This window comes from Typopeltis vanoorti, chromosome 4 (assembly GCF_054136105.1).
Source record: "Typopeltis vanoorti isolate ZY-2024b chromosome 4, IOZ_Tvanoo_1.0, whole genome shotgun sequence".
In the NCBI taxonomy this organism is placed as follows: Eukaryota; Metazoa; Arthropoda; class Arachnida; order Uropygi; family Thelyphonidae; genus Typopeltis; species Typopeltis vanoorti.
The window spans coordinates 4238084-4718326 of NC_143552.1; the positions used below are offsets into that span (position 1 = coordinate 4238084).

Below are 480243 nucleotides of genomic sequence, written 5' to 3' on the forward strand. Positions count from 1 at the left end.
CATGTATCTTTCATTAATATATGAATATATGAGTTTCACTAGTTTAATTGGGATATTGTTTTCAATTAGTTTGAAGATAAGGCCTTGATGCCAGATCTTATTAAAGGCCTTGGCATCATCCAAAAATACAGCAGCAGTGTGAAGGTGCCAGTTAAAACCATAAGTGATATGTTCTGTTAGTCAGTGAATTTGTTGCACCGTGTTGTGAGCTTTCCGAAACCCAAATTGCTCATTTGGGATTATTTTCTGTTTGTCCACTGTTGATAGTAGTCTTGATAGGATGACCTTTTCCATTACTTTGCCAAGACAGGAAAGAAGACTGATGGGCCTGTAGCTTTGGGGAAGTTGTGGGTTATTACCAGGCTTTATCAGAGGTATAATGTCCGCGATTTTCCAATCTGTGGGAAAGTACTGGAATCTTAAAATGGAATTGGTAATATTAACTAGATGAATTGTGGCTTTCGTGGGAGTAGCTTTATTATTCTATTGGTAATGCCGTCAAGGCCAACATCTCCAACAGAAATAATATTTATTATTTTTGTTGGAGATGTGGGGGTGATGGTTTCTGAATCATCCTTAGGCTGTCTTAGTGCATTTCTAACTTTACGATGAACTTTGTAAATAAGATTGATATTTAAGTTTACATAAGATGGGCTGCACTGATTTTCCAGATTGTCAATTAGGGCTTCTACTTTTTCTTCATCTGAGTGTGCAATTCCAAGAATGGTCTTCAAAGGGGGAAGTGGTTGTCTTTTGGTACGAAGAGATTTTACAAACTTCCACATGAAGTTATCTTCTGGGTTGATTTCCCTGAGTTTTTGAATTCCCATTTGGAATTCCTGTGCATCTGGAAGGCTTCTCGAACCTGTCTGTTCAGGTTGTTTAAGGTTGTTTTGTCATGCGGGGCTCTGGTGTTGTGATATTCGCTTTCTGACTTTATTTTTGGCCTAATCAGGTCCATTATCTCTTCTGGGATGCAGCTGGGAGCTTGGAAGACAGTCGTTTGAGTGACTGATGCTATTGCTGTGTTTATTAGTTAAATTGCTTACAGCTTGGTCTATTTCTTCTTTTTTTACGAATGGCAGGGTTGGACCGATGTAAACTGGGAGAACCTTAGAGAGCTAGTCCCATGGTAAGAAAGAATGATGGAGAGAGAGCTGATCTTGAAGTCCTAACCTGAGCAGGATGGGATTATGATCTGAATTAAGCTCTTCTAATGTCTCCAGCTAGTATTAAAATTTGATGTTTCTGAGGATAACTATGTCTAATACATCAGAACTTCCTGATGGGCTGTAGTGGGTGGGCTCAGTGGGTGCAGCTACTATTGATGAGTTGAGTAACGTGTAGTTGAATAAGGTACGACCTGTGGAGTTGATTGACGAACTGAACCAGGTCGTATGTTTGGGTTTAGGTCTCCTGCTATAATTATGGAATCCGTGGAGCCGAGGATGGAGTCTAAGTCTGCTTTCATTAGTGGAATGCTGGGAGGATAGATTTTGAGTTTGCCGCTGCATAGATTTTGAGTTTGCCTGCGTTATTAGTGTGCACCTCCACATCTGTCACCTCAAGGTTTAGAGTTTGGAGGTTGGTCAGCGAGTTGTGACTTAAATAATTTTTAATAAAAATAGCTGTGCCGCCTCCACTAGAGTTAAGTCTGTCTGTCCTATATAAAATATAACCTCTTAGTTTTGGGTTGTTTGATGGTCTGAGGTGGGATTCATTGATCAAGGTTATGTCTAGATTATATCTTTTTGCGAATTCTTGCAGCTCGAGAATTTTATTTGTTAAGTTATTGGCATTCCATGCTGTTATCATGAGAGAATTTGGGTTAAAGTTTTTAAACATTATAGAGAGCTGTTAATATGGATTGGGTTTCTAGATAGAATCTCTTTCTGGAAGATGGTGAGGTAAGGTGCTTGCTTTGCTGAATTCATGTAGCATTGTTGCAAGTGACGGGGTTAAAGCTGATGTGAGATTAGAGCTTGTTCGCTCTTGCGATGAAGAAGTCTGGGTTCTTACCACTTCCGCATATGATTAGAACATGGATGAAGGTCGAGTGCCTTCCTGTGTTGCCGAATGTGAGGTATTATGATCTGGAGGGCGACCTGTTTCGTTGTTTGTGTCATTGCTTGGAGGAGCGTGGTTCGTTGTTGATCCACGGTCTTTTGGATGGAAAAGGCATCCCTTGTAATTAAAGAGATGTGGTCCTCTACAACTGGCACAGCAGACAGGTGTGGATCTGGGCTTGGTGCAGGAGTTAGTTTGATGACCCTCACCGCATTTTAGGCATCTGTAGGCAGCTCTGCACAGTTTTTGGGCATGCCCGAACATCTGGCACCTTTGGCACTACCCTGCCGATGCCTTCTTCCTTCGAGGTTCGGTTGTAATTTTAAGCTTACAAATGTCGGTAACTTCGTAGATTCTTTTTTGCGTGTTGGAGATTTCGACCAATACCAGTGCCATTGGTGTTTTATCTGACCTCAACATTCTACTGCTTTTGACTGGGGTCAATCCTTGATTGATGAGGTTAGCTGTGATCTCATCAGTTGTGATGCCCTCAGCCACTCCTCTTAGAACTATTTTTAAGTTCTTCTTGCTTGCTAGCGTAAAGGTGTGGACGGGCAATTTAGAGTTGTCCAGCATTTTCGTCATCATGCGATACGCTATGACAGTGTGGTAGGGTGAATCTTTACACCCTCTTCAGTATTTCTTGCCCAGGAGAAATTGATATTTTGTTCTCCTAGGGATCTTGAGACTGAGGTCCATTTATCTTTATCTCGAAGGATAAGTGGAGGGATCTTTTCTTTTCTATCTTGGGTGATCTGATGTTGGTGAGTTGTTAGACCATCTTCCATTCCACCTTCTGGTGTTCTGCGTCTTTTATTAGATTGTTCCTCCCGTGAACAATCTAACTGTCGGATAGTCTTTGTAGGTGGAACAGGTGTAATGTCCTCTTCGATGTCCAAATCATCATCTTCAGTGTCATTTACTTGAGTGAAGAGATTCAAGCAACCAGGATAATCCGTTTCAAATTTCTTTAGGATGAATTTGAGAATGTCAAGTGACATATCTTTGTTTAACTGTTGAATGGCGTCCTTGATATCTTTTACATTCTCCATCCTTGTGTACAATGAGGGATAATTCCGATTTCTTATTCCTGACGATTTAGGAGGGTGGTCTATTGACAAATCCCTCAGATTCACGCAAGAGTCTACCAGTTAAGCAATGTGTAATCGCAAAAATAGACAAAAAGAAGAAAGCTTACCTCTAAATATATCATTCGGAAGTCCCAACCATTATATACAGCACAGAACGTTTACCTCTTGAGATGAAAAGTTTGATCCTTTTATATCGGAACACACACGACGTGTAGCTAATGATAATGAGTTTAAAAATATGACCCCCTATTTAGGAGATAAAATTCAAAATGAAATACTCACTTTATTGGCATCAAATATTAAAAATAATATTATTAACCTGTGTCAACAAAACAAATATTTTTCAATTATTTTAGATTGTACTCAGGGCGTATCACATACTGAACAAATAAGTGTGATAGTCAGAATCGTTCATTTCAATTCAGGATATAAGTGTTGAAATACATGAACACTTTTTAGCATTCTATCCAATTTTAGATGTTACGGGGGGGGATTGACAACATCTTACTGATTTACTGAAAAAAATTAAATTTAGACATAAATAACTTAAGAGGTCAGGACTATGTTTGTAAACCTATATTTTTGCGCGGCAAAAATATAGGTTTACAAACAAGAATTTTAGATTTAAATCCCCGTGCATTTTATGTCCCATATTCAAATCATAGTCTAAACCTGATAGTTAATGACGCTGCGAATAACAATCATGAAACTATTGGGTTCTTTAATATAGTAGAAGAGTTACATACTTTTTTTTCCTGTTCTGTTTACCGATGGAATATTTTAACTACTCATGTAACTGATTTAACCTTAAAGCCATTATCTGAAACACGGTGGTCGAGCAGAATGATGCCATAAAACCTCTTTATAAATATTTACCTGAAGTGTATGATGCTTGATTTGAAATTTGTAATCACTCTTTAAAACTGGACGAACAATCCAAATATCAGGCAAAATGTCTAGGTGAAAAAATTGCTACATTTATATTTATTTGTTGTATTAGAGTTTGGTATGATATTTTAAATAAAGTGAGTTTTGTCAGCAAAATATTGCAGTCTTCATCTATGAATCTCCAACTTGCTTTAGATGCAGTGAATAATCTAAATCAATTTTTAAATGATTATAGGTCTGATGAAACTCTCAAAGAAATTGTAGAAAGCTCAAAATTAATTGCCGCAAAATTTGATGCAGAATCTGTATTTTGTGGTAGTAGACCACTAAGGCGACCTAAAAAGACAACACAATTTGATTACGAACATGAAAATGAAAATATAGTAGATCCTGAAATTTCATTTAAAATAACTTTTTTTCTCTGCATAACAGATCAAACATTAGAATCTTTGCAGGAAAGATTTACTTTATTAAAATAACATGTGAATTCATTACAGTTTTTGTATTTGTTAAGTACAGTACTTCACAAAATAAAGAATATTTATTATCTTGTTATAAAAATTTATGACAAAAATTAACACATGAGAATCATTCAGACATTGACTCAGACGATTTATGCGAAGAAATTTTACACTGTCAACCATTTATTTCTAATTTTAAAAACGATATATATCAGATAATTCAGTATATTTATTCAAACGACTTAATCACAGTTTATCCAAACTTTACAATTGCTTTTCGGATTCTTTTGTCATTACCGATATCTGTAGTATCTGCGAAAAGGTCCTTTTCTAAACTTAAAATTATTAAAAACTACTTGCGGTCCACAATGGTACAAGACAGACTTTCAAATCTTGCCATTATATCAATAGAGTCAGATATTTTGGATCAACTTGATATACATGATATTATTAAACAATTTTCATTAATGAAAACTAGAAAAGCTCAATTCACTAAGTGGTTTTTCTTTCTGTTTAAATATTTATTTTCTTATTTCTTTACCCAATAATGTTTAATATATTCCTATTTTATATTCTTGTAAGTTTATCTGTTTCTTATTTATACCTATACAATTACAAGTGACAAAGTGATTATCTTGCTAAATAAAATATAGTTATAATAGTATAATTTTGTATCAAAAAAATTTAATATTTTTCTTTTTATAAAACTCTAAGTTTATCTATTAATTTACCTAAAATTATATAAGGTGCAATTCGCAAATGATTTTCTTACCAAATAACATAAATCACTTGATTTGTTTCCAAATTATTTTTGTTGTTTTTGTTTTTGTACCCTTCTTGTATGTTTATTGTTTTTTATACTTTTTTTGTTATTTCTGCTTTTTGTTCAATAAACTTATAATTACCGTATTTTTCGGACGAACGCACCGGACGATAAGACGTACCCCAAATTTATGAGACGATTTTTAGAAAAAAATATTTTATTATACAAAGATATTTATAAATGCTTACTTAATTTTCAGAGCCTGTGTAGCTCAGTGGATGTGGCGTTTGCCAACCACGGCGCTTGGCCGCACGAAGGAAGACTTGGTTTCGAGTCTAGTCGGCGACTAGAGGAAATTTTTCTAAGCCTTTTTTCGACCGGTTCCCGAGTTAGTCGATCTCTGGCACGGGCAAGCAGGTTTTTCCTCCCGGAAACTCGGGTTTTTCGTCCTGTAAACTCAAGAAAATCGACCGTAGAACCCATTATTTCAGACATTAAATATATTGTGTTAGGGTTAGGGACCACGAGATGGCGGCACATTTGAGCCGTCTCTCTTCACTGTGTACCGCTTAATTAGTGATAGCCTTGGGCCATCTGTCTCTGATTGGTACCAGTGGAGATTGAACTGCCCACTCAGTCTCCAAAAGTTAGATATGGCTAAATGGCCTCGCCTACTCCCCGTATACGGGAATAAAAAGGCGTTAGCTGATTTTTTTTTCTTACTTAATTTTTATATTCAGTTATCTTCACTCTCGGTACTATCACTGGTCTCGTTAATGTCACCGTTCGTATCACTTTCGTCTGAACTATTGTTGTCACGCCCTTCAAAAACTGCGTCATCTTCGATACCATTCATCACATTACTTTTCCCACATTTCTTAAATGACTTTATAACCGTCTCTTCTTTCACAGCTTCCCATGAATTTTTCACCTAGGTACATACTTCTGAAATTGTTCGCAGTTTCATACGTCCTCCTGTTGTAACATCGTGATTTGGCTTTGTCATCCATTTGTTCCACTCTTCCCGCATAAAATTTTGAATGGCATATTAACAGATCCATCCAAGGGTTGTAATTGACTTGTAAGGCCTCCAGGAACGACAGCTAATTCTGTATTCATTTCTTTTAGAAGTTTCTTGGTGATTCTGTTTTATGCCCTCTGAATTGATCCCACACTAACATCGCAGGCTTTTTAAGCAGTGCACCTGGACGTTCATAATTTCATTCCTGTTTCGTCCATCCAGCCTTTCTCTTGAACGTGAATAATAATGCCGCTAGGAATTTCATCTCTCGGTAACGTTTTTCTCTTGAAGATTAACATGGGGGGGGGGGGTTAGTTCTGTTCCGTCTGTGCAACAAGCTAAAACTACAGTGCAGTGAGTTTTCTCGCGACCTGTTGTTTTGATCACTATTGATTTGGTGCCTTTTGAATCTACTGTCCGATTTGAAGGAACATCAAAAGTTAGAGGTACTTCATCCATGTTCGTAATTTGATTAAGCTTATCGTTAAATTTCCTTCTCGCTGATATGACAAATCTATGGAATTCTATAATTTTAGCTTCATAGTCAGCCGGCATTTTTTGGGCTAGAGTGGTTTTTGTACGAATGCATAACCCGTGTCTTTTCATAAATCTAAAGCACCAAGACGGTGATCCGATAAAATCTAAAATTCCATTAGCAGTTGTCCATCGTTTCGCTTCAAAAATTATCATTTTCGTAGAAACAGATATTCCAATGTTTCGATGATTTGTTATCCAATTTTTCATTTGTACTTTTAATTCTGGTTTCTAGGTGTAAACGGAATGTTTTCTTGTGTTTACATAGAAGTTTTAATTATTCCTCTTGTTTTCTCCACTCGCGAACCATTTTTCTGTTGGTGGTGGACGAAAATATCTTTCTGCTGCTCTGTTTCCATATTGTTTTGAATAATTTATCACATTTAATTTATAACTCACGTTATATGAAAGTCTTTTGTTTTATACTCATTTTTTCTAATTTAAAGATAAAAAGTTTAACGACTTATAAAATATAATTCAAATAAACCGTACAAAAGCACATATGTTTACACACTAATGATTATTGACGCTCTAAATCGGCGATTCACCCACATGCAGCGAGATAACTTATAATTTTATTAACATATTGCGCAGTGATTGAACTTTGCTAACAGCTTCGGTACAGTGTAAAGATTCGTATTTTAATGTTAACCTTTGGACCATAAAACGCACCACCAATTTTAAGTCGATTTTTCTATGTAAAAAGGTGCGTCTTAATGTCCGAAAAATACGGTAATATATTTCGTATTTCATTTTTACTCACTGATACGTTTTTATAAAGTGATTTTTTGTTGGGGGAAGGGGTATAGGGGAGCCAACTAAAGTTTTGCACACAGGCGCTGGACACTACTGGCGCACCCCTGGACTTGGATCAGGGAATGGTTGACAGATAGATATCAAAAAGTGGGGCATCCATGGATGTGAATATGCCAAATTTAATATGCCAGATGTGAATATGCCAGTTCCTGCAAGCCTACCTTAGTAGTCTTGCAGGAACTCCTTGACCAGGCAGTTTCATTCTCTATTCGAGGCCTTTCTATTAATGTAGAGAAGTCCTGCACTTTAGTTCGAGACTATAGAGTTTTCCTTGCACGGGAGGCCGGTGCATGCTTTGACCATCCTGGAAGAGTGGAGATATCTCGGTATCATGTTCATCCCAAAAGGAAGGTCTTCTTTCCCTTCTTTCCTAGAAGCTGGGATCGCTTCTTTGAGGAAAGCTCCTCTCAAGCCCCAGCAAAGACTGTTTCTCCTTTCCCACTATCTCCCACCTCGCTTTTATCACAAGTTGGTGCTTGGTAGGACATATATCTCGGTACTGTCCCGAATGGACAGGGCTATCCGCTCAGCCGTAAGATCATGGCTCCGACTGCCGCCTGACACTCCTACTGCATATTTCCACGCGAGAGTGAAAGATAGTGGACTCGGGATTCCATCACTTAGATGGCTGATCCCACACCTGTGGCAGTCCAGAATCGCGAATTTAGAACTATCTTCTTCCCCTATCTGCAGAGAAGCTTTCTATAGCCGGTTGATACAAGAAAACTTTAGGCGGGCTAAAGGCTGGTCCCATTATCAGGGTAGCTTAATTGAGTCAGCACCTGCAGAACACAAGAGGTGGGCATCTCTGCTGCACTATTCTGTAGATGGTGTTTCTTTAAAAGAGTCATATCTGGTGCCTCCCCAACATGATTGGGTAAGGGATGGCACCAGACTCCTCCCTGAATTCGAGTATATTGACCTTATTAGGTCGAGGATCAATGCCCTGCCCACTCGATCCCGCACAGCTCGATTGAGTAGTGACGACTCAAACTGTAGGGCTGGCTGCCACTACAGTGAGACATGTCTCATATAGCCCAATGTTGCTTCCGCACCCATGGGGTCAGCATGCGAAGGTATGACGCCGTGGTCTCCATTCTGAACAACCACTTTAAGAACAAAGGTTAGGTGACCGCAGTGGAACCACATTATAGGACCTCTGCAGGTTTGCGTAAGCCAGACTTAGTGATTAAAAGAGATGGTGACATTTGGGTTGTTGATGCCCAGGTGGCGGGAACAGGGCGCCCACTACCCTATAGCCATAATAACAAAGTAAATTATTATAAAAATAACCAACATCTAGTTAGTAAGATACGGGAGGAATATGGGGCAACCCCGAGGTTTACCAGCGCCACCATATCTTTACATGGCATATGGAGCGCAGATAGTTATATGGACTTAAAGCAGCTTGGGCTTATGCAGAAGGATATAACAGTTCTTTCCCTGAGGACCCTACAAGGCACATTGGTGGTATGGCGTTGCCACCAGCAAATGACTACAATGATAACTAGAACAGGCATAAGATAAAACACTTGTAAGGGCTTAGACCTATATATCAAGTCTGGATGTGATGTAAGGGCAGTACTGCCCATAATCAGTACAAAGATTAATAAATAAATAAATAACCAGTGGTGTACTCAGGGTTCAGTGCTGGGCCATTGTTCTATCTATACATTAACGACATCAGGCAGGGTCTAATATCAGAGGTGCAATTGTTTGCCGATGATGCAAAGATAGGCAGAGCAATCAGGGATGCTACTGGTATACAACAATTACAAAATAATTTGAATAGACTTTTCGTCTGGGCAAACGAAAATACCTAACAGTTTAATGTTAGTAAGTGTAAAGTTATGCACTTTGGCATGATTAGAGTTCCAGTGAACTCTAATCATACCCAATCTAATCACTTTGGCATGATTAGAGTTCGCTTTAACATCGCAATTATAATTGCGATGTTAAAGCGAACCTTGACATGTAAGGATAAGGAAGACATTTTGCCTATTTATAAGGCTTTGATAAGGCCATTCCTAGATTATAGCGCGCAGATTTGGCCTTTCGGGTTCCAAGGAGATAAAGAAGCTGTGGAAAGGGTGCAAAGAAGAGTTACAAAGATTATATCCATGGATTAAAAGATTATGAGATTTAGATTACGAGGACAGATTCCGAATATGTAGATTGTGAGACTCTCATTAACAGGAGAAAGGAGGGTGATATGATAGAGGTCTATAAAATTTTGAATGGTTGTTATAGGATATCATCTAATGAATTTTTTCGTTATATGGAAAATGGTGAGAGAACGCGGGAGCATCCATGGAAATTACCGTATTTGCCGGCGTATAAGAAGCACCCACCTATAAGACGCACCACTTTTTTGTACACATTTTTTACGAAAAAAACTTTATCACTGAATATTAGAATGAATTTACAGTATTTAAAATATAAAGTAATAAGTAGGTCTACTTTCCATGTTCTTTAGCATACGCAGTCACAGGTAGATTGTATGCAATATTGTAGAAATGCCGACGTTTTTCAGCCAAAATTTGCCAAGAAATTTAGAGAAAATTTAACGGCAGAAATTCATCACCGTTCACAACAATTGGAAAGTTTAAACGAACAGGAATCCTGTTGTGATCGTCGATGACAGCGCATGCGCATCCACTGAACTCTATATAACTGGAATACTCACACATGCCGCAAGAAAGAAATTGCGTAACTCGAAACAGAGAAACTTATCGGCGTATTAGACGCACCCTGTTTTTCAGACCTATTTTCAAAGAAAAAAAGTGCGTCTTATTCGCGGCAAATACGGTAAGTTTGTTCACAGTCAAGAAAGAGGTAAGAGCTATTTTCCTTTCATTGAGCAATGAGCGAGTGGAATATTTTGCTTTTAGGGATAATGAGTGCATCTAGTGTGAATGAATTCAAAGGAAGGTATGACAACTGGTTTGGGTGATTTATAGCTTCCCTCGATGAGTTCTGGAATCTTTGGAGGTCTCAGATAATAATAATAAATCAGTCACATCTTGTCCTGAGGTTGCAATTAAAATTCTATTTCTACAATACGCTTGTTTCTCGAGAATTTATGATGATTTACCCAAGATTCGCAAACAGACCCTACTGCTCCAGTCGACAGCTCCAATTACCATCTAGCCAAGAAACTAGCGTCAAACTCAAGGAGTCAGTATCTCATTCCTCCTTCTATATTAAAAACACACAACACTTTGTTAACAAATTAAAGGCATTATCATGAAAAAAAGTGATTTATTAGTTGTGTTTGATGTCTCTGCCTTTTTCATAAATGTCCCAATAAATGACACAAATCTTCTTTGACAAGACAAATTCCATCCCGATATCACAGACTCTTTGCATATGTTCTATGTTCTGGGTATTGTTGTTGTTGTTGTTGTCTTGTCCTTTGAAGAGTCTTAGATGTTTCCGTGTGCTCTTTGTACTGCTTTGGCTATGTCTGTGATTTTGTTTGTATAGAGCTGTTGTTCAGGATTATGATCTATTTCTTGCAAGGCTTCTGTAATTGCTGGACAGGTAAAGATGTGAGTGGGTGTCAGTTCAGTATTGGGGCAGTTGTTGCAGTTTCTATATGTTCTGGTATCATCTGTATTGATCTTCATTCCTCTATAATGTCCTGTTCGTAGTCTTGCTATCGTGGTGGAGGTCCTTCTGTCAGCATTGATCTCGGGAATTTGATGTTGTATCACTGATTTCAATGGAATTAGTTTAGCTTTTGCTAGTGCATTGGCATCAGCAAGAGTTATCATGTGAGTTTCTTGGTTGAGTTCTCTGGCCTCTTTTGCTAATTTATCAGCTGCTTCGTTGTGATCAATGCCTACATGAGCAGGAATCCATTGTAAAATGCAACTTTTACCTAAACACTTTAGATGATTTAAGAGTTTATGGATGTCTTGTGTGAGCTTGGTATTGCCATTTTTGATTGCCTCCATAGCTGATCTTGAGTCACTGTAAATTATAATTCCTTCAGATTGTTGAGATGATGATAGATTTAAGCAGGCTTCTAGTGCTTTATTTATTGCGTAGAGTTCGCTGGTAAAATTGGAAGCGATTCTCCCAGATCCAACTTTTATTGAAAGTTTTTCACCTTTCGGGAGTAGAAGGAGAACACCAGCGCCTCCATTAATCATATTGGTGTCTGATGATCCATCGGTATAACAAATAACCTGTTTGGAGGATGAAAGAAGGGTGATGGTATTTAGGCCTTTTTCTTTAAGCATTTCTTTTGGTTCTTTTTTTGTACAGAGTTTGGTAAGGTTTAGATTTATGGAGGTATTTGAAGGTAAAGGACTGGAAAATAGAGGTTCTTTGTTTATGTGGACATTTTGCTGATCAAGACCTATTTCTTTCCTGATAGTGTCATCATATTGTAAAGTCGATGATCTGTGAAGTCTGCAAATTTGGTTCCAATGTTCATAAGTTTTTAGGGAGATATGATCACTTTGGTAGCTTCTGATATTATTTATGAATTTTATGGTGGCAAATTTTCGTCTGTCCTCCAGCAGGTCAAGCCCACATTCCTGTTGGGCTCTGATGTTGTTAGTGGATGAGACTGCACCAATGATAATCTTGGATGCTTTTGCTTGTATTTTGTTTAGTTTTTTCTTTACCGATGAGGCCGAAGGTGACCAGATAGGTGCTGCATATTCCATTATTGGCCTTATTAGTGTAGTGTAAGTAGTTTTGAGGATTTTTGGCTTTGCGCCCCAATTTGTTCCACAAAGCCTTTTCAGTATATTTAATTTTTTAGAGCTCTGTTGGAAGTGTTAGAGATGTGTTGTGCAAAACGTAATTCCTGATCAAGCGTAATACCAAGGTATTTTGGATTTGTGACTTTTTCAATTAGCTTGTTATTGATCATGACTTTGGGATTGTAGGAATGTCTATTTTTCCTGTCTGTACTAAATGTACTTAGTTTTGTTTTGTCTGGGTTGATTTTGAGTTTGAGTTCGTCTGACCATTTTTCTAATCCTCTCATGGATTTGTTTAGAATTTCCTCTGATTCTTTGATTTTAGCACTAGTGTGCCAGATGGCTATATCATCTGCATAGCAAGTTACTTTTGTGTCTTCTGTAAGGTAGGGATGAATATTATTGACATATAGAAGGAATAGTAAGGGACTGAGTACTGAGCCCTGGGGAACACCAGCCCAGGTTCTCCGCTCTTTTGATATTGCTGCATTGATTCTGACTTTGATCTTTCTTCCTCTGATGAAATCAGCAATCCAGATTAAAGCGTTTCCTCTAATTCCAATATCATGTATTGTTTGTATTAATTTTTTGATCCAAACACGATCGAAAGCAGCAGTCATATCAAGGAATATGGCAGTTGTCTTTTTTGTTGGTTTTTCCTGAAATGAGTCTATTATTGTTTGGCAGAAATGGAATAATTGATCTGTTGTCGAATGACGAGTTCTATAAGCAATTTGGTAGTAGTTGATTTTCTTATTTTTTGTCAGCCAGTGCATAAGCCTGGAGTGTATGATTCTTTCAGTAATTTTACAAAGTATGCTAGTTAATGCGATAGGTCTGTAACTTTGACATTCTGCAGCATTTTTGTCAGGTTTCAGGATGGGTACAATAACTGATTTTTTCCATTCTTTTGGAAGTTTGCCTGTTCGCCAAGAGGTATTGAGAATGTCCAGAAGTTGTTCTTTGGCATTTTTGCCAAGGTGTTTGACCATATGACCAAAGATAAGATCATTACCAGGGGATTTATTAGGTGCAGTTTTCTCGATTGATGAATTTAGTTCACTTAGTGTAAATTCTTCGGAGAAGATGTCATTAGTTTGGTATGTTCTTGCTTGTTTTAGCATTTTACTTGTGAGTTTATTGAGGGTTCTGGGTATTCTGTGTGTCAAAACACTTTCCGCCTACAAAATGAGGCACAGCCGTCGGCTCGGCGCTATCCTCCCCAATTGCTAACTTTTATATTGGAGCTTTTGAGCAATGTTTTCTAGATTCCTTTACTTTAATCCACAAAGGCTGGCTTAGATACGTTGATGTTTTCGTTAGCTGGTCCCATAGCCGCCGGACAATATATACTTTCCTCAGCCACCTAAACAAACAAACAACGCAAACGATTCATAATAGTGGTTGAAAGTACAGGAAGATGGTTTAATGTTAAATCTGGTGTGAGACAAGGATGTACATTATCCCCTCTGTTATTCATTTTCTATATGGATCACATTATGAAGAAAAGTAGTCTTAAACATAATATCAAAATTGGAGATGTTAATGTCAGCTCTTTGCTTTATGTGGACGATATCATACTTCTAAAAAAATCCGCTACAAGTCTGCAAGATTCCCTGATAAAATTGGATAACTGTTGTAATAGATATAGTATGAAGGTCAACAATAAAAATACAAAGACAATGAAAACAGGCAGAATTGTTGAAAATGTCAACTACATTGTGAATGGAGAACCTTTAGAACAAGTAAAACATTTCAGTTACTTAGGCACGATTTTTAGTGAAGATGGTAAATTAAATATGGAAATATACAACAGAGTTGGTATGGTAGGCGGTAAACTGAATAAATTTATATGGAATAAGAGAGAAATTAGCCGGAACACTAAATTAGCTGTATACAAGACAGTGTTCAAACCAATTTTAACTTATAGATCTGAGAGCTAGGTCAGAAGCAAAACACTTGATCAAAGACTAGAGACCGCAGTTATGAGAGTCCTGAGAAAGATCAGGGGAATGAACAGAGGGAATGAATGGTAATACCATATTAAAAACGAGGATATTAGGAAAGAACTTGACATTTTAGCATCCAGGATTGTGTTAGCAGAGCTAATCTCAGATGGTATCGTCACTTAAACAGAATGGGAAAGAAAAGATTAGCAAAACAAGTTTTCTCTGCCAGGTTGGCAGGAAAAAGACCCAGAGAAGACCAAGATATACAAAAAATGTCTTAGAAGATAGAAATATAAGATCGGACAATGTTGGAGTCAGGTAACAGACTGATTTGGGGGGAAATTATAGATAGGATGTTAGTAATGATGTAAATTTTTCATGTAGTATTATGACGATCCTGTAAACCCCCTTGAAGGTATATACCAGGAATTTGATGATGATGATGGTGGTGGTTGAAAGTCAGAACACACTAGATTCACTTGTCACACATCTTCCTTCCAGTAGTCATTCCTTCACTGTTTATGGAAGCCTGCACATACTGACCAGAACACAGTCAACCGGGCGATGGTCAACTGTTCGATGGGAAAGTGGGCGTCGCACATCTAGGCGACAAAATAATAGATCAAATATGCAATTCTATTCTATTGATCTACACCCGGTAAATTTAAATAATATTTTTTTTGAGAAACTAGTTAAAAGGACTATACACATAAAATTTGAAAAATCTCTATTATAATTTATTTTTATGTAGAATTACGAAATTGTGTAGAAGTTGTACTGAAATTTCCCATACAAAAAATGAGTCAGCTAATTAATAAATATTTTCGTTTATATCATAATGACGATATTAATTTTTGATCGTTAAAGTTATGGAATGTGGATCCAAACCATGAATAAATGAATTATTTGTGAATGGCACATTTTTACTTACTTTCTCCCCCTCGTTTTGCTCAAATTTTTGTTATTTTGGCTAGAAAGAATGGAGGTCTTGTTTTCCTCGTTTTGTATTATTATTTAGTACCTAATAAGACTCTTGAAACATACAGAAAATTATTTTATATGACACATGAAATATCGCCATTACTTGATCCGGAAAATATAAATGTTGATTTGGATATTGCCATTCATCAAGCTTTACGTATAGTATTTCCGCAAGCTAACATAAATGATTGCTTTTTTTCATTTCGTACAAAATCTTTTTAAGCATTTAGCTTCATGCGCACTTTTAACCAGATACAATTCTGATGAGCAATTCACTTTAAATTCAAAAATTATCACTTGACTTGCTTTCATTCCAGAACAAGATATTATTTACGCTATTTCTGAACTTGAGAATCGTTTATCCAATGAATTTGAACCAATTTTAGAATGGTTTAAGAACACATACATAGATCTAGAAAGTTTTTTACTTGTCTACTTTTTTTTTTTTTTTACAGTCTTGCACTACTTGCAATAGTTGCCTCAGTCTAGCACTACGTGCAGGCGCAAACTTGACATACTTGTCTGTTTGCTTACTTGGGAAATAGGATTAAAAACCAGGCTTATATAAAATTACTTGGTATCTTGAATACATACATAGGTCGTCTAAGGAATAATATAACTAGGGCTCTATCGATTTTTCCCTCAAACGTTTGGTCTGAGTACCAAAGAACAATAAATGGAAGCGATAGGACAAATAATTTTGCGGAAGCCTGTCATCGAAAATTGCAATTCAGCTTTGGCAACATCACAAGTCATCCAAATTTATGGATTTTTATAAATGGACTACAAAAAATTCAAAAAATATATGATGTTGATTATGAAAGAATAGTAGTAGAAGGTTTCAAACATCAACACAAACGTAGACGTTACGATGAAGCTGACCAAAGAATTTTGAAAAAAGTTATAAATTACGATAGGGAAAATATAATATAATATTTGCATGGTATTGCATATAATAACTATAATATGAATCGATAAATTTAAAATAAAAATTTTGTTTTGAATTTCATATACTTTTTTGTAGAGGCCTGTATAGCTCAGTGGAAGTGGCGCTTGCGTCCTCTGCGCTTGGTCGCTTGAAGTCAGACTTAAGTTCAAGTCTAGTCTCCGACTGGAGGAACTTTTTCTAAGCCTTTCTTCGACCGATTCCCGAGTTAGTCGATCTCTGGCACGGGCAAACGGGTTTTTCCTCCCGGAAACTCGGGTTTTTCATCCGGTAAACTCAAGAAAATCGACCGTAGTACCCACATTATATCAGACAGTAGCATATCTTGTTAGGGTTAGGTACCAAGCGATGGCAGCACTTGTTTGCCAGCCTCTTCATCGGTGGCTGCTATAATTAGTGATAGACATGGGCCAGCTATCTCTGATTGGCTACCGGTGGAGATTGAACTGCCCTCTCAGTCTCCAAAAGCTAGATAGGGTTAAAAGGCCTCGCCTACTCCCATAAGGGAATAAAAGGCGTTAGCTGATTTTTTTTATTTGATTACTTTTTTGTTTTAATGTATATATATGTAGCATGTGTAAATATGTTTGTTAATTACAAAATAATATTAATAAATGAATTAAAAACTATATTTTTTCTTTATTTTAATATGGTGTAATTATACCTTTTCACTTTAAAATAATTTTAGGACCACTCATTTTAACCATCTCTTTCTTAAATGATCCTACAAATTTTGATCTAGGATATATTATTATTATTATTATTATTCCTGATACCTCCAAGGAGTCCGAAGACTCATCGCGGGAGGACACCTACAACTGTCTCAAACACTACACTGAACCTCTACTAGAATCATCTCCATCAACACCATCTACCGCCCACCACCACAACTAGTAAGCTTAGGTTAGATTAAGTCGTTAGGTCTGGATTATTTTTAGTATTTTTTTTTTAATTATGTGGAAATAACTCATAACTCATAGTTCATAACCTATAACTCATGCCTCATAAGTCTTAGGCATATTTATATTTATATATATTTTACCAATATTTACAAAAAAAAATCCACCAAATCATATCCCTGTTAAGCAGCCAAAAATTTTAAGTTTCTGTTGCCCATATGACAATCGCCCAATTAACCGTTGCCCACCTGACTATCGCCAAGTTGACTATCGCCCAAATGACCACCGGCCATTCACCATCACCTAGTTGACCGTGTCCGTATTTAGTGCGTCTGTAATTTGCTCTTTTATAGGTGAAACAGGACGCACAATTCCTATCCGAATCCTGTCCTATCCTACTCGTCCATCCCAGGACGAGTTGAGCCTCCCTCCTAATGAGGGGTTACTGGCATATTAATCCATCCGGTTCACCACTCCTCTGCTGCATTCCCTAAGGGTGGTATTCATGATTGCAATCTGTGTGTGTTTACGCGGCCAGTTTGCCTGTTTGCGGGATGAAAAACCCCTAGATAAACTAGGGGGGGACCCTGCTGTTCACGCCCAAGACCGGCTAACTTGGCTATGGCTGAGAAAGATCATTAAGCTCCTCACGTCATCGACGAGGAATCTAACCTAGGACACTCCTTCCCCAGGCATATGGTTGCGAAGTGCTCTGCCACTAGGCTACCCACGCAGATCCTATCTAATAAAGGAACATAAACCACACATTAAATTTAAGCATCATATATTTCCTGATACGTACCCGCAAGGGGCGTGCGTGTTACTATGGCAGCACTAGATGATTAAGTTTATATTAGTATTAATCTCCTCTCATCAATTATTCTCCAAATTAGACTATTACTTGCAGGCACTCTAATATTGTCATAACTTGCATTTTGTACTTTTAAGCCAGTTCTGATTGAATCAATCCACCCAGACCTTGGTCTTTCTCTGGGTCTCTTTCCTGCCTTCAAACACCTGTTTTTCTAACCTTTCCTTGCTCGTTCTACCTTACTTAACACCACTTTTAAGAAAACTAATTTTAACCTTTATAAACTTCAAAAAAGATTTTGACTCCATTAATAGAGAAGCAATGTTTAAAATACTCATCTTCTATGGTCTACCCTCAAAACTCATACAAGCAATCTCAGCACCTTATAATGATTACAACGCTACACTAATCTTTAAAACAGAAACATCTGAATCATTTTAGTGACAACAGACGTCCTGCAAAGTGATGTACTGGTACCTTATTTGTTTTTAATATGCTTGGACTACATCTTCCAGACCATCAACACAGAAGATCCTGGTTTTAACATTAAAACATAAACTCAGACCATGCTAATAAGTGACCTTAGCTTTGCTGACGATGTTGTACTTATTGATGCAGAACCAAAAAATGCACAAAAACATCTCAGTCTACTAGAGGCACAGGCTAAACTTATTGGTCTGCAGATCAACATCCAAAAGTCCAAAGGTTGTGAAAACTCAATAGGTTGTGAAAACTTTATACTTCATATCAACAATAAACCCTTAGAAAGAGTCAAGGACTTTCAATACCTTGGATTGTACATCAGCAATACAGAAAAGTATATCAGAAAACGTAAACTCTAGTCTTCCATAACTCCATCCCATCTGGAAATCATCATTAGTATCATTAAAGACAAAATTAAGACTATACCATGCAACCAGTAGATCCATCTTCTTGTATGGTTCTCAAACCTGGACAATAAGCACAAAAAAAAACTATAGATCTAATTAACTCCTTTCGAACTACATGTCTCAGACTGATCCTTGGATACACCTGGATGGACCGCGTCACTAACTCTGCTGTGCTAAATCTGGCTAAGCAAACCACTTGCCAGTATAGTCAAAAAACTACAACTCAGATGGCTTGGGCATCAACTCAAACATCCTGACGTCTCGCCCTTTTTGGAATCCCTCATCCTGTATAAACCAGATGGCAAACACAGTAGAGGAAGACCATGCAAACAATTTTGGAGATGTCCAGCTTAGCTCTTTGCTTTATGCAGATGATGTACTCCTAAACACATCTATTACAAGTCTGCAGGATTCTTAAATTACATTATATAAAGCTGACAAATTTGGCATGAAAATAGGCTGGAACATAGAAAACATCTGCTGCATTCTGAATGGAGATTCTGTAGAACAAGTGAAATAGTTCAGCTATTTAGGCACAGTGTTTAGTGAAGATGGTAGGTGATACATATGTGAAACCATCAGTAGACTGAACTGCAAAACTCCATTTGAAATCTACCAGTTAGTTCAAGACAGAAAGAGACTTGGAAGACCATAATTTGCAATATTTAGTTTTTAATATAAATCTCTTTTCCCTTTTCACAATGTATCATATTGTGAATAAACTATGGATATATGTACCACCTTAGATTAGCTCTGCTTACATATTTTTGAATAGTATTAGTGTTTCACATTCCTTTCTAATATCTTCATTTTTAATATGGTTCTGCCATAAATACCATCAGTTCACTCCCCACATTTTTCTCACAAACCTCATATCTGTGGGCTCTAGTCTTTGATCAAGTGCTTTATTTCTAAACCAAGATGCAACTTAAAAAACTAGTTTGAACACTAGCTTATATAGTTTGGTGTTTCAGCTAATTTCTCCCTTATTCCATATAAATTTATTCAGATGGTTACACACCATACCAGCCTTTGCTTATTCTGTTGTCTATTTCCAGATTTAACCTACCATCTTCACTAAAAACTGTGCCTAAATAGCTGAACTATTTCACTTGTTCTACAGGATCTCCATTCAGAATGCAGCAGACGTTTTCTATGTTCCTGCCTATTTTCATGCCAAATTTGTCAGCTTTATATCATTTAATTTAAGAATCCTGCAGACTTGCACTAGATGTGTTTAGGAGTACATAATCTGCATAAAGCAAAGAGCTAAGTTGGACATCTTCAATTCTAATATCAGGCCTAATGCCACTTTTTTTACATGGAGATAATGTGCATCCCTATCTCACCCCTGATTTTACATTAAAACATCTTCCTGTATTTTCTTCAATTCTAACTGCTGACTGACAGCTTAAATATAGACTACGTATTGCTCTGTATAATGTTCCATTCACTTCACCCCATACAGTTGTATTATTTTGAAAAGCTTTTCTATGGACTTCTTGTCGTATGCCATTTCCAGGTGTACAAAATTAAAGTAGAGATTTACTAAAATAAAGAGCCAAAATGGCTTCACTTCGACGATGCAAAAATTATCTAAATTAAGTGGATATTAAACCAAACATTATTTCCAAGCCGAATACAGAAACTATAAAAGTTTCGTGCGGAGAGTGACCAGAGAGCTAACAGGAATACATCGTCACCATACAACGAGTTACCCTCGCCGAACTTAATAGGAAAGCACAGCCATTAAAAGCGTACGTATATTGCCTTCTATTGGTTCATTATCTTTTTCTGTCAGCTTACAAGTATGGTTATGTTCTCGATGTCAGGGGACTAGCCTGACGATGGAATAGTTCAGTGGTAAGGCTGCTACTTTAAGGCTTCTGAACTCGCCTTCTTCCGAATTTAAACCCATAGGAGGAATAGGGTATATTGAAGGGGAAAGGGTAGATTATAAAAGAAATATAGTAAGGTTTATAGAGAGGACATAGTTGTAAGGCCAGAAATGAAAAGACCCCATGGCCCTCGAGTACTCTAATAGCACAAGGGTCATAAAGTAAGAAGAGTTGGCTGATTATAGGAAAGATTAAAGTAAGTGGGTCTTCCTCAAAGTAGAAGAAGGAGCGGATAGATCCAGCTAGGGGTCCATGAGAGTGCCGCTTCCCTTACAATCAAGATGATTGCCCCTTATGGCCCTGTTGGTCCACGAGTCCTTATTCAGTATATTCGGACCACCCCACCATATATATATATATATATACACACACACGCACGCGCATGTACACACACACACACATGGTGGGCTCCCCTATCCGCCACCCAGGGGACGCGCTTTCTAGGGGTTACAGGGTCCCCTGAGAGCGTTACAAATTTTTTTTGCGTTATTGTTACAAAATATACAGCATAATCTTAAATAACAAACTAATGAAATATTCCGAAAACTTTATTCTAGAGGTACAAAATGGATTTAAAAAGGACGATCATGTATAGACCCAGCCTTCTGCCTAAAATTAATAATAGAGAAAAGAAGAGAATATAATTTAGAAACACATATTGCGAAAAAGCACTTCACAAAGTTAAAAGAAACATATTATTTAACATATTAAAAGAAAGACAAATACCAAATAATATCCTAAAAGCTGTCACAAGTATATATGAAAATAATCAAATACAAATAAGATTAAATCATGAGCTATCATATACACGAGAGATAAACCAAGAGGTCCGACAGGGATGTCCCCTCTCAGCAACTGTTTTTAATATCTACTTAAATGAAATAATAATAAAATGGAGTAAAAATTTACATCAAGGAATTAAACTTTCACCTACAGTTAACTTAAACACTCTCCTCTTTGCAGACGACCAAATAATAATTACAAATTCTGAAGATAACTTACAGAAAGCTATTTTAAATCTAAATGAGATATCCAAAGATTATGGTATGATAATATCAACGGAAAAATAAAAAAACTATGGCCTTTAAAGGACAAGATCCAGCAAGAACTAAAATAGTATTAGATAACAAGATCTTAGAACAGGTGAATTCATTTAACTACCTAAGATGTATGATCACTTATGAAAATGAAAAAGATATAAACATAAAAATTGCAAAATATTTAAAAATAACAGGAGTAATTAACTCTATATTTAGAGTTAATTACTTAATTAACTCTAAATATAGAGTTAATTAAGTAATTTAATTAACTAATTTGGTTGAGTTAATTAAGTAATTTAATTAACTCAACCAAACCTAGTTCAAAAACAAACCAGGCTAAAAGTATACAATACATTAGCCCTACCGGTCTTAATGTATGGAAGCGAAATCTGGACAATAAAACAAAAAGACAAACAAAGATTAACAACAGCAAAAATGAAGTTTATGAGAAAAACTGCAAAGTATACCCTATTTGATCACAAAAGAAACGAAGATATTATGAAAGAATTAAACCAAGAACCAGTAATTGAAAAAATTAAAAAATATAAACATGGATGGAACACGTTCAAAGAATGAAAACAGAAAGATTACCAAAACAAGCCTTAAAGTACAAGCCATTAGGAAAAAGAAAACCAGGACGTCCTCTTAAACGATTCAACGATGACTTCTAAGGCCGGAACAGGCCATACTAGGCCTAAATCCTTGATACGTATGATGATGATGATGATGATGGTTCATTATAAGGTTCCACTAGTCTGACAACTGTTTGAAACTTATTGTTTTTCGTCAGAGACTAGGCAGAAACCTAGAGAGCAAAAACTCTCTGTGCAAAGGAAGTTGAAGCGTTGGAGAAGTGTCTTTTTCGTAAGCGAACTCTCGGTCGGTGCATAAAGTATTTACTAAAATCAGTACTGTCGAAAGGGTAAGAGGCAGCCTGCCTCACGACGCGGCTTAATAACTGACGCCGCTATTTCTTACAAAGAAAAGGTGCCTCCGATCATCCTTAGAGAAAAGCAGAGATGGGCAGCTTTAAGATGCACAATGTCCAATCTGCACATTGGCTTCATTAAGGCCAAAAACATGGATGAAAGCATAAAGATACAGCCAACAACCGTGACAGACTATAGAAGGTTGACCAAAGAACTGGACGATAGAAATATCAAGTATCATACCTTTGCGCTCAGCTCGGAAAAAAATTAAAAGTGGTCCTTTGTGGTGTCTGTGAAGACATTGACACAGCAGAAATAGCTGCTGACCTTAATTCTCAGAATCTGCCCCCAGTCAAGGTCAGCAGAATGTACAAAGCAGACAAGACTCCCATGCCATTAGTTTTAGTAGAGTTTCATAAAATTTACAAAAATATCTACAACTTAAAAACAGTCTGTGGACTCATCGTCACACCAGAACTACTCCAGAAAAGATCATCTTCTGGGCAGTGCCACAGGTGCCAGAAGTTTGGCCATGCCCAGAATCTATGTAGAGTGGAATATAGATGTTTGAAATGTGGGGACAGCCACCTAACAAATACCTGCACAAATCCGAGGACCACCTCGGCAAAATGTACCAACTGCGGTGGCCCACATCCTGCGAACTACAAAGGATATACTCAGCACCAAAGAACAGAGGAGCAGGCAGTCAATCAGCCCTCCTCCAACAGTATAACAACACCAGAGGCCCAGGCATCAAAACCGGAGACTCAGCGGCCACAGTCGGAGACCTCCATAAATAGAGACACCCAAAAGCAAACAAGAAGTTATGCCGACGTGACCCGTACAAATAGACCAATTCCAGAACAAAATTAAAGAATAGCACCTACAAATCTAACAGCTGTTATTATGGCCTCACTAGCAAACATGCTACAAGATTTCAGCTGCCTGTCAAACCCTACTGCAACCTCCACTAAAAGATTTCTTCGTGAAACACAGGTCATCCTCACAGCTCTCATAAACGAATAGTACAAATTCATTCCAGCATCTCTTCAGATGGTTGTATGAATGCAAATGGCCTCAAAAACAAAATTCTGGAACTCCGAGATTTCACAAATAGGTATCAACCAGATGTTATATTAATCAGCGAAACTCATTTAAGACCCTCATACAATCCTAAAATTAGGGGTTATCGCCTATACAGAAACGATAGATTACTCTACAGAGGCGGCGGCTCTGCCATCTTCATTAAAATTAGATTAAACACCACTCTGTGAGACCCTTCAACCACTAACCTTGAGATCGCAGGCGTGGAAGTAGTCACCAGTTCCGCTGGCAAACTGAAAATCTGCTCAGCTTACAACCCTCCCCAAAAATCTCTACCTCTACTACACTCTGACTTAAATGCCATCTTATGCGTCAGAAAGCCGACCATTATAGCCGGGGATCTGAACTCCAAGCACCCTGCGTGGAATTGCTCAACCACCAACAAGAATGGTTGCATCCTTTCCAATTACTTAGGATCAAGCAACGCTGTTGTGGCAGGCCCCACCGAACCAACTCATCTCAGTACGTTTGCCACTGCTGATATCCTGGATATAGCTGTCCTGCAGGATATCAAACTTCAATACAGCATCATATCTATGGATGAACTATCATCCGATCACAACCCAATTCTACTATAGCTGGGAAAACAAGAATACCTGTCTCCTCTTTCTCACTACTACATAGCATGGGAAAGACTGTCAACAGCACTCAAGGATTATATTGGACCTGTTCCTCACATATGCACAAAAGAAGAAGTAGAACCTGCAGTTACAAATCTCACACAATAAATTAATATTGCAATAACCGTAGCTACCTCCTACAAATCTGCCCGCAAGCCAGATTGCTTGCCTGAAGACATCATGAACTTGATCAGAGACAAAAACAGAGCTAGGAAAAGATTCTGTAACACGTGTGCACCGCAAAATAAAACAGCTCTAAATAGGCTAAATGGGGCAGTAAGAGATGCACTGAAAGCTCATAGAGACAAACATGGGAAGAAATGTTAGCCTCTATTTCACCTACTGATCACTCCATCTGGGGACTACTGAAAGATATCAGAAACAAATACAGATCCCTTCCCCAATATTCTCTTACCAGAGCCTTGCTCACACAGATGTAGACAAAGCAGAAGTTATAGCAAACAATTTGGAGGAGAAATGCAGGCCTTCGTATGAAAACCTTGACTTTGATCACATATATAAGATTCACAGCAAGGTCAGACATGCACTCAAACTTCCTGACACCAGCATGGACCATATTGCACCAACATCACTTGCTGAGATATATGACATTATTAAAAAATTAAAGAACAAAAAATCTCCTGGGTCAGACGGCATTACTAATCGGGTGATCAAACTTCTGCCCCGAAAAGCATTAATGCACCTGACCATACTTATAAATGCAATCCTAAGTCTTCACTATTTTCCTTCCACCTGGAAACTGGCCGATGTAAATCGTATACATAAGCCAGGCAAGGATCCTCACCTGCCTTAAAATTATCGTCCAATCAGTCTCATCTCCAACCTAGGCAAGATTGAGGAGAAGGTCATCCTCGCACGTCTTCAAGCCTCAATAAATGAGCTAGACATCCATCCTAAAGAGCAGTTAGGTTTTCGGCAATACCACAGTACTACTCACCAAATTCACAGAATAGTGGAATACATTACTACCAGCTAGAACTGGCGTCAATACACGGGAGTTGTTTTCCTTGACCTATCCAAAACATTTGACAAAATATGGCACATTGGATTGCTACATAAATTTATCTCAGCTGGTATCTCAATGAAACTGACACATTTAGTTAGTTCATATCTGCAAAATAGGACCATGCAAGTCAAGATTAACGGCACCACCTCATCTCAGCGACCCATCTTGGCCGGAGTGCTACAGAGATCACTACTGGCTCCATTGCTGTTCTCTGTATACATATCTGACATCCATCATGGCCCTGTATGTAGATGACACAGCATTATTAGCCAGATCTCTTCGACCACATTTCGTTACTAGAAAACTTCAAGAAAATCTTCTAAAATTAGAAAGAATGGTTCTGCAAGTAAATCCCCTAAAACGTTCAGCTATTCTCTTCACAAAAAGGTCGATATCTCCTGTAGGAGACATCTTATTATTCAACACCAAAATTCCCTGGCAGACGGAAATAAAATACTTAGGTGTTAAAAAATTAACTTTTAACCAACACATCAAGGCTTTATGTACAAAGGCATCTAAAAGCCATCGTTCAGATCTACCCCCTAATAAACAGAAGCAGCAAGCTAAACATCAGAATCAAACTGCTTTTAAACCAGTTAACGATTCTTCCTACAGTTACTTATGCTTCTTCAGCCTGGAGCCACACCTCCACTACAAATATTATTAAATTGCAATGGGTTCAGAACAAATGCTTGAGAATGATCCTAAACGTCCGATGGTTCGTCCGAAATCATCAACTTCACCGAGATACAAATATTCCTTATATCTTCTCCTTCCTACAAACTTTAGCTGCAAAGTTCTTCCTAAAGACGTCCACTCATCCCAATGATCTAGTTCAGCAAGCTGTAGCCTATGAGCCTACGGATAGATTCAAACACAAAAGACCAAAAGCCATTTGAAGTTCCTTCAGTGATGTATAATCTCCATGCCGATTCTGGGCGAGCAAACTGCTCATAATATTTTCCCTCACTGTGACCGTAACAGACAACGGGGGATATGGAAAGCTTTTCGCTTCACCCCTTAAGTCATAAATGTCAATTGTCAATTCCTTAGCACAGAATTTTTGCTCTTTAGGTTTCTGTCGAGTCTCTGACGAAAACCAATGAGTTTGAAACAGCTGTCAGACTAGTGGAACCTTATAATGAACCAACAGAAGGCAATATAAGGACGCTTTTAATGGCCCTGCTTTCCTATTAGGTTCGGCGAGGGTAACTCGTTGTATGGTGACGGCGTATTCCCGTTAGCTCTCTGGTCAATCTCCGCACGAAACTTTTATAGTTTCTGTATTTGGCTTTGAAATGATGTTGGATTTAATATCCACTTAATTAAGATAAAGCAGAGATCCTTGTCATATTCCCCCGATTTCTCAACTATTTGTCTTAAAGTGAAAATCTGATCTTGGCAACCTCTATTTGGCCTGAACCCAGCTTGATACTCTCCAAGTTTCTCTCCCATAATCTTTTTCAACTTCCTTTCAAGTATGCCTGCATAAATCTTACTAAACATTATTAGTGAAATTCCTCTGTAATTCTCACATTCAGCTTTATTCCCTTTTTTATAAATGGGTACTCTAAGAGCACTACTCCAATCATTGGGAATTTGTCCTTCCGTCCAAGATTTTTGAATTATGCAGTGTAGCCACAGCAAAACTTTTATACCTACATTCTTAGCATTTCTGATCGAATATCATCTATTCCAGCTGCCGTTCTGCATTTCAAGTATTTGACAGCTAATTCAAGTATTGATGACAAAATGTTCTGGAATCCATTGAAGAAGCTTAGAAATGGAGAAAAGAGTACTGTAAAAGGAATCAAAGATGATAAAAGTGACATGAACACTGAATCTAGATTAGATATTGGATATCCTAGATTAGATCATACCCTGAGGCAAACAATTAAATATCGCTCCTGATGGATTATAAGACAAAAATATAAGAAAATCTCCAATTTCTATTTTGTTTTTATTACAAAAGAAACATTAATGCAAAACGATTACATAATAATGTTAATTAAATGCTTGTTCTATGGGGACATTTTAAAAAAAAAATTACGTCAAGATTGGTCAGCATTCAAAAAATATATACCAAGTCAGACCTCGGTCAGAGTGAATTATAAGCCATGTCCGCGTCTATCGATATAATTTCTATACCCACCAATCTTTCTTAGGTCATTGCTGTTTGCAAATAATTTTTAATCAATTTAAGCTTGGAAAAACTTCTTTCCTCACTTGCTACATGTTAGCATAGCTTGTGGTTTAATAAGGGCCTTGAGGGGCCCTTATTAAACCACAGGCAGGCTGACTCTATGCTACACCCTGTCGACTGTATGGTCTGGAGTAATTCTGTTAAACCTACAAAGCTGTGACTTAGCATTCCTCTTGAACATTTTCTAGTATGGTTCTGTCTCAGCTTGGTTGGTTTAACAGTCTTTCAAAGTAATTACTCCAGACATCTAGGATATCTTTATCTCCAGTTTTCATGCTATATTTATCATCTTTGATTCCTTTTACAGTACTCTTTCCTCCATTTCTAAGCTTCTTCAATAGCCTCTAGAACATTTTGCCACCTTCCTGATATTTACTTCCTATATTTTTACCAGTCTTCCCATGGCTTTTACACATAGCTTAGCATGCTTATATTTTTCTCTGTATTCTTTTAGAGCATCTGCAGACTCATTTGCTAGGAACTTTTGGTATGCTTTCTTCTTGTCCAAGACTGCTTCCTTAACTTCTTTTGTCCACCATGGTATTCTTATTTTTCTACCTTCCAGGCAAGTTCACCACATACTGCCACAGCTGAATCAATCAATGTCTTCTTCAGAGTTTGCCAAAGAGATTCCAAGGATTGGTTCTTGTTTTAAAACTGCTACAATTTTATCCCCTAATAATGTTTGCATAGTTGAGTTTGCAATTTATCTGTAAAAGCTGCTCAACTTTAATTCTTTTTAAAACTTTCTTACATACTTTTCTTTTCAACATATCCATTTTGTCCTGCTTACTAAGTAATGGTCACTTCCAATTTCTAAGCAGAACAGAAATGGATACGTTGAAAAGAAAATATTGTAAGAAAGTTTTAAAAAGAATTAAAGTCCATTGTCCATTTCCCCATTTCAAATTTGCCCACATAACTGTACTTGAAACTGCCTTCCAATTAAGTTTATCTTCATGTTTGGTGTTGAATGCTATTGCTACTCCTTCCCTTGATCATTATTTCCTGAAAATAGCATCCTATGCTTATTTAGTAATATCTCATCTGGTTTTGCCTTCTTTGTTTCTGTAATGCCAATTATGTCCACATGGTACTTTTCTAATTCTTCTGCAAGTTCCTTTCCATTAATACTCCTTATATTAATGGTTCCTATTTTCAATCCTTCTGATGTTGGGTTTATTCTTCTTCTTCTAGATGATGAGTTGGAGTTTGTTCCCGCAGCTGACTTTCCACTGTTCGCCCTAGTTCCCTGACGAAAACAATGGAGCCTTGTTTAACTGGGATATGCCCAACCAGCATGAAATCATATCATGTTGTACCATCATATGCATTTGTGGTTTAAGGCAATTAAAAGAAAAATTTGGCCTAATAAGTTCCAAATTGTCAGCCCATCCTCATTCATTCAGTATTTAATAGATACTTACTAATGGACGACATCACATGAAGGTGAGGATTGGACATTAGTTCAGAAGTCCCAGTCAGTTCTCTGCATTCCTAAAAGGTGATGTGGTGGTCTCCCCACCCCCGTTATTTGGCTGTGACCGTTAATTGACCCCATTAAATGTAATCTGATATGATTTTTCAGTCATTTCTGACCGTAGGTGACTTTGTAAGCATTGTCCACAAAGCATTCCTAGTGAGATTTTTACAGGGTAGTTCACTATTGCTTTCCCCAATCCCCCAATTTTATCTGAGCTCTGGACCGGCATCTGGCTGGGACATATTCATGACTGTAATCCCTGTTCTGGGGGTAACGAAAAATCTGAGTTTCTGCATGGAAAAAAAACTCTACTTCCGTATGAGGCTGGCTAACTCACCTTTATCAAAAGAGACCAATTAAAGGTTCCTCACGTCACTGACGGGAATCGAACCCAGGTCTTTCCGATCAAAGGGCTTCGTCTATACTGACTGAGCTACGGAGGCTCTTAAATTTAATAACCTGCGGTAAATTCGCCCTTTCTGATCACGCCCTAAATACTCTACATAGAATTGACTGGAAAATGCACCTGTTCTTTACATCACACCAAAATGGGGTATAAACGTAAATTTAAGGAGACTATGAAATTCTAATCAACCACCCTAATCTTAACAATAATGGTCTAAAAAATCCTAGAAATATGGATGGCACATATTCTACCCACATAACCTCTTAGTCTACGAGTTAATTATAAATAAGATTATGTAATCCAGGATCTTAACTCTAATATAACAACTCTCACATTAAATTAGGACACCACTTTTGCTCTAATAAAAGCAGTGGCGGCTCGTGGCTTGAAATCGTGGGGGTGCTGCAATTTTCGAAATATACATACACATGTTTGGATAAAATATCAAAATTATGTTAAAAATTAAAAAAAAAATTAAACATGAAAAAATAGTTTGTTATCGATAAAATTATAGTTTGGTATAATTCAAAATTACTTAAAAATAAAATATATTCTTGTTTTGTTTCCAGCGAAAAGGTCAATAACTTTTCCTTTGATGTTTGTGTGACTATTGAAGAATTTTTCTCCGTTGAAATCATCGCAAGTGCATTTAACCTATCCTGCTTCATAGTGCTTCTCAGAAGTTTTACAGAACTTATTTCTTGAGGTTGCATTTCTGAAGTCATAATTGTCAATAACCCCAATAATGCTCTAAAATAAAAAGCTATAACAAAAGTGGTTAGTATATCTGATCTCCAGCCAAAAGGCTGTGGGTTCGAATCATACCGTGGGCATGGATGTTTGTATTGTCTGTAAAAATACTAGTGGTGATGGTGGGCAGTAAATGGCGGTGGTGTAGACGATGCAGTTTGTGGATAGAGACGGAGAGTAGGTGTCCTCCCTCAATGTCTTAGGACTCCCTGGAGGTGTCAAGTAGTAATAATAATATAAAGTGGAACTGCGCGACAGACAGTGCCGCAATACACTAATAGCTCGCAACTCACTATGACGTACATATGCTTGAGCACGTACCAATATGGCACTATGGTAAACACAGGTGCTGCTAGTGTCCACTCTCCTAAGTGCTACAAGGTGGATTTTTATTTTTTTAACAAAATAAGAGAATTGTATAGGATTGTTGATGATAAAATTAAATATTACAAACAAATATAAATAAATATATTTATATACTGAGAAAAATTGGGAGTGCTGCAGTTCCGCAGTGCCTATGTACGAGCTGACCATGAGTAAAACTATCTATATGAATTTGTTTTTTGATGACGTTATAAATAAAATTAAGTCTTTCTCTTCTAAATTTATCGTGATAGACCATGATTATCGTTTTTCAACTGACGCTATGAACTGTATCTAGTGCATGGTTTGCAAGATCTGACTGACCATAGCCATGACTGCAGATGTAACTTTTGTTTTTCCAAGTGGATGATGTTGGCTGATCTTCTTGTCTGTACATAGTAGGACATCTTGCTGGAACAGGGCATTTTATATACTCCAAGCAGAGAGAGGTGGAAGATGATCTTTAATAGAATGTTTGAAGGTAACAAACTTTCCATGTTGCTTGAAAGCTGTGCTATGATCGTATTATTATTATTATGGGCAACTCCAAGGAGTCGACAGACTGATCAAGAGAAGCCCTAACATCATTCAAGAACAACTATTCGACATTCACATAGTATCTATCACACATTGCCTTGAACTCATTCACAGTCATGGCACCCACAACACTCTGGCAGCTTATTCCACTCATTCATCACTCTCCAAGTAAAAAACCTAGCTCTAACACCCTTGTCAACCACATTCTTGCCCAGCTTCCATGCATGGCCCCTAGTCCTCCCACCACCAGTCCTATTTTCAAAAATATCTTCTAGATTAATCTTATAGAAACCCTTCAGTAATTTGAATGTCTCAATCATATCACCCCTCTTCCACCTATCGACCAATTTCTGCAACCCACAAATCTTCAACCTATTCTCATAAGGTTCATTCAACAGACCTGCTATCATCTTGATCACTCGTCTGTGGATCCTCTCCCACCCCATCACTGGGAACAGTAGTCCAGATGGGGTCTTATCAAGGCTTGATACAGAGGAACAACTTGTCTCTGCATGTTAAAGTATTTTTTCAGAAGCCAAGTGATTTGATGAGCTGATTTAGCCACTTTTGCAATGTGCCCCCTAAACTTCAATTCCCCATCCACCAACACTCCCAAATCCCTGGCCTCATCAATCTCCTGGAGTACGGTTCTACCAATGTGATATACTGCTGCTATTCTTTTCACCCCAAAGTGCATAACCTTACACTTTGCCACATTAAATTGACATCCATTTTTCCTAGCCCAGTCCTCCAAATTATCCAAATCATCCTGTAAAATTTTGACATCCTGTGCACTCACAATTGCTCTACCAACTTTGCATCATCAGCAAACAAGTGAACACTTCCTCTCAGATCCTTTCCTATATCATTGAACAAATTGAAAAGCAGTGGTCCAAGAACAGAGCCCTGTGGCACATCACTAGTCACAAGCCGTTTTTTAGACTCCACTTCTGAATAAACCACCCTCCTATCCATCTCACCAACCCTATATCCATCCCCATCTGCTCCAGTTTACTTATTAGGGTTCCATGTGGTATCCTGTCAAAGGCCTTGGCAAGGTCCAATAGAATCACTGTAAACCCATTACCCTTATCCAGTTCAGCCATCACTGTGTTATAAAACGTGAGCATGTTACTGAGGCATGATCTACCCTTCACAAAACCATGTTGTCCCCCACACATAATATCCCATTTTCATCTATCCAATCCTGTATTCTTTCCTTGACTAATTTCTCTAAGACTTTGACGATTCCTGATATGTTAAGCGGTCAGCAATTTACAACAGCAGTCTTGGAACCTCCTTTATGCAGTGGAAATATTTTTCCCTCTTTCCACCCCCTCAGGACTAACCCAGACCCGAGATTCAAATTAAACAAAACTGACAATTTTTTAGCCACTTCTCGTACGACATGAGCTGGTATACCATCTAATCCCACAGATGTATTGACATTGAGGTTATGCAATAGACTACTCACCTCCACTTCATTCACAATTCCTATATAATCTACTGGTTCATTCGTTTTTTTCAATGTCACCACCTGGATGATATATTCTTGCAAAGTGCTCACTCAGTAACTCAACTATATCAACTGATTCAGTTACCTCCCTACCATCGGCATTCTTTAAAATCATTCTGCCATATACATTTTCCCTTTTACTTGCAACATATCGAAAAAACTGTTTAGGATTCTCTTTAGCCTGCATGGCCAATGTTCTTTCATAATCCTTTTTTGCTTTTCTTACCACACTCATTACCTTCTGGCCTGCGCTTTATACCATTCATGTGCCTGCTGGTCATCTTTCTCCTTAAATTCCCTCCATAGTTCTTTCTTTTTTTTTGCAGCTCAAGCTTAATGGTGTTATTCACCAATTTAACCCCTACTTGATTTATTATTCAGACTCTAGGTATAGTCAGCCATTGCTTCATGCAAACACTTCTTAACTGCCTCCCATGCACTATCAACTTTTGTCCTTGCAGTTGTACATGCCATGGCACTGAACCAATCAAACTCCTAAGCTTGTCATACTTTCCAGCCCGATAATTCCACATTACCCTGTCTTAATTGTAAATTCTACACCTTTAGCCACCTCCCAAGTCAAGACCCTATGATCACTCTCACCAATTGGTGGCAATGTGGTCATATTTGTTACAGCCAAATCCTCAGATGTAATTACTAGGTCAAGCGCTCTGACCCCTAGTATTTTCCATTACATGCTGTCGCAGATAGTTATCCCTTAATAACCGCATAAAATCCAATTCCTTCCACCCGTGCGTCCTCTCCTCACTCCAATCAATGCAACCATAGTTGAAATCTCCCATAATAATTACCCTCCTACTACTCATTTCTTCTATTTGCTTGTGCATAGTCACCACCATCTTTTCCATCACCTGGTCTATAGCAGCACCCATTTGTATATTTTGTTCTGCTAGCCACAATCTCACACCAAATGGCCTCAAATGTGCTTTCTCTATCCTGTAATTCAACTTCTATTCTTCTTGGCTGCAGCTCATCAGCTATCATCAACAATACTCCTCCCCCCCATTTTATTCTCCCTGTCATTCCTGAACACACTATACTCATCACATTCAATCCCACTAGCTATATCATCTACAGTCAGCCATGATTCATTAATACCAATAACCTGTGGTCTGGAAGTGCCAACCATGGCCAAAAACTCTTCCTTCTTGTTCCTAATACTCCTAGCATTAGTGTACATGAATTTAAGATCCCCATTAGCCCCAACCCTACCTTGATGCCTTATATTAACTATCCCATTCTGATTTGTTGTCCTTATTCGCGCGGGCATGTTATACTCATTCATACATTCAACTGCCTCCCTAAGGACTGTATATCTACTCCTTCCCCCCCCCCCCCTAATAAATCTAGTTTCCCTGATTTTGCACATCCACTACATTCAGCAACACTTTTTCAAGTCTCCTTACATCGTATCCATTCAAATGCAAGCCATCCATCTTATATAGATCCTTTCGCCCATCAAACTCACTCCACACATCCACAAATTCCACACCACTCGTCATACATAACCCATGCATAAAGTCATTTGCAATTATGGCCCTTCTTTTAAACATTTCACTGTCATACCGTGGCAAAAGACTAATCATTCTAACTCTCTCTCTTTTCTTTTGCTACCTCAAACAATTCATTCAGGTCCTGTATCATTTCCATTTTATCTCCTTTCAAATGATTCGTACCTGCCACAACAATAATTTCTTTCACCCTTTCCTTTTGCTCTCTAATAGACTCAGTTACATCCTTTATGGTCGCACCAGGTTGGTACGATTTTGTCAAATCCTCTACTAACAAGTCTCCATACAGCACTCTATCCTTCATTTTGTTCATGTTCACACTCATACGCTTATTTTTCCTATCATACTTTTTATTATTGGCTGGTTCATTCAGTTGACTTTTGCTCATATGCTCTAGCTGCTGTTTTGTCCTTTGTATCGCACCACTCAACAACGCGATCTCACTCATTGCATCTATCTCATCTTTTTTATTCTCTGTAAAACCATTAATATGCTCTGAATTAATACCATCATTCACACCCTCACAGTTCTCTGGTACAACCTCGCCATTTTTTGTCATATAACTATTTTCTTCATTCTGAAGTTTGACAAAAAATATTACACTCACGACCCGACATACACTTTAATTCCTCATTCTCCCTACATTTTCTACACACATTCACTCCTTTATTATCATCTAACCACACTCCGCAAAGCATACATTTCGCAGATAGTACACCGAATCATCTCCTTTATATTACTGTTCTTGAATAAAGATGCGAACCATCATTACTGGCCGCCATTTTCCTTCGTACTTACTTCTAATGTATTTTATCAAATTATAAAATGAAACACCAAAAACACACAAACAGATGCACTAAGATATGCAAGGCAAACAAAACTACGTAATCTATTAGGCCCAGAGGCCGGTCTGTCCTTATCAAGGGGAGTATTCTTTAAGATTCTGGCTGTTTTTTTTCTGAAGTGCCTTGGAGATATAGCACAATGATAGCATTACTAAAATCTTTCTGAAAAGGTCACACAGATTGGAGAAAAGATTGGTTATTTGTTTAATACTGTGGGAACTGTAGCCACTAAATAAGGAGGTGCAGTGTATATGATTAAATTCGGCTGTAAGAGAGGACGAACTGGAACAAAGGTTATAGGCTCAATTGGTTAGTGTTCTAACGATACTATATTGTTGAGAAGGTGGGGATGATGAGAAAGTTGGATATCTCAGCTATTCTGAAGGCCAAGCTCTGTACCATTCTTTGATATTTTAGAAGTCATGCTCAGAAAGAATTCTAAAAATCAAAAATAAACACATAAAAAAAAAAAAGAGTACAAGTCTTTTCACACTGCAGTCAATATGTTGTCAAAAAGGCTTAGCGATGTTGGCAGACATAATTATGGGTGAAAAAATTAGCACATCACTTTTGCTGTAGTAAAACTATCTATATGAATTTGTTCTCTGATAATGTTATAAATAGTTTATTGTGATAGACCATGATTCTCTTTTTTCAACTGACTCTATGAACTGTATCTAAAGCACGTCTGCAAGACCTGACTGACCATAGTCATGACTGCAGACGTAATTTTTGTGTTCTTCCAAGTGGATGATGTTGGCTCATCTCCTTCTTGTCATAATTGTCACTGCTCCGAAGAAAGTACTGGCACTAGACCTAATGCTCAACACTGAATGTGGTATCCGTAACTTACCTTCAGAAAAAGCTAACAACATTATGCTTAATGTCACCAGAATTCTTTCTCGATCTTCACCTCCTAAAGGAAATCTATCTTTCTTGCTAATTCAGTCCCTCAAGAAACTACACAAAGATAGCAGTACAGTCATCATTAGAGCTGATAAGGGGAGCTACCATTATGCTTAATACCAATGAATACAACAGAAAAATGACATCGTTTTCAGAGACTGCTCAACCACAGACCATTAGATTACAATCCCACCAAAACTCAGATCAAAAAATTTAAAACTCTGTTAAAAAAAAAGCTTCTTCCTGGCCTCCTGAAATCATAAAAAAACCCAAACTCTTCAGTTTTTTCCCATCCCATGGATATACAGATTACCAAACATAAATCCAGTCACCAGTAAGACCTATAGCAGATATTACAGATTCCCCATGCTATAAATTAGCAATCAGTTAGCAAGGTCTCTTTCCCCCATCACTGTCCATACCACTTCCTATATAAAATAATCTATCCATTTTAAAACTTCTATTGAGAATTTAACATTAAAATAATATGAATATTTTAGTTAGCTTTGATATCACTTCACTCTTCATCCTTAAATGACACCTTATCCCTTATAAAAGAAGTTTTTCCTCTGAAAAACGTTTCTTACTGATCTCTTTTCCTTTGCTATCAATTCTGGTTATTTCTTTGAAAGTACAAAATTTATAAACAGAGGCTAACTCTATGGATTCTCTCCTTGCTAATTTTTTTATGGAAAATTTTGAAAAATATGCTCTTGTCTTGCCCCTCTCGAACCTTCTATCTGTTTAAGATATGTTGAAGTATTCTCTAATTTGCCTCATGACCAAAAAACAATTTTTTTCCCTCTTTCACCTCAATAGTCTTCACGATAGAATCCTCTGCCACCCCCCCACCTCTCAACAATATAATATCATTAAAACACTAACCAACAGAGCCTATAACCTATGTTTCAATGTGTCCTCTCTTATAGAACTTAATAATATATGCCGCACCTTATACCTGGCTACAGTTACCACAGTATTAAAACAAAAAAAAATCAATCCTTAACCTTCTCTTCAGAAAGATTTTAATAATGCTATCATCATCATCCCCTATGTCTGAGACACATCCGAAAAAATAACCAGAACATTAAAGAAATCTAATTTCAGCATGACTTTCAAGCTACACGGAAAGCTTGCTACATGTTCTACTACTGATCATCTCTCTCCTCTCTCTCTGTGCCTTGAGTATATGTTCCCTCTTCCTGCAAGATAGCCTACTATGGACAGACAGAAAGATCAGTCAACATTATTCACTTGGAAGAATACAAAAATACATCTGCAGTCATGATTATGGTCAATTGGGCCTTGCAGACCATGTTTTAGATATAGCTCATAGAATCCATTGAAAAAGATCAGCCATGGGAAACACCAATACTTTGAGATCCCAGGTTACATCCTAGGCTGCCAACAGAAGGCACTCTATTTAGTTAGGGTGCCCTCTGTTGTAATCCCCGATGATTTCTCAGTGACTCAGAAGAAATATTGGAAGAATTAAATAACATTTTTAATCCTTTTAACGTGGTATATCATCAAGTCCCACAGCCTTATTAACATCAAGTTTGTTCACTTCCCCATATGGGGATGAGAGAGACTGACTAACAGTCAATCTCTCCTCATCATCCACTGCTCTCTAACTCTCCATGATGTCACATTCATGAGGATGAAAGACCTTTATGAACTGCTCATTAAATATCTCAACCATATCCTCTACAGCAGTTGTCCTTATGTCATTTTCTCCAATCAATGTCATCCAACCATAGTTTTTTTTTCTTCATTAGTCGATTGATTCTCATAGTTTTGCTACCTTTGCTGGCAGAGTCATCCTTCTTGCATGTGCTTTGGTACTCCTCATGGAATTGATTATTACAACTCTTTCATGTTGTCTCCATAATGCCTTCCTTCTCTGTATCGCATGCTTAATCTGTTCATTCATCCATTTCACACCTAGTTCATTTAACCTTTTAACCCTTGAAATACATTTAGACATTGCATCTACCAGACGGTTTCTTAAATATCACCTAAGCAGCACTGATCTTTGCACCCAACTGCTCATTTCATGATACAGCTAAGGCAGTAGCGAATGCTGGTCTTCAAATTCATGCTTGCTCTTGTTATCATTCAAGGCGTGAGAGTTGTGATTGAAGTCTGATTAGTGGAATAATGAATTACTGACCATTTAAAACTATATATTTAGAAATTTACGTACATTTAATCATACAAATACAACATTTATTTTACAAATGATATTCTATCTTTTTCAATTTAGCTGACCTACTTGAATACAAATGCTACCCTACGGTTCTTTATGAACTGGTCAATAACATCATCATAAAAAGTTGGTTGTAACTTAATTTTCCCAAGCAACAAGCAAACTTGTAAAGGCTGGCTGAAGCTCACTGGCTAGAGCTACATTGACTGCATATGGCCTATGTTTAAGCAACAGAGTGAAACGACGTGAAATGGCTATGCGAGCACATGAAATCACAGTGCTGCTGCGAGGACCTGGAAGCTCTTACAACCGAGCAAGCCAAGGTAGCTTTGACTAGATGAGCAAGCATCAGCCTTTGATACATAACGCAAAGCTCAATTATTGCAGCGCAAGCTAAAGACGTCTTCTGTCTACAAAAATAAAAGACTAAATGGAATGCTTATAAATGCATGCATTTACTAACAAATAAATATTACTTCTTTCTCAATTAATGAGCTTGTGCAGCAAGCATGGAGAATTCGCCCCTGAGCTAAAGGTGTCTCCTGGGCTTCTCATAATCTCCAACCTTGTAGTTCCACACACATACCTCACAGAGGGCTTCACATGCTGGCAATCACTTCATGGTCACTCTTACCAACTGGAGAGAGATTTGACATCTTATTTATAATGATGTTCTCTAATGAGGTCCTTAAATCCAAGATCCTCAAATCCTCGTGTGCTCTCTGTTATAATACTAACTGAGGCAGTTGTTCCTCAAAAACTTGAGAAACTCATTTTCTTCACTTCCAGTTGCTATCTTTGTGGAAGGTAGAGAATTACAGAAACAAAATAAAACTTAAAGGCCAAAAGAAAAAAGTAGTATTATGTATGTTTTTTTTTTATTATTCCATAAGCATTTTGGCCCTCTATTATTTCTCACCGTTATTTTTATTACTCTTGCTTAATAAAAGTTCTAACACAAAAGAAATGGCTAAAAAGTAAGTGATCTGTGGCTACATTTCAGGTATACAACAGGTTGCTAAAAACTATTAGCATAATTATTTTACATTTCACTTCAACCTTAGTATCACCTCTGGGTCTGGCTCCCACTGATGAGACCTCAATAAAGGTCTAAACCAGTCTGGGTAGTGACTGACCCTTTCCATAATGCACAGCATTATACATGTCCACAAGGATAAGTGCTTTGCATTATGGGATACTAAGGCAAGTGATGCAAAGTCATTTGCTTCTATATACGAGTTGCCCCAGTACTGAAAATACTTCAGGTGCAAACTTTGTTTGCTTAAGCTTGGATAAAGGATTAAACTAAGTATATAATTTCTTGGTATCTTTAATTTATTTTACATTTGGTTTTGACCAAATGTAAAAATTTGACTAGTTCAACCACTATTTCTGGAGTCGAGAGTTCCACATGCACTGCTGATTCCCTGTGCTTGCTAAACCTAAGTGTAGTTTATTATATATTTTAGGACACTGCCCTGATTCTTATTATGGGTTCATCAATTACTTCCAGAAAGTAGTATGTATTTACTGTTTCCAGAAAGTAATATCTATTTATGAAGAGACTTGGTACTGTTCTTTTTCAATCTCTTTAACTTTGCATCATCAGCAATTTGAATATTAAATAAGCTAAGTAACCCCAAGAACATAACCCTGTGTCAAGACACCTTCCTTTTCATGAACATTCCTCGTCCACAACATGCTGATTATAATTTAGACAGCAAATCTCCTACCCATCTACTCAATCAACTAATCCATTATCCATCCCATCTCTCCCAGCATGTACATTGACTAGCCATAAGGTAAACTAACTATAAATTCACACATATGCCACAGTAATTAACTTTTTAATAATATGTAAATATTTTGTCTTAAGTATCACAAGACATCATCAGTACAGTTATAAACAACAACAGGAATTACATTATAAAAAACAAAAAAAAAATTAGTGCACATGCTTACATTGGAATCCCTCTATGTATACAGTAGCAAGTTTAAGGAGTGGAAAATGCCAGCCATAGGATCCAATAGCAATACACCAAGCTACTACATCAATCCATATATAAACATGAGTGTTTGTAAAAAGAAAGTGCTGAAGCCTTATGACACAGATCCAGAGGCATAGCTGGAGGGGCAGGGGTCCCCCCCAGGAGGCACTTTGAACCTTTTTGAACTTTCACAGTTAATTCTAAAATACAGTCTCGAGAACTGAGTTCTCGAGACTGTATTTTTGTAATACTGTAATACGAGAGCTGTAGTATTGTAATACTAAAGCGAATTTTCCTCAATTGCTGCAAGTATTGCTAGTTGTGAGAGGAGTTTTTCTAAATCAAACTGATTAAGAATTACCTACATTACTATGAAATAGACTTTGCCAATGTCATCGACAATTTTTCTAGCAGAAAAGCAAGAAAAATAGCATTTTAGAATGTTGAAATTAAAGTTTTACTTCAAAAATAAACATAGTATTTTAATTTATTTCCATATACGTCATTTTGACTTTTTGTAGTATTTTTGGTGTGTATTGAGAGTGGCGGCAAACTCAGGGACCGCCCCTGGTGACAAAAGCTCTAGCTACACCACTACACAGACCCAATCTTAACCGTAATGACTGTCTCACTATCCCCAAAGTTTGGGAAATTGTTATCCTCAACTGTATAAAATAAATTTATCAGTTTTAATTTAATTTAATTACAACCCAATAGTATTTAGTCCTTAAACACGCTACTGTATACATAGAGATTCCAATGTAAGCATGCACACTAATGTTTTTTTTTTTAATGTATTTCCTATTGTGTTTATAACTGTACTGATGATGTTTTATGATACTTAAGACGAAATAGTTATATATTATTAAAAAGTTAATTACTGTGGCATACATGTGAATTTATGGTTATGAATAGATTTCTCCACAGGTTTCTCTACATAAATAAGGTAAACTATTAAACAAAGTTGAACAATATCCCAACAGATACTAGAGCAGAATATAGTAAAGAATCCGAGAAAATGAGAGTGACTAGTGAAACTCAAGAATTACAAGAATTTTTAATGATGTACAGCAGTATAAACAAGCTGGATTGGGAGCAAGGTTCTACAACAGATCATATCCACATTATTATGAGGTAATAGAAAATGCAAATGAATATAATCTTCCTGCCTATTTAGTCTGTGTAGATTTTGAAAATTCTTTGATTCTCTATATAAGTCAGAAATAATAAACAACCCAAAACAACAAGTCATCCCAGCAAAATATATCAGATTATTAAAAATTATATATCAAAACTCATCAGCCTGTATAAAGTTAGAAATGTCAGAGAAAGAAACTTGGTATTGGGAGAGGAGTCAGACAAGAGAATAACATATTTCACCTAAATTGTTTAGTGCTACATTAGAAGAAACCGTTAACATTGTCTCATGGGAAAACTATGGAATTAACATCAAGAAACAATCGCCTATGTTTTGCAGATGATATTGTTCTTTTTGCAAAAAAAAAATAAAGAAGCAACTCAGGAAATGCTAAATAATCTTAGCAGAGAAAGCAGGGTAAAAAAAAGGTTTCAAGATTAACATAACTAAAGCTAAATTAATGAAAATTTGGATTTATGGTTTACTAGCACAAGGGAAACAAAGGTCACAGTGTGCCATATCAAAGGTTACAGCAATATACAAGGTAATAATATGTTAGAATTATATATACAAATTGAGCTAAAATTGGTAGATATTCCTACTGCAAGTGTGGAGGACAATACCGTGGACAATTACTTACTTTAAAGAAAAACAAGATAAACAAGTATCACAAGAAAACAAAGCCTTTTGGCCATATAAAGATTATCTGTTAGGATGTTTACCTATATATCTTAAAAGAAAGCTATTTAACATGTGCCTTATTTCAGTGTTTAGCTATAGAAGTGAGACACGGACAATGACTAATAAACAGGAAGACAGTTGTGTGTGGCCCAAAGGGCCTTGAAGAGAAGAATGCTCTACATAACAAAAATGATTAGAGAGAGAGAAGGATTCCTAAAGTAGAAGATATTGTGAAACACTGCAAAGCCTATAAATGGAGATGGACTGCCATATTAGTAGAAATGCCAGATGAAAGGTAGACAAAATTAAGTACTGAGTGGATACTAAAAGAAGGAAAGGTCACCAGAGAACAAGATGGAGGAATGATATACAAAGGTTTGGCAGGAAATGGTGGGCAATGGCTAAAGACAGAACTGAGAAGTTAAGAGGGAGGACTATATCCAATAGGGGATGGAAAGAGGCTAAAGAAGAAGACGACACAGGCAATGATTTGACGGGTAGTGTTCAGTTGTTATCTATTGATGCCAATCTAGTGACAGAGATCCTGCATGATAATTTAAATAGTATGGGCAAAGATAATGATATCAGTTTAATGTGGCAAAGTGACGTTTGGTTGGTTTATGGTTTACTAGTACAAGGGCAGTCAGTAGTGTGCCATATCAAAGATAACAGCAATATACAAGGTAATAATATGTTAGAGGTGCTAAAGAGGGTGCTTAAGGGTCAAAGCTGTATAACTGAGAGGAGACCTCCGCATAGCCTTTAAAGGAATGCAGAGAACCGATCAGGGCTTCTGACCTAATGTCCAATCCTCACCTTCTCGTGGCACACCCTGTTGGGTATCTACTTGGATACTGAATGAATGAGGATGTGCTGGCAATTTGGGACTTAGCCGATCAAATTGTATTCTTATTGGTTAAACCAAAATGAAAAATGATGGTATGACATGACAAAATTTCATGCCGGCTGGGACGTCGCCTGGTTAAACAAGGCCCCCGTTGTTTTTGCCAGGGAACCAGGGCGAACAGCAAAAAGTCAGCTACTGGAACAAATCTGAAAACAAACCCCAACTCAACATCACCACCCGTTAAAGATCGGTACTATCGACATAAGAAGCCTGAATGGCAAAGAAATGGAGCTAGCTGAGGAATTAGATAAGTACCAGATGGACATAATAGGGGTGACTGAAACAAAAAAGACAAAAACTGGTAAGATCTTTCTGAGCAATAAATACAAAATGTTATATTCAGGCAATGACAATCAAGGAAAAGAAAGAGTAGCCATAGTATTCAACACAAAATACAAGGCTAATCTTCTTGAATGGCAATCAGTCTCAAGTAGAGTAATGTGGGCAAATATTAGAATGGGGAACTGGACAATGAGACTTATTTGTGCCTAAGGTCCCACAGAAGGTTCTATTAAGGTAGAAGTGGAGGAATTTTTTGAGGCTTTAGAAAAAGCAATTCACACAATGAAAAAGGAAAAGTTGGTCCTTGTTGGGGATCTAAATAGTAGAGTAGGAAATGATTGTCAGACATACAAAAATATTTTGTGAAAATTTGGAGAAAAGTGCAAAGCTAATAATAATGGCAAATATCTGTTGGATTTCTGCTCAGGACATGGACTGGTTATTACTAACACCATGTTCCAACATAAAAATGTGCACAAATTCACATGGAGAGAAGAGGCAAGGAATAAGAAAAGTCTCATTGACTATGTTATTGTTGATAGTGATGTTTTCTCTCTGGTGCAGGACACCAGAGTGTACGGAGGATTTGAAATTGGAAGCGATCACTATTTAGTCTTGAGCAGGATAAAATTGAATTTCATATCGAAAAGAGTCACATGTAAGAAAGTTTTAAAACAAATAAAAGTTTAGCAGCTCTCAGATGTGAACTGTAGACTAAAATACAGAAAGATTATTGAAGAAAAAATGAAAGAGTTTGAGAACTGGAATCAAACCTTGGAGATTCAGTGGCAAGTTCTGAAGAAAACATTGATTGATTCTGCCAGAGAGGCATGTAGTGAGGTTGTCTGCAAGGATAAAAAAATCAGAACTCCCTGGTGGACACAGGAAGTTAAAGAGGCAGTGAAGGAAAAGAAGAAAGCATATCAAAAGTTCCTGTCAAATAAGTCAGCTTGTGCTCTTAGAGAATACAGAGACAAATGCAAGAATGCTAAACACTGGGTAAAACTAGCTAAACAAAAGTCATGGGAGGACTTTGGCAAGAATATAGAAAATAAATATCAAGAAGGTGGCAAAATATTCTGGAGGTTGTTGAAGAAGCTTAGGAATGGAGGAAAGATTGATGTAAAAGGAGTTAGAAATGATAAAGGTGACATGAAAACAGAAGAAAAAGATGTCCTTGAAGTATGGAGTAATTACTTTGAAAAACTGCTAAATGAAACAAGCAGTGATGACAGCACAGTGGTAAAAAAACACTGACCAGGCATGCAGTCAGGAATCCATATCCATACTTGAAGTAGAAAAAGCCATCAAAGGCTTGATATGTGGAAAGGCAGTAGGAGTAGATGATATTCGACCAGAAATGCTCAAATATGGTGGTATAAGAGTCTTACAGTGGCTGCACTGCATAGTTCAGAAAGCCTGGACAGAGGGACGAATTCCCGATGATTGGAGTAGAGCTCTCATAGTACCCATATATAAAAAGGGAAATAAAACTGAATGTGAGAATTACAAAGGTATTTCCCTACTGAGTGTTCCTGGCCAGATCTATGCAAGTATACTTGAGAAACGGTTCAAAAGAATTGTGGAAGAAAAGCTGGATTCAGGCAAATAGAGGCTGTCAGGATCAGATCTTCACTTTACGACAAATAGTCGAGAAAGCATGGGAATATAACAGAGATCTGTATTTAAGTTTTGTCGATTTGGAAAAGGCATATGACAAGGTGCCAAGAGAGAAGCTATTCAATACGCTACAGTTATATGGTGTCAATGGGGCATTATATCAAGCAATACTTAGTCTTTATTTGAGTTGTAAGTCAGCAGTTAGAATTGAAGGAAGTACAGGAAGATGGTTTAATGTTAAATCTGGTGTGAGACAAGGATGTACATTATCCCCTCTGTTATTCATTATCTATATGGATCACATTATGAAGTAAAATGATATTAAACATGATATCAAAATTGGAGATGTCAATGTCAGCTCTTTGCTTTATGCAGATGATTTTATACTTCTAAATAAATCCGCTACAAGTCTGCAGGATTCTCTGACTAAATTGAGTCGCTGTTGTAATATATATGGTATGAAGGTCAACAATAAAAATACAAAGACAATGAAAACAGGCAGAATTGTTGAAAATGTCAACTACATTATGAATGGAGAACCTTTAGAACAAGTAAAACATTTCAGTTACTTAGGCACGATTTTTAGTGAAGATGGTAAATTAAATATGGAAATAGACAACAGAATCAGCAAAGCTGGTATGGTAGGAAGTCAATTGAATAAATTCATATGGAATAAGAGAGAAATTAGTCAGCACACTAAATTAGCTGTATACAAGACAGTGTTCAAACCAGTTTTAACTTATGGATCTGAGAGCTGGGTCAGAAGTAAAACACTTGAACAAAGACTGGAGACTGCAGATATGAGAGTCTTGAGAAAGATTAGAGGCGTGAACAGATGGCATCAATGGCAATATCATATTAAGAACGAGGATATTAGGAAAGAACTTGACATTGTCAGCATCCAGGAATGCGTTAGCAGGTAATCTCAGGTGGTATGGTCACTTAAATAGAATGGGAGAGGAAAGATTAGCAAAACAAGTGTTCTCTGCCAGGTTGGCAGGAAAACGATCCTGAGGAAGACCAAGATATAGGTGGATTGATACGGTACAAAGTGCCTTAGACCACAGAAATATAAGATCTGATAAAGTTGGAGTCTTGACAAGTAACAGACTGATTTGGAGGAAAACTGTAGATAGCAAGTTAGTAATGATGTAATTTTTTCATGTGGTACTATCATATCCTGTACACCCCTTTAGGGTACATGGCAGGAATTTGATGATGATGATGATAATATGTTAGAATTATATATATATATATATATATATATATATATATATAGAGAGAGAGAGAGAGAGAGAGAGAGAGAGAGAGAGAGTCCATCAAAAAAATGTATACACACTTCAGCAAAAGAAAAGCCTGTATAAAAAATTGTAATACTAAATTTATACAGACATTGAGGGATGAATACAAGTTACCTCTGACTACTATAATTACACAAGGTGCTCAAAGTGGTTACCATTAGCGTCCGGACACTTATTATTACGGCGAACTAATGCTTGGGCAACATTAGCCAAAGTGTCCCGTGAGATTGCTGTGCATGCAGTTTCAATTTTTTTCTGAAGGGCCACCAGTGTAGCTGGTTTTCTACGATGCACTACATCCTTTAGAGTCCCCCATAGGTAGAAGTCCAAGGGTGTTAAATCAGGAGAACATGGGAGGGAACTCAACTGCACATCTTTGTCCTATCCATGGTAAGCTCTCACATCTCAGTGGTAGTGTGCCATCTTGTTGGAAGAGAAATTGATCATTCCCATAAAGTGCATGAATGGCAGGTAAACTGGATGTGCATAGGATGTCTAGGTACGCTTGACCAGTAACAGTACCTTCAAAGAAGAATGGTCCTATTAAACCCCTAGATGACAATCCACAACAAACATTGAGCCCTGGTAAACTGCCTTGTCCACATGAACTCCTGGATTTTCTTGAGCCCAGTAAACACAATTATGCAGATTCACTGTTCCATTAAGCTTAAATTGTGCTTCATCAGACCAAACCATATTCCTCACAAACTCCTCATCTACCATGTGTTGATGAGGTGTATAACATATTCAAGTGTATAATGACATCTTTTGAGAGAACATCATATTACACATTGCTACCATAATTTGATCCAACTTTGAAAAAAGTCCATAGATGACTGTTAACATGTGTATACATTTTTTTGACGGACTCTGTATATTATAATATAATTTGTAATAATAATTAGTAAACAATGTTATATACAAAAAACAAATTTTTAAAACTTAAGAAATGCAGTATCTACACAGAAATAGAATTTATAATCAAATGTGTTGGAATAAATTAATTCTTTGTAAAAAGTTAAAAATATACCATTTGTCCAAGTCTGATAAGATCTGCCTGAGTGTATATAGCTCAACCAGATAAGTAAAAATGTCATTCCTCTCTCATGTGAAGTGCTAGAACTCCAGAATATGATAAATGGCGAGGCATTTTGCATTTTTGCATATAGGAAAAACAAGATACAAGTAGGCCTTCAGTAAATAAGAATGTGTAAGATGACTATGACCAATGCTGAGTCTAGCAAGAACAACTTCCTCTCTTCTGTTTCTATGTTCTAGACTGCCAATGCTTAATCTCAAGAAATTTGTTTGTCAGTGTTTCCTACCATGATGGCTACACTGGGTGATTAACTTTGATCTTATAACTGTCTGTATATGGGACTATCAAAGAGTATGTGGAAAAGAATGAGCTGATTCAGCAGATACATCTTCATTTCTCTTAATTCCAATGTGGCTGGCTAGGAATCTAGCACAACCAAACATCAAAATTAAAGGTCATTTTGTACAACAGTTGTAAAACCTCACAAAACACTGGATGTGGATTACAAAGGAGAGGAGATAGCTTGTAAAGAACTCAATGAAGACGTATAAATCATACATTTTTCAGAATAGTTCTCTTTTATGTGCACAAGTGCAAGTTGAATGGCACACAGCTCTGGTGTATAATTATTGTGATCAAGGGGAATCAGTATAGATGGGCAAGAATTCAAAGTGAGTGTCAGAAATGAGTCCCAAGAACTTGACTTTGGTGCTAATGGAACAAGTGAAAAAAAGAATGGGACACCATAGCCGAGGAAGCAGGACTTGTTACTGTGTGAGGCATCCTGGATCTTCCCTTGTGCACATCACACACGATACCATGGATCTCAAACTTATAAAGTGTCACACTTAAGACAGCCTAGGAACACTTCTTGTAGACATGGTCAAGATGATTCCCAATCAGACTTGAACGACTCATTAGGACAGAAAGTTTTAAATAAAAACAGGAAGGTACACTGATACCAAGATTAAAAAGGTTTTATAATATGATCTCCAAGCTGTGTCAATCTTTTTTCCATGTCAAAGAAAACTGAAACCAGATGTTCTCATTTCAGGAAAGTGTCCCCTATACATGTTTCTAAATGCATCACCAAATGATCCAATAGCAAAGTGTCTAGGAGAGTTGTGTATTGGAAAGAACTTTGCTGCTTTCAAAGTACCAGAGAAGCCTGACATTTACCATTTTCTCCAAGATTTTACAAAGTCAATTGGTTAGAGCAATATGTCAATAATTGTTGTTTCAGTTGGATCCTTTCCTGATTTAGAGATGACAATGACAATTGAACTCTGCCATGGGATCCTTAGGGATATCATTCCAGTACCAAGCCTGATAAAGGAGGCGGTTCAGTCAGATGAGTGTCAATGGCTCTGACTGTAAAGAAAAAACATGATTGTTATCTGATGCCTATATGATCAACAGTCAAAACATGCCAGCTCGGACATCACCCGGATGAACAAGATCCATGATACCAGTCAAGCGATCGGGGTTGGATCGAAAAGTGAGATACCGAAAGGAAACAAACTGAAACTAACAGAACTACTATCAGTAGGAATAGGGCTGGATTAACCATTAAGCAAAATAAGCACATGCTTAGGGCATCATGGAAAGAGGGGCACCACAGAATTTCTGCTTTAGTTAGATGATGAATTTAATTTAATTTAACTTTTAATTAGTTTTTTATTGTTTTTATCTTTTCTTACTGTTACTTACTTTGTTTCAATAAATAATGATGTATAGAAGGCCTAATAAAACTCTAACCATGTGTATGACGGTTTGTTTACACTATCGCTCACAATGCTTTCTGGCACTACCATTGCGTCAAATGAGGTAATTTTTTTATAATTAACGTAACCATTTTATTTTTTATTTTCCTGTCTGTTTTAGGTCTTGTTTTAATAAATTATGCCTTTTATAAATATAAAAGGCTCCAGAAGCAAATATAAAACAAATCACGTGGTTGTCTCAGAAACACGCCTCAGGTAAAAGGCCTAGCTGTCACAGAAGTGCAACTCTGGTAAAATAAGACTTAATTAAAGCACAAAAGCACAAAATTCAGCTGTAAGCCGAAAATTAAATTGTTCGTATGATTTTGCCTCTGATATGTGTAACTGTGTTGATTGCCACCTAATATTCAACAAAATAATCTTTTTATTTCTGTATTTAACAGATCCCAAGAACCAAGATGAAACATGTTCAGTTAAGTGGTGCACAAAAGCAAAAACTATCAAAAAAGAAACACGAAGAGACTTTGGGATTAGATTCCAAGACTGCAAAACTGACTGATTTCTTCACACAAGTTCCACAACATTATATACCAATTCCTGATATCAGAGCCAATCTCCATCATTAGAAGTGGACACAAATACCACTTTGATCACTTCAAAATCAAAATATGATGATATTGGAATCATCAAGGTGTCACAAGCAGGTTCATCTAGCACATGTCTCACTACTGACCTCACTTTGTCTGTAAATTCTCTTGATATCTCTACTGCAAATGTTGATGCAAATTGCTTTACAAAACATTCTGAGGTTGAAATAATTGCTGAAAATGAAAGTTTAGTGGGCCATGGTGATGGTGATGAAATGATTCAGTCTGCAAAAGATGAAGTAAATATAGCAAAAGATCCAGGGTTGTGGCTTGATTTCTCTGCTGATGATGTGGCTTATTGGACTGCTTGTGGACTCAGTGACTGTCAACACCACAATGGGCCATTTGACAAGTCTTACCGACATTTCAGTAGTGGCAAACCAGTAAGATATTGTTTGCAGAAACTTTTTGTTGGGACAAAAGCCAATGGTGAGGAATACAAGAGAGAGTGGTTATTGTATTCACCATCAATGGGATCAGTTTACTGTTTTGTTTGTAAACTGTTTGCTCCTAAAAATTTCTCACATTTTGTTACAAGAGAAGGGTTCAGTGACTGGCAAAATACTATTGTAATTGATCAACATGAAAAAAGCACTGCTCACCGAGACTCTATGCTCACATACAAGGTGTAGGGTTGGGACAACAGTTGGAAAAACAAATTCAGGAAGAGTGTGATTACTGGGAACATGTACTGAGGCGTGTCATAGCTGTTACTTGTATGTCAGCTGTTGGCTTTTCGAGGAACAGAAGAAAGATTTGGATCATTGCAAAATGGAAACTTTTTAGGGCTGCTTGAGCTCATAACAGTTTGATCCATTTTTAGCAGGTCACATTGCAAAATATGGAAATTGTGGCAAAGGAAATCCTTCTTATCTGTCGAAAACCACCTGTGAGGAACTCATTCAACTGATGGCTCAAAAGGTCCATGTGCTTATTGTTGATGAAGTAAAATCTTCTGGTTATTTTAGTTTGTCAGTTGATTCAACACCAGATCTGTCACATATCGACCAGTTAAGTGTTGTACTTAAAAGATGGACAGCCTACTGAATGCTTTTTAACCTTTCTGGAAATGAAAAGCCATACCGGTGAGGAAATGGCAAATCAGGTGTTGCAGTACTTACGTAAAGTTTGTCAGCTAAACTTTTCAAAATGTAGGGGTCAGTCTTATGACAATGCTAACATGTCTGGGCGTTATAAGGGGATGCAGAAAAAAATTTTAGAAACAAACAAGTTTACTATATATGTGCCCTGTGCAACTCGTTCATTAAATTCGCTAGGCCGAAGTGCTGTTGACCGCTGTCAAGAGACGGTTAATTTCTTCTCTACAGTGCAGTTGCTCTATACCTTTTTTTCAGCCTCAACCAGCCGGTGGACAGTTCTTAAAGGTTGTATTGGAAATGAACATGTCTTAAAATCCCTCTCTGATACCAGATGGGAGGCACATGCTATAGCAACAGCAGCAGCAATTTTGAAATCTTTCCTTCAAAATTTAGAAGCGTTAGACTGTATAGCCAAAGACCAGTCACAAAAGGGAGACACTAGAAGAGAAGCAGATAATATTGCAAATAAGATGCAAAAGCTAGAATTCGTTTTTATGTTGAATTTTTGGGATGAGATTTTGCAAAATTTTCATAAAGTAAGCATAGTTCTACAGAATGAGGATGTCAACTTAAAAACATGTGCAGATCTGTATGGATCATTAGCTGACCAATTGTGCACTTCACGAAATGAAATTGAAAGATATGAAGCAGCTACAAAGGATGTGCTACCAGATGTTGATTGGATGATGACAGCAGCTCAAACTCGCAAACGTATCAGAAAGAAGGTACCCAATGACGGAGATGCTCCAGACGTATATCTGAATGCCAGAGATAAATTTCGTATCACCACCTTTTACACAATTGTTGACAAACTTGAAACTGAGATGAGAAGAGGAGAGATATACAAAGAAATATCAGAGAGATTTTCTTTTCTAAGTGATGTGCCACATAATGCTACTTCAGTGACTTCATCATCTACTGAAATTGAAAGGTATTCTCAGTGTTGTCAAAAGCTGATTGATGCTCACCCAGAGGACTTGAACACTAATTTCTCAGCTGAGCTTCAGCAGTTTCACTCATATGTGCGCCATAAGTTCAGTGCAACAAAAAATGCAAAAACAAGATTCAGTCATTCTGAACTTTATAAAATAATTGTAGAAGACAATATTGAGTGTGCCTTTCCAAATGTAGACATTGCCTTTCATATATTTTTAACATTAATGGTTACAAATTGCTCAGCTGAGCATTCATTTTCTCAGTTGAAGTATATTAAAAATCCCATCAGAACAACTATGCAACAAGGCAGGTTGAATGCCTTATCTCTACTAAGTATAGAAGCAAATGTGTTACATAAGATTAATTTTGAGGATCTGATCAAAGACTTTGCAATTAAAAAAAAGTAGGAGAAAACTTTTCAAATCTAAATAAAGTTGAACTTACAAAAATAAACATTATTTTCCATAAGTTTTGTTTCATTTTAAAAAATAAAAATTTATTTTATGGTTTATTATTGTTTATATTTTGAATTACATATATATGGGGCACCAAAATCTTTTAAGTGCTTATGGCCTCTATGGGTCTTAATCCGGCCCTGAGTAGGAACATGGAATGTATGGACACTTTGGATGTCAGGAAAACTAGAACTACTTTGCGAGGAAATGAAGAGAAATTGGTGTGATATATTACGACTGGCAGAGATGCGATGGACATCATCAGGAGAGATAAATGGATGCAAAGTCATAAGGCCAGGGCATGACATCAAGCACAAAGCAGGAGTTGGCTTCCTTCTTAACAAAAGAGCTAGAGAGGCACTGTTAGGATACAAACCAGTCATGTCATAGTAGCAAGATTTCGAGCAAAACCATTTAATATATCAATAGTCCAGATGTATGCATCCACATCTGACAGCACAGACGAGGATATTGACTTATTTTACACAGATCTGACAGAGACAATAGAAACAATACCAAAGCAAGATGTACTAATTATTGAAGAAGATTGGAATGCCAAAGTTGGAATAGATAATGATGGTTGGGAAAGCATCATGGGAAAATATGGTTTCAGAGAGAGAAAGAAATGAACAAGGTGAAAAAATGTTAGAATTTGCTATGGACCATGAGATGATCTGTAACACAAGATTCCAACAAAAGGACTGTAGAAAATGGACATGGCAATCAAATGATGGGAAAACCAAGAACATGATCGATATGATTACAATTAAAAGAAGATGGATAACTCCAGTACAGATGTGTCGAACTTTTAAAGGAGTAGATATAGACTTGAATCATAGTTTAGTGATTGCAAACATCAAGTTGAAATTAAAAAAGAAAATATAAATCCTCATCAGAAATGAAGAGCTACAGCAAGAATAAGTGAAGCAGAAATAGGAAGATGGTACAGAACGGTGTTAGAAGAGAAACTTAAAAGTGTGGATAAAGAAAAAAATTCGAATCTGGGAGTGAAAGGAGTAATGAAGGTTATAAAAGATGCAGTTGAAGAAAAAGTAAAAAGTACCAGAAAAAGAGAAGATCAAGAAGAAGTGGATTAGATAAGAAACACTGAAGTTAGCACAAGAGAAAAGAATGTTGAAGATAAGAGGGGATGCATCAGAACAAATATAGGAGCAATATAGAAGAAAGTGTAATGAGAAAAAAGCCCAATGCAGTATTATAGAACAGCACTATGGAGAGCATAAAACTAGGGAGGTGTACAAAATTATTAGAACCATTATTAGAAGGGTGCAACCAAAACAGACCACAATTAAAAATAAAAAAGGCAAAGTATTGATGAGTAAAGATAAAATTGAAGAGTAGTGGACAAGATACTGTAGTGAGTTATATGAATAAAAACTAGATTTAGATAGTGTTGGGAAACTGACTGAAGAATTGAAGCAGATATCACCACCATGTAACGAGTATGATATGGACATTTTAAGAGGAGAGGTAGAAAAAGCAATAAGATGGCTAAAACACAACAAGAGTCCTGGTAATGATAACATCACTGAAGTGGGTGAAAGTATGGCTACAAAAATGTACCAACTATGTAATATGGATGGAAAGAAGGGAAAATGTCAGAGAAGTGGATGAAATCGATATTAGTGACATTATTGGAGTTGATCCAGAGATAAGTGACTGACATAGCATGTCTGTGAAATACTCCCTATGAGGACAGATTGAAGCGTGCAAAGTTGTATCAGGAAGAAAAGAGGAGATATGATAGAAAGGAGCCCTATAAAAATTAGTCAGTATAAAAATACTACTTCTAGTTTTCTCCCTAGTCGTCATGTATTGAAAAATAAATTTTTCAATACATGATGAGTAGGGAGAGAACTAGAAGAGAAGTAGGGAGAGAAGTCAGCTCTGGCAATTTGTGGTTGATAAAGGTGTGAGGACTAGATTTTTTGCTTGAAGAGTGTGAATGACTGGACTGAATTGTCAGAGGTTGTTTTGAGTGCTCTGACAGTGAATGAGTTTAAGGAGAGACATGATAGGTATTGTGTGAATAATGATCAGTGTGGTCTCTCTCACAATAAGTCTTCTGACTAAATAGAGGTGTACGTAATAATGATGCAATTGAGTAGCAAATGAGCAGCAGACCATCTTTGATGATTTTTTCCCCCTTCACCCCTTATTCTGACATCTGGTTATTCTAGTCTTGTGACAGGCTAGCACCAAGGTCACTATATTTTATATAATACACTATATTTATGAACTAGAAATTAGTTCATAAATATAGTGTATTATATAAAATATAATACACTATATTTATGAACTAATTGCATAACTAAATCAACTGCATAACTAAATCACCAAATAGTGCTTTATTTGTACACACACAAGACTACCACAGCTGGCTTTTAATTTTAATATCAACTTTATCAATGTAAAAGTCTTTTTCATAAAATTTTTAGAATCCCTTTTTCTTCAAGAATAAGACTAAATTAATCATTGCAGAAAAGAATACTACAATGAATTTTGATTTTACAAACATTGATATACTGAGAACGAACACACACACACACACACACACACACACACACACACATGTTTAGAGCTTTTAGTGCATACTGAATGCACAATACAAAACAACACAAGACAAAAGCCCTTCCAAAAACCAAAAATTCTGCCTCCATAGCATAGTTGTAAGAAAGATGAGACATGCAATCTTCAATTAGAAAATACCCGAGTACAATTCTCATCAAGATGGGAAGAATCTTTATATGGGCTTTTTCAAATGAAAGGTAATTAGCTGATCTTGTACAGAGGTAGCAAAATTTTTTTCTTCCTTGGGAAAAAACTTTCTTCCTGCAAAACTGTCAAACCGGCCAGAGAACACTGGCAATTAAAAGACAGGAATACTATGCTGTTAGTAGTAAGATGGTGCAATACAGATGGTGGATTGTATAGGGTAGAATGATTTGGGCAATGGATCTTTGGACCATTATCCAAAAAAATCAGGAGTTTGCCAATAAAGCACAATCAAAATTTTAAAACTTATCAGTATCTTATTAAAACTTAAATAATCTTATCAGTGGACAAGTGAAAACTAAAGCCAGTGCACAAAGGAAAAACTATGTGATTCTGTTCACAGCATGTTATTCTTACAAACAACTGCCAACACTTCTGTCCTGTCAGATGTGTCTCCACCATGTCCTATTCTGCACCTCTCTGCTGCATTCCTGATATGAGAGATAAGTCCAGTCTTCTATATTTTTCATCCACTCCAGTCTTTGTATTCCTCTCCTCTTTCCCTCAACAGTTCCTTCGAGAAGTGTTCTTTGTAGGCAGTTATTTCTCAGAATGTGTCCGAAATAGCTGAATTTTCTCTTTTTAATTTCTTTCATCAGGCTCCCGTTTATGCCTACCATCTCTAGTACCTCTTCATTTCTTTCCCTGATATCCTCATAATTCTTTGCAGCACCCACATTTCAAAGGCCTCCAGTTTTTTCACACTCAGATTGGATTGTGTCCATGTCTCTACTCCTTATAATAATGTGGACCATATGTAGCATTTGGAGATTCTTAGTCTTGTTTTCAGATTTAATTCTCTAGATGTCAGTAGATTTTTCATACTGTTGAAAGCTGACCTTGCAATTTCAATCCTTTTTCTAATATTTCATCTTCTGTCCTGCCATTCTCTGTGATCAAGTGTCCAAGGTATATGTATGTTTGCACCTGTTCTAATTTATTTCCTTCTGTATTGATGCATATTTTTGATATTTCCTTTTCTCTTGAAATTATCATGATTTTTGTCTATTTAAAGTTGAAACTAAGACCATACTGTTCGCTGTACTTGAGGGTTTCATCTATAAGAGTCTTGAGGTCATATTTGTTTTCCGCTAGAAGAACCGTGTCATCTGCATATCTTAGGTTATTAATATTTCTGCCCCTACAGTGATTCCTTTGAGGTTACTAATTTTATTAAGTATTTCTTCTGTGTACAGGTTAAAGAGAATCGGAGAAAAGACAAGCCTTGTCTCACACCTTTCTGAACTGGGAATTCTTCTGAGGTCTCTCTATTTATTCTCAAAGATCCAGTATGTTCCCAGTAAAGATTAGTTATTAGCCTAATGTCTTTTCCATCCATGCCTATTTTTGAAAGGATTTCAATTAATTATTCATGTCGAACATTGTCGAATGCCTTTTTGTAATCTATGAAGCAGAGGTACACATATTTTTGCTTTTCTAGATATCTTTCTATGATGGTTCTGATGTTGAAAATACCTTCTCTTGTACCTACATTTTCCTTGAAGTCACTTTGTGTATCATTTATTTCCATGTTTATTTTTCTTTTATTTCTTTCAAGAATAACGTATAGGAGGACTTTTGATATTTGACTGATGAAGCTAACTGTCCTGAACTCTTCACATCTTGTAGCTTTTGTTTTTTAGGAACTGGAACAAAAATCGAGTGATTAATATCTTTGGGTAGAAATCCAGTCTCGTATATTTTATTGCAGAATTTTGTTAGAAATTTAAGTTCTCCTTTATCGAGAGCCCTGAACAATTCTGCCAAGATATTATCTATTCCTGAAATTTTATGTGGTTTTAGTTTTCTGACGGCGTTGCCAACTCTTACATGCCGCCTTTGGCTTTTATTTCTTAACTTTTTAATAAATAAATCTACATGATAAAGCTATAAAAATAGTTTATTATGAACAGTTTGCTATAACAAACTTCTAGAGTCAAATTACTATAGCACTTTAACCAGGACTCTTCAGCAGTCTGTTATGATCAATATAACAGTAGATATAGTGAGAGCCAATGCATTTGGCTCCTACTGGAAGGCTGAAATGATGAATAATACTGAATATTACTGCTAGAAGTAACTTGGTATAACATACTTGAGAAGGCTGAACCAAATCTAATCATACAGGCATTACAGTTTGACTCTCAGTATAGAAACAGTGAATGTGCTCACTATAACAAAATACCAAAAAAAAAAGTTGCAGCCAGACTCATAAAGCACTAATGCTATACTAAAGAAATTTTATAATATTTACATGCAAAAAAAAAGTTGCTTTCCACTGATATTATATAGACATCATAATCTGTTTTTAATTATATTATTAAAAGAAATGCATCCCAATGTACATTAGTCAATTCTTAGCATCTGCCTCTCATTATCTAATTTGTAGAGATGAAAGTAATGGATTGTTATAATTAAAAAGTTATTATATTACATTTCCTTCAGAACAGCATTGATGCTATGAGACTTGGACTTGACCTATTTGGATGACTGTAATGTTTACTAATATCATCTTCATCATTATGTGTTAGGCATGTGAAAGTGCATTTCTTGCAGATAAAGAAATTGACATTTCTTTATCTGCAGAGAATTCACCAAATGCAACTTGCACTAAGAGATATGTATTATGCAAATAACTTTTGAAAAGTATTTTTTAATATATACGATTTCATTGCAAATATACATTCCTTAAACAGATCTGAAAATAATTCTTCAGTAAAGTTTCAAGTGACCAGTTACTTTATCGACAAGCTCTTCTGGACCTGTAAATATAAAAGTAAAACAAAAACTGAGATTTTGGTGAGCTTCCAAAATAAAAATTATAAAACTGCTCTATAAAAGTTAAAAGCATATTACAAATTTTAAATAAGAGAATAAGCTATACTTTCCTTTTTCAGAAACTTAATGCATTTTCCTTTTGATAGAGCAGTGTGTGTGTATATATATATATATATATATAAAAGTTTGGAAAAGATATGTTGATATTTTCATTGTTTGGAATCATGGGCACACATCTCTCATAGCTTTTCTTAATCATCTTAACATCCAACATCCTAATATAAAATTTACTGCTGATCTAGAAAATAATAACTCCTTGCCTTTCCTGGATGTCATGCTTACACATTGCTCTGAAAGATTAAAAATCTCTATATACAGAAAACCTACTCATACCAATAGATATCTGCATAATCTTTCTCATCATTTTCCACCACAAAAACTTGGAACTATATCTACCTTAGGACACAGAGCACGCTCTCTCTTGAATGAACAAGATGAACTACAAAAAGAAATAAATCAACTCTCCCTTATCTTTAAACAAAATGGTTACTCTGAAAAAACGATTAAGAAATTTCTTCTGGATCCTCCTAGACAGTGCACCACAGAAACTATTAATTTTAAAGGCAACATCTCCATCCCATACATTTGCACAGTCTCTAACAAATTAGCAAAAGTCCTTAAAAAATATAACATCAAGACGTTCTTCACCACACTTCCAAAAATCCGTTCTCTAATCAGCCATCCAAAGCCTCCTCATCACAACCTAAAATATCCAGGTGTATATAAATTATGGTGCGATTGCAATATCTCTTATTTTGGACAAACTAACAAATCTGTTGAGCAATGTATAGAAGAGCATAAAAGAAACATCTCTTACAAAAGATCACATGCAACTGCGTTATCCAGTCATGCTCTTTTTTCAAATAATCCTAATGATGATCAACAAGGCCACTCCAAACAAAGCGAAACTGCCACTTCGTAATAGAGTTTATAAATAATTGAATTGTTGATTGCTAAACACACAGTGAATGTGTAGTTAATTCACACTGAAGTAAGTAGGTTCAAAGTTTAATCTAAGGCTTTACAAATCAAAGAAAAATTTATGCATTTCTTTAAGTATTTATTTTTATTTTTTTATGTCTTACCAAATTTATTGTTCGATAGATTTTTTATTTCAAAATGGAATCCTGGCGAATGCACCTTGCATGCTAAAAAAAGAAAGTCGGTAGTGTAAGGGCGCCTCCTGTAATGTGACGCCCCAGGCAAACGCCCGGCTTGTCTAGTGCTTTCCCTAGCTCAATATTATACATAGCGAAAAACAACTTGCATTTTTTGCTATATGTTATTAAAAGTCATAGTATTTATTACAATATATTTAGTGCACATCAACATATAATAAATGCTGATATTAAAATGCGTTTTTTTTTTCCTGCTCAGTTCAGCACTCCTTGAAGAAGGCGCCCTGATGCGACGCATTGCCTGCTTATCGTGTTAAACTGGCCATTGATATATGTAACCTTTTCAACCTGAAGTAATTTTTCATTTTGCAACATCAAATTGACAGCCATTATCCTTTGACCCACAATGTTAATTTATTTAAATTATCCCTGAAGGATATCTAACAATCACCTTTATCAACTAGTACACGCCCCAATTTTGCATATGAATAAACAACTGACTATTTCCCTTTAAATATGTCCCTATATAATTAATACACAAATTAAAAACAGTGGCCTTAGCACAGAACCCTGAAGTACTCCACTAACCACCCTGATTGTCCTAGATACACTCCACTATATATTATTCTCTGTTGTCTGTCTGTCATCCACCCACTATTCATGCTACTAACTTCATATCCATTCCCATTTACTCCAACTTTTTTAATGTAATAGTTTTCCATGTGGTACTCTGTCAAATGTCTTTGCAAAGTTCAGCATTATCATGGTGTAGCCATTTCCCTTATCTAATTCTGCTGTACATTTCTTATAAAATGTGAATAAATTACTAAGTCTGGACCTACCTTTTATAAAGCCAGGCTTCCCTCTGTAGAGTATCATATTCCTATCCACCCATTCCTGAATTTTACCTTTAACCAACTTTTTCAATACTTTAACTGTCACTCCTGAGATACTAATTGGTCCGTAATTCTACTTCTGTCAAGGAGCCACCTTCATGTAATGGAACTATCTTACCTCTTTCCACTTCCCCAGAACTTGCCAGAGAGACTTAGATTAAACAACTTCATCAGAGGGAATGCCAATTCTCTCATATCTGAACAGGATATGAGAGAATTGGCTCTGTATTGAACTGTATATGAGAGAATTGACTCATATACAGTTCAATCTCAGAATTGAACTGTATATGAACAGGAGCTGCTCAGTTGCACTGAGCAGCTCCTGTTCATATACCTCAATTCTGACACTAGTCTGCCACATCAGCAGTTCAACTATTTCTTTGGCTTCTGTCACCTTCCAACCATCAGCATTGATTCAAGTCATCCTTCCATAGTCATTCTTCTCTTATTTGCTACATGAAGGATGAAAAACTCTTGGATTTAATTTGTTCTGCTTAGCTAATTTTCTCTCATAATCTGATTCGGCCTTTCTTACCATACTTATCATACTAGTCACCCTTCTTGCTAGTACTTTGTACTCTTGTGAGTATGTTGTTCACCTTTTTTCTTTATATTCCCTTCACAATGTTTACTTTTTTTTTTTGCAGCTTTTGCTTTATATTTTTACTCATAAATTTAACCTCACTTAGTTTATCCTCCTGATCTGACTTGGGTATAGTCTGATACTGCTTCTCTCAAACAATCTCTGACCACTTTCCACGCACTACCAACACTCTTTCCTTATAGTTTCCAAAGCCATGGCACTGTTCCAATCCCACTCTGTGTGCAGTAGCTTGTTATAGAATTAAATTAAAATATATTTGATAAAAATGGATATAATTAGAAATAAATTACATTAAAATAAAATAACATACATAAATTTATTTTATGCAATTGAGGATTGATAATTTCCCAGACTTTAGGGATATTAAGAATGTCGTTATGGTTTAAGTTGGGTCTGTGACGTAAGGCTTCTGCACTTTCTTTATATAAATGTTCATGTTTATATAAGGATCTATGTAAAAGTTTGGTGTTTTTCCATTTAATCCGATGGTTTAGGTTTTCAACTTCATGTTGTGCAAGGTCAGATTTGTGTGGTTTGATGAGATGGATATGGTCTTGATGTTCAGAGATGTGTTTACTAATAGGTCCTCCTGTCTGTCCATAGTAAGACATCTTACAGGAACATGGAACTTAGGGATAGTAAGAACGTCATTACAGTTTAAGTTGGGACTGTGGTGTAAGGCTTCAGCACTTTCTTTGATGCTATCTGGTAAATGCCAGGTAGCATCAAAGGTGAGAGTTTAGACCTGATTGGTTTGTAGGTAGCTGCAAGTTTGTATTTCCTCATAATTTTTGACAGATGTTTGGAGATGCCTTTGACATATGGTATGGAAGTCCTACAGGCTTGTTCTGGTCTAGGTTGATGCATAGGGAAGTGGCTGATGATTTTTTTTTAGTTGTTTTTGGATTGTATCCATTTAGTATGGATATATTTTTGATGATTTCCAATTCTTGGTTTAAATATTCTTCAGAGGAATAAAATCTGTGTGCTCTGGCTACTAATGATTTTATGATGCCATATTTTTGAGATGGATGGTGAGCCAATGAATTGTGAACGTAACGACTTAAAAACGTTGGTTTACGTTGATAGACAGAAGTAGAGATAGAACAGCCCTGTTTTCATTGGTAAACTTCAATTGAAACAGGTTAAGCTACGTGCCAGAATCTCTTTTTTTAAAAAGTACACATGTGATAAACTCTTTCACATGTTTGCTAAACTAAAGGAAGTTATTAAATCACTAGGTGCTCATAAAATTTATCAGAAAGCAATCCATTCCTTTCAACTGCTTAATTAGTTAAGAGTTTCAAAACATGAATTGGCAATAAATATTATAAAAATAAGAGAATTAGAAGATAATTGTCAATTAAGTTAAATCAAGAATTTATAAATAACATAAATTAAGATTATTATATGAAACTGTGAATTTAGTGATCACTCTGATGAAATTTTTTCCTCTCATTAATGCTTAGCAATGTAACATCATGCGGCTTCCTACTTTTTTTTATTATTATTATTATCTAAGACCTCCAGGGTCTTAGATAATAACTTCCATTACTTCCACCTTAGTATCATCACCTCTGGGTCTGGCTCCCACTGATGAGACCTCAATAAAGGTTGAAACTGGTCTGGGTAGTGGCCTTTCCCTTAATGCAAAGCATTATACATGTCCACAAGGAGATGTGTTTTGCATTATGGGAGATACTAAGAAAAGTAGTGATGAGAGCTTGGTCCATCTTTACCACGAGTTGCCTCAGTCCTGAAGATACTTCAAGCACAAACTTTGTTTGCTTACACTTGGATAAAGGATTAAACTAAATTTATTATAGTCTAACCAAATGGGAAAAAACTTCCAAAAATAAAGTTAAGTTTGTGCTAAAGGTGAAAAGCAAATAATTTATTTGTTTTGGCATAACTAATTTTCTATGCTGAATATTTTTCATTAAATCGTTTAAGTTTGTGCTGGCTTACATTTTTATAAGAAACGAAAAAAAAAAACAACAAAAGCATGCTAATACAAATATGAACTCTGATTAATGGACATGTTACATAATTTACATGCAACTTGTCCATGAATATACCCATTTAACTGTATATTCAACTTTTCCTTAAAAAAAGTTGAATATACAGTTAAAATTTAAAAAAAAAAAATCAAAGAGACAATGAGGGTGTTAAATTGTGAATGAAGATATTTGGGAATTATAACTCTTCATTCACATTTAACATAATCTGCCATAACTTAAGCAAGACTTGTAAATATTATTTGATGTTAATCTCTTGCTTGTAAATTAATATTCATATAATTACTTTGAGTTTATTTATTACTGTTTAATTATATAATTTTGAGATATGTATTAGTAATGAAAGAACTCTGTGTTAAAATGTCATTCAATTTATTCCTGTGTTAATATTGTTGGATTCTGAATATATAGAGATTTGAATAATTAATATTTGCTTCAGAATCCAACATGATCTTCCATCACATAAACTAGACTTGTAATTATTATTTAATATAAATCACTTGTTTATAAATTAGTATTCATGTAACTACCTTTAAGTTTTATTAATATTTAATTATTTAATCAAGGATATATATTAATAGTGAAAAGACTCTGTATTAAAATATTATTAAGTTTATTTTATTTATTGCTATGTTAATATTATAAGAATTTGTATTCAACATTTTAACTGCGTATTAATTAAGTGTAAATATTCCTTATTTGTTCCTGTATGTAGCGGTATAACGTTATGCAATGCCTCAGTTTTATTATATTTTGTTTTGGTTGTCATGGAGACGTATATAAGATAGCTAGCGTGAGTTTAGAACAGAGCATGGCAGATCGGTATTGAAGTGCTGGAAAGGATTTTAGTAGAAGTAGAGCACGAGAACAATTTCGGCAGGAAGAAGGGATATATAAGCGAAGAACAGAGAAAACGATTCATTCGGGGAATCAGCATTAGATAATAGTGAGTAGAGAGATAACAGCGAGTCGGCGAGTCAGTAAAGTAGCTCACTAAGGGTCTACTAGTCGAGGAGCGATTTAGCTAGTAAGTTGCAGAACAACAAATAAAGCAACGGAAGATAGCAAAGTAGCAACTGGATGACTAGCGATTCAGGACCGACCCTTCAGGGACACACAGAAACTTGAAGCATAGCACGGAGTAACTAAGAGAATAAGTAGAGGCAGCAAGGTTAAATTTAAACGATAGCTGTGCTAAGAGATATAGTGCCTAAAAAATTAATTAAATGCCGGAAGAATAGGCAAATGTGCATAAAAACTTCAAGTTAAAGAATTACTGCGTGTTACCTTAGTTCATGAGTTATTAGTAGAATACTGAATTGGTCAAGTGATGTCAAAGATAGTACAAGCGTTATGCTCCATGCAAGAATCTTTAACTATGTGAATTGCGACCATTAATTTATTCAGTTATTACTAAGAAGATTTGTTTTAATGAGTGCTGTTAATTGTTTTAAGTGAATACAGTTATAAAAGGTGTCCGTACATAAGTAGATGAACAAAGAAAATTACCGGTAAAAATTAACCAACTTTTGTTACTCCTATGCGGAGATACGTGTGTGTGTTTCTTCCTAAAATATCCCTACATTAACAGTAACTTTTGCGGAGATTAGCTGGAGTGTGGATTTAAGAGTGTATACTTGTGAAGAAGTGTTGCGACCCTTATATTGTATTTGAACCTTGAGTAACTATGAAACATTAATGTAATTGGTTACTAAGGAACTTTATGACATTGAACTTTATCAAATAGTTAATTGAATTTTGTGAAAGCTGTATTTTAGACAACAGATTAACCATTGCCCGAAATTATATGACTATATTACCAGATGAGCTAAAATGTTTGTAATACCTTGTTCAGTGATTTAAACTAAAGTGCATAATTTGTAAGTCTATATTAAATGTTTGTTTTGTTGATCTAAAGTTGTACTTTGCCTGAATCTCTTTTACTGCACCGTTCATAAAATAATCGAACCAAAGCAGGTGAATTAAATAAGTTAAATAAACTCGGCCTGTATACATAATAACAACACATAAAGGGGAAATAGTTGAGAGTTGGTTTTACTTTAATTCTTGGACTAATTTAGATATAGAGTGGCACAGTCAATAAATACAAATTTTCTCTATATTTGGATTAGAAATCAACTAGCAACTTATTTTTTTTTTTTGTTTAAGAACATTGTAGTGACAAATTGACAGATCCAAAGTATAGGTTAAGATGAAATAGGATCCAACAATATTATAAGAAGCTGTGCAAATATATTATAAGAATTAGTATTTATCATATTTAAATGTATATTATGTGAATTGTAAAATATCCTTTTATTTTGTTTCTGTATGTAAGAGTGATTTTATGTAATTCTTTTGACTGAATTTGATTGGCTGCTGAAGGAGAAACGGAGCTGTTTTTAGTCAGCGCGTGTTTAGAACATGAACGGCTGTGATATGGAGTGAAGCCAGTAGATGTAAGCTGAACTGGTTAGAACCGGATTTTGGCAGGAAGAATGAATGTATTTAATTGGAATACAAAAGTAAAAGAGAGGGGAGAAGCATTCAGGACAGCAAGGAGTGAAGTAACGGGTGGCAGTAAGGGGATTTGCGAAATGCCAAAAACAGATTAAGAAAGGACCGGGAAATTAATAGGCAATTCGGAATATTTCTATGGAATTCTAAAATGACGACGAATTCCAATTGTTTTGAGGAAGAACAGTGCAAATTGATCCAACATAAATGGATCAATTAGCAAGATGGATGACACAACAAAGGGAAGAAAGGAAGCAAGTAAAATAATAAACATCAAGGTTAACAGTTTTTTTATATGAAACTTTCGTACCTGGATGGTTGCAGGATGGTTTGGAGTTTATTGATGCATGGGCATCTTATGCCATGTTATACCACAAAAATCCAAGAAGAACAACACAAGGTAAAATGAATATGTACAAAGATGAAAAGCAAATAATTCATTTGTTTTGGCATAGCTAATTTGCTATGGTGAATTTTTTTCATTAAATCATTTAAGTTTGTGTGCTGGCTTACATTTTTATAAGAAACAGAAATAAAAATAAAAATAAAATAAAAGAAATAAAATATTCAGCAACAAAAAGAAAGGGAGAAAAGATTCAGAATATGGATAGAAAATAAATAGAAATAGAAATATTTGGGTGTAATTATATAAAACTGATTTGCTTAAAAAAATTAAAAAAATTTTGTGTACCATATCTGTGTCTGACAGAATCTGCTTGAGAGTGTAGGGCTCAGGCAGAGTAGTAAAACTAATGAATGATATATGCCATTCTGGTTTCAGTATTTACACTGAGGTAGATTAACCTCTAATTTACGATATGGAAGGTGACTGTGATTAATGTGGAGCATAATGAGAACATATTCCTCTCTAAAGTTCTTAATTATACCAGACTGATAATGTCTAATTTTGGGCTTCATCACATATCGCTTATGTGGAGTTGTCCCTAACATGATGTCCACTACTAATTAATTTTACTAGACATCTGTGGTTTGCACAGGAGACTAACTAACAGTAATTACATAAGATTCAATCTGCAGTTGCACTCTTGTTTCACCTTAATTCCAATGCAAATTGGAATTGAGCACACGTGAACATTAAACATCTTTATTTGATAAAATAGCTGAAGTACAGATACTGAAGATGTGGATTATAACCAAGAGAACCCAGGGCTTATAAAGAACTCAGAGAGCCTGGTGTTATTCATACATTTTTGGATAGCTTTCTTTTACATGTTCAAGTGCAAGATGTATTCCATTCGTATTCAGCAGCACACTTAATTCTAGTGGGATATAGAGACAACAGTCAGGAAAAACAGCAGTTCCAATGGATGACTCAGATTTCAAACTATATAGAATAGAAAGAAATTGGAGTATCTCATTCTGTGTGCTAAAGAGCTGCTGTTGGATTGATTGTGATGGAATATGCAACTTCATTAGTTGACAGAGTGAGAGGCAGATAAAGCATAAACCTGCCAGATTGGAAGATTATACATTGTGTGTGAGCAAATTATCAATAGCAATGCTAAGAACTTGAATAACGTCTCTGACATGCATGCATCCCGCTGCTATCATCCCTTTTTCATGCATGTCAGAGACGTGCATGAAAAAGGGATGATAGCAGCGGGATGTGTTATGCTGAACTTGCGAACACAGATAAAGTACAGAAGTTTGCATAGGATGGTTATATAAGGATTTTATTTTTTAGAGCACAGTCAAGTGACAAATACTTCTGTTGAAGAGAGAGAGAGCAGGTTCACTTGCTTAGACAAAGATGAGGGATGGGTAATGTGTAAAATGCACTATTAGCATATTTATATTGGGTGCCAAGTAGTGGATGGAATTTAAACAGTGACAGGCACTCTCCTTTTCAGAAGCATATACTCATGATTGGTAATCAAGCTAAGAGTGGACAAGTGCATGGCACAGAAAAAAGCAGAGAACATCAATTTGAATTCCATATTAGGGAAATAAGGAACAGAGAGTGTCTGGTGCTGTCTTGCACTTCTCTCGGATAATGAATGTATTCAGGATTGTAAGCTTCTTGTTTCTTCAAGTTTGAGTATATGGGCTTCTGTTGCTACTGGGAAATTAGTTTGTCCCATCCTTAAAGGTGGGTGGTGAAAAGTGAGTTTTCAGGAAAAGTATGCTCAAATACAATATTTTGTCATGCTGAATATAATGAAGGGTCACTACCCATGTAAAGGTGATATGTGGGAAATATGACTTCTGCATTACTTCAATCTTAGTATCACCTCTGGGTCTGGCTCCCACTGAAGAGACCTCAATAAAGGTCGAAACTGGTCTGAGTAGTGACCCTTCCCATAATGCATAGCATCATACATGTCTGCAAGGAGATGTGCTTTGCATTATGGGATACTAAGGCAAGTGATATGAAGTCATACCACCTTTACCATGAGTTGTCCCAGCCCTGAAAATACTTCAGGGCTGAACTTTGTTTGCTTACACTTGGATAAAGGATTAAACCAAGTATATTATTTCTTGGTATCTTTAATTTACTTGATAACAGGAAATGTTTTTAATATCATATATGGATTTAAATTAAATTGCAGTTATCATTTCCAATAAGTAAATGCATATCACCAAGCATCTTAAGGGAATGTTCCAGGGAACTGGCAGTAGCATTGGCATGTTTAATAAGAGTTTTGCAACAGCACAGGTTCCAAGGGAGAGGAAGGAAGGTAAAATTGTTCCACTGCATAAAGGCAGTGATAAGGCTGCAGCTTCAAATTATAGGCTGGTCTGTATATCTGGAGTTGTGGCGAAGGTCCTGGAGAGATTGGTGAGCCATTAGTAGCAGAGGCTGTACCAACCGACTAACCTTTGTTGGTGTGAGGAGAAAGGAGTGGAGTTTGTGGATGTATGGCATGTGTTTGAGGGAAGAATGAAATTATACAGGCATGACGGGTTGTATTTAAATGGCTTTGGAGTGAGTGTGCTGGAGAAAGTATAGTGTGTGGAAGTACAGTGTGTGATGCGTGCCAGAGATCAGAAGGAAGAGATGAAAAGAAAAATGAGGAGAGTGGTACTGAAGAGACAGAAGTGCTTGGCAGTGGAAACAGTAGTAGTGTGAGAGAGGAAGAGAGAACGGGAATATAAGAGGAACAGGGAAACGGGGGGGGGGGGGGGGCTCGGACTATCTCAGGGAGACATGGCATAGAGAGAGTGAATGTTGAAAGTGGCAGTGAATGTGTGTATGAAGATGGAATATATTGCAATGTGGGTGAAGAAATGGAGACTGAGCAGGTATATGTGGTAAGCGGTGATAAAGGTGATTTGGCAAGTGTAGTGGGGAAATCGCAACCGACATATGGCTCGGATAGGACTGGCTATAAATGAACTGTTGTGTTTGTTTACAAATGCCAGAAGTAGCAGAAATAAAGGGGGATAAAATGGTTTCGGTGATTGAGTTTATTCGTCTCCAAATCAATGGAATAAGTGAAACATGGTTGAATGAAGATGATATTGTAATGGGAATAGAAATGGAAGGGTACAGTACTTTTTGTGAGGATAGAAAGGGCAGGAAGGGAGGGGAAGTGCTGCTGATGATAGCAGGAGAATTAAGTCCACATAATGTAGACATGAAAGGGGGAAATAGTGGCAATGGTTATGAGGCAGTGTGGTGTAATGTGGAGGTTGAAAGGAAGACATATTTAGTTGGATGTTGCTATAGGCTTGTGGTGATGAAGAAATGTATAAACAACTTGGGTTAGTGAACAAAGGAAGGGTAATTGTTATGGGTGATTTTAATTATTGTGGTATAGATTGGAATGAAGAGATAGCATTTGGGAATGAGGAAAATGAATTTCTCGAGTTCTTGAAAGATAACTATCTCAGGCAGCGTGTAAAGAAAAGTACGTGAGGATCAAAAGTTCTAGATCTCATCATTTCATCAGACGATGTAATTGTTAGAGGGGTTTCACATTTTCCTCTCTAGTTGGTGAAAGTGATCATGAAATAATCACCTATGTTGTCGCTAGTCTTATGCAGACTTTTGCGAGGAAAGGATATATGTGGAATTATAAGGCTGGTGATTATGACAAGATTAGGAGACAACTTCAAGCTATAACATGAAATGAGGAGGAGCAGTAAGGAAATAAATGCCGCAAGGGAACTTACAAAGAAATGCATAACAGAATCAATATACGAATGTAACCCAAAGCCAAAAGGCTGAATAAGGTAGGTGTAAAATGGATGAATATGGAGCTTAAGCATGAAATCTGGAAAAAGAAAGTACTTTGAAGGAAGTAAAAGATGAATAATGGTAATCAGTCACATGAAGAATATAAAGAACAAGCCAGCAAAGGTTGGTCGATTGGTAGAGCCTCTGCTACTAATGGCTCAAGGAAAAAGGTAAGCAAGTTTGAGAGCCGTTAGTAGTTGGAAGGGGATCAATCGTTTGATGCTGTTGCCACACTCGCCCTCGATGAGTCTTTGGACTCCCTGGAGGTGTCACATAATAATAATAATAATAAAGCAAATGTTTAATCAAATCAGTGCATTCATTTAGTTCAGTATTAACCTTAAACATATATACAGCACACGACATATGTAATTATTATTATTATTATTACATGACACTTCAATGGAATCCAAGGACCCATCATGGGTGGGAACACTACTCCACTACAACTCACCATCTCCCTTACTTAATCCTTCAACTAAAGAACAAAATTTCCATCAACACACAATCAAATAATAGACAATCTTCTTCTTCTTCTTCTGCAGCTTCTCCAACTTAAGTGGGGGTCACTGTTGATGATGACTCTCCTCCACATCCTCCTGTCTTGGGCTGTCACCACATCCAACTTCTTCATCCTCAAGTCCTCTTCTACCAGCTCCCTCCATCTCTTCTTTGGCCGCCCATGCTTCCTCCTTCCTTGCACATCCACCTGCATGACCCTTCTTCTCACATATTCATTCTCCCTCCTCATCACATGACCAAACCATCTCAACCCTGCCTCCCATATCTTCGCTCCTAAGTTCGTAACTTTCACTGTTCCCCTCACATAGTCATTTCTCAGACGATCCTTTCTGGTCACAGAGAGAGAAGAGAGAAGCTATTCAATACGCTGCAGTTATATGGTGTCAATGGGGCATTATGTCAAGCAATACTTGGTCTTTATTTGAGTTGTAAGTCAGCAGTTATAATTGAAGGAATAACAGGAAGATGGTTTAATGTTAAATCTGGTGTGAGACAAGGATGTACATTATCCCCTCTGTTATTCATTATCTCTATGGATCACATTATGAAGGAAAGTGATATTAAACATGATATCAAAATTGGAGATGTTAATGTCAGCTCTTTGCTTTATGCGGATGATGTTATACTTCTAAATAAATCCGCTACAAGTCTGCAAGATTCTCTGACTAAATTGAATAGCTGTTGTAATAGATATGGTATGAAGGTCAGCAATAAAAAGACAAAGACAATGAAAATAGACAGAATCATTGAAAATGTCAACTGTGTTGTGAATGGAGAACCTGTGGAACAAGTGAAACATTTCAGCTACTTAGGCACGAGTTTTACTGAAGATGGTAAATTAAATATAGAAATAAACAACAGAATCAGCAAAGCTGGTATGGTAGGAAGTCAATTGAATAAATTCATATGGAATAAGAGAGAAATTAGTCGGAACACTAAATTAGCTGTATACAAGACAGTGTTCAAACCAGTTTTAACTTATGGATCTGAGAGCTGGGTCAGAAGTAAAACACTTGACCAAAGACTAGAGACCACAGATATGAGAGTCCTGAGAAAGATTATAGCCGTGAACAGATGGCATCAATGGCAATATCATATTAAAAACGAGAATATTAGGAATGAACTTGACATTGTCAACATCCAGGAATGCGTTAGCAGAGCTAATCTCAGGTGGTATGGTCACTTAAACAGAATGGGTGAAGAATGATTAGCAAAAAAGTGTTCTCTACCAGGTTGGCAGCAAAACGACCCGGAGGAAGACCAAGATATAGGTGGATTGATATGGTACAAAGTGCCTTACACGATAGAAATATAAGATCTGATAATGTTGGAGTCGTGACAAGTAACAGACTGATTTGGAGGAAAATTGTAGATAGGAAGCTAGTAATGATGTAATTTTTTTCATGTAGTACTATCATATCCTGTACACCCCTTGAGGGTACATGGCAGGAATTTGATGATGATGACTTAAATAGTAGACTTAAATAATAGAATTAAATAATAGACAATCTATTCTTAAAAATAAAAATAAATAATTGTACTTTTATTACAATATATTTTCATTAACAAAATAAATCAGTAATTATAAATACAAAAATTGAAACTGGCACTGTCTAATTAAATACTACACTACAACTATATATCTAATTTTTTGACCACCTTTACTCCTTAAGTAAATTGGCTTGGGAAAATATAGTGTCTTAAGCCGATTTTTATAGCTCACAACATGAATTAGCTTAGTGTATAAATACATGAAAATCTTTCATAACACAGATTCTTTTTAATATTGTTATTTAAAAAATGGAATTATTTTTTGCAAAGTCAAGACAAAGACCAGTTCATTTGACAGAGCATTGTGAAAAATGAGTCTGGCTACCCTGTTAAATTGTTTATTGTCTATCCTGTTAAATTATTGTTCATGGATAATTTGTATAAATTCACTCTTCGCATAACGCATAACATTACTGGCTGGATGGGTGAAGCAAATATGCTTTTCGTTTTCCCCTTTGTCTGTTACGTAAGTGTTTTGAGTGGGTTGTTTAATGAGCTTTATGCTCGCCTCCTGATGGCTGTGAGTTTAGTTGTGTTTAGCTGGACGTAGAATGGACTTTGGCCTTTTGTGTTTGTGTCTTTCTTCTTCGTTATATTCTGAGGCTTCCTTGATCAACGGGTTTGGATGGTTGCTTGTTGTGGCAAAGAATTTCTTTGCAAGATCTGTGAGTAGGGGGATTCACTCTTCATTATGAACAACAAAGAAAATGCAAACAGTTATAATGAACTGTTATGGTGTACATTTTAAATACATCTTAAAGGAAAGCCTACTTCAGCATAATTATGTGTAATGTATAGTGAGAATTAAAGGATGCATTACTTTGTTATGTTCCAAATAAATAACATTAAGTTTTTTTGTACATCATCTATAACAATATATAAAGTACACCAATACCATTGGTGAGTAAACTTTTTTTTTTCTGGCTAGTACATTTCAGCTGTATTTTCTGGTACATTTGAGCAAATAACATTGGTCTCAAAACTGACCCTTGTCAGTTTTGAGACCAATGTTATTTAATTTGTATATTAAAGATACTGGGATAGTTTTAACTAGTGATATATACAGATGCTTGCAGATGTTTCAAAACTGGGAAGGTTGATGATGAATCAAACAGATGTGGCCTTAGAGAAAGACTTGAATGGATTGTATGACTGGGCAACAATATGAAACTGTCAGTTCAATGTTGCAAAGTGTAAGTTTCTGAAATTAGGTAGGCTAAAATGGGATGCAAGTTATACACTTGGTGGGGAAATTTTGAAGGAAGTTAAGGAGATAAGAGACCTTGAAGTGGTGGTGGACAAGGATCTGAAGTTCAGAGGTCACATTGCACAAGTTATGAAGACATTACATCAGATTATGGCAATGATTGGAGAACCTTAACTTGTAGAAATAAAGAGGTTCTGGTTCCATTGTATAAGGCCTTGTATGGATTATTGTGCACAGATTCATCCCCTGGTTTTCATGGTGATAAAGATATATATTGAAAGGTCCACAGAAGACTGACTAAGGTCATAACTTGTCTTCGGGATGTGGAATATGAGTGTAGATTGAGGGAATGCAGTTTGAAAAGCCTTGTAAATAAGAAGAGAGAGGATATGATTGAGATATTTAAGTTGATAAAACGTTGTTACTAGTTTAATGTGGAAGAAATTTTTTGTAGATTGGGAAAAGGGGGGGGGAACAAGAGAACAAAGGGAACATACCTGAAATCTGTATATGGGAGGTGTGAGCAGGAACATAAGGTACAGGTTCTTTGCATGGGGAGTGGAATGCATTGTTGCCTTAAATTGTGGTGAATGCAGATACATTCAATGAGTTTAGAGCATGGGTTGATGGGCTTTGTGTTTAAGTGTTTGCCTCACAATGAGTCTTTTGACTCCATGAGGATCTAGTGTTAATTATAATAAAGATGTTTTATGAGGAAATGACTTTTATGAAGGACTCTTTTCTTGTTATAGTGACCTCTGTTTAGTGCAGATATTTAATACACTGGTATCCAAAACCTAAGAACAAATATTATTTCTGAACATTATAACTGCAAATTCGGACAAATCAGATCATGGCAATTTGTATAACTGATGATTTCAAGCAGAAAGGGGTACATAGTACATATTCAAATTTTGAAGTGCATGCAAAGGGGTCACTTAGCACTCAACAGGATAAAAGGCTGCACTAAACAAATTGTGTTTGATGGAAGCTCTTTTCATGAAAGAATAAAGTTGCAAACTTAGGTGGGTGTCTTGTAATGTCTCAAAGATATCGTCTAGATGATTTCATGCAAGAAAGAATTATTAGAAAGCACTGCTGCTCAAAAATCCCCTCTAGAAAACAAACACGCATTATCCTTGCTCTGAAGGAGGAGTGGGGTAGTTTGCCTCAAGAACTCCTCAATCACTTGGTGCTAAGCATGGTATGATATCATGAGAGCTGCATTGCAATACGGAGTGTATATTTCCATACTGAAATGTCTCCCCACATAGTTTTCTGTAAGCACTGTAAATTAATTCCTTAACTATGTCCTTAAGAAATGTGTAACATTTTGCTAAAAATGTATTGCAATTTAATTTCATTTTGCTAAAAATGTATTGCAATTTAATTTGTATGAAATTTAAACACATTTTTTGTGTAATCTAATTTATTAATATGCTGACCATTATATTTATGCCCATATTTGGCTGTATTCATGAAACTTTTTCATATACAGGTAAAAATGTAATTTGTTCTTAGCTTTTGGATGTGAGTGTATAAGCATGCTATTCTACTCAGACAAAGGCAGATCTGGTTTGTCCAAACAAGAACAGATATCTTGCTTTCCAGGCATCTACCATGAATTTGGTAGATGCCTGGAAAATCTAATTTCTAAGCTTGTCCTTAGGTGAAGCGAGAAAGGTAGAGATTTTTCTGAAGGGATGAAAGGCAGCAAAAATATTCAGTGGTTTGAAAACTTTCACTATGCACATAAGTGATAGGAATGTGGGTTATTTCTTCAGGATTAGAAGAGGTACAGGTACCATAACTGTTATATGCTTTTTTGATGAAAGAATCCTTAAAACTATTTGATAAAAAGTTGGATTTAATATGTGCAATTCTTTCTGTAAAAGGTCATCAGAAGAACATAACGAGTGAGCAGAATCTTAATAATTCCAGCCTTTTGACTAGGATGGTGATGAGATTTGGCATGGATATAATGGCTTGTATGAGTCAAAACTCAGAGGAAGAACCATTCCGAATTGTAAAAATATCATCCACATGTCTGTACCAATGTGTAGGTCTAGGGGAAAATTTTATCAAAGATATGTTCCATGAAGAAGTTGACAATGGTAGGAGAAATAGCATTGCCCATAGCAGTGACTTCAATTTGTTGATAAAGTTTGTTTTTAAAGGTGAAATAACCACAATTTATAACAAGCTCGTATAGTTTAACAATTTCTAAGGGAATTTCTTCTCAAAATAATTCAGTGTTGTCTGAGAAAGGAATATTAGTAAACAAGGATACAATATCTAAGCTGATCATAAATCTGCTGATATTTTCTAACTTTATTTATTTTTAATTATTTTATTAATTATTTTTATTTTAGCTTAGTTTTTTTAAGTTAAGAAATTACTGACTGTTTTAGTTATCTTATATTAGCTACTAAGGTGACACTTTTTAGAATTGTCGGTTATTGTTTGATTGCTGTTCTATAATCCTGTACTGAAGATGCTTATGACACTTTGGCAAAAAGTTTACAAAAAATAAGTTTTAATGTGAGTTTTCCTCTGTTTTTTTTTTTATTTTTTTTAGTTATATTATTATGCCAACTGAAAGCTCATTGCAGGAGACCCAAACATCCACATAATCCATCATACCTCTCCTTGAACCCATTAACAAACAAAGCACTTGCAATTGACTCAACTCATTCACAACTCTCCAAGCTAAAAATCTAGACCTCGCACACCTACTAACAACACATTTATTCAACTTCCAGGGTATGACCTGTTGTTCTGGCCTATTTAGCCAAGTGTTGATACATTTCCTCTGCATTAATCACATAAAATCCTTTAAGTAATTTAAATGTTTCTATCGTGTACCCTCTTTATCTCTTATCAACCAATTTCTGCAATCCACATACCCTCAATCTATCTTAATAGGGAACAATCTACAGTCCACTTAACATACTGATTACTTGCCTCTGAATCTTCTCCAACACTTCCTCAACCCCAAGAAACCTAGGAGACCACAACTGAACACAGTAATTCAGATGTGGACATATAAAGGTCTTATAAAGAGGAATAACAACTTTCTTATTTCTACTTGTCAGTGTGTTCTTCAATAGCCAAGTAATCTTATGATCTACCTTGGCAATATTTCCTCTAAACTTTAAATCTATGTCTACTACTGCCCCTAAATTTCTAGCTTCATCTATTTCCTGGAGTACAGTTTCATGAATGTGGTACACAGCATGTAATCTATTTATCACAAAATGCATAACTTTACATTTCTCCACATTAAACTGACATTCATTACCTTTTGCCCATACTGACAATTTAAATTATCCTTTTGCCCATACATATTTAAATCATCCTGAAAGCTCTCTGCACTGAATTGATTAACTAAATTTTTTGGCACACCATTAGTCACCTGGATTCTGCTCCTCCATATACCACTTTTTGATATCTGTCCATCAGCCAACCTCTTATCCACAAGTGTCATATCCATCCAGATTTGTTCTAATTTGCGTAACAGAGTTCCATGTAGTATTCTATCAAATGTCTTTGCGAAATCCAGCAGAATAGCCAGTACTCATTTCCTATATCCAACTCAGCTGTTACTCTATTATAAAAAGTTAGATAATTACTAAGGCACCACCAAAGCCATGTTGTCCCTCATACAGCATCATATTCTTATTCGCTCAATCTTAAATTCTCTTTATGATCCTGCACTTTTACCACCATGTTTGAGATATTGATTGGTCTATAATTTGCTACTGCAATCTTAGAACCTCCCTTATGCAAGGGAATGGAACTCTACAAGAGCTGAAACCTAAACAACCTAGTGAGAGACATTACCAGTTCCCATGCACATTCTTACACAACCAGAGTTGATATTCCATCTAATTCTGGTTGTGTAAGAATGTGCATGAGATTTACATTGAGATTCTACAATATCCCAAGAATCTCCAATTCATCCACTTCTGTTTCCGCATCAGTCTCTGTCACATATGTGTAACCTCACGTGGATGATATACCCTTGCAGAACGGTCACTCAGTAACTCAACTATTTTATTTGCTTCTTTTACCTTGTTACCATCAACACTCATTAAGATTAATTTTCCATAATTATTCTTCCTCTTTCTTACCGCATAATGAAACAACTCTTTGGGATTTCCCTTGGCCTGATTGGTTTATTCTCCTCATAATCTGATTTTGCCTTCTATACCATGATTGTCACCTTTACTGCCTGACCCTTCTTCGGTTCATGAGTTTGTTGGTCACCTTTCTCCTTATATACCCTACACAGTTTTCTTCTTCTGCATTCATGCTTATCGATATTACTCATCCATCTAACACCTACCTAATGAATCTTCCTTAACTTAGGTATACAATTTAATATTTTTTCCTCTAGATGTCCCTTAACTATCTCCCATGCACTACTAACATTTTCCCTTGCAGAGTTTTATGCCATGGCACAGATTCAAGCCTCCTCCTAAGCCTGCCATAATCACCTGCTTTGTAGTTCCACATATACCCCATATTGACAGAATATTTCTTATATTTTACAAATCTCCCAAGTCAAGACCACCTTGGTTTATTCTCACTTTTGCCAATCGGAGGCAATGTGGACATCCCTAGTCCCCTCCATCATATGCTGCCTCAAGTAATTAGTAGGTGTATAACTTCCATTTCTATCTTTTCATGTGATCTTTTTTCTTTCCAGTCTATATCTCCATAGTTGAAGCACCCATAATAATCACTCAATGTGCACTCATTGTACTAATTTGCTGATGCATTTCTTCCAGATCATCTCTGGAATTCCCAGGCCTACAGCAACAACCAACCATATATTCTGTTTTACTGGCTTTAATCTCATACCAAGTAATCATCACATACAAGTAAACCTTTGAGCCATTCTGCCAACTTTCACAATATATGCTCTCAACTTCAAATCTCTATCCACTATCACTACAGATTCCTACCCTCACATTTTCTTGAAATCCAGTACCATCAATATAATACAAACGTTTTTCTGTCACAGTTTCATGAATGACTGAGTGTGAAACTTTTGGGAATTCAAAAGAGTTCCTTAATTGTGAAACAACATTTCTCAAGAATTTTGGTGTTCACTCTTTCCACCAAATCATCTGTCACCACATCTGGCTGGCCACTGCATTCTTCATTATGAACATTGTTGCACCCTTCTTTAAACAAACATCACTGCCTAACCTTACTGTCATGCATTACGTCAGTCCCATAAACCTTACACAGTCATTGGTGAATTTCTGTTTTTTTTCCCATAACCAAAAACTGTATCACATCACAAACCTTGCAACTGGTGGGATTTTGTATCACAGCACTCAAAAATCATTCGTATCACAGCAATCAAACAATAATGCAACAAAAGCAAAGCAGTCAACTGCTAGCTAATGAATCACTCTATGCTATCGTGCATGTGCAATCCCACTCCCATATCTTATTTGGTGGTAAATTCTGAACGAACCTTACTTTCTGGACACACCTTGTAAATGGTATACTTGCCACTTTAGAGTATACTGAGTATGAAGATGATGAAAGTGTAAATTAGGTATAGCTGAAATTTTCCAAAAAGAAAATAGGACACAATCTTCAACTTTACATAAACAATATATACCTGGCAGATGTTTACCTGTTACCAAATGTTCAATTACGATTCTGTTTAAGAATAGCATATACATAAAATGTAGATGACAATTTCTTTTAGTACCTGCATATTCATTAACAACACATAAATCTCAAGGAGGAATCTTTGAAGTTCTATGCATGTTCTTTGCAACATATACATGTTACAAAAATCAGCAACATGTATATGTCGCATTAACTTGGTGGCCTCACTGGAAAGTTAATATATGTAACCAATGCTCATAATCAATTCACATTTTATTATAGCAAAGCAATGAGTAATAGTAAACTCTGCAGTGAAATGGATCAGTTGAAAAACAATAAATTACTATTTGTATAAAATGAGTTATTACAACATTTCATACAAAACAAGGATGCATCGATGGTATCAATGAATGTACAGTTTATGCACTAATACAGGATGTCAAAAGATTCTCTCCCACAACAGACCAAGATACTGATTCAGGCATTCTTCGATGTATATAAATTTGACATACATAAATTAATTTATGCTAATTATCCTGAAAGGGCTAAGGAAAATTTCAGTTATAAAAATTTTACTTACCACATGTATGCTACTCGAAAGCCACCTAACAGTAGTTGTCTACAAGGCAAGCAGCCTATGTGGTGCATGTGTGTGTGCCTTCCTTGCAACCGAACACAGATGTGCTATGTATTTGTATTCATACATTTTCATAATTTTTAGTGTTTTGTGTGCACCAAGTTACAACAGAGAGCCTCCATAGCTCAGTTGGTACAGACAAGCCCTATTTGGTCAGACACACCTGGTTCAATTCCCGTCAGTGATGTTAGGAACTTTTATCTTGGTCTCTTTCAACCAAAGATGAGTTAGCCGGTCTCATACAGAGGTAGGGGGTTTTTATCACCCAGAAACTCAGGTTTTCTGTACCCCCAGAATAGGCAAACCGGCCCCGTGAACACACGCATCTACAGACATAGGACACACTGGGAAGCATAGGGCTAACCACCTTATCCTCGAGTTACAGTTGTGGTTGTGAAGTCCAAGAATACTTGGAAAGGTCGTGGGTGCTTAAGTGCCTGTTAGGACCACTGATAGGATAGAATAGGTTACAGTAGAACCATGAGTGGAAAAAGGAACAGAAGTGGAAAAATGAATCCATGCATAAAGGATCAAAACTGACCTTGAGATGAAAACAAAACTTATAAAGAAAAAAAAAAATTGTTTATAATACTTATCTGATAATTATCTTTTAAATAAATTCTGCACCATGTAAGTAACATGTCCTGCACATATCTGGAAGTTTTTGAAGTTAATTTTTGTGTCACAGCATTAAAAACATCTTTATAAGTTCCCCTTGCTACATGAACATGTAACACTTTTGAAGGTGGCACTTCTGTAGCATAAAAGCATAATTCTTGCTGTTTTCAAGCCTGTCACTGAAACACTTCACAATGAGAAAATGGAAGTCCCTGTTCCATTTGAACTTATCTCTTGATAATATTATATGGAAAGTTGAATGGCCAAATGAAAGTTTTTTTTGTCTTCTCATACTATTTATACTTCATTATATTACTTTGCCTTAATGAAGGCATAATGAAATGTAATTTGTATGTACATCCTGAGAATAAAACTAAGAGAAATAACCGTTAAAAGATGTTAATGCGCTAACACATGTGTACTATAAACATGTAAACAATAGGGTGTGATTAACAGGTAAGAGGTTATATCTGACTTAAATAAAATTCAACTTATATAAAGTTTGCAGAACATAACTCGTATGTAAGTCAGTGGACTCTGTTGTATGTATACTGAAACTTGGTTAAATAATGACGAATATTCACTGTTATCATCATATCAATGTGTTATCCAATATTAAATCTTTAATATATTTAATCTATAATATTTTTATATGTTTAAAATCATATCTTTTGTTGAAAAAAGTGTTTCCACTTGGTTATATTATAAATTAAAGATACCCAGAAATTATATACTTGGTTTAATCCTTTATCCAAGTGCAAGCAAACACTTGGATAAAGTGTTTTTTTTTTCAGCACTTGGGCAACTCATGGTAAAGGTGTATGACTTCACATCACTTGCCTTCGTATCCCATAATGCAAAGCACGCATTCTTACAGACATGTATAATACTATGCATTATGGGAAAGGTCACTACCCAGACCAGTTTCGACCATCACTGGGGTCTCATGAGTGGGAGCAGACTCAGAGGTGATACCAAGATTGAAGTAATGCAGAAGTCATATTTTCATATACAAATAGCCAAACAATGTTGCACCTTATTATTAAAATACTCGGAGTTGATGGATAATAAAGGCAGTTGTCATACGGAAATAAAAAGGAGAATTGCAACAGGAAGGAACGCCATGACACAACTAAAAAAGATATAGAAAGATAGAACTATTTCTAACACTACCCAATATAAACTAGTGAATATCTTTGTTTTCTCAATTGTTCTCTATGGTACAGAATCATGGACACTTAGTAAGAGAGACAAAAAGACACTTGACAGCTTTGAAATGTGGTGCTGGAGAAGGATGTTGAATATCTCATGGTTGGATAAAAGAACCAATGTCAGTATTCTCAATCAGTTAAACATCAAAAAGAGATTGAGTGACACAGTCAGTATTTTGGTCATATATCATGGCGAGATGGTGATAACATCGAAAGGAAATAATGCAAGGAAAAGTAGGAGAAAATGCAGGAAAGGAAGATCAAGAACAAGATGGATAGATCAAATCCAAAGGACCTCAAGACTTTCCTTGGAAGAAGCAACTGCCATGTCAAGCGATAGAAGTACATGGAGAAACACCGTAGCCAAGGTCATGAGTCCATAGGCACGAGGAGATCGTTATATGTAATGGTGCTGTAGCATTAAATCAACATGAAGATTCACTTACCATAGGTACTCCACACCTATTTGCACCACACTAAAAGAGCAGTGTTTCTATAGCTGTAACAGATAGTTGGATACATTTGTGGATCCATGCTCATTGCCATACACATTACTCCAGGGGTCCCACTAGCTAATATTCATAAATTTATATACAGAAATTTGGTGCCATATTCAAATGAAGGTTACAAAATTATTAGAAGAGCCACTGGATCATTTACTCATTGGTCTCACTGGTGATTTCCATATTCAACTGAATTCTGAAGATGAAAAAGAACTGTGTCATCTTTAACTTGGACATAACATCAGATATTCAATATTACATGTAATGGAACTACTATTGATGGTGTATTTAGTCACGGATTCAATTTCGTTCAGAGTAAAAATTATATACCCCATTTCAATCATCACAGACCAATAATTTCTGTAGCTGATGATCTGATCTTCCTTTTCAGTCGTTTCTGACCGTAGGCGACTTTGTAGGCATTGCCCAACTATTGCTGGTGAGATTTTTACAGAGTAGTTCACCATTGCTTTCCACAATCCCCCAATTTTATATGGGCTTGGGACCGGCATACTCGAGTTTCCAGGTGAAAAAACTCCTATCTCCATATGAGACCGGCTAACTCACCTTTAGTCGAAAGAGACCAGATAAATGTTCCTCACATCACTGATGGGAATTGAACCCAGGTCTTCCTGACCAAAGGGCTTCGTCTATACTGACGGAGCTGATGAATAATGAATAAATAAATTTTTTTTAAAAATAGTAAATGATTATTACATCACATATGATTCTTTTTCTTCTACTATATACATGTTAAAGTTATATTTACACTTTTCAATCATACTGGTTATGGTAAGCACATTTTTAGCTGCTGTAATGACACAACAATCAACTTCGAAAATTTGTAAATATGCTGCAGGTATTATGCACCTGGTACTTTTTTTTTTGCTTGCAGAGTAGTAAATGAGTGATACAGGATGCCTGAGATGGTCATGGGTGCTTTGTCAGTGTTAATCACAAAGCATGTCATATCTCTTAAGAAGAGATATGACATACTTTGTGATTAAGTGTTGGCTTTTGGACGAGTCTTTGGACTCCACTCCATGGTGATCACTTCCTCATTTTAAATTCACTATAATTATTCTTGAATAGTAATGATAATATGTCTGGTATTCATTTCCTCTTCTGCTGTTAAGTTCTCAACAAAAATCTGCTTTTATATTTTCTTTACATAGAATGCCTTTTCTGACTCAGAAAATTCTTCTTCGTTAGTGAGACCTTCTGGGGGATCACAAGCACAAATAAGTCTCATTTTTAAGTCCTCATTTTGAAATTTACACATATAATAGTGGAGACGGCCTGTAATTCAAGCAGTTTATCTTTGCTTTTGTGTTGAAGGCTATAACTATTCCTTCCTCTGATCACTACTGGCTGAATATAATATCTTACAGTTATTATTAAGCATTAATTTACATTAATATATATTCTAGTTTAAATCAATTATATATTTTTTTACTTGCCTGGACCAATTCCCACAACTGTTTTTGTACCTGCCACTACTTGTGTATGTCCAGCATCAGAAATCAAACTTGTTGTTAGACCTATACTTTTGGCATGAACTGCTAATTCTAATCTAAAATACAATTTAAAAAAAAATAAAAAAATGAGAGAGAGAGCGCATTAAATGCATTATACACATAGGGAAAAAACTATGCCGATATCTAACATACCTGCATAACTTGAAAAGGATGCAGATATCTTTGCATCCCTTATAAGATTACTTCATCCCCAGCGACCAGATCTGAGCACAGAAATCCAGATATTGTCTGATAAGAGATTTATACAATGGACCAATACACTTTTATTTCTAGTGGTTAATGTCCTCCTCAATATTGCAGCAATTCTCTGACTTATCGTCAAAACCTTTGAAATATATCCTCTAAACTTCAAATGTCTATCTGCAATCACCCTAAGATCCTTGCCTCCTCTACTTGTTCCAGTATTACTCCACCAAATAAGTATGATGCATCCAATCTGCAGATCCTAAATTTTAAAACCTTACATTTAAATGCATCAAACTAACATCCTCGTTGATTTGCCCATCTTTCCAGCTTATTCAAATCATCTTGAAGAGCCAAAATATCAGGACTAGTACTAATAACTTTCCCAAACTTCACATTACCTGAAAACAGCTGAACATCTCCCTGTGGTTCTGTGACAATATCATTGACAAAAAGAGTAAATAGTAATGGTCCCAGTACTGAAACTTGTGGAATACCACTTGTAACTTTTCTACTCCCCCTTATACTGTTGCCCCATATACAAATCTCTGATATCTATCAAAAATCCAATCACCAATCTGATCTAATCCATATATGTTAAAATTGTTAAATTTTTTTTAAATTTTTTACATAACCTGGAAATCCTGCACTGTAGGTCAAACATGAAGCTTTTTTTTTTTTTTCAAGCCACCACAGGCCTCCAAATAAGCAGGGTGGTGTTATCACACTGCTCTTGTGTTTAGGTGGGTGATGAAATTCATCTCCCACCTAAACATAATCAAACATCTGTGCCCATAGTGGGATTTTGCAACCTGTTAGTTAGAGAGCAGATACATTACAATATAGCTTGTTATACATGTAATTCCTTTTGTTGTGTCTGCGATAGCACTTATCCAGGTGGAAAACATATTTGTGAGCAGACTCCATGATATCATGTTAGCAAATAAGTAATGGCTGTTTTTATTCTTTGCTAATATGATGTCATGGAGTCTGCTCACAAAGATGTGTTCCAACTGGATAAGTGCTATCGCAGACACAACAAAAGGAATTACATGTATAACAAGCTATATGGTAATGTATCTGCTCTCTAACTAACAGGTTGCGGGTTCGAATCCCACTATGGGCACAGATTATTTTCAAATTTTTATCAAAGTTTATTTCCTTCTATTTCAATTCAATTATATAGACTATTATGCCTATCACTCACTATTTTGTTTTCAATAATGCAAATTCAGCATCGTAATAAGAAACATCTGTCAAAGTTGTATACATTTGATATTAAATTTTTATATATTTGATCAAATTCTTCATTCTTCTTGATTCCAAGCTCAAATGCCTAAACATCTGCTCCCCACCCAATGTGCATATGTGGTCATAGTGTCAGAAGAGCTGATAATAAGTGAGATAACATCTCTCCCACCAGCTGGAGAGAGTGACCACGTGGTTTTGACTTGGAAGATGAATAGGCATGCAGGAGTATCAAAGAAAAGGGAATGTATGTGGAATTATAAGGCAGGTGATTATAATAGTCTTAGGTATCAACTAGGGGCAGTTCCATGGAGGACAGAATTGGAAGGCCAGGATATCATTAGTGCTTGGGAAATTGTGAAGGAATATTTGTTAGCAACAATAGTAAGCTGTATTCCACAAGTGAAGAAGCAACACAATTTGGTGTGAAGTGGATGATAAACAATATCAAACAGGAACTGCAGTTGAAAAAGAGATTATGGAAGAGATAAGGAGAGGGGCAGAGGGCAGATGCACGAAGAATATAAGATGCAGGCCAGGAGAGTGACCAGTATGGTGAGGAAGGCAAAACTGGAATATGAGAAGAGATTGAAACTAAGATCCAAAGAAAATCCTAGGGAAGTTTTTTGCTATGTGGCCAGTAGGAGGAGAAATGATTGTGGAAGAATGACGATGCAGAATAAAAATGGGAATAGAGTGAATAATGCAGAGGACATAGTGGGGTTGTTCAATGAGCATTTTATTGGAGTATTTCATCCTGGAGAAGAAGGTTTTAATACTAGAGGGATAGGGCAGATTCAGGGTTTAGATGTGCAAGGAGAGTGTGTTCCAAATACTGAGTACTCTGGATATCAGTAAAGCTGTGGGATTGGATGGTATTTCACGAGTTTTGAGAGAATGTGCTAAAGAACTGACAGCTCCGGTGGCCTGGCTCTTCAATAAAAGTCTGGCTGCGGGAATAGTACCCAAGGAATGGAAGGAAGGTAAGATAGTGCCGCTGCACAAGGGCAGTAGCAGACTGGAAGTGTCTAATTATAGGCCAGTTTGGGTGTCATCAGTAGTTGTTAAGGTCTTGGAGAAATTAGTGAGGGACTATATACAGTGTTGAGCAGATGAGGGAAATGTTATCTGTGAGAAAAAACATGGATTTGTTAAGGGGCGCTCTTGCTTTAGCAACATGATTGCCTTTTATAATAAAGTGACAAGAGCAGTTGATGAGGGGAAAGGCATACACTGCATTTTTTTTTGGATTTTGCAAAGGCGTTTCACAGGGTGCCACACAATAAGCTGATATTTAAGTTGCAGCACATGGGTTTAAATGTCAGGTTAGTCAATTGGATTCAGGATTGGCTGTCTGATAGGTATCAGAGAGTTGTGTATGGTGGGGCAATATCAAGGAAGCAGAAGGTTACAAGTGGGGTTACACAGGGCTCAGTACTGGAACCTGCATTATTCAACCTTTATATAAATGACATTGTCAATGGATTGCAAGGGGATATTCAGTTGTTTGCAGATGATGTGAAGCTTGGAAGGCTTATCAGTAATAGTGCAGATGTGGCAGCCCTGCAAGAGGATTTGAATAAACTAGACAGATGGGAAAATGAATGGGGGATGTCGGTTTAATGCAGAAAAATGTAAAGTCTTGAAGTTTGGGATCCATAGATGGGAGGATGCATACTCGATTGGAGGAGTTATACTGGAAGAAGTATGGGAGGCAAGAGATCTCGGGGTGATGACTGATAGAAAAATGAAATTCAGGGAGCATATTGCAAAGGTGGTGAAGGTAACACAGAGGATTGCTGCAATGCTGAGAAGGACGCTGACCTGCAGAGATAAAAGAGTTCTTATTCCATTGTATACAGGGCTGCATTTATACTTTTGGAGGCCCAAGGTGAGGCCCTCAAAAATAAGCATTTTTTTAGTTTATTGAAAATAAAAGTCAACATTTCCATAATAACTCATTTTAATAACACAATAGAACATTGGTATACATATATTTGCATTTTAAAAAAGTATAAAAATAAATCAGTTCAAATGTAAATAAAAAAATTAATAACTAGAAGTTTTTTTTTTCTGGCTTTGGTTTTAGCAAATATATCTATAAATGTCATCATAATTGATCGAGTCCATTACATCTGATTCAATGCATAATAACGACAGGTCACTTATTTTTTTTTTTGGTGCAAGTTGCTTCTTAAATAATTTTTTATTCATTTCCACACTGAAAATGAGCATTCAGCACTTGCATTTGAAATAGGCATCGTCAAAAATATTTTTAAAATTGTTTCTATGTTTGGAAAAGCAGACCTTAACCCATCGTTTATAAATTTGTACATATTTTTAATTGAAGAATTTTCTTCCTTTATCTTTATTAAAAATTGCTTAACTTCATCAGTAAATTTTTCTGGATCAATATTAGTCCTATAAGTTTGTAAAATGTTATCAATACTAGTCTTGTACTTGTCTTGATCTATATATTCCTTCAAAAAAATTTCAAATTTATCTAATATTGTCGAAATAGCTTTTTGTTCTTTCATTAATTTCCAAAATCAGCTTATCGCAAATGACATTAAAAGTGTTCACAGCGAAATTTTTTTTCCCATGTAATATAATCTCATTGTTAGATTGTGAAACTTCGTCACTCATTTTTTTTCGTTTTTTAACTCTTTCCTTTTCATCTTTAAATTTTGTTTCATCTGTTAATAAATTCGCTTCTTCATTTACAGCAGCAAAACTTCATTTACAGCTATTTCTTATATCTAAAATAAAACCAACTAAAGAGGGTAACAAATTATTAGCTAAAAACAAGTCTATATCGGGATCGTGTAGAAATTTACTAGTAGCATTTATTCGTTATAAAATTTTGTCCCACATAACTGTTAAAATTGCTGTTTCTGGTTTGTCAAAACGTTCAGCCAATGATGAGCTCTCTAATTTAGAAATAGGTTTTACATGAGGAGAAATAGATAGTTCAAGTAATGCGCCTATAATTTGTTTATATCCACGTTTCAAAGCCAATATAGCGTCAGCTTTTGTGGACCACCTCATTCCACTTAGTCTTTTAACTGTTAAAGATTTTTTTCTATATGTTTAAGGAGTATACCCCATATTCTTGTTGACGATGAAAAGTAATTATATACATTTTGAATAAAACAAAAAATATTGCACTGCTTCCGGACAAGATTCCGCGGCATAGTTGCCAATTAAATTTAAGGAATGATAGAGCAAGGTATATAATGTGCGGAGGGACTACGTTTTTTCAGCCTAGCTTGTAAACCTGTATAGATACCTTTCATATTGGCAGCGTTATCATAGTTTTGCCCTCTGCACATTTTTATATCCATAGATAATTCTCCTAATTTTTTAATACTACCTCTTCTAAATATAAGGAATTATGTTGTATAATTCTGTTGAACCCGATAAATGTTTATCTAATGTCAGAATTTGCAGCAACATACCTAAATATCATAGCTAGTTGGTCATTATGGGCAATGTCAGGCGCTGAATCAAGTATTATTGCAAAATAAGCAGCTTCCTTAATTTCTGATATTAATGTTTCTCGTTTTTTTTAGCTATTAACGCTATGAATTCATCACAAGTATGGTAAGAAAGATAATTTGATCTGCCAGAACCACAGTTGGCATACATTTTCATGTGATGTTTTAAAAAATCAAATTCACTTAAATAATGTAAACACGATAAATAATTTCCGCAAGAATCAAAAAAATATCATTTGTATTTCCTCCAAATGCTAACCCTAGTTTACTCAGTAACTTAATGGTAGCTATTATTCTTTTTAAAACCTCTCTCCAATAATTTTCTTCAGATTGTATTTGTTTGATCAATTCAGAATCAATTGGACTATTTACAGAACTTGATTTTCTTTTGTGATATGTGCACATCGCTTGTATATGCTCAGTAGAATGCTCATGATCACATAAGGCTCCTGTTATATTTCCCCAGTCATTAAAACCCTTCATTAAGCTATTATTTTGACTTAGAAAACAATTTACAAACAAAGCAGTAAATTGCTTTGCTGGTTTCTGAAAAAATTAGCCACTCTCGTTTCTCCTTTGTTCCATTCACCTTTTTACAGTACAAATGTGATATATTTACATTTCTGATATATATTCTATTGCGTTCTGTGTATTTGTTTTTTAAATTTTCGATTTTACCAACATTCTGGGGCATATTTATTAAAATATGCTCGATAAACTGTTCATTAATAGTAAGTGGCCACACTGCTATATCGGTAGGATAAGAGACAGCTTGCTTGCTGGTAAGTACTGACTCCGAGTGAAAATTTTCTTCAGAATCCTCTTGATTTGTTTCATTTACCTCTTTCCTCTCCTTCTATGTTTTCCACATCATTTTGATGTTCTTCATTTTCACTTTCATCTCCTCCTGATAATGGTACCAATGTTTCGTTTTCATTCCGAGAACTGTGAAGTACAACGTCAGTTCTATGAAATTCTTCATTTTCAGAACGCAAGAAAGACAAAATTGCCCCTTTTGTCTATTTAGCTGTTTTTCATTTTCTCTAAGTCGTTTTCTTTTACTAACTACGGATTCAAATTTTCTTGGCATCACATTATGTGTATTAATCTATCAAAAGCGAAATAAATATTTATTAAATCCAAAATAAACATATAAATAAAATAAACAATTATGTTAAAAGCTTAAAAAATACAAAAATAGAAACAGTAGTATCTTGGTTTTGTTAAAATAAACGAGTAACAGTAAAATAATAATAATAAATAAATAAATAATAAATTCTTACCGACTGCGACAACTACCTTTAACCATATAATTAGGTATGTATACTTATATACAGTATACTGCTTTACAAGTACTAGCCAAATAACGGTAACTAAACTATCAGTTTAATTACCATTTTTTTTGGAATTTCCTTTACTGTTCTACGATATTTGGCTCTTTTTCATGCACAATTTATTTATTGTGTCTCTTCCCAAAAATATAAACGAATTTCACATGTATACAATAAATATTAATATTAAAAAAACTTGGTAATATTAAACTAGCAACCTTGTAAGTCATTTTATATAAATAAATGACTAACTTATATCGATGGAATATAAATAATTATGCAACTTCTAAGATACTTTATATTTATTATTAAATTTTCTAAATAGTTTAAAATCTTTTAATGTAATTCTAAATATATATATTATTTACACTTTTAAATATTCCATGTAATTGATTCATAATTAATTTAAAGAAAGATGTAATTAAAATCTTTCTGTGAAAGATTTCGATTGCAGTGTTGATTATTGACTTTGAGAACGTTGATTTTATTTGACAAGCTTCGTTGACAAGCATCACAGTTGCTACAAAAATTCTGAATACCAAAAAAATATTAAAAGGTATGGTAATAATTTGGTATAAGGATAAAAGTTTTTTTTTTTTTTTTAAGAATTTAAATGCAATCAAATTAAGCTTGCTAATCAAGGTAAAAATTGGAACTTCAAGAACTGTAAAGTTCAGATATATTCTCACTAAAAATAAAAAATTTTAATTTATGGTAATAAAAATTATTGCAAAAATCATCATATTTATGGAATTACAACATTTATTTATTACAAGATTTATTCAACTCCAGCTTTGATTTTTTTAAGTTGCAGTAATAAGCATAATAATTCCAGTTTTAGTTAAAACGTAGAGGCAATAAATAGTAACGATAACTTGCTATGCTCGCTAACATCCACTTTTTTACTCGACATTTTACCCTAAAACGACTAGAATCTTGGTGCACAAAAAATTAACTGAAAAATCAATTTAATTTATAAATAATAAATTAAATTGATTGAAAAAAAAACTTGAAATTCAAATGCTCTATTTATGTGATATTGTTGGCACGTATATCCTAGTTTCGAATCTGCCATTTTGTTATAACGTACTCTTATTAATAAAATCTATTAATTGCTAATTGATCACTAATCCAAATGTAGAGAAATTTATATCTATACTGCGCCACCCTATATTTAGATTAGTCTATATAAAATAGTAGAATCAATCTTCAATTAAATTGGCAGTCTCCTTACTCATTCAGGCCGAATTTAATATTTTTCACTTGAGGCTCCCGCTAGATTCGAATTATTTATGAACGGTGCAATAAAAAAGAATCAGGCAAACACAATATTGAAATTAATAAAACAAAACATTTAATATAAGGTTATATGACAAATACATGAATTCCACTTCTAAAATAAGACATTACAATTAAGTTAGTACATCAGGTCAAATCATTCATATTAATTCAGTCTTCAAAATCTTCACATACAAGTCTCACAATTTTCTCTATTACAAGATTCCTTACTCAGATTAATACAACAGAATTTCTAGTTTAATTAGTTTGCTCATATTTCTCAGTTATACTCCACACTTAACTCTCAGCTGGCACTTATCATATCATTAAACACGGCAGATATTATTTCAAGGCAAATTATTTTTAACTTCTAACTTCGGTGATATGCCACAGTAAATGTTAGAATGAGCAAAATGGAACTATCACTCAAGTCTTCATACACAGAAATAAATAAAATATGACTGTCCTTACCGGAATTAATCTTCAGCACGTCAGATTTAATGTGAGCACATCTTCAAATTATATTTATTACACCTATGGAACACATTTAAAAAAAGAATTCTTCAAGGTCATAACTAGATTATTATTCACTTCGTCATAGCACACTTTTAAATACTACTCTCTTGAATTCCTGCCCTTCAGTCCTTTTTATTTACTTTCACCCCCTTGCTTATATCCTTCCTTCTTCCCGCTTCAAAAAACTCTCTCTTCTTTACTCTTATATTACCACTCATATATTTTTCTTCTCTCCTCGTTATCGAAGCTCACGGTCTACCCACGCACGTTCCATTTTATTTCTCTCTCCATGGCAACGAACAAAACATAAACATTCGCGTTAATGTTACATAAGGCTATACTTTTACACTGAGTAATGAAAAACATTAATAAAAATATTACAGTTACTTAATTTTCTCTTTCATTTCATTTACAATTAACAATAATAAAATATATGTTACAGTATATATATATAAGGTATATTAAATTATATACATATAATTTCTCATAATATTATTGAAGGAATAAAGTAAATAAGATAAATGATATTTATTACTGAGTCCTTCCAATAGTAAAATATACATTAAAATTATTTAATCAAATAATAGCTGATGAAATTCAGGAATAATACATGAAAAATAATTCTTAAGCAAGGGATTAACAAGTAATTTTTTAAATAAGTCATGCTTAATATATGATAGGTTATGTTAAATGTGAATGAAGGACAAAATATACATAATAATTTCATTCACAGTTTAACAATATAGAAACTGCTCTTACCCAACTAATTAATACAAATGGCAGCGGCACACAAAAAAACCTCTGTTGTCTCTGGAACGTGTTTCAAAACGATGGCAAAAATTTTTTTAACTCAAAAACGTATTTACTCTGTTTACAATTTCCACTTATTAAACTTCTAGTATACTTGCAAAGAGGTTAGCTAACTCTCTATTAAGTTACTTTTACAAACTACATATCAACTTCAAATATGCCAATAGATTTTCTTAATGACTTCTTATTACTGTTAATCTAAATCTTAATTGTCCAACTAAAACACATTATAAGAGGAATTGTACAAAGGTATATAAGTTACAAAAGCTCTGTATCTCACATTCAGTCAAAGGTCTTGCACAAAAAGTTCTAAGGTAATTCTCTCATCTCAGATCTTGAGCTTCCTTCAGGACATCTGGCTTCAGAAATATCTCATTTGGAAAATAGCGGACTGAACTGTGCCTTGCGATACTCATATAGAGCTCCGGCAAAAAGTTATTCTCCCACGGTGAAAAGAAAAACTTCCGAGCAAAGGTGCTTCGGGTAAATTGTCTCGCCTTTTTTCCTCTGCTTGGGCTCGCCAAAAATGCCTGGACGACTACCTCCTTTTTTCTGCCACCTCCAATAACTCGAATTGCCGCCAACTGTCAACTGCGATCCTCTCTGGCCTGGAAGCTTTTCTCTGGCGATTGGAACATCTCCTTTCGGCAACTCGAAGCCTTCTCTTAAGACTGGAACCGGGAAGCACCTCTCTAGCAACATCTGGAAACGGGAAGCCCTATATGCTTAGCTCTGTCCCCTTTTATTATGCCTTCTCTGAGACCTTGCACAAAGTTTGTAACCCACGAAGAATTCGGCATGCTTCTTTCATCTTAAGTTTCAAGTTCAGCCCGCTCTTTGTTCTCTTCTGTGTCTTCTTTTGATTGTAAGTTGCCGACCATCGGAAAGTTGTTTGAACCTTTCTGACTGACTTCGGAGGTGTTTACATGTAGAGCTTGTAAGCTTTTCTCATACACACAAATAATAAACAACTTTTCTAATGCCACCACGTAGATCTATTACATTGCCTTTGTTTTTAACACTCTAACATATTCTTATTAAAGAAATATATACAGTTAATTTCCAAAGGACTATTTACAAAAATATCTAATACAAAATATACAGAGACAAACAAGGTTATTTTTTTCAACATTCTTATGGGACTTGACCTAAGTAAAAAATCGATGTAATGTGCATTGGAATATTTAAGCTACAATCGAGTTTTTACAATATTGATAAGAACAATAGCCTAAAAGTCAGGTAGTCCAGCTAAATCCATCTGTGACAAAATGAAACTAGTTTATTTATTTAAAAACACAAAAATACAAATTTATTAAGTATATCTTTATAGAGTTCATAATTAAAAGAACTCTAATAATAATAATAGATTTCTACAGATGTGTCTCATCTTGTTTTGGTATTATCAAAATTATCAAGTTATTCTGAAGCATTATGAATTTTGCTATTTTATTATTATGCCACTAATATTTCTTCAAATGCGGCACTTTTTACAACAGAATGCTGATGAAATTTCATCAGCATTCTATCTGTTAAAATGCAATTACCCCCCCCACACCGCCGTTAACGGATTATTGTAGTTATTGCACTGTATTTCTTGGATTGACCCTTTTTTGCTGCACAATTTACTTATTGTATCTCTTCCCAAATAAAAACGAATTTCACATGTGCGAAAATAAATAATCAAAATGTTTGTTTGCCTTGGAAATATTATGTCAAATATTTATATTTTTTAAATAATATTTAAAATAAATATGACATTTTGCTTCCTTTCCTTGCAAAATAAAGTTACATGGGTTGCACATTTCAATTTTAGGAACTATTTTTTTATTATTTTTTTTTTATGAACAACAAATTGTGTTAAACTGCATTACTCGGGGTTTCCGATTGTGAGTAGTTTTAATTTATATCCAATGATATTTTATCAGAGATTCTATGCCTTTGTCTTTTGCTTAAAACTGCAACACTACAATTACTTTGGAAAAATAACGAATTCAAACAAAAAGAAAGTGCGCACGTCATCTAGCAGTATTTGTGTGTGGTGATAATAATTTTGGGAGGGGGGAGTTAACCATTAAAGGCGAATTAATTGTGTTATGAAAATTTTGGAAATAAAATTTCATTTTGACGCATGCACCTACACGTTTCAAAAGATAAACTGCAGGAAAAATATCGCTACTTCAAAACTGCTGCATAATATCAAAATTAGCTGAAAACATGTACATAACAGTTGACTTCATAAATGCCGTTTATTTTGATTTGTAGTGAGTGATTAGGGGGGAAATCAAGAATGTTGAAATGCAACAACCTACAGATTACGTTATAAAAAGTATGCATTACATGAATATAATTCAAGATTTACATATGATAACTAACCTTCGAACTAAGATTATGAATAAAATAGGAAACTCAATTTGGAACAGATGGAGGCTGTATTCATTTTTAGATTCGGATTTTCATGAATTTATGAAATAATTGTTTGACAAAAATAATTATCTTCAATCAAGTTCTTGGAGAATTTTAAAATGTACTGGCGATTAAAATAATTAGCAAAAAAATTGATAGTGACATTGATCTTCCAAAGTGAAGAAAGTATGAAAGGATTTCTTATTTTACGCTGGCATTAAAAACTATAATTATACGATAAAAACAAGCAGCAAAATGAATATAACCCATAGGTATTTAGTCTGATATAACTTAGATTCCGGTTACCGAGCAAACGGCAAGTAACTACGTTTCTTGCTATAGGCCACAGAACATAGCTACTACGTAGGTCAGGTAATGTAGTTAAGTGTTCTTTTCAGAGTGAAGGATTATCGCACCTTCTAATGAACATGATGGTCAAACTACACTTCTCTTCCATGTTCTTTCAGCAGGTGGACAAATTTTATCCAGGTTTGCTGGACGTGTATATATGTCCAGCAAAGAAATGGTATGCTTACATACATGAATTTTATGGAATACACAGTTCCTGTTAGTTTTATATTCTAAGGAAAGAACAATGTATTTCGAATGAAAGCAGGAAGCTTCACAAAATTTTCAGCGGCCTCTAGTTTTTATATTATGAATTTAATATTTAAAAATAAGTATTTTATTTTGCAATTATAACTATGCTGTTTTTTTTATTGTGCTTTGTGAGGAGTAAGGTTTTAAAATGAGGCTCCACATAGAGAGTGAGGCCCCATCTTTCGCCTCATGCACCTAATGGTAAATGCGGCCCTGATTGTATAAGATCCTAATCAGACCACACTTAGACTATTGTTCTCAAATTTGGTCCCCAGGATTTGAAGAGGATAAATTAACTGTGGAAAGGGTACAGAGGTGAATAACAAAGATGGTTTCAGACCTGTACAATGTCAGTTCAGAGGATCAACTGAGGGAATGTAGACTGCAGTTTGGTGGATAGAAGAAAGAGAGGTGATATGATCGAGACTTTTAAACTGTTGAGAGGCAGTTACAGGGTAGATGTTCTGGAGTTCTTTCGCTTGGTGGAACGGCAGGAAGGAGTGATGACAAGGGGCCATCCCTGGAAGTTAAGAAAGGAAGCTGTGAGCAAGAGGGTGAGGAGTGGTTTCTTTGAATGGAGGGTGGTTGAACCGTGGAATGCATTGCCTGAGAGAGCGGTTAGAGCAAGAACGGTCATTGAGTTCAAGGAGTGGTATGATAGTCTTTGTGTTTTCTAATAAGGACTTCCCACGATGAGTCTTTTGACTCCATGGAGGCCTGAATAATAATAATATTTTGATATGATTGTATGCACGCAATATTAAATGATGATTGAATTATAAAAATAACATCTATACCATAGGTGGAATAACAGAAAGACATGCACTCCTCATGGAGTTGGCCAAATACCAGAAATTATCAAATAAGATAATTTCAAGAAAATATCAAACTAGGGATAAATTACCCAAGCATCCTGATATTACACAAACTGCTATAAATTCCTTAGAATCTAATGTGAGCAAATCAATAATATGAGGAGTCAGATAACTGACACATGAACAAAAGTAATGAAAGGATATTTAGTAAATTTATGCACAGTCATGAAATGTACTTAGAAATTAGTTTATTTTCTATGAAGAAAATACTGTCCTCATAATCATCATCAATTTACTGATATGTACCATCAAGGGATGTTCAGACTATTATGATGGTGCTATGTGATTAAGTTTACTTTATATCAATCTCTTATCAACAATTTTACTCCAAATTTTTTTCACCAGAGGTCAGGCCAACAATTGTTGCAGAGGTTGGTCAGTATCTTTAACAAACCAGTTTGATTGTAGTGTAGCTTGTTTTCTGTGTATAGTTGTATGCTCCAGAAGATGACCTTGACATAAAAGTCGAAACGTCGAATGCAGATTTTAGTTATATTAAACTAAAGTTTTTATTCAAACATGGTAGTTGTCTTCATAATTTTCAAAATGAATTTTACCAGAAATTATTAAATAAGATAATTTCAAGAAAATATCAAACTAGGGATAAATTGCCCAAGCATCCTGATATTACACAAACTGCTATAAATTCCTTAGAATCTAATGTGAGCAAATCAATAATATGAGGAGTCAGATAACTGACACATGAACAAAAGTAATGAAAGGATATTTAGTAAATTTATGCACAGTCATGAAATGTACTTAGAAATTAGTTTATTTTCTATGAAGAAAATACTGTCCTCATAATCATCATCAATTTACTGATATGTACCATCAAGGGATGTTCAGACTATTATGATGGTGCTATGTGATTAAGTTTACTTTATATCAATCTCTTATCAACAATTTTACTCCAAATTTTTTTCACCAGAGGTCAGGCCAACAATTGTTGCAGAGGTTGGTCAGCATCTTTAACAAACCAGTTTGATTGTAGTGTAGCTTGTTTTCTGTGTATAGTTGTATGCTCCAGAAGATGACCTTGACATAAAAGTCGAAACGTCGAATGCAGATTTTAGTTATATTAAACTAAAGTTTTTATTCAAACATGGTAGTTGTCTTCATAATTTTCAAAAATGAATTTTACTCCAAATTAGTCTGCTACTTGTCAGCACTCCAATATTGTCATATCTAATATTTTGTGCTTCAAGCACTTCTGACTAAATTAATCCACCCAGAACTTGGTCTTCCACTGTCTCTTCCTACCAACTTGGCAACAAACACCTGTCTTGCTAACTTTCCTCACTCAAGTAAGTGACCATACCATGTTAGATTACCTGTGCTCACACATTCTTCAATACAAATAATATAAGGTTCCTTTCTAATATCTTCATTTTTTCATATAATTCTGCCATTGATGGCATCAGTTCACTTCCCTAATTTTTATCAGACTCATATCTGTCATCTATAGTCTTTGAACAAGTGCTTTATTTCTAACCAAACTCTCAGATCCACAACTTAAAAACTAGTTTGAACTCTGTCTTGTATACTAATAGTTTAGTGTTTTGGCTAATTTCTCTCTTATTCCATATAAATTTATTCAACTGGCTCCCAACCACACCGACGTTGCATATTCTGTTGTCTATTTCCAAATTTAATTTGCCATTTTCACTAAAATCAGTGACTGCATAGTTAAAATATTTTACTTCTTTTAAAGTTTCCATATGGAGAATACAGCTGAGTTTTCTATGTTCCTGCCTAATTCTTAGCTTTGGTATTTTAATTGGTGATTTTGATGCCAATGCAAATGAATTTGTATTGGCATCAAAATTTGTTACAGCTGCTATTCAATTTAATTAGAGAATCCTGTAGACTTGCACTGAATATGTTTAGGATTACTACATCATCGGTATAAAGCAAAGTTCTAAGTTGGGCATTGTTACATCCTGAATGAAGAACTTTTAAAAGGAAACAATTCATTCAGGATTTAACAAGTCAGAAAAATCAGCTGAGAGAAAAAACCTGTACTCGAGCAGAAGAAATAAAGTACTAACTGTAAATAGAAATACCTCCTTTTAGTAGAATTGTAATACCATGTAAAGAACTTTGTGTATAAATTAGTATTATATGAATGCATCATGTATACAATGAATGTGTAAATTAGATGTAAACAATAGTCCAAAGGTCATGGGCGGGCCTGAGGCATTGGCAATCTTGGAAAGCGATGCACATTCATTTCCCGGAAGACACTGCTAGAGATCTCACGATGTGCTGAAATCTCGTCGGACGAAGAAAGTAGCAGGCAGGAAAAGATCGCAAAAAGTAAGAGGGCGCTATTGCAGCTAGTAACAAGGTGCTAAAAAGGGGGAAAGTGAAGGAAGAATAAAAAGGATTTGCACCCCTTTCTCAGGGCTTTTTTTGCCTATTTTGCTGGATGATGATTCGACTTCTCCCATGGACCGGAAGTTCTTGATGGTGTTTCTTGGCGATAGTATGATATCAGACGGTGCGCCTTTCTCTTCGATGTCTGAATTTCTGCCGGTACTAAAGTGTGAGATGTCGGCATATGCTGTCTTCGCTCCTTTGTTGAAAGTTCCGACGGAATAATATCACGGATGTATCCTATGAACCGGCAGTAGAAACAAGGATGGCCCGAAACAGATCGAGAATAGACGCGGGAACAATGCCAAGTGCAGAGCATAGCTTAAGCTGATGACCATAGTGACCCACCACGTGAATGCAGACTTACGGAAGTATCGAGAGGTAATTCAAAGAAAGAAGGACAGTTCAGACAGACCTGGAGATCCTGCCCCAAGAAATGGTAAAGTACAGATTTTGTTGTATAATTACCCAGTCAGTAAAGGGGAACGATCACTGTAGTGTAATTATCGAATAAGGACATTATTTAAGAACTTTAAGTGATTATTTAGCAGTGGCTAATGTCCATAAGACAAATTGTCTGGAATGATTATAGATGATTGTGACTAGTTTAATGTGCAAGACTAACATAATAGGTAGAATATTGATTAGAAGTGTATAATGTGTATATTATGTGTGTTTAATCTCTAACTTAAAAGAAGGATTTATTGTTCATGCATTAGAGTATTAATCAGTTGATACAGTTTGATTTAGCATGTTAGTGATCTAATTGAAAGTGAATTGGTCTAAGCGTATATGTCTTTAGATTCCAATAAATATGTTTTTTCTTCTATACCTGAGTTTTGCCTGTGATATGAATCAAAACTACCACTTATTAAACTGAACCATAGTGGGGGGGGGGGATTGAAAGGTATAACATGTTGTTATAGAGGTTATGACTGCAAACCAGAATTTACTTAGCCACAGTAAAGCGTTTAATTTATGAGTTTAAGCACTAAATTTATTCACCTATGTGCACCAAAAGTCTGGAAAAGTCTCCCTAAATAAGAGTCACCTCTATGCTAAGATATTGGCTGGTGCAGCTTTAAAAATAAATTTGTCAATATCTGAAGAGGAGACAGCCCCAGAAAGAAATTAGAGGATTCGTTTCTTTTAGTAAGGAATAACCTATAACAGTCAGGATAAGAACGTGAGAAAAATTAGGAATCGGCTAGAGATATAGAATTTGCTTTCCTTATAGAATGAACATGTAAGAAGTGATACAGATATTAGAGTCAGGGAAATTTTGTAAGTCTTGTAGTTATTGAAGAGAGGTAAATTCATAAAGAAAGTAAGTTATTTAGGAAAAGAGCAACCACATAACAAATGGTGCAGCAGCCGACAGGATGTGATTAGGTCCCGAAAAAAAATTAAGTAAATTGACCTATCACAGTGAGTTGGTCTTTGGTTCATATTAGGCAATCAGAGATTTGTTGGAAATAGTAGAAATTTTGAGAAAATAATCTTATATTTCAGTGTAAGCTCTAGTACAAGTATGTCTCTCCCAACTAGTTCTGAGATGAACGATTCTGAATTTTTTAGAACAATAAACCCAAACAGGTATTCCCACAGTTCTCTGGAGAAGAATCAGATGATGTGATAACATTCTTTGAATATACTGAGGAGCTGAAAAGATTGGTCGATGGAGTGACTTCCAACTACTTATTCTGCTATGCAGCAAGCTAGTGGGGAAGGCAAAAACATATTTGTACTCCTCACCAATTTTGAAACAGACCCTGAACTACTTGAAATTTAAGGAGATCCTCATATCTCAGTTCTCGAGGGTAAAGAATGTAGGGCCAAATTTATGGAAGCTCCAGAAAATGATACAAAAGGATAAAGAAAGTGTGTCGGACTTCCATAATAGGTTGTTGACTCTCGCCAGTACTCTAAGCATCTCAAATGAAGACAAGCACCATTTGGACTGGGCGGTTTTCCAGCACTTAAGGATAGGGTTAAAACAAGAACTAAGGGAGACAGCTTTTGGAAAGAAAATATCCAACTTAGAAGAGTGCTATGCCACCGTAAAGGAGAGAGAACAGCTGCTTGGAGACATCTGTCCCGCAGCCACTGTTGGATCAGGTAACGTAATTAGGGGAGAGAGATAGCAATAGGGATCTGGGCAATGTGAAGGAATACCAAGAAAAGAAAAAAAGACAGAAGGCCCAGAAAGAAAACGAGGAAAGTAGAGCCGAGTCAGTTTGTCAGGTTACTGCTGGTGTTCCTGATCTAAGTGAGGTTCACTCACTAATTAGGCAGGAAGTTGAAAGATTACAGCAGCCTGTTATGGAACGCCTCGATGCTGTGCTTGGTCAGTTGATGGCAGCCTCTACAAGAAACCAAGAAAGAACCCTCCTTCAGGATGAGAGAACAACTAGTTTAATTCAGAAGGAAGTTGAGAGGTTGCACAGACCGTTGATCGATAAGATGGACATGGTAATGCAACGGTTGACAGAATTGTCTAACAGAGACACTGCAAATCTCCTTTGTCTTTGGACGGAGACATTAAGAGCGTCAACAAGAGAGAGAACCTCTACGGTACTATAATTGTAACAGAATAAGGCATCTTGCCTGAAATTGTTTTGTTAGGCAAGGGAACTCAAAAGGGGATTATCATCCAGAGGCCAAGTCCCATCTGTGCACCAAACAAGCATGGAGAGGGGGAACGACGAAATCAAAGACAAACCCCTGGAATTACAGTAGAGGGAAAGATTTGTGGAAGAAAGTTCAGGGCACTGATTGATACTGGGTCTCAAGCTTCCATTAGCTCAGAAAGCTTTTTCAGGGAGCTGGAGCCCTATGTGAAAGTGAGAATCAAACATCTGAGAAGACCTATCAGGTTTCTAGGAATATCCCCCTCTACCATTCACGCAACAAAATCGGTAAGATTGAAAGTAGGATTACCCGATTTTGATATGTACGTACGGCATAATTTTATAGTCTTGCCAAGAAACTCCCTCACATATCTAAGACTGAGTCTGGGAGATGACTTCCTTACAAAATATAATTTCTCATGCAATTATTCTAGAAGCGAAATCCGTTTTCAGGAGATAAGGAGAAGTAAGAAAGGGAGAAGGGGATCAAGAGCTCAGTGAGAGAGATGCTCATATGTATTGGAAATCCCAGGAGAAGAGTAAAGAAAAACTGACGGAGGGAGACACTGAGCATGGTGCACTTATAGGTCAGAATGTAGTAAGATCTCCACGTCGAAAGTGCTAGAATGTCCTGATATAGTTGACCTAAAAGTAGGTGGGTCAGATGATGAAAGTACAAACAAGTGTGAGAATGAGACAGGTGAGGATATGTTGGCAGTCAATTATGCATGTATTAAGCAGAGGCCAATGACCTCCTATAAGAAACTAAAGGATAACTTGTACATAACTCGGGAAGAACAAGATAGTCTTGACAGTACAAGTTATAGGAAAGGATGCAGAGCCAGTTTTCTTGCCTAAGCGCACGTTAAAAGTTAGACCCAGGCTAGATGAAAGGGTCATTCCCAGAGGATTGAGGGACGTCTAAAAAGAAATTTTCTGAAAACTGAAAAAAATTTTTTTTCTAGAAAGGGGGGACCTTTGTTACATCCTGAATGAAGAACTTTTAAAAGGAAACAAATTCATTCAGGATTTCACAAGTCAGAAAATTCATTAATCTGAACCATAGCAGGAAGAATTGAAAGAAAGGTATAACATGTTGTTATAGAGGTTATGACTGCAAACCAGAATTTACTTAGCCATAGTGAAGCATTTAATTTATGAGTTTAAGCACTAAATTTATACACCTATGTGCACCAAAAGTCTGGAAAAGTCTCCCTGAATAAGAGTCCCCTCTATTTTCTAAGATATTGGCTGGCGCAGCTTTAAAAATTAAATTTGTCAATATCTGAAGAGGAGATGGCCCCAGAAAGAAATTAGAGGATTCGTTTCTTTTAGTAAGGAATAACCTTTAACAGTCAGGGTAAGCATGTGAGTAAAATTAGGAATCGGATATAGAATATCCAATTCCTAATTGTTTCCAGACTTCACTTGATTCCTAAAAGTATACTTTTGCTCCATGAAGAGGACACTTTTTGACACGTAAACATTGCATCACATTTACATTAATAGCCTGGGTTTGCATTCAAAATACATACACCTCTTAGCCCTTTGAAAAGATGTACAGATGGTGCAATTGGACAAATTCTTAGGTTGTTGTGTCAACCAATCCAATTAAACGTTATTTGTCATGGTTTTTGTTTTTTGAGTTTCATCTGTTTTGCAAGCGTGAAGTGAGAACTGAACGTGGTAGGTAAAGTTTTATATATAATATAGACAAGTTTTTAATATATAATTTTCAATAAATTTATAACTTGATTGTGCAGGAGATGGTAAATCCCATTTTATTCCATAGCCGGGCACGAAACTCGGGTCGAAATCCATCGACATCCATAGAGTTTCAATGCCGAAAAAACTATCGGCGGAACCAAGTGTAAATGATCACTTGGGTAGTACAACACCAGGGCAACTCCATGCAAAGGTGGAGCAAGCTCCGTCACTAACTTTAATATTCTCTCATAATGTAAAACCCAGCTCCTAAGAGATGTATAAATACTGTTTTACATTATGAGAAGAGGTAACTACCCAGACCGGTTTCACCCTTTTTTGATGTCTCATCAGTGAGTAGGTAGACCTGGAATATCAAGGTTTTAAGTGAACCGAAACTTACATACCTCTACTATCGAATTGTCGAAGTGGTGTACTATATACTGTTAAATATTGTTAATTACAAAGAGGTAGTGACCTCTTCTCATAATGTAAAACAGTATTTATACATCTCGTAGGAGCTGGGTTTTACATTATGAGAGAATATTAAAGTTAGTGACGGATCTTGCTCTACCTTTGCATGGGGTTGCCCTGGTGTTGTACTACCCAAGTGATCATTTACACTTAGTCCCGCCGATAGTTTTTTCGGCATTGAAACTCTATGGATGTCGATGAATTTCGACCCGAGTTTCGTGCCCGGCTATGGAATAAAACAGGATTTATCATCTCCCGCTTAATCAACAAATTCGCTGGTAAAATACCCTTTCGGCTGATTATTTTTGTAATTAACATTATATAGTATTGTTAAATATTGGACTGGTTATTACTAACACCATGTTCCAACATAAAAATGTGCACAAATTCACATGGAAAGAAGAGGCAAGGAATAAGAAAAGTCTCATTGACTATGTTATTGTTGATAGTGATGTTTTCTCCCTGGTGCCGGACACCAGTGTACAGAGGATTTGAAATTGGAAGTGATCACTATTTAGTCTTGAGCAAGATAAAATTGAATTTCATATTGAAATGAATAATATGTAAGAAAGTTTTAAAGCGAATAAAAGTTGAGCAGCTCTCAGGTGTGAACTGAGGACTAAAATACACAAAGATTATTAAAGAAAAAATGAAAGAGTTTGAGAACAGGAACCAAACTTTGGAGATTCAGTGGAAAGCCTTGAAGAAAACCCTGATTAATTCAGCCAGAGAGGCGTGTGGTGAGGTTGTCTGCAAGGATAGAAAAATTAGAACCAAGTGGTGGACACGGGAAGTTAAAGAGCAGTGAAGGAAAAGAAAAAAGCATATCAAAAGTTCCTGGCAAATAAGTCAGCTTGTGCTCTTAGAGAATACAGAGACAAATGTAAGAAAGCTAAACACTGTGTAAAACTAGCTAAACAAAAGTCATGGGAGGACTTTGGCAAGAACATAGAAAATAAATATCAAGAAGGTGGCAAAATATTCTGGAGGTTGTTGAAGCTTAGGAATGGAGGAAAGAGTGCTGTAAAAGGAGTTAGAGATGATAAAGGTGACATGAAAACTGGAGAAAATGATATCCTTGAAGTATGGAGTAATTACTTTGAGAAACTGCTAAACGACACAAGCATTGAGGACAGCACTGTGATAAAAAAAACTGACCAGGCAAGCAGTCAGGAATACATATCCATACTTGAAGTAGAAAAAGCCATCAAAGGCTTGAAATGTGGAAATGCAAAATTTCTGTTCGAATGTCATCAGGAGTAGATGACATTCGAACAGAAATGCTGAAGTATGGTGGTATAAAAGTCTTACAGTGGCTGCACTGTATAGTTCAGAATGCCTGGACAGAGGGACGAATTCCTGATGATTGGAGTAGAGCTCTCATAGTACCCATATATAAAAAGGGAAATAAAACTGCATGTGAGAATTACAGAGGTATTTCTCTATTAAATGTTCCTGGTAAGATATGCAAGTATACTTGAGAAACGGTTGAGAAGAATTGTGGAAGAAGAGCTTGGTGAAGAACAAGCTGGATTCAGGCCAAATAGAGACTGTCAGGATCAGATCTTCACTTTATGACAAATAGTGGAGAAATCATCGGAAAATAACAAATATCTGTATTTAAGTTTTGTCGATTTGGAAAAGGCATATGACAAGGTGCCAAAAGAGAAACTATTCAATACGCTACAGTTATATGGTGCCAATGCGGCATTATGTCAAGCAATACTTGGTCTTTATTTGAGTTGTAAGTCAGCAGTTAGAATTGAAGGAATAACAGGAAGATGGTTTAATGTTAAATCTGGTGTGAGAAAAGGATGTACATTATCCCCTCTGTTATTCATTATCTCTATGGATCACATTATGAAGGAAAGTGATATTAAACATGATATCAAAATTGGAGATGTTAATGTCAGCTCTTTGCTTTATGCAGACGATGTCATACTTCTAAATAAATCCGCTACTAGTCTGCAAGATTCACTGACTAAATTGAATAACTGTTGTAATAGATATGGTATGAAAGTCAGCAATAAAGAGCCAAAGACAATGAAAATAGGCAGAATCATTGAAAATGTCAACTGTGTTGTGAATGGAGAACCTGTGGAACAAGTAAAACATTTCAGCTACTTAGGCACGATTTTTACTGAAGATGGTAAATTAAATATAGAAATAGTCAACAGAATCAACAAAGCTGGTATGGTAGGAAGTCAATTGAAAAATTCATATGGAATAAGAGAAAAATTAGCAGAACACTAAATTAGCTGTATGCAAGACAGTGTTCAAACTAGTTTTAACTTATGAATCTGAGAACTGTGTCAGAATTAAAACACTTGACCAAAGACTAGAGACTGCAGATATGAGAGTCCTGAGAAAGATCAGAGGCGTGAACAGATGGCATCAATGGCAATATCATATTAAAAATGAGATATTAGGAAAGAAATTGATATTGTCAGCATCCAGGAATGCATTAGCAGAGCTAATCTCAGGTGTTATGGTCACTTAAATTGAATGGGCGAGTAAAGATTAGCAAAACAAGTGTTCTCTGCCAGGTTGGCAGGAAAATGACCCAATGGAAGACCAAGAAATAGGAGGATTGATACAGTACAAAGTGCTTTACACGATAGAAATGTAAGATCTGATAATGTTGGAGTCTTGACACGTAACAGACTGATTTGGAGGAAAATTGTAAATAGGAAGTTAGTAATGATGTAAATTTTTCATGTAGTACTATCATATCCTATACACCCCCCTTGAGGGTACATTGCAGGAATTTGATGATGAGGAGGATACTTTTCTTAAATTTGCTGAATTGATGTTGAATTGGAGTTTGGCTGCCTTTTCACTGTTTACTATGATTCTCTGATGAAATTGGGAGGGAGCCTTGTTTAATCAGGTAGTGTCTTTGGATATATTGGCATTTTGTCTTGTAGCACCATCTTCATCTTTTGGTTTAAGTCAATAGTGAATATACAGTAAAACCCCCTTTTTATCTTTTCAGGGGACTGATGGAAAAAAGTGTAAATAGCAGGAAATGTAAAAAACAAAAATATTTAAAATAAGAGTAAAAGATGACTTGCTGCTAGTATGTGAGTCTACATACTAGATTACAAACGGAAAATAAATGAATTTACAATTACTTATCCTTTCTTTTAAGCTTACATGGTGATCCGAATGCATTTATGAAAATCATGGAGAAAACTACCGTGTTTGAATAAAAACGTTAGTTTATCATCATCTTCATCATCAAATTCCTGACATGTACTCTAAAGGGGGGGGGGGGGGGTACAGAATATGATAGTGCTACATGAAAAATTTACATCATTACTAACTTCCTATCTACAATTTTCCTCCAAATCAGTCTGTTACTTGTCAAGACTCCAACATTATCAGATCTTATATTTCTATCGTCTAAGGCACTTTGTAACGTATCAATCCACCTATATCTTGGTCTTCCTCTGGATCATTTTCCTGCCAACCTAGCAGAGAAAACTTGTTTTGCTAATCTTTCCTCGCATATTCTGTTTAAGTGACCATTCCATCTGGGATTAGCTCTGCTAACGCATTCCTGGATGCTGATAATGTCAAGTTCATTCCTAATATCCTCATTTTTAATATGATATTGCCAATGATGCTATCTGTTCACGCCTCTAATCTTTCACAGAACTCTCATATCTGCAGTCTCTACTCTTTGGTCAAGTGTTTTACTTCTGTCCCAGCTCTCAGATCCATATGTTAAAAATGGTTTGAACACTGTCTTGTATACAGCTAATTTAGTGTTCCAACTAATTTCTCTTTTATTCTATATGAATTTATTCAATTGACTTCCTACCATACCAGCTTTGTTGATTCTGTTGTCTATTTCCATATATAATTGACCATCTTCACTAAAAATCGTTCCTGAGTAGCTGAAATGTTTTACTTGTTCCACAGGTTCTCTGTTCAGAACACAGTTGACATTTTCAACGATTCTACATATTTTCATTTGTCTTTGTATTTTTATTGCTGACCTTCATACCATATCTATTACAACAGTTATTCAATTTAGTCAGAGAATCGTACAAACTTGTAGCAGATTATTTAGAAATATAACATTGTCCGCAAAAAGCAAAGAGCTGACATTAACATCTCCAATTCTGATATCATGTTTAATATCACTTTCCTTCATAATGTGATCCATATAGATAATGAATAGCAGAGGGGATAATGTACATCCTTGTCTCACTCCAGATTTAACATTAAACCATCTTCCTGTACTTCCTTCAATTCTAACTGCTGATTTACAACTCAAATAAAGACTAAGTATTGCTTGATATAATGCCCCATTGACAGCATATAACTCTAGTGTTTTGAATAGCTTCTCTTTTGGCACCATATCGTATGCCTTTTCCAGATCGAAAAAACGTAAATACAGATCTTTGTTACATTCCCATGCTTTCTCAACTATTTGTCGTAAAGTGAAGATCTGTTCCTGACAGTCTCTATTTGGCCGGAATCTAGCTTGTTCTTCACCAAGCTTTTCTTTCACAATTCTTCTCAACCGTTTCTCAAGTATACTTGCATATCTTACCAGGAACATTCAATAGAGAAATACCTCTGTAATTCTCAAATTCCCTTTTTATATATGGGTACTATGAGAGCTCTACTCCAATCATCAGGAATTCATTCCTCTGTCCAGGCCTTCTGAACTATGCAGTGCAGCCACTGTAAGACTCTTATACCACCATACTTCAGCATTTCTGGTCGAATATCATCTACTCCTGTTGCCTTTGATGCCTTTCCACATTTCAAGCCTTTGATGGCTTTTTCTATGTCAAGTATGGATATGTATTCCTGACTGCATAGCTGGTCAGTGTTTTTTTAATACTGTGCTGTCCTCACTGCTTGTTTCATTTAGCAATTTTTCGAAGTAATTACTCCATACTTCAAGGATATCTTTGTCTCCTGTTTTCATGTCATCTTTATCATCTCTAACTCCTTTTACAGCACTCTTTCCTCCATTTCTAAACTTCTTCAACAACCTCCAGAATATCTTACCACCTTCTTGATATTTATTTTCTATGTTCTTGCCAAAGTCCTCCCATGACTTTTGTTTAGCTAGTTTTACACAGTGTTTAGCATTCTTGCATTTGTCTCTGTATCCTCTAAGAGCACAAGCTGACTTATTTGACAGGAACTTTTGATATGCTTTCTTCTTTTCCTTCGCTGCCTCTTTAACTTCCTGTGTCCACCACTGGGGTTCTAATTTTTCTATCCTTGCAGACAACCTCACCACACACCTCTGTGGCTGAATCAATCAGGGCTTTCTTCAATGCTTTCCACTGAATCTCCAAAGTTTGGTTCCTGTTCTCAAACTCTTTCATTTTTTCTTTAATAATTTTTGTGTATTTTAGTCTACAGTTCACATCTGAGAGCTGCTCGACTTTTATTCGCTTTAAAACTTTCTTACATGTTATGCTTTTCAATATGAAATTTAATTTTATCCTGCTCAAGACTAAATAGTGATCACTTCCAATTTCAAATCCTCTGTACATTCTGGTGTCCTGCAACATTGAGAAAACATCACCATCAACAATAACATAGTCAATGAGACTTTTCTTATTCTTTGCCTCTTCTCTCCATGTGAATTTGTACACATTTTTATGTTGGAACATGGTGTTAGTAATAACCAGCCCATGTCCTGAGCAGAAATCCAATGGATATTTGCCATTATTATTAGCTTTGCTCTTTTCGCCAAAAATATTTTTCGGAAAATAACCAGCCCATGTCCTGAGCAGAAATCCAATGGATATTTGCCATTATTATTAGATTTGCTCTTTTCTCCAAATTTTCCCAAAATATTTGTGTATGTCTGACAATCATTTCCTACTCTGCTATTTAGATCTCAAAGCCTCAAAAAATTCCTCCACTTCTAACTTAGTGGAAACTTCTGTGAGACCATAGGCACAAATAAGTCTCATTGTCCAGTTCTCCATTCTCATATTTGGCCACATTACTCTACTTGAGACTGCCTGCCATTCAAGAAGATTAGCCTCGTATTTTGTGTTGAATACTAGGGCTACTCCTTCTTTTCCTTGATTGTCATTGCTTGAATATAACATTTTGTATTTATTGGTCAGAAAGATCTCACCAGTTTTTGTCTTTTTTGTTTCAGTCACCCCTATTATGTCAATCTGGTACTTATCTAATTCCTCAGCTAGCTCCATTTCTTTGCCATTCAGGCTTCTTATGTTGATAGTACCAATCTTTAACTCTGGTGATGTTGAGTTGGGGTGTGTTTTCTGATTTGTTCCAGTAACTGACTTTTTGCTGTTCGCTCTGGTTCCCTGGCGAAAGCAACGGGGCCTTGTTTAACCGGGTGACGCCCCAGCCGGCATGAAATCTTGTCATGTTGTACCATCATTTTCTATATTGGTTTAACCAGTAAGAATACAATTTGGTCGGCTAAATCCCAAATTGCCAGCCCATCCTCATTCATTCAGTATCCAGATAGATACCCAACAGGGTGCACCACAAGAAGCTGAGGATTGGACATTAGGTCAGAAGCCCTGGTCAGTTCTCCGCATTCCTTTAAAGGTTATATGGAGGTCTCCTCTCAGTTATACAGCTTTTGACCCTAATGTGGAAATACTGTAGTAATGGAAAAGAAGGTGGAACTGACAGAAGAATTAGAGATGTAATGTTGTTATAATTAATATTACTGAAAGAAAGAAGACAAAGTGATATTCTTCTAAATAACAAATACAAGTTGTTATATTCAGTCATTATGAACAGGGAAAGGATAGTTTTATAGTATTCAACATTAGATATAAGGATAACTTTCTTGAATGGTAAGCCATATCAGTAGTGATGTGAACAAACATCAAAATGGGGAATTGGACACTGAGATGTACTTGTGGCTATGTGCCCACAGAAGGTTTTATCAAGGAAGAAGCTGATGAATAAAAAAAGGAAAAGATAGTCCTTGCAGATCTAAATAGTAAAACAGGAAATGAATACCAGTCATACAGAAATGTTTTAGGAAAATTTAGAGAAAAGAGCAAAGCTAATAATAATGGTATCTGCTGGATTTCTGTTTTGGACATAGACCAGTCATTACTAAACCATATTCCTACATAAGGATGTGCACAGATTTACAAGGAGAGAAGATTCATTGTTGATAACAATATCTTCAGGATTGTTCACAAGACCAGGTGATTCTAAACTGGACGTGATTATCACTTATATGAACTGTAGATCTAACTATTTAAGAAAAAAAATGAAAGAGTTTGAGTATATGAACTAAATGTTAGACTTGGAATCTAAGTGGCAAAGACTAAAAAAAAATTCATTAATTCAGGTAGAGAGGCATGTAGTAAAGCTGTGTGCAAGGACAGAAAATCAGAGATCTATGGTGGACTCAGGATGTTAAGCATGATAAAAAAACCATTACTTAAAGTTGCTAGCAAATGAGTCAGTATGTGATCTGAATATAAAGAAAATATAAGAAAGTGAAGCAATGTTATGCCTAGAGTAATTACTGTGAAAGATTTTTAAACAAAACAATCAGCAAGTCAGAAAATATTTGGGAGGAATAAAATCAAGGCTTTTTTCTACCTCAATACTTCAGGTTTTTTTACCTGAAGTATTGAGTGATCAAAAACTTGGAATGTGGAAAGCCAGCTGGAGTAGGTCATATTCCACCAGAAATGTTCAAATATGGAGAAATAAATGTTTAAGAGTGGCTGAATCTCATCATAATTCAGAACAGGATGATCAGAGGTGGAATTCCAGATGAATAAAGTAGAGTTCTAATAGCATACATCTATAAAAAGGGAAATAAAACTAAATACTTAAAGACTATGCTAAGAAAAATTGTGGAAGATAAACTTGGAGAACAATCAGGTCTCAAGCTAAACAGGATCACTGGATTCGATTTTCACTTAGACAAATTCAAGTTCAGGAATCATGGAAACATAACAAGGATCTATAAGTTTCATAGATCTTTATAAAGCACTTGAAAAGATGTAAAGAGAATAATTTGTTCAAAACATTACGATCACATGGGGACATTACAGAGCTATATTTGATTTGAGTCAGCAGTTAGAATTGAAAGAGGTAAAAGAAGATGATGTAAGAGAAGTGTACACACTATCTCAACTTTTATTCATGATCTAAATGGATCACATTATAAAAGAAAAGAAAGTGGCAATAAAGCGAATATCAAAATTGAAGATATTCAACTCAGTTCTTTACTTTATGCAGGATTCCAACAAAATTTTATATTAGGTTCCACTATCAATGTACCGAGGATGCCTATGATACTTAGGCCAGCATTTTACAGCTAACAGCTAATAAATTTTGTTGGAAGTTTTTCCACTTGGTTTAATCCTTTATCCAAGTGTATGCAAACAAAGTTTGCACTCGAACTATTTTAAAGACTGGGCAACTTGTATATAGAAGCTAATGACTTCACATCACTTGCCTTAGTATCCCATAATGCAAAGCACACATCCTTACAGACATGTATAATGCTATGCATTATGAGAAGGGTCACCACCCAGACCAGTCTCGACCTTCAGTGAGGTCTCATCAGTGGGAGCAGACCCAGAGGTGATACCAAGATTGAAGTAATGCAGAAGTCATATTTTCATATACAAGTAGCCAAGCAATGTTGCACCTTATTATTAAAATACTCTGGATTACTCGTAATATACTCATATATTCAAATACTCATAAAATACTCTGAGGTTTGACTCCAACTGATGAGACCTCAATAAAAGTTTAAACTGGTCTGGGTAGTGATCTTTCTCATAATGCATAGTATTATACATGTCTGTAAGGATATGTGATTTGCATTATGGGATACTAAAGCAAGTGATGTGAAGTCAATATACAAGTTGCCCAGTCGTGAAAATAGTTCAGGCATAAACTTTGCTTACACCTGGATAAAGGATTAAACTAGGTATATAATTTCTTGGTATCTTTAATTTATAGTATAAATTAAAGATAGTGGAAAAACTTCCAACGTCTATCTCTAATCCAGAGTATTTTCATAATAAGTTGTGACACCTTTTGGCTACTTGTACATGGAAATATGACTGAATTACTTCAACCCAATACGCACATGGATAAGGAAAAGTCAAAGTCTAGGTGATAACCTGGAAAAACAATGCAGACCATCATAACAAAAGTCTAATTATTAATCTCATTTACAAAGTTCATCAACAGGTTAAGCATTTCAGACAAACAAAGGAGAACTCAGAACACCCCCACTACTCCAGCAGAAATAATCAACATCATAAACCATCTAAATAACAAAAAAGCTCCAGGTCCAGATGGTATCACTAACAAAATTATAAAGCTTCTCCAACGAAAGGCCATAGTGCATCTAGTCAATATAACTAATGTAATAATAAGAATTTAGCACTTTCCCATGGCATGGAAAACTGCTGATATACCAATAAAAATGCCAGGAAATAATTCCCAACTCCCCTAAAGACAAGGACAATGAAAATATGCAGAAGCATTGAAAATATCAACTGCACTGTGAATGGAGAACCTATAGAACAAGTAAAACATTTCAGCTACCTAGGACCGATTTTCAGTGAAGATTGTAAATTAAATATGGAAATAAAAAACAGAATCAGCAAAGCTGGTATGGTTGGAAGTCAACTGAATAAATTTATATGGAATAAGAGAGAAATTAGTCAAAACACTAAATTAGCTGTATACAAGAGAGTATTCAAACCAATTTTAACTTATGGATCTGAGAGCTGGGTTAAAAGTAAAACACTCGACCAAAGACTGCAGATATGAGAGTCGAGAGAAAGATAAGTGACACGGACAGATGGAATCAATAGCAATGTCATATTAAAAACGAGGATATTAGGAAAGAACTTGCCATTTTTAGCATCCAGGAATATGTTAACAGAGCTAATCTCAGGTGGTATGGTCACTTAAACAGAATGGGAAAGGAAAGATTAGTAAAACAAGTGTTCTCTACCAGATCAGCAGGAAAAAGACCCAGAGGAAGACCAAGATATAGGAGGATTGATACAGTAAAAAGTGTCTTAGAAGACAGAAATATAAGATCTGATAATGTTGGGAGTCTTGACAGGTAACAGATTGATTTGGAGGAAAATTGTAGATAGGAAGGTAGTAATGATATGTTTTTCATGTAGTACTATCATATCCTATACACTCCTTGAGGATACATGTCAGGAATTTGATGATGATAATGTGATGAGTGCATTTTATACTGTGGGTGGGCAAAGAATTTTTTTTTTTTTGACATTTTTATCAATTTGATATAATGTTTGTAACTTTTTCTTTAAATTTATTTTTACATAGTCCGGGAACCTTGCTCTAGAGATCAAGCATGTAACTTTTACAAGCCACTTCAGGCCCCAAATAAGAAGAGAGGTGGTCTCACACCAGACGATGAAATTTATCTCCACCCAAAGACAATTACAAACATCCATGCCCATGGTGGGATTCGAACTAGTGACCTGTTGGTTTTTAATATCCTCATTTTTAATATGATATTGCTATTAATGCCATCAGTTTACATCCCTACTCTTTCTAAGGACTCTCATATCTGCAGTCTCTAGTCTTTGGTCAAGTGATTTATTTCACACAGCATCCATAAGTTAAAATTGGTTTCAACACTGCCTTGTATACAGCTAATTGAATGTTTTGACTAATTTCTCTCTTATTCCATATAAATTTATTCAGTTGACTTCCAACCGTATCAGCTTTGTTGATTCTGTTGTCTATTTCCATAATTAATTTACCATCTTCATTAAAATCGTTCCTAGGTAGCTGAAATGTTTTACTTGTCCTATAGGTTCTCCATTCACAATGCAGTTGATATTTTCAATTCTTCTGCCTATTTCATTGTCTTTGTCTAGTTATTGCTGAACTTCATACCTATCTATCCCAATGGCTTTAACAGGCCTTTAAGGCCCACAACCTTCCAAGCATGCTTGGATTTCGTAACCGAAATACGAGGATAGAATGGTCACTCCTATGCCTCAAGGTATTCTTGGCTGTATCCCTGTGTGTTCATGGGGCCAGTTTGTCTGCTTGCGGGATGAAAAACACCAGATAAACTGGCGGAAAAAACCCTACTGCCCGCGCCCAAGACCGGCTAACTTGGCTATGGCTGAGGAAGATCCTTCAGCTCTTCATGACTCCGACTGGAATCGAACCTAGGACACTCCTTCCCCAGGCATATGGTTGCGAAGCGCAAAGCCACTAGGCTAACCGCGCGGACAAACTATACTACAGTACTCTCCTACCCACTTATTCGCGGGTGATACGATAGAGTATCCTGCGGATACGTCAAATCGTCTCATACCATATCTATTACAACAGTTATTCAATTTAGTCAGGGAATCTTGCAGACTTGTACTAGATTTATTTAGAAGCATAACATCGTCTGCATAAAGCAAAGAGCTGACATTAACATCTCCAATTTTGATATCAGGTTGAATATCACTTACTTCATAATGTGATCCATATAGACAATGAATAACAGAAGTGATAATGCACAACCTTGTCTGATACTATATTAAACATTAAACCATCTTCCTGTACTTCCTTGAATTCTAACTGCTGACTTACAACTCAAATAAAGACTAAGTATTGCTTGATATAATGCCCCATTGACACCATACAACTGTAGCATTTTGAATAGCTTCTCTATTGGCACCTTTTCATATGCCTTTTCCAGATCTACAAAACTTAAATACAGATCTTTGTTATATTCCATGATTTCTCAACTATTTGTCGTAAAATGAAACTCTGAGCCTGACGGCCTCTATTTCACCTGAATCCAGCTTGTTCTTCACCAAGTTTCCCCTCCACAATCCTTATCAATCATTTCTCAAGTATACTTGCATAAATCTTACCAGGAATGCTCAGTAGTGAAATACCTCTGTAAATCTCACATTCAGTTTTATTTCCCTTTTTATATATGGGTACAATGAGAGCTCTATTCTAATAATCTGGAATATGTCTCTCTGTCCAGGCCTTCTGAACTATGCAGTTCAGCCACTACAAGACTTTTATACCTCCATACTTGATCTTTTCTGGTCAAGTATTATCTACTCCAGTTGCCTTTACACATTTCAGGCTTTTGATGGTTTTTTCCCACTTCAAGTATGGATATGTGTTCTTGATTGCATACTTACTGAGTGTTTTTTTTTTTTTACTACTGTGCTGTCACTGCTTGTTTCGTTTAGCAATTTTTCAAAGTGATTACTCCATACATCAAGGATATCTTTTTCTCCAGTTTTATTGTCTCCTTTATCATCTCTAAATCCTTTAGCAGCATACTTTCCTCCATTTGTGAACTTCTACAACAATTTCCAGAATATCTTGCCACTTTCTTGATATTTATTTTCTATGTTCTTACCAAAGTCTTACAGTAATTTTGGTTTAGCTATCTTACATTTGTCTCTGCATTCTGTAAGAGCACAAGCTGACTTATTTGTCAGAAACTTTGGATATGTTTTCTTCTTTTCTTTCACTGCCTCTTTAACTTCCTATGTCCACAATGGAGTTCTCATTATTCTATCCTTGCAGACAACCTCACCACATACCTCTGTGGCTGAATCAATCAATGCTTTCTTCAAGACTTGTTACCGAATCTCTAAGGTTTGGTTCCTGTTCTCAAACTCATTAATTTTTTCTTCAATAATCTTTGTGTATTTTAGTCTACAGTTCACATATGAGAGCTGCTCAATTTTTATTTGCTTTAAAACTTTCTTACGTGTTATTCTTTTCAAAATGAAAATCAGTTTTATCCTGCTTAAGACTAAATAGTGATCGCTTCCAATTTCAAATCCTATGTACACTCTAGTGTCCTGCATCAGGAAGAAAACATCACTATCAACAATAACATAGTCAGTGAGATTTTTCTTATTCCATGCCTCTTCTCTCCAGCATAATAATGTGAATTTATGCACATTATTATGCTGGAACGTTGTGTTAGTAAAAACCAGTCCATGTCCTGAGCAGAATTCCATCAGGTATTTGCCATTATTATTAGCTTTGCTCTTTTCTTCAAATTTTCCGAAAATATTTTTGTATGTATGACAATAATTTCCTACTCTGCTATTTAGATCTGCAACAAGGACCAACTTTTCATTTTTCATTGTGTTAGTTGCTTTCTCTAAAGCCTCCAAAAATTCCTTCACTTCTACCTTAGTGGAACCTTCTGTGGGACCATAGGCATAAATAAGTCTCAGTGTCCAGTTCCCTATTCTCATATTTGCCCACATTACTCTACTTGAGACTGCCCGCCATTCAAGAAGATTAGCCTCGTATTTTGTGTTGAATACTATGGCTACTCGTTCTTTTCCTTGATCGTCATTGCCTGAATATAACTTTTTTTTTGTTTTTTTTTTTTATTGTTCAGAAAGATATCACCAGTTTTTGTCGTTTTTGTTTCAGTCACCCCCAGTAATGTCGATCTGTTACCTATCGAATTCCTCAGCTAGCTCCGTTTCTTTGCCATTCAGGCTTCTCACACTGATAGTACCAATCTTGAACTCTGCTGATGTTGAGTTGGGGTGTGTTTCAGGATTTATTCCAGTAGCTGACTTTTTTGCTGTTCATCCTGGTTCCCTGGCAAAAAGAATGTGGGCGTTTTTATATAGTGGAACCTGTGGAGTATTTACAACTTAAACATACACACGTGACCAGCGTATTGAAATTATTTAATAAGTAAATATTTCATCCTAAGTGTCTTCGGACATTGTCAGTACAATAATTTTAAACAATACTAAGAATGACAAAGGTAGGGCGGTGATATAAAATGAAATTAAAATATATCTGTTAAAAAATAAATTAGATTAAATTAAAATAAAATAACATATATAAATTTATTTTACATAATTAAGGATGACAATTTCCCAAACTTTAGGGACAGTAAGAATGTCATTACAGTTTAAATTGGGTCTATGTCATAGGGCTTCAGCACTTTCTTTATATAAATACTCATGTTTATATAAGGATCTATGTAGAAGTTTGGTGTTTTTCCAGTGGATTCTATGGCTTGGGTTTTCAACTCTGTGTTGTGCTAGGCCAGATTTATGCAGTTTGATAAGATGGATATGGTCTTGATGTTCAGAGATGCGTTTACTAATAGATCTCCCTGTCTGTCCGTAGTAAGACATCTTACAGGAACATAGAACTTTGTAAATGCCAGGTAGCATCAAAGGTGAGAGTTTGTTTTTAGGAGAAGGTAGCAAATTATAGTTCTGGTTGGTTGGTTTGTAGGTAGCAGCAAGTTTGTATTTTTTCATAATTTTTGAACAGACGTTCGGAGATGCCTTTGTCATATGGTATGGAAATCCTACTAGCTTGTTCTTGTCTAGGTTGATGAGTGGGAAACTGACTGATGATTTTTTTAAGTTGTTTTTGGATTGAATCCATTTAGTATGTCTGTATTTTTGATGATTTCCAATTCTTGGTTTAAAGAGTCTTTGGAGGAGAAAAATCCATGTGCTCTGGCTATTAATGATTTAATGATGCCATATTCTGAGATGGATGGTGAACAGATGAATTGTAAATGTAACAGCCTGAAAACATTGGTTTACGATAGACAGAAGTGGAGATAAAACCAATTTTCTTTTTGCTGGATGTGTAAATCCAGAAAGGAGATACCCAATGAAGATTCTTTTTCTAGTGTGAATTTGATGCGAGGATGAAGAATATTGATCTTATTTAGAAATGAGTATAGTTCTTGTTCAGAATGACTCCAAACAGCAAACATTTCATCAACATATCATAGCCAAATTTTTGGTTTAGGTTCAAAGGTGAAAATTTTTTCTTCAAGGTATTCCAGAAAAAGGTTGGCTAAGTTTGGTGATAAGGGAGAGCCTATTGCTGTTCCTTCCTTCCTCTTGATTGTAAAGTTTTTCTTTCCATGTGAAGTATCTGAATGTAACAACAAATTTGAATAAGTCAACAATATTGGATCGAACTTTTTGAGTTAACAAGTCTATTGTTTCCTTGTGGGGAATATTAGTGAAGAGGGAGACAATATTGAAGCTACTTAGCATGTCTGTTTCTCACAGTTGAATGTCTTTTATTTTTATGTGAAACTCTGTGGAATTTTTAACTGATGAGGCTGAGGTTAATTATGTAAAATAAATTTATGTATGTTATTTTATTTTAATTTAATCTAATTTATTTTTTATCAGATAGATTTTAATTTAATTCTATATCACACTACTGCATGCATAGTAGGATTCCATTTGTAAGCATGTGCCCTAACTGTATGTTATTCCTAGTATTGTTTGAAATTACTGTACTGACGATGTCCTAAGATACTTAGGACGAAATATATACTTATTAAATAATTTAAGTACTGTGGTCATGTGTGTATGTTAAAGTAACAAGGGCCTTGTTTAACCAGGTGATGCCCCAGCCGGCATGAAATTCTGTCATGTTGTACCATCACATTTTATATTGTGATTTAACACATTCGCTGCCAACTACGAGTATACTTGTAGTTGGTATATCAGCCCCACAAGCCAGTTACGAGTATACTTGTATGACGCTTACCGCAGACAACGAGATTACCCGTACTGATCTTGAAGAAGTGAAAATGCTTGGCATGTGGAGCTAGCAGCAAAACTGTGTATACTCGTAGATGGTATATGCTCCACACAAGCCAACTACGAGTATACTCGTATGTAGATTACCACTGGCAACGAGATTACCCATACTGACCTTAAAGAAGTGAAATTGCTTGGCATACGGGAACAAACTATGCCGAAGTAGCATGGCAGCGAACGTATTAAGCTAATAAGTATACAATTTGATCAGCTAAATACCAAATTGCCAGTCCATCCTCATTCGTTCAGTATCCAGGTAGATACCAAAAAGGTGCACCATGAGAAGGTGAGGACTGGATATTAGGTCAGAAGCCCTGGTCAGCCATCTGTTATACAGCTTTGACCCTTAAGCACCCCCTCATAAAATGCACTGTAGGTTTATAATAACCTTTTCTTGGGTGGGAACCACACATTAAAAACCTATTATACAAATAAATCACAAAAAGAAAAGTGGACAGCAATTTTTATGCTTCAGTGATGCATATATTCAAAGGACTCTAGTATGGTATATTTTGAGTCTTTAGTTAGTTTCTTGATCTAAAGATGTTGTTTGTCCAATAACTTGAGTTTACTGAGTTGATATTTGATACGATCTGTATTAAGCTGGGAATATGTATTTCAATCACAAAGAAGAATTTTCATTTTTTGACTGTATGGTGTTTCCTTTGTCGGATTTGGTGATAACTATGTTATTATTTCATTTTAAGGAATTCAGGGTTTTTAATTTTGACGGTGGAATATTCAGCTGATTACTGTGCATGATAGATCACTTTTGCTATTTCAAGACATAGTCAGTTAGCTTCATCACTAAACAGATGACTGATGTTCTTTTCAATGTTGTGCATGAAATCTAGATAGGAAATTCATTTGGGTGAAGCTGCAAACTTGTGATCACCATGCAAATACATTTAATTGTATACTTCGTTTTTCCAAGTAAAGTATTCACATGTGATTGCAAATTTGAATAAGTCCACTATGTCTGATGACAATTTTTGGACAAGAATTTCTATTGTCTCATTGTAAGGGATATCTGTGAAAAGAGAGAGAGAGAGATACAATGTTAAAGCTCGCCATCATGTCTGTAGAAGGCAGTTTTATGTCTTTTATTCTAGCAAACCTTTCTATGGCACCTGCCTATTGGTGGGCGATATACACCACCAAAGAATTTGAATGGCAGAATTCATGCTGGCAGTTGATTAATTTATGGGCCTTTAGTAATGGAGAGGTTAGTTATTGATAAGATTCCTCATTATTTTTGTGAGGATGGCAATTGGTTAGTAGTTTAATAACTGACTTGTATTTCCCTTTTTTGGAATAGCATTGATATAAATGTATGGACTGTCGGAAGTTGTAATGAGTGCATCACATCTACATTTTTAAAAAATTTTTTTGAGGAGGAAGGTGAAGTGTAATGCATACAAGAGTGCTTGAACTATGATACATTAGTATGTGTGAATAAACATTTAGTAGGTGAGACTGAATGTTCCTTAGAGCAACCTAGACAAGAAAAAGTCCACAGGATTCCTATCTCTGAATGAGTGGCAAAAATTACGCAAAAATATAAACTCATTGCTACAACCAAACCCATCAACCAAATTCATAGCCTGTTGCCTTTTCCAAAAGACAAACTCTTACCAATGATGCTACTTGGTGTGTACGTGTATAAAGTACCATGTTCATATAACTTGTCCTACTATGGAATATCCAACTACTGAACGTCAAGACTAGATCTGAATCATCAAATCTCACAAATCTGGCTTAGCACAACACAGGATTGAAACCACCAGCCACAGGATCTAATGGGAAAATTCCAAACTATTACACAGATACATATATAAACAGGAATGTCTATACAAGGAAAGTACTGAAGCCCTACTTCATCAACCTAATCTCAGCCATAACAACTGCCTCACCATTCTTAAAGTGTGGGAAATTGTCATCCGTAAGTATATTAAATAATTGTATTCTCAAGTTTTATTATTAACTCCAAATTATCCAATTTAATTTTATTTTCAGCCCAATAGTTTGTAACCAATGTGCACACAACCGTATATACAGAGGGATTCCAATGTAACGTATGTGCTCTACTGTTACTTTTATTTAAATTACTTATTGTTGTTCACTATCCACACTGATGATGTCTTACAATATGCAAGACAAAATATTTTTATACAATTTTTTTTTCTGTACTGCACATGCTAATATAATAATGAATATCCCTCAGGTTTCATTATACAAAACACACTTTCTCATCAGTTCTACATTGAAGATGGCATTACCAAAATAGATTATCAGAAAGTTCAAATAAATTTTTGTTTGTTAACATGACATTGATATTTTCTTGAAATACTTCAGATCACAGATTACAAAAGTGTACATGAAGGAAGTTTGTTCCACTGGAAACAAAAAGTTTGAGAATAAAAAGTCAGAGCATTTAATAAACTGAGTTTAATTTTTTTTTAGATGTGGACAATGAATTATAAATAACATGATTCACAGTAATTTTAATTTATACTGATAAACTGGGTGAATAAATTTTTAAAGCAAAAGAATAAAACAAAACTGAACTTACAATGATTGCTCACTCTCTACTTTAAGCACAACTTTTCTTTGCCCTGACATTTCCCACAGTCGAAGCATCTCTGGATCATGTTGCAATATCTGCTTGTACGCCAGAACTGATGCATGACAACACTACAAATGAAAAATTTCCGAGAATAAAAGACTTAAAAAAATAATAACAATAAATGTTTTTAAGAAATGAAGTCATTCCCATAACCAACAGATAAATAATCAGTTTAGGTGAGAATTCTCTAATCTGCTGAAAAGTTAACTATGTAATACAATCCATCTGAGCAGGTGATTAGCAATGTTTCGAAATAAATAAAAATGTGAATGGGATAAAAGAGATCAACTTAACAATAGCTTTTATGAAGAAGTGTTAAATTATGAATAGTTTGCCAAGCAATAAACAGAATTTGTTATGTTAATATATGTTAATATTTCTTTATCCTCCCTGAAAATGCATTTTCAGGGAGGATAAAGAAAACAGGTGGAAGAAGGGATACTGCTGATGATAGCAAGAGAAGTTAAGCATGGAAGTATATCAAGGGAAGTAATGTATTTGAGATTTGTTGATATAAAAGCAAACAGGAAAAAAAAATATGCAGTCAGCTGCTACTATAGGCAAGAGGTTCAAAGGAAGATATTGTGATATGTCTCAGGAAGAAAGCACATTGAGCACAGGCAAGTACACTGCTTGGAAAGAAGTCAATGGACACCCTCCATGGGCAAGGTGCATCATGCCATATAATGAGTCACATGTTTGTAGTATAAATTGGAAGAATATAATGCTCCCAAGTCAGTGCAACTGTGGCTGGTGAAATAGCTGTGAGAAGTGAACTGACAGAGTTTGAAAGAAGCATTGTGATAGGATGCCATCTTGCAGGCCTACATGTTTGGCAAATTGTTGACAAATTATCCCAGGTCAACAATCAGTGATATCATACTGAGATGGAAGTGCTACCTGCTATGAAGGATATGTAAAAACTGCCACACCGAATGCGGAGTTCCGAGCATCGAATGGAACACAAATCTGCACAAAAGCATTCAGAACTAAAGCTCACAACATGGGTTTCCATGATAGGACACTGCAATATGCAAGCCCCACATTATCCAAACTAACACACAGCATCACCTTCAGTGATGAAAAGATCATGTACAGTAGAAAGTGGAAGCTTGGCTGTGTTTTGAGCGATGAATCATGCTACACCCTCTACTGAGCAGATGAACAGGTGTGGGGTGTGGCAGATGCCTGGTGAATGTCTCTTAACAGGGTGTGTGTGTAATCCCAACTATGAAATTCAGAGTTGGTGGTGTGATGGTATGGTCCTGTTTTGGCCTCAGACCTGTTTGTGGTGCCATGAACATTGAACTCTGAGAGGTATCTAAACATTCTGGACAACGCAATGCTTCCTATTTGGTGCCGTTTCTACAGAAATGGCTATTGTCTCTTTCAACAAGACAATTCATCATATGTCAAGGCTGTTGTTGTAAACTGCATGGTTTGTGGACATGAACGTTTCCGGACTTGACTGCCCCCCCCCCCCCCACACACACACAGAGCCCTGATCTCAACCCTACTGAACATCTATGGGATGAAATGGAGCACAGGGTGAGGTCAAGGGACATCTGTCACACCACCATAGTCCAGGACTTCATTACATGCCTACAGGAAGAATGGTCCAAAATTCTAAGTGATTGCTGCAGTCATCACAATGAAAGGAGGTCTGTCTTATTAAGGTGGGTGCCATGGCTGTTTGCTGTTCACACTATGGTGTCCACTGACTTCTTTTCCAATTATCCAAGTATCTTTATTATGGATGGAGGGGAGGGGGGACTTCAACTAAGGTAACAGACTCGAAAGAAAAAAGGGCATGGAGTAGGGAGAGATAGGATATGGACTTTAGTATACTAAGGAGAAAAAATTAGCTAAAAGAGCATATGATAGAAAATAGTCTACTACTGTATCAGGAGTAATGACTAATTTTCCAGTCTTCACCTTAATATTAAGATAATCTAAAGTGCACACAGAGAAAGAGAGAAACAAGTTACAATACAATTACATCAGAGTTCAAAAGTATGCCAAAGTATCACTATTTTGGGGTTGTCCACTAGTTGGCGAGTGTAATGCATTGGTTATAGTATGAGCTGCTGCAAGATAAGTTAATTTTATATTTATTGTGTGATGATATGGTGCAATTTTCAGAGAGAATGTAAATATTTGTGATTGGGACACAGTGTTTGATTAAAGATTTTAGACAGTCTTATTTCAAATTCTTTATTTCTTGTTTAGTGCTCTGGAATAAAATTGCAGTGAAAGGGAGATCGCTACATAAGTTAGCATGAAAGATAGACAAATAAAGTGAGTGCTGTGGATTTTTCAAGAATGGTACAGTGCTATAAGTGTAATATGTATGTGCAGGGTTGTGGATGTGGATGAATAAAAGAAAGAAGTGAATATGGGTTATTGTTGGATCTTGAATGAAAAGATTTCCTTAAAGAAATATTTTGTTCAAGATTCAACAAGTTTAGCTAAACAATAACAAAAATGCTTGTACATAGAAAAGATACTAATTGTTTAAAGAATCATATGCTAGTACAATTACTGTAATATTACTTAAAAGTAAACGATGTCATTTGTTTGTAAGAAATTATAATGGAAGAAGTATTCTTTATAAGATATATGTTAGGGCATAGTAACAGAAGTTCAAAGTCCACTAACAAAAACTTTGGCTGAATTGTGTAGTCTATGGCAAATTGTTTACGTGTGGAATGGCACGCGCTCAATGTTTTACGTGGCACGTGCACGGAGTTCTCCAGAAAGACATGAATAGAATATACAACACGTGCACAAAAGAGGGTGCCGAGGGTAGAAGGTATAAAAAGGGTTTGCCCCCCTTGCAAGACACTTTTTTAGCTTCTTGAAGTCTTTAGTCTGCTTTGGATTTTCTTGTGGAGTCGATGTGAGTTCGAGTTCGGGATCTTATCGATGGCGTGTAACTATTCATTGCCGTTGGTTCATGATGTCGTACGGAAGGAATCGACGAGGAGAGAATCGGTAGCTTCCCGAGTAAGCATGAAGGAACTGGGTGCTATATATGTCCATGTGGGTCGATCCAAGTCATGCTGTTTCTAGTTGAAGATGGGAAGGAAAAGCAGAACAATGAAGTCCAAGTCTAGCCTGTGAGTCAATAGCCTGGGAGAAAATTAAACATTCCGTGAGATGAAGTAAGCAAAATTGACAGACTGAATGAGTTTCCAGAAATATGGTAATGTAAAACCTTTTATAATTCTTTTGTTAAGAAAGAAAGGAATATTGTGATATAGAAAAAAAGAGATGTTATGTTTTAGAACTCTATACTTGCAGGAAGGAGGACTATAGTGAATATTAGATAGCAGTGTCTTAAAATCTTAAATCTAAAGGCTATTTCTTAAGTATTTATGTGAATAAAATGCAGTTTGAATTGTTGTGAGTAATGATCTATAAAGTTTGCCATGCCCGTACTCACTAAAGTGAGTACGGGCATGGCAAACCCGAGATACCAGATGCTGGACCATGCCTTACTTCATGTAATATACATCTGTTATATTATTCTGTAGACTGGTCCCTCCCCTTCTTTCTTTGCTTCTTTCTCCTCTCCTTGCTCCTTCACTCTGATGTTATTAGAGTATTCGAGGGCTAGGGGTGAATCTTTCCTATCTTGCTAAGTCATTTCATCTTATGCAGCCACCGAAGGAGGCAAGCTAGCCTCAATAGGTGCCAGTCCCAAGCCCGGATAAATGGTGAGGGTCGATGTCAGGAAGGGCATTCAGTCGTAAAACTTCACTGCCAGCTCTAGCTATGATATGAGTCAAAGAGAAAATGATATAAGGGCTAGGGCGTACCCCTTAAGCGATGCACAGCCACATCGCCCTACAGCTGTGAGAAGTGGACGAGGACTACCGCATCAAGGGCGGGTGCGGTTAAAGAAGCAAGCCCAGCAGGTGGAGAGGATGTTGCGAGTGGGAACACTGAATGTTGGGAGCATGACTGGAAGGGGAAGAGAGGTGGCAGACATGTGGGGAGATGGATATAAATTGTTCTATACTGGAGTGAATAACGAGGGAAGAAATGGTGTAGGAATTGTGGTATGTGGCAGAATGAAGGGCGAAGTACTGGAAGTGGGTAGAAGGAACAACAAGATCATGCAAATGAAATTGGGTCTTGGAGAAGAGCGGGTGGTCGTATTATGTGTATATGCCCCGTAAGTTGGCTGTACAGCAGAGGAGAAAGATGAGTTCTGGACCGTGTTAGATGAAGAAATGAGGGAACTGGAAGAAAACGAGATGGTGATTGTAGGAGGAGACTTGAATGGACACATAAGGAGACCGAATAGAGACTGTGAAAGGGGCATGGTGGCCACGGAGTGGGAATGATGAACCAGGAAGGAGAGAGGGTTGTGGACTTTGCAGTAGCGTTTGATCTGGCAATTGTGAACTCGATTTTCTACAAGAGGGAAGAACATTTGATAACATTTAGGAGTGGTAACAACAGTTCACAAATTGATACATTTTGACTAGAAGAAAACATCTTAAGGTTGTGACAAATTGTAAAGTAATTCCAACAGATAAAGTGGCACAGCAACACCGACTGCTGTGCGCAGACTTTAAAATAAGAATGAAGATAAGGATCTCTGGAAGCCACAGGATGAAGACAATTAAGTGGTTTCGCGTAAAAAAAGAGAGTGTGAGGAATCATTTTAGTGAGAGGGCATTAGAGATGATTTCGGATGGACTGGAAAGTGTACAAGATTGGTGGAAACATAATTCAAAAGTAATTCTTAGCTGTGCAATCTAGGCGCTTGCTGAGACATCTTGAAAGATTAGAGAGCAGAAGGAGGGTTGGTGGTGGAATAATAATGTACAAGTGGCAGTGACAGCCAAGAGGAAGGCAAAGCAGAAGTGGTATGAGTCAAGAGTGGAAGAGGATAGAGAGGTGCACAGAGAGAGAAAGCAAAAAGACAAGAGAGTCGTGGCACAGGCGAAGGCAATGGCATATCAAGATCTGTATGATCAATTAGAAACAGAGGAAGGACAGAGAAAAATTTACCAACTAGCAAAATGTAGAAATAAAGCAGCAAAGGACATCTTACATGTGAGGCAGATCAAAGACGCTGAAGGAAGAGTATTATGGAGGGATGTGGACATAAGAAACAGATGGAGAATATACTTTGAGGAACTTTTGAATGAGGAAAATGCAAGGACTCACAGAGAAGATGGGCAGCCTTCTGAGGGGATGGTGCAGAACATCAGTAGAGTGGAAGTGACGGAGGCCATGAAGAGGATGAAGAATGGAAAATTGATGGGCCCTGACAGGATTCCAGTGGAGGCATGGATGGCACGGGGGAAGAGGGAATTGACCTGCTGTGGGACCTGTTCATGAAAGTTTGCCAACAGGAAAATATACCCAAGGAATGGAGGGAGAGTACTCTTGTCCCCATCTACAATGGTAAAGGGGATGCACATGACTGTAAAAATTACAGAGGAATAAAGTTGATGTCCCACACAATGAAAATCCTAGAAAGGGTTCTTAATGGAAGATTGAGGAAGGAGGTGGAGATTGCAAAGGAACAATTTGGCTTCATCCCTGGTAGATCAACAACAGATGCTATCTTTGGGTTACGGCAGATGATGGAAAAGTTTCAAGAGAAACAATGGGAGCTACATCTGGCATTTATTGATCTGGAGAAAGCATACGATAGAGTGCCAAGGCAAGAAGTCTGGAGGTGTCTGAGGGAGTAGAAGGTTCCGGAGAAATATGTCAGGTTGGTGCGGGAGATGTACAGAAATGTGAAGACAAGTGTTCAGACCTGTCTAGGACAGCAGAAAGTTTTCAAGTAACAGTTGGCTTGCATCGAGGGTCAGCATTAAGTCCGTTTCTGTTTAACATTGTGATGGAGGTGGTGACGGAGGAGATGAGAGAAGATGCGCCTTGGACAATGTTGTATGCAGATGACATCTTGCTGTGTGCAGATTCAAGAGAAGAAGCAGGAACTAAATTGGAAAGATGGAGAAAGTACTGGAAGAGAGAGGTATGAGACTGAGCAAAAGTAAGACAGAGTATATGTGTTGCACAGTGGGCGGCAGCCAGGAGACAGATCTGGAGCTGGAAGAAAATGTCATCAGGAAGGTGAGGGACTTTAGATATTTAGGTTCAACAGTGGAAGAAGATGGAGAAGTTGAGAAGTGGGATGCAGGATACAAGCGGGTTGGAGGAACTGGAGAGAGATGGCTGGAGTGTTATGCGATAAGAGGGTGCCTGAAAGGCAAAATCTATAGGACAGTAGTGAGGCCAGCTATGACGTATGCTATAGAAACCGTGGCCCTGAGGAAAAATAACATCAACAGGATGGAAGTAGCAGAGATGAGAATGCTTAGGTGAATGTGCGGTGTGAACAGAAAGGATCATCTGAGAAATGACTATGTAAGGGGAATAGCGAAAGTCACGAACTTAGGAGCGAAGATACAGGAGGCAAGGTTGAGATGGTTTGGTCATGTGATGAGGAGGGAGGTCGAATATGTGGGAAGAAGGGTCATGCAGATGGATTTGCAAGGAAGGAGGAAGCGTGGGTGGCCAAAGAAGAGATGGAGGGAGCTGGCAGAAGAGGACTTGAGGATGAAGAACTTGGATGTGGTGACAGCCCAAGACAGGAGGATATGGAGGAGACTCATCATCAACAGTGACCCCACTTAAGTGGGAGAAGCTGCAGAAGAAGAAGAAGAATGATCTATAAAGTTACCGATGTGATTGTTTTGAGAGTATGTGTAGACTAGTAAGGATATTTAGAAGATGCTAACAATATTTTGTACTGTGAAATTAACCTATGTTTGGAGATGTTGTGTGAATTACAGTTGCTATGTTTAACTTTATAGCTTAGGATACCTCTAATCCAACTGAGTATACTCTTGTAAATGTGCAATCTTGGGAATTTAATAAATGTATCTTGAATATCTTAACCTGTTTTGTGCCTTGAATTGAATCCAATGCACCGCTTGCTAATATCTGAATCTGAGCAGGAAAGAATTATATGACAGAGATCACGACTGCAAACTAAAGTATTTTAAGAGAGATAGATAAAATTGAGATAAAGAGTAATTAATAGATTGATTTCCTTAGTATATTTTCAGAAGGTTACTCCTTGGTTAAGAGGAATTTCTAACCTAGGGATCTGACTGGTGCAGCTTGATCAAATAAATATTGCCAGAACCTGATTAGGAGGTGACTTCAGACCATTATTGCTGAGGATCGGACTCTATTCAGAAGTCTACCCTTTGTTAATTATTTAATATACTTAATCATTCTAAGAAACGGCCAAGTGTGTGGATAGATTTTACTGTAGATGAGAGAGTATAGTGTTCTGATATTTGTGTGTGTATAGACCATAGAAGTATATAGTTAAAATTAAAACACTACACAGTGACAATTTAAGATAAGTGATATAAGTGACAATTTAAGATAAGTGATATAAGTAGGAGAACACAATAAAGCATAAAATAAAGAAATGTCAAGTGTGATGTGCTGATGGACCACAAGGCTCGTTTGAATCAGAGCAGGAACCATTGTACTGTAAGTGAAGCAGATGTCGAGGAAGATTGTGCATTTAAGAAAGTACATGAAACTGATAGTGAAAGGAAACAGTGCAATCAATAATAAGAAAGTGTGCAAGAATGAAAGTTAAAAATCAGTGTGCATGTAATGGTACGATGACAAGTGGGACTGATGGAATAAAAAGATGTGCCAGGACTGTAAATTAGTAAGTGAGAGAGAGAGAATGATAGTGAAAAAAATTTTGCAAGATTGGAAAGCTGACTTGGTGAAGATGAGGCAAGAGATGAAACAGGTGCAGAATGAAATAAAGAGAACTGTAGATAGAGAAGAGTGAAGAAAACAGAAACAAATGATGTTCGTATATATAAGAGGTAACAAAAGACTCACAAGTGGAATTTTATGGGGATTTGATTATTAGTGGTGTGGTAAACAAGAAGATGTACAAGCTTGTTTTCTCTGAGGTAAAATGAATAGAGTAAGGCATTGGATGTGAAGAGTAAGTAAGCAAAGGAGAATATAAGGCTGGATATCAGGAGGTTGTCGAGAAGAATAAAAGATAATCATGTGATAGGAAAGGTACTTAGTCAATGTGCTGTCCAGATATGACAGATGATGAGATGAGGTGGAGAGCAAAGATCATGAATGCTATGTTAACAGAAAGGTTTGAAAAGAAAGTAATGAATTTTGTGAATGTGTAGGACAAATGGAACTTTATAAGAGTGATGGACTACATTTTAATTCATATTTACGAATTTAGGGACACAAAACACACACGTGTCGAAATGATTATTTTACTAATTATTAATAAAATAAACGACGTTTCGACCCCTGTATTGAGGTCATCATCAGAAGGATACATGTATATAGGGAACCAAGCTACATGCCTTTGCACTCTATACTGGTAAATTAAATCTATGCTGTTAATTAATCTTTTTCTTAGCCTGACCTCTAGCAATAATTAATTAAAATAAAATTGAAAAAAAAGTTATAATTAATAAATAAAAAATTCCAATAAACTCTGCTAAAGTCCTCATGTACTAGGATTCTTATGAATTTGCACAATTCAGATTGTTATACTATGGTTTTCTTCAGGACTTGTACAGTTCAAGTTGCTATGGAATGTTAAGGGAAAAAAACCACTTCACCGAGTCTTCTTGTAGTGGGTTTCCTTTGGCTTGTTCTGGTTGGTATAAAGGTTGTAGATGGGTCTTCCACATTCTTGGAATGGTCAGGCCATCATTTTTGTTCAGATTTGGGTTATGTTTGAGCATTTCACATGCTCCTTTGAATTTCCTCTCAAACCAGGTTTTGGTGCAGTGTAGGGACTTGGTATTTTTCCAATCAATTCTGTGGTATGTTTGGCGTGCGTGGTCAGAAAGGCTGGTTTTTCCAAAACAGAGGTATTTAATGTGGTCATTTGTGTTCGCCTTTCCTAATTGGGATAGTTCGCCTGTTTCCCTTATGTATGGTAGGTTACATGTGCATTGTATTTTGTATACCCCTCAGTGGGCTAGGTGTGGAAGAGGATCCTTGGAAGAACTGAGTAGGTGTCTTAATTTTGTTGGAGGTTTAAAGGTGGTTTTGAGGGTGTATTTGTATAGTGTTCTGTCTATTTTTTCAGAAATGCCTCTAACATAAGGTATGGCAATAGCATTCTTGAAATCTTTTTTGTTTTTACTAGTATCTCTGTGGAGGATCTTGTGAATAGTTTTTTTACTGTATCCATTTTTTATAAATGTATGGTTGATGATCTTGTATTCTTGGTTTAGAGCTTGTTCATTTGAACAAATAGTTTGAGCTCTGTGTTTAAGGGTGTTTATGACACTTAGTTTATGTGTTGGGTGGTGATAAGAATTTCTGTGTATGTACTGGCCTGTGTGTGTGTGTGTGTGTGTAGGTTTGTGGTAGACTGAGAAGGAGAGACAGCCTGAGGGGAGATGTGTGACGAGTGTGTCTAGGAATCGAAGAGAGTTACATTTTAATTGTTCCATATTAGCCAATTCCCTCACCATTTTTCCAAATGGGCATTTTTCCAAATGTTCAATTCCAAATAACAGAATCTAAAATATTAATAAAAGTAATGCTAAAATAGATAAGCTTTTTAATAAAATAAAAAACTTAGGATATATGAATTTATTGACTCACTAAAATGTGAAATTGTATTCAATATACCGGAAGTAGTCAATTCGTCGGCCCTCTTTTTTGTACTTTGATATCATAGGACAATGGTTTTAATACTCTTCTGAACAACCGCCCACTTCCTTTTTGGTGCTGCCGTTACTATTCTACCCATTCTGAACTCGCACATCATTGTTTCAGAGCCAGCTTGTTCTTTTTGTAACTCTGTTATAGCTGAATACAAATTGGGGTGCTGCTTTCCAACTACTTACTGGAAGCAGTTATGAAACCCTTCGCTCAGGCTGTTCGTCCATTGTTGATTATGAATAGTGAATTCGTTTGGTTCCACAGAGTACATGGATAATGATGGGTGTTCAATGCCTTCTTTCCTATACTCTTTTGGCCAGATATATATAATTCAAATCAAAGTAATAAAAAATTGTTAAGATATCATTGCAGACCTCTTCTCTCAATTCCTTGAAGGCATCGACAACGTCATCAACAGGGACAGACGATAAAGCCAGTAGCATATGTAATACATCCTTTAGTCGACGATCTTTAGGGTTGTTATACAGTTTTTGTAGCCTCTCAACCTGAATCCTTCTATATAAAGATTGGGATAAGTGGAAAAGACAGCAAGATACTGTTGAATTTGGGAACACAGCACTTACACTATTTATGATGGCCAATTCGAAGTCACACATTATTCGAGTTGGTTGCATAACATCAATTGCAAAATCATGGGCTGGAAACAAAATGCTATGCAAAATCTTAGCGTAGCAATTTTGTTCTTTATTTGCTAATAAGGTGTAAATCAATGGAATACAAGTACTCCATTGGCAGAATGATATTTCTGTCGCCATCTTCTGGATTTACTCCAGGCCTTCCTAATACTCCCAGAACAGTAAACATTTGCACAAAAATACTGGGGCAGACTTGGAATGTACCATCAAGAAACCATTCTTGACTGCTCATTAAAATCTGTAGATTTTCTTTAGTTCCAAACACAATAACTCTGTTTTCATGACTTTCTTCATCAGTATAGGAATCATAGAAGAAACTTTTCACCCTAAAGAGTTTTAGTGTATCTGTCTGGAATCTGGAATAACTCCTGAAGTGATGGAGGATTGGCTGGTTGATCATGTAATCTTTTCCTTCTAATGGATTTTTTAAAATTTTAAAATTTATTTTATTTATTTGTATTTAAGTCCACAATCCCTGTGGACCAGATTTACTCTTGTAGTAAATATATCCATTCAGGAGTAGTTTCAACCCTCCTCGCCCTGATGATTAAATTAGGTTCATCTTGTATTTTCTCCATGAATTTTAATTAATTTTCTGGCCAACTATTAGTTAGTGATGGTGAAACAATTCTTGACACATGTCAATGATTATCAATCATTATTCTCTACGTTACTTAATGCTACACTTGGTATTAAGAAAGTAAAAACTATAAATTTTCATAAAAATATACTCTCATAAAATTATACATTCGGAAAAATGGTCCGGGAACAATATGAGTCATTTCAGATGCTGCAACTGGAAAGGAGAATAATGAGTGCAGAGAATGGATTTGAGCAAGCAAGAAGCAATGCAGAAAAGCAGAAGAATAAGGAAGGAGAGACTGAAGTGTGCTTATGAACAGAGAAGTTGGTAGCATGAGTGTAGAGGAGAGAACAAGTGTGCAAGAAATACAGGGAAATGTGGGGAACAAAGGTAACACAACATGAGAGAGGTTGACGCTCGAAGATGAAGTGTTGAGTAGACAAGAACCCTCTTTCAACAGTTGGGTTTGAAGAGGGTTTGGGGATGGGTAATGAGTGAGAACAAGAGAGAGAGAAAGAAAGAAAGAGGAATGAGTCAAAGAAGGCATGGAGAAATCATATCTAATAAGTGGCATCAGTGAAACTTATTATAGCTCGAGAAATGAACTGTTATATGTTTGTATACAAATGCTAGAAGTATTAGAAACAAGGGGAATGAAATTGTTGCACTGATTGAGTTCATTCACCCAAAAATTGTTGGAATAAGTGAAATGTGGTTGAATGAGGATGAGATCCTGACAGGAAAAGTATGATATTTTTCGTGAAGCTTTCCAGAGACTGTTGAATCCAACTGCTCAAAGGAACTAAAGTTTAAAAGACCAGATGGCTACATCAGAAATGACTTAAAATGAAACTAAAACAGGAAATACTGAGAATTAGCAGCTGGAATATACAATCCCTGACAGGAGAAGAATTATTAATTGCAGAACTTGAATATCATAACATTAAAATTTGTGCAGGATTAGAGATAAAGAAAATTAAAGATGTTAAGAAATTCTATTCTTGATTTCCTTCTTTATCCAAGTGTAAGCAAACAAAGTTTGTGCATGAAGCCACTTCACGACTGGGCTACTTGTATATAGAGACTAATGACTTCACATCAGTTGCCTTAGTATCCCATAATGCAATGCACATATCCTTGCAAACATGTGTAATGCCATGCATTATGGGAAAAGTCACCGCCCAGACCAGTTTTGACCTTTATTAAGATCTTGTCAGTGGGAGCCAGACCCAGAAGTGATACCAAGGTTGAAGTAATCACTTCTGGGTGTAGCTCCCACTGCTGAGACCACAATAAAGGTCGAAACTGGTTTGAGTAGTACTGAAAGAAAAGAAAACTGTATTTCTCAGACATCTACAAAACCAATCAAATACCGTGATTTATAAAGAATATAAAATTATATGAAATAAAGTAACAGAAATATTGGAATAACTACTCCAAAGAATAAGAATGTGATTTTTATGGAACTCGAAGAAAAATCTGGAGAATAATACAAACTCAAAAGAAAGAACTAAATTAAAGTACCATATTTTTTGGACGATAAGATGCACTGGACTATAAGACATCCCAAATTTATGAGACAATTTTTAGAAAAAATGTATTATTATATAAAAATATTCACAAACCTTAAATTTCATTTATTATTACCATAACTTGTACCAGCAGAATTCTGTTCGCCTCAGGCACTATCACTCGTCTCATTACTGTCTGAACTATCGTTATCACTTTCTTCAAAAACTAAGTCATCTACAGTATCATCCATCGAATTACTTAGGTCGCATTTTTTAAAAGACTTAATAATCGTCTCGTTCATTCAAAACTACAGATGCTCGTCCACTAACTACTGTTGATGCTCGTAAAGTTTTTGTATATAAATCAGGAATTCCCACATATGCAGCGAGACACGCGTTTGGCTCGCATCAAAAATGTTGGAATTCAAGACTTACCCAGTATCGCCTACCTTTGGACCATAAGACACACCCCAATTCTAAGTCAATTTCTCTATTTAAAAAGGTGTGTCCAAAAATACAGTATAACGTTTTCAAACATTAGATTGGATAAACAGAAAGGTAATAAACTAACGCCTTTTATTCCCTTGTAGGGAGTAGGTGAGGCCTTTAAACCATATCTAGCTTTTGAAGACTGAGTGGACAGTTCAATTTCCACCAGAAGCCAATCAGAGATAGCTGGTCCATTTCTATCACTAATTATAGGCAGCCACCGATGAAGAGACCTGCAAAACAAGTGCTGCCATCTCTTGGTACCTAACAGGATATGTTACTGTGTGAAATAATGTGGATTCTATGGTTTTCTTAAGTTTACGGGACGAAAAACCTGAGTTTCTGGGAGAAAAAAAAACTGTTTGCCAATGCCAGAGATCAACTAACTTGAGAACAAGTTGTAGAAAGGATTAGAAAAAAGGATTAGATGTGCTGTGCACCCTTAAAACTTTCATACATTGATAAAAATGTAGTCATAAGGTGTGACAACATGAATTTTGTAGCGCAGGTTGCATAAGCACACCCAACTGAAATGAGCAAGCAACACCACTGGTGTGTGTGGGTGTGTGTGTGGGTGTGCACACGTGCACACAGTAAACCCTCAATTGATTGTCCAACCATAGTGGTAGTACAGATGAATAACAAAAGGCACAGCTATTTGTTGCACTACAAATAAAGTTGACAAACGAACCCATTCAAGGGCTGATTAATTGAATCTGTCTGGTCTCTGAGGAGAACCACCCAGTTTGAAACAACTGTCAGGCCAATGAAACCTTATTCCAAGGTCAGATAATTTAGAGATCACTATATATACTTAAATAGATAGATATAATTACTAAAATAAAGATCCAAAAGGCTTCAGTTTGGTGATGCAAAATTATATAAATGAAGTGGATATTAAATCCAGCATTATTTCAAAGCCGAATGTAGAAACTATGAAAGTTTCTTACGAAATTTGTCCAGAGAGCTTACAGAAATACATTCGCTGATATTTACAAGTTGCCCTAGCATGGACCTTATAGAAAACATGATTGCTTGCCCAAGTGTCCATATATTTGCCTTCTATTGGTCCATTTTGATAAGGTTTCATTGGCCTGACAGTTGTTTCAAACTGGGTGGTTCTCCTCAGAGACCAGACAGAAACATTAAGAGAACAAAATCTCTCGTTCAGTACTAAGGAACTTGAAGTGTAGAAGAGGTGTATTTTTCGTAAGCAAACTCTTGGTTAGTGCATAAAGTATTTACTAAAATAAAGAGCCAAAAGGCTTCAGTATGGTGATGCAAAATTATATAAATCAAGCAGAATATAAATCTGCAAAATAATATCTTCAGCATATTTAAAGTGATTGATATTCATGCCATGTATTTGTAGACCTGATTCCTCAGTTATGGGTTTGCATATTTCTTTGAGATAGATAGTAAATAAATTTGGTTAGAGCAGGCCACCCTGCATAATTTCTTTTTCTACTTTGAATTTGTCAATTTTTTTATTTTGACAGTTGCTTTTGTATCTTTATAATAATAGTTTGTATTTCTAAATCTAATTTATTAGATTAAGATGGTTGTCATTTTGTGCCTGTCAGTGGAATCAAATGCTTGTTTGAAGTCAATAAAACTGCAGTATATAGGTGAGTTGTATGCCCAGTACTTTTCAAGCCAGGCTATTAACTGTAAAAATATGGTCCATAATAAGACCTTCCAGGTCTGAATTCTGCTTGATCTTCTCTTATTGTGTAATTCATTAAAGTCTGAATTCTATTTTGAATAAAATGTGGGAAAATTTTATAGCTATGACTTAGCAATGTTACGGGTCTATAATTTTCACACCTTCGTGTATCTCCCCCCTTTTTAAGAATTGGTATTTGGTTGGAATTTCACCAGTATATAGTATTTGGTTAAAAAGTTATTATTATTATTACATGACACATCCAGGGAGTCCAAGGACTCATCGAGGGAGGGCACACTACTCTACTTCAAGCAGAAAATTGATGGCTGCTATGCCACGATATTTTAACAGCTCAATAGGAAATTCATCATAACCAGGTAACTTAGATAAATTCATTTGGTTTATTGCATTCAAAATTTCTTCTTTTATTCTAAATGGCACTTTTTTTTTTCTCTCTTTCGGGCTCTTCATTTGTGTTTTACCAGTCTTCCTCCCTCTGGAAAAGTATGTGATAATATTCTTTCCAATTTTTTTCTTTTTTTAATCTCTTGAAATGTTCCAGTTTCGATATTATTTTCCTCTTTCATTTTTAGTGATCTGTTTTGGGGTGCTTTTGGTAATTCTTTTAAAATTTTATATAGTGTTGCTATCATTCTTTTTATTGGCTTATTAACACACTTCTGCTTTTCTTCCACCTAAGCATTTCTGGCAGATTTGCACATTCTATTTATTTTGTTTTTCAGTCTTTTATAATGTTACTTACTTTTCACTGCACTTTCTCTGTTCAAAGTATTTTTTGAAGTTCCTTTTTCTTCTATGGTTTCCAAAATTTCTCTGGTTATCCAATCGGTTATTTGCTCTAATTGTATTTGTTATTTGTACGAAGCATTTTTCTTGCAGCATTTACCATAACTGCTATGTCCCATTTCCATAGATTTTCTACACTGTCAAAGATTATTTTCTTTAACTCTGTTTCTATTATGTTTCTGTAGTTGTTTTGTATAGTTATATCTTTCAGTTTTGTTATATTAATAGTATTGCTTAGGATCTTTGGTTTACAATTTTTTAATTTCAACTTAATTTTTGCAGCTAGTAATTCATTATAAGAGTCAAAATCTGGTATCTTTAGTATTCTTAAATTTTGGATTAAGGATTTCCAGTTATTTTTGATCAGAATGTAATCACTACAATTTTTGACCACACCATCTGGAGAGATGTCCATATGTACTTGCATGATAGTCTATGGAAAAATATAGTGTTTGAGATGAACAGATTGTTATATTTACAGAATTCCAGCAGTTTTATGCTCATTCAGTTTACTCATCCACTCCAAATTTGCCCATCACATCTTTCATGCCTTGTGTAAATCTCCCAACCCTGGCAATGAAGCCTGCCATCACTATTAAGATGTCCTTTGTTTTGTCAATAAGATCCAGTAGTTGCTGGTAGAAAGTCTAATTCTTCATCTTCTTGTGACTTATCTGGAGCATAAATCGGGATAATTTTGAAAAAACATCCTTTTTTTCCCCTTTAAATCAATTGTTATAATTCTTGGACCATGTGGATCTATGGTTAAGATGAAGTTCTGCAAGTGATTGACTAGTACTGCAACAACCTCTCAATTGATGTTATCTTTTCTTCCTGAGTAGAATAGTTTTCCATTCATAAAGCAATTGGTCGTAACTTCTGTCCTACACTTCCCACCCCTATCATACCCAGATGGCTGAATTGCAACATCAACCACAGAAAAAGCTAATCTCCTGGCTTTGCACTTTGCCTCCAATGCACGCTTCACTGACAATGGCAAATGTACCCCCCCCGTCATTCCAACTTCTCAACATAATTTTATCCAAGAGATATTTTATTAATTTCTTATATTTTGCTGAATTTCAACTCAGCATCATCAGAGCACAACACACTTGTACACGTACATGCAACAGTGAGTGAGTGAAACAATACAATTGCAATGGACAAAAGATCTAAAGTCCTATTTTTTGGAGCCCTCTAACGGGAAAAAAAAAAAAACAGCTATGAGGAGTTTCTCTTAGGATAACAGTCTCCCAAACTTTTTGGCAAATTAATGCAACCATATTTGTTAAAGTTGGGAGAATTCTTCAGAGCCATTGCTGACTCAAAAAATAATCGTTCAGATCTGTAACGACTCCTAAATAGCACATTCGTTTCCCTTCATCTAATCCTGTGTGAAGGAGTGTCCAAAGCGTGGTCTGCCAGTCCTGACTTGCCATAGTAATAATAGTGAATGTATTTTTCATGTTCTTCCAGGCAAATGTTAACTGATCTTCCTGTTTGCCAAATAGGTCAAATCACAGGGAACTTCATACATTCCTGGATGTGCTAAAGGATGAAGTTTATCCTTAGGTGAGCGGATCAGAGTTCCTAGTTTGACATGAGGTTTGAAAGTGGTGCGAAGGCCATGTTTCATTAATACTTTGGCTATCTTTTCTGATGTACCTCTGACATGGGGAATAGAAATGGTCATGTTGTGTTCTTGTGTATTAGATGAGGGCAGAGTAATGGGCATTGTAGTATTTTATCTGTTTTGTAGGGATTATAGCTTGGCTAAGAATGTATGGCACAGATATTTGAGTTCTGTGGTCAGAGCTGTATCGTTAGAACAAATGGCTCTGTGTGTAAGTGTTTTTAAAATGCCATACTGTTCGACTGGATGATGATGTGCTTGTTTACTTAGGTATCTTTATGTAGTATGTAACAGAGGGCATGCCATGATTGAGGGTCTTGGATTTGGTCATCTCATCAGAGGATGTAATTATAAATGAGGTATCAAATCATCCACCAATTGGTGAGAGTGACCATGAGGTGATTACCTGGGTGGTTGCCATCAGGCAGTGTAGCTGGAAAAGGGATCAATGCAGCTTGGGGGATTTTCAAAAACTATCTAGTAGATGCAATGTCTAAATGTATTCCAAGGGTGAGAAGGTTAAATAAGGTAGGTGTGAGATGGATGATAGAGTACCTCATGATAAATTGATAGTCAAACTAGAGTAGATGGGGTTGGATATTAGATTAGTGCATTGGATTGGAGAGTGGCTATCTGATAGGTATCAACAAGTTGTGTATGGGGGAGCGATATCCAGGAAAAGGAAAGTCACTAGTGAAGTGCCTCAGGAGTCTGTTTAAGGGCCATTACTTTTAACTTGTATATTAATGATATTGGTGAAGATTTGGATAGAGATATTCAATTGTTTGCAGATGATGCAAAGTTGGGACAAACCATGAAGAGCAGTGAAGATGCTGTGGCCTTACAAGAAGACTTGAATAAATTGAGTGATTGGGCACGGAAATGGGAATGCGAGTTCAATGTTGCAAAATGTAAGGTTTTAAAATCTGGAAAACAAAGATAGGATGCAGAATTTATGCTTGGTGAGGACATATTGTTGGAGGTGGAAGAAATAAGAGATCTTGGGGTGATAGTGGATAAGGATCTGAAATTCAGAGGACACATAGCCAAAATTGTAAAGACAACACACTTCTGGAAATGATGCAGAGGACACTGAAGTGTAAAAGTAGGGAGATTCTTGTTCCGTTGTATAAGGCTTTGATTAGGCCATACATGGACTATTGTGCCCAGATTTGGTCACCTGGTTTTCAGAAGGATGAAGAGATGTTGGAAAGGGTCCAAAGACGACTGACTAAGGTAGTTTCTGACCTCTGGAATGTCGAGTATGAGGAAAGATTGAGAAGATGTAATTTGCAGAGTCTGGTGGACAGGAGAAAGAGGGAAGATATGATAGATACCTATAAGTTGGTAAAGGGTTGTTATAGGATCAATGCTGGAGAAGTTCTACAGAAAATAGTGGGAGATTGGGAGAGAACCAGAGGTCATCGTTGGAAACCGTGCAGAGGGGGGTGTGAGTATGGGAGTGAGGGGCATATTTTTTTTGTGCAGAGTTGTAAATGATTTGAATGCCTTGCTGAGTGTGTGGTGTCTGCAAGGAGTTTGAATGTGTTCAAGGCACAGTATAATTAGTTGTGTGTGTGATAAAAGGACCTCCCAGATGAGTCTTTGACTCCAAGAGGTCTTGGGGTGATAATAATAATAATCTTCCTGTGTGTGTAGGCTTTCTGTAAATGGAAAAAGATAGTGATCCATCTGAAAGGTGATTGACTAATGTGTCAAGAAATGGTAAGCAGTTATTAGATTCTTTTTCTACTGAAGTGGATTTTGGGGTGTTGGCTGTTTAGGTAGGTGACAAACGCATCCAAAGTGTCATGTCCATGGGGCCAGATGGCAAACACATCATCTACACAGCATAACCACACTTGTGGCTTGTGTGCAGCTGTGGTAAGTACTTTGTTTTCAAAGTGTTTCATGTAAAAATTTGCTAAAGTGGGAGGGGGAGGAGGGGGACCCATAGCAGTACCATTAATCTGTTTGTAGAATTTTCCTCCCCATGTAAAGTAACCTGCATTCATAGTAAATTTAAATAATTCAAAAATATCAGGGAGAAATTTAGACTTGATTAAATCAAGAGTGTCTATAAGTGGTGCATTGGTAATTAAAAAGGTGACATAACTAACCATTATGTCTGAATTTTCTAGGATAAGGTTTTTAATCAGTGTTTTGAAGTGGACTGAATTTTTTATACAAGTAGAGGAGTTGCCAGTAAGGGGGAGCAAGTGACTTGGCTAAATGCTGGGCCAGTTTATATGTGGGACTATCTATGCTATCGACTATGGGATATAGGGGGATATTAGTTTTGTGGAATTTTGGTAATCCATAAATACGAGGTGGTATAATACGAATTGATTTTATCTTCCTGATGATTTCTTTGGGCCATGACGTCACTTTTTTCAGTAATTTTCGGACTTTTTTCCTTTGAGACATCGTGGGGTCTTGATGTATAATTTGATACGTGGAACCGTCACATAGGAGGTCTTGCATTTTTCTGTTAAGCTCTCCTTGATTCATGATAACTTTTGCATTTCCTTTATTGGCTTTTGTAATAATAATATTTTTATTCTTATATAACTTTTTAAGGCAGTTATTTGATTACATGGCATATTGCTTTTAGGAGGTTTAGCCTTGTTTAGAATACTTGCTATATCTAGTCTCACGTTATTGGCCATTGCCGACAAAAGATAGTGGAAAATAAGTCACGAATAACCGTCAACACCTAAGCTTATCTGTTAGATTGCCCAAAAATACATTAGTGGTCTGAAAAGTTCTCGCCCTTGACTATAGATGACAACACTATCAGCATGATTTTTTTTTTCTAAGTTGGTACATCTGTCATAAGCATCCATGTGAAACTGCAAGTCATTCTATCAAATAGTTTGTTTTATACAGCTGTCTGAAGCAAAAGTGTTGCCTGTATCCCTTGAAATGGATAAAATTGAGTATCGTGCAGTTATAAAATTCTTTGTAAAAGATGATTTAACGCCAAAAGAAATTCAAAGTTCATAAAACTTTATGAGCACTCTTCTCCTTCGTTTTCGACAATTAAGAAAATGGGCTGCCAAGTTTAAATGTGGCCGTACCAGCCTTGAAGATGATCCATGTGAAGGATGTCCAAAAGGTGTAACACCACCAGAAATCATTGAGCAAGTGCATTGCTGAGACTATAGGAGCGTTTTAACAAGAATAAAACTGATTTTGTGCATTGATTTATTACTATGGATGAGACTTGGATTCACCATTACACACCAGAATCCAAACAGCAGTCAAAACAGTGGACAGAAGCCAATTGTTCAGTGCCAAAGAAGATAAAGTTGGTTCCATCAGCAGGAAAGGTGTAACAACCTCACCATTGATGTTATCTTTATTGATGTTATATGGGAAAGAATGATAGAAATCTATAAACTGATTAGAAGCTTTTTTTACTAGACTATACAGTAAGATTATTCACAAATTGAAACTAAAAGAGATAGGAAAGAGAGAAAGGTCTAATTTAAAAGTAGCATGCTAGCCAAAGGAATTGAATGTGTATAATTATGGGAGCTAATAACAGGTTTTACTGAATAAAAACTTGATATGAGCTAACATAATCTCAGTCTGATATTAAATGGTTAAAGAACTATGGTTGTCTGAATTTAGAAAACAAAAAGGAACATATGGATTCTTAAAAAATAAGAATGGAGATATGGTATACTTTGAAAAGCATTTATTCAAGAATTTCCAATTCATGTTTACAACAGTAAACATGAATTGGAAACACACACATACAGGGTGTTTCAAAAGGGATTATACAATTTTGAATGACAACAGAAGGTAAATAGCAATAAATGAACAATTTTTGTTACTGTGCAAGTGTAGTGTAACACTTGAAGTTTCAACACAGACAGTTAAATTTCGATATGACTGCCTCCAGTAATTCTGTAGACATCCCATCTGTAATCAATTTACTGCCACACATGGCAGAGAATATCTGGTATAACTTTGGCAATAGCGGCAGTAATTCTGGAACACAGCTCATCCAAACTAGTTGGTAGTGGAGATACAAACACTCGATCTTTCACAAAGTCCCACAAGAAAATATCTAACGCTGCAAGGTCGGGGGAACATGGTGGCCATGCTACAGGTGCCCCTCTACCAATCCATCTGCTGGAAAATGGGTGTCGAGGTAAGATATTACGTCTCTCAGGGAATGAGGAGGTGATTTGTCTTGCTAGAGTAAGCATCCATCACGGTCATCGTCATCTATTCATGGTATTAGGTATGCTCTTAGCATGTCCAGATATACACCACCCGTAATGGTAGACTCCGAAAAAAAAGAAGGGGCCATACACTTTCTTCTTGCTTATAACGCAAAAAATGTTAGCCTTGATCATGTTCTACAGTGCCGTGTGGATTTTCACTTCCCCAAATTCCACACTTGTGTTTACTTGCCCACTTACATGAAAAGGGCACTCATCACTGAAAAACGATAGTTTCCAAAAAGTCCTCATTTTGTTCTATCCTACTGATCATTTCCATACAGAAACCCTGGCATATCTTATCGTCCTTCTTCAAAGTAACACAAGGGTAAATTTAGGACCACGCTGTTGTAAAACACACCACACAGTGACATGTGGAACAATTTGAAGATGCCCATCTGGTTGACTTTCCAGGGCTTCTCTGGAAACTTTCCCAAACTTCTTCCACACACAGCCTTCCTGTTGACCTTGAATGATGCACAGAACAGCCTGTTTCAAAAAATTCTTGCCACGTGTAGATCATGCACCTGCTAAAAGGTTCTTTGCTGTATTTTGTGCAAAAATTCCTCTGAACTTGTGTTGCAGACTTCATTTTCTCAAACCAAAACACAATGTGCTCACTCTGCACCATTGAAAGTTATCATTTCCAAATAGTGTGACATATCACACCATTTAGCAATGTCATTTGGTAATAAAGTTATGTGACCAAAAATTGATGTGTTTCACTACATTATGACACTCACTCAGCTTCTGTACATCCTCTGGGTTATTTTCTGTTCTACTGCAAAGTTGTATACGCCCTTTTTAAAACCATGTATATATTAAAATATACACATGTGTAGGTCCATACATCTGAAGTAATTTGCAAACAATTACAATTAATCCAATGGCGAGAGAACAATCACTGACCTGAAGGAAGAAGGAAAAACATAAAGAAGCTTGGAAGTACATAATGTTATCCAGCTGAAGACATCATCTAAGAGTAGTAGCACTTCATCTTGCAGAAATCTTCTACAATGTTATCCACATGACAATCATCAAATATAAATTGGACCAATAAACTCTGAAGTGATGATCAAGATATTTTTCAGAAATGGCATGAGGGGTCATTTTTGTTCATGTCAACTGCAAATACTATTATTCTCATAAATGAATTTAACTTTTTCAGAACAAGATATATCAATGCAGCTAATGACTGGCACCAAGCAAATTACAAAATTCCAGCACTGGACATGATTCCCAGGTTTCAAGATGGAGGACTGAGTCATGGGGTCCTACCCATGAAAGGTTTTTGTAAATCTACAGTACATTCCTTTCAGGGGGATGCCTGTAACCCCTAGAAAGCACATTCCCAGGTGGCAGATTGGGGAATGCCTCCCAGGAATGGGTGGTAGGAGAGAAATGAAATACCTCCTGGGGACCAACAAGTATGCAGCAGAGGAATGCCAAGCCAGCTGCATTAATTGCTTAAAATCCTTAAAGATGAATCGCCCAGCAAATAGAAGCAGAAATAATGTACTGCGTATGGGAGAGCCCACGTGTCTAACTCAAGCCCCATAAAGTAGGCGAGAAGACAGCTATGTCGAATGCAAACTGCATGTAAAATATTTTAACCATCGACATCAGAATGCTGTACAAGCCTGACAAATTAAAACTGATAGGGAGAGAGAGAATTTGAACTAGTGGGAGTTGAGAGGCCCACTGGACAGGTGAGGGAATAATCAACATAAAAAAACGCAAGCATATTTTACTCAGGAAGGAAAGATAACTATCACAGAGAAGGTGTAGCACAAATCATTAAAAAATGGCTCCTAAAAACTCAATAGTTGATGTAAGACCAATTTCCTCTAGAATCGTCTCAGTAAGATTCAAAGCAAAAGAAAAAGGAATATATATAAAAAATAGAAGTTTATGCCCCAAACCAATCACATGAAGAGGAGAATAAGTCAATTTTTTGAACAACTGCAAGAAGAAATCAAGGCAAACAAGTATAAGAGATATAGTGATTATTACAGAGGATTTTAATGCAAAGATCAGTCAGTACTCAGATAAAGCAGTAGTAATGGAAAAATTTGGTCATGGAGAGATGAATGAGAGAGGAGAGGACTGATTAATTTTTGCAAAATAAATCAACTGTTAATTATAAATACCTTATTCTACCACAGGCCACAACACGAATACACCTGGACATCCAAACAATTAAATCAAAAACTGTATAGACTATATAATTGTTAATACGAAATGGAAACATTCCTTCCAAAATGTCAAACAAAACATTAAAAAAAATCGACATGGATACAGACCATGAACTACTATCAGCCAAACTAAAAATCAGTTTCAAAAGAAACAGAATAAACCATCAAAAACAAAAGAAGACAGACATCTCAAAACTCAATGATAGTTTGACAAGATCTAAGTATCTAAGATCTAAGAATACTGAAAGAAAAATTAAATGATCTTCTTTAGATATGGTCTCAGAGTCTTGGAAAAAAGGTAAAGAAATTATTAAAGAAACAGCAACAAAACACCTGGGCTACCAGACAAGAGTAAATAAAGATTGGCTTACACCAGAGATTTTGGACTTATGGGAGAAAAAAAGGATATCCAAAACTAACCTCTCAAAAGAAGATAATGAAGAAAATACAAGGTTATACAAAAACTTGAAAAAAAGAAATAGACAAAAAATGCAGATTAGCAAAAATCGCATATTTAGAAGAAAAAGCAGGAATGTGTGAAGTATAAAAAAAAACATCACTCCAAGACCATTTATGAAATAGTTAAAGAGTTAACTAGAACACATTCACACTCAACCCAGTTTCTATACTGCAAAAAGATGGAACCACAACAAGTAGCCATGAAACCATAAAAGAAATATGGACTAATCATTTTAAAGAAACATTTGCAGCTGAAGAAAACATAGATCAAAACGTCTTCAATCCAGAAGAAACTTCTGACACAAAAGGCATCCTAAATGAAGAAATACATAGAGCAATCAAACAAATGAAAAATAATAAAGCACCAGGAATAGACAACATTCCAAAAGAACTTCTAGAAAAAGGGGGAGAAAACATAATAAATTACCTAAGGGAACTGTTCAACAAAATACTAAAGAAAGGAAATTTACCAGAATGGAGAACAGGCCAGATCATACCCATCCACAAAAAAGGAGATGTCAGATCCTGCACTAACTATAGACCTATCGACCCTTCTAAGCCACTGCTATAAAATATTCATCAGGATTCTTCAAAACAGAGTTAAACATTCCTATGAAAAAACAGATGGAAGAAGAGCAAATGGGATTCAGAAATAGCAGAAGCACAACAGATGCATTTTCACATTAAACAGATTAGCAGATCTTATGAGAGACAAAAATAAAAAACTCTACTGCTGTTTTACCGACTTCAAACAAGCTTTTGACTCAATAAACAGAAGCAAACTCATTAAAATTCTAGAAAACAGAGGGTTCGACAAATACCTATTAAATTGTATCAAGAATTACTATTCAGAAACACGTAAGCAACAGTGAATTACAAAAACATAGAAACAGATAAAATAGCAATTAAAAAAGGAGTTATGCAAGGCTGTCCATTGTCACCATATTTATTCAACCTGTACCTAAAAGAAGTACAGGTATCCCTTGCTTAGCACGGTTTTGCTTAATGCGGATTTGATTATCGCGGCAAAATTAATTGCGGCAATCCCTTGATATACGTGGCAAGAGTTTTGATTAACGTGCCTTTAACCCTGAGGAGCTCGCAGCTGATCTGACAAATACAAGCAAAATGTTTAATATAAATATTCTTACACAATTCATTGTATAGCTTGGAGGTAATGAGTAGCTGTGCATTCACATGTTACGAGTGATATTTCACACTGTTTTTTGTGAAATATCATTTCACATTTTTGTTGTCAATTTGGTTTAACACATGTTATGTAAAGGTTTGTGATATTTGACAGTAAACTGTATCTGAGAGATACCGCGACCTCCGATGTCAGTATAGTATGGTTTAGTTGTTGTTTTTTTCATTATTCTTTGTTCAATAATTTTTAGATTGTAACTGAAAATAAATAAACTATCGTGTATTACAATAGAGAGCCAAAGACTTATTTATCATACATGTCCTCTAGGAGATGTGCTTTACATTTATGGAAAATACTAAGGAAAGTGATCTGGAGCTTACTCCACCTTTACTATGAGTTGCCCATAAGGTTATTTATGCTTGCATCTGCCGAAACTTTTAGTTTCTATATATTCGGTATGAAATTCTAGTAGTTTCTCTATTCAGCTTTGAAATAATGTTGGATTCAATATCCACTTAATTTGTACCATCATGTATTATATTTGCAGTGTTTTTTCCCTTACATTTTATTGCTTGTTTGCCGAAGAATGGAGAGTCATTTTGCTTGTTATCATAGAATTTATGCCAATAAGAAAAAAAAATAAAACTGCTCAAACGACTCTTGATAACTTCTTTTGATAAAAAAATTGCAGTAAATAATGTAGGTACAAGCATTTACTTTGCATTCATTTTTTTTAATTAAACCTAATTTTTTTAATTAAGTAAATTAAACATTTACTTTGCATTCATTTTTTATCTTTCCTAACCTAAAAGAGTACCACATAAAACGAATTATTAATACGGAAATCGATCATGGACGAATTGTAATTTTTACCATTGATTATCAGATTTGATTAACGTGATTTTGATATATGCGGTAACATTGAGGGATTAATTAACTGCGTTAATCAAGGGATACCTGTAGTAGACAAAGGACTACAGATGTGTGAAGGCATTAACTATAAATGGAAGAAATATAACACAGTTAAAGTTATCACTACAGACAGCCAAGAAAAATTAGAAAATATCCTGACCAACATGCATCAAACAAGTAACAAATATGATATGAAAATCAGTTTTTTTTAGTAAAGCAAAACAAATGGTAATAGGAAGAAAAATAGAAGCAATCCAAATGAAAATAGGAAACCATAATATAGAACAAGTAATGAAATTCAATTACCTAGGCTCGATGATCACTGAAGATCTAGACTATTTCGAAACCATAAAACACAGAATCAATAATGGATGGATAACAATGGGCAGACTACAAAAAATATGGAACGATAAAAGATTAAGCAAAGAACTCAAATTAAAAATATATAAAACAATGATAATTCCCAGTACTCTGTGGCTTAGAATGCTGAATCTTAAAAAAAAAAAGAAATGGATAAACTCAATGATTTTGAAATGAAATGCCTAAGAAAAATCAATAGAACAAACTGGACAGAAAGAAAAACAAATGAAAAAGTCAGAGAAGAACTTGACTTTAAAGAAACAATAATTACAGCACTAAAAAAGAGCCAACTAAGCTGGTTTGGACATGTTTCAAGAATGAACCCAGAAAGACTACCAAACATATTATTAAATGGTAGAATTGAAGGACAGCCCAGCAAAGGAAGACCAAGAAAGAAATGGATTGACAACATTAAAGAAAGCACCCACTTAAACTCCATAATAGAACTTCATAAAGAGACAGCAGACAGAAAGAAATGGCAAAACTTCGTCTTTGAGGAACTCAACCTGCCATGAGCGGAAGAGAAGAAGAGAGATAATACATTCATATAGTAGGTGAAATAAAGATTTTTTTTTCTCTCTAATCAATCTTATTATTTTTTTTTTATATCATTATTTAGTTTTTCCATAGTTTCAAAAACCCTTCTCTAAAGACCAAACATGGAACTTTTCAAGCAACTTCAATCCTCTAAACCAGTGCTTCCCAAACTGCGGGCCACGGCCCCCTTGGGGGGGGAGCCATGAAATAATGAAAACAAATTTAAAATATTTCAAGACTACATGTGCCATGTCAAATTTGTATGTAAGATGCTAAAAATGTAATATTTGCATTTGATTTTTGCGATATTTGCTGTGTATGTTTTGTATAAATATAAATACGATAAATATTATAATAATATGTGTGTATTATGATTTTTTTTTTCCAATGGAGGCTGTGAAATATTTCAATTTTTCCAAGGGGGCTTTTACATCCATAACTTTGGGAAGCACTGCTCTAAAACAGTGGTCTTACAGCCGGGCTCTCCCACTTATAAACAATCACAAACATCCATACATATAGTGGGATTCAAATCCACAGTCTGTTGGTTGGCTGAGTGCTGTTAACTACTTAACCAACCTAGTTAGCAGCATATACATTATAAAATTGTACTTACCTTGGTGTTTTAGTGAAATACTTATCTTCATCTATAAAATGTGAATGGGTTGCCAGTTTTCAAGTCTGATTTTTCATTGCATTGGGTGGATGGTTTCCCTTCATTAGATTTCTTGTCAAATCGGAATGCAAAGGGCTCTAATTTGCTCCACATTCTTCCTCCAATACATTAATAAACTCTTGTTAAACACAAACCCTGTCCATAATTTTGTCAATGATGGTTTCAATTCTTCTTTTCATTCAAAAAATTGTGCAGTTCTCAAATGAATCAAGCCTCTAAATCCTCTATAACCAATGTCTTAACTGATCTCTCCACCATTCTCAAATGGGATGAAGAAAGTCTATTGAATTTTAATACTATCTTATTTCCTAGAAGAAAAATCTTACTTCACCTTCTCTTGTTTTTGGATAATCTCTGAATGACAATCAAGATCAGTTTTTATCTACTTGAGGTAACTTTCACATCTAACCTATCCAGGAAAAACACATATGTAACCTCCTCAATCTCCAAAAACATGGTATTTCAACCCATAAAATGAACACTATAATTAAAAGAAACACACATATTAACCACAGTGAAAATTATTTAATTGTAAATATTTCATCCTAAGCATCTTAGGACATCATCAGAACAGTAGTTTAAAACAATAATAGGAATAACATACAGTTGGGGAGCATGATTACAATAGAATCTCATTAAACATGCGTAACGTGTTACAGAAGTAAAAATATATATATATATATATATATTTAACACAATTTTGTATGACAATTTCCCATACTTTAGGAATAGTAAGAACGTCATTGCGATTTAAGTTTGGTCTGTGTAGTAGGGCTTCAGAACTTTCTTTGTATAAACGTTCATGTTTATATAAAGATCTATATAAAAGTTTAGACTTTTCCCAATGGATCCTATGGAATGGATTTTCAATTCCGTTTTGAAAGAGGCTAGATGTCTGCGGTTTAAAAAGACGAATGTAGTCTTGATGTTCCGAGATGCGTTTCTGAACAGACCCTACCTGTCTGTCCAAAGTAAGAAAATTTGCATGAGCATGGAATCGCATAAATGCCAGGCAACATCAAAGGTTAGAGTTTGATGTGTGGAGAAGTGACTGATGATTTTTTGAGTTGTTTTAGGATTATATCCATTTAGGATAGCTATATTTTTGATTACTTCTAATTCCTGGTTTAAAAATTCTTCAGAGGAGCAGAATTTGTGTGCTCTGGAAACTAGTGATTTAATATTGCCAGATGTCTGAGATGGATGATGAGCAGAAGAATTGTGAATGTAGCGACCTGAGAATGTAGGCTTGCGAAAGACAGACGTGGCAATGGAACCGTCTTCTTTTCTTTGGATGTATAAATCCAAAAAGGAGATACCCTGTGGAGATTCTTTTTCTAACGTAAAGTTGATGCGATGACGAAGAAAGTTAATTTTATCTAGAAACAGTTGTAATTCATGTTCGGATTGATCCCAGACTGCAAATACGTCGTCAACATATCTTAACCAAATTTTTGGTTTGGGTTCAGAAGTGAATATTTTTTCCTCAAGATGTTCTAGAAACAAGTTTGCTAGGTTTGGTGATAAAGGAGATCCCATTGCTGTTCCTTCTTCTTGCTTGTAAATTTGACCTTTCCAGGTTAAGTAACCTGATGCGATAACAAACTTGAACAATTCAACTATATCAGAGAGAAATTTTTGAGTTAGTAATTCTATTGTTTCTTTATAAAAATATAATCATTACCAGAGCTGATAAAGGAAATACTACTGTGGTATTTCCTTTATACAAACTCATATGACCGAAAAATGAATTTACTTCTTTGAAATTGTAATACTTACGCCACATTGGATTATGATCCTACAAAACGTCAACTCAGAAAATTTGTGAGGTGCTTAAGCGTCAAAGCTGTATAACTGAGAGGTGACCTCCACATAGCCTTTAAAGGAATGCGGAGTAGCGACCAGGGCTTCTGACCTAATGTCCAATCCTCACCTTCTCGTGGTGCACCATGTTGGGAATCTACTTGGATACTGAATGAACGAGGATGGGCTGACAATTTGGGATTTAGCCGACCAAATTGTATTCTTATTGGTTAAACCAAAATAAAAAATGATGGTACAACATGACAAAATTTCATGCCGGCTGTGGCATCGCCTGGTTAAACAGGGCTCCCATTGTTTTCGCCAGGAAACAAGGGCAAACAGCGAAAAGTCAGCTACTGGAACAAATCTGAAAACACACCCCAACTCAACATCACCAGAGTTAAAGATCGGTACTATCAACATAAGAAGCCTGAATGGCAAAGAAATGGAGCTACCTGAGGAATTAGATAAATACCAGATCAACATAATAGGGGTGACTGAAACAAAAAAGATAAAAACTGGTGAGATATTTCTGAGCAATAAATACAAAATGTTATATTCAGGCAAGGACAATCGAGGAAAAGAAGTCGTAGCCACAGTATTGGTTAACACAATGTTCCAACATAAAAATGTGCACAAATTCACATGGAGAGAAGAGGCAAGGAATAAGAAAAGTCTCATTGACTATGTTATTGTTGATGGTGATGTTTTCTCCCTGTTGCAGGACACCAGAATGTACAGAGGATTTGAAATTGGAAGTGATCACTATTTAGTCTTGAGCAGGATAAAATTAAATTTCATATTGAAAAGAATAACATGTAAGAAAGTTTTAAAGCGAATAAAAGTTGAGCAGCTCTCAGATGTGAACTGTAGACTAAAATACACAAAGATTATTGAAGAAAAAATGAAAGAGTCTGAGAACAGGAATCAAACCTTGGAGATTCAGTGGCAAGCCTTGAAAAAAGCCCTGATTGATTCAGATAGAGAGGCATGTAGTGAAGTTGTCTGCAAGGATAGAAAAATTAGAACTCCATGGTGGACACAGGAAGTTAAAGAGGCAGTGAAGGAAAAGAAGAAAGCATATCAAAAGTTCCTGGCAAATAAGTCAGCTTGTGCTCTTAGAGAATACAGAGACAAATGCAAGAATGCTAAATACTGGGTAAAACTAGCTAAACAAAAGTCATGGGAAGACTTTGACAAGAATATAGAAAATAAATATCAAGAAGGTGGTAAGATATTCTGGAGGTTGTTGAAGAAGCTTAGAAATGGAGGAAAGAGTGCTGTAAAAGGAGTTAGAGATGATAAAGGTGACATGAAAATGTGAGAAAAAGATATCCTTGAAGTATGGAGTAATTACTTTGAAAAACTGCTAAATGAAACAAGCAGTGATGACAGCACCAGGCATGCAGTCAGGAATCCATATCCATACTTGAAGTAGAAAAAGCCATTAAAGGCTTGAAATGTGGAAAGGCAACAGGAGTAGATGATATTCGACCAGAAATGCTGAAGTATGGTGGTATAAGAGTCTTACAGTGGCTGCACTGCATAATTCAGAAAACCTGGACAGAGGGACGAATTCCCGATGATTGGAGTAGAGCTCTCATAGTACCCATATATAAAAAGGGAAATAAAACTGAATGTGAGAATTACAGAGGTATTTCCCTACTGAGTGTTCCTGGCAAAATCTATGCAAGTATACGGTTGAGAAGAATTGTTGAAGAAAAGCTTGGTGAAGAACAAGCTGGATTCAGGCCAAATAGAGGCTGTCAGGATAAGATCTTCCCTTTACGACAAATAGTCAAGAAAGCATGGGAATATAACAAAGATCTGTATTTAAGTTTTGTCGATTTGGAAAAGGCATATGACAAGGTGCCAAGAGAGAAGCTATTCAATACGCTACAGTCATATGGTGTCAATGGGGCATTATATCAAGCAATACTTGGTCTTTATTTGAGTTGTAAGTCAGCAGTTAGAATTGAAGGAATAACAGGAAGATGGTTTAATGTTAAATCTGGTGTGAGACAAGGATGTACATTATCCCCTCTGTTATTCGTTATCTCTATGGATCACATTACGAAGGAAAGTGGTATTAAACATGATATCAAAATTGGAGATGTTAATGTCAGCTCTTTGCTTTATGCGGATGATGTTATACTTCTAAATAAATCCGCTACAAGTCTGCAAGATTTTCTGATTAAATTGAATAACCGTTGTAATAGATATGGTATGAAGGTCAGCAATAAAAAGACAAAGACAATGAAAATAATCAGAATCATTGAAAATGTCAACTGTGTTGTGAATGGAGAACCTGTGGAACAAGTAAAATATTTCAGCTACTTTGGCATGATTTTTAGTGAAGATGGTAAATTAAATATAGAAATAGATAACAGAATCAGCAAAGCTGGTATGGTGGGAAGTCAACTGAATAAATTCATATGGAATAAGAGAGAAATTAGTCAGAACACTAAATTAGCTGTATACAAGACAGTGTTCAAACCAGTTTTAACTTATGGATCTGAGAGCTAGCTCAGAAGTAAAACACTTGACCAAAGACTAGAGACTGCAGGAGAGTCCTGAGAAAGATTAGAGGCATGAACAGATGGCATCAATGGCAATATCATATTAAAAACGATGATATTAGGAAAGAACTTGACATTGTCGACATCCAGGAATGCGTTAGCAGAGCTAATCTCAGGTGGTATAGTCACTTAAACAGAATGGGTGAAGAAAGATTAGCAAAACAAGTGTTCCCTGCCAGGTTGGCAGGAAAACGACTCAGAAGAAGACCAAGATATAGGTGGATTGATACGGTACAAAGTGCCTTAGATGATAGAAATGTAAGATCTGATAATGTTGGAGTCGTGACAAGTAACAGACTGATTTGGAGGAAAATTGTAGGTAGGAAGCTAGTAATGATGTAATTTTTTTCATGTAGTACTATCATATCCTGTACACCCCTTGAGGGTACATGGCAGGAATTTGATGATGATGATGATGAAGGAATAAACATAAATGGAGAAAGGCTGCATCATCTGAAATTTGCAGATGACATTGTCCTAATAGCGGATAATCTTGAAAGGCTTAAATCAGCTAAATGAAGCCTCCAGAGTAATTGAATTAAAAATAAACAGAGAAGAAACAAAAATAATGATGAATAAATATATTAACCATAGAACTGTCAAAGTTGAAAACCATGAAATAGAGCACGTTATTTCATATGTATATTTGGGCCAACTGTTATCCTTTGAGGAGTGCCAAAGAAAAGAGATTGAATGAAGAATTCACCTTGGATGGATGGCTTATGGGAAAATGAGACATATTCAGAAGTGACATCCCTATGAGTCTAAAAAGGAAAGCTTTCGACCAGTGCATACTTCTGTCCTAACATATGGAGGAGAAACATGGACTATAACAGAGTCCCTAAACAAAAAGCTGAGAACAACACAACACAACATCGCATGGAAAGAAGAATGCTAAAAATAACATTAAGAGACAGGAAGACAAATACCTGGATAAGATCTCAAACAGGTGTCATGGATATTGTAAAATACATTAAAACAGGCCAAGTGGAGATGGGCTGGCCATATTGCCAGATGCAGTGACAGGAGATGGACTAGAAAAACAACAGAGTGGAGACAATGGATGGAGCAAGACAAAGAGGAAGACTGAGAAGAAGGTGGAGGGATGAACTGGAACAAATTGCAGGAATGAGATGAATGGGAGAGGCAGAAAACCGAGTGATCTAGAAAATCATGAGGGAGACCTTCGTCCAGCAGTGGACAGAACCAAAGGTTGAAAATGAAAAAGAAGACTGTATAATTGCATCGTAGTTTAATAAATATGTTTGTTATGTTAAAACGTGTATTCACTGATCCTTAATTCAGTGCACTGTTTCTAAAAAAATATGAATCTTCGAGTGAAGGTATATAAGAGTAGTCACGATTGTTAATAAAGTTTGAGATAGATCTATAGAGATTCTGCAGGTAATCTTAAATATATTTAATACCTATAAAGGGGAATCTTGATGGCGTAGTTGTAACATTAAATAAATCTTCCACAGTTCTCAAGGTATTAGAAATTAGATAACCTGTAGTAAATCTAAAGTAAAGAGTAAAAGCGTAATAATTGAGTAAAGAGAACATAAAGTAAATAATAGCATAATATTACAAAGGTGCAACAGACCATACGTTTACACTATCACACAGCCAATCTCTAATCCAATGCATTAATCTAATATCCAACCTCATCTGCTCTAGTTTGACTATCAGTTTATCATGTGGTAATCTATCAAAAACCTTTAGAAAGTTTAAGTATACTGCCATGTATCCATCTCTCACATAAAATGCTGCGGTCACCTTATTGTAATAAGTAATTGCTAAAGCATGACCTCCCTTTAGCAAATCTGTGCTGTTCATCAAAGATAATGCCACTGTTGTCATCCCAATTCTGGATGCTGATTCTCACCAACACTAACCACAACACCTAACACACAGATTGGTCAATAATTTGATGTTTAAATTCTGTCACCTCCTTTATGAAGCAGTACAATCTTGCCTTCCTTTCACTCCTTTGGAACTGGACCCAATGTAAGACTCATATTAAACAAATACGTCAAGACTGTCAATTCCCTGGCACAAAAGTACACAGTGATATATCATCAAGTCTTACAGCCTTATTAGTATCAAGTTTTTTCAATTTCCCATATACCTCTTCCTCACTCATAGTCTCTCCTTCTGCTCTCAAACTCTCCATGATGTCACATTCACAAGGATGAAAGACCTTTATGAACTGCTCAATAAATATCTCAACTATATCCTCCACAGCAGTTGTCCTTATACCATTTTCTCCAATTAATGCCATTCTACCATAATCGTTCTTATTTTTGCTCGCTACATGTCAAAAGAACTCTCTGGAATTTTTTTAACATAAAGTAAATAATGTATATTTACTTTATGTTAAATTTAGGTTCATTAGCTAACTGCTCATACTGAACTTTTGCTACCCTTACCAAACGAGTCACCATCCTTACCTGTTCTTTGTATTCTCATGGAACTGATTATTACCATTCCTGTTATGTTGCCTCCATAATGTCTTTTTTCTCTGTATTGCATGCTTAATCTTTTCATTCATCCATTTCACACCTAATTTATTTAATCTTCTGACCTTTGGAATACATTTTGATGTTCACATTAATTAAATTAGGGAAACAAAACACACATGTTAAAAAGATTATTTTACTGATTAATAATAAAATAATAACTTTATGTTTTGACCCCTGTATTGAGGTCATCTTCAGAAGGATACATTCAGAAGTATAAGAACAAGCTACATGCTGTTGCACTCTATACAAGTAAATTACATCTACGTTGTTAACTAATCTTTTTTCTTAGCCTGCCCTCTAGTGGAGAAAAAAAAAAATTTTTTTATTAAAAAAAAAATAAAAAATAAAAAAAAAATTAATTAAAATAAAAAAAAATTAAAATAAAAATAAAATAAAAACTACAATAAACTCTGCTAATTTCCTCATGTACTAGGATTCTTCTGGAATTATACAGTTATATTACGATTATCATCTGGATTTGTACAGGTTGCTATTGAATGTTCAAGGGAAAAAAAAACACTTCATTAGGTCTTGTATTGAGATTTTTCTTTGTGGTTGCTATGAAGGTTGTAGATGGGTCCTCCACATTCTTGGAATTGTTAGACCATCATTTTTTATTCAGATTCGGATCATGTTTGAGCATTTCACATGCTTCCTTGAATTTCCGCTCAAACCAGGTTTTGGTGTGGTGTAGGGACTTGGTACCTTTCCAGTCAATTCTGTGGTATGTTTGGAGTGCGTGGTCAGAAAGGCCGGTTTTTCCAAAATGGAGGTATTTTATGTGGTCATTTGTGTTCGCCTTTCCTAATTGGGATGGTTCCTCCTGTTTCCCCTATGTACGGTATGTTACATGTGCAATCTATTTTGTAAACCCCTGGGTGGGCTAAGTGTGGCAGGGGATCCTTGAAAGAATTGAGTAGGTGTCTTAATTTTGTCGGTGTTTTGAAGGTGGTTTTGATGTTGTATTTGTGTAGTGTTCTGTCTATTTTTTCTGAAATGCCTCTAACATATGGTATAGCAATAGCATTCTTGAAATCTTTTTTGTTATTAGTGGTATCTTTGTGGAGGATCTTGTGAATGGTTTTTATACTGTATCCATTTTTTATATAAAGGTATGTTTGATGGTCTCATATTCATGGTTAAGAGCTTGTTCAGTTGAACAAATGGTTTGAGCTCTGTGTTTAAGGGTGCTTATAACCCCTAGTTTCTGTGTTGGGTGGTGATAGGAAGTTCTGTGTATGTACTGGCCTGCGTGTGTAGGTTTTCGGTAAACCGAGAAGGAGAGACAGCCCGAAGGAAGACGTGTGACAAGTGTGTCTAGGAACGGAAGAGAGTTGTTTTTTTTTCATTTTTTAAATTTTTAAAATTTTTTTTAATTTTATTTTATTTTTTATTTTATTTTATTTTATTTTTTTTTTAATTTTTTTTTTCCACTAGAGGGCAGGCTAAGAAAAAGATTAATTAACAATGTAGATGTAATTTACTTGTATAGAGTGCAACAGCATGTAGCTTGTTCTTATACTTCTGAATGTATCCTTCTGAAGATGACCTCAATACAGGGGTCGAAACGTAAAGTTATTATTTTATTATTAATCAGTAAAATAATCTTTTTAACATGTGTGTTTTGTTTCCCTAATTTAATTAATATGAATGCTGATCATCATATAACCTTAAAAGAAAGAGACATTTTGATGTTGTTTCTACTAGACAGTCCTTGAATATCACCCAAGCAGCACTGATCTCCTTTACATGCAACAGCTGTAAGATGTTTCCTGAGCTTCCCATAATCACCAGCCTTGTTTTTCCACATATACCCTTTCCTCAGAGAAGTCCTCATAGAAACATCAAAATGTATTCCAAAGGTCAGAAGATTAAATATGGCAACCACCCAGGTCACCACTTCATGGTCACTCTCACCAACTGAAAGGAGATTTGGCACCTCATAATAACATCCCCTGATGAGATGATTAAATCCAAAGACCCTAAAACCACTTGTGCCCTCTGTAACATACTGCTTGAGGTAGTTGTCCCTAAACAACTCAAGAAACTCATTCCTTTATATCCAGTTGCTATCTCATCCTCCCAATCAATATTGCTGCAATAAAAATCACCCATAATGATTATCCTTTTCTCATTTGCTTGGCTAATTTGCTTATACATTTCCTGGTCATTACCCTCCACATTACCAGGTCTACAGCAACATCCAACAATGTATTTCATTCTATTCACCTTTATCACATTATACTGCCTAAAAACCATTACTATTATTTCTCCGCGTATCTCTATCTTATATGAACATAACTCTTTTTCTGTCATCAATAATACTCCACCTCCCTTTCTACCTTCATGAAATACATCATACCTTTCCATCTCTATTCCTGTGTCAGGATATCATCCTCATCCAACCATGTCTCTATTATTCCAACAATTTTTGGGCAAACTAACTCAGTCAATGCAACCATTTTATTTCCCATGTTTCTTGATACTTCTAGCATTCATATAGAAATATAACAGCTTGTTCCTTTATAAATCCAGGAATGAGCTGTTATCCAGGAATAACAGCTCATTCCTGGATTTATAACAAGTCTTGCTGATATCACTTATTACATGCGACTTATCCATACTTTCCAGATCATCCCTTTTGCTTCTTATCTACACAAACACACACACACTCACCCACATCCTCTTGGGGCATTGACCTCTCTCACGCTGTTCTCATGTTCCCCTTGAGTCTCCCCATTTCCCTTGCAAACTTGTTTTTTCATTCCCTACACTCATGCTATCCACTTCTTCATTTATAAGCACCGTTTCAATTTCTCCTTCCTTACTCTTCCACATCACTTCTGACTTGCTCAGATTCATTCTTTGCCTTTCTTTCCCTTCCAGCAACAGTCTCTAAAAAGGACTAACACCAAAACCATTCAGATGGGACTTATACAGTTAAATTCTTCCTCCAAACTCATTCCACATATTAAAAAATTGCACTCCTTTCTCTTTACACATTTCTGCTAATATATCATTCATAATTCTTGCTCTCTGCCTCATCTCATTCCTGGGCAAAACACTGACTACCTTTCCTACCACACTATTATCTTTTATCCTTCTCAACAACTTCCTGATATCCAATCTTACATTCTCCTTGTTCCCAGTCAACTCATTGGTTGCTACTGCCACTACTAACTCCTATGCTTGTTTGATCCTCATATCCAATGCCTTGATCACTCTATTCATTTTACTTCCAGGAAAGCAAACCTTATTTGTACCACATTTATACCACATTTATACCACAGCTCTAATAATCAAATCACCATACAATGCCACTCGCAAGTCTTTCATTACTATTTTCATATAGAAATAATTTGTTTTCATCTTCTTCGCTGTTCCATACATATCTACAATTCTCTTCATTTCACTCCGCATCCACCTCATCTTCACTAACTCAGCTTTCAAATCTTGCATCATTTTGTTGCTATCATTCACTCTCGCTACTTAATTGCCAGTTGCATAGACTTGTTTGCCATCAAGCCCACTCGCCAACTCATTAACAATATCATTAACATAAAGATTAACGTAATGGTCCCAGTACTGAACTCTATTGACCTCCACTTGTAACATTCCTACTCCCTCATACTGCTCTCCCATATACATTCCTCTGATATCTATCAAAAAGTCAGTTATCAATCCAACTAATCTGATATCCAAATATATATATATGTTACAACTTAAAAACCATCCATATAAAATCTTAACTAAGAATACAAACCATCCAAAATCTTAACTAAGAATACAAACCATCCAAAATCTTAACTAAGAATACAAACCATCCAAAATCTTAACTAAGAATACAAATAAGCTAAGTTTGATAACTAAATTCTACAACTACTTCTGTGCAAATGCACTATCTTGCCCTTCTTCCACTCTCTCTCTCTCCAGGAACCTGCACCATTGCAAGACTCTCATTAAACAGTTAAGTTAATGCACAGTCAGTTCCATAGCACATTCCCTTAAAACACATGATGAAATTCCATCTAATCCTCCTGCCTTACTGACATTTAGCATATACCTAGCATTTGGAATACATTCTCCTCATTCACTTTTAACACTTCACCACTCCGTATCCCTCTAGGAATGAAGCATGCTGTAAAGGATGGAACACTCTGATAAAGTGATCGTTAAATAGCTCAACTAAGTCATCTATATTGGTCACCCAAGTCCTATCTCCATACAGGAATGTATCCATCCACAATAAGTTTTCCTGATATGCATCGCATAGCAAAAAAAAACTCCTTGGGATTCCACTTGTATTGCAGCACTAGTCTCCTGTTGTATTATAATTTTTCTCTCCTTACAATAATAGTCGCTTTCCTAGCCTGAGCCTTATATTCCTCATGCAACTGTTCTCCACCTTTCTCTCTCTCTTCATATGTCTTCCATAAGCTCTTTTTCATCTACAATTCCTATTTAATTTTACTAGTCATCTATTTAACCCCAAATCTCTTCGTCCTCTTCTTCACTCAAGATATACAATCTGCCATTGCTCTGAAAATTTGTTCTTACGTATCTCCCATGTATTTAAGAGCAAGCAGAGTCTCCATAGCTTAGCTGGTATAGACAAAGCCCTTTGGTCAGAAAGACCTGGACTGGATTCCCATCATTGACACGAGAAACCTTATCTGGTCTCTTTCGACTAAAGGTGAATTAGCCAGTCTCATACGGTGGAGGAAGGTTCCCCCCCCACTGGGAAACTTGGGTTTTTTCATCCCTCAGAACAGGCAAACTGGCCTGTGAACACAGAGATCTAAAGTCATAAAATACATACTTAATCTCTCAGTAGGAGGGCTCAACCAGTCCTAAGGGACGGTGGAGGAATGGGGGGAATCCCATACAAATAAATAAATTCCTCCAAGTCAGGAATACATGGTCACTCTCACCAACTGGAGGCACATATGATATCTCAGTCACAATCAGATTCTCTGATGTTATGATCAAATTCAAAACTCTTGATTCTTGTGTTCCCTCCAAACATGCTGCCTAAGAGAGCTGTCCGTCAAGAAATCCAAATATTCAGTTCCCTTAGTACAGCTTGCTGCCTCCTCTCACCCAGTTTATATTGCTATAATTGAAGTTCCACATAATAATTACTTGCTTTGCACTTACTATGCTAATTAGCCTAAACATTTCCTACTCATCACCATCTATATTTTCTAGTCTATAGCAACATTCAATGAATAGCTCTCACACCATATACTCACAAAGCCATCAGTGCCATTTCCCCTGTGATTCTCCACCCTGAGAAGGCACAATTCATCTCTTTTGATGAGTATCACTCCACCACAATGCTTGTTTCATGCTGCTGGTGGAAAGTACAAGAAAATCTGCAAATGACTTTGGAGAACATGAGTAGTGCATAGGTACATGAAAAAAGTAAAAATTACTAATAAGCTGCTATTATCATTTTTGGTTGAGTTAAAAAAAAAAAAACTGTGATATTAGAGAAATGCAGTAATTCTTACCTTAACCACAAATGTTTGTGCACAACAGAACCAGCAAAAGAAACTGAAAAACTATACACCAAGATCAGATTCATGAATAATGACTTATACACTTACTTGAGCTGCTATCTTTCCTTTTCCCATTTTTAAATCACTCCTCACTGCTAAAATTAATTTGCATTCTGCATTTGAAGAATCCAAATAACTCTGAAAATAAAATGGATTAAACTATTATATATAAATACATACACACACACACACAATCATAAAATGTATTCTGAATGTATCTGAAAAGCAGTACTTTCAAAGGAAAGGGAGTTTAATCCTTAAAGAAGCATGCAGTTACCACATACCTGGAAGAATTATTATTATTATTATTTTGACACCTCCAGGGAGACTAAAGACTCATCGAGGGGAGGGCACCTGCTCTACAACTCTGTCTCCACCACTCAATCCACCAACTGACCGCAACCACGCATTCTACCCCCAAACACCACCACTAGCATTTCCAGAGACAATCACAAACATCCATGCCCCCGGCAAGTTCGAATCCTGCAGATATGCTAACCACTTTGCCAGCAAGGCTGGCATGAATTAATTTAAAAATTAATTAAAGAAAATTAATTTTAAAAAAGTTTTTCCCTACTAATCTGAATAACATGATGCTGGGATTTAAATAAACATAAAAAAATGTCTATTCATTCAACATACAGAAATCAAAATTTGTTAACAATAGGTATATTGCAATAGATAAACTAAATAAAAAATCATAAGGCCTAACAGGAAACAATAACCTAAATAACTGGCATGATTAAGGTGACCAAATGTGCCAATTTTGGCATGACAGTCTCAACTTTTAAGCTTGTATTCTGATTTTCTCTGAATAGCTGGAGGGACATGAATGTCCCAATTTTGGAAAACAGTCCTACTTTTGAGTTTACTAACTCAACAGAAAGCATTAGAATGTAATAAACATGCCCTTTCAAGTCATCAGCAATGGTTCAGCTATTCTGTCTTTTAAAAAACAATAACATGCTACATTTGGGTCTCCTGTAATGAGTCTTAACTGCATGAAATACTCACACAAATAATAATAATTTCCAACTGTCCAAATGTATTAAATATATTTTTGTTCTACCAAGTGCAAACGCTCCAATTAAGATAATTTTCTCTCAGGTGAATAAATTATTGGCAGACAAAACACTACTATCTGTGTTGACTCTGAAAGCAATGCTTTTTATCAATTCTAATTTCCATTTTGCATGTTGAAATTTCTTAAATTTTTAAAAGCTGCCCAAATTTATTAAAGATCATCTGTCTGACAAATAAAATAATGAGAACTGTTAATTTTTACAAATATTTATGTATTACATTATTAATTTGAGTTTTTTTTTTATAAATTAATAATCATTTTTGTATTTTGAACTAAAATAAGTCTTTAAGTTATTATTATATACAAATGTCTCCATGGAGTCAGAAGACTCATCACTGAAAACCCTATATTAACACACTAGCCATTATTCACACATACCATACTATACCTATCCTTAAATTGATTCACAGATGAAGCATTCGCTCCCCCCCCCCAAGCAAAAAAAAACTAGTCCTAGTGCCCTTGTTAACCACACTCTTACACAATTTACAGGGGTGATGACTCCTCATTCTTTTCCATCCTGCACTGTACCAAACAGTCATCAATGTCAATCCTATAAAACCCTTTAATAACTTACAGGCTTCTATCATATCTCCTCTCTTATGTCTATCAGATAGTTTCTGGAGCACACAGACCTTCCATCTATTCTCAGAGTCACTCACCTCTGAATCCTCACTACCACTTCATCAGCAATTAATGCCATATAAAGTAGAACAATAACTTTCTATCCCTGCTTGTCAGTGCATTCTACAACAACTATGTAATTTGATGTGCTGTTTTGGCAATCTTTGAAATATGCCCTCTAAACTTCAATTCTCTGTCCACAATCACCTTCCCAATCCCTTGTCTTATCAACTTATAGTTCAGTTGCATCAATATAGTATACATAATCTCATCCTTACAAAGTGCATCACCTTACACTTAGCTAAGTTAAACTGGCTGCCCATACTGCCAACATATTTAGGTCATCTGCAATATCTGTACATCACCTTTGTTGACTTTTTTGGATCATCAGCAAACAACTGGATATTTCCCATTTAGTTAAACCACTGCAGGAATTTTTGCTTTATTAAATAAATATTATCATACAAAATGTAGCATTTATTTTTTTTTTATTACAAATTATGAAAAATATCTTGGGGGAGTAGGGGAGATGTTCATGTGTAAAATGTCCTGCTTTTATGTCAGCCAAACATCTTCACACTGGAGGCATAATACTTTTTTTCTTTTCTTTTTTTTAATCCCATGGTATTATTCATGGATTTTATACAACACCTTTTCTTGGTTGTTATAAAGTTCACATTTAGAAATATTCATACAATTTAGTAAATGCATTGGTGATGCTTCCTCGATGTTACAGATGGAGAAGACTTTTATGCCATTGCTAGACTTGATTGGTCTTGTGTAACTGGTCTTTGAGATGAGAGATCATGGTAGTGGCATAGCGATTAAACTTGAAGTTGATGTTAACTCCTGATTTTTTTGCCGAATACCAGTGGTGACTCATGTCCTGGAGAATCATTCTTTTTGAGTAGTTTTAAAAAGATCAAAATCTGTGGTATCACTTGATGTTGCAGCCATTTTTAGTTCATCTGCAGTTTTGTTTCCTTTTAATCCCAAATGGGATGGAATTCATTGGAAAATTATTTTGGAATCCTTATGTAGTTTATGTTTTTTTTGCTATGTCTCTAAGTATTTCTTGATGGCTAGTGTAGCAGTTCTTAATAGCTTGAAGGGTTGCTAAGGAATCTGTGAAAAATATACATTCCTTTGGGTTTTGTTTATCCAAATGTTGCAGTGCTGTGTTAATGGCTATTAATTCTGCATGGTATGAGTTGCATCCTATACTGTTGGTTTTATTTAGTTCTTTATTTTGAGAGCCATTGATGAGTATACCACTCTCAGAATTGCCATGTAGTTTATGTTTTTTTGCTATGTCTCTAAGTATTTCATGATCGCTAGCGTAGCAGTTCTTAATAGCTTGAAGGGTTGCTAAGGAATCTGTGAAAAATATAAATTCCTTTGGGTTTTGTTTATCCAAATGTTGCAGTGCTGTGTTAATGGCTATTAATTCTGCATGGTATGAGTTGCATCCTATACTGTTGGTTTAGTTCTATATTTCGAGAGCCATTAATGAGTATACCACTCTCAGAATTGCCATTTGGAGCAATTTGGGTAGATCTTTATTGAGTCAGGTCCATATTCCATTATTTTTGAAACAGCTAATGATCTCAAGATTTCAAGTTTTCTAGGCTTTTTTTCTCATGTTTCCCTATTTCAAAATTAATAACTATTTTTCCTGTCTTGATTAAGAAATGCTGGGTAGTTGGCTATTTTATTTGGACAATCCAAGGGAATAGCATAATACACATTCACGCGAAACGATGAAGGATCTTATTATTATTATTATTATTACCACGGGCTACTCCAGGAGTCCTTAGACTCATCAAGGGAGGCCCTAAACATCATGTTCACACAGCTGTTCAACATTCTCACAGTATCTATCATACCTTGCCTTGAACTCGCTCACTGTCATAGCACCCACAACAGACTCTGGCAGCTTATTCCACTCATTTACCACTCTAAAAGTAAAGAACCCAGCTCTAACACCCCTGCTAACCACGCTCTTGCCCAGCTTCCATGGGTGTCCCCTAGTTCTCCCACCGCCAGTCCTGATCTCAAAAATATCATCTGAATTAATCCTATAGAATCCTTTTAGCAATTTGAATGTCTCAATCATATCTCCCCTTTTTCGCCTATCAACTAGTTTCTGCAACCCACAAATCTTCAACCTGTTCTCATATGGTGCATTCCATAGACCTGCTATCATCTTAGTCACTCGCCTCTGGATCCTCTCAACCTCCTCCCTATCAAGAAGGAACCGAGGTGACCAAATCTGGGCACAGTAGTCGAGATGAGGTCTTATCAGGGCTCGGTACAGAGGTACAATAACTTGTTTTTCTCTGCTCGTCAAGGTATTTTTCAACAACCAAGTGAGTTGATGAGCTGATTTAGCTACTTTCGCAATGTGCCCCTAAACTTCATCTCCCTATCCACCAACACTCCCAAGTCCCTGGCCTCATCAATCTCTTGGAGTACAGTTCCACCAATGTGGTATACTGCTGTTAATCTTTTCACTCCGAAATGCATAACCTTACATTTTGTCACATTAAATTGACATCCATTCTCCTTAGTCCAGAACTCCAATCTATCTAAGTCATCTTGCAAGACTTTGACATCTTCTGCATTCACTATCGCCCTACCCAACTTTGCATCATCAGCGAACAAATGAACTATCCCACTTAGACCATTCCCTATATCGTTAATGAACAGATTAAACAGCAGTGGTCCAAGAACAGAACCCTGTGGCACACCACTAGTCACAGGCCGTTTTTTGGACTCTACTCCTGAATAAACTACTCTTTGATATCTCTCCATCAACCACCCAGCTATCCATCTCACCAACCCTATATCCATTCCCATATGTTGTAGTTTATGGATTAGAATTCCATGTGGTATCCTGTCAAACGCCTTTGCCAGGTCCAGCAGTATCACTGTAAACCCATTTCCCTTATCCAGTTCAGCCGTCACCCTGTTATAAAACTTGAGCAAGTTACTGAGGCATGATCTACCCTTCACAAAGCCATGCTGTCCTCTGTACAGTATCTCATTTTCATCAATCCATTCCTGTATTTTTCCCTTGACTACTTTCTCCAAGACCTTGACAACGACTCCTGATATGCTGATCGGTCGGTAATTTGCAACCATAGTCTTGGATCCTCCTTTATGCAGTGGAACTATTTTCCCCTCTTTCCACGCCTTCGGGACTAAGCTAGACCTGAGACTCAGATTAAACAACATGGTCAAGGGCACTGATAATTCATTAGCCGCTTCATGCAAGACCCATGCCGGTATACCATCCAATCCCACAGATGTATTTACATTAAGGTTCTGTAATATACTATTCACCTCCACTTCATTCATCACAATTCCCATATTAACTAATGGTTCCTTCATTTTTTCAACGTCACCACCTGGATGATATACTTTTGCAAAGTGCGCGCTCAGTAACTCCACTATATCGACTGGTTCAGTGAACTCTTTACCATCGTCATTCCTTAAAATCATTTTGCCATGTACAGTTTTTTTCTTGCTTGCAGCATATTGAAAGAACTGTTTGGGATTCTCTTTTGCTTGCATAGCTAGTTTCCTTTCATAATCGGCTTTTGCTGTTTTTACCACACTCGTTACCCTTCTAGCCTGTACTTTATACCGTTCGTGTGCCTGCAGGTCACCCCTTTCTTTAAATTCCCTCCATAGTTGTTTCTTTTTTTGCAGCTCAAGCTTAATGGTGTTATTCATCCATTTAACCCCTCCTTGTTTCACTATTCGGACCTTAGGTATACAATCAGCCATAACCTCTTGTAAATGCTCTTTGATCACTTCCCATGCTCTATCGACGTCCAGCCCTTGCAGTTGTACATGCCATGGCACTGATCCAAGCAATCTCCTAAGCTTGTCATACTTGCCAGCACAGTAATTCCACATATACCCTGTCTTAATCACAAATTTCACACCTTTAGCCACCTCCCAGGTCAAGACCTTATGATCACTCTCACCAATAGGTGGCAACATGGTCATATTCATTACAGTCAAATTCTCAGATACTATTACCAGGTCAAGCACTCTCACACCCCTAGTATTTTCAATTACATGCTGTTTCAGATAGTTATCCCTTAATAATTGAATAAAATCCATTTCCTTCCTCACATGTGTCCTCTCCTCCTTCCAATCAATGTTACCATAGTTGAAATCCCCCATAATAATTACCCTCCTTCCACTCATTTCATCAATTTGTTTATGCATACCATCTCCACCATCTATTCCATCACCTGGTCTATAGCAGCACCCAACTGTATATTTTATTCTGCCAGTATCAATCTCACACCAAATAGCCTCAAATGAGCTCCTTTCACTATCCTGCAATACTTCAATTCTCCTTGGCTGCAGTTCATCAGCTATCATCAATAACACCCCTCCCCCAATTTTATTCTCTCTGTCCCTCCTAAACATACTATAACTTACACATTCTATCCCACTAACTATATCATCTTCCGTCAGCCATGTTTCACTAATGCCAATAACCTGTGGCCAGGAAGAGCCAATCAAGGCCAAAAATTCTTCCTTCTTGTTCCTAATACTCCTGGCATTAGTATACATGAATTGCAGTGTTCCCTTTGTCCCACCCCTATCTTGATGCGTTATTCTAAATATCCCATTCCCATTTTTTGTCCTTATTGCTGGCTGAGGTACATTATATACATTTTTACACTCAACTGTCTCACTGATGTCTGGATATCCACTTCCCCCCCTCCTTGGTAGTTCCATTTTCACTTCATTCAGTAACACTTTTTCCAGTCTCCGCACACCAAGTCCATTCAAATGCAGTCCATCCATCTTGTATAAGTCCTTTCGCCCATCAAACTCATTCCACAAATTCCACACCACACCGTCCGCATAACCGGCGCATAATATCATTTGCGATTATGGCCCTCCTTCTAAACTCCTCTCTGCCATACCGCGGTAACAGACTCACCATTCTAACTCTGTCACTCTTTTCTTTCGCTACCTTTAACAATACTTTCAAGTCCTCTCTCAATCTTATTTTTATAAAGTTTTTTTTTTTTGTAACCAAAATTCAAAACAAAGAAACCTCGAAATTATAAACGGGGCAGTGGGTTCTATGCATGCATAGGTATCCAAAATACTATTTTTGGATTTCGAGTGGTTGTTATACCTCGCTAAATAACTATTAACGCAGACCCACCTTAAATGTTTATACTGTATCGTTACGATGCTCACCTCTTCCGCTATACTACTTTCTCGGAATACGGTAGGCATTTTTATTCTGAATTTACCTCTGAAAAACCATCCTAAACAAATCCCACAACCAAAGGCAGCTAAAGAACCAAATGTGAACATAGACGATTCACTGGGATATTTCATTTGGGATATGTTACAAAATTACAGTATTACACACCCCAAATGAAGGAAAAGTAACAAAACACGAACTTTATGTAACTTAACAATTAACCATTAATTTAACAAAAACTTAGATTTTTACTTAACGCAATAAATTTAAACCTCATCAAAACAATCCGATGTATAATCACAAGTACTGACAAAGAGAGGGGTGGAGCCAAATAAGAGAGGATAACGCTGATTGGTGTCTTTAAAAACCTAAAATGAGAAGGTGGTGCTCAGTTACCGGTTTAAATGTGATGCGAAAAAAAGCGATGATTTCTTACTTTGTCACAGATTTTAATGTACCATTATTATTTTAATTACTGTTCAAAGCCCTCTGGGTATTGATTATTCTTCAACATTAAATCATACATTTTAACATAGTGTATAAGTTCAACAAATCTCTTCCTCTGCGCGTTTTTCCCGCTTCCATTGCAGGGTCCGCCTATTACATAGATACGACTTCGTTAGTACAACCTGCAGCCGGCCTGCCTCTGAGGGGAGGGGGAGTTTTTGCCTATGTTCAAGGGACTGGTTTGCCTGCCTATGGGATGAAAAACCCCAGATAAACTGGGGGTGGGGGGAATAACCCTGCTATCCACGTCCAAGATCGGCTAACTTAGCTATGGCTGAGAAAGATCCTTAAACTCCTCGCGTCGTCGAAGGGAATCGAGCCTAGGACACTCCATCCCCAGGCATATGGCTGCGAAGCGTAAAGCCACTAGGCTAACCGCACGGACGGTATAAGTTCAACAAATAATAAGTTAATATTTTAAATACATTCTACCCTTACATTCCCCGTGATCCCATATTTTTGCACTAGAAGATATATGGTTTTGTGTGTATGTGCAGGGCTGCACAGGTGCACGAAGCTCTAGCTAGCGGTCCCAAAAACTTAGGACCTTAAGGGGCCTCAAACAATAAGGGTGGGGCCTGGGCCCCGGAGCATTCTAGGGCCTAAGGAAAAGTGTGTGTGTGTGTGTGTGTGTGTGTGTGTGTGTGTGTGTGTGTGTGTGTGTGTGTGTGTGTGTGTGTGTGTGTGTGTGTGTGTGTGTGTGTGTGTGTGTGTGTGTGTGTGTGTGTGTGTGTGTGCCTTTAAAAACCTAAAATTCCAGGGAACTCCAGTATTTTAGCTAATTTTTTGGATCATCCCGTCTCCCGTATTGATCTTCAAATACTCCCGTATTTTTCATATAATCATTGTCGTTAATTTTTCAATGTATATTATAACCACCAAATACAATTTGACACTAATATCGATAGTTTGGAAAATTCTAATCGATACCATTCTGTTCCAGACAACGAATATACATGGGTGTTCCGGCAAAGATGTTAAATCGTTGCGTTGATCTTGTAACCTTTGGCGCCATTTTAATAATCGATACCCATTCGGAATAATCAAATCGTTGGTAGCGATTTTCGATGTACACTTCCGGATTTTTTGTCTGTTTCCTATCTTGCGTTCTTACCAGCCTTTGTGTCTTCATTCATTCTCAAAGTATTTTCAGTATTATTATTATTACATGACACTCCCAGGAAGTCGAAAGACAAGGACACCAACTACAACAAACCGCGACTACACCAACACCATCTACCGCCCACCACCACTAGTATTTTCACAGGCAATCACAAACATCCATGCCCACGGCGGGAATCGAAAACCGCAGCCTTTTGGCTGGAAAGCGGATACCCTAAACACTAGGCCGGCTTAGTTGTTTTCAGTTTCGGTAATTTCACATGTATCGTAGCCACTAATAACTCATGGTCTGTTCCACAGTCTGGATTGCAAGACTTCCTTGAACATCGAGTACCATAGTATATTTTCGTGATGGATAGTGACGGTGACACGGAAAGTAATAATGTAAAAAAGGCAGCCAAAAAAGAAATGTAAATATTTGTGTGTTTATCATATTGAAAAAAATCGGTGCGGCGGCGCAGTAGTGTAGGTTCGTTTCTAATGTGCACATCTTTAAATTTAAAAAAAAATTATATTTTATGGCTGTGTATTTCTCAGTTAGGTGCTTCTTTCAAGTCAAACGTGTCTATTTTGTGTCGAGTATTTTTGCATTTGACATAATTGGTTTGTATTTGGTATCAGATTGTATGATTAGGCATCGTTGCAGCTAAGCCTAATCTCGCTATTGTGACAGCTTGTGGCTGTTAAATCTTTTTTGTAGCTACGTATGTAAATCCTTGTGTTAGATATTTTTGGTTATTCATATAATGACGTGTTTGATGAAACATTTTGAGAATGATATGTTATAGTGATCGCGTTCTTGTTGTTAAGCCTAATACTGCCATTCTCTGAGCATATATACTGGATGTTAAATGAAATCTATTGATTATAAGTGTATAATACTGAGATAATTATTTCAAGCAACGTATGTAAATTTTGTTAGGTATTATTTAATGTTGTTTAATATGAGTATTTTATTTTAACTTTTCAGAACTCAATATGATAACAAGATCACAGACAATTTGTTTGAAAGGGCACAATCACACACCTAATATATTATCTGTTTTTAATAAATTACTTGCTAGTGAAAGTTTGGTGGATGTAACATTATTGTGTGAAGGAATGACCCTTAAGGCTCACAAAATAGTACTATCTGCAAGCAGCACTCTTCTATACAGCTTATTTTTAGAGAACCCAAGTAGTCATCCTGTTGTGACATTAAATGATATGAAGTTCAACGACTTAAGGTTGATGATCCAATATATGTACCATGGTGAAATTAATATTTCATGGGATATGATTCCATCATTGTTAAAATCTGCAGAGATCCTAAAAATGAAAGATTTTTTGGAAGTTGCTAATAAGTACAATGATTCTGTGGAAGGCATACAGCAGAGCGCTTTAGATTATGATCGTCATGAAGCAGGGAAACCGATCATTGTTCACTTGGTTGCTGAGGGTCAACTGTCAGGTGAAAGTGTGCATACGGGTGTATTGTCTTGTTCAGTGTCTGATGCTACAGTTGATTCTCACCTAACAGTCACAACCTTGGGTAGTGATGACAACAGTCCTTTCATCAATTCAGGTGAATGTGTGCATAACGGTGTGTTGTCGGTTTCTGATGCTGCAATCACGGTTTTTAGCGGTGATGATGGTCCTTTCATCAATTAAGGTGAATGTGTGCATGGCAGTGTGTTGTCGGTTTCTGATGCTATGGTTGATTCTCACCTGCCAGTCACAAACTTGGGTATGTCATCTGAGTCAGCCATTTCTTCTGTGGTTGCTGGTGATGTCAATCCAGATTACTTAACATCTTGTGTTTCTATAGTATCCCCTCTTGAATCTGATGTCAAAGTAGAAACGAAAGACTGTGCAGTCCATTCCACATCTTCTAATATATCAAATGTTTTGCCTGTATTAAGTGACTCGTATGATCGCAGAAGTTTTAATGTAATATATGATGATACATCTGGTTTGACTAATATCCCAAGTTTAAGTGATCATCAAGACTTCGCAGTTAGCTACCATCAGTCACATAGGGAACATACATGTTTTATACAGCCATATCCCAATGTATCGGATAGAAGCATGTGGAGTAGACTGTGTTGTGCAAGTTCTCCTGAAACAAATGAACGGACATTTTTAAATGACTGTAATATATTTTATAATTTTGATCAGACCAAATTGTATAATCTATCTTTTAGAATTCCAATATGTTCTAATATTTTTTATGGAATAGGAAGTATGGGGGGATTAAGAATGACAAAGTATGAGAATGACAGAAGTGAATATGTGCATGGCATAAATAGTGCAGAAATAGATACACACATATTGCTGAGTGATATACTAAAGAATGTGAGAGAGGTTCAGGAACAAAAACAAGCATCAGTGGGAGTAAACGATGCCAAGTTAAGAAGAAGCAAAAAAGATGTTGTGCTGTATGGGAATTCTATAATTAAGGGTGTGAAGGATGGTAGAGTAATTAAAGCGTGTTATCCAGGGTCAAAGATTAAGGATATAACTAGGGCTGTGAAATTGCAGAAAGATAGAGTGAGTGAGATTATTGCAGTTATAGGGACGAATGATCTACGTAGCGAAAGATTTTCTGTAAGACGGGATTTGAAGAATTTAATGATTGCAATGAATGCAAAGAGTGAGAGTGGAAAGATCATGAGTGTGCTACCACGATTTGATTGTGATGAAATGAACAGAAGAGCAATTATAGTAAATGGAATGGTGTCCAGATTGTGTAAAAGGTTTTGCAAAGAAATGAAACTGAATATTCATTTTATGAATGTCTGGGATGAGTTTGATAAAAGGAAGGAGTATTTTAAGAGAGATGGTTTGCACTTAAATGGATTAGGAGCTTGGCATTTAGAACATTTATTGATAAAGGACAGAGTAAAGGGTCATAAACAGGGAAATGGGATTTGCTAGGGAGGCAGGTGATAGAGTTAGCTGTAAATAGTACTAAGGTCATTAATTGTTGTGAAACTGGGATTAATTGTTCGCAGAATGTTAACAGTAGACAGAGTGGGGTAATTCGCACACAGGGATATTATGGGAGGAAGGGTATATTGCAGTTTATGTATACCAATGCTCGAAGTATTAGGAATAAGTGTGAAGAATTTTTGTCATTACTTAGTACAACAGGGCCAAAAATTATAGGAATTAGTGAAACTTGGTTAACCAAGAATGATATAGCTATTGGGATTGAATGTAAGGGCTACAGTATTTTCAGGCAGGACAGAGATGACAGAATGGGGGGAGGGGTTTTATTAATGATAGACGAAACATTAAAGCCAAAAAAGATAGAAGTACCTCACTGTGACAGGTATGTAGAGGGCAGTTCATTAGAGGCTGTTTGGTGTGAGATAGAGATTAACAAGGCGAAATATGTAATTGGTTGTTGCTATAATCCAAGGGGAATAAGGGATAATATAGATAGCATGTATTGGCAAATTAGCACGATGAGTAAAGGTCAAGTAATTATTATGGGGGATTTTAACTTTGGGGACATAGATTGGGGGAAGGAATGGTCACAAGGAACAAAGGAAATGGAGTTTATACAATTGTTAAGAGATAATTACCTGAGACAGCAGGTGATGGAAGGGACAAGAGATTCTAGAGTGTTAGATCTGGTCATAACATCGGAGAACATATCAATAAGTAATTTAGTTACAATGTCTCCACTTGGGGAAAGCGATCATGTGGTCTTGACCTGGGAGATTGAAAGACGTACTGAATATTCTATTAAGAATGGGTATATGTGGAATTACAAGGCTGGTGATTATGGCAAGCTCAGAAGTCAGCTTTCAGCTGTATTATGGGATGAGAAATTCAAGGGGAGAGATGTTGATGGTGCGTGGGAGATTCTCAAGGAGTATTTGAAGAAAGCTGTATCAGACTGTATTCCCAGAGTCAGAAGGAGAAATCAAGTAGGAATAAAATGGATGACTAATACTATTAAACAAGAGTTGCAGATAAAGAAAAGGTTGTGGAAGACATATAAAGAAAAAGGTGATGAGCGTTCCAATGAGCAATATAAGGTACAGGCAAAGAGAGTAACCTGTATGGTAAGGAAAGCCAAAGCTAATTATGAGAGGAAGCTAGCTGATGAATCCAAAAGAAACCCTAAAGAGTTCTTTCGCTATGTGGCTAGTAAAAGGAAGAATATCCATGGAAAGATTACTTTAAAAAGTGTTGATGGTAAGGAAATTACTGAAGCTAATCAAATAGTTGAGTTGCTTAGTGATCATTTCGCAAAAGTGTACCATCTTCGTAGTGATAGTGCAGTGTCAGATGTGCCATTGACTGATGAGAGTATAGAGATAGATGAAATTGAGGTGCTTAATATATTAAAGAACCTTAATGCTAACACTGCCATTGGGTTAGATGGCATATCGGCCCATGTGTTACGAGAATGTGCAAGAGAATTAGCAACTCCTCTAACCAGGATGTTTAATTTAAGCCTCAGTTCTGGTAAAGTGCCAATAGAGTGGAAAGAGGGGAAAATAGTTCCATTGCACAAGGGAGGCTCTAAGACTGATGTTGCAAATTATAGACCAATCAATATATCTGGAGTGGTGGTTAAGATTTTGGAGAAATTAGTTAAAATTAGAATTCAGGACTGGGTGGACAGCAATATGATACTTTATAAGGGGCAACATGGTTTTGTGAAAGGTAGGTCTTGCCTAAGTAATTTACTTACGTTCTATAATAAAGTAACAGTGGAGTTGGATAAAGGAAATCCTTACTCAGTGATACTGCTTGACTTTGCAAAGGCTTTTGACAGGATTCCACATGGAACTCTGTTACATAAATTAGAGCAAATGGGTTTGGATCCGAAGATGGTGATTTGGATTAAAGGATGGCTGGCGGACAGATATCAAAGAGTGGTTTACGGAGGAGCTGAGTCCAGGAAAAGGCAAGTGACTAGTGGTGTACCTCAGGGCTCAGTTCTTGGTCCTCTATTGTTTAATTTGTACATCAATGATATTGGAAATACCTTGAATGGTATTTCCAATAAAATATCCACTTGTTTGCTGATGATGCAAAATTGGGAAGAGCGATAATCAATTCAAATGATGTGGATATTTTACAGGATGACTTAAATAGGCTGACGCTATGGACTGAGGTAAATGGCTGTCAGTTCAACGTGGCTAAGTGTAAGGTGATGCACTTCGGGAGGATGACATCGCATGCTGTTTACTATATTAACGGAACTGAACTGCAGGAAGTTGATGAGACAAGAGACTTGGGAGTTATTGTGGACAGAGAACTTAAGTTTAAAGGGCATATTGCTAAGATTGCCAAAACATCACATCAAATTACATGGTTGTTGAGGAACACACTAACAAGCAGGGATAGGGAAGTTATTATTCCACTCTATAAGGCATTAATAAGGCCGCATTTGGACTATTGTGCACAGATCTGGTCGCCAGGATTTCTTGGTGAGGCGGAAGTGGTAGAGAGGATTCAGAGGCGGGTTACAAAGATTGTTGCAGGTCTGTGGGATGTTCCCTATGAGGATAGATTGATGATCTGTGGGCTCCAAAAACTAGCTGATAGACGTAGGAGAGGAGATATGATAGAGGTATTTAAATTGTTAAAGGGGTTTTACAGGATTGATACTGATGATATTCTTAAGACCAATACAGGATGTAAGAGAACGAGGGGCCATCCCTGGAGATTGTGTAAGAGTGTGGTTAACAAGGGTGTTAGGACTAGATTTTTTACTTGGAGGGTTGTGAATGGGTGGAATGCTTTGCCAGAATTGGTTGTGAATGCTTTAACTGTGAATGAATTTAAGAAGAGGTATGACAGGTATTGTGTAAATAATGGTTAGTGTGTCAATGTCGGGTCTCCCGCGATGAGTCTTTTGACTCCATGGAGACACCGTTAAAATAATAATAATAATAATAATAATCTGAAGAAATGGAAAGAACAGTACTCGTGGCTAAAACCCGTGCCATCCAACGTTCACAAAGCTAATTGTATAATATGTAAACGTGACTTCAATATCGCATATGGGGGTAATAATGACTGCAAGCAACTAGTGCCATAGTATATTTTCATGATGGATTGTGACAGTGCAGTTGTTGCATCTGTTGATAAATATAAATAGGTTTAATCTAAGAAGTATGGATATTTTAATTGTAAGTATAAATGTTTAAAATTATATTAAATATTTTGATTTGCTATAATTTAAATTGTTATTTGTATATTTTAAATATACAAATAAACTATCCTATCAATTAATCTAGGATTCACGTCCCAAACATTTGTGACCCAATCTCCCTTATTTTCATGTTCAAAAGTTGGTCACCCTAGTGTGTGTGTGTGTGTGTGTGTGTGTGTGTGTGTGTGTGTGTGTGTGTGTGTGTGTGTGTGTGTGTGTGTGTGTGTGTGTGTGTGTGTGTGTGTGTGTGTGTGTGTGTGTGTGCGTGCGCGTGCGCTGCATGCAAGCTTTTCTTGTTCTTCCACAATGAAAGTTCTGGTGTACACATATTCTTTTCTAAATAAATAATAATTAGGAAATGTCTTTTTATTCCCGTATAGGGAGTAGGCGACGCCTTTAAACCCTATCTAGCTTTTGGAGACTGAGTGGGCAGTCCAATACTCAATGGTAGCCAAACATATTCTTTTCTAATATTTTCTAATTTAATACTTGGAAACTTTTCTTAGAGTACACTGTAAAATTTTATCACACTTTCTCTAATTTGGACAGGGCAAATTTTAATTTCATTCTGTATTACCGAGTCCACTCTGAAGATGATTCTATAGCAACGTCATGTAACTAATAACGAGCTCTTGCTCTAAGAATGGAAGTTAATCATGAAACAACTACTCTAGTTAAACTGTGGTCTACACCAGTGCAGTTGCTGAATGAACTTCCACTCTTCAAATAGCAGCATTCGAATTCCACTGCAGCATAAAGGTTAGTGAAAGCGTTTCAGTAATAGACGATTTTTCGTCTCGGGTGAAACAATCGGTCTACTTACTGAGAGCAGGGCTCCCAATAAGTAGGCCGATTTTATAGAGTCATTTTAATTATGAACTCTTATCAATATTGTAAATACTCGATTGTAGCTTAAATATTCCAAAGCACATTATATCGATTTTTTTACTTAGGTCAAGTCCCATAAGAATGTTGCAAAAAATAACCTTGTTTGCCTCTGTATATTTTGTATTAGATATTTTTGTAAATAGCCCTTTGGAAATTAACTGTATATACTTCTTTAATAAGAATATGTTAGAGTGTTAAAAACAAAGGCAATGTTTTCCGCCGGAGCTGTATGTAATAGATCTACATGGCAGCATTAGAAAGGTTGTTTATTAAATTTTGTGTGTATGAGAAAGGCTTACAAGCTCTGCATAAAAACACCTCCGAAGTCAGTCGGAAAGGTTCAAACAACTTTCCAATGGTTGGCAACTTACAATCAAAAGAAGGCACAGAAGAGAACAAAGAGCAGGCCGAACTTGAAAGTTAAGATGAATCACGCTGGATTCTTCGAGGGTTACAAACTTCGTGCGAGGTCTCAGAGAAGGCACAATAAAAGGGGACAGATCCAAGCATAGGGCTTCCTGGATCCAGAAGTCGCTAGAGAGAGAGGGCTTCCCGTTTCCAGATGTTGCCAGAGAGGAGCTTCCCAGTTCCAGTCTTAAGAGAAGGCTTCGAGTTGCCGAAAGGAGATGTTCAAATCACCGGAGAAAAGCTTCGAGGCCAGAGAGGAATCCCAGTTGACAGTTGGCGGCAATTCGAGTTAGTGGAGGCAGCAGAAAAAGGAGGCAGTCGTCCAGGCATTTTTGGAAAGCCCAAGAAGCACCTTTGCTCGGAAGTTTTTCTTTTCGCCGTGGGAGAATAACTTTTTGCCAGAGCAGTATATGAGTACTGCAGGGCGCAGTTCACAGTTCGCTATTTTCCCGATGAGATATTTCTGAAGCCAGATTTCCTGAAGGAAGCTCAAGATCAGAGATGGAAGAATTACCTTAGAACTTTTTGTGCAAGACTTTTAACTGAATGTGCGATACAGAGCTTTTGTAACTTATATACCTTTGGACATTTCTTCTTATAATGTGTTTTAGTTGGACAAATAAGATTTAGATTAACAGTAACAAGAAGTGTCATTAAGAGAATCTATTGGCATATTTGAAGTTGATATGCAGTTTGTAAAAGTAACTTAACAGAGAGTTAGCTAACCTCTTTGCAAGTATACTAGAAGTTAATAAGTGGAAATTCTAAACAGAGTAAATAAGTTTTTGAGTTAAAGAAAGTTTTTGCGATCATTTTGAAACACGTTCCAGAGACAACAGAGGTTGTTTTGTGTGCTGCTGCTATTTGTATTAATTAGTTAGATAAGAGCAGTTTCTATATCACATAAATAGAGCTTTGAATATCAAGTTTATTATTATTTATAAATTAAATTGATTTTTCATTTCATTTTTTGTGCATCAAGATTCTAGTCATTCTAGGGTAAAATGTCAAGTAAAAAAATGGATGTTAACAGGCATAGCAAGTTATCATTACTATTTATTGCCTCTACGTTTTAACTAAAGGTGGAATTATGCTTATTACTGCAACTGAAAAAAAATCAAAGGTGGAGTTGAATAAACCTTGTAATAAATAAATGTTGTAATTCGATAAATATGATGATTTTTGCTATACTTTTTATTACTGTAAATTCAAAATTATTATTTTTAGTGAGAATATCTGAACTTTACCATTCATGAAATTCCAATTTTTACCTTGATTAGCAAGAATAATTTGATTGTATTTAAATTCTTTTTTTTTTAAAAAAAAAACAACTTTTATCGCTAAGAAATAGTTTTGCTGCTGTAAATGAAGAACCACATTTATTAACAGGTGAGACAAAATTTCAAGATGAAAAGGAAAGAGATAAAAAACAAAAAAAAATGAGTGACCAAATTTCACTACCTAACAATGTGATTATATTACATTGGAAAGAAAATTTTGCTGTGAACACTTTTAATGTCATTTGCGATAAGCTAATTTTGGAAATTAATGAATGAACAAAAAGCTATTTCGACATATTAGTTATGTTTGATATTTTTTGAAGGAAGATATAGATCAAGACAAGTACAAGACTTGTATTGATAAAATTTTACAAACTTATGGGACTGATATTGATCCAGAAAAATTTACTGATGAAGTTAAGCAATTTTTAATAATGATAAAGGAAGAAAATTCTTCAATTAAAATATGCACAAATTTATAAAGGATGGGTTAAGGTCTACTCTTCTGAACGTAGAAACAAGTTTAAAAATATTTTTGAAGATGCCTATTTCAAATGCAAGTGTTGAATTCTCATTTTCAGTGTTGAAACGAATAAAAAATTATTTAGGAAGCAACTTGCACCAAAATAAAACAAGTTTTATTTTGGTTCAAGTCATTATGCATTGAATCAGTTGTAATGGACTCGATCAATTATGATGACATTATGTATTTGCTAAAACCAAAGCCAGAAAAAAAACTTTTAGTTATTCATTTTTTTATTTAAATTTGAACTGATTTATTTTTATACTTTTTTAAAATGCAAATATATGTATATCAATGTTGTATTGTGTTATTATAATGAGTTATTATGGAAATGTTGACTTTTATTTTCAATAAACTAAAAAAATGCTTATTTTTGAGGGCCTCATAATGATATTGTGCCTCTGGCCCCCAAAAGTATAAATGCAGCCCTGGAAGTATGCACTGGTGGGAAACTTTCCTTTTTAGATTCATAGGGATGTCACTTCTGAATGTCTCTCATTTTCCCATAAACCATCCATCCAAGGTGAATTACATACATACATATATAAAGGGTGTCCCAAAATTCACGCAAGATTTAAATTTAGCGCAATTTGTGCCGTAAAGTGTTGCCAACGAGAAAAAAAAAGTCATCTTGACAGCTGACAGTTCAGGGTTATTAAAAATGGAGCACTACACGAAAGAACAACGCATTTTCATTGTTGAGCAATATTTTAAAAACAATGAAGGTTTGGCAGCTACAGTTCGCAATTTTCGTAAAAAATATGGTCTGAATAGTGATTTAACTTCATCAACTGTGAAAAGATTAATTAAAAAATTCAAGGAAACTGGATCAATTAGTGATCTTATACACTCTGGCCATCCTTCAATAAGTCGTTCAACAGAAAACATCGAAGCAGTTCGTGAGTGTTGCTGAGAGCCCAGGAACATCAATTCGGCACCGTGGTCTTGGATTGGGCATTTCGATAAGCTCTCTCTAAAAAATTCTCACGAAAGATTTGCATCTTTATGCTTACAAAGTTCAATTGACTCAAGAACTGAAGCTTTACTGACCACACAGCAAAGAGAGTTCGTTGAATGGATTATGGAACAGCAACAAGCGGATGCTTATTTTTCGAACAAAATCATTTTCAGCGATGAGGCTCATTTTCATCTTGATGGCTTCGTTAATCGACAAAATTGTCGCATTTTGGGTTCAGAAAATCCACAAGTGATTGTTGAGAAACAAATGCAGCCACAACGTGTCACTGTTTTGTGAGGAGTTTGGGCTGGAGGCATCATCGGTCCATTCTTCTTCGAAAATGCGGCTAGTAAGGCAATAACAGTTAATGGTGCTCGCTATCGCGACATGATAATCTAGTTTTTTGTGCTTAAATTACAAGATATGGATGTGGACGACATGTGGTTTCAAAAAGACGGTGCCACATGCCATACAGCCCTAGAAACAATTCAATTACTGCATGAGTCATTTCCTGGTAGTGTAATTTCCCATTGTGGTGATCAGAATTGGCCGCCAAGATCATGTGACTTAACGCCGTTGGACTTTTTTCTTTGGGGTTTTTTGAAGTCAACAAGCCCACGACCACCCACGCCTTGAAGGAGGAAATTGAGCACTGTGTCAACGAAATTCAGCCACATTTATGCAAAACGGTCATGAAAAATGTTGACAAAAGAGTGCATATGTGCCAGCAAAGCCGTGGAGGCCATTTACCCGATATGCTATTCCATGCATAACCCTATACTGTATACTTTATGAATCAATAAGAAATTACAATTTTTAATTAAAAACCTGTTTTCTATCATGACATCTTGCAATTATCTATTGAATTTTGTTTGGATGTTTAAGCCACCTGTTCTGTCATACATATGGTCACACCTGTATGTCCAGAGAGTATACATTGTTATGATAATTATGATTGTTTTTACTCTGCTTAACTTTTTCTCATTTAGCCAAAATATTAGATTTTCATTAATTATTCGATTCTGTGGCATCCATTGTTTCTTGTAAAACAATGGATGCCACTCCAGGTTACTTCTGCTTTTTTACGATAAATCATCATGTAATAAAATGTTTCTGGCTTTTACAGAATTGAAAGGTTGCAAGACCATCTAGTGGGTGTTCCTTTTTCTACAAGCCACATTTTGGTTGGCAAACATGCATGATGAAATTTAAAGAAAAAGATTTTGCAGAACAGACTTATTGGAAGACGAATTATATTGTTTAACACTGAACTTAGTTTGAACTCCTCTCTTTTTTATTCTCGCTGCTGAGGTATTGGAAAAATAAATGGTTCTAGTTAGCTTTGCATATATTGCTCTTGTTTTCATATATAGTAATTTTTCAATATCATAATTTTTTTCTATAAACCGGTACCCTTCAGCCATTTCGGTGAACATTCTAGGTGGTCTCTTTTTGATCGAAGGAAGAGAGCTGATGACCTTGTCAGGAAGGCGCTTTTGTAGGAAAGCAATTGCATATCCATGGTATGATTTATTATGTGATTTTACTGCAGTTATGACTCTGATAATCAAGGTCTTTAGGTGCATGTTAACTAGGACGAGACCTCCATCTATTTCTTGAAAGAGTATTGCATGGCACATTGGTTCATATTGTGAACCCCATATGTATGTTGCAAAGAGCCTGTGAATTTTATCCGCCCACTGTCAGTGGTATGGAATATTATGTATTTTGTACCATAGTCTGCTACACAGGCTCTTTACAACATATAATTTAGTGTAGTATAGTGTATAATTTAGGCATATATACTCGCCGTTTGCAACGGCGAGTGTATATGCCTAAATTAAATTACCTTATAATTCACACTTACAGCAAAAACTCGAGCAAAAATAAAACAGTGCACCTACGCAATACACTCGCCGCTGCTTACTTCTGCCTACTGGCAGATGTGCGTCATGAAATGCATAATGAACACACGCACGATTAGAGAAGGGAAGAGTCCGGGAATATTAAGCATCAGTGGTCCTCAATTCTTTTTCTATAAGACGAAGGCCCTGTCACAACAAACTTACTCGTAAATACCTTTCCCATTTTTTTAAAGTCCATACATTAAACTAACATAAGCATTAATAATTAATTATGGCATAATCATAAAGAGTATTAGTACACTTATGTAAATGGTGTGGCATGTTGACAAATATAAAAGTAGGTTTAAATTAGTTATCAATCATTGTTTCCTCAGGCCAACATCATTAAATTAATTTGTGCTAATTTTCATTGACATATCCCATTCTGATCACCAAATATTTATAATATTATTCAGTGTAAAATTGATTATTGTATTAAATATGGTACATTATATTGGATTTTTTTTATTGGACCATGAGTTTGATAAACATATATATATATATATAATTGTCTATATCCAATATAATTTAGGCGTTCTAGGTCTGAGCTTTTTTGATACATTCACGAATATTATTCTCCTCAGAATATTGCCACTATAAACTATTTGTGCATGAAAAATGCTTAGAAAACATCCAATACAATGTATCATATTTAATAAAAAAAAAAGGACCTAATATTAACTATCAAAATGATTATTGTATTATCAAATTGATTTTAATGACGTTGGTTTGAAAAAAAAAAAAACGGTAGTGAGAAAAATATTTATGCATTGTAACTTACCATAGAAGTCAGCTGAGCAGGGGAAACAGGATATCAGCTTGTAGGCGAAACGCTTGCCATATTTACTCGAATATGACTTGCCCTCACACCCCTGATTTTACTTTACGAAGTTTTGCATATACCTCACACACGAAAAATGGTTAAACATGTTCACGTCGAGGCGATAGTAACTCGCTCCCCACAGCTAACATTTACTCCCCAACAGCTATTATACTGCATGTGCAAGAAAAACAAGTAGTTTTATTGTATCCCTAAATAAGCTACAGGGTCTTTTGCAGTCTGGATAACATATTTCTCAACAAATAGTGAAATTAGAGACAGATGGAATAAAAACGCACTAATTAATGAATCACGTTCCCCTCTCACAGAAAGTATGCTGTATAGACTCAAGTAAAACCATATATTGCACCAGAAACACAGCATCTAACCAAAAATTATTGTCTAATTTTTCAATTACATGAAATAACTTTGGACGCCACGGCACTTGGCCGCACGAAGGAAGACTTGATTTTGAGTCTAGTCGACAACTAGAGGAAATATTTCTAAGCCGTTTTTCGATTGGTTTCCGAGTTAGTCGATCTCTGGCACGGACAAGTGGTTTTTTCTCCCGGAAACTCGGGTTTTTCGTCCCGTAAACTCAAAAAAATCGAACGTAGAACTCACATTATTTCAGACATTAACATGTTCATTGCCAATCAAGCGATATCGCGTGATGTGAGTTCTCACCAAACGGCCGATCACGCGTTATCGCTAAGTAAATAAAAAAATAAAAAAAATTTGGCCACCACACGAAATTCCAATTTTCAGCTTGGCAATGAAAGTGTTAAAAACGAGTGTCAGGGTTAGGGACCACGCGATGGCGGCACTTGTTGAGCCGTCACTATTCACTGTGTGCCGCTTAATTAGTGATAGCCTTGGGCCAGCTATCTCTGATTGGTACCAGTGGAGATTGAACTGCACATTGTCTCCAAAAGTTAGACAGGGCTAAAAACGGCCTCGCCTACTCCCTATATATATGGGAATAAAAAGACGTCAGCTGATTTTTTTTTAATGAAATAAGTTTGTTTTATTGCATTTGAAATTCTCGATGTCATTATAACAGATCACAAAAGCTAACTTCAAATAAAATTCTACCATGATTGAAACATGCCATATAATGCATGTGCGAGTTTGCCTGCTAGCTCAAATGCAAACAAGCAGCAATGAATTTCAAGCAAGGGTTGTGTGAGTTGAGCATTTATCATTCTGACGCACATTTATCATGTCCGTTGGAATGATAAATGACACCCTGTCGTGAATGTGTTATAACTAAGAAATATATAGCGAATGTTGTTATGACAGTTTCAGATGGCATGGAATTCTGTTGAAGAGAATTAGCATTTCAACTCAACAACTGTCAGTTGCCTTTGGGTCACGGGATGTTGTTAATACCACACCAATCATATGCACCTCTTCATAGCTGCTCTATCTCTACTGGCCTACCATTGCTGTCTGTTTTGCACCATGCTTTCACTTCTCATTAGTCATTCGTAAAGGATTGTTCATTATGTATCTCAAGTCTTGTAAATTACTGGTAATTTTTGCTTGGAATAATGGAAAGATGCTGATTGGGTTTCCGAGAATCGCACCACAAATTTTTAGCTTTAATTATGAGGAAAAAAAAGAAGTGAGAATTATATTTATTCGAATAAATACAGTATTATCACATACACACACCAAATATTTATATATGCAAAGTATGTAATTTAATAAATAAAATGTATGAATTAATTCTAAACACTAGTTTCAACACTAATTAATATTTTGAATTTAAAAACGCAGCAATTATAAGTTATTGAAAAAGTTAAACTTAGTTTCTTTTACTACAACTGAGTTTTTGAAAGTTTTAGTAAGGCTTGGTGAGTCTTTTGTTGCTGTTTTCTGTCTGTTAGCTTATTAATTCTGTGATGAATTAAAGTGATATCGAAACGGAGACAGCCAGAAAGTTGCAGGAGGTTCCTCTTTTTCGTTATAAGTAGTCCTGACAGAAAATGCCGTTTCACAAAGATATGTAGTGGGAAAAACAAAGAAATCTCAATGATATTTCATGTAAATTTGGATATTCATTTTTCATTCTTATCCAAAATTTCGAATTACGCATAGAATTAAAAGTACTTTCCAGTCCTTTGTCTGATGATAATTCAATAAGTTTAAGGGTTTCTTCATAGGAAAGGGCTGTCTCTTTGTGTTCAATAATGGGGTTCACATATTTGCATCCAGGGATTCTCATGTTCAAGATTAAATTTTTTAAAAGACATCTTCAAGTGGGCTGCAATATCTGAAACTAAATTTTGTGAACAGAAATCACCTGCTTCCATAATATAATCTGAGTACGACTGAAACATTTCATTTTCTTTCTGCAATTATATTAAACCAGAGTTTGAGTTTCTTTTCGAATGATTCGATCTCGTTTTAAGCATTAAATTTCGATGTATCTCTTGAAGTTTTATATTCAACTTATGTAAGAAAATATATCACGGAGATATGCCAGCCTGGATACCCATTTCTTTTCCTGGAAATAATGGGACAGGTCACTTTTCTAATCAATTAGAAACAGCTCAACTTTATTTCAGAGTTATATAACCTCTCAAGAACTTCACAGCGGGACAGCCAATGAATTTCCAATGTTGAAAGATTTCGATGTCTGAAAATTTCTGATCACTCATGAATACTTCATTTAAAAATACGTGGCTTGGTCACTGACATTTCCTACATAGATGTTATTTAAGCGTTCTGGGTCTGAGCTTTTTGATACATTGACGAATATTATTCTCCTCAGAATATTGCCACTATAAACTATTTATTCATTAAAAATGCTTAGAAAACTGAAATGGCAAATTTCAGAACCTCCAGTGGCCTGGTATAATTGATGGTAGGGTCTGGTGGTTGAGAAACCCTGATCTATGAGTCAACTGACGCAAAGAAAAATTGTACTTGTTCACAGACCACTGTAGGAAAAATTCCCAGCAGATATGACCACCATCTTTAGAAGCCACGTGTTTTGACAAAATTGCACCAGGTGACTTTTAATGTGCTAAAAATATTAAAGATATTAAAGTTGAGTTAATTAATAAGCTTTTAATTAATGAAAAGTTTTGGCGACTAAACACAGTTGTTTTCTATCAGCCGAGTCATGCCATTATGCCCCTCAGCCATTGGCTAGAGGTTCTTAACATCAGCTGTAGTTTTCAGCTGCTGGGCCATGTTCTACAGTAGGCTTTCATGTAAAACAAAATTTAACGTGTACATATCGTAACAATTAAAAAAAAAAGTTGAATAATTTATAAGTGCATAAAAGGATATCACCTGTAAATCACTGACGTCCTCACAAAATTCTTGGATGTGCAGCCTCTGGCATGAGTGTCATAGGTTCACCATCTAGGGTCTACAGTATCAGTACTTGGCTGGAGAATTGTGAGGCATCCTGAAATATTTGAAGATGAAGGATTCATACGCAAGCAATTTTTTGTTTGCTGCCAGAGCTTCCCAAACCATCATGCACACACCCATCGACAATTGGGACCAGAATGCCAGGGCTATACCAGTATCGCAGCAAGCTTTGAGTCCTGTTCCCAATGATCACTTAGCTATCCAGGCCAGCACTGATTTTAATTTGTGTGAATCCTTGTTTATGTGCATGTTCCAGAAATGCAATCTCCATGTGACACTATTCACGTTGTGTCTTGACTGTCATCGGGAGGGAGGGGGAAGGAAAAAAAACTGACCCAAGAAAGCTCTCTAATAAGAATAATACTATTTTACCTTCAGCTAATTTTCCATTTCCTCCTCAAGTATTCTGGCATATACATTTTGCAAGAAAATGTTCTGAACTTCCTATGTTCAAACTTACTCATGAGACACTTAAATAATGCTGGTAGTCACAGTAAGATTACCATACTGGGGGAGGGGGGAGGGTTCCTCATCTGAGTTCCTGCTGCAAAGAGATTCCATGATAACAATTGTCATAAATAACATGAGAATATCAACTAATGATCTGACCATCAATGAAATTAGTCCTTATTCAAACATTCCTCACAACCAACACTTGCTTTATAAACAATAAACAAAATTTTTATAAAGAGGAGTAATAACCTTTTTATCCATGCTTGTTAATGTATTCTTCAACATCCAACCATCCCATTTGGCCTCATTTTCCTGTGGTCAAGTTCCATGAAATAAACAGCTTGCGATCTTGTATTACTCAAGTGCAATACCTCACACTTTGCCACATTCAACTGGTAGCCATTATACTTTATCCATACTTCCAGCTAATTAAAGTATCCTGCGGTATTTCTATATTATTTTCATTGACTATCCCGATTTTGCATCATCATCAGCAAACTACTGGATATTTTCCCCTTAAATAATTGATTTACAAATTAAATAGCAGTAGCCAAAGTACAAAACCCCGAAGTACACCACTAGTCATATATCTTTCCTTGGATTTAACTTTCTCATATATCACTCTGATGTTTGTCCATCAGCCACTCTGTTATATACATCAAGAGTTACGCATTTAACTCCACTCGCTTCAATTTATGTAATAAATAAAGTTATAAGTGGCATCCTGTTGAATGATTTTGCAATATCAGTGCGTAGCCCTTCCTTTATACAATCCAACAGTCACTTTATCATAAAAAGTGAGCAAATTACTTAGGCAAGATCTACATTTCGCAAATCATATTCCTGTCTATCCATTCCCAAATCCTGTCCTTTTAGCAACTTCTCCAATATCTTAACCACCACTCCTGAGATGATGATTATTCCGCAATTTGCCATGTATGTTTTGGAGTCTCCTTTATGCAATGGAACTATTTCTCCATTTTCCCACACCCTTGGCACCTCTGTTTCATTTAAGCTAACACTTAGTCGGAGACGATAACGAAAGATGAGCGAGTGGCATTGTATGGCGACTCCATTATTAAAGGTGTGCTAGAGGATAAAATGCAGAAGGTATGTTTTCCAGGCTGTAAAATGAGTAGAGTGATTGATGCGGGAGCGAGCAAAAGAGTTAATTGTATTAATTGGTACAAATGATTTGAGAGAGAAATGAATGTCAGGAGACTGCTTGGAAAGATAAAAGAGAATAGTGTGACTGGAAGGGTAGTCAGTGTGTTGCCTAGGTATGATTGTGGTGAAATGAGGTGGAGAGCAAGGATTATGAATGATATTCTGGCTGAAATGTGTGAGGAGATGAGAGTACAGTTTGTTAATGTGTGGAATGAGTTTGAAGGATGAAATGAGCTATATGGGAGCGATGAACTGCATTTGAGTAGTTATGGTGCGACTCATTTGGAGAGACTGCTGCTGGAAGGTAGAGAAGTGAATTGAGAGAATGAATCAGATCGAGAGGGGAGTGATGTGGAAAAGCAGGAGAGTAAGAGAGGAGAGATGGAAGAAGTGAATATGAATTGGGAAGTGAATGGTATGAGTATAGAAAATGAGAGAATGGGTGTGCAAGAGGAGCAGCAAAACGGGGAGGCTCAAGGTGAACAGGGTTACACAACATGAGAAATGCGGATGCTCCAAGAGGTGAGAGCATGTGTAGGCAGGAAAGAAATGGGATGACCAAGGAACAAGAGGAAACAGATGGAATTGAAAAGGGTTCTAAAATGAAGAAGCAGAAAGGGAAATGGCCAGCCGAGCATGGAGAGATCACATCGAGTGAGTAGCATCAGTGGAACTAGCTGTAGATCCAGAAATGAGCTGTTGTGTTTGTATACCAATGCTAGAAGTATAGGAGACAGCTTGCAGGTGTAGCATGGAATGAGGAGTTAGCTGGAAAAAGAGATCAATGCAGCTTGGGGATTTTCAAAAACTATTTAGTAGATGCAATGTCTAAATGTATTTCAAGGGTGAGAAGGTTAAATAAGGTAGGTGCGAGATGGATGAATAAAGAGATTAAGCATGCAATACAGAGAAAAAGGGCATTGTGGAGGCAGGATAAGAGAAGTGGAAGTAACCAATTTCATGAGGTCTACAAAGACCAGGCAAGATACAGAGAAAAAGGGCATTGTGGAGGCAGCATAAAAGAAGTGGAAGTAACCAATTTCATGAGGTCTACAAAGACCAGGTAAGGAGGGTGACTTGGTTGGTGAGAGTAGCTAAAGAGAGGTATGAACAGCAGTTAGCTAATGAAGCCAAAAAGAATCCTAAGGAGTTCTTTCGATATGTAGCCAGCAAAAGAAAGAATGATTACGGAAGGACGACATTGATTGGAGGAAATGGTATAAAGACAGCTGATGCAGAATGTGTGGTGGAGATACTTAATGAGCAGTTCATAAAGATCTTTCAATCTTGTGAATGTGACTTCATGGAGAGATTGAGAGCAGTTGATGATGGGGAGGAGAGACTGACTGTAAGTGAGCAAGAGGTGTTTGGGGAGTTGAGTAAACTAGATAAAAATAAGGCTGTGGGACCTGATAATATATCACTGCGTATTCTGAAGGAAAGTAGGGAGATTCTTGGTCCATTGTATAAGGCTTTGATTAGGCCACACATGGACTATTGTGCCCAGATTTGGTCACCGGGTTTTCAGAAGGATGAAGAGATGTTGGAAAGGGTCCAAAGGCGACTGACTAAGGTAGCTTCTGACCTCTAGAATGTTGAGTATGAGGAAAGATTGAGAAGATGTAATTTGCAGAGTCTGGTGGACAGGAGAAAGAGGGGAGGTATGATAGAGACCTACAAGTTGGTAAGGGGTTGTTATAAGATCAATGGTGGAGAAGTTCTACAGAGAATGGTGGGAGATCAGGGGAGAACCAGAGGTTATCCCTGGAAACTGTATAAAGAGGTGTGAGTTCGTGCAGAGTTGTGAATGATTGGAATGCCTTGCCTGAGAGTGTGGTGTCTGCAAGGAGTTTGAGTGTGTTTAAGACATAGTATGAGGAGATGTGCATGTGATAAAAGGACCTACCAGATGAGTCTTTGACTCCATGAGGTCTTGTTTAATAATAATAATAATACCCCCCCCCCTCCCTCACGGCCATAATTGCAGTAAGGTCCTGCAATACCACAAATACCTACAATTCATCCACTTCTATTCTCACATCAGTCAATATGACATTTGACACTGTAATATCCCATCTAGGTGGTACACCCTTGCATAATAATCACTCAGTAATTTAATTCTTTTGTCTGCTTCTGTTACTTCTCTACCATCTGTTTGTTAAAAGGTATCTTCCTTTTATTTTCCACATAGCGAAAGAACTCTTTTGGATTTTCTTTGACCTGTTCAACTAGCCTCTACTCATAATCAATTTTTCCTAAATATGCAATAGCTAGGATAGTGTAGATAAATCACTCTTTAGTATGAATAAATTTCAGAGATGGTTGTAGAAACACCAGTCAGCTAAAAACATTAACAGAAATTTTAGATTTCACAATGAGAAGCATATATACGTGTAGTTTACATATCTGTATATTATTAAGAATAAACGACATATTTTTATAATTGAACATTTATTTAAGTCATATACATAATCTTTTATAATAAAATACTACAAAATTCTAATGGAAGAGGTATGTAGCATCCACCAATTGCATATGGAACTTCATATCCTTTTACTTCTGTCACCAAGCAGGTGCAGTATTTGCGAGACGTCTCATTCTCCTATAATAATAAATATTATGAATATATTTTAAAAACAAGATAAAAATAGGAAATAAAAACTATACTATAAGATAACTTTTCATGGGGAAAAAACAAGTGGGCATTTTATTGCTAACATGGAACTACAATAAAACCAATAATTTTATGACAGATAAAATTCAAGAATACTATATCTAATTTGAGATAATATCAAATTATAGATCAAAACATAGTTCCTTGTCTGCTAAAATAAAGAGCCAAAAGGCTTCACTTGGGAGATGCAAAATTATAGAAATTAAGTGGATATTAAATCCAACATCATTTCAAAGCCGAATACAGAAACTATAAAAGTTTCATGCAAAAACTGACCAGAGAGCTTGGGGGAATATACTCGCCATCATACTATGAGTTGCCCTAGCTGAACCTTATAGGAGCAACAAATGCTCAAAGTGCCTGTATATTTGCCTCCTATTGGTTCATTTTTATAAGGTTTCACTAGTCTGACAGCTGTTTCAAACTGACTGGTATATGTCAGAGACTAGGCAGAAACCAAAGAGAGCAAAAACTCTCAGTACTAAGGAATTCGAAGTGTCGGAGAGGTGTATTTTCTGTAAGCGAACTCTTGGTTGGTGTGTAAAGTATTTACTAAAATAAAGAGCCAAAATGCTTATCCACTTAATTTATATAATTTTGAATTGCAGAAGTGAAGTCTATTGGCTCTTTATTTTAGTAAATACTTTATGAACCGACCAGGAGTTTGTTTATGGAAAATACACCTCTCCGATACTTTGAGTTCTTTAGAACTGAGAGTTTTACTCTCTTCAGTTTCTGCCTAGTCTCTGATGAAAACCAATGAGTTTGAAATAGCTGTCAGATTAGTGAAACATTATAAAAATGAACCAACAGGAGGCGAATATATGGGTGCTTTGAGCATTCGTCGCTCCTATAAGGTTTGGCTAGGGCAACTCGTAGTATGGTGGCGAGTGTACTCCCACAAACTCTGGTCAATTTTCACATGAAACTTTTATAGTTTCTGTATTCCGCTTTGAAATGATGTTGGATTTAACATCCACTTAATTTATATAGTTCTTGTGATTAATTAGGCTAACAGATAGGAGTTAAAAGACCTGTTACTTAGGATCAGTGCATAATTATCATGCTGTGAAACAACAGACTACGGTTGCATTAGGGAGGAGTGCTAAGAGCATTACAGAGTAATAAAAGTTCTCAAAATTAAAAAAAAATTCCTAAGCAGATATCGTTAAGAGCCTTTGAAAGTAACAAATACAAAAAATAAAAAGAAAGAAAAACATGCTTGCATCCAAGTGAAAAATATAGCTGAAACTGTTTGTTGAACTAAAAAAACAAAAAGGGAAATTTATTACAGTTGTGATATGATAAAATAAGGTTAAGTAAAGCAAAGAAGATTAGTCATAGGATTTTGTATGTGGGAGGCTAGTTTTTACACTTGAAATAAGAGATTAAAGATTTGAGTTAATTCTTAGAAAATTTTGGAAAGGGGATTAATTTAGTATAGATGACATAGAGGTTAGCTTAAACAAAAACCAAACACAAGGTCTTAATTCCCGAATTGAAACTTCGTCACGTGTCAATCGCACGCACACGGAGCGCATGATGTTTTGGCAAAAAAATGCCACTCTAACTGGTCAGTGAAATCAACTCCAGTAAGGTGAGAAGAAAAGAAATTGAAGAAGGTGCCGGTAGGGATCATCGTATAAAAGGGTTAGAACCCCCCCCCCCCAAGTGGCTTTTTTTCCCTCAGAGTTTTCTTCACGAGTCTTCGTATAGGTCTCATGCGGTTTTCCTGAGTGACGGGTTAGGAGTTATCTCCGTTCGACACAATAAGGAAACAACGTGTGTGGGATTTCGATTCTGTGTTCCTATTGTAAGAAATGAGGGATGCTGTTTAGTTAAAAAAGAGAGAAGATAATGTCAGTGCGTTTCATCGTCCAGTGATTGTAATGAGAGAAAAAAAATTCTATAAAGAAGTCAGTGCTCACGTGGTGAATTTCACAGCCATAGAATAGATGATCCTATGTATGTCCTTGATTGAAGAATGCAAGGTACAGATTGTGACAGCCCATCTTAGTGCCAAAAGAACTTAGGAGTGATAAGTTATAGACGAGTTTGTCCTAGGAAGGTAAAATATCGGAAAAGGGTAGACCAGTGTGGAAGATCCAAGTCAAAAGGTACTGTAAAATCTCGTGTCAATTCAAATCATTATTAATCCTTTCACCTGTTCAATTACTGAACAGTTGAAAGAATTAATGAGAATTATGCTAGGCTTTAGTACATGTCAAACTAGAATAAAAATGAGCTTGTTATTATTAATTAATACATATTCATGTACCTAGAGATTTATGCATGTACATTGTATTTTAATTAAGAGAGTTTTAAAGGTCAAAAGTGTGTATTAACTCAGCGAAAGGATAATTTTAACCCATATTGTCTTAGTGAGAAAATTAGAGTAACTGATTATATATGTCCCAGAAAATACAGAATTATAGCATGATCAAGCCAGTAAGGGGTTAGACAAAGGATCAACTAGTTCTAGGATTATACATGTTTGTATGTATAGAATCTGTTATGGTGATATGATCACAATTCTCATGTAGGATCTTAACCTAATACTTGTGTTAAGCTGGTGAAAGTTAGTATTATATATTCTTAGTATTGAATTCAGTTTTATTTGATAAAGAATGAATTGTACCATGTCTAAGAGTTCAATAAACTTTTGTTCATTAAAAATACAGTTGTCTGAGATTGCTGCTCAATGCACCACTTGTAACAACGTACGAACCTAATCACGCGAGGGGGGAGAAATTTTGTTAAGTTACGAGATAAAATCACGACTGCATATTATTTTCACACTCAGACATATTTTGGTAATTGCTCCTTGTTTTTGAATTTTATATCTTAAACTAAATGTCCCGAAAGGCGCAGTATAAAATAAATATTTAGGGACACTAAGGGGAGAAGAAGCTTGAATATTTGTATTTGGGTGATATCTCATATATAAATAAGATTTGGACAAAGACAAGTAGAGTTTCACATGTAGGAATAGTTGAAAGCCTAATAATCATAAATTGGGACACAACAATAGTGTCTGCGCGGTTAGCCTAGTGGCTATGCGCTTCACAACCATATGCCTGGGAAAGCAGTGTCCTAGGTTCAATTCCCGTTGATGATGTGAGGAGCTTAAGGATCTTCCTCAGCCATAGCCAAGTTAGCCAGTCTTGGGTGTGGACAGCAAAGAAAACCTTGCTGTCCATGCCCTGCAAGCAGGCAAACCGGCCCTGTGAACACACACACACACATTCAGGAATACTTAAGACAATCCCTCCAGCCATAGGTCTGAATTGTCAGCTATGCTGAGCCCAGATAAAAATAGGGGAGATTGAGGTGGTGCTGTACCTCCCCATAAAAGGGGCTCACAGCCGTTGAATCACCATACGAAATGAATGAATTACTAAGATGGAGAAAAATGAAATGAGACAATAATAGAGACTGTCTCATTTTACTTTTAAAACTTCAATTCTTTTTAGTTTTTTTTTTTTAATGCAAAAATCACACGAAATGTTGCAAAAATCTACATGCCATCAATGTATGGGTGCACAAGTGTAAGAGGAAAGTCGAAATCTGTAATAATTTTATTATAATGAGTTTTTTGAAAGAGGATGATGAGAAGTTAGTTTGGTGAGTTTGGAGTCATACAAATTAATGCTCACCATGTGATTGCTAGTGTTCTTATAGGTTTGAAAAAGGCAGAGAAATGATGGTAACCAGTTCAGTATTAGAAGTGATCCCACAGAAATATCTATAAAAGAGAAATCAGGCAGAAACAGAACCTTATGTGGAGTGAATCTGTGAAAGAGAAGTCATTAATTTTTAGGGATGTTTTAAGTACAGGTAGTTCCTGCCTTTACAAATTAATTGTTTCCTAGTGACTGTTCGTAAATCGGGAGTTTATTTGCCTTAGAAATAATGCTATAAGCGAGAGTTACATTTATAAGAAGGAATATATAAAATATAAAATGAATATTAAACAATAAGAAAAGACTTTACTGGCCAAAGATTTACATATTTAAAATATAACATAAGAAAAATTTTAAATTAAAAAAGATTCTGTGAAAAAAAAAAGAGCTCATTTCTATATCACTGGGTGAATCAGCAACCGTCAAGGTAGTAAGAGATATATTAGGAAGCTTCATCGCATCTTTTTTTTTTTTTCAAGGAAGGACTCTAGTGTCATCTGCTTCGCTGACTTTCGCTTCAGTTTGTTTAAAATAGCTTGATAGCAAGCAAAAGCACTATTAATTTCGCAGGAAATTTACTAAACCATCCAAAGTCTGAATCTTGTGATTCAAATATTGTCTGAGCTTTTTCGAGAAGTTTAAATGCTTCTTCTAGGCCTTTTAAAGTGAAAAATCGATTTGGAGCTTAATATTAATTATCTTCTTTGTATTTTTCTTGTTCTTCTAATTCAAGGAGATCATTGGGTGAGAGTTCCACAGTGTGAGATTGAAGCAGCTCATTAACATTACCTTCTAAAACTTCCATTTGCAACTGGTTAGCCACGCCTAAGATCACTTGAGTTTCAGAATTCACAATCTTTGTTGGGTGTTCAAAGCCTTCGAAATTATCATTAAACTGAGGACAAAGTTCATGCTATACTCCTTTCATAGTTTTTTCAAAAACATTATACCAGGAGATCTGCATTACCCAAATTGCATCTAAAACGTTGAATCTCTTCCAAAACTCTCTGATAGAAAAGTTTCCATCTTTATCAGTTGCTTCTATTAATATTTCAAAAGTCTCTTTGAGATAATGTGCATTAAATGTCGCAATCACTCTCTGATCCCTGGTTGTAAAAGAGAAGTTGTATTTGGAGGTAAAAAGACTAAGTATTTTTACATTAGGGTATGTAAGCTACTGATGAGGGATGGATAGATGCATTGTCAATTATCAGAAGCACTTAAATGGAATTTGTTTTTCTCACAATAAAGTTTCACTTCAGGAACAAAGTGATGTATAAAGTCAATCTTCAAATAGGGAACCAGTGAGCCAATCCTTCTTATTTGCCTTATATTACTGGGAGAGTATCCTTATTAATTCCTTTTAGGCAGCTTGGATTTTCTGATCGATGCACAAATAAGGGTTTTAACTTGCAATTGCCAGCAGCATTTCCTTCTAATATTAGAGTGATGTGATCTTTTGATGCTTTATAACCTGGCATTGAGGATTCGCCTTTTGCGATGTAAGTTCTTGCAGGCATCCATGTCCAAAAAAGGCCCATCTCATTTATGTTAAAAATGTGCGATGGCTAGTAATTTCCTTCTTTAATTATTTTTTCTAATTTTTCTGGATAAGATTTTGCAGCCTCACTATCGGTGCTTGCAGCTTGTACTTTAATGTTATGCCAACTAGTTCACTTTTTATAGCAGTCAAACCCTACTTGCAGCAAAAGTCTCTTTGCAGTCATCCCCTTTTTGGTCTTTCAGCATTTTAAAAATGGCTAATGCTTTAGTACAAGTCACTGCATAGGTAATAGGCATGTTTAATCATTGAACTATTAACCATGCAGTTAACAGTTTTTCCATATAAGGAATTATACTGCCTCTTTCTTTATTACACACCCATGCAGACTGCATAGATTGTGCATTGTTTACTTCTTTCAAATATTTTTCTTTATCCTTTAAATTGGTGCAAACTATAGGAGCGGTAAGAGAAAATTTCTCAGAAAGAGCTTTAACAGTGCTACCTGCTGATGGGTGATAATAATTTCGTATTTTTTCTCTGAATGTAATTGCTTTTCTTTGATTCTTTTGCTCATTTTCTAGTTTTGCACTGTTGCTTCTTTTTGCCATTATTGAAAAATGTGAAAGGGTTCTGGCTAAAAAGAAAACAAAACAAAAAATCAAGTGTAATTGAAGAAAACCACAAATAATATATACTCATGTTGCCAAGACTCGTTCTAATTGATCATTACATACTGCATAATTCCCTGTACATGCCCCTAATCACCTCACCATGCACAATTTAAAATAAAAATTCCAATCCAAAAAAATTCGTGAAGTGAAAACTACCTGTATGTGTGAAAAGTAGTGTCATGAGTAGAAAAGTAAACAGTTCTTGGAAGATAAAAAAAAAGCTAAAGCTGAGGCCTTAGTTTCTTTAGAATAATGTGTTTATACCAGGAGGGAATTAGAGGTCAGCTCAAGAAAAGAAATCTAATGCTGTTTGGAGATTTAGGTGTTATAAAGATTAAAGGGAAGGGAAATCAGATCTTTCTTGCCAGAGATAAAACAGGATTGTATTTTGGTAGCACTTAAGTCTACAAGACTATCCTTATCCAAATTTGTCAAACAAAGAAGAATGGTTCCTTAGCCTAATATTAGCACCCACCTTTGGACATAAGCCATGGAAAGTTGGAGAAACTCTCATAACCACTCTTGATATTTCTAGGACATTTATCTTGGTCTGGCACAAGACACTTGCCAAGAAAACCATCATATGGTCTGCCTTTTTGATAACTTCCTCTCCTCAGATTTCTCCATCAATGTTGGAGCACCGTAGGACTGTGCACTTTCACTCACTCTTCCTTTCTCCTCTACATAAATAACCCCTTCCCTCACTGACCTCAAATCCTATCCAAGACTATGCTGATATAGTCAGCATAGCGAAGATGAAAGTGCAGAGTCCTGGGGTGCTCCAGCATTGGTGGAGAAATCTGAGGAGAGGACGTTACCAAAAAGGCAGAAGGCAGACAATATGACAGTTTAATGGACAGGTCTCTTGTGTCAGAACAAGACAAATGTCCTAGAAATATCAAGAGTGACTATGAGAGTAAGTAAGACTATAGTTTGTTGAATGGATTTTATCCTTTTATGGAATGCGTTGAGTACAGGCTTGTTTCCATGCAGATGCGAGTCGAGTAGGAAAGATTGCAAAAGCAGTATAGGATAGGTGTTAATTCTGAAGCACAGATTTTTGGCAAATAAGAAGGATTGCCATCAGAACCATATGATTTGTTAGTATCCAAGTTATTTATGATTCTTCCATCTAATGAAAGACAAGGGGGGGGGGGTAGCAAGTTTTCGTAAAGTAAAAGATACTTTACTTTGGTCGTCAACATAAGAACTGGAGGGGAAGAATAGTACCAAAAGGTCAGCTTTGTCTTTGGCAAGAGACTAGAAAAACTGCCATTTTGAACAGAAACATGAAATGAAATGGACACATCCATTTATAAAAGTAATACTAGATTTTGATAAACAAAACAACCAGAACAAATTAATGGTCTTATCAGACCTTAATGACTGATTAGGTAAGCTTTCTTTCTGATAAACTTTCTGCTCATATGTTATCTGAAAATATGTATTAGTGCCATTTGTAACCATACAGCAGTGTTGTTAAAGAAGGCTGATGGTCTTCAGTTTATCTTTTCTACAATTTATTCAGATTTTACAAAATGTAAATTTTGCAAATGTAAATTTTTTAACAGTTGGTTACATCATTCTATTAATTCATCCTCGAGTTCATTACATATAACCATGGCTATACAATAAAAAGCTCATGAAATGTTAGATAACCTTGATAAAGGAAAGCAGGAAAAAAGTTTAAGAATTAACATAATCAAAACAAAATTGATGAAAAATTAGCAAATAATCCTATTGAAATTGTGGAGGACTATATTTATCTTGGTTAATTAGTAAGCTTTAAGGGGGAAAATGAAATAAAGAAATAAACAGAAGAATCGCAAAGAAACAAAGCATTTCGCTGTATAAAGATTATCTGTTAGAAGATTTGCCCATATGCTTAAAATGAGAGATATTTAACACGCACAGGTATCCCCCCCCCCTAATAGTTCAGATTTCCTTGACTTTGCACTTCTACATTCTGAGTAAACAATGCTTTTCCAGACACCTAACTCTAAATCAATTTAAGTGTAATACGTTCTTAAATCTGCAATCACAGCATTTCACACAAATGCTCCTCTTTCATAACTTAGCACTCGTAATCTGCAATCTTACCCTCTTCTTTTCACCTTTCTGATAACTCTTTCATACCATATGCTTCATCTTTCAAGTAATTTGTGCCTGCAAAAACAATCACTTTTATGTCTTTGCATTCTGACAGCCTTACCAATAATTTTCACACATGGGGAAAAAAGATTATTTCTTCCTTATCACAGAATTACCATAAACCATCTTAAGATCATCTACAATAAGTGCCATAAATGCTGATCTCCACACTATCCTTCAATGAATCGATGCCAATTTAGTCACCTTCAATGCTTCCAAAACATAATTTTGTCTTCCCCCCCCCTCACAAAAATGTACCTTGGCTCATGCTTAATCATACATCATTCCGTTCTTTCCATCACTCCTCTTCTAGAAGAGGAGTGATGGAAAGAATGGAACAGTTTCACCATTCACCTGATGTTTCTGCAACTGTTCAAGCTCATTTGTGATGAACTTCATGCACGCTTGCTATTTCTCTCATGACCTCCTCTTCATTCTCTGACTTATTGCTACAGCACTTTCACCAACACTTTCCACTCTGCTACCATGTGTTTTACTCATCTCCACACAACTGCCACTCACTCACAAAACATTTCCAACATGTTTGCTTACTAGCTGTGCTTTCCTTCCTCAAATCTTTCACCTTTGATGTAAAAAATATATTTTATGTACTCAATGCCACTGAACATTTCTCACATTAAACTTCCCTTATACAACAAGTACTGCATTTCTGGCAGGTTTCCCAAAATCACAATCAGCTGTTGAGCAATTCCTCAAGTCTCAGTCTTTTGAGCTATAATTTCATTGTAAATAAACCAAAAGAAGTTGCAGGTATCCAGTTCAGAAAAGTACAGTAGGTGAAAAAACCAGAGCCGTGTTGCTCTTGGGCAATTACTATTGCACAGAAGACCACGGCATTGTTATAGTTAAGTAACCAGTTCAAGCTTGTGGCACTTTTCTGGTCTTTTTGTGGAATACATCTTACATAAGAACATCAAGTAATACTGCTGAATGAAATTTAGTGCAAGAGAAAATCCTTTTAAAGGCAGTCATATGTTGTTTGACCTTCTTTGAATATGGTGATAATGCATTTTTCCTGAGGATGGCTGCTTGAAACATTTCAGTAATACTACTTTGAAGCAGCTTTACCAATTTTAATGAAAACTATACTTTTTTCATCCTAATAAATTTTTGCATTTGGTGCGGAATATTAAAAAAAAAAAATTCTAATCATAGTAGTGCAAATGTTTAAAGCAGAATTTTTCTGTTTGACAGAGGGGGGGGGGGGGGGAGGTGAATGACTTCTGGCATGTACCTTGTATTTCTGTCCTGATCTCTTATCTTTTTTTCCATTTCAGCATCTGTAAGTGTTTCCAGAAATGGACACCACTGGTCAGCTTCTGACTGATTTCGAAATGGTACCTCAACTGTTGGTAATGGAGCTTCACTAGAAATAAAAAATAAATTACAAAGCAACTGTTTATCATATAAAAGGAATATATGCCATTATTGTAATAAGTTTTTCATTAACATATCTGGTGTACATATAATGCTAAATGCAAATTTCTAAAATCAAATTAGCAGAGACATGGATAATGTTCTTTTTGTATATAAATCATAATTATATAATTACAGACAGCTTTGCTTTCTGGTTGTTTTAGTAGCTGCAAGGAGTACTGCAGACAGACCACAATGAGTTTTATGTGCATACGTTTTTAAAGCCGGTTTTACCATGAAAAACTAGCTGGTCAGACATATAACTTCTTGAACTGAATAATTAATCCTTATGAGCTCTCATCTTTCTCAATCTCAGAGAACTCAAACCCCCAACCTCCCAACCCAAACAGACCTACCTAAACATAAATACTGTTAAAACTTGAACAGCACATAAACCTTTAATCTATTAGTAAATCATTTACAGTTTTCAGCACATACAAACTACATGTATAACGTATATATAGCAGCACTCAATGTTCGAAGTGTGTGAGGCAGCACACAACATCCAATGGAAATGTTGCCACTGCTTGCTCCCAATCCACCTTCAGGCTGGCAATGCCGGAATGTCGCTTCTTGCAGGCTACTCTCAAGATCCAAACACAATTTGAAGTCCAATGGATGGTGATCAGGTGATATGTGATCAGGCAAATTCACCTCCAACGACTGTTGCATGGTCCTCGCCTTGTGTGCAGGGGCTGAGTCCTGTTGAAAGGCACACTACCTACTGTAAAACAAGGTGTTGTTCAGGGCTGCACAAAAGGTTCTAGCACTGATACACTTTAGAAGAGGTTTTGAACCCTTTCTTGCAAAAATACAAGTTGGATAGCATAAAATTCTTCTTCTTATTGTGCTATCTTCTATCGAAGGTCAGCGACCATCTTGGCGAACAAACTGCGGTCCTGTGCTAATCTGAGCAGTTGTGCACTGCTCTTTCCTGTCCACGTCTTGATGTTGTCAAACCATGATATTCTTTTTCTTCCTCTAGTTCCTTTGCCATCAATTCTTCCTACCAAAATAGTTTGTAGAAGTTGGTATTTGCTGTTTCTCATGATGTGGCCAAGATATGATGTTTTTTGTTTCTTGATTATTTGTACAAGATGTTTAGCTTTGCCAATGGATTTTAAGACCTCTTCATTGGTAATTTTTTCTGTCCATGATATCTTTAGCATTCTTCTGTATAGCCACATCTCAAAGGCTTCGATTTTCTTGATGGTTGTCACCTTCAATGTCCATGTTTCAACTCCATAGAGCAGAATAGACCACACGTAACATTTCAGCATTCGGCATCTGACTTCCATGTTTAGGTCTTTATTGCAGAATAGTGTTCTCATTTTCATGAAGGACTGCTGTGCAACTTCAATCCTTGTCTTTATATCTATTTCTGGATCCCACCATTCATTAAGCCAACAACCAAGATATTTATATCTTGACACTTGATCAATATTTTCCCCATTGAGTGTCAGTTTCATTGATGAGGCTGGATGTTTGCTGATGATCATGTATTTTGTCTTGTTGATGTTTATATTTATTCCCATTCTTTGGCTTTCTATGTATACTCTGTCAATGAGTTTTTGGAGATCCATAATGTTATCTGCAATTAGCACGGTATCATCTGCATATCGTAGGTTGTTAACAATCTTTCCATTTATTGTGATTCCCTCTGGACATTCTTCCAATGCATTTTTAAAGATTACCTCTGCGTATATGTTGAACAGGAGTGGTGAGAGCACACATCCTTGTCTCACTCCTCTTTTGATGTTAATATCACTGGTGGTAATGTTGTCTAATTGAACGATAGCTGACTGATTCCAATACAGATTTGTTATTAGTCTTATGTCTTGTTCGTCTAGTCTTATTTGTTGAAGGACTTCTATTAAGTTAGTGTGTCTGACTTTGTCGAATGCTTTTTCAAAATCTATGAAACACATAAAGACAGATTTCTGTTTTTCTATGCATTTTTGTATCAATATTTGGGTACAGAAAAGGGCCTCTCTAGTACCAAAACCATTCCGAAAGCCGAATTGTGTTTCACTTAGAGTTTCTTCACTTTTTTTATAAATGCAATTCTGAATTACTTTCAAAAATATTTTTAATGTTTGGCTCATTAGACTAATAAGTCAGAAATCACCACAGGAATTCGCTTTGGGATAGTGATAAATGTAGATTTGAGCCAATCTGATGGAAATTCATCACTTTCATATATTTCATTAAATAGTTTTTCAAGAAGTTTGATGTTATCTGGTTCTATTAATTTTAAAAATTCTGTTTGCACACCATCTGGTCCACTGTTCTTTATTTCTCTATTTCACACCATCTGGTCCACACTTCTCTATTTCGCATTTCATGATTGCTGTTCCTTGAATATCTTTTATATTTATAGGCTTCTGTCTAGTATCATTGAAAAGTTCTGTTACATATTTTATCCAAATCTGTGCTTTATTCTCTTCTTCTAGAACTATTTTTCCATTTTCGTCTCTTAGAGACACTATTTGCTTTTTCCTCAGTTTTCCGGAAATTTTGTTGATTTTCTTATACAGATTTAAATTATCACGTTTCTTCTGAAGCAGTTCAATTTCAGTACATAAATTTTTCATCCAATTTTCCTTGGCTTCTTTTATTTTTTTCTTGATGATGTTATGTGTTTCTGTATACCTGGCTAGGTCTTTGTTTTTGTACATTCTTCTTGTATCAATAAGAGAAAGAATCTCATCTGTCATCCATTCCTGTTGTTTTATATTATTCACATAACCTACTTCTTCAATACTTGTTACGATGGCATTCTTTAAGCTATTCCAAAGAGATTCCACACTTTTATTTTCTTCTATGTTAATCTGTTGTAATCGCAGGTTAAGCTGTGTCTTGGCACTTTTATTTATGTTCGGGTCTTTCAGTTTTTCTACATCAATTTCCTTTTTCTTCTTTTGTGATTTTTTAGCTGATTTTAATCTAAGACGTACTTCTGCAACTATGGGATTGTGGTCTGATGAGATATCTGCTCCAGGATAAGTCTTTGCACTCTTTATACTACTGTGGAATCTTTTATCAGTATATAATCAATTTGATTTCGGACAATGTTATGCTGGTTATCTTGATGCGATTTCCAAGTGTACAGTCTTCTGGGTGGAAGTTTAAACCAGGTATTTGCTATTATTAGATCTTCTTCCTGACAGAACTGGACTAGGCGATCTCCTCTGTCATTTCTGGTGCCTAAGCCATGTTCGCCAACAATTTTTCCATCACCCCCTCTTCCTACTTTTGCATTGAAGTCACCTATCACTATGTTTATATCATGTTTCTTTGTTAGGTTTTTAATCTCTTTTAGGTGTTCATAAAACTCTTCAACATCTTCTTCACTTTTGTCAGCTGTGGGTGCATAAGCTTGGATGATATTTATGTTAACGGGGTTTCCCTTAAGTTGTAACAGCATTATCCTTTCAGAAAACGGAATCCAATTTAGTACTGATTTATTGATTTCTTCATCTACTATTACAGCTACACCATGTCGATGTTTGTTCTCATCATTCCCAGAGTAATACATTGTTGTATTATCTTGTTGACACTTTCCAGATCCTGGCCATCTTGTCTCGCAAATTCCCAAAATCCCAGCCTCTTCATTTCTCTTGTGGCATTTCTTAATTTGCCAGCTTCATACAGAGTTCTGACATTCCAAGTTGCAATTTTAAAAGTGGACACCATTTTGAGCCCGGAGATTCTTCGTACCCCTGTCCCATTTAAGGGACGCCGGGAACTTGGGGCCAATTGCAAGGGTTTGCTCGCCATGGTGGTTGTTCTGGAGATAAGGTAGAGCAGTAGTTTCTCCGTTTGCTTTCTGCTCCGCAGTATTACAGACGTACACAATATAATCATATTGCCATCTGCAAATCTCTGATCACAAGCTTTTCCATCATCATTTGGCTTCAACCTTGTGTCAGTACTGACAATGCTGCTTCCCAATGCCATGGGCAGTGACCCCAGCAGGTGCTTATTTAATGGTGGCACTACTCGCCATGTCACCGAGTTGTCATTGGGCTTTGTGAGGTTTTAAGTGAGACAGAGTTGCCACTTCTGCTCCCCCACGCCCTGATAGCTCAGTTGCTGTTGGCCCACGGCTGCTTATTCGCCAGATTGCTCTGCTTATATCGCAGCTAGCCTCCATATCTGAAGGCTGTTCTCCGATCCGCCACCTGGGGACGCACCCGGTAGTAGTCAGCTCTGCCCCGGGATGGCATAAAATCCATGAATTAGCTAAACGTACACTGCCTAGAAAGAAGTCAACGGACAGCCATGGTGCAACCTTAATAAAATGTGAGATCTTTTGCTGCAATGACTGTAGCAACCCACAAGCATATGATAGCATTTGGACCATTCTTCCTATAGGAACGTAATGAGGACCTCGAATATTGTGGGAGGACAGATGTCGCTTGACCTCACACGAGCTTCCCACAGATATTTAAGATATGCTGATGACGTGTTCTCTATTTGCTGCAAATGTTTAAAATGATGAATAATGGTGTATATTATTAGATTGGTTGTGCACGCACGTGTGTGTAGTGCTTTTTCTGCACCTATAAAAAGGTTAGGTTCATACCAAGAGTATTACTTAAGTAACACTCTTGGTATGAACCTAACCTTTTTACTTATTTTTTACTTTTATTGCTTAAATATTTATGATTTCTTTCTGATATATTTATTTACTTTAAAACAATTCTAGTTTACCCAAACTTTTAAAATCTCATATATTACATTCATCTATCTTAGTTTCATAAATAAGACAGAAAACATAATTAACTACGAATATAATAATTTACATAAAATTCATTTAAAAAGGTTTCATAAGAGATATGTTTTCTCTCTCACACTCATAGAAATTTAATTTCATGAGAAAAAAAAAAAATTAAAAAATTTGCCAATTCAAATTTTCTATTTTGAGCTAAAAGTTGTAATTAACTGAAATAAGTCAGATTTTTTTCTTTTTAATGCTAAAATTAAAATTACGAGCATTAATAATGTTACATAAGTATAATATTAATATCAGATAAGCAAGTCTAAATTAAAACCATAATAAAAAAAAAACAGATTTTTACTGTTATCCTTACCTTGTTACCTAGTGTTTGTGATATGCTGACGGAGAAGGACACTATGTTTGGAACTATGGAACATACTCTTTTAAAAATTGCAATTCCAAAAGTTCTTTGAATGGGTTTCATCTTGATGCATCTTATGCTGCAGAACCTCACTCCAGAAAGCATCAGTATTAGTGTTACATTTTCAATGAATTACATGAAATTTTTTTATACTGATATTCAGAAGCACATATGACTTTTTTGGATGCTCCCACATGTTCCATCAAAGTAAAGATTGATTCTTTAAATGGATGAAGAACTTTCTTAATAGATAAAGATGACTTATGTAAAAGCTTTTCAGTCTTGAGACCACATTTTTAGGACATATAACGAGTTTAATAAAATAAACATTATAACCCTATAAGTTTCTTATGTCATCAGACTAAAGAAACACAAAAAAGGCTATAAACCATTAATTACACAGAGCAGATGTTATCAGGACTTCACAACTGGCACATACAAACAAGTAACCAAAATAAAAAAAATGTTAAATTAATTAATTACTATATATGTGTTGGAGCAATGCTAGTTATTGCTGTCATGTTCTGTAGCATATTGTGTGTCACATCCCAGATCCATGGTAGTTAGATTTTTAATGAAAGCAGACCAAACTTGGTGTAGGATTAAGCCTTGATTTTTGCTGCATTTCAGAAACTTCCCTGAACTTTCTTGGAAAACAATTATGATAATTATATGGCATTTTTGTTTCTTGTCAAACTATTTGATGACCTGTTTGTTGTATGGGATTCCAAAATTGATTTATGATGTCTTCTTTTTTCAATGTCTTTTAATGTGTTCAGACATGCAAATCTCCCCAGACCTTGCCATCTGGCCTACGCAGCAAATGCCACAAGAGCAACGAATCTTGTAAATGCCTGTTTTTTTCATGGGATGATGTGGAGTATAAACCTGGAGATTTTATACAATGGCAAAAAACACACTTAAATGTTATAATCACAGAGCAACATTGCAACTTTTTCTGTAATCTTAATGGTAGTGTGATTGCATTCTTAAAATCTTGTTTATGTAAAGAAACTGTTGGAGGTGAATTAAAAATTTTGATTGTCTTGAGTTTGTATCCATATTCTCATCCATTAAGGATGAGAATATGCCTCAGGTAGTGCAGGTCTGTTCTTCATTTCTGTTTTTTGACATACCAGAAATGTTGTATGCTCTATCTTGTAATGTTTCAATCATACATATCCTTTGCGATGGAAGATGGTGTGAAGCAGCATACAAAAATCTATCAGTTGTGGTAGGTTTTCTGTATACTGAAGAGGCAAATCTTTTTTCTGCTTCATTTATTTCGAGAAGGATATCAAGGAATGGTAATCTTTTTGCGATTTTCCAGTTCAAGAGTGAAAATTTTGACATCATTGTCTTAAACAGCTTTCTTCATCGTTTGGAATTCTGTCAAGCCTTCTTAATTCTTCAATTTTTCTTTCAAATCCATATCCCAAATGAGGCTTCTGGACTGAAAATCCTTTAATATTAGAAGTACGAGGGTCGACTCATGATAAAAGTTTAATGGGGTGAAACAGCACTAGGAAACAATTAAAAGTAGTATTTAATGCTTACAATATTTCGTCTCAGTTACAGAGACATCATCAGAGAATACAAAATGAGACCTGTAACAAACACACATGCACACACACACACACACAAAGGCAGGACAAAACTAACACATGTGGATGAAAGACTAGAGTCCTAACAAGGTGGGGTGTGCCCTCTAGGGACACCTGTAGGCAGCCTAGGTTGTAAACTGGGATCTTGAAGAATTAGTGTTTCCCATATTTTTGCAAGTTTTATGAAACCATATTGATTCTGGATTTTAAATTAGGCTGATTTTTAAGAGCAGCAGCAGATTCTAAAAATAGTCTTTCTCTTCTGAATTTACTGTGATGGAGCATGATGGTCTTTTTCCAACTGATCTGTGAGCTGTATCCAAAGCATGGTCTGTAAGGCCAGATTGACCATAGTCATGACTGCTGATGTATTTTTCATGTTCTTCCATTCCGATAGTAGCTGATCTTCCTGTCTGTCCATAGTAGACAAACTTGTAGGAACAAGGAACTCTATATACACCTGGGACTGAGAGGGGAGGGAGTCAGTCTTTAGTGGAGTGGATAAGAGTAGCTAGTTTAAGTGGGGTTTGTAAGTGGTGCAAAGATTGTATTTCTTTAAGATTCTGGATATTTTTTTTCTGATGTGCCTCAGACATAAGGGATGATGAGAGCAAGCATTACTAAAATTTTTCTGAAGAGAAGGTTGAGGATTGTGGGATGGATTGATTTTTTGTTTTAATACTGTGGTAACTGTAGCCCGGAGATAAGAAGGTGTGGTGTATATTATTAAGTTCTATTGCAAGAGAGGTCTCATTGGAACAAAGGTTTTAGTATTTGTATTAAACCATATTGTTGAGAGTGGTGGGAGATGATTGTAAAGTTTGTGAATGTATCTGCCTGTGTGAGTGGGTTTCCTATATAGTGAAAAGGACAGTTTACCATTAGGTAGATGGGTGACCAAGGACAGAGTATTATTAGTTCTATAGTAAATTGGATTCTAGGGCAAAGGCAATTGAGGTGACATAGAAAGGTATCTACATATCTCAACCAGATAGAAGGTTTGAGCCATATACCCCCCCCCCCCTACACACACACAACAGATATATGGCTTAAGATTCATAAACCCAATTCCTATGACCCACAGTCGATACCATTCTTTCTCCATTCTATAAATTATTCAAACATTTAGCAAAATCTCTCCCCCCCCCCTACTGGTCATATCCATCATACATAAAAAAATTCTTCCCATTTTAAAAGCTCCATTGAAAGCTGTATTACTGAGAGGAGACCTCCACATAGCCTTTAAAGGAATGCGGAGAACCAACCAGGGATTCTATCCTAATGTCCAATCCTCACCTTCTCGTGGTGCACCCTCATGGGTATCTACTGTGAAAATGAATGAACGAGGATGGGCTGGCAATTTGGGATTTAGCCGACCAAATTGTATTCTTATTAGTTAAACCAAAATAAAAAATGATGGTACAACATGACAAAATTTTATGCCGGCTGGGGCATCGCCCGGTTAAACAAGGCCCCCCGTTGTTTTCACCAGGGAATCAGGGTGAACAGCGAAAAGTCAGCTACTGGAACAAATCTGAAAACAAACCCCAACTCAACATCACCAGAGTTAAAGATCGGTACTATCAACGTAAGAAGCCTGAATGGGAAAGAAATGGAGCTAGCTGAGGAATTAGATAAGTACCAGATCGACATAACAGGGGTGACTGAAACAAAAAAGACCAAAACTGGTGAGATCTTTCTGAGCAATAAATACAAAATGTTATATTCAGGCAATGACAATCAAGGAAAAGAAGGATTAGCCATAATATTCAACACAAAATACGAGGCTAATCTTCTTGAATGGCAGTCAGTCTCAAGTAGAGTAATGTGGGCAAATATGAGAACGGGGAACTGGACAATGAGACTTATTTGTGCCTATGGTTCCACAGAAGGTTCTACTAATACAGAAGTGGAGGAATTTTTTGAAGCTTTAGAAAAAGCAACTGACACAATGAAAAAGGAAAAGTTGGTCCTTGTTGGGGATCTAAATAGCAGAGTAGGAAATGATTGTGAGACATACAAAAATATTTTGGGAATATTTGGAGAAAAGAGCAAAGCTAATAATAATGGCAAATATCTGTTGGATTTCTGCTCAAGACATGGACTGGTTATTACTAACACCATGTTCCAACATAAAAATGTGCACAAATTCACATGGAGAGAAGAGGCTAGGAATAAGAAAAGTCTCATTGACTATGTTATTGTTGATAGTGAGGTTTTCTCCCTGGTGCAGGACAGCAGAGTGTACAGAGGATTTGAAATTGGAAGTGATCACTATTTAGTCTTGAGCAGGAAAAAATTGAATTTCATATTGAAAAGAATAACATGTAAGGAGGAGGTTTTAAAGCAAATAAAAGTTGAGCAGCTCTCAGATGTGAACTGTAGACTAAAATACAGAAAGATTATTGAAAATAAAATAAAAGAGTTTGAGAACAGGAATTAAACCTTGGAGATTCAGTGGCAAACTCTGAAGAAAACATTGATTGATTCTGCCAGAGAGGCATGTGGTGAAGGTGTGTGCAAGGATAAAAAAATCAGAACTCCCTGGTGGACACAGGAAGTTAAAGAGGCAGTGAAGGAAAAGAAGAAAGCATATCAAAAGTTCCTGGCAAATAAGTCAGCTTTTACTCTTACAGAATACAGAGACAAATGTAAGAAAGCTAAACAGTGTGTAAAACTAGCTAAACAAAAGTCATGGGAGGACTTTGGCAAGAATATAGAAAATAAATATCAAGAAGGTGGCAAAATATTCTGCTGGTTGTTGAAGAAGCTTAGGAATGGAGGAAAGAGTGCTGTAAAAGGAGTTAGAGATGATAAAGGTGACTTGAAAACAGGAGAAAAAGATATCCTTGAAGTATGGAGTAATTACTTTGAAAAACTGCTAAATGAAACAAGCAGTGATGACAGCACAGATAAAAAACACTGACCAGGCATGCAGTCAGGAATACATATCCATACTTGAAGTAGAAAAAGCCATCAAAGGCTTGAAATGTGGAAAGGCAGCAGGAGTAGATGATATTCGTTCAGAAATGCTGAAGTATGGTGGTAAAAAAGTCTTACAGTGGCTGCACTGCATACTTCAGAAAGCCTGGACAGAGGGACGAATTCCCGATGATTGGAGTAGAGCTCTCATAGTACCCATATATAAAAAGGAAAATAAAACTGAATGTGAGAATTACAGAGGTATTTCCCTACTGAGTGTTCCTGGCAAGATCTATGCAAGTATACTTGAGAAACGGTTGAGAAGAATTGTGGAAGAAAAGCTTGGTGAAGAACAAGCTGGATTCAGGCCAAATAGAGGCTGTCAGGATCAGATCTTCACTTTACAACAAATGGTCGAGAAAGCATGGGAATATAACAAAGATCTATATTTAAGTTTTGTCGATTTGGAAAAGGCATATGACACGGTGCCAAGAAAGAAGCTATTCAATATATGCTGCAGTTATATTTATATGGTATCAATGGGGCATTATATCAAGCAATACTTAGTCTTTATTTGAGTTGTAAGTCAGCAGTTAGAATTGAAGGAAGTACAGGAAGATGGTTTAATGTTAAATCTGGTGTGAGACAAGGATGTACATTATCCCCTCTGTTATTCATTATCTATATGGATCGCATTATGAAGGAAAGTGGTATTAAACCTGATATCAAAATTGGAGATGTTAATGTCAGCTCTTTGCTTTATGCGGATGATGTTATACTTCTAAATAAATCCGCTACAAGTCTGCAAGATTCTCTGACTAAATTGAATAACTGTTGTAATAGATATGGTATGAAGGTCAGCAATAAAAAGACAAAGACAATGAAAATAGGCAGAATCATTGAAAATGTCAACTGTGTTGTGAATGGAGAACCTGTGGAACAAGTAAAACATTTCAGCTACTTAGGCATGATTTTTACTGAAGATGGTAAATTAAATATAGAAATAGACAACAGAATCAGCAAAGCTGGTATGGTGGGATGTCAATTGAATAAATTCATATGAAATAAGAAAGAAATTAGTCGGAACACTAAATTAGCTGTATACAAGACAGTGTTCAAACCAGTTTTAACTTATGGGTCTGAGAGCTGGCTCAGAAGTAAAACACTTGACCAAAGACTAGAGACCGCAAATATGAGAGTCCTGAGAAAGATTAGAGGCGTGAACAGTTGGCATCAATGGCAATATCATATTAAAAATGAGGATATTAGGAAAGAACTTGACATTGTCAGCATCCAGGAATGCGTTAGCAGAGCTAATCTCAGGTGGTATGGTCACTTAAATAGAATGGGAGAGGAAAGATTAGCAAAACACGTGTTCTCTGCCAGGTTGGCAGGAAAACGATCCAGAGAAAGACCAAGATATAGGTGGATTGATACGGTACAAAGTGCATTAGACGATAGAAATATAAGATCTGATAATGTTGGAGTCTTGACAAGTAACAGACTGATTTGGAGGAAAATTGTAGATAGGAAGTTAGTAATGATGTAAATTTTTCATGTAGTACTGTCATATCCTGTACACCCCTTGAGGGTACATGGCAGGAATTTGATGATGATGATGACTCTTCTCAAACTGTAGTTTTCACTATCTACTAAAAAAAAAAAAGCACAAGTCTTAGTTACCTTAAGGTGACAGCCCCCACCACTAAGATACCTGTCATTAAGCTAGTAACTTGACAACATAGGGAAACACATGTTACTTTATGGTCTCAACAAAATCCAAACTGGAGAGAAAACATGGAAAAAGTTAAGAAACATTGGAAAAAGAAAAATGTGGTGAAATATGCTACATGGAACATTAGAAGAAAATAAAGAAATAGCAAAATAGCAGCACATAAAGAATAAGAATTAGATAAAATTTTAAATGATGAAAATATAGAAATTGCAGTTCTTACATAAACAAAAAAGAAACTTAAAAGAACAAAAGAAACAACTAATTATCATATAATATGTAGTAAAGTGGGCACACAAATATACGTGCAAAAGCTGGTGATTTGGATCCATAAATCAATTAAAGCAAAAATAACTCATTATACATACTGGAATGAAAGAATGTTAAGAAGTGCAATTAAAATTAAATAAAGAAAATTTAACAGTTGTTGGAGTGTATGCCCCTAAAGAAGGAAAATAAGAAAATGATTACTTTCACAAAACAGTTACAAGGAATATATGAAAAATTAAATAAAACAGACCATATAATTATAGCCATCTTAATGCCAGAATAGGAATGAAAAAATGAATAATATAGAAAAGTTTGGAGAACCAACAGTAAACAAGAATGGAAAGCAACTCATTTATTATATAATATATAATAATTTAAAAATAATGAATACATTCCACAAACATAAAAATATACATAAATATATATGGTGTGCAGCAAGAGGACAAAAATCAATATATTACTTTATAGTAAATGAAAATTCAGCAAAACTCTTCCTAGATGTTAAAGTGAGAAGAGGGCTAGAAATCGACATAGATCACTATTTGGTGCAGGCAAAACTAAGGTTTCCACCAAACTGGTTACAAAAATACAAAAAATAAACAAACTAGAGAAACAAAATCTAATTACAAAGTAAGACTATTAAATCATTCAAGTATAAGAAATTTATACCAACAGAGGATTAATAACTACTTAGAAAATGAAGACATCAAGAAAGAATGGAATAACATAAAAGAAATTATTACATCAGCAGCATATAAAAGTCTAGGAACACACAAAAAATATCATAAAAATAATAAAAAAAAAATATGATAAAACAATAATGGAAAATAAAAAGCTGGCCTTTAAAAGATGGTTAAGTAGCAAAAAACAAGAAGATGAAATTGAATATATATATATATATATCAAAAGATGAGCAATAGCCAAAAGAGAAACCAGAAAGAGACACAAAGAAAGCTGGAAAAAATTCGTATCATATCTAGAAAATGACATATACAAAATAAGACATCCAATGCGTATAAAATACTAAAACACGATATAAAAGGAACTGCAAATATAAATTGTGAAATTATGTAAAAGAATTCTTGGATTACTTCACAGATCTTTGGACAGATAATACTAACATCAAAAAAATTATACTAATAGCTTACAAAAATGCTCTAAATGATATAACAACGTGAAAGAATTAAAGGACAATTTAAGTAAAATAAAAAAAAAAAGGCAAATCAGCAGGAGAAGATGCGATAAACTCCGAACTGCATAAATTTACTGGAAAAAACTTTTATCAGAGATTATTAAAATTTTTAAATAAAATATATACAAATGGACAAACACAATAGAATGGAATACAAGTATAGTAATACAGGTATTACTATACTTGGTAATTACAGAGGTATTAGTTTATTGAATTTATAAAATGGGAATAAAACAGACCATATAATTATAGCCATCTTAATGCCAGAATAGTAATGAAAAAATTAATAATAATATACAAAAGTTTGGAGAACCAACAGTAAACAAAAATGGAAAATGACTTATATTTGCAATTTCTTTTATATCATGTGTTTTAGTATTTTATACGCACTGGATGTCTTATTTTGTATATGTAATTTTCTAGATATGATACGAATTTTTTCCAGCTTTCTTTGTGTCTCATTCTGGCTTCTCTTTTGGCTATTGCTCATCCTTTTATATATATATATATATATATATATATATATATATATAAATGTATATATATATATACTGGGAGGGGGGGGAATTGAGACAGCCTTCCCGTGCACCGCCCCCTGCACCAGCAGTAATAGCTTGTGGTACATTGTTGGCGTTTCAGACAAAAGAAACCCCCCAGAGATGAATCACAGGTAACATGAAGCTAATGTCTCAAACAAGGCGTCCAAAGGTGCCAAGCCTCCTGGACTACTCACAACAAGAACAATGATGAACACAAAACTTAAAAAGCTCCATGCAGGCTCGATCGTCGCCCGGAATAGCAAGGATCGCATTGCTTGTTTGAGTGTAGGGCAAGCTTCAAAAAATAAGTTACAGTCTCCTAATCAACGCTCTCTCAAGATATGTTCCCTAAACATAGAAGCTTTCTTTGTGTCTCATTCTGGCTTCTCTTTTGGCTATTGCTCATCCTTTTATATATATATAAATGTATATATATACTGGGGAGGGGGAATTAAGACAGCCTTCCTGTGCACCCCCCCCTGCACCAGCAGTGATACCTTGTGGTACATTGTTGGTGTTTCAGACAAAAGAAGCCCCCCAGAGATGAATCACAGGTAACATGAAGCTAATGTCTCAAACAAGGCGTCCAAAGGTGCCAAGCCTCCTGGACCACTCACAACAAGAACAATGATGAACACAAAACTTAAAAAAAGCTCCATGCAGGCTCGATCGTTGCCCGGAATAACAAGGATCGCATTGCTTGTTTGAGTGGAGGGCAAGCTTCGAAAAATAAGTTACAGTCTCCTAATCGACGCTCTCTCAAGATATGTTCCCTAAACATAGAAGGGCTATCTAAATCCAAAGCGGAAGTCATCACCAAAATAGCTAAAGACAAAGCAATTGATGTCTTGGCTCTCCAGGAAACCCATGTGCCTGACACAGCACTCAATAGATTAAACATCCCAGGCCTAATTCTCGTGTCTTATAACTGCCATCCGAAGCATGGCCTGGCAGCCTACATCCGGCCTAGCCTCAAGGACATAAACCAATGTGTATCTGATACAGAATACTCCATAGGTATTAAAGTTCTAAATACCAGTATCTACAATGTCTACCAACTACCTTCGCAATCCTGGCCTGACCAGATGGACCAGCCACCACCTCACCCTGCTATCTGTTGATGACTTTAACTCTCATCACACCATGCGGGGCTATTCCTCTAAGAACCAGGACAGTGATAATCTAGTCAACTGGATGGATACATATAACTTAGGTTTAATTTACGATGTCAAGCAGGAGGGCACTCTTCACTCAGCCAGATGGAATAGAACCTACACCCCCAGATCTGAGCATAGTCACTAAAGACCCTGAAGACCACCCTCTGCCAACAACCAGAACCATCCTCAACAGATTAACTGATAGTCAGCATTGTCCTACATTAATAGAGATAGGCACACCAATCCCAGTCATCAGTGGAACACCAATCGCTAGATGGAACCTTCACAAGTCCAACTGGAATGCATTTCAGAAACAAATTGAGCAAACCATCAGAGCAATTCCACCCACTCCTAATTGCTATCCTAGATTTGTTAAACTAATCAAAACTGCAGCCAAAGCATCTATTTCTAGAGGCTATAAAAAACAATATATCCCATGCTGGAGTAGAGAAACTGAAGAACTTTTAGTCACATACGAGAAAACTGAAGATCCAACTGTTGCTAAGGAGCTCATAGCAACCCTGGATAAAAACAGAAAGGAAAGATGGATCTCAACCATCTATGAACTCAATTTCACCACATCTAGCCGGAAAGGATGGTCACTTCTGAGAAAATTAGGTGGGGCAGAACCAACAACAAACAAAACAACAGAGATAACTCTTGATCAAATGGCTAATCATTTATTGAAAACCTCCAAGATACATCTCAGCTCCATCAGGAAAATTGCTGTGCAATCTTCCATCAGACAAAACCGGAAGCTCGGGTCCCGTCTCAGGAAGAGGTACAAGTAGCCTTAAAACTTACCAAGAATGGTAAGGCTGCAGGAGTAGATGGTTTCCTCCCTGAGTTTCTAAAACATCTTGGTCAACAAGGCCAAACATGGCTGGCCACCCTTTTCTCAGAAATTATCATGTCTGGTAATATACCAAATCTGTGGCAGGAAGCCAAAATAATTGACGTGCCCAAACCAGGGAAAGATCCAAATGATGTGAAAAATCTACGACCTATCTCCTTGCTTTGCTCCACCTTTAGGTTCTTTGAAAGAATTCTCCTTAAAAGAATTTCACCACTCATCGAAAGAGCACTCTCGATTGAACAAGCTGGCTTCAGGCCAGGAAGAAGTTGCTGTGATCAGGTCCTGGCCCTGACAACACATTATTATTATTATGGGCAACTCCAAGGAGTCGATACACTCATCAAGGGAGATCCTAACATCATGTCAAGAACAACTATTCGACATTCACACAGTATCTATCAAACATCGCCTTGAATTCATTCACGGTCATGGCACCCACAACAGACTCTGGCAGCTTATTCCACTCATTCACTCCCCAAGTAAAAAACCTAGCTCTAACACCCTTGCTGACCACACTCTTGCCCAGCTTCCATGTATGGCCCCTAGTCCTCCCACCACCAGTCTTATTCTCAAAAATATCTTCTGAATTAATCTTATAGAAACCCTTCAGTAATTTGAATATCTCAATCATATCACCCCTTTTCTGCCTATCAACCAATTTCTGCAACCCACAAATCTTTAACCTGTTCTCGTAAGGTTCATTCCATAGACCTGCTATTATCTTGATCACTCGTCTCTGGATCCTCTCCACCTCATCCTCATCAAGAAGAAACCCTGGCGCCCAGATCTGGACACAGTAGTCTACATAGGGTCTTATCAAGGCTCGATACAGAGGAACAATAATCTGTTTGTCTCTGCTTGTTAAAGTATTTTTTAGCAACCAAGTGATTTGATGAGCTGATTTAGCCACTTTTGCGATGTGCCCCCTAAACTTCAACTCCCTATCCACCAACACTCCCAAATCCCTGGCCTCTTCAATCTCCTGGAGTACAGTTCCCCCCACTGTGATGTACTGCTGCTACTCTTTTCACCCCAAAATGCATAACCTTAAAGATTGCTACTGTTACATCCTGAATGAAGAACCTTTAAAAGGAAACAATTAAGGAAGGATTTTACAAGTCAGAAAAATCAGCTGCGAGAAAACACTTGTACTCGAGCAGAAGAATTCTCGTAGACAGGCTTATACGTTGGTTATGCATTACTAAATCACATAAGGAATTGAACAACGTAGATACGAATATAAATTAAATCACACTTTAATAAATATTTCCGATATTTCGGCAATGTCATGTTGCCATCTTCAAAAGGAACTTACAAAAATAGGCACGTGCACATAAGCTATACAACACAGTAACTGAGAATGAAGAGATGAAGCTATTGTTCTCAACACAAAACATACGTGTTGAAAACACATGTGTTTTGTGTCTCTAAGACAAATAGTTAAGAAATTGTGGGAATATGACAAGGATCCGTACTTAAGTTTTGTGTCCTAAATTCTTAAATATGAATGCTGATCACCGTGTAACCTTAAAAGAAAGAATCACTTTAAAAGACTGTTAAATGAACAAAGCAGTGACAGAACCATACTAGAAAATGTTCAAGAGGAATGCCAAGAGGAGTACATATCATCAATACCCGAGGTAGAAAAAGTGTCAAAAACTCGAAATGCAGCTGAAGTAATGATATTCAATCAGAAATGCTAAGTATGGAGGTATAAAAGTTTTGTTGTGGCTACACTATAATAGAGAAGGCTTGGACAGAAGGACAAATCCCGATGATTGGAATAGAGCTCTCACATTACTCATCTATAAAAAAGGAAATAAAACTGAATGTGAGAATTACAGAGTTCTAAGTGTTCCAAGTAAGATTTAAGCAGGCATACTTGAAAGGAGGTTGAAAAAGATTGTGGAAGAGAAACTTGGAGAAGAACATGCTGGGTTCAGGCCAAATGGAGGTTGTCAAGATCATATTTTCATTTTAAGACAAATAGTTAAGAAATCGTGGGAATATGACAAGGATCTGTACTTAAGTTTTGTAGATCTGGAAAAGCTTTTCAAAACACTACAATTGTATGGGATAAATGGAACATTATACAGAGCAATACATAGTCTATATTTAAGCTATCATCAGCAGTTAGAACTGAAGAAAATACAGGAAGATGTTTTGATGTAAAATCAGGAGTAAGACAGGGATGCACATTATTTCCATTCTTATTCATCATTTATATGGATCACATTATGAAAGAAAGTGGCATTAGGCCTGATTTTAGAATTGGAGATGTCCAACTTAGCTCTTTGCTTTATGCAGATGATGTACTCCTAAATACATCTAGTGCAAGTCTGCAGGATTATCTAACTAAATTGAATAACAGATGTAACAAATTTTTCATGAAAATCAGCAATAAAAGACCAAACTATGTAAATAGGTCGGAATAGAAAACTACACTGCATCCTGAATGGAGATCCTATTGAACAAATAAAATATTTCAGCTATTTAGGAACAGTTCTTAGGTAAAGATGGCAGGTTAAATCTGGAAATAGACAACAGAATAAGCAAAGCTGGTACAGTGGGTATCCAGCTGAATAAATTTATGTGGAATAAGAGAAAATTAGCCAAAATACCAAACTAAAAGTATAGAAGACAGTGTTCAAACCAGTTTTAAGTTATGCGTCTGAGAGTTGGGTTAGAAATAAGGCACTTCATCAAAGACCAGAGACAACAGATATGAGGGTTCTGAGAAAAAATTAGGGGAGTGAACTGATGTCATCAGTGGCAGAAACATTAAATATGAAGATATTAGAAAGGAACTTGACATTGTTAGCATTTAAGAATGCATCAGCAGAGCTAATCTAAGGTGATATGGCCACTGGCTACAAAGATAATGGGTGAGGAAAGGTTAGGAAAACGGGTGTTTGATGCCCAGATGATAGGAAAGAGACTACGTGTGTAGAGGCCTAAGTGCTGTGAGGGCATCACGTTGGAGGTTCAATGGATTTTTTACAACACTCAAAAAGAATTAAAATAGAATTTAATTCTTACTATAATTTCATCCTAGTCACTAGGACATCTACGGGAATTACAAAAACAATTAATGTAACATGCGCACAAATATCATACAATACTAAGCCCAACCACATGGGTGACACTAAAGTCCTATCTAGGTGGAGCGCCCTCTAAGGGCGGTAGTAGGTGGCCTGGAATGTAAGGTGGGACCTCTGGTGATGAGTGTTTCCCAAATCTTCAGAAGCTTAATGCAACCATATTTATTAAGATTTGGTTGGTTTCTGAGAGCTGCTGCTTCTAAGAAAAGTCTCTCTTTCTTGAATTTGCTGTGGTGGAGCATGGTGGTTTTCTTTCGTGATACCCAGTGGGTGGTATCCAAAACATGGTCAGCCAAGCCTGAATGGCCATAGTTGTGTTTACAGATGTAAGACTTGTGTTCCTCCAGGCGGATGGATGCTGATCTGCCTGTCTGTCCAAAGTACGCCAGCTTACAGGAACAAGGTACTTTGTAAACTCCAGGCAGAGAGAGAGGAGGGAGCTGATCTTTTGTAGAACGGATAAGGGTAGCAAGTTTGCGGTAGGGCTTATATGCTGTGGGTAGGTTGTACTTTTTTAGTATCTTGGCTATTTTTTCAGATGTGCCAAGGCTGTAGGGTATGGTGATGGCATTTTTAAAATCTTATTGACGAGAAGGACGGGGAATGTGGGAGGAACTGATTATTTTTTTGATACTGTGATTGCTGTAGCCATTGGAGAGGAAAGTGATGTGTATGTGGTTAAGTTCAGTAGTGAGGGCGGTTCCACTGGAACAAAGATTGTGGGCTCTCTTGGTAAGAGTTTTAATAATGCCATATTGTTGAGAGGGGGTGGTGGTGGGAGCGTTTGTGAATGTATCTGCCTGTGTGTGTGTGTGTGGGTTTTCTGTATACAGTGAAGGCAAGTGTATAATTAGGCAGGAATGTGACTAAGGTGTCTAGGAAGGGTAAACAATTGTTCTTTTCCTTTTCCACAGTAAACTGGATTCTTGGATGTAGGCTATTGAGATGACTGAGGAAGGTGTCTGGGCTATGAGGCCAAATAGAGAACACATCATCCACATATCTTAGCCAGATAGAAGGTTTGAGTAGGGCTGAGTCTATGGCTCGTTTTTCAAAATCTTCCATATAGAAATTGGCAAGGGGGGTGAGAGGGGGGGAACCAATGGCGATTCCCTCTATCTGCTTGTAGATTTTGTTCTTCCAAGAGAAATACCCAGAGTTAATGGCAAAGGAAAAGAGATCTAAGATGTCAGAGGGAAAAACGTTTCCTAAGAGAGATAAGGTGTCAGTTAAGGGAATATTGGTAAACAAAGAGGAGATATCAAAGCTTACCAATATGTCTGCATTATTCAAGGTTAAATTTTCTGTGAGGGTTTAAAGTGGGTCGAGTTTTTAATATAGGAAGTGGACCTTCCGGTGGGGGGGTCAGAGAGTTGGCCAGCTGTTTAGACAGTCTGTAGAAAGGTGCACTGGTGGCATCGACTAAAGGCCTGAGTGGGGGAATTGGATTTGTGGATTTTTGGTAAACCGTATAATCGGGGGGATCGGGAGCAGAAAGGTTTAAGTTTTTTCGTGACGTCAGGGGGCCAGGAATATACTTTTTTAAGTAAGATTTTTAATTTCTTAACTTGTGTTTTTGTGGGGTCGAGTTCTAGCGGGATGTAGGTAGCGCGATCACGGAGGATAATGTTCATTTTACGATTGTATTCACTATTATTAAAAATGACTGTGGCATTACCTTTATCCGCTCTGGTGATGACGATACTATTTTCTTTCTGTAGTTACAAGAGAGCCATGCATTGGGCATACGATAAATTACTTTTTGGAGGCGAAGAATGAGCGAGGATGTTGGCTATGCCAAGTCTGATATTGTTGGCTATCTCCGATGGTAAGCGACTGATCCCCCGTTTGATGTTAACCATTACATCAAGCACCGGCATTTCCTCGGAGTGCGGCGAAATTACGGCCGAGGCAAAGGGCGGTGACGGCATCAACTATCTAGGCGAAAACTACAACTATCTAGGCAACTAAATAGGCTGGCCTTTTTAAAAAGATGTCGGGATACAGGAGTGATACCGAACTGCATTAAAATGAAGATCAATTTCCATTCCAAAAAAGCACTCCGTATATATAACCGTGCCAGCCTGGCATTACTACGCAAGCAAATCGCCTTTACTCGTGCCACCCTCTCAGTGATGAACGCCGCCATTTGCTCCTTACATTCAGAGCTCTCTGCCGTTCTTAACCCTGACCTTTGGACGATTCTCTCTGGCATTTCGGAAACTTCCGCACAGAGAGAATTTCAAAAAATAAACACGTCAAGAAATATAGCAACCTGGTTAAAGACAAACCACAACCACAAATTCAACCGTTCCAGACAGTAGGCTCAACGACAATTCCATCAGCGCCCCTTTGCCTCGGCCGTAATTTTGCCGTCGTTCCGAAGGAAGTGCCGGTGCTTGATGTAATGGTTAACATCGAAGGGGAGGATCAGTCGTGCTGTCATAGTAACCTGAACCTGTTATATACTCCTTGGGGGGGGGGATACATATCAGGTAATTGATGATGATCTTTTCTCAGAATATTAAAATGGATCTTTTAATTCAAGCCAATGTGTTATGATTTAATGTGTTTATTGAATTTCAAAGGAAATAAATTAGAACCCGTGCAAAAATACATATACCTCAGACACTCGATCACAGAGAATGGCAGGACAGAAGATGAAATTAGAAAAAGGTCGCAAGGTCAATTTTCAACAGTATGAAAAATCTACTAACAGCTAGAAAATTAAATCTGAAAACAAGACTCAGAATCTCCAACTGCTACATTTGGTCTACATTATTATATGGAGTAGCGACATGGACACTCTCCAATCTGAGAGTGAAAAAACTGGAGGCCTTTGAAATGTGGATGCTGTGAAGAATTATGAGAATATCATGTAAAGAAAAAAAGACAAATGAAGAGGTACTAGAGATGGCAGGCGTCAAAAGGAGCCTGATGAAAGAAATTAAAAGGAGAAAAGTCAGATATTTTCGACATATTCTGAGACAATACTGCCTACAAAGGACACTTCTCGAAGGAAAGAGAGGAAGACAAAGACTGGAGTGGATGAAAAATATAGAAGACTGGACCTATCTCTCATATGAGGAATGCAGCAGAGAGGTGCAGAATAGGACATGGTGGTACACATGGTAGGCAATCTCCTGGAGGGAGAAGACACCTGACAGGATATTGAATTTCATAAGGTTCACGAGATCACTATATTTGGTAGTAATATTCATTTCACATATGTTGCAATAAGCTTTACTCTGATTCTCATGCACTTCTGTTAATATATATTTAAATGATTTGTCAACATTACTGTTCCAAAATTTTGTTTGTATTGTTTTATTTTTGGCATTATGATATGGTATAGAGAATATAAATAATCTGCAACAGCTTACACTGCACATGCCACATGAATCATAGAACTGTACGAGCCAGTCGCACCACACACGCATAATGAGTACAATTTCTAAATATTTTCTAATAAAAATATTTTTTTTATATAAATGTTATTATTATTATTATTAAGAGAGACCTGCAGGGGTCAGGGGCTCATCGAGGGAGGCCACATACTACATGCACCAGCTGTCATACTTATTCTTGAATTCATTCACACTGTTTGCAACTCACAACATCCAATGGCAATTCATTCCAATCATGCACCACCCTATGAGAGAAAAGTTTAGCTCTCTCACCCTCTTCTTAGCAACATTCATTCTCAGCTTCCAAGGATGGCCTCTTGTCCTGTCCCCACCCTCCATAAAATGAAAAATCCCATCAAATGAAATGACCCTGTATGATCCTTTCAGAAGTCTGTAAGTCTCAATCATATCACCCCTCTTTCTCCTGTTTGCTAGTGTAAATACAAATAGCTTTCTGGTTGATTTGCCTTTTTTTTTTTTTTTAAGATGAAAAACCTGAGTTTCCAAAAGGGGAAAATCCTGTCATCATCAGTATGACATTAGAGAAGATGGGATGCTAACACTGCATCCCAATATGGGATGCTAACACTGCATCAATAAAGGATGGGAGTGAAAATAATACTAGTTTAAAAATAGCAAAGGATGACATGTTTATTGGAAAGAGGTGGTTTAACCAACTAAAAACTGAAAAGGAAGAACCTACAAAGAACCAAGCAGAAATCTTAACAATAGCAAGATTTCTTCTTGCTATTTTTAATATTTCTTCTTAGGAAAACTTTTCTACAATAGACTGCCAATATATATTCTCCACATAAATTTCTGTTAAAAAACCTATTGTTAACCCCAATTAAACTCTGTGCAACAACAGGGCCTGCTAACTGTTACAAAGCTACATCAAAGATCAGTAGCAAAAAGTGAGAATGCCATACACGATATAAAAAATGAAAAAACTCCCAATGAAGAAAAGATAAATGTTAACTATAAAAAAATTTAGATTGGCAGTAATTTGATGTGATCAGTAGTTATGAAACTCTAAATACTGTTACTGTGTTCAAAAACTTGCTGGCCAACAAGGGTACCAGAATCTTAGGAAAGAAACTAAGTAATCTTCAATTTGCTGATGATATTGACATCTTCTCAGAAGACTTCACTGAACTAATGGAGATAATAAATGAACAGCACAAGCAAATAGGTGTCAATTAAAATGAATTTTACAAAAGCAAAAATTATAATTAATAGCTCAAATATTGCTATTTGGAAGGATGATATCAATACATACATAGTAAATTCAGCAAGAGAGACAATAAATAGTTCATAAAAATTTTATAATAGAGTGAACAGCTGAGTCACTCGGATAAACGGAATGGCTACACAATATCATACTGCTGGATTTCGCAAATGCATTTGACAGGATGTGACACGAATAAAAGGGTGACTAATGGACAAATACCAAAAAGTAGTACACCTAAACCTCTTTTTACACGATAGATATGTTCCTAAAAATTATACGTAAATAGAATTCGCGTAAAAAGAACTACTGACTCCAGAGAAAAAGTGAAGATTGGTTCCAAACCTGAAATATAAGCAAAATAATGAAAAAAAACAAACATTAAATTAGTTAGGATCATAAGATTTTTATTTACATTTCATGGAGAACACACATACATATAATGAATTTTAATAACTTTAAAAAAAAAACATATTCATTTCAGTTGTTTGCTAAGGATTCTATAAAAAAATTATATTATTCGCTATCAGTTTCTGACAATAAACGCGAAAGCTTTCGTTTTCATAAGACTGTAATAGTAATGGTATTATCGTCATCGACTTCCGCCTCAACCTGTGGAATTATTCTTGTCATGTCTTGAACGAAAGTACCATTGGTTGTTTCAGTAGTTTTAAGCATGAACTCAGTTATTAATCACTGTGTTGATGCTTTATATAAGTTGCGATATAATTCTCTGTATGAAGACATTAACAACTTAAGCTCGCGTGAAAACTTCCCAGCACGTTCTTCATTTGGATCATGTCGGGCAAAATAATTGCCTAAATTACTGGCCAGTTTAAGACCTTTTTTAATTATATCAGCAGTAAAAGTAGGATTATCTTGATCATTGTTATTAATTTCTTCTCTTTCAGGAGTCTTAGACACAATCTTCACTATTTCGTCTTTGCTAAGAGGTTTATCAGTTAACAATTCTTCGATATCTGCCGATGTAAGATCATTGAATCCTTCTCCGCCAATTTCACGTGCCAAACTTATTATATTGCGGAATTCTGCAATATGATTGAGGGCAACAGGAGCATTCTCTTTAACACATGCAGGCCAAACAGCTTTCCAGCATGCATTCATAGTTTCAGGTCTCAATTCAGATAACAATAATCGAACCTGATCAATACAATCCATAATTAAAATTTTTTTCCACACATCCATAACTGACAGTGTTTCATCATTGTTTAGCTTGTTCAAAACATAATGAAATGTTCGTCTGACATAATGTTTTAAAAGTTTGCAATTATACCCTGATCTAGAGGTTGTAGCAATGATGTGGTATTGGGCGGCAGAAAAAAAAAAATGCACATTTGGGTGTTCTGTGGCAGGATGACCATGTGCATTATCAAGAATCAAAAGCAATTTAAATTTGAGACCCTTGTCATTCAAATAGCGTCTAACTTCTGGCACAAAATGTTTGTGGAACCATTCAGTGAAAATATCAATGGTCACCCAAGCTTTTTTGTTGGCCATCCAATGAACTGGCAATTTTTGAAATTCTATGCCTTTCATTGGCCGTGGCCTTAATGATCGATTTATGAGCAGTGGTTTTAATATCCGATCTTTTAAAGCGTTTGAACAAAATAGGAGTGTTATGCGATCCTTTGCTGCTTTGAACCCACCAACCGTTTTTTGCATTTTTGATACATAAGTTCTGTTTGGCATTCTTTTCCAGAAAAGGCCGGTTTCATCCATATTCCAAACTTGTTCACGAGTGTAACCTCCATCTTCAATTATTTTAGCAAGTTTTTGTGGAAATGCTTTAGCAGCTGTTTCATCAGCAGATTAAGAATTTTTATATTATGAAGAGCATGTCTTTTCATATTTTTTCCTCGATTGAGATGAAGTATCTAGCTGCAGTTTTTTAATCTGTTCATAAAATCTCAATGCTGATTGCTTGATGGAATTTCTATCAACTGGCATTCTTCTTTGTACATTATCTTCCATCCACATCACTAAAGCTTTTTCAGCCTTTTCTAGAAAAATGTTTCTTGTGTATGATGATAATTTCGCACTCAATTTTGTACCAGAACATACCACTTTTCTAATAGCCTCTTCATTTTTCTTTATAGATCTGACAGCTGATTCACGGACTCCAAAATGCTTACCCACAGCCATCCCACTTTCCCCAGTTTGAAGACGATCTAAAATTTGAATTTTTATATCCAAGGAAACGGCTTTCCTCTTTTTTTTTTTTGGTTATCGGCAACATCGTGTGAGGGCTGGAATAAAATCTTCAGTTAATGAAATGAAAGTCTGAAAATTACATATAGCTTATCATTTATGATTTCTTGGCAAAATTATTAATTTTATAACACGATTTCTATTTTGATTTCACTTAAAAAATGCAAATGCAAAAAATGCGGTAGCTGTGTTGTCTACTCAAACACCAAATTCAAACTGCAAAGAACTACTTTTTTATGCACAGTCAGTTATGTAATTCGGAGAATTCCCAATAAATGAAATTCGTCAGAATTTAGAATTTTCTTAATTAAAACGAGAATGCAATTCTACAAAATTCTCAGAATTTTCTAGAATTTAGAATTTTCTTAATTGAAACGAGAATGCAATTCTACAAAATTCTCAGAATTTTCTTGAATTATGGATTTTTTCCTAACTTAGACTTTGGGTTGGTCATGTAAAAGTGAATAAAAATCGCATTAAAAAATATTTTTGATATCCCAATTTGTGTAAAAAAAATTCGCATAAAAAGAGGTTTAGGTGTATATGGAGGAGCAGAATCTAGGAGAAAGCAGGTGACTAGTGGTGTGCTGAAGAACCCTGTGCTTGGACAACTAATGCTTAATTTGTACGTAGGCTGTTCAATAAGTAATAAGACTATATTTATACAGAAAACAGATTACCTTTAATCGTTATCATTTACAAGGTCTTTTTCGAAGTAACTACCGTGAGACGTGATGCATTTGTCCCAACATTGCATCCACTTCTTAAACACATGTGAAAGTCCGTTTTTTGAGAGTTCTTTCAGAACCGCCTCTGCAGCTTTTACACATGCTTTGTTGCTTTCGAAATGGCAGCCTCTTAGTGGTTTCTTGAGCTGAGGAAACAGCCAGAAATCGCATGGTGCGAGATCAGGACTGTATGGAGGGTGTGGTAGGATATCTGTGTTGTTCTTCTGCAAAACGTCCACTACACAACCAGCAATATGTAGCCTTGCATTATCGTGGTGCAATAAGAAGCCATTCTTCAGCAATGGATGCTTCCTTTTGACGTGCTTGATGATAATCGCAGCTGTGTTAATCATTGTCTCTGTGATGGGCATTGAAGGTCTTCCCTCACGCTCAGATCTTCCATATTTTGCCTTCCTTCCTTAAAAGTTTTATACCAGCGAAAAACACTTGCCCTCGACATTGCTTCATCGTGGAAAGCTTCACGTATCATGTTAAAAGTGTCTGATGTCGATTTTTGTAAACACAAACAAAATTTAATCGCATAACGCTGTTCCAAGGATGCTTCCATTTCGACGACTGGTCGTGGCTCGTAGGCTCGCCGAAACAAGCTTGCGTTTAGTCACGTGACAATCTGGCACATCAACCCGTATACGCAATCTATCAACCTCTTTTGTTAATACAGACAGCAACATTTCTTTATTCCACAGAAATTAATGTTGTGATGAGTAGTTTCGCCACAGTAAAATTAGTCTTATTACTTATTGAAAAGCCCACGTACATACATGATATAGGAAATAATTTGAAGGGAGATATTCAATTGTTGTTGATGATGCAAAGCTGGGTAGGGTAATAGTTAATTAAGGTGATGTAGAGAAGTTGCAGGATGATTTAAATAGACTGACAGTAGGGGAAAAACAAAATGGATGTCAATTTAATGTAAAAAAGTGTAAAGTTATGCATTTTGGGATACAAAGATTACAAGATCTGTACCACATTGAGGGAACTGTGCTCCAGGAAACTGATGTAGTAGTAGTAGTGGACAGAGAGCTGAAGTTCAGAGGGAGTATTGCTAAAGTAACAGGATTACTTGGTTACTGAAGAACACGCTGACAAGCAGAAATAAGGTAATTATCATTCTTCTTTATAAAATCTTGATATGACATCTGGAGATTACTGTGCTCAGGTCTGGTCACCTGGGTTTCTTGGGGATGAGGAAGTGGTGGAGAGGATCCAGGGGTGAGTAATGAAGATGGAGAGTGGCCTGTGAGATGCTCCACATGAGGAAAGATTGAGTGTTTGTGGATTGCAAAAGTTGGTAGATAAGCAAAAAAGAGGGTTATGATAAAAACATTTAAGTTACTTGAAGGCTTTTGTAGGATTAATGTAGGAGAAATGGAGAGGGCAGAACAAGAGATCATCCCTGGTAGTTCATTAACAGTGCAAGGGATAGATTTTTTGCTTGGAGAATGGTGAATAGGAATGGATTGCCTAAGTCAATTGTGAGTGCTTTGTCTGTTAATGGTTTCAAAGAGAGGTATGACAGATATTGTTTTTAAAATTTTGGGTCACCCACAATGAGTCTTGCGACTCCATGAGGGTGCCTGTGTAATAAAAATAATAACCAAATCCTTGGAATAATTAATGCAGACTGGATCAGTGGATGAAGGCTGATTTGTCCAATGCTCTTAAAAGAATGCTTAAGGATTCCATTATATTGCCCACACTGATATATTATTATTATTATAATTACAATAAAATAATAATATTATTATATATTAAATAATATTATATAAAATATTATTATAATAGAATAATAATAATAATTGAATTGGACTCCAAGGAGTCCAAAGACCCAATCTATCCACACAATCCATTACACCTCACCTTGATTTTTCATTTTACAAAATAATAATTGGGGGTGCTTAAGGGTCAAAGCTGTATAACTGAGAGGACACATCCACATCGCCTTTAAAGGAATGCGAGGAATTGACCAAGGCTTCTGACCTACTGTCCAATCCTCAACTTCTCGTGGTGCATCCTGTTGGGTATCTATCTGGATACTGAACGAACGAGGATGGGCTGACAATTTGGGATGTAGCCGGCCAAATTGTATTCTTATTGGCTTAAACCAAAATACAAAATGATGGTACAACATGACAAAATTTCATGCAGGCTGGGGCATCGCCTGGTTAAACAAAGCCCTCCTTGTTGTTTTCGGCAGGGCAAACAGCAAAAAGTCAGCCTACTGGAACAAACCCTAAAACACACCCCAACTCAATAACACCAGAGTTAAAGATCGGTACTATCAACATAAGAAGCCTGAATGGCAAAGAAATGAAGCTAGCTGAGGAATTAGATAAGTACCAGATTGACATAATATGGGTGACTGAAACAAAAAAGACAAAAACTGGTGAAATCTTTCTGAGCAATAAATACAAAATGTTATATTCAAGCAATGACATTCAAGGAAAAGAAGGAGTAGCCATAGTATTGAACACTAAATATGAGGCCAATCTTCTTGAATGGCAGGCAGTCTCAAGTAGAGTGATATGGGCAAATATCAGAATTGGAAACTGGACAATGAGACTTATTTGTGCCTATGGTCCTACAGAAGGCTGTACTGTTAGATCCTGAATGGACGAAATTTTGAGAAATTATTCATTCAGAATCTAACAAGAATTTGGCTAACTCAGACAATACATGGTTGACAGCACACAGTTCTGAATTTTGTTGTAAAGGAATTTTTGTAATAACATGTAGAATGCACTAGAAAAATCTTGTAGTTGAAAGTTTAAACTTAAGGGTTATAAGATTTAAAAAAAAAAAAATCAAAAAAAATCAACTAACGCCTTTTTATTCCCGTATATACGGGAGTAGGCGAGGCCATTTAGCCCCATCTAACTTTTGGAGACTGAGTGGGCAGTTCAATCTCCACTGGTACCCAATCAGAGACAGATGGCCCAAGGCTATCACTAATTAAGCGGTACGCAGTGAAGAGAGACGGCTCAAATGTGCCGCCATCTCGTGGTCCCTAACCCTAACACAATATATTTAATGTCTGAAATAATGTGGGTTCTACGGTCGATTTTCTTGAGTTTACAGGACGAAAAACCCGAGTTTCCGGGAGGAAAAACCTGCTTGCCCGTGCCAGAGATCGACTAACTCGGGAACCGGTCGAAAAAAGGCTTAGAAAAATTTCCTCTAGTCGCCGACTAGACTCGAAACCAAGTCTTCCTTCGTGCGGTCAAGCGCGGCGGTGTGCAAACGCCACATCCGCTGAGCTACACAGGCTGCTGGTTATAAGATTAATGAAATTTAATAAGGAAATTGTAGTATAATCTTGTCCCATTAAGCTGTCTAAAACTTAATAAGTCGCCAAACAACTTAAGAGTATGAGTGCAAAGGTCGAGTTATATACACACGTATCGACCATAATGCCGCCAGCTACAACATACGAGGAATATGATGCAAGCAGGATTCTGGGAATACAGCACCTAACGGCAGCTAGGACTTGAGGATCACCTTAGGGGCATGAAGATGAAGGGTCGTATGGGAAAGAAGGGACGAAATATAAGCGAATGCAGGCAATAATGCGAGGCTTTTTTTTTCTGGTTGTTCCTGACTTCACTTCGAGGATTCCTGATTAGCAGATGGAGTAGGGAGGGACATCCCTCGAGCGAGAGGGATGTCCCACTCAAGTAGAAGCAGAGAATACGCTGTATCGAGGCAGTGAGAAGTTCGAGTACGGGAAGAATGTAAAATGGACGGCGTAGTCGTAAGCCTATTGCAGAAGCAACCGATCGGAGGACCCAAACAGCACATGGCCGATAACAGACCTTCGACAGAAAAAGATTGGGTAATGTAAAGACTTTATTGTATATTTGAATGAGACAGAATTTGATGTTAGATCATATTAAGTGGACAGTTCATTAAGGGACTATAATAAGGATTTGTATTTTGAGATAGAGTAATTCTGCTAAACAAAGGAATGTCAGGAGTGAAATTTTAGCTGCATGTGACTGAGATTATATCAGAATAGTAACGGGTTGTGAAATGTATATTAATGTAGCATGAAATAAGAGTTTGATTTAGAGTAATATAATTAGCTAGTTTTATAGTTTCATAGATTGTGTGAGATTACCAAGTTAATCCATCAGTGTTCTGTTAAATTAGTATTGAGTAACTAACTTAGCTAGAGATTTGAAATGCTTAGTATCCTATTCCAATTATAGGTGTAAAGTGTAACTTGTTCCAATAAACATGTTTTGTTGTATATGCCTGATATGTGCTTGATTCGAGAATTCAAATTACCACTTGCAAAACTTTAGAACCACATCGGGAGGGAATTTAATGAGATTGCTTGTGTAATAGATAATTGGCCACGACTGAAATTACAACCAGTATCTATTTAGTGTATATTAGAATGAATGCCTATTAACCTAGGAATATTCCCTGAATTTTGAATAAGCTCATATTATATGACTCTGGCTGGCGCAGCAATAAAAAATAAATTTGTCAGTGTCTGAAAAGGAAACATTCTTAGGTGGAGTTAAGTAAGGCTTTCTTAGGGAAGTATATTAGTATATTATATATCAATAACAAAAGTAAAACCAGATATAACAAATGGCACAGCAGGTAGGATTAATAGAATAATGTTAAATATGGATGAATAAGACTTTAAGTGAGAAAGGATAGATCGATTTAAGAATAAAGTATGTAAATAAAGAGTATAAAATATAGAGTAAAACACTTTTTAACACTACTATGGTAGAAGTGGAAGAATTTTTTAAGGCTCTAGAGAAAGCTACTGACGCAATGAAAAAGGAAAAGTTGGTCCATGTTGGGGATCTAAATAGCAGAATAGAAACTGATTGTCAGACATATAAAAATATTTTGGGAAAATTTGGAGAAAAGAGCAAAGCCAATAATAATAGCAAATACCTGTTAGATTTCTGCTCAGGACATGGACTGGTTACTACTAACACCATGTTCTAACATAAAAATGTGCACAAATTCACATGGAGAGAAGAGGCAAGGAATAAGAAAAGTCTCAATGACTATGTTATTGTTGACAGTGTTGTTTTCTCCCTGGTGCAGGACACCAGAGTGTACAGAGGATTTAAATTTGGAAGTGTCACTATTTAGTCTTGAGGATAAAATTGATTTTCATATTGAAAAGAATAACATGTAAGAAAGTTTGAAGTGAATGAAAGTTAAGCAGCTCACAGATGTGAACTGTAGACTAAAATACACAAAGATTATTGAAGGAAAAATGAAAGAGTTTGACGACAGGAACCACACCTTGGAGATTCAGTGGCAAGCCTTGAAGAAAACCCTGATTGATTCATATAGAGAGGCATGTGGTGAAGTTGTCTGCAAGGATAGAAAAATTAGAACTCCATGGTGGACACAGGAAGTTAAAGAGGCAGTGAAAGAAAAGAAGAAAGCATATCAAAAGTTCCTGGCAAATAAGTCAGCTTCTACTCTTAGAGAATAAAGAGACAAATGTAAGTAAGCTAAACACTGTGTAAAATTAGCTAAACAAAAGTCATGGGAGGACTTTTCTAAGAACATAGAAAATAAATATCAAAATGGTGGCAAAATATTCTGGAGGTTGTTGAAGAAGCTTAGAAATAGAGGAAAGAGTGCTGTAGAAGGAGTTAGAGATGACAAAGGCAACATGAAAACGGGAGAAAAAGATATCCTTGAACTATGGAGTAATTACTTCGAAAAATTGCTAAATCAAACAAGCAGTGATAGCACAGTGGTAAAAAAAACACTCAACAGGCATACAGTCAGGAATACATATCCATACTTGAAGTAGAAAAAGCCATCAAAGGCTTGAAATGTGGAAAGACAACAGGTGTAGTTGATATTCGACCAGAAATGCTGAAGTATGGTGGTATAAAAGTCTTGCAGTGGCTGCACTGCATAGTTCAGAAGGCCTGGACAGAGGGACGAACTCCTGATGATTGGAGTAGAGCTCTCATAGTACACATATAAAAAGGGAAATAAAACTGAATATGAGAATTACAGAAGTATTTCCCTACTGAGTGTTCCTGGTAAGATTTATGCAAGTATACTTGAGAAACGGTTGAGAAGAATTGTGGAAGAAAAGCATGGTGAAGAACAAGCTGGATTCATGTCAAATATTTGAGAAATCATGGGAATATAACAAAGATCTGTATTTAACTTTTGTCAATCTGGAAAAGGCATATGATAAGGTGCCAAGCAAGAAGCTATTCAATAAGCTACACTTATATGGTGTCAATGGGGCATTATATTAAGCAATACTTAGTCTTTATTTGAGTTGTAAGCAAGCAGTTAGAATTGAAAGAAGTACAGGAAGATGGTTTTATGTTAAATCTGGTGTCAAACAAGAATGTACGATATCCCCTCTGTTATTCATTATCTATATTTCCTTCACATTATGAAGGAAAGTGGTACTAAACATGATATCAAAATTGAAAATGTTTATGTCAGCTCTTTGCTTTATGCGGACGATGTTACAAGTCTGCAAGATTCCCTGACTAAATTGAATAACTGTTCTAATAGATATGTTATGGAGATCAGCAATAAAAAGACAAAGACAATGAAAATAGTCAGAATCGTTGAAAATATCAACTGTGTTGTGAACACAGTTGACATTGTGGAACCTGTGGAACAAGTAAAACATTTCAGATATTTAGGAACAATTTTTAGTGAAGATGGTAAATTAAATATGGAAATAGACAACAGAATCAACAAAGCTGGTATGGTAGGAAGTCAATTCAATAAATTCATATGGATTTATTGAATTGACTATGGAATATGGAATAAGAGAGAAATTAGTCGGAACACTAAATTAGCTATATACAAGACAGTGTTCAAACCAGTTTTAACTTATGGATCTGAGAGCCGAGTCAGAAGTAAAACACTTGACCAAAGATTAGATACTGCAGATATTATTATTATTATTATTATTCCTGATACCTCCAAGGAGTCCGAAGACTCATCGCGGGAGGACATCTTCAACTGTTTCTACACCTTACCTCTACTACGAATCAACGCCATCTACCGCCCACCTCCAACATCACCACAACTAGTAATTTTTGTCTGTAAATTGCGTGTGTTCTGAAGGGCCGATTTGTATGTATGCGGGATGAAAAATCCGAGTTTCCGGGAGAAAAAACCCTGCTACCTCCGTATGAGATCAGCTAATTCACCATCGATTGAAATAGAACAGATGAAGATTCCCCCCATCTCGACGAGAATCGAACTTAGGCCTATTCCAATCGAAGGGCGCAATGTACCGTCGTTCTTCCAATTGCGCTACGGAGGCGCTATGAGATATGAGAGTCCTGAGAAAGATTAGAGGCATGAACAGATGGCATCAATAGCAATATCATATTAAAAACGAGGATATTGGGAAATGTTAAAATCTTCTTTTACTTTCGTTATTGATATCTTATGCTAATTTATTTCCTTAATAATGCCTTACTTATCTGCACCTAAGAATGCTTCCTTTTCAGACACTGGCAGATTTATTTTTTATTGCTGCACCAGCCAGAGTCCTATAATATGAGCTTATTCAAAATTCAGGGAATATTCCTAGGTTAATAGGCATTCATTCTAATATACACTAAATAAATACTGGTTGTAATTTCAGTCGTGGCCAATAATCTATTTTTCTCTAACACTCTCATTAAATTCCCTCCCGATATGGTTCTAAATTTTTGCAAGTGGTAATTTGAATTCTCGAATTAAGCACGAATCAGGCATAAACAACAAAACATGTTTATTGGAACAAATTACACTTTACAACCATAACTGGAATAGGATACTAAGCATTTCAAATCTCTAGCTAAGTTAGTTACTCAATACTAATTTAACAGAACACTCATAGATTAACTTAGTAATCACACACACAATCTATGAAACATTAAAACTAGCTAATTATGTTACTCTTAATCAAAGTCTTATTTCATGCTACATTAAAATACATTTCACAACCCGCTACTATTCTGATATAAATCATCTACAAAATTCCAAATTCACATATAATCTGAGTCACATGCAGCTAAAATTTCACACCTGACATTCCTTTGTTTAGCAGAATTACTCTATCTCAAAATACAAATCCTTATTATAGTCCACTATGAATTTTCCACTTAATATGATCTAACATCAAATTCTGTCTCATTCAAGCATACAGTAAAGGTCTTTACGTTACCCAATCTTTTTCTTCCGAAGATCTGTTAACGGCCATGTGTTGTTCGGGTCCTCCTTCGATCGGTTGCTTCCGCTATAGGCTTACAACTACACCATCCGGTTTACATACTTCCCGGACTCGAACTTCTCACTGCCTCGATACAGCGTATTCTCTGCTTCTACTTGAGTTGGACATCCCTCTCGCTTGTCCCTACTCTGTCCGCTAATCAGGAATCCTCGAAGTGAAGTCGGGAACAACCAGAAAAAAAAAAAGCCTCGCATTATTGCGTGCATTCGCTTATATTTTGTCCATTCTTTCCCATACAACCCTTCATCTTCATGCCCCTAAGGTGATCCTCCAAGTCCTAGCTGCAGTATTCCAGGAATTCCACTTGTGTCATATTCTTCGTACATTACGGCCGAGAGTTATTAAATTAAAGACAGCTTAATGGGACAAGATTATACTACAATTTCCTTATTAAAATTCATTAATCCTATAACCCTTAAGTTTAACTTTCAATTACGATTTTTCTAGTGCTTTCTACATGTTATTACAAAAATTCCTTTACAACAAAATTCAGAACTGTGTGCTGTCAACCATGTATTAGCTGAGTTAGCCAAATTCTTATGTTAGATTCTGAATGAATAATTTCTCAAAAATTCATCCATTCAGGATCTAACAGAAAGAACTTGACATTGTCAGCATCAAGGAATATATTAGCAGAGCTAATCTCAGGTGGTATGGTCACTTAAACAGAATGGGCGAGGAAAGATTAGCAAATCAAGTGTGCTCCTCCAGGTTAGCAGGAAAATGACCTAGAGGAAGACCAAGATATAGGTGGATTGATACAGTACAAAGTGCCTTAGAAAATAGAAATATAAGATCTGATAATGTTGGAGTCTTGACAAGTTACAGACTGATTTGGAGGAAAATTGTAGATGTGAAGTTAGTAATAATGCAAATTTTTCATTTAGTACTATCATATCCTGTACACCCCCTTGAGGGTACACGGCAGGAATTTGATGATGATAACAAAATAATAATTATATATGAGGGTTGTCTGAAAAGTTCTTGGCCTCGACCATTGACGGCAAGACTATTGGCATGATTTTTTTTTTTGTCAAAGTTGGTACATGTGTTATAAGCATCCATGTGAAATTGCAAGTCGAGTAGTTGTTTTATAAAGCTGTCTGAAGAAAAAGTGTTGTCTGTTTCCCTTGAAATGGATAAAATTGAGTATCGTGCAGTTATAAAATTCTTCTTAAAAGAAGGTTTAACTCCAAAAGAAATTCATTCGAAGTCCATAAAAGTTTATGGGCACTCTTCTCCTTCGTTTTTGAGAATTAAGAAATGGTGTGCCGTGTTTAAAAGTGGTTGTACCAGCCTTGAAGATGAGCCATGCGAAGGATGTCCAAAAAGTGTAACAACACCAAAAATCATTAACCAAATGCATGATATGGTATTGGATGACTGCCGAATCAAAGTGTGTGAAATTTCTGAGACTATAGGCATTTCAAAAGAATGTGTAGGGTATATTTTGCATAAAAAATTGAAAATGCTTTGTGCAAGATGGGTGCTGCACTTGCTCACAGCAGATCAAAAGGACACTCACATGAAACTCTCTGAACAGTGCTTGGAGCATTTTAACAAGAATAAAATGGATTTTGTGTGTCGATTTATTACTATGGATGAGACTCGGATTCACCATTACACACCAGCAGTCAAAACAGTGGACAGAAGCTAGTTGTTCAATGCTAATGAAGATAAAGTCAATTCCATCAGCAGGAAAGGTCATGGCATCAGTGTTTTGGGATGCTAAAGTCATTATGTTTATTAATTATCTTGAAAAGGGCAAAACAATAATTGGGAAATATTACTCCAATCTTTTAACCAGGCTAGACGAAAATATTCGCGAGAAAAGACCTGGTTTGCAGAAGAAAATATCATCTTCATCAAGACAATGCACCTGCCCACAAAGGTGTTTTGGCAATGGGAAAATTAAGGGATCTGCACTATGAATTGTAGGAACATCTACGGTATTCCCCAGATTTGGCTCCCTCTGACTTCTATCTCTTCCCAAAACTAAAACTCTTCCTCGCTGATCAGCATTTTTCGTCAAATGAAGAAGTGATTACAGCTGTAGAGAGGTATTTTGCAGATCTCACTGAGAAGCACTACAGGGACAGGATAATGGCGCTGGAATAAATATATTAGTCTTAAGGGAGATTATGTTGAAAAATAAAAATAATTTTGAAATTATAAATTCATTTTTTTCATTGTTAGGCCGAGAATTTTTTCAGACCACCATCGTAATTATATAATATTAATAATAAAAAAAAATAATTCTTTATAACATGGTTGTAGAGTCCATAATTTGTGTAAAATGAATGCTGATCACAGTGTAACATTGAAGGAAAGGATACCTCTCCTTGAACCAAATAACAGACAAAGCACTCACACAACTGACTCTGGCAACCCATTCCAATGGATAAAGAGTAGAGAACAATGTGAGAGGTTGTCTGTGCGGTTAGCCTAGTGGCTTTGCACTTCGCAACCATATGCCTGGGGAAGGAGTGTCCCAGATTCGATTCCTGTCAAAGACGTGAGGAACTTGAGGATCTTCCTCAGGCATAGCCAAGTTAGCCAGTCTTGGGTATGGGCATTAGGATTTTTTCTGCCAATTTATCTGGCAATTTTCATCCCACAGGCAAGCAAACCGACCCCATGAACATATGTTTGTACAGTCAAAAATATATCTCCCCCAGCAGCAGACTAGGCGACAGGTCGGTTGGGAGTGGTACTAACAAGAAGTCGCATTTAAGTAATATGCAGACCCTGCATAGGAAGCAGGAATAATGCATAGTGAAAGAAAGAAGAACACTGCGAGAGGTTCTCCACTTTTTACCCAACAGTGGTATGCAACATGCTAACAACATTCTGGATTAGAATAACTGTTCAAAATAAAGCTAGCAAAAGAATAACTGGGTTCTTGGGAACAACAAAAGATTAGTCCTTGCAAGACTTTCTGGTAGTTGAATCTCTGCATGAGTAATGTACAAGAAGGAAACCTTTCATAAGACTGCTTTAAAAACAAAATCTTACAATGCAACTCAATGAAACTTCATACGTAATGCTATTATTTTATTTGAATTTTATTAAACATAACACAACATGAGGCAAACTTACCTGAAGGCATATGTTCTTTGATGCCATGATAGTTGGCCTCTTATACTATAAGCAATTGCTGTAACAAATTCTCCACCAAGTCCAAGTTCAGAGCACAGCTTATTAGCAAATTGTTCAGGGCTGTTTTCCTTCTCAGACATATCCCATTCGAACTGATCCACCAAAGATATATTGCCCACATGAATATTTAACTGAATAAACATAAATAAAGCAGCACTCTTTCAGATTGTCATTTTCCCTTAATATGTTTCCAATTAACAGTTATGCTAGTCTTTATAACACTTTTTAAGTTCTAAGACAGTAATACATATTATATATATGCATATATTTTCTATTGATCGAAACTTGCATGATAGAAAGAAAATATAACAACAAGAGCAACAATTATATTTACCAGACTTCCATATCATCAATACTTATAAGCAATCATCTGGATATTTAAAAATGCAGTATATTAAATAAATAAATAAAACATTATGATGAGCCTCAACCAGAAAAACCAAAGTCCATCTAAAGAGCAATAGCATGAACAACACAAAAAAACAATAAGGGATTTTTATCCCCTTAACTTATATCAACCTCGCCAGAAAAAAATAGCCGTTTGGCTTTTCATCTTAGTTATACAAACCATGGTATGTGTTGGAGATTTGTGGTATGGGATTTAATGGTATGTGTTCAAGATTTGTTTCATGTTTATTATACTCTCTAGTAGATCCTGGGTCAGCCAACTGTAACAATCACATGGTGAGTTTATGAAAGTTGTGTAGTGGCAAGGTAAAACAGAACAGATTTTTTGCATAGAGAAGACTAAAGAATGGAATGGATTGCTGGAATGTGTTACAAGTGATAGGAGCATGAACAAGTTATTTTAGTCTAATTTTTAAAGCTACCTGTGGCATGATTATCCACAATAAATTACACGATAACCACAATAATTAATTTTAATGAAATGAAAGCACAGATATTTTACATTGGCCAAATCTGAATCGGAATGATTGTCTCTTTTCTTATGTTATGTAACCACCAGAAATAGTTTTAATATTATTTATTAATATTAATTTCTAGTATGCAGCAACAGTTTTTAATTGGTAAACCACAGACTGCTGTATTTACCTTGTATTCCCATTCCTTTGATTTGCTTGTTTCTACACACTGATGATGTACTGTTATTTTCAGTACGAAATATCTGTACTTTCATTTCATTGAAGTTAATTACTGTGGTTATAGCGTAAATTTATTGTTTAAAGTTGTTTTAGGTTAAATGCTAATTATGACAGCTATGTAACTCTTTGAGTGAGTCATCTGAAGTAGAAATTTAAAATCATCTTGTATAATAATAATAATAATATTATTTTCTTGACCTCCATGGAGTCACGAGACTCCTCAGGGAAGATCAACAATACTCAATACAAAGTATCATATCACTCCTTAAACTCATCTCCCACTGGAACTTTTGCCACCCTCTCAAGTGTTGCTCCTACCACTCCCCCTGGAAAAAAGTATTTCTTACCCTTTTATTCAGTACTTCATTTTGTAACTTCCAGGAATGGCTCCTTGTCCTTGTTCCTTCCACTCATTTTACCATATGAAAGTTCTCCTCAGTGTTAATATGATAATATCCCTTTAACAGCTTTATGTTTCAACCATATCCCCCTTTGTCTTCTATCCAGTAAACTCTACATTCTGCATGCCCTCAGTCTATCCTTATAATTAGCATTGTACAGTCTTAATATAATTTTTGTTCTCTACACCCTTTTCCAAAGTTACTTCATCCCCTTCAAATTCTGGTGACCAGATCGGAGCACAGAAATTCAAATGTAGTCCAATCTAAGTTTTATCCTAGGGAAATTACCACCCTTTTATCTCCATCAATATTGCAGCAATTCTTTGAGTTATGTTCAAAACATTTGCAATATGTCATCTGAACTTCAATTTTCTCACTACTATCACCGCAAGATCCATTGCTTTCTCCACTTCTTGAAGTATAACGCCATCAACTGAGTATGAAGCATATGAAATTTGGAATCTGTGGATTCCAAATTTCAAACCATACATTTAGTTGCATTAAAGTGACATCACCATTCATTTTCCCATCTTTCTCAAATCCTCTTGAAGAGCCAAAACATCAGCACTCTTACTAATAACCCTCCCAAGCTTCATCTTTGACAGAAAGACTGAACAGTAATGGTCCTAGTACCAAACCCTGTGGAACACCACTTGCAACCTTCCTACTTTATAATACTGTTGCCCCATATACAACTTTCTGATGTCTATCAGAAAGCAAGTCAACAATCCAATCCACTAACCTGATATCAAAACCTATATCTTGCAACTTAAACAACTTGTCATGTCGCACCCTGTTAAATGCATTTGAAAAATCCAAAAAAAAGACAGTGTAAATCTTACTCTTATCTGTTGCTCTTGTTAAAGGAACCAGATTACTAAAACAAGAGGACCCTTTAACAAATCCATGCTGGCTTGCATAAATAATATTGCTTTCATCAGCCCAATTCTGTACAGTTCTTACCAATTTCACCAAAATCTTACTTACAGGGGAAAAAATAAAAAAATAAATAAAAAAAAAAATATATATATATAAAATTAGTTTGAATGACTATATACCAAGAATAAAAAAACAACAAGGTTTAATATTAAAATACAATTAGTTTCGTTGAATGATTCAACTTCTTCAGGTATCACAGGCAAAGAATTATACAAAAAATAACAGAGACGTGATAAAATTACATCAACAGATCTAGTATAAAAGACAATAGTACATTTTAAAAACAGGAATGCGAGCTTGAGTTCCAATTAAAGTTGACTATGTGCATGAGCTGCCACGAGTGCGCCAATACTGAACTGTGGCAATGTGTGTGTCAGAGAGATTGAAACTAAGGCTGTTGTTAATATGGGATGAATATAGTGACATTTCTCTGGATTCGATGATCTTTCTTTCGAGTTCATCATAACACACATGGATATTAGTATTTTTTTGCCAGTCTACGAGGTGTTGGCGGCCTTCATCTGAGTTAATAGAGAAGAGAACATGGCTAGAGAGAGCTCTGGCTCTATTGTAGGAAATGTCTCTCTGGTGTTCTTCCATATGCAAAAGGATGGATTTAGTTGTCTGGCAGTAATATGGTTTCCACATTCACACAAAATCTTGTAGACTCTTGGATACTGAGTAGGGAGATGTTTCACTTTAGGTTTACTTAGCATGGAGCGAAGTTTTGGGGAGAAGAATCATCAGTAGCAGTAGAGCGATGGAAAGAGAAAAATTTATCAATCTTTTTAAGAGAGAAACCATTGTTGATAAAAGTCCTTTTTAGTTAATAGAGTTCATTTTCAATTTCTGTTTCATCTGTAAGTAAATATCTGGCTCGATGTGCCAGGGTATTTTTCCGGAGGGTAGTGATGGGAAGAAGCATGAAGGTATCTGTCTGTGCGAGTCGGTTTTCTAAAAATTGATATTTTTATATTTTCAGCGCATCTCGTAAGTTTTAAGTCCAGAAAGCAGAAACCGTATGTTGGATTCCAGTTCGAAGGTAAAATTGATATTTTCATGAAACTTGTTGAGGTGGTCTAGAAACAAATTGAGGTTGTTGACACTGTGTTCCCAGATGAGGAACACATCGTCTATATAACAATACCAAATTTTTGGTTTAAGAGTAGAGGAATTAACTGCTTTTTCTTCAAAATCCTTAAGAAATATATCTGCAAGAATTGGACTGCCCATAGCCAATCCTGAGTTTTGTTTGTAGATTTTTTTTTGAATTTGAAGTATCCTGAATTTACACAGTGAGAGAGAGAGTAAGGAAAAGAATTTCTTGGATAGTTTGTTCTGGAGAAGAAGGAGGACTTCTTGAGTAGGTACATTCATGAAGAGAGAAACTATATCAAAACTTGCCATTAAATCTGATTTGTTAAGTTTGATGTCTTTGATTTTTGACACAAAATCAGCTGAATTTTTTATATGAGATGAAGTTCCTTTTTAAAAACTCTATATAGGCTTTTTAAAAAGGAACTTCATCTCATATAAAAAATTCGGCTGATTTTGTGTCAAAAATTAAAGACATCAAACTTAACAAATCAGATTTAATGGCAAGTTTTGATATAGTTTCTCTCTTCATGAATGTACCTACTCAAGAAGTCCTCCTTCTTCTCCAAAACAAACTATCCAAGAAATTCTTTTCCTTACTCTCTCTCTCACTGTGTAAATTCAGGATACTTCAAATTCAAAAAAAAATCTACAAACAAAACTCAGGATTGGCTATGGGCAGTCCAATTCTTGCAGATATATTTCTTAAGGATTTTGAAGAAAAAGCAGTTAATTCCTCTACTCTTAAACCAAAAATTTGGTATCGTTATATAGACGATGTATTCCTCATCTGGAAACACAGTGTCAACAACCTCAATTTGTTTCTAGACCACCTCAACAAGTTTTATAAAAAGATCAATTTTACCTTTGAACTGGAATCCAACGACTGTCTCTCCTTTCTGGACTTAAAACTTACAAGATGCACTGAAAATATAAAAATATCAATTTTTAGAAAACCGACTCGCACAGACAGATACCTTCATGCTTCTTCCCATCACTACCCTCTGTAAAAATACCCTGGCACATCGAGCCAGATCTTTACTTACAGATGAAACAGAAAGTGAAAATGAACTCCATTTACTTAAAAGGCCTTTTGTCAACAATGGTTTCTCTCTTAAAAAGATTGATAAATTTTTCTCTTTCCATCGCTCTACTGCTACTGAAGATTTTTCACCCCCAAGAACTTTTATTTCATTGCCATACATCAGCTCTCTCTCCCAAAAACTAGCAAAAATTCTTAAGAAATTCAACATTAGAACTTGCTTCACTACGTTTCCAAAACTTCGCTCAATAATAAGTAAACCTAAAGTGAAACATCTCCCTACTCAGTATCCAAGGGTCTACAAGATTTTTGGTGAATGTGGAAACCATATTGCAGCCAGATAGCTAAATCCATCCTTTTGCGTATGGATGAACACCAAAGAGACATTTCCTACAATAAGACCAGAGGCAGAGCTCTCTCTAGCCATGTTCTCTTCTCTATTAACTCAGATGAAGGCCTCCAACACCTCGTAGACTGGCAAAAAACTTCTAATATCCATGTGTGTTATGATGAACTCGAAAGAAAGATCATCAAATCCAGAGAAATTTAACTAGATTCATCCCATATTAACAACAGCCTTAGTTTCAATCTCTCTGACACACACATTGCCACAGTTCAGTATTGGCGCACTCGTGGCAGCTCATGCACGTAGTCAACTTTAATTGGAACTCAAGCTCGCATTCCTGTTTTTAAAATGTACTATTGTCTTATACTAGATCTGTTGATGTAATTTTATCACGTCTCTGTTATTTTTTGTATAATTCTTTGCCTGTGATACCTGAAGAAGTTGAATCATTCAACGAAACTAATTGTATCTTAACATTAAACCTTGTTGTTTTTTCATTCTCGGTATATAGTCATTCAAACTATATTTTCTACTGAGTAAAGATGAACAATAATATATATATATACAAATAAGTCTATAATTTGATACCAATGGCATTCTCTCATACTCCTTCCATTCACCACGAACCTTTCCCATTGCAAGATCATTAAATAGCCAGGTTAGTGGCAGAGTCAGTTCCACAGCACATGCCCTTAAAACCATCATCAAATTTGTGACATGTACCCTCAAGGGGTGTACATGATATGATAGTATTACATGAAAAACTTATGTCATTACTAACTTCCTATCTACAACTTTCCTCCAAATCAATGTGTTACCTATCAAGACTCCAACATTATGAGATCTTATATTTCTGTCATCTAAGGCACGTTTTATTGTACCAATCCACCTCTATCTTGGTCTTCCTCTGGATCTTTTTCCTGTTGATCTGGCAGAGAACACTTGTTTTGCTAATCTTTCCTTTTCCATTCTTTTAAGTGACCATACCAGCTGAGATTTCTGCTAACACATTCCTGGATGCTAACAATATTAAGTTCTTCCCTAATATCCTCGTTTTTAATATGATATTGCCACTGATGCCATCTGTTCATGCCTCTAATCTTTTTCAGGACTCTCATATCTGTGGTCTGCAGTCTTTGCTCAAGTGTTTTATTTCTAACCCAGCTCTCAATTCAATAAATTAAAATTGGTTTGAATACTCTCTTGTATATAGCTAATTTAGTGTTCTGACTAATGTCTCTTATTCCATATGAATTTATTCAACTGACTTCCTACCATACCAGCTTTGTTGATTCTGTTGTCTATTTCCATATTTAATTTACCATGTTCACTAAAAATCGTTCCTAAGTAGCTGAAATGTTTTACTTGTTCTATGGTGTGTATATATCTAATAATTCTAACACATGTTAGAATAATTACTTTACTTAACATTAAGCAAGTAAAAATCAACATTTCAATCTCTGTATTGAGGTCATCATCAGGAATATATATATATGTACAATATACAAGCTACATGCTGCTGCACTATACAAAAGTAAAATGAATCTAAATGTTTGTTAATCATTTATCCAAACCTGACTTGGATAAATGGTGAAAAAAAAAAAAAAAAAAAAAACAAGAGAGATTTGTCACTTTCCTCCAGTTGGTGAAAGTGATCATGAAGTAATCACCTGTGTTGTGGCTAGTAATATGCAGATTTTTGTGAGAAAAGGATACATGTGGAATTATAAGACTATGACATGGAGCTATAACATGGAACAAGGAGTGGAGCATTAAGGAAATAAATGCTGCATGGGAACTGACAAAGAAATATATTGTTGGATTCTGAATATGTAGTAATTTGAGTAATTAATATTTGCTTCAGAATCCAACATGATCTTCCATCACATAAGCTAAACTTGTAATTATTTAATGTAAACAACTTATTTTACAATTTAATATTCATACAACTACCTTAATTTTGTCTAATATTTAATTAATCAATCAAAGATATATGTATTAATAATGAAAAGACTGTATTAATAATGAAAAGTTAAGTATGTAATATTATTAAGCTATTTTAATTATTACTATGTTAATATTATAAGAATTTGTATTTGATAATTTAACTGCTCATTAATTGAAATGTAAATATTCTCTATTTATTCCTGTTGGTAGAAGTTTAACGTTATGCAATAGCTCAATTTTATTATATTTTGTTTTGTTGTCATGAAGATGTATGTAAGTGAGTGAGCACATTTTGGAACACCACGTGAGGAGAAGGTTTATTGAAAAGAGTTTTAGAAAGAAATCACGAGAATAATTTAGGCAGGAAGAATGGATATATAAGCGATGAATGCTGAAATTATTAGGGAATTAAGGGTAGATTAGATAGATTAAGAGAGAGAAAAAGGAGAGGATTGGCATTAGGAAATCACAGTGTGATAATAGCGAGTCAGCAAGTCACTCAAGCAGCTCATAAAGTCTACTAGTCGAGAGGCGGTTAGCTAATAAGTTGTAGAATAACAATTATAGCTACGGAAGACAGCTGAGTGACTACTAAATAGACTAGCAATACTTGAGTTGAGATTAAAATTTCAGGGCCGACCTTTCAAGGACATACAGAACCTTGAAGCAAAGCACAGCGTAACTGGAGAAAAGTAGAGGCTGTAAAATTGAGGTTTACCGATAGCTGTGTTTAGAATTGTAGTGTCTAAAGAATTAATTGAATGCCGGAAGAGTGAACAACTGTGCATATAAAACCTCAAGTTAAGGAATTATTGTGTGTTGCCTTATTTCATGAGTGATCAGTAGTACTTTATGCAACGTTTGTTTATGTGTATTGTGACCGATGATTAATTCAGCTATTGCTTAGAAGAATTATTTTAATGAGTGACGTGTACTGTTTAAGTGTTTACAGTTATAAAAAGTGTTTACGTATAAGTAGATGAAGAAAAAAAGATTATCGGTAAGATTATTCCAACCATTAATATTCCTTTGCAGAGAAGTGTGCTAGTTTCATCCTAGAATTTCCTTATACTAACAGTAACTATTGAGGAAGTTAGCTAAAGTGTAAATTTAAAAGTGTTTGTTTGTGAAGAGGTATTACTGCAATTTTTGTTGTATTTGGAACTTAAGGAACTGTGAGAAGACTGTATTATAGAGATAACAGATTTACCATTGTATGAGTTGAATGATTGAATTTACCTGAGGAGTTAAAATGTTTGTGATATCTTAATTACTGATTTGAATTTAAGTGTAAAATTTGTGATTCTAAATTAAATGTTTGTTTTTGTTTATCTAAAGTTATATTTTGCCTCAATCTCTTTTACTGCACCATCCATAAAATATTCAAACCAAAGCGGGTAAATTAAGTAAGTCAAATATACTCGGCCAGTATATATTTTAAGGAGAAATAGTTGAAGGTTGATTTTTCTTCAATTCTTGAACTAATTCAGATATAGAGTGGTGCAGTCTTTAAATATAAATTTTCTCTATATTTGAATTAGAAACCAACTAGCAACTTATTATTTTGTTTAGGAACATCATAGTGACTAATATGTCAGATCCAAAGTATAGATTGAGACGAAGTAGGATCCAACAATATAACAGCAGCAATGTGCAAATGTATTCTGAAGGCCAAAAGACTGAATAAGATAGGTGTAAAATGGATGAATGTGGAGCTTAAGTATGAAATTTGGAAAAAGAAAGTACTTTGGAGGAAGTACAAGATGAATAATAGTAATAATTGTCACATGAAGAGTATAAAGAACAAGCCAGCGTGACTCAGTAAGGGAAAACAAAAGTAGAGTATGAGCAGAAATTGGCAAATCAGGCAAAGAAAAACCCAAGAGAGTTTTTTTTAGATATGTGGCAAGCAGAAGGAAGAATGATCATGGTAAGATGAAATTAATGGATGAAGGTGGCAGAATGGTAACTGCTGCAGAAGACATTATTGAGGTATTCAGTGATCAATTTATAAGAGTGTTTCATCCTGTTCAGGGTGGAATCATGAAGAACTTAAGTGTAGAGGACATATGAGGGTATGGCTTAATCGTGAGTGATCAGGATGTATTTGAGGAAATAAATAAGATTGATGTCAATAAAGCGATTGGATTTGATGGCATATCACCACACATCTTAAGGGAATGAATGTTCAGGGAATTTGAATACCTGTTTAATAAAAGTCTTACAACAGCACAGATTTCAAGGGAGTGGAAGGAGGGTAAAATTGTTCCACTGCATAAAGGTGGTGATAAGATTGCAGCTTCGAATTCCAGTCTACATATCTGGAGTTGTGTTGAAGGTAATGGAGAGATTGGTGAGAAGTAGGATACAGAAATGGGTTGGTAACAGCAGTATTCTCTGCGGTTATCAGCATGAGTTTGTTAAGGGGAGATGCATATACAGTGGTATACTAGATTTTGCAAAGACTTTTGACCATGTGACAAGCTCTTATATAAATTGAAACAGACTCCTGAGTTGGATCAGTTACTGGCTGTTGGATAAGTATCAGAAAGTTGTATATGGGGAAGGTGCAGTATCCCGAAAGAGAAAAGTCACTAGTGGTGTGCCAAATGGGTCAGTTTTTTGGCCACTGTTGTTCAATTTCTATGTTAATGATATTGGGATGGGTTTATATAATGATATGCAGCTGTTTGCAGATGATGCAAAACTGGGGAGAGCAATATAGAGTCAGGAAGATGCTATAGCCTTACAAGAGGACTTGAAAATAAATTGCATGAATGGGGAGGTAAATGGAACCTCAGTTCAATGTTGCAAAGGGTAAGGTTTTGAGATATGGAGACACAACATACGTGTTGTCTTCCCAAATCTCAAAACATTATACACCAAGTATATACTTTGTGGGGAAACTTCAACGGAACTAGAGGAAATGAGAGATCTACGAGTAATGGTGGACAAGGACCTGAAATTCAGGGGACACAATGCACAAGTTGTGAAGACGTCACACTGGATAATGGCAATGATGCTGAGGACCCTGACATGCAGAAACAGAGAGGTTATGATACCATTGTTATAAGGCCTTGATCAGGCCTCATATGGATTATTGTGCACAGATTTGGTCACATGGTTTTCATGGTGACCAGGATATGCTGGAAATGATCTAGAAAAGATTCACAAAGGTGCTCAGTGGTCTTTGGAATGTGGAGTACGAGGATAGATTGAGAGAATGCAAGTTGCAGAGCCTCGTGAATGGGGGGGGGGGATATGATTGAGACATATACGCTAGTCAGGGGTTATTGCACTGACATGGAGATTTTCATAGAACAGGAGAAGGGGCTAGGACAAGAGGTCATCGCTGGAAACTGTATAAAGAGGGTGTGAGCAGAATGAGGAGTAGGTTCTTTGCATGGAGGGGGTTAGTGAGTGGAATGCATTGCCTGAGTGTTGTGTGTGTGTGTGTGTAGACACACATTGAATCAGTTTAAGGCACAATTGAATGAGCATTGTATGTAATAGTGTGTAGCTCCTACGATGAGTCTGACTCCATGGAGGTCAAATGTTAATAATAACTCTTCCCATGACTTTTGTTTAGCTAGTTTCATACAGTGTTTAGCTTTCTTACATTTGTCTCTGTATTCTCTAAGAGCACAAGCTGACTTATTTGCCAGAAACTTCTGATATGCTTTTTTCTTTTCCTTCACCGCTTCTTTAACTTCCTATGTCCACCATGGAGTTCTGATTTTCTATCCTTGCAGACAACCTCACCACATGCCTCTGGCTGCATCAATCAATGTTTTCTTCAGGATTTGCCAATGAGTCTCCAAGGTTTGATTCCTGTTCTCAAACTCTTTCAATTTTTCTTCTATAATGTTTGTGTATTTTAGTCTACAGTTCACATTTGAGAGATGTTCAATTTTTATTTGCTTTAAAACTTTCTTACATGTTCTTCTTTTCAATATGGAATTCAATTTTATCCTGCTCAAGACTAAATGGTGTTCACTTCCAATTTCAAATTGGAAGTGAACACTCTGGTGTCCTGCACCAGTCAGAAAACATAACTATGAACAATAACATAGTCAATGAGACTTTTCTTATTCCTTGCCATTTCTTTTCATGTGAATTTGTGCACATTTTTATGTTGGAACATTATGTTAGTAATAACCAGTCCTGAGCAGAAATACAACAGGTATTTGCCATTATCATTAGCTTTGCTCTTTTCTCCAAATTTTCTCAAAATATTTTTTTATGTCTGACAATCATTTCCTACTCTGCTATTTAGATCCCCAACAAGGACCAACTTTTCCTTTTTGATTGTGTCAGTTGCTTTCTCTAAAGCCTCAAAAAATTTCTGCCATTTCTATCTCATTAGAATCTTTTCTAGGACCACAGGCAGAAATAAGTCTCACATCACTCCACTTGATATTGCCTACCATTCAAGATTAGACTCACATTTAGTGTTCAATACTATATCTACTCCATCCTTTCCCTGATTGTTATTGCCTGAATATAATATTTTGCATTTATTGCTCAGAAAGATCTCACTAGTTTTTGTCTTTTTTCTGTTTCAGTCATCCCTATTATGTCGATCTGATACTTGCCCAATTCCTCAGCTAGCTCCATGTCTTTGCCATTGCTTCGTATGTTGATAGTACTGAGTTGGGGGTTGTGTTTCAGTATTTGTTCCAGTAGCTGACTTTTCGCTGTTCGCCCTGGTTCCCTGGCAAAAACAATGGGGGTTTTGTTTAACTGGGCGATGCCTCAGTCAGCATGAAATTCTATCATGCTGAACCATCATTTTATTTGTGGTTTAAGCTAATAAGAATACAATTTTGTCAGCTAAATCCCAGATTGCCAGCCCAACCTTGTTCGTTCAGTATCCAGGTAGATACCTAACAAGGTGCACCATGAGAAAGTGAGGATTGGACATTAGTTCAGAAGCCCTGATTGGTTCTCCGCATTCCTATAATAGCTATGTGGAGGTCTCCTCTCAGTTATGCAGCTTTGTCTCTTAAGCACTTTCTTTCTTTCTTTTAAGTGAGAAATATGTGCAAGAAATATAAGCTTCTTTTTTTGGTCAAAAACAAGTCTAAGGCCTGTTTTTACATTGATCAATAGATGACGTAATATGTAAATTGGATCTGAGATTGTTTTTCAATCTGACATCTGATGTTAAGTGATCTGGTTTGAGCATGTTTTAAAGCTATGAGATATGGTGTGACAGGATTTCTCTGAAATATACCCCATGCTCAGCTTAATCATTTTTTGCTATGTGTTACTTAGGGTTCCATTATAGTTTTGGACACAGCAGAAACAGACAATATGACGATGTTTGTGTAACAGCAGTTCTCATTACTTGGACTGTTTTTTTGACAGTAGATTTTGTTTGGTTGACTGTTTCTGGATTAAATTTTGATGAAGTACTAAAGTCAGCCTGGACAATTTCTCATCTGGACATCTATGATGGAGTTCAGTATATCCTTATGCTTTCCACTCTAAGGATATAAGGACATAAGTGATCACCTTCTACAGATGTTCTCTTGACATTCCATATAAACAATGGAAGATGTCAGGGGAGCAGACTATAAGACCTACCATTATTAAGAAAAAACAGGTTGTCATCAAGAGTACACTCTTAAATCAGTGCAAACTCTAAAGTAATCCATAAAAATATTGAAATGAGCAGTTATAACGTAAGATTACCAAGGTCAGTCTGAATTAATTTCAAACCTAGTGGTAAATAAATTGAACATATAATAATAAGAAAGCATATAGCTAAAGGTTTAATGGTTTCTGCACACAAACACACAACATTTATTTCCTAAAGGTCCTGCTTTCCATGCGTGGGAGCATTATAAAAAAAATAATAATAATAAAATAGTGTTAAGCTGGATGTGATGAAAAGAGGTATGATTGCTCACAAGGTTAGAAACTACTCACGAGCAGCTCCATCTTCAATATTGCCCTATTTCTATGTTTCTGTATAAAGATCTTGATATCATTGATATTTTGACACAATCCATTGCAGTTCCACTGTAAAAATTTTCTTCTTTTGGTTTTTGTAGACATCTGATTTCTGAGAGATTCAAGGCTTACCTTCATCTGAGTTTGTCAGTGGATTTGGGAAGTATGGGCAGTCAGTGTCAATCTCTTCCTCTGAAAAAATGCTAAATACATCATCTAATATATCATCTTTGGGTCTTATGAACTAATCGTGTTCTTATGTTGTTGTTTTTAATTTCTGTATGTCTGTTTCTATTTCTGTTTTTTTTTATTTAGTAAGTTCTTACATTTTTTTGAAAATCAGTTTGTTATTCAAAAAATATCAAAAACATGTTTTTGACAGGTGGGTTCTTATACTTCTAAAGCCGGAACAGGCCATGTTAGGCCTAAATCCTTGATACGTATGATGATGATGATGATGATGATGATGGTTCTTATTTAGCGGAAACATTTTAGAAGTTGCGCCAGGAGTCAAACCTTAACAGCTTGGGTGATTAACGTGCTCCAAAGAGAAGCACTCAAAATCATAAAGCACAGGTATGCTAAAATTATCAGATGGTAGGAGAGATACTAGTTTATGTTGCTATTGATATTTTCTGTATTGCCACCTTCTCAGAATAAGAGAAATTCAGAACATTTGCTGTTGTGACTAGTTTCCTCTTTGCATCCTTATATGGGATTTTGTTCCTGTTCAGTTTGTATCTTTTTTTATCCTTCCAATGTGGCAAAGCTCAGGACAGAACAGGATGGTCTCTCTCTCACAGTTGCCACATTTAGGTTTCTTTGTAGTGCAAGATTTATTTTCTTGCACTTTACTAACACAATGGGCACAGATGAGCCCAGTGTGTTAGGACATGCTCATATTTTTGACATGTAAAGCACCTTAGTGGATTAGGGATGAAGGACCTAATGGGAAAGTTGAGATATCCTGCCTAAATGCATGGTGTAGGTTCAGATGTATCAAAAGTAAGGTGAAGTTCCTTTCGGGTATGAGGGCTCATCTCTATATGAATATGCACCTTCTACATGTCACTGCTTTATCTTTAAGATCTGAATATATCTTCTCATTTGAAATGTAGAGGAGATCCCAATTTAATATTATTCCTCCATAATAATCAAGTGTTTCTGGGGTGTTATTGCAACTTGTATTTGGCTATGCCAGTTACTCACATTAGCTTCTCAGCTCATTATTGATATAATATTTCCATAAGCTAATTAATGTACTGCTTGTGGAATCATCCACTGTGATTCTAGATAAAAATGTTATGAAAAGGTTTCTAGTCAACACTAAATACTCAACAAATGTTGTCGTTCACCTGTTGCTGCTTTTTTCAGTTGTATCACAGACTGCTAGATTTTGTAAAATACAGACATTTTCCACTCTTTTTCTCTCCACACACACACACACACACACACACACACACATGGGGAACTTTTTCTAAGCCTTTCTTAAACTGGTTCCTGAGATTTCTGGCACTGACAAGCAGGTTTTTTTCTCTTCAAAACTCAGGTTTTTCATCCCATAAGAAAATCAACCACAGACCTCGCACTATTTCAAACAATAATATGTATAGTGTTCGGGACCATGAGATGACAGCAGTTGTCTGCTGTACTTTTCTCACCAGGTGCCATTTAAAATCACTAATAGTGTTGGACCAGCTATTCTGTGAGTGGCTAAGGGTGGAGGCTAGCTGTCCATTAATCTTCAAAAGTTAGTTAAGATATGTAGTCGCATCTACTCCCTTTAGGAAAAAAAACCATTAGTACACACACACACACACACACACACACACACAAAGAAGGGTGGTCTGAAAAGTTCTTGGTCTAACAATGAAAAAATCAATTTATAATTTCAAAATTATTTTTATTTTTCAACATAATCTTAAGACTAATACATTTATTCCAGCGATGCTCCAGCACCATTATCTACAGGGACGGCCATGTAGTTGTTCTCAGTAGGATCTGCAAATACCCCTCTACAGCTGCAATCACCACTTGATTCGAAGAAAAATGTTGCCCAGCGAGGTAGTTTTGGGAAGAGACAGAAGTCAGAGGAAGCCAAATATGGGAAGTAGGGTGGATGTTCCAACAATTCGTAGTGCAGATCCCTTAATTTTCCCACTGCCAAAACATCTTTGTGGGCAGGTGCATTGTCCTGATGAAAAATTATTTCTTTCTTCTGCAAACTGGGTCTTTTCTCAAGAATTTTTTCGTCTAATCTGGTTAAAAGATCAGAATAATATTCCCCAGTTACTGTATTTTTACCTTTTCAAGATAATTAATAAACAAAATGCCTTTAGCATCCCAAAACACCGATGCCATGACCTTTCCTGCTGATGAAACTGACTTTGTCTTCTTTGGCACTGAACAAATGGCTTCTGTCCCCTGTTTTGACTAGTGTTTGGATTATGGTTGTAATGGTGATCCAAGTCTCCTCCATAGTAATAAATCGACACACAAAATCAGTTTTATTCTTGTTAAAATGCTCCAAGCACTGTTCAGAGAATTTCATGCGAGTGCATTTTTGATCTGCTGTGAGCAAGCACGGCAGCCATCTTGCACAAAGCTTTTCATTTGCAATTCTTCATGCAAAATATTTCTCACACATTCCTTTGAAATGCCTATAGTCTCATCAATTTCACGGACTTAAAACAAATGGCATCATTCCAGTGTTCTGCCATATAAACTCTTAGTTTATATGGCAGAACAGGTAAAGTCTACAAGAGAGAAAGTTATTTCTGTGGAAAGTATAAAGAAATAACCAACAAAAAAAAAACAGTGCTTGGGTACATTGGTAGCTTAATGACTATATGGTCATATCCATTGAACTAAATGTTGATTAGATGAATCATCTATATGTGGAATGAGTCATGTGGGCAAATAATCCTGTACAATGTGTGCTTGTTATGTGTATTTATTTCTAAATTTTATTTATTTCAACGCGTGGATAGGCTTATGTGTTCATCAGACATGTAATAGATTTAACGGTATTGATATGAACACAGATGGATAAGAAAATAACTATTTATTAACTTAAAAGCTAATATTTCACTGGTATTATATCCAGCATCATCAGAGCACACAACATGAAGTTTGTTACAAATGCAAGACAACCACAATCCGGTGTAACAGTGGGGCTAGTATACGTAATTGCAGCGTGCAACACAAGACTAAAGTCCTAATAGGGAGCCATCTAGGTAAAAAAAAAAAAAAAGTACAACGTTTTGAAACAGTAGTCCAAATAATAGTCTTAGAAAGTTTGAAAAAAATAATATAAATATTAATTTGGTCTCAGGATGACTGTCTTCCAAATCTTTCGTAGATTTATACAGCCATACTTGTTAAGGTTTGGAGTATGTTTTAAGGCTTCTGTTGATTCCAGGAACAACCTCTCTGACTTGTAGAAACTTCTGTGCATTACTTTTGTTTTTTCCCAATTGATCCTGTGTGCTGAGGTATCCAAAGCATGGTCTGCCAGACCCGACAGACAGGAAGAACTGTAGACATCTGCCTCAGTGAACACAAAAAATATATCCAACACTTTCGCTATGGCAAGTCGGGTCTGACAGACCATGCTTTGGATCCCCAGCAAACAGGATAAATTAGAAAAAAAACAAAAGTAATGCACAGAGGTTTCTACAAGTCAGAGAGGTTGTTCCTGGAATCAACAGAAGCCTTAAAACATACTCCAAACCTTAACAAGTATGGCTGTATAAATCTACCAAAGATTTGGCAGACAGTCATCCTAAGACCAAATTAATATCATCATCATCATCAAATTTCTGACATGTACCCTCAAGGGGTGTACAGGACATGATAGTACTACATGAAAAATTTACATCATTACTAACTTCCTATCTACAATTTTCCTCCAAATCAGTCTGTTACTTGTCAAGACTCTAATAATATCATTATCAGATCTTATATTTCTATCGTCTAAGGAACATTGCACAGTATCAATCCACCTATATCTTGGTCTTCCTCTGGGTCATTTTCCTGCTAACCTGGCAGAGAACACTTGTTTTGCTAATCTTTCCTCGCCCATTCTGTTTAAGTAACTATACGACCTGAGATTAACTCTGCTAATGCATTCCTGGATGCCGACAATGTCAAGTTCTTTTCTAATATCCTCTTTTTAATATGATATTGCCATTGATGCCATCTGTTCATGCTTCTAATCTTTCACAGGACTCTCATATCTGCAGTCTCTAGTCTTTGTTCAAGTGTTTTACTTCTGACCCAGCTCTCAGATTCATAAGTTAAAACTGGTTTGAACACTGTCTTGTATACAGCTAATTTAGTGTTTCGACTAATTTCTCTCTTATTCCATATGAATTTATTCAATTGACTTCCTACCATACCAGCTCTGGTGATTCTGTTGTCTATTTCCATATTTAATTTACCATCTTCAGAAAAAATCGTGCCTAAGTAGCTGAAATGTTTTACATGTTTCACATGTAAAACATTTCAATTTTTGTATTATGAATGGTTCCCCATTCATAATACAATTGACATTTTCAACAATTCTACCTATTTTCATTGTCTTTGTCTTTTTAATGCTGACCTTCATACCATATCTATTACAACAGTTATTCAGTTTAGTCAGAGAATCTTGCAGACTTGTAGAAGATTTATTTAGAAGTATAACATCGTCCGGATAAAGCAAAGAGCTGACATTAACATTTCCAATTTTGATATCATGTTTAACACCACTTTCCTTCATAATGTGATCCATATAGATAACGAATGGGTACTATGAGAGCTCTACTCCAATCATCGGGAATTCGTCCCTCTGTCCAGGCTTTCTGAACTATGTAGTGCAGCCACTGTAAGACTTTTATACCACCATACTTCAGCATTTCTGAACGAATATCATCTACTCCTGCTGCCTTTCCACATTTCAAGCCTTTGATAGCTTTTTCTTCTTCACGTATGGATATGTATTCCTGACTGTATGCGTGTTGAGTGTTTTTTACCACTGTGCTATCAATGCTTGTTTCATTTAGCAATTTTTCGAAGTAATTACTCCATACTTCAAGGATATCTTTTTCTCCTGTTTTCATGTAACCTTTATCATCACTAACTCCTTTTACAGCATTCTTTCCTCCATTTCTAAGCTTATTCAACAACCTCCGGCATGAGATTTTGTCATGTTGTACCATCATTTTGTATTTTGGTTTAACCAATAGGGATACAATTTGGTCGGCTAAATCTCAAATTGCCAGCCCATCCTCGTTCGTTCAGTATACAGGTAGATACCTTACAGGGTGCACCACGAGAAGGTGAGGATTGGACATTAGGTCAGAAGCCCTGGTCAGTTCTCCGCATTCCTTTAAAGGCTATGTGGAGGTCTCCTCTCAGTTATATACAGCTTTGACCCTTAAGCATCCCATTAATATTTATTATATTTATATTATTTTTTTCAAACTTTCTAAGACTATTATTTGGACTACTATTTCAAAACGTTGTACTTTTTTTTTTTTTTAACCTAGATGGTGCCCTATTAGGACTTTAGTCTTGTGTTGCATGCTGCAATTACTTATACTAGCCCCACTGTTACACCGGATTGTGGTTGTCTTGCATTTGTAACGAACTTTGTGAGTGTGCTCTGATGATGCCGAATATAATACCAGCGAAATATTAGCTTTTAAGTTAATAAATAGTTATTTTCTTATCCATCTGTGTTCATATCAATACCGTTCAATTTATTTATTTCATTTTTTTGTTTTGTGAGAAGAATTTTTTTTCATATTCATTAACCTTTAATTAGTCACATGAGGTCTATTTGACCTAAGCTGTCATTCAAGTTCGATTTCTGACAGAATCAATGATGGATTTTTGTTGCAATTTTCAGTAGCTGAGTTGTGTGCTGGAAAAAATCAGTTGTGTGCTGGCTGTCGGTGCAAACAATTGCGGAGTAAGGAGTGATTTCTGATCCCATGTGACTAATTATGTAACAAAAAAAAAAAAGATGCACCTAATTAAGGGGTAATGATTGTTATGATTGGTGAACACTTTTTTCATATAGTAATAAATCCTGATATGCAAATATTTTGATGGAGATCTCTAGATGCAGTCCCTTTCTTGTAAAATACAGGATTCACTTTTCATGTGAAACATGGAATTCATTTCTATTCACAGGTATAAACAGATTTTTTACTCACTACATCTATTGTTTCTGAAGAGTAGAATAAAATTGTCCCTATATATGAAAATCTCCCTCCTTCCCAGACACCATACTGCAAGGATGTAAGCAAAACAAAGTAGTTTTTATTGTATCACTAAATACAGTATAGAGCCAATCAGAGGCTATGCACTATTTAGTGACAGAGTAATCAGTGTAATTAGAGACAGATGGAAATTACTATACATATCAAAAAATGCTTCCGTCCTCACAGATACTATACCGTGTTACAAACAAAACAAAATAGAAGTTTTATTGTGGCATGGCACTAAATACAATGTCATAACAATGCAATTCAAATTTTGAGTTTTAGAAAATATGTGATCACACTTGTTCATAACAGTTGCCGAATGCAGAAACCAACCAATTAATACATTAATTTTGAATTGAAAACAAAATACATACACACACACACACACACGCTGTGTGTGTGTGTGTATGTTGCATTTCATTACATTGATGTGACTGCACTACAAGGTATTGATGAGGGGAATTTTGGTAATGATGGAGAATGAGTTGAAGTTCAGAGATCACATATCAAAGTGCAAAATAACTTAAAGGATCACTGACAAGAGTGATTATAAGGAGATTATTATCCTTCTTTATAGGAATCTTTACAACTGCATTTGGACAACTGTACAAAGATTTGCCTAGCTAGATTCTTTTGTGATGTGGAAGTGGCTGTGAAGTTTAGAGTCAAAAAATGGCAATGGCCAGTGGAGTATTCCCTATGACGATAGAGGATTCAAAGGCAAATGACCAAAAGGATGACCTTGTCTGAGGAGTGCTCCCTATGAGAATGGACAAAATCCATGTGTTACAAAATTTAGTTGAGGGAGAAAAAAACGAGACATGATAAAATAAAATAAAAGATATAATAGAACATATAAGTAACTAAAATGATTTCAGATAGAGTATATGTTAAAGAAAGTATTTGGTATATGACTGGAAAGAACAGAAGAGGGGGATCACCACTGGAGGTTGTGTAATAGTGTAGTTAGCAATGGTTCGAATGGGTTGCCAGAGAAGTCTTGAATGCTCTTCCAGTAGCAAAGTGTGATAGGTTATTTTAATAAGTGTGAGCCACACACAATGAGTCTTCAGATTCTGTGGGATGTGTGTGTGTGTAATAATAATCTTAATCATACATCATTTCAAATATTCGAAAGAGAATAAAAAATTAGGCATTTGAGAAAACTGTATCCCATTCAAGTGAGCACAGAATCAAAAACCACATTTTTGTTTTCCAACCACTGGGAATGTGTAAAATATTTGGGAAAGTGGTCCAACCACTGAGAATGTGTAAAATATTTGGTTCAACTTTAGATATGAATGTTTCTATTTTTCACCTATACTGATTTGTCATATTTCAGACAAATGTGCTAATGATTTAAAGAACAATTTCTTTAGATTTTAGGCAATGTGCAAAATCATTACACAAATATTAACAAGTAAAGAAATAACTGTTCATAAATCTCACAAATACCAAAACAAATAATAGTAGAAAATTGTTTGTTAAAGGTTGTCAACATTATAAAAATCAAAATGAAAAAGAGAAATTGCAATATATCAGTGAAGTACTAAAGGTCATAAACAAAATAAAAAAAAAGCTATTGAAAGAAACAGTAAGGATTTAATAATTTGCTTTTTCTCCCCCCTTAATTCATTTCTCATGTAATCTACAATCAATGACATCAAGCAGTTATTCAAAAATAGCACTTCTTTCCCCTCTCTCTGTCAATCTTACCTTTAAAATAACCCTCTGGTCATCCTGCTCTTCTAACAGATTATCAGTAGGAAATGCTTCAATTTGTTGTCTAATTGACTGTGCAATGGTTGGAACAAATGATAAAGGTGGTAGGTCTAAATCATCACAGAGGACTTCAGCAAACTGTTCAGGAGTAATAAGGTTTTCTGAAAAACAATTTAAAGTGGAATGAAACAACTGTACTTACTCAAAGCACAGTCAGTTATGAAATCCCAGAGCTGGGCTTTCATAACTTCACATTACAAGAAACTATGTAATTTTTTTTTTTTTTTTTTTTTGGAAAAATGAAATCATCACTGGTATTTTTAGCAAATCATAACTGAAACTCCATTTAGCATGGTAATTTCTCATGACACTCCATGGGACTTGAACATAACTTTTTTTTTTTTTTTTTTTGTCAGGTTGTAATCCTGCTCCTATGTTCTAAGCTGTATGCTAAACCAGCATTCCTAAATTCATGGTATGAAAAAACAGTGTAAAGTGGTCCAACTTTAGATACGAATGTGCCTGCACTTGCACCCTCCCCCATTGTTCTGTTTGTGAATTCTATTAGTTTTTATTACTAAATAGTATAAATTATACACTATAGTGAAATGACATTCTTATAACTTACTGTAAAGTTCACTATAAGGGAAGTGTTTTTATGTTAGATGGAGTCAGAATTAGTTTTTGAATTTCTTATATAGACTGTTTTTGTTCTATGTTGTTTCTTTCTGCTTCTTGCAATGGATCACACAATCCATTTTTCTGCTCTCTCCTCTGCACGAAGCATCTGTTATGTTCATTTCATAAGAGATATGCCTTTTTTCTTCCTAAAATTTTGCAAAATAAGATAGGTAGACATGATAATTAAGAAATTACCAGCAAAAAAACATGTAAAAAAGTATGATAATTTATTAAAATAGCCAAAGTCCTACAAGAACACAACAACTTAAAAGTTGCCTTTAGACTTCTACAAAAGAGATTCACAATGTTAAGATTGCCTAAACAGCCACATCAACTTATGTAAAGCCCAGGAGTTTACAAAATCTATTACAATTGTCATGGCTGTTACGTTGGACAGACGTTCTGGAGAAATCCATGTCAGAGATGTTGAGAAAAAAAAAGAAAAAAAGAGTGCATAAATATGGATTGGTCTTTCACATCACCAACAAAATCTATCAAGCCAATTGGCAAATCACTAAAATACTATACGTAGAATTTAATACTTATGTATGCAAATTTAAAGAGGTTAATTAGATGAATAAAATACAAGCCCTGATATTAAATGATCTCTGGACAGCTTACGTAGCAGATATATGTGTAGACGAATTAGACTACGAGACAAAATATGTCATAATCTGTAACAATGACTGATGCTCGTGATATCTTTTCTTGTATCCAACATTTGTTTGAATGAATTAAAAAATGACAGCTGGTTATTTAGAAATCTCTGTTAATACCTATTTTATACTTTGCATTTTATTGTATCAATCTAAAGAAGTAAACAATATTTTTGTCACACAAAACTAATTATTAAATTATTTAGTTTTTATTATTAAATTCTTTATTTTTTTTCCCTTTTTTTTCTCCCAGTATTTACTTCATAATTATGAATGCTATACAAGCCACGGGTATATAAACTCCATAAGTCGATATAGTTCACTTCCAGACTATACATAATTTAGTGTTGACTGGTATGAGAATCAGGTATCACATTGTCTCTATAGCAAGATTTCCAGATTATCCAACTGCCAGCATGCTTACAGTATAAGTGAAATAATGTTTATAGCATTTTGTGGGTGCAACTACTGTTTTAACTATTACATACTCAACTTTTTACAAAATATCAAATTTACACACACACACACACACACACACACACACACACACACACACACACACACACACACACACACACACAATTCTCCATTTACATGGTAGATTGGTTCCAAAAAAAATCTGGAATATGGTTTTCATGTAAATGAAACCGCATAAAAAATACAGTGCATATGAAGAAACAGAAGAATGGTTCCAGATGTTAAAACCCGATATGAACACTAAATTATTTTCAAAAAAAAACGTATATGTATATATACATCTGGAAAGGTCCAAATACACCCATGCATACTGATATTAGTTCAATTTTATTCACAGTCACTTTTTGACAGCAGGCACATTCTTTTGTGTGAGACTGGAATTAAATCACTTCCATCACTTGAAACACTTTGGCGGCCCTGTTCATACTGCAATGGCAAAATGTTTTCTTCAGTAAAAGGAACTAAATTAGCACTAATTTCCAATAATTCTGAAAGTTTATTTTTCTTTTTATCACAAACTCTGTAATTAATCGTTGAAATCCTGTTTTGACTAGATCTTTGTATAATTCTTCATATCGCACCACATGCCTTCAGTTCACGTTTAAACTGTTCATTATTTGGATCATGTGTAAGAAATGACTTCACAATATTACTAGCCATTTGAAGCCATTCTTTAATTAATCCTGCAGTGAGTAAAATCTCTTCTTCATCATCACTTTTTTCAATTTCATCAGGATTCTCATGGACAGCTTCTGTTATTTTGTCATCACTAACAGCCTGGTGCAACCATCAATTCTTCAATATCTGCAGACGAAAAATCATCAAACCCTTCTCCGCCAACTGCATGTGCTAATCTAATGTATTGGGATATTCAGTTGCATGCAAAGGTACAGGGTTTTTCTTTTTTACGCATTCTGGCCAAGTAGCTTTCCAACATGCATTTAAAGTTGATGGTTTCAATACTGATAACGCCAACTTAGCAAGTCTGATGCAATCCAAAATAGAAAATTTCTTCCACACATCAATAACTGTCAGTAAATTATCCTTATCTAGTTTATCCAAAATGAATTGGAATGTTCTTCTTATATAGTAAGTTTTGAAGGTAGTGATCACACTCTGGTCCAGTGGTTGTATTGAGGATGTTGTATTAGGTGGCAGAAAACAAAATTCCACATTCAGGTGTTCTAAAACAGGATGGACAGGCACATTGTCTATAATCAATAAAACTTTGAAGTCCCAATTTTTTTCCCATCAAATAGTGTTTAACTTCTGGAGCAAAACATTGATGGAACCATTAAATACACCTTTAATTTCCCTGCAGTCTTAGGGATCGATTAATGAGTAATGGTTTTAATATACGATCTCCTGATGCATTGTTGCAAAATAATAGTCACACGATCATTAGCTGTTTTAAAGCCACCAACACTTTTTTGTGATTTTTCTATATAAGTTTTACTTGGCATTTGTCTACCTTCTGTAGCATAGAGTAATCCCTGATATTTAAAACATTGAGGGGTTCCCCAAAATTCAAGTTTAAGTACATATGACCACTAGGAAATGATAATTATAATGGAAATACCTCTTTTAACAGAACTGAATTCAAACAGAAATTTTAAAAATAAGCACCATTTGAACCGTGTTAAATCAAAATATACAATGTAAAAATAGAATTGCTTCTGTTTACAAAACCGTGTAAAAAAAAAAGCCATGTAAAAAGAGAATCAGCTGTGTGTGTGTGTGTATATACAGAGATACCCCGAAGTTGCGGGGTAGGTGGGACCAATGAAAAGCGCACAAGTCGAATTTGCGTAACTCGGGGTATAATTTTGCATATAATTTATATATACAAACATACAATTGGGACCAAAGGTTTACAAAAACACCTATATTTTTAAAGACATTTTTTCGTACATAAAAAAAGAAAGTAATTTCGATGTCGATGGTTTCATAAAATCTAATAGATTCGTCTGATGGCATAATGTCTTTTTCTTGTCATGCAAAATTTCTTCATAGCAAGCCAGTGATTTTTTTATTCCTTGCCTTGTGGCTACAATTCATTCCTCATTAGAATCTATGTCCTCCAAAATCTGTGAACTTTTCTTAATTAAGCTGAGACCTGTTAATTTTGCAATTGTCATGTGCTTTTCTGGTAAAACTGGATCTGAGGTTTCGGTCTCTTCAGTAGCGAAGAGTCTCCGATATCGGAGATATCAGAGACACTCCAAGAATCTCCGATAATCCTTACAGCATCTAAAACATTAAACCATTTCCAAAACCCCTTTAACAGACAATTGCTCATTTTGCCTCATAGCTTCATTCAGACTTGCAAACGAACGCCATGTGTAGTATGCTTTTAATGTTTTTCTTTTCTTGCTAGCTGTAGAAGAATCGGACTTGCTTCTTTTGGGCAACATTATTATTTTTTATGTGATAAAATTTTTATCAAGAACATAACATTAAACAATTGCAGGGTTTGTAGACTATAAAAATCGTGTATGAATGGAGACTGCACGAAACACGTCAGTGCTTGTTCACAGCATGTGCGACACTGGTGAATGCAGCTGGTGCCAGAAAGATACGACTAGTGGTGAGGCATGACTGTATATATATATATATATTAATATGGTTTAAATGACTATAACACCGAGATTAAAAAAGAATAAGGTTTAATTGTGAGACACTACTAGTTTCGTTGAAAAAATTAACTTCCTCAGGTGTCCAATACAGAGAATTATATAAAAAATAACAGAAACATTGTAAAATAACAACAGATCTAATGTAAAAAACTGAAGTACAGTTTAAATAAGAATACGTGCTAAAATTCCAATTGAAGTAAGCTACGTGCGTGAGCTATCGCAAGTACGCCAAAATTGGACAGTAGAGATGTGTGCATCGGATAAATTGAACCTGAGGCTGTTATTCATATGGGTTGAATAGAGGGATATTTCTTTAGATTCAAGTATCCTCTCGAGTTCATCATAACAAGTATGTATATTGGACATTTGAGACCAGTCTATGAGATGTTGGGGCCTTTGTCGGAGTTTATAGAGAAAAAGATGTGGCTTGAGAGAGAGCGCTGGCTTGGGTCCTATTGTAGGATATGTCTCTTTTGTGTTCTTCAATACGTAGAAGTGCAGATTTAGCAGTCTGACCATAGTATGGTTTGCCACATTCACAAATGATCTTGTATTACTCCTGGATTACTTCAATTGGAATTTCAGCATGTATTCTTTATTAAACTGTACTTCAGATTTTTACATTAGATCTCTTGTTGTTATTTTACAATGTTTCTGTTATTTTTTATATAATTCTCTGTATTGGACACCTGAGGAAGTTGAATTTTTCAACGAAACTAGTAGTGTCTCATGATTAAAACTTATTCTTTTTTAATCTCGGTGTTATAGTCATTTAAACCATATTAATATTCATAACATTATTAACCGAGTAAATATGAACTCCGATATATATATATATATATATATATATATATGAATAAAATTGTTATAATATTAATATAGAAGAGGGAAGGAGCTTTAAAAAGGATTCACTTTGACATCAAAAATTATGAAAACAAAGAATAAATATCCAATATTATTCTGCAGAAAAATTTGAAACTTATGGAGTTTCAAAAGTGATCTGTCCGTTAGCATGAATGAAGTCTGTCTAAAGATTTGTCTGTGTTTTCAAAGATAAGACCAGAAATCTTGAAATTAACAAGATTATCAGAATCTGATTTAGGGATGCAGAAGCTAATATTCTGCAGTTCAACTGATTATGTAGCAAAGAGGTTTGCCAAATGAGAAAAGTGCAATCTATGGATGGGATTAGCAGAAAAGTAGAGAGGGTAACTGACATACAAAAAGGGCCTGGAAAGTTCTGATAAAACCCTAGAACAAAAATGATATTAAAGCAACTGATATAATCACAAGAAAGAACATACAAAGATATTAGAAATAAAAACATAAACTACCTTCATAACTCTGCTACTATTATGTTCTTTCTTGTGGTTAAATCAGTTGATTTAATATCATTTGTGTTCCAGTTGTTTATTAGAACATTCCAGGATCCCCCCTTGGAAAGAAGAAAGCACAGGGCTTTTTGGACCAATATTATAACCAGAGAGAAAACTGGCAGAAGAGATACAATATTACAGGAGCTTACCTAACAGCCCATAGCAACAAAAACAATCAAATGCAACTGCTTGAGATTCCCCAAACTTTCCCATGGCATAAGACTAAATGTAGATGACAAAAAGCGAAATGATCCTCTGTTGATCAAAACTGGTAGAATCCATAGTGACAATCATTTATTAATTGCACAGTTTTCATAATAAGATAAGTGTTGATGGTTTTCTCCATTACTTTAGAAAGAACTGAAGGGAGTGACTGCACAGTAATTTAATGGTAGAGAGATGTTGCCTTTCATGTGAAATCTCCAAGGACTCAATGGAGGAGGGCACACTACTCTGCTACACATATCTCACTGTCTTCCTTACTACTCAATTCTCCAACTACACACAATGACACTACTACTACCATTAACACCATCTACCACTTATTACACCAGTAATATAATTTTTTGTCTGTAAATTGTAAAGCTGTATAACTGAGAGGAGACCTCCACATAGCCTTTAAAGGAATGCGGAGAACCGACCAGGGCTTCTGACCTAATGTCCAATCCTCACCTTCTCATGGTGCACCCTGTTGGGTATCTACTTTGATACTGAACAAAAAAAGATGGGCTGGCAATTTGGGATTTAGCCGACCAAATTGTATTCTTATTGGTTAAACCAAAATAAAAAAAATGATGGAACAACATGACAAAATTTCATGCCGGCTGGGTCGTCGCCCGGTTAAAAAAGGCCCCCATTGTTTTCGCCAGGGAACCAGGGCAAACAGCGCAAAGTCAGCTACTGAAAAAATCTGAAAACAAACCCCAACTCAACATCACCAGAGTTAAAGATCGGTACTATCAATGTAAGAAGCCTAAATGGCAAAGAAATGGAGCTAGCTGAGGAATTAGATAAGTACCAGATCGACATAATAGGGGTGACTGAAACAAAAAAGACCAAAAATGGTGAGATCATTCTCAGCAATAAATACAAAATGTTATATTCAGGCAATGACAATCAAGGAAAAGAAGGAGTAGCCATAATATTCAACACAAAATACGAGGCTAATCTTCTTGAATGGCAGTCAGTCTCAAGTAGAGTAATGTGAGCAAATATGAGAATGGGGAACTGAACAATGAGACTTACTTGTGCCTATGGTCCCACAGAAGGTTCTACTAAGGTAGAAGTGGAGGAATTTTTTGACACTTTAAAAAAGCAACTGACACAATGAAAAAGGAAAAGTTGGTCCTTGTTGGGGATATAAATAGCAGAGTAGGAAATGATTGTGAGACATACAAAAATATTTTGGGAAAATTTGGAGAAAGGAGCAAAGCTAATAATAATGGCAAATATCTGTTGGATTTCTGCTCAGGACATGGACTGGTTATTACTAACACCATGTTCCAACATAAAAATGTGCACAAATTCACATAGAGAGAAGAGGCTAGGAATAAGAAAAGTCTCAACTATGATATTGTTGATAGTGATGTTTTCTCCCTGGTGCAGGACACCAGAGTGTAAAGAGGATTTAAAATTGGAAGGGATCACTATTTAGTCTTGAGCAGGATAAAATTGAATTTCAAATTGAAAAGAATAACATGTAAGAAAGTTTTAAAGCGAATAAAAGTTGAGCAGCTCACAGATGTGAACTGTAGACTAAAATACAGAAAGATAATTGAAAAGAAAATGAAAGAGTTTGATAACAGGAATCAAACCTTGGAGATTCAGTGGCAAACTCTGAAGAAAACATTGATTGATTCTGCCAGAGAGGCATGTGGTGAGGTTGTGTGCAAAGATAAAAAAATCAGAACTCCCTGGTGGACACAGGAGGTTAAAGAGGCAGTGAAGGAAAAGAAGAAAGCATATCAAAAGTTCCTGGCAAATAAGTCAGCTTTTACTCTTACAGAATACAGAGACAAATGTAAGAAAGCTAAACAGTGTGTAAAACTAGCTAAACAAAAGTCATGGGAGGACTTTGGCAAGAATATAGAAAATAAATATCAAGAAGGTGGCAAAATATTCTGGAGGTTGTTGAAGAGGCTTAAGAATGGAGGAAAGAGTGCTGTAAAAGGAATTAGAGATGATAAAGGTGACATGAAAACGGGAGAAAAAGATATCCTTGAAGTATGGAGTAATTACTTTGAAAAACTGCTAAATGAAACAAGCAGTGATGACAGCACAGTGATAAAAAAACACTGACCAGGCATGCAGTCCATACTTGAAGTAGAAAAAGCCATCAAAGGCTTCAAATGTGGAAAGGCAGCAGAAGTAGAAGATATTCGACCAGAAATGCTGAAGTATGGTGGCATAAAAGACTTACAGTGGCTGCACTGCATTGTTCAGAAAGCCTGGACAGAGGGACGAATTCCCGATGATTGGAGTAGAGCTCTCATAGTACCCATATATGAAAAGGGAAATAAAACTGCATGTGAGAATTACAGAGGTATTTCCCTACTGAGTGTTCCTGGCAAGATCTATGCAAGTATACTTGAGAAACGGTTGAGAAGAATTGTGGAAGAAAAGCTTGGTGAAGAACAAGCTGGATTAAGGCCAAATAGAGGCTGTCAGGATCAGATCTTCACTTTACGACAAATAGTCGAGAAAGCATGGGAATATAACAAAGATCTGTATTTAAGTTTTGTCGATTTGGAAAAGGCATATGACAAGGTGCCAAGAGAGAAGCAATTCAATACGCTGAAGTTATATGGTGTCAATGGGGCATTATATCAAGCAATACTTAGTCTTTATTTGAGTTGTAAGTCAGCAGTTAGAATTGAAGGAAGTACAGGAAGATGGTTTAATGTTAAATCTGGTGTGAGACAAGGATGTACATTATCCCCTCTGTTATTCATTATCTATATGGATCATATTATGAAGGAATGTGGTATTAAACCTGATATCAAAATTGGAGATGTTAATATCAGCTCTTTGCTTTATGCGGATGATGTTATACTTCTAAATAAATCCGCTACAAGTCTGCAAGAGTCTCTGACTAAAATGAATAGCTGTTGTAATAGATATGGTATGAAGGTCAGTAATAAAAAGACAAAGACAATGAAAATAGGCAGAATCATTGAAAATGTCAACTGTGATGTGAATGGAGAACCTGTGGAACAAGTAAAACATTTAAGCTACTTAGGCACGATTTTTATTGAAGATGGTAAATTAAATATAGAAATAGACAACAGAATCAGCAAAGCTGGTATGGTGGGAAGTCAACTGAATAAATTCATATGGAATAAGAGAGAAATTAGTCGGAACACTAAATTAGCTGTATACAAGGCAGTGTTCAAACCAGTTTTAACTTATGGATCTGAGAGCTGGGTCAGAAGTAAAACACTTGAACAAAGACTAGAGACTGCAGATATGAGAGTCCTGAGAAAGATTAGAGGCGTGAACAGATGGCATCAATGGCAATATCATATTAAAAATGAGGATATTACGAAAGAACTTGACACTGTCAGCATCCAGGAATGCATTAGCAGAGCTAATCTCAGGTGTTATGGTCACTTAAATAGAATGGGAGAGGAAAGATTAGTAAAACAAGTGTTCTCTGCCAGGTTGGCAGGAAAACGACCCAGAGGAAGACCAAGATATAGGTGGATTGATACGGTACAAAGTGCCTTAGACGATAGAAATATAAGATCTGATAATGTTGGAGTCTTGACAAGTAACAGACTGATTTGGAGGAAAATTGTAGATATTAAGTTAGTAATGATGTAATTTTTTCATGTAGTACTGTCATATCCTGTACACCCCTTGAGGGTACATGGCAGGAATTTGATGATGAGGATGATGAAAGTCTACTGCCTCTGTATGAGATCAGCTAATGGCTAATTAAAGATAAAGGATGAGAAATTAAAGTAGAACAAGGAATGAATGTTTCTATACCAATAAGAACTGTTTCACTGATGCATTTACAGGACAAATGTTTAGATCAGAAAACTGTAATCTAATCAAAGAAAAGAGACAGAAATCATGAATGCCAAACTACTTGGCATATGAGGATAAGAATATCCATGTTGCTCCATAGTAGAACAAACAAACATTAGATTGTAGTTATTATCAAGAGGATACAATATCCAGAGTATATTCAAGTTCTCTAGTGAGGCAAGAGATCTACAATGATGAAGAATGGTTAGGTTATCCAGTATTCTGTTAGGCATGTGAATAGTGTTTGTGTGAGATCACTTTGGCAGCAAATACCTAGCATCTTCTATTGAATCAGTGCTGTTGGAAAAGGAAAGCCAGCTGGAATTGTGAACAAATAAAATCTCCAAGGAACATACCTTTATCATTAGAAAATTGGAATGGGAAAAAAAATCAGCTTTAAAGAAAGGACATAACTGAAAAATCTCAGTTTGTTAGGAAAATTAAGTGCACTTTTTTGGGGGATGAGAATATACAGTAATGGATTCTTTATTAAGTCATCCACATGAAATTTTTGCCTGACGCCTCTATAAATCATGGTCTTAGCAGTACACCTACATTAACTGCCACAACTGGCAGCAAGATTATTTCATTACTGACAGCTAGTGAAGCCTGCTCTATCATTACTATTACATTCTGTGCAGTATATTATCCAACAACCAATTTGCAGAATAACCATTTTTTAAGTTGTTCTCTTGATATTGAAATCTCTGTAACGATGAATATAACTAACAATACTCGTAATGCACGTGTTAATAATTAGTGATTTTTGTTATTTAAAGAGGAGATTTTTAATCAATCTCTTTTTCTAACAATTATTTTTAATTTATTTCCGAGTGTACCTACATATTATTATATGCACAAGGGTTCACTCCAATTGGTGCAATGATCTTAACTCTTTCTTTCAGAATCCAAATAATCACTGACTCAAGACCAAAATACAAAATAAACACATTTAATATAACAAAAACAATATATATACACTTCAAACAAATATGACATAACTAACTATAAATTAATTGGACTTGAGGCCTTTTAAAAATAAATTTGCACTTAAGACTAGACTAAACACTTTGTTTGCACAATCACAAAATGTTCATAGCCAGTTTCTTTCTCTGTCAAAGCCTTTTCAGAAGATATACGACCCTATTCTTCATTTTTACAGGATCCTTTCTCATCACTTATGTAGCACACATTAATTCTTCCAAACTTAATTCTGTCTCTTTTCTTCAGTAGAAATAATAGTCAAATCCAGCGTCCTTAATACAGATGAAACTTCCTAATCAGAGTTTTCTCGAACATTCCTTTAGAACGTAAATAGCAAATTCTTCTTTTATTTACTAAATGCTTATTGACAGTCTTAACTCTTCCAATAAAAAAAAAAACTTACAGTTCTACGATTCCCTTTTCGGAATCTACTATAAATCTTTCAATTAGTGTTTCCTCCAATATTCCATTTAAGACGAATATACCAATATTGTCTTTTATTTATCCACATACTTATTCCACAATAAAACTTCACAGTTCCACGATTCCTTTCTCGGAGTATACTATTCATTTTCTTCCGACTATCACATAAAAAATTGCACCGAACCTAAATATCTGCCGGCCCGTGTTCTAAATTCCTCCTGAATGATTTCTTGTCAGCTGTCAATCACACATCAAACTTCTCGGCGAGCATGCGCACTCCATGAAACTGGTAAGCAAGAAGTTAGGTATAAATATAAATAATGGCTCACACATTGTCTCTGTTAGCGACAAGAGAGAATGTCTTCATAAAAACACAAAACTTAATATTTTAAATTACAATAAAATTCATGTAAGTAATACAAATATCAAATCCAGTAAGTACATCAATTTTTTAACTTCTTTACATATCATTTTTGACAAAACAATTTCAATAACGGGCACATCGCAAGTGCCAACAATGCGTGTTATGAAACTAAAACTAATAAACATTTTAAACTAAACAATTCGTAAAAATATTCAGAATTTTAATTATGATTATTTTTACACACGCATGCTGAAAGAAATGGAGAATATCAACAAGGTCTTTTCTGTGGATTCTGAACAGTTTCTGACCTTTCCAAGGCTGTCAAATAAACCAAGTAGTGGTGAAATTCATTTTCTACTTAATGGTGCCTAGTACTAGAGAAGCTTGCCATATTTTCTTGAGGGATATGAATGCTGAAACTTGAAGCCTCCTCCAAACACCTACATCAATTCACCTCTCTCTCTCTCTTTCTCAGCTATTTCTAAGAAGAATGTCTTCAGTCTCCTTTTAGGGAAAAAATTAAGTAATGATTCTTTTTTCTTTTAATAGTTTCTTTATACAAAAATTAAGAATTTTAAGCTTTTTTTCTCTATACTTAAGTTTAATGCAAATAAGTTCATCAATTTTGATATCATAATAAGTTTACATGGCTGAAGAAAAGGTTTATGTCTACATAAGATTTCTGCCTGGTCTCTGGTGAGAATCAACAGCTGCTCATATTTTATGATTTAAGGAATGAAGACAGCATATAATGAACTAAATGATGGTTTAATGACTGATAATTTTGTCAACACAGACACACAAACTACCAATTAGTGATTATTATTAATAATAACACCAGATCTTTGTGGAGTCTAAAGACTCTTCAGGAGGCAAACAATGTTACACATATAAAGCCCATCAAACCATGCTTTAAACTTATTCAATTTATCTGCATAAACCACAATATCTGGCAAAGCATTCTACTCACCAACCACTCTCCATGCAAAGAACTCTACTCCTTATGCTCAAACCTTCCTATACAACTTCCACGTATGTCCCCCCCCTTTTTTTCTACCCCCCCATTCTATAAAAAATTTCTTCCACATTAACCTGATAACAATCCTTTACTGAGTTAAATGTCTCAATCATATCCCCCTCTCTTCCTTCCACAAGGCTTTGTAAACTGCATTTCCCCAAATATGTCTTGATATCACACATCCAGACTATATAACATCCATTGAATTTTAAAATTTAAAATCTGAGATATAAATAAATAAATCTATCTATTTATTTATTTATTATCTATAATAGTATTATAGGACATTAGGCCAGCCTGTATCTCTCCAATTCCATCTTTGTAACTGAAGTGTGCCTGTATGACATGTTTAATACCAATGTATTAATCCCAGAAGGTGCCAATTTAACTTTGGCAATATATAGGAAATAATAATTAAAATTTTTAGTTATTATCTAGTTTACATTTATGTACATTGTTAATTTCCTGAAACAACATTATGAAGATCAAACACCATGAGGATCAATGTATAAGCCTAAACACCAATCAAGTTACAAGAACATTAGATGAGGGAAAGGCATATACTGCAATTTCCTTAGACTCAGCGAAGGCATTTGACAGGGTGCCACATGATAAGCTGATATTTAAGTTGCAGCACATGGGTCTGGATGTCAGATTGGTCAACTGTATTCAGGATTGGCTGTCTGATAGGTCAGAGAGTTGTGTATGGTGGAGCAGTTTCAAGGAGGCAGAGGGTTACAAGTGGGGTCCCACAGGGCTCAGTGCTGGGACCTATATTGTTTAACCTTTATATCAATGACATTGTCAGTGGATTGCAGGGTGATATTCAGTTGTTTGTGGATGATGTGAAACTGGGAAGGATTATTAGTAATAGTGTAGATGTGGTAGCCCTGCAAAAGGATTTTATAAGCTAGATAGATGGGCAAATGAATGGGGGATCAGTTTAATGCAGCAAAATGTATGGTCTTGAGGTTTGGGAAACATCGATGGGATGCTGCATACTCTATGGGAGGAGTTATACTGGAGGAAGTAGGGGAGACAATAGATCGGGGGGGGGGGTGATGATTGATAGAAACCTGAAATTCAGGGAACATATTGTAAAGGTGGTGAAGGTAACACAGAAGATTGCTGCAATTATGAGAAGGACAGTGACTTGCAGAGATAAAAGGGTTATCATTCCGTTGTATAAGTCTCTGATCGGACCACACTTAGACTAATGTTCTCAGATTTGGTCCCCAGGATTTGAAAGGGATAAATTAACCGTGGAAAGGATACAAAGACGGATGACAAAGATGGTTTCAGGACTGTACAATTTTAGTTATGAGGATCGGTTGAGGGAATGTGGATTACAGAGTTCTTAGAACTCTGCAGTCCACATTAGAGTGGTTAGAAGAAGGAGAGGTGATACGATTGAGACTTTTAAACTGTTGAGAGGTGGTTACAGGGTTGACACTGGGGAGTTCTTTTGCTTGGTTGAACAGTGGGAAGGAGTGATGACAAGAGGCCATCCCTGGAAGTTACGAAAGGAAACTGTGAGCAAGAGGGTGAGGAGTGGTTGAACCGTGGAATGCATTGCCTGATGGAGTGGTGAGAGCGAGAACGGTCAATGAGTTTAAGGAGTGGTATGACAGACTTTGTGTTCTTAGGAAGGACCTCCCACAATGAGTTTTTTTGACTCCATGGAGGCTTGAATAATAATAATAAATCTATTTAATCTTTCATTATACACTCGTGTTCATAGAAACTGCATCACCTGCTGTAACAATTTTTTTTTTTGGTAATTAAATTTGAATGTCTATTTGGAAAAGGATAATAACACAATAATTGTTGCAAGTAATGAAGAAGGTAACATAACATTTTTATTTTTGATTAATATTTGGCTCTTTTTAGTACAAGATGCGACATAATTAGGGAATGACAACAAACTTGATAAATTTGCAAATATTTCAAAATGGAGTGGACAGTGATATTTTCACTGAAAAAACAAATACTGGTATCAAAATTTAGCTCAACTACATAGTTTTACTAATTCAAAAAAATTCAAAGTTAAAAATTCGCTTTTTTGCTGTTTAGTACTTTGTCAGTCCTCCTCTTGCCTTTATTATAGTTTGGTATCAGCAAGGCATTGACAAAATCAATTTCCTGATTAATACATCTGTCAGTTCATGTTCCATATTCTTATAATGGCTTCTTGGAGATCCTGAAGTGTTTTTGACTTCTTGTGTACTTCAGTCTCCATTTGGAACCACAAATTCTCAATGGGGTTGAGATTTCGGATGTTTCCTGGCCATGGTAGTCACTGAATCAAGTGTTCATCGAACCACTTATTCACTTGCAACAAAAACTAAGTTTTTTCAAGTACTAAACTCAATTTGTATGGTACATTTTTGGATTATAATAGTGTTAATACTTTTATAACAGTTGTGTTATATTGGTTATAATAGTGTTAACACTTTTTGCCCTATGCCAAGGGGAAGTTCATCATTACTGAAAGATGCAGTAATGATGAACTGCATCTTTCAGTCATCCTGAAAGATGCAGTTCATCATTGCGGTTAAAGTAGTCTCTGATTGTAGGCAGCAATTCTTCTTCTAAAATTTTCTGGTACACTTGTGCATTTGTTGAACCATTTGTGAAATGCAAGCGATCAACACTACAATACGACATGCATAACCTGACTAGCTGAGAATTTGAATTGCTGACACCAGACAGTCGCAGAGTTGAATTTTTACCTTGATCACCTTCGAACTGTCTGCCATTGGTGCCCTGCAGGTTAAACTTTTTGTCATTAGAAAAAAAAAAAACTCTTTTCCACTCATCATGAGTCCATTTAGCATGCTCTCTGCACCAATTTTTTTGGCTAACAAGGGCTTCTTTTTAGGGAGCCTGGCTACCAGTACCCTGTCGAATGAGTCTTCTGACAGTTACAGAGCTTTGCTATAACTCCTGTTTGTTCTTCTCAGTCCTGTTTCAGTTCTCTGGATGACACATGGCAATTTTGAGGGAGAGCCACTTTAGAATTCAATCTTGGCATGGTGTAGACAGTGGCTTTCTTCCTTTGAGCAGCAATACCACAGTAGATTGACTACAAGGCACCCTTTTAGCTATTTTGCAATAGTAAAAGCCCTTTTTATTCACAGCTCGAATCACACTTTTTTGGCAAGGTGTTAACTGCTCATAACTAGCCATAGTGATCTAAGCATGAAAATGCAAAAACTGGCTCCTGTCTATTTATAGCAGAAAAAATTCTGATGCAACAGCAGCACCTATTACATTATACAGAAACCCACGGGAGTGATAGACAATGCAATATAACAAAATATGTAATGATAAACTGATAAACCAATAAAAATGACCATTTAACTACTGAAAACTATATTTATGTAAGGTGGTGTGGTTTCTATGAACATGAGCATAGATTTTTTTTAATATATATATTAAATATATTTCATGTACTTTTATGTCTTTACTTCTTAAGACTTTACATTGGTCTTTTCTCATCCTTTATGGTTTTTAAGTTCTAAATTTTAATCTTTTAACATTTACTGCTTTTAATGTTTACAAGTTTGATACTGTATTTACTATTAACATCTATTAACATTAAGTATGGTGGTGTAAGAGTCTTAGAGCGGCTGCACTGCATAGTTCAGAAAGCCTGGACAGAGGGACGAATTCCCGATGATTGGAGTAGAGCTCTCATAGTACACATATATAAAAAGGGAAATAAAACTGCATGTGAGAATTACAGAGGTATTTCCCTACTGAGTGTTCCTGCAAGATCTATGCAAGTATACTTGAGAAACGGCTGAGAAGAATTGTGGAAGAAAAGCTTGGTGAAGAACAAGCTGGATTCAGGCCAAATAGAGGCTGTCAGGATCAGATCTTCACTTTACAACAAATAGTTGAGAAAGCATGGGAATATAACAGAGATCTGTATTTAAGTTTTGTCGATTTGGAAAAGGCATATGACAAGGTGCCAAGAGAGAAGCTATTCAATACGCTCCAGTTATATGGTGTCAATGGGGCATTATATCAAGCAATATGTAGTCTTTATTTGAGTTGTAAGTCAGCAGTTAGAATTGAAGGAGGTACAGGAAGATGGTTTAATATTAAATCTGGTGTGAGACAAGGATGTACATTATCCCCTCTGTTATTCATTATCTATATGGATCACATTATGAAGGAAAGTGGTATTAAATATGATATCAAAATTGGAGATGTTAATGTCAGCTCTTTGCTTTATGCAGATGATGTTATGCTTCTAAATAAATCCACTACAAGTCTGCAAGATTCTGTGACTAAATTGAATAGCTGTTGTAATAGATATGGTATGAAGGTCAGCAATAAAAAGACAAAGACAATGAAAATAGGCAACTGTGTTGTGAATGGAGAACCTGTGGAACAAGTGAAACATTTCAGCTACTTAGGCACGATTTTTACTGAAGATGGTAAATTAAACATAGAAATAGACAACAGAATCAGCAAAGCTGGTATGGTAGGAAGTCAATTGAATAAATTCATATGGAATAAGAGAGAAATTAATTGGAACACTAAATTAGCTGTATACAAGACAGTGTTCGAACCAGTTTTAACTTATGGATCTGAGAGCTGGGTCAGAAGTAAAACACTTGACCAAAGGCTAGAGACCGCAGATATGAGAGTCCTGAGAAAGATTATAGGCATGAGCAGATGGCATCAATGGCAATATCATATTAAAAACGAGGATATTAGGAAAGAACTTGACATTGTCAACAACCAGGAATGCGTTAGCAGAGCTAATCTCAGGTGGTATGGTCACTTAAACAGCATGGGTGAAGAAAGATTAGCAAAACAAGTGTTCTCTGCCAGGTTGGCAGGAAAACGACCCAGAGGAAGACCAAGATATAGGTGGATTGATACGGTACAAAGTGCCTTAGACGATAGAAATATAAGATCTGATAATGTTAGAGCCTTGACAAGTAACAGACTGATTTGGAGGAAAATTGTAGATAGGAAGTTAGTAATGATGTAATTTTTTCATGTAGTACTGTCATATCCTGTACACCCCTTGAGGGTACATGGCAGGAATTTGATGATGATGATGATGATGATATTTGTCATCATCATCATATCAGTATACTGATATAGGCTATATCAGTATACCCCCCGCATTATCTGAATGTGCACTATTTGGTTGTGGTGCTAATAATTCCAATTTAATAATTAAATGATTTTTTTCATTTGCTTAGCTTGCATGTTTTTTCATATTTTTATGATGCCCATATTGCTGTTTTAGTTTTATCTGCTGATTTGCTTTTTGGATTGCATTTTCATAAACTAATGTGCATTTTATGTAACTGTGCTTATTTGGGGGATAATATTTAATTACAAATTACAATCTTGTAACTAGCTTTGTCAGTATCTTTAATGAGATTAGTGGGCATTTTTTGAAATGAATTAAGGATAAAAATTGAGTAATCAGTGTATTTTTGAGCCAAATTATTAGTGTACTTTAAAATTTATCAATCTATAATGTTTTGTTTGCATACACCTACATACATAAATAAACTTTTCTAAGGTTTGCATTTGAATAGTTTTATTTCTTTTTAGCTTACTGACTTTCCTTCATAAATGAAAAATTAAGAAACGAACAATAATAAAAAGTTAAAAAAAAATTATATGCACAGTCTCTTGTGAGTAGCAAGATGCTTTGATATGTTTAGTCATTAGTCAGTGATATGTTTCAAATTAAATTTTAATAAGATTTAAGTAACTGTCATGGTGGCCTATTATGTCACCAAGCGCAGCAGTGAAGTATTTTAAGGTAAATTCCATAGGATAAAACATTTTACAATATGTAATTTATGTGATACTATATCAAGATGTGGTAAAAACAGTCAAATCATTTCAAAAAGATCCATTCAGAAAAAATGACAAAAGAATCATAAGTGTAAGATAATTTGAAAAAGGCACAGTACTGAATGCAGATAAATAATTATTTTTTTACATATCTAATTGAAACCCCCTCCCTATACACATACAACTGCTAACCAGCTTTCTGATATACACTACTTAGAAAGAAGTCAACAGGTCTGCGCGGTTAGCGTAGTGGCTTTGCGCTTCGCAACCATATACCTGGGGAAGGAGTGTCCCAGGTTCGATTCCCATCGAAGACGTGAGGAACTTGAGGATCTTCCTCAGGCATAGCCAAGTTAGCCGGTCTTGGGCGCAGGCAGTAGGGTTTTTCCCGCCAGTTTATCTGCCGTTTTTCATCCGGCAAACAGGCAAACCGGCCCCATGAACATACCTCTCTACAGTCCAGAATATATCCTCCCAGCAGCAGACTAGGCGACAGGTCGGTTGGGAGTGGTACTAACAAGTAGTCGCATCTAAGTAACAAGCAGACCCTGCATAGGAAGTGGGAATAATGCGCAGTGAAAGAAAGAAAGAAGTCAATAGACATCACCCCCCCCATGCCACGTAACAAGTTGTGTTTGTAGCCAGTATAAATTGGAGGAATATGATGCTCATAAGCCAGTGCAACTGTGTCCAGGTGAAATGGCTGTGATAAGGGAACTGATGGAGTGCCTATCTGTTCAGCAAATTGTTGACAAATTGGATCATCCCAGGTCAGCGATCAGTGATACCCTACTGAGATGGAAGCATAGAGAGTCAACTGCAAGTGCTTCCCACAGTGAATGATCCACCACACTCACCAATTGTGACCATAGGGTGCTATGAAAGATAATATATAAAAACCGCCATTTGTCAGCTGACATATTGAATGTAGAGTTCTGGACATCGACTGCAATATGAATCTGCACAAAAATATTCAGAACGAAGGCTCACTACATGGGTTTCCATGGTAGGACCACAATATGCAAGCCCCAACATTACCTGAACCAACATGCAGTGTCATCTTCAGTTGTGCAAAGAGTGTGAACAGTGGGATGTGGAAGTTGGAAAGGAGTGATGAATCATGCTACACCATCTACCGAGCAGATGGATGGATGTGGGTGTAGCGGATGCCAGATGAACATCTCTTAACCAGAGTGCATAACCCAAACTATGAAATTCGGAGGTGGCACTGTGATGGTATGGTCCTATTTTTCCTGGTTTGGCCTCAGACCTCTGTTTATCATGCCACTGTAATATTTTGATAAATATTTTATTATTTCTTCGTCCTCAATATCTTGGCTGTTTCACCTTTATATTAATTCTACTCTTTTCCCATTATCTTTCCTATGTGTACTTTAACTTCTAATTCTCTGTTAAGTACTCTTTACTTTGTTCTAACTTAAGTTAATTTAGTCTCCGCTTGTGATCCCTTATACTTCCTACAAGTATTAGCGCAGTTAGTGAAACGGCCTCTAGAATAGGCAACTCACGGTTACAGTTAACTCTTTCCCACGCGATATAATTCAGGGAAAATTTGTTTTTCGACTGTGCCACCCTGAACTAATGTTATAGAACGGGAAGAACAGTTATAACATTTATAGAATAGATTACTTTCTAAAATAATACCTTAAATAGTCAGTCATGGCAATTTCTCTAATTTTAGCACACAGGTTCAGTTACTCTTGTGAGACAGTGCAATGGTCCAAGATCAGGCAATAGTTTTAAACAAACAAAACATGTTTATTTTACCATAGGCACTATACAATATGATACACATTAAACAATTTCTCTCTAATGCCTATTTTAAACTTAAATCATAACCTTACAATTTAGACCTGCAATTCACAATGCTCGAATCACTTGCTTTACAGGACCTAGGCAATTACTGGCTGTTACAATCAATATCATTGTCTAACATTTTTCTTAATAAATATACTAGGCTAATTTTCAGTCTCAATTACTTCTTATAGCGACTTATACAACTATTTTAACAAAGCTACGTTCAGTGGACATACATTTCTTAATCACTATCTCAACATTAATACATTAGAATCTACTCACAAATTCGTAGACACATATACAGTCCTACCAGTCTTGAAGATTTGTGGCGGTTCTACTGACTGCTTTCCTTGGTCCTATTTCCTAGCCTTAGCTGAATGCTTTTTGACGGTCGACCTGATGTAGTCCTCTTCCGAGATTTGTCTTCATCCTCTTAGTTCTTCTTCTTAGTCCTCTTCCATGTAAATGTGCGGTTTGTGTACATGAATGTCACCACACTTGATTGGCTCCACAGAACCCTATTGAATATCTGCGGGATGAACTGAAATGTCGGGTGAGGTCTGCCTCAAAACAGTCCAGGACCTCATTTTGCCTACAAAATGAGGTCCTGGACTGTTTTGTGGAAAAGTACCACCGCTGACATGTAAGGCAACTTTCTAAAAAAAGTTTTTTGCCAACCCTATCCCCCCACCCCTCCCAATAATTTTTTTTTTTGTTTAACTGGACAATGGTTAAGACTAGATGAAAAGTCTGGAATAAGTACAACAATTTTTATTACCACACCACAAAGACAGTCATATAAGCAATAATATATTTTACAAAATAGTATCAACAGCGATAGTATTTTATTCAAATAATAAACAATAGTAAATATACAATATATGCTCAGATAATTAAAAATTTTAGAGAATTGTGTTTGGTAAGTAACCTGTTAAGCATGATATTCTTTTTTTGATGATACCAAATCTACTATACCATTGAAATAATTCATTACATGAGTTATAATAATAACTGAAATAAATCCGTAATTTTAAGGTGAAAACTACTAATTTATGATGAAAATAAAGCTAGTGAATAAGTAGTGGCAAATTAAAAATTTTAATAATCTTTGCATCCAAATTCATTAGTGAGTTGCAACTTGCCATCCTTGAATATTTACAATACAAACAGAATATCAAATTTTTAGAAACAAAGTATAATAACCACAACCTTGTTACTTGTTCTCCATTTAGAAGTAAGAGATAGAAAAATTTCTTTCTATATTATCTTTTGGAAAATCCCATTTTGATATTTGACAAGGAGAATGTTCAATTAGACAGTCTCTTGTTTTATTGTTAATATGTTGGGCCACACACCTAGATCTTCTGAGAAGTAATTTTGACAAACATTATGGTCTTCAGTTTCTTCCATCACTTCTAGAAAAGAAGAAGAAAGTGTAAAGTTTGATAATGGCATACTCTGCTGATTTTTTGCTTCTTCTACCTTTTCAGAAGATGGGCTGCCTTGTTGACGCAGTGGAGATTCTTTGGTCTTTTTTCTTTTTCCTGAAGCTTCCAAAAATGTGTTTAGACATCCTGACAATTGTTTTTTCAGCTCCTTTGTGATGTCTTTCTTTTTTTTGTTCTGTGCACCTGATAATTTTTTTGATTTTCTCTCTGACATCTGAGATAAAAATGTACAAACATTTTCAAGCAAATGTAAATGTTAAAATAGATTTATCAAAATGAAAAAATCTTGTATAATTTTTTTTACTTATCGTTCTTGAAAATCAGACTATACTTTCACAAACACCACAAAGGCAGAGAGCTCTGATCACAATCAATAGATGTACAGTAATGAAATCCTTCACAGAGCCAGTGAAGACTATCACGATCAGATGATCTAAGCTTTAACTTAGAGAACAGAAAGACAGAAGAGTGTTGATTTGTATCTGCATAGAAGAATGCTCAACTCAGCTCATACTTCTTAAACTTAGCGTCCCAGAGCTGTAACAATATGCTCCCTGAAAGATGTTGGTGATGCTGATAATTTCAGTGTGTGTAATATGTACGGATTGATATAGGGCACTTGTTTTGAAAGAAGTGAAATCTCACATATGGATGGTGTATGGAATGGAGAACTGATTTTTAAAACTTAATTTTGTCCCCACCCCCCTTACAGCACCTTTGTGCAGCACACAACTTGCACATCTGCTTGCAGTAGGTCTGGAAAGTATGCTACATAGGAATTCTGCAGTCATCACAGTGAAAGGATATCCTACTCTAAAGGTGGACACCTTGGCTGTTTGTTTCTCACACTATCGTGTCTGTTGACTTCTTTCTAAGTAGTGTATATCAGGAAGTTGTATATAGAGGAAAATAAGGTTACAAATGAGGTCCACAGAGTTCAGTACTGGGCCCATTAGTGTTCAATCTTTAGGTTAATGATAGTCATGAGAATACAGGGAGATATTCAGCTGTTTACAGATGATGTCAAGCTTGGGAGGGTTATTAGTAATAGTGCTGCTGTGTTGGCTCTTCAAGAAGCTGGAAAGGTGGGAAAATAAATGGGGATATCAATTTAATGCAACTAAATGTAAGGTTTAGAATTTGGGATCCATTGATGAGATGCTTCATACTCACTTGGTGGAGTGTGAAGAAGTATTATACTGCAAGAAGTGGAGAAAGCAATGGATCTGGGGTGATGACAGATAGAAATTTGAAGTTCAGAGGACATATTGCAAAGGTTGTGAACACAACTCAGAGAATTTCTGCAATATTGAGGACATTAACCCAGAGAGGTAAAAGGTACAATGATATAATGGTAATTTTACTGTATAAAGCTTTCATGTTGGAGGTTTAATGGAATATTATCGGCACTGAGAAAAGAATAAAACTACTTTTAATGCTTCCAATATTTCGTCTCAGTCACAGAGACATCTTAAGGGACTACAAATAACTTTTTGTAACAACACACAAAAATACAATACAATGATAAGTAAAACAGGTGAGTGAAAATAAAGTCCCATCCAGGTGGTGCGCTTTAGGCATTTGGGCATTTGCAGATGGCCTAGGATGTAAAGAGGGAATCTGTGATAATTAATATTTCCCAAATTTTTGGAAGTTTTATGCAACCGTATTTGTTTAAATTAGGTTGATTCCTGAGTGCAGATGCAGATTCAAAAAACAGTCTTTCTTTTTTGAATTTACTATGGTGGAGCATGGTGGTTTTTTCCCAGGTCCTGTGGGTTGTGTCTAGAACATGGTCTGCAAAGCCAGATTGACCATAATCATGATTGATTGCAGATGTATGACTTGTGTTCTAACTGGATGATTGCTGATCTGCCTGTCTGTCTGAAGTAAGCCACCTTACAGGAACAAGGTACTCTATATATACTCCAGGCACCGAGAGAGGAGGGAGCCGATCTTTGGTGGAACGGACAAGGGTAGTAAGTTTATGGTGGAGCTTAAATGCTGTATGGAGGTTGTACTTTTTTAATGACCTGGCTATTTTTCCTGATGTGCCACGGATGTAAGATATGGTAATGGCATTTCTGAAGTCTTGGGGAAGGAATTGATTATTTTTTTAATTCTGTAATCACTGTAGCCATTGGAAAGGAAGGTGTTGTGTATGTGTTTGAGTTCTGTTAAAAGGGTGGTTTCACCGGAACAAAGATTGTGTGCTCTGTTGGTTAGAGTTTTAATAATGCCATATTGTTGAAAGGGGTGGTGGTGGGAAAGTTTGTGAATGTATCTGCCTGTATGAGTAGGTTCTCTATATACAGAGAAAGAAAGGTTACCATTAGGAAGGCATGTTACTAAGGTGTCTAGGAAGGATAAACTATTATTATTTTCCTTTTCCATTATAAACTGGATTCTTGGATGTAGGCTATTGAAGTGACTGAGAAGGAGTCTAATGTGACTCCTTCCTCATGTCTGGGCCATGAGACCAAATAGAGAACACATCATCTACATATCTTAGCCAGATAGAAGGTTTTAGAAGGGAAGAGTCCATGGCTCGTTTATCAAAATTTTCCATGTAAAAATTGGCAATTTCTTTCTTATTCCATATAAATTTATTCAGTTGACTTCCTACCATACTGGCTTTGTTGATTCTGCTGTCTATTTCCATATTTAATTTACCATCTTCACTAAAAATCATGCCTAAATAGCTGAAATGTTTTTCTTGTTCTATAGGTTCTCCATTCACAATGCAGTGAATGGAGAACCAAAATATAAAATGATAATATATAAACCAAAATATAAAATGATAGTACTATATGACAAATCTCAGACAGTCTTTAATATCTTACTCAGATAACTTAATTAAATTAGGATAAGTTATTAAAACTAGAGAATGAATTAGGACTAATTAGAACTACGAAAATAATTATATGAGAAGACTAGTAAACTTAAAAATAGCTTTATCAATGCCAACTAGGAAGAAAAGGCTTACCAACAAGATACTTGTTTAAAAATGAGATTCAGAAGGGTATTTTATGGTTAATTTTAAACAAAATGGAGTGCTTAAGGGTCAAAGCTACATAACTGAGAGGAGATCTCCACATAGTCTTTAAAGAAATGCGGAGAACCGACCAGGGCTTCTGACCTAATGTCCAATCCTCACCTTCTCATGGTGCACCATGAGAAGGTGAGGTGGTTACTTAATGAACGAGGATGGGCAGGGCCACATTTATACTTTTTGAGGCCCCAAAAGAACAAGTCTATTTCAGTTAATCAAATTCATACGCTTTTATTATTATTATTTTTTTTTAGTTTATTGAAAATAAAAGTCGATATTTCCATAATAACTCATTTTAATAAACTAAAAATAACACAACATTGGTATATATTTGCATTAAAAAAAAAAAAAATATATATATATATATATATCTCTGTATACACTCTATAATATAAAATGATAATTTAAATTAAGGGATATTACACCCATATTATTTCATATTGTTTCGCTACAAAAACTTCAATAACTACAAAAAATTCCACGGAACTGCATATATTTGTTCGTAATAACTGTTATTCGTTATATCCAAGAAGGTCATAATTTGAGCGAATTAAAAACGTTTTCAGATTTTTCTCGGCATAGGTATATTGGGTAACATAAATACATATGTGCATACATACATATAAAGAAGAAAAATTTATTTTTAAAACTTCACATTTTTACATAAAAAATCATCAAGCGTTCTTTGCTTTGCACAAGATGCATATTTCATACGTTTGAAATTGTTCCTTATACCACTAAGATGCTTGAATGTGTCGTCTGAACTTACAGATCGCGATTCCATAAATCTTGTTAAAATATGTAAAGCACTTTCTGCTTCACACCAGGCAACGATTTTCTCATCATTGCTATTTTCTTCCTCGGAGTCACTATTACTATTATCTTCTTCTGGTGTATGAGAGATTTGTTTTAAGATGTCAGCGTCTGTCGGTATACCCGAAGTTGTGACGCCATTATCAATGTCTATAAAATTATCAATCTGTGCACGTTTCAAAATTGTTCAAGTTTCACGCTTTTAACCATGCTGATAACGGTAAGTTATCCTCTTCATCTTCTTCAGATTCGCACTCGTATTCCGCAAGACCGGCTTTCTTAAAACAGTTTTGTATCGTAGACAATTACACCAAATTCCAAGCATCACTCATTAAACGAATTGCATGAGGTACACTGATCTTCGAGTCGCAAGCATAAGCATTTTCCACAGATTTTTCTCTGTGTTCTATCAGTTCCAAGACTAACAGACGACGAAAATGGGATTTAAAATATCTAATTATGCCTTGATCAAGTGGTTGCAAGACAGATGTCACATTTGGTGGCAAAAAAACAAGTTTTGTTTGTTAAATTAGCCACTACAGGATGGGCAGGACAGTTGCAGGACAAAGATTTTTATCCCACTTGCGAATTTCATTTTCGAAAATTGAAGATGTCATCCAGGCCTTCTTATTCGCTGTATAATCAACGGGAAGTTTCTTTATGTTTTTAAAGCATCTAGGCTTCGCTGATTTTCCAATTACAAGAAGCGTTCTTTTATCGCTACTGGTCATGTTCGTACAAACTAAAACTGTGAGTCTATTTTTGATAAGTTTTCTGCCAATGCACTTTTCATTTTTAAATTGAAAAGTTTTATCGGGCGTTAAATTATAAAAAAACCTGCTTCGTCTGCATTATAAATGTTGTTGTATTCATACCTTCGTTTGATGTCTGGCCATACATTCTTGATCCAGTCAGAAACAACGTTTTTGTCAGTGGACAACGCCTCGCCACTTACTTTTGCGTAGACAATGTTGTTTCTGTTCTTAAAATGATCAATCCACCCATTGTTGCATTTAAAATCATTATAACCAAGTTGAACAGTAAATTTTTCGGCTTGAACTTTCAAAATTGGTCTGCTAATAGGTAAGCCAGCGGTTCTTTGCACTTTAAACCACAAAAGAAGTGCCTCGTCAACGTCACTTTTATTACACTTTTTAAGTTTTTTACAGTTCGATAAATTGTTTTCAAAAGCTTTCAGAGTCAACTTGTGATTCTTCCAAATTGTTGATATTGTAGATGAGGACAAATGTCAGATTTGATTGGCCACTTTCCACCTCCCATATAATTTCTACTTTTTCGGAAACTGATAAAATTTTCTGTTTGGCTCCCGACATTTTTCCACAACCAGAAAATGCGTACGTACGAAATGTCAATAAAGGAATGACTAATGTGATAACTAATAATTAAGGAATTAACAGCGTACACTAGAAACATAAATTAAATAAACTTTAATATATACTTTCCGATATTTCGGCAAACGTCACATTGCCATCTTCTTGTGAACTTATTACAAAGACAGGTGCACACAAGTACTACATAACAGCAAATGAGAGCACTAGCTCTGTTCTCATTTGCTGTTATGTAGTACTTGTGTGCACCTGTCTTTGTAATAAGTTCCCAAGAAGATGGCAATGTGACGTTTGCCGAAATATCGGAAAGTATATATTAAAGTTTGTTTAATTTATATTTCTAGCGTATGCTGTCAATTCCATAATTATTAGTTATCATGTATAACCAGCATATAAGCCTCTCAACAAGAACGACTAACGTATATTATTCGTCTGTTATTCCCATGAAACGAATTCGTAATAAACATGAAATACATGCATTAAATCAAATGTAATTCAAATATACCTTCAAAATTGTTGAAAATTTATTTATCACTAGGTTAGACTATAATAGATTTAGTTTAATCCTTTATCCCAGTGAGAGCAAACAAAGTTTGCGCCTGAAAATATCTTCAGGACTAAATATAGTGTTGTACTATCTTATCCAGTAAGTAGTGCAACACCAAGGCAACTCGTGGCAAAGGTGGAGCAAGCTACCAGGCACTTCTAACCCAGTATCTCCCATATCTCCCATAATGCAAAACACATTTCCTATGTGGATATGTATACTGTTATGCATTAAAGGGATTGGCCATCTACCCAGACTAGTTTCGACCTTTATTGAGGTCTCTTCAGTGGGAGCCAGGCCCAGAGCTGGAGATACCAGGCAGAAGCAGTAGCAAGTCATCTGTGCCTATGGGAGTTGCCAAAAGGTTTATCACCTTTTTTAAAAATTACTCTGGATTTAGAGAAAGATGTTGAAAATTTATTTATCACTAGGTTAGACTATAATAGATTTAGTTTAATCCTTTATCCCAGTGAGAGCAAACAAAGTTTGCGCCTTTTCAGGCGCAAACTTTGTTTGCTCTCACTGGGCCTGAAAATTTGCGCCTGAAAAGGCGCAAACAAAGTTTGCGCCTTTTCAGGCGCAAACTTTGTTTGCTCTCACTGGGATAAAGGATTAAACTAAATCTATTATAGTCTAACCTAGTGATAAATAAATTTTCAACATCTTTCTCTAAATCCAGAGTAATTTTTAAAAAAGGTGATAAACCTTTTGGCAACTCCCATAGGCACAGATGACTTGCTACTGCTTCTGCCTGGTATCTCCAGCTCTGGGCCTGGCTCCCACTGAAGAGACCTCAATAAAGGTCGAAACTAGTCTGGGTAGATGGCCAATCCCTTTAATGCATAACAGTATACATATCCACATAGGAAATGTGTTTTGCATTATGGGAGATATGGGAGATACTGGGTTAGAAGTGCCTGGTAGCTTGCTCCACCTTTGCCACGAGTTGCCTTGGTGTTGCACTACTTACTGGATAAGATAGTACAACACTATATTTAGTCCTGAAGATATTTTCAGGCGCAAACTTTGTTTGCTCTCACTGGGATAAAGGATTAAACTAAATCTATTATACCTTCAAAATTATTCGTTACAAACATGAATTCGCCATAACCGTGATCATTATAACCGAGTTCTACGGTATATATATCGGTTCAAATTTAAATTTAAAAAAATAATAACTGATAACTAAAAATAATAACTATCCAGGTTTGCTGGACGTGTATATACGTCCAGCAAAGAAATGGTACACTTACATACAGCAGTTCCTGTTAGCTTTATATTCTAAGGAAAGAACAATGTATTTCAAATGGAAGCGGGAGGACACACAAATTTTTCAGCGCCGTCTAGTTTTTATATTATGAATTTAATATATATAAATAAGTATTTTATTTTACAATTATTATTATTATTATTACGGGCAACTCCAAGGAGTCCTTAGACTCATCGAGGGAGGCCCTAAACAACTACTCAACATCCACACAGTATCTATCATATTTTGCCTTGAACTCATTGACAGTCATGGCACCCACAACAGGCTCTGGCAACTTATTCCACTCATTCACCACTCTCCAAGTAAAAAACCTAGTTCTAACATTGCCCAGTTTCCATGGATGGCCCCTAGTCCTCCCAACTATAACTATGCTGCTTTTTTTTTTTTTATTGTTCTGTGTGAGGAGTAAGGTTTTAAAATGTGTCCACCATGGAGAGCGAGGCCCTCAGTTTGCACATCATGCACTTAATAGTAAAGGCAGCCCTGAGGATGGGCTGGCAATTGGGGATTTAGCTGACCAAATTGTATTCTTGTTGGCTTAAACCAAAATACAAAATGATAGTACAACATGATAAAATTTCATGCCAGCTGGGACGTCACCAGTTAAACAAGGCCCCGTTGTTTTTGCCAGGGAACCAGGGTGAACAGTGGAAAGTCAGCTACTGGAATAAATCTAAAAACACACCCAAACTCAACATCACCAGAGTTAAAGATCGGTACTATCAACATAAGAAGCCTGAATGGCAAAGAAATGGAGCAAGCTGAGGAATTAGATAAGTACCAGATCGATATAATAGGGGTGACTGAAACAAAAAAGACAAAAACTGGTGAGACCTTTCTGAGCAATAAATACAAAATGTTATATTCAGGCAATGACAGTCAAGGAAAAAAGGAGTAGCCATAGTATTCAACAGTAAATACGAGGCTAATATTCTTGAATGGCAGGCAGTCTCAAGTAAAGTGATGTGGGCAAATATGAGAATATGGAAAACTGGACAATGAGACTTATTTGTGCCTATGGTCCCACAGACGATTCTATTAAGGTAGAACTGGAGGAATTTTTTTGATGCTTTAGAGAAAGCAACTGACACAATGAAAACAGAAAAGTTGGTCCTTGTTGGGGATCTAAATAGCAGAGTAGGAAATGATTGTTAGACATACAAAAATATTTGGGGAAAATTTGGAGAAAAAAGCAAAACTAACAATAATGGTAAATACCTGTTGGATTTCTGCTCAGGACATGGACTGGTTATTACTAACACAATGTTCCAACATAAAAATGTGCACAAATTCACATGGAGAGAAGAGGCAAGGAACAAGAAAAGTCTCATTGACTATGTTATTGTTGATAGTGATGTTTTCTCCCTGGTGCAGGACACCAGAGTGTACATAGGATTTGAAATTGAATTTCATATTGAAAAGAATAACATGTAAGAAAGTTTTGAAACAAATGAAAGTCTACAGTTCACATCTGAGGAGCTCTCAGATGTGAACTGTAGACTAAAATACACAAAGATTATTGAAGAAAAAATGAAAGGGTTTGAGAACAGGAACCACACCTTGGAGATTCAGTGGCAAGCCTTGAAGAAAACCCTGATTGATTCAGTCAGAGAGGCATGTGGTGAGGTTGTCTGCAAGGATAGAAAAATCAGAACTCCATGATGGACACAGGAAGTTAAAGAGAAAGTGAAGGATAAGAAGAAAGCATATCAAAAGTTCTTGGCAAATAAGTCAGCTTGTGCCCTTAGAGAATACAGAGACAAATGTAAGAAAGCTAAACACTGTGTAAAACTAGCTAAACAATTCATGCATCTGCTCTCCACCCCCCCCCCCCCCTCTCCTTATATCTTTTCCAAAATCTCTTTTTCACCTGCAGTTCCTGTTTGATATTGTTTGTCATCCACTTTACACCAAATTGTGTCCTCTTCTTCACTTGTGGAATACAGCTTACTATTGCTGCTAACAAATATTCCTTCACAATTTCCAAAGCAGTAATGATATCTTAGCCTTCCAATTCTACCCTCCATGGAACTGCCCCAAGTTGATATCTAAGACTATTATAATCACCTGCCTTATAATTCAACATACATTCCCTTTTCTTTGATACTCCTGCATGTCTATTTATCTTCCAAGTCAAAACCACGTGGTCACTCTCTCCAACTGGGGGGAGAGATGCCATCTAAGTTATTATCAGCTCTTCTTGTGCTATGGCCAAATCCAAAACTCTTGACCCTCTTGTTCCCTCTATTACATGTTGCCTAAGACATTTGTCCCTCAAGAATTCTAGAAATTCTATTCCCTTATTATCACATGCATTTTCCTCTTCCCAGCTTATATTACTGTAGTTAAAATCTCCCAATCATTCTTCTTGCACTTGCCAAGCTCAACTGCCTAAACATCTCTGCTCCCCACCCTCTGTACTCCTTGGCTTGTAGCAACACCCCACTAAATATCCGGTCTTGCCCACCTCTACTTCACACCATATGATTTCAAAACCATTAATGTCACTGCCCTCCAAAGCCTCCACTCTTAGAGGACATGTCATCATTTATCATGAGCAGTACTCCACCATAGCATTTTCCCTTCCTATCCTGCCGAAAAATGCTGTATCCTGCTACTTCTATTCCTGTTATTCCCATCTTCCATCAACCATGTCTCAGAGATCCCAATATCAGTGCCATTGGGATCAGTTGCTATCAGCACCACCAATTAATCTCCTTTATCTCCTTTATTCTGAATACTCCTGGCATTAGCATAAAGCATAAAAACATCACTGCTTCTATACTTATCATTTTTAATTAATGTAAGAAAATATCCAAAATATTTTTCTTTCTCTCTTTTTTTTTAACACCTGAAAAGAGAAATTCTCGATATATATAATTTCAAAATAAGTGCACCATTTTCTAAGCTAATTTTGTTACTAAATGATAATAAAATCTTTAACCTTATTTCCATTTTTCTCTATTTCTAAAGGAAAACAAATTACAATATAATCCTTATGCTTGTTTTTTAAATGCTGGATATTTATTTTGTTATAAATATAGAATTTATTGAAATATTTCACAAGATTTGGGTTCAGTGTGGAGTAGGGTTGCCAGATTTTGGAAAACCAAATACGGGACAATTTTGGTGAGTCCGAAAATATTATAGGAACAAGTTTTCTGCTGCAATCATTAGAATTAAAAGAATGATGAAAAACATCAGAGAAATTTAGAACAGTTCATGAAAGACTATGTTAATTCTTTTACATAACTGACAATGGCAAATGCTCTCCAGTCATTCCAACTGCCCAACATATAATGCCCCTTATATCCTTTTGCCAAAAAAAGACATCACAAAACTGCTGTCTAAATTAGACACAAAAAAAGTCTCCTGACCCAGACGGAATTCCTCCAATTATCCTGAAGGTCTCTGCATCTGAACTGACTCCTATCCTATGTCACCTGTACACACTCTCTTACTCCACTGGTATATATATATATCCCAAAACCTGGAAACTGGCTTACATTCAACCCATTCCTAAAAAGGATGACAAATCACTGCCATCTAACTACCACCCTATCTAAAGTAATGGAGAAAAATCATCAACTCTCAACTCCTAATCTACCTTGAAGGTACCCGGCTATTAAGTGACCACCAGTACGGATTCCACCAAAGCCGTTCAACAGGAGATCTACTCTCATACATCACTGGACAAACACTATGGAGAAATTCAGCAAATCCCAAGTAGTTGCACTTGATATCTCCAAACTCCCATCATTTGGATTGCCTCAGGACTTCTGCAGATGGATTGCCAGCTTCCTGTCTGGATGCACACTATGAGTGATGGTAGATAGCTCCCTATCCTCTCACCATCCAACTAATGCCGGGGTCTCTCAAGGCTCAGTTCTCTCACCGACCCTCTTCCTTCTATATATCAATGACCTACTTCAGTTGACCTCTAACCCAGTACACAGTTTTGCAGATGACAGCACACTACATTCTTACCTTTCATTTGAAAAATCCTACCCTACACAACTCACTTCAACCCACAGAACATCAACCACCACTGCCCTTAATTCCAACCTCCAAGCCATGCTCCGATGGGGACTCAGACAACCTTGTCAACTTAAATGCTAGTAAAACCCAGTTCTGTCTTATTTCTCACAAAAAAGAACCATTTCCCCCCAGGATTGTTTTCGATAACACTCAAATTCACAGACAAGGCGAAATTTCTCTTCTCGGAATTACCTTGACATCAAGCCTCTCCTGGCATAAACACATCACAACCATTGCATCCTCAGCTTCCAAAAAACTAGGTTTTCTATAGCGAATTTCTCCACGCTACTTCACCTCTAAACAGCTGTTAACACTATACAAGTCACAAATCCGCCCAGCTCTCGAATACTGCTCTCACATCTTGAGTGGGGGCTCCAAAAAGCTCCATCAAAATGCTTGACTCAATACAGAGGAGAGCAATTAGATTAATAAATGACCCATCCCTCAACAACTTGCTCTCCCCACTTTCACATAGACGCTTGGTCTCTGCAATCTGTATATTCTATAAATACTTTCATGGGAAAGGTTCATCTGAAACAGCATCAATTATTTCCCCACCCTGTACTAAGCCCATTGGAACGTACAGCTGCCGCCCAATATCCTTTTACAGTACACCTCGAAACCCACAGAACAAGTTTCTTTTCCTCCTCATTCATCCCTGCTACTATAGTACTGTGGAACAGTCTTCCCCCTGACGTATTTCCCAAGGAATACAATATACAGGCGTCCAAATCAAATGTAAACAAGTTTCTCCTTTCACAACCCATACACAGTACTAATGTACTATAGGTTGACCAGCCAACCTCCTGTATATGGGCCCAACATATAAAAAAAAAAAAAAAAAAAAAAAAAAAAAAAAAAAAATACTGTCTGATTATGTTGATGGTAAAATACTAGCTTTACAAATGTACAGTCCTTCCCAAACAATGAAGCAACATTCTGACATAAAAGGAAAATTGATTCTGATACAAAATTTAAAAGCAGATTTCTTTTACTAAAAAATAAATTGTTGAAGAATTAGGCATTAGATAAGTACATTTCTGAAGAAAAGCTTCTGTAAACAATGGAAGAGAACAATAATGAATTAGCAAAGAGTGAAATGACATTTAAAAAGTCTCTCTCTCTCTGATATCACAAACAAATTAAAAAATGAGTTTTCTATACAAATAAATTTTAAAATGTGATTACTGATTCTAATCTTATAAAAATGTTAAAGCAATATTTATTGAAATTTTTGACAGACATAAAACTAAGTAAACTGCAAGTGAATGAATTTGTGAATAGCTTAAAAAATGTCTTGATAAGTAGATAACTACCTCCATACATAACTTCTTCATATATTTGAAGAGCACTTTAACATCTTGATGAATCTCAGCAAACTGCAAGTGGATGAAATTGTAGATTGTTAACAGGTGATTTTATTACCAAAATAGATGCATTTAATGAAACCTTAAAACAGTACATTATTCCTTCTCTGCTTGATAACAGACTAAATGATTTGAAGAAAAGCTTTGATGGACATTAAAGTTAGCAAACTGGAAGCAGACAAAATCTTGGAATTTCAAACAAGTAGAATAATTGCTTTAAAGAATCTTGTTCTTCCTTTCCAGTAAAGGCCTAGTGGCCTCTTCCATCTTTTCAAAGGCCATTCTCTATTCCTTCTCCCTTGAGGTTGATATCTCTGTATCTCTTTGGAGAGTCTTCCTTCACTCATTCTTTCTCTGTGTTGTCTCCATCTCACTCTATAAAGATCAATGTACTCTACAGCAGATATCACCTCAAGAAGCACACTTTTGAAGTCTAGTCTATTATATCCAGCTGTTTTGCACATGAATCTCATTTCAGAGTATTTTAAAGAATACAAACAAAAAATTAAACTATATAAATTAGACTATATTAAAGTAATACTAAAAGTGCAAGTGATGAAGATTATGCCATATTGCCTATACTTAACAATATACTGAGAGCATATGCAAATGAAGAGATGATTAAGAACAATATCTCAACCATACTGCAACAGAGTGAAGAATTCGCACCATTCATGCCGGCCTGGCCATATAACCAAGAAATTATATTCTTGGTTTCATCCTTTGCATGTGAAGTTACTTCATGTGCAAACTTTGTTTGCTTACACCTGGATAAAGGATAAACTAAGAATATAATTTCTTGGCATCTTATATATAACCAAGTGAAAAACTAGATCTAATCCAGAATATTTTAGTAATAAGGTGTGTCCTGTGGACCACTTGTATATGGGAAATATATGAATTCTGCATTACTTCAACTTTGGTATCTCTTCTGTGTCTGCATCCTACTGACATCAATAAAGGTCAAGAACTTATATACAAGAACATTGAAACCTTAGAAGACTGGAAAATTGGGCCACTTTCATTTTCTTCTAAAGTCATAGTACTCAAAACCATAATCTTTCCTGCTCAGTTGTACATAATAAATATTATAGACATCACAGAAGCTGAAGAAAAGCAATTATATAGTAAACCTGTGCAATTTTTTGGTCCAGTTGATACCAGGAAGATAAAAAGGAATTTCTTCAACTATCAAAAAAGCATGGAGGATTTGGACTTCCAGTCTTAAAATTCTGCTATTTAAACAATACAGCTTCTAAAATCCATAAAATATTGCAGACTAATCACACATGTGCAGACCTTCTCCAGTACTACTTGGGTTTTCATCTTCCCCTGTTCAGAGTTAATGATTATAAAGGTCAAAAAACTGAGATTGTTCCGGAATGCTACGACATTCTGTGCTTAACTCTAGGACTGCTAAAACACTCTGGAATTGACATTCTTTCCATTAAGAAAAGTAAAATTTGGTATATAGAAATCTTTAATCTCTTTCACTGCATAGTTCCACAGTTAGATATGGAGAACAATGTTTTTGTATCATAACTTGAAGTTCCAGGGATAGCCAAACAGGAGGGATCTTGCTTGGATAATTGCATATGGTCACCTTCCAGTCAATACCATCAAATGGAGGTACTTTAACATTGGAGATCCAATCTGTCACATCTGTTACTGATTGGAAACAGTAGTTTCCAATCGGTAACAGATGTAGGAAAGCCCAACACATTATGTTGGGCATTCCTACATCCTGCATTTAATGTGTTGGGCATTCCATTATTTACAACAGAACATGCTATTTTTTTGCAGTACCCAACACCTGTCAGCAATGGGAAGAGAATTTTGTTTTTTATAATTAATGAATTAAAATACCATTTATGGAAGGTTAGAAAGAAACATAGATTTGAAAACCAACAATATGACATCCAAATACTTTATAATATTGTATTGTGGAACTTTTATTGTTCAGTCAGACGCTTTTTGTATTTAAAAAGAAGCATTCTAGGAGATATCAAATTCATGACTAGATGGTGTAGACCACCCACCTTATGCAATATTCATCAGGGGGGGGGGGATAAATTCTGTCTATTCTTGCTATGAGAAGTTTTTTAAATAGTTCCATCCTCTTAATTCAACGTGGTCCTATAGTCAATTGCAGGGATGACTGAAAAGCACTCCCAGGCAGAAAAGGCCAACTCAAGGCAGTTAACCCAGATGGGGCTAACCACCTGGGTATCAGTCTTCTTTGCACTTTAGTTTCAAGTGGTCTTTTGGTTGTTCATCTATACGAGATTGGTGAAAACAGAAAACTGATAGCCTTTGATTAAATTATGATATAAAAGAGCTGAGGCCTTTCCTCCATTTCTCATGCTACCTATCTGTCTTTTCTTTCTTCTAATACTATCAGGCTCTCTTGCACTCCTATACAAACTACTCTAGGCCTACGATGAGCAACCCTTTACTTTTTCACCTCAATAAAGGTCAAAACTAGTGTGGGTAGCAGCCTGCCCATGTGCCATGCATTATGGGATACTAAGGCAACTGATGTGAAAAACTTTCAACAATTATAACTGAGTGAAGAATTTACATCATGCATTAAAGAGATACAGGATAAAAATAATATCTTGCTGATTGTAACAACTGCTAAAAACCTGAAGATTTAGATTAAGCAAATGGCAGTGAACGGAGATGAGTTTAATGCCAAAGGGAAGTATATTATGAAATTAAGCAAACTAGAAACTCTTCAAAGTGCTGCTTGGAAAAGTTTATGTGGTGGACTCCAGTAAGCTCATGAGAAAGATCGATGTTTTGATATTGAAAATAAATCATTTATTAATAATAAATGAACCCGATGCAGAATTAAGAGCCAAGTACAAAGCATATCTGGAATACATTATTATTATTACTTAACACCCCCAGGGAGTTCAAAGGCTAATCGAGGGAGGGCACCTACTCTACAGCTCTTCATCTCCACCAATTGCAACTACCTTCATCATCTACTGCCGACCGCCACCACTAGTATTTTAACAGACAACCACAAACATCCATGCTCACGGCGAGATTCGAACCCGCAGCTTTTGGTTGCAGAGCAGATACGTTAACCACTTGGCCAACCAGGCTGACGTATGAGAAGTAGCACATTATGCAAGATATGTTTTTATATATATATATATATATATATATATATATATATATATATAACGAAACCTGTGGTGAATTCATCACTAAAAACACATGAATGACTATTTAATTCATAAATATTTCATCCCAAGTATCTTGGGACATAATCAGTACAGCATGATTACAATGGAATCTCAATATGCATGCAGTCACATGTTATAGAAGTAAATTAAATAAATAAAAATAAAATAAATATATATATATATATATATATACAGATTATTTTACACAATTTTGTATGACAATTTCCCATACTTCAGGAATAGAACATCGTTGCGGTTTAAATTTGGTCTGTGTAGTAGGGCTTCAGCACTTTCTTTATATAAACGTTCATATTTATAACTAGTGATTTAATGATGCCAAATTTCTGGGATGGTTGATGAGCGGAAGAATTGTGAATGTAGCGACCTGAAAATGTAGGCTTGCGATAGACAGACGTGGCGATGGAACCATCTTCTTTTCTTTGAATGTGTAAATCCAGAAAGGAGACACCCTGTGGAGATTCTTTTTCTAGCATAACGTTTATGCGAGGATGAAGAAGGTTTATTTTATCTAGAAACAGTTATAATTCCTATTCGGGACGATCCCAGCCTACAAATACGTTGTCGACATATCGTAACCAAATTTTTGGTTTGGGTTCGAAAGTGAATATTTTTTCTTCAAGGTGTTCTAGAAACAGGTTTGCTAAGTTTGGTGATAAAGGAGATCCCATTGCTGTTCCTTCTTCTTGTTTGTAAGTTTGACCTTTCCAGGTGAAGTAACCGGATGTAATAACAAATTTGAATAATTCAACTATATCAGAAGGAAATTTTTGAGTTAATAATTCTACTGTTTCTTTGTGGAGAATGTTCGTAAAGAGGGAGACAATGTCGAAGCTAGTTAACAAATCAGTTTTTAACAGTTGTATGTCTTTTATTTTTGCATGAAACTCTGTGGAATTTTTTTTAATTGAAGAGGCTGAGTGGCCTAACAGGAATTACAACTGTTTCTAGATAAAATAAACCTTCTTCATCCTCGCATCAACTTTACGCTAGAAAAAGAATCTCCATAGGGTATCTCCTTTCTGGATTTACACATTCAAAGAAAAGAAGACGGTTCCATTGCCACGTCTGTCTATCGCAAGCCTACATTTTCAGGTCGCTACATTCACAATTCTCCACTCATCATCCATCTCAGAAATTTGGCATCATTAAATCACTAGTTTCCAGAGCACACAAATTCTGCTCCTCTGAAGATTCTCTAAACCAAGAACTAGAAATATTCAAAATAACAGCTATACTAAATGGATATAATCTTAAAACAACTCAAAAAATCATCAGTCACCTTCCCACACATCAACCCAGACAAGATGAAGTCCATAGGATTCCCATTCCTTAAGTCAAAGGCTTCTCCGAACATCTTTCAAAAATTATGAAGAAATACAATTTTGCCACTTACAAACCTATCGACCAAATCTATAACTTGTTACCTTCTCCTAAGGACAAACTCTCACCTCTGATGTTGCCTGGCGTTTATGAGATCTCATGCTCCTGCAAATTGTCTTATTTTGGTCAGACAGGTAGGTCTATTTAGAAACGCATCTCGGAACATCAAGACCACATTTGTCTTTTCAAACCGCAGAAATCAGGTCTCTCCCAACACGAAGTTGAAAATCCAAACTATAGGATCCATTGGGAGAAGTTGAAACTTTTACACAGATCTTTATATAAATATGAATGTTTATATAAAGAAAGTGCTGAAGCCCTACTACACAGACCAAATTTAAACCGCAACAATATTCTTACTATTCCTAAAGTATGGAAAATTGTCATACAAAATTGTGTAAAATAATCTTTATATATATAATATATATATATATATTTATTTTATTTTATTTATTTATTTTACTTAAATAAATAAAACTCAGGCCAGAAAAGTAATGAGAATTGTGAGAAAAGCTAAATCGAATATGAAAAGAAATTGGCCATGCAGCCTAAGGGAATCCAAAAGAATTTTATTGCTAAGCTGCAAGTAAAAGAAAGAATGAATGTGGAAGAATAACTTTATTGAATGCATATGGTAATCGAACTGTAGGAAGCTAATGAGATTGTTAAGTTAATGAGTGCTCCCTTTGCTAAAATATATCAATTACGTGTATGTAGCATGGTGCATAGTGCTACTGCTATGTTGGATGAAGGGTTAGAGGTTCATGAAAATGAGATTGAAGAGCTGTTGCATAACCTGGATAAGAATTTGTCAATAAGGACAGATTATCAGCCTGTTTGCTAAAGGAATGTTCAGCCGAATTGGCTATGCCTTTTACATGTTTATATAACCTCAGTCTCAGCTTTGGAACGATACCACAGGAATGGAAGAAATGTATAATAGGTAAATTGTACAAGGGTGGTGCAAAAACCGATGTGTCTAACTACGGACCTAGTATCTCTGGTGTGGTAGTGAAGATTTCAGAGACATTGGTAAGAACTCGTATACAGAAATGGGTAGACAAACATGCTATACTCTGCAAGGAACAGCATGGGTTTACTAAAGGAGGGTCATGTTTTAGTAATTTGCTCATATTTTATAACAATGTTACGGGCAAGTTGGATAAAGGGAATGGATACACTATGATAATGTTGGATTTTTCTAAGGCATTTGATTTTTATAAGGATACCACATGAAATGCTGTTGCATAAACTGGAGAACATGGGACTGATATATAATCTCTTGACTTGGATCAGAGGATGGTTGACAGACAGACAGATATCAAAAAGTGGTATACAGCGGGTGTGAATCTGCCAGATTTAAGGTAACCAGTGGTGTACCTCAGGGTTCAGTCCTTGGGCCATTATTGTTCGATCTATACATTAATGACACCAAGCAGGGTCTATCATCAGATGTGGATTTGTTTGCCGATGATGCAAAGATAGGCAGAGCAATCAGGGATGCTACCGATATTCAGCAATTACAAAATGATTTGAATAGATTGGAAATTTGGACAAATGAAAATGGCTGTCAGTTTAATGTTAGTAAGTGTAAAGTTATGCACTTTGGCGTGATTAGAGTTCCAGCAGCATATTACGTTAGCGGGATTATGCTACAAGAAACTGAAGAGGGAAGGGATCTTGGTGTATTGTTGATAAGAATTTAAAGTTCAAAGGTCACGTAGCAAAAGTTACAAATACAACTCAGAGGATCATTGCAATGTTGAAGCAAACCTTGACATGTAAGTATAAGGAAGTCATTTTGCCTCTTTATATGGCTTTGATAAGACTAGACCTGGATTATCGTGTGCAGATTTGGTCTCTCGGGTTCCAAGGGGATAAAGAAGATGTAGAAAAGGTCTAAAGAAGAGTTACAAAGATAATATCTGGATTATGAGGACAGCAGACTCTGGTTAACAGGAGAAAGAGGGTTGATATGATAGAGGTCTATAAACTTTTGAATGGGTGTTATAGGATTTCAAATGATGAAATTTTTTGTTATATGAAAGATGGGCAGAGAACATGGGGCATCCATGGAAGTTAAGTTTGTTCACAGTCAAGAAAGGTGTATAAGCTAGATTTTTCTCCCAGAGAGCAGTGAATGAGTGGAATAATTTGCCCTTAGAGGTGGTGAGTGCATCTAGTATGAATGAATTTAAGGGAAGGTATGATAGCTGGTTTGGGTGATTTATAGCCTCCTTCAATGAATCCTTGACTACCTGGAAGTCTCAGATGATGATGATGATGATTATAATAATAATATCAAGATCATTTTGAGTTCTGGAAGAGAGTGATCATGTCCAAGGTCGCTCCTGCTTTAAGTTGGTTTTGTGTGCAGTTTTACTTTTCAGATAATAGCAAGTTATATATCTACATAAGCATAAACACATAAAATTAGTTAAATTAAGGGATATTGCATCCCATATTGTTTCTTAGCCGAATATAGAAACTATATAAAGTTCGGCGATTCCAAGTGTAAGCAAATACTTGGATAGCAGCACCTGGCGCATTTGGTAGTGCAAACTGAGGCAACTCATAGAAAGGGTGGAGCAAGCTCCAATCACTATTCTTGGTATTTACCCATAATGTGAACTTAGCTCCTAGGAGCTGTATTACTGTTCTACATTATCAGAAGGTCACTACCCAGACCGGTTTAAATCTTTATTGAGGTCTCATCAGTGAATAGGTAGACCTAGTTAATAGCAAGTTTGTAGCGAACAGAACTTATATCCCTTCTATGAGAATTGCCAAGACGGTGTCCTAGTAAATTACTAATTATATGAAGAGCCAAAGGGCTTCAATTCGGCGACATGACATGATCCCTTAACTTAAATAAGTTCATGTCGCTGAATTGAAGCCTTTGGCTCTTCATATAAAATTAGTTTTTTTAACACACAAAGTTAGACAAAGTTATTTTAGTTTTTATTAAATTTCCTTTGTTATAGATACACTGAAATGCCGTTCCAGAAATAGTCTTAGCTTTTCCTGAATTTGCCTGAAGCAATGGCTAGTAAAAGTTCAACCAGCACCTATATTTCACTACAAGTGACAGTTGCCCACCCTAGCTCAGCAGGAGTTGGTCAAAGTTTGCAATGTTGTGACAACCAAGGAAACTATGCCAGCCAGAGCCTTACTCACAGCAATGAACAAAATGATGAATCATCCCTAACAGCTGCCTGACAGCAGGAGTCAGTCAAAGTCTCATGAAACTCCAAATCTCAGAAAAGACCACAATGGCCTCAGACCTTCTCCACTTACTTTTGATATGATGCTCAGCTGAACAGACAAGACCAAATCTCTCTCTCTCTTCTTGGACTGACTCTTATTCCAAACCTTTCCTGGCACAATCATATCACTTCTACAACATCAACAGCTTCCAAAAAACTTGGCATCCTTTTCTGGTCAGAACGGTACTTCTCTGCTGAAGAGTTACTTACTCTGTGTAAATCCCAAATCTTACCAACTTTGGAATGCTGCACCTAAAACCTCCCTAAAATTTCTTGATGATATTCAGAAAATTGCAGTCTGGTTGATAAATGACACGTCTCTCAAAGAGAAGTGTCATTTATCAACTTCTTCAGCCACTTTCCCATAGAAGATCATTTTTTGCATTGCATCTCTTCTACAGATATTTCTGTGGTATTGTTCAGCAGAACTAGAATCAATTATGCCTCATATTTCTGCCATCTACAGGAACTTGTGCTACAGCTACTTAACATCCTTTTACAGTCGAACTGCATACATGCTCACTGAACATGTTATTCCCAGTCATCTTTCATTCTTTCCACCTCAATTCTGTGGAACAGTCTCCCTCATGAAGTATTTCCAAAGGACTACAATCTTCAACAATTTTAGAAGAATATCAACAGATTACTCCATTTCTAACCTTGCCCTCGCATGGCATCCATTTGTTATAGGCTCTTCTGCCTTTTGTGTGTGGGATAAATAAAACCTCTCTCTCTCATGTCAATATTTGTGTGAGACTGTGTTCTACAATAGTAGAACACAGTCTCACACAAATTTCTACTACTGGGATGGCTAATGCTCATACAAATGCACAAAAAACCAACCAGTTTTCCTGTGACAAGGGAGTAATCATTTCTGCAGGCAAAAATACTCCATTAGAGCAATATTTAGAAGCAGTCGAACAGCATATCTCACTGAAATATAACCCATTTCAAGAGTTGCTGGAACCATGCAGATAAACAGTGTTTCAACAATACATCATGGGCTAAAACATTAATTGAAAAAAGGAATAAACAATGGTGCAGGCCATGTGTCTCACCTATTGCACTTGCTCCAATGAAAGTAACAGTATCAAATGTCTGTCTAGAAATACACCACCAAATCTTCCGTGGACTTCTGCCAAAATGTGGCACAGTGATGGGGCAAAATCTAAATGTTGGGTGCCTCTACCACTAATTATTCAAATCAAATGCACCCATCTTAACATCTAATTATTCTAAATCTCTCTTCTCCCAAAAACTGAGTGAGTCAGATATCATGTAATTCACTATGTATGTAGAATGAACCTCAAGAAAGCATCATGGATGCTGACAATTTATGCAGTTTAAAGCAAGATAAACTACAGAATGCTACATAAAATAATATCAGATCACATAAGGATGATTAGTATGTAATTAGAAACTGATATCAGTAATAATCATAAATAGTACATTCATAATTGTAAATATAAGAAATAAGAATGGTTAATATAAATGAGTACAAAACAAGCACAACTGAGCACCAAATTATTATCTGCTGTTATTGATTACAGGAAATTTTAAGGGCAGTTGATATCAATCAACTCAGTAGTTTGAGACTAATAACCAACTATCACTGAATATATGTTATTATTGTACAATTAAAGACAGTGTTATATCTTCTTCTTTCTTTATCTTTGTGTGGCATCACTTTCTTGTTAATTTTCTATCTCAAATCCTTGTCGTACCAGCTAAGCCTGAAATCTCTACCCTATCTCTCTGGGGCCGCTTCTCCATTCGAAACTCTGACAAAATTTATTTATTTTAGCTGCACCAGCCAGAGTCCTACTACAGAAGAGTTCTTGTACAAAGAAACCTTCCCAGAGTTTAAGTATTACCTAATCTTATTAAAGTATTAAGTGCCTATAGAAACTTCAACATTGCAGTCATGGCCTAAACTTTCTTTAATTTCCACTTATGCACAGGTTTGAACTTTAGCAAGTGGTAATTTCAATCTCATGCTCAGACAACTCAGGCTTACATTGAAGAACATGTTTATTAATTATCAAAAGTTCAGACAATAAACTTTTACATATCAAGGTATGTCATATCAGAATTCTAATTCATTAGCTGAGCTATAAGGAACATTCTAATTATCAAAATACTCTAATTTTATATCTCTAGATTAAATAGGCATATATTCATCATAAAACAGTAATTCAAAATTCTAAGTAAAACTTGTTAACAAAGGTCAATTCACATTCAACTAAGTGTTGCATACCCTCAGGCTTTCAGACTACTAGTCTAATGTGATTAACACGTTACTGAGCATAAAAGTCACTTAAAAGTTCTCTTTCTTCTGAATCAGAAATCTGTTCTTCTCTCTTAGCCCCAATACTAATTGTTACAAGAATAAGGAATTTACTGTACTTTACCAGTGTCCTGAGAGGATATCGCGCTTCTTTTCATCCGTCCTTTGTAATCAGATGTCTTTCTGCTTTATCGAGTCGCGTCCATGTGGAGATTACGCTGATCGACGCTCCTTGCACTTTGCCGTATAAACGCTTGTCTACTGGATCGATATCGTCATCTCGGCCGTCCTTCTTGGGGAACTTGTTCCGTTGTTTCGCATCGGTAAACTTTTACCGATGGCCCTAGTTGATGTCTGCCGTCAGCTCACGTATAGCATGCCCGACTCCTTCAGCTAGCAGCTGGGAAGGAGATTACTTCCGGTGCCATCGATCGGTCAGCACTCTGCTTATCCACACGAGAAAACAGGAACAGAAAAAACGGGGGGGGGTTTCAAACCCGAGTGAACGGAGTGAACTCGCTTTTTATTCTTCTTTTTAGCGCCCTCTTTTCGTAATGGAGGATCTCTCACTGTGCTCTCCTATTTGCCCCTAAGCGATTGCATCACACTTCTGCTCCTTGAAGAGTGCTCATTTCGCCGAACACGAGTTCAGCTCATCTTCCACGAATGCTTCTGTTGCGGTGTTACATCATCGTAGGCAGCTAGCTAGTAACCTTTGAACCTTTGTTTGTACTTAGATTCACATTCTTACACAGTATAATTTAGACATCAATAATTTTAACAAGATAATTCTATTTAGACATACAATTATCTCCTCAACTTTACTTCTTTCTAAGGTAATTGTAACAGGTTTTCTTTAATATTTTTTTTACTTAACTAATAGTGCAAGCATGGTGAGATCTGATGATTAATATGCTTTAATATGATTCAGCTAGTACTACTACATATATTCATATTATCATGTCTCTTTAATTATATTAAGCATATTCTGGATTATTGACATTTCATATTCTCGTAGTGCATGTTATAAGAATATGACTGATAATTAATAAATAATTACAACTGGCGAACATTTTGGTATTGTTTCCATGTATGTGTGTGTATATATATATATGTTAGAAGACTGATTTACTCAGTTGAGGTACATGTTTTTTAGGATTAAATGACTGGGAAACCGAGATAAGAAATAAAACAAATTTTAATGGCACAACTAGTTTCGTCTTTAACAGACTTCTTCAGGTGCAAAAAAATAAAAGAAACAACCAGTAAGACCTGTAAAGGAAATAACTTTAAACAGTACAAAAAAGGTTAGCGTATGCATTTCAACGTTAACGTTTGTGTACAGGTAACCCTCGTATAATGCAGTACTTATACAACACGGTCTACAAATTGCAGTAACCCTTGTTCAACCAGGTTTCAATATAACACCGTCTACAAACTGTAGACACAAATTTTATCTTTGTTAAATTTGCGTCTGCCCGTATTGTGCATGTAGTTATAAGTAGCGAATTTATATTAGGGGAAATACCCTTTAGCACACATGTACATCAATTGTTTACAGTGTAAAGCGTTGATTGTTGAACATTGTCTTCATTTTCTGCCAGGAAAGCAAATTAAAAATCATAAGTCTGTTAATCTCAAACTGAGCACTTTATTTTCTGGTGAGTTACATACATAATTAATATGTAATGCTTTTTTTTATGTAAAAAAAAAAAAAAAATAGTTTTATAGTAATAGCCACTTAGAGGGCTTTTACAATATGATTGAAAATGAAATTAATGAATTAATTGATGGAAAAACAGCTTTAAATGAGGAGGAACTTCCGAATCACTCCATCAAGGGATAATGATCCCTCGATGGAGTGATTCGGAAAATTCACGACACAATTGGATATTTGTTTAGCTGTCATTTCAAATGCTGCATTTTCTTGGTGATAACTGTTTCTTTAATTCAAAAACGGTAACCTGAACAGACCTGAAAACTAGAGGAATCGCACTCTTATCTACTCCACTAAAAATTTACAATAGAATGATATTAAATAGAAATGAACCACACATAACTCTATTACTTCATACAAACCAGGCTGGATTTCTCAAAAGATGGTACTCTAGAACACATTCAATCTATCAGAAAACTAATAGAGGGTTCAAAGGACAAGAACTTGCATTGCTTTTGAATTTTATTGACTTTACCAAAGCATCCGACTCTGTTAATAGGGAACAACTCTGGGAAACGCTCAAAACTTTATAGCATTCCACCAACAATTATACCAGGATTATCAAGCTACAGTACTAGTTAATGGAGACAAAACGTATAGTTTTCCCATCACCACAGTAGTCTTACAGGTAGATACTCTGGCCCCATATCTATTCATCATAGTGATTGACTATATTTTTAAATTGATCCAAGTTAAATCTCGAATTTTCATCCAAGACTCATACACACAGATGCACCTTGCAGACCCGAGCTATGCAGATAATATAGTCCTCATTGACTCTAACATCATAGATGCCCCAAAACACTTCAACAGCCTTAGGAGAGCTGTAGAAATATTTGGACTAAAATAAATACTCAAAAAACAAAGATATTAAAAAATCAGATAGATGGGCGCATCTATATAAATGAAAATGATTTATATAGATGTGCTCATCTATATGCCTTGACGAAATAGAGGACTTTGTATCTAGGATCACACATTTCAGATTCTTTAACTGACATTAAGACAAGAAAATTAAAAGCACTCACTCACTCCATTTCCATAAAAGTCTCAACAAGTATGGAAGTTGAATCTCATCTCAAAGGAGATGAAGATTCGTCTTCATAAGTGCACCAGCCAGTCTATTTTTCTGTACGGCTCCCAGATCTGGAACATTTCACCAAAAGCAACAACCAATATTATAAATAGCTTTGCAACTACTTGTTTAAGAAATAATCTAGACTACTCCTGGCAAGACCACATTCCCAACTCTACTATATTAGAAGAAATCCAGCAAGATCCTCTAGTCAGCACTGTTCAAAGCAACCAAATAAAATGGCTTGGCCACCAACTCAGACACCCACCCTCTGCACCTTTTGATGCTCTGGTCTTTTATGCCCCTACAAATGGGAAGAAAAAGAGGCAAACCCCTGAACTCAGTGTTGGAAATACATCAGCAAAATTCTTCCCAACTCTCTGCATTAGAGATCCATCAATTAGCATATGACAGAGAAGCCTAGCTTTCCTTCACATCATAAGAGTCCCATCATTTAAAGTCTAATCTCAGTGTACACAGACTCATTTGTTTTGATTTGTTTCCCTATTTATAACTGTAAAAATTATAAACGATGATGAATTGTTTCTTCATAAAAAATTTTTAAAAATCACTCACATTTCAACATATCCTGTATTATCATGACATTAAAAACGCTTAAATGCAGTAAATAGCATTGGGAAATGATTAAAACTAATATTTAATTCTTATTAGTCCAATATTTGTTACCCCAAAGTAATTTTTCTTCTTGCCAACTATGTGCCCATAAAAACTACAAAAAAAGATAGCCATCACCAGAATGGATAAGGGTAGCACCAGTAAATATAATAAAAAAAATTATATTATTCTCAGAGACTGGTCTGCTTATATTCCATTAGATTACAATCCCATCAAATCTCAGATTATGAAATTAAAAAGGTTACTCAAAAATGTATTGTTTTGGCTTTCTGAAATTACTAAAAAAAACTTAAGTTCTCCCCCCCCCCCTTCAATTATGCAATTTATCTAAAATCCACAAACCCAATTGTCCTCTGAGACATATCTACTGATTCTCCCTGTAATAAATTACCTAAACAATTAGTGAAATATCTTACTCATCTCACTGACCATACATTTTAAAACTTCTATAGAAAATTTAATTGGAAATAATTTGGATATATTGGTCAGCTTTAATATCACCTCACTGTTTACCATTATTCAATTGAATGACACATTAAACACTTTAAAAAAGTCATTTTGGCCTACTTGATTGGCCTCCATAACTATTTTCATGACCTTGCTCCATCTTATAGGTCCTATTCATGTCACTGTTCCCACGATTCACTCTTAATTGCATTGTCATTCAGAATGGAGGTAATCCAAGTTAATCGAATTAAATATTACCCATACAATGATGTCTTATATTTTTCTATCGACCCCTGGGGGTTGATATCGACCACTTTGGCAATCACTGAGCTAGAGGATACCATTATGCACTACCCCTCCCTTCTCATCCCTTTGCTAATTTTTTCATGGAAGATTTTCATCCCCTCTCAAGCCTTCTATCTGGTTATGATACACAGATAACGTGTTCATCATTTAGATCATGACCCAGATGCATTATCCTTTCCTCCTTCAACTCAACAGTCAAGGATTAGAATACCATTAGGAAGGCATGTTAGAACCACACCTTCCTAATGCTAGCATCTCTTTCACAGTATAACAACACCCACAGGCAGATACATCTGCAACTTCCCCTCCCCTCCATCAACAATACAGTGTCATAAAAACTCTAATCAATACAGCCTATAATCTTAGTTCTATTGAAGCCTCTCTAGCAACAGAACTCAGCCATATATGCCAAATCTTTCTATCTAATGGCTATTGTTACTGCAGAATCAAATAACTTAATCCTTCTCCCAATCCTCCACATTCTCTTTAGAAATATTTTATTAATGCTACAATTATTCCATATGTCCAGGATACCTCTGAAAAAATAGCCAAAATTCTAATAAATACAACCTCCGCACAGCCTTCAAGCTTCACTTGAAACTGGCTATCCTTACCTATTACCCTAAGGACCAGCTCCTTCCTCTCTCATTCTTGGTGTGTATAGAGTTCCATGTTCCTGCAAGCTGTCCTCCCATGAATAGGTTGAAAGATCAGCTGCCACATGCACAGAAGAACATAACAAATCCATCAGGAATCATGATCAGTCAAGGTCTGGTAGACCATGCTTTAGATACTCCACACAGAATCAAAGAAGAAAATCCACCATGCTCCACTGCAGGAAGTTTAAAAGTGAAAGACATTTTTTTTTTTTTAGAATCATCAACTATTCTCAAAATAAACCTAATCTTAATTACAATCAAGACTTCTAGCAGGCATCCAGACAGGGCACACAAACACACCTAGTACAGTCTTTTTGTGCATTGAGTTTCATTTATTTTTGTATTGTCTTTGTGTGTGCGTTACAAGTTTGTACTGTATTCCATGAAGATGTTTTTGTGACCGAGGTGGAATACTGGAAGAACTAAACATTAGTTTTAATCCTTTCCCAGTTCTGTTTCATTCCATTAAGCTTTAAACACGGGTAGTCTTGTATTAGTCTCATTAATTGACCTATTGAGTGGTAGTCACAATGTATAGCTTATCTATCACAGATTTTTTAAATCCAGGGCACTGAGTAACCAGTGCTCTGGATTTGATAAAGTAAGAATTGGATAATTCAAGGAATTCATACTTATAGATGAACTAATGCAGCCAGGTGGAAGGATTCAGTAATGTTTTCATTTTCATTCTTCACACCATAAAAAATTTAACCCACTGATGAATTTAGCAAGTTAACTGTGAAAATAATTTGACAACCTATCTTTCTGAAGATGAAATTGTAAGGTTGATATTAAACCACACAGAACAACTTGATAGTTAAAAAATGTTTATTCACACACTTAGGTTTGTGAAATAACTGTTTCCCATCATCAGGAGATATTGTGAATAAAATAAAAAATTAGTTACTTCAAGAAACTAGTTGAGTAAATACTATATCCAGTTGTTCTATGTGGTTTAATACTCGCATTACAATTTCACTTTGTCCTCATACCACAGAAGAAATCACAACAGAAACCTACCTTTTCTAGTAAAAGTCCATCATAAAAAGCTTAAAGAATAATGATTTTAAAAAGGACAAGCAGCATGGACCCTGAAGAATGTCCAATGAGTGAGAACTTGCAGTCAGATGAGTGTTAGTTCAAGAATAACACATTCTCTTCATATACTATGAAGGTAATGCAGAAACTCTAGCTTATCTTCTAAACATCAGGCAGGACTAGAAAAAGAGCATTGCTATATTTCTTGCTTTCTGCATTAGACAATGACTTAATATAACATAATAATGAATACTGACATGACATTCATGTCAGCATGGGCACTTGCTTGTTTCAAATACAAAAAGTGCTGCATTATTTTTAAGTTTATAATCAACAATTAACAAATTGTTGCCTGTGTATAATGAAAGAGAGATAGAGACAGAGAATTATCAAGAATCATTACATTATAAGATCAACAAAATCCTAAAACTATCTCTTTATAAATGAAGATAAAAATATTAAAAAAATAACCATTTTTATTCCAGGTGAATGTGTCTCGCAGCTTATGACCATCTAATTCCATATCTAGACGAATAGGAACTAAAATCTCTGGCTGTGTTGCATTTTCATGAATCACTGATGGATCCAAGTCATCGTATCTATAATGTCATAATAAAACATCACATACAAATTAAACAATGTAAAAGTTTCAAGAAAAAAACACCAGAAATATGAATTTCAATGTTATCAATTAAAATGTAGAGTATTTCAGAATTTATTCCTAAAATATTTTTTCAACTTCACACAGCTACTACAAATAATACTACTACAAATAGAATCTGAGAAAAGTTATAAAGAAGCAATACACAAGCAATTATCATCAAAATGAAATTCAAATAATTCTGGTAATCTCTGGACTTCTCAAGTGGCACCCATACATGTTATCTTCAATTGTTTTAAATTTAAATCCAAATCAATGTGTTATTTACTAGCACACTATGCAGGCCCATTTTATTTCTCATGTTTTATCAAGATACTTTCCTCTGCAATTATATAATAGTTAGCATAAAGGAGACTCTAAGACTGCAGTAGCAATTACAGACCAATCAGTATCTCTGGACTGATGGTAAAAGTATTGGGAAAGTTCAGTCAAAGACAGAATTCAGAATGAGTGGATAAGAATATGATACTCTACGGGCGACAGCATGGTCCTGTGAATCATGCCTTAGTAATTTACTAACTTTGATAACAGAGTGACAGTTGAGGTAGATGAAGGGAAAAGCTACATGACTTGATTTTGAAAAGGCATTTGACAAGACACTGCATGGAACTCTGTTGTGTAAACTGGAACACACTGGAATGAATATGAAACTGGTAACATAGATATGAATATGAAACATGGGTGGCTTATGGAAAGATACCATGAAGTAGTATATGGAGGAAAAGAATTAAGGAGAGAGAGAGCAAGTGACTAGTGGTGTGTGCCACAAAGATCTGTGCTTGGAACACTACTGTTTAATTTGTACATAAATCATCATCATCATCATGCATATCAAGGATTTAGGCCTAATATGGCCTGTTCCGGCCTTAGAAGTCATTGTTGAATCGTTTAAGAGGACATCCTGTACAAAAATTTGTACATAAATGATATATGAAATAATCTGAATGGATATATTCAGTTGTTTTTTGATGATGCAAAATTGGATACAGTAATAGTTAAATGAGGTGATGTAGAGAGGCATCAGTGAACAGACTACTATAAGATTGTGCTCCCTGATTTACCGTTATTGTGAGTGTTTTTTCCATTGAAATTAACCATCAAATGGAAACCTAACAGCGGAATACTTCAGTACAACCTGTAAGTACTTTTAGTGTATTAAACCAGCTATCCTTCCAATTCAAAATCAGCCACGTGTAAGTGCACACAATGCCTACCGTACACAGCAAAGATATCGGCACTAAAAGCCAACGGTGAACGAGCACCACGTGTCTTGCCGGCACAGTGCCGTCGACCACCATCGACAATCCTATTATGTGCCGCAACTGCAAAACCAATGTCACAGACAAAAAAATGGCATATTCTGTGAGTTCTGTTGCCACTGGCTGCACACTTCCTGTACAAAAATTGACGAAGCTGCACATAAGCTACTTATCGAACTTAACCAGCCGTTCTTCTGTTCGCTGTGCCTTCGTTCAGTAAAACAACTTCTGAACATAGGCAAACATGTCGAAAATCTCAAACAGCACATCAATGCTTTAAATGAAACTTTTACTGACAAAATACATGCAGTTGAAGCTAAGCTAGATCAAATCGAAAACCAGCGAAATGCAAGCTTCACTCTGCCAGTGAAAGAACTTTGCGATCTAATCACATCAACGGTAAACGACTTGATGGAGGCTGAACACAAAAAACTCAACACCATCATTCTGAACTTCCCAATGGAAAATCACTACAAGAGGATCAAGAAACTAGCTGAAGAATACAACATCGATCCCAAAAATATTGCAAAAAAAAAAAAAACAAGTTCAAAGACTCCTGCCCCCAATCGCGCATACGTGCACAACCAGACTTATCATTTGCACAAAGAGAATGAAGACAACTCAAAGAAAAACGTCAAAATGGTGACAACAGTTGGACCATCAACTACAGACAAGATAAACTGGTGAAAAAAAACCAAGTGATGCCACCATGGAGACCAGCAGGCAGGCAATGCACAGGAAATGTGCAAGACCCATGCAGTCCAACAAACATCCCACATCCACTTCACCAACATCTGTGGCCTAAACTCCGACCTGAATAGTGTCCACTACCACCTACAGTCTACCAAACTCACCTACCCTTCCTGGCAGAAACCCAAATCTCCCTCCAGCATCACTTATCTCAACCTCCCAAACTACTCACTCTTCAACAACTTTTGCTCCAAGGGTGGTGTCTGCACATACATTCGCTCAGACATACCTTGCCAGAGAGCGCCTAACCTAGAATCACCCAACTTTTGACCTTCTTTGGTTGAAAATATCCCTTCCCCACTCAGTTCAATTCATCTGCTGCCTCTATCGCTCCCCCAACACAACCAACCACCGCGAGCTCTTTAATTTCCTCTCCCTAAAAGTCGACTTTCTCTAATCCCACTTTCCCAACAGAAAAATCATCCTTCTAGGAGATTTTAACGTCCACAACACTAGCTGGCTTTCCTCCTCCAGTTGTACAGATCTTGCAGGCAGAGATGCAGAAACATTTGCCATCACCAACGACCTTATACAACTTGTCCAGATGCCAACCAGAATACCAGATAACCCAAACCACTCCCCCAAACACCCTAGATCTCTTCCTCACCAAATGACCCCTCCAAATACACAGTGAGTCCCCTGGGCAATTCTGACCACAACCTAGTGCTCACTTCCATACAAGAGTAGTTTGGCACTATAACAGTGCCAAGTGAGACAGCCTCCGAAACTTCTATGCCGCATTCCCATGGTTGGACTATTGCTTCCGGCCTTCCAACCCAAACATATGCACTGAGCTTATTACCAAAGTAATCCTCGCCGGCATGAATACGTACATTCCACACAACACTCTGAACTGCCATTCTCTAACGAACCCCTGGTTCTCCAAAAGATGTGCCAAGGCTGTAGAGGTGAAACACCATACATACCACAACTGGCTGAAATCAAGAACCTCATCCTCCCTCAAAGCTTACACCGAAGCCCGTAATAGATGCAAAAAAAAAAAAAAAACAATCAACACTTCCAAAACAGAGTTCAAAAGAGCAAAAAGCAGGAAACTAGCAGCCTGTCCAAACGGCAGTCGAGCCTTTTGGTCTCTTGCCAAAGCAATTGGCCACAACTTCTGTCCAACACTATTCCCACCCCCTATCACACCCTGATGGCTCTACTACCTCATCACACACAGAAAAAGTCAATCTTCTGGCCTCATACATTGCTTCAAATGCATGCATAACTGATGATGGTAAATGTTTCCCAACCATTCCAGACACCCAACATACAATGCCCCCTATATCCTTCTGCCAGGATGAAATCAGAAAAATACTGTCCCAATTAGACTCAAAAAAGTCTCCTAGCCCTGGTGGCATTCCCCCAATTGTTCTGAAAAACTGTGCTCCAGAACTGACCCTATCCTATGTCACCTATATATACTCTCCTATTCCACTGGAATCAATCCCACAAACTGGAAATTGTCCTATATTCAGCCCATTCCCAAGATGGGTGACAAGTCACTGCCATCCAATTACCGCCCTATCTCGCTTACCTCAGTCCTGTCAAAGGTAATGGAAAAAATCATCAATTCCTACCTCCTACACTATCTTGAAAACACTCACCAAATGAATGACCGCAGTATGGATTCCGCCACTGCCGATCAACAGGAGATCTACTCACATACGTCACCCATATCTGGACAAATGCAATGGAGAGGTTTGATGAATCTCAAGTGGTTACACTAGATATCTCCAAAGCCTTTGACCAGGTCTGGCACAAAGGCCTACTAAGCAAACTACCATCATTCGGTCTGACCCAGGACTTCTGTAGGTGGATTGCCAGTTTTCTGTCTGGACGCACACTGTGTGTGATGGTGGATGGCTCCATATCCTTGCAGCACTCAATTAATTCTGGGTTCCCACAAGGTTTTGTCCTCTCACCAACTCTGTTCCTGCTGTACATCAATGACCTACTGCAATTGACCTCCAACCCAATACACAGTTTTGCAGATGACAGCACACTACACTTCTCGCTTGCATTTGATAAGCCTTACCCTACACAACTCACTTCATCCTACAGAACATCAACCACCACCACCCTCAACTCCAATCTCCAAGCAATCCTACAATGGGATTAAGATAACCCCTCATAAATTTCAGCGCCAAGAAAACCCAGTTCTGTACTATTTCCCATAAAAAAGAACAACCTTTTCCCAGTATCCTTTTTGATGATACCCAAATTTCCAGACAGCCTGAGATCTCACTCTTCGGAATCACCCTCACATCAAACCTCTCCTGGCACAACATTGCATCGCCAGCCTCAAAAAAAAACTAGGATTGCTCTTCCGCTCAAGACGTTACTTCACCCCTGAACAGCTACTAACATTATACAAGTCACAAATCTGCCCAACTATTGAATACTGCTCCCACATATAGGGTGGGGTCCCTAAAAGCTCTCTCAAAATGCTCGATTCAATACAGCGGAGATATGGGGTAGAGCCCCTAAAAGCTCTCTCAAAATGCTCGACTCAATACAATACAGAGGAGGGCAATTAGACTTGTCAATGATCCATCCCTTACCAACTCTCTTCCCCCACTTTCATGCAGATGTTTGGACTCTGCGGTAAGTATATTCTACAAATAATTCCATGGGAAATGCTCATCCGAAATAACATCAATAATTCCCCCGCACAGTACTAAGCTCATGCAGCTGCTGCACAACATCCCTTCACAGTACACCTAGAAACAAACAGAACAAATTTCTGTTTTTCCTCTTCTTTCATCCCTGCAACTGCTGCACTATGGAACAGTCTTTTTTTTTAGTCATTTAAAGTCATTCAAATCAAATGTAAACAAATTCCTCCTTTCCCAACCCACCACCCATACACGGTACTAATGTACTATAGGTTGACCAATCAACCTCCTGTGTATGGGCCCAACATATAAAAAAAAAAAAAAAAAAAAAAAAAAAAAATCAGTTTGAAGTTGAAGCTTAGAGAGTAAACTGGAAACATGATAAAGTAACTTCTGTTCTAGTCCACTATTACTGCTTTCAGCACTATGCTTGAAACGATGCTTGTTATTTTCATAACACAGGAAAGTTGAGCCTATGTCGCTGATCCATAGAGGGTCACACTCCAGACAAAGCTTTTAATGAAGTGCTTCTTTGTTCTCAACAACATACTCTTTGATGTTAATAGTGTTCTTTTCTTGTTAAAAGCTGTTTTTTTTTTCTTCTTGTGCTATTTTTGTTCTCATATCTATTCCACTTCTCTCATCTGATGTTATTATAAGCTGCACACATGATTTCCTATGTGGGTAAATTCTTTTCCTATCTATTGTGACATTTATGATTTGTTTGCCACATTTCATTTTGCCACAATGGCACATTTCATTACTTTTGTTTGTTTTTTTCACTCACTGATTTTTCATCATGCATCTTTCGTTTAGGAGTATATGCATCTCTGCAATGAAACTTTTGTAGGTTTTCTGCTATTAAGGCTATGTTGTCTGCAAATCTTATTGTATTATAAAGCCTGCCATTGATCTTTATTCCACTATTGATTTGTTCTTTGAATTATTTCAGTCTCTTCGATGTAAATATTAAAAAGTAATGGCAAGAGTCTGCATACATGTCTAACGACCTTTCTTATTTTAGCTTCTCTCCCTTATTTTCCTATGACTGCAGTTTGATTTTTTTATATACAGTTATATCTCGCTAATCCGAATCTCTTTAGTCCGAACCATCCAGCAATCTGAATTGCGGTTTGAAAGAAAAAAAGTTTTATTTATTACATATTATCATATTGTGTACTATTATTTTTATTTAATAATTATTATTTTAACTATTATTATTCATTCTATTATTACAGTACAGCATAGCTACGGTGATACACAAAAAGAGGAAATTCAAAACGTGTATAATTTGGTTAAAAATATAAATCCAGACGTTGAAATTTCACAAACAGATATTATGGAATGGATTACAGGTAGAACCAAAAGTGAATTCTAAATCAAATTAGATGCTGAAATTATAAATATGATGCTACAGTATAAATTAGAAGATGATGACGACGATAAAGAACTCGAAGAAAAAAAAAAAGTAAAACATGAAGAAGCACTGACAGTTTTAATGTGTGTATAGAATGGGCTAAGCAGAATGATACGCCATTCCACAAAATTTTATTGCTAATGCGGCAATAAAAACAACCGAAAAGCATACGAAAAAAGTTTAGTTTCAAAGAAGCAAAAGAAAATCAGTGACTTTTTTACAAAGAAATAAAAAAAAACTTTTTTGTGTGTTGTGTACAAGAAATTGCTATTTTTTACGCAAATTAAGTTATGTACTGAACTATGCAATTTTATTAAATCAGAATCCTCAAAAATACAGGTACATACAAACTAAATTTTTTACTAAAATAAACTTGTGTACTGTATTTTTTATAAGTTTTGCATTACAGTATAGTAGCTTTTTTTTCTATCAGATATTTCATTTATTTACAGAATTAAATTGATATCCCATTAGAATCTGATTATTTTTGTCTTAAAAGCTAGTTATTGTTGTCTCTTGGGCGAAAATTCGCTAATCCAAACGAGCACGGTTTATATTAGTTCGGATTAGCAAGATACCACTGTAGTTGATAAATGAGTACGAATATGGGTGTGTTTATTCTAAGTGCTTTTTCTATTATCAGTTGGAGAGGTAGTATAACTGCTCTTGTCTCTTTATTCCTTCTGAAACCAAATTGGTCATCAGGTAAATGTTCTTCTATTTTTCTGTTAATATGGCAATAGATAATTCTGGTTAGGATTTTAAAACTGTGGGGTGAGAGGCTTAACATTTGGTGATCTTTGCACACTAATGCATTAGCTTTTTTTTTTAAATTGCTAACATAATGCTTTTCTCAAAATCTGTTGGGATGTCTCTAGTTGTGTACATTTGATTGATCATTTCATATAGTTCACATTTTGTTTCATTGCCTAGCGCTTGTAAAATTTTTCCTGGGATTTGGTCAATTCCTCGTGAATAACACTGTTTCAATTCTATAAGAGCCTTATCAAATTCTGATAAGGCTCTTTTGATAAGAAAAGTTTTGAAAAGTTTTGATAAGCCTTATCAAAACTTTAAAATAAGTGGTCATTTCTCATCTTCCTCTACCTCTTTTTCTCCCTCCAGGAGCGAATTATCTTATTTTTCTGCTATATCAAGTTCTTCCTCTCGGGGAACTCTGTATCCACGAGAGAGAGTGCGTCCCCTGGGTGGCGGATAAGGGAGCCCACCATGTGTGTGTGTGTATGCGTGCGTGAGTATATGGTGGGGTGGTCCGAATATACTAAATAAGGACTCGTGGACCAACAGGACCATAAGGGACAATCATCTTGATTATAAGGGAAGCGACACTCCCATGGACCCTAGCTGGATCTAACATCTCCTTCTACTACTTTGAGGAAGATCCACTTACTTTAATCTTTCGTATAAGGCCTTATCAGCCAACTCTTCTTATTTTATGACCCTTATGCTATTAGAGTACACGAGGGCCATGGGGTCTTTTCATTTCTGGCCTTACAACTATGCCCTCTCTATAAACCTTACTATAATTCTTCTATAATCTACTCTTTCCCCCTTCAATATACCCTATTCCTCCTATGGGTTTAAATTCGAAAGAAGGCTAGTTCAGAAGCCTTAAGGTAGCAGCCCTACCACTGAACTATTCCATCGTCAGGCTAGTCCCCTGACATGGAGAACATAATTCTACTAGTAAGCTGACAGAAAAATATAATCAGATTGAATCTATAGGAAACGACCCTGGAATGGAAAAGGTAAAAGAAAAATGGAAATGACAAAATATAATACACATAGCAAACTGGAATGTAAGAGGAATAGTATATAAAGAAATAGAATTAGACCAATTATTAAATGAAAGAAATTTTAAAATAGCAGCTAGAATAGAAGCTAGAATAAAAATAGATAGAGGCTATTTAACAATAATTGGTTTATATGGCCCAGAAGAGGGAGAGAACAGAATAATATTGATTTTTATAATCAACTACAAAACATATATAATAAAATAAATAAAAATGATTACGTAATTTTAGCAGGAGACTTAAATGCAAGAATTGAAAACACGAAAATTAATAATAATATAGGAATACATGGAGAATATACTCTAAACAGGAATGGTAAAAAATTGATTGACTTTGTAGTTTATAATAACCTAAAAATAATGAATTCCTTCTTTAAACATAAAGACATACATAATTATACTTGGGCAGCAAGAGGATGGAAATCAATATTAGATTACTTTACATTAAATGAAAAGACATCAAAATTTTCACTAGATGTTAGAGTTCACAGAGGATATGAAATAAGCAGTGACTACTTCCTTGTTAAAATAAAATTAAGATTACCACCTAAATGGCTACAAGTAACAAGAACAGAAAGAAAAATTGAAACATTTGTTTATAAAACTAGACTATTGAATGGCACAAATGTACAATGGCTATATGAACAAAGAATTAACCAATATCTAGACAAAATAAAACAAAATGAAGAAATAGAAATAGAATGGCTTAATATAAAAATGATACTAAATGCAGCAGCAAATGAAAGCTTAGGAATGACCAAAAAATTCAATAAAAGGAAAAAATTGAAGATCTGGGATGATACAATGAAAGAAATAATCAAAAAGAAAAAAGAAGCCTATCACAAATGGTTAAGCAGTAAAAGATTAGAAGAAGAAATAGAATATAAAAGAATATGAGCCATAGCTAAAAGAGAAGTCAGAAAAAGACAGAGAATCATGGAACAAATTTGTTTCTAATTTAGAACATGATTTATATAAAATCATATAAGATCCAATGTATATAAAATTTTGAAACACTTAAATGCAGATACCAAAGAAAACATAAAATTAAACACTGAATTGAAATTAGAAGAATTTCTAAATTCCTACACATAATTGGGGACAGACAAATATTTTTAAAAAGGCAACTGGCAAACAATTAACGAAAATGAAAAGGAAATAACTAAAGAAGAATTAGAAATCAGCCTGAAAGAAACAAGAAACGGAAAATCACCTGGAGAAGATAAACTAGGTTCAGAACTATATAAATATGCAGGAACAAGATTCAAAGAAAGACTCTTATTATTTTTAAATAAAATTTATTCACCTGGTATCCCCCCGATAGAATGGAAAAAAGCAATTGTGATTCCTATCTTTAAAAAAGGTAATAGAGATGACCCTAAAAACTATAGAGATATCAGTATACTAAATTCCTGTTACAAAATATATAGCAGAATCTTAAATAGCAAACTAATGAAGTATTCCGAAAACTTTATTTTAGAAGTACAGAATGGATTTAGAAAAGGACGATCATGTATAGACCTGGCCTTTTGCGTAAAATTAATAATAGAGAAAAGAAGAGAATACAATTTAGAAATACATATTGCATTTATTGACTTTGAAAAAGCATTTGACAAAGTTAAAAGAAACATATTATTTAACATATTAAAAGAAATAAGTTTTAAAAGAGGTAAACCGTGAGTAGACATATCGGTACACAATAAATAACGGAATAAACTCACGTAGAAAGATTATTTATTAGTATAATTTTCGCCTGTGTGTCACAGGCATCTTCAGTACATTAAGCTCAAATTAAACACTAACTGACAATTCCAAAAAGTGCCACCAAAGTAGCTGGTGTAAGATAACTAAAAAGGTCAACAACTTTCTTAAAAAAAAAAAAAAATTAATACAATAAAAAGTTAGGAAAGATTAGCTGATTTGTAAAGTACTATCTCCCATAAAGGGGATAGACGTAAGCCGTCGGATCTGTTTAAGTTAGGAGAATGAAGTAGAGTTTCACATGTTTCTTTATAAAGGCATTCCATGAGAAACTGACTTTTGTGAAGAACTCTTGTCTTTCTCCAATGAACTTTCTGAACATGCCATCTTCACTAGACACAGAGTTCATTGGAGAAAGACAAGAATTCTTCACAAAAGTCAGTTTCTCATGGAACACCTTTATAAAGAACATGTGAAACTCTACTTCATTCTCCTAACTTAAACAAATCCGATGGCTTACGTCTATCCCCTTTATGGGAGATAGTACTTTACAAATCAGCTAATCTTTCCTAACTTTTTATTGTATTATTTATTTATTTATTTATTTATTATTTTTTTTTTTTTAAGGAAAGTTATTGACCTTTTTAGTTACCTTACACCAGCTACTTAGGTGGCGCTTTTTGGAATTGTCAGTTAGTGTTTAATTTGAGCTTAATGTACTGAAGATGCCTGTGACACACAGGCGAAAATTATACTAATAAATAATCTTTCTACGTGAGTTTTTTCCGTTATTTATTGTGTACCGATATTAAAAGAAAGACAAATACCAAATAATATCCTAAAAGCTATCACAAGTATATATGAAAATAATCAAATACAAATAAGATTAAATCATATACGAGAGAGATAAACCAAGGGGTCCAACAAGGATGTCCCCTCTCAGCAACTCTTTTTAATATCTACTTAAATGAAATAATAATAAAATGGAATAAAAATTTACATCAAGGAATTAAACTTTCTCCTACAGTAAACTTAAACACTCTCCTCTTTGCCGACGACCAAATAATAATTACAAATTCTGAAGATAAACTACAGAAAGCTATTTTAGATCTAAATGAGATATCCAAAGATTATGGTATGATAATATCAACAGAAAAATCAAAAACTATGGCCTGTAAAGGACAAGATCCAGCAAGAACTAAAATAGTAATAGATAACAAGATCTTAGAACAGGTGAATTCATTTAACTACCTAGGATGTATGATCACATATGAAAATGAAAAAGATATAAACGTAAAAATTGCAAAATATTTAAAAATAACAGGTGTAATTAACTCTATATTTATACCAAATCTAGTTCAAAAACAAACCAGACTAAAAGTATACAATACATCAGCCCTACCAGTCTTAATGTATGGAAGCGAAATCTGGACAATAAAACAAAAAGACAAACAAAGATTAACAACAGCAGAAATGAAGTTTATGAGAAAAACTGCAAAGTATATCCTATTTGATCACAAAAGAAATGAAGAAATTATGAAAGAATTAAACCAAGAACCAGTAACAGAAAAAATTAAAAAATATGAACATAAATGGATGGAACACGTTCAAAGAATGAAAACAAAAAGATTACCAAAACAAGCCTTAAAGTACAAGCCGTTAGGAAAAAGAAAACCAGGATGTCCTCTTAAACGATGACTTCTAAGCCGGAACAGGCTATGCTAGGCCTAAATCCTTGATATGCATGATGATGATGATGATCAAGTTCTTCAGTGTATTGCACCCATCTTTGCATTATTTCATCATCTTCAATTAGTAACTTTCCATTCTTACTCTTGATCATGCTCGATGTCATTATCTTTTCTCTTTTTCTGAACTTTTTTTTTTTACTAGATTATCTTATGCCCTTCCAGTGTTACCTCTACTCATGTTTATATCCATTGTGTCGCATGCTTGTTCAATTCTTTTTTTTTCCCCCTTGCTTTCTTGCCTTCTCTATTCACCATGTTTCTATATTTTCTATACTCCTCTTATTTTTTTTTGCATTTTTGTACTTTCTTCTTTGTGTCATTAGTTCTAATATTTCTCCAGTGATCCATGGCTTCTACTGTATTTTTAGTTCTTTTACAAAGTTTTTCTGCAGCTTCATTTATTTTTCTCTTAAGAGATTCCTACATTTCATTAATTTCTTTTTCCATTGATTTCTGGGAATTTATTAATTTGCCTGTTTCTTTGCTAAAATCTTTGCAGACTTTTATACCATTTTTTATTTTAGCTATATTCCTTTTTTGTATGGTTTTTTTATGCATGATTTCTTCAATCGTAAATGACTTGTTAAGATGATTGGGATATGTTCAGTGTTAACATCAGCTCCAGGATAACTTTTACACATTTTCACCTGGTTACAATATTTTTTTTTCTGATGATTATGTAGGTCTAATTAATATTGTTCTGTGATGCTGGTGCAATCCATGTTTTTTTTTTTTTTTTTTTTTTTTTTTTTTTTTTTTTTTTTAAGCTGCTCAAATAGTGTATTTGCTTTCTCCTCTGCCATTTCATTTGCTCAGTCCAAATTTGCCAATAATCTTCTCTTCTTCCTCTCCAACAACTGCATTCTAATCTCCCATCAAAGTCAAGTGTTCTTAATCATTTACCATCATCATTACTTCTTCAGTGTGTCCATATACTAATATCCTCATCATGGTATCTTGTTGTTTACATGTACAAGGTATATAATAATAAATAAAAATCAGCTAACGGCTTTTTATTCCCGTATACAAGAGTAGGCGAGGCCATTTAGCCCTATCTAACTTTTGGAGACTGTGTGGGCAGTTCAATCTCCACTGGTACCCAATCAGAGACAGATGGCCCAAGGCTATCACTAATTAAGCGGTACGCAGTGAAGAGAGACGGCTCAAATGTGCCGCCATCTCGTGGTCCCTAACCCTAACACAATATATTTAATGTCTGAAATAATGTGGGTTCTACGGTCGATTTTCTTGAGTTTACAGGACGAAAAACCCGAGTTTCCGGGAGGAAAAACCTGCTTGCCCGTGCCAGAGATCGACTAACTCGGGAACCAGTCGAAAAAAGGCTTAGAAAAATTTCCTCTAGTCGCCGATTAGACTCAAAACCAAATCTTCCTTCGTGCGGCCAAGTGCGGTGGTGTGCAAACGCCACATCCACTGAGATACACAGGCTCCATGTGTAGGATTAGGAAAGACAGGCTCCATGTACAAGGTGTGGCTATTAAATAACAAGACAAGGGTGCGTTGTGAATCGTGTACTCGTAGCAGTGGGATGTGTGCAGGCGCAATGACTTTGAAGGTTCTAGAAGCAGTTGAGATAAGCATTGTTCGCTGTTGCTCATAGTTAGTCTGTAGGCTGTTATAAAAGAAACACGTGTGAAGTCGCTTTGCAGAAAAAAAATTTGCACTGACATCATGGAACAGCTGACAGCAGAGCTGGACTTGCAGGAGAAGATCATTACATGTGATGAGACGTGGATTTTCCAGTACGATCCAGAAACAAAGAGACAATCGATGCACTTAAAACTCTCACGTCACTGAGAATGAAAAAAACAAGAATGAGCAAGTCAATACTACACGGTAATGGTTGAATGGGTACCAGAGGGTCAGACAGTTAACCAACATTATTACCTTGAGGTTCTGGCTAAGCTGAGAGAACGAGTGAGGAAGAAAAGACCCAATCTGTGGAAGAACAACGTTCCAACCCACAGTGCACTGTCTGTAAAACAGTATCTGGCTGATAAGAAGATCCCAGTGTTGGACCATCCACCTTACTCGCTGGACTTAGCTCTATGCAACTTTTACCTTTTTCCAAAGTTGAAATTCGCATTGAAGGGCACCCATTTTCAGTCAGTGGATGAGGTAAAGGAGAAAACAGCAGCACTACTGAAGCAGATAACACCTGATGACTTGCAGCACTGCTTCCAACAATGGAAATTTCGTATGCAATGGTGTATAGATAGAGGCAGGGAGTATGTTGAAGGGGATAACAATTAAGTTGTACAATTGTAATAATAAACCACATTTTTGCAACCAGTCTTGTTATTTAATAGTCACACCATATATATCTTTATAAGGGCTAGGTCTCTTGATAAGGATTATTTCTTACATTAATATTCCTCAATGGTATTAATATTTGTTGTTTATTTTTTGACGGTATATATTAGAACACAGAATAATAAGTAAATAATTATTTATTGACTTATTGCTGATATTTCGGTGGTGTTATAACCAGCATCTTCAGAGCACAAAAACACATTTGTCACAATACGCGAGACTATAACAACATGGTGTAATCAACAGACTAGTTAAACAAAATTGTAGCAGCAACACAAAGACTAAAGTCCTAATTTGGCACCCTCTATCTGAAAAAAAAAAAAAAAAGTGCAGCTACCAAGACTAGAGTCCTAAAAAAAAGAGAGAGAAAAAAGCCAGTACTAGTTTTTTCTTAAGATGACTGTCTCCCAGATTTTAGGCAAATTTATACAGCCATATTTGTTGAGATTTGGAGAGTGTTTCAGGGCTTCTGTTGCCTCTAAGAACAATCTCTCCAACTTGTAAGAGCTTCTGTGCAGTACTTTTTTCTTCCAGTTGATCCTATGTGCAGGGGTATCCAAAGCAAGGTCGGCTAGGCCCGACTTGCCATAGTGATAATGCCAGATGTATCGTTTATGTTCACTGATGCGGATGTTCACAGTTCTTCCTGTTTGACCGTAGTAGGCTTGATTACACGAGCAGGTTACTTCGTAGACTCCACGATGTGATAAAGGAGGAATGCTGTCCTTGGGTGAACGGATAACAGTTGCTAATTTGACACATGGCCAGAATATGGTGCATAGTTCATGTTTATTAAGAATTCTAGAGATCTTTTTGGATGTGCCTTTAATATATGGGATGGTGACTGTTTTGTTGTAGTTCTCTGTGGTGAATAGCAGGAGTGATTTCTTAGGAGTATTTAGAATTTTGTTTATCTTATGGGGATTATAGCCATTGGACAAGAAGGTGTGGCGAAAATGAGCCATTTCAACAGCAAGAGCATTATCATTGGATCAGATTGCTCTCGCACTGTGGGTTAACGTTTTTTTTAACATACCATACTGTTGAGACGGGTGATGGTGTGATTCTGTGTTCTAATATATACCGTCAAAAAATAAACAACATGTACGACGAACACATAAGTAAACACATCATCATCATCAAATTCCTGCCATGTACCCTCAAGGGATGTACAGGATATGATAGTACTACATGAAAAAAATTACATCATTATTAATTTCCAATCTACCATTTTCCTCCAAATCAGTCTGTTACTTGTCAAGACTCCAACATTATCAGATCTTATATTTCTATCCTCTAAAGCACTTTGTACGGTATCAATCCACCTATATCTTGGTCTTCCTCTTGGTCATTTTGCTGCCAACCTGGCAGAGAACACTTGTTTTGCTAATCTTTCCTTGCCCATTCTGTTTAAGTGACCATACCACCTGAGATTAGCTCTGCTAATGCATTCCTGGATGCTGACAATGTCAAGTTCTTTCCTAATATCCTCGTTTTTAATATGATATTGCCATCTGTTCATGCCTATAATCTTTCTCAGGACTCTCATATCTGTGGTCTCTAGTCTTTGGTCAAGTGTTTTACTTCTGACCCAGCTCTCAGATCCATAACTTAAAACTGGTATGAACACTGTCTTGTATACAGCTAATTTAGTGTTCCGACTAATTTCTCTCTTATTCCATATGAATTTATTCAGTTGACTTCCCACCATACCAGCTTTGCTGATTCTCTTGTCTATTTCTATATTTAATTTACCATCTTCAGTAAAAATGGTGCCTAAATAGCTGAAATGTTTCACTTGTTCCACAGGTTCTCCATTCACAACACACTTGACATTTTCAATGATTCGGCCTATTTTCATTGTCTTTGTCTTTTTATTGCTGACCTTCATACCATATCTATTACAACAGCTATTCAATTTAGTCAGAAAATCTTGCAGACTTGTAGCAGATTTATTTAGAAGTATAACATCATCCGCATAAAGCAAAGAGCTGACATTAACATCACCAATTTTGATATCATGTTTATTACCACTTTCCTTCATAATGTGATCCATAGATAATGAATAACAGAGGGGATAATGTACATCCTTGTCTCACACCAGATTTAACATTAAACCATCTTCCTGTACTTCCTTCAATTCTAACTGCTGACTTACAACTCAAGTAAAGACTAAGTATTGCTTGACATAATGCCCCATTCATACCATATAACTTCAGCGTATTGAATAGCTTCTCTCTTGTCACCTTGTCATATGCCTTTTCCACATCGACAAAACTTAAATACAGATCTTTGTTATATTCCCATGCTTTCTCGACTATTTGTGGTAAAGTGAAGATCTGATCCTGACAGCCTCTATTTGGCCTGAATCCAGCTTGTTCTTCACCAAGCTTTTCTTCCACAATTCTTCTCAACCGTTTCTCAAGTATACTTGCATAGATCTTGCCAGGAACACTCAGTAGGGAAATACCTCTGTAATTCTCACATGCAGTTTTATTTCCCTTTTTATATATGGGTAGTATGAGAGCTCTACTCCAATCATCGGGAATTCGTCCCTCTGTCCAGGCTTTCTGAACTATGCAGTGCAGCCACTCTAAGACTCTTATACCACCATACTTCAGCATTTCTGAACGAATATCATCTACTCCTGCTGCCTTTCCACATTTCAAGCCTTTGATGGCTTTTTCTACTTCAAGTATGGATATGTATTCCTGACTGCATGCCTGGTCAGTGTTTTTTATCACTGTGCTGTCATCACTGCTTGTTTCATTTAGCAGTTTTTCAAAGTAATTACTCCATACTTCAAGGATATCTTTTTCTCCCGTTTTCATGTCACCTTTATCATCTCTAATTCCTTTTACAGCACTCTTTCCTCCATTCTTAAGCTTCTTCAACAACCTCCAGAATATTTTGCCACCTTCTTGATATTTTCTATATTCTTGCCAAAGTCGTCCCATGACTTTTGTTTAGCTAGTTTTACACACTGTTTAGCATTCTTGCATTTGTCTCTATATTCTCTAAGAGCACAAGCTGACTTATTTGACAGGAACTTTTAGTATGCTTTCTTCTTTTCCTTCACTGCCTCTTTAACTTCCTATGTCCACCAGGGAGTTCTGATTTTTTTATACTTACAGACAACCTCACCACATGCCCCTCTGGCAGAATCAATCAATGTTTTCTTCAGAGTTTGCAACTGAATCTCCAAGGTTTGATTCCTGTTCTCAGACTCTTTCATTTTTTCTTCAATAATCTTTCTGTATTTTAGTCTACAGCTCACATCTGAGAGCTGCTCAACTTTTATTCGCTTTAAAACTTTCTTACATGTTATTCTTTTCAATGTGAAATTCAATTTTATCCTGCTCAAGACTAAACAGTAATCACTTCCAATTTCAAATCCTCTGTACACTCTGGTGTCCTGCACCAGGGAGAAAACATCACTATCAACAATAACATAGTCAGTGACACTTTTCTTATTCCTAGCCTCTTCTCTCCATGTGAATTTGTGCACATTTTTATGGTGGAACATGGTGTTAGTAATAACCAGTCCATGTCCTGAGTAGAAATCCAACAGATATTTGCCATTATTATTAGCTTTGCACTTTTCTCCAAATTTTCCCAAAATATTTTTGTATATCTTGCCATCATTTCCTACTCTGCTATTTAGATCCCCAACAAGGACCAGCTTTTCCTTTTTCATTGTGTCAGTTGCTTTCTCTAAAGCCTGAAAAAATTCCTCCACTTCTACCTTAGTAGAACCTTCTGTGGGACCATAAGCACAAATGGGTCTCATTGTCCAATTCCTCATTCTGATATTTGCCCACATCACTTTACTTGAGACTGCCTGCCATTTAAGAAGATTAGACTCGTATTTTGTGTTGAATACTATGGCTACTCCTTCTTTTCCTTGATTGTCATTTCCTGAATATAACATTTTGTATTTATTGTTCAGAAAGATCTCACCAGTTTTTGTCTTTTTTGTTTCAGTCACCACTATTATGTCGATCTGGTACTTATCTAATTCCTCCGCTAGCTCCATTTCTTTGCCATTCAGGCTTCTTATGTTGATAGTAAAGATCTTTAACTCTGGTGATGGTGAGTTGGGGTGTGTTTTCAGATTTGTTCCAGTAGCTGACTTTTTGCTGTTCATCCTGGCGAAAACAACGGGGGTCTTGTTTAACCGGGCGACGCCCCAGCCAGCATGAAATTTTGTTATGTTGTACCATCATTTTCTATATTGGTTTAAGCCAACAAGAATACAATTTATTCGGCTAAATCCCAAATTGCCAGCCCATCCTCGTTCGTTCAGTATCCAGGGTAGATACCCAACAGGATGCACCACGAGAAGGTGAGGATTGGACATTAGGTCAGAAGCCCTGGTCAGTTCTCCACATTCCTTTAAAGGCTATGTGGAGGTCTCCTCTCAGTTATACAGCTTTGACCCTTAAGCACCCCTACAGCAATATTCAATTGTCTCATTTCTACCTTTAACTTTTCTAGTTTTCCACATTGCTTCATAGATTTCATATTCCAAGTATCTATTCTGCTGATTGATGGCAGAAAGGCCTTGCAATGGTTTTCTCTCCTGCCAGGGAAGCCCTCCAATTCTCAGAACAGATGGTTTTCCTTACTTGGTAATTCTTCAGTTCAGCTTACATGCTATGTGAAAATAAGATGGTGGGCTCCCATTTCCTTCCACCCTGCAGTGATGTAGCCTTTCAATGTCTATACCTACATTTGTTGGTTCTTGAGCCATGCCAAATTATTCTTCACCCTCAATCCAGTACTGGTAGTGCTGCTGTTCACTACTAGGGCAAGTGCTTTTATGGCAGCACTGATTCACCCTGACATAGTTCATTGTTCGTTGACTGGTGTTTTCCTAGTGTTTTCTTAGATTTTTTGTGAGTTTTAAGTTGAGCAGAGCTGCTGACTCTATTTGTCCATACTCTGGTAGTGACTACAACTGTTGGTCCACGACTGTTTATTCGTCAGAGAGACCTCTGCTTATATCACAGCTAACCTCCATATTTGGCAGCCATTCCACCACCTGTGGCAGACAATATATACACTCAGAAATGAATGAGCGCTGCTGTTTTCAAAATCATGGCTCCAGCCAGATGGGCAACCACAATAAGCCCTTTATCAAACTTCCTTTGTTTTCCCCATTATAATCAGCACTATTGACAATTACTGACCAACTGACTAGAACATGTGGTATTCTGCATACATGACTTTTACATACATCTACATAAAGGTTTCTAATTCAGTGGCCAGTGTATGTGTAGAATATAATTGAACCACTGTTGTTCAATTATGCCACATTAATGATATTGCGAAGGATCTGACACAAGGTGTACAACTGTTTGCTGATGAAGCAAATATAGGCAAGGCAATCAGGAATGTTGATATTCAGCTCTAACAGAATAATCTGAGTAAGCTGGAACAGTGGACAAACCAAAATGGCTGTCTATTCAAAGTTAATAAGCATACAGTTATGAACTTTGGCATGACGAGATTTACAACGGCACATTATATTGGCGAGATTATGCTACAAGCAATTGATGAAGCTAGGGATGTTGGGGTTATGGTGGATTGGAAAGTGAAGTTCAAAGATCACACAGCAAAAATTGCAAATACAACTCAAAGGATAATTGTAATGTTGAAATGAACACTGACATATAAGGATAAGGAAGTCATTTTGACTCTTTAAAAGGCCTTGATATGATCCTACCAGGACTACAGTGCACAGATTTGTCTCCTGAGTTCAGAAGGATAAAGAAGCTGTGGAAAATGTGCAAAGAAGAATTACAAACATTTTTTTGGGATTATTAAATGCGGACTATGATAGATAGGTCAATGAACTTTTGAATGGGTATTATAGAATTCGTTTTAGAAATTATCGACTTTACAACCATGTTATAAATAACTATTTTAATTTCCAGATGTTTCGACCTTCATATGAAGGTCGTCATCTGGAGTATATACAAATATACAAGGACAAGCTGAGTTACATTTCACACAGTAAGCTAAAGAAAAAACGATTTGATCACCGGTTATTCTACTGGCATGATCTCTAGTGAAAAAAAATAAATATAGATAAAATTAAAAATTAATTAATTATTTAGAAACTACATTCAAAGCTAAATTCTATTTAAGAAAACATGAGAGAAACATTCTTTCATATAGATAATTTTCTTAGAGTAACAATGATGTGCTATTTTTAACATGACAATTGTTATATTAGATTTTGGATTCTGGATTATCTACAATCCTTAAACGTGTGGACAGACTTATGTGTTCGTCGAACATGTTGTTTATTATTTTAACGGTATAATAGAACACAGAAACTAAGTAAATAATTAATTTATTAACTTGATGCTGATATTTCGCTGGTATTATAACCAGCATCTTCAGAGCACAAAAACACTGTTTGTCACAATACGCGAGACTAAAACAACATGGTGTACTTAAACAAAATTATAGCAGCAACACAAAGACTAGAGTCCTGATTTTGGCACCCTCTATCTGAAAAAAAAAAAAAAACTAGCACTTTTCTAGGACTCTAGTAATATATGATAGCGTTTTTTTTTTTCTTTTTTCTTTTTTTTTTTCAGATAGAGGGCGCCAAAATCAGGACTCTAGTCTTTGTGTTGCTGCTACAATTTTGTTTAAGTACACCATGTTGTTTTAATCTCGCGTATTGTGACAAACAGTGTTTTTGTGCTCTGAAGATGCTGGTTATAATACCAGCGAAATATCAGGCATCAAGTTAATAAATTAATTATTTACTTAGTTTCTGTGTTCTATTATACCGTTAAAATAATAAACAACATATCTACAATCCTGTTTATAGTTAACTCTTAGGAAGAAAGGTTCCGTGGGTAGAATATGTGCTTTCCATATGCTTTGGATGGTTGATAAGAATCTCACAGGCTTCCTTAAATTTGCATTCATACCATGTTTTGGTGTGATGTAACCAACTGGTGCTTTTCCAGTCAATTCTATGTAAAGTGTTCAGGGCATGATCATAAATATAATAACTATGGTGAAAGGCCAGTTTCACCATAGTTATTATATTATATTATATGTGTTGTTTATGTTCCTTTTGCCTGATAGGAATTGTGCATCCTGTTTCCCCTATATATGGTAGATTACAGGTACAAAAAATATGGTATACTCTAGGGTGGGCCAGCAGAGGGAGTGGGTGTTTGGATGAGTTGAATAAGCTTTTTAATTTTTCAGGAGGTTTAAAGGTGGCTTTGAGTTTGTATTTCTGTAGTATTCTGTTTATTTTATCTGATGTCCCTTTAATGTAAGGAATGGTTATAGTTCATGACCACTATGTTTTTTTTTTTTTTTTTAATAGTTGTTGTTCATATGATGACTTTACTGTTTAACTGTGGCTTTGAAAAATCTGTTTATGATTTATGTGCTTATGAAAAATCTGATAATGATGTACCATCATAATGGATATACAATGCTTGGAAAAAAGTCAACAGCCCCCCCCCCCCCCCCACAAGCAAGCAAGGTGCATCAGGCCATATAACAAGTCACGTGTAGCCAGTATAAATTGAAGGAATTTGATACTCCCCAGTCAGTATTGTGTCTGGATGAAATGGCTGCGAGAAGGGAGCTGACAGAGTTTGAAAGAGGCATTGTGATAAGATGACATGCTGCGGGCTAGTCTATTTGGAAAAGTGTTAACAAATTGGGCCATCACAGGTCAACAATCAGTAATATCATACTGAGACGGAAGTGCAAGGAGTTAACTGCAAGTGCATTCCACAGTGGATGACCCACCACACTCATCAAATGTGACTGTATGGTGCTATGAAAGACAATATGTAAAAACTGCCATTTGTCAGCTAACATGTTGAATGTAGAGTTACAGACATCAACTGGAATACAAATCTACACAAAAACATTCAGAACCACAACATGCAAGCCCCACGTTATCTGAACCGACATGCATTATCATCTTCAGTTGTGCAAGGAATGTGTACACAGCGGGATGTAGAAGCTTGAAAAGCTGTGTTATGCTACACCCTTTAGTGAGAAGATGGACAGGTGTGGATGTGGCGGATGCCCAGTGAACACTGCTTACCAGAGTGCATAACCGATCTATCTATCAGTGGTCCTAACAGGCACTTAAACACCTACGACCTTTCCAAGTATTCTTGGATGTCGCAACCATAACTTGAGGATAAGATGGTTAGCCCTATGCCTCTCGGTGTGTCCTATGTCTGTAGATGCGTGTGTTCATGGGGCCAGTATGCCTGTTCTGGGAGGGTGGGAAAAAAACCCTTACCTATGTATGAGGCCAGCTAACTTGCCTTTCATGAAAGAGACCAGATAAAGGTTCCTGACATCAGTGACAGGAATCTAACCCAGGTCTTTTTGACCAAAGAGCTTCATCTATACCAACTGAGCTATGGAGGCAAGTGCATAATCCCAACTATGAAATTTGGAGGTGATGATGTGATGATATGGTCCTGTATTTCCTGATTTAGCCTCAGACCTCTCAGAGTTCATGGCACCACTGTTTGTGGTGCCATGAACAATGAACTCTGAGAGGTATCAGAACATTCTAGACAATGCAATGATTCTTACTTTGTGGTAGTATTTCTGCAGAATTGGCCATTGTCTCTTTCAGCAAGACAATGCACTGTGTCATAAGGCTGCTGTTGTAACTGCATGGTTTGCAGACATGAATGTCACCACACTAGACTGGTCTTCAAAGAGTTCTGATCTCAATCCTACTGAACATCTGTGGGATGAACTGGAGCATTGGGTGAGGTCCTCACCCTACAACAGGCCAGGACCTCATTACATGCCTACAAGAAGAATGGTCCAAAATTCCCAATGATCGCTATCATATGCCTGTAGGAGTGCAGCAGACATTGTAGTCAAAGGAGGTCCATCACCTTATTAAGATGGGTGCTATGGCTGTTTGTTCCTCAGGATATGGTGTCCACTGACTTCTTTCCAAGCAGTGTAGTTTAAGCCATAAATAACACGATTTGGTCCTAAACTGTGTTCTTTAATGCCCAATCCCTAAATCCCAGATGGACAGTTCATTCATAGCATTGTCCTCAGTAGTGGCTGCCATACATTTGTCGCTGAGATAAATCATTATGTTTTTAGTAGATAATGTTATATACAATTGGTGGTATTTAGTTTATTTTTGTTTTGTTAAGTGGTGTTGTTTAGTCAACTATTATTATGCGACATTCTTTCAAAAATGTTCCTTATTATTGCACTGATGTTGATTGATACTAATATGTAGGATTTAAAGCAATGTAGCAGGTGTTTAATGTATTCGTTGCCAAGAGTGAATGGTTTTTGGTATAACAGCAAGAATGTAGAGAATATTAACACGTTCGCTGCCAACTACGAGTATACTCGTAGTAGGTAAACCTGCTTCACAAGCCAGCTACGAGTATACTCGTAGGACGCTTACCGCCAGGAACGAGATTATTGTAGTAACCTTGAAGAAATGAAAATGCTTGGCTTGTGGGGCTAGCTTCAAAACTGTGTATTCTCATAGACCGTATATGCTCTGTACAAGCCAACTACGAGTATACTCGTAGGACGTTTACCTCCGGTAATGAGATTATCGTACTGACCTTGAAGAAGTAAAACTGCTCGGCGTAGGGGAACAGACCACGCCAAAGTAGCGTGGCAGCGAACGTGTTAATCAGAAATGTTTTGTAAGCGAGAATAAAAAATGCGTGTCCTGTGGGGAGCGAAAGAATGAAGCGATTAATATTATGGATATAAGGTAGGATTTTCAAAGTGTTGTGGAGAATGTAGTGGAACCAGTGAATGATAATGCATGAAATATTAATGAGAGTTTGAAGGATGTGGTTGAAAGTAATAATGTGGATGATGAGATGCCAGCGCAGAAAAAAAAATTGCACGCTTATGCAAACGCCTTCACAGGACAAAATGTGAGCACCAACGACTGGAAAAATGACTGGAGCATGGTACAGAATGACGGTAAATAAAAGAAAGAGTGAATGGGAAAAGCATAAAGTGCAAGAAACTGCAAGAAAAGATATGGTATTGTAAGGGGGATTTAACAATAAGAGGTATAGGTATACTTAATAAGAAAGTGAATGTTTTCCAGGGGTGATGATTAAGGATGTTATGTATCATTAAGTTTGCCAAATAAAGAAGCAAACGAGTTAATTATTTTGGCAGGCAAAAATGATTTGAAAGGTGAGAAATATGCACTGAGAGAAGATATGAAAGAGTTGTTAGAATAAGCAAAAAATGAGGAGTAAGAAAGTAAAGATTGTAAGTCTGTTGCCTTTGTATGATAAGAGAGAACCGAGAAGAAGAGCCATGATTGCCAATGAACTCAATGAAAAGATGTGCATGAGGAATGGTGTGGTTTATAGATGTGTAGAGTGAATTTGATGGATATAAGGACCTGCGTATGCCTGAGATACTGCACTAAAATGGTTTTTGAGTTAAGTGTTTGTAGAAAGTGTTGTTTAGGGAGAGTTTAGAAGTGCAAAACTGACACACTTGTTTGCACCCCTGAGACAAATGAGTGTGGGTGCAGGAATGACTGTGTGGAATAACCACCCCTGGGATAGTTGGGTGCAGTTTAAAAGGTTTTGAATCGGAATGGGCAGGTAATGCCATTACTTAAGGGTAAGTGTGAGGCGCAAGGGGATGTTGAAATGCATGTACACGAATGTCTAAAGTAATAAATAAAGGAGAGGAGTTTTAGCGTTGGTCAGCTCAACTTGGCCCAAAATTGTTGGCATCAGTGAGACCAGGTTGCCAGAGAATGATGTAATTAAAGGGATAGAATGTAATGGATATTGCATTTTGAGAGAAGATAGATGAAACAGGGCAGGAGTTAGGGTATTATTAATGATAGCTGAAGAATTTCAACCCAACAAAAATAGCAGTTAAGGAAGATAGTAGATCAGATGCAAATGTCTCATTGAGGCTGTCTGAGGCTAATAGGACAAAATATGTTGTTGGTTGCTGTTATAGAACTGGGCGAAAAGAAGAAGGAGATGTGAACGACAATCATCAGCAGATCAGCATAATGAGTGTAGGCCAAGCAATTACATAGGCCTGAAAAATTCAAGTCATGAAAAGTTGTCTGGAAACTATTAACTGTTTTTGATTTATTTTTGATCGCTGATTTCAAATATCTCTTCCATTTTTCTCTATCACGTAAGGATCTCAATATCACAGTAAAATAGCTTTAAAACACATTATATTAAATAAAATAACAGAATTTAAAGTTTTCCATAAACATTTTTGGAATATATTGGAAAAAAATTTTTTAATTAAAGTGATTAAAGATTAATCTTTAGTACATACTTTATATTTCGTTGTGGTGTCTTTTTCTTTTTCTTTTTCCTTCAAAGCTTCTTTTTGAACTTTTTCAGTGAAATTATTTTCCTGGGTCATCTCTTTGCAACATCCAGCAATAGTCTGCCATCATGTTGACATTGCTCTGATACCTTCTTTTCATCTCACTGATGTCTTGGTGGAATTGCTCTCTGCTGACAGTTCTAGATTCTCAGGAAAGTAGTCTAAATGAGAGTTATGAAAGTGCACTTTTAAGCTCATGGAGCATCCCAAATCCTTGAATTTCTGTAGCATGTCTTCCACAATCATTTTATAGTTGGGGTCCTTGTGATTTCCTAAAAGTTTGGTCACCACCTCTTTCAATGCTTTCCACACTTCTTTTTCAACATTTGCTATTTTTTTTGCAAACAGTTTATCCTTCATAAATTTCCTGATGTCTGGACGATAAAAATACCTTCTTTCAATTTTGCTGTAGATAATCCCGGAAATTTTGCACAGATTTATTTAAAACACTCTCCTTCTTTCGACAAAGCCTTGACAAATTGCATCATCAATCCTAGCTTTATGTAAAGTGGGGGTAAAAGGATTTTTTTTCTGAGCAACCAAAGTTTCGTGTAACACATTTTTACTTCCAGGTTCTAATGTGACTCTTTCTGGCCATTCCTTCTTGATCCAATGTTGCTCTCGATCTCGGCTGTCCCACTCGCACAAAAAGCACGGGTATTTGGTGTATCCTCTTTGTTGTCCCAAAATCATAGATATGACTTTAAGATCACAGCAAACTGTCCATCCATGATCATTGTACTGATCATGGATGGACAGTTTGCTGAGAATGAAGGCTAAATTTTTGTATCGTTCTTTCAAATGCACGAAATGTGCTACTGGTACTGAAGCATACTTATTGTAATTATGGAGAAGCACAGCTTTGAGGCTTCTTTTTGAGGAAATGATAAACAACCTCCAATCAATGACTTCATATTTTACGTTGAATTTGCTTATCAGTCTGGGAATATCGCTACAGTAAACTAAATCACCTTCCTCTGAAAAGTAAGGAAGAAAATCTCTTTCTCTATATCTAAACTATGAGAAAGAAGTGCAGGGGCTAACAAATACTTTTTGTTTAGTTTCAAGTCCAGCAGTTCTGCAGATTCTTTAGGAAGACCCAAATCTCTGACCAAATCGTTTAAATTGGTCTGTGAAAAAAGTTCAGGTGGGCCACTATCTTTGTATTCGTCATCATTGCAATCTTCTTCTTTGTTTGAATCGCTGCTGAGTGGTTCTTCTAAAAATTTGTGGTATTTCAGGACCATGTTCCACTGGGCATATTGCAGATGGTAAATTAGGATAGGAAATGTCTTTTTTATTTTTCACATTAAAACCTCGAACATTCAAAGAACAGAAGAAACAGTAATCAGTATGGTTGCAGGCTTCCCGCCATACCACGGGAATTCCAAAAAGGAAAGATTTTTGTTCTCCCTTCGACCACCTTCTAAGTTCTTCTACAAAAATGGAACATATATATGTGGCACCCATGGTTTATCTAAGTCACCAAGTTGTATCCCAAAATACACATAGTACACTTTCCTTCACAAAATCTGTAATGTTTCTTCGATGTCTTTTTACAACTAACTCCCTGCATATGTAGCAGAAAATGTTAGGTGAATTTTTGCAACCTCTTGAAGCCATTACAAACACCACTTAAAACACAGTTAAACGAATTTTAACGAATGACACCAACACTATTAAATGACTATGTAAAAACATTAAAAAAAACGCAAATACATTAAATTAAATCTTCACACTAACTTAGAAAACATGCCACCTTTCAGAAATATGATAACCTTAGTAGTCAATGACTAAAGTTCAACTAAAGAATCACACAAGAAAATGTGTCTGTGACAACAGGCAAGTCATTTGTTATTTCGGCGAATCAGATTCAAAGTAGCTACCTGCTCTTTTATCTGCATTCCTCCCTCCCTCTCCTGTCTTAAGAATGAGAAGTTTCGTGGAAATTTCTTTATTTACCATGAAAAGGCACTTGAAAAAAGCACTTATACAACTAATTAGCTGTAAATAAAGGAGAATACCAATGCGCTGAATTTAAATCCAAATACTACTAATAAAAACAATAAAATTAGAAAGTGGGTAAGACTGGTGGGTGATGGAATTTTTTTACTATTTTTTCTGAACTCGGCACCTAAAAATCTATAAGAATCAATTATTACTTCTCACACAACTTTTCCGTCACAGGCCTGTGTTATCATTGGAGACTTCAATGATGGTGATATAGATTGGAAAGAGGAAAAGGCACATGGTAAAATGGAAATGAAATTTATACAGTTATTAAGGGATAATTACCTGAAACAGCATGTGATGGATCTGGTAACAGCATCAGAAGATCTATGTATAACTGTAACAGCAACTCTACGTATGATTGGGGAAGGTGATCATGCAGTCTTGTTCTGGGAAGTAGTTCAACATGTGGAAATTTCAGTCAAGAAAGGATTTATACAGAATTTCAAAGCTGGCGATTATGACAAACTTAGGAGTCAACTTTTGGTAGAGTAATAGTTAATTAAGGCGATGTGGAGAGCCTTGCAGGATGATTTAAATAGGCTGTCAGTATGGACAAAAGTTAATGGATGTCAGTTCAATATCAAGAAATGTAAAGTCATGCATTTTGGAATAAATAGATTAGAAGCTGCACATCACATTGATAGCACTGTACTTGAGGAAATGGATGAAGTTAGAGATTTAGGGTGGTGGTAGACAGAGAGTTAGAGGACATATTGCTAGAGTTGCTAAGGTAGCCTATAAGATTACTTAGCTACTGAAGAACACATTAACAAGTAGATAAGCAAGTTGTTATTCCTCTTTATAAGGCCTTGATATGCCCACATCTGGATTACTGTGCTCAAGTCTGGCCCTCTAGTTTCTTGGAGATGAGAAAGCAGTGGAGAGGATTCAGAGGCAAGTGACGAAGATGGTGAGTGGCCTGTGGAATGTTCCCTATGAGGACAGATTAAAGTTTAGGTTACAGAAGTTGGCTGATAGGAGAATAAATGGGGATAAGATAGAAACACTTAAGTTGCTTCAAGGGTTCTATAGGATAGATGAAGGGAAAATGTTTCAGCACTTGGCTAGAGGGACCAGAATAAGGGGGTTATCCCATGGAAGTTAAATAAAGGTGTGGTTAGTAGGAGTGTGAGGACTAGATTTTTTGCTTGGAGAGTTGTGAATGTGTGAAATGGGTTGCTACAGTCAGTTGTGAGTGCTTTGTCTGTTAATGGGTTCAAAGAGAGGTAAGATAGATTGTGTGGATAGATTGGGTCTCCCACAATGAGTCATCGGAATCCATGGAGGTGCATGTGTAATAATAATAACTAAGCAACTGAACTATTTCTTCTGCTTCTGTCACTTTTCTACCATCAGCACTGAGTAAGAGAAGAAAGTGATTACGGAAAGATAACTTTACTCAGGGCTGATGGTAGGAAAGTGACAGAAGCAAAAGAAATAGTTCAGTTACTATGTGATCACTTTGCAAGCGTATAATATCCTCAGTGACTGCAATGTCACTGAGGTGACAAAGACTGATGTGAGTATTGAGATAGATAAACTTGAGGGACTCAGTATATTGAAAAATCTCACTGTGAATACAGCAGTGGGCCTGGACAGTATCTCAGCTCGTATGCTACAAGAATATGCAAGAGAACTGGCAGTGACTCAAACTTGATTAATTTAAGTCTCAAATCTGGCAAGGTTCCAAGGGAATGAAAGAAAGTTCCATTATAAAGGTGACTCCAAGACAGAAGTAGTAAATTGCAGACCAGTAACTCAGGAGTGGTGATTAAAGTATTGGAAAAGTTGGTTAAAAGCAAAATTCAGTAATGGGAGGATAGGAATATGATACTCTATAAGAGTGACTGAAACAAAAAAGACAAAAACTGGTGAGATCTTTCTGAGCAATAAATACAAAATGTTATATTCAGGCAATGACAATCAAGGAAAAAAGAGGAGTAGCAATAGCATTTAAAACTAAATACGAGGCTAATCTTCTTGAATGGCAAGCAATTTCAAGTAGCGTGAGGGCAAATATAAGAATGGGGAAATAGACACTGAGACCTATTTGTGCCTATGGTCCCACAGAAGGTTCTACTAAAGTAGAAGGGAGGAATTTTTTGGGGCTTTAGAGAAAGCAGCTGACACAATGAAAAATTGGTTCTTGTTGGGGATCTAAATAGCAGAGTAGGAAATGATAATGATTGTCAGACATATAAAAGTATATTGGGAAAATTTGGAGAAAAGAGCAAAGCTAATAATAATGGCAAATAGCTGTTGGATTTCTGTTCAAGACATGGACTGGTTATTACTAACACAATGCTCCAACATAAAAATGTGCACGAATTAACGTGGAGAGAAGAGGCAAGGAATAAGAAAAGTCTCATTGACTATGTTATTGTTGATGATGATGATGTTTACTCCCTGGTGCAGGCCACTAGAGTGTACAGAGGATTTGAAACTGGAAGTGATCACCATTTAGTCTTGAGCAGGATAAAATTGAATTTCATATCGAAAAGAAGAACATGTAAAAAACTTTTAAAGCGAATAAAAGTGGGGTAACTCTCAGATGAGAACAATAGACTAAAATGCACAAACATTATTCAAGAAAAATGAGAGTTTGTGAACAGGAACCAATCCTTGGAGATTCAGTGGCAAGCCATGAAGACAACATTGATTCAACAGTGAAGGAAAAGAAGAAAGCATATCAAAAATCTGACAAGTAAGTCAGCTTGTGCTCTTAGAGAATACACAGACAAATGTAAAAAAGCTAAACACTGTGTAAAACTAGCTTTCAAAGTCATGGGAGGAGTTTGGTAAGAACATAGAAAATAAACCACCTTCTTGATATCATGATTATTCAACACGACATCAAGAAGGTGGCAAGATATTCCGAAGGTTGGTGAAGAAGCTCAGAAATAGAGGAAATAGTGATGTAAAATGAATTAGAGATGATAAAGGTGATATGAAAAATGCAGAAAAAGATATCCTTGAAGTATGGAGTAATTACTTCAAAAACTTGTTAAATGAAACAATTAATGACAGCCCAGTGGTAAAAAACACTGACCAAGTATGCAATCAGGAATACATATCATACTTAACACGTTTGCTGCCAACTATGAGTATACTTGTAGTTGATATATGAGCCACACAAGCTAGCTACGAGTATACTCATATGACGCTTACCGCCAGCAACGAGGTTACCCGTACTGACCTTGAAGAAGTGAAAATGCTTCGCTTGTGGAGCTAGCAGCAAAACTTTGTATACTCATAGAAGAAATATGCTATGCACAAGCCAACTACGAGTATACTCGTATGTTGATTACTGCTGGCAACGAGATTACCGTACTGACCTTGAAGTGAAATTGCTTGGCGTACGGGAACAAACTATGCCGAAGTAACATGGCAGCGAACGTTTTAAATAGAAAAAGCCATCATAAGCCTGAATTATGGAAAGGCAGCTGGAGTAGATGGTATTCGATCAGAAATGATCAAGTATGCAGGTATAAACGTATTACAGCGGCTGCACTGCATAGTTCAGAAGACCTGGACAGAGAGAAGAATTCAAGATGATTGGAGTAGAGCTCTCATAGAGTCAATATATAAAAAAGGAAAATAAAACTGAATGTGAGAATTATGGATTATAATCTTACCAGAAGCACTCAGTAGGGAAATACTGAGTGCTTCTGGTAAGATTTATGCTAGTGTATTTTACAGTAGGTTGAGAAGGATTGTGGATGGGAAGCTTGGTGAAGAACAAGCAAAAGATTCATGCCAAATAGAGGCTGTCAGGATTAGATTTTCACTTTATGACAAAGAGTTGAGAAATCATAGGAATATAACAAAGATCTGTATTAAGTTTCGTAGATCTCGAAAAAACATATGACAAGGTGCCAAGAGAGAAGTTATTCAAAATGCTACAGTTCTATGGTGTCAGTGGGACATTATATCAAGCAATACTTAGTCTTTATTTTGGTTGTAAGTCAGCAGTTAGAATTGAAGGAGGTGAAGGTAGATGGTTTAATGTTCAATCTGATGTCAGACAAGGATGTACATTATCCCCCTCTGTTATTCATTATCTATATGGATCACATTATGAAGGAAAGTGGTATTAAAAATGATATTAAAATTGGAGATATTAATGTCAGCTCTTTGCTTTATGCGGACGATGTTATACTTCTAAATAAATCCACTACAAGTCTGCAAGATTCTCTGACTAAACTGAATAACTGATGTAATAGATATGATATGAAGGTCAGCAATAACAAGACAAAGACAAAGAAAATATAGAAGCACCTGATAATATCAACTGCTTTGTGAATGGAGAGCCTATAGGACAAGTAAAACATTTCAGCTATTTGGGCACAATGTTTAATGAAAATGGTAAATAAAATATGGAAATAGACAACAGAATCAACAAAGCTGGTATGCTGGGAAGTCAACTGAATACATTTATACGGAATAAGAGAGAAATTAGTCAAAACACTAAATTAGCTATATACAAGAGAGTATTCAAACCAATTTTAACTTATGGATCTGAGAGCTGGGTTAGAAGTAAAACACTCGTTTCTCAAGAATACTTTGCAAAGTATTCTTGAGAAAAGGCTAAGAAAAACTGTAGAAGAGAGAAACAAGCTGGGTTCAGGGCCAAACAGGTTGTCAGGATTAGATTTTCACTTTAAAACAAATAGTTAAGGTTCAAAGCTGTATAACTGAGAGGAGACCTCCACATAGCCTTTAAAGGAATGCAGAGAACCGACCAGGGCTTCTGACCTAATGTCCAATCCTCGCCTTCTCGTGGTGCACCCTTTTGGGTATCTACTTGGATACTGAATGAACGAGGATGGGCTGGCAATATCGGATTTAGCCAACCAAATTGTATTCTTATTGGTTAAACCAAAATAAAAAATGATGGTACAACATGAGAAAATTTCATGCAGGCTGGAGCATCGCCCAGTTAAACAATGACCCAGTTGTTTTCGCCAGGGAACCAGGGCGAACAGCGAAAAGTCAGCTACTGGAACAAATCTGAAAACAAATCCCAACTCAACATCACCAGAGTTAAAGATCGGTACTATCAACTTAAGAAGCCTGAATGGCAAAGAAATGGAGCTAGCTGAGGAATTAGATAAGTACCAGATCGACATAATAGGGGTGACTGAAACAAAAAAGACAAAAACTGGTGAGATCTTTCTGAGCAATAAATACAAAATCTTATATTCAGGCAATGAAAATCAAGGAAAAGAAGGAGTAGCCATAGTATTCAACACAAAATATGAGGCTAATATTCTTGAATGGCAGGCAGTCTCAAGTAAAGTGATGTGGGCAAATATGAGAATGGGGAACTGGACAATGAGACTTATTTGTGCCTATGGTCCCACAGAAGGTTCTACTAAGGTAGAAGTGGAGGAATTTTTTGAGGCTTTAGAAAAAGCAACTGACACAATGAAAAAGGAAAAGTTGGTCCTTGTTGGGGATCTAAATAGTAGAGTACAAAATGATTGTCAAACATACAAAAATATTTTGGAAAAATTTGGAGAAAAGAGCAAAACTAATAATAACAGCAAATATCTGTTGGATTTCTGATCAGGACATGGACTGGTTATTACTAACACAATGTTCCAACATAAAAATGTGCACAAATTCACATGGAGAGAAGAGGCAAGGAATAAGAAAAGTCTCACTGACTATGTTATTGTTGATAGTGATGTTTTCTCCCTGGTGCAGGACACCAGAGTGTACAGAGGATTTGAAATTGGAAGTGACCACTATTTAGTCTTGAGCAAGATAAAATTGAATTTCATATTGAAAAGAATAACATGTAAGAAAGTTTTAAAGCGAATAAAAGTTAAGCAGCTCTCAGATGTGAACTGTAGACTAAAATACACAAAGATTATTGAAGAAAAAATGAAAGAGTTTGAGAACAGGAATCAAACCTTGGAGATTCAGTGGCAAACTCTGAAGAAAACATTGATTGACTCTGCAGAGAGGCATGTGTTGAGGTTGTCTGTAAGGATAAATAAATCAGAACTCCCTGGTGGACACGGGAAGTTAAATCGGCAGTAAAGGAAAAGAAGAAAGCATATCAAAAGTTCCTGGCAAATAAGTCAGCTTGTGCTCTTAGAGAATACAGAAACAAATGCAAGAAAGCTAAACACTGTGTAAAACTAGCTAAACAAAAGTAATGGGAGGACTTTGGCAAGAATATAGAAAATAAATATCAAGAAGGTGGCAAAATATTCTGGAGGCTGTTGAAGAAGCTTAGGAATGGAGGAAAGAGTGCTGTAAAAGGAGTTAGAAATGATAAAGGTGACATGAAAACAGAAGAAAAAGATATCCTTGAAGTATGGAGTAATTATTTTGAAAAACTGCTAAATGAAACAAGCAGTGATGACAGCACAGTGGTAAAAAACACTGACCAGTCTTGCAGTCAGGAATATATATCCATACTTGAAGTAGAAAAACAACCATCAAAGGCTTGAAATGTGGAAAGGTAGCAGGAGTAGATGATATTCGACCAGAAATGCCGAAGTATGGTGGTATAAGTCTTACAGTGGCTGCACTGCATAGTTCAGAAAGCCTGGACAGAGGGACGAATTCCTGATGATTGGAGTACAGCTCTCACAGTACCCATATATAAAAAGGGAAATAACACTGCATGTGAGAATTATAGAGGTATTTCCCTACTGAGTGTTCCTGGCATGACCTATGCAGGTATACTTGAGAAACGGTTGAGAAGAATTTTGGAAGAAAAGCTTGGTGAAGAACACGCTGGATTCAGGCCAAATAGAGGCTGTCAGGATCAGATCTTCACTTTACCACAAATAGTCGAGAAAGCATGGGAATATAACAAAGATCTGTATTTAAGTTTTGTCGATTTGGAAGAGGCATATGACAAGGTGCCAAGAGAGAAGCTATTCAATATGCTGCAGTTATATTGTGTCAATGGGGCATTATATCAAGCAATACTTAGTCTTTATTTGAGTTGTAAGTCAGCAGTTAGAATTGAAGGAAGTACAGGAAGATGGTTTAATGTTAAATCCGGTGTGAGACAAGTATGTACATTATCCCCTCTGTTATTCATTATCTATATGGATCACATTATGAAGGAAAGTGGTATTAAACCTGATATCAAAATTGGAGATGTTAATGTCAGCTCTTTGCTTTATGCGGATGATGTTATACTTCTAAATAAATCCGCTACAAATCTGTAAGATTCTCTGACTAAATTGAATAGCTATTGTAATAAATATAGTATGAAGGTCAGCAATAAAAAGACAAAGACAATGAAAATAGGCAGAATCATTGAAAATGTCAACTGTGTTGTGAATGGAGAACCTGTGAAACAAGTAAAACATTTCAGCTATTTAGGCACGATTTTTACTGAAGATGGTAAATTAAATATAGAAATAGACAACAGAATCAGCAAAGCTGGAATGTTGGGAAGTCAACTGAATAAATTTATATGGAATAAGAGAGAAATTAGTCGGAACACTAAATTAGCTGTATACAAGACAGTGTTCAAACCAGTTTTAACTTATGGATCTGAGAGCTGGGTTAGAAGTAAAACACTTGACTAAAGACTAGAGACCACAGATATGAGAGTCCTGAGAAAGATTAGATTCGTGAACAGATGGCATCATTGGCAATATCATATTAAAAACGAGGATATTAGGAAAGAACTTGACATTGTCAGCATCCAGGAATGTGTTAGTCTAGAGATTAGCTCTCACCAGAGCTAATCTCAGGTGGTATGGTCACTTAAACAGAATGGGCGAGGAAAGATTAGCAAAACAAGTGTTCTCTGACAGTTTGGCAGCAAAACAACCCAGAGGAAGATCAAGATATAGGTGGATTGATACGGTACAAAGTGCCTTAGACGACAGAAATATAAGATGTGATAATGTTGGAGTCTTGACAAATAACAGACTGATTTGGAGGAAAATTGTAGATAGGAAATTAATAATGATGTAATTTTTTTCATGTAGTACTATCATATCCTGTATACCCCTTGAGGGTACATGGCAGGAATTTGATGATGATGGTGATGATGAACAAATAGTTAAGAAATCATCATAATATAACAAGGCTTTGTATTTAAGTTTTGTTTGTCGATCTGGAAAAAGCACATGACAAGGTGCCAAGAGGAAATCTGTTCAAAGTCCCCCAGTTATATGGTGTAAATGGGACATTACAGCAAGCAATACAGTCTCTACTTCAGTTGTAAATTACTAGTTATACCTGAAGGAAATACAGGAAGATGATTTTATGTTTTGTCAGTTATGCAACAAAGATGTACATCATCTCCACTGTTATTCATCATCTGTATGTATGACGTTATGAAGGAAAGCAGTATTAAACCTGATATTAAGACTGGAGATGTTAATCTCAACTCTTTACTTTATGCAGATGATGTTATACTACTAGTAATTCCAGAATAAGTTTACAGGATTCTCTGACCGAATTGACTAACTGCTGTGATAAATTTGGTATGAAAATCAGCATTAAAAAGACAAAGGCAATGTTAGGTGGAAGAAATGAAAACATTAAATGCAACCTGGATGGTGAATGTACAGAATAAGTAAAATATTTCAGCTATTTTCAGCAAATGAATAAATTTATATGGAATAAGAAAGAGATTAGTCAAACTAGCTGTTTATATACAAGAGAGTGTTCAAACCAATTTGAACTTATGAATCTGAGATCTGGGTTAAAAAGATCTGTTAATATTGGAATGTTGACAGATAACAGGCTAATCTTTAAGAAAATTGAGATAGGAAGTTAGTAATGATGTAATTTTTCATGTAGTACTAGCATATCCTGCACCCCTTGAGGGTACATGTCAGGAATTTGATGATGATGATGATGGTGATAGCAGAATTGAATGAAGGAAATGGCTACTCTATGATACTGATGCACTTTGCAAAGTAATTTGATAGAATACTGCATGGAAAACTAGTTGGAGCAAATTGGGAATGGGATATGAGGCTGGTGACATGGATGGGAGGGGGGGGGAACTGATAGACATCAGAGGGGTAGTGTATAATTGAGTGGAATCAAGGCGAATGAGTATGACTAATGGAATGCTCCAGAACTGTATACTAAAAAGATCACTACTCTTTAATTTGGTGGTGGGAATGGGCTATGAGGCTGGTGACATGGATGGGAGGGGGGGGGGTATCTGATAGACATCAGAGGGGTAGTGTATAATTGAGTGGAATCAAGGCAAATGAGTATGACTAATGGAGACTAATCCAGAACTGTATACTAAAAAGATCACTACTCTTTAATTTGTACATCAGAAAATTTGAAGGGAGGTATTCAGTTGTTTGCTGATGTTTGCTATAGAATGACTAATCCAGAACTGTATACTAAAAAGATCACTACTCTTTAATTTGTACATCAGAAAATTTGAAGGGAGATATTCAGTTGTTTGCTGATGATGCAAAACTAGGGAGAGTAATAGTTGTTGAAGGTGATGTAAATATCTTATACGATGATTTAAATAAATTGGCAGTGTGGGCAAATTACAACGGTTGTCAATTTAACATGGTAAAATGTAAGATAATGCACTTCGGGTTGAAAAGATTACAACACTTCGTATCATATTGATGGTACTGGTTTACAGGATATTAATGAGGGTAGGGATATGGGGGTGATGGTGTATAGATATGTAAAATTCAGAGGATTACTTGGATGCTGAAGAACACACTGACATGTAAAGATAGGAAGGTTATGATCCCTCTTCAGAAGGCTATGATTCAGTCTCATGTTGACCACTTTTTGGTCACCTGCGATTCTTGAGGATGGAGAGGTGATGGAAAGGATTCAGAGATGTGTGATGAAGCTGGTGACAGGTGTGTAGAATGTTCCCTTTGAGGGTGTGTGGGTTGCAGAGTTTATCTGACAGTCAGAGGAGATGGGATATGATAGAAACTTATCAGTTACTATAAGAATGACACAGAAGGAATTTTTCAGTACATGGGAGTAAGGGAGAAAACAAGGGGGGGTTACACTTGACGTTGTCTAAGATTGTGGTTAGTAAGGATGTACAGACTAGGTACTTTACTTGGAGAGTAGTGAATGAGTGGAATGGATTGCCAGAGGTAGTTGTGAGTGCCCCAAAAGTGAATAGGTTTATGGAAATGTATGATAGGTATTGTGTTAATGGATCAAGTTGGTCTCCTATGATGAGTCTTTAGACTCCATGGAGTGACCATACAAATAGTAATAATAATAATTCATTGTCTAATAATGGAGCACACCGTGAAAATGTGAGGAATAAACATGGGGACCAGAAGCCCCGGTTTGCTAATTTCCTTAGAGGATACATGGATGATCTCCTCCCAGTTATCTAGCTATGGCTTTTAATGTTCTCTAATGCATATTAAAATACACAAGTATTATGATGACAATTTTTATGTTAATTATAGCTTTTCCACATATACAAGGGGGAGGGGGTCTGGAAAGTTTTGATAAACGAATAAAACAAAAATGATATTAAAGTAACTGGCATAACCACAAGAAAGAACATATCTAAAAACCCTATAATTGCATGTTTCATCAAATTATAACGATCTATTCTTTTTCTTTCAGGATATATAAGAAGATATATATTTAATTAATTTTTATTTTTTATACACAATAAGAGAATTGCATAGGATTGTTGATGATAAAATTAAATATTACAAGCAAATATAAATAAATTAATAAATATATTTATATATCGAGAAAAATTGGGGGTACTCCAGTTCCGCAGTGCTAATGCACAAGCCTCCCCTGCTTACAACACAAATAAAGACTAAGTATTGCTTGATATAATGCCCCACTGACACCATACAACTGTGGCATTTGGAATAGCTTCTCTTTTGGCACTTTGTCATATGCCTTTTCCAGATCTACAAAATTAAGTACAGATCTTTGTTATATTCGCATGCTTTCTCAACTATTTGTAGTAAAGTGAAAATCTGATCCTGACAGCCTCTATTTGGCGTGAATCCAGCTTATTCTTCACTTACAGCCACTGTAAGACCTTTATACCTGCATACTTGATCATTTCTGATCGAACATCATCTACTCCACCTGCCTTTCCATATTTCAGGCTTTTGATGGCTTTTTCTACTTCAAGTATGAATATGTATTCTTGATTGCATGCCTGGTCAGTGTTTTTTACCACTGTGCTGTCACTGATTGTTTCATTTTGCAATTTTTTGAAGTAATTATTCCATACAATATTCTCTAAGAGCACAAGCTGATTTATTTGGCAGAAACCTTTGATACTTATCCAATTCCTCGACTAGCTCCAATTCTTTGCCATTCAGGCTTCTTATGTTGATAGTACCGATCCTAGACTCTGGTAATATTGAGTTGGGGTGTGTTTTAGGATTTGTTCCAGTAGCCGTCTTTTTGCTATTCAACCTGGTTCCCTGGCAAAAACAACAGGGGGCCATCTTTAACCATGTGATGCCCCAGTCGGCATGAAATTCTCTCATGTTGTACCATCATTTCATATTGTGGTTTAAGCCAATAAGAATACAATTTGGTTGGCTAAATCTCAAATTGCCAGCCCATCCTCGTTTGTTCAGTATCCAGGTAGATGCCTAACAGGATACACCACGAGAAGGTGAGGATTGGACATTAGGTCAGAAGTTCTGGTCGGTTCTCTGCATTCCTTTAAAGGCTAGTATTTTACAGCTAAAATATGGACGTATTTTAAACCTCCATATTTTAGCATTTCTGATCAAATATCATCTACTCCAGCTGCCTTTCCACATTTCAGGTTTGTGACAGCTTTTTCTACTCCATGTGACATTCCCAATGAGTGTTTTCTACCACTATGCTATGAGTTCTCATTTTATATAGCAATCAAAATAATTACTCCATACATCAAGAATATCTTTACCTGTAGTGTTCATGTCCCCTTTATTATCTCTAATTCCTCCATTTCTGAGCATTTTCTATTAATAGCCTCCAGAATATTTTACCACCATCCTGATATTTATTTTCACTGTTCTCATCAAAGTCTTCCAATGACTTCTGTTTAGCTAGTTTCACACAGTGTTTAGCTTTTTTACATTTGTCTCTGTATTCTCTAAGAGCACAAGCTGACTTATTTGCCAGGAACTTCTGATATGCTTTCTTCTTTTCCTCACAATATGAAAAAATGCCTCTTTAACTTCCTATGTCTATCATGGAGTTCTGATTTTCCATCCTTGGAGACAACCTCTGACTGAATCAATCATTGTTTTCTTTAGGATTTGCCACTGAGTCTCCAAGATTTGGTTCCTGTTCTCAAACTCTTTCATTTTTTCTTAAATAATGTTTGTGTAGTTTAGTCTACAGTTCACATCTGAGAGCTGCTCAACTTTTATTCACTTTAAAACTGTCTTCTTCTTTTCAATATGAAATTCAGTTTTATCTTGCTCAAGACTAAATGGTGATCACTTCCAATTTCAAATCCTTTATACACTCTAGTGCCTTGCACCAGGGAGAAAACATCACTATCAACAATAACATAGTCAATGAGATTTTTCTTATTCTCTGCCTCTTCTCTACACGGATATGTAGAGAAGAGGACATTTTTATGTTGGGGAACATGGTGATAGTAATAACTAGTCCATATCCTGAGCAGAACTCTAGCAAATACTTACCATTATTATTAGGTTTGCTCTTTTCTCCAAATTTTCCCAAAATTTTATTATATATCTAGTAATCATTTCGTGATCTGCTGTTTAGATCTCCAACAAGAAAAACTTTTCCTTTTTCATGGTGTTAGCTACCTTCTCTAATACCTTGAAAAATTCCTTCACTTCTACCTTAGTAGTACCTTCTGTGGGACCATAGGCACAAATAAGTCTCATTGTCCAGTTCCCCATTCTCATATTTGTCCACATTACTCTACTGGAGACTGACTACCATTCAAGAAGATTAGCCTCATATTTTGTGTTGAATACTATGGCTACTCCTTCTTTTCCTTGATTTTCATTGCCTGAATATAACATTTTGTATTTGTTACTTAGAAAGATATCCCCTGCTTTTATCTTCTTCGTTTTGGAAATGCCTATTATGTATCTTGTACTTATCCAATTCTTCTGCTAGTTCATTTCTTTTCCATTGATACTTCTTAAGTTGAAGGTGCCAATCTTGATATGTGTTGATTTTCAGTTGTTGTTTGTTCCAATAGCTAACCTTTCACTGTTTGCTCTGGTTCCCTGATGAAAACAAAGGGGGGGGGGCCTTGTTTAACTGGGTGACACCCCAGTCAGCATGAAATTCCATCATATTGTACCATCATTTTGAGTTATGGTTTATGTCCATAAGAATATAATTTGGTCAGCTAAATCCCAAATTGCCAGTCCATCCTCGTTCATTCAGTATCCAGGCAGATACTCAACAGGGTGCACCACGAGAAGATGACTGTACATCATCAGACGCCCTGGTCAGTTCTCTCTATTCTCCAAAAGGCAATGTGGTGGTCTCCTTCAAATTATCCAGCCAACCCTTAAGTTCCCCCCCCCAATAATTTTTTTATATGTGCAACAGTGGCGTCGCATGCCCATTTCGGTCAGGTGTGCTGTTGTGTGGGGCACTACACAATTCATGTGAATTTGACTGTGTTATTGCATTTTTATTGATGTACAAAACTTTTAAGAGTGCACAGCGCATCAGTGCTCATCCTAATTGGTTCAATGCAATTAATTGCAGGGTAACTTTGAATACTTTAATTTATCAATTAATTGTAACCAAATCTGCATAGAGAGGAGGAGGAACAATCTGTTTGTTTTAGGATTTATTAGAAAACAACAATGAAGGAGAAAGCTCTATTTGATTGTTATATTTGAATTACTCAAAGGCGAAAATTATATGAACCATCATTTATAAGACATGAGAATGGGAAATGAAAGAAAAGAATAAATGTGAATAGAAATTCTTTCATTAATGGCAAACGAATTATTAACACTTAACATTTGTGATATGTGTGTCCTATAACAGCACTTCCCAAACTGTGGGCCATGGCCCCCGTGGGAGCCATTAGTTTTGTTGAGGGGAGGCGGAAAATAATGAAAACAAATTTAAAATGTTTTAACACTAAGTAGATTTTTTTTTTATCTTAAAAGAAGTGTACTTAATTTTTATTATTTATTATTTCATTTTGTTACTTTTTATAATTTAATGGAAAAAGATCACACATTGGTGTTGGTTCAAGAATTTTACTTCCTGCATATTTCAGCTCTTAATGAATATTAGTATATGTATGCTTATTCATATAAGTTTCATTTCAAAGGTATTGATAAGAAGCACAAAAAAGCTTACAAGCTTTTTTGTAATTATTTAAATAATTTAAACTTGGCTGTTATTTAAATGAGCACAAAATCTTGCGCTCATTTAAAACAGCCAAGTTTTTCGCAGTTTAAATTAATGTTTCATTGCTAGTGTACACAGGTGCGGGCGATGCTTGGGTGTGGGGACCGTGAAATATTTTAATTTTTTTAAAGGGACCTTTACATCCATAAGTTAGGGAAGCACTGTCCTATAATTTTGTGAGTAGAGTGAATAGCATGTGATCCTATAAAGTCTAAACATGAATAAGTGAAAAATGAATTAAAATAATAAAAAAAAGTAAATCGTTTTAAAAAAGTTACAAGGAGAGAGAAAGAGATTTCTTTGCAAAGTATAAATTTTATTATTATTATTATTACAGGCAACTCCAGGGAGTTGACAGACTCATCGAGGGAGGCCCTAACATCAAGTCAAGAACAACTATTCAACATTCACACAGTATCTATCATACCTCACCTTGAACTCATTCACAGTCATGGCACCCACAACAGACTCTGGCAGCTTATCCCACTCATTCACTACTCTCTGAGTAAAAAACCTAGCTCTAACACCCTTGCTAATATATTCTTGTCCAGCTTCCATGTATGGCCCCTAGTCCTCCCACCACCAGTCCTATTCTCTAAAATATCTTCTGAATTAATCTTATAGAAACTGTCTCCCTACTAAAGTCTGCATATCTACTCCCCCCCCCCTTTAATAACTCTAGTTTCCCTGATTCTGCACATCCACTTCCACTACATTCAACACCTTTTCAAGTCTCCGTACAACAAATCCATTCAAATGTAAACCATGCATCTTATATATATCCTTTCGCCCATCGAACTCACTCCACAAATTCTACATCACTCCTCCTGCATAATTCACTCATAATGTCATCAGCAATTATGGCCCTCCTTCTATGCTCTTCACTGTCATACCGTGGCAACAGACTCACCATCCTAACTCTCTCACTCTTCTCTTTTGCTACCTCAAGTAATTCCTTCAAACCCTCTCTCATAGCCATTTTGTCTCCTTTCAAATCATTTGTACCTGCTACTACTATCAATTCTTTCACCCACTGCTTTTGCATTCTAATTGACTCGCTTACATTCTTGATGTTCGCACCAGGTTGGTACGATTTTGTTAAACTCTCAACTATCACACCACTAACTAAAGAATCTCCATACACCACTCGCTCTTTCATTTTGTTTACACTCATTATCATACTCTTATTTTTCCTATCATATTTTTGCCGTTTTGTTAGTCAGTATAATTTATTAGTAAACATTTTTTCCAATGCTACAGCTGCCGATTTGCCCTATGTATCGCTACATGTAACCATGCAATCTCACTCATTGCATCAGTCTCATCATTTTTATTTTCCGTTAATTCGTTCTGTATGTTTACCTTCATTCTCACTTTTGACGCCACTTTCACAGCTATCTGGTACTACCTCGCAAATAAACTCGCATTCATACCTTGCATATCACTATTTTCTACATTCTCATTTTCAACAACGATATTATCCTCACGACCTGAAACACTCTTTAAATCCTCACATTCCTTACACTTTCTGCACACATTCACTCCACTATTGTTGTTTAACCAGACTCCAACTGCTCTCCTCAATGCATACATTTCGCAAATGGTACACTGAATCATATCCTTTAAATTAAAATTTTTAGACAAAGATGGTGACCTGGATGCCATCTTTGCATTTCTCTTCATGGGGGCCATGTGCAGAAATAATTGTATCTATCAATTTACTAATTGAAATACTCAGAAAACACACAAAAATCATCCAGACACGCTAAGATAGGAAAAGTAAATAATACTATGTAAGATTCAAGCAAATTTACCAATTATTACTCAAAATAATACTTATCTGTTCAGGAGCTCTCTACGAACACTACACACCATGTAGCCCTCTAGTGGCTAGTAAGAAAATAACTAACTAACCAATAATAAACAGCCACTAATACATTTTAACCGAACTACTAAGTTCAGTTAAAAACTGTAGGGGGAGGCTAATCCAATGAACTAATAATGTTGATCGGGTGATTTATTTAGGCTTGGCAAGAATACATGTGGTTTGATAGAGCAGCAAATCATCTCGTAAAATTTGTTGTGCATGTTACGAGTATTTCTCTGGTTTATGTATATTTCGCTCTGTTTTCTAAGAATTTTCTTTTGTTTATTGAGACTCAGTATAAATTTTATGCAATAATAGGATACATAATATCCGATCATTATCCACACTTTCGGGAATCCTACATTCATTCGTATTTTTTTTTTAGTGTCAGCGGTTCTTCTGTCTTATCAAACTCATATATGCTGGTATTTTGTTATAGATCAACAACTTCTATAATACACAGAAGTGTATTCTTTTTTTTTTATTTATTTATTTTTTTTTTAATTCAAGAACAGATAAATTTTTACTGTCTGCTTCCAAAGACTAGAATAAAAATATCCCAGAAATACTTTTATTGGGGTTATATTGATCAAGTGCATATAACAACAACTAAGTTATATCAACTAGTTTCACCAACTAAGTCTGTTGGCATCTTCAGGGTACATAACTGATGTATGGCACTAAAAAGTAAAAAACTGTTACAAACTATAATCAACCGATTCCAATTATATTAAACAAAGAACAGAGCGCATACAGTACATTCATAGAGCGTGGATGATATCACTTGTTGTTATTTAGGAACGTTCTATAGTTGGCACCGTAATTCAGTTCTGGCGAGTTGAAGGATCTGATAAGGGTCTTCCAGATCACGGGCAAGATAGTCCTTGGTCAAGGTTTTGTATACAGCGGGCAACTGTTGTGACCTCCTTAAAAATTCGGGAGCGGAAGTCCTCCTCCATGTAAGGAATTGTGCTTCTATCCCACTCTATGGTATGGTTCGTTCTTGAGAAATGAAAAGCTAATCCCGATTTTTCTTCACTGTTATTATTGACATCACCAATGTGTCCTTTTTGCCTAATTTCAAGGCTCCTTGAAGTTTGGCCGATGTAATTCAAGCCGCACGAGCATGGTATGTTATAAACTCCAGCATATTTGGAGAAAGGATGGCTATCTTTTGGAGATCTTAAGAATTGTCTAATCGTTTCTGTGGTTTTAAAGGCAACTCTCATTTTATGTGGTCTAAGCAGTCTAGCAATCTTATTGGAAACTGTCCCCAAGTATGGAATGACGATGGGAAATATAACGTACATCATCTTGTTGTCTTTGTCGGGGTTCAGAGAAAAGTATCTTGTGGACGAGTGTTTGAGGAAATCCATTCATGGTAAGGTTGGTGGATATCAGGGATAGTTCTTCCTGGAGGTCTTGTTGATCTGTTGTAAGGAGTTTCCAATCTTATTGGAAACTGTCCCAATACAAAATGATGGTACAACATGACAAAATCTCATGCTGGCTGGGTCGTCGCCCGGTTAAACAAGGATCTGTTTTCACCAGGGAACCAGGGTGAAGAGCGAAAAGTCAGCTACTGGAACAAATCTGAAAACACACCCCAACTCAACATCACCAGAGTTAAAGATCGGTACTATCAACATAAGAAGCCTGAATGGCAAAGAAATGGAGCTAGCTGAGGAATTATATAAGTACCAGATCGACATAATAGGAGTGACGGAAACAAAAAAAAACAAAAACTGGTGAGATCTTTCTGAGCAATAAATACAAAATGTAATATTCAGGCAATGACAATCAAGGAAAAGAAAGAGTAGCCATAGTATTCAACACTAAATATGAGACTAATTTTCTGGAATGGCAGGCAGTCTCAAGTAGGGTGATATGGACAAATAACGGAATTGGAAACTGGACAATGAGACTTATTTGTGCCTATGGTCCCACAAAAGGTTCTACTAAGGTAGAAGTGGAAGAACTTTTTAAGGCTCTAGAGAAAGCTACTGATGCAATGAAAAAGGAAAAGTTGGTCCTTGTTGAGGATCTAAATAGCAGAGTAGGAATGATTATCAGACAAACAAAAATATTTTGGGAAAATTTGGAGAAAAGAGCAAAGCTAATAATAATGGCAAATACCTGTTGGATTCCTGCTCGGGACATGCACTGGTTATTATCATGTTCCAACATAAAAATGTGCACAAATTCACATGGAGAGAAGAGGCAAGGAATAAGAAAAGTCTTACTGACTATGTTATTGTTGATAGTGATGTTTTCTCCCTGGTGCAGGACACCAGAAGGTACAGAGGATTTGAAATTGGAAGTGATCACTATTTAGTCTTGAGCAAGATAAAATTGAATTTCATATTGAAAAGAATAACATGTAAGAAAGTTTTAAAGCAAATAAAAGTTGAGCAGCTCTCAGATGTGAACTGCAGACTAAAATACACAATGATTATTGAAGAAAAAAATGAAAGAGTTTGAGAACCGGAACAAAACTTTAGAGATCCAGTGGCAAGCCTTGAAGAAAACCTTCATTGATTCAGCCAGAGAGGCATGTGGTGAGGTTGTCTGCAAGGATAGAAAAATCAGAACTCCATGGTGGACACAGGAAGTTAAAGAGGCAGTGAAGGAAAAGAAGAAAGCATATCAAAAGTTCCTGGCAAATAAGTCAGCTTGTGCTCTTAGAGAATACAGAGACAAATGCAAGGAAGCTAAACAGTGTGTAAAACTAGCTAAACAAAAGTCATGGGAGGACTTTGGAAAGAAATGAGAAAATAAATATCAAGAAGGTGGCAAAAAATTTTGGAGATTATTGAAGAAGCTCAGAAATGGAGGAAAGAGTACTATAAAAGGAGTTAGAGATGATAAAGGTGACATGAAAACAGGAGAAAAAGATATCCTTGAAGTATGGAGTAATTACTTCAATTACCTTGAAGTATGGAAAAATTGCTAAATGAAACAAGCAGTGATAGCACAGTGGTCAAAAACACTCCACAGGCATACAGTCAGGAATACATATCGATACTTGAAGTAGAAAAAGCCATCAAAGGTTTAAAATGTGGAAAGGCAGCAGAGGTAGATGATATTCGACCAGAAATGCTGAAGTATGTTGGTATAAAAGTCTTGCAGTGGCTGCACTGCATAGTTCAGAAAGCCTGGACAGAGGGATGAATTCCCGATGATTGGAGTAGAGCTCTCATAGTACCCATATATAAAAAAGGGAAATAAAACTGAATGTGAGAATTACAGAGATATTTCCCTACTGAGTGTTCCTGGTAAGATATATTCAAGTATACTTGAGAAATGGTTGAGAAGAATTGTAGAAGAAAAGCTTGGTGAAGAACAAGTTGGATTCCGGCCAAATAGAGGCTGTCAGGATCAGATCTTCACTTTACGACAAATAGTGGAGAAAGCATGGGAATATAACAAAGATCTCTATTTGAGTTTTGAGGATCTGGAAAAGGCATAAGGTGCCAAGAGAGAAGCTATTCAATATGCTACAGTCATATGGTGTCAATGGAGCATTATATCAAGCAATACTTAGTCTTTATTTGAGTTGTAAGTCAGCAGTTAGAATTGAAGGAAGTACAGGAAGATGGTTTAATGTCAAATCTGGTGTGAGACAAGGATGTACATTATCTCCTCTGTTATTCATTATCTATATGGATCACATTATGAAGGAAAGTGGTATTAAAAATGATATTAAAATTGGAGATGTTAATGTCAGCTCTTTGCTTTATGCAGACGATGTTATACTTATCAATAAATAATCTACGAGTCTGCAAGATTCCTTGACTAAATTGAATAACTGTTGTAATAGATATGGTATGAAGGTCAGCAATAAAAAGACAATGAAAATAGGCAGAATCATTGAAAATGTCAACTGCATTGTGAATGGAGAACCTGTGGAACAAGTAAAACATTTCAGCTACTTAGGCATGATTTTTAATGAAAACGGTAAATTAAATATGGAAACAGACAACAGAATCAATAAAGCTGGTATAGTAGGAAGTCAATTGAATAAATTCATATGGAATAAGAGAGAAATTAATCGGAACATTAAATTAGCTGTATACAAGACAGTGTTCAAACCAGTTTTAACTTATGGATCTGAGAGCTGGGTCAGAAGTAAAACACTTGACCAAAGACTAGAGACCACAGATATGATAGAAACGTGAACAGATGGCATCAATGGCAATATCATATTAAAAATGAGGATATTAGAAAAGAACTTAACATTGTCAGCATCCAGGAATGCATTAGCAGAACTAATCTCAGGTGGTATGGTCATTTAAACAGAATGGGCGAGGAAAGATTGGCAAAACAAGTGTTCTCTGCCAGGTTGGTAGGAAAACGACCCAGAGGAAGACAAAATATAGGTGGTTTGATAAGGTACAAAGTGCCTTAGACGACAGAAATATTAGATCTGATTCTATTGGAGTCTTGACAAGTAACAGACTGATCCGGAGGAAAATTGTAGATAGGAAGTTAGTAATGATGTAAATTTTTCATGTAGTACTAACATATCCTGTACACCCCCTTGAGGGTATATTGGAAATTTGATGATGACATCGTCTGCATAAAGCAAAGAGCTGACATTAACATCTCCAATTCTGATATCATGTTTAATACCAGTTTCCTTCATAATATGATCCATATATATAATGAATAATAGAAGGGATAACGTACACCCATGTCTCACACCAGATTTCACATTAAACCATCTTCCTGTTCTTCCTTCAATCCTAACTGCTGATTTACAGCTCAAATAAAGACTAAGTACTGTTTGATATAATGCCCCATTGACACCATATAACTGCAGCATATTGAATAGCTTCTCTCTTGGCACTGTCATATGCCTTTTCCACATCAACAATTAAATACAGATCTTTGTTATATTCTCATGATTTCTTGACAATTTGTCTTAAATTATACATATTTGGTTGTTTTATAATAGAAATACAATTTTATTAATACAGACCAGTTTACAATAAAAATTTATATTAAAATCTACCAGTTTCGCAAGCAAACTCTCTGGCTTTTTCGAGGCGTTTACGGAGATATGAAAACTAGTAAATGCAAATTGAAAGGAACATAAAAAGCATTGTAAACCAACTAATAGCTATGGTTACACGTTTCGCGTGACTGAGAGGACTTATTGTTCTTATTCATTATCACACATGTGTTGTAGACATGTAATGTGATTACTGGCTAGCTGTAGTTCAGATTGATTGAGAGAGAGAGAGGATCAAGTTTTTCCACGAACTGTTTAGAATTACACCCTGATTTCTGTTGAGGTTTCCGCCAGTTACTGACACTATTGTGGCTTCCTTAAATAAATGATGCCTGTAGTCATCATCGAGATATGGCATGGAGCTGTTTTGCCAATCTATCGTGTGGTTAGACGTATAGAAATAATGTGCTAAGCCGGAAGAGATGCTTCTGTTGTGGTTTACATCACCAACATGTTCTTTTTGTCTAAGATAGACAAAAAGAACATGTTGTCCGATGTAGGCAAGACCACAGGAACAGGGAATGTAATGTACGCCTGGATATTTGTAGAACGGCACTTTATCTTTTGGAGATCCTAAAACTTGTCTGATGTTGGTGGTTGGTTTGAAGACCACTCTGATGTTATGGGCTCTTAGTATTCTTGCTATATGATAAGAAATTGACTTGATGAAAGGTATCACTACAGTAGAAATGTGCTGACAGTGGGATTCTTCTTGTCTGGGGTTGTTATTGTATAGATATTTTTTGATGATGTTTTGAGGATATCCATTTTGTGATAATGTGTTGGCTATTAGTGAGAGTTCATTCTGTGTATCCTCCTCTTCTGATATAAACTTTTTGGCTTTATGTTTCAACATGTGGATAATGCTCAGTTTGTGTGTCTTGTGATGGTTTGAAGTATAATGAAGATATCTTCCAGTATCTGTGGGCTTTCTGTAAATGGATAATCTGACACTGTTAGGTTGCTTTTTTATCAAGATATCTAAAAAATGCAATCGGTTGTTATTTTCCACTTCCAGAGTGAATTTTATCTTGCTATGTATTGAGTTTATTTTATCCACATACGATTTTAGGTTATCTAAGCTGTCTTGCCATATGATGAAGATATCGTCAACATATCTCCACCATGTAGATGGTCTCAGAGAGATTGCAGAGAGAATTTCTTTTTCAAGTTTTTCCATGAAAAGGTCTGCACAAGATGGTGATAGTGGGCTTCCCATTGCTAGGCCTTCTAATTGTTGGTATATGGTGTTGTTAACCTTGAAGAAATTAGATTGAAGGCAGTGTCTAAACATCTGTGTGACTTCTAGAGGAAAGAGAACTTGGATGATATTTATTACCTCTTCTACTGGTACATTGGTGAAAAGGGATACAACATCTAGACTGGCTAGTATGTCTGTTGGTGCAATCTTAATGGCTTGGAGTTTATTTACAAAATGTTGACTATTCTTGATATAGGATTCTGTTGATCTTATTATATTATTTAATAAGTTTGCAAGATGCTTTGCCAAAAGGTAGGTTGGTGATGCTCTTCCATCAACTATTGGACGGAGAGGTATATCCTGTTTATGTATTTTAGGTGTCCCATATAGTCTTAGAGTGATAGGATGTGAGGATTTTAGTGTTCTCTTCACTTCTTCTGGCCAAATGTCACAATTTCTGATTAGTTGATTTGTTTCATTATGATTTTTTATTGTGGGATCTCTGTCTAGGATCTTATAAGTGGAGTTGAGGATAACTGTAGAATTTCCCTTAACAGCTTTTGTAATAATGATATCTTTGTTTTTCTTCAAATTGAGAATTGCCTTTCTATCATAAGGAGAGGTATTGAGAACAGGTTGTTTGGCTTTGGCTAGGATTATTGTACTTTTGAATCTAATAGTGTCGGCCACGTTTTGTGCATGGAAAGAGAAAAATGCAGAAAGGCCAAACTTTTAAACCACCTAACATTCCTTAAATGTTGCAGGGAATTCTCCATCATTCCAAAGTTCCTCAATAGTCAGAGGTCATATCAACTCTATATCAGCTAAAAAAATTTATCTACGCACTTCATTGGCGCTTGTAAGAGAAAGGATTCAACACACGAGATATGAACTTAATAAAAGTGATATTAATTGCCGCAAGTTCTTTGATGAAATTTCCAACAATTTAGAATACGCCATATGGAATCAATTAGATCAAATGATACAACGCAGTTACGAAAAAACTTTCAAACTTTATAAGGACAAACAAATTAGGAAATTCAATGAACTGTACAAGAAAAAATGTCATGCGAAACATGTAACCATAGCTACTAGTTGGTTTACAACGTTTTTTATGTTCCTTTCAAATTTGCATTTACTAGGTTTCATATCTCCGTAAACACCTTGAAAAAGCCAGACAGTTTGCTGGCAAAACTGGTAGGTTTTAATATAAGTTTTATTGTAAACTGGTCTGTATTAATAAAATTGTATTTCTAATTTGTCTTAAAGTTAATATCTGATCCTGACAGCCTCCATTTGGCCTGAATCCAGCCGGTTCTTCACCAAGCTTTTCCTCCACAACTCTTCTCAACAGTTTCTCAAGTATACTAGCATAAATCTTACCAGGAACACTTAGTACGGAAATACCTCTGCAATTCTCATATTCAGTTTTATTTCCTTTTTTATATATGGGTACTATGAGAGCGCTACTCCAATCATCGGGAAATCGCCCTCTGTCCACGCTTTCAGAACTATGCTGTGCAGCCACTGTAAGACTTTTATACCACCATACTTCAGCAATTCTGGTTGAATATCATCTACACCTGCTGCCTTTCGACATTTCAAGCCTTTGATGGCTTTTTCTACTTCAAGTATGGATATGTATTCCTGACTGTATGCCTGTTAAGTGTTTTTAACCACTGTGCTATCATTGCTTGTTTCATTTAGCAATTTTTTGAAGTAATTACTCCATACTTCAAGGATATCTTTTTCTCCCGTTTTTCATGTCACCTTTATCATCTCTAACTCCTTTTACAGCACTCTTTCCTCCATTCCTAAGCTTCTTCAACAACCTCCAAAATATTTTGCCACCTTATTGATATTTATTTTCTATATTCTTGCCAAAGTCTTCCCATGACTTTTGTTTAGCTAGTTTTACACAGTGTTTAGCTTTCTTACATTTGTCTCTGTATTCTCTAGGAGCACAAGCTGACTTATTTGCCAGGAACTTTTGATATGCTTTCTTCTTTTCCTTCACTGCCTCTTTAACTTCCTGTGTCCACCATGGAGTTCTAATTTTTCTATCCTTGCAGACAACTTCACCACATGCCTCTCTAGCTGAATCAATCAGGGTTTTCTTCAAGGCTTGCCACTGAATCTCTAAAGTTTTGTCCCTGTTCTCAAACTCTTTCATTTTTTCTTCAATAATCTTTGTGTATTTTAGTCTACAGTTCACATCTGAGAGCTGCTCAACTTTTATTTGCTTTAAAACTTTCTTGCATGTTATTCTTTTCAATATGAAATTCAATTTTATCCTGCTCAAGACTAAATAGTGATCACTTTCAATTTTAAATGCTCTGTATGCTCTGGTGTCCTGCACCATGGAGAAACACATCACTATCAATAATAACATAGTTGGTGAGACTTTTCTTATTCCTTGCCTCTTCTCTCCATGTGAATTTGTGCACATTTTTATGTTGGAACACTGTGTTAGTAATAACCAGTCCATGTCCTGAGCAGAAATCCAACAGGTATTTACCGTTATTATTAGTTTTGCTCTTTTCTCCAAATTTTCCCAAAATATTTTTGTGTGTCTCACAATCATTTCCTACTCTGCTATTTAGTAAAAATTTCTTCCACTTCTACCTTAGTAGAGCCTTTTGTGGGACCATAGGCACAAATAAGTCTCGTTGTCCAGTTTCCAATTCCGATATTTGTCCATATCACTCTACTTGAGATTGCCTGCCATTCAAGAAGATTAGTCTCATATTTAGTGTTGAATACTATGGCTGCTCTTTCTTTTCCATGATTGTCATTGCTCGAATATAACATTTTGTATTTATTGTTCAGAAAGATTTCACCAGTTTTTTTTTTTTTTTTTAGTCACCCTTATTATGTCGATCTGATACTTATCTAATTCCTCAGCCAGCTTCATTTCCTTGCCATTCAGGTTTCTTATGTTGATAGTACCGATCTTCAACTCAGGTGATATTGAGTTGGGATGTATTTTAGGGATTGTTCCAGTAGCTGACTTTTTGCTGTTCACCCTGGTTCAATGGCAAAAACAACAGGGGCCTTGTTTAACCATGCGACGCCCCAGACGGTATGAAATTTTGTCATGCTGTACCATCATTTTGTATTTTGGTTTAAGCCAATAAGAATACAATTTGGTCGGCTACATCCCAAATTGTCTGCCCAACCTCGTTCGTTCAGTATCCAGGTAGATACCCAACAGGGTGCACCATAAGAAGGTGAGGATTGGACATTAGGTCAGAAGCCCTGGTCGGTTCTCCGCATTCCTTTAAAGGCTATGTGGAGGTCTCCTCTCAGTTATACAGCTTTGACCCTAACTTGAAATCAGCATGAACTGCATTTGAGATATTCGAAATCATTCGGACACTTAACAAATGTTAATTTTAGAAATAAAACCATGGAAGTTGGTCTAAGATGTTATATAATCTTTGTGAAAGTGTGACCGCTCGATGCAGAAACGGCATACATACATACGCTAAAAGCTAGTACCTCCCTGGGAATAAAGGAATGACAGACAACCAGTTGCTAATGTGACAACTTGTTAATATAATTTTAAATATGGAAAGCCTAAAGGTCAAATATGCTTCAAGCGTAGCGTGCTATTTTCTGTGACAAAAATTCATTGACAAATACTAAAATGAGACACGGATAATTTGAATTTTGATACGATTTTTAAATATAGCCATATATAATGCACACAGAAATCGAAAAAAGTAATCACTTGGGAAATTATTATTTTTCCAGACTAAATCAAAAAAGGGCTGAATTAACTCTTTTTCCGCCTGCCATTCAAGAAGATGAGCCTCATATTTAGTGTTCAATACTATGGCTACTCCTTCTTTTCCTTGATTGTCATTGCCTGAACATAACATTTTGTATTTATTGCTCAGAAAGATTTCACCAGTATTTTCTTTTTTGTTTCCGTTACCCCTATTATGTCGAACTGATACTTATCTAATTCCTCAGCTAGCTCCATTTCTTTGCCATTTTACTTACTTTATTTATACACAAGTTCCAATCTTCTGTTTTTCTTCAGGAATTGCATTAGCACATCATCATAAAATGAAGGTTTTTTCAATAGCGATTAAGCTTAGACCACACAGCCTTTCCTGTGTTTGTGTTGCTCTATAACATGTATGTACTCTCTTCACAGCCGAAAAAGAATGCTCAACTGTAGCAGTAGAGCTCGGAATTGACACGATAAGTTCTGCTAACTTATAAATTTCCTTGAATGCAACCTGAAGTTGATTTTCTTGCATGGATTTTAATGGGTGATGCACTGGTTTCCTGGCAAATTCTTCAGAAGAAAATAGTACTTTCAGTTCATTTTTCAAGCGAATATAGTCAAAAACTGGGCCATAGAAATCCTTTAAGCTTTCTAAAATACTATCAGGAAACGTCTTTGCATACTGACCATATCTTTCACTACAAAGGAATTGAAAAAATTCAAGTTTCGAAAGAGAAGATTATCTTTCTTCCATCTCCAGGCACATGCAGTCTACTATTTCCTGGTATAATCGAAGGCACATGCTCTTCTCCATCTCTTGCGGAGAAGAGACCTAAGAGATGTAAAGGACTCGACTCATCAACTGCATGCTTCTCCTTTGATACAGAAACCCAAATATCATCAAATCCATGTTCCCTGTCATTCCTAGGCTGATTCATAGTGTCATGTACTCTTTTACAATAGTACAATATATCATAGGATGAAGTTTGCAGTATATTATTCAAGACATCAGTGTAGCCAAATAAAACAGAAAAAATTTCTAGCAACAAAATTGTTTGAAAATCTTGCAAGAAATGCAAAAACCCATGAGCTTTGATTACAGCATCCACGTCCCATTCCCCAGAATTCTCAACTATGTGTTCAAAAAATTCAATAAGTTGATTTCTGCAATGTTTTACTGTGCTCGTTAAACAGGAAGTAAAGTTCCATCTGGTTGGTGTGACAGAGGGTAATTTTTTACCAACAAAAGCTTGCAAAACATTTATTCTTTTAGAAGATTTAGAAAAATATGCCGCCAATGCATTGATAGTACGGAAAAACAATCTACATTCCTTGATATTCGAGAGGCTTTATTAAAACAGAACTAAAATTAAAAACATGGGAATAGCAATGTGTAAATATTGCTAAAGGATATGCCTCAATAACTTTCCTCTGTAACCCATTAATATGGCCACTCATTACACCGGCACCATCATAAGCCCAACTAACTTGCCCTTGATTTTAATTCCTCAACTATATTTACAACATGTTTAAAAAGACCACTAGATGTTCTATCAATTTATGTCTGTAAATCCAATGAACCTTTCGTGTATTTCCCCATTATTGACAAAATGGAAAACAGTTGATAGTTGCGATTTTGACATGAAATCAGATGTTTCATCCAAAATAATGGCCACAGATGTAGTGTTAGCAATTTCTTTTTTTTATAGCATTTTTAATCACATCAGATATAGTGCTAATAATATCATTTTGTACTGTGGAAGAAGTTCCTTGAAATACAGTTGAATCCTTTAACCTTCCTACCGGCTGAGGTGGATGAAATATCCAACCAGGCATAGCATTCTGAAGGGATCAAAACTTCATCGGCATTGTACCTTTCATCATGCCATTACTTCCCTCTGCCGTTAATCCCTTTATGGCTATTTAAAGCCATTCGTGGATTAACTGTTAGTGCCTGACTAACAGTTTGCATCACCTGTCTTCATGCACACTGTTTTACTTGGAATTTTCTTTACTGTCTTAAAATATTTGACTTTTTTGCCTCTAAAATGATTTATTGTGTTTCTTCCCAAAAACTGAAACGAATTTCACATGTACGAAAATAATCAATCTTGAAATGACCATTGATCAGCTTCGATCAGATGAATCTATTTAGTAGTAGCAAATTTGCTGTATTATAAATTTATTCTTCAAATCACTGCAACGAAACAGTTGCACTGTTTGTTCCAATATAGAAACATCTTTTTTTGCGAATTTTCAGATGTTTGCATTGAACATATTATGTCACATATTTATATTTTTAAATAATATTTATTGAAATAAATATGACCTTTTGCTTTCTTTCCTAACAAAATACCATTATATGGATTATCACATTTCAGTTCTAGAAACGAATTTTTTTTTTGTTTTATGAACCGTTTGTTCATAAAATGTTATATTGCATAACTCAGTTTCCGATTGTGAATCTTTTTAGTATTGAAAATTTATATCCAATGATGTTTTAGCAGGGATTCTTCGCCTTTTCTTTCTTTTTTTTTTTTTTTTGTAGGATGCACATTTCTATATTATCCAGTGCGTAACCACCGTAGATATGTTGAAAATATAATATGAAGGCTATCATATACAGAATAATTCAAAATTCATGCTCATTTTGAAGATTTGCTGATGCTTACCCCCTCCCCCCCCTCCCCCCCGCCATCCTTATCCTCTCCAGGAATTCAATTACATAACCACTCTAAATTTCTACAGGTTCGAAAACGTTTCCAAACAGTATTCAAAATCTATTACTTCATTTTACCGTTTTGACAAAAGAAATAAGACAATAATATCGTTGTACCCTGAAGCTTCTAATTCTGTACTATTTCTTTGCAATCTAAAACCAGCTGTTCTACTGTCTGCTGAAATGGTTTGAAATTTTAGAAATACTATGCTACATTTTCACCACATAAAATTGTTTATATGCATACCACACAAAAAAAAAGTTCAGTGGTATTATTTTAGTTTCTTTTTCTTAAAATAATCTAAATATTTTTACTTCTACTTATGCTTCTGGTTGCTATTTCTGAAGTAATCTACATCTTAGAAATACTTGTAGTAATCCTCTTAGATGGAGGGAAAGGTAAAGGTTTAGATTACTCTCGGTGCTACTGAGGAAGAAAATTGAGAACGCTTAGCTAGAAGGGACACTAAAATGCCTCAAGTTATAGTGCGAGATACATCAAGAATGTCGTGTTTCGTTTTCAATTGTTGATTAGTAGACATCCTAACATAGAAAAAAATAGATATTTCTTTTACAGGCTGATACAGTATTTATGCTAAAATAAGTTCTTAATTTATAATGATCAGTTTCATTTTTATTATCGAAAAAATATAAATTATTTCATATAATTATCTTGAAAAAGAGGACTTGAATTATTTTTAAAGAAAAGGAGCATACATATTATTTTTATTTTTATATATATCTTATTTTTTGGGGAGGGAAGGAAGGTTATATTGAAGACTCATTCAATTTGCAGATATTTCAGAGAATTTATTTTATAAATGGTTCACAAGACAACTGTTATGAACGTAAATCACTTGGAGAACATGCCCGTTCATTTTAGTGTAAATAATAGCAAAGGTTTAGCTACTTCAATAATGCCACGTATCTAAACTAGAAGAAAATGTCGTTATATCTGCAGATGTTAGAACTCTTACATAAATAATTTTTCTAGCATGAATTCTCTATCAGCTATAATGTAATCAATCTACAGATTTTTGCTCTCTTGTATTCTACCATCTTATGCGCAGTGATTTCTTCTTTGTACTACAAGAAAAAAATCAGATAACACAAGAAAAATACAGAGTATTTTCTTTTTCATTGGGTGAATTTACAATGTTCTCTCTTTGTGTTTTAAAAAGAAAGTACAAATGATTTTTTTTTTCTTACTATTTTTGCCATTACAACATCTGATATACAAGAGTGGCATTTTACCGTTTTCCTCCCACACGAGAAAAAGAAATATGACAATAATATTGTTGATTCTGTTGAACTTTTGTAGTGGAAATTTTTAATATAAAACTTTGTAATTTATATATATATATATATAAGCAAAAGTATTGCTTATTATAAAATTGGAGCATAATATCTGAACTAGCAGAAAATATATACATATAAATTTAAATCATAACTGTTAATTTTATTTTGTAATGACCAATTATACAGGGAAACCAAGAAGATAAAAGTGCAAAGAACAGTAGATTACAATATAAAGAAAAAAATTTAGTGATATGTTTAAAGAATTTCATTATTCTCTATAAAGCAAAGTCGCTCAAGCAGGTCCTTCAGGAAATCTGTGACGTATTCTACGAATCATCATTTTGAACAAAAATATAACATAATCTCGAACGTTGACAGCCGGTTTTTTTAAATAATATTTCAAATAATCATCGTGAATTAATTTCTTCAAGAACAAAGAAAATGTTTTGTGGAGTAAGCGATTAGAAAAAATTAGCAAAAAAATTAAAAATTAAATTGGTTCTGGAAGGTAACGCAATATTTAAGTCAAGAAATTAGGCAAGGATCTTTATTTTCTCCAGGCATTAAAATTGTATTGTACAATAAAAAGAGAAAATAAAAATAATTTCTATATTTTCAGCTTATCCAATATAACTAAAATTCAGTTACCCAGCATAGATCAAGGAACTGCATTTCTTGTTATGGGTAACTAAGTCACAGCTATGAGTCTGAGATAATCTGATTAAGTGCTCTCTTCAGCATGAGGGATTATCACACCTTCTAATGGACATGCTGGCCGAATTACACTTCTTATCCATGTTCTTTCAACAGATAGCATGCATCGTATTCAGATTTTACTGGACGTCTATAGACGTCCTAGCCGGTTGGGAGGTTAAATGACTGTCTAAAAGAGGATCATATTCATGGAACACATTTAAAAAGTATATATAATTTCCGGAGTGCTTAAGGGTCAAAGCTGTGTAACTGACAGGAGACCTCCACATAGCCTTTAAATGAATGCGGAGAACCGACCAGGGCTTCTGACCTAATGTCCAATCCTCACCTTCTCATGGTGCACCCTGTTGGGTATCTACTTGGATACTGATCGAACGAGGATGGGCTGGCAATTTGGGATTTAGCCGACCAAATTGTATTCTTACTGGTTAAACCAATATAGAAAATGATGGTACAACATGACAAGATTTCATGCCAGCTGCGGCATCGCCTGGTTAAACAGGTCCCCCGTTGTTTTTGCCAGGGAACCAGGGCAAACAGCAAAAAGTCAGCTACTGGAACAAATCTGAAAACAAACCCCAACTCAACATCACCAGAGTTAAAGATTGGTACTATCAACGTAAGAAGCCTGAATGGCAAAGAAATGGAGCTAGCTGAGGAATTAGATAATTACCAGATCGACATAATAGGGGTGACTGAAACAAAAAAGACCAAAACTACTGAGATCTTTCTGAGCAATAAATACAAAATGTTATATTCAGGCAATGACAATCAAGGAAAAGAAGGAGTAGCCATAGTATTCAACACAAAATACGAGGCTAATCTTCTTAAATGGCAGTCAGTCTCAAGTAGAGTAATGTTGGCAAATATGAGAATGAGGAACTGGACAATGAGACTTATTTGTGCCTATGGTCCCACAGAAGGTTCTACTAAGATAGAAGTCGAGGAATTTTTGATGCTTTAGAAAAAGCAACTGACACAATGAAAAAGGAAAAGTAGGTCCTTGTTGGGGATCTAAATAGCAGAGTAGGAAATGATTGTGAGACATACAAAAATATTTTGGGAAAATTTGGAGAAAAGAGCAAAGCTAATAATAATGGCAAATATCTGTTGGATTTCTGCTCAGGACATGGACTGGTTATTACTAACACCATGTTCCAACATAAAAATGTGCACAAATTCACATGGAGAGAAGAGGCTAGGAATAAGAAAAGTCTCAACTATGATATTGTTGATAGTGATGTTTTCTCCCTGGTGCAGGACACCAGAGTGTAAAGAGGATTTGAAATTGGAAGGGATCACTATTTAGTCTTGAGCAGGTTAAAATTGAATTTCATACTGAAAAGAATAACATGTAAGAAAGTTTTAAAGCGAATAAAAGTTGAGCAGCTCTCAGATGTGAACTGTAAAATACAGAAAGATTATTGAAAAGAAAATGAAAGAGTTTGAGAACAGGAATCAAACCTTGGAGATTCAGTGGCAAACTCTGAAGGAAACATTGATTGATTCTGCCAGAGAGGCATGTGGTGAGGTTGTGTGCAAAGATAAAAAAATCAGAACTCCCTGGTGGACACAGGAAGTTAAAGAGGCAGTGAAGGAAAAGAAGAAAGCATATCAAAAGTTCCTGGCAAATAAGTCAGCTTTTAATCTTACAGAATATAGAGACAAATGTAAAAAAGCTAAACAGTGTGTAAAACTAGCTAAACAAAAGTCATGGGAGGACTATGGCAAGAATATAGAAAATAAATATCAAGAAGGTGGCAAAATATTCTGGAGGTTGTTGAAGAAGCTTAGGAATGGAGGAAAGAGTGCTGTAAAAGGAGTTAGAGATGATAAAGGTGACTTGAAAACAGGAGAAAAAGATATTCTTGAAGTATGGAGTAATTACTTTGAAAAACTGCTAAATGAAACAAGCAGTGGTGACAGCACAGTGATAAAAAACACTGACCAGGCATGCAGTCAGGAATACATATCCATACTTGAAGTAGAAAAAGCCATCAAAGGCTTGAAACGTGGAAAGGCAGCAGGAGTAGATGATATTCGACCAGAAATGCTGAAGTATGGTGGTATAAAAGTCTTACGGTGGCTGCACAGTATAGTTCAGAAAGCCTGGATAGAGGGACGAATTCCCAACGATTGGAGTAGAGCTCTCATTGTACCCATATATAAAAAGGGAAATAAATAAAGGGAAATAAAATGTGAGAATTACAGAGGTATTTCCCTACTGAGTGTTCCTGGCAAGATCTATGCAAGTATACTTGAGAAACGGTTGAGAAGAATTGTGGAAGAAAAGCTTGGTGAAGAACAAGCTGGATTAAGGCCAAATAGAGGCTGTCAGGATCAGATCTTCACTTTACGACAAATAGTGGAGAAATCATGCGAATATAACAAAGATCTGTATTTAAGTTTTGTCGATTTGGAAAAGGCATATGACAAGGTGCCAAGAGAGAAGCTATTCAATACGCTGCAGTTATATGGTGTCAGTGGGGCATTATATCAAGCAATACTTAGTCTTAATTTGATTTGTAAGTCAGCAGTTAGAATTGAAGGAAGTACAGGAAGATGGTTTCATGTTAAATCTGGTGTGAGACCAGGATGTACATTATCCCCTCTGTTATTCATTATCTATATGGATCACATTATGAAGGAAAGTGGCATTAAACCTGATATCAAAACTGGAGATGTTAATGTCAGCTCGTTGCTTTATGCGAATGATGTTATACTTCTAAATAAATCTGCTACAAGTCTGCAAGACTCTCTGACTAAATTGAATAACTGTTGTAATAGATATGGTATGAAGGTCAGCAATAAAAAGACAAAGACAATGAAAATAGGCAGAATCATTGAAAATGTCAACTGTGTTGTGAATGGAGAACCTCTGGAACAAGTAAAACATTTCAGCTACTTAGGCACGATTTTTAGTGAAGATGGTAAATTAAATATAGAAAAAGATAACGGAATCAGCAAAGCTGGTATGGTGGGAAGTCAATTGAATAAATTTATATGGAATAAGAGAGAAATTAGTCGGAACACTAATTTAGCTGTATACAAGACAGTGTTCAAACCAGTTTTAACTTATGGATCTGAGAGCTGGGGCAGAAGTAAAACACTTAACTAAAGACTAGAGACCGCAGATATGAGAGTCCTGAGAAAGATTAGAGGCGTGAACAGATGGCATCAATGGCAATATCATATTAAAAATGAGAATATTAGGAAAGAACTTGACATTGTCAGCATCCAGGAATGAGTTATCAGAGCTAATCTCAGGTGGTATGGTCACTTAAATAGAATGGGAGAGGAAGGATTAGCAAAAGTGTTCTCTGCCAGATTGGTACGAAAACGACCCAGAGGAAGACCAAGATATAGGTGGATTGATATGGTACAAAGTGCCTTAGATAATAGAAATATAAGATCTGATAATGTTGGAGTCTTGACAGGTAACAGACTGATTTGGAGGAGAATTGTAGATAGGAAGTTAGTAATGATGTAATTTTTTCATGTAGTGCTGTCATATCCTGTACACCCCCTTGAGGGTATATGGCAGGAATTTAATGATGATGATGATATAATTTCCTCGATTAGCTGAATCTTCAGATTCATCATGACCTCTGAAAAGAAGCCCTTCCTTAGCCAAATAGCATACAGTACCAATTAATCTTTTTAAAATGTCTCTATTTTTCATTACCTGTTCATTATTACGGGTAACTTCAATCTTTCTTTGTTTGTTGATGAGAGTGTCAATTCTTTGTTTTCCAAACATCTTGAGATTTAGAAATAATTGAACATGTGATTGGAGTGCTCATGTTTTTGCACTGCTGCCGCCAAGTGGTTAAGGTCAGAATATCCACGCTTTTTCCAAACACCTCTCTCTCTCTCTCTGGAAAATAATAAACGTGGCCAACAAAAAAGTCTTGATTGCACTTCACATCCAGTTAGCCATTCTACTGTACTATATTGTGAAACAGAGAAGTGCCTCATATACTCAGTTTTTGCATCTTTGTGTGTGCTGTGTAAATTTGGAAGAGGAGGACGAGGTTTACCTCCTTTAACTATGGACATACAATCTGCAAATGTTCTGGCAGGGAACGAAAATATGGGGAACAATTATAAATCTATGGAAAATTATATATTAAAAACTTGTCTATATTATTACTTAAATAAAGAGCCAATAGGCTTCACTTCGGTGATGTAACATTATTTAAATTAAGGGGATATTAAATCCCACATTATTTCAAAGCCGAATAAGAAACTCAAAGAGTTTCGTGCCAAATATAGCAAACTATAAAAGTTTCGGCGGACTGTAATGTAAGCTAAAGCACATAGTTCAACACTAGGGCAACTTGTTGCAAAGGTAGGTCAAGTTCTATTCACTATTCTTAGTATTACCCATAATGTAAAACACATCTCCTAGGAGATGTTTGATGTTATACATTATGATGGAAGATCACTACCCAGACCGGTTTCAACATTTTTTGAGGTCTCATCAGTGAGTAGGTAGACCAGGTAATACCAAGGTTATAGCGAAGAGAAACTTTATACTTTATCTTTATCTCGTATAGCAAAGTATAAAGTTCTCTTCGGTATTACCTGGTCTACCTACTCACTGATGAGATCTCAAAAAAGGTCGAAACCGGTTTGGTTAGTGACCTTCCACCATAATGTATAACATCAAACATCTCCTAGGAGAGATGTTTTACATTATGGGTAATACTAAGAATGGTGATCAGAACTTTACCCATCATTGCAACGAATTGCCCTAATGTTGAACTGTGCTTTAGCTTATGTTACAGTCCACCAAAACTTTTATAGTTTGCTATATTCGGCATGAAACTCTTTGATTCCTATCTTTGAGTTTCTTATTCAGCTTTGAAATAATGTGGGATTTAATATCCCCTTAATTTAAATAATTGTCTATATTATTATATATAAAAACTTGCCTACTGCGTCAGTTCACAATTCACACACGCCAAACAGAACAAAACTCTGTAAACAAAAACAGAATCTCATGACAAATGACAACGTTGAATTGGTTATATATAATAACCAATCACAGCCGGTGCTGAGTGAGCTTCAAATTTTAGCTCACCTAGTCCTGCCTTCTCAGCGGTTTTAAAATACTAGAACTCTAAGAATTTGACCTGCTGTGCCCTCTTTACTTCTTTTCAAAGGGCTCAAAGGTGTATGCATTTTGAAAGCACACCCGGACTATTAACGCGAATGTGACGCAGGGTTTACGTGTCGAAAAGTGCCACCTTTATGAAGCACTAATGCTTTATTGCACTCCTGAAGAGGGCAATAAAGCATTAGTACATTGTGTTTAATTTTAGGAATCACGCAAAGTCTGCAAATAGAGGAGTCTTTAACAGGAATAAATGCAAAAATATAATATCGCTGATACTGATATTTCATGGATGAGCACCGCACATCCGGAATATTTGCCCCTGGTGTGCACATGTGTGTGATGCAATGGGTTTACTTGGCTATATAACACAATTAAAGAAATTTAAAGATTAGAAGCCAAGAGATATCAAAACAGAAAGAACTCAATTCTTTAAATTTTCAAGTTAATTAATAGATGCTTTTCTCTTGTGACATATATTTTTGTATTTTTTTTTCATGTTATGCAGCAAATGAAATCTAAAAAGATGAAACTAGTCATGTGTTCAAATAATAATAGTTTTTTCCATTTTGACATCTGTTCTAGTCAATTTTTTTAAAAATTATACATAAAGAACAATTAATTAATATATATTACAAGCTAACAGTTCACTTACAGGAGTGGAAAGGTGCGTACTTTTTTGTGACTAATCCTGTTTCTATTAACTGGAGTTGAACAGGGAACTGCATCCAGATGATGAGAACTATTGGGAAGAGTTGGCATCCAAGTGCTCCTCTTAGTTTTAGTTTCCCTAAATTTAAAACAGAATGATCACTGACTAATTTAGAAAATACTGTATACTGTTATTTTTTTTATTACTTCAAAAAAAAAAAAAAAAAAATTCTAATAAGTACTATTTAAATCAGAATGACAGAATATCACAAACCCGACAATAATTCATTTACCACACTAGCAAAGGCAATATTCCCTCTAATTTTTTTTACAGCTAATTGCCTAAATGTCATTATGTAATGATATCATTACAAAATGACATTTAGTGACATCATGGTTGGCTAAATCCAAACTGCCAGCCCCATCTTCACTCACTCAGTATCCAGGTTTAACACCAGGAAAGGTGAGGATTAAACAACAGGATACACCATGGAAAGGTGAGGATTAGACATCATGTGAGAAGCCCTGTCACCCTCATGCATGCCATTTTCTTGCATAACTTCAGGTATCTGCTGCTAGATCACTCTAGTAAAGCAATCACTCCAGCCAATAATCATCATCATAAATTTCCTGATATGTATCCTCAAGGGGTGTTGAAGTTATGATAGTACTACATGATTAAGTTCACATTATTACTAATCTCCTATCAACAATTTTCCTACAAATTAGTCTCCTACATGGCAGCACTCCAATATTGTCATGTCTAACATTTTGTTCTAACACCCTTCTGATTGAATCAATCCACTTAGACCCTGGTCTTCCACTGAGTCTTTTTTGTGCCTTCTTGGCTTCCAATACCTGTTATGCTAACCTTTCCTCTCCCATTCTATTTAAGTAACCATACCATCTTAGACTAATCCTGGTCCCACATCCTTGAATGCAAATAATGTCCATAACTTAAAACTGGTTTGAACACCAGCTTCTATACTGCTAGTTTAGTGTTATGCTTATTTTTTTCTTATACCATATAAATTTATTTAATTGGCTCCCCCATTATACCAGCTTTGCTTATTTGGTTGTTCATTTCAGGATTTAACTTGCCATCTTCACCAAAAGCTGCACCCAAACAACTGATATATTTTACTTTTTCTATAGACTCCATACAGCTGAAGTTTTCTATGTTTCTGCTTAGTTTTGGTTTTATTGCCGAATTTGTTTCAGTTGTTATTCAATTTAGTTAGAGAATCCTAGACTTGCAATGGATGTGTTTAGGAGTTCATCATCATCTACATAAAGCAAAGAGCTATGTCTGATATATCCAATTTTATTAGTTTAATGCCACTTTCTTCCATAATGTGATCCATATAGATGATGAATAAGAGTGGAGTGCATCCTTGTCATATAACCTGATTTTAAATCAAACCATCTTCTTGTATACCCTTCAATTCTAACTGCTGACTTTCATATAGATACAACTTAAATACAGACTATGTTTTGTCGTGTATAATGTTCCATTTACACCATATAATGGCAGTGTTTTGAAAAGCTTTTCCCATGGTGCCATGTCATATGCCTTTTCCAGATCTACAAAACTTGAGTACAGATCACCATATTCCCATGATTTTCAATTATTTAACATAAAGTGAAACTTTGATCCTGACAACCTTTATTTGGCGTGAATCCAGCTCACTCTTCTCTCAGTTTCTCTTCCACAATTTTTGTCAGCCTTTGTTCAAGTATGCTTGCATAAACCTATTTGGAACACTTAGCAGAGAAATCCCTCTGTAATTCTCACATTCAAGCTTTATTCCCTTTTTTATAGATGGGAATCATGAGCACTTTACTCCAATCATAGAATTCAAGCCTCTCACAAGGTCTTCTGAATTATGCAATGTAGCCATTGGAAAATACCTCCATATTTGAGCATTTCTAGTAGAATATCATCATCTACTACAGCTGCCTTTTCACATTCCGAGTTTTTGATGGCTTTTTCTACCTCAAGTATATACTCCTCTTGATATATATACTCTTCTTTGCATTCCTTGTGAAAATGTTATAGTATGATTCTCTCACTGTTGTTACGTTTAACAGTAATTACTCCAGATATCTAGGATATATCTATCTTCAGTTTTCATGTCATCTTTATCATATCTAATTCCTTTTACAGTACTCTTTCTCCCATTTCTCAGCTTCTTCAATAGCCTCGAGAACATTTTGCCACCTTTCTGATATTTATTTTCTATATTCTTACCAAAGTCTTCCCATGATTTTTGTTCAGTTACTTTTAGACATAGCTTAGCTCTCTTGTATTTTTCTCTGTATTCTTTTAGGGCATCTGCTGATTTATTTGCTATAAACTTTTGGTATGCTTTCTTTTATTTCAGGACTACTTTGACTTCTTGTGTTCACCACTGGGTTCTTATTTTTCTACCCTTGCAGACAACCTTACCACACATCTTACTAGATGAAACAATCAATGTTTTCTTCAGAATTCGTCATTGAGACTCCACGGTTTGATTCTTGTTTTCAAACTATTTCATTCATCATCATCATCATCATCAAATTCCTGCCATGTACCCTCAAGGGGTGTACAGGATATGACAGTACTACATGAAAAAATTACATCATTACTAACTTCCTATCTACAATTTTCCTCCAAATCAGTCTGTTACTTGTCAAGACTCCAACATTATCAGATCTTATATTTCTATCGTCTAAGGCACTTTGTACCGTATCAATCCACCTATATCTTGGTCTTCCTCTGGGTCGTTTTCCTGCCAACCTGGCAGAGAACACTTGTTTTGCTAATCTTTCCTCTCCCATTCTATTTAAGTGACCATACCATCTGAGATTAGCTCTGCTAACGCATTCCTGGATGCTGACAATGTCAAGTTCTTTCCTAATATCCTCATTTTTAATATGATATTGCCATTGATGCCATCTGTTCACGCCTCTAATCTTTCTCAGGACTCTCATATCTGCGGTCTCTAGTCTTTGGTCAAGTGTTTTACTTCTGACCCAGCTCTCAGATCCATAAGTTAAAATTGGTTTGAACACAGTCTTGTATACAGCTAATTTAGTGTTCCGACTAATTTCTTTCTTATTCCATATGAATTTATTCAATTGACTTCCCACGATACCAGCTTTGCTGATTCTGTTGTCTATTTCTATATTTAGTTTACCATCTTCAGTAAAAATTGTGCCTAAGTAGCTGAAATGTTTTACTTGTTCCACAGGCTCTCCATTCACAACACAGTTGACATTTTCAATGATTCTGCCTATTTTCATTGTCTTTGTCTTTTTATTGCTGACCTTCATACCATATCTATTACAACAGCTATTCAATTTAGTCAGAGAATCTTGCAGACTTGTAGCGGATTTATTTAGAAGTATAACATCGTCCGCATAAAGCAAAGAGCTGACATTAACATCTCCAATTTTGATATCAGGTTTAATACCACATTCCTTCATAATGTGATCCATATAGATAATGAATAACAGAGGGGATAATGTACATCCTTGTCTCACACCAGATTTAACATTAAACCATCTTCCTGTACTTCTTTCAATTCTAACTGCTGACTCACAACTCAAATAAAGACTAAGTATTGCTTGATATAATGCCCCATTGACACCATATAACTGCAGCGTATTGAATAGCTTCTCTCTTGGCACCTTGTCATATGACTTTTCCAAATCGACAAAACTTAAATACAGATCTTTGTTATATTCCCATGCTTTCTCGACTATTTGTCGTAAAGTGAAGATCTGATCCTGACAGCCTCTATTTGGCCTGAATCCAGCTTGTTCTTCACCAAGCTTTTCTTCCACAATTCTTCTCAACCGTTTCTCAAGTATACTTGCATAGATCTTGCCAGGAACACTCAGTACGGAAATACCTCTGTAATTCTCACATTCAGTTTTATTTCCCTTTTTATATATGGGTACTATGAGAGCTCTACTCCAATCATCGGGAATTCGTCCCTCTGTCCAGGCTTTCTGAACTATGCAGTGCAGCCACTGTAAGACTCTTATACCACCATACTTCAGCATTTCTGGTCGAATATCATCTTCTCCTGCTGCCTTTCCACATTTCAAGCCTTTGATGGCTTTTTCTACTTCAAGTATGGATATGTATTCCTGACTGCATGCCTGGTCAGTGTTTTTTATCACCGTGCTGTCATCACTGCTTGTTTCATTTAGCAGTTTTTCAAAGTAATTACTCCATACTTCAAGGATATCTTTTTCTCCTGTTTTCATTTCACCTTTATCATCTCTAATTCCTTTTACAGCACTCTTTCCTCCATTCCTAAGCTTCTTCAACAACCTCCAGAATATTTTGCCACCTTCTAGATATTTATTTTCTATATTCTTGCCAAAGTCCTCCCATGACTTTTGTTTAGCTAGTTTTACACACTGTTTAGCTTTCTTACATTTGTCTCTGTATTCTGTAAGAGTAAAAGCTGACTTATTTGCCAGGAACTTTTGATATGCTTTCTTCTTTTCCTTCACTGCCTCTTTAACTTCCTGTGTCCACCAGGGAGTTCTGATTTTTTTATCTTTGCACACAACCTCACCACATGCCTCTCTGGCAGAATCAATCAATGTTTCCTTCAGAGTTTGCCACTGAATCTCCAAAGTTTGATTCCTGTTCTCAAACTCTTTCATTTTCTTTTCAATAATATTTCTGTATTTTAGTCTACAGTTTACATCTGAGAGCTGCTCAACTTTTATTCGCTTTAAAACTTTCTTACATGTTATTCTTTTCAATATGAAATTCAATTTTATCCTGCTCAAGACTAAATAGTGATCACTTCCAATTTCAAATCCTCTGTACACTCTGGTGTCCTGCACCAGGGAGAAAACATCACTATCAACAATAACATAGTCAATGAGACTTTTCTTATTCCTAGCCTCTTCTCTCCATGTGAATTTGTGCACATTTTTATGTTGGAACATGGTGTTAGTAATAACCAGTCCATGTCCTGAGCAGAAATCCAACAGATATTTGCCATTATTATTAGCTTTGCTCTTTTCTCCAAATTTTCCCAAAATATTTTTGTATGTCTCACAATCATTTCCTACTCTACTATTTAGATCCCCAACAAGGACCAACTTTTCCTTTTTCATTGTGTCAGTTGCTTTTTCTAAAGCCTCAAAAAATTCCTCCACTTCTACCTTAGTAGAACCTTCTGTGGGACCATAGGCACAAATAAGTCTCATTGTCCAGTTCCCCATTCTCATATTTGCCCACATTACTCTACTTGAGACTGACTGCCATTCAAGAAGATTAGCCTCGTATTTTGTGTTGAATACTATGGCTACTCCTTCTTTTCCTTGATTGTTATTGCCTGAATATAACATTTTGTATTTATTGCTCAGAAAGATCTCACCAGTTTTGGTCTTTTTTGTTTCAGTCACCCCTATTGTGTCGATCTGGTACTTATCTAATTCCTCAGCTAGCTCCATTTCTTTGCCATTCAGGCTTCTTACGTTGATAGTACCGATCTTTAACTCTGGTGATGTTGAGTTGGGGTTTGTTTTCAGATTTGTTCCAGTAGCTGACTTTTCGCTGATCGCCCTGGTTCCCTGGCGAAAACAACGGGGGCCTTGTTTAACCGGGCGACGCCCCAGCCGGCATGAAATTTTGTCATGTTGTACCATCATTTTTTATTTTGGATTAACCAATAAGAATACAATTTGGTCGGCTAAATCCCAAATTGCCAGCCCATCCTCGTTCGTTCAGTATCAAAGTAGATACCCAACAGGGTGCACCACGAGAAGGTGAGGATTGGACATTAGGTCAGAAGCCCTGGTCGGTTCTCCGCATTCCTTTAAAGGCTATGTGGAGGTCTCCTCTCAGTTATGCAGCTTTGACCCTTAAGCACCCCACTATTTCATTCTTTCTTCAATAATGTTTGTATAGTTGAGTCTACAGTTTACCTTTAAAAGCTGCTGAAACTAATTTTTTTTAAAAGAAAACTTTGCACATACTTTTCTTTTCAATGTGATATTCAGTTTTATCTTTTATCCTATTTAAAACTAAATGATCGTCACTTCTAATTTCACTTTGCATGTTGCCTTTTTTTTTTTTTAATTACTACACACAAAAAAAGGCCTAATAAGTACTATTTAAATCTGAATAACAGAATACAACAAACCCCAAATGATTCGTTTACAATACTTGCAGAGGCAAGTATTGTAAACGATTGTATTATTAAAATAATACAATCGTTAATAATAATCGTTAATAATATAATAAAATAAAAATTGTATTATTATAAACGATTGTATTATAAAAAAAAAATTAAAGGGAATATCTGTGTGACTCTCTCTACTAATCCTCTAAACAAAAAACTTTTAGAAGTCCTGAATGCACAGTGTTTTTTTTGTTGTTGTTGTTGTAATGAAATTTACTGTTGTCACATTAATGTGGGGCTTTGAGTTTATCTCACATAATTTCGAGTTTCTGCTAGATGCTGTAAAGCAACTGCTTCAGCCAATCATCACTTTACCATCTGTTTGTAAATAGGAAGGTCAACCATTTCATTCCTACTAAAAGGAGGTAATTCTATTTACAGTTAGTACTTTATTTCTTCTGCTCAAGTACAAGTTTTTTCTCTCAGCTGATTTTTCTGACTTGTTAAATGCTGAATGAATTGTTTCTTTTTAAAAGTTCTTCATTCAGGATGTAACAATAGTATTCAACACTAAATACGAGGCTAATCTTCTTGAATGGCAGGCAGTTTCAAGTAGAGTGATGTGGGCAAATATGAGAATGCGGAACTGGACAATGAGACTTATTTGTGCCTATGGTCCCACAGAAGGTTCTACTAAGTTAGAAGGGAGGAATTTTTTGATGCTTTAGAAAAAGCAACTGACACAATGAAAAAGGAAAAGTTGGTCCTTGCTGAGGATCTAAATAGCAGAGTAGGAAATGATTGTCAGACATACAAAAATATTTTGGAAAATTTGGAGAAAAGAGCAAAGCTAATAATAATGGCAAATATTTGTTGGATTTCTGCTCAGGTCATGGACTGGCTATTTCTAACACCATGTTCTAACATAAAAATGTGCACAAATTCACATGGAGAGAAGAGGCAAGGAATAAGAAAAGTCTCACCAACTATGTTATTGTTGATAGTGATGTTTTCTCCATGGTGCAGGACATCAGAGTGTACAGAGGATTTGAAACTGGAAGTGATCACTATTTAGTCTTGAGCAGGATAAAATTAAATTTCATATTGAAAAGAATGACATGTAAGGAGGTTTTAAAGCGAATAAAAGTTGAGCAGCTCTCAGATGTGAACTGTAGACTAAAATACACAAAGATTATTGAAGAAAATTGAAAGAGTTTGAGAACAGGAATCAAACCTTGGAGATTCAGTGGCAAGCCTTGAAGATAACCCTGATTGATTCAGCTAGAGAGACACGTGGTGAAGTTGTCTGCAAGGATAGAAAAATGCCTCTTTAACTTCCTGTGGTGGACACAGGAAGTTAAAGAGGCAGTGAAGGAAAAGAAGAAAGCATATCAAAAGTTCCTGGCAAATAAGTCAGCTTGTGCTCTTAGAGAATACAGAGACAAATGTAAGAAAGCTAAACAGTGTGTAAAACTAGCTAAACAAAAATCATGGGAGGACTTTGGCAAGAACACAAAAAATAAATATCAAGAAGGTGGCAATATATTCTGGAGGTTGTTGAAGAAGCTTAGGAATAGAGGAAAGAGTGCTGTAAAAGGAGTTAGAGATTATAAAGGTGACATGAAAACGGGAAAAAAAGATATCATGAAGTATGGAGTAATTACTTTGAAAAACTGCTAAATGAAACAAGCAGTGAGGACAGCACAGTGGTAAAAAAACACTGACCAGGCAAGCAGTCAGGAATACATATCCATACTGGAAGTAGAAAAGGCCATCAAAGGCTTAAAATGTGGAAAGGCAGCAGGAGTAGATGATATTCGACCAGAAATGTTAAAGTATTCTGGTATAAAAGTCTTACAGTGGCTGCACTGCATAGTTCAGAATGTCTGGACAGAGGGATGAATTCCCGATGATTGGAGTATAGCTCTCATAGTACCCATATATAAAAAGGGAAATAAAACTGAATGTTAGAATTACAGAAGTATTTCCTTACTGAGTGTTCCTGGTAAGATTTATGCAAGTATACTTGATAAACGGTTGAGAAGAGTTGTGGAGGAAAAGCTTGGTGAAGAACAAGCTGGATCCAGGTCAAATAGAGGCTGTCAGGATCAGATCTTCACTTTACGACAAATAGTGAAGAAATCATGGGAATATAACAAAGATGTGTATTTAAGTTTTGTTGATTTGGAAAAGGCATATGACAAGGTGCAAAGAGAGAAGCTATTCAATACGCTACAGTTATATGGTGTCAATGGGGCATTACATATCAAGGGAGACATGGCACCGATAAGTCAGCAGTTAGAATTGAAGGAAGTACAGGAAGATGGTTTAATGTTAAATCTGGTGTCAGACAAGGACAAACCTTTCAGCTACTTAGGCATGATTTTTAGTGAAGATTTTAAATTAAATATGGAAATAGACAACAGAATCAACAAAGCTGGTATAGTAGGTCAACTGAATAAATTCATATGGAATAAGAGAGAAATTAGTCGGAACACTAAATTAGCTGTATACAAGACAGTGTTCAAACCAGTTTTGTCATGAGAGTCCTGAGAAAGATTAGAGGCTGAACAGATGGCATCAATGGCAATATCATATTAAAAAGAAGGATATTAGGAAAGAACTTGATATTGTCAGCATCCAAGAATGCATTGGCAGAACTAATCTCAGGTGGTATGGTCACTTAAACAGAATGGGCAAGGAAAGATTAGCAAAACAAGTGTTCTCTGCCAGGTTGGCAGGAAAACAACCCAGAAGAAGACCAAGATATAGGTGGATTGATACGGTACAAAGTGCCTTAGACGATAGAAATGTAAGATCTGATAATGTTGGAGTCTTGACAAGTAACAGACTGATTTGGAGGAAAATTGTAGATGGGAAGTAAGTAATGATGTAAATTTTTCATGTAGTACTATCATATCCTGCACACCCCTTGAGGGTACATGGCAGGAATTTTATGATGATGATGACCATTTCATTCCTAACAGCGCCCATACAGCCGAGATCAGGACCTGATCCAACAAGAGCTGATAAATCAATTAAAAACACACAGAGTATCAGGAAAGAAAAGAAAACCAGCAGTGTTTTTAGAAAATTTCAACTGTTGGCAATAATTCAATGTGCACAGGAGCATTTGAGTGGGGGAGACCACACTCTTATCAGGAAGGTGGCCTCCTGATAAGAGTGTGGTCTTTATTCTTTATTCTCTAAATAAAGAATAAAGAGCTGTGGACCAAAGGATGTGGCAGAGACATGGCAAGCCAGCTACATTACCCATGCCAGTAACTTCCATGAACCAGAGGAAATCTACAAACATAGAAAATGCTACTGCGTACGGGATAGCTTATGTGCCTACTCGAAGACCACATAGAGTAGGTGAGAAACCAGCGACGTGGTCAGCAAAAGACATGTAGTATGTTGCCACCCTCAACATAAGGTGATTTTATCAACCTGGAAAACTGCAATTAGTTCAAGAAAATTTAAAAAGATTGAAATGGAACATTTTAGGTCTATCAGAGACACATTGGTGAGGAGAAGGATTTATGGATTTACCAGAAGGAAGACTATACTTCTCAGGAAGAAAAGATAACATACACAGAGAAGGAGTTGCATTATTAATTGAGAAGAAACTTATACACTCAGTAATTGAAATAAATCCAGTGTCTCCCAGAATAATCACAGCCAAATTTCAAGCAAAAGAAATAGGTCAAATAATTAAAATAATGCAAATATATGCACTAGACAGTAACCAACTAGAGCAGTGATTTTCAACCTTTTTTGTAACACCTAGACTAATTATTAAAATACTGCGGCACACTAAAAATATATTCTTTTGATTTTTTTGATGATCTGGCAAAAAATATGCATAATTTTGATTGATTTAGACACACAAGAAGATGGAAGACCAGACACTAATAAATAAATGTGCAAATTAAGACATTATTTTTTCAATTAATTTGTTTTCATAAATCTCGCGGCACAGTGGTTGAAAATCGCTGATCTAGAGGAAGAAATAGAAATTTCTACGAGGAAGTACAACAGGAAATAGATAGATCAAAAAACAGAGAACTCTTGAGAGTAATGCTAAAACAGGGCAGTTTGTAGTAGACAAAAAAGATGCGATGGGACAATTTGGATATGGAGAGCTTAATGACAGAGGAGACAACTACTACACTTCTCTAAAGCAAATGACCTAATGATTGCAAACATTGTTTTATCAATGTCCTAATAATAAATATACATGGACATCCCCAGATGGTAATATAAAGAACTGCATAGATTATATCATCATAAAGAAACAATGGAAAAGATCAGTAAATAATGTTCGAGCATTAAGAAGCTTCAATTTTGATACTGACCATGAAATATTAACTGCCAAAGTGAAAATAAAATTTAACAGGAAAAATAATATCAGTGAAGAAGAAAGATTCAATCTATCAAAACTAAAAGACAGTTCAATCAAAAATCAATTTTTAGAACAGATGTGCTTGAGATTAAAACCCCTCCATCTTGCAGAACAGTGGAAAATACTGGGAAGAATGAAAAGAAACAGTGTTATCAATCGCAAAAGATATCCTAGGTAACAAACCCAAAATAAACAATCAGTGGATAACCCAAGAAATCCTAACCACAATAGAAGAAAAAAGAGAGGCCAAGATACTTGTAAACCAACAAAACAAACGAAGAGAATAGAGAAAAATACAGAGCACTAAAAAATAAAGTTGATAATGTTAGATACTGAATGGAGAACTTCTTGACAAGTTACTCATTCAGGATCTAATATGTAAGCTTTACAAAATTACAAAGAAATTTGCATAATACCTGCTTACCAGTGGAAGGTGAGAAACACCTAAGTTGTTGTATATGAAAGTATGTATCAGTATGAGTAATATATTGGAATTTATTTACTGTAAAACGGAAAGCTAAAAATCAAGAATAACATCAGATTAGCATTTCATGTAAAGGAATAATGGCTTAATTTATGTATTATCAAACTATCATAAAATCGTAAGTCACTAGGTAAGAAATGATAATAGGATCAACGGTCACGTCTAAGCCGCAAGTACCTGTTGTAACGCCGAAGGCTGTAGCTTACGGGGAAGGCTGATGTAAGCGCTTTTCCTCGAAAACAACACCTAATAGCAATGAGGGAAAGCAAGGGGGATCAACCTAAGGACGTTGTAAGCTATGGATCGTGCAAAAAAACAATACAGAAAAAGAGGGCACTGAGAAAGAATATTTAAAGCAATACGTGCCAAGCTTTAGGATTTTTTCCTGTTTTCTTCAGAGATTTTAGAGATCGAGGACTCTCGACGAGTGATCAGAGATAGGACAAGCCAAGGGTGCTATGTCGACAACAGCAGGCCATATTCATGACCCGTGCTGAGAGGTATTCCGTGGAGATCCGTACGAGAATCAACAGCTCATGCAGAATGGTGCCAAACGCTGAATGACCCACCCGAGTGAGTGGAGAAAGCTCGTAGCAACAGCCATTTCTTGATTTGTGTCCGGTAGCAGAGAACGGAACAACTCAGTCACAAGACGAAGGATGACCCGAGCAACATGTGGCAGCTAATAGTCCTTCGGAGGGACTTGGTAAAGTAAATATTCTTTTGTTTTATATCTTGAGATTCTTTGAAGGTAGAATTTGTGTCTTGATAAAGCAAGACTGAGGACATTTTAGAGAACTTTGATAGGATAGAGCAGTGGTTCTCAAACTTTTTGAAGTCGGGGCGCATTTAAAATCCTACAAATAATTGTAGATGCACTATATACAAATTTCTGAGAAATATGTTATAATAATTAAGCCAAATATTAGCCAGAAAAAAAATAATGCGATAAAAAAAAATAAAATGAAACATACCTTAAGTTTATTCATTCTTGTGTTTATGAGAAACATGAGCCTGATGTGTCCAAGCAATTGCTTCAATGTTTGGGTATATATTTGAAAGGCAAACTCTTATTTCCTCGTCAATACATTGAAGAGTTCCTCTCTTTTTACACTTAATTGTGGTCTGGGTAGAAAATCCTAATTCACATAAATATGATGTTGTAAATTGTAGTAAAATGTTCAAAACTTTTTTAGATATTGACACAGATTCTTCTTTTATAGAAATCCAAAAGGCTTCAAGAGACAATTCGTTATGTTTAATCGTCAATCCACAATCAGTGGATATAGCTGCCAGTTCTTCTTCTTCTGTTAATGTTAAACCAAAATCACTTGAAGTTTCCATAAATGGGTTTCAAATCCAATTGTACTGTTCAGTGTTAAGTGATGGAAAATAAGAACTCAATTTTTCTTCTAAACTTGTTAAATGTTCAACTATTATTGGAAACATTTCCAAATTACCTTCAACAGCTTTCCTTTTCCAAATTTTTAGTTTTCTCTGAAACGCTTTCATTTTGTCAGTGGATGTGAGAATATTTTCTTCTTTCCCTTGCATGCTAGTATTCAAAATATTGAGCTGCTGAAATATATCGGCCAAATGCTGTAACCTGGCAATCCAAAATTCGCACTGAAACAGGTTACAAAAATGCAATTGTTTCATCTCTTCAAAAAACGAAAGAAGTTCTTGTCGTAGCTCGTGTACACGGGTAAGTACTTTCCCCCCTTGACAGCCACCTCACCTCAGTGTGTAAAAGCAGCCATCTGTGTTGTAAATCCATATCGATACAAAGCTTTTCGAATAAACGTAATTTGACAGGTATTGTTTTAATAAAGTTTACCATCTGAACAACTTGATCTAAAACTTCTCTCAATTTTTCTCCCAATGTTTTTGCCATCAAGGCCTCCCTATGAAGAAAGCAGTGAGTTACGATAACATTCTCATTTTGTCTTTTTACAAAAGATGTAAGGCCCTTAACACAGCCTACCATGGAAGGGGCTCCATCTGTACAAATGCCTACACACGACTTCCATGTTAACCGCCATTTATCAAGATAGCTATTCAAAATGTTAAAAACGTCCTCACCTTTTGTAGACACACTTAATTCTTTGCAAAAAATAAACTGATTTACTATTTGATCTTCATTAATAAGACGGACGAATGCTAAGAGTTGCGCCTTGTTGGTAATGTCTGTTGACTCATCAACTTACAATGCAAAATTTGAATACTGAAGTTTATTACTGCATACATTTTTCTCGATATCAGAAGACATTTCTATAATACGCCTGTGAACTGTATCGTTGGATAGAGGAATCTTGCTTATTTTCATTGCTGCTTCATTTCCTAGCATTGCCATGACCATTTTTTTGCATGCAGACAAAATAAGTGACTCACCTAAAGTATGATCTTTCGTATTTTTTGCTATCAGTTCTGAGACTTGATAAGAAGCGATTTGAGTTTTATCAGAAATCATTATACTTTTAAAAGAATTTGCCGCTTTTGTTTGCTGTTCAGACTATCTCTTGAAAAAAATTACAGATTTATCTTGTAAATTCGAGTGTATAGTTTTAAAATGTTTACTCAATTTACTGGGAAGCAATAATTCATTTGCCATTTTACATCCACATACTAAACATAGCAGCAAAGGATGATCTTCACTTCCGGTCCAAGTACCAAAGCTTAAATAACTTTCATTATATTTGCGAGTAGGCCGCGATTTTGCTTTCTTACTTGCACTTAACTTTCACTCACTTCCAGAATCGGATTCTTCAATATCACGCTTCTTTTTGAGAAATCTATCCATTTTATTTGGGTGTATTTATCTGAAAATAAGCAATATGCACATAACATCCACTTCCAACACTTTTAAAATAAGTAATATACACAACAAGAATAAACCATATTCTTGTTCTCTTTGCAAGAAAAACCACTGTTACTTAACATGATAATGATGTGTTGATAAAAAGAGCGGTATATTCGTAATGAAAAGGTATAATAGAGTAACTATATTTATTTTTATATCTGGACACATATTTCTCTGGAATACCACAGAGCACACCTGGAAATCTTCAAGGGATTTGAGAACCACTGGGATAGAATAATTAATACAGCCAATTCTATTAGTCAAAAAATTGTATATCATAAATCTCTAACGTGTATATAATTGAAATAGTGAAAACCCTTTGTTAATTGAGTAAACTTAACTAAGAGAGAAATGATTTGAGAAATATCTATTTAAAGTAAATGTGAATGAAGGAACTTGACTTGAGTGTAACATTGTTTAAATTATCCATTGTATTATATGATTTTGCATGTCAGTTTATGTGAGAAAGTCAGATTAGTATTGAACAGTTTGTATAGATAAGCATAAGACATTAACTTAGCTAGAAATTCAGAAGTTTTGATAACTTGATACAAGATTTAATGTACCTGTCTTTTAGTATTAATAAACATGTTTTGTTATTTGAATCTGAGTCTTGCCTGAATTCGAGGTGTCAACCTACCACTTATAAATTCGAACCAAATAGCGGGAAAGAGTTTAGAAAATTATATAATAGAGATTAGATCTTAGGTCATGAAAGCAAGGAACCAAGACCTATATATTCGCGTGTGAATTTAGATTAACGTATATGCCTAAAACCTAGGAATATTTCCCTGAGCCTGAATTATATTCTTGTTATAGGAAGCTGGCTGGCGCAGTTAAAATATAAATTTGCCAGTTTCTGAAGAGAAAATATCCCTAGGGGGGGTCAACCTGGGTTATATATTAAGGAGAAAGATATAAAATTTAGGTAGAAGGATATAGAGAAGACTGGATCAATTTGGATCATACTTAAATACGTACTCTAATAAGGAAACAAAAATACAGAGACGTTACAATAACCTGTGCAAAAAAGCCAAAGAAAAATGGCTAGAAGAAAAAGCTAAAAATTGCAAAGATGCATACCAACAAAACAGCCTAAAAGTTTTCCATGACTAAAACTAAAAGAGGAATCATAAAGGAATTCTCAGCAAAAGCAGTAACAATGATAAACAACAGGATGACTGAAACCAGAGATGTTGAAGAGATAAGGAAAGAATCCAACATTATTTCAAAACTGAATAGAGAAACTACAAAAGTTTCATGCCGAATATAGAAACTATAAAAGTGTCGGCAGATCCAAGTGTAAGCAAACCTTTCATGACAGGGGCAACTCACAGTAAAGGTGGAGTATGTCATGAAAGGTTGAATCTTCTGACTCCATAGAGATACCCTTCATGGCATCAAATTGCTGACATCTACCCTCAGGAGTGTACAGGATATTATGATATTACTACCTGAAAAAGTTACATCATTAATAATTTCCCATCGACAATTTTCCTCAAAATTCATCTGTTATCTGTCATGACTACAATATTACTAGATCATATGTTTCTATCATCTAAGGCACTTTTTACTATTAAACCACCTATGTCTTGATGTACCTCTGGGTCTTAACCAAGCAAAGAAATGGTTTTGCTAATCATTCCTCTCCCATTCTGTTTAGATAACCATAACACTGGAGATTAGCTCTGCTAACACATTCTTGTTGAAAGTTTATTTTTCACTTGGTCAGACTATAATAAATTTAGTTTTAATCCTTTATCCAAGTGTGTGCAAACAAAGTTTGCGCCTGAAAGTATCTTCAGGAGTGCGGTAAAGACTTCCAGGCGCAAACTTTGTTTGCACACACTTGGATAAAGGATTAAACTAAATTTATTATAGTCTGACCAAGTGAAAAATAAACTTTCAACATCTTTCTCTAAATCCAGAGTAATTTAATAAAAAGGTGGCACACCGTTTGGCAGCTCCTATAGGAGGAGATGACCTTGCTAATGCTTCTGCCTTGGTATCTCCATTTGGGCCTGGCTCCCACTGAAGAGACCTCAATAAAGGTCGAAACTAGTCTGGGTAGTGGCCCTTCCCTTAATGCATAACATTATACATATCCGCAAGGAGATATGTTGTGCATTATGGGAGATACTGAGATAGGAGTTTTGGTAGCTTGCTCCACCTTCACAAGGAGTTGCCCAGTGTTGTACCACTTTACCCCAGTCCTGAAGATACTTTCAGGCGCAAACTTTGTTTGCACACACTTGGATAAAAGATTAAACTAAATTTATTATAACACATTCTTGAAAACTAACAATGCCAAGTTCCTTCCTAAGATCCTCATTTTTAATATGATACTACCATTGATGCCATCTGCTCACCCCACCAATCTTTCTCAAAACTTTGGCATCTGTGGTCTCCAGTCTTTGATCAAGTGTTTTATTTCTAACACAGCTCTTGGATACAGAAGTTAAAATTGGTTTGACCACTGCTTATATACAGCTTATGCCTTTTCAATATGAAATTCAATTTTATCCTGCTCAAAACGAAATGGTGATCACTTCCAATTTTCATTGGAAGTGATCACCAATAAAATGTATTCAAGATACCAAGTAATTTTATATAAACTTGGTTTTAATCCTATTTCCCAAGTAAGCAAACAGACAAGAAAGTCAAGTTTGCACCTGCAAGTAGTGCAAGTCCAAGGCAACTCATTGTGGTGCCAGTCGAGGCAACTCGTGGTAAAGGTGGATAAAGTTCTGATCACTTTTTTTAGTATTTTCCCCTTAACGTAAAGCACATCCCCTTGCGGAGATGTATGATGCTAATGTTGGGTTGAAATTATCAATTTATCAACATTTAAGAGCAGAGGAGATGTATGAAGCTAAACATTAAAGGCAATAGTCACTACCCATACCAGTTTTGACCTTTATTGAGGTCTCGTTCAGTGGGAGCCAGACCTGAAAATGCTAAGGATGAAGTAATGCACAGTTCATATGTATTTTACCAAAACAAGTTGCCACAAGGTGCTTTGACCTTATAAATATAAAATCTCACATCTTATAAAATATAAGATGTGGAAAGTTTTTTAACTTGGGTACATTATGTATTCTACTTTCTACTTTATTGGAAAGTAGAATACTATGTATTCCACTTTCCAATAAAAGTTTGTAACCAAGTAATATGAAAGAGATTTTTCATAGAATGTAGGGAGTAATGATTTTTCATAGAATGTAGGGAGTAATTGGTGAGTAGAATGCATTAAGAGTGTGGTGAGTGTAAAAAGAGTGATGAGTTTCAGGAATGGTTTGATGAAATATGTGTGGGACAGTTGGGATGTCCTACAATGAGTCTTAACTTCATGCAGTTCTACTGCATGAAGTTAAGATGTCTGGTTTCAATGGTAGGACATTCATCCTACCATTGAAACCAGACATCATCTTAGATTTACCTAGTGTAAGTTAATTTGCCATAATTGGATAGTGTTATAAAAGTTCTTCATAGCATACATGTTACTTCACGCCACTGTTCTCCATATCATGACAGGTTACTTCCACACTTCTCCAGCAGAGAACCATGGTATGAAGTAATAAATAACAAATATACACTTTTCAGATGGATGTGTCTAGATCCACACCTGCAGAAAATGTTGTTTAGATCAAAGTAAATTACTTCATCTGGTAAGTGTGGCAAACAGCAGTGTTATGGTATGAGAACTGTCAGCCCTCATTTGGATGGCATTCATGTTGCCTACACCATGATGTTTCCAAAAAAAGAATGCTGGTAAGGTTGGTTAGGTTGGAATTATCAATTTATCAACATTTAAGAGCAGAGGAAAGCAGCATCTTTAATCACATGAAAGCCAGGAGCATAGTGAAGTACTATGCTCCTGGCTTCCATGTTAAAGAGTGGGTAGAACAAGTATCCGGATAGCTTCTGCAGTTTCTTCAGATGTCATAATATAAAGATATCAGTTAATTTTAAACTGATATCTTTATATTATTTTCTAAGTCAACCATTTGGTTGACTTAGAAAACTTTAGGAAAAAGAAAACCAGGATGTCCTCTTAAACAAGTCACCGATGACTTCTAAGGCTGGAACAGGCCATGCTAGGCCTAAATCCTTGCTACGTATGATGATGACCAAATGGTTTGGATGTTAGAGTAGATAGCACATTTGCTCTTCAACTATCATGGTATGGATTTGAATTCCAAGTAAGTGTGAATGTCATTAGATGGCAAATAAATATCAGTGCCCTGTGTAAACACACAAACCTTTCTTTGGAACTACCGATAACTAAAACTTTCCTTTTATTCCTTGCTTAAAAATGAACAAACAAAATTTACCTTGATATTGGCGGCTCTGTGCTAATAGAAACAGCCTTATACTTTTCATCTTTTCCTTCAAATATTTCGTCAACCTCAGTAGCTCTTAGTAAAGTAATATTGGTTGCAAGACTATGAGGACCCAGGCCTACCAATAAATTAATTACATTAAAATCAATCGTTATGAAATGCAGTAATATCTGTTAAACACATAAAATTTAATCTGAACTGCTAAACAAAATGAAATACTCTGCATGAATAATATAATCCATACTTATTGTTAAACCAGCAACAAAACCTCGATGAAGTTCTTATATAATTATAATATTTAAGCAAATCTTTCTTAAAAGAAGGCACTGTAAAAAATTGTAGTCACCACATTTAAATAAAAAAAAAACTATCACAAAAATTACAAAAAATTCAATCAAAAAATTGCAAAAAAACAACAAAAAAAATACTCAAAAATAACTCAACAATCAAAACTCAGTGTTAAAAAAAACTACACTGACTTTACCAACACCCGAGGTCTCAACATCCAATGTTAAATCTTTCTTTTAAGGTTACACGGTGATCAGCATTCATATTTATGAATTTAGAGACACAAAACACACATGTTGAAAAGATTATTTTACTAATTACTAATAAAATAACAACTTGACGTTTCGACTACTATATTGAGGTCATCGTCAGAAGGATACATGTGTATACGAACCAAGATACATGCTGTTGCACTCTATACAGGTAAATTACATCTACGTTGTTAACTAATCTTTTTTCTTGGCCTGCCCTCTAGTGATTAAAAAAAAAAAAAAAACACTACAATAAACTCTGCTAAAGTCCTCACGTACTAGGATTCTTCTCTAATTATACAGTTCATATTGTTATATTATGATTATCTTCTGTATTTGTACAGTAAGATTGCTATTGAATGTTAAGAGGAAAAAAAACACTTCACAAAGTCTTCTTGTATTGAGATTTTTCTTTGTGGTTGCTATGAAGGTTGCAGATGGGTCATCCACATTCTTGGAATGGTTAGACCATCATTTTTATTCAGATTCGGATCATGTTTGAGCATTTACAAAGTGCTTCCATGAATTTCTGCTCGAACCAGATTTTGGTGCAGTGTGGGGACTTGGTACCTTTCCAATCAATTCTGTGGTATGTTTGGAGTGTGTGGTCAGAAAGGCCGGTTTTTCCAAAATGGAGGTATTTTATGTTTCGTTTGTGTTCATCCTTCCTGATTGGGATGGTTCACCTGTTTTCCCTACATATGGTATGCTACAAGTGCATGTATTTTGTAAACCCCTGGCTAGGCTAGGTGTGACAGAGGATCCTTGGAAGAACTGAGTAGGTGTCTTAATTTTCTCGGGGGTTTCAAGGTGGTTTTCATGTTGTATTTGTGTAGTGTTCTGTCTATTTTTTCGGAAATGCCTCTAACATGTGGTATAGCAATAGCATTCTTGAAATCTTTTTTGTTATTAGTGGTGTCTTTGTGGAGGATCTTGTGAATGGTTTTTATACTGTATTACTGTATCCATTTTTTTATAAAGGTATGTTTGATGGTTTCATATTCATGGTTAAGAGCTTTTTCATTTGAACAAATAGTTTGAGCGCTGTGTTTAAGGGTGCTTATGACCCTAGATTTTGTGTTGTGGTGATAAGAAGTTTTGTGTAGGTACTGGCCTGTGTGTGTGTAGGTTTGCGGTAAACTGAGAAGGAGAGACAGCCTGAAGGAAGACGTGTGACAAGTGTGTCCAGGAATGGAAGAGAGGTGTTTTTTTTCTATTTCAATGGTGAATTGTGTTGTTTGTTCAGGTGGCTAAGTAATGTATTTAGTGTTTCGCGGCTGTGGAGCCAAATGGCGAAAATATCATCGACATATCTGAGCCAAATTTTGGGTTTTAGGCAAGCCGACTCTAGAGCTCATTGCTCAAAGTCTTCCATATAAAAGTTCGCTATTGGGGGGGGAAAGTGGCGAGCCCATGGCTGTACCCTCTTTTTGAAGGTAAAAATTGTTTTGCCACATGAAATATCCGGAACAGAGTACAGAGGCAAAGAGGACCGTGATGTCGTGTGGAAATATGTTCTGTAAGAGCAAGATAGTATCATTGATTGGGACATTGGTGAAAAGGGAAATTATGTCAAAGCTGACTAATAGATCTTGGTCATTTAGTGTAATGTTTTTAATTTTGTTTATGAAATGTTGTGTATTTTTTATGTAGGAAGGGAAATGACCAACCAATTCCTTGAGTGTGGCCACTAATTTTTTGGCTAAGTGGTAATTCGGGCTGTCGATTCCTTCCACAATTCTTGTCTGTTTTGTGTACTTTTGGCAGGCCATAAAATCTGGACATGCAGGCACACTGCAGTATTAATTTTTTTAATTATTTCTTCCGGCCATGTGTTAACTGATTTAAGTAGTTCAGTAGTTTTCTTTTTGTTGCACTGCGTTGTAATTTACCATTTGGTAGGTGTTGTGGTCCGATACCAAATGGTTCATTTTTTCTATGTAGGTTGTCCGATTTAAAACAACAGTGGCATTCCCTTTATCTGCTTTTGTGATAATGTCATAGTTATTTCATTATTTTTTTTTAGGGATTTGAGGGTCCGTTTTTCAGCTTTGTTTAGGTTGCTGCTTAATTTTTTGGTTGAATTTAGTAAACAGGCAGTTTCCCATCCATATTTTGTCAGCTAAATTGGCGGGGAGAGATCTTAAACCTCTCTAGATATGATAGATTATATCTAGTTTATTTACTGACCTCGGAGCAATGGCGTAATTTAAACGTTTCTCTAGTAGCGAGAGTTCACCTTGGGTGAGGTTGTAATCCGATTGGTTGATAACCAGACAGTGGTCCGATGGTAGCTGGTTGCTCCTAACTGCATTTGTGGGTGATTGGCTGCTCCTTTTGTTATGGCGTCATAATTGTCTTGTGCTTTCCTGTAGTTTTAATGCTTGAAACTTTATTAACTTTGAAAACTTTGAACTGTATAATTCCAGAAGAATCCTAGTACGTGAGGACTTTAGCAGAATTTATTGTAGTTTTTTTTTTTTTGTAAATCACTAGAGGGCAGGCTAAGAAAAAAGATTAGTTAACAATGTAGATGTAATTTACCTGTATAGAGTGCAACAGCATGTAGCTTGGTTCTTATACACATGTATCCTTCTGATGATGACCTCAATACAGGGGTCGAAACGTCAAGTTATTATTTTATTATTAATCAGTATAATAATCTTTTCAACATGTGTGTTTTGTGTCCCTAAATTTATAAATATGAATGCTGATCACCGTGTAATCTTAAAAGAAAGAGTCATCATAATCCATGGAGATGTGACCCACAAGCAGTGCAGCCTCTACGGTAAACGAAAGATACAGTTCCATGTTAATCAATAGACTAGCCTTTTTGAAACGATGTAGAGACAGCAACTTAATACCCAACTGCATTAAACTAAAGAAGAAATTTACTTCAGCTAAAGCGCTCTGTATCTATGCCAGGCTAGAAAAAGCGTTGCTAAGAGAACAGATCCACGAGGCATGAAAGAACTTAGCATTTACCCAAGCCAAAGTGTTACACTAAAATTTGAGCTATCCAGTTACGTTAATCCAGAAATTTGGGATATTCTGGACAAGATCACAGACAACTCAGCCAAGCATCTATTACTCAAAAACAAAGAACAATTAATAACAAAGTTTCAAGCATTAAAACTACAGGAAAACACAAGACAATTATGACGCCATAACAAAAGGAGCAGCCAATCACCCACAAATGCAGTTAGGAGCAACCAGCTACCATCGGACCACTGTCTGGTTATCAACCAATCGGATTACAACCTCACCCAAGGTGAACTCTCGCTACTAGAGAAACGTTTAAATTACGCCATTGCTCCGAGGTCAGTAAATAAACTAGATATAATCTATCATATCTAGAGAGGTTTAAGATCTCTCCCCGCCAATTTAGCTGACAAAATATGGATGGGAAACTGCCTGTTTACTAAATTCAACCAAAAAATTAAGCAGCAACCTAAACAAAGCTGAAAAACTGCCCTCAAATCACTAAAAAAAAATAATAATAATAACCGTGACATTATCACAAAAGCAGATGAAGGGAATGTCACTATTGTTTTAAATAGGACAACCTACATAGAAAAAACGAACCATTTGGTATCGGACCACAACACCTACCAAATGGTAAATTACAACCCCATGCAACGCAACAAAAAGAAAACTACCGAACTACTTAAATCAGTTAACACGTGGCCGGAACAAATAATTAAAAAATTAATACCGCAGTGTGCCTGCACGCCCAGATTTTACGGCCTGCCAAAAGTACACAAAACAGACACACCATTACGTCCAATTGTGGAAGGAATCAACAGCCCAAATTACCACTTAGCCAAAAAATTAGCGGCCACACTCAATGAATTGGTTGGTCATTTCCCTTCCTACATAAAAAATATGCAACATTTCATAAACAAAATTAAAAACGTTACACTCAACGACCAAGATCTATTAGTCAGCTTTGACATAACTTCCCTTTTCACCAATGTCCCAATCAATGATACTATCTTGCTCTTAAAGAACATATTTCCACATAACATCACGGTCCTCTTGGCCCCTGTACTCCGTTCCGGATATTTCGTGTGGCAAAACAATTTTTACCTTCAAAAAAAGGGTACAGCCATGGGCTCGCCACTTTCCCCCCCAATAGCGAACTTTTATATGGAAGACTTTGAGCAATGAGCTCTAGAGTCGGCTTGCCTAAAACCCAAAATCTGGCTCAGATACGGGACGATATTTTCGTCATTTGGCTCCATGGCCGCAAAGCACTAAATACATTCCTTAGCCACCTGAACAAACAACACAAACGCATTCAATTCACCATTGAAATAGAAAAAAAAAACAACTCTCTTCTGTTCCTAGACACACTTGTCACACGTCTTCCTTCATGTCTTGTCAAAGTTATTTTTAGTAGAACTTTAATCTGTCTCTCCTTCTCAGTTTACCGCAAACCTACACACACAGGCCAGTACATACACAAAACTTCTTATCACCACCCAACACAAAAACTAGGGTCATAAGCACCCTTAAACACAGCGCTCAAACTATTTGTTCAAATGAACAAACTCTTAATCATGAATATGAGACGATCAAACATACCTTTATAAAAAATGGATACAGTATAAAAACCATTCACAAGATCCTCCACAAAGATACCAGTAATAACAAAAAAGATTTCAAGAATGCTACTGCTATACCATATGTTAGAGGCATTTCCGAAAAAATAGACAGAACACTACACAAATACAACATCAAAATCACCTTTAAACCCCCGAGAAAATTAAGACACCTACTCAGTTCTTCCAACGATCCTCTGCCACACCTAGCCCAGCCAGGGGTTTACAAAATACAATGCACCTGTAGCATAAATAATGTAGGGGAAACAGGGCGAACCATCCCAATCAGGAAGGATGAACACAAACAACACATAAAATACCTCCATTTTGGAAAAACCGGCCTTTCTGACCACACACTCCAAACACCACAGAATTGACTGGAAAGGTACCAAGTCCCTACACCGCACCAAAACCTGGTTCGAGCAGAAATTCATGGAAGCATGTGAAATGCTCAAACATGATCCGAATCTAAATAAAAATGATGGTCTAACCATTCCAAGAATGTGGATGACCCATCTGCAACCTTCATAGCAACCACAAAGAAAAATCTCAATACAAGAAGACTTTGTGAAGTGTTTTTTTTTCCCCTGAACATTCAATAGCAATCTTACTCTACAAATACAGAAGATAATCATAATATAACAATATGAACTGAATAATTCCAGAAGAATCCTAGTACATGAGGACTTTAGCAGAGTTTATTGTAGTTTTTTTTATTTTTTAATCACTAGAGGGCAGGCTAAGAAAAAAGATTAGTTAACAACGTAGATGTGATTTACCAGTATAGAGTGCAACAGCATGTAGCTTGGTTCTTATACACATGTATCCTTCTGATGATGACCTCAATACAGGGGTCGAAACGTCGTTATTATTTTATTATTAATCAGTAAAATAATCTTTTCAACATGTGTGTTTTGTGTCCCTAAATTCATAAATATGAATCCAATGTTAAAGCTTATCAAAACTAAAATCTGCTTTATAGTTCTCTATAAAGAGAACACTCTATACAGAATCCCCTAATATGATCTTAAATAAATAACTACCATAAAATGGATTTTATTGTACTCATATTTGTAGATTTAGGGACTCAAAAACACACGTGTTAAACAGATTATTTTATTAATTACAAATAAAATAAACTTGACGTTTCGACCTCTATATCGAGGTCATCATCAGAAGAATACAACTGTATGTAGAACCAAGCTACATGCTCATGCTTTCTATATCAGTAAGCTAAATCTACGCAGTTAATAAATCTTTTTTCTAGCCTAACCTCTAGTGATAGAAAAGAAAAAAAATAAATAAATAAATAAATAAAAATAAAAAAAATAAATAAATAAATAAATAAAATAAAAAATAAATAAATAAATAAAATAAAAATAAAAAGTAAATAAATACAAAAAAAAAAAAAAAATATATATATATATATATATATATACACATAAATAGATAAATGCAACTACAATAAACTGTTAGAGTCCTCATGTATTAATATTCTGGATAGTTACAAAATGATTTCTTTCAGTTGCTATTGAATGTTCTAAACACTTCACCAAGTCACCAGGTTGTCTTCTTGTAGTGGGAATTTTTCTAATGCTAGTTTAGGATGTTATACAGGTTGTAGATGGGTCCTCCACATTCTTGAAATGGTGAAGCCATCATTTTTGTTGAGATTTGGGTTGTGTTTGAGCATTTCACAAGACTCTTTAAATTTTCTCTCAAACCAGGTTTTGGTGCGGTGTAGGGACTTGGTATTTTTCCAGTCAATTCTATGGTATGTTTGGAGTGCATGGTCAGAAAGGCCTGTTTTACCGAAGTGGAGGTATTTAATGTGTCGTTTGTGTTCGTCTTGTCTGATTGGGATAGTTCGCCCTGTTTCCCCTATGTATGGTATGTTACATGTGCAGTGTATTTTGTATACCCCTGGGTGTGCTAGGTGTGGAAGAGGATCTTTAGAGGTACTGAGTAGGTGTCTTAGCTTATTTGGGGGTTTAAAGGTGGTTTTAATGTTGTATTTGCGAAGTGTTCTGTCTATTTTTTCCGAAATGCCTCTAACTTAATTTTTTTTTTTTTTTTTTTTTGTATTTATTTACTTTTTATTTTTATTTCATTTTATTTTTTTATTTTTTTTTATTTTATTTATTTAATTTTTTTTTTTATTTTTATTTATTTATTTTTATTTTTTTTTTATCACTAGAGGTCAGGCTAGAAAAAAGATTTATTAACTGCGTAGATTTAGCTTACTGATATAGAAAGCATGAGCATGTAGCTTGGTTCTACATACAGTTGTATTCTTCTGATGATGACCTCGATATAGAGGTCTAAACGTCAAGTTTATTTTATTTGTAATTAATAAAATAATCTGTTTAACACGTGTGTTTTTGAGTCCCTAAATCTACAAATATGAGTGCTGATCACCGTGTAACCCTAAAAGAAAGGATTTTATTGTAGTTATTTAAGTTCATATTAGTTCATATTAGTTATTTATTTAAATTGTATACTAATTGTATATATATATTAGTATACAATTTTCACCCTGGTATCAAGGGCATCTTCAGTATAACTTTCAAATTAAACAAGAACAGAAACTGGTATATTCAACAATGACACACAATCTGCACATACGTGATGTAGAGCATCTTGGTTTAATTACATTAAGGTTCTAGTAAAAATAACTTTGACAAGACTGAATAATTAAAAAAAAAAAGATTTTATATATACTGACTATAACCGAGACTAGAATAACAATTAAATTTATTCTAAACACAACATGTTTCATCAGATTGTTCGACTTCTTCAGGCATGGGAACATAGAAAGCAAGTAAACACTATAAGAAACATCGTATCATACAACTATTATAAAATCAGTTAGCTTTGAACTGTAGCTACAGTCCGTGTTGAAGTTCTATTGTTAAATAGTTGCGTGCATCTGATTTCACGCGTGTGCCAATATCGGATAGCAGAGCTGAAAGTCCAGTAGATTTTAGCTGAGGATATTATTTATGTGATGAGTGTTGATAACAATTTCCTTAGACTCGACTATGTGTCGGTCCACCTCGTCACGGCATATATGAAGGCTTGAGGTTGTTGTCCAGTTTATCTCATGTTGACGGCCTTCATCATTTGTGTTTACTGAAAACAGTACATGGCTTGACAGGGCACTTGCTCTAGTTCTTTTGTAGGCAATGTCTCTCTCTTTCTGATGTTCTTCTAGACGTAGGAGGATGGAATTTTCAGTTTGGCCATAGTATTGCTTCCCGCAGTCACACGTGATTTTGTACACTCCTGGGAATTGTAGATTGTTGTGAGCTTGTTTGTATTTGTAAACATCTTTCTTATAGTAAACACTATAAGAAACGATGTTTCTTATAGTGTTTACGTGCTTTCTATGTTCCCATGCCTGAAGAAGTCGGACAATCCGATGAAACATGTTGCGTTTTGAATAAATTTAATTGTTATTCTAGTCTCAGTTATGGTCAGTATATCCCAGTACCGAGTTAATACTACAAATTGCTATATATATATATATATTTGGGTTACCAAGTAATTTTATAAGCTTGGTTATTTAACTCCTAATTCCAAGTATGCAAACAATTAAGTTTGCGCCTGAAACATAGTTCAAGTCTAAAGATGGTACAACACCAAGGCAACTCATTGTAAAGGTGGGTAAAGCTCTGATCACTATTCTTAGTATTTTCCCATAATGTAAAGCACATCTCACTAAAAGATGCATACTGCAATACATTATGGGTGGGGTCACTACCCAGACCGGTTTCAACGTTTTTTGAGGTCTCCTCAGTGAGTGTTCTCCTTATGGGAGAACTTTCCCCAAGTTAAAAAATTAATTACACACACACACACACACACACACACACACACACACACACACACACACACACACACACATATATATAATTAAAAGTTAATTCTGGAATTTGTGAAAAATTATCCCATAAGTGGGATAATTTAAATACATCATTTCAATTAGGTTCAGTCGATGTAGCAGGATCTCACAAATCTCTTTATATAAACGTTCTAAGAGATTATTACTTTTATGGAGAGTCTTTATTTTTTTCCAAAGAACTTGGTGTCTGGTGGTGATGCATGCTCTCCAGATCTACCTGTTTGACCAAGATACGATAATCCACACCAGCAAGGAATTTGATGCACTTCAGGGTGGGCTAAAAGGCAGATTTTCTTTAGCTGAGCCTAAAAAAGTAGATACACTGTTGATAAGACAGAAGGGGTAGGCCAAGTAGTTTGGCTATACCTTCTGATACACTTTTAACATAGGGCAGCATTTCCCATACTTTTCCTACGACAGAACACTTCACAAATCCTGAAATTTTCACGGAACCCCTTGGTTATTTTGTAACGTGTTAATTAATTAATTTAGCTGATGTTTTATTATTAATTAATAATTAATTAAACATCATTAAATCAATTTGTACTAATTTTTATTGATATATCCCATTCTGATCACCAAAAGTTTATAATACATGTATTATTATAAGTACTTACGAGTGAATGCAGAATTTTTCTTCTGTGTACTAGTAGTTTCTCCCTCCTTTTGTACATCCTGGAGATCACTTTGTAGGCTAGAGATGGATGAATCACTAGCTGTTGCATCACAAGCACCTTCAATAAGAGATTTCTAAACACCAAAATTAAACAAAGTCCTTTGTCTCTTATTCATATTAAAATTTAAATCTGCAGCCCTCTTAAATTTAAAAAATCACGGCACTACGGTTTTGAAACTTTCACCCTACAATACAAATTTGCGAAGAAAGTATTCAGTATTACTAGATTTGAGAACCGGATACAGACTACCTTGATCTTCAATTTTAGTGGAAAAAATTTTCTTTATACTTCCTTGCTGATTGGTCACTAACATTTACAACACAGATCTTATTTCTTTCAGTTTTGAGAACCAAGGATACACCGCCCATTGTTGTAATCGGCTTGCAGACAATTTTTATGATCGGTCATGAACAGCGGTATTCTCTTTCCCAATTGTTGAAAGATTTCAATGTGTGAAAATTAACGCTAATTCGTCAATATTTCCATGTTTAAAAATATGCCGCTTGGTCACTGACATTTGCTACACAGATGTCATTTCCTTCAGTTTTGAGAACAGAGGATGTTATAATCCGCTTGCAGGCAATTTTTATGACCGGTTATAAACAGCGGTATTCCCTTTCCCAAATGTTGAAAGGTTTCAACATTTGGAAAAATTGAAAGAAATAACATCTGTGTTGCGAATGTTAGTGACCAATCAGCAAGGAAGTATAAAGAAAATTTTTCCACTAAAATTGAAGATCAAGGTAGTCTGTATCCGGTTCTCAAATCTAGTAATACTGAATGCATTCTTTGCAAGTTCGTATTGTAGGGTGAAAGTTTCGAAAGCATAGTGCCGTGATTTTTTAAAAGTAAGAGGATGCAGATTTAAATTTTAATATGAATAAGAGACAAGGGATTATGTTTAATTTTGGTGTTAAGAAATCTCTTATTGAAGGTGTTTGTGATGCAACAGCTAGTGATTCATCCATCTCCAGGATGTACAAAAGGAGGGGAAAACTACCAGCACACAGGAGAAAAAGTCTGCATTCACTCGTAAGTACTTATATTATAAATTTTTGGTAATCAGAATGGGATATGTTAATGAAAACCAGCACAAATCAATTTAATGATGTTTATGTTTGATTGATGTTTAATTAATTATTAATTAATAACTAATGATCAATTATTAATTAATAATAAAAATCAGCTAAATTTACAATTAATTAATACATTACAAAATAACCAAGGTTCAATAAAAATTTCAGGATTTGTGAAGTGTTCCATCATAGGAAAAGTTTGGGAAACGCTGATCTATACCAATGCCATCTACCGCCAACCCACCATCATTAGTATTTTCACAGACAACCACAAACATCCATGCTCATGGCAGGATTTGAACCCACAGCCTTTTGGCTGAAGGGCAGATATGCTCACTACTAGGCCAACTAAGCTGGCATTTGTTGGTAAAATTTATTTTGGTTGTGTGAAGTGGCACACTGCCAAAACAACATGTTAAATTCACGAATAAATTTATTCAGCTGTGTTTTCACTAACCACCTTTACTTATGCTATTAATCACACGTTTCCAATATGGATTATACAAAATTCCAAAAGTTGCTCTTTTCACTAAAAACTGCTCTACTAAAATGTGTTAACCTAATCTATACATTCACTATTCAGAATGCAGTTGTTTTCGATTTCCCTGAATATTGATCATTTTCATACCATGTTTGTCACTAAAGATGCTATGAAGACTTGCAATAGATTAAAATAGGCAGAGAATAAAATCTAAGTTTACTATTTCTATTTGAATATCAAGTTTAATGCCCTTTTCCTTAATAATATTTACACAATTAAAGTGCTTGATAATACTTTATAACAAACTCTATTTAATACTTATTGTCATTATTATTACACCTACTAATATGACTAATTTTATATTATATAAATAATAGTAATTTAACATCAATAAGTTGCAAATCACCAACAGCAACTTTTGTCAATATACACACACACACACTAGGGTCTCTTTTTATGCGGTTTTGAAGTTATGTGATGCATATTTCATGCAAATTCAGGGTTTCCCGTTGTACATAATGAACAGTGTGTTGCAGCACATTTTGGTGTAATGTGAGTAACATGTAAGCAGTGAGTGTCCATGAAGTTTAATTTTGCATGTAAGGGTTTGTCTTTTCATAATTGTAAGTCTAAATTTTGCTAATTTTTATTTTAAAGATTTAATTTGGCCTAATGGAGAAAAAAAAGCACCAAAGAAATTGCTTTTCTTTGGAAATGAAAATTGCAATTTTAGATTGCTTAGCAAAAAAAGAAGGATCTACGACGATTGGTAAACATTTTAATTTAGGTGAATCTACTATAAGAGCAATTAAAAAGAATGAAGACCGAACAAGAAAATCTGTCATTTCTGGCACAAAACTAAGTGTCAAATTATTATCGTACTCAAGAGATGCTTTATTATAAAAAAACGGAATGAGCGCTCGTAATTTGGATTGAAGAATTAACTCAAAGAAGAATTCCTATAAGTGATTATTTAATTACCAAAAAGCTCTTCAGTTTTATGAATAAATGAAGCAATTGGAGCCATCTACTTCCGCTTCCAAGGCTGATAAAGAATTTTCAGCTAGCAAAGGATGACTAACCGTGTTTTTAAAAGGGAATGCACTTCATAACATGAAGATTACAGGCGAGGTTGCAGCAGCAGATGAAGCATAACCCAAAAATTTTCAAGAGAAGTTAGCCATAATTATTGAAGATGGTGGATATTGTCCCGATCAAGTGTTTAACGCTGCCGAAATAGGATTGTTTTGGAAGAAAATGCCTAGTCGAACTTACATTGCAAAGTCTGAGAAAAAAGCATGTGGGTTGAAAGCAAGGAAATATCGAGTAATGTGTTACTTTTGTAGTAATGCAGTAGGGGATCGAATGTTGAAACCCCTCCTGGTAAACTGATCCACAGTCCACGTTACTATAAAAGGCAAAGATCTAAAACAGCTGCCGGTATTGGATGGCTAATACAAAGGTCTGGGTAACAACTGCTGTATTTACTGAATGGTTCAATATTGCTTTGTATCAGAAGTGGAAACATATATGAAGCAGAAAGCTCTCGATTTTAAAGTTTTATTAATTGTTGACAATGCACCAAAGTCATCCTCATTTAGAACATCCAAATGTGCAGGTATTGTTTTTTCCCACCCAATACAACGAGCATTATTCAGCCATTAGATCAAGGCATAATTGCTACTTTTAAAAAATATTATGTTCAGCACACTTTTCAATTTATATTGGATAAACTAGAAAATGAATCATAAACAGTAGCTGACATTTGGAAAAAAATTTTCTATTTTGGACTGTTTAAATCATGTTGTATCTGCTATCACTGAAATCAGACCACAAACTTTAAATGCCTGATGGAAAGCAGTTTGGCATGAATGTGTTGCAAACAGTGCAACCACTCAAACATCTACATTATCAGCTGAAATCATTACTTTGGCACATGAAATTGGTGGAGAAAGTTTTGATACATTTAGCTAGAATGATGCAGACAAATTGCTTGTGGATAATGCCTTAAGCGACGATGATATTATTGGATATTGATTAACTTTAGATATCGTCGAAGATCCAGAAAACGATAGTGAAACAGAAGAAAAATCAGTCACCCTCACCGCAAATATAATTCGAGGTCTTGAACTGTGCAATAAATTGGAAAATCATTTTCTTGTTAATGACACAAATTCTGAACAAGCCTTTAAATTCCAACGTGAGTTGAAGAACTGTATGTCTGGATATCGCGAGCTGTATAAAAAATTAGTAAAATCATCACTGCAAAGTTGAATGAATGATTACATTGTCAGAAGAAAAAAATCAAAGAACCATAAAAATAGGACATCAAAGATGTCCTATTTTTAGCATCATTGTTACTGAAAGAAAACTATCTGTAAGAAAGAATGTTTATTCATGTTATCATAAATGGAATTTAGCATGATGTAATTTATAAATAATTAATTTTTTTTTTCACTAGAGGTCATGCCAGTAAAATAACTTGTGATCAATTCATTGTTTCTCTTACTGTATGTAATGTAACTTTGCTTGTCCGGTATATTTGTATATGCTCCAGATGATAATCTTAATATGAAGATTGAAACGTCGGGATATTAAAAGTTATTTATAACACGGTTGTAAAGTCCATAATTTCTAAAATGAATGCTGATCACCGTGTAACACTAAAAGAAAGTAATATACTTTTCTGTATTTCCTTACTTACTATGAAGTCAGTGCACAGCTGACCAATCATTAACTAGGACCACTATAATGCTGTTTATCAATTCTCCCCTGTCCTTGGCATCGCATTTCTTGTAGTGCAATGAGATATATTTTATATTTGAGCATTTCATTAGCAACTTCATTCATCTTTCCTATTTGTTTCATTGTTCTTATATTTCATGTTGCCATTTTGACATCTCTTCTTATTTTTTTGTCTATTTCGTAATCCAATCCTATCCTTTTTTCCATTCCAGGTCAGTTGCCATTGAGTACTGCTTGGAGGTTTGCATAAAATGTTTTATGTGATTGAGTTGCTAGCCCAGTGCACAACTCTCCTCCTTTATCCAGGCTTGGGAATGGCTGAAGTGATCACTACTCAGAGTAACCAATTTCAGGCACAGTTACATGCAGAATATAAGGAAGGAATAATTTTGGACATATCTTTCTAAGATGTTCTTGGTTGTCTTATAGAGCATTTTTAGGGGAAAGGAGGATAGAATATGATGAATCAAGATTAGGAGTGGGAGCTGTTTTGACTGAGTGTCATCTTCAGAGCTCATGGGAAAAGTGCGCTTTTCCCACAAGCTCTGAAGATGATACTCAGTCAAAACGGCTCATGCCACCATTACTCCCACCCCCTAATCTTGATTCATCATATTCTATCCCCTAAAAACACTCTATCATCTTCTTCCCAAAGAATTCACAGCCCAACTTTGAAACCCAGGTTTCAAATTCACATACCTTTGTTTTATTTAAAATCCCACATTTTTCTATCTCCACATTTCCACCCCCCCCCCCCATCATACTTCAGCAGTGATATATAAATGTTTAATGTTATATACCTGATGCTGCTCCAAAAGACAACGAACATCCTACAAGGTACTGTAATCCTCCCCACCTTATCCGTGGGTTCGCTATCTGTGGTGAATCTGGTCAGTATATATTAACCCTTTCATGCGTAAGGGCCTGATATGAGGACACATAAAAATGATGTCCTCAGATGAGGATACCATTTTAACACATACAGGGCACAAATTTAGCAAAATTAATGAATTCATGATCATGATAATACCGTAAGATTAAATGGTACTGTATCATCATTATAATTTTTTATAAATGAATATTCATGCATGAGAGGGTTAAATGGAAAATTTCAGAAATAAACGATTTATAATTACGCAGGCAAAGTGGATACTAGATCCAACATTATTTCAAAGCCAAATATTTGTAGAAACTATGAAAGTTTCGTAAGTTGACCTGAGAACTTACAAGAATACAATCCTCGGCATCCCTGAGTTGATTGCAGAGAGGCTACCGAACTAACTTAATTAGTGCAACCTAAGGCAACTTGAGGATTCCAAGGATTGCATTCTTGTAAGCTCTTGGATCACTTAAAACTTTCATAGTTTCTACAAGCATTTGGCTTTGAAATAATGTTGGTTCAAATATCTACTTTGCTTATGTAATTTTACATTGCCGATTTCGTGCTGTTCTGAGCAACGTGATGAAATCTCGAGCCATATCGCCTGGGACGTGAATCACCCTCTTCGACCAGCATATACACGCTGTATCATATATGCTACCTGCTCGTTAGTTACTTAATAACCATCTGAAAATATTAAATGGAAAATTCCAGAAATAAACCATTCATAACTTTTAAATTGAGCGTCATTCTGAGTAGTTCTCGGTTATCAGATCGACTGTTGCAGTAGTGCAGTGTTTATGTTCAAGTAACCCTTATTTTACTTGATAAATGACCACAAAGTGCAAGGGTAGTGATGCTGCCAATTCAGAAATGCCAAAGAGAAGCCATAAAGTGCTTTCTTTTAAGTGAAAAGGTGTAAGAAAATAAATAAAGAAATATATAATAAAGAAACCGTATGCTGAGGATTCTAAGATTCCATTCATATTCAGATAACTTTTATTACAGTATGCTGTTATAATTGTTCTATTTTATTATTAGTTATTGTTGTTAATATCTCACTGTGCCTAAATTATAAATTAAACTTTATCATAAGTACGTATATACAGGAAAAAACATAGTGTATATAGGATTTAGTATTATCCACGGTTTCAGGTATCTGCTAGGAGTTTTGGCCGTGGATAAGGAGGGGACTACTGTATGTCCAAAATTATTCTGTCCTTATATTCTTCATGTATCTATGTCTTTAAAATACCAATAATGCTATAAAAAATTGAGTAAAAAGCCAATGACATCGTAAAAAGGGGTGCAGGCAAAACAGCCATAACAATTAATATTAATTTAGAGGAGTAACATGGAAAATTTTCCAGAAATAATACTTATAGTATTAAAACTATTTTTGATGTTTGCATAAAATGAGAATCTTCCAAACTTTTGAGGAGAGACAATCATTCCGATTCGGGTTAGGCTGTATTTAAAAGAGTTCAATTCATGGATGCAATTTATCATGGAAAAAGAAAATGATGGTAGTTTACTGTTCTTGGACATCCTTGTCAACCAGCTTTTATACTTTTACTGGCAGATACATTCATTAAAAGTCTGCTCATCACACCTCTCAAAAAATTGATGTTATCAAGTTGTTTATTAATAGAGTACATAATGTATGCTTCTCTCCCTCAAGGTTACAACAAGAACTTCTCACTATCAAAACTTTAATGGAAAAATGGCTACAATCTTCATCAAATTCAGCAGATAACTGGCTCCTATGTTCTCACACCTTGGAGATTCTTCAAAAATTCTTCTGGTATCTCTGAACCTATTGGGAGAATTTTGAAGAAGTATCACCTTATTCTCACATTTTTCCTATCAACAATATTTCTCATGTTACCATCTACAAAAGCAAAGCTGTCACCTCTATTGTTAGCTGGTGTTCACCAGATTCCTTGTGAAAGTAATTTGAATACTTTGCGTAGACAGGCTATTCTGTGCAAAAAGTAATTAATAAACATTAATATTACACTGAAACCTCAAAGGTTTGGTCTAGTACATCATAGTATTGACACTAAACACAGTATCAGTAGGATGAAGCTCATCACCACAGAAGCAGTTTTAAATATGAACACCTTTTCAAAGAAAGTTGCAAAGCCCTTTTACATTAGCCTAACTTGAAATGGAAAGATTGTCTCTCTCTCCTAAAAGTTTGGGGATATTCTCATTCTGAATAAAAATCAAAAATAGTCTTAAAAAAAATAATCAAAATCAGCTAATGCCTTTTATTCCCACATAGAGAGTAGGCAAGGCCATTTTTAGCCCTATTAAACTTTTGGAGAATGAATGGGCAATTCAATCTCCACTGGCAGCTAATTATAGCTAGGCAAAGGCTATAACTAAGTTAATTGCCACGAAGTGAAGAGACGGCTAAAAAGTGCCGCACATCTCAGTCCCTAAAACAATATTTTTAATGTCTGAGAATAGTGTGGGTTTGATGTTCGATTTTCTTGAGTTTACGGGACAACAAACTCTGAGTTTCCAGGAGAAAACACCTGCTTGCCCGTGCCAGAGATTGACTAATTCGGGAACTGGACGAAAAAAAGGCTTAGAAAATGTCCCTCTAGTCAGCGACCAAACTTGAACTCAAGTCTTCATTCGTGCAGTCAAGCGTCGTGGAGTGCAAATGCAACTTCCACTGAGCTCAGTGGCTCAGGCTCCCAAAAAGTCTTAATGTTATTAATATATTCATTTCTAGCTCACGTCAATCATTTTTAATTAGTAAACTGATTGCTGTATGTATCTTTTATTTCTGCTCTTTGATTTGCTTGTTTCTACACTCTTATATTTTCAGTACAAAATATCTGTACTTTCATTGAAGTTAATCACTGCAGTTATTATTATTACTGAGACCTCCAGGGAGTCAAGGACTCATCGAAGGAGGCTGTACCCAACCCAGCTTTCATACCTTCCCTTAAATTCATTTATAATAGATACACTCACTACCCCTAAGGGCAAATTATTCAACTCACTCACTCCTCTCTGGGAGAAAAACCTAGCTCTTGCTCCTTTCTTGACTGTGAACAACTTTAACTTCCATAGATGCTCTCATGTTCTCTCCCCACCTTCCATATAACAAAAAATTTAATCATTTGAAATGCTATAACACCCATTCAAAAGTGTTAATAGACCTCTGTCATATCACCCCTCTTTCTCCTGTTAACCAGTCTACAATCAAGATACTCTCAATCTGTCCTCATAATCTAAATCCCATAATCTGGATATAATCTTTGTAACTCTTCTTTACACCCTTTCCACAACTTCTTTATCCCCTTGGAACCCGGGACACCAAATCTGCGCACAGTAATCCAGGTGTGGTCTTATCAAAGCCTTATAAAGAGGCAAAATTACTTCCTTATCCTTACTTGTCAAGGTTCACTTCAACATAGCAATTATCGTCTGAGTTGTATTTGCAACTTTTTCTATGTGACCTTTGAACTTTAAATTCTTATTCACCAATACACCAAGATCCCTTGCCTCTTCAGTTTCTTGTAGCATAACCCTGCTAATATAATATGCTACTGGAACTCAAATCACACGAAAGTGCATAACTTTACACTTGCTAACATTACACTGACAGCAAGATTTCCAGTCTATTCAAATCATTTTGTAATTGCTGAATATCAGTAGCATCCCTGATTGCCCTGCCTATCTTCGCATCATCAGCAAACAATTGCACATCTGATGATAGACCCGACTGGATGTCATTAATGTATAAATTGAACAATAATGGCCCAAGGACTGAACCCTGAGGTACAACACTGGTTACCTTAAATCTGGCAGATTCACGCCCACTGTATACCACTTTCTGAAATCTGTCTGTCAACCATTCCCTGATCCAAGTCAAGATTATATTCCAATCCCATATTCTCCAGTTTACGTAACAAACTGTCGTGTGGTATCCTATCAAATGCCTTAGAAAAAATCCAACATTATCATAGTGTATCCATTCCCTTTATCCAACTCGGCCGTAACATTGTTATAAAATATGAGCAAATTGTTAAAATATGACTTTCCTTTAATAAATCCATGCTGTTCCCTGCAGAGTATAGAATGCTTGTCTACCCATTTCTGCATGCAAGTTCTTACCAACTTCTCTAAAATCTTCACTACCACACCAGAGATACTAATGGCCAGGTAGTTAGACACATCAGTTTTTTTACCACCCTTGTGCAATGGAACTATCATACATTCCTGTGGTATCATTCCTGAGCTGAGACTCAAGTTATACAAATATGTGAAATACAAATATGTGAAAGGCCTAACCAATTCAGCTGAACATTCCTTTAGCAGATGGGCTGATACTCCATCTGTCCCTATTGGCAAATTCTCATCCAGTTTATTCAAGAGCTCTTCAACCTCATTTTCATGGACCTCTAACTCTTCATCCAACGTAGCAGTAGCACTGTGCACCATGCTACATACACCTGGTTGATATATCTTAGCAAAGCAAGCACTCATTAACTGAACAATCTCCTTAGCTTCTGACACTGATGTGCCATCTACATTCAATAAAGTTATTCTTCCACATTCATTCTTTCTTTTGCTTGCGGCATAACGACAAAATTCTTTTGGATCGATTTTAGCTCGCATGGCCAATTTCTTTTCATACTCCATTTTAGCTTTTCTCACAATATTCGTTACTTTTCTGGCCTGAGCTTTATATATTTCATAACTCCTCTCACTCTTATTCTCACAATATTCTTTCCATATCATCTTCTTCTTGTGGATCTCTTGCTTAATAAGGCTGAACATCCATTTCACTCCCAACCTATTTATTCTTTGAACACTAGGGATACATTGAGATGCCGCCTCATTCAAGCACTTTTTCAAAGATTCTGACATTGCTGACATTTTTTCCATTCAGTAACTGATACCATGGGACCAAAGATAGTATTCTTCTATGTTGATCATAATTTCCTGCTTTGTAGTTCAGCATTTTACCTGTTTTAATCGGAGCTTCAATATAAATTTCTTGGGAAGTAGATACTTCCCAAGAAAGAACCGCATGATCACTGTCACCAATTGGTGGTAAAAAGTGTAATTTGTCACCAGTTGGTGGTAAAATAGTGTAATTTGTTTAAATTTATTCAGCCAGCTAGCTACCACATCAGCTTTGCTTATTCTGTTGTTTATTATCAGATTTAACTAGTCATCTTCACTACAACACTGTGCCAAAAGATCTGAAATACTTGTTCCATAGGATCTCCATTCAGAAAGCAGCTGAAGTTTACCATGCTCCTGCCTATTTTTATAGTTTTGGTCTTTTTAGTGCTGATTTTCATGCCAAATTTGTTACAGCTACTATTCAATTTAGTTTAAGTATCCTGGAGACTTGCACTAGACGTGTTTAGGAATACATCATCTGCACAAAGCAAAGAGCTAAGTTTGATATATCCAATTCTAATATCAAGACTTATGCCACTTTCTTTCATAATGTGATTCATATAGATGATGAGGAAGAGTGGAGATAATGTGAATTACATCAAACCATCTTCCCATATTTCCTTCAATTCTATCTGCTAAATGAAAACTTAAATATAGACTATGCATTGCTCTTTATAATGTTCCATTCACTCACTATAACTGAAGTGTTTTAAAATGCTTTTCTCTAGACACCTGGTCATATGTCTTTTCAAAATCTACAAAACTTAAGTGCAGGTCCTTGTCACATTCCCATGATTTCTCAACAATTTGTCTTAAACAGAAAATCTGATCTTGACAAACTGTATTTGGCCTGAACCCAGCTTTTTTTTCTCTCCAAATTTCTCTTCCACAATCTTTTTCAAGAATGCTTGCATAAATCTTATCTGGAACATTAGTAGTGAAATTCCACTGTAATTCTCATATTCAGCTTTATTTCCTTTTTTTATAGCTGGTTACTATGAGAGCTCTACTCCAATTATCTGGAATTTGACCTTCTGACCAGGCTTTCCAGATTATGCAGTGCAACCACTGCAAAACTTTTATACACTAGTGGCCAAAATTGTGGAAACCTTTTGGAAAAAGTGTATTTCTGAGGTTTGATGGCTTATAACACCACCTTTTTTTGGAGTAATACCATAAAATTATATATCAATGGAAAGATAATTTAATCAACAATGTAATGCAATAACTTTTATGAAGGATTTTTTATTAGAACAGCAGTTATAAAGAAGAAAAGTGAAACACATAGAAAAAATGAGACATACAAAAATTCTCACAATGTGAGTTAATACTTAGTTGGGTAACCTTTAGCATTAATTACAGCCTTACAATGCCTTCCCATGGAGTGAACCAAGTTTTTTAAGTTCTCCAGCTGTTATAATGTGAAATCAAGATTGGGTTTTATTGGTGGGTTGCTTCTGACTGGGTTAAGGTCTGTGCTATTCCCAGGCCATTCCAGCAGTGGAATATGATTATCTTGGAACCACTTTTTGCACACAGCAGCAACATTACATGGAGCTGAATCCTGTTGAAATATAAATGCTTTATTATCTTGGAAAAGATCACGTGCAGAAGGCTTCAGTTAGGACAATTATTTCATTTATGTATTTTTGGGCATTTATATTCCCATTAATCACGAAAATTCTGCCCACACCTTTTGATGTCATACAACCCCAGATCATAACATTAAGTGGGTGTTTCATGGAGGGTGTAAGGCAATCAGGATGCAAATCTTCTCCGATTCTTCTCCTTACGTATTTTATGCCATCACTACTACCAAACAGGGAGATTTTGGTTCCATCACTCCAATTAACACTATCCCATTGTTCTGCTGTCCAGTTAACATGGGTTTTAGTCCAGTTTAATCTTTTCAACCTTTGTTTGAGATAAAAATGGCTTTTTTCATGGAATTTAGCATTTAGATCAAATTCCTGGTCTGCGCCAAACAGTCCTTGCACTCAACTTCACATTGTATTGCACTTCATCTTGCAAACACCCAGATGATTTTCATCTGTCACGTAGGCAGAGTCTCTCAATTCTTCTATCAACACTTGCTGTTGTTCACCTTTTCCTGCCTTTACCAGTCTGGTTTTGTAGTGACTGAGTCTCGTTATACCTCTTGAAAAATTTAGAAATGCCACCTTTGGTTAAGTTTCCACCAATTTTTCTTCTAATTTCTTCATAACTGTAGCCTTGTTCACTTAATAGTACTATTTTGCATCACTTTCTGGGCGACCACCCAATTCTTTGCACCATTTTTTTACTTTTATTACGTTTTACAAGCTCACTAAATGAAAGAACACAAAAAAAAAAAAAAACCAACTTGACAGCAATCACATAACACACTGACAAATGTCCTCCTCTCAACTCCAATACATGACACCAATAGCTGAATCCTACTGTGACCTTATTATTAGCTCATTGACAAAACAAGATGACACCTGATCGGTACATTAAACACTCATGCTCATTGGCTACATTCAAATGAAGGAAAGCTACTTCATATCAACCTAAGCAAGTTGTGCTTCTTTTTTCTGGTTATTTGGCTAACTTTTCATAGAATACAGATAATTGAACAAACTTTGTTGCATTACATTCTTGATTAAATTATCTTTCCATTGATATATAATTTTATGGTATTACACCAAAAAAAAAAAAGGGTGTCATGAGCCATCAAACCTCAAAGATACACTTTTTCCAAAAGGTTTCCACAATTTTGGCCACTAGTGTACCTGCATACTTAAGCATTAATGATCAAATATCATCTACATCAACTGCCTTTCCACATTTCAAGTTTTTGATGGCTTTTTTCTATATCCAGCATCGATGTGTACTCTACTTTGCATTACTCTTGAAAATTTTCTAGTACAGTTCTGTCAGTGCTTGTTCGTTTAACAGTCTTTCCAAGTAATTACTCCAGTCTTCTAGGATATCCTTATCTCGAGTTTTCATGTCACCTTTATCATCTTTGATTCCTTTTACAGTACCACCCCTTCCTCTATTTCTAAGCTTCTTCAATAGCCTCCAGAACATTTTACTACCTTCATGATATTTATTTTTCATACTCTTATCAAAGTTTTCCCATGATTTTTGTTTAGCTACCTTTATACATAGCCCAGCTCTCTTGCATTTTTCTCTGTATTCTTTTTAGGACATCTGTCAACTTATTTGCTAAGAACTTTTGGTATGCTTTCTTCTTTTCCAGTCCTGCCTCTTTAACTTCTTTTGTCCACCATTAGATTCTTATTTTTTCTATCCTTGCAGACAACTTCACCACATCTCCCTAGCTGAATCAATCAGTGTCTTCTTTAGAGTTTACTACTAAATTCCTAGGTTTGGTTTTTGTTTTCAATTTTTTTCATTTTTTCTTCAAAAATGTGACACACATAATGTTAGTGAAGAGCTCCAGAAAAGACAAGTGTTATTTTGCATAATGTTGTTGTTGTCGAGTCCATTGAAGAGCTTCTAGATATGACCTTGGATCAGTAGAACTGCTTTGGCAATCTGTTGAACTTTGGTGGAGTAGAGCTTTTCTCTAGGGTTGTTGTCAATTTTCTGTAGAGCAGCAGCAATTGCTGGACAAGAATAAATATGGACAGGTGTTAGTTCAACTCCTGGACAGTTTTTGCATGTTTCATAGCTCCTATTACCATCTGGCTGAATTTCAGGCCTTAAAATGTTCCGTCCCTAGTCTGGTGGTGACTGTGGTTATTTCTCTATTTTCATTAATTTCACTGAATTCATTCTTCTTCTTGATAGTTTGTTTTACCAATCTTATTTTGGCGACAGTGTTAGCATCAATCAGTGATAATGGGTGTAATTTGTGAGGTAAGTATCCTGCTTCTTTGGCTAGTCTGTCAGCTCTTTCATTGCCTTCAATATTTACATGGGCTGGTATCCATTGCACTTTGCAGTTCTTATTTTTCAAATTTAAGGTAGTTAATAGTTCATAAATTTCCTGTGTAAGATTTGTTTTTTCATTTTTGAATGCCTCATGTGCAGATTTTGAGTCACTGTAGTTGGTTATTCCTTCTATAAGTCTGTTACTGGATTTGAGAGATAGAATTTGAGAGCTGTTTGTATGGCTGTTAATTCACAAGTGAAGTTTGAAGCTATTTTGCCAGCTGTGGTTTTGATTTGCATTTCCTTGCCTTCAGGTAGTTAGAAAAACTGCTGAACCTTCTTGGTTGAGTGCTTCATCAAATGATCCATCAGTGTAGGCAATGACATGGTTTGGATTGTTTAAGTGATGTATAATGTCAAGTCCTTTTATTTTCTTGCTGTGAATCCTTTTTTGAACAAGGTTCGAGGAGATTTAAGTTTATCATTGTTTTTTGGTAGAATAGTAGAAAAGAATGGCTCTTTGATTGTTTCAATGGATAGGTGCTCTAAGTCAATCTGTTTTCTAATTTCATGATTACATTGCAATGTAGATGATCTTTAGTCTAGATTTTCTTGTCCAGGCATCAAAAGTCCTGAGTGAGATGTGATCCTTTGGTGGCTCCTGATTCTGTTAGTGAATTTACTAGAAAGTTTTCTTCTGTCTTCTAGTATATGAAGCCCACATTTTTGTTGAGCTTTTAAATTATTTGTGGATGAGACTGAACTCATAATTTTTGCTGCTCTTGATTGTACTCTGTCAAGTTTTTCTTTTGAGCTAGTAGAAGCTAGAGCCCAGATTGATGAGGCATATTCCATAGGGTCGTATGAGTGCCGTATACATAGTTTTGAGTGTATTCGGTTTTATACCCCCCACTTTGTTCCACAAAGCCTTTTGATGATAACAGCTTTTTGGATATATTTGTAATATGAGTTGTAAATCTCAGTTCAGTATCTAGGGTGGGGCCTAAGTATTTTGGAGACTGTTTTTTCTATTTTGGTATTATAAATTTTGATTTGGGGGATGTAATCATGTCTATTTTTGCTATTAGTGGAGAAGATGCTCAGTTTTGTTTTTTTTGTGGGTTTATCTGTAGTTTAAGTTCCTTTGCCCATTTTTTATTGAGTTATTTAGCACTTTTTCAGATTGTTGAAGATTACTGCTTGTGTGCCAGATTGCTATGTCATCTGCATAGAATGCTATTTTTGTGTCATCTGTTACGTGAGGTTGGATATTGTTCATATAGATGAGAAATAGGAGTGGGCTTAAAACAGAACCTTGTGAGACTCCAGCCCAAGTTCGATGCATGTTGGAATAAATTCCATTAACTTGTACTTTCATTTTTCTTCCTTTCATGAAATCTGAAATCCAAATTGATGCATTCATTTCCCCTTATTCCTGTATCATATGCAATTTTTACTAATTTTTGTCTTCAGACACAAGATCCAAGAATATTGCTGTCTTCTTCTTTGGTGGTTTTTCTAGAAAGCCATCTATTCTACAAAACAATTGGTGTTATTGCTTGAATTTTAGTCTACATTTATTTTTGATAATTTACTGTGTCTACGTGATTATTGGGGAATTGTTAACGACTTTATTAACTGAAATTTTGAATCTTACATTCTTTGAATGGAACACAATGGCAGTATTCACAAGATCAACCACACTGCTGTTGACTGGTGCAATCAGGTTAGAGGTGCGAAAATCAAATGCAGTTAATGACATAAAAAAAAAAAAAATCAGCTAACGCCTATGTTGTTCCCGTATAGGGAGTAGGTGGGGCCGTTTACCCTATCTAACTTTTGGAGACCGAGTGGGCAGTTCAATCTCCACTGGTAGCCAATCAGAGAGATAGCTGGCCCAAGGCTATCACTGATTCATCGGTAAGCAGTGAAGAAGGGTTAGGGACCACGAGATGGCAGCACTAGCTTGCCGCCATCTCGTGGTCCCTAACCCTAATACTCATATTTAATGTCTGAAAATAGCGTGGATTCTACGGTCTATTTTCTTGAGTTTCCGGGAGAAAAACCCGCTAGCCCTTGCCAGAGATCGACTAACTCAGGAACCGGCTGAAAAAAGGCTTAGAAAAATGTCCTCTAGTCGGCGACTAGATTTGAACTACCAAATCCTTTCTTCATGCAGTCAAGCGCTCTAGAGTGCAAATGCCACTTCTACTGAGCTACACAGGCTCTCATTAATGACATAGATTTTTCAAATATGGTTCGATGTCGTGAGTGTAAAATGAATGTGTGGCAGAATGTAAAGGATGTGTATGTGGTGAACAGAAGATGAGAGAAAGTATGGGTTTGTAGAAAATGTGATATTTTGTTAGACATTTGAGTTAATGAATGTGAAACAGACTGAAGGAATGAAAGAGTAAATGAAAGTAATAGAAAAGGAACAAAAGCTAGTGAGTCTGAGGGAGTAAAAGAATGCAAGAATGAAGAAGCAAAAGTATATGATAAGGGAGCAAAAGGAAGTATGAATATGAAAATGGAAGGAAGATGCAGCAGAACGAGAGGAAGCGAGGCTACAGGAGAGAGAGAGAGAGAGAAACTGCTTGAATGTAAGAATTGAGGAAAGAGTTATGCAAAATAAAATAATGAAATGAGGAATATTGGAGATGAATATTGGGGGTTCAACAAATCTGAAAACAAACCCCAACTCAACATCACCAGAGTTAAAGATCGGTACTATCAACGTAAGAAGCCTGAATGGCAAAGAAATGGAGCTAGCTGAGGAATTAGATAAGTACCAGATCGACATAATAGGGGTGACTGAAACAAAAAAGACCAAAACTGGTGAGATCTTTCTGAGCAATAAATACAAAATGTTATATTCAGGCAATAACAATCAAGGAAAAGAAAGAGTAGCCATAGTATTCAACACAAAATATGAGGCTAATCTTCTTGAATGGCAGTCAGTCTCAAGTAGAGTAATGTGGGCAAATATGAGAATGGGGAACTGGACAATGAGACTTATTTGTGCCTATGGTCCCACAGAAGGTTCTACTAAGGTAGAAGTGGAGGAATTTTTTGAGGCTTTAGAAAAAGCAACTGACACAATGAAAAAGGAAAAGTTGGTCCTTGTTAGGGATCTAAATAGTAGAGTAGGAAATGATTGTGAGACATACAAAAATATTTTGGGAAAATTTGGAGAAAAGAGCAAAGCTAATAATAATGGCAAATATCTGTTGGATTTCTGCTCAGGACATGGACTGGTTATTACAAACACCATGTTCCAACATAAAAATGTGCACAAATTCACATGGAGAGAAGAGGCTAGGAATAAGAAAAGTCTCATTGACTATGTTATTGTTGATAGTGATGTTTTCTCCCTGGTGCAGGACACCAGAGTGTACAGAGGATTTGAAATTGGAAGTGATCACTATTTAGTCTTGAGCAGGATAAAATTGAATTTCATATTGAAAAGAATAACATGTAAGAAAGTTTTAAAGCGAATAAAAGTTGAGCAGCTCTCAGGTGTAAACTGTAGACTAAAATACAGAAATATTATTGAAAAGAAAATGAAAGAGTTTGAGAACAGGAATCAAACCTTGGAGATTCAGTGGCAAACTCTGAAGGAAACAATGATTGATTCTGCCAGAGAGGCATGTGGTGAGGTTGTATGCAAAGATAAAAAAATCAGAACTCCCTGGTGGACACAGGAAGTTAAAGAGGCAGTGAAGGAAAAGAAGAAAGCATATCAAAAGTTCCTGGCAAATAAGTCAGCTTGTGCTCTTACAGAATACAGAGACAAATGTAAGAAAGCTAAACAGTGTGTAAAACTAGCTAAACAAAAGTCATGGGAGGACTTTGGCAAGAATATAGAAAATAAATATCAAGAAGGTGGCAAAATATTCTGGAGGTTGTTGAAGAAGCCTAGGAATGGAGGAAAGAGTGCTGTAAAAGGAATTAGAGATACTAAAGGTGAAATGAAAACAGGAGAAAAAGATATCCTTGAAGTATGGAGTAATTACTTTGAAAAACTGCTAAATGAAACAAGCAGTGATGACAGCACAGTGATAAAAAACACTGACCAGGCATGCAGTCAGGAATACATATCTATACTTGAAGTAGAAAAAGCCATCAAAGGCTTGAAATGTGGAAAGGCAGCAGGAGTAGATGATATTCGACCAGAAATGCTGAAGTATGGTGGTATAAGAGTCTTACAGTGGTTGCACTGCATAGTTCAGAAAGCCTGGACAGAGAGATGAATTCCCGATGATTGGAGTAGAGCTCTCATAGTACCCTTATATAAAAAGGGAAATAAAACTGAATGTGAGAATTACAGAGGTAGTTCCCTACTGAGTGTTCCTGGCAAGATCTATGCAAATATACTTGAGAAACGGTTGAGAAGAATTGTGGAAGAAAAGCTTGGTGAAGAACAAGCTGGATTCAGGCCAAATAGAGGCTGTCAGGATCAGATCTTCACTTTACGACAAATAGTCGAGAAAGCATGGGAATATAACAAAGATCTGTATTTAAGTTTTGTCGATTTGGAAAAGGCATATGACAAGGTGCCAAGAGAGAATCTATTCAATACGCTGCAGTTATATGGTCTCAATGGGGCATTATATCAAGCAATACTTAGTCTTTATTTGAGTTGTGAGTCAGCAGTTAGAATTGAAGGAAGTACAAGAAGATGGTTTAATGTTAAATGTGGTGTGAGACAAGGATGTACATTATCCCCTCTGTTATTCATTATCTATATGGATCACATTATGAAGGAATGTGGTATTAAACCTGATATCAAAATTGGAGATGTTAATGTCAGCTCTTTGCTTTATGCGGATGATGTTATACTTCTAAATAAATCCGCTACAAGTCTGCAAGATTCTCTGACTAAATTGAATAGCTGTTGTAATAGATATGGTATGAAGGTCAGCAATAAAAAGACAAAGACAATGAAAATAGGCAGAATCATTGAAAATGTCAACTGTGTTGTGAATGGAGAACCTGTGGAACAAGTAAAACATTTCAGCTACTTAGGCACAATTTTTACTGAAGATGGTAAACTAAATATAGAAATAGACACCAGAATCAGCAAAGCTGGTGTGGTGGGAAGTCAATTGAATAAATTCATATGGAATAAGAAAGAAATTAGTCGGAACACTAAATTAGCTGTATACAAGACTGTGTTCAAACCAATTTTAACTTATGGATCTGAGAGCTGGGTCAGAAGTAAAACACTTGACCAAAGACTAGAGACCGCAGATATGAGAGTCCTGAGAAAGATTAGAGGCATGAACAGATGGCATCAATGGCAATATCATATTAAAAATGAGGATATTAGGAAAGAACTCGACATTGTCAGCATCCAGGAATGCGTTAGCAGAGCTAATCTCAGATGGTATGGTCACTTAAATAGAATGGGAGAGGAAAGATTAGCAAAACAAGTGTTCTCTGCCAGGTTGGCAGGAAAACGACCCAGAGGAAGACCAAGATATAGGTGGATTGATACGGTACAAAGTGCCTTAGACGATAGAAATATAAGATCTGATAATGTTGGAGTCTTGACAAGTAACAGACTGATTTGGAGGAAAATTGTAGATAGGAAGTTAGTAATGATGTAATTTTTTCATGTAGTACTGTCATATCCTGTACACCCCTTGAGGGTACATGGCAGGAATTTGATGATGATGATGAATATTGGGGGTGATATTAGACACTTTGTGAAAAATGAAAGTGTGCAAAAGAATACAGTAAAAGAAAAAGGGGCAAAAGAGGTGACAAATGATTCAAGAGTAGCAGTGTATGGATATTCCATTCTTAGAAGACTGGTTAAAGACAAAGTCCATAAGGTCTTTTATACAGGAGGGAAAGAATGAGCCAGATAATTCATGCTTTGGACATGAGAAAGAAATGAGCAAGAGAATCAATGGTGGTTGTAATGACAAAATAATTTAAGTAGACATAAGACGAATGTAAGGACAAATATCAGGTTATTGAGAAGAGTGAAAGTATAGTCTAGTGGGAAAGATTACCAATGTTGATGAGGTACGACAATGAGGAGTTCTGACGGAGAGCCAGAATTGTGAATGATATGCTAACAGAGCCGTGCAAGAAGAAGGGAGTGCAGTTTGTGGATGTATGGCATGTATTTGAGGGAAGAATGGAATTATACAGATGTGATGGATTGTATTTGAATGCCTTTGGAGAGAGTGAACTGGAGAAATTGTTGCTAGATGGAAGTGCAGCAGTGCATGATGCAAACAAGAGATCAAAAGTAAATGAAGGGAAAGAACAGGAGAGTAGTATTGAAGAGACCAAAGTGCTTGGAAACAGTAGTAGTGAGAGAGAGATGAGAGAATGACAATGCAAGACAAACAGTGGGGGGGAGCCTGTGTGGACAGGGATATGGCATAAGGGGGAGTTGATGTTGGAAGTAGTAGTGAATGTGTGTATGGATAATCAGCATAGAAATAGAATAGATTGGGATGTGAGTGGGGAAGTTGAGACTAAGCAGACATACATGGGAAATGGTAATAAAGGTGATTGGGAAAGGCAAGTGGGGTGGGGAAATCACAACCAACAAGTGGCTTGGGTAGGAGTGATTATAAACCTGAAAGTGAACTGTGTTTATTTACAAATGCCACGAGTATCAGAAATAAGGAGCTAAAATGTTTCACTGATTGAGTTTATTCAATCCAAAATCATTGGAATAAGTGAAACATGTTGAATGAAGATGATATCCTAACAGGAATTAGGATGGAAGGTACAGTGTTTTTCATGAGGATAGAAAGGACAAGAAGAGAGGGAGTGAGAGTGCTGCTGATAATAGCAGGGGAATTATGTCCACATAAGGTAGACATGGAAGAGTGGCAATGGTTCTGAGGCAGTGTGGTGTGAGGTGGAGGTTGACAGGAAGACATATTTAGTGCGATGTTGCTATAGGGTAGGGAATGTGGAGGATGATGATGAAGAAATGTATAAACAATTTGTTCCTTTTAAAGTTACATGATGGTCAGCATTCAGAGTCAAGAATTCATGGAGACAACACATGTTAAAATAATCACTTTACTTAATATTAGGAAAGTAACAAATGACGATTTTGACCTCTGTATTAAGGTCATCATCAGTAAAATACATATGCATAAGATACAAGCTACATGCCACCTGCACTTTAAAAAGGTAAAATGAATCTAAATGCTTATTAATCTTTTACCTAGCCTGACCTCTTGTGAAAAAAACTAAATTAATAATATTAAATTGAAAAAATAAGATAAAATAAAAATAATACATAGATAAAAAAAAAAAAACAGATAAATATAAAAATTAAATTAAAATAAATAACCAGGTTTTGGTGTGGTGTAGGGACTTGGTGCCTTTCCAGTCAATTCTATGGCATGTTTGGAGTGCATGGTCTGATAGGCCTGTTTACCATAATGGAAGTACTTAATGTGTCGTTTGTGTTCATCTTTTCTGATTATGGATCGTGCGTCCTGTTTCCCCTATATAGGATAGGTTACATGTACATTGGATTTTGTAAACCTCTGGGTGGGCCAGGTATAGAAGAAGATCTTTGCAAGAACTATGTAAATTTCTTAATTTTGTCTGAGATTTGAAGGTTAGTCTGGATGTTGTATTTATGTCGTGTTCTATTTTTTCTGATATGCCTCTAATATAGGGTATGGCTATGGCATTCTTGTAATCTTTTTTGTTTTTAGTGGTATTTTTAAAGGATCTTGTGAACTGTTTTTTTTTTTTTTTTATTGTAGCCATTTTTTTTTATAAATGTCTGGTTAACGATTTTGAATTCTTGGTTCAGAGCTTCTTCATTCGAGCAAATTGTTATTGCTCTGTTTGAGGATTGGGTGGTGGTATGAATTTTTGTGTATGTATTAGCCCATGTGTGTGTGTAGGTTTGCAGTAGACAGAGGAGAGACAGCCTGAAGGAAGAAGTGTGACAAGTGTGTCTAGAAAAGGAAGAGAGTTGTTGTTTTCGATTTCAATGGTGAATTAGATATGTTTGTGTTGTTTTTTTCAGGTGGCTATGAAATGTATTTAATGTTTCGCAGTCATGGGGCCAAATAGCAAAAATATCATCCACATATCTGAGCCAGACTTTGGGCTTTAGGCTTGTTGCTTGAAGTCTTCCATGTAAAAGTTAGTTATTGGGGGGGGGGGGGGGGGGGGGGGAGAAGTGGTACGCCCACGGCCATACCTTCTTTTTATAGGTAAAAATTGTTTTGCCACATGAAATACACGGAGCTGAGTAAGTGAGCAAAGAGGGCCATGATGTCAGGCAGAAATATGTTCTGTAGGAAATAGTATCACTCATAGGACATTAGTGAAAAGGGCAGTTATATCAAAGCTGACTAATAAATCTTGGTCATTGAGTGTGATGTTTTGAATTATGTTTATAAAATGTTGTACATTTGTTTATGTAGGAGGGGGAATGACTTACCAACTCCTTGAGTGTAGCTGCTAATTTCTTGGCCAAGTGGTAATTAGGGTTGCCGATTCCTTCAACTATTAGAAGTAGTGGTGTGTTTGTTTTGTGTATTTACGTCAGGCCATAAATTCTGGGAGTGCAGGCATAATGGGGTATTAGTTTTTTGGTTGTTTCTTCTGGCCATGTGATTACGGATTTGATTAATTCTGTTGTTTTCTTTTTGATGCATTTTGCGGGGTTGTCAAAATGAATTGTCGAATGTTGATTTCCGAATAATAAGTAATTATTTTAACACGTGTTGTGTCTTCATAAATTCTTAACTATGAAAGCATAAACAATTTGATTTAGTGAACAAAGGAAGGGTGATTATTATGGGTGATTTCAATTATGGCAGTATAGACTTGAATGAAGAGACAGCATTTTGAAATAAGGAAAATGAATTTGAGTTCTTGAGATAGAATAATCTCAGAGAGCACGTAAAGGAGGGCATATGAGAATCAAGAGTTTTAGATCTGAACATTTCATCATAGGACGCAATTGTGAGTGGGTTTTGCACACTTTCCTCCAGTTGGTGGAGTGATTATGGATTTGATCACTTGGGTTGTGGCTATACATAAGACTTCTGTGAGGAAAGGATATGACAAGTTTAAGAGACAGTTCAGACTTATAACATGGAATGAGGAGTTGAGTGGCAAGGAAAAAATGTTGCTTGAGAACTGACAAAAAAAATACTTAGCAAACAGCATTTACTGGATCTGTAACTGGTTGTCAGATAGGTATCAGAAAGCTGTATATGCGGATGCAGTATCTGGAAAGAGGAAGGTCAGCGGGGGTCTATGGTAATATGCTACTGTTTACAGATGATGCAAAACTGCTATGTACAGGATATGATAGTACTACACGATAAATTTACATCATTACTAACTTACTATCTACAATTTTCTTCCATATCAGTCTTTTACTTGTCAAGACTCCAACATTATCAGATCTTCCTTCATTTTTGAAATTATGGATTCTACAACCATGTTAAAATAACTTTTTATAAAAAAAAAAAAAAAGAGTTAGTTTAACACTGTTGTAGAATCAATTTCAAAAATGAATGCTGATCACTGTGTAACACTAAAAGAAAGGATTATCAGATCTTATATTTCTATCATCTAAGGCACTTTGTACCCTATCAATCCACTATATCTTGGTCTTCTTCTGGGTCGTTTTCCTGCCAACCTGGCAGAGAACACTTGTTTTGCTAATCTTCCTCGTCCATTCTGTTTAAGTGATCATACCACCTGAGATTAGCTCTGCTAACACATTCCTAGATGCTGACAATGTCAAGTTCTTTCCTAATATCCTCCTTATTAATATGAAATTGCCACTAATGCCATCTGTTCATGCCTCTACATTTTCTCAGGACTCTCATATCTGCAGTCTCTAGTCTTTGGTCTAGTTATTTCTAACCCAAGTTCTCAGATCCATAAGTTAAAACTGGTTTGAACACTGTCTTGTATACGGATTTAGTGTTCTGACTAATATCTCTCTTATTCCATATGAATTTATTCAATTGACTACTAAACCAGCTTTGTTGATTCTGTTTCTATTTCCATATTTAATTTAAAATCTTCACTAAAAATCATGCCTAAGTAGCTGAAAGGTTTTACTTGTTCCACAGGTTCTCCATTCACAATGCAGTTGACATCTTCAATGATTCTGCTTATTTTCATTGTCTTTTTATAACTGGCATTCATATTCTATCTATTACAACAGTTATTCAATTTAGTCAGGGAAGCGTGCAGACTTGTAGCAGATTTATTTAGAAGTATAACATCATTCGCATAAAGCAAAGAGCTGACATTAACACTGTCTATTTTGATATCATGTTTAATACCACTTTCCTTCGAGATAATGTACATCCTTGTCTCACACCTAATTTAACATTAAACCATCTTTAATCCAGGTAGATATACAACAGGGTGCAGCACGAGAAGGTGAGAATTGAACATTAGTTCAGAAGCCTTGGTCATTTCTCCGCATTCCTTTAAAGGCTATGTGGAGGTCTCCTCTCAGTTATACAGCTTTGACCCTTAAGTACCCCCAAGTTTGGTTATATATTGCCAAAACTGTTTTCTTGGTCTTCCTCTAAATTCATTAGTTGGATACAGGGCAAGAGTACTGAATGTAGTTGAAGGTGGATGTCTACACTGGTGTTCCAACCATCCCAGTTGATTTTTTTAAACTGGTCTTATTAGGGGTCATTGCTGGCTATCTTCAGGAACGAACAGTCTTCCTAAAGCTATTGATTATATTAAATGCTTGCTGAGTACTGATGTTTTCCATGTCTGGGCACCATATATATATATATATATATATATATATATATTTATATATTTATTTTGCACGTATATAGGTTTTGTACAGATGAATTTTGGTATTTGTACTGATTAGATTGAATTTGCAGATACTGAGTAGACTTACGGACTTGAAGAGCTTCGTGCTTTCTTTTCACTGTCAGAGATTTGATGTATGAACCAAAATACTGAAAATCATTTAGTTCTTCAAGAATGGGATCATTTAGCTTAATATTTTCTTCTATTTTGTTCTTTAGTACTTAAGTCTTACTGCTATTGACTGCCAATCCAATCAGAGCTGCATTTTAACAAATTATCTGGTCGTTTCTGGCAGTTAGAGTCAGAATGTTAGAGTCAATCAGTACATCTGCAAAACAGACTCATGTGAGCTTGTCCAGCTGAATCTTCAGGTTATTCTGTACCCATTTCCTGTGATTCTGAATATGTAATCAAGGCTAATAATAAAAAGATATGGTGCCAAAGAATCTCATTAAAGAACTCCAATGGAGATAAGAAAGCTCTGTCATCTCTCCATTAACCATTACCCCTGCATGATAATTCTGATATGGTTCTGCTATTGATCTGATTATTTTCAAGGGTATGCTGTAAAAACTGATAATTTTGAACACCTTTTGTCTATTGATTAAATCGAAGGCATCCGAGAAATCTATTAAGTTCAAGATTAAGGGAAGGTATAACCTTCTAAAGCAGTGGTTATGTTCAACAGCAGTTCATTTTCAAGAAACCTGCTTGATTTTTGAGTAGAAGTAGTATTACACATAGTCACAATTTAGTTTAGAACCATCCTGTTAGATTTTCAATGGGGTAGGAAATAGCGAAATTCTTCTGAAATTTTCTGGATTGTTGAGATTGCCTTTTTTGGGTATTGATATTATTAAACCTTCTTTCCACTGTGATGGAATGATGGATGTAGTGAGAGCTGTATTACAGATATTTAACAGTTTTTCCACAGCTATTTTCTGCCATGATTAATAGCCTCTGTTGTTACACCATCCAATCTAAGTGCATTATCATTCTTTTGGGTTTTTAGTGTAGCTTCAAATTCTTGCATTGTTAAATTGTTACATATAATGGGAAATTCTTTTTGGATTATTTCTGGCAAAGCACCTGTAGTAAAGTTCACTGGTGGATTATTCAATAGATTTTCAAAGTGGTTCTTCCAAACTAAGAGTTCTTCTTTTTTTCTTCAGACATCTTTCCATTTTCAGCTTTTATTCTAGTCTTTTGGGTTTCGTTTCCTTGGTGCATAAGGAATTAGCTACCTGGTACATTTCTCTGGTTTTATGGGTATTTTGATATAGTTCTAATTTTTGACAGATAGCCTGGATATGGTTTTCCTTGTCATTTCGAAAGGCCACACATACTTGATCATTTAGTTCTTTTAGTCGAGTGTGTAGATTGCACATCTTCTGATTCCTGTATTGCTGCTTAATGACATTGCATTTCTTTATCAGTTCTTCAGTGGTTTGTGTTACTCATTTCCTTTGAGAAGAGACCAACATTTTTGCTGCTACTTCATGGACGGATTATACAATATAAGTGAAGCTCTGTAACGGTTCTTCAGGCATTGGGACTTCCATTAGTTTGTTTTGTAGTGCTACTTTATACTGAATTTATACGGTAGAGAGTGTCAGATCATTTCAGTGATATTTATTTGTTATTCTTGTTTTAAGTTTTAAAAGCGTTGAGACAAAGTTTAACATGTGCACTTACTGTTCTGTGGTTGAAGTTTAGTTCTGCACTGATGTAAGCTCTGCAATTTTGAGCTGATCTCACCCACATTCCACTGATTAAAATATGATACATTTGTGATCTTGTTACATTTGGATGTTCCTACGTCCATTTTCTTCCAGGTTTGTGCAGAAATTTGTTCTGATACCAATCTGACTAGTGGCATGCCATAGGGCTACATTGTTGGGCCACTACTATTTAATTTGTACACTAATGATATAGGAAATTATCTGAAAGGAACTATTCAGTTGTTTGCTGATGAAGCAAAATTGGGTAGAGCAATAGTCAATAAAGATTATGTTAAAATTTTGCAGGATGATTTAGACTAACAGTATGGGCAAAAGATAATGGATATCAGTTCAATGTGACAAATAAGGTTATGCATTTTGGGGTGAAAAGATTGCAAGCTGTGTACCATATTGATCAACTGTACTCCAAGAAATTGATGAAGCAGGGATTTGGGGATGTTAGTGGATAAGGAGTTGAAGTTTAGAGGCCATATTGTAAAAGTGGCTAAAATAGTTCACTGATTACTTAGTTACTGAAGAACACCCTAATGAGCAGAGATAAGTTATTATACTTCTTTATAAGGACTTGGTAAGACCTCCATCTTGAATACTATGCAAAGATCTGGTCACCTGGATTTCTGGGAATGAGGAGGAAGCAAAGAGGATTCCAGAGAAGAGTGACTAAGATGGTGGCAGATCTATGGAATGCACTTTAAGGGAATAGGTTAAATATTTGTGGCTTACAGAAACTGAATGTAGGGAGTTTCACCTCTTATTACAAGATTGTAAATGCCAGAACACCATGACTCAGGTCTACAAATGATACCCAACACTGAAACCAAATGGCACTTTACACCCTTAATTATAAATAAGAAACACCTTCTGTAATCTGCTTCTGCTTTAAAGAACTATGCACATCTGAATATATGAAATACACACACATGTATGTATATACAGAAAGACTCAAAAGTATTTTGACAAATAGATTTTTGTACATCAATTTATTGCAACATCTTCGAAATATATACACATCAATGAAAACAGAAATATTTTCTTTTTTATTTTCTAAATAATAAACAACAATTTTCAATGTTTTGTTTTTGTATTAATGCATTATTGTCTTTGAAAAGCAATCAAGTGTTTTCACAAACATGAATCGTTGTTATAACACTTATTATTTAAGTAAAACAAAACAAATTGTTTATTATCTATCTTCTCAAATGTCAATATTTTGAAGCATAACCACTGGCAGTGAAATGAAAACAGCCATGCAGCATTTAGACATCAAATCAATCAACTTAAGAATGCAGTTGAGTGGAATTTTTTCCCATTTGTCATTCAAAGCATCAAAAATTTGGTACTTATTCAAGAATTTATATTGTCTCACATATCTGTCTAACTCTTCCCACAAATGCGCTATAGGATTCAGGGCAAAACTTTGAATGGACACTGAATAGAAAGTAATCCTGGATAATAGCTTGAGTGGTGTTTTTCAGATCATCTTGCTGAATCTTTCTGCAGAAGGTAGCATTTTCTTATCTAAGATTTAATGATAAACAAGACTCTCGTAGACAGGCGTATACGTTGGTTATGCATTATTAAAACACTTAAGGAATTGAACAACGCAGCTAAGGATACAAATTAAATTATACTTTAATTAATACTTTCCGATATTTCGGCAACGTCACATTGCCATCTTCTAAAGGAACTTGCAAAAAAAGGTACATGCACATAGGCACTACAACACAGTAACTGGGAATGAAGAGATGAAGCTATTGTTCTCCTAAAAGTCCTGATGGTGCCCTCTAGCGGGCTAAGTAGGTGTTCTTGGCCGTTGGGCTGAAGATCTGCTGATGTAAGCCTCCCAAATTTGGGGCAGTCGTATACAACCAAATTTGTTGAGGTTTGGAGAATTTCTTAGGGCTGAGGCTGATTCCATAAATAATCTTTCAAATTTGTATTTGCTACGGTGTATTACTGTAGCTTTTTTCCACCGTATTCTGTGGCGTGTATCCAGAGCATGGTCTGCAAGACCAGAATGGCTGTAATTGTGAAACTGGATGTAGTCCTTGTGTTCAGAAATTCTGATATTCGCTATCCTACCTGTTTGGCCAAAGTAAGACAGTTTACAAATGCAAAGGGACCCGGTATACACTAGGTAGGTCTAGGGGAAGTGGTTGGTCTTTAGTGGAGCAGATAAGGGATGCCAATTTTCTGTAAGATTTGTAACAGGAGGTCAGGTCATGCTTTTTTAAGATTTTGGTAATCTTTTCCGAGGTGTCTCGGATGTAGGGAATGGTGATGGATTTAGAGTGGTGGAGAGGGGGGAGGGGTTCTGTGATTTGTAGGTTCTAATATTTGGGGGGGGGGGGGTAGCCATTGGCTGAGAAAGTGTTGAGGGTGTGATTTAGTTCAGTGTTTAGGGCCAAGTTGTTTGAACAGATTAGTTTAGCCCTGTTGTATAGTGTTTTCACTACTCCATATTGTTGTGAGGGGGGGGGGTTGTTGGTGAATGTATCTGCCTGTATGGGTGGGTTTTCTGTAAACTGAGAAAACCAAGGTTCCATTAGGCTGGCGGGTGACTAGTGTCTCTAGGAAAGGGAGGCTGTTTTTTTCCTCTTTTTCCAGGGTGAATTTGATTCTGGGGTGTTGGTTGTTTAAGAGTGATAAGAAGGAGAGAAGTGTTTCAGAGCCATGTGGCCAAATAGCGAACACATCATCAATGTAGCAAAGCCATATGGTTGGTTTTTGTGGGGCAGAGGCTAAGGCTTTTTCTTCAAAGGTCTCCATAAAGAAATTGGCCAAGGGTGGGGAGAGTGGTGAACCCATGGCTGTCCCCTCTATTTGTTTGTAGAATTTTCCCTGCCAAACGAAATAGCCTGAGTTCATTGTGAACTGAAATAAGGCTGAGATATCAGGAGGAAATTTAGCTTGGATTAGCTCTAAAGTTTCCTTGAGTGGGACATTTGTGAATAAAGAGGAGACGTCAAAGCTGACCATTATGTCAGTACGTTGGAGTGCAAGGTTTTCTATGCTGGCTTTGAAATGGGCTGAGTTTTTTTTATGTGTGATAGTGTGTTGCCAGTATAGTGTGTGAGCTCTTTGGCCAAATGTTTAGCTAATTTGTATGTGGGGGAATCAATGCCATCCACTATGGGACGTAATGGCACATTTTCTTTATGTATTTTTGGGAGTCCGTAAATACAGGGGGTATAGAGTTAAACAGCTTTAATCTATTGGTAACTTCTACAGGCCAAGAAGTGACTCTCTTAAGGAGCCTGTGAAGTTTTCTAATTTGAGAGTTGGTGGGATTGTAATTGATAGGGAGGTAAGTAGCCCAATCTAATAGAAGAGCATTCAACTTACTTGTGTAGTCCTTTTGGTTAAGGACTACAGTTGCATTTCCCTTATCTGCTTTGGTGATAACTAATTCTTTATTATTCTTCATTTCCATAGATAAACAAGACAAACAAGACAATCCATGATAGATTCGATATGGTGTAATGGGCCATCCCTTTATAAGAAAAGCATCAAGCATATTATGACATTTCCTCCTCCATACTGTATTGTAGGTACTTGATATCTGGAATCGTTCTTTTGATTTTTGGGTGTCTAACACACTTCATCCCATCAGATGAAATGAAATCAAATTTGCTTTTGTTGATAAATAAGATCTTAGGCCATTCAGTAGCTGTCTCGTTATGATGAGTCTTGACAAAGTCTAAATGGAACATTCTATTCTTTGCAGAAATAAGTGGCTTCTCACTAGGTTGACAACCTAATAAACCTTGTTCTTTCAGACATTGTTTTACAGTTGAAACATGTAAATTTGGTCTATAATTCTCATGTAATTCTTTGTTGACAGCTAGTTATAGAAGACTTCTGAGGATCTTGCTTGGATTGCATTTTAATAAATTTTTCTTCTCACGTCGTTTTTTGTGAACGCCCTTGTCCAATTTTATTGTTTATGTCTCCTCTGGCCTTATAAAATCAATTCCAAAAGTTTACAAGTCGTCGCAATATGTCAAAATCACGTGCAGCATTTACTTATGTGCACAGCATTTACTGCTGTGCAAACATCAATTATGGTTTCTTTAAAGTCTGTAGAGTATTCCTTTGGACATGGCTTATTGATAACTAATATTTTTAAACTTATAGTAACTAATAATATATGTATTAAAAAAACAATATTTTCATAGATAAAAAGCATTATAAATATTAAAAATATTTATAAACCCAACAAATAATGAAAACTCAGAAAAAAAAAGGAAACAAGTTTCAGTACTAAACTGTTCACATTGTGTATGCTTCCAATCAAACTACTAACATGACTGAAGAGTTCACACTTTTACAACTAGTCAAGGATTCGAGATCAAATATTAATTTATCAAAATACTTTTGAGTGCAACTATATATGTATATCATGTCAGGGGAAGAAATTTCAGGATGTGCTAGGTGTGTGGTGCTCATCCACAGAATAGCAACATCACCGATATTATATTTTTGCACTTATTCCTGTTAAAGACTCCCATAATTGATCCCTGACTTCACATGATTCCTAAAATTAAACACGATCTAATGTTTCATGAAGAGAACATTTTCGACATGTAAACATAGCCTCACATTCACGTTAGTAGTCCAGCGTGCAGTCACAAATACGAATACTTTTGAGTCTTTTGAACAGATGTACAGATGGTGCAGCGGGTCAAATTCTTAGTATTCCAGTGGTTTAAACTACCCAGAAGGCAAGGCAGGATGTATGCTGAGACAACAGCACACAGTAATCAGTGGCTGTGATTGGTTATTGTGTCAACCAATCCAATCGAACAGTATCATTTGTCATTAGTTGCTATTTTTTTGTTTTCTACGTTATCTGTTTTGCGTGTGTGAAGTGTAAACCGATGTGTTGAGGACACCGATATTGACAAGATTTTAATAATACATAATTTTCTATAAATAATTTATAACTTTTTTGCCCATATTTGCAATGGTAAACAGTGCTCACGTTCTACTGAATGTCCTGTTTTCTGCCAGAGCTTTTGCAAATTGTATGATTGTTGTAATTAAAGGCAGCAAGCCTGATACTGCTCTTCCAAATTTATTGAGCAAGCACAAAGATGCAAAAACTGAGTACCTGAGACACTTCCCCCTATATAGTCGTTATTTATTATTGATTAGCTATTTATACTTCGCAAACAAATCTTTCACTTTCCTTCGTAAGTTTTTTTTTTAATTATGCAATCATAAATTCACTCTATGATTGCATAATTAAAAAAATGTACGTCTAGACTTTATAGGATCACACATTATTCGCTCCACTCTGCAACTTATAGGACACATATATCACAAATGTAATTATTAATAATTCATTTACCATTAATGAAAGTATTTCTACTCACACTTATTCCTTCCTTTACATTTCCCATTCTCACATAACTTCAGTAATCGCACAGTCAAATTGATGCAAATTTTCTAGTGTGGGTTGCATAAGCCACATGACGGTGACATATATATACACACACACACATTGTTGGAAATCACTTCCTTAGCCTTTCAAGTCCATTGGTAATTTTTTTCCCCACTTTTACTTAATCATATAGTAGGTGTACAAAATAAAGATGTACACAGTCTAGCTACAAATACTGTTACAAACTGAACAGCGTATAAACCTTTAATCTATCAGTAAATTATTTACAGCTTTCAGCACATACAAACCACATGTATAATGGGTATATAGCAGCACTCAATGTTCGAAATGTCCTCCTTTTACCCTCACACATGCTTCCGAAGTCCATGAGGTCACATGTCAATTGCAGTATGCACAACCAACCGAAATGCTGCCACTTTCTTGCAGACCACTAAGTCCAACAGCTTCAGATTGCGACTTCCAAATGGCCAATCAGGTGGTGATATGTGGTTGGATACATTTGCCTCCAACCACTGTTGTGTGGTCCTTGTCTTGTGTGCAGGACTGAGTCCTGTTTGAAGATCCCCTTTTGTCCTCGCGCACACACACTTCCAAAGTCCATGCGGACACATATCGATCGTGGCATGCACAACATCCAACAGAAATGCTGCCACTTTCTTGCAGACCACTTAAGTCCAATGGCTTCAGATTGGGACTTTCAGATGGCCAATCAGGTGGTGACATATGAATGGGTACATTCGTCTCCAACCACTGTTGTGTGGTCTTTTGCCTTGTGTGCAAAAGTGTGTGCAAAAGTGGATCTTCAAACTGAGTCCTGTTTGAAGATCCACTCGCTACTGTGAAACAAGGTGTTGTTCAGGGCCATACCACAGGTTCCAGCACAGTTTCGATACATTTTGGCAGAGAAGTTTTGACCTCTTTCTTGCAGAAATGCAACTTGGATATTCCCTGATATATCACAATAAAAATCACTGGCATCACCTGTGTCATCGCTGAAGCCTGAGTGCTATGGCACATGCTGTGCAACCATCTGGAGCATATACCCAATTGTTTTGGTGGTTAAAAGACTATTCAATGGTGAAAATCTTCTCATCTGTGAAGAAGACATCTCTGTATCTGTTGTTGGCATACCTCTGGAGAAATGCCTTTGATTTTATCACTCACCTGCATAACTTGTGGCATTAGGAAGTGTCCAGTAAGACGACGATAAGCACTCACCCAAAGGCCATCAGTTAATACATGTGACATTGTTCTCTGCAAAACATTCATCCCTTGTGACATCACTTTTTGCATTCTTACAGGATTATGGTGCAAGCATGCCAAAAAAACGCCCTCATAAGCTGTTATGTCCTAATGCAGCATGATCGACCTGTTCTTTGGTGGTCAGATACATCTTCTGTATCGTTATAATTAACTGCCGTTATAATTAATAGTCCAATAATACACAAATATCCTACTGATTCTGAGTGTTTTTAGTGTGTTAAAAATAACAAGTGGCTGCATTCCAACCTTGTGAAGTGCTATTACAGCTACAGTTCTCATAAAATCCTAAAAATAAAAATAAAATCTGCATGTTAATCAACTTATATAGCTAGACAACTCTCTAGTAATAAATACATAAATGTTGGCTGCATACAGTACTACTAACAGAACCAGGCTTATACAATTCTGTGGGCACCACTAAGATGTGTGGAAGTTGTAACAGTATTTATGGCAAGACTAGGATATACATACATACATACATACATATATATATATATATATATATAAATAAAACAATTCAACTTTGGCAAAACAGAAGACACAAGAACCACATTATTGTAGTTATAAACTATGCTATTTTATATCAAGAAAAGAATAGATGTATTGAGCGAATAATGTGATTGAAGGAAATGGCACAGAGGATTTCTGTGATATTGAAAAGTTGGAATAAGGCAATGGGCAAATGAATAAAACACTGATTACATTGCAGCTGGAAATGTGCAGATTTCGTCTCTTAATTAAGAATATAAGAAAATATTACACATTAATCAGTTCCTCAGGTATCAATCCCTTCAAGAGAAATAAGACAGTATCAAGATTGCTGAATATTAATGTGGAACATAAAACAATAACCTGAGGGAGTGTTTTTCTAGCTTATTATTATATATCATCAACCTGGTACCTAACACTCATTGTGGAAGGCCCACACTGACCATATTTACACAATGCCTATCATACTTTCACTAAGCTCATTCACTGACAGCATACTCACACTAATTCCTGAAAAAGCATTCCACTCATTCTTCATTCTCAAAAATCTAGTCTTCAGAACGAGCTGCGTGATGTTATATCGCTTAGTATTAAAGAGAGGAAAACTTTTTTTTTTTTTAATCAGAGTAATGATTAAATTAAAGACATTAATTCACAGATTCATACAATAATCTTAATTTATAAATAACATTAGACTAATGTAGGAATTAAAAGTATTAATTTAAAAAAAAAATTTTAAATGTGTTATCCTGATTAAACTTTCCCAAATTTTTGATAAAGATATACAGTCATTTCAATTCAAATTGGGGCATTGAAGTAAGGCCTCAGCACTTTCTTTAAATAGACATTCAAATTTATAATGACACCTGTGTAGGAGGCGAGTCTTGGATCAGAGGATGTTGCGACTTGTCTCTATTTCATGCTGAGCTAATCCAGACTTATAGGATTTGTTGTGCTGAATGTATGATTGACGTTATTGAATTCTTTTTTCTATATAGCATCCTGTTTGTCCAAAGTAGGACAGATTGCAGTTACAAGGAACCTGATACACATCAGGCAGAGACATAGTTGAGCGTTTATCTTTAGATGAGAGGAAATAGGTGGATATTTTGTTAATAGGTATATAAGTGGATGTTAAATCAAATCTCTTCAGAATTCTTGAAATTGGTTCTGAAATCCCAGAAATATAAGGAATTGGAACTAGACGTATTGAATCTTTGCTGTTTTGGATTGGATAGCAAGAATCGAACAGATGTTGTGTACTCTTTTCAGAGAAGCCATTTAGTTTCATGTGATCTTTGATAATTGAAAGTTCGTTCTGTAATTCATGAGGAGTTTAACAATTAGTTCTGGCTCGTCAGATTAAGCATTTTATGATTCCTGATTTTTGATAAGGAAGATGGGTAGATTGTTTGAGAATATAACGTCCAGTGAAAGTGGGTTTTCTGTAAACTGTTGTTAGAATACCTGAAGGTGAAAGGATGAGGAGGAATCTAAAAAGGATAACTTGTCTTTTTCAATCTCCATGATAAACTTAATATGAGGATAAACATAAAAAAGGAAAGTAAGGGATCTCTGTTATTAGGCCACACTGAAAAGATGTCTATATATCTCACTCAAAAGGATGGTTGAGGGAATATATGTTCAAAATAAAAGTTGGCTAGAGCAAGTGAAAGTGGACTTCCCATGGCTGTTCCTTCCACTTGGTTGTAGAATATGTTTTGACACAAGAAATATCCAGAGTGCGTCATGAAACATTGAACAGAACCTTAGTCATCTTTCCAGTGAAAAGGCTAATTCTCTCCACCTAGAAGTTGCTTCTACACTACTTAAAGTGAAGCTTCCTCCTTCCAACATATCTCCTTCTGAAAAGAAAGTGCTACATTCCTTAAAAAGCAACAGTGACCTTGTCATCACTAAAGCAGACAAAGGGAAAGTGACAGTAATTATAGATTCTTTAAACTATAGAAGAAAAATTTCTCTTTTACTTCGAGATCACGCAACATACCAAGAACTTAATCACGATTCCACCAACAGAAGAAATTAAACTCCATTCTAGATGAGGTGATAAGTTTGGATGCAGATACGATTGAAAGGCTAAAAACTCATTTTGCAAGGCATCCTAGATTTTATGGTCTACCTAAAATACACAAGACAGATATTCCTCTTCGTCCTATAGTGGACTGTATTGATTCACCTACTTATCGCATAGCCAAATATCTAGCGAAATTATTGAAATCACATATAGGCAAATCACGCTCTTTTTTGAAAAACTGTTCTGATTTCCTAAATAAATTAAAAAATATCTCATTACAACCTACTGATCTTATGTTGAGCTTCGATGCAGAATCTCTATATACTAATGTACCTCTCAAAGAGACTTTACAATTACTTGCTGACATCTTCCTACAAGATGTTATAAAATTATTTCATTTCGTGATGCACTCTGGATATTGGTTGTAGAATTTGTCAAAACAAATTCTACAACCAATTGGAAGGAACAGCCATGAGAAGTCCACTTTCACCTGCTCTAGCCAACTTTTATTTGGAACATCTAAAAGACATCCTGTTCTCATCTATAATCCCTCAACCATCCTTTTGAGTGAGATATATAGACGACATCTTTTCAGTGTGGCCTCATAACAGAGATTTTTAATCAGAATCAATTCCTTACATCCTCGTATTAAGTTTACTATGGAGATCGAAAAAGACAAGTTGTCGTTTTTAGACATCCTCCTCATCCATTCACCTTCAGGTATTCTAACAACAACAGTTTACAGAAAACCGACTTTCACTGGACATTATATTCTCAAACAATCAGCCCATCATCCTTATCAAAAAACAGGAATCATAAAATGTTTAATCTGATGAGCCAGAACTAATTGTTCAACTCCTCATGAATTACAGAAAGAACTTTCAACTATCAAAGATCACATGAAACTAAATGGCTTCTCCGAAAAAAGTACACAACATCTGTTCAATTCTTGCTATCCAATCCAAAACAGCAAAGATTCAATATGTCTAGTTCCAATTCCTTATATTTCCGGGATTTCAGAACCAATTTCAAGAATTCTGAAGAGATGTGATTTAATATCCACTTATATACCTATTTAACAAAATATCCACCTATTTCCTCTCGTCTAAAGATAATTGCTCAACTATGTCTCTGCCTGGCGTGTATCAAGTTCCTTGTAACTGCAATCTTCCTACTTTGGACAAACAGGATGCTCTATAAAAAAAGAATTTAAGAACATCAATCATACATTCAGCACAACAAGTCCGATAAGTCTGGATTAGCTCAGCATGGAATAGAGACAAGCCACAACATCCTCTGGTCCAAGACTCACCTCCTACACAGGTGTCGCCATAAATTTGAATGTCTATTTAAAGAAAGTGCTCGGGCCTTACTTCAAGAGCTAACTTGAATCGAAATGACTGTATATCTTTATCAAAAATTTGGGAAAGTTTAATCAGGATAACACTTTTTTTTTTAATTTTTTTTTAGAATTAAGAGTTAATTGCTCCATTAGTCTAAAGTTATTTATAAATTAAGATTATTATAAGAATCTGTGAATTAATATCTTTAATTTAATCATTACTCTGATAAAAAAAAATGTTTTCCTCTCTTTAATAGTAAGCGATATAACACCACGCAGCCGTTCTACTTTTGAATGATCAATTGTTGATATTCCACCTTGTTAAAAACTATTCCTATGTGGCCACTGAAGATAGTCTGTTATTTTCAGACTGAAATATTTGGCAAATTAAAATATAATATTCTTGTGTAAACGTGTCTTTATTTTATAATCTTCTTCCATACCTTGCTCACCCAGGGGTTTACAAAATCTGGGGAAACAGGTTGTACCATCCCAGTAAGAAAAGATGACATAAATCCACATTAAATTCCTCCATTATGGTAAAACAGGCCTGTGTCACCACGTACTTCAAACATCTCCTAAATGGCTGACTGTATACCTAGAGTCCGAATAATAAATCAAGTAGGAGTTAAATGGATGAATAACACCATTAAGCTTGACTGCAAAAAAAGAAACAACTATGGAGGGAATTTAAGGAGAAAGGTGACCTGCAGACACATGAACAGTATAAAGCCCGGGCAGAAGGGTAACGAGCATGGTAAGAAAAGCAAAAGGATTACGAAAGAACATTGGCCATGCAGGCTAAAGACAATCCGAAACAATTTTTTCGATATGTTGCATATAGAAGAAAAAATGTATATGGCAGCATGATTTTAAAGAATGCCGATGGTATGGAGGTAACTGAATCAGTTGATATAGTTGAATTACTGAGCAAGCACTTTGCAAGAGTATATCATCCAGGTGGTGACATTGAAGAAATGAATGAACCAAAACTTTACATGGAAATTGTGGTGAATGGAGGTGAGTAGTCTATTGCAAAACCTCAATGTCAATACATCTGTGGGATTGGATGGTATACCAGCTCGTGTTGTACGTGAAGCAGCTAAAGAATTGTCAGCACACTTGACATCATCATCATAATACGTATCAAGGATTTAGGCCCAGTATGGCCCGTTCCGGCCTTAGAAGTCATCGTTGAATCATTTAAGAGGACGTCCTGGTTTTCTTTTTCCTAATGGCTTGTACTTTAAGGCTTGTTTTGGTAATCTTTCTGTTTTCATTCTTTGAACGTGTTCCATCCATCTATGTTAATATTTTTTAATTTTTTCAATTACCGGTTCTTGGTTTAATTCATTCATAATATCTTCGTTTCTTTTGTGATCAAATAGGATATACTTTGCAGTTTTTCCCATAAACTTCATTTCTGCTGTTGTTAATCTTTGTCTTTTTGTTTTATTGTCCAGATTTCGCTTCCATACATTAAGACCGGTAGGGCTAATGTATTGTATACTTTTAGCCTGGTTTGTTTTTGAACTAGGTTTGGTTTAAATATAGAGTTAATTACTCCTGTTATTTTTAAATATTTTGCAATTTTTATGTTTATATCTTTTTCATTTTCATAAGTGATCATACATCCTAGGTAGTTAAATGAATTCACCTGTTCTAAGATCTTGTTATCTAATACTATTTTAGTTCTTGCTGGATCTTGTCCTTTAAAGGCCATAGTTTTTGATTTTTCCGTTGATATTATCATACCATAATCTTTGGGTATCTCATTTAGATTTAAAATAGCTTTCTGTAAGTTATCTTCAGAATTTGTAATTATTATTTGGTCGTCTGCAAAGAGGAGAGTGTTTAAGTTAACTGTAGGTGAAAGTTTAATTCCTTGATGTAACACTTGACCATTCTGTTTAGCACACTTGACCATTCTGTTTAATCTGAGTCTCGGGTCAGGGTTAGTCCAGAGGGGGTAGAAAGAGGGGAAAATAGTTCCACTGCATAAAGGAGGTTCCAAGACTGCTGTTGTAAATTACCGAACTGATTAGCATATCAGGAATCGGTTGTCAAGGTCTTGGAGAAACTAGTCAAGAGAAGAATACAGGATTGGATAGATGAAAACAGGATACTGTATGGGGGACAACATGGTTTTGTGAAGGGTGGATCATGCCTCAGTAATTTGCTCACATTTCATAACACAGTAACGACTGAACTGGATAAGGGTAATAGGTTTTCAGTGATTCTACTGGACCTTGCCAAGGCCTTTGACAGGATACCACATGGAACTCTAATCAGTAAACTGGAGCAGATGGGGATGGATATAGGGTTGGTGAGATGGATAGGAGGGTGGTTGATGGAGAGATACCACAGAGTGGAGTCCAAAAGACGGCTTGTGACTAGTGATGTGATGCAGGGTTATGTTCTTGGACCACTACTTTTCGATGTGTTCATTAATGATATAGGAAAGGATCTGAGAGAAAGTGTTCACTTGTTTGCTGACGATGCAAATTTGGGTAGAGCAACTGTGAGTGCACAGGATTTCAAAATTTTGCAGGATGATTTGGATAGTTTGGAGGACTGGGCTAAGGAAAAATGGATATCAATTTAATGTGGCAAAGTGTAAGGTTATGCATTTTGGAGTGAAAAGATTAGCAGCAGTATGTCACATTGGTGGAACTGTACTCCAGGAGGTTGATGATGCCATGCCAGGGATTTGGGAGTGTTGGTGGATAGGGGGTTGAAGTTTAGGGAGTACATTGCAAAAGTGGCTAAAACAGCTCATCAAATCAGTTGGTTACTGAAAAATACTTTAACGAGCAGAGACAAAAAAGTTATTGTTCCTCTATATCGAGTCCTGATAAGACCCCATCTGGACTAGTGTGCCCAGATATGGGTGCCAGGGTTTCTTCTTGATGGGGAGGAGGTGGAGAGGATTCAGAGACGAGTGACCAAGATGGTGGCAGGTCTGTGGAATGAACCTTAGGAGAACAGATTGAAGATTTGTGGGTTGCAAAAATTGGTTATAAGATTAATCCAGAAGATATTTTTGAGAATAGGGCTGGTAGTAGGAGGACTAGGGCCATACATGGAAGCTGGGCAAAAATATGGTTAACAGGGGTGTTAAAGCTAGGTTCTTTCCTTGGAGAGTGGTAAATGAGTGAAATAAGCTGCCAGAGTCTGTTGTGGGTGCTATGACCATGAATGAGTTTAAGGTGAGGTATGATAGATACTGTGTGAAAGATGAACAGTTGTTCTTGACATGATGTTAGGGCCTCCCTCGATGAGTCTGTTGACTCCTTGGAGTTGCCCATAATAATAATAATAATGTCACAGAATTAACTGGAAAGGCACCAAGTCCCTATACTGCACCAAAACCTGGTTTGAAAGAAAGTTTGAAGAAGTCTGTGAAATGCTGAAACATGATCTAAATCTAAACAAGAATGATGGATTAATAATTGAAAGAATCTGGAGGATCCATCTTCAATCCATATAGCATCCAGAACTACAAACAGAAGAGAAAACTTTAACATGAGAGGACTTTAGAAATTGTTTAATATAGTTCTGCTATAAAGTGTATTTTTCCCCAACCAGAGGTCAGGCTAAGGCAAACAATTAACAAAGCTATTAAAAGTTTATTTTTCACTTGGTTAGACTATAATAAATTAAACTATAATAAATTTAGTTTAATCCCTTATCCAAGTGTGTGCAAACAAAGTTTGCACCTGAAAATATCTTCAGGACTGGGGTAAGGTAGTAACAACACCAGGCAACTCGCAGCAAAGGTGGAGCAAGCTAACATCACTCCTATCTCAGTATCTCCCGTAATGAAAAACACATCTCCTTATGGAGATGTATAATTTTATGCATTGAGGGAAGGGCCACTACCCAGACTAGTTTCGACCTTTATTGAGGTCTCTTCAGTGGGAGCTAGGCCCAGAGGTGGAGATACCAGGCAGAAACAATGGCAGGTCATCTTTACCTATAGCAGTTGCCAAACGGTGTGCCACCTTTTTATTAAATTACTTTGGATTTAGAGAAAGATGTTGAAAGTTTATTTTTCACTTCGTTAGACTATAATAAGATGTGTTTTGCATTATGGGAGATACTGAGATAGGAGTGATGTTAGCTTGCTCCACCTTTGCAATGAGTTACCAGGTGTTATACCACCTTACCCCAGTCCTGAAGATACTTTCAGGCGCAAACTTTGTTTGCTCACACTTGGATAAAGGATTAAACTAAATTTATTATAGTCTAACCAAGTGAAAAATAAACTTTCAACATCTTTCTCTAAATCCAGAGTAATTTAATAAAAAGGTGGTACACTGTTTGGCAATTCCTATAGGTAAAGATGACCTGCCATTGCTTCTGCCTGGTATCTCCACCTCTGGGCCTGGCTCCCACTGAAGAGACCTCAATAAAGGTCAAAACTAGTCTGGGTAGTGGCCCTTCCCTCAATGCATAACATTATACATATCCATAAGGAGATGTGTTTTGCATTATGGGAGATACTGAGATAGGAGTGATGTTAGCTTGCTCCACCTTTGCTGCGAGTTTCCCGGTGTTGTACTACCTTACCCCAGTCCTGAAGATAATTTCAGGCACAAACTTTGTTTGCTCACACTTGGATAAAGGATTAAACTAAATTTATTATAATTAACAAAGCATTTAGATTCATTTTACTTTTGGGTAGGGTCATGTAGTTTATCTCCTGTACATATATATGTTTTCCTGATGATGACCTCAACCTCAATACAGAGGTTGAAATGTTCAATATTATTTTTGTAATTATAAGTAATTATTCCAACAAGTGTTTTTGTCTCTATAATTTCTTTACTATGAATGCTGACCACCATGTAACCTTAAAAGATAGAACTAAGAGAGTCAACTAACAAATGAACATCGATAATTTTTTTCCTGCTGTGGCACTCTGAATTAAGCATATGTTAGAGTTTGTCCTTTCTAATTTTACTGCTATTTAAAATGAATTTTATCCAATTTTACATTCCAAAAGGGAATGCAGCAATAGATGTAAAGATCTCAAGGACAACTGTAAGTACTGTGAGCTTTTCAACAAAAAAGATTTTTTCTACTTTAACATAACATTGCTCAAACAAGTGCCTGTGCACTATGTATAGATATGTACGCAGCATGGAGCAAAGATAGCGGAAGAAAAGCTAAACTGTTATGAATCTCGCTAACTCTGACAAGCCAGGTGTTGTTTAGAAATGCCACAGCTGCAAGCTGGAGATTATGAACAAGAAAAAGAGCCTTCAATGCGATTTTTGCTACCACTCAAAGTCCTAATTAACCTCACCCAGCCATTCTTTTCTCTCCTGTGCCTCCTTTCCATTAAACCATTTCTAAATATCCAAAAGCGCATGGACAGCCTAGAGCACTACCTTATGTTTGATAATACAGGAATACCTTGTATAGCACAGTTTTGAACAACACGGGTTTTGGTCTAACACGGTTTTTATTATTACACTTATCATTATTATAGTAACATTGTCAACACTGACTGGCGACTCCTGGGCGCCGCAAGTGACATTCGAGAGCCACGTTTATGCAGTAGTTATTCGATTGGCTCTCACATAGACACGTTCTTTCCCCGCAGCATTTTATTATTTACGTTAATATTAGTGTTTAATATTTTTTATTATTTAAGTATGAGTGAAAAGAGACAAAACAAACAAGACACTGTTGGAGCAACAAAAAAAACGGAAGTGGTTGACATTAGAGAAGAAACTTGAAATTATAAAATGTCTAGAAAACTATCAATACATTAAAAAATTACTTTGGAAATGCAGGAAACATGCATCTCACATGGCAGCCATGCATTCTGGTCTCTAGCCAAAGTCATTGGTCACAACTTCTGCCCAACACTGCTCCCACCACTGTTTCATCCTGATGGCTCTGCTGCAATATCACCAACAAACAGTCAAATTTTTCCTGGCTTTCTACCTCTCCTCCAATTCTTGTATTGGAGGAGAGGTAGAAATTTTGGTAAATGTTCCTCCAACCATTCTACACTGAATGTCTACTGTGTCCTTTAGCCAAAAAAGAAACCAGGAAAATTTTGCTCAAATTGGATACCAAAAAGTCTCCTGGCTCCGACAGCATTCCTCCAACTGTCCTAAAGGTCTGTGCTCTAGAGTAGACTCCCAACCTATCCCTATCGTATTTTTAAAATATGATACAGATAGGTTGAATATGAGCTTATTCCACTGGTATCCATCCAGCAGTATGGAAATTAGTTAATATTCAACCTATCCCTAAAAAGAGAAACAAATCAATACCTTCAAATATACTGTCCAATTTCTTTTACTCTAGTTCTTTCCAAAGTAACGGATAGAGCTATCAACACTCAACTGTTTTAAACTATCTTAAAGACTCTCAGCTAATATATCACTGCAAGTATGGTTTCTGTCACTGTTGGTGAAGTGGTGATCTACCGACTTATGTCATCCACATCTGAACAAATACCATGGAAAAGTTTAGTAAGTCCCAGTGGTTGCTGTTGTTAACTCCAGGGCTTTTGACTGAGTCTGACACAAAAGCCTGTTAAGTAAATTCCAATTCTTTGGTCTATCCTCTGATTCTGCAGTTGGCTAACAGCTTTCTGACTGGATACTCACTTGGGTGATGGTAAAGGGTTACTTATCTTCTAAGTATACAACCAAATACAGGGGTCCCACAAGACCTGGTGACAGCACATTGAATTCCTCCCTTTCATTTGACAAACCCAGTAGTGCACAGATCACCACAATCTCCAGACCTTAACTACCACCTTAAATCTCCAAAACATTCATCAGTGGGATAAATTAAAGATGCCAAGAAATTATATTCTTGGTTTCATCCTTTATCCAAGTGTAAGCAAACAAAGTTTGCACATGAAGTAACTTCATGACAGGGTAACTTGTTTATAGAGGCTAATGACTTTACATCAATTGCCTTAATATCCTATAATGCAAAGCACAGCCTTACAAACATGTATAATATTATGCTATGCCGATGAGACCTCAATAAAGATCGAAACTGGCCTGGGTAATGGCCCTTCCCATAATGCATAGCAATGTACATGTTTGTAAGGATATGTGTATTGCATTATGGGATACTACGGCAACTGATGAAAGTCATGTCTCTATGTACAAGTTGACCAGTCATGAAGTTACTTATGCACAAACTTTGTTTGCTTACACTTGGATAAAGGATGAAACAATATAACTTCTTGGCATCATTAATTTACAATATAATCAAATGGAAAAACTTTCAACATTCATCATTGAGGTTTAGATGATCTTGTCAATTTCAATGCAAGCAAAACACAACCATCTTATTTCACACAGAAAAAAATTCTCCTCTTCCAGCCTTACTTCTGACAACACCCAAATCCCCCAATGCATGACGAGATTTATTTTCTTGGGATAACATTAATCTAAAATCTCTCTCTCTTGGCACAAACATATTACAAATATTGCCTCTAAAAACGTTTTTTTTTGTTTTTCTTTTTTTACTCAAAGCATCAGTAACTCCAAATAACTTTCATATTGATACAAATTACGAATCTGTCCATGCACTGAATATTGCTCTCCTAATGGACTCTACATAGAAAAGGGCAGTCACACTGATCAATGATCCCTCGCTTGCTAATACACTTCACTCTTTGCCATCTTATGTCTTAAGAAATACAATCCACATCTATTCAAGATAAATGTGAACAAGTTCCTTCTTGTCCATCTACAGCACTAGTGTACTACAGGCTGACCAACCTCTCATGGATGGGGACCCCATGATAACAATAAATTTTTATTATTATTATTCATACCTACTTACTTGCATTATATACATGTGTATATATCAGCATACAAATCTTTTCACCTAAGTTATGCATGGTAATCATACAATGTAATTAATTGTAACTGTAGTTATACATCTGCAATGTTATCTTATGAACAATGAACCTTTACAATTCATTCTGTACTAAACATCTGTACAATTTGGTACAACAATTTTGTATCATTTTAATTTCACTTTTTATTACTTTGCAGAGAAATGACATATTTTATAATATTATTTAGGCAAGAGTACTTTAATTTCTTACATTATACATTTCACTTTATCTTAATAAATAATTTATACTACAGAATAATAACAATCACAGTAATCATTTCCAAATATAGTTCAGTTACACAAGATAGATATCATTACATGTGCATGCTACATTTTATTATATACACATTTTTTCCTTATTATCACACAGGCTATTTACATTTAGACTATTCACATATTATATTTTTGGTTTAGTACAAAATGTTATATAATAATTTTGCATACATGCATACACCGTTTATTTTATATATACTAAGATACGGTAACATTATTTAGTGTCTATAGGAATTAAATGTACAATTCTGAATATATTTTTATTTATTCATATTATTTGTTTTAATAAATATACATTTCACAGAGAGATTATTATTATTATTATCATTATTATATCTGCACAAAACAACATGAAACAAACCTGGCATCTGATCAATGAGATGCTAGATTTTGTTCCCAACACCACCGCCTCCGAAACCGTAAAACACAGCTTCATGAAAGACGCAAAACCTATCCAACAACTAGCAAATGACTTTAACCAATACTTTGCAGACTCCATACAAGAACTTCAGAGAAATTCCCCCCAATCACAAAACGAGACCCTCCACATGGACCACAATCAAAACAGACATTATGGTTCCCAACCATAAAAGAAGCAGAACTTCTCTCTGCAGCACACCAAATCAAACCAAACAAAGGCCCAGGAATTGATGGTATCAGACCTAAAGATATAAAGCAACATGCAACTAGTTAAGTCCTATTCTATTAAAATTAACAAATAAAATATTTAAAACAAGACAGATACCAAGTATGCTAAAGACCGCCATAATCACACCCATATACAAACACGGAAAAAGAAATTTAATCAGCAATTACAGACCCACAGCAACGTTACCAATTATCAATCAAATTTTGGAGTGGATCATACTGAAGAAACTCACAGCATACACTGAGATCTTTCATATTATCCTTAAAACACAATATGGTTTTTAGAAAAATAAGGGAACAACATCTCTCTTGGAAGACTTTACAGACATAATTAATACCACCTTAGACAAAAACAAAATTGCCATGGTAGTCTTTATTGATCTAACTAAAGCATTCGATACACTTACAAATCAAACCTTGTTAGAAAAGCTGAGGCATGTTGGAATAGATGGGCCTCTTCACAGGTTGTTTACAAACTACCTTCAAAATAGAAAGCATATCACACGTATCGGGTCAAACCGAAGCAGAGAGCTACCAGTAACCTGTGGAGTACCACAGGGAGCTGTACTCTCCCCAACTCTATTCAACATTTACACGCACGATATTAATCAGTTACCACTCAAAGGTAAGATATTCCAATACGCAGACGATACAGCAATAATATCCATCCATAATAACGCAAGCATAGCCCAAACAAATATGCAACATGACATAAATCTGCTCATAGACTTGCTCACGAAAAACTCCATACACCTAAACTCAGAAAAGACAAAATTAATGATATTCAGAAATCCACTGACTCGACCAGTTGATAACAAATATATAACCATCCAACATCCACTTTCCAACACAAAAAACACACAGAACAGCAAAACCACTACAATCACTCAGGTTGAAACAATACAATACCTTGGAATTTACCTCGATGCAGATATGAACTGAAATAGCCATATAAAAATCTACACAACAAACTCCGAACAATAAGTGGCAAACTCTACAGATTAAAAGACATAGTTCCCATACGCCTAAAAACACTAATATACAATGCACTATGCCAAAATATACTAAGATACGCTATAACAACATATGCTTTCTGTGCACTCTACAATTGTATTAAATAGATTAATGTCGCTACAGTACAAAATGATAAAACTGACCTTTTGGGAACAAAGAGAAAATAACGACCTTATATACATTGCAATGTCAGAACACAAAATACTGACAGCAAAACATTTATGTCACTATGCAGCTTTGCTAAAACATTATTTCGATGCCAACTACAGGACAGTCAGAAATACATACCGTATAACAAGACCTCAGACTACTAATTAAATTACACATAAATACAATAATTACTACGGAAAGGCCACGTGAAACTTCTACATCCCAGACATGATAAACAAATTACCTTTTAAATACAGAAACCTTACAAACTACAATAGCCTGAAAAGAGCTCTAAGGACATACTATGAACAAGAAACACGCACTCAAAATACCATACAAACTTAATGAAACACAATTTATTCGTTCAGGCTTCCAGTTTAGTGACGCATCAATACATTCCAAGTTATTGTGTGTGTGAGTGCGCGCGCGCGAATTTCTCAATCATAGATTTCGTAGCTTCTCAACACAGCAAAAAAAAAAAAAAAACAATAAATAATAACCAACTGGTGTCATCCTCAGATAAGCTTACACATAAGCTTCGAGGATGAAAGCAGAGAAATTAGTTCTCATCCAAGATGTATCATATGTAACCAAGTGCATGTAATGTACGTATCACATATCACATGTAAACCAAAGTGTATAATGTATGTATTATATGTAAACAAATGTATGTAATGTAAGTAATGTATCATATGTTAAATGTAAGTAATGTATCATATGTTAAATGTAAGTAATGTATCATATGTAAACAAATGTATGTAATGTATGTAATAACTGTAACAAAAGTATGCAATATAGAGTGATTATATCCATTGATATTATATATATAGAGTGTAAAATTGCAAAGAAACATCTGTAATAATCATCATTATGAATATTATAATAATATATGTTGTAAACAGTTATTGTTATTATTATTATTTAAAAAAAAAAAACTTTATGTACAAGAAAGTATTTGTTATGCATAATTGTCTTCATATAATGTATATAATTTATCTGAGAAATAATAAAAATAAATAAAAATTTTTAAAAAAATAAAATAAAAAAATTCAGGCTATTTCAATTATATGGTGAACACATTCACAGTTCTGTTCAAAGAATTCAGCGTTCAGTGAATAATAGCAATATTAATAACAACTATGATCATAGATTGAGGATTAGTTGAATGCAGTGGGCTAATACCATGTACTTTGAAGCTAGGGTTAATTTTTATGAAGAGGGTGGGATTAGCACACACACCATTTATGCTTTTTGGTATTTTTATGAATGGAATTTTAGGCATTGGATGCTGGTGATTTGTGAAGTGTAGATTATTATTATCTCAAAACCCCATGGAGTCAAAGACTCATCTAGGTTGTCCTTTTGTTATACACACAGCTCACCATACTGCACCTTAAACACACTCAAATTCTCTGCAGACACCACACTCTCAGGAAAGGCATTCCAATCATTCACAACTCTGAATGCAATAAACCTGCTTCTCACTCCCCTGCTCACCTCCTTATACAGCTTCCAGGGATGACCTCTGGTTCACCCCTGATTTCCCACCTTTTTCTGTAAAACCTCTCCAACACTGATCCCAAGACAACCCCTTACTAACTTGTAGGTCTCTATCATATCACTTCTCTTACTCCTATCCACTAGACTCTGTAGATTGCATCTTCTCAACCTTTCCTCATATTCGACATTCCAGAGATCAGAAACTACTTTAGTCAGTCGCCTCTGAACCCTTTCCAACATCTCTTCATCCTTTTGAAAACAAGGTGACCAAATCTGTGCAATAAGTCATGTGTAGCCTAATCAAAACCCTATACAATAGAACAAGAAATCTCCTTACTTCCACAAGTCAGTATCCTCTACACATTCAGAGAATTCTTTGTAGTGTCCTCAATTTTAGCAATGTGTCTCCTAAATATCACATCCTTATCCACTATCACCCCAAGATCTCTTATTTTCTCCACCTCCAACAATATATACTCACCAAGCATAAATTCTAAATCCCATCTTTGTTTCCCAAATTTTAAAACCTTATTTTGAAACACTGAGCACACATCCCCATTTGCTCAATTTATTCATGTCTTCTTGTAAGGCAACAGCATCTTCTCTACTCTTCATAGCTTGTCCCAACTTTGCATCAGTTGTTAAGCGCCTCCATGGAAGAACGATGGTATGTTGCGCCCTTTGATCAGAAAAGGCCTAAGTTCAATTCCCGTCATGATGAGAGGAATCTTCATATGGACTTTTTCAATGGAAAGTGAGTTAGCCAATCTCATTCGATGTTAGCAGGATTTTTTCTCCCAGAACTCGAGTTTTTCATCCCACCTACAGACAAATCGGCCCTTCAGAACACACACACAATTTAAAGATAAACAATACTTGTTGTGGTGGTGGGCAGTAGATGGCGCTGATGTAGTTGATTAGTAGTAGAGTTTCAGTGTAGTGGTGGAGATGGAGAGCTGTACAGTAGATGTCCTCCTGCGATGAGTCTTCAGACTCCTTGGAGGTGTCACGAATAATAATAATAAAATCTTCGCCAATATCATTAATATATAGGTTAAACAGCAATGGCCGTAAAACAGACACATAAGGTACACTACTAGTGACTTATCTTCTGGGATATTGTTCCCCCCCATACACAACTTGCTGATACCTATCAGATAGCCAATCTCTGATCAGATGCACTAATCTAATATCCAATCCCATCCGCTGTAGTTTGGCTATTGACTTATCATGTAGTAATCCAGTGTTTCTCAAACTTCAGATATACGTGTACCCCCTTCTTAAATTTTCATTATTACCAAGTACCCCCTAATTAATTAAAAAATAAACTCATTAATTAAAATAAATTAATTAAAGATAATAAATTAATATAAAATATTAATTAAAATATCTATTTTATTTGAATTTACATGAACATATAAATTCAAATAAAATAGATATTTTAATTAATATTTTATATTAATTTATTATCTTTAATTAAGTTCCAGATGCAATATCAACGTTACATAAGGAAATTTAAAGAAGCTACAAAGGCTTAAAATACCAATACAATGCAATAAAAATCGAGGATTAATCCTCCACCAAGTTTGGTCAGCTTTAATAAAAAATATACCTCAGTCAGACCTCGGACATTATGAACGTGAACAACAGAACGTGGCATCATCCAGCAGTTTAAATTTCAACACTGCTTTGAATCTGCATTCTGATTTTTAATTTTATGAATAGTCAGACGGCTACAACTGTATAGCATGAACTATTACTAATAATTTCTCTTTTCTTTGTGTTTTAAACTTTAAGTTACCTGTTACCCCTTAAGATGTAAGTTAAACGATTTATGAAACTTGTCGAGTCTTTTATTAATTCATTGCGTTTTATATAGCTTATTAAAAAAAAAAATGTGGTCCAATTACCAGAATATACCATGTGAACTTCTAAACCACAGAAACCTCCACTTACAATATCAACGTTTTCTTGTTGCTTACAGCTCCTTGTATTTGCTATTTTCTTTTGGGGGGTTTTATAAATCCAATCTTTAACCAATGATCCATACGTAAGAATTTGAAATCTAAAAAAAAAAAAAAAAAAAAAAAAAAAAAAAAAAAAAAAAAAAAAAAACGTATTTACTCGAATATAACTAACTTTTTTTCCCAAAATTAAAGCTAAAAAAATCATGTTGCGAGATACGTGCGGGGATTTTTGGACACTAAAGTTTTCAGGAAAAAAAACTGAAAATGGTGCAACATACCAAGAAGCTCCTACTCACTATCACTACTTTTGGCACCGAAAACAGTTTCTTTCTGTGCATCATCAAAGTCATCCACCCAAATAGCGTCATCTTCTTTCCCATTATTTCAAGCAAAAATTACCAGTAATTTACAAAACTTGAGATACGTAGAGCAGCGAAGAACTGCATATGATTGGTGTGGTATTAACAAAAGATCGCGGGAACCAAAGACAAATTAGCATTTCAACAGTTGAGTTGAAATGCTAATTCCCTTCAATCGAATTCAATAATATCTGAAACACATTCACTATATATTTCTTAGTTTTAACACGTTAACGACAGGGTGGTGTCAAGCAAAACCATATGTTCCACCGGCAACATATGGTTTTGCTTGGTTATACAGCAGTTTCTGTTGGAGAGGGGATGTGATTCATTAGTTAGTGCCGTTTCATGCCGGTTGTCTCTAATTGCACTATCTGTTGAAAAATATGATGACTGCTTTAATTATGCATAGTTGAAAATTGCCACGTACCCCCTAACGACATTTCGCATACCCACGGGAGTACACGTACCACACTTTGAGAGACACTGCAGTAATCTATCAAAAGCTTTTGCAAAATGCAAGTATACTACTGTGTATCCCTCTCCTCTGTCTAAGGAAGCCATCACCTCATTGTAATAAGTATGTAGATTACTAAAACATGACCTCCATTCAGCAAATCCATGCTGTCCATCAAAGATAACACCACTGTTGTCAACTCAATTCTGGATCCTAGTTCTCACCAGCTTCTCCAACAACTTAACCACAACACATGACACAGGCCTATAATTTGATGCTTGAGTTCTATCACCCCTCTTATGAAGTGGCACAATCTTGCCCTCCTTCTACTCCCTTGGAACTCGACCCAATGCAAGACTCATATTAAAAAAAATATGTCAAGGCAGATGTCAACTCCCTGGCACATTCCTTCAGAATACGTGGTGTAAAATTCGATGTAGCTTAAAATTACCAAAGCACTTTACACCGAATTTTACAGAGGTCAAGTCCCATGAGAATGTTGTAAAAATAACCGTGTGTGTCTCTGTATATTTTTTGCTAAATATTAATTTAGTTAACTCTATGGGAAATGACTATATTTACTGTTTTAATGTCAAAAACAAAGGCAATGCTTTGCCATTGGAACTTTGTATATAGCCATGTGTAAGAGCACAAGAAAGTTGTTTACAGTTATGTGGATGAGAAAGTTGCTTGCGAGCTCTGCACATAACACCTTTAAAGTTAGTATCTAAGAGTGCCGCTAGGTTTAAAGAAGTTTCCACTAGCCGGTAAAATATGATCAAAAGAGTGCACGGAGGAGAACAAAGTGCAGGTCGAACTTAAAAAAAGATGAGAGTCATGCCGCTTTTCTTCAGGGTTTACTACCCTTAGTGCAAGATCCTGAGATCGCAAATTAAAAGGGGACTGAGCTGAGCATGAGGGGCTTCCAGTCATCAGCAGAAGAAAGGACAGTCAGAACCAGAGGAGGTCGGAACAAGAGCAGTCGCGGCAGAGAAAGAGGAGAGGCAAGGCCCCAGTTACTAAGCAGGACAGTCCAGGTCCAGTTGCCGAAAGAGAGGAGAGCCGAGATCCAATTGCTGAGAGAGCAACGCAAAGCACTGTTACCGAAGAGAGCCAGAGCCAGTTGGAGGGTTACAGTCATCGGAGGTCGGCAGTTAGAGGCACAGTCATGGCAATTAGTAGCAGAAGTTCCCGAAGTAGGATCCAGAGGAGAATTTGCCCGTATGCTGAAACCTCTTGCATGTGCTATTCAAGTACTGCAGATTGCAGTCCAAAAGCCCGCCAATATCCCGACGTGATACAGCTGAAGCAAGACACTCGTGAAGGAAGCCTAAAACTCCAGATGAAAGAAATGTCAGAAAGACTTTAGTGTAAGACTCTTGACTAAATGTGCGACACAGCCTCTGTAAGTTCCATCCTTTTTGTCATTTTTCTCTTATAATCTAGGAGATATGTTATATGTGGACTGTTAAGAATTAGTTTAATTGTAATAAGGAGTATCCATAAGAGTGTCAATTGGCATGTTAGAAGTCGATATAAAATTTGTAAAAATAACTTAGCAGAGAGTTGGCTAACCTCTTTACGAGCAAACTAGAAGTTTAATAAGTTGAATTTGTAAGCAGAGAGTAAATAAGTTTTTGAGTTAAAGAGATTATTTAGTGTTGAAGTAAAAAAGGTTCTAATTTTATGCTAAAGATTTTTTTAGATGGTAGAGAAAGTAATCTCCCTGTCATTTGATTCATGTATATTTCACATTAATGTAAATAAATGTGTTTTAATTATTTGTTAAAAGAGTGCTGCCTGATCCTTTATCTTACAATGCACTGTTTCTAAAAATAATCAGACTTGTGAGTGGGAAATAACTAAGGCATTAAAAGCGCAGTTTAATAACTTAAGAACCACGACTGTTTATGTAAACTTTGTTGAAGTAATTCATGTTAGTAGGAGAGAGAGATCTACCAGATGTTTTATTGAGTTTTATGCCGAATATTGATATATTGGATGGTGCAGTCTTACAAATAAATTTTCCAGTGTTCATAGGCATACACCTAGTAAATACGGAAGGTGGATAAACATAATATGCAGTAGAATAAGTGAGAAAGGTTACAAGACAGAAAGCACGCACTGCTAATTAGTATAAAGAATAGAATAAAGACATTACAATAACGCATCAGACAGTACATTATTACAGTGGTGATATATTATCAAGTCCCACAGTCTCATTAACATCAAGTTTGCTCAATTTCCCATACACCTCTTGCTCACTTACAGTCAGTCTCTTCTCCCCATCATGAAACTACTCTCAATCTCTCCATGATGTCACATGAACTAGTCATTAAGTATCTCCACTATATCTTCCACAGCAGTTTTCCATCATCAAATTCCTGCCATGTACCCTCAAGGGGTGTACAGGATATGATAGTACTACATGAAAAAAATTACATCATTACTAACTTCCTATCTACAATTTTCCTCCAAATCAGTCTGTTACTTGTCAAGACTCCAACATTATCAGATCTCATATTTCTATCGTCTAAGGCACTTTGTACCGTATCAATCCACCTATATCTTGGTCTTCCTCTGGGTCGTTTTCCTGCCAACCTGGCAGAGAACACTTTTGCTAATCTTTCTTCGCCCATTCTGTTTAAGTGACCATACCACCTGAGATTAGCTCTGCTAACGCATTCCTGGATGCTGACAATGTCAAGTTCTTTCCTAATATCCTCATTTTTAATATGATATTGCCATTGATGCCATCTGTTCACACCTCTAATCTTTCTCAGGACTCTCATATCTGCTGTCTCTAGTCTTTGGTCAAGTGTTTTACTTCTGACCAAGCTCTCAGGTCCATAGGTTAAAACTGGTTTGAACACTGTCTTGTATACAGCTAATTTAGTGTTCCGACTAATTTCTTTCTTATTCCATATGAATTTATTCAATGGACTTCCCACCCTTTGCTGATTCCGTTATCTATTTCTATATTTAATTTACCATCTTCACTAAAAATCGTGCCTAAGTAGCTGAAATGTTTTACTTGTTCCACAGGTTCTCCATTCACATCACAGTTGACATTTTCAATGATTCTGCCTATTGTCTTTGTCTTTTTATTGCTGACCTTCATACCATATCTATTGCAACAATTATTCAATTTAGTCAGAGAATCTTGCAGACTTGTAGCAGATTTATTTAGAAGTCCTTCAATTCTAACTGCTGACTTACAACTCAAATAAAGACTAAGTATTGCTTGATATAATGCCTCATTTCCTTATACCATTTTCTCCAATCAATGTCATCCTTCCATAATCATCCTTTTTTTGCTGACTATGTATCAAAAGAACTCCCTAGGATTCTTTTTGGGTTCATTAGCTAACTGCTGCTCATACTTCACTTTTGCTACCCTTACCAACTAAGTCACCCTCTTAGCCTGGTCTTTGTAATCCTCATGGAATTGGTTATTATCACATCTCTTATTCTGCCTCCATAATGCCTTTTTTCTGTGTATCACATGCTTAATCTCTTCATTCATCCATTTCACACCTACCTTATTTAACCTTCTGACCTTTGGAATACATTTAGACATTGCTTCTACTAGATAGTTCTTGAATATCTACCTAGCTGCATTGATCTCTTTTCCAGCTAACTCCTCATTCTATGCTACACCTGCAAGCTGTCTCCTAATCACCAGCCTTGTAATTCCACATATACCCTTTTCTCACAGAGGTTCTCACACTGTTGGCAACCACCCAGGTAATCACTTCATGGTCACTCACCAACTGGAGGTTGATTTGACACCTCATTTATAATTACATCCTCTGATGAGATGATCAAATCCAAGATCCTCAATCCTCATGTGCTCTGTTAGTTACATATTGTCTGAGGTAGTTGTCCCTCAAGAAAATGAGTTTCTTGAAGGTACTTATCCCTCAAAAACTCAAGAAACTCATTTTCTTTACTTCCAGTTGCTATCTCATCATCCCAGTCTATATTGCCCATAATGATCACCCTTTTCTTATTTGCTTGGCTAATTTGATTATACATTTCGTAGTTACTACCATCCACATTACCAGGTCTACAACAACATCCAAGTACTTCATTCTATTCACCTCTATCACACACCATACTGCCTCAAAACCACTGGCACTATTTCCCTCTTGCATCTCTACTTTGTATGGACATAACTCTTTCTCTATCATCAATAGCACTTCCCCTCTCTTTTTACCCTTTCTATCCTCACAAAACACATATCTTCCATTTCTATTCCTGTCAGGATGTCGTCCTCATTCAACCATGTCACACTTATTTCAACAATTTTTGGGTGAACAGACTCAATTAATGAAACCATTTCATTTGCCTTGTTTCTGGAACTTCTAACATTTATATACAAACTCAGCAGCTTATTCCTGGATCTATAACTAGTTCCACTGATACCACTTATTTGATATAACTTCTCATTGCTTAACTCGAGCCATTTCTTTTTCTCCTTATTCATCTTAGAACCTTATTCAAAATCAACTGTTTTCCCTTAATCCCAGGTCATCCCCTTCCCTTTTTGTCTACGCATCATTCACATCCCCACTCATGCTGCACACTTCATTCATTTCCGTGTTAATGGTATATTAACTGTGTTGGTATAGCTTCCAGAGTTCATGTTTTAATATTCTGTAATTGTCTGAGTGTTTAAAATTCTGTGGTAGTTATTCAGTAGCTTGGGTATGAGAAGAACCATATGAGTTGGTGAAGAGTCTAGGAATGTAAACAGTTGTTGTGGGTCATGTTATGCGATATGCATCTCTGTTGTTATGATAGGTGTTGTTGAAGTAATTCCATAGTAACATTACGTAGTGTTTCAGATTTTTAATGCTCAGGATTCTGTATACTGCCATAATCAGCTCAGTTATTGGCTGTTGTATATAAGGCCTCCAAATCACTGTTGAAACAATTTTCCTAAGTAATGTTTCTAATTTCATTAAATAGCTGTTTGGTGTGTTTGCACTAACTGTTATACCATACCTGAGTAGTGATTCGCTAATAATACAGTATACAGCTTGTAATCTTTTCAGGTCAAAAAGTGTAACTCAGGATATCCACATTGTTTATCTACTACTGACCTTCCAAAATCATCAGAAAACAACTGAATATAACCATCAAATTTTTCTCAATATCATTAATGTACAAATTAAACAGAGAACCCTGTAGCACATTATTAGTCATCTGGTTTCTCCTTGTTCTGCTGCACCATATACTACCCTTAAATGTTTGTCTGTCACCCACTCTCTTATTATGACAGACTAATAAACTGAGTACAATAAGTTTATCAGAGTAGCCAGTGTTCAAAGAACAAGATATTAATCCCTGTGGGGGGGGGGGGGGAGAAGTGGATTTTGGCATTGTGACTGGCTACTGTCCAAGTGTGCCAACATTGAGAGAATTCAACATATTTAAATGATAATATAAATATTAATAAGAAAATATGCACTTTTTTGCAAAACATTTTCAAACAAAATATTTATAATCAATAAGCAATAAAAATTTGAGAAATTATTTATTTTTTTTAATATAAAGTTCATTTTTTGTAAATACCGATTACCAGTGTACACAAATGAATACTTTTTTTTTTTTTTTTGTTATAGCACAACTATAAAGTCCGAATGAATGTGCCTTTCTTTCATAAATGAAAAAAAGAAAGGCGCATCTGACTTTAAAAGTCACATTGAAAAAAAGAGAATGACAAAAATGCAAAATTAAATAATTCAAGAGAATTATGTACACAGTTCACATTTTGCCTGAAATTACCACAGACAAAAAATCCTTCAGGAGTTTGGATGTGATCAGCATTCAGCGATTTAAGTAGCAATGCAATACTCTTTCCACTGCATGGGTACATCTATAATGAAAGCCATCAAATTTTGAAAGTAACTGCCATTGAACAGAAGAGTAAAAGGCAGGCAATTATTTTCTGGATGGACAAGTTAAGAGTGGACAGAAAAAAATAGAAAACTGTTTCCTCCATTTTATTTAAATAATTAAATAAATAATAAGAACATATTATGTTGAATTAATCTACTTAAATATTTTCCTCTTTACACTTTCAGATTGGACAAATAAATAGGACTAAGGACTAATTTTGATGTCTGAGTGCAAATTGTTTGAATTTTGGATACAGAATGAAAGGATGGAACTATATTTCTAGACATGAAGAAAATTTGATATATATCTGTGACAGGGAGGGAAGGAGTGATATCAAGAGATGCCTGAAGTTGGGAGAGAATACCAATTAGTAGAGATAAGGAGGTGGTTGTATCACTGTATAGTGCAATGATCAGATCACACAGGACCTACTATGCACAAGTTTGGGTTACAATTTCTAATGTGATAGTCTAGAGATGTGACTGAGGAATGTGGGTAGCAGATAAGTAAATTGCAGAATTGAGCAGATAATAGAAAAGAGATGATATGACAGACTAAGTTACAGAATTTTACAGAATTAATATGGAAGGGATTATACATGGAATGAATGATAAAAATGAGAGTCCATTCCTTCCTGTAAATTGTGTAATAAGTATGGGAAGGAGAAGTGATGAATACATTTTTTATGTAAAGAGTGGTGGATAAGTAAAGCATACTCAAAATGAGCAGTGTGAATGAGGGTTGAATACAACAGATATGTTGCTGATGAGGTGAGACCTAATTAAATGCAAACCATTTTTGAAACACTTATATAAATTCACAATCATTGGCATGGTCAATTCACATGAAAACACAAGGAAATAAGTGAATAATATTTATTTAAAGACCATATATTTCAGCTCAAAATTACTGGCCATCATCAGTAGCAACATTAGTTCATTACAAGGAAGAACATGAACAATGGATTGATTTGAAAAAAGTGAGAGCCTTGTGATGCTATACATGATGTTATACATTATGTATAACATCATGTGACTCTCGCTGTTTCAAATCAATCCATTGTTTGCATTCTACACATGGCTTTTAAATAAATTTTATTCACTTATTTCCTTGTGTTTTCATGTCAACTAAAGAAACCTTATAGCACAAGTATTTCTTAAAGAATAACATAAAAAATGTATACCCAATGAAGCAATTTTACGTCTTTCATCTACAGTTACAAGTCTTCTCCACAACGAAGGATATCTTTTATATAAAGATCCTCGAAACATGCGCAAGTAATTTCCAACCTAGAGAGGGGGCAGGAAAATCAATTTTTAATTGTCTGCAATTTAAGCCACTGCAGCAAATGTTTAAAATTAGCTGAACTACTTTTTTATGAAAAAAATAATATTAGCAAAATAGATTATATAGCAAAATTGAATGCAACTATTTTACTATCAATATGTTGAATCAGATTGGCATGTTTTAACCACAAGAATCAGTCTAACATGACTTAGAATTACTGTTATTGCTGGCTGTGTTATACCTAAAGATTGCGACTGTTGGATCGTAACTTCTTCTCAATCACGTTTTATCGTCTTACAATTCTCTCTCTTTAGTATTTAACTAGTTGTAGGCTGATATATCAATCGAATATGAAGAAAATTTATATTATACTGCACCACTCCATATTCTGAATTGCAAGAGCAATTTAGATAAATCAACCTTCAATTGTATCAGGTTATCAAAAGCTGATTTTAGGCCGAGGTTTTTATTCTTACTACATAGGATTCCTGCTAAGATTCGTATTATTTTAATGAGCTGTGCAATGAAACAATCAGGCAAATACAAGATTCAATTCAAATAAAATTATTTAATGCAGTGTCACATAAAATTACATTATAATACAGTATTCCAACAGGGACATTACAATTAAACGAATACAAAGCTATCATAAAGATTCTAGTATACTACTCAGCTGAGCTTAAACTTTATAATTAAAGATTATATTTAACAGATCTTATCCTTCTTGTTACAAAGGACTTCTATCATAACTTTGCTCTGATCAAGGTTACATTTCAAAACATTTTAAATATCAAATCAGTTCAAGATATTCACAAAGAATACAACTCATGAACCATCAGACATTCACATGTAATTCCTTAAGCTCAGTCAATCAATTTTAGTTCTTGTAAGTTCGAGATTCCTAAATTACATCAAATAGGCTTCACAGTATTCTCGTTCAGTCAATGAACACTATATTCAATAATATAGCATTTATCACTTGAAGAGGGAAAAGTCTTAGCACATCACACATTAAATCTTGACCCGCTGAATACAGCAACTAGGAACAATATACTATCGGCAGAATTAATTTTCATTACTTCTCACTAAGTATAGCAAAGATAATCTTACCAGGATATAGCTTCATCATATCATAGGGAGATCGAACAACATTTTTAAAGTCCTTGCTGACTTTTACTTTGTAATAACACAGACTCAAAGAATCTTCCACTTCCATGAATGATTTATAGACTCGGGAGAATATAATCTTTATGTACTTGGTTTAAGTTATCTACTTATTTCTTTGTTTTCTTATACATATTAACCTATTTCTTGCACTATTTCACTGCTAGGCATTAGGAAGTTTTGGTAAAAATCCAACTCAGAAAAAGGTAAGTTAAAATACCAAGCGATTCCTGGTCCTTTAAATACCGTTTTCGGCACATCAAAATTCCCTCCAGTCTCCAGCTACCGTTCTCTATACTCCCCTAATCGATTCTCTTTTTTACTTTCGTTTTCATATCCACTCCTTCCTTGTTCTCACCAGTTAGGCTCACATCCAACTTTTTTTCCCTTGGTATATAGTAGTTCACGCTCCAACACACGCTAGGAGAAATTTGCATGTTTTCTCACAACAACCAATCAAATGATATCACAAAGAATTTTCTGGATATATTAAAATAACAAAATATTTTTATTATTTTTTTTTTAATTAATCTAAACCATTAATTAAATAATCCTCTGCTTTGAGACCTTTTAAGAAAGCTCTGCTTAACTTATTTATAAGGATCTTTATGGGATTATGTCACGAGCTTAACAGTATTTGAAGTAACAGACTAATAAATAGGTCCTATTAACAGACATCCGATTACTACACTTACATAAACTTCTGTGATGTGAATACATCTGAAAAGTATTCTGGATTAAGTCACATTAAAAACTACTGCCTACTGCTCGACTAGTTCTGCATTCCTTATGGCACACTTATGAGATGGTGCCAGCTGAAAAGAGAAAGTGTAATAGTTGCCTACCCATCCAAAAATGGCCATTGACTCTTTTCCCAAATCCTTAATTATTATTAACATCTAACTTCCATGGAGACATACTCATTATGGGAGGTATACAATATCACACACACAAAGCTCATCCAACCATGCCTTAAACTGATTCAATGGGTCTACATTCACAACACACTCGGGCAATTCATTCTACTCTCCATACAAAGAACGTGCTCCTCATTCCACTGTTCACACCCTCCTTATACAGAAAGAGGGATGGCCTCTTGTTCTAGCTTGCCCCCCCCCCCATTGTATGAAAAATTTCTTCCATATTAACCTGAGAACAACCACTGATTAACTTATATGTCTCAATCATATTCTCCTTCTCCTCCTATTCACAATGCTTTGCAACTTATCACATATACTGTGACATATTATTATTAATAAAAATAATAATAATAAAAGTATATCATGGTGACAATGATATACTAACATATCATTGTCACCATGAAAACCTGGTGACCAAATCTGTCCACAATAATTCATATGAGGCCTGCCCATCAAGGCCTTATACAATGGACATATCTGCACATCAAGGTCCTCTTCATCATTTCCATTATCCAATGTAACAACTTCTGCAATGTAGCTCCTGAATTTCAGTTCCTTATCCACCACCATTCCCAGATCTCTCATCTTCTCTACCTCCTTTAAAGTTTCTCCACTATATATATGTAAACTTTGCATCCCACTGTTGCTTACCATTTCAGAAACTTACACTTTGCAACACTGAATTGACAGTTCCACTTACCTGCCTATTCATACAATCTATTCAAGTCCTCCTTTAAGGGCATAACATCTGCTTGACTCTGCCTTGCTCTCTCCAATTTTGCATCATCTGTAAACAATAGCATATCACAAGTTAAACCCATCCCAATATCATTAATATACAAATCAAACAATAGTCCCAATACAGACTCAAGGTCTACCACTTGTAGATTCCCTCTTTCAGGACACTGCACTCCCATATACAACTTTCTGATACCTATCTGATAGCCAGTCACCGATTCAACTTGCTAGTCCGTTATTCAATTCTGTCCATTTCAATTTATTTAACACCTTGTCATGCGGCAGTTTATTAAAAGCTAATATACCACTGTATATACATCTCCCTTATCTAAGACATTTGTCACCTTGTTGTAGTACATAATTAGTAAAACACGATCTTCATTTCACAAACCCATGCTGATAACCACAGAGAATACTGCTGTTATTAATCCATTTCTGTATCCTAGTTCTCATGAGTCTCTCCAGTACCTTAAACTCTGGATATACAGATTAGTTTATAATTTGTAGCCACACCTTATCACAATCTTCATGCAGTGGAACAATTTTTGTTCTTTTCGCTCTCTTGGAACCTGTACTGTTGTACAACTCATTAACAGGACAGTCAATGCCACTGCCAATTCCCTTAAGACACGTGGTCGTATGTCAAAATCCAATTGCCTTATTGACATCAAACTTATTTGTGTCCTCATATGCCTACTGCTCACTCACAATTAAGCCATCCTGTCCTATTTCCTTTACACTTGTTTTTCTAATGATTTCGCTGTGATGAGGATGAAACACATCATTATAAATTGTTCACCAAACAATTTATAATGGTAAACAATTTACAACTGTGTCCTCCACAACAGTTGCCATTGATGGAATTTTTCAACATGGGTTTACTAAGGGAAGGTCATGTTTTAGCAACTTGCTCACATTCTATAACAATGTTACCATTGAACTAGACAGGGGGAATGGATACACCATGATACTTTTGGATTTAGCTATGGTAGATTGTTGCATAAATTGGAGAAAAAGGATTATACAATATTAGCATGGATAAGAAGATGGCTGACTAACAGATATTAAAAAGTTGTATACGGGAGATCTGAGTCTGCAAGGAAAAAAGTGGTGTACCACAAGTATCAGTGCTTGATCCACTGTTATCCAATCTGTACATTAATGATACTGGGAAGGATTTCACAAGCGATATACAACTATTTGCTGATATGCAGAACTTGCAGAATGATTTGAATAGGTTGGAATTGTGGGCATGGAAAAATGGGTGTCAGTTCAATGTAAGTAAATGTAAAGTCGTTCACTTCGGCATGATTAGATATCTGGATTATGATTAGATAGATTAGATATTGGTGGGATTATGCTAGAAGAAACTGATAAGGCTAGGGATAATGGAGTGTTAATAGATAGGAAGCTGAAATTCAAGGCGAGGTAGCAAAGATTGGAAATACAACTCAAAAGATAATTGCAATGCTGAAAAGAACATTCACATATAAAGATAAGGATGTCATTTTGCCTATTTACGAGGCCTTGATAAGACCTCATTTGGACTATTGTGCACAGATCTGGTCTCCTGGTTTCTGTTGTGATTCTGATATACTGGAGAAAGTGCAAAGGAGAGTGTTAAAAATATCAGGATTATGGAATACTGATTATGAAGACAGATTGAGAATTTGTAGACTGCAGACACTAGCAAACAGGAAAAAGAGGGGTGATATGATTGAGACTTACAAACTTCTGAAAGGGTCATACAGGATTTCAATTGATGGAATTTTTCAATTTATGGAAGATGGGGAAAGGAGAAGAGGGCATCCTTGGAAGCTAAGAATGAATGCCACTAAGAAGGAGATGCAGGCTAGATTTTTCTCTCAGAGGGTGGTGCATGATTGGAATGGATTGCCATTGGATGTTGTAAGTGCAAGCCATGTGAATGAATTCAAGAATAAGTATGATAGCTGGTGTGTGTAGTATGCGGCCTCCCTCGATGAGTCCCTGCCTCCCTTGAGGTCTCTCTTAATAATAATTTTATTACTATGGAGGTAATGGAAAAGCACATTAGGCATATCATGCTTTGAGTTCAAAAAAGTCAACAATGCTGCTAACACTGTAAAAAATGTGCAAGAAGTCTTTCTTAATAATAATAAAAGATAATTAGTTGAAGCAATATATGCGGCAGAACAAGGTACGAAAGTTTCAGATCTGGTAAAAGGATCAGAAAATCTGTCTATAATCAATATGGACACATTGCCTCTGAGTGAGGGAAGTGATCATAAGATCCTGACTTGGAAGGTTGTGAAACATGTACAATGTACAAAGTAATTGGTAATTCTCTAACTAGGATGTTTAACTTAAGCCTTAGCTTTGATAGTCCCAAGGGAGGAGACAAAATAGTTCCCTTGCATAAAGGAGGCTCAAAAGTTGCAGCAGCAAATTATAGATGAATTAGATTCTTGGGAAAGTGGTAAAAGTACTGGATAATGTGGTCAACTACAGACTTCAGGAATGCGTGGATAAGATGATGATAATCTATGGGGACATGCCAAAAAATATAATTAAACTTTTTAATAACAGAATGATAACTGAGTTGTTAAACAGGAATGGCTACATGAAGATACTATTGGATTTTGCAAAGTTTGAGAGGGCACCACATGGAAATGTTATGTCAACTGAAACAAATGGTGGCCCAAGGTAGTATATAGGATGTTACTATTACTATTCAGGCCTCCACGGAGTCAAAAGACTCATCACAGGAGGTATTTCGTAGGAAACACAAAGTCCATCATACTACTCCTTAAACTCACTGACCATTCTCGCTCTCACTACTCTATCGGGCAATGCATTCCAATGTACAACCACCCTCCATTCAAAGAAACCACTCCTCACCCTCTTGCTCACAGCTTCCTTTCGTAACTTCCAGGAATTGTCCCTTATCATCACTACTTCCTGCTGTTCAACCAAGTGAAAGAAATCCCCCACCTCTCAACAGTTTAAAAGTCTCAATCATATCACCTCTCCTTCTTCTATCTACTAAACTCTGCAGTCCACATTCCCTCAGCTGATCCTCATAACTAACATTGTACAATCCTGAAACCATCTTTGTTATCTGCCTCTGTACCCCTTTCCACAGTTAATTTATCCCCTTCAAATCCTGGAGACGAAATCTGAGAACAGTAGTCTAAGTGTGGTCTGATCAGGGTCTTATACAACGGAATGGTAATTTATTTCTGCAGGTTAGATCCTACTCAATATTGCAGCAATTTTCTGGGTTACCTTCACCACCTTTGCATGAATTTCAGGTTTCTATCAATCATCAACCCCAAGATCTCGTCTCCCCCACCTGCTCCAATAGAGTATGCAGAATCCCATCAATGTGTCCCAAACCTCAAGACCTTACATTTTGCTGCATTAAACCGACACCCCACCATTCATTTGCCCATCTGTCTAGCTTATTCAAATCCTCTTGCAGGGCTACCACATCTACACTATTACTAATAATCCTTCCCAGCTTCACATCATCCACAAACAACTGAATATCACCCTGCAACCCACTGACAATGTCTTTGATATAAAGGTTAAACAATATATGTCTCAGTACTGAGCCATATGGGACCCCACTTGTAACCTTCTGCCTCCTTGAAACTGCCCCACCATACACAACTCTCTGATACCTATCAGACAGCCAATACTGAATCCAGTTGACCAACCTGACATCCAAACCCAGGTGCTGCAACTTAAATATCAGATTATCATGTGGTACCCTGCCAAATGCCTTCGCTAAATCCAAGAAAATGGCAGTATATGCCTTTCCCTCATCTACTGCTCTTGTAACTTTATTATAAAAGGCAAGCATATTACTAAAACAACAGCACCCCTTAATAAATCCATGTTGACTCCCACAGATAACATAACCTTCATCTGCCCAATGCTGTATACGGTCCCTCACTAATTTCTCCAAGATCTTAACTACTGATAACACACAAACTGGCCTATAATAAGACACTTCCAGTCTGCTACCACCCTTATGCAATGGCATTATCTTACCTTCCATTCATTGGGCACCTTTCCCATAGCCAGAATTTCACTGAAAAGCCAGGTCAAATTAGCTGTCAGTTCTTTAGCACATTCTATCAAAACTCGTGGTGAAATACCAGCCAGTCAAACAGTTTTACTGACATCCGGAGTACTCAGTATTTGGAACACACTCTCCTCCTGCTCTATCCCTCTAGTATTAAAATTTATTCCTCCAGGATGAAACACACCAATAAAGTGTTCATTGAACAATTCCACTATGTCCACTGCATCGGTCACTCTGTTCGCATTTCTATCCCACAATGTTATTATTATTATTATTATTATTATTAAACAAGACCTCATGGAGTCAAAGACTCATCTAGGAGGTCCTTTTATCTCACACACATCTCATCATACCGGGTCTTAAACACATTCAAACTCCTTGCAGACACCACACTCTCAGGCAAGGCATTCCAATCATTCACAACTCTGCACGAAAAAAACCTGCCTCTCACTCCCCTACTCACACCCTCTTTATACAGTTTCCAGGGATGACCTCTGGTTCTCCCCTGATCTCCCACTATTCGCTGTAGAACTTCTCCACCATTGATCCTATAGCAACCCCTTACCAACTTGTAGGTCTCTATCATATCTCCCCTCTTCCTTCTCTCCACTAGTCTCTGCAAATTACATCTTTTCAATCTTTCCTCATACTCGACATTCCAGAGGTCAGAAACTACCTTAGTCAGTCGCCTTTGGACCCTTTCCAACATCTCCTCATCCTTCTGAAAACCAGGTGACCAAATCTGGGCACAATAGTCCATGTGTGGCCTAATCAAAGCCTTATACAATGGAACAAGAATCTCCCTACTTCTACACGTCAGTGTCCTCCTCATCATTCCCAGAAGTCTTTGTGTTGTCTTCACAATTTTGGCGATGTGACCCCTAAATTTTAGATCTTTATCCACTATCACTCCCAGATCTCTTATTTCCTCTACTTCCAACAATATATTCTTACCAAGCATAAATTCTGCATCCCATCTTTGTTTTCCAAATTTTAAAACCTTACATTTTGCAACATTGAACTCACACCCCCATTTGCTTGCCCAATCACTCAATTTATTCAAGTCTTCTTGCAAGGCCACAACATCTTCACTACTCTTTATGGTTCTTCCCAACTTTGCATCATCTGCAAACAACTGAATATCTCCATCCAAATCTTCGCCAATATCATTAATATACAAGTTAAATAGTAATGGCCCTAAAACAGATCCCTGAGGCACTCCACTAGTGACTTTCCTTTTCCTGGATATTGCACCCCCATACACAACTTGTTGATACCTATCAGATAGCCAGTCTCCAATCCAATGCACTAATCTAATATCCAACCCCATCTGCTCTAGTTTGACTGTCAACTTATCATGAGGCACTCTATCAAAAGCTTTTGCGAAATCCAAGTATATTACTGTGTATCCTTCTCCTCTGTCCAAGGAAGCAGTCACTTTATTGTAATAAGTAAGTAGATTACTAAAACACGACCTCCCTTTAGCAAATCCATGCTGTCCATCAAAGATTATACCATTGTTGTCAACCCAACTCTGGATTCTAGCTCTCACAAGCTTCTCCAACAACTTAACCACAACACCCGACACACAGATAGGCCTATAGTTTGATGCTTGAGTTCGATCACCTCCTTTATGAAGTGGCACAATCTTGCCCTCCTTCCACTCTTTAGGGACTTGACCAAGTGCAAGACTCGTATTAAAAAAATATGTCAAGGCAGGTGTCAACTCTCTGGCACATTCCTTCAGAATACGTGGTGATATATTATCAAGTCCCACAGCCTTATTTACATCTAGTTTACTCAACTCCCCAAACACCTCTTGCTCACTTACAGTCAGTCTCTCCTCCCCATCATCAACTGCTCTTAATCTCTCCATGAAGTCACATTCACAAGATTGAAAGATCTTTATGAACTGCTCATTAAGTATCTCCACCACACATTCTGCAACAGCTGTCTTTATACCATTTCCTCCAATCAATGTCATCCTTCCATAATCATTCTTTCTTTTGCTGGCTACATATCGAAAGAACTCCCTAGGATTCTTTTTAGCTTCATTAGCTAACTGCTGTTCATACCTCTCTTTAGCTACTCTCACCAACCAAGTCACTCTCCTTGCCTGGTCTTTGTAGAACTCATGAAATTGGTTACTTCCACTTCTCTTATGCTGCCTCCACAATGCCCTTTTTCTCTGTATTGCATGCTTAATCTCTTTATTCATCCATCTCACACCTAACTTATTTAACCTTCTCACCCGTGGTATACATTTAGACATTGCATCCACTAAATATTTTTTGAAAATCCCCCAAGCTGCATTGATCTCTTTTCCAGCTAACTCCTCATTCCATGCTACACCTGCAAGCTGTCTCCTGAGCTCTTCATAATCACCCCCCTTGTAGTTCCACATATACCCTTTTTTCACAGGGGTCCTTGCACTGCTGGCAACCACCCAAGTAATCACCTCATGGTCACTTTCACCAATTGGTGGATGATTTGATACCTCATTGATAATTACATCCTCCGATGAGATGACCAAATCCAAGACCCTTAATCCTCTTGTGCCCTCTGTTACATACTGTCTGAGGTAGTTATCCCTCAAAAACTCAAGAAACTCATTTTCTTTACTTCCAGTTGCTATCTCTTCATTCCAGTCTATATTGCCATAATTAAAATCACCCATAATGATCACCCTTTTCTTATTTGCTTGGCTTATTTGACTATACATTTCACTATCACCACCATCCACATTACCAGGTCTATAACAACATCCCACCAAGTATTTGATTCTATTCACCTCTATCTCACACCATACTGCCTCAAAACCACTGGCCCCATTTCCCCCTTGCATCTCTACCTTGTATGGACATAACTCTTTCTCTATCATCAATAGCACTCCCCCTCCCTTTTTACCCCTTCTATCCTCACGAAACACATCATACCTTTCCATCTCTATTCCTGTCAGGATGTCATCCTCATCTAACCATGTCTCACTTATTCCGACAATCTCTGGGTGCACAGACGCAATTAGTGCAACCATTTCATCTGCCTTGTTTCTTATACTTCTAGCATTGGTATACAAACACAACAACTCATTTCTGGATCTACAGCTAGTTCCACTGATACCACTCACTCGATGTGATCTCTCCATGCTGGACTGGGGCCATTTCCCTTTCTGCTTCTTCATTTTAGAACCCTTTGCAATTCCATCTGTTTCCTTTTGATCCCTGATCATCCCATTACTTTCCTGCCTACACATTCTCTCACCTCCTCTTGCAGCATCCACCTTTCTCACGCTGTGTATCCCTGTCCACCCTGAGCCTCCCCGTTTCCCTGCTCCTCTTGCACACCCATTCTCTCATTATCTATACTCATACCACTCACTTCCACATTCATTTCCACTCCTTCAATCTCTCCTGTCTTACTCTCCTGCTCTTCCACATCACTCCCCTCTTGATCTGATTCATTCTCTCTATTCACTTCTCTACCTTCCAGCAGCAGTCTCTCCAAGCGACTCACACCATAACCACTCAAATGCAGTCCATCGCTCCCATACAGCTCACTTCGTCCCTCAAACTCATTCCACACATTAACAAACTGTACTCCCATCTCCTCACACATTTCAGCCAGAATATCATTCATAATCCTTGCTCTCCGCCTCATTTCACCACAATCATACCTAGGCAACACACTGACCACCCTTCCTGTCACACTATTCTCCTTTATCTTTCCAAGCAGTCTCCTGACATTCATTTTGACATGCTCTTTGTTCTCTCTCAAATCATTTGTTCCAATTAATACAATTAACTCTTTTGCTCGTTCCCGCCTCATGTTCAATGCCTCAATCACTCTACTCATTTTACCGCCTGGAAAACATACCTTGTGCATTTTATCCTCTAGCACACCTTTAATAATGGAGTCGCCATACAACGCCACTCGCTCATCTTTTGTTAACTCTTTCATGCCATCATGATTTATTTTAATAGTTTTGACCTGCATTCTCTTAATTTCATTCCGCATCCATTTCATTTCTTGCTTCATCCAATCCAATTCACCTTCTGAACCTCGCGACACATTCACTCTATCATTAAATCTTTCTAACTTTCTAACTCTCGACCCTCTCTTCTCACTTTCCCTCTCATTCATCCTTCTTTGTTTCCGTACTTTCGGTCCAACATACGTCCAACTTTCACTGTCATTCTTCTCACTTTCACTCTCACATATCTTTCTTTGTTTCCGTACTTTCGGACTAACATGCGTCCAACTTTCGCTATCATTCTTTTCACTTTTACTGTCATTCATCTTTCTTTGGTTTAGTACTTTCGTTCCAACATGCGTCCAACTTTCGCCATCAGTCATTCTTTTTTCGCTATCATTCATTCTTTCGATTTTTTTTACTTGCGGTTTCTGCACCACGCCATTTCTACTTTCATTCGTTCTCTCAATTTCGTTTCTTTCCGCCTCACTTTCGTCCCTTTTAACATCCGTTACGGTTGTCAAATCGCTCTTTTTCTTTTTTCCTGATTTTTTAACATTTTTTCGCCTGTCTTTCTCGCCATTCTCTTTCAAACGTGCACTCACGACACAATCGGTACTAGCACTTTCTGTCATCAACTTCATATTCGCATTCATCAATTCCTCGTTCAGGTCACATTTCGCACACACCCTTCTTCCATCCGCACTAAACATCCACAAATCATTTATGTAATCGAAGGAATACATATAACAGACCTCACACTTAACGAACCTACTGAAATCCAAATTAAAATCATGGAATGACAATGCAGCCGCCATTTTTTTTTCTCTGCAGGTTACTAGGTCTAATATTAACGTTTTCGTATTTAGTTTAAGCAAGGAAAAAAAACCCACACTAATACTATCGGTAGCGTACAACGTTTACAGCCGCTCTTACTTAAACAATTACGCATATATACTTAATTATTCCTAGCAAAACTTATCTGAATCAGGAGCTCTTCAAAGCACGTTCGTAGCCCATTATGAATGATTTAAAGTTATTTTTCCATAATCATTTCTCCTCCTATTAGCCACATAGCTATAAAATTCCCTAGGATTTTCTTTGGATCTTTGGGCTAATCTCTTCTCATATTCCAGTTTCGCCTTCCTCACCATACTAGTCACTCTCCTGATCTGTGTCTTATATTCTTCATGCATCTGCTCTTCACCTGTCTCCTTATATCTCTTCCATAGCCTCTTTTTCACATGCAGTTCCTGTTTAATATTGTCATCCACTTTACACCAAATTGTGTCCTCTTCTTCACTTGTGGAATACAGCTTACTATTGCTGCTAACAAATATTCTTTCACAATTTCCCAAGCACTAATGATATACACACCTTCCAATTCCTCCCTCCATGAAACTTCCCCAAGTTGATATCTAAGACTATTAGAATCACCTGCCTTATAATTCCACATATGTTCCCTTTTCTTTGATACTCCTGCATGTCTATTCATCTTCCAAGTCAAAACCACACGGTCACTCTCTCCAACTGGTAGGAGAGATGTCATCTCAGTTATTATCAACTTTTCTGATGCTATGACCAAATCCAAAACTCTTGTTCTCTCTATTACATGTTGCCTAAGACATTTGTCCCTCAAGAATTCTAGAAATTCCATTCCCATATTGCAACATGCATCTTTCTCTTCCCAATTTATACCTGTAGTTAAAATTCTGGATAACAATGATTCTTCTTGCACTTGCCAAGCTCAACTGCCTAAACATCTCCCAGTCCCCACCCTCTGTGCTCCTTGATTTGCAGCAATACCCCACTAAATATTCTAAATATTCTGTCTTTCCCACCTCTATCTCACACCATATGCTTTCAAAATCATTAATGTCACTGCCTTCCAAAGCCTGCACTCTTAGATAAGTCATCACTTATCATAAGCAGTACTCCACCACCATGCTTTCCCTTCCTATCCTGCCAAAAAATGCTGTACCCTGCTACTTCTGTTCCTGTTATTATCACCTCTTCTGTCAACCACATCTCAGTGATCCCCAATAACCTTTGGCCAAGCTGATGCTATCTGCACCACCACCAATTCCTCTCCTTTATTCTAGATACTCCTGGCATTAGTATAAAGCACAAAAATTACACTTTCTATACCTAGCATTATCCCCTCTAGACTCCACTGGACTCAGTGTTACCTGATGTCATTCCCCCTTCTCCCAGGTGCCTATTCCCACAAGAGGCCACCCCTGCTACCATGCACCCTGTTTATTCTAGTTTCCCTGCATTGACACACCAACTGGTACAGAACAGCAATCTCTCAAGATGCCAACATCCTTCCGTATTGAAATGCAAGCAGTCTCTCGCATACAATTCCTTTCTGTCCTCAAATGCCCTCCAAGCATCCACACATTCCATTCCTCTCTTCTGACACATTCTAGCTATTATGTTATTCAATATTACTGCTCTTCTACTCAGCTCGTCACTATCATACCTAGGCAACATGCACACTATCTTTCCTCTCTGCACTTTCTTTTGTACCGCCTCAAGCAAGAATCTCATCTCTCTCTCTCTCTCGCCACCCAATTTACATTGCCTCAATGTTCAAGAACACGCAAACTAACAAGCAGAGATAATAAAGCTATCATTCCTCTTTAATAATGCCTTTATATATCCATATTTACATTACTGTACTCAGGTCTTGTCACCTGGATTTCTTGGGGATGAGTCTGTGGTCTTGGTCACTTGCCTCTGGATCCTCTCCACCACTTTCCCATCCCCAAGAAATCCAGGTGGCAAGACCTGAGCACAGTAATGCAAATATGGATATATAAAAGCATTATCAAAGAGGAAGGACAAGTGGTCTGTGAAATGCTACCTGTGATAATAGATTGAGGATTCATTGGTTGCAAAAATTGGTTGATAGGCAGAAAGGAGTGGATATGACAAACACTTAAGTTAATAAAATAAGTTAAGTTTTATAGGATCGATGCAGGGGAAATATTTCAACACTTGGCTAGGGGGGAGGGGGCTGAACCAGAAATCATCCTGGGAAATTGAGTAAGAGTGTGTTAGCAAGGGTGTGAGAACTAGATTTTTCACTTGGAGAATGAGTGGAATGGGTTCCTGCCAGAGTAAGTTTTGAATGCTTTGTCTGGTGATGAGCTCAAGGGGTACAATGTGTACTGTATGGATAGTTTGGGTCTCCCATGATGAGTCTCCAGACGTCACAGAGGTGACTAAACAAATATAATATTTTTGACCACTGGTTATTTCATTTAATAAACTTTGAAGGCAATTACTTCAGAAATGAGGGTATTTCTAATTTCAGCTATTATGTCACCTTTTATCATTCGATTATTTTATCTTTCTCTTAACTACTTATAATATTATAAGTTAACCACTTTCATGTTTTACTAACTTAAGTACTATAACAAAGTGACAAATGTCTCGGACAAGAGCGATGCATATAATGGTATACTTAGATTTTACAAAAGCTTTTGATAGACTACCACATGACAAGCTGGTAAATTAATTGAAACCAGTAGGATTGGAAAATACATTTGAGTTGGATTGGTGATTGGCTGTCAAAAAAGGTATCAGGAAGTTGTATATGGGGTGCAGTATCCCGAAAGAGGAAGGTGGCGGTGAACTGCAGGAGTCAATTTTGGAACCATTGCTGTTCAAGTTGCATATGCAGAGTCAAGCAGATGCTATGGCCTTACAGGAGGACCAGAAGAGACTGCATGAATGGGTAGGTAAGTAGAACTATCAGCTCAATGCTGCAAAGTCTACAGTTTTGAAATATGGTAAGTGGGATGCAAAGTATACACTTGGTGGGGAAACTTTAAAGGAGGTAGAGGAGATGAGGGATCTGGGAATGGTAGTGGACAAGGACCTGAAATCCAGGGACCACATTGTGCAAGTTTTGAAGATGTCATATTGGATAATGGCAATGATGCAGAGGACCCTGACAAGCAAAAATAGAGAGGTTATGATACCAGGTATAAGGTCTTGATCAGGCTTCATATGAATTACTGTGCACAGATTTGGTCACTGGGTTTTAATGGTGACGAGGATATGTCAGAAAGGGTCCAGAGAAGATTCATAAAGGTGGTCAGTGATCTTTGGAATGTGGAGTATGAGAACAGATCAAGAGAAATGCAAAGCCTCATGAATAGGAGGAGGTGGGAGATATGATTGAGACAGGTATATAAACTAGTTAGGGGTTGTTTTTCATAGAATGAAAACATCTTCCATGACAACCTGAGAGAAGGAGTTGAACAAGGGGTCATCCCTGGAAACTGCATAAGGAAAGTACAAGCAGAGGAGTGAGTTCTTTACATGGAGATTGGCTGGTGAGCATTGCCTAAGCGTGTTGTGAATGTAGACACACATAAGGCACAGTTGGATGAGTTTTGTGTATGATAGTGTTTACCTCCCATGATGAATCTCTAACTCCATGGAGGTTGGATGTTAATAATAATTTTTTTCAATAGCCTCCAAAACATTATGGTGAACTGGTTCAGTTCACCATAATGTTTGGATTTGCTATCCTTTCTAACCATGCCTCTCTGGCTAAATCAATGCTTTTTTTTTTACAGAGTGCAACACTGAATTACCAAGGTTTGATTTTTATTTTCGAACTTTTCAATCCTGCAAGTGATATTTGTATATTCTAAGTGTATATTTCCTTTTGAAGATTACTGGAATTAAATTTAAAAAAAAAAAAAAAAAAAAACGTTTTCACGTGACATTTTTATCCTACTCAAAAGTAAATGGTGATCACCTCCTATTTGAACCCCTATATACTCATGTTGTGAAGCAGCATTATGACTATCAACAATAACATAGCCACTCAAATTCATTTCTTTCAACTTCTTTCTATATGAATTTTTGCACATCTTTATGTTGGAATATGGTAATATTAATAATAATAATGAATAGTCAATCTCCTGAAGAGAAATCCTACAAGAATTAAACATTATTATTAGCTTTTCTCTTCCATGTCTTTCAAAAACATATCTTTTTCATATTCATTATCTACTCTGCTATTTAGTTCTCCAATAAGAATTTTTTTCTTTGTCATGTGACTGCTCTAATGACTAGCAATCCTCCACTTCTTTATTAGAACCTTCTTTGAGACTAAAGGCAAAATTAAGTCTTTGTCCAATTAGCTATTCTAATATCTCAACATGATCATTGCACTGAAAATTTCCTGCCATTTCAAAAAATTATCTTCATGTTTAGTATGGAGAGCTATGGCCATTACTTCCGTTTTCTAATCACTACTGAACACCTTGCAGTTATTATTTAGAAGTTGCACCTGTTTTTGTAGTACTAATTATGTTAATATGACAGCTTTCTATTCTTTTTCCAGTTCCACTTTTTCCCCCCCATTGAGAATTCTTAAGTTCATAGTTCCTATCTGGATTTCCACTGATGTTGAGTTTGATTTCCAGCAGTTGATCTCTCACTATTTGTCTTGGTTCTTCGATGAAAACAGTGATAGCCATAACTGGGAAATACCCCCAGCTGACATGACATTTCATCATGTTATACTATTATCTTCATTTTGTATTATCTAGTCATTTAAAGTAATACAAAATGCAAGTTGGTTGGCTAAATCTCAGGCTGTCAGCCCATTCTTGTTCATTATGCAGAATGTACTCTATTAGAAGATGCCTACTAAAGGGCCACACTACAAAAAAAGTGAAGATTGTACATTGTCAGAAACCCAGTCAGTTTTCTGCATTTCTTAAAAGGCTACATGTAGGTCATCTCACAATAATCTTACTCCGATCCTTAAATGATCTACAGACAAAATAAGTAAAATATAGTATTTTTTTAAAAAAATAGTTTATTAAAACATATTTTGGAGCTGGCTGGGCTGTTTAAACATTTCCTCTTAACTGTTATCATTTATGGGATGTTTAGATGCCCAAATTTGAAGCAGCTTCTTATGACAAGCAACCTATGGATTTCCACGTACCTTTGATATAAAAGGCACAAGGCCTTTAAGGTATATGATATTTTTGATATCCCTTTGATGACCAATGAAGGCTTTGATATACCGAAGGCCTTTAACATTATTTTCAAGACATGCTCTAGAAATAATTGTTTCGACTTTTCATGTGAAAGGTTCAGGAGTCTTCGCAAAACATGTACATTGCTACAGTCTCTCACATTTGGAATAAGTTTTCTACCTGGACACATAAGTGGAAATCTATGTTCAATTATCTGCATCATTTCCACATGTTCCTCATTTATGAATTATTTTCGAAATAATTAGGTTTGTAAAGCTATTTTAATACTGGATGCTGAGACTATGGAACCAAGTACAACCGAAATAAATATGTTTAAAATGAGCAGCATAAAATTGTCACTATTTCGAAACCTTTAAAAAATGAAATTTTATAATAAGTATTTAGGGTGTTATAGTTTGCCTACTTGGAACAGCTAGCACTTTGCACAGACAAGCTGAAAAGATAAAGCATTCATCTCGCATGAAATTTAAAACTTACCTCTGAACCAATATAATAATAATCACCCATTTCCTCCAACTGAAATGCAGTTGGTTTATCACCAAAAGTTCTCATGGTCATTTTCTAAATATGTAATGAAAAATGAAATATAAATAATCTATCAAAACATTCACAACGCACGACAACAATATTTCACAGTTAACAAGCAACTCAACATCAGTTCGTGGCAGTAATGTTCCAAGTAGAAAGTTAAAATTCAGTAAAAGTCGTTAAATGGAAGCTGGTTGTTTAGATTACACTAAAATTAACATGAAGAAGTTATTATGTCAGCATAGTGCATAAACATTACATCGGATAAAGAAAAACTAAAACGAGAAAACAAACAGCACCGCCTTAAATGAAATTCAATTACAAATAACGATACCCATATTGACTGGAAAATACGAAAACAAAATGATAATGTTGATATTGCATCCACGAAAATATTTACAAAAATAAAATTTATTAATAAATGTATTTATTTCCTAAGAAATGAATGAATATATTTAAGATTATTTCAAATGTTGCAGTTTTTTAAAAAGTTCTTTAATTATTATTATTATTATTATTATTATTATTATTATTATTATTATTATTATTATTATTATTATTATTATTATTATTACGGGCGATTCCAGGGAGTCCTTAGACTCATCGAGGGAGGCCCTAAATATCATGTCACTAACAACTATTTGACATTCTCACAGTATCTATCATACCTTGCCTTGAACTCACTAACTGTCGTAGCACCCACAACAGACTCTGGCAGCTTGTTCCACTCATTTACCACTCTAAAAGAAAAGAACACAGCTCTAATATCCTTGCTAACCACACTCTTGCCCAGCTTCCATAGATATCCCCCTAGTTCTCCCACCAGCAGTCCTGATCTCAAAACTATCCTCTGAATTAATCTTATAGACCTTCAGCAATTTGAATGTCTCATTCATGTATCCCCTTTTCTGCTTAACAACCAATTTCTGCAAACCACAAATCTTCAACCTGTTCTCATAATGTTCATTCCATAGACCTGATGAGCTGATTTACCCACTTTTGAAATGTATCCATTAAACTTCATCTCCCAATCCACCAACACTCACAAGTCTCTGGCCTAATCAATCTCCTTGAGTACAGTTCCACCAATGTGGTATACTGCGCTAATCTTTTCACCCCAAAATGCATAACCTTACATTTTGTCACATTAAATTGACATCCATTCTCCTTAGCCCAGAACTCCAATCTATCAAAATCACCCTGCAAGATTTTGACTCTTCTGAATTCACTATTGCCCTACCCAACTTTGCATCATCAGCGAACAAATGAACAGTTCCAATTAGATCCTTCCCTACATCGTTAATGAGCAAATTAAACAGCAGTGGTCCAAGAACAGAACTGTGCAGCGCACCACTAGTCACAGGCCGTCTTTTGGAGTCTACTCCTGAATAAACTACTCTCTGATATCTCTCCATCAACCACCCACCTATCCATCTCACCAACCCTATATCCATCCCCCATATGTTGCAGCTTACTGATTAGAATTCCATGCGGAATTCTAATCAGTAATCAGAATATCTAATCAGAACTCCTGTCAAAGGCCTTAGCCAGATCCAGCAGTATTACTGTAAACCCGTTACCCTTATCCAGTTCAACCGTCACTGTGTTATAAAACTTGAGAAAGTACTGAGGCATGATCTACCCTTCGCAAAGCCATGCTGTCCCCCATACAGCATCTCATTTTCATCAATTTTTCCCGTTTTCCTATTTTTTCATCAATTTTTCATCAATCCATTCCTGTATTTTTCCCTTGACTACTTTCTCCAGGACCTTGACAACGACTCCTGATATCAGTCGGTAATTTCCAACAGAAGTCTTTGTCCACCTTTATGCAGTGGAACAATTTTCCCTCTTTCCACACCTTCGGGACTAAACCAGACCCGAAACTCAGATTAAACAACATGGTCAAGGGCATTGATAATACTTTAGCTGCTTCAAGTAAGACCCATGCCGGTATTCCATCCAATCCCACAGATGTATTCACATTAAGGTTCTGTACTAGACTATTCACATCCACTTCATTCATCACAATTCCCGTATAAACTAATGGTTCCTTCATTCTTTGAATGTCACCACCTGGATGATATACTCTTGCAAAGTGCTCACTCAGTAATTCCACTATATCGACTGATTCAGTGACCTCCTTACCATCGGCATTCCTTAAAATCATTCTGCCGTGTACAGTTTTTTTTTGCTTGCAGCATAATGAAGGAACTCTTTGGGATTCTCTTTAGCTTGCATAGGTAGTTTCCTTTCATAATCCGCTTTTGATTTTCTTACCAAACAGGTAACCCTTCCAGCCTGTGCTTTATACCGTTCGTGTGTGACTGCAGGTCCCCATTCTCTTTAAAATCCCTCCACAGTTGTTTCTTTTTTTTTTGCAGCTTAAGCTTAATGGTGTTATTCATCCATTTAACCCCTACTTGTTTTACTATTCGGACGCTAGGTATACCATCAGCCAAAACCTCCTGTAAATGCTCCTTGACCACTTCTTTCTATGCTTTATCGACATCCAGCCCTTGCAGTTTTACATGCCATGGAACTGAACCAAGCAATCTCCTAAGCTTGTCATATTTGCCAGCATGGTAATTCCACATATCCCTGTCTTAATCGAAAATTCCACACCTTTAGCCTCCTCCCATGATCACTCTCACCAATAGATAGCAATATGGTCATCATCATCATATGTATCAAGAATTTAGGCCTAGCATGGCCTGTTCCGGCCTTAGAAGTCATTGTTGAATCGTTTAAGAGGACATCCTGGTTTTCGTTTCCTAATGGCTTGTACTTTAAGGCTTGTTTTGGTAATCTTTCTGTTTTCATTCTTTGAACGTCTTCCATCCATTTATGTTTATATTTTTTAATTTTTTCTATTACTGGCTCTTGTTACATAGTTGATCACAGGCCGTCTACAATAGAATCTCATTGAACGTGCATGACGTGTTACAGAAGTAAAAAAAAAAAAAATTATTTAACACAATTTTGTATGACAATTTCCCATACTTTAGGAACAATAAGAACGTCGTTGCGGTTTAAATTTGGTCTGTATAGTAGGGCTTCAGAACTTTCTTTGTATGGACGTTCATGTTTATATAAAAATCTATGTAAAAGTTTAGATTTTTCCCAATGGATCCTATGGTGTGGATTTTCAATTCCGTGTTGAGAGAGGCCAGTTTTCTGCGGTTTGAAAAGACAAATGTGGTCTTGATGTTCTGAGATGCTTTTCTGAACAGACCTACCTGTCTGTCCAAAGTAAGACAATTTGCATGAGCATGGAATCTCATAAACGGCAGGCAACATCAAATGTGAGAGTTTATCCTTAGGAGAAAGTAACAAGTTGTAAATTTGGCTGATAGGTTTGTAAGTAGTGGCAAAATTGTGTTTCTTCATAATTTTAGAAAGACGTTAGGAGATGGCTTTGACGTAAGGTTGGGGAATCCTATAAACTTCTTCCTGTCTGGTTTGATGTGTGGAGAAGTGACTGATGATTTTTGAGTTGTTTTAGGATTATATCCATTTAGGATAGCTGCATTTTTCATTACCTCTAATTCCTGGTTTAAAGATTCTTCAGAGGAGCAGAATTTGTGTGCTTGCAGAATTTCTCCACACATCAAACAAGACAGGAAGAAGTCCATAGGATTCCCATACCTTACGTCAAAAGCATCTTCGAACGTCTTTCTAAAATTATGAAGAAATACAATTTTTCCACTACTTACAATCCTATCAACCAAATTTACAACTTGTTTCCTTCACCTAAGGACAAACTCTCACCTTTGAAGTTCCTGGCCTTTATGAGATTCCATTCTCATGCAAATTGTCTTACTTTGGACAGACAGGTAGGTCTGTTCAGAAACGCATCTCAGAACATCAAGACCACATTCGTCTTTTTAATCCGCAGACATCTGGCCTGTCTCAACACGGAATTGAAAATCCAAACCATAAGATCCATTGGGAAAAATCTATACTTTTACATAGATCTTTATATAAACATGAACGTTTATACAAAAATTATTCTGAAGCCCTACTACACAGACCAAACTTAAACCGCAACGACGT

General features: G+C 36.0%; 2 protein-coding genes across 2 annotated transcripts; both read right to left on the reverse strand.

Annotated features, from left to right (window-relative positions):
- Window positions 1-57450: 57450 nt before the first annotated feature.
- Window positions 57451-167913, reverse strand: LOC150107082 (peptidyl-tRNA hydrolase 2, mitochondrial-like). The gene is made up of 5 exons (XM_090391620.1): window positions 167593-167913; window positions 160695-160784; window positions 120533-120654; window positions 82353-82465; window positions 57451-57579 (listed from the first exon to the last, which is right to left on the reverse strand). Exons 1-5 carry the CDS (start codon window positions 167734-167736, stop codon window positions 57530-57532), a joined length of 519 nt encoding a protein of 172 aa, XP_090247746.1. The 5' UTR covers window positions 167737-167913; the 3' UTR covers window positions 57451-57529.
- Window positions 167914-189616: 21703 nt separating this feature from the next.
- On the reverse strand, window positions 189617-476520 carry Snr1 (SWI/SNF related, matrix associated, actin dependent regulator of chromatin, subfamily b, member 1). Its single transcript, XM_090391621.1, has 9 exons — window positions 476137-476520; window positions 458654-458759; window positions 390484-390610; window positions 372265-372399; window positions 308343-308470; window positions 257650-257816; window positions 236789-236979; window positions 199121-199252; window positions 189617-189784 (listed from the first exon to the last, which is right to left on the reverse strand). Exons 1-9 carry the CDS (start codon window positions 476215-476217, stop codon window positions 189745-189747), a joined length of 1107 nt encoding a protein of 368 aa, XP_090247747.1. The 5' UTR covers window positions 476218-476520; the 3' UTR covers window positions 189617-189744.
- Window positions 476521-480243: the final 3723 nt, after the last annotated feature.

Excerpts from the sequence above, each read along its gene's own strand:
- Snr1 (XM_090391621.1), bottom strand. The coding sequence starts at position 476,217 with ATGACCATGAGAACTTTTGGTGATAAACCAACTGCATTTCAGTTGGAG. Across the intron at positions 458,760-476,136 it reads ATTATTATATTGGTTCAGAG|GTTGGAAATTACTTGCGCAT; the intron begins GTAAGTTTTAAA and ends CCCCCTCTCTAG. Across the intron at positions 199,253-236,788 it reads CAAAGAACATATGCCTTCAG|TGAAGCTCCATTACCAACAG; the intron begins GTAAGTTTGCCT and ends TTTTATTTCTAG.
- LOC150107082 (XM_090391620.1), bottom strand. The coding sequence starts at position 167,736 with ATGAAATATCCCAGTGAATCGTCTATGTTCACATTTGGTTCTTTAGCT. Across the intron at positions 160,785-167,592 it reads AAAGTAGTATAGCGGAAGAG|AGTTATTTGGATTCTTCAAA; the intron begins GTGAGCATCGTA and ends TTTTATTTTCAG. Across the intron at positions 82,466-120,532 it reads GTAGAGAGTGAGCAATCATT|ATTAGAATTAGCAGTTCATG; the intron begins GTAAGTTCAGTT and ends ATTGTATTTTAG.